The 510856-nt window shown below is 45.8% G+C and overlaps 5 protein-coding genes across 7 annotated transcripts; all 5 read left to right on the top strand.

Moving 5' to 3' along the window:
- The first annotated feature begins 50750 nt into the window (after positions 1-50750).
- Positions 50751-126729, top strand: LOC140071025 (4-galactosyl-N-acetylglucosaminide 3-alpha-L-fucosyltransferase FUT6-like). Of its 2 annotated transcripts, none has more exons than XM_072118240.1 (2): positions 50751-50885; positions 123938-126729. In XM_072118240.1, exon 2 carries the CDS (start codon positions 124008-124010, stop codon positions 125064-125066), a length of 1059 nt encoding a protein of 352 aa, XP_071974341.1. In that variant the 5' UTR covers positions 50751-50885; positions 123938-124007; the 3' UTR covers positions 125067-126729. The 2 variants fall into 2 exon arrangements, with proteins under 2 accessions (XP_071974341.1, XP_071974342.1); XM_072118241.1 differs by lacking the exon at positions 50751-50885 and adding an exon at positions 65549-65627.
- LOC140071022 (3-galactosyl-N-acetylglucosaminide 4-alpha-L-fucosyltransferase FUT3-like) lies at positions 50785-118799 on the top strand. Of its 2 annotated transcripts, none has more exons than XM_072118237.1 (2): positions 50785-50885; positions 115681-118799. In XM_072118237.1, the coding sequence occupies exon 2, from the start codon at positions 115738-115740 to the stop codon at positions 116848-116850; it is 1113 nt and encodes a 370-aa protein (XP_071974338.1). In that variant the 5' UTR covers positions 50785-50885; positions 115681-115737; the 3' UTR covers positions 116851-118799. The 2 variants fall into 2 exon arrangements, with proteins under 2 accessions (XP_071974338.1, XP_071974339.1); XM_072118238.1 differs by lacking the exon at positions 50785-50885 and adding an exon at positions 65526-65627.
- LOC140071023 (3-galactosyl-N-acetylglucosaminide 4-alpha-L-fucosyltransferase FUT3-like) lies at positions 50799-444404 on the top strand. Its single transcript, XM_072118239.1, has 3 exons — positions 50799-50885; positions 395406-395449; positions 440911-444404. Exon 3 carries the CDS (start codon positions 440968-440970, stop codon positions 442078-442080), a length of 1113 nt encoding a protein of 370 aa, XP_071974340.1. The 5' UTR covers positions 50799-50885; positions 395406-395449; positions 440911-440967; the 3' UTR covers positions 442081-444404.
- A 12635-nt stretch (positions 444405-457039) lies between these two features.
- LOC140071021 (4-galactosyl-N-acetylglucosaminide 3-alpha-L-fucosyltransferase FUT6-like) lies at positions 457040-459642 on the top strand. Its single transcript, XM_072118236.1, has one exon. It carries the CDS (start codon positions 457049-457051, stop codon positions 458018-458020), a length of 972 nt encoding a protein of 323 aa, XP_071974337.1. The 5' UTR covers positions 457040-457048; the 3' UTR covers positions 458021-459642.
- A 27500-nt stretch (positions 459643-487142) lies between these two features.
- On the top strand, positions 487143-492404 carry LOC140068992 (3-galactosyl-N-acetylglucosaminide 4-alpha-L-fucosyltransferase FUT3-like). The gene is made up of 2 exons (XM_072114337.1): positions 487143-487215; positions 491080-492404. Exon 2 carries the CDS (start codon positions 491150-491152, stop codon positions 492260-492262), a length of 1113 nt encoding a protein of 370 aa, XP_071970438.1. The 5' UTR covers positions 487143-487215; positions 491080-491149; the 3' UTR covers positions 492263-492404.
- Positions 492405-510856: the final 18452 nt, after the last annotated feature.

Below are 510856 nucleotides of genomic sequence, written 5' to 3'. Positions count from 1 at the left end.
TGATGAGGTGACAGACCCAAGCTGGGTTGATAGGCCGGGTGAACACAGTGCTTCTGAGACGGAGGCGAGTCCTATAGCAGAACAGGTTGGAAGAGGCAGTGGTGGGGCAAATGTTTCCCGTAGTCAAGCTCCCGTGGCGAGGGCTAGATTTTCAGAAGTTTGGAGGTTCTTTAAAGAAACACCGGATGACCGACGGACTGTGGTGTGCAACCTGTGCCAAACCAGGATCAGCAGGGGTTCCACATCTACTAGCTTAACTCCCACCAGTATGCGCAGGCATATGAATGTTAAACACCCCACTCAATGGCACCAAGCTCGTTCACCTCCGGCCGGGCACAATACTGCTCCTTCCCCTGTGTCATCTGCTAGTCAGCCCCCTGCCCAGGACCCCGGCCCAAACACATCCTATGCGAAAACCCCATCTTTGCCTCCACGATTCTCCACAGCATCCACCAGCGTTCAGCTCTCCATACCCCAGATGCTGGAGCGCAAAAGGAAGTATAGTGCAACCCACCCACACGCCCAAGCCCTCAACGTCCACATCTCCAAATTGCTTAGCCTGGAGATGCTGCCCTATAGGCTGGTAGAGACCGAGGCCCTTCGAAACCTCATGGCGGCGGCCGCCCCTCGGTATTCGGTCCCCAGCCGCCACTACTTTTCCCGATGTGCCGTCCCAGCCCTGCACAAGCACGTGTCAGAGAACATCATCTGTGCCCTGACCAACGCTGTTTCTGACAAGGTCCACCTGACCACGGACACGTGGACGAGTGCTGCCGGGCAGGGCCACTATATATCGCTGATGGCGCATTGGGTTAACTTGGTGGAGGCTGGGACCGAGTCTGACCCTAGAGCTGGTCATATACTGCCGACGCCAAGGATTGCGGGGCCTACCTCGGTCCAGGTCTCAAAGGCCTACTATGCCTCCTCCTCCTCCCACCCCTCCTCCACCTCCTCCTCCGAATTACCATCCGTGGGCATGGCGCCATCAGTCGGTAGCTCTAGGCACAGCAGCAGTGCCGTCGCTAAGCCACAGCAGGCGGTGCTCAAACTGCTGAGCCTAGGCGATAAAAGGCACACCGCCCAAGAGCTATTACAGGGCATAACGGCACCGACTGATCTGTGGCTGGCACCGCTGAACCTGAAGCCAGGCATGGTTGTGTGTGACAACGGCCGTAACCTGGTGGCGGCTCTGCAACTCGGCAGACTGACACATGTGCAATGCCTGGCCCATGTGTTAAATCTCATAGTTCAGCGTTTCCTCAAGACATACCCCAATCTGTCTAATTTGCTCACAAAGGAGCACCGCATCTGTGCGCATTTCAGGACGTCCAGCACAGATGCTGCCACTCTAAGGGCAGCGCAGCGCCGCCTCCAACTGCCCGCTCACCAACTGTTGTGCGACGTGCCCACGAGGTGGAATTCAACATTAACCATGTTTTCCAGAGTTTACCAGCAGCGCAGAGCGATTGTAGACTGCCAGATGTCAACTTCCACCAGAACTGGTAGTCAGGTCAGTCAGCTTCCTCATGTCTACAATGAGGAGTGGACGTCTGATATCTGTCAGGTGCTGAGTAACTTTGAGGAGTCAACACAGATGGTCAGTGGCGATGCCGCCATCATCAGCCTCCCCATCCCGCTACTTAGCCTGTTGAAAAACTCTCTGGTCAGCATGAAGTCGGAAGCTTTGCGCTCGTCACAAGAGACGGGGGAAGAAGATTCCCTTGTTGATAGCCAAAACACCCTTAGATCTGTTTCTCAGCGCATATCGGAGGAGGTGGAGGAGGATGAGGAGGAAGAGGAGGAGAATGTTGGCGAGACAGAAGAGGGGACCATTGTTCAGTCCTTCACTGTTCAGCGTGTATGGGCAGAAGAAGAGGAGTTGGAGGAGTTGGAGGAGGAGGAAATGGGCAGTCAGGCCAGTGAGGGGAGTGAATTCTTGCGCGTTGGGACTCTGGCGCATATGGCAGATTTCATGCTAGGCTGCCTATCCCGTGACCCTCGCGTTCAAAGAATTTATTCCAGCACCGATTACTGGGTATTCACTCTCCTGGACCCACGGTACAAGCAAAATCTTTCCACTCTCATCCATGTAAAGGAAAGCAGTGTGAGAATGCATGAATACCAGCAGGCCCTGGGGCACAAGCTGAAACAGTATTTCCCTTCTGACAGCGCTAGCGGCAGAGGGCGTACATCTGCGGTAGCGAGGGAGAGTAGGCGAGCAGGCAGCTTGTCCAGCACTGGCAGGGGTACGCTTTACAAGGCCTTTGCCAGTTTTATGTCACCCCAGCAAGACACTGTCACCTGTCCCCAGTCTCGGCAGAGTAGGGCTGATCTTTACAGAAAGATGGTGAGGGAGTATGTAGCTGACCATACCATTGTCCTAAATGATCACACAGCTCCCTACAACTACTGTGTTTCAAAGCTGGACATGTGGCACGAACTGGCGCTGTACGCCTTGGAGGCGTTTGCCTGCCCTGCCGCTAGCGTGTTGTCCGAGCGGGTTTTCAGTGCAGCTGGTGGCATCATCACCGATAAGCGTACACGCCTGTCGACTGACAGCACTGACAGGCTGGCGCTTATCAAGATGAATAAAGCCTGGATTTCTCCGGATTTTCATTCTCCACCAGGTGAAAGAAGCTCAACCTGAATAATGTATGCACTCCTCCTCCTCATTGTCCTCCTTCTCCTCCTCTTTGTACACTAAAGCAGAGGAAACTGGCTATTTTTGCCAGGGCCAACTGGCTCTAGCTATAGTACTCTATGTATTTAATTTTTCTGGAGGACCACCTACCCGGTCCTCTGTTTTAAGCAATTTTTGGGAGTGCCACATACAGGCACTCAATCTATTTAATTTTTCTGGAGGACCACCTACCTGCTCCTCTGGTTTGAAAACTTTTTTGGACTGCCACATACAGGCACTCAATTTATTTAATTTTTCTGGAGGACCACCTACCTGCTCCTCTGGTTTGAAAACTTTTTTGGACTGCCACATACAGGCACTATCCAAATTAAATTGTCTCCATAGCAGCCTCCACATGTCGTCTTTTTAGCTGGCTCCACACGTTGTCTCCATTGCTACCTCCACACGTCATCGCCATAGCTGCCTCCAAAAGTCGTCCATATAGCTGCCTCCATACATGGTCTCCTTATCAAACGAACTGTGTCAGGCAGAATTTTGGGTTGTTTTCATGGATTCCACATCAAACTTGTTAACTTTGTCGCCACCCTGCTGTGTAATCCACAAAATATACTGGCAAACTTTTAGCATTTACCGATATTATTTCAGCGCTTCTTGCGCATCTGTTTACATTCCCCTCACCCGCCATAACCCAAACTTATAAGAACGCTACTACACTTGATCTTATACAAAAGGTTCTTAGAAGTGCTGTTTGGGGAGTAGCCGAGAGACAGGGGCTTGGATAGGCGAAAGCTCTCCTGGCAGCGGAGCGCCAGCTCCATCCCAAGATCCAACTAACATAGTTTTAACTGCAGCACATTTAATCTGCTACTAGTTCACTGCCTCCATACATCGTCCCCTTATCAAACGAGCTGTGTCAGGCAGAATTTTCAGGTGTTTCACCAGATACATAGTGGAACTCGGCCCCTCTGTCGCCGCCATGCTGGAGACCTGAAGTTGCAATCATAGCAGTGCAATATGGATGCCCCATACTGTCGCTCTTAATCATGGAACCATTTTCGTAAAAACAATTAAAAATAGAACCACTATGCTATTCCATTTTTCCTAGGTGAAATATTCAAACAACCCGGCCTGCTTTGAAAATTATAAGTTTTTCAAAGTAAACGCTTCTGGCCCCCAGGCCCATTTTGGGTGGGGAGGAGGCGAGAGACAGGGGCTTGGACAGGCGAAATCTCGCCTGGCGGTGGACCGCCAGCTCCATCCCAAGATTAGGCAGCCTCAGAGGCATCCATGCATGCTTCCCATGCTGTTTCCTGTCCATTTTGCCTCCACGATCCTCCACAGCGTCGACCAATGTCTCATTTCAACTTTCTATACCCCAGATGCTGGAGCACGAGAGGATATGTAGCACATCATCCCCTAATCAAACGAGCTGTGTCAGGCAGAATTTTCAGGTGTTTCACCAGATACATAGTGGAACTCGGCCCATCTGTCGCCGCCATGCTGGAGACCTGAAGTTGCAATCATAGCAGCGCAATATGAATGCCCCATACTGTCGCTCTTAATCATGGAAGTCGTCTCCATGGCTGCCTCCACATGTCATTCCCTTATCAAAAGAGCTGTGTCAGGCTCATTTTTCGGATGTTTCACCAGATACGTTATGGAACTTGGTCACTATGTCGCCACCATGCTGTTTTATCGACTAAATATACCGTCAACCTTTTGTTCACATAGGAAATCATTTCAGCGCTTCTTGCTCACCTCCTTTGGTGAAGCTTGAGTCCATTTAGGGTATGTCGCCATGACACTCTCTAGCCTGCTGCTGCTGCCGGTGCCTCTGTATGTCGTCCCCTATAGTGTCAGGGTCAATTATTGCATGTTTTAGATGCTATCTAGCCTCATTCGGTCACTCTGTCATGGCCATGCTGTTACCCATAATTTTGGCATAATGGTGCGATTAAGCAGCCTCAGAGGCATCCATGCATGCTGCCCCTGCTGTTTCCTGTCCATTTCCGTGGTGTTTCCATCCTTTTCTGAGGTTCCCAGGTGTTTGGCCAAGCTTCTCTGTGCAGAGCGTTGGTCCCTTTGAAAAATGCTTGAGTCTCCCAATGGGGAGACTTCAATGGGGCTCGTTATTCGAGACGAGCACTCGAGCATCGGGAAAAGTTTGTCTCGAATAACGAGTACCCGAGCATTTTAGTGCTCGCTCATCTCTAGTTACTACATTTTGAGAAGGAATAATATCAACTAATATTCATGTTTTTAAGCTTTCTTTATGCAGAACTATCTAAGAACACACTTTCTCTCTTATTGCCTTTTATTTCGTGATAGTTTTTTTTGTGAAAATTGACTGATACCATCAACATTCGATCCTCTTTGCCTAAGGTCTTTATTATATATTAACACCGCAACCCACAACAAGTCCATAAAGTTATATGTAACACCAAAAACACCCACACATGTTCTGGAATAAAGATTTTGGGCCACATTTATCACTTTTGTGCGCCTAAGTGTAGTAGTTGCGCTTAAATTCTTGCGCGCTGTTTTGCCAGAATTATCACAAGCTACAACCATCTGTGATAAGGTAATTTCCTGCCTCTTTAACACAGTTTAGGCGCAATTTTGGCGCAGTTAAGGCGTAATGTTAGATTCAGGCAGTTACATGTGATCCTGCTACAAGCTCCTCTCTGCTTCTCCCACAGCCCAGAATGAAGATAACAATCACAGCAGCACCCAGGTGTGTGACACCCTGCACCCAGTTACCTCCTCAGCAGTGGCTTCTCCTGGAGGGGATCCCCCAGTGCTGATCTCCTGCTGCACCCCTGTAATTCTGCACAGTATCCCCCTCAGACACACATGTGATACTGTGCAGAATTACATGGGGGACACTTGTCAGTACTATGTGCAACATTCTGCGAACTTCTCAGCTCTTGCTTTGAACTCAGGATTCTGCAGAATGTTTTGTAAATAGAAGGTGATGACCTGTAAATAGAGTCTGCAGCTCCTGTCTGCAGAGCATCTAATGTCTGTATTATCTGTACTAGTGTCTGCAGTGTCTGGCTGAGCTTTGCTGCTAGAAATGAGCTGTTCTGCAAAGGGGCTCAGTGCTTTCTTCTCAGTTAACGCCACCTTCCGGCTGGAGTGTTTTTGCGCCTAAATGAAAAAGTTGTAAGTGATGAATATCATTAGGTGTAGCAAAACATCTGGATTGCTAGGATAAATGAGGGAAAGCTGGTTATTTTTGCTGCGCGGCTAGTTTGGCGTTTAGTCGCAAAAAATGGCGATTCGGGCCCTTAGTATATGACCCCCATTATCTTGGTTTATGGATATAATATTTGAGTTACCATGGTGTAAGGGAGTATACAATGATACATCTGTGTGACACTCTGCAAAAATAGTTTGGTGTCCCATGTGGGGTCTGTATGATCTCCTAACATCTTACTGTTTTAGGAAAGTATATTTTCTTTATATAAGTATTCTGGATTTGTACATATTTTAGAGGAAACTTTGAATATTAATTGCCAAATGCATCGCCTGGCTGTCTGCTTTCAAAATTATATAGGTTTCATTTAGGCGCTGTTAAAGATATTACACTGGACTCAGACACCATCTTACATACTGTCGGACATTTTAAAGACTCAGCATTCATTTCATATAACTTTGTGTACTGATAACTGAAGTTTGGGTGGGTTTCATTCCTCAGAAAGCACACAAAGACCTAGTGCTCACTAGCACTACCTAGAGGAAGGTATCCAGGTGGACATCTGGTTTATGTGAAGTTTCAGTATTTGCATGTAGCCAATAGTATTAGACTCCTTTGTGTGCTTACATCCAATAGTGTTACATTTCCTGGGTGAAAACACCCAATAATAGTTGCTGCTTTCCTGATTACACGCCTTATGTAAAGTGCCTTATGGTTTTCTATAAATGTCCGTTCCACAATAAAGTAGCAGTCTTGTTGCTAACTTCCTGCAAGGACAGGTCTTGTCTTTTCATTCAAGTTAGTCAATTCCAGCGCTGGACACAGACTCATTTAATTTGAAAGTCACCTTACAATGATTAGAGGTTTGAGCCCCAGATATAAATCTATAAGAATTGGCGTCCCTGGGTGGGCATACTTTTATGGGCATCTGACCATCGAGGTGACCTCCGCAAGAGTCCAGGCGGCCAGTGACCAGAACTGACAATGAGCGCTCGTCGGGGTAAGTCAAGTCTATTTTTGGCTACCTTGCCTGTAGTTCTGTTTCACTGGCTGAAAGGGACTGGGTAAGGTCATCTCCTTGTGTGATATTATGTACTTTGCCTTACATGTCCATATATAATAGTATGTTCACTATAATTTTGGCAAATGATATCTTGTAAGGTGATGGACAGAGACTGGACGTGACAATGTATGTTGTAGAAAAAGGTCTGCAGTGCCCTCTTGTGAATTGTTGATGTAGTTCAGAAAGTTTGTGATGGTGTTGAGATTTTCGTTCATGTAAGCGCGGATAGAATCTAGAAGTTTGCAGAGACAAATTCTGGCCAAATTTACGTATCGTTCCTTCGGGATTGATGCGGCCCCGTGATGCAGAAAGGACAGAGGCAGGAAGGACACTGACGGGAATTTTACAGTTGAGCGTAATCTCCTTGATTTCTGAAATATTGTGTGAAGGTCTCTAATTTGTACTTACTGATAGGTAGCGGGGTAGTCTGGAGCTGTATGTACGGAGGATATCTATAGCCCTTGAACAAAATCAGGTATTCCACAGATTCCACAAAATGGGTAGTGAGCAAAGTAAGACTGTAGCTGGACACTGCAGACCTAAAAAGGCGACTGACATAGTGTAACACGGGAAAGGTAAAGAGTGGGAAAAAAGGAAGTTATGAGGTATTGAAGTTTTTGGGTATGTTAGATGATCCCCTGAGTGTGCAGAGGTAGGAGACAGCACTTGATGAAAATGGTGGCTGGCTCAAAGACAAAAAGTGGCACACCCAGGCAGAAGGTTGTTTTGATGTAAGTAGAGAGTTAATGACAAAGGAAAGTGGATGGGGTTGATTACTGGAGACTTAGACCAGTGACTACGGACGGACCAGGACAGAGGGACAGGAATCCTAGAGAGTGCTCATTAAAAAAAAAAAAAAAAAGAAAAATCTTTTGGAATGCAGACCAGCACCCTCTTAGACTCCACCCCCGTATCTGGGGGTTAGAGAAGATGACACGCCCTACCATTTTTCAGTGGGGCTATCTTAAGACAGTATATTCTTTTCAAGTCCCTGAAAGTTAATTGCCTATAACTCTACACTGTAGGCTGGTTGTAGGATAGCAGCCGAGTCACCCTTGAGGCATCCTGGCGGACGTTTGAAATAAATGCCGGCAGGTGAATATTTTCACCAATTTCAAACATTTGCTAAGGGTCTTGAGTGTGCAACGCTGTTTGTTTATTTTGTTTATTTTATTTTTAAACTTATTTGATCTTGACAATTGCAGAAAAATTACTAGAAAAAGTGTTGCAATGTCTCTGGTACCTGCTTTCTGGAGTTGAAAGAGTTAATCAGGGGGAGATCTGTGGGCAGCTGGGCTTTGCTTTGCCTTATCTGTGTCTGTGAGAAGTGGCCTTGAAGCGCACAGAAAGCATCTGTATTGAGTGGGGGAAACAGAGCTGACAATCTAAAAGACTTAAAGGAATTTGCTTGTGATAAGAATACAAAGAGACACACTCTCGGAAACGTAGACGGCCCCAACAAGGCGGGACAAGGGGGGTGGTAATGGACAAGGATGTCAGCGAGAACAGTCCCCCTCTTCTGAAAGCCCCCCCCCCAAATAGAGTTAGTGCATTTCATTGTAGAACTCTTCCCTGTTGGCAAATGTTTTCCTCTCTGTGCCCCTACATGAGGATTACCAGGACCTATTTGCCTTTACCAGTGTAGTATTCCAGTATACCTGTTGCAGATTCCCACAAGGGGGGTAAAACTCCCCCAGCCAGTGCTCCATACTACACGACCCTATAGGGAGTAGACTGGCAGACTAGCCCCTTACTGGATGTTCTCCTTTTCAGTATGCGGAGGACCTACTGTTGTTGTTTGCCAGGATGCATCTATTGATCTTATGTGTTTTCTGTTCCAGAAGGGTTGTAAAGTTTCCTGAGACAAACTCCAGTATTGCCAGGAGAAGGTGGTCTTCCTAGGCCACTGCTTCTCAGCCACAGGCAGACACCTGACAGAGGAAAGAAAGCTGGCAGTCCAGAATGTGCCCCTGCCCTGAGGCCTTAAGCCTCTTCACATGTTTCTAGGACTGGCCAGCTCCTGCAGGCCTGGGATAAGGTCTGCTGCCTCCAGCCTGATGTTGCCCCTTGATAATTGAATTGCCTCTTCTCCATTTGCCCTTAGTCAAGAGGCAATTGATGCATTCTATAGCCTTAAGGTGGCAAATCCTGTGTGCCCCGGCCCTAGGCACATTCCACTGAATCAAACTTTTGTTTTATTTTGCATTGAGTATCTAGGCCACGCCACAGGTGTCTAGTCCAGGAACGTGGTGGCCTCCCCAGTGGCCCATTATTAGGCCCGGTTAGACTGAGGGGAGCCCCTCAGGTGTCAGTAGCTGCAGCCAGCAATCTGCTCAGCAAGGCCAGTGAGTTACAGTGCAAACCCCACATACCTTGCACAGTGTCCTCACCCAAATACAGCCAAAGCATCTGAGCAAAGGCCAGACAGCTCAGACTCCAGTGTGCACTCCTGATGCCCCAGGATACACTGATAAAGTGCACAGCTCTGAATCCTTCATTCTGTCGCCAGTCTTCCAGGATTCAGAGAGGGGGGAGAGAAGGGTGATTAATGCAGATGTTGAGTTTTTTTTCTCATAGATGGCTCCAGGTCTGCAGGAGAAGACAGACGGTTCTACACTGGATATACAGTGGTCAGTGGCGCACATGAGGTAGTACAAGCAGAACCACTCCCTCCACACAGGTCAGCACAGGAGGTGAAGTGACGGCACTCAGGGAAGTGCTACAGCTGGTGGAAGGTAAAAGGGCAAACATCTATACTGAAGGTATAGTTCTGGGGTCTAAACACGACTATGAACCCATATGGAAGGCCAGAGATTTCCTCACCTCTGCAGGGACCCCCTCTAAGCATGGCACGCTGGTTATAGAGCTCATGGATGCTCTCTTACTCCCACAAGAGGTGAGGATAGTAAAAGTAAAAGCACACACAATTTGGTAACTCCACAAGCCAAGGGCAAGTATGTGGCTGACAGGATGGCGAAGGCAGCTTCACAGATGGAGCCCAGAGACTGTCCTGAAGTCTCAGCGGTGAGTTCTGAGCTAAAAGTTTGATCCACAGGTGTTCCAGTCCCTGGTGGCCCGAGAGTCATCAGAAGTGAAGGGAGTGTGGAGGAAAGCTGGAGCCCAGATGCCGATGGGACCTGGATGCTGGGAGAAAGGGTGTGCCTGCCCGGAGCCCTGCACCCGACAGTAAGTCAAGTAGCCTACAGACACATCCAAAATGGCCATGCTAGCGCTCATAAACCACCAGTGGTTTGCCCCGGCATTACTACCCCTGTCACTAGATTAGTGAAAGCCTGTATAGTCTGTGCCCGCCACAACCCGGGTAAGGTGGTAAAGACCCCACAGAAGGTGACACCCAAGCCGCTGTATCCCTTCCAAAGACAGCAGATGGATTTTATCCAGCTACCAAAAGTGGCACGTAGGAGTACGTGCTTGTGTGCATTGATCTCTTTCCAGGGTGGCCAGAAGCTTCTCCCATGACCAAGGCTACTGCCAGAGCTGCAGCCAAGAAGGTGGTGAGTGAGATTTTTCTGCAGGTTTGGACTTCCGGAGACCATAGAGTCCGGTCGCAGAACCCACTTCACTGGACAGGTAAAGACTGAAACCTTGTCCCTCCTGGGTGTAGAACAGGCCCTGCACACCCCTTACCCTTCCCGAATTAGTTGTGGGTTTGAGAGAATAAATGGCACTCTTAAGTTAGAGATCCATGAGGCCATGGAAGCAGGGAAACCATGGAGCGAATGCTTTCCTGCTGCCCACCATACAGTTAGGAACACCCCCAACAGAAAGATGGGATTGTCCCCTTTGAGGTACTTTTTGGCTCTGCACCCCGACTAGGCCCCTACTTCCCATAGACCCTATAGCTGACGGCAGGAAACCAGGTGGAACATGCCACACAGTTGAGCCAGGCCTTGGAAAAGGGCCGCAAAAGTGTTTCTGATTCCTTTTTCAGATCCAGACAGAGACCTCAGGACGCATACCTGAAGCCTGGAGACTACGTGGTGATAAAGAGACACCAGAGAGACAGTCTGGAGCCTCACTACGATGGTTCTTTCCAAGTCCTGCTGACCAGTGCCACGTCTGTGCAGCTAGAGGGAAGTCAGCACGCTTCCATGCTTACTTATTCTTCCTGCTAGCTGGTCTCTTCTGACTGACTGTATGCTCAGGGACACCCCAACCATGACTATCACTGTATCTGTAGGGATGACCAAGATGACAACGTTTATATAGATACAGTGGGAGCACCAAGGGCGGTCCCAGATGAGTACAAGGCCCACAATCAGATATGGGCAGGTCTAGAGTCCATTATTCCCCAGAGAGCTATGAGCAAAAATGTTGGTTGGGTTAACTGGTTGTATTGTAATCAACAGAGATTTGTGATTATATCCGAGATGCTTCCCAGAACCGCATGGCTTTGGACATGACCCTTGCTGAGAAGGGAGGAGTCTGTAAGATGGTGGGAGTGGCTTGTCGCATGTACATCCAGGATGACATCGCCCAATATGGATCCATTACCCGTGCACTTGAAGAGATTGAAGGACTGTCCAGGGAACTCAAGAGAAACTCTGGGGTGGACACTTTGTCCTTCACTTTGTGGTTGGGGGATTGGAAGGGTTTCCTTTAAGTGGGGGTGATATTGGGGATTGTGATTTTGATCTTGTCACTTATTACGTGTTGTGTGGTCCCCCTCATCAAGTCCACCATGTCCCAGATGGCCGTCCAGGTGGTAAGAACCATGACAGGAGAAGTGCCGGTGTGGAGGATACCATCTTGTTGAAGAACCAGCCTGTTAATAAACCCATAAGCTATGGAAACACAATTATGTAATTTGAGTATGCAGGCCTGTAACCCCCGAGTGACTGGCCTCCAGGGGATCTGGTGAAGAGTTAACAAAGTCCAGCAGGTAAGGGCTTAGCCTACCTGTATGTACCTGGAGTTTGAGGAGGTCACTCAGGACAGAGTTACAGGCCAGCAAAGCTCAAAAGGGGGGAAATGTTAAAGATATTACACTGGACTCAGACGCCATCTTACATACTGTCGGACATTTTAAAGACTCAGCATTCATTTCATATAACTTTGTGTACTGATAACTGAAGTTTGGGTGGGTTTCATTCCTCAGAAAGCACACAAAGACCTAGTGCTCACTAGCACTACCTAGAGGAAGGTATCCAGGTGGACATCTGGACATTTGGTTTATGTGAAGTTTCAGTATTTGCATGTAGCCAATAGTATTAGACTCCTTTGTGTGCTTACATCCAATAGTGTTACATTTCCTGGGTGAAAACACCCAATAATAGTTGCTGCTTTCCTGATTACACGCCTTATGTAAAGTGCCTTATGGTTTTCTATAAATGTCCGTCCCACAATAAAGTAGCAGTCTTGTTGCTAACTTCCTGCAAGGACAGGTCTTGTCTTTTCATTCAAGTTAGTCAATTCCAGCGCTGGACACAGACTCATGTAATTTGAAAGTCACCTTACAATGATTAAGGGTTTGAGCCCCAGATATAAATCTATAAGAGCGCCTTTACTTTTTATGCTGTTTTATTGCTATATTTTGCAGGTTGTGACTGTCTTAAAATTTGTAGCTGAAAAGCAGATATCTAGTTATTACAGTTTTAGTGATATTATGCGGTTTTATTTATGTGAACATATCAATATGGGACATTTGTGAACTCTATACATGTCCATCTATTACATTTAGGAGATGTGAAGGTAAATATTTTCTGTTTGGAGCACATTTTTTACCATCAAAGTCAAATTTTAAGTATTTTTTTGTAAAATGTGTCAGTTCGGACCAAAATGGCATGCCTAGGTCTATAAACTCTTTAATGCATTTTTGAAAATGGGGCAAGTGTCTGCTTTCAGAAAATATGTGGTTTGTTGGGTTTAATTTAATTCTTTTTGCTGTAATTTCAATTTAAATTTTAAATATCAAAATTGTACAAATTGCTCTGGTCAATAACGCGACAAAATATCCAGAAATGCCTGGCAGTAAGAGGGTTAATGCCCCTTTGTTGAATTCCAGCGTGAAGATGCCTATCATCTATCTCCTGTCTACATATCTATCTGTCTAGTTATCCGTCTCACATAATCTGATCATTTATATATCTTGCTTTTTCTCTATCTATTTACTTATCAGTCTTCTATTTCTCTTCTACTGTATTTATCTCCCATAACTATCCATGGTATATATCATCTACTTTATAATTCTGCCTATCATCTTTCATATTTATCTTCTATCATAATAATTATAATTAATAATTATTTATTTATATAGCGCACACAGATTACGCAGTGCTGCACAGAGCTTGCCAGATCAGTCACAGTCCCCAATGGGGCTCACAATCTATTCAACCTACCAGTAATGGAGTGTGGGAGGAAACCGGAGGACCCGGAGGAAACCCACGCAAACACAGAGAGAACATGCAAGCTCTTTGCAGATGTTGACCTGCGCTGTAAGGCTGTAGTGCTAACCACTGAGCCACCATGCTGCCCATCAATCTCCCTATCATCTATCTCCTATAAAATTCTCCAATATTACAGTTTGTTTTACCATAGTAAATGGAGCCTCTTACTGACTGACTGGTCATAAAATAGTTTTATTTTGGGGCCCCACTTTTAGTTTTGCCCAGGGCCCCACTTTGCCTAGAACCGGCCCTGATCACATTACATTAGAGATGAGCGAGCACTAAAATGCTCGGGTACTCGTTATTCGAGACGAACTTTTCCCGATGCTCGAGTGCTCGTCTCGAATAACGAGCCCCATTGAAGTCAATGGGAGACTCAAGCATTTTTCAAGGGGACCAAGGCTCTGCACAGGGAAGCTTGGCCAAACACCTGGGAACCTCAGAAAAGGATGGAAACACCACGGAAATGGACAGGAAACAGCAGGGGCAGCATGCATGGATGCCTCTGAGGCTGCTAAATCGCACCATTATGCAAAAATTATGGGCAACAGCATGGCCATGACAGAGTGACCGAATGAAGCTAGATAGCATCTAAAACATCCAATAATTGACCCTGACACTATAGGGGACGGCATGCAGAGGAAGCGGCAGCAGTGGCAGGCTAGAGAGTGTCATGGCGACATACCCTAAATGGACTCAAGCTTCACCAAAGGAGGTGAAATGATTTCCTATGTGAACAAAAGGTTGACGGTATATTTAGTCGATAACACAGCATGGTGGCGACATAGTGACCAAGTTCCATAATGTATCTGGTGAAACACCCGAAAAATGAGCCTGACACAGCTCTTTTGATAAGGGGACGACATGTGGAGGCAGCCATGGAGACGACTTCCATGATTAAGAGCGACAGTATGGGGCATTCATATTGCGCTGCTATGATTGCAACTTCAGGTCTCCAGCATGGCGGCGAAAGATAGACTGAATTCCATTATGTATCTGGTGAAACACCTGAAAATTCTGCCTGACACAGCTCGTTTGATAAGGGGATGATGTGCTGCATATCCTCTCGTGCTCCAGCGTCTGGGGTGTAGAGAGTTGAAATGAGACATTGGTGGACGCTGTGGAGGATCGTGGAGGCAAAATGGACAGGAAACAGCAGGGGCAGCATGCATGGATGCCTCTGAGGCTGCCTATTCTTGGTATGGAGCTGGCAGTCCACTGCCAGGCGAGCTTTCACCTGTCCAAGCCCCTTTCTCTCAGGGGATCAGGGGACGATGTATGGAGGCAGTGAACTAGCAGTAGATTAAAGGTGCTGCAGTTAAAACTATGTTAGTTGGATCTTGGGATGGAGCTGGCGCTCCGCTGCCAGGCGAGCTTTCGCCTATCCAAGCCCCTGTCTCTCGGCTACTCCTGAAACAGCACTTCTAAGAACCTTTTGTATAAGATCAAGTGTAGTAGCGTTCTTATAATTTTGGGTTATGGCGGGTGAGGGGAATGTAAACAGATGCGCAAGAAGCGCTGAAATAATATCGGTAAATGATAAAAGTTTGCCAGTATATTTTGTGGATTACACAGCAGGGTGGCGACAAAGTTAACAAGTTTGATGTGGAAGCCATGAAAACAACCCAAAATTCTGCCTGACACAGCTCGTTTGATAAGGGGACCATGTATGGAGGCAGTGAACTAGTAGTAGATTAAAGGTACTGCAGTTAAAACTATGTTAGTTGGATCTTGAGATGGAGCTGGCGCTCCGCTGCCAGGCGAGCTTTCGCCTATCCAAGCCCCTGTCTCTCGGCTACTCCCCAAACAGCACTTCTAAGAACCTTTTGTATAAGATCAAGTGTAGTAGCGTTCTTATAAGTTTGGGTTATGGCGGGTGAGGGGAATGTAAACAGATGCGCAAGAAGCGCTGAAATAATATCGATAAATGATAAAAGTTTGCCAGTATATTTTGTGGATTACACAGCAGGGTGGCGACAAAGTTAACAAGTTTGATGTGGAATCCATGAAAACAACCCAAAATTCTGCCTGACACAGTTCGTTTGATAAGGAGACCATGTATGGAGGCAGCTATATGGACGACTTTTGGAGGCAGCTATGGCGATGACGTGTGGAGGTAGCAATGGAGACAACGTGTGGAGCCAGCTAAAAAGACGACATGCGGAGGCTGCTATGGAGACAATTTAATTTGGATAGTGCCTGTATGTGGCAGTCCAAAAAAGTTTTCAAACCAGAGGAGCAGGTAGGTGGTCCTCCAGAAAAATTAAATAAATTGAGTGCCTGTATGTGGCAGTCCAAAAAAGTTTTCAAACCAGAGGAGCAGGTAGGTGGTCCTCCAGAAAAATTAAATAGATTGAGTGCCTGTATGTGGCAGTCCCAAACATTGCTTAAAACAGAGGACCGGGTAGGTGGTCCTCCAGAAAAATTAAATACATAGAGTACTATAGCTAGAGCCAGTTGGCCCTGGCAAAAAATAGCCAGTTTCCTCTGCTTTAGTGTACAAAGAGGAGGAGAAGGAGGACAATGAGGATGAGGAGTGCATACATTATTCAGGTTGAGCTTCTTTCACCTGGTGGAGAATGGAAATTCTGAGAAATCCAGGCTTTATTCATCTTGATAAGCGTCAGCCTGTCAGCGCTGTCAGTCGACAGGCGTGTACGCTTATCGGTGATGATGCCACCAGCTGCACTGAAAACCCGCTCGGACAACACGCTAGCGGCAGGGCAGGCAAGAACCTCCAAGGCGTACAGCGCCAGTTCGTGCCACATGTCCAGCTTTGAAACCCAGTAGTTGTAGGGAGCTGTGTGATCATTTAGGACGATGGTATGGTCAGCTACGTACTCCCTTACCAACTTTCTGTAAAGATCAGCCCTACTCTGCCGAGACTGGGGACAGGTGACAGTGTCTTGCTGGGGTGACATAAAACTGGCAAAGGCCTTGTAAAGCGTACCCCTGCCAGTGCTGGAAAAGCTGCCTGCTCGCCTACTCTCCCTCGCTACTTGTCCCGCAGAACTACGCCCTCTGCCGCTAGCGCTGTCAGAAGGGAAATACTGTTTCAGCTTGTGCACCAGGGCCTGCTGGTATTCATGCATTCTCACACTCCTTTCCTCTCCAGGGATGAGAGTGGAAAGATTTTGCTTGTACCGTGGGTCCAGGAGAGTGAATACCCAGTAATCGGTGCTGGAATAAATTCTTTGAACGCGAGGGTCACGGGATAGGCAGCCTAGCATGAAATCTGCCATATGCGCCAGAGTCCCAACGTGCAAGAATTCACTCCCCTCACTGGCCTGACTGCCCATTTCCTCCTCCTCCAACTCCTCCAACTCCTCTTCTTCTGCCCATACACGCTGAACAGTGAAGGACTGAACAATGGTCCCCTCTTCTGTCTCGCCAACATTCTCCTCCTCTTCCTCCTCATCCTCCTCCACCTCCTCCGATATGCGCTGAGAAACAGACCTAAGGGTGCTTTGGCTATCAACAAGGGAATCTTCTTCCCCCGTCTCTTGTGACGAGTGCAAAGCTTCCGACTTCATGCTGACCAGAGAGTTTTTCAACAGGCCAAGCAGCGGGATGGTGAGGCTGATTATTGCGGCATCGCCACTGACCATCTGTGTTGACTCCTTAAAGTTACTCAGCACCTGACAGATATCAGACATCCACGTCCACTCCTCATTGTAGACTTGAGGAAGCTGACTGACCTGACTACCAGTTCTGGTGGAAGTTGACATCTGGCAGTCTACAATCGCTCTGCGCTGCTGGTAAACTCTGGATAACATGGTTAATGTTTAATTCCACCTCGTGGGCACGTCGCACAACAGTCGGTGAGCGGGCAGTTGGAGGCGGCGCTGCGCTGCCCTGAGAGTGGCAGCATCTGTGCTGGACTTCCTGAAATGCGCACAGATGCGGCGCACCTTCGTGAGCAAATCAGACAGATTGGGGTATGGCTTGAGGAAACGCTGAACTATGAGATTTAACACATGTGTCAGTCTGCCGAGTTGCAGAGCCGCCACCAGGTTACGGCCATTGTCACACACAACCATGCCTGGCTTCAGGTTCAGTGGTGCCAGCCACAGATCAGTATGCGCCGTGATGCCCTGTAATAGCTCTTGGGCGGTGTGCCTTTTATCGCCTAGACTTAGCTTAGCAACGGCAATGCTGCTGTGCCTAGAGCTACCGACTGATGGCGCCATGCCCACGCATGGTAATTCGGAGGAGGAGGTGGAGGAGGGGTGGGAGGAGGAGGAGGCATAGTAGGCCTTTGAGACCTGGACCAAGGTAGGCCCCGCAATCCTCGGCGTTGGCAGTATATGAGCAGCCCCAGGGTCAGACTCGGTCCCAGCCTCCACCAAGTTAACCCAATGTGCCGTCAGCGATATATAGTGGCCCTGCCCGGCAGCACTCGTCGACGTATCCGTGGTCAGGTGGATCTTGTCAGAAACGGCGTTGGTCAGGGCACGGATGATTTTCTCTGACACGTGCTTGTGCAGGGCTGGGACGGCACATCGGGAAAAGTAGTGGCAGCTGGGGACCGAATACCGAGGGGCGGCGGCCGCCATGAGGTTTCGAAAGGCCTCTGTCTCTACCAGCCTATAGGGCAGCATCTCCAGGCTTAGCAATTTGGAGATGTGGACGTTGAGGGCTTGGGCGTGTGGGTGGGTTGCGCTATACTTCCTTTTGCGCTCCAGCATCTGGGGTATGGAGAGCTGAACGCTGGTGGATGCTGTGGAGGATCGTGGAGGCGAAGATGGGGTTTTCGCACGGGAGGTGTTTGGGCCGTGGTCCTGGGCAGGGGGCTGACTAGCAGATGACACAAGGGAAGGAGCAGTGGTGTGCCCGGCCGGAGATGAATGGGCTTGGTGCCATTGAGTGGGGTGTTTAGCATTTATATGCCTGCGCATACTAGTGGTAGTCAAGCTAGTAGTGGTGGAACCCCTGCTGATCCTGGTTTGGCAAAGGTTGCACACCACATTCCGTCGGTCATCTGGTGTTTCCTTAAAGAACCTCCAGACTTCTGAAAATCTAGCCCTCGCCACGGGAGCTTGACTACAGGCAACATTTGGCGCTGATGCACCAGCTCTGGCCCTGCCTCTCCGTCTGGCCCCACCACTGCCTCTTCCAACCTGTTCTGCTATAGGACTCGCCTCCGTCTCAGAAGCACTGTGTTCACCCGGCCTATCAATCCAGCTTGGGTCTGTCACCTCATCATCCTCCGATCCCTCAGTCTGCTGCCACCTCGGACTTCCTGCCCTGACAACAACTTCACCACTGTCTGACAACCGTGTCTCCTCATCGTCCGACACCTCTTTACACACTTCTTCCACTACGTCATCATCACCCACAGACTGCGACCGGTGGAAAACCTGGGCATCGGAAAATTGCTCAGCAGCAACCGGACAAGTGGTTTGTGACTGTGGGAAGGGTCCAGAAAACAGTTCCTCAGAGTATGCCGGTTCAAATGCCAAATTTTGCTGGGAGGGGGCAGACTGGGGGGAAGGAGGCTGAGGTGGAGGAGCTGGAGGAGTGCTGATTTCGGTGACATGGATGGACTGCGTGGAAAACTGACTGGTGGACAAATGGCTAGAAGCATTGTCCGCAATCCACGACATCACCTCTTCGCACTGTTCTGGCCTCAACAGTGCTCTACCACGAGTCCCAGTAACTTGAGACATGATGAACCTAGGGATTGTAGCTCTGCGGCATTCCCCTGCTCCCTCATCAGCCGGTGGTGTCTCACCCCGCCCAGGACCACGGCCTCTGACCCCTGCAGTAGTTGGATGCCCACGTCCACGCCCTCGTCCTCTACCCCTAGCCCTCGGGTTAAACATTTTCAAAATTAAAGTGTAAACTTCAAATTTTTTGTTTTTTGTGTTTTTTTTTTTAAACAAAACAATAATATCCTATTGCTATGGCTAGTTTCTAACCTACACTGACAACACACAACTGGATTTTGTGCTGTGCCAGATGACTTTGAGTTATAAGAGAAATAAACGTAAAAATAAATAAATCAGCAGACTGTGCCTAATTCAAATCAAACCCCTAATAAATTGTCCCACTTTGGTGTTTGAGGTGGATATGTGTGTCACTAAGAGCTAAACACAAGTCTCCCTGCAAATTCCTCACAATATGGTACTAGCTGCACTACTAATGCCAGCAAGCCCAGCCACAAGCAAACAAAAAAAGGAAAATATAACGCTATTGTAGGCCTAAATAAGCCGTTGGGGTTCTCCTATGGCTATTTTCTAGCCCACACTCATAGCACACTGCTTTACCAGATTACTGTGAGTTCTAAAAGGAAATAAGCGTAAAAAAAAAATAAATCAGCAGACTGTGCCTAATTCAAATCAAACCCCTAATAAATTGTCCCACTTCGGTGTTTGAGGTGGATATGTGTGTCACTAAGAGCTAAACACAACGGTCGCAAGTCTCCCTGCAAATTACTCACAATATGGTACTAGCTGCACTACTAATGCCAGCAAGCCCAGCCACAAGCAAACCAAAAAAAAAGGAAAATATAACGCTATTGTAGGCCTAAATAAGCCGTTGGGGTTCTCCTATGGCTATTTTCTAGCCCACACTCAAAGCACACTGCTTTGGCAGATTTGGTAGCCCTAAGAAGGACTGTTGGGTTCTTGTAGAATCACTCCTGCCTAACACTATTCTAATAGAACACCCTAATGCTTTCCCTGACCAGCAGCAGCTCTCTCCCTAGCGGCATCCAGACAGAGAATGACGCGAGCAGCGCGGGCAGGGGCTAGTCTATTCCAGGGTCACCTGATCTGGCCAGCCAACCACTGCTATCGACGTGTAAGGGTACCACGTCATGCTGGGTGGAGTGCAGAGTCTCCTGGCTTGTGATTGGCTCTGTTTCTGTCCGCCAAAAAACAAAACGGCGGGAGATGCCATTTTCTCGAGCTGGCAAAATACTCGTCCGAGCAACGAGCAGTTTCGAGTACGCTAATGCTCGAACGAGCATCAAGCTCGGACGAGTATGTTCGCTCATCTCTACATTATATGCATTTGCACGATATTCACAAGAATATATACATTCAGCAAATACCATATCACATCACGAACCAGCAGAGAGGGGAGCGGTCCCGCCATAGAGCTCCTCCCCTTCTTTGTCTCACTGTCTATTGCACAGGTCTGTAGGTTGCTGAAGACCAGTCTGTAGCAGTCCAATGTTGTCAAGGTCGTCTTGTGCAAAGTGAGGAGTCTCCTGGCATACCAGATAGCATCCTTAAAGGGGTTATGCCACGAAACAATTGACTGCAAAAAGCTGTCAAAGAGGTTAAAATATTTCAAAAATCTATTTGTAAAGGTTACCTGGAAGTAAAAGTACCTTTCTATTTGTTATTATGATGCTTGTTCAGCCTCTATTCTGCTCCACACAGAAGCAGATGTGGGAGGGGCCTAGCCAGGCACATGCACAGCACTGACAGAGGCAACTCACTGGCCTCACCTCATTGCTACAGAGCGCTCAGCCTTCAGAGTCTCCTTCCACCTGCTGTGCTCAAATAGTCCCTGCATTACTGATCCAATAGAAGTCCAATAGAAATGTGTCATACGCCCCATGTTAAAAGTGCACCAAAAAAAAGTTGGTGCACTCTGTCGGGGCAGTGCAGGGGGCACCAGATTCATGAAGAACGTGCGCCAGAAATCCTGAATCTGGCGCCCCCTGCACACTACACAGGACACTGCACATAGTACACATGTACTATGTATTCTCACAGCATCATGGTCGGTCAGGCTGACATGCATGGATGCATAGATAAATAGGTGACAGCTTCTCACATGTTACTGATCTTTAGCTACTTCCCTGCTAGTCAGGGACAGGACAGCAGTGTAACATGGAGGGACAGTGAATGGTGGAGAGTACAGGAGATGCATCAGGAGAGGTCAGAGCTCAGCCTGTAACTTGTGTTATCTCTGCAGCCTCCTGTGTGACCTGACTAATGGTGGAGGGAGGAGAGGGCTGCTGCATTGCTATGATCCATGTTAGGGGGGACTCCTCTGTGCAGCAGATAGTCATGTATGTCTGCAGTTACCTTGTATCTGCTGCTGGAAGCTCCTGTGTGACCTGACTAATGGTGGAGGGAGGAAGGGCTGCTATATTGCTATGATCCATGTTAGGGGGGGCTCCTCTGGGCAGCAGATAGTCATGTATGTCTGCAGTTACCTTGTATCTGCTGCTGGAAGCTCCTGTGTGACCTGACTAATGGTGGAGGGAGGAAGGGCTGCTATATTGCTATGATCCATGTTAGGGGGGGCTCCTCTGGGCAGCAGATAGTCATGTATGTCTGCAGTTACCTTGTATCTGCTGCTGGAAGCTCCTGTGTGACCTGACTAATGGTGGAGGGAGGAGAGGGCTGCTGCATTGCTATGATCCATGTTATGGGGGACTCCTCTGTGCAGCAGATGTCATGTATGTCTGCAGTTACCTTGTATCTGCTGCTGGAAGCAACTGTGGAGCAGTGGAAATCACCTCATTCACTGGTGTAGACGGCTGAGCTCTCTGCCCCCTGTCTCACTTCCTATTGGCTGCAGTGTGTCAGGTGATCTCTCAGTGTGGAGTGATCTGTAGTGCAGAGCAGCTGGTGGAATGTTTGTGCGCAGACTCGGCCAGATCAGCTGTTGCTCAGGACGGGACACGGCTACCACTAGAGGGCGCCAGCAACCAGGACAAAAGGAGTTATCTCAGTAAGCCTGCATATTTTGTAATAAGTGTAAATGGTGAAAGTACTTGTCACAATGCATTGGACCCAATTACAGCCATTTGCTATGGTGACACAACCCCTTTAAAGCAATTTATAAGGAGCCAGGTGTCCTGGGTGTCCTCAATGGCATGAGTGCCCTGAAACAGATCATAAAGTACTGCATGGTGCAGAGGGGTCTCCTTCTTCCAGGGGCACCTGGGGCAGTAGGGAGTGTTGCTCAGTCTTCGGGCATACATGAACGACTGAAGGGGAAGCCCCCCCGAATGGCCATCCACGATAAGTCCTTGTGCCTGTTGAACAGTCTGCTCCAAGACACATTGGCCCAAACAGTCCTGGCCGTGTCCTGGGTGACTCCCAGAACAGATTCCAACAAATCTTTTGCTTGGATGAGCATGTGCACTGACTTTGGCTTCCACAGATCAGGTTTGAGTCCCTCCAGTCGGTGATCCCTCACGAAGCAGACGGCCAGGGCATAGTACGAAGGAGCATCCCAGTTTTAAGGGAAGGAGCTGTCCCACGTGTCCCAGCTGAGGCCCCTCCAGAGGGGCAGGAGGAAAAAGAGTGGCATGGAATTTCCAACAGATCTTTCAGAGTTCCTCAGGATCCTGCTCACACAGTCGCAAATGAAAAAAATCCAGAGAAAAGTGGAGATGTCTGGGATGCCTTTGCCACCCTTGCTTGTCTCCTTGAACATGACTGTTTGCTTGACCATGTCCATCTTTGAGTCCCAAACAAAATGTAAAACAGTCCTGGTAACCGCCTTGTAGACGGGGGTGGCCGCACCTTCGCTGCATACTGGAATACGGGCAGCACCTCGTTATACAGGACAAGAGGTTTCCCCTCCAAGGAGAGCTATCTGTGGCCCCACAGGGCGACTCTGGTGTTGTCTTTGGACAAGTATTCTTGCCAGGTCTTTAGGGCTGTGCCTTCCTTCCCGAACCAAATCCCCAGAACCTTCATGAATTCCTGTTGAATGGTGAAGCGGAAGGGGTTAGAAGAAGCAAGCTACCAGTCTCCGAAAAGCATGGCCTCTGACTTCTTGCAGTTGACTTTTGCCCTCAAGCCTGTCCAAACTCCTCACAGGTTTTCACGAGCACCATCACTGAACACTGATTGGAGCAGAAGACCGTCACGTCGTCCATGTACAGTGAGCACTTGACCTTGTCGTGTCCTGGGCCCGATTACTCCCTTCAGCCTGTTGGCCAGCTCGTTGGCCAGGATTTTGTAGTCCACGTTGAGCAGAGAGATGGGACACCAGCTCTTCAGGTCGCACCTCTCTCCCTTCCACTTGTACAAGCCTGTGATCAGTCCTTGCCTCAGAGCTGGCGGTATCCTGCCTTTCGCCACCATCTCCTCGTAGAGCTCCAGCAGGTTCCCCAGCTCTACATAGAGCTTGGCCGGGAGTCCTGCCGGGTCTGAAGGATTTAGCGGCAGAGAGCAGCTCGTCTGCCATAAGAGGGGCGTGTGTAATCTCAGTACCTGCAGGATGAAGGGTGTTAGCGATACCTGACAGGAACTTCTCAGCAGCTTCGTTATCCGTAGGCTTCGGGGAATAGAGGTCGCTGTAGAAGTCTCTGACGACTCCCATGACAGCCCACTTCCCTGTCTGCTTTTGTCTCGCAGTTCGTTCAAGGGGCGTGTGGCCAGTGTGGACTTTCCTGAAAAAGAAGGACTTCTCCTGGTCGTCCACTTTGGCATGAAAGATGATTTGCTTGGATTCCTCCTCAAAGTGCCTCTTCAGACCCTTCTTGGTGTCCTCCAGCATCTCTCTACAGTCCCAGCCGCAGCTCTGGAGGGCCTGCAGGGATCTCAGCTTTAGCTGGAGGTCTCTGAGGCCTCTGTTTGCTGCTGCATATTCCCACCACTCCGCTTACACTTTCAAACAAGCATGGGAATCAGGGGAAGCGTATACACCGATTAGCATAGGCTCGCCTGCCTAGGAACCGTCTACAACCAGAAGTCGGCCGCAGACGAGCTTCTGGACGGAATCAAGCATGAAGGCGCTCCCCTTGACTGCCAGCATACCTGCAATCACACCCATCGGACCAGTAGGAAGAACCGTGATTCCATCTCCTAGCCAGATGGTTGTTGGACCTACAGGAGGGGGATATCACATTCCTGTAACATGTACACCTCACGTGACTGGGAGGCAAGGTAGGTTAGTGCCGTCTGAAAACGAAACTTATCTCTAATGCTTCTAACATTGATGGAGAAAATGGTTAGGTTGGCCATCATGAGGGAAGAAAAAGAGGGTGGCAACCCTAGTTTTTTTTTCAGAGCACCCAGGCCTTCTGCGACCTGTTTGTGAAGGGTTAGTAGAGAGGAGAGGAGGGAGTCCAGTAGTTTGCGCAGCCACCCTACAGGCGGTCCCCTACTTAAGGACACCCGACTTACAGACAACCCATAGTTACAGACAGACCTCTCTGGTGAAGCTCTCTGGATGCTTTACTATAGTCCCAGGCTGTAATGATCAGCTGTAAGGTGTCTGTAATGAAGCTTTATTGATAATCCCTGGTCACATTACAGCAAAAAATATTTAAACTCTAATTGTCACTGGGGCCAAATTTCTTTTTGTCTGGATCTACAATTATAAAATATACAGTTTCGACTTACATACAAATTCAACTTAAGAACAAATCTCCGGACCCTATCTTGTACGTAATCCGGGGACTGCCTGTACTTTTGATAAATGTGGGCAAACTGATTCATTTTCTCATTTTCTCTCTCATAAAAGGGTATTCCCATTTCAGTAAATAATTTATATAGATTGTGTAATAAAAAGTTATACAATTTTCTTATATACTTTCTGTATCAATTCCTCATGGTTTTCAAGACCTCTGCTTGCTGTCATTTTATAGAAAGCTTTTATGTTTACTTCCAGGGGACAGAAATCTGACCATGGTCACACAGGTGCATGGCACGTTATACGAGCCGTGCACTTGTGTGACCATGGACAGATCTCGGTCCACTGGAAGTAAACATACAAGCTTTCTACAGAACAACAGCAAGCAGAGATCTAGAAAACCGCAAGGAATTGATACAAAATGTATATTGGAAAATTGTGTCATTTTTCATTATACAGATAATAACATTAATTTGCCAAAATGGCAATACCCCTTTAAGGTCTACATATGATGCCATAGGTGTCATGATGTATATAATATCAAGATGGCAGCAGTCTGTAGCCAACATGCTGCTATCATGTTGATATTATATACCCTCTTATACCACTAATAGTCTCTACTATTGCCCCCATTCACCGTATCTCTCTGTAACGGGTGCTGTTGTTCTCTTCTCTTAATCTATACATCTCTCTAAGCTTTCATAGTGTTTCTCTACAGTTTCTTGGGGATCATTACTGTCAGCACATTGATTGATTAGTTTCTCGCATTTTCACACTTCTCAGCACCATGTATATGTTACCAGGAAGCTTGTTTTCATGAGAATTTTTCATGAGATGGATGAAACAAATTCCCCTGCTGATCAAGAAATTCTGGCGCTACAAGAACTTTAGGAACAGAATGGGGACAACAGAAAAGGTAAGTTCCCAGCGTCTTTACTTACAAGATCATGCAAATTTCCAGTATTATCTAACCGTCTGGATATTGAACTGTTTGTGAAATTGGTTACCCAAGAATTGAAAAAAATCCCTAGGGTTAGCCGAGACAGTAACTGTACTACGATACAGAGAAGGGCAATTACGGAACTTAGCAAGATGAGAGATTTTGTGATCAAACCCTCTGACAAATGGGGGAATGTAGTTGTGTGGCCCACTAGGGACTACAAAAAAGTGGCCTTTCGCCAACTTCGTGGCTTCGAGGCTGTTGAAAGCAACATCTTATCAGAACAACAAATGACTAGCTTAACCTCTTAACGCTCAGCGTCCGATATATCGGACGCTGAGCGCAGTGACTTAGCGCTCAGCGTCCGATATATCGGACGCTGAGCTGATGCCGGCTCGGCTCTGGATCAGAGCCGAACCGGCATCGGGAGACACGGGGTGCCGGCTGTAACTAATAGCCGGCACCCCAGTGTAACACCCGCGATCGGAGTTGTCTCCGATCGCGGGTGCTTAACCCGTTAAATGCCGCGGTCAGCGCGACCGCGGCATCTAACAGGCATCTGGGGGATCTTTCCCCCACGATCGGCCCCCCCGAACCGTTTTCGGGGGGCGCCGATCGTTGCTATAGTAACTCTGGGGTTCGAGCTGGACCCCAGAGTTACCTGCAAGAACTGCCAGTAAGATGGCGTCTGTGACGTCATCTTACTGGCACAGTGCCAGCCTATGCAAGTGTATAGGCTGACACTGATAATACTCTGCAATACATGAGTATTGCAGAATATTATCATGAAGAAGCAATCAGATGATTGCTTCTTCATGTGCCATGGTATAAAAGTGAAAAAGTTAAAAAAAAAAAGTTATTCAATTATAAAAAAAATAAAGTCATAAATCACTAAAAATGCCCCAAACCCCCAAAACATATAAAGAGACATATAACTCAAAAAAAAGTCTAAATCATAACACAAACCCCACATATATAGTATCACCGCGTCCGTAACAACCCGTAGAATAAAAGTAAATCATTATTGAACCCGCACGATAAACGCCGTAAAAAAAAACTGCTATAAACCTTCCAAAAATTATGATTTTTACCTTTTCAATCCCACAAAAAATGCTATAAAATGCGATCAAAAACCAATATGTACTCAGACATGATACTGGTGCAAAGTACAACATGTCCCGCAAAAAACAAGCCATCAACCAGCTCCGTAGCCAAAAAAGTAACAATGTTATGCAACTTGGAAGACGGCAATACATAAATGATAGATTTTTCCCCACATTAGGGTTTTGTTTCACAAATTTAGTAAAACGTAAGAAAATATATTCATGTCTGGTATCCCCGTAATCGTATCAACCCATAGAATAAAGATAACATGATTATTAGTCTATACGGTGAACACCAAAAAAAAAAAAAGTAAAATATCCAGTACAGAATTGATGCTTTTCCACTCCTGCCCTCAAAAAAAGTTCCTAAATTTTCAACAATAGGTGATACCAACCCCAAAATGGTAACACTGGAAAAAGCATCTCGTCCCGCAAAAAAAATGGCATCACATGGCCCCAATAACGAAAAAGCGAAAATTTTATAGCCTTCAAAAGGGGCCAATGAGGAAACTAAAATCCTGGCAGCTGCAGCGCCCTCCTTCCCTTCTGCACCTCGCTGTGCCCCCATAACACAAGTCACAGCCACATGTGGGGGGTCTTTGTACTCAGGAGAAATTGCAGAACAAATTGTATGGTGGGTTTTCTCTTTTTATATTTTGGAAATGTGTAAATTTTAGTGCTAAATGAACGTATAAGGGAACAATATGACCATTCTAAATTTCACCGCCATTTTGATTCAATTACTATGAAGATCTCAAGGGGTTAACAATCTTTGTAAATGCTGTTTCTGATAGTTTGAGGGGTGCAGATTTGAAAATGGGTAGATTATATAGGGGGTTTTGATGCTAAATATGTAAAATTTCATTCAAAACTGTATTTATCCCCAAAATAGTCAATTCTGAAAATCCGGAAAAGCGATATTCTATTTCTAAGCCGCGTGACATCAAAATAAATTATCCAAACATTTCAAAATTTATGAAAATGTAAAGTAGACAAATGGGAAATGTTATTCAGCAACTTATTTAGGTGGTAAATCTATCTGCCTGAAAACGCAATGATTTAGAATTTCGAAAATGGCAAATTTTTCAAAAAATTTATCATATTCTCTTTTTTTTTGTAAATAAACGCAAAACTTATCAGCCAAAATTTACCACTAAAATGAAGTACAACATGTGGGGAAAAAACAATCTCAGAATCGCTTTGATAAGTAACAGCGTTCAAAAGTTATAACCGTATAAAGAGACGCAAGTCAGAATCCAAAAAATCGGGCTGAGCCTTAAGCTACAAAATGGTTGCGTCCTTAAGGGGTTAATAAGAAATAACCTAAGGTCTCCTGATTTTACCTGCTTCCCAAGGCACATAAGCGCCCCTTGAATCCACCTGGTCACCCGATTGTTTCGGGCATGGAGAGCTTGTGTGAACCAATTTGCGAACTGATTGATTATCATCTCCATCCTTTGGTAGAAACATTACCTTCATATTTGTAGGATACCAAGGATGTGTTGAGAAAATTCAATGGTTTACACTTAAATCATGATATGTATATCGGCACGTGTGATATCGAGTCATTGTACACCTCGATTCGCCACAGTGATGACATTAAAAATTCTTTCTTGAGTCTTCTAACCTTGACCCAGATTTGGTTAAGTTTTTGGTGAGGCTCCTGGAATTTGCCCTCTCCCGTAATTTTTTACTTTCAAGGGGAATTTTTACCTACTGCTACAGGGCACAGCTATGGGGGCGCCTTGTGTGCCCTCATATGCTAATTTGTGCCTGGGGCTGTGGGAGAGGGAGATTTTCCTCACTAACCCTTTGTGTCATATAGACAAAGTACATCTTTATGCCAGGTATATTGTTATGATCTGGCAGGGACAAGAGACCGAGCTCCACAAATTTATACTGGACCTGAATAACAATACAATCAATGTGAAACTAACCTATAAAATGGGACGAACGAATATGGAATTTCTGGATTTTCTCTTTAATGTGGATGATAATGCTACGGTGTCATCTAATGTTTACAGGAAAGAGACGTCAAGCAACACACTTCTTCATGCCAGCTCTTCACACCCTCGAAAATTAATTGACAGCATCCCCATTGGTCAGTTCCTCCGAATTCGTCGATTCTGCTGTAATGATTCAGATTTTGAGAACCAGGCCATTGATTTACAACAACACTTCAGTGAAAGAGGATATTCCGATCGATCTATCAGGAATGGATACCTCAGAGCGAAGAAAAGTAGGAGGGAAGAACTACTTGCTCCGAATTTCAAAGTTGAAAAGAAAGGGAACATGGTAAGATTTATAGCTACTTACAACCCCCAAAATGAGAGAAATTCTGGCCAGGTATTGGCCGATATTGAAGAGCGACCATATTTTGCAGCCCTATCTACCTAGGAACCCAACTATTACATACCGTAGTTCTAGAAACTTGAGGGACTATTTTTCTTTATAATGGAAAAACACCAAAGAAATTTTTGGATCCCGGGGTTCGAGATGTGGTAACGGTGTAGCCTGCACTAATGTTGAGAACATCACTTTCTTTGGCTCCAACAGGCAATGACAGTACAACATTACCCACACTACCACATGTACGACGATAGGGGCAATTTACTTTTCGACTTGCCCGTGCAATTTGATCTACATTGGACTTACCTCCAGGGAACTTTGCCGAAGAGTAAGAGAACATGTATTAGGCATTTAAGCAGCCAAAGATGAAGAGGTCTGAAGACAATTCCACGACATTTCAAGCTACATCACAATTGTGATAGATCTAAATTGAAGGTAAGAGGGATAGACAGGGTACTGGTGGATACCAGTAGAGGGGGAAATTGGAAAAAGAACTTGGCACAGAGGGAAGCAAAATGGATATATTTGCTTGATACGGTATCCCCTAAAGGGCTCAATGAGCATTTGAGTTTCGCCCCATTCTTATAAATTGTTTGGTCTTAAATACTTGGTTCCGTTAATATCCGATTCCTCATTTTCATTATAATTTGCTTTTAGTGTTTGGTTTTATTATGTTGACTAATTGTTTTTCTGTATTTATTTTCCCCTTTGTTCCCCTTCTTCCTTTTTTCCAACCATATTTTAGATTCGTATTGATGTATTCCAGAAGATCTTGCAGTGGTTTTATTACCCGCTATTTTTCATCTTATTTTTAAAAAAAAAATATTTTAGTGGAGTTTCAACATTTTAACAGATCCACAATTGTACAAGCATTTGGCCCATTGGACCACAATAATTCTTACAACAAATGCACATTGCTACATTCATAGCTGAGATACATTACACGTTTCTCTTGCTTATGTTTTGAACATTTGTTTCTTCCTTGCACTTTACCTTAATGGGTCTACATGACAAAGACCAGGGAGGGCTAGAATGCTTATGTGTCTGCTTGTTCCAATAACTTTGGGTGTCGAATTCTTTTGTCTATAGCAGTGGTGGCTAACCTATGGCACGGGTGCCAGAGGTGGCACTCAGAGCCATTTCTGTGGGCACTCAGGTTGTCACCCCTTGACAGTTCACCGGACAGGAACAAATCCACCAAATCTTCCTGTAGTCCCAGACAACTTAAGAGATGCTGCTCTCAGTGCTATAAAGCGACACTTCATTGGCTGTTTGGAAGTGTGGGAAAAGTGAGAAGGTGTGGACAGGGCTGCACTATCTTTGGAGGTCATCCTGCTGGACCCTTCATTCTTCCTCTACAGGGAGACTCTGGAGATAAGCTACAATGATTTTTGCCCTCTGAATTTGCCCTCCTTCTTTCAACTGTATTGGGGGCCTTATGGGCTAATATGATTGAAAGATGTGGAAGAACAGGTAGCAATAAGTTACTGCTTAAAATCCCATATTGGCACTTCACGGTAAATAAGTGGATTTTAGTTGTAGCTTTGGCACTCGGCCTCCTAAAGGTTCGCCATCACTGGTCTATAGTATAAAACAAGTTACGTTTAACATAAACTTGAACATTAATCAATAACATTAAAGCAAGCCTAGATTCTAACATAAGTTTTATCACTCTTCATAGAATGGACTCCCATTGGGATTGGAATGTTTTCATCATATTTGTCTGGTTAGCTATTGCTTTTTCGTATCCACAGGTCCTGTTGATCTTTTAGTGATTCTGTTATTCTTGGGGGTTCTATTTCTTTCCAGTTTCGGGTGAGTGACAATTTAGTGGAAAGTAACATGTGAGCTGAGATGGTTCTCTTTCTAGTAAGTAAGGTATGTAGGTCTAAGAGTAGCAAAGCTGTGGCAGGGGAGAATGGTAAATTGTTTATTCCAAGGCTTGCTAGAATGTTATATGTTTGGTGCCATAAGCCTTGGATTTTAGGGCAGGACCAAAGGGTATGTAACAGGGTTCCCCTTCGTCTGCAACCTCTCCAACACCCCGGGGAGGTAGAGGGATAAATTTTGCTTAATCTAGCGGGGGTGAAATACCACCTCATATGTGTTTTGATAAAAGCTTCCACATGCGATATGCTTCGGAATGTGTTGTGTGCTAGCTTTTGAGATTGCTGCCATTGGAGGGGTGTGTATGAGGTATTTAAATCCTTCTCCCAAACCAACATATATGGGAGTTTCTCTGCTCCTGTTTTGTTACCTATGTGATTATAAAAGAAAGAGATCCCTTTTCTCCTAAGAGAATTATCTTTTAACCATTCAGCAAAGGTATATGTTTTAGTTTGTTAGTTAAAAAATTTCGAATTGCAAGGTAGTTGTATATTTCGCTCTGTTCAAGAAAGAATTTTGAGACTAAAGTGCCAAATGGGCTTAGGGCCCCATTCTTTACAATATCTGCAAGATTATTTATTCCTTTGTTTTTCCAAGTGTTCAGCTTCAAGTTGGGAATATTACATTCTAGAAGGTTAATGGGTATTAGGTCGAGAGGTAGTTTTTCTGTTCCTGAACTTGTTGTGGATAATGTTTTCCAAGCCTGTTCTGTAGTATGCATTGTCAGTAAGGGAGATGGGAGACTTTGTAATTGCCATAAAGAGTTAATTATCCTAAGATTTAGTGAGTGTCCTTTATTATAGTGTTGTTCAATAGATTGCCATTTATTATCTCCCAGATCCCGTTGCCAATGCCCTGATTGAGCAACCCTAGGTTTACTATCCTTCCAGATAAATTTCCTAGTTTGTGATCGAGCTTTCCTAAAATAATCTTCCAGTATTGGGATAGGGAGAGTTCTAAAGAGGTATAAGTATTTGGGGAGTATCATCATCTTATAAGATGCTATCCTGCCGCACCATGATAAGAGACCTTTGGAGTATTCAGCTAGCTCCTTGTCAATCTTATTCATTAGGGGAACATAATTATATTTAAATAGATTAGAGGTTGGGTATGCAAGTTCAATCCCAAGGTAGGTGACGTGTTCTTTCTGCCAGTCCACCAAGTATTGTTCTTTTAATTTGTTGGGTGGCTATTAACAGGGAGAATTTGGGATTTGCTTTTATTTATTTTATAGTAGGAGATATCTCCAAACTCATTTAAGGTGTCAAATATATGTTTTAGAGAGGTTTCAGGGTTCGTAGATGTTAATATAATATCGTCGGCGAAGAGGGCAACTTTGTGCTCCGCTTTGCCAACTTTAATGCCAGATATATTCCGGTTGGATCGTATGGCTTCAGCTAAGGGCTCTATTGATATTACAAAAATGATCGGGAAGAGGGCGCAACCTTTTCTGGTGCCGTACGACAGGGTGAACGATTGGGACAGCGTGCCATTACTAAATACTTTTGCCATTGGGCATGAATAAAGAGCTTTAATGGCCGATATGATGTGACCTTATAGGCCATATTTCTGTAGAGTTTGAAACACATATTCCCAGTTCACCCTGTCGAACGCCTTTTTCGGCGTCTACCGTAAGAAAGGTTCCTGGGGTATGGTTGATTTCACATGTTTGTAAGAGATTTATTAGTTTCCTTGTGCTATCTGATGTTTGCCTCCCAGGTATGAAACCTGATTGGTCAGGTGTTATTATGTTTGGTAGTATTGTTTTAAGTCTGTTTGCTAATATTTTTGCATCTAATTTTACATCTTCATTCAGAAGTGAGATAGGACGAAAACTATTTGGTCTGTCTGCTGTCTTTCCTTGTTTGGGTAGGGTTACTATTAGAGCAGATAGCATTGCTTGTGTAAATGTTCCTGATTGTGATGCTTTTTCAAATACTTTCCTCAAGTGGGGGGAGAGAATGTGGGGGTATTTTTTATAGTAAGAGCCTGGAAGTCCATCAGGTCCGGGAGTCTTATTAGATTTTAAGATTTTAATAGTGCTGAGAATTTCCTTCTCAGTTATAGGGGTATTACCGTATATACTCGAGTATAAGCCGACCCGAGTATAAGCCAAGGCCCCTAATTTTACCACAAAATACTGGGAAAACCTATTGACTCGAGTATAAGCCGAGGGTGGGAAATGCATTGGTCACAGCCTCCCCAGTATATAGCCAGCCAGCCCCTGCCCCAGTGTATATAGCCAGCCAGCCCCTGCCCCAGTGTATATAGCCTGCCAGCCCCTGCCCCAGTGTATATAGCCTGCCAGCCCCTGCCCCAGTGTATATAGCCTGCCAGATCCTGCCCCAGTGTATATAGCCTGCCAGACCCTGCCCCAGTGTATATAGCCTGCCAGACCCTGCCCCAGTGTATATAGCCAGCCAGCCCCTGCCCCAGTGTATATAGCCTGCCAGCCCCTGCCCCAGTGTATATAGCCTGCCAGCCCCTGCCCCAGTGTATATAGCCTGCCAGATCCTGCCCCAGTGTATATAGCCTGCCAGACCCTGCCCCAGTGTATATAGCCTGCCAGACCCTGCCCCAGTGTATATAGCCTGCCAGACCCTGCCCCAGTGTATATAGCCTGCCGCCGCTGCCGGACAGATCGCTCAGAAGATATACAGAGGTCGCCGGAAAGGTGAGCTTAGATATATTTATTTTTTTGACTCGAGTATAAGCCGAGTTTGGGTTTTTCAGCACATTTTTTGTGCTGAAAAACTAGGCTTATACTCGAGTATATAAGGTAAGTTTTGTTAATGTTTCTGGGGATATTTTGGGGAGGGATAATCTATCCAAAAATTTTTGATTTGTTCTGAGGTTGGTATATGCAAAGAAGCATCTTTCTTAAGATTATATAGGTTTGAATAATATGTCATAAATGCGTTTGCAATTTCTCTCGGGGACATAATTTTCTCCCCTGTGTGTGGGTGGTAAAGGTAGGGTATTCTAGTTTTCAACATTCACTTTTTGAGTTTGTTTGCCAGAAGAGCTCCAACTTTTTGGTCCTGGGAGTAAAACTTAGTTTTAAGTTTTGTTAAAGATCGCGTGTAGTTGTGTAACATTAGATTTCTAAGATGATCCCTTTTAGAGATGAGCGAGCACTAAAATGCTCGGGTACTCGTTATTCGAGACGAACTTTTCCCGATGCCTTTTCCCCAAGGGGACCAAGGCTCTGCACAGGGAAGCTTGGCCAAACACCTGGGAACCTCAGAAAAGGATGGAAACACCACGGAAATGGACAGGAAACAGCAGGGGCAGCATGCATGGATGCCTCTGAGGCTGCTTAACCCCTTAACGCTCTGCGCCGTAGCTCTACGGCGCAGAGGTATAAGGGATGTATGAAGAGGGCTCTTCATACAAAGGTGGGGGTTTTTGCATTTTGCACAAAACCCCCACCGCTAATAACCGCGGTCGGTGCTTGCACCGATCGCGGCTATTAACACCTTCTTTGCCGCCGGCGGCGTTTAAAAGACGGCGGCGCGCGGGCGCCGCCATCTTTTTTTCGATCGCCACGCCCCCGAACGTCATCGGGGGGCGGCGATCGGTTGCCATGGTAGCCTTGTGTCTTCTCTTGACAAGAGGCTATATGGCAGCTGCAGATTCGTTACAATGAACCAGTGGCTCATTGTAATGAATGTGCTGCAAAAATGCCATTTATTGCAATACAGAAGTATTGCAGTATATGGTAGCAGCGATATGACCATCTAGGGTTAATGTACCCTAGATGGTCTAAAAGATAGTGAAAAAAAAAAGAAAAAAAAAAGTTTAAAAAATAAAAAAAATTAATAAAATATTAAAAATTCAAAACACCCCCCTTTCCCTAGAACTGATATAAAACATAATAAACAGTAAAAATCACAAACATATTAGGTATCGCCGCGTCCCAAAATGTCCGATCTATCAAAATATAAAAACGGTTATGGGCGGCGGTGACCTCCGAGGCGGGAAATGGCGCCCAAATGTCCGAAATGCGACTTTTACACCTTTTTACATAACATAAAAAATGAAATAAAAAATGATCAAAATGTCGCACAGACCTCAAAATGGTAGCAATGAAAACGTCGCTTCATTTCGCAAAAAATGACCCCTCAAACATCTCCGTGCGCCAAAGTATGAAAAAGTTATTAGCATCAGAAAATGGCAAAAAATGTTTTTTCTTTTTTGTACACATTAGTTTTATTTTTGAAAATGTATTAAAACACAATAAAACCTGTATAAATTTGGTATCACCGCGATCGCACCGAACCAAAGAATAAAGTAGAGGTGTTATTTGAAGCGAAGAGTGAAAGTCGTAAAAACTGAGCCCACAAGAACATGACGCACGTGCGGTTTTTTTTCAATTTTTCCACGTTTGGAATTTTTTTTCAGCTTCGCAGTACACGGCATGTTAAAATAAATAACATTACGGGAAAGTAAAATTTGTTACGCACAAAATAAGCCCTCACACAGGTCTGTACCTGTAAGTTATGGATTTTTAAAGTTGGAGAGCGAGAAATGAGGCGAAAAACCCTCCGTCCTTAAGGGGTTAATCGCACCATTATGCCAAAATTATGGGCAACAGCATGGCCATGACAGAGTGACAGAATGAAGCTAGATAGCATCTAAAACATCCAATAATTGACCCTGACACTATAGGGGACGGCATGCAGAGGCAGCGGCAGCAGGCTAGAGAGTGGCATGGCGACATACCCTAAATGGACTCAGGCTTCAAACCAATGGGTGGCAGAGAGGAACCAAAGGAGGTGAGCAAGAAGCGCTCAAATAATATCGGTACATGATAAAAGTTTGCCAGTATATTTTGTGGATTACACAGCAGGGTGGCGACAAAGTTAACATGGAAGCCATGAAAACAACCCAAAATTCTGCCTGACACAGCTCGTTTGATAAGGGGACCATGTATGGAGGCAGTGAACTAGTAGTAGATTAAAGGTGCTGCAGTTAAAACTATGTTAGTTGGATCTTGGCATGGAGCTGGCGCTCCGCTGCCAGGCGAGCTTTCGCCAATCCAAGCCCCTGTCTCTAGGCTACTCCCCAAACAGCACTTCTAAGAACCTTTTGTATAAGATCAAGTGTAGTAGCGTTCTTATAAGTTTGGGATATGGCGGGTGAGGGGAATGTAAACAGATGCGCAAGAAGCGCTGAAATAATATCGGTAAATGATAAAAGTTTGCCAGTATATTTTGGGGATTACACAGCAGGGTGGCGACAAAGTTAACAAGTTTGATGTGGAATGCCCTGTAATAGCTCTTGGGCGGTGTGCCTTTTATCGCCTAGGCTCAGCAGTTTGAGCACCGCCTGCTGTCGCTTAGCGACGGCACTGCTGCTGTGCCTAGAGCTACCGACTGATGGCGCCATGGCCACGGATGGTAATTCGGAGGAGGAGGAGGTGGAGGAGGGGTGGGAGGAGGAGGAGGTATAGTAGGCCTTTGAGACCTGGACCGAGGTAGGCCCCGCAATCCTCGGCGTCGGCAGTATATGACCAGCCCCAGGGTCAGACTCGGTCCCAGCCTGCACCAAGTTAAGTGTAGTAGCGTTCTTATAAGTTTGGGATATGGCGGATGAGGGGAATGTAAACAGATGCGCAAGAAGCGCTGAAATAATATCCCTAAATGGTAAAAGTTTGCCAGTATATTTTGTGGATAACACAGCAGGGTGGCAACAAAGTTAACAACTTTGATGTGGAATCCATGAAAACAACCCAAATTTGTGCCTGACTTACCTCGTTTGATAAGGGGACGATGTATGGAGGCAGCTATATGGACGACTTTTGGAGGTAGCAATGGAGACAACGTGTGGAGGCTGCTATGGAGACAATTTAATTTGGATAGTGCCTGTATGTGGCAGTCCAAAAAAGTTTTCAAACCAGAGGAGCAGGTAGGTGGCCCTCCAGAAAAATGGAATAGATTGAGTGCCTGTATGTGGCAGTCCAAAAAAGTTTTCAAACCAGAGGAGCAGGTAGGTGGCCCTCCAGAAAAATGAAATAGATTGAGTGCCTGTATGTGGCAGTCCAAAAAAGTTTTCAAACCAGAGGAGCAGGTAGGTGGCCCTCCAGAAAAATGAAATAGATTGAGTGCCTGTATGTGGCAGTCCAAAAAAGTTTTCAAACCAGAGGAGCAGGTAGGTGGCCCTCCAGAAAAATGAAATAGATTGAGTGCCTGTATGTGGCAGTCCAAAAAAGTTTTCAAACCAGAGGAGCAGGTAGGTGGCCCTCCAGAAAAATGAAATAGATTGAGTGCCTGTATGTGGCAGTCCAAAAAAGTTTTCAAACCAGAGGAGCAGGTAGGTGGCCCTCCAGAAAAATGAAATAGATTGAGTGCCTGTATGTGGTAGTCCAAAAAAGTTTTCAAACCAGAGGAGCAGGTAGGTGGCCCTCCAGAAAAATGAAATAGATTGAGTGCCTGTATGTGGCAGTCCAAAAAAGTTTTCAAACCAGAGGAGCAGGTAGGTGGCCCTCCAGAAAAATTGAATAGATTGAGTGCCTGTATGTGGCACTCCCAAAAATTGTTTAAAACAGAGGACCGGGTAGGTGGCCCTCCAGAAAAATTAAATGCATAAAGTACTATAGCTAGAGCCAGTGGGCCCTGTCAAAAAATAGCCAGTTTCCTCTGCTTTAGTGTACAAAGAGGAGGAGAAGGAGGAAAATGAGGAGGAGGAGGAGTGCATAAATTATTTAGGTTGAGCTTCCTTCACCTGGTGGAGATTGGAAATTATGAGAAATCCAGGCTTTATTCATCTTAATAAGTGTCAGCCTGTCAGCGCTGTCAGTCGACAGGCGTGTACGCTTATCGGTGATGATGCCACCAGCTGCACTGAAAACCCGCTCGGACAACACGCTAGCGGCAGGGCAGGCAAGAACCTCCAAGGCGTACAGCGCCAGTTCGTGCCACATGTCCAGCTTTGAAACCCAGTAGTTGTAGGGAGCTGTGTGATCATTTAGGACGATGGTATGGTCAGCTACGTACTCCCTCACCATCTTTCTGTAAAGATCAGCCCTACTCTGCCGAGACTGGGGACAGGTGACAGTGTCTTGCTGGGGTGACATAAAGCTGGCAAAAGCCTTGTAAAGCGTACCCTTGCCAGTGCTGGACAAGCTGCCTGCTCGCCTACTCTCCCTCGCTACTTGTCCCGCAGAACTACGCACTCTGCCGCTAGCGCTGTCAGAAGGGAAATACTGTTTCAGCTTGTGCACCAGGGCCTGCTGGTATTCATGCATTCTCACACTCCTTTCCTCTCCAGGGATGAGAGTGGAAAGATTTTGCTTGTACCGTGGGTCCAGGAGAGTGAATACCCAGTAATCGGTGCTGGAATAAATTCTTTGAACGCGAGGATCACGGGATAGGCAGCCTAGCATGAAATCTGCCATATGCGCCAGAGTCCCAACGCGCAAGAATTCACTCCCCTCACTGGCCTGACTGTCCATTTCCTCCTCCTCCAACTCCTCCAACTCCTCTTCTTCTGCCCATACACTCTGAACAGTGAAGGTCTGAGCAATGCTCCCCTCTTGTGTCTCGCCAACATTCTCCTCCTCCTCATCCTCCTCCACCTCCTCCGATATGCGTTGAGAAACAGACCTGAGGGTGCTTTGGCTATCAACAAGGGAATCTTCTTCCCCCGTCTCTTGTGACGAGCGCAAAGCTTCCGACTTCATGCTGATCAGAGAGTTTTTCAACAGGCCAAGCAGTGGGATGGTGAGGCTGATGATGGCGGCATCGCCACTGACCATCTGTGTTGACTCCTCAAAGTTACTCAGCACCTGACAGATATCAGACATCCACGTCCACTCCTCATTGTAGACTTGAGGAAGCTGACTGACCTGACTACCAGTTCTGGTGGAAGTTGACATCTGGCAGTCTACAATCGCTCTGCGCTGCTGGTAAACTCTGGATAACATGGTTAATGTTGAATTCCACCTCGTGGGCACGTCGCACAACAGTCGGTGAGCGGGCAGTTGGAGGCGGCGCTGCGCTGCCCTGAGAGTGGCAGCATCTGTGCTGGACTTCCTGAAATGCGCACAGATGCGGCGCACCTTCGTGAGCAAATCTGACAGATTGGGGTATGTCTTGAGGAAACGCTGAACTATCAGATTTAACACATGGGCCAGGCATGGCACATGTGTCAGTCTGCCGAGTTGCAGAGCCGCCACCAGGTTACGGCCGTTGTCACACACAACCATGCCTGGCTTCAGGTTCAGCGGTGCCAGCCACAGATCAGTCTGCGCCGTGATGCCCTGTAATAGTTCTTGGGCGGTGTGCCTTTTATCGCCTAGGCTCAGCAGTTTGAGCACCGCCTGCTGTCGCTTAGCGGCGTCACTGCTGCTGTGCCTAGAGCTAGCGATTGATGGCGCCATGCCCACGGATGGTAGTTCGGAGGAGGAGGTGGAGGAGGGGTGGGAGGAGGAGGAGGCATAGTAGGCCTTTGAGACCTGGACCGAGGTAGGCCCCGCAATCCTCGGCGTCGGCAGTATATGACCAGCCCCAGGGTCAGACTCGGTCCCAGCCTCCACCAAGTTAACCCAATGTGCCGTCAGCGATATATAGTGGCCCTGCCCGGCAGCACTCGTCCACGTGTCCGTGGTCAGGTGGACCTTGTCAGAAACGGCGTTGGTCAGGGCACGGATGATGTTGTCTGACACGTGCTGGTGCAGGGCTGGGACGGCACATCGGGAAAAGTAGTGGCGGCTGGGGACCGAATACCGAGGGGCGGCCGCCGCCATGAGGTTGCGAAAGGCCTCGGTCTCTACTAGCCTATAGGGCAGCATCTCCAGGCTAAGCAATCTGGAGATGTGGACATTAAGGGCTTGGGCGTGCGGGTGGGTTGCACTATATTTTCTTTTCCGCTCCAGCGTCTGGGGTATGGAGAGCTGAACGCTGGTGGATGCTGTGGAGGATCGTGGAGGCGACGATGGGGCTTTTGTGCCAGGGTCCTGGGCAGGGGGCTGACTATCAGCTGACACAGGGGAAGGAGCAGTGGTGTGCACGGCCGGAGGTGAACGGGCTTGGTGCCACTGATTCGGGTGTTTAGCATTCATATGCCTGCGCATACTGGTGGTAGTTAAGCTAGTAGTGGTGGAACCCCTGCTGATCCTGGTTTGGCAAAGGTTGCACACCACAGTCCGTCGGTCATCCGGTGTTTCCTTAAAGAACCTCCAGACTTCTGAAAATCTAGCCCTCGCCGCGGGAGCCCTCGCCACGGGAGCTTCACTACGTGACACATTTGGCGCTGATGCACCTGCTCTGGCCCTGCCTCTCCGTCTGGCCCCACCACTGCCTCTTCCAACCTGTTCTGCTATAGGACTCTCCTCCGTCTCAGAAGCACTGTGTTCACCCGGCCTCTCAACCCAGCTTGGGTCTGTCACCTCATCATCCTCCGATCCCTCAGTCTGCTCCCCCCTCGGACTTCCTGCCCTGACAACAACTTCACCACTGTCTGACATCCGTGTCTCCTCATCATCGGACACCTCTTTACACACTTCTTCCACTACGTCAAGAAGGTCATCATCACCCACAGACTGCGACTGGTGGAAAACCTGGGCATCGGAAAATTGCTCAGCAGCAACCGGACAAGTGGTTTGTGACTGTGGGAAGGGTCCAGAAAACAGTTCTTCAGAGTATGCCGGTTCAAATGCAAAATTTTCCTGGGAGGGGGCAGACTGGGGGGGAGGAGGCTGAGGTGCAGGAGCTGGAGGAGTGCCGATTTCGGTGACATGGGTGGACTGCGTGGAAGACTGACTGGTGGACAAATTGCTCGAAGCATTGTCGGCAATCCACGACATCACCTGTTCGCACTGTTCTGGCCTCAACAGTGCTCTACCACGAGTCCCAGTAACTTGAGACATGATGAACCTAGGGAGTGTAGCTCTGCGGCGTTCCCCTGTTCCCTCATCAGCAGGTGGTGTCTCACCCCACCCAGGACCACGGCCTCTGACCCCTGCAGTAGATGGACGCCCACGTCCCCGCCCTCGTCCTCTACCCCTAGCCCTCGGGTTAAACATTTTGAAAATGAAAGTTATATAACTTTTAACTTTTTAACTTTCTTTTGTGTTTTTTTGTGTTTTTTAGTTTTTTTTTGTGTTTTTTAGTTTTTAAAACCAAACAATGCTATCCTATTGCTATGACTATTTTCTATCCAAGTATGAAAGCACACTGCTATGCCAGATGAGATGACGCTGAGTTATGAAAAAATAAACGTAAAATAAAAAGGAAATGGCAGACTGTGCCTATTTGAAATCCAACCCCTAATAAATTATCCCACTTCGGTCTTTGCGATGGATATGTGCGTCACTAAGCGCTAAACACAGCGGTCGCAAGTCTCACTCCAAATTCCTCACAATTGGCTAGTATATGCACTGCAGCAAGGACAACCACCAGCAGATCAACCAGAAATAAAATATATATAACGCTATTGTAGGCGTAAGTAAGCCGTTTGGATTCTCCTTTGGCTATTTTCTAACCAAGTATGAAAGCACACTGATGAGATGACGCTGAGTTATGAAAAAATAAACGTAAAATAAAAAGGAAATGGCAGACTGTGCCTAATTGAAATCCAACCCCTAATAAATTATCCCACTTCGGTCTTTGCGATGGATATGTGCGTCACTAAGCGCTAAACACAGCGGTCGCAAGTCTCACTCCAAATTCCTCACAATTGGCTAGTATATGCACTGCAGCAAGGACAGCCACCAGCAGATCAACCAGAAATAAAATATATATAACGCTATTGTAGGCGTAAGTAAGGCGTTTGGATTCTCCTTTGGCTATTTTCTAGCCAAGTATGAAAGCACACTGATGAGATGACGCTGAGTTATGAAAAAATAAACGTAAAATAAAAAGGAAATGGCAGACTGTGCCTAATTGAAATCCAACCCCTAATAAATTATCCCACTTCGGTCTTTGCGATGGATATGTGCGTCACTAAGCGCTAAACACAGCGGTCGCAAGTCTCACTCCAAATTCCTCACAATTGGCTAGTATATGCACTGCAGCAAGGACAGCCACCAGCAGATCAACCAGAAATAAAATATATATAACGCTATTGTAGGCGTAAGTAAGCCGTTTGGATTCTCCTTTGGCTATTTTCTAGCCAAGTATGAAAGCACACTGATGAGATGACGCTGAGTTATGAAAAAATAAACGTAAAATAAAAAGGAAATGGCAGACTGTGCCTAATTGAAATCCAACCCCTAATAAATTTTCCCACTTCGGTCTTTGCGATGGATATGTGCGTCACTAAGCGCTAAACACAGCGGTCGCAAGTCTCACTCCAAATTCCTCACAATTGGCTAGTATATGCACTGCAGCAAGGACAGCCACCAGCAGATCAACCAGAAATAAAATATATTTAACGCTATTGTAGGCGTAAGTAAGCCGTTTGGCTTCTCCTTTGGCTATTTTCTAGCCAAGTATGAAAGCACACTGATGAGATGACGCTGAGTTATGAAAAAATAAACGTAAAATAAAAAGGAAATGGCAGACTGTGCCTAATTGAAATCCAACCCCTAATAAATTTTCCCACTTCGGTCTTTGCGATGGATATGTGCGTCACTAAGCGCTAAACACAGCGGTCGCAAGTCTCACTCCAAATTCCTCACAATTGGCTAGTATATGCACTGCAGCAAGGACAGCCACCAGCAGATCAACCAGAAATAAAATATATATAACGCTATTGTAGGCGTAAGTAAGCCGTTTGGATTCTCCTTTGGCTATTTTCTAGCCAAGTATGAAAGCACACTGATGAGATGACGCTGAGTTATGAAAAAATAAACGTAAAATAAAAAGAAACTGGCAGACTGTGCCTAATTGAAATCAAACCCTAATAAATTTTCCCACTTTGGTGTTTGAGGTGGATATGTGTGTCACTAAGAGCTAAACACAACGGTAGCAAGTCCCCCTGCAAATTCCTCACAATATGGTACTAGCTGCACTACTAGTGCCAGCAAGCCCAGCCACAAGCAAACAAAAAAAAAAAAGTATAACGTTATTGTAGCTCTAAGAAGGGCTGTTGGGTTCTTGTTGAATCACTCCTGCCTAACACTATTCTAATAGAACACCCTAACGCTTTCCCTGACCAGCAGCAGCTCTCTCCCTAGCGGCATCCAGACACAGAATGATCCGAGCAGCGCGGGCAGCGGCTAGTCTATCCCAGGGTCACCTGATCTGGCCAGCCAACCACTGCTATCGACGTGTAAGGGTACCACGTCATGCTGGGTGGAGTGCAGAGTCTCCTGGCATGTGATTGGCTCTGTTTCTGGCCGCCAAAAAGCAAAACGGCGGGAGCTGCCATTTTCTCGAGCGGGCGAAGTATTCGTCCGAGCAACGAGCAGTTTCGAGTACGCTAATGCTCGAACGAGCATCAAGCTCGGACGAGTATGTTCGCTCATCTCTAATCCCTTTCTCTGGTTAATTGATCTGTGATAACCTGAGTTATCCCCTGCTTGTTTGTCTGTTCTATTTCTGGTTAATTTTTGCTAGGCAAAGGCTTATTTCTTTTTCTCTCATCTTTTTTATTTTGCTGGTTAGTTTGGATAGGTCGTCCCTAATATATCCTTTGTGGGTGATCCAAATTGAGAAGATGTCTGCTTCCCCGTTATTGTTGAAGGTAAAAAATTCCCTCAGTGCTAACTCTATTTTTGCTGAGTAGAGTGGGTGTGACACTGATGACATGTCCGCCCTCCACACAAAGTCGTTATATTCTGAAAATGACTGGTGCGTGGTCGGACCATTTAATCAAACCTATAGTAGAGGATTTGTCTACTTTGTCTAATAAGAATCTATCCCCCAAAATCATGTCAATTCGGGAGTATACTTTGTGTCTGGATGAAAAGAAAGTATAATCTCTTTCGGACAAGTGTTGTATCCGCCAGATATCATATATTGCATGTTCCCATAGAATATCATTAATATAGGCCATTCTGTTTGTTCTACATGAAGTGGAGTCTAATGTGGGAAGATTAACCACGTTGAAATCACCGCAGATGAGTAAGAGGCCTTGTTTTACTCCCCTGATTTCGTCTAGGAGGTTCTTAAAGAAGGTCCTCTGTCCGCTGTTAGGTGCATATAAGTTTACTATAGTGTATGTGATGTTGTTAATATTACATACCACTATTATATACCTACTATCGGTGTCAATTTCTACATGCAAAATGGATAATGCCAAAGTTGATTTAAAAGCTATCATAACACCTCTTTTCTTTTTCTGGAAAGAAGATAAAAAAATATGCAGAAATAAGGGGTGGGATATATTAGGAGGGTTGGATGTTCCCACGTGAGTTTCCTGTATACACAGGATATCACATTTTTCTTTAACTGCTTCTCTCCAGATTGTGTTACATTTATATGGACTATTAAGTCCTTTCACATTAAGTGATAGGAGGGTCACTACCATGATTTAAATTTTTTAACAGAGATCATATTTTTGAAGGATATGTTGGTGGTACTAGGGTAAAGCATATTTGTCTGTAGAGAGTGAGTTTTGTACAGTCTTGGATATTGAGCTAGGCTTGAAAACAAAAACTTAATAACAATTACAACAAAATCAACAGGGTTATACAAGATTTTTGCTACCCACGATACACGTAGTAGTTCATCAGGGGTCATCTGTCCTTGTGGAAACATGAGGTTCAGGACCGGCCCTTATTCTTGTTTTTCCGGCTACGGAGAAAAGTCTCTGGATGACTTATTTGACTCACCATTCTGGGTCAATGCGGTCTTGACGTTGTGGTCTTGTTGGAGAGATAGATACTTCTTTCCCTAATCCCCAGGATTCCAGGATTTTTGCTCCTTCTTCCACTGATTTGATGGGGACTATGGAATTTTGCTATTTCACGAGAATCTTCGTGGGGAAGCCCCATCTGCATGGGATTTCTTTTTCCCTTAGGATAGATGTAATGGGTTGGAATTTTCGTCTTGTTTGGAGTGTCGCCGCGGACAAATCAGTGAAAATTTTTACTGCCTCATAGGGTGCAGGGAGAGATTGCATTTTCCTAGATTGGGATAAGAGTTGTTCTTTCACATGGTAGAAAGTGAACCTAGCTAGAACATCTCTAGGTATAGTCTCTGGAAGGTTGGGAGGCTTGGGCACTCGCTGAATTCGTATTCTGCTAATTCAGGTAGCAATACTTTTTTTTTTTTTAAGTTTTCAAAAAAAGCTTTATTAGGTTTACACATAGAAAATACATATCCTTCATCAGTAAAATATTCTATACTTAACAGCTTACATATTTATGCGCTGTAGCGGATCAATAACCATTATCCTTCTCACACAAGGCACTAGCCATAACTTCTATACCAGTTAACTTAACAGCTTATCCGATACATTTCTTGAAACCCCTATTTATTCCCCTTTTCCCACAAACTCCCCCTCCCTCGCTGGAAGTATTCGGGCCCCCCCCAAAAAAAAAAAAAAAAAAAAAAAAAACACGAAAGGACCAAACTCTATCTCTTCCAATATTCCCAGATATCTTTCAGCCTGCTGCCTTTTCTAAAACGTTTTTCAAAAGCACATTCATATTCACTAATACGGTCGACTGTGTTTACCCATTCCTTTACCACTGGAGCTTTTCCTTCTTTCCAGTGCCTAACCAGTATCACCCTTGCCAACAGTAGGGACTTCAAAACTAAATCTCGTTTCGACTTTGTACCTATCCCCTCTGGGATTAAACCCATTAGGCCCAGGGTTACTATACGAGGAAGGGTACAACCAGTTCGAATCTCGAGTGTCTTAAAGATCCTGTCCCAGAATTCCCCAATCTCAGGGCATTCCCATAAGACATGGAGGATGTCTGCATCAACCTTATTACATCTGAAGCACTTGGAATTTTCCCTTATCCCTATCTTACGCATTAACAGCGGTGAAAAATACGTTCTGTATAAAATATTCAATTGTACACATCTGTGATTTACATTAATCGTGCTCCTAACTACGTTTTTATAAATTTCTTCCCACTGTTCAATGGTGATCTCCCCAACTTGTCTTATCCATTTACATTGACTAATGTGTACCATATCCTTATCAATATATTTTCGAAAAAAGTGATATAAATTTGCTAAACTTTTTGGTCGACCCCCCCGTTCTAGCATAGCTATAAAAGTGTTACACCCCTCAACTTTTAACCCTACCTTATTTTTTTCCTTACTATGTGCATGTGAAAATTTATAGTATCTAAATCGATCTTTATCCCTCAAAATACCAGCTTCTACCCAAGATCTAAAAGTGGGGAATTCCCCCTGCATACCCAAGTGCTCCAGAGAGGAGATACCTCTTTTTTCCCAGAACCGGTAATCCTCAATCTTACCTAGCTCCGGGAGATTTACATTCCCCCATAAGGGAGTGAAGGTCAGACCCCCTTCAATTCCCAGCAACCTCCTTACCTCTCTCCATGTATTTGCCAAGAGTCTAGCCAATGGGGTTTTCCCAATCTCCCAGCATTTTAGTTGTCCCGCCTCCAATAATGCATATATTGAATTATAGCGTCGGTTAATTCTAGTGGAGAGGGTTTGAAACAGCGTACTCCCTTTGTTTTCAATTATAAATTGCATCTGGGCTGCAAGAAAATAGTTGAAAAAAGATGGAAGAGACAACCCTCCCTTACTTTTATCCCTCATTAGTACTTCTTGTTTAATACGAACCCTTTTCCTCCCCCATAATAATTTATTTATGATTGCCCGCATCAAGGAAAACCATTTTTTGTCAATCCAGCAGGGACAATTACTTAATACAAACAGAATTTGCGGTAGTAAAATACATTTAATTAACATCACCCTCTCCGCTCGGTTAAACGGAAGAGAGCTCCATGTATTAACTTTTGTCTTCACTTTAGTCAAAAGAGGGACCACATTCAATGTTAAATAATCACTCACCCTGGAGCTGATTTTTAACCCCAAATATTCCAGAGAATCCGCTATCTTCAGCTCTAGGTTTCCCAGTTGGCTCAAGGAATCCTCATCTAGAGGCATCAGGATGGATTTCTGTACATTTATCTCGAACCCTGAATATCTTCCGAACTCATTGATCACTTTTAGAGCTTTCGGAACAGACGTTGCTGAATCTTCTAAACAGAGAAGGATATCATCCGCATACAGCATGATCTTATCCCTTTGTCCTCCATATCCTGCCCCCATGATCTCCTCACTTGCCCTGATCCTTATAGCCAGCGGCTCAATAAAAAGGGCGAATAATAAAGGGGACAGGGGGCATCCCTGTCTCGTACCTCTTGTTAAAGAAAAAAAAGAGGAGTAGTCTCCATTTACTCTAATGCATGCCCGCGGAGCCACATAGAATAATCTAACCCAATGCAGAAACTTTCTGCCCAGACCAAATCTATTCATCACCTCCCAGAGGAAGTCCCACTCCACCCTGTCGAACGCCTTAGAGGCGTCTAACGACAGGATGGAGCGCCCCCCCCCCCCAGGCCCAGCTGCAGACTCGCAAACAGTCTTCTTATATTTGTACTAATGTGACGCCCTGCCATGAAACCACATTGATCTTTATGTACAATTTCAGGTACCACCATTTTTAATCTATTCGCTAGTACTTTAGCCAATAGTTTGGCATCCGCGTTCAAAAGTGATATCGGGCGATATGATTCCCTCTCTAGATGATCTTTATTCTTTTTATGTATCAAAACTATTCCTGCCTCGTACCACAACTCCGGAAGTTTACCTCGCTCCTGAGCATCCTCCCAAACTTCGGCCAGCAGCGGAATTAAGATTGACCCAAATCTCACATAAACTTCCAGGGGTAACCCGTCTAGACCCGGGGCAGCATTGCGTCTAGCGGAGCTTATTGTATCCTCGAGTTCTTTAACCGAAATAGGTTGGGATATCAAATTGCTCTTTTCTTCTTCTAATTTCGGAATACTAATCCCCCCTAAGTATTTTTTGATGTTATCTGATGTGGCCTCTAAGTCCGATGAGTAGACCGACAGGAAAAACCTCATAAATTCATTTTTAATCTCGCTTTGACTAAGCACAATCTCCCCCGAACTATTTCTTATTGCTTTTATTCTATTGGACTCCTGATTTTGTTTTATTTTCTGGACCAGTCTTCTCGAGGTAAGTCCACTCTCACAGTGAGCCGCCTGATTAAAAAAAAATTGTTTTTGAATGGCTTTATTAGTAGCAAATTTATTATATCTTTCTTGCGCCTGTAACATATTATCCAAACTATTTTGTGTTTTATTCTCCTGAAACATCTTCTCCCACTTTTTCACTTCTCCCTTTAACTGTTTTTCTTGTTTTGCAAACTGCCTACGTAAATATATCACTTCAGAGTCTAATAGGCCTCTCAGAAATGCTTTCGTCGAATCCCATAACAAACCATAATTATTTATCCCTCTGTTTGCTGTAATACAGTGGCACAATTGACTCTTTAGCTTGTCCTCATCTGAAATTAGCGTCAACCAATGGGGATTGATCTTCCAAAATCTGCAGGATATTGCGTCCACTCCCGACAGCTCTAGCACTATCGGGGAATGATCAGATATCGAACGATTGTCATATCTCATCTTTTTAATCCGACCCAGAACCGAATCATTCCCTAATGCTAAATCAATCCTGGATAGAGAATTGTACGATCGATTAAAACATGAGTATGCCAATTGATCCCCCGCAAAATGTCTCCATACATCTGTCCAGCCTACTTCCTGGCAGAACCTCGCAAACGGAGTAACCCCCGTTACCCGGGAAACTGGTTGATCCCTCCTCACCCGATCCAACCCTTCCGAAAACACAGAGTTGAAGTCTCCCATTGCTAGCAACGGGCACTTCCCTACTCTCTCTGAAAACTTGATCAACTGTAAAAGTACTTCGTATTTGAAAGGCGGCGGTATATAGATCCCTGCAACTATACATCTCATACCTTCCAGTATGCCATACAAAAAAATAAATTTACCTTCTACGTCACATTGATAATCAAGCACCTGGAAATCAATGGATCTATGAATTAGTATCGTAACCCCCCGTGAGAAGGACGAGAAAACTGAGCTATACGACTGGCTTACCCATCTTCTCTCTATTAAACAGAGCGTCTCTTTCACAAGATGCGTTTCCAAAAGAATTACTATTGCAGGCAATTGTTTACAGATATAATTGAAAATAATACAACGTTTCAATCGATCCTTCATCCCTCTAATGTTCCAGGCAATAAGAGAAGAAAAAAAAGAAAAAAAAAAAAAGGGGGAACCCTTACTACCTCCAGCGCCCTCCCATAGCCCCAATCCCTCCCCACGCCATCCCCACTGTCCTACCATGGTAGCACTCTTCCTACTCGAGCCACTTCCCCCCCGCCCCCCCTCCCCCCCCCCCAAACGCCGAACCTCTACAATAGAACAAACATATATACTATTTCAGAGCCCCTTCAGATCCAGCCAATCAGAGGCTTCTTCCGGGGTAGCAAAAAAATGGGAATGATTTTGAAAGATAACTTTAAGTTTAACTGGGAACAGGAGAGAGTACAAAATGCCCTTTTCTCTCAGTCTTCTTTTAACTTCTATAAAACTTTTTCTTTTCTGTAAAGTCTCCTTTGAAAAGTCAGGGTAGATGGCCACCTTAGCTCCTTGAATCGTCAGCTCTTTATGATCCCGAGCAACCCTCAATATCGTGTCCCTATCCCTAGATAGGAGGGTTTTGCATATAATAGTACGTGGGGTGTTGCCGGGAGCTTTTAAAACAAGAGGGATCCTATGTGCACGTTCAATTTCAAAATTAGATGAAAGCTGTTCTCTACCTATTTTTTCAAGAAGCCAATTTTTGATGAACTGGACAATATTTTCCCCTTCTTCCTTCTCGGGGACCCCTATTATCCGCAGATTGGCCCTTCTAGACCGATCCTCCATATCTGTCAGTCTATTTTTAAGGGAGTCATTTTCCCTTTCCAAAACACCTGTTCTTTTCTTTATTGTCCCCAACTCCTTTTCCACTGCTAATATCTTCTCATCTGTCCTTTTCTGTTTTTCTCTAACTTTATTAAGGTCTTCCCTTAAAAGGGACATATCTTCTCTCAAAGCCCCCACCTGCTCCGTCAATTCGTTGATTGCCGTACTGCAATTTTTTATAGACGCTAAAATTTCTTTAAGCATCTCATTCTCTCCTCCTATCTCTTGATCCTCTCCGTCTCCCTCCTGTTCTTCTCCCTCTAGTACGGCAAACCTAGACCCCTGCGATCTCTGCTCCTCACTTCCCTGGTTTTTCTGGGTTGTGCGTGTTTTTACCGCCGGGGATTTCCATAATTTATCTATTTTCACTATATTTTCCCCTTTACCAGGGTTCCCTTTTTCTTTCGGAGACCCTGCTCCTGTCGATTTGCGTGATGTATTCTTAGGGGGCATAATGGTGCTCTTATTTCTCAATGGACTATGGAATTTTGCTATTTCACGAGAATCTTCGTGGGGAAGCCCCATCTGCATGGGATTTCTTTTTCCCTTAGGATAGATGTAATGGGTTGGAATTTTCGTCTTGTTTGGAGTGTCGCCGCGGACAAATCAGTGAAAATTTTTACTGCCTCATAGGGTGCAGGGAGAGATTGCATTTTCCTAGATTGGGATAAGAGTTGTTCTTTCACATGGTAGAAAGTGAACCTAGCTAGAACATCTCTAGGTACAGTCTCTGGAAGGTTGGGAGGCTTGGGCACTCGCTGAATTCGTATTCTGCTAATTCAGGTAGCAATACTTTGGTTAATTGTTGAACATAAGTTTTGAGGTGGTTGTTTGGCACTATTTCAAGAATTCCTCTGAACTTGATGTTATTGCGCCTGTCACTATCCTCTGAGTCGATTATCTTTGCCTGGATGGCTGCAACCGTGCTTTCTACGCTGTTATGTGAGTCCACAAGATCGTTGTGCGCATTTACAAAAGAGACAAGTTTTTCTTCCGAGTGAGACACCCTGTCGCCCAGTTCTTGTACAGAAGCTTGTAGCGGCTGGACTAATGAGGTAATGTCTCTTTGCAAAGAGGTTCTCAAGGCTTCTAGCATAATTTTAAGGGTGTTTTCAGATACTAATTTATCAGATGTTTGCAAAGTAGCAAAGCTATCTTGTGAGGAGGATAGCTCATTTCCCCCAATCTTGGAGGTGCTGTTTGAATCTGTAGGATGATCTACATGATGTTTTGCCCTTTGTTTTGCTGGGCTACTGAATGGAGAGCGAGAGTCCTCTAGTAAATCTCCCAACATATTCTGTGGTGAGGAAGATGAATTATAAGAGCTGCTGTTTGATTGTAGGAGCAGCGGTGGCATGCTGCATTCGTTGTCTGCCTGTGCAGGGGATGAGAGTGCCGGTGGTGTGGGCGCCCCTGAGCCTGTGCTCCACCTGTTAGGGACTTCAAAGGTAATCGGCGCTAGCCTGCTGTTCCTTTTGGGGTCGGCTCAGGAGTTGGTAGCTAGCGGGCTTACCGTTTGTTTGTGCTGCGCAGAGCTCTTTCTCGCGGCACCATCTTTGCAGCGTGGCGTGTCTGCTGGGAAGTAGTGGCAGATGTCTTTTCTCGCAGGGTCTCTGGTTCCCCGCTTCCTCCCCGTTGTCCCCGCTCCTCTGGGGGTTCCGCAGCGGCCAAACCACGCCCCAGCTTTTTTTTCATCTTATGATGATACTACTACAATACATTTTTTGTCATCATTTATTATTTCTACAACATGTTACCATATTAATATGCTACTATCACTTTTTATTTTTTTACGTGTGTTCACCTTCATTTTTACTTGGGTATCACGTTTTTTCACCAGATATTTAATTTCATGCATATTTACATTATTGATAGGATATTAATTTTTAGGATATTTATTAATGTTCCACTATATATTTATATTTGCGACTGGGTTTAGTGCAATATAGATAGATTTCATATCACTATGATTGAGTACTTGTGTATATGTACAGTATACAGTATAGTATTATTCATCGGTCCCTTGTGCAATATGTCTTGTAATTAATATTGACTTTCTATAACATATAATCCCCCATGTGTTCATATGTTCATGAGTTCATACCATACCTATCACGATAATATTGAATATCATACTAGAAGGGTAGGGTAACGGATAACATGTACTGTGACACACATCTTTTTAATTTGTTTGGCTTTTTTTTTTTACTGATGTCTATGTTGTAATCATGTCCTTTATAATTTAATAAAGATTTGTAACTAATCTATATAGTGCATTTACTATATTTGTGATGTTGAAACTTTGGTTATTAATAGAGATGAGTGAACATACTCGTCCGAGCTTGATGCTCGGTCGAGCATTAGCGTACTCGAAACTGCTCGTTGCTCGGACGAATACTTTGCCCGCTCGAGAAAATGGCGTCTCCCGCCGTTGTGATTTTTGGCGGCCAGAAACAGAGCCAATCACAAGCCAGGAGACTCTGCACTCCACCCAGCATGACGTGGTACCCTTACACATCGATAGCAGTGGTTGGCTGGCCAGATCAGGTGACCCTGGAATAGACTAGCCCCTGCCCGCGCTGCTCGGATCATTCTGTGTCTGGATGCCGCTAGGGAGAGAGCTGCTGCTGGTCAGGGAAAGCGTTAGGGTGTTCTATTAGAATAGTGTTAGGCAGGAGTGAGTCTACAAGAACCCAACAGTCCTTCTTAGGGCTACAATAACGTTTTATTTTACTTTTTTTTGGTTTGCCTGTGGCTGGGCTTGCTGCCATTAGTAGTGCAGCTAGTACCATATTGTGAGTAATTTGCAGGGAGACTTGCTACCGTTGTGTTTAGCTCTTAGTGACATCTCAGAAAAGAAGAAGGGAGGGGAATGTGTAGGAGAAAGAAAAAGTTGTGAGTGTAATAAAAATTAACTTTTATTATTATGTTAAAATCTAGAGTCTGTACTCTTATTTAATGTAAATAGCCTAACAAGCGTGGCAGGAGTATCGTTGCCAAGCTGTTGCCCCAGCCACAAATTGTGCAGAATAACTCCTAGGGATGTAGATACAGGTGGGAGTCCCCTTATAATTTCTTTAATCCCTCCTGTGAAATAACTGGATCCCACTTAAATTCAGTAGTGGGAGTCTAGGACAGTGCTGTATGATTCTCTCTTAATGAGAGATCTTGAGGAACCTTTGTTGCTGCCCAGCGCGACACCGCTGTGTGCATGTGTCAGCTGGTAAGTATGAGGAGATCGCAGTGGAGCGCTACACCGCGTCTCCTCTCTTCTAGCACTGCACAGCTTGTCTTGTCTCAGGTAACGTGCATGCACGATACCGAGACTGACAGTAGGTCCTAGTGTGATCTTAGACAGCGATCTCACTGTATGTAAGTATCGCTACTGCATCTGTCCCTCTATTATTCTTTCCCTAGGTTGTAGCTGCGGGCATAGATTGTGTCCCAACACGTGTTTCGCCGAGTCTCCCTGGCTTCTTCTAGGGGCGGGGGCGGCCGGGTTCGGGCGCCTTTTATTTCCAAATCTAGGAGTGACAGCTTGATTAGCCAATGCAAGACCACTATCAATCTAGTGGGATGCAACATTGTATCGAGAGTGCATTTGCACTTATTGATTCATGTGTTTTTAAATGTGCTTACAACAAAGTTTGATCGATATTGCTAGAATAATAAACAATGAGGAGAATTTACACCCTACGTTATTAGAAACGACAAAAATGGCCAGTTATTTATCACAAACATATATATTTGTTTATAAAGTAAGATGTTTCTTTATTTAGAATATGATGGTTAATCATTAATATTGTTATTTGTGAGAACGTCAGCAGTTAGAGAATGGATAAGTAGATGTGGTAGTAATATAAAGTAATCATGATAAATATTTGAATAGAATAGGTTTTGTTCCGTAAAGATAATTAAGGAGATAAAGAGTGGATTCCTCTGTTCATAATTAATGTCATTCTTGCAGAATGGTGGGAGATCCCGGTTAAACTTGATTATAGCATGTGCTAGGATCTGGGACCCCCGAAGTATCAATTTTGGACATGGGGTGTGTAACAACTCTGTAAGAATTGCAGTAAAAATTCTATAGAAAACACCCAAATCCAAAATTGTCATTCAGACCCGGGCTTAAGGCTTCCCATTCTGTATATCCATAGGCTTTCTTTTTGGAGAAGCATGTTGTCTAAGTCTCCGCCCCTGATTCCCAATGTAATCCGGGTAATCGCCCAGCCTTTCAAACCTTTAGGATTGCAATTATGACATTTTTTAAAATGTTCTGCAATGGGGGTTGGCTGGAATGGTTTGTTTTGTTTTAGAGCTTCTCTCTGCATCCTGTCAAAATTTCTGATTGAAAATAGATGTTCTCTCACCCTAGTTCTCATTTCTCGGATAGTTTTCCCCACATACAGTAGGTTATAGGGACATTGGAGAACGAAACTCCTGGAGAGGAACAGGTGATATGTTCCTGGATATTGTATCTGTGACCATCTTTATCCTCAAACATTGTCTTTCTCACCAGCACTTGGCATGCCATACACTTATCATTATAGCGTTCCAGGAAGTACTTTACAGCATTGCAGCCCACCTGGTGTCCTATACTTGTGTATAGACTTTCGACGTCTACTGTCACAAGTATCTCCTCTTGTTCTAGGCGTACCCCATCCAGGTCTTTAAGAATCTGCATAGTGTCCCTTGTGAACGAAGACAGATTTAGAACATAATGTCTTAGTTCATTATCCAACCATCGACTCAGTTTCTCGGTCAGACACCCAATACCAGACACAATGGGCCTCTCTGGTGGCACATGAAGGTCCTTGTGTACTTTTGGCAACATATAAAATGTTGCCACTCTTGGGTGCCTGACCGAGAGAAAGTCCCTCTCCTGAGAAGAAATGGCTCTGCTTTCCCACCCTTTAGTCAGGAGGTTTTGGTATTTTATTAAGAAATCCTTCATGGGATCACTCCATAGATGTTTGTAACATTGTTTATTAAGCAGTTGCCTTTTTGCTTCTTTAATGTAGGCTTCCTGTGGCCAGATCGCTATGTTCCCCCCTTTGTCCGATTGTTTAAATATGACGTCATCCCATTTTTTTAGTTCCTCTAGGGCTTGACGTTCTTTGTTGGTGATATTAGAATCATAACTGCGGTTATCCAGTCTCTCTATATCTCTAGAGACCATTTCAACAAAGATTTTTATTGGGGGGCATGACTCAAAGGAGGGCATTGTCTTTGATTTGGATTTCAATTTAGGGTTTGGGGTATTCCTGATTTCCTGTGGTTCAACAGAGGGTTCCACCCCAGTGGTGGAGATGTCATCCCCTGCTATTTCTTCAAGGATGCGAACAATTTCCTCATCCTATATGGAATTAGGGGGGTGGATATGGGTCTCCAAATTATGTTCTGTTTCCTTGTTCAGGAACATTTTTTTGTAAAACAGTTTTTTCCCGAATAGGTGCAGGTCTTTTATAAATTCAAATTTCTTTAGGGGTGTCGTAATGCAAAAATTAAACCCTTTCTTTAGGACAGAGGTTTGAGCCCCTGTCAAAACATGTCGTGAAAGATTAATTATTTGCATGCTGCCATCTGACTGTTCAGACTCAATTTTTATTTCTTTCTCCCTCGTGCATTCCAAGTCTGTGCTTGTGTCCCCCTGTTTCCATATCCCCATTTTTGTCTGTCCCGTAAAAAAAGGGGCTGACTATTAGGTCTTGTCCCGGTACTGTTAGTTGCGTGAGGTTGATTGTCACTTGTATTGGGGGTATCAGTCTCTACTTCTGTGTCACAGGTGGAGGAGTCACTAAATTCTGAACCTGTCTCCCTATTTCCCTGTAGTGGTCATCTAATTCTCCTTTTAGTTGGAAGGGGATTGGTCACTTTAGTGTCCCACTTATATAGTGTCTCGTCTTCTATTAGGATATGCATGAGTGACCGAGAACAATCAGTCAGTGTTGCCTCCCATCTCTGTTTCAATTCAGAATTTCTAAGTTCATAGTTTGGGAAGAGAGACACTCTCAAACCCCTAGATATTAAATTTTGAGAAAGATATTGTTGAAGCGTGTTCTTAGTCCACCAGGCTTGCCTAGATTTGGAAATAAAAGGCGCCCGAACCCGGCCGCCCCTGCCCCTAGAAGAAGCCGGGGAGACTCGGCAAAACACGTGTCAGGACACAATCTATGCCCGCAGCTACAACCTAGGGAAAGAATAATAGAGGGACAGATGCAGTAGCGATACTTACATACAGTGAGATCGCTGTCTAAGATCACACTAGGACCTACTGTCAGTCTCGGTATCGTGCATGCACGTTACCTGAGACAAGACAAGCTGTGCAGTGCTAGAAGAGAGGAGACGCGGTGTAGCGCTCCACCGCGATCTCCTCATACTTACCAGCTGACACATGCACACAGCGGTGTCGCACTGGGCAGCAACAAAGGTTCCTCAAGATCTCTCATTAAGAGAGAATCATACAGCACTGTCCTAGACTCCCACTACTGAATTTAAGTGGGATCCAGTTATTTCACAGGAGGGATTAAAGAAATTATAAGGGGACTCCCACCTGTATCTACATCCCTAGGAGTTATTCTGCACAATTTGTGGCTGGGGCAACAGCTTGGTAACGATACTCCTGCCACGCTTGTTAGGCTATTTACATTAAATAAGAGTACAGACTCTAGATTTTAACATAATAATAAAAGTTAATTTTTATTACACTCACAACTTTTTCTTTCTCCTACACATTCCCCTCCCTTCTTCTTTTCTGAGTTTACGCTAATAGGTGGTGCACACCGTGAGTGCTTTATCATTTGAACACACCACGTGTATTCATAGCTCTTAGTGACACAAATATCCACCTTAAACACCGAAGTGGGACAATTTATTAGGGGTTTGATTTGAATTAGGCAGAGTCTGCTGATTTTTTTTTTTTTTACCTTTATTTCTTTTTATAGCTCAAAGTAATCTTGCAAAGCAGTGTGCTTTCAGTGTAGGCTAGAAAATAGCCATAGGAGAACCCCAACGGCTTACTTAGGCCAACAATAGCGTTATATTTTCCTTTTTTTTGTTTGCTTGTGGCTGGGCTTGCTGGCATTAGTAGTGCAGCTAGTACCATATTGTGAAGAATTTGCTGGGAGACTTGCGACCGTTGTGTTTAGCTCTTAGTGACACGCATATCCACCTCAAACACCAAAGTGGGACAATTTATTAGGGGTTTGATTTGAATTAGGCAGAGTCTGCTGATTTATTTTTTTTTACCTTTATTTCTTTTTATAACTCAAAGTCATCAGGCACAGCACAAAATCCAGTTGTGTGCTGTCAGTGTAGGTTACAAACTAGCCATAGCAATAGGATAGCATCGTTTTGTTTAAAAAAAATAAAAATAAAAAAAAATAAACACAAAAAAAAAATAAAAATTAAAGTTTACACTTTAATTTGGAAAATGTTTAACCCGAGGGCTAGGGGTAGAGGACGAGGGCGTGGACGTGGGCGTCCATCTACTGCAGGGGTCAGAGGCCGCGGTCCTGGGCGGGGTGAGACACCACCTGCTGATGAGGGAACAGGGGAACGCCGCAGAGCTACACTCCCTAGGTTTATCATGTCTCAAGTTACTGGGACTCGTGGTAGAGCACTGTTGAGGCCAGAACAGTGCGAAGAGGTGATGTCGTGGATTGCGGACAATGCTTCTAGCCATTTGTCCACCAGTCAGTCTTCCACGCAGTCCACCCATGTCACCGAAATCAGCACTCCTCCAGCTCCTCCACCTCAGCCTCCTTCCCCCCAGTCTGCCCCCTCCCAGCAAAATTTTGCATTTGAACCGGCATACTCTGAGGAACTGTTTTCTGGACCCTTCCCACAGTCACAAACCACTTGTCCGGTTGCTGCTGAGCTATTTTTCGATGCCCAGGTTTTCCACCGGTCGCAGTCTGTGAGTGATGATGACATTATTGACGTAGTAGAAGAAGTGTGTCGGACGATGAGGAGACACGGTTGTCAGACAGTGGTGAAGTTGTTGTCAGGGCAGGAAGTCCGAGGGGGGAGCAGACTGAGGGATCGGAGGATGATAAGGTGACAGACCCAAGCTGGGTTGATAGGCCGGGTGAACACAGTGCTTCTGAGACGGAGGCGAGTCCTATAGCAGAACAGGTTGGAAGAGGCAGTGGTGGGGCCAGATGGAGAGGCAGGGCCAGAGCTGGTGCAAAAGCACCAAATGTTTCCCGTAGTCAAGCTCCCGTGGCGAGGGCTAGATTTTCAGAAGTCTGGAGGTTCTTTAAAGAAACACCGGATGACCGACGGACTGTGGTGTGCTACCTGTGCCAAACCAGGATCAGCAGGGGTTCCACAACTACTAGCTTAACTACCACCAGTATGCGCAGGCATATGAATGCTAAACATCCCACTCAATGGCACCAAGCCCGTTCTCCTCCGGCCGGGCACACCACTGCTCCTAACCCTGTGTCATCTGCTAGTCAGCCCCCTGCCCAGGACCCCGGCCCAAACACCTCAACCCCATCTTCGCCTCCACGATCCTCCACAGCATCCACCAGCGTTCAGCTCTCCATACCCCAGACGCTGGAGCACAAAAGGAAGTATAGCGCAACCCACCCACACGCCCAAGCCCTCAATGTCCACATCTCCAAGTTGCTTAGCCTGGAGATGCTGCCCAATAGGCTGGTAGAGACCGAGGCCTTTCGAAACCTCATGGCGGCGGCCGCCCCTCGGTATTCGGTCCCCAGCCGCCACTACTTTTCCCGATGTGCCGTCCCAGCCCTGCACAAGCACGTGTCAGAGAACATCATCCGTGCCCTGACCAACGCCGTTTCTGACAAGGTCCACCACGAGTGCTGCCGGGCAGGGCCACTATAAATCGCTGAAGGCACATTGAGTTAACTTGGTGGAGGCTGGGACCGAGTCTGACCCTGGGGCTGGTCATATACTGCCGACGCCGAGGATTGCAGGGCCTACCTCGGTCCAGGTCTCAAAGGCCTACTATGCCTCCTCCTCCTCCCACCCCTCCTCCACCTCCTCCTCTGAATTACTATCCGTGGGCATGGCGCCATCAGTCGGTAGCTCTAGGCACAGCAGCAGTGCCGTCGCTAAGCGACAGCAGGCGGTGCTCAAACTGCTGAGCCTAAGCAATAAAAGGCACACCGCCCAAGAGCTATTACAGGGCATTACGGCGCAGACCGATCTGTGGCTGGCACCGCTGAACCTGAAGCCAGGCATGGTTGTGTGTGACAACGGCCGTAACCTGGTGGCGGCTCTGCAACTCGGCAGACTGACAGATGTGCCATGCTTGGCCCATGTGTTAAATCTCATAGTTCAGCATTTTCTCAAGACATACCCCAATCTGTCTGATTTGCTCACGAAGGTGCGCCGCATCTGTGTGCATTTCAGGAAGTCCAGCACAGATGCTGCCACTCTCAGGGCAGCGCAGCGCCGCCTCCAACTGCCCGCTCACCGACTGTTGTGCAACGTGCCCACGAGGTGGAATTCAACATTTACCATGTTATCCAGAGTTTACAAGCAGCGCAGAGCGATTGTAGACTGCCAGATGTCAACTTCCACCAGAACTGGTAGTCAGGTCAGTCAGCTTCCTCAAGTCTACAATGAAGAGTGGACGTGGATGTCTGATATCTGTCAGGTGCTGAGTAACTTTGAGGAGTCAACACAGATGGTCAGTGGCGATGCCGCCATCATCAGCCTCACCATCCCGCGGCTTGGCCTGTTGAAAAACTCTCTGGTCAGCATGAAGTCGGAAGCTTTGCGCTCGTCACAAGAGACGGGGGAAGAAGATTCCCTTGTTGATAGCCAAAGCACCCTTAGGTCTGTTTCTCAGCGCATATCGGAGGAGGTGGAGGAGGATGAGGAGGAAGAGGAGGAGAATGTTGGTGAGACACAAGAGGGGACCATTGTTCAGTCCTTCACTGTTCAGCGTGTATGGGCAGAAGAAGAGGAGTTGGAGGAGGAGGAAATAGGCAGTCAGGCCAGTGAGGGGAGTGAATTCTTGTGCGTTGGGACTCTGGCGCATATTGCAGATTTCATGCTAGGCTGCCTATCCCGTGACCCTCGCGTTCAATGAATTTATTCCAGCACCGATTACTGGGTATTCACTCTCCTGGACCCACGGTACAAGCAAAATCTTTCCACTCTCATCCCTGGAGAGGAAAGGAGTGTGAGAATGCGTGAATACCAGCAGGCCCTGGTGCACAAGCTGAAACAGTATTTCCCTTCTGACAGCGCTAGCTGCGGGACAAGTAGCAAGGGAGAGTAGGCAAGCAGGCAGCTTTTCCAGCACTGGCAGGGGTACGCTTTACAAGGCCTTTGCCAGTTTTATGTCACCCCAGCAAGACACTGTCACCTGTCCCCAGTCTCGGCAGAGTAGGGCTGATCTTTACAGAAAGATGGTGAGGGAGTACGTAGCTGACCATACCATCGTCCTAAATGATCACACAGCTCCCTACAACTACTGGGTTTCAAAGCTGGACATGTGGCACGAACTGGCGCTGTATGCCTTGGAGGTTCTTGCCTGCCCTGCCGCTCGCGTGTTGTCCGAGCGAGTTTTCAGTGCAGCTGGTGGCATCATCACCGATAAGCGTACACGCCTGTCGACTGACAGCACTGACAGGCTGGCGCTTATCAAGATGAATAAAGCCTGGATTTCTCCGGATTTTCATTCTCCACCAGGTGAAAGAAGCTCAACCTGAATAATGTATGCACTCCTCCTCCTCATTGTCCTCCTTCTCCTCCTCTTTGTACACTAAAGCAGAGGAAACTGGCTATTTTTTTGCCAGGGCCAACTGGCTCTAGCTATAGTACTCTATGTATTTAATTTTTCTGGAGGGCCACCTACCCGGTCCTCTGTTTTAAGCAATTTTTGGGAGTGCCACATACAGGCACTCAATCTATTTAATTTTTCCGGAGGACCAACTACCTGCTCCTCTGGTTTGAAAACTTTTTTGGACTGCCACATACAGGCACTCAATTTATTTAATTTTTCTGGAGGACCACCTACCTGCTCCTCTGGTTTGAAAACTTATTTCAAGATCCAACTAACATAGTTTTAACTGCAGTACCTTTAATCTACTACTAGTTCCCTGACTCCATACATGGTCCCCTTATCAAACAAGCTGTGTCAGGCAGAATTTTGGGTTGTTTTCATGGATTCCACATCAAACGTGTTAACTTTGTCGCCACCCTGCTGTGTAATCCACAAAATATACTGGCAAACTTTTATCATTTACCGATATTATTTCAGCGCTTCTTGCGCATCTGTTTACATTCCCCTCACCCGCCATATCCCAAACTTATAAGAACGCTACTACACTTGATCTTATACAAAAGGTTCTTAGAAGTGCTGTTTGGGGAGTAGCCTAGAGACAGGGGCTTGGATTGGCGAAAGCTCGCCTGGCAGCGGAGCGCCAGCTCCATCTCAAGATCCAACTAAAATAGTTTTAACTGCAGCACCATACATCGTCCCCTTATCAAACGAGCTGTGTCAGGCAGAATTTTCAGGTGTTTCACCAGATACATAGTGGAACTCGGCCCATCTGTCGCCGCCATGCTGGAGACCTGAAGTTGCAATCAGAGCAGCGCAATATGGATGCCCCATACTGTCGCTCTTAATCATGGAACCATTTCCGAAAAAACAATTAAAAAAAGAGCTACTATACTATTCCATTATTCCTAGGTGAAATATTCAAACGACCCGGCCTGCTTTGAAAATTATAATTTTTTCAAAGTAAACGCTTCTGGCCCCCAGGCCCATTTTGGGTGGGGAGGAGCCGAGAGACAGGGGCTTGAACAGGCGAAATCTCGCCTGGCAGTGGACCGCCAGCTCCATCCCAAGATTAGGCAGCCTCAGAGGCATCCATGCATGCTGCCCCTGCTGTTTCCTGTCCATTTTGCCTCCACTATCCTCCACAGCGTCCACCAATGTCTCATTTCAACTCTCTATACCCCAGACGCTGGAGCACGAGAGGATATGCAGCACATCATCCCCTCATCAAACGAGCTGTGTCAGGCAGAATTTTCAGGTGTTTCACCAGATACATAGTGGAACTCGGCCCATCTGTCGCCGCCATGCTGGAGACCTGAAGTTGCAATCATAGCAGCGCAATATGAATGCCCCATACTGTCGCTCTTAATCATGGAAGTCATCTCCATGGCTGCCTCCACATGTCGTCCCCTTATCAAAAGAGCTGTGTCAGGCTAATTTTTCGGCTCGTTATTCGAGACGAGCACTCGAGCATCAGGAAAAGTTCGTCTCGAATAACGAGTACCCGAGCATTTTAGTGCTCGCTCATCTCTAGTTATTAAGTATAGCATTTTTTTTTTTTTACCAAGGAACATAGTTGAAATGTATTTTCTATAATTCTAAAGAAAAAAAAAAGATGACATCAGCTTTATTAGTGCATGCTGTTCAATGAGAAGAGCAACTTTATTATCTATGTTTTAGTGTGCTATTCACTGACAACAGCAGCTTTATGATCTATGTATTAGTGCTTGCTATTTATTGACAACAGCATATTTATCATCTATGTATTAATGAACGCTATTCACTAACAACAGCAAGTTTGTGATAAATGCATTAGTGTGTGCAATTCACTGAGAAGAGCACCTGTATGATCTACCTATTAGGGTACACTATTCACTGACAACAGCACCTCTATGATCTACATGTTAGTGTGTTCTATTCACTGACAACAGCACCTTTATGATCTACATATTAGCGTGTTCTATTCACTGACAACAGCACCTTTATGGTCTATGTATTAGACTACGCTATCCACTGAGAAGAGCACCTGTATGATCTACGTATTAGTGCATGCTATTTACTGAGGAGAGCACCTGTATGATGTACATATTAGTGCGTGCTATTTACTTAGGAGAGCAACTGTGTGATGTACGTATTAGTGCGTGCTATTCACAGATAGGAGCAATGTTACTTACAATCAAAGTATTACTGGATGCTATTCACTGACAGGAGCAACTTTACAATCAAGGTATGATTGATGATTTAGGATTTTATTCAAGCTGAAAACTATACACAGACAATAATATTCCTGTCTGGTCTTTACAAGTATTGTAGTATAATTCTCTATAATCAGTAAGAATATCCCTGGACTACAGAAGCCTTTGAGTAGCCTAATGCAGTTTTTAAGAGTGCCCTAAACAAAGCAACTATTTCAGATTTCCACCTGTCTCTTATAAGAACAGCCTCCTCTCTGTATCTAAGTGCCCTGAAAAGGGAAATTGCTGATTTTTTTTAGAAGTCCTTGCCTATCTGACTGACCCTATGACAAGCAACAAACTCTTCCTAGCTCAATCTCCTATGTTTAACAGTGTCTGGACATGTGACTCTGGTCTTATATTGCAGAGTCACATGTCCAGCCAGGCATGCTTACAGAGGAAATCAGAGTTGGATTAAGGTTGGTGGGGGCCCCTGGTGGAACAACTAGTGGGGGCCCCCATTGAATATAGTCTAGACAGGGTAGAGCAACCACTATATACTGGCCCCAGCAATAACTTTATATAGCCTCCCCAGTAATAACTATACACAGCTCCTAATATTCACTATATACAGCCCCAAGTAATATATTTATACAGCCTCCAACAATAACTATATGCAGCCCCAGTAATCACTATATACAACCCCCAGCAATCACTGTATACCGCCCCAAATAATCACTATATACAGCCCCCTAGCATCTTCTATACACAATCCCCCAGTAATCACTGTAGACAGCCACAGTGATCACTATATACAGCTCCCCCGGTAATCACTATATATATCCCCCAGTAATCACTATTTACAGCCCCCAGTAATCACTATACACAACCCCAGAGCAATCATTATATACAGCCCCCAGTAATCGCTATATACAACCCCCCAGCAAGCACTATATACAGCTCCCCAGTAATCACTATATAAAACCCCCCAGCAATCACTATATACAGCCCCCCAGCAATCACTATATACAGCTCCAAGTAGTCATTATATAGAACCCCCCAGCATTCACTATACACAACCACCCAGCAATAACTATATACAGCCCTCCAAGCAATCACTATATAGAGCCCCCCAGCAATCACTATATGCAGCTCCCAGTAATCAGTATATACAGCCCCCAGTATTCACTATATACAACCACCCAGCAATAAGTATATACAGTTCCCAAGCAATCACTATATACATCCCCCCAGTAATCACTATATACAGCCCCCCAGTAATCACTATATACAGCCTCCCCAGCAGTAACTATATATAGCCCCCAGTAATCACTATTTAACCCCCAACAATAAATATATACAGCCCCCAGTAACTAATATATACAGCCCCCTAACAATAACTATATACAGTCCCCCAGCAATCACTATTTACAGCTTCCTCAGCAATCATTATATACAGGCCCTAGTAATCACTATATACAGCCCCTAACAACAACTATATACAGCCCCCCAGTATTCTATGTATACAGCCCCCCCAGCAATAACTACATACAGCCCCCCCAGTAATCACTATATGCCCCCCAACAGTACCTATATACAGTCCCCCAGCATTAACTATATACATTCACCCTATAAGAACTATATACTCCCATAATAACTATGTACCCCCCTATAATAACTAACTATATACAGTCCCCCTATTGTAACTTTAAACACCTGTAATAACTAACTATATACAATCCCCCTATAAAACCTATATACAGTCCAAGGTAAAATAATAAAATTACCTTCCCCTGTTCCCCCAGTGGGGGCGCCGACCTCATATTCTTCCCTCGCGTTGTCCCATGGAAGTGTACAAAGACGGCGGCATCCTGCCGACAGGAAGCGCATTGACGTCACTCTCTGCATAGGCACAGTGATGTCCCAAACTGCGTCGGCACCAGCGGCATGGCGCCACCATCTTGGTTTACCTCAGACGGTCTAATGGCAGAGCAGGGAATTTATTGTTCCCTGGCTCTGCCATAGGCTGAAGTCGGGGCATGCCCCATGTCTGCCTGGTACGGCCCGGGAAGCCCAGACCCAAATACACAGTGGACACAGACGCATGACTGCCCGAATCGCCCCCATTTGGTGGGGGCCCCTTTAAGGGTAAAGTGGTGGGGGCCCCCCTATAATCTGGTGCTGAAGCTGCTTGATTGGCTGCTTCATCTTTGCCCTTTTTCCCAAACACAGACCCGGATTCCGAACAGAAGCACTTGTTTAGTCTCTGGCTCGTTGGGTGCCGAACCTGCCAAATTCAGTATGGACCCAAACTTTGCAGTTCAGTTTTACTCATCACTACTGCTGACGTAGATCACTAGACATGCAGACACTTCCTCCAATACATACCTTGACTATCTTGGATGTACTGTGCTAAATCTACATGCTGTATTTTTATGGTATTTGCCCTTGTTTGTATGTATGCTTTGTATGATTTATGATTCAACTGATCATTAATGTTGAGACAATATCGCAGGACCTGAAAGTGCACAATTGAAGCAGGAAGTGTTGGGAAATGAGCAATCAGAGACGCATGAGATCTTTATACAGGCTATTCAACATTCTTTTAGAATATTATATTTAATTGAAAATTCCATAAAGCATTGAAAAGGTTCTTTTTATCTGAAGATCTGATTAGAAGTACCGTTTTTGAAAAACAGTTTTTTTCTTTTTTCTGTGTATCTTCATAGGAGGAGGGGTTTGGGTGTGGATGTGTCTTATTTAGAAATATTCATATTCGTTGACATTCGGCGTTTGTTCCTTGGGCTTATTTGTAATTTACGAACTAAAACTGAGGAGCAGACATTATCATCCAAGTAAGTTCTTTAATTTTCTTTTGCTCTTTAATCATCGTAATATTGGACATTTGCTTCGGGGGACCATTTACTATATTACATTTTAAACCACCTGTTGACATAGAAGAGTATTTTTACTAGAACCATTTGACATTAATTTACCCTTTCTAGAGGATAATGAAAAAAAATTCTACTATAGTTTTGCGCATATTTTGCACTTTTTTCAATAAATTACACGTTGTTCATTATTGTTAAAACCAGTAATGTCATTATAATATAGATTTTTAGTTTCTAATAGTTTTGCACAATAAAGGCTCTTTTCTTATAAAACATAGCTTTTGAATTTCTCCTTTTAAGTCTCATAACTTTTAAATTTCTCTTACATTTTACTTTGTGGGAAGACACACAATTTGTATAGCTGTGTGAGTTGTACAGTGCCAAAAATGGCAAATTATAAAGGGAAGATTTATTTGTTTCATTTTTCTCATTGTCTTTTTAGATTTATAAAATTGTCTTCATAAACGATTAAGAATTCAATAATGTTATATCTGGTAACGCATTTGAGAAAATTCTTATTCTTTTATAAAGACGAGTTTTCAGAAATGAACTTTGGACTATGCTTTTCGGATTTATTCTTTTCCCTTTCTTTTACTGATCTCAAGGGTCTGTATTTTCTTTTGTTCTAATTCTGGAAGAATTTGTGATATATTGATTCAAGGCTACGTTTATGGGTGAGGTGTGTATAAACACAACAGTGTAGTGTTTATACAGGTCACTAATAAAAACTTTATACAAACTTTCTAGAATTTGACTGTTTCAGTGTTTACAGTTGCTCCGGTTATATGTTGCTATTTAACTGGGATGACGAATCATACTTTATTGTGTATTTTCAATTTTAGCAAGGTTATGGAAAATGTTATGATTTTTCATTGATTCTTGTATATATCCTTTCTTTCCTTCCTATATTTTGTATAGGTCATCTGACAATCAACACTAGGGTTTTTTTATGTTATATACTTTGTTTCACATTGCACGTTTTTTAACACTCTTTTCCCTAAATTTTTGACATTTTACTATAGTAGCGTCTGTGAATTGAAGAAATAAAAAACTTTGTATCTTGTATCTATCGCATTTGCATACATAACAGATTGTCATATTCATTATGGCCTTGTATTCTTCATCGCATTTGCATGCGCATACTATTTTAAACCATGTACATGAAATCTGCATAAAAGACTCAATGGCCATACTTATTAGTGGCAAAGTACCTTTAGTTTAGTGTACTGTGCGCACACACATAAAACAATGCATTTACAACTCTTTATTGCTCATGCCAGTGTGATGGGAAATTCGCCATGGCGGAATGCATAGGCCTCTCTTCTCTTCACATTGTGCCCTTTGACTTTTTTTGGATTAAGTTTCCTCTTATATTCAAACCAATTTTTTATTTGTTCTACAGTTTACTGTGTACTGTTGTCTGCTCATTGTTATCATTGATCCCCTTTTATCTGAGGACTCATGCATGCATGTTTACATGCTCATTCACTCCTGAGAAGGAAATTACTGTGTATCTTCACAGTGACAAGAATTTTGTAGGTGGCAGCCCTACAGTTGCCCTTCAACTTGCTTGTCAGTAGCTTTTTAGCTCTTTTTAAATGTTTTTATCTATTTGAGCAGAGTCCCCCTTTACCGAAATGTCCACAACAGATGCCTCCTTTAAAAAAATGTCCACAGCAGACGCTGCCCTTTAAATAAACCTAGAACCCCAGACAGTGTATATATTTATTTATTGGATTTGTCTAGACTGCCAGCTAATCACAGTCTGCTATACCTCAGGAAAGTTACAATTGTTTCAGACACAAGATAAAAAAAATAATTTAACTTGTGGCAGCACAGCATGAAATACTTGTACACACACCCTTTTAGACAGTATATGGAAGCAATGTATTAATATAATTTAGAATAGGTAAATCGGAAAAAAGGCTCTTAAAGGGGTGACCCAGCACCAAGGTGCTATGAGCTTGAAGGTGGCATGGGAGAAGTCTGCAGTCCTCTACAGCCAGCAGCAGTAAGGTAACTCGGTGCAGAATATATTAAAGGCCCATCCTGCTGGACATTACATACCCTCCAGGTAGAAGAACCTTGGCTTGGCTATGGACCTGATGAACAAGAAACTGGACCTAGGGAAATAAGACAGGACTGTTACATTTGGTCACCTGTTTGTGGCATGGGCCCCCCAGTGATGTAGCCTCTTGAAAGGACATATGTCTATGCCATGGCTAGGATTGGTGCATCGGTACCCTTACTACAGCCAAAAGGGGAGCTCCATGTCCCTCAGAAGCTGTGTTTTCCAAAACACAATAAAATGCACAATTACATACACATAGGCTCCATGAGGTCTAACTCCTCTGCAAAGCCCAAGAGAGATTAATAAAAACTCAGATATATCTATTGCAAATACACTGCACAAATTTAATACCCAGGATATTAACTAGGAGGCGCTGTTGTTACAACATGTATGCTCTCTATAGACCACTTAGGACAGTGATGGCGAACCCTTTAGAAACCGGATGCCCAAACTACAACCAAAACACACTTATTTATTGCAAAGTGCCAGCATGGTAGTTTAAGTAGTAATTTATTGCTACCTGTTGGCCTCTTGAGGACAACAAAACAGTTGAAAGAAGAAGGGTACATTTTGACTAATAATGTAACATCTCGCTATGGTCCCCCTGGACAGGAAGAAATGTGGGGCCTGCGGGAGCTCTAAAGATAATTCTCCCCTTTCCACATGTTCTACCTCTTCCTGCAGCCCCAAGCAATAAAGAACGTGTTGCTTTAAAATAGCCCTGACAGCAGCATTTCTTGATTCGTCTGGGACTGCAGATCTATGAGTTCTATGTCGAGTGCTATGTTGATGGCTTGGGTGCCCAAAAAGAGGGCTCCGAGTGCCACCTCTGGCACCCGTGCCATAGGTTCGCCACCTCTGACTTAGGAAGTTGGGTTCCACACTTGACATAAAGAGAAGGCAAAAGACCAATAGGACACAAGAGCTGAACTCAGATAGGTGAAACATACAGAAGGCAAAGGTTAGTATAATAAAAAAGGGGTGTCTTGATCTTGTAATCCCCTTGCATTCATAAAGGCCTGCAATTTGCTGTCAGACTCATCACCATAATGACTGTAACCTGTAAACTGTGTAAGGAGCACAGATAGTTGGTAACGGGTTTGGCGCCAGGCTCTGTCTTTTAGCACAAAGATTTCTGGGCACAAGTGCATGAACCCCCAGCTTTATTTAAGGAGAACTCTGGATGCGACCATATGGCAAGCAAACAAAATGGACCTCACAAAATCCTCAGGCAGAAATAAACCAGGTAAAGACACAGAATAGACCACAATGGGGGAACATTGGCATATAACTGGTACAATGGGTACATACACTCACCGGCCACTTTATTAGGTACACCATGCTAGTAATGGGTTGGACCCCCTTTTGCCTTCAGAACTGCCTCAATTCTTCGTGGCATAGATTCAACAAGGTGCTGGAAGCATTACTCAGAGATTTTGGTCTGCTGTAGCCCATCTGCCTCAAAGTTCGACGTACTGTGCGTTCAGAGATGCTCTTCTGCCTACCTTGGTTGTAACGGGTGGCGATTTGAGTCACTGTTGCCTTTCTATCAGCTCGAACCAGTTTGCCCATTCTCCTCTGACCTCTGGCATCAATAAGGCATTTCCGCCCACAGAACTGCCGCTCACTGGATGTTTTTTCTTTTTCGGACCATTCTCTGTAAACCCTAGAGATGGTTGTGCGTGAAAATCCCCGTAGATCAGCAGTTTCTGAAATACTCAGACCAGCCCTTCTGGCACCAACAAGCATTCCACATTCAAAGGCACTCAAATCACCTTTCTTCCCCATACTGATGCTCGGTTTGAACTGCAGGAGATTGTCTTGACCATGTCTACATGCCTAAATGCACTGATTTGCCGCCATGTGATTGGCTGATTAGAAATTAAGTGTTAACGAGCAGTTGGACAGGTGTACCTAATAAAATGGCAGGTGAGTGTAGCTTGAACCAATGTTGCATATACATTCAGTTAAAACATTTTTAGCAGCAAAGTTTACAAGGATCTCTTGTTAGTAGTAGTATAAGTATCGCCGCATCCCAAAATGTCTAATCTATGAAAATATTAAAATGTTTTTTCCTGTCGTAACAAAAAAATTGCACCCAAAGGCCTTACAGTTCTTAAAATGGTAGAATTGAAAACGTCATCAAAAGTCACAAAAATGACAAGACCCACAGCTCCGTACACCAAAGTATGAAAGACAGAAAATGACAAAATGAAGAACTCTTTTCTTATACAGGGGGTTTTAATTTTTCTAAATGTATAAATATGTTTTTTTGCACTTCCCCTGCATATGGGATTTTTTTCCTGCTTCCCAGTACATGGCATGGAATATTAAATGCCATCACTATGAAGCGCAATTTGTTACTCAGAAAACAAGCCATCACACAGCTCTTTACATGGAGAAACAAAAAAATGTTATGGATTTTTGTAGGGGGGAGTGAAAAATGAAAACACGAAAACAAAAAAGGGCCGTTAAGGGTTTAAGTATTCAAGCTAGGTGTCATGAATCAAGATGTCATAAAGATTATAACATTGGCAGTGGTGTATTTTAAAAAGCAAAGTATGAGTATATAAATTCCACTCTGAAAGGCCTAGAGGTGTATTTAACATCTTAAGGACACGGCCTTAAATGGTCTTCAGGACAGAGCACTTATTTAGTTTTTTCCTGCTTAAATTCAAAAAGACATAACTTTTTCATTTTTTATCTGATATGGGCATATGAGGGCTTGTTTTGTGCTGTAAGTTTTGTATTTTTAAAATTGATTAATTATTATTTTATTTTTTTAACACTACACACATAGGGTAATGGGTGATATTTGGGCTTTTTTATAGTTTCATTTTTATTTATTTTGTAAAAAAACTTTAACTTTTTTTTTCCTGTTCCAGTAGGGGACTTACACTGGGGTTAACGTGATCCCTTGTACAATACACTTCTGTACTGCAATGTATTGTAACGGTTAGTGATTTACTGATAATTTTCCTATTAGACCCAGTCTTGGACTGGGCCTAATAGGCCACCATAGATTGCAGTTATGGAGGTCCTCCGGTAGCCAAGGAGAGACCTCGTAGGGCCCAGAGGGAGCGTAATTGCTGGTGTCCTGCTACGGATTGCACTGGCAAACTGAAAGTTCCAGCACAATCCTGGGGACAAAATAGATCATCCAAATGCGGCAACGGGCTGCTAATTTGGACAATCTATTTTGACTATAGTTGTTAAGTAGTGAAATTAAAAAAAAGGGAAGTTGATTGTAATGCCGGATCTGGAAAAGCACAGGTGACTTCGACACAGATAGTGAAGGCTCTGGGGCTGTATATTAGTGGGTACATAGATAGTAAATGTTGACCCCAGAAATAATAGTACTTCCTAAGTGATCTCATATAATAGCATTGCTTTAAACTGATACATAGCAATATACCAACAAGTGACATGTAAATACTTTTTATTAGTAGCAGCATGTGTGTGACATAGTTAATCATCACTATTAAAGGGGTTGTCCCATCTACAGAACGGCATCTGCCATGAGGCAAGAGGAAAATCTCGCCTCAGGCGTCAGAATGCGCAGCCCATTAAGGGGGGGGGTGTATTTATTTATTACTGGGGGTGGGGGTGTATGTATTTATATGGGACCAGATTCTTATTTTCCTGGGGGCTATATATACTTATATGGGGCTGGATACTGTTTATACTGGGGGGCCTATATACATTTATATGGGGCCAGATATGGTTTATATTGACAGGGGGGGATATGTATATAGGGTACAACAGATTATTTTGCACCAAATGTTGGGGGGTCTGTATTAATAAATAAGGGGTGTTGTATATTGATTGGTGTAGTGTGCATGCTATAATTCCAGTAGAATTTATATATATATATATATATATATATATATATATATATGAAGGGATTTTTTATTTGTGGGGGAGAGTAAGGTCAGTTGTGTTTTGAGGGGTATATATTATTTAGGAGCGCAGTGTTGTTAACCAGGAGACTTTATACTGTAAGTTACTGTGGTATTTTTAGGGACGCCGGGTGGAGATGTGCTGCACAGAGCTGAAGATATCTGGCTGTGAATTCAGCATTGATACATCAATGCTGATACTAATGGAAGAGATTGTCATCTATAAGTTACTAGATGCTAGTAATGACTCTCAAAACTTGTAGCCAGTCACACAGTGTCAGGGCGCTGCCTGGGGGGATGTTAATTGTTAGTGAAGTTTTCAGCATTTACTGAATAGGGAGTGGGCAATGGAATAGGAATATGGGGGGGGGGGGATGCAGCATTTTAATATTCAATATTCGCCTCAGGCAGAACTATGCAAGAATTGGCCCTGCCCATCTAGCAAATACGGCGATCAGCAATCTCTGTCAACTCCATAGAGATACAATACAATACAGTACAACTTAATTGATCCCCTGGGGGGAAATGATTTTGTACATAGTGTTACGGCGATTGTTACACAGTTAGAGACAGGTTTAACAAAACAAATACATTAATACTTATAGAGGCGCATTCTTACATGTTGCTACTTCCGTGGTTGCATAAAAACTGTTCCAGGACATTACAATACAGGCGGTCCCCTACTTAAGGACACCCGACTTACAGACAACCCATAGTTACAGACAGACCCCTCTGACCTCTGGTGAAGCTCTCTGGATGTTACTATAGTCCCAGATTGCAATAATCAGCTGTAAGGTGTCTGTAATGAAGCTTTATTGATAATCCTTGGTCCCATTACAGCAAAAAATGTTTAAACTCCAATTGTCACTGGGGCCAAAATTTTTTTTCTCTGGATCTACAATTATAAAATATACAGTTTCGATTTACATAAAAATTTCAACTTAAGAACAAACCTCCGGACCCTATCTTGTACGTAACCCGGGGACTGCCTGTACAGCACAATACAGGTTACATGATCACATTACATTACATATGGATGAGCAATTATGGTACAAAAATATACCAGTCACAATAATACATAGACACAGACTAGACAGACATGTGTAGGGGATACTACACAAGGGGTGGCGGTGCCGTGGCGGTTATGGTGAACTAGTGGTGTACTGCTGCCATTAGTTTGGCAGAAGACATACTGCCCGTAGCTCCACTGTTGCCAAGTAGCGGTGCTCAAGCTGCCTGGTTGTGGCTGCCACTGGAGCCATGGTGTAGCATCCTCCTGACTTGCTGTACGGCTCTGGTTGTGATCACTTACAATTCAGGTGCTGCAATGAAGCTGCTACTGTTGCTCTTTGCTGCCAGGATCCGGTTCCGGCTCTCTGTTGCAATCAGTTGTGCAAAATAGAGCCCTTGCTGCTGCTGATCCCCTTGGTGGGGAGTGATAGGCCAAGTTAAAGCCGCAGGGTGGGTAGGGGGGAATCAAAAGGCGGAGCCAATGCACAGGCAGCCAGCTACAGCGGCAGGTTATTTTATTTTCCGGATAACATTTGAAAGAAAGAGTTAAGCATGTTCTTACAGATAATGTCCCTTAGTTCCTCTTTAGTTCAATTCTGGTATAATTCTGTACGCTTGTATAGTTGCACTTAGAAAAGTTGCACTGGGTAAGACCATGGTCAGGTACGACATGTAGTCTCCAATTTATACACCATGACAAATTAGTTACAACTATCAGGTGTTAATCAAGAGGGTAGAGAGACAGAGAAAGGAGTCAGGAAAACTCCAGGGAGAACAGGGAAACAGATATGAATTTACACATACCAATAACCAATAAGCAGAGAAAGGCAAGAGGTGGGACTTCTGGTGCCAAATTAAGCAGGCAAACCTGTGGATGAGAGTGATGGTGAGATCAGGTGAAAGTGATGTTGAAGATGATGATGATGGAATGTAAAACCCTATTCGGTACTCTTAAATAGTTCCCCTTAGTAAAGTTGCACTGGGTAAGCCAGAAGAACTTGGCAGCCTGCGCCTTTGCGATCGGCTGCTCCAGTTATCTCAGTGAGCAACAGGGGATACAATGGACCCCTGTTCTCATGATCCATGGGGGTCCCATCACTGTGACCCTCACCAATTAACAAATTAGGCCCTATCCTACAACCCCTTTAATGTTAAAAGACAAAACAAATGTTGCTACTTACATAACACATATGCATTTGATGCTTTTTGCCAAATGCATTTGAATTGCAAACACATCATCAGAATGCGGTCTCTGGCTGTGTTCACACTCGGCACTTGAATTACATTTACAAAGACAATTCTAGCACAGTGTTAGAATATTCCCCTCTTTTAACCTCCTAAAATAGACTGATAACCTGCCAATCACCTGCCTCACTAAGAACACCCATAAATCCCTTTAGCCCCACCTACATCACATATACATCGAAATATTGCACATTGTTGCTTCTCTCACCTCTCAGCTCCACAGTGCCCTTTTCCTTTTGCCACAGTCCCAACAGCCGTAGGAGGTCACTCACGTTCACCAGTGTTAACGCAAACCAAAAACAGGCTTATATAACAGATGATAGAAGTAACAGTGATCCAAAAACACAGAGAAGTTCAAGATTTTAAGTGTAGATTTATTCAGGCAGATGCAGCAGTCTATTTTAGATAAAGAAGGGCTCAATTTTGGCTTTGTCAAGGGTTCTCCCGCGACCCACGACCCATGCTCCTCTGTGTGCCCCCGGTCCCCAGTCTCGTCTCTCACCTCGCCGACTTCCGGAGGTTTTAAGGGCCAACGTGCCAATAATTGACGCTGGCAGGCTGCCAATTCGAATAAATTCTCAGCCCCTTCCAGTTTTCCCTGCCGGATCTTCGTGCCTTGTGCCTCAGAGAAAGCTTTGTCTCATGCCCTGGGCTGTTATTGTGATTTCCCATGTGACCTGGTTCTGACTACACTGCCTGCCCTGACCTATTGCTACGTCCCCCACTCTGATCCCGTGCTGCCCGCCCTGACCTCCTGCCTGTCCCTGACTACGATTGTGTCTGACGTCTTTGTACCTCGCCTTGGCTGCCACCGCGGACAATATCGCACTTGTGGAAAGACCTGTTGGTACCACACCGCAGCAAGTTTGACCTGCTTTGCTGTGGGCTCTGGTGTCATCATCGTCTTCTGTGGTGGTCCAGTGGGTCCACTAACCCTGGAGCCTGACAGGTTTTTTACTAGCACAGGATACAGTCATGTTGCTTCCATCCTTAAAATTTCAAAGACTTCAGTCCATTAGAACACGGTCATGCAGCAGACTTTGGGGACAGCAATGTTACAGACCGGCATAAGGTGAAAGCAACTTTGCCATGACTGGGCTGACCACCATCTTATTCGAATGTCACTCAGGATGACACCAAGTGAACTACAAAAGGTATGGCAAATGGCAGCTGGGGGAAGTGCACGGCAAGAAGAGTTTGTAACAGGCTCCTAGAGAAAGGGTTAAAGACATGTAAAGCTAGAAAAAAGTCTTTCTTCAATGTGAAGCAAAGGAGAGCCAGGCTGAAGTTTGCCAAAGACCCTAAGGCTTGGATCATAGAGGACAGAAAGTATCAGTCCAACTGGTACATGTCCAAGGTAACTGGTTGGGTTGTGTCTGCCAGAGGGAGCTCACAGTCTAGTTCCGTAGCTTTAGGCTGGAGAGGCTGGGAGCTGATTTAGCAGTAATTCTATGCAGGCTCTGGTAGGTCAGTCGCATGTACTAAAATAGGTTTGTCCCTTCCGCTGCCAATGTTTATCCAAAGGATGAAAACCAAATATCAAATACACAGTATTTTAAAAATAAAAACAAAGACGGAGTAAGGATCCACGCCCTATGTTAAAGATGCACCACAAACAAGCTGGTGAACTCTGTCGGGCTAGTGGGGGAAGTGACAGATTCATGATTCTGGCGCACCCAGCATTATACACGGGAAGAGCACTTTTAGTGCAGCTGCTGACTTTCCAAGTTAATGTGGCTATATACTGATTATATCATTTCCTTTTTGATAAGTTTTTTATGTGTGGAATGATGTAGAGCATAAAAGAGACTATGTGCGGAGGAGTGTACATAACTCGGAAGAAGCCGATTAAGGCTAAAGCTAAGTCGGGCAGGGTGCATGTGACTCCCTGCAAAGCCGATTTTATGCAGATTTTATGGATTTTTCAAGGCCTTTTTAATTGCTTGTTTTGTGAGCATAATAAAATGTAGTCTGGAAGATCTTACTATATTGCGCTATTGTGACTTTGTTCCCTGACAATGTGGACCATCCAACTAGCAGGTCTCTTTGATAGGATTTGGGTTCCTGGAGACACCTTTTTTTGGAGCGTAATAGGTCGAACCTAGGAAGTTACTGGCGTCTGGCATTCACGTTTACTGCAGTCACGTTACTTTCAAGGTACTGTGTTTGGGATATTTGGTTTCCATCTTTTGGATAAACGTTGGCAGTGGAATTGACAAACCTATTTTAGTTTTAAAACTATATGCGTGGACTGGCATATTTTCCTATCTAGCTCAGTTTTTCCTGTGTGTAATCTGTCTTTTCTGTTGGCTATTATTGTGAATGATTTGAGATCTGCATATCACAAGAATCATATATTTATCCCTCTCATGTACTCCCCTTTATTCAGTGAGTCCCCCTTATGTTCTCCTTCCCTCCTCTTTCATTTACCCCCCTCCCCTCCCAAAAAAACCTGTGTCTTTCTCTTTTCCCTCACCTGGCCTAGTAGCCAAGATACTGCCCCCTATCATCCAGCAGGGGGTGTCGCCCAAGGCAATATTCTCAAGTCGCCTTATGGGTGGTGCGCCCCTGTGCTTTGCTCACAGTAGTGGTACATGGCACATGCATAGGCGAACTAATAAGAGAACCACGCATGTGCTCATATTTCCAGAGGATTCTGTGATGTCGAACTGAGGGGCAGAGTGAAGGGGTGGCATTCTGATGCTGAGGGAGCTTAGATAACTAAATGACCCCCTTTCTCCCTTATCTTTATTTCTGCTAAGCCAGAGGAAGATTAAAAGTTGCCCCATATAGAGCAGTCAATCTAGAAGAAGTTGGACACCGGTACAGTAATGAATTAGGTTTATGGGGCTGTTCTGAGGTGACAGGTTCCCTTTAAACAGTTTCTGTAAATCGTCTTTCCTTCTCGTACTTCACTAACAACACGGAAGTAGAGGAACCTGATGACATTTTAAATTGTATTAAAATGTTGCTCTTGAAATTAACCCCTTTAGGTCCAGGGGCAGGAAGTAAAACACAATTGGACCCTGAACTTCATCATAGTATCATAGTATCATAGTTTATATTTGAAAAAAGAAACTTGTCCATCAAGTTCAACCAAGGAAGGGAAGGGGTTGCGTGAAGAAGGGATTTAGGGGAAACAATTCTATGTAACATAACCATCAATGTTATTTAGGTGTAAAAAGGCATCTAGACTAGAGATGAGCGAGCACTAAAATGCTCGGATGCTCGTTATTCGAGACGAACTTTTCCTGATGCTCGAGTGCTCGTCTCGAATAACGAGCCCCATTGAAGTCAATGGGAGACCCAAGCATTTTTCAAAGGGACCATGGTTAGGGAATAAAATGTGTTATTTAATTGAAAAAGAATGTCTACTGATAAGTTAGCAGATGTATGCAAACATCTGCAATCTATTCTTCACTGTTCCGGTGTATATTATCTCCCGACAAGTTAGCAGATGTGAAGAACAGTGAAGAATAGAATAAAAACAGTGAACACAGGATAATTTAAGTGAAAAACGCAGTGAAAAACACAGTGAAGAATAGATTGCAGATGTTTGACACATCTGCTTACTTGTCGGGAGATACGCTGTCCCGGGATCTGCTCCTCTTCTTCCACTGAAGTCTCCCCGATCTCTCTGCCCTTCGTGCCTGCCACTGCCGCCGCTGCCCCGCTGTCTCCGTGCCCGCCGCTGCCCCGCTGTCTCCGTGCCCGCCGCTGCCCACGATGTCTCCGTGCCCGCCGCTGCCCACGATGTCTCCGTGCCTGCCGCTGCCCACGATGTCTCCGTGCCTGCCGCTGCCCACGATGTCTCCGTGCCTGCCGCTGCCCCGGTGTCTCCGTGCCTGCCACTGCCCCGCTGTCTCCGTGCCTGCCGCTGCCTGTGCTGCTCCCTGGTGTCTCTGTGCTGCTCCCCGTGTTCTTCAATGTGTTCTTCACATACTATTTTGTTCGCACCGTTCCGCACATATCTTCCGACAAGTAAGCAGATGTGCCGAACATCTGTAATCTATTCTTCACTGTGTTCTTCACTGTGTTTTTCACTTAAATGATCCTGTGTTCACTGTGTTCACTGTTTTTATTCTATTCTTCATTGTTCTTCACTGTGTTTTTTTAATTAAATGCTCGATCTCGAGCAGGGGAAATACTCGTCCGAGCAACGAGCCGTTGAAAAAGAATGTCTACTGATAAGTTAGCAGATGTATGCAAACATCTGCAATCTATTCTTTGCTGTTCCGCGTGTATATTATCTCCCGACAAGTTAGCAGATGTGAAGAACAGTGAAGAATAAAATAAAAACAGTGAACACAGTGAACACAGGATAATTTAAGTGAAAAACGCAGTGAAAAACACAGTGAAGAATAGATTGCAGATGTTTGACACATCTGCTTACTTGTCGGGAGATACGCTGTCCCGGGATCTGCTCCTCTTCTTCCACTGAAGTCTCCCCGATCTCTCTGCCCTTCGTGCCTGCCACTGCCCCGCTGTCTCCGTGCCTGCCGCTGCCCCGGTGTCTCCGTGCCTGCCGCTGCCCCGGTGTCTCCGTGCTTCCCGCTGCCCCGCTGTCTCCGTGCCTGCCGCTGCCCCGGTGTCTCCGTGCCTCCCGCTGCCCCGCTGTCTCCGTGCCCGCCACTGCCCTGCTGTCTCCGTGCCCACCGCTGCCCCGCTGTCTCCGTGCCCGCCGCTGCCCCGCTGTCTCAGTGCCTGCCGCTGCCCCGGTGTCTCCGTGCTGCCGCTGCCCCGGTGTCTCCGTGCTGCCGCTGTCCCGCTGTCTCCGTTCCCGCCGCTGCCCCGCTGTCTCCGTGCCCGCCGCTGCCCCGCTGTCTCCGTGCCCGCCGCTGCCCACGATGTCTCCGTGCCCGCCGCTGCCCACGATGTCTCCGTGCCCGCCGCTGCCCACGATGTCTCCGTGCCTGCCGCTGCCCACGATGTCTCCGTGCCTGCCGCTGCCCCGGTGTCTCCGTGCCTGCCACTGCCCCGCTGTCTCCGTGCCTGCCGCTGCCCCGGTGTCTCCGTGCCTGCCGCTGCCCCGGTGTCTCCGTGCTTCCCGCTGCCCCGCTGTCTCCGTGCCTGCCGCTGCCCCGGTGTCTCCGTGCCTCCCGCTGCCCCGCTGTCTCCGTGCCCACCGCTGCCCCGCTGTCTCCGTGCCCGCCGCTGCCCCGCTGTCTCCGTGCCCGCCGCTGCCCCGCTGTCTCCGTGCCTGCCGCTGCCCCGGTGTCTCCGTGCTGCCGCTGCCCCGGTGTCTCCGTGCTGCCGCTGTCCCGCTGTCTCCGTTCCCGCCGCTGCCCCGCTGTCTCCGTGCCCGCCGCTGCCCCGCTGTCTCTGTGCCCGCCGCTGCCCACGATGTCTCCGTGCCCGCCGCTGCCCACGATGTCTCCGTGCCTGCCGCTGCCCACGATGTCTCTGTGCCTGCCGCTGCCCCGGTGTCTCCGTGCCTGCCACTGCCCCGCTGTCTCCGTGCCTGCCACTGCCCCGCTGTCTCCGTGCCTGCCGCTGCCTGTGCTGCTCCCTGGTGTCTCTGTGCTGCTCCCCGGTGTCTCTGTGCCGCTCCCTGGTGTCTCTGTCCTGCTCACCGTGTTCTTCAATGTGTTCTTCACATACTATTTTGTTCGCACCGTTCCGCACATATCTTCCGACAAGTAAGCAGATGTGCCGAACATCTGTAATCTATTCTTCACTGTGTTCTTCACTGTGTTTTTCACTTAAATGATCCTGTGTTCACTGTGTTCACTGTTTTTATTCTATTCTTCATTGTTCTTCACTGTGTTTTTTTAATTAAATGCTCGATCTCGAGCAGGGGAAATACTCGTCCGAGCAACGAGCCGTTTCGAGTACCTTAATACTCGAACGAGCATCAAGCTCGGACGAGTATACTCGCTCATCTCTAAACTAGACCCTTCTTGAAGCACTCTGCTGTCCCTGCTGTGACCAGTGCGTGAGGCAGGCTATTCAACAGATTGACAGTTCTCATAGTAAAAAAGCCCTGGCCCGATGAAAAAATATAAAATAAATTAACTCCAACTGACGGCAGCTATTTTGGGTTCTCCTACCATAACAACTGCAGAATGACACAGGTAGTGCAACGGCAAACCCTGAAACGCCTTTAGTCACAGTACTGTGCTATTAGTCACACATATATGAATCAGCTGGGTACTGCCCTCAGGTGCTTCTCACAGCTGTGACAGATATATGTTTAATCAATATTGTAGGTAAATATGTGATCTATTTTCTTTCCTTTTTCTTTTGACCATGTTCTCATGTCATCTCTGGATTTTTTGTAACTGTAACTAATAAGCAAATGTCATCTCTAAATCTTGTTGAACTGGAATGGGGCTCTACAATATAATACAGAGTTTTATCTGGAAATGTTGCCAAATATAATATTATGTATAATAAATTAAAATATATGTATTTTATAAGTTGCCTATCTTTTGAGCTTAATTGTGGTTGGACTGTTTCACAACTGTATCAGAGGATACTTATATTGGACCAATATAAGTACCTAAAACTAGATAAACTAGACCATCTTACAGTGGACTAAACTACTTTGTCCAATGCTTAATGATTAGAGATGAGCGAGCACTAAAATGCTCGAGTGCTCGTTATTCGAGACAAACTTTTCCTTATTTTTCGAATAACGAGCCCCATTGAAGTCAATGGGAGACTCGAGCATTTTTCAAAGGGACCATGGTTCGGGAATAAAATGTGTTATTTAATTGAAAAAGAATGTCTTCTCATAAATTAGCAGATGTATGCAAACATCTGCAATCTATTCTTCACTGTTCCGCGCGTATATTATCTCCCGACAAGTTAGCAGATGTGAAGAACAGTGAAGAATAGAATAAAAACAGTGAACACAGTGTACACAGGATCATTTAAGTGAAAAACAGTGAAAAACACAGTGAAGAATAGATTGCAGATGTTCGGCACATCTGCTTACTTGTCGGGAGATACGCTGTCCCGGGATCCGCTCCTCTTCTTCCACTGAAGTCTCCCCGATCTCTCTGCCCTTCCCGATTTCTCTGCCCTTCCCTATGTCTCTGTCCTGTTCCCCGATCTCTCTGTGCTACTCCCCAATGTCTCTGTCCTCCCCGATGTCTCTGTCCTGTTCCCTGATTTCTCTGTCTTCCTCCCCGATGTCTATGTTCTGTTTCCCGATGTCTCTGTCCTCCCTTATGTCTCTGTGCTGCTCCCCGATGTTTCTGTGCTGCTCCCCGATGTCTCTCTGCTGCTCCCCGATCTCTCTGTGCTACTCCCCAATGTCTCTGCCCTCCCTGATGTCTCTGTCTTGTTCCCTGATTTCTCTGTCTTCCTCCCCGATGTCTATGTTCTGTTTCCCGATGTCTCTGTCCTCCCTTATGTCTCTGTGCTGCTCCCCGATGTCTCTGTGCTGCTCCCCGATGTCTCTGTCCTGCTCCCCCATGTCTCTGTCCTGCTCCCCGGTGTCTCTGTCCTGTTCCCCGATGTCTCTGTCCTGTTCCCCAATGTCTCTGTGCTGCTCCCCGTGTTCTTCAATGTATTCCTCACACATATATATTGTTCTTCACATACTATTTTGTTTGCACCGTTTCGCGCGTATCTTCCCGACAAGTAAGCAGATGTGCCGAACATCTGTAATCTATTCTTCACATTCTTCGGACAAACCGCGGAATCGCAAGATCAGCACTCACATGCACCGGGAAGAAGAAGGTGAACTCTGGCGGACCTCAGCGGGGAAGCGACACATGAAGGAAATTGGACGCACGATTTTAGTGAATCACGGCAGCTCCGAATCCTCGTCGGACATTCCGGATCGGCGTCGTCAACGAGACGGGTGAGTAAATGTGCCCCAATGTCTCCTTCCCAACCTTTAATAAAGAAAGCAAAGCTTCTTTACCTTGCCTATAACCTTTAACTATTGTGTAGTGTTTATATGAAGTTGTCATTACACAATTTCAGAACCTTCTGAGGAACCAATGTTTTTTCTATCAAGTCTTGAGTCAACTCATGGGTGACTCAAGACATAATGGATAAACATTGTTTCCTCAGAAGGTTCTAAACATACATAACAACATATATGAACCCTATAGATTCTACTGTGTTTCTATTTACTCACCAAAAATAGAGCTAATATGGAAAAGTCACGTTTGAAAAAGAGCACCCATCAATATCACATAGAACCACCATTACTGTTATAAAGTGCAGCAACCACTTTGTGTATGACCTTTTCAGTTTCTTGCATAGTTGAGGTAAAATTTAGTCTCACTCTTTTTACAACATTGTTTTGGATTATTACTAGAGATGAGCGAACATACTCGTCCGAGCTTGATGCTCGTTCGAGCATTAGCGTACTCGAAACTGCTCGTTGCTCGGACGAATACTTCGCCCGCTCGAGAAAATGGCATCTCCCGCCGTTTTGCTTTTTGGCGGCCAGAAACAGAGCCAATCACAAGCCAGGAGACTCTGCACTCCACCCAGCATGACGTGGTACCCTTACACGTCGATAGCAGTGGTTGGCTGGCCAGATCAGGTGACCCTGGAATAGACTAGCCCCTGCCCACGCTGCTCGGATCATTCTCTGTCTGGATGCCGCTAGGGAGAGAGCTGCTGCTGGTCAGGGAAAGCGTTAGGGTGTTCTATTAGAATAGTGTTAGGCAGGAGTGATTCTACAAGAACCCAACAGCCCTTCTTAGGGCTACAATAACGTTATACATTTTTTTTTTTATTTGCTTGTGGCTGGGCTTGCTGGCACTAGTAGTGCAGCTAGTACCATATTGTGAGGAATTTGCAGGGGGACCTGCTACCGTTGTGTTTAGCTCTTAGTGACACACATATCCACCTCAAACACCAAAGCCGCTGCCCCGCTGTCTCCGTGCCCGCCGCTGCCCACGATGTCTCCGTGCCCGCCGCTGCCCACGATGTCTCCGTGCCTGCCGCTGCCCACGATGTCTCTGTGCCTGCCGCTGCCCCGGTGTCTCCGTGCCTGCCACTGCCCCGCTGTCTCCGTGCCTGCCGCTGCCTGTGCTGCTCCCTGGTGTCTCTGTGCTGCTCCCCGGTGTCTCTGTGCCGCTCCCTGGTGTCTCTGTCCTGCTCACCGTGTTCTTCAATGTGTTCTTCACATACTATTTTGTTCGCACCGTTCCGCACATATCTTCCGACAAGTAAGCAGATGTGCCGAACATCTGTAATCTATTCTTCACTGTGTTCTTCACTGTGTTTTTCACTTAAATGATCCTGTGTTCACTGTGTTCACTGTTTTTATTCTATTCTTCATTGTTCTTCACTGTGTTTTTTTAATTAAATGCTCGATCTCGAGCAGGGGAAATACTCGTCCGAGCAACGAGCCGTTTCGAGTACCTTAATACTCGAACGAGCATCAATCTCGGACGAGTATACTCGCTCATCTCTAAACTAGACCCTTCTTGAAGCACTCTGCTGTCCCTGCTGTGACCAGTGCGTGAGGCAGGCTATTCAACAGATTGACAGTTCTCATAGTAAAAAAGCCCTGGCCCGATGAAAAAATATAAAATAAATTAACTCCAACTGACGGCAGCTATTTTGGGTTCTCCTACCATAACAACTGCAGAATGATACAGGTAGTGCAACGGCAAACCCTGAAACGCCTTTAGTCACAGTACTGTGCTATTAGTCACACATATATGAATCAGCTGGGTACTGCCCTCAGGTGCTTCTCACAGCTGTGACAGATATATGTTTAATCAATATTGTAGGTAAATATGTGATCTATTTTCTTTCCTTTTTCTTTTGACCATGTTCTCATGTCATCTCTGGATTTTTTGTAACTGTAACTAATAAGCAAATGTCATCTCTAAATCTTGTTGAACTGGAATGGGGCTCTACAATATAATACAGAGTTTTATCTGGAAATGTTGCCAAATATAATATTATGTATAATAAATTAAAATATATGTATTTTATAAGTTGCCTATCTTTTGAGCTTAATTGTGGTTGGACTGTTTCACAACTGTATCAGAGGATACTTATATTGGACCAATATAAGTACCTAAAACTAGATAAACTAGACCATCTTACAGTGGACTAAACTACTTTGTCCAATGCTTAATGATTAGAGATGAGCGAGCACTAAAATGCTCGAGTGCTCGTTATTCGAGACAAACTTTTCCTTATTTTTCGAATAACGAGCCCCATTGAAGTCAATGGGAGACTCGAGCATTTTTCAAAGGGACCATGGTTCGGGAATAAAATGTGTTATTTAATTGAAAAAGAATGTCTTCTCATAAATTAGCAGATGTATGCAAACATCTGCAATCTATTCTTCACTGTTCCGCGCGTATATTATCTCCCGACAAGTTAGCAGATGTGAAGAACAGTGAAGAATAGAATAAAAACAGTGAACACAGTGTACACAGGATCATTTAAGTGAATAACAGTGAAAAACACAGTGAAGAATAGATTGCAGATGTTCGGCACATCTGCTTACTTGTCGGGAGATACGCTGTCCCGGGATCCGCTCCTCTTCTTCCACTGAAGTCTCCCCGATCTCTCTGCCCTTCCCGATTTCTCTGCCCTTCCCTATGTCTCTGTCCTGTTCCCCGATCTCTCTGTGCTACTCCCCAATGTCTCTGTCCTCCCCGATGTCTCTGTCCTGTTCCCTGATTTCTCTGTCTTCCTCCCCGATGTCTATGTTCTGTTTCCCGATGTCTCTGTCCTCCCTTATGTCTCTGTGCTGCTCCCCGATGTTTCTGTGCTGCTCCCCGATGTCTCTCTGCTGCTCCCCGATCTCTCTGTGCTACTCCCCAATGTCTCTGCCCTCCCTGATGTCTCTGTCTTGTTCCCTGATTTCTCTGTCTTCCTCCCCGATGTCTATGTTCTGTTTCCCGATGTCTCTGTCCTCCCTTATGTCTCTGTGCTCCTCCCTGATGTCTCTGTGCTGCTCCCCGATGTCTCTGTCCTGCTCCCCCATGTCTCTGTCCTGCTCCCCGGTGTCTCTGTCCTGTTCCCCGATGTCTCTGTCCTGTTCCCCAATGTCTCTGTGCTGCTCCCCGTGTTCTTCAATGTATTCCTCACACATATATATTGTTCTTCACATACTATTTTGTTTGCACCGTTTCGCGCGTATCTTCCCGACAAGTAAGCAGATGTGCCGAACATCTGTAATCTATTCTTCACATTCTTCGGACAAACCGCGGAATCGCAAGATCAGCACTCACATGCACCGGGAAGAAGAAGGTGAACTCTGGCGGACCTCAGCGGGGAAGCGACACATGAAGGAAATTGGACGCACGATTTTAGTGAATCACGGCAGCTCCGAATCCTCGTCGGACATTCCGGATCGGCGTCGTCAACGAGACGGGTGAGTAAATGTGCCCCAATGTCTCCTTCCCAACCTTTAATAAAGAAAACAAAGCTTCTTTACCTTGCCTATAACCTTTAACTATTGTGTAGTGTTTATATGAAGTTGTCATTACACAATTTCAGAACCTTCTGAGGAACCAATGTTTTTTCTATCAAGTCTTGAGTCAACTCATGGGTGACTCAAGACATAATGGATAAACATTGTTTCCTCAGAAGGTTCTAAACATACATAACAACATATATGAACCCTATAGATTCTACTGTGTTTCTATTTACTCACCAAAAATAGAGCTAATATGGAAAAGTCACGTTTGAAAAAGAGCACCCATCAATATCACATAGAACCACCATTACTGTTATAAAGTGCAGCAACCACTTTGTGTATGACCTTTTCAGTTTCTTGCATAGTTGAGGTAAAATTTAGTCTCACTCTTTTTACAACATTGTTTTGGATTATTACTAGAGATGAGCGAACATACTCGTCCGAGCTTGATGCTCGTTCGAGCATTAGCGTACTCGAAACTGCTCGTTGCTCGGACGAATACTTCGCCCGCTCGAGAAAATGGCATCTCCCGCCGTTTTGCTTTTTGGCGGCCAGAAACAGAGCCAATCACAAGCCAGGAGACTCTGCACTCCACCCAGCATGACGTGGTACCCTTACACGTCGATAGCAGTGGTTGGCTGGCCAGATCAGGTGACCCTGGAATAGACTAGCCCCTGCCCACGCTGCTCGGATCATTCTCTGTCTGGATGCCGCTAGGGAGAGAGCTGCTGCTGGTCAGGGAAAGCGTTAGGGTGTTCTATTAGAATAGTGTTAGGCAGGAGTGATTCTACAAGAACCCAACAGCCCTTCTTAGGGCTACAATAACGTTATACATTTTTTTTTTTTATTTGCTTGTGGCTGGGCTTGCTGGCACTAGTAGTGCAGCTAGTACCATATTGTGAGGAATTTGCAGGGGGACCTGCTACCGTTGTGTTTAGCTCTTAGTGACACACATATCCACCTCAAACACCAAAGTGGGACAATTTATTAGGGTTTTGATTAGAATTAGGCAGAGTCTGCTGATTTATTTTTATTTTTTTACCTTTATTTCATTTTATAGCTCAAACTCTTCTTGCAAAGCAGTGTGCTTTCAGTGTCGGCTACAAAATAGCCATAGGAGAACCCCAACGGCTTACTTAGGCCTACAATAGCGTTATATTTTCCTTTTTTTGGTTTGCTTGTGGCTCGGCTTGCTGGCATTAGTTGTGCAGCTAGTACCATATTGTGAGGAATTTGCTGGGAGACCTGCGACCGTTGTGTTTAGCTCTTAGTGTCACGCATATCCACCTCAAACACCGAAGTGGGACAATTTATTAGGGGTTTGATTAGAATTAGGCAGAGTCTGCTAATTTATTTATTTTTTTTTACCTTTATTTCATTTTATAGCTCAAACTCTTCTTGCAAAGCACAAAATCCAGTTGTGTGCTGTCAGTGTAGGTTAGAAACTAGCCATAGCAATAGGATAGCATCGTTTTGGTTAAAAAAAAAAATTAAAAGTTTACACTTTAATTTGGAAAATGTTTAACCCGAGGGCTAGGGGTAGAGGACGAGGGCGTGGATGTGGGCGTCCAACTACTGCAGGGGTCAGAGGCCGTGGTCCTGGGCGGGGTGAGACACCACCTGCTGATGAGGGAGCAGGGGAACGCCGCAGAGCTACACTCCCTAGGTTCATCATGTCTCAAGTTACTGGGACTCGTGGTAGAGCACTGTTGAGGCCAGAACAGTGCGAAGAGGTGATGTCGTGGATTGCGGACAATGCTTCTAGCCATTTGTCCACCAGTCAGTCTTCCACGCAGTCCACCCATGTCACCGAAATCAGCACTCCTCCGGCTCCTCCACCTCAGCCTCCTTCCCCCCAGTCTGCCCCCTCCCAGCAAAATTTGGCATTTGAAGCAGCATACTCTGAGGAACTGTTTTCTGGACCCTTCCCACAGTCACAAACCACTTGTCCGGTTGCTGCTGAGCAATTTTTCGATGCCCAGGTTTTCCACCAGTCGCAGTCTGTGGGTGATGATGACATTATTGACGTAGTGGAAGAAGTGTGTAAAGAGGTGTCGGACGATGAGGAGACACGGTTGTCAGACAGTGGTGAAGTTGTTGTCAGGGCAGGAAGTCCGAGGGGGGAGCAGACTGAGGGATCGGAGGATGATGAGGTGACAGACCCAAGCTGGGTTGATAGGCCGGGTGAACACAGTGCTTCTGAGACGGAGGCGAGTCCTATAGCAGAATAGGTTGGAAGAGGCAGTGGTGGGGCAAGACGGAGAGGCAGGGCCAGAGCTGGTGCATCAGCGCCAAATGTTGCCCATAGTGAAGCTCCCGTGGCGAGGGCTAGATTTTCAGAAGTCTGGAGGTTCTTTAAAGAAACACTGGATGACCGACGGACTGTGGTGTGCAACCTTTGCCAAACCAGGATCAGCAGGGGTTCCACCACTACTAGCTTAACTACCACCAGTATGCGCAGGCATATGAATGCTAAACACCCCACTCAATGGCACCAAGCCCGTTCACCTCCGGCCGGGCACACCACTGCTCCTTCCCCTGTGTCATCTGCTAGTCAGCCCCCTGCCCAGGACCACGGCCCAAACACCTCCCGTTCGAAAACCCCATCTTCGCCTCCACGATCCTCCACAGCATCCAACAGCGTTCAGCTCTCCATACCCCAGACGCTGGAGCGCAAAAGGAAGTATAGCGCAATCCACCCACACGCCCAAGCCCTCAACGTCCACATCTCCAAGTTGCTTCGCCTGGAGATGCTGCCCTATAGGCTGGTAGAGACCGAGGCCTTTCAAAACCTCATGGCGGCGGCCGACCCTCGGTATTCGGTCCCCAGCCGCCACTACTTTTCCCGATGTGCCGTCCCAGCCCTGCACAAGCACGTGTCAGAGAACATCATCTGTGCCCTGACCAACGCCGTTTCTGACAAGGTCCACCTGACCACGGACACGTGGACGAGTGCTGCCGGGCAGGGCCACTATATATCGCTGACGGCACATTGGGTTAACTTGGTGGAGGCTGGGACCGAGTCTGACCCTGGGGCTGCTCATATACTGCCAACGCCGAGGATTGCGGGGCCTACCTCGGTCCAGGTCTCAAAGGCCTACTATGCCTCCTCCTCCTCCCACCCCTCCTCCACCTCCTTCTCCTCCGAATTACCATCCGTGGGCATGGCGCCATCAGTCAGTAGCTCTAGGCACAGCAGCAGTGCCATTGCTAAGCGACAGCAGGCGGTGCTCAAACTGCTGAGCCTAGGCGATAAAAGGCACACCGCCCAAGAGCTATTACAGGGCATCACGGCGCAGACTGATCTGTGGCTGGCACCGCTGAACCTGAAGCCAGGCATGGTTGTGTGTGACAACGGCTGTAACCTGGTGGCGGCTCTGCAACTCGGCAGACTGACACATGTGCCATGCCTGGCCCATGTGTTAAATCTCATAGTTCAGAAAGGTGCGCCGCATCTGTGCGCATTTCAGGAAGTCCAGCACAGATGCTGCCACTCTCAGGGCAGCGCAGCGCCGCCTCCAACTGCCCGCTCACCGACTGTTGTGTGACGTGCCCACGAGGTGGAATTCAACATTAACCATGTTATCCAGAGTTTACCAGCAGCGCAGAGCGATTGTAGACTGCCAGATGTCAACTTCCACCAGAACTGGTAGTCAGGTTCCTCAAGTCTACAATGAGGAGTGGACGTGGATGTCTGATATCTGTCAGGTGCTGAGTAACTTTGAGGAGTCAACACAGATGGTCAGTGGCGATGCCGCCATCATCAGCCTCACCATCCCGCTGCTTGGCCTGTTGAAAAACTCTCTGGTCAGCATGAAGTCGGAAGCTTTGCGCTCGTCACAAGAGACGGGGGAAGAAGATTCCCTTGTACAGGCACTCAATTTATTTAATTTTTCTGGAGGACCACCTACCTGCTCCTCTGGTTTGAAAACTTTTTTGGACTGCCACATACAGGCACTATCCAAATTAAATTGTCTCCATAGCAGCCTCCACATGTCGTCTTTTTAGCTGGCTCCACACGTTGTCTCCATTGCTACCTCCACACGTCATCGCCATAGCTGCCTCCAAAAGTCGTCCATATAGCTGCCTCCATACATGGTCTCCTTATCAAACGAACTGTGTCAGGCAGAATTTTGGGTTGTTTTCATGGATTCCACATCAAACTTGTTAACTTTGTTGCCACCCTGCTGTGTAATCCACAAAATATACTGGCAAACTTTTATCATTTACCAATATTATTTCAGCACTTCTTGCGCATCTGTTTACATTCCCCTCACCCGCCATATCCTAAACTTATAAGAACGCTACTACACTTGATCTTATACAAAAGGTTCTTAGAAGTGCTGTTTGGGGAGTAGCCTAGAGACAGGGGCTTGGATTGGCGAAAGCTCGCCTGGCAGCGGAGCGCCAGCTCCATCTCAAGATCCAACTAACATAGTTTTAACTGCAGCACCTTTAATCTACTACTAGTTCACTGCCTCCATACATCGTCCCCTTATCAAACGAGCTGTGTCGGGCAGAATTTTGGGTTGTTTTCATGGCTTCCACATCAAACTTGTTAACTTTGTCGCCACCCTGCTGTGTAATCCACAAAATATACTGGCAAACTTTTATCATTTACCAATATTATATCAGCGCTTCTTGCGCATCTGTTTACATTCCCCTCACCCGCCATATCCTAAACTTATAAGAACGCTACTACACTTGATCTTATACAAAAGGTTCTTAGAAGTGCTGTTTGGGGAGTAGCCTAGAGACAGGGGCTTGGATTGGCGAAAGCTCGCCTGGCAGCGGAGCGCCAGCTCCATCTCAAGATCCAACTAACATAGTTTTAACTGCAGCACCTTTAATCTACTACTAGTTCACTGCCTCCATACATCGTCCCCTTATCAAACGAGCTGTGTCAGGCAGAATTTTCAGGTGTTTCACCAGATACATAGTGGAACGCGGCCCATCTGTCGCCGCCATGCTGGAGACCTGAAGTTGCAATCATAGCAGCGCAATATGGATGCCCCATTCTGTCGTTTTTAATCATGGAACCATTTCCGTAAAAACAATTAAAAATAGAACCACTATGCTATTCCATTATTCCTAGGTGAAATATTCAAACGACCCGGCCTGATTTGAAAATTATAATTTTTTCAAAGTAAACGCTTCTGGCCCCAGGCCCATTTTGGGTGGGGAGGAACCGAGAGACAGGGGCTTGGACAGGCTAAAGCTCGCCTGGCAGTGGACCGCCAGCTCCATCCCAAGATTAGGCAGCCTCAGAGGCATCCATGCATGCTGCCCCTGCTGTTTCCTGTCCATTTTGCCTCCACGATCCTCCACAGCGTCCACCAATGTCTCATTTCAACTCTCTATACCCCAGACGCTGGAGCACGAGAGGATATGCAGCACATCATCCCCTTATCAAACGAGCTGTGTCAGGCAGAATTTTTAGGTGTTTCACCAGATACATAGTGGAACTCGGCCCATCTGTCGCCGCCATGCTGGAGACCTGAAGTTGCAATCATAGCAGCGCAATATGGATGCCCCATACTGTCGCTCTTAATCATGGAAGTCGTCTCCATGGCTGCCTCCACATGTCGTCCCCTTATCAAAAGAGCTGTGTCAGGCTCATTTTTCGGGTGTTTCACCAGATACGTTATGGAACTTGGTCACTATGTCGACACCATGCTGTGTTATCGACTAAATATACCGTCAACCTTTTGTTCACATAGGAAATCTTTTAACCTCCTTTGGTGAAACCTGAGTCCATTTAGGGTATGTCGCCATGAGACTCTCTAGCCTGCCACTGCTGCCGCTGCCTCTGCATGCCGTCCCCTATAGTGTCAGGGTCAATTATTGGATGTTTTAGATGCTATCTAGCCTCATTCGGTCACTCTGTCATGGCCATGCTGTTGCCCATAATTTTGGCATAATGGTGCGATTAAGCAGCCTCAGAGGCATCCATGCATGCTGCCCCTGCTGTTTCCTGTCCATTTCCGTGGTGTTTCCATCCTTTTCTGAGGTTCCCAGGTGTTTGGCCAAGCTTCCCTGTGCAGAGCCTTGGTCCCCTTGAAAAATGCTCGAGTCTCCCATTGACTTCAATGGGGCTCGTTATTCGAGACGAGCACTCGAGCATCGGGAAAAGTTTGTCTCGAATAACGAGTACCCGAGCATTTTAGTGCTCGCTCATCTCTAATTATTACATTTTGAACCATTTAGTTATGCACAGCTCTCTAATTGTTCCAGACAGGTCTAAGTATGGAATTTAAATGGGACACCTCGATTCTGATCTCAGTTATGTGGTAGCTTTACTGGTTCACCTGTTTGTCTTGTTGCATGAACTAGTTTTGTCCAAACATTCAGCTGTTAGATTGATGGCCTCACACATAACTCTTGGATAGTTTAAAGCTACTTAAAAACTGCAATGTACTCAGGTCCTGTGGCTACTTAGCAAAAGCCTAAATCATTAATCCCTTCAGCATTTGAAGGTTCATAAAAGTCCTGTTGTGGGAGGAGGAAAATGAAAAGAGCTCACAGGCTGAGCCCTCTTCATATTCTCAGGGTGTTTGCTGCATAATGCAGCAAACACCCTTTGCTATCTCTTTAAATGCCAGCGGCAAAGGTGCCAGGGGGCATGTAAATGTCAGCGACGCATGAAGGCTGCCATCTCGGATTCGATCGGCACGTCCTGTGAAGTCATCAGGACATGGAGATAAGTTGCCAAGAAATCCAGGAGTTTAAGTCAAACTCCCTTGCTTCACTTGTGCCAGTCAGTCTGTCTTGATAAAGAAGGTGTCACACTTGAGGAGAGAAAGTGTGTAATAGTCGCTTGGAAGAGTCTGTGGACCCTCTGGACCACCGCGGAGATGGTATGAGGCCCGCGGTGGCAGCCAAGGTAGTGCAGTCCAAACCTGAGATGACATCAGGAAACATGGAGGAATACTGGTAACGCTGTCACACAGAGGAACACTGGTGATGCTGGCATGGACTGTAGATTCCGCTGGACAGGAACCCTGGAAGGCACAGCAGGACAGGAACCTTGGAAGGCACAGCAGGTCACAGGAATGGTAGCAATGCAGAGGATCGCTGGGATCGCTGCGGAGGAACACAGGAAACACAGTTGAACACTGGAGGGCTTTCTCTTAGCAGAAAATGATGCTGAAGATCCAGCAGGGAGTCAAGGGAGGTGCAGGATTATAAGGGCGAGGCCGGATTAGTGAACTCCAATCAGGAGCGCGCGGTTTGGAAGGCAGGAGACGTGCGGCCTACACGCCGGGACCCAAAACACAACCAGGAGCCAGGAGAGGTAAGTCCGGGTAGGGGACGGGAACAGGCACACAGCGGAGCACGTGTGTACACGCGATCCGAGACATGGATCGCGGGAGCACCCGCGACAGAAGGAGATGCAGACTCTAAGCTAAGCCATAACCCTTGTCCCTGCAAATTTGCCCACACTGAGATAACCTGCAGAACAGATGTTGAATAGAGATGAGCGAACACTAAAATGCTCGGGTACTCGTTATTCGAGACGAACTTTTCCCGATGCTCGAGTGCTCGTCTCGAATAACGAACCCCATTGAAGTCAATGGGAGACTCGAGCATTTTTCAAGGGGACCAAGGCTCTGCACAGGGAAGCTTGGCCAAACACCTGGGAACCTCAGAAAAGGATGGAAACACCACGGAAATGGACAGGAAACAGCAGGGGCAGCATGCATGGATGCCTCTGAGGCTGCCTAATCGCACCATTATGCCAAAATTATGGGCAACAGCATGGCCATGACAGAGTGACAGAATGAAGCTAGATAGCATCTAAAACATCCAATAATTGACCCTGACACTATAGGGGACGGCATGCAGAGGCAGCGGCAGCAGCGGCAGGCTAGAGAGTGGCATGGCGACATACCCTAAATGGACTCAGGCTTCAAACCAATGGGTGGCAGAGAGGAACCAAAGGAGGTGAGCAAGAAGCGCTCAAATAATATCGCTACATGATAAAAGTTTGCCAGTATATTTTGTGGATTACACAGCAGGGTGGCGACAAAGTTAACATGGAAGCCATGAAAACAACCCCAAATTCTGCCTGACACAGCTCGTTTGATAAGGGGACCATGTATGCTTACAGTTCATGCCAGTCGCTGCACTTGCTGCCAGTCTCCTTTCGAATAGTTTAAAATAATAATAACCCTCATCCATAAAGCTCTGTATAATGCTGCACCCCCCTACCTCTCCTCTCTTATCTCAGTCTATCGCCCAACCCGTGCTCTTAGATCCGCCAGTGATCTTAGATTAACCTCTACCCTAGTGCGGACCTCCCACTCGCGTCTCCAAGACTTCTCTAGAGCTGCACCAATTCTATGGAATGCTCTGCCCCGGACTATCAGACTAATACCTAACCTCCAAAGTTTCAAACATGCTCTTAAAACCCATTTCTTTAGGCAAGCCTATAACACTCATTAACTGCATGAAGTTTTAACTCTTCTACTAACCCGTCCTGTGTCGTCCTCCCATCTGTTATCCAGCAACCAACAGGCACCAGACTTCTCTGCAGTCCCATTCACCCTGGACCTGGTATATAAGATGACGGCTGAGTGTTTCAAGCGACAGCAATTCCATTTATTATATTTTTTTCTATTCCCTAAGAAGAATGGCTTGACCATTAAATATTCTTTTACCTCGTGTTACCCCATCATCTTCATAAACCGTAAGCTCTGGCGAGCAGGGACCTCACTCCTGTTGTTCCATACAAATGTTGTGCTCTGTTACATTACATTTGTATTTGTTTCCTATGATTTGTAAAGCGCTGCAGAATATGATGACGCTATATAAATAAAGATTATTATTATTATGGAGGCAGTGAACTAGTAGTAGATTAAAGGTGCTGCAACTATGTTAGTTGGATCTTGTGATGGAGCTGGCGCTCTGCAGCCAGGCGAGCTTTCGCCAATCCAAGCCCCTGTTTCTAGGCTACTCCCCAAACAGCACTTCTAAGAACCTTTTGTATAAGATCAAGTGTAGTAGCGTTCTTATAAGTTTAGGATATGCCGGGTGAGGGGAATGTAAACAGATGCGCAAGAAGCGCTGAAATAATATCCCTAAATGGTAAAAGTTTGCCAGTATATTTTGTGGATTACACAGCAGGGTGGCGACAAAGTTAACAACTTTGATGTGGAATGCCCTGTAATAGCTCTTGGGCGGTGTGCCTTTTATCGCCTAGGCTCAGCAGTTTCAGCACCGCCTGCTGTCGCTTAGCGACGGCACTGCTGCTGTGCCTAGAGCTACCGACTGATGGCGCCATGCCCACGGATGGTAATTCGGAGGAGGAGGAGGTGGAGGAGGGGTGGGAGGAGGTATAGTAGGCCTTTGAGACCTGGACCGAGGTAGGCCCCGCAATTCTCTGCGTCGCCAGTATATGAGCAGCCCCAGGGTCAGACTCGGTCCCAGCCTGCACCAAGTTAAGTGTAGTAGCGTTCTTATAAGTTTGGGATATGGCGGGTGAGGGGAATGTAAACAGATGCGCAAGAAGCGCATGATGCGCATGGAGCTGGCGCTCCGCTGCCAGGCGAGCTTTCGCCAATCCAAGCCCCTGTCTCTAGGCTACTCCCCAAACAGCACTTCTAAGAACCTTTTGTATAAGATCAAGTGTAGTAGCGTTCTTATAAGTTTAGGATATGCCGGGTGAGGGGAATGTAAACAGATGCGCAAGAAGCGCTGAAATAATATCCCTAAATGGTAAAAGTTTGCCAGTATATTTTGTGGATAACACAGCAGGGTGGCGACAAAGTTAACAACTTTGATGTGGAATCCATGAAAACAACCCAAATTTCTGCCTGACACACCTCGTTTGATAAAGGGACGATGTATGGAGGCAGCTATATGGACGACTTTTGGAGGTAGCAATGGAGACAACGTGTGGAGGCTGCTATGGAGACAATTTAATTTGGATAGTGCCTGTATGTGGCAGTCCCAAACATTTTTCAAACCAGAGGAGCAGGTAGGTGGCCCTCCAGTAAAATGGAATAGATTGAGTGCCTGTATGTGGCAGTCCCAAAAATGTTTCAAACCAGAGGAGCAGGTAGGTGGCCCTCCAGTAAAATGGAATAGATTGAGTGCCTGTATGTGGCAGTCCCAAAAATTCTTCAAACCAGAGGAGCAGGTAGGTGGCCCTCCAGTAAAATGGAATAGATTGAGTGCCTGTATGTGGCAGTCCCAAAAATTCTTCAAACCAGAGGAGCAGGTAGGTGGCCCTGCAGTAAAATGGAATAGATTGAGTGCCTGTATGTGGCAGTCCCAAAAATGTTTCAAACCAGAGGAGCAGGTAGGTGGCCCTCCAGTAAAATGGAATAGATTGAGTGCCTGTATGTGGCAGTCCCAAAAATTGTTCAAACCAGAGGAGCAGGTAGGTGGCCCTGCAGTAAAATGGAATAGATTGAGTGCCTGTATGTGGCAGTCCCAAAAATGTTTCAAACCAGAGGAGCAGGTAGGTGGCCCTCCAGTAAAATGGAATAGATTGAGTGCCTGTATGTGGCAGTCCCAAAAATTGTTCAAACCAGAGGAGCAGGTAGGTGGCCCTGCAGTAAAATGGAATAGATTGAGTGCCTGTATGTGGCAGTCCCAAAAATGTTTCAAACCAGAGGAGCAGGTAGGTGGCCCTCCAGTAAAATGGAATAGATTGAGTGCCTGTATGTGGCAGTCCCAAAAATTTTTTAAAACAGAGGACCGGGTAGGTGGCCCTCCAGAAAAATGGAATAGATTGAGTGCCTGTATGTGGCACTCACAAAAATTGTTTCAAACAGAGGACCGGGTAGGTGGCCCTCCAGAAAAATTAAATGCATGAAGTACTATAGCAAGAGCCAGTGGGCCCTGTCAAAAAATAGCCATTTTCCTCTGCTTTACTGTACAAAGAGGAGGAGAAGGAGGAAAATGAGGAGGAGGAGGAGGAGTGGATCAATTATTCAGGTTGAGCTTCCTTCACCTGGTGGAGATTGGAAATTCTGAGAAATCCAGCCTTTATTCATTTTAATAAGCGTCAGCCTGTCAGCGCTGTCAGTCGACAGGCGTGTACGCTTATCGGTGATGATGCCACCAGCTGCACTGAAAACCCGCTCGGACAAGACGCTAGCGGCAGGGCAGGCAAGAACCTCCAAGGCGTACAGCGCCAGTTCGTGCCACATGTCCAGCTTTGAAACCCAGTAGTTGTAGGGAGCTGTGTGATCATTTAGGACGATGGTATGGTCAGCTACGTACTCCCTCACCATCTTTCTGTAAAGATCAGCCCTACTCTGCCGAGACTGGGGACAGGTGACAGTGTCTTGCTGGGGTGACATAAAGCTGGCAAAAGCCTTGTAAAGCGTACCCTTGCCAGTGCTGGACAAGCTGCCTGCTCGCCTACTCTCCCTCGCTACTTGTCCCGCAGAACTACGCACTCTGCCGCTAGCGCTGTCAGAAGGGAAATACTGTTTCAGCTTGTGCACCAGGGCCTGCTGGTATTCATGCATTCTCACACTCCTTTCCTCTGCAGGGATGAGAGTGGAAAGATTTTGCTTGTACCGTGGGTCCAGGAGAGTGAACACCCAGTAATCGGTGCTGGAATAAATTCTTTGAACGCGAGGGTCACGGGATAGGCAGCCTAGCATGAAATCTGCCATATGCGCCAGAGTACCAACGCGTAAGAATTCACTCCCCTCACTGGCCTGACTGTCCATTTCCTCCTCCATTTCCTCCTCCTCCAACTCCTCTTCTTCTGCCCATACACGCTGAACAGTGAAGGACTCAACAATGGTCCCCTCTTGTGTCTCGCCAACATTCTCCTCCTCTTCCTCCTCATCCTCCTCCACCTCCACCTCCTCCGATATGCGCTGAGAAACAGACCTCAGGCCAAGCAGCGGGATGGTGAGGCTGATGATGGCGGCATCGCCACTGACCATCTGTGTTGACTCCTCAAAGTTACTCAGCACCTGACAGATATCAGACATCCACGTCCACTCCTCATTGTAGACTTGAGGAAGCTGACTGACCTGACTACCAGTTCTGGTGGAAGTTGACATCTGGCAGTCTACAATCGCTCTGCGCTGCTGGTAAACTCTGGATAACATGGTCAGTGTTGAATTCCACCTCGTGGGCACGTCGCACAACAGTCGGTGAGCGGGCAGTTGGAGGCGGCGCTGCGCTGCCCTGAGAGTGGCAGCATCTGGGCTGGACTTCCTGAAATGCGCACAGATGCGGCGCACCTTCGTGAGCAAATCAGACAGATTGGGGTATGTCTTGAGGAAACGCTGCACTATCAGATTTAACACATCGGCCAGGCATGGCACATGTGTCAGTCTGCCGAGTTGCAGAGCCGCCACCAGGTTACGGCCGTTGTCACACACAACCATTCCCGGCTTGAGGTTCAGCGGTGCCAGCCACAGATCAGTCTGCGCCGTGATGCCCTGTAATAGCTCTTGGGCGGTGTGCCTTTTGTCGCCTAGGCTCAGCAGTTTGAGCACCGCCTGCTGTCGCTTAGCGACGGCACTGCTGCTGTGCCTAGAGCTACCGACTGATGGCGCCGTGCCCACGGATGGTAGTTCGGAGGAGGAGGTGGAGGAGGGGTGGGAGGAGGAGGAGGCATAGTAGGCCTGAAACACCTGGACCGAGGTAGGCCCCGCAATCCTCGGCGTCGGCAGTATATGAGCAGCCCCAGGGTCAGACTCGGTCCCAGCCTCCACCAAGTTAACCCAATGTGCCGTCAGCGATATATAGTGGCCCTGCCCGGCAGCACTCGTCCACGTGTCCGTGGTCAGGTGGACCTTGTCAGAAACGGCGTTGGTCAGGGCACGGATGATGTTGTCTGACACGTGCTGGTGCAGGGCTGGGACGGCACATCGGGAAAAGTAGTGGCGGCTGGGGACCGAATACCGAGGGGCGGCCGCCGCCATGAGGTTGCGAAAGGCCTCGGTCTCTACTAGCCTATAGGGCAGCATCTCCAGGCTAAGCAATCTGGAGATGTGCACATTAAGGGCTTGGGCGTGCGGGTGGGTTGCACTATATTTGCGTTTCCGCTCCAGCGTCTGGGGTATGGAGAGCTGAACGCTGGTGGATGCTGTGGAGGATCGTGGAGGCGACGATGGGGTTTTTGTGCCAGGGTCCTGGGCAGGGGGCTGACTAGCAGCTGACACAGGGGAAGGAGCAGTGGTGTGCACGGCCGGAGGTGAACGGGCTTGTTGCCACTGAGTGGGGTGCTTAGCATTCATATGCCTGCGCATACTGGTGGTAGTTAAGCTAGTAGTGGTGGAACCCCTGCTGAGCCTGGTTTGGCAAATGTTGCACACCACAGTCCGTCGGTCATCCGGTGTTTCCTTAAAGAACCTCCACACTTCTGAAGATCTAGCCCTCGCCGCAAGAGCCCTCACCACGGGAGCTTCACTAGTTGACAGTGGCGCTGATGCACCAGCTCTGGCCCTGCCTCTCCGTCTGGCCCCACCACTGCCTCTTCCAACCTGTTCAGGTCGAGGACTCTCCTCCGTCTCAGAAGCACTGTGTTCACCCGGCCTCTCAACCCAGCTTGGGTCTGTCACCTCATCATCCTCCGATCCCTCAGTCTGCTCCCCCCTCGGACTTCCTGCCCTGACAACAACTTCCCCACTGTCTGACAACCGTGTCTCCTCATCGTCGGACACCTCTTTACACACTTCCACTACGTCAAGAAGGTCATCATCACCCACAGACTGTGACTGGTGGAAAACCTGGGCATCGGAAAATTGCTCAGCAGCAACCGGACAAGTGGTTTGTGACTGTGGGAAGGGTCCAGAAAACAGTTCCTCAGAGTATGCCGGTTCAAATGGCAAATTTTCCTGGGAGGGGGCAGACTGGGGGGGAGGAGGCTGAGGTGCAGGAGCTGGAGGAGTGGGGATTTCGGTGACATGGGTGGACTGCGTGGAAGACTGACTGGTGGTGGACAAATTGCTCGAAGCATTGTCAGCAATCCACGACATCACCTGTTCGCACTGTTCTGGCCTCAACAGTGCTCTACCACGAGTCCCAGTAACTTCAGACATGAACCTAGGGAGTGTAGCTCTGCGGCGTTCCCCTGCTCCCTCATCAGCAGGTGGTGTCTCACCCCGCCCAGGACCACGGCCTCTGACCCCTGCAGTAGTTGGACGCCCACGTCCCCGCCCTCGTCCTCTACCCCTAGCCCTCGGGTTAAACATTTTTAAAATGAGAGTTATAACTTTTTTTTTTTTTTTTACTTCTTTTTGTTTTTTTTGTGTTTTTTTGTGTTTTTTTTTTTTTTTTGTGTTTTTTGTTTTTTTTTGAGTTTTTAAAACCAAACAATCCTATCCTATTGCTATGGCTATTTTCTAGCCAAGTATCAAAGGAAGCACACTACTATGCCAGATGAGATGACACTGAGTTAGTGCCTAATAGAAATCCAACCCCTAATGAATTTTGCCACTTCGGCCTTTGCTATGGATATGTGCGCCACTAAGCGCAGAACACAGCGGTCGCAAGTCTCACTACAAATTGCTCAGAATTGGCAAGTACATGCACTGCAGAAACTACAGCCACCAGCAGATCAACCAGAAATCAAATATATAGAACGCTACTGTAGGCTTCAAGAAGCTGTTTGTATTCTCCTATGGCTATTTTCTAGCCAAGTATCAAAGGAAGCACACTACTTTGCCAGATGAGATGACACTGAGTTATTGCCTAATAGAAATCCAACCCCTACTGAATTTTCCCACTTCGGCCTTTGCTATGGATATGTGCGCCACTAAGCGCAGAACACAGCGGTCGCAAGTCTCACTACAAATTGCTCAGAATTGGCAAGTACATGCACTGCAGAAACTACAGCCACCAGCAGATCAACCAGAAATCAAATATATAGAACGCTACTGTAGGCTTCAAGAAGCTGTTTGTATTCTCCTATGGCTATTTTCTAGCCAAGTATCAAAGGAAGCACACTACTATGCCAGATGAGATGACACTGAGTTATTGCCTAATAGAAATCCAACCCCTACTGAATTATCCCACTTCGGCCTTTGCTATGGATATGTGCGCCACTAAGCGCAGAACACAGCGGTCGCAAGTCTCACTACAAATTGCTCAGAATTGGCAAGTACATGCACTGCAGAAACTACAGCCACCAGCAGATCAACCAGAAATCAAATATATAGAACGCTACTGTAGGCTTCAAGAAGCTGTTTGTATTCTCCTATGGCTATTTTCTAGCCAAGTATCAAAGGAAGCACACTTCTATGCCAGATGAGATGACACTGAGTTATTGCCTAATAGAAATCCAACCCCTACTGAATTTTGCCACTTCGGCCTTTGCTATGGATATGTGCGCCACTAAGCGCAGAACACAGCGGTCGCAAGTCTCACTACAAATTGCTCAGAATTGGCAAGTACATGCACTGCAGAAACTACAGCCACCAGCAGATCAACCAGAAATCAAATATATAGAACGCTACTGTAGGCTTCAAGAAGCTGTTTGTATTCTCCTATGGCTATTTTCTAGCCAAGTATCAAAGGAAGCACACTACTATGCCAGATGAGATGACACTGAGTTATTGCCTAATAGAAATCCAACCCCTACTGAATTTTCCCACTTCGGCCTTTGCTATGGATATGTGCGCCACTAAGCGCAGAACACAGCGGTCGCAAGTCTCACTACAAATTGCTCAGAATTGGCAAGTACATGCACTGCAGAAACTACAGCCACCAGCAGATCAACCAGAAATCAAATATATAGAACGCTACTGTAGGCTTCAAGAAGCTGTTTGTATTCTCCTATGGCTATTTTCTAGCCAAGTATCAAAGGAAGCACACTACTATGCCAGATGAGATGACACTGAGTTATTGCCTAATAGAAATCCAACCCCTACTGAATTTTCCCACTTCGGCCTTTGCTATGGATATGTGCGCCACTAAGCGCAGAACACAGCGGTCGCAAGTCTCACTACAAATTGCTCAGAATTGGCAAGTACATGCACTGCAGAAACTACAGCCACCAGCAGATCAACCAGAAATCAAATATATAGAACGCTACTGTAGGCTTCAAGAAGCTGTTTGTATTCTCCTATGGCTATTTTCTAGCCAAGTATCAAAGGAAGCACACTACTATGCCAGATGAGATGACACTGAGTTATTGCCTAATAGAAATCCAACCCCTACTGAATTTTCCCACTTCGGCCTTTGCTATGGATATGTGCGCCACTAAGCGCAGAACACAGCGGTCGCAAGTCTCACTACAAATTGCTCAGAATTGGCAAGTACATGCACTGCAGAAACTACAGCCACCAGCAGATCAACCAGAAATCAAATATATAGAACGCTACTGTAGGCTTCAAGAAGCTGTTTGTATTCTCCTATGGCTATTTTCTAGCCAAGTATCAAAGGAAGCACACTACTATGCCAGATGAGATGACACTGAGTTATTGCCTAATAGAAATCCAACCCCTACTGAATTTTCCCACTTCGGTCTTTGCTATGGATATGTGTGCCACTAAGAGCTAAACACAACGGTAGCAAGTCCCCCTGCTAATTCCTCACAAAATGGTAATAGATGCAAATTAAAATAAAAAAAGTAGAACGTTATTGTAGCCCTAAGAAGGGCTGTTGGGTTCTTTGAGAATCACTCCTGCCTAACAGTAAGCTAATAGAACACCCTAACGCTTTCCCTGACCAGCAGCAGCTCTCTCCCTAGCGGCATCCAGAGACAGAATGATCCGAGCAGCGCGGCCAGCGGCTAGTCTATCCCAGGGTCACCTGATCTGGCCAGCCAACCACTGCTATCGACGTGTAAGGGTACCACGTCATGCTGGGTGGAGTGCAGAGTCTCCTGGCTTGTGATTGGCTCTGTTTCTGGCCGCCAAAAAGCAAAACGGCGGGAGCTGACATTTTCTCGAGCGGGCGAAGTATTCGTCCGAGTAACGAGCAGTTTCGAGTACCCTAATGCTCGACCGAGCATCAAGCTCGGACGAGCATGTTCGCTCATCTCTAATGTTGAACAAACAGATAGACACAATGGAAGTCAGGATAAGCAGTTCATAAACAAGATGCTATAGTATTGTAAGGCAAAGAAACATAAAGTAACAAGGGTCAGAATACACAGCAACAGCACAATAGAGGATGTAGAACAACAAGTGTATGAATAACATTATAACTAGCACCTGAATTGAGGTGTAGGTATATGTATATGAGTTCCTGGACGTCCCCCTGACTGCTGATTGGCTGTTTTTGCTGTCCATCACTCAAAACACAACTCATAAACCCCAGCTCAGAAAAAAATATGTAACCACCTAGCTTCTCACTGAAAATATACCTAACTCAGCCAAAGGAACTAACACTGAAGACAGTATCAATCGCAGCCTGAAGCAGAACAGACCATTCTTTAGCCTCAAATTGCACATACCCATGTGCATATAATATGAACCACGGCACCTAGAAAAACCATTGGGGTTTGGTAATTAAGAGGCACACTTTTGCACTCCTAAACATAAAAAGTCTCAGTTGGACTTAGTTAAATATCTTGAGTTCCAGCAATTGCAAGCAATGGCCCATAACATGTGTGGTCTTGGAAGCATGGCCCAAAGTTTCTAACTTGTCTGATATTTGCCTCACCCCACTGACTAGAGTACAACATTTTTGGGCCTCAAAAATACATCACTTACTGGCTTAATGTTAGGATTAGAGATGAGCGAACATGCTCGTCCGAGCTTGATGCTCGGTCGAGCATTAGGGTACTCGAAACTGCTCGTTACTCGGACGAATACTTCGCCCGCTCGAGAAAATGGCAGCTCCCGCCGTTTTGCTTTTTGGCGGCCAGAAACAGAGCCAATCACAAGCCAGGAGACTCTGCACTCCACCCAGCATGACGTGGTACCCTTACACGTCGATAGCAGTGGTTGGCTGGCCAGATCAGGTGACCCTGGGATAGACTAGCCGCTGGCCGCGCTGCTCGGATCATTCTGTCTCTGGATGCCGCTAGGGAGAGAGCTGCTGCTGGTCAGGGAAAGCGTTAGGGTGTTCTATTAGCTTACTGTTAGGCAGGAGTGATTCTCAAAGAACCCAACAGCCCTTCTTAGGGCTACAATAACGTTCTACTTTTTTTATTTTATTTGCAGCTAGTACCATATTGTGAGGAATTAGCAGGGGGACTTGCTACCGTTGTGTTTAGCTCTTAGTGGCACACATATCCATAGCAAAGACCGAAGTGGGAAAATTCAGTAGGGGTTGGATTTCTATTAGGCAATAACTCAGTGTCATCTCATCTGGCATAGTAGTGTGCTTCCTTTGATACTTGGCTAGAAAATAGCCATAGGAGAATACAAACAGCTTCTTGAAGCCTACAGTAGCGTTCTATATATTTGATTTCTGGTTGATCTGCTGGTGGCTGTAGTTTCTGCAGTGCATGTACTTGCCAATTCTGAGCAATTTGTAGTGAGACTTGCGACCGCTGTGTTCTGCGCTTAGTGGCGCACATATCCATAGCAAAGGCCGAAGTGGGAAAATTCAGTAGGGGTTGGATTTCTATTAGGCAATAACTCAGTGTCATCTCATCTGGCATAGTAGTGTGCTTCCTTTGATACTTGGCTAGAAAATAGCCATAGGAGAATACAAACAGCTTCTTGAAGCCTACAGTAGCGTTCTATATATTTGATTTCTGGTTGATCTGCTGGTGGCTGTAGTTTCTGCAGTGCATGTACTTGCCAATTCTGAGCAATTTGTAGTGAGACTTGCGACCGCTGTGTTCTGCGCTTAGTGGCGCACATATCCATAGCAAAGGCCGAAGTGGGAAAATTCAGTAGGGGTTGGATTTCTATTAGGCAATAACTCAGTGTCATCTCATCTGGCATAGTAGTGTGCTTCCTTTGATACTTGGCTAGAAAATAGCCATAGGAGAATACAAACAGCTTCTTGAAGCCTACAGTAGCGTTCTATATATTTGATTTCTGGTTGATCTGCTGGTGGCTGTAGTTTCTGCAGTGCATGTACTTGCCAATTCTGAGCAATTTGTAGTGAGACTTGCGACCGCTGTGTTCTGCGCTTAGTGGCGCACATATCCATAGCAAAGGCCGAAGTGGGAAAATTCAGTAGGGGTTGGATTTCTATTAGGCAATAACTCAGTGTCATCTCATCTGGCATAGTAGTGTGCTTCCTTTGATACTTGGCTAGAAAATAGCCATAGGAGAATACAAACAGCTTCTTGAAGCCTACAGTAGCGTTCTATATATTTGATTTCTGGTTGATCTGCTGGTGGCTGTAGTTTCTGCAGTGCATGTACTTGCCAATTCTGAGCAATTTGTAGTGAGACTTGCGACCGCTGTGTTCTGCGCTTAGTGGCGCACATATCCATAGCAAAGGCCGAAGTGGCAAAATTCAGTAGGGGTTGGATTTCTATTAGGCAATAACTCAGTGTCATCTCATCTGGCATAGTAGTGTGCTTCCTTTGATACTTGGCTAGAAAATAGCCATAGGAGAATACAAACAGCTTCTTGAAGCCTACAGTAGCGTTCTATATATTTGATTTCTGGTTGATCTGCTGGTGGCTGTAGTTTCTGCAGTGCATGTACTTGCCAATTCTGAGCAATTTGTAGTGAGACTTGCGACCGCTGTGTTCTGCGCTTAGTGGCGCACATATCCATAGCAAAGGCCGAAGTGGGAAAATTCAGTAGGGGTTGGATTTCTATTAGGCAATAACTCAGTGTCATCTCATCTGGCATAGTAGTGTGCTTCCTTTGATACTTGGCTAGAAAATAGCCATAGGAGAATACAAACAGCTTCTTGAAGCCTACAGTAGCGTTCTATATATTTGATTTCTGGTTGATCTGCTGGTGGCTGTAGTTTCTGCAGTGCATGTACTTGCCAATTCTGAGCAATTTGTAGTGAGACTTGCGACCGCTGTGTTCTGCGCTTAGTGGCGCACATATCCATAGCAAAGGCCGAAGTGGCAAAATTCAGTAGGGGTTGGATTTCTATTAGGCACTAACTCAGTGTCATCTCATCTGGCATAGTAGTGTGCTTCCTTTGATACTTGGCTAGAAAATAGCCATAGCAATAGGATAGGATTGTTTGGTTTTAAAAACTCAAAAAAAAACAAAAAACACAAAAAAAAAAAAAAAACACAAAAAAACACAAAAAAAAACAAAAAGAAGTAAAAAAAAAAAAAAAGTTATAACTCTCATTTTAAAAATGTTTAACCCGAGGGCTAGGGGTAGAGGACGAGGGCGGGGACGTGGGCGTCCAACTACTGCAGGGGTCAGAGGCCGTGGTCCTGGGCGGGGTGAGACACCACCTGCTGATGAGGGAGCAGGGGAACGCCGCAGAGCTACACTCCCTAGGTTCATGTCTGAAGTTACTGGGACTCGTGGTAGAGCACTGTTGAGGCCAGAACAGTGCGAACAGGTGATGTCGTGGATTGCTGACAATGCTTCGAGCAATTTGTCCACCACCAGTCAGTCTTCCACGCAGTCCACCCATGTCACCGAAATCCCCACTCCTCCAGCTCCTGCACCTCAGCCTCCTCCCCCCCAGTCTGCCCCCTCCCAGGAAAATTTGCCATTTGAACCGGCATACTCTGAGGAACTGTTTTCTGGACCCTTCCCACAGTCACAAACCACTTGTCCGGTTGCTGCTGAGCAATTTTCCGATGCCCAGGTTTTCCACCAGTCACAGTCTGTGGGTGATGATGACCTTCTTGACGTAGTGGAAGTGTGTAAAGAGGTGTCCGACGATGAGGAGACACGGTTGTCAGACAGTGGGGAAGTTGTTGTCAGGGCAGGAAGTCCGAGGGGGGAGCAGACTGAGGGATCGGAGGATGATGAGGTGACAGACCCAAGCTGGGTTGAGAGGCCGGGTGAACACAGTGCTTCTGAGACGGAGGAGAGTCCTCGACCTGAACAGGTTGGAAGAGGCAGTGGTGGGGCCAGACGGAGAGGCAGGGCCAGAGCTGGTGCATCAGCGCCACTGTCAACTAGTGAAGCTCCCGTGGTGAGGGCTCTTGCGGCGAGGGCTAGATCTTAAGAAGTGTGGAGGTTCTTTAAGGAAACACCGGATGACCGACGGACTGTGGTGTGCAACATTTGCCAAACCAGGCTCAGCAGGGGTTCCACCACTACTAGCTTAACTACCACCAGTATGCGCAGGCATATGAATGCTAAGCACCCCACTCAGTGGCAACAAGCCCGTTCACCTCCGGCCGTGCACACCACTGCTCCTTCCCCTGTGTCAGCTGCTAGTCAGCCCCCTGCCCAGGACCCTGGCACAAAAACCCCATCGTCGCCTCCACGATCCTCCACAGCATCCACCAGCGTTCAGCTCTCCATACCCCAGACGCTGGAGCGGAAACGCAAATATAGTGCAACCCACCCGCACGCCCAAGCCCTTAATGTGCACATCTCCAGATTGCTTAGCCTGGAGATGCTGCCCTATAGGCTAGTAGAGACCGAGGCCTTTCGCAACCTCATGGCGGCGGCCGCCCCTCGGTATTCGGTCCCCAGCCGCCACTACTTTTCCCGATGTGCCGTCCCAGCCCTGCACCAGCACGTGTCAGACAACATCATCCGTGCCCTGACCAACGCCGTTTCTGACAAGGTCCACCTGACCACGGACACGTGGACGAGTGCTGCCGGGCAGGGCCACTATATATCGCTGACGGCACATTGGGTTAACTTGGTGGAGGCTGGGACCGAGTCTGACCCTGGGGCTGCTCATATACTGCCGACGCCGAGGATTGCGGGGCCTACCTCGGTCCAGGTGTTTCAGGCCTACTATGCCTCCTCCTCCTCCCACCCCTCCTCCACCTCCTCCTCCGAACTACCATCCGTGGGCACGGCGCCATCAGTCGGTAGCTCTAGGCACAGCAGCAGTGCCGTCGCTAAGCGACAGCAGGCGGTGCTCAAACTGCTGAGCCTAGGCGACAAAAGGCACACCGCCCAAGAGCTATTACAGGGCATCACGGCGCAGACTGATCTGTGGCTGGCACCGCTGAACCTCAAGCCGGGAATGGTTGTGTGTGACAACGGCCGTAACCTGGTGGCGGCTCTGCAACTCGGCAGACTGACACATGTGCCATGCCTGGCCCATGTGTTAAATCTGATAGTGCAGCGTTTCCTCAAGACATACCCCAATCTGTCTGATTTGCTCACGAAGGTGCGCCGCATCTGTGCGCATTTCAGGAAGTCCAGCCCAGATGCTGCCACTCTAAGGGCAGCGCAGCGCCGCCTCCAACTGCCCGCTCACCGACTGTTGTGCGACATGCCCACGAGGTGGAATTCAACACTGACCATGTTATCCAGAGTTTACCAGCAGCGCAGAGCGATTGTAGACTGCCAGATGTCAACTTCCACCAGAACTGGTAGTCAGGTCAGTCAGCTTCCTCAAGTCTACAATGAGGAGTGGACGTGGATGTCTGATATCTGTCAGGTGCTGAGTAACTTTGAGGAGTCAACACAGATGGTCAGTGGCGATGCCGCCATCATCAGCCTCACCATCCCGCTGCTTGGCCTGTTGAAAAACTCTCTGGTCAGCATGAAGTCGGAAGCTTTGCGCTCGTCACAAGAGACGGGGGAAGAATATTCCCTTGTTGATAGCCAAAGCACCCTGAGGTCTGTTTCTCAGCGCATATCGGAGGAGGTGGAGGTGGAGGAGGATGAGGAGGAAGAGGAGGAGAATGTTGGCGAGACACAAGAGGGGACCATTGTTGAGTCCTTCACTGTTCAGCGTGTATGGGCAGAAGAAGAGGAGTTGGAGGAGTTGGAGGAGGAGGAAATGGACAGTCAGGCCAGTGAGGGGAGTGAATTCTTACGCGTTGGTACTCTGGCGCATATGGCAGATTTCATGCTAGGCTGCCTATCCCGTGACCCTCGCGTTCAAAGAATTTATTCCAGCACCGATTACTGGGTGTTCACTCTCCTGGACCCACGGTACAAGCAAAATCTTTCCACTCTCATCCCTGCAGAGGAAAGGAGTGTGAGAATGCATGAATACCAGCAGGCCCTGGTGCACAAGCTGAAACAGTATTTCCCTTCTGACAGCGCTAGCGGCAGAGTGCGTAGTTCTGCGGGACAAGTAGCGAGGGAGAGTAGGCGAGCAGGCAGCTTGTCCAGCACTGGCAAGGGTACGCTTTACAAGGCTTTTGCCAGCTTTATGTCACCCCAGCAAGACACTGTCACCTGTCCCCAGTCTCGGCAGAGTAGGGCTGATCTTTACAGAAAGATGGTGAGGGAGTACGTAGCTGACCATACCATCGTCCTAAATGATCACACAGCTCCCTACAACTACTGGGTTTCAAAGCTGGACATGTGGCACGAACTGGCGCTGTACGCCTTGGAGGTTCTTGCCTGCCCTGCCGCTAGCGTCTTGTCCGAGCGGGTTTTCAGTGCAGCTGGTGGCATCATCACCGATAAGCGTACACGCCTGTCGACTGACAGCGCTGACAGGCTGACGCTTATTAAAATGAATAAAGGCTGGATTTCTCAGAATTTCCAATCTCCACCAGGTGAAGGAAGCTCAACCTGAATAATTGATCCACTCCTCCTCCTCCTCCTCATTTTCCTCCTTCTCCTCCTCTTTGTACAGTAAAGCAGAGGAAAATGGCTATTTTTTGACAGGGCCCACTGGCTCTTGCTATAGTACTTCATGCATTTAATTTTTCTGGAGGGCCACCTACCCGGTCCTCTGTTTGAAACAATTTTTGTGAGTGCCACATACAGGCACTCAATCTATTCCATTTTTCTGGAGGGCCACCTACCCGGTCCTCTGTTTGAAACAATTTTTGTGAGTGCCACATACAGGCACTCAATCTATTCCATTTTTCTGGAGGGCCACCTACCCGGTCCTCTGTTTTAAAAAATTTTTGGGACTGCCACATACAGGCACTCAATCTATTCCATTTTACTGGAGGGCCACCTACCTGCTCCTCTGGTTTGAAACATTTTTGGGACTGCCACATACAGGCACTCAATCTATTCCATTTTACTGCAGGGCCACCTACCTGCTCCTCTGGTTTGAACAATTTTTGGGACTGCCACATACAGGCACTCAATCTATTCCATTTTACTGGAGGGCCACCTACCTGCTCCTCTGGTTTGAAACATTTTTGGGACTGCCACATACAGGCACTCAATCTATTCCATTTTACTGCAGGGCCACCTACCTGCTCCTCTGGTTTGAACAATTTTTGGGACTGCCACATACAGGCACTCAATCTATTCCATTTTACTGGAGGGCCACCTACCTGCTCCTCTGGTTTGAAACATTTTTGGGACTGCCACATACAGGCACTCAATCTATTCCATTTTACTGCAGGGCCACCTACCTGCTCCTCTGGTTTGAAGAATTTTTGGGACTGCCACATACAGGCACTCAATCTATTCCATTTTACTGGAGGGCCACCTACCTGCTCCTCTGGTTTGAAGAATTTTTGGGACTGCCACATACAGGCACTCAATCTATTCCATTTTACTGGAGGGCCACCTACCTGCTCCTCTGGTTTGAAACATTTTTGGGACTGCCACATACAGGCACTCAATCTATTCCATTTTACTGGAGGGCCACCTACCTGCTCCTCTGGTTTGAAAAATGTTTGGGACTGCCACATACAGGCACTATCCAAATTAAATTGTCTCCATAGCAGCCTCCACACGTTGTCTCCATTGCTACCTCCAAAAGTCGTCCATATAGCTGCCTCCATACATCGTCCCTTTATCAAACGAGGTGTGTCAGGCAGAAATTTGGGTTGTTTTCATGGATTCCACATCAAAGTTGTTAACTTTGTCGCCACCCTGCTGTGTTATCCACAAAATATACTGGCAAACTTTTACCATTTAGGGATATTATTTCAGCGCTTCTTGCGCATCTGTTTACATTCCCCTCACCCGGCATATCCTAAACTTATAAGAACGCTACTACACTTGATCTTATACAAAAGGTTCTTAGAAGTGCTGTTTGGGGAGTAGCCTAGAAACAGGGGCTTGGATTGGCGAAAGCTCGCCTGGCTGCAGAGCGCCAGCTCCATCACAAGATCCAACTAACATAGTTGCAGCACCTTTAATCTACTACTAGTTCACTGCCTCCATAATAATAATAATCTTTATTTATATAGCGTCATCATATTCTGCAGCGCTTTACAAATCATAGGAAACAAATACAAATGTAATGTAACAGAGCACAACATTTGTATGGAACAACAGGAGTGAGGTCCCTGCTCGCCAGAGCTTACGGTTTATGAAGATGATGGGGTAACACGAGGTAAAAGAATATTTAATGGTCAAGCCATTCTTCTTAGGGAATAGAAAAAAATATAATAAATGGAATTGCTGTCGCTTGAAACACTCAGCCGTCATCTTATATACCAGGTCCAGGGTGAATGGGACTGCAGAGAAGTCTGGTGCCTGTTGGTTGCTGGATAACAGATGGGAGGACGACACAGGACGGGTTAGTAGAAGAGTTAAAACTTCATGCAGTTAATGAGTGTTATAGGCTTGCCTAAAGAAATGGGTTTTAAGAGCACGTTTGAAACTTTGGAGGTTAGGTATTAGTCTGATAGTCCGGGGCAGAGCATTCCATAGAATTGGTGCAGCTCTAGAGAAGTCTTGGAGACGCGAGTGGGAGGTCCGCACTAGGGTAGAGGTTAATCTAAGATCACTGGCGGATCTAAGAGCACGGGTTGGGCGATAGACTGAGATAAGAGAGGAGAGGTAGGGGGGTGCAGCATTATACAGAGCTTTATGGATGAGGGTTATTATTATTTTAAACTATTCGAAAGGAGACTGGCAGCAAGTGCAGCGACTGGCATGAACTGTAAGCATACATGGTCCCCTTATCAAACGAGCTGTGTCAGGCAGAATTTGGGGTTGTTTTCATGGCTTCCATGTTAACTTTGTCGCCACCCTGCTGTGTAATCCACAAAATATACTGGCAAACTTTTATCATATAGCGATATTATTTGAGCACTTCTTGCTCACCTCCTTTGGTTCCTCTCTGCCACCCATTGGTTTGAAGCCTGAGTCCATTTAGGGTATGTCGCCATGCCACTCTCTAGCCTGCCGCTGCTGCCGCTGCCTCTGCATGCCGTCCCCTATAGTGTCAGGGTCAATTATTGGATGTTTTAGATGCTATCTAGCTTCATTCTGTCACTCTGTCATGGCCATGCTGTTGCCCATAATTTTGGCATAATGGTGCGATTAGGCAGCCTCAGAGGCATCCATGCATGCTGCCCCTGCTGTTTCCTGTCCATTTCCGTGGTGTTTCCATCCTTTTCTGAGGTTCCCAGGTGTTTGGCCAAGCTTCCCTGTGCAGAGCCTTGGTCCCCTTGAAAAATGCTCGAGTCTCCCATTGACTTCAATGGGGTTCGTTATTCGAGACGAGCACTCGAGCATCGGGAAAAGTTCGTCTCGAATAACGAGTACCCGAGCATTTTAGTGTTCGCTCATCTCTAGTTAGGATGTTATACTAGGTCAGGGGCGTAACAACAGGGGTAGCAGCCATAACAGCTGCTATGGGGCCCACATTGTCTGGGTGCCTTGCCATCCAACTGCCACAAAAATTGGTGCAAATTCGTTTTTTCAAAAATTTTCCACAATTTGAATTTTTTCCAGCATTTTAGTACCAAAACCAGACCCAAATCCCCACCACTAACACCCATGAGTGCTGGCACCTATCCCCGTTGTTAACTGTTTAAATGCCGCTGGCAAAGTCACCAGGGGCATTTAAACAATTGCATGTCACCATTTTGGGGTGGGTCATTGCTCCTGAAGACGTCATCAGAAAGTGACCGTCCATGTGCAGCACCTTCAATGCCACTGGCAACTTTGGCAGATGCATTAAAAAAATTAACACCTGCAATCAGTGCCAGCACCAATCTCTGGCACTAACCCTGGGGATGTTGAGGCAGACACAGTCCTGGACCCAAACTTCTAATGAGGGGTTGGGTTTGAGAGACCTGAGCTTTGCGGTTCAGTTCCGCTCAACAATTTTCATAACATACAAACTGTAAGTGTTCTGGCATCCAGAAACACCTGGAAAAGTGATAACTCTCAAAGGTGGTCAAAACTGCTCAGTATTTTTATTTTGTCATCTAATAAAGTGGAATGCAAACCATTCCAAGTTAGATTCTATTCTGACATTCAGCAGTCACCTCATAGGTCATCATTGATGGAGGTGAGTTTTATTTCTGGTAATACTTTAGAACAGTTCAAATATAGAATCCAGAAGAATAAGGACAGCTGATGAGGTGCTACGTCGTATAGTAAAGAATAGATAGTGATAAGTAGAAAGCAAAAGTAGAGGAGCAAAAGTTCTTTTATCACAAGTCTGCTCTTAGGACAAAACTTATGAGCTCTTAGGCCCAAGCTCTCCCACAAAAGCACACCTACTACACCTTCTAGAACACACTGAGTGACCAGAGACGGTGTCTGTGCACCACTAGAACAGACACACAGCTAGTCCCAGAAGAAGCTGCAGCATCCACATCTGGACACAGCTTCATCCCAGCCTGCATTTACTTCCAGCTGGTGAATCTATCCCTGAGGACACTCTCCATGACTACTCCAGTAATCTGGAATCTCTCCAGTAATCCGGAATCTTTTTCAAGATTGTTTAGGCCCGTTGCCTGCAGTTGTTCTAAACTGCGAAGAATAAAGAACCATGAGTTATTTTGCACACCGTTGCCTCCATCTGATCCATGGATACAGCTTTATCACCATGCCGGGCGCCCATCCATTACCAAGGGACATATTGTACAAACAGTCAGGGGTTCCCCGAGGGAGAACCAGTACACCAAATACATGAAACCTATGTCTACTGTGTTGAAGTGGTTTCCTATATGTATTCCCATGATATGGATGAGTTACAAATCAATGAGGGTCTGACCGATGGGATCCCTAGCAAATGGCAAAAGACAGGGCCAAAAGTTCCTCCATAAATGGTGAGCTTGTGAAGTACATGTGTGACTGACGTCTATAAGGCTGCATGAGATCACCAATGGATAAGTGTCAGTCTACCAGGCACACAATAACTATATTAGCAGAGACACTTTGGTTTCCTATCCCTGGAACACAACTACAAGTCTTATGTGATCTAAAAGATGAGATTCTTATCTTTACTATAACACAATAGTCACTAGTCCCAAGGTGCCCCTCACAACATCTCCTTAACTGTCCACTGGGTAATGTAGTAGCAGCTTGGCATGAGGCAGGAAGCGCTTTGGCTCACATACTGCCCTCACCCAGCATTTCTGGACATCACAACTTGTCTGCAGTTAACTCCACCTCGTACTCTGATTCCTCCTGTCCACACAGCACCTTCACCCTCAGTTTCAGTGAAGTCATGGGGAAACAGCAGGCTGAAACTCATCTGTCTGAACAAAAGAGCACATACTGCTCAGGGCCTATGGACTGCGATCAAGGACCTGACAGATGAATGGTTACTGCCTCTGAACTTCATGACCAAGGTGATGTGTGACACCAACCGGTACCTTATAGCAGCTTTGGGCCTAACTCAGTGGAAGAATATCCCTTGTGTTGCCCATGTGCTCAAATTGGTGGTGCAGAGGTTTCTAATAAATTACACAGACATATGGATGCTGCTGGATAAAGTGCCCATCGTGTGCACTACAGAGGAACTTTGACTTTCCCAACGTCTCATATGTGATGTACCAACATTTGTGCCGTGCTGCAATACTTCTAATATGCCACCAATATGGTCAGCACTGATGATGTCATTGTGAGCGCAGCCATCTTTTGCCTGCTCCAAAATGCTATTTAGGTCATAGGGGAAAATGAAATGGTGACACAGGAGGGAGAAGAGGAGGAACATGTTTAAGGCCACTCAACATATGGCTCACAGGGTGGGTTGCTGGACCAGTTGTCAGGTACTGCACTGTGCAGCCAGGGGACAGTCTTGGTGGAGGATGAAGAGGAAGAAGAGTTGTTCCTCACGGCAAGGTGACAGACGGAGTAGCTCACATGTGTCACAGCAGCATTGCTGGGGGGATATGACAGAGGAGGCAGAGAGACTTCACACTGAAGATAGCTTTTCAGTATCTCTGGGCTGCCTGGAGCATATGAGCCACTACATTCTCCAGTGCCGACGCAATGTCACCCAAGTAGATCGGTTAGTCACCAGTTCCGACCAGATGAACTAGCTACAAAGGTAGCATAACGTGCTTCATTCCACCACTAGAGCAGAAGAGAAAAATGAGGGAGAACAAGCGCACTTTGCTGGAGGCACTACTGCTGAAGTTTCAATCCAACATAGAGGGCTTAGTGGCAGCAAGAGGAGAAAGAAGTTGTCAATGCAGCAGGATCACCAGCACAACCTTGGGAGGGAGTGATATTATCATTCACAATGTGAAATGCCACGTTCAACCTACACCACCATCGCATACGGCATGTAGTATCAGGAGGCATACTGTCCCTCACTCGGTAGAAGATTATCTGTCGACTAGGCTCCTGGTACTGGAAAATTGGGCACATGGTCAGGGCTTGGACTTCTATGCCTTGGAGGTTCTGCCATGCGTCAATTGTGCTGTCAGAGTGTTTGTTTGCAAACAACCGGGGGTATCACTACTGACGAGAGGATTTGGCTATCCACAGCCAATGTGGATATCCTCATTAATAAAATGATGAACCAGACATAGAACCCACACATCTTGGCTGTGCCAGCACACAAATGAGTAGAAGAAAAAGATTGCGATCCAGCACTCCAACAAATAGTGAAATAAAGTAATTTTATTAAGATTAAAATTCCATGGTACACATACGTAGAAACATGTACATCGACACGTTTCGACTTTACAAAATCTTAATTATGGTATGACCATAGTATGACCTGCGTAGGTCTGTGCACACTCTGGATGTGGAAGGATCAGGTGAGCTGAGTATATGGACTAGCAAAGAAATTAGTGGTTAGAGAGTAAAATTAGGTAAAATACCGCAGTAGCTGGATTTTAACCGCAGTGAAAGGAAGAGTGTATGGTTTTCCTATTTCTACTTTTACCGGTATGAGAATAAATGGGGCTGAACACCCCGAGTGCCTTAAACCTCAGTATTGACAGTATTATAAATATGGTTTTATTGTTATTTCTTTGTTTATTTTAATTTTTTTAACTTATTTTATTATTTTATTTTAGAATTTTCCTAGCCCATTTTTGGCTGGGAACTGCCTTGTAATTACCACCATTTTTAAGCCATTTTTGGGTGCTAAAATTCAGGTCCACATTGATTTTAATTGGTTTTTTGTTCTAGTCCAAGTTCAGGTCAAGTCTGGTTACACAAACCAAACTTTTCACTGGAGTTTGTCCAAACTCAAAAACCCACTCATCACTATTCTTAATCAGAACATATTTTACTGCTGTGGAAGCCAGCCGGTATGGAATTAAGCTGGCTCCTCAACAGTATGGAACATGTTTTTTTAGATGCAATTCTCTAAGTAAAATATATACATTTTGTGTTTTCATCATAGGTAAAACAATACCAAAGTGAACTGTAAACTGAAGTGTTCCCTGAAAATTCAAACCACATGTCTAAGACAGAGAAATTACGCAATGCAGCCAAGATATTCTTCTTCATTAATTTGCAAATACTTTTTTCATTTATTTTTTTCACAATGATCTACAGAAGAGAAGCTCCAGCTTCAGCCAATGCTGATTCACAAGAGAATTTGTTGGTTTCAAGAGTTTTATCAAAAAAACCAATAATTATCCTACTTTGGACATTTCCTTTTGGAATAAGATTTCCTATTTATAACTGTCCTCAGCAACTTGATAATTCTGATTGTTTGTATACAGCAGACCGTACCCAGTATTCATCAGCACATGCGGTTGTATTCCACCACAGAGATGTGTGCACTACTAAGACACAACTGCCCCAAACACCAAGACCATCTAACCAGCGCTGGGTCTGGTTTAATCAGGAATCTCCTAGTTATAGTCCAAACCTTGCATTAATGAACAATCTTATGAACCTCACAATAACCTACAGGCTTGACTCGGACATCTTTGCTCCATATGGTTGGTTAGAAAAGCACAATACAACAATGAATTTTACTATCCCCAAGAAAACGAAACTAGCGGCCTGGGCGATAAGTAACTGGAATCCAATTTCTAGAAGAGTCAAGTATTATGGAGAACTAAAGAACCATTTACAGGTTGATATTTATGGGAAGCAGCACCAAAAACTTCCAAAAGATAAAAAAATAGAAACACTTTCCACTTACAAATTCTACTTTGCTTTTGAGAATTCTATACATGAAGATTATATAACAGAAAAACTCTGGTACAATGCACTTTACTCAGGATGTGTTCCAGTTGTGATGGGTCCACCTCGTGAAAACTATGAGCGTTTCATCCCAAGAGATGCCTTCATTCACGTTGATGACTTTGCAAGTCCTCAGGAATTGGCTTCTTATCTTCTGAGTCTGGACAAAGATGAAGAGAAGTACAAGCAATACTTCAACTGGAGATCACAATATTATGTGCCACCTCAGGACAACCCCTGGACAGTGCCCTACTGTAGAGTCTGTAAGGCCCTGAAAGACCCCCCACCTTATAGGACCATAGCGAGCATTGAAAAATGGTACAAAAATGAGTACTGGGTGATAGACGAGCGCAATGTTGGGCTCCCATTGATCTGATTGTTTTACTAGTTCTGTAATTCAGGAAAATGGGGAAGCCCTGCTGGGGACATTGTGTTGGGTGGCTCAGCTGAGGATATTTAATTGGGTGGGGGAGCTCTGCTGGGGACATTTTATTAGGTGGGGGGCTCTGCTAGGGATGTTTCCTTAAGTGGTGTGGAGCACTGCTGGGGTCATTACATTGGATATTTCAGTGAAAAGCCCAAAGGAGACATTATATGTGCATGGTGGTTGCTATAAAAAAGGGGTTTTATAATGTCCCCTTTTCTGTAGCCGTCTACTTATCAAGACATTAAGAGACACTACAGCAAAAGGGGCACTGTAGAGGGGGATGCAGGAAATGGGAGTCTGTAAGGGTTGGGGTTAGATAAGGAGTATTTGTGGGGCACACAATGTTTGTTTTCCAATGACCATGGTAAGAGGGTTAAATTTAGGTTCCCAGATACAAAAAGGTTTGAGAACACTGCTTTAAGGGATTTAAAAACATATTTTTATTGTCACACTAGTGAGAATAGCTGATCTGTAGATCTGCAGGGTTTTGGACTTCAATAATATTTTACTCATGACCTATCAGGACTATCCTCAGATAGTTTCCCCTTACATATAATATATAATATAAGGTATAGAATAATCCAGATTGCAAACTTTCTACCCCCAAGTTTCAGGAAGCTCTGCTTAGCGCACACTCTTTTAAGCAACTCCGACTTTAGCGCCCCCCGATTGCCAACTACTGCTGCTGATCTATATTATGGTGTCACTGTATGCCCATTTTGCAATCTAGTATTGTCCTTTTTACTGATTAAGGACTCTTATAGATATCTCAGAACAGGTACCAATTACGTGGACTCAGCATAGGGGGGGACTATTATTCAAGGGTACAGTATAACAAAGTGATGGAAGCATTGACAGCCAACAGAACTGGTACACTACCCGACTACAATTGTAATTGGAATATATGGTGTTCCTTTGTGGGCTCAAACTCTCATCCTTGCTAACATGATCAGTTTTACCTTTCCATATTTCTGAAATGTATGGTGCAGCACATTTTCTCCATTTTGACACCCAGTGTTACATGAATCTATTTGAAAGTGCTTGGACTTTAGATTAGATTCTTGAAAAATGTCTCAAAGTAAGGATACATTCAAACAACCTATATTCACCTTGACTGTAACCTGGGCGAACATAGAACCGCGCACTGGAGAGGAGGAGTGAGTGCTGCTCAGCCCCCCTCTCCGTAGAGAAGCGAGTGGCCGGCGCCGTAACATGCCGAAATATAGGCCATTGTGCTATATTTTACTCTGCACGGTCACGGTGCAGTGAGACAATGGGGCACATTTACTTTACCGTCCCGTCGTGATCCCTGCCGTGCGTTGTCCGACGAGGATTCGGGTCTGCCACGATTCACTAAGATCGTGTGTCCAATTTCCCCCGCTGAGTACTCCCAGAGTTCACCTTCTTCTTCCGGGTGCATGTAAGTGCTGATCTTGCGATACAATTTGCTTTTTAAATTTCGCAGTTTGTCCGAATTAGTTGGGTTGTCCAACGTCCACGCCCCCCAATTTGTGTCGCATGCAAACCGGTGCCAATGGGGCACAATCCGATTGCTGTGTGACAAAAACCCGGGCAATTCAGGGCAAATCGGAAAAAAATTGCAAAACCTGACGAATATGTGGCATTCAGACCCTTAGTAAATGTGCCCCAATGTTTGCTCACCACACAGTGACCGGGTGCCATAGACATCAATGGGGACAACTGCATAATGGTCCCCATTATGTTTGCGTGAATGAACCCTAAGATTTAGGCAGCTGTTTACTATTGCTTCCTTTTTGTCACCTTTGTTTATTACTATGTGTGGCATCTCAACTGTGATTACTTCAAACCTCATGTTTTATATTGAGATTGAGATTTTGTGTATGCCGGAATTCTCTCCTTCCATGTAAATTGTTAAAAATCCAATAAAAACTTTATTAAAATTTATTTTGGACAAATTAATCAGGAATTACAAAGCCAAACACCGATCATAAATCAAGAACTCAAATATGATAAAAAAGTTGCAATTAGGGCTCATTCAGACGGCATTTCAGTTGCGTCTCAGCAAAAAATGCAGATGCATGAAATGCGTTTCCATATGTCATCCATTTTTTTCCTGTCCGCAAATAAATTATTTAATTAAAAATAATAATTCTTTTATTTATACAGTGCACACTGCACAGAGCTTGCCAAATTGCTCTCTGTCCCCAATGGGGCGCACAATCTAATCAACCTACCAGTATGTTTTGGAGTGTGGGAGGAAACCGGAGGACCTGGAGGAAACCCACGCAAACACAGAGAGAACATACAAACTCTTTGCAGATGTTGACCCTGGGACTTGAACCCAGGTCCCCAGCACTGCAAGGCTGTAATACTAACCACTAAGCCACCGTGCTGCCCTACAGATGGGTTTCTACTTTCTGCCCTACCCAGTTGGTTGCCTAACAACATTTGAGAAAAAAACTATTGCATATGGATGTCATTGGTGTGCCGTCCGTGTTTTCGTGGATATTGACTTCTATGGAGGTATGTCGCCGCATTTGAGGAAAAAAATTACCAGAGCCCCCTGTGCTCTTGTTTCAGACTGTTACACTGTGAAAGAGCACTTCTCCCTCCCACTGTGTTCTACGACTCCCCACTGCCATGGGATCACAGCAAGCAAAGGGAGGGAGGCAGTTAGAGACATTAACTATACACCCTTGTAGCCAAAACACCTGTGACCTCCATTAGAATGGGGCAAGTGTCACCAGTGGGTTGGGCTACTTGTGTTGCCTACTTGTCACCCGGCCATAGCCCAGGTGAGCACCCAGCGGCAAATTGGAGAGGAGGAGTGTCTGTTCTCCATAGCAATACACGACGCCCAGCGATATGTATGGGGAAAGATAGAGCACTCTTTTTGCATGGTACGGTACGTGTGGTCTTCGTACAGCCGCTGGGCACCATAGCCATCTATGGGGACTAATTTATACATCCCCAGAAGCTTTACTTCTTTAGACACTGTGCCCATGATGGAAGGCACACGTCCACCTCAGTATACAGGGCACAACACCAGCACACATGAAACTACCTCAACGGAGCTCAGTACATAAATCTAGGACCATGGAGGAGTCAGTAAGCAGAGGTGTCTTGGCAGCAGGAGTGGATGGTAGACAGTCAGGGTCTACAACCTACCGGCCGCTATAATTATATCTTCTCTGAAGGAGAGGAGGTATAATTACAGAAACTTTACGGTAAGTTTGATGTGATGTGGTTGTGGCTCGCTAGGTGCTTTGGCGTCTGATTTTACACGCAAGCTTTTAATCTTGTAGTTAGAGTAGAATAAAAAGTGTTTTTTATACTTACACCTGAAGGTTTTTCACTATCTCTTTGCCAGATTGCTTACCAGGTGCCACTTGGAAAGATTATGCACGAGAGCAGGTTGGCTTCGGGAGTGGTGGCCGATTATTAGAATCGGACTATTGGATCCACAACCAAAGAATCAGTGAAATTTCATTTAAGGTGGAATTCCTTCTTTTTCTATTTTTTCATTGTATCATAGTTTATACAGTTGACAAAAGACACTTGTCCATCAAGTTCAACCACAGAAGGGAAGGGATTAGATGGAAAGGGATTTAGGGGAAACAATTCTATATAAAATAGCCATCAATGTTATTTAGGTGTAAAAATGCATCTAGACCCTTCTTGAAGCTCTCTGCTGTCCCTGCTGTGACCAGTGCCTGAGGCAGGCTATTCCACCGGTTGACAGTTCTCATAGTAAAAAAGCCCTTTCGCCTCTGGTGATTAAACCTCGATTTCTCCAGACAGAGACAGTGCCCCCTCGTCTTTTGATTTGATTTAATCTGAAACAATATACCACCATATTTTTTGTATGGACCATTCATATATTTAAGTAAATTAATCATGTCCCCTCCTAGTTGTCTCTTTTCCAGACTAAATAAATCTAGTTGTTTTAATCTTTCCTCATAACTGAGACTCTCCATACCCCTTATCATTTTTGTGGCTCTACGTGGAACCCTCTCCAGCTCCAGGGCATCCTTTTTATGAACCGGTGCCCAGAACTGGACAGCATATTCCAGGTGAGGTTGAACCAATGCCTTGTACAGTGGTAATATTACATCTCTTTCACAAGAGTCCAGACCACTTTTGATACATGACAAGATCCTACTGGCTTTAGAGGCAGCTGATTGACATTGCATGCTGTTATTCAATTTATGATCTACTAGTACCCCCAGGTCCTTCTCAACAAGGAACTCTCCCAGGTTTACTCCCCAAGGACATATTTTGTCTTTGGATTATTAACCCCATTACTTTACATTTATCCACATTGAACCTCATTTGCCAAGTGGATGACCAAACACTTAGTTTGTCCAAGTCACCTGCAGCTTATGAACATCCTCCATAGACTGTATTACACTACACAGCTTGGTGTCATCTGCAAAAATAGACACAGTGCTATTAATTCCTACCTCTATATCATTAATAAATATATGAAATGGGTCAAGCACAGAACCCTGAGGTACACTCATAACTGGTGACCATTCCGAGTAGGAATCATTGACCACAACTCTCTGGATACGATCCTTCAGCCAGTTCTCTATCCAATTGCAAATGATTTCTGCAAAACCAATAGACCTTATTTTACCCATCAGGCGTTTATGAGGGACATTGTCCAATGCCTCTGCAAAGTCCAGGAACACAATATCCACAGCTGCTCCTCCATCCAGGCATCTGCTTACCTCTTCATAGAAGCAGATCAGGTTAGTCTGACAACTTCTATTCTTAGTAAAAACTAGAGATGAGCGAACATGCTCGTCCGAGCTTGATGCTCGGTCGAGCATTAGGGTACTCGAGACGGCTCGTTGCTCGGACGAGTATTTCCCCTGCTCGAGATCGAGCATTTAATTAAAAAAAACACAGTGAAGAACAATGAAGAATAGAATAAAAACAGTGAACACAGGATCATTTAAGATAAAAACACAGTGCAGAACACAGTGCAGAATAGATTACAGATGTTCGGCACATCTGCTTACTTGTCGGGAGATACGCGCGGAACGGCGCGAACAAAATAGCATGTGAAGAACAATATATATGTGTGAAGAACACATTGCAGATGTATTTAAACATCTGCAATGTGTTCTTCACACACATATATATTGTTCTTCACATGCTATTTTGTTCGCGCCGTTCCGCGCGTATCTCCCGACAAGTAAGCAGATGTGCCGAACATCTGTAATCTATTCTGCACTGTGTTCTGCACTGTGTTTTTATCTTAAATGATCCTGTGTTCACTGTGTTCACTGTGTTCACTGTTTTTATTCTATTCTTCACTGTTCTTTACATCTGCTAACTTGTCGGGAGATAATATACGCGCGGAACAGTGAAGAATAGATCGCAGATGTTTGCAAATTATCAGAAGACATTATTTTTCAATTAAATAACACATTTTATTCCTGAACCATGGTCCCTTTGAAAAATGCTCGGGTCTCCCATTGACTTCAATGGGGCTCGTTACTCGAAACGAGCACTCGAGCATCTGGAAATGTTCGGCTCGAGTAACGAGCACCCGAGCATTTTAGTGCTCGCTCATCTCTAGTAAAAACCTATGCTGGCTGTCACCTATTATACCAAGTGATGTCACATACTCCAGTATATAATCTTCTACTAGCCCTTCCAATATTTTCCCCACAATGGAAGTTAAGCTTACAGGCCAGTAATTGCCTGGTGAAGTTCCCAGAGCCCTTTTTATATATTGGCACCACATTTGCCTTGCGCCAGTCACTTGGCACCACACAAGACATTACCGAATCCCTGAGGATTTTGAACAGCGGTACAGCAATAACAGAACTGAGTTCTTTAATAAAACTCTGGGGTGTAACCCATCTGGTCCAGAGTACACACAAGAGTACAGGAATTGGTTGTCCTAGAAAAGAAGCCCAGACTGGTAGGAGAGAGCACTGACATTTATTGTTACAAGAATGCATGAGAAGACTGAGACACAGGCTGCTGCAGCTGTTCCCCCTCTCCCCTTCCCCAAGGACTCATCACTTGCTGCTGGCAGGGAGCCAGGTTCTGAGAAATAAACTATTTTAGTAAAGGAAGAAGTGGCAGTATTCAGAATTCTGACAAATGCATTTTAAGGACTGACATAACATAGGTTATTTGAGCCTGTCTCCAGCTAAAAATAACATTTCTGGTGTACAGTAATGTATAGGTTGTCTTCCACTCCATAACTTTTTAATTTTCCTTTTTGCAGAGATGCATGAGGAGTTACTTTTTTCGGGTCTGGTTGCTTTTTTGAATGGCAACACATATTAATTGTGCCATTTATCAGTCGATATAAATATGCTTTAACACTTTTATACATTACAATCTGTGTGATTTGTAAATCATTTTCATCCTCGTGCTTTTTAGTAGCCACCTTTTTTTAATTATTTTTTTAAATTTACTTTATGGTGGATTTTTTTCCTGGACAAGATACGTTTTTTGATTGAAGCGAATTTTTGAATTCCTTTTATGGATTTTTGGGTGGAGCAGTAAATGCATTTTTTAGTTGTAGGAACACTGAACACATCTATTTTTAAAATGATAAAATAATAATAATAATAATAATAATAATAATAATAATAATAAAATCCAATCCTTAACAATTGTTACATTTTTTATCAGTATGTACACTGTGTAAAACTTTGTTTTATAGGGGTGTTTCTGTTTCAGCAAATAAATGTAATTGTTTGTATGATGAAATGTTAAAAAATTTCCAATACACTCTCCGCATCAATTCTTTAGGCATGGCCTGGCATGGAATTCCCTGTTGGCACAACCGCTCACTGGAAACATCAGGAGTTCTAAGCCTCCTCATGTATCCGATATAGCGGCGGGCAGGTCATTTTTAAGTTGCCTTCTAATATTCTTGTTTTTCCTAACCAGAACATCTTTTACTGCTGTGGAGGCCAGCCACAATGAAACAGAACTGGTTTCTCACTTGCAAGGAACATGTTTTTTCATCCAATTCTCCATTTTAAAAGTAAAATAAATACATTTTGTGTTTTCATTATAGGTAAAACAATACGTAAGTGAACTGTGAACTGAAGGACTACCTGAAAATTCAAACCACATTTTATCTTCAAATGTCTAAGACAGATAAATCAGTCAATCCAGTCAAGATTTTCCTACTCATTAGTTTGCAAATACTCCTTTCATTTATTTTGTTTACAATGTACTACAGAAGAGAAGCTCCGGCTTCAACCAAAGCTGATTCACAAGATGATGTAACGGTTATAGCAAAAGAACCAATAATTATCCTAGTTTGGACTTTTCCCTTTGGACAACGATTTCCTCTTAATCAATGTCCTCAGCAATTTGATGGTTCCGGTTGTTTGTATACAGCAGACCGTACCCTGTATTCATCAGCACATGCAGTTGTACTCTTCCACAGAGATGTGTACACTAGTAAGAAACAACTACCTCAAACACCAAGACCATCTAACCAGCGCTGGGTCTGGTTTAATAATGAATCTCCAAGTCATTGTCCAAACCTTGCAATTATGAACAATCTTATCAACCTCACAATGTCCTACAGGGTTGACTCTGACATCTTTGCTCCATATGGTTGGATAGAAAAGCACAATACGACAATGCATTTTACCATCCCAACGAAAACTAAATTAGCAGCCTGGGCAATAAGTAATTGGAATCCAAATTCTAGAAGAGTCAAGTATTATGGAGAACTAAAGAACTATTTACAGATTGATATGTACGGATATGGACGTCGTAATCTGCCTAGAAATAGGCAATCAGAAATACTTTCCACTTACAAATTCTACTTTGCGTTTGAGAATTCTATACATGTAGATTATATAACAGAAAAACTCTGGGACAATGCACTTTACTCTGGATGTGTTCCAGTTGTGATGGGACCACCACGTGAAAACTATGAGCGCTTCATCCCCAGAGACTCCTTCATTCATGTTGATGACTTTGCAAGTCCCCAGGAATTGGCTTCTTATCTTCTGAGTCTGGACAAAGATGAAGAGAAGTACAAGCAATACTTCAACTGGAGATCAGAATATTATGTGCCACCTCAGGACAACCCTTGGACAGTGTCCTACTGTAGAGTCTGTAAGGCCCTGAAAGAAGCTCCACCTTATAGGACCATCGCGAGCATTGAAAAATGGTTTAAAGATTAGTATTGTCTGAGGTAGAAAGATAATTATCATACATGTGTAGACATTTTTGTGATCGTTTATAAACAGATTAGATAGAAACGGCTATGAAACTACTTGTGCTGAATCACTATCCTACTTTCCCTAGAACATATATAAAAATAGACAAAAATAAACAAATTATGTATTTGCTAGAGTTTCTGCTACCACCAGGCTTCTAGGAGTGCATGGTGTTGCACTCCAGCTGATCTGATTGGTTTACTAGTTCTTTAAATTTATACATTTATATAGAGTATATTATGAAACTATGATTGTGACAAAAAGCAGTGTATCAATACTTCAGGTTGTGGTCTCTAAATTAAATTGTTTACATTGAGATATAATCTGTCAGTAGCTTTTACACCACTGAACGTCTAGGCCCTGCAGGTAGGTATGAAATATCCTTTCTAGAATTTCTTCTTATATGTTACATCTTGCACATTTACATACAGTATAAAAAAGAAAATCCCCTCCAAATCATGACAAGCAAAGAAGAACAATCTTTTTCCATAGAGGATTTAAGTTTAGTAGCTGAAGGCGGAGAGTTAATTGTGGCTTGTGGTTCTGTGAACTATAGAACTAGAGATACAGGCAGATTGAAGGGTTATGCCCATGAAGACAAGATTCTTAAATATACTCAGGTTAACAAAATAACACATTCTTTAATTCACTGTAATTAACAAAAATTTATCATTTCACTGAAATAATTCCAACCTGTCTCTATCAGTCCTAGTATATTTAATTTTGGTTGGCCCGGGATATGACCCTAAATCAGAAGTCTAGGGTCGCACAGGACAAATTGTTCTCCTGTCTGACACTGCACTGAGCTCCTCGCTGCCCCAAGCATTCGCCTTTGCATTCCAAGACGAGCTCACACACACACAGACTTCCTGTTGGCAAGCAACAGTGCGATAAGAGTAAAACAAACAAGCTACAGGCAGATAAGGTCTTAATCCAGGGGACTGAGAGACAGCAGAGCTGACACCTTATGTTATGGCTGAGATCTAGCAGCGCTGAGAATGTAATTGTGTGTTATATTCATCTCATGTATCTCATCATCTCTCATCTCTGAGCTGTCTCATCTATCTTTCTATGTGTCAGATACTAGTGAATGTTGAGAAGCTAAGTGAAAGTGTAGATAAACCTGTACCCTCATAATGTAACCAGATTGTCAGCACACAGGGTTCATGAAGTATCTGCTATAAAACTGAGTAAAACTGTAAAGTAAAAGGTTTAAAATGATCTAGGGGATTGAATTTTAGGAGTAGATAGTAATTGATTTATGATCTGCATCTCATATTGCCTTCTATAACTGCTTGTATACCTGGTTCTGTAGCTCATAGAAACACAAGCCACAAAGTATTTGGTCATGGTATTCCTAGGTACAGTAGAGGACAAGATCTGGCATCTAAAGCGGTCCTATCATCTCAGCCAATCAGTGTGACCTATGTCAAGAACTCGTCACCCATTTTCAGCTCATTTGCATATGACTTAGGAGAATTTTTTTATAGTTAACAGGTGAGATTTAACTCATAAGAGGGAAAACCAACTCTTTCCATTTCCTCTTCCAACTCTCTGCATCAGTTACTAGTTGACAGACTCTCACATTTTTTTTTGCACATTTTTATTTTCTTTTTGTGTCCTTTGTTTTCTGGTCAATGTTTATCTCAATAAACTTATACATAATTGTAAGATTGTCTGTATTTCTCCCAATGCTCTGTTATGAGATATTTTGTTACTTAAAGGAAATCTAACATTTGATTTGATGCATTATGAATAGAGATGAGCGAACATGCTCGTCCGAGCTTGATGCTCGGTCGAGCATTAGGGTACTCGAGACGGCTCGTTGCTCGGACGAGTATTTCCCCTGCTCGAGATCGAGCATTTAATTAAAAAAAACACAGTGAAGAACAATGAAGAATAGAATAAAAACAGTGAACACAGGATCATTTAAGATAAAAACACAGTGCAGAACACAGTGCAGAATAGATTACAGATGTTCGGCACATCTGCTTACTTGTCGGGAGATACGCGCGGAACGGCGCGAACAAAATAGCATGTGAAGAACAATATATATGTGTGAAGAACACATTGCAGATGTATTTAAACATCTGCAATGTGTTCTTCACACACATATATATTGTTCTTCACATGCTATTTTGTTCGCGCCGTTCCGCGTATCTCCCGACAAGTAAGCAGATGTGCCGAACATCTGTAATCTATTCTGCACTGTGTTCTGCACTGTGTTTTTATCTTAAATGATCCTGTGTTCACTGTGTTCACTGTGTTCACTGTTTTTATTCTATTCTTCACTGTTCTTTACATCTGCTAACTTGTCGGGAGATAATATACGCGCGGAACAGTGAAGAATAGATCGCAGATGTTTGCAAATTATCAGAAGACATTATTTTTCAATTAAATAACACATTTTATTCCTGAACCATGGTCCCTTTGAAAAATGCTCGGGTCTCCCATTGACTTCAATGGGGCTCGTTACTCGAAACGAGCACTCGAGCATCTGGAAATGTTCGGCTCGAGTAACGAGCACCCGAGCATTTTAGTGCTCGCTCATCTCTAATTATGAACCAAACATACCTTGAGAATGCTATGGCTACACTGATGCAGGATCATATCTTCTTTAATCTGTTGAGTGGTTTTGCTTAAAAAAAGTATTATAACATTCTGGACCCTGGAAAAGCTGGGTGCTGCTGGCTGTTTACATAAACACATTACACACGGAGCTTCCTGAACTGTCCAGACTAGACTAATCAACCTGAGCTGGATCACTCATACACAGCAGCTGGGGAATGGTGCAGCAATTGATTACTTCTGCCTGTCAGGCACAAACAGTGATTATATCATTCTCTGGAGCAGTGCATACTTAATGTGAGAGAAGAAGTGCCAAGCTCCAGCACAGAAGCAACAGAGTCTCATTGTCATAATTTTATAATAGTTTTTTGAGCAAATCCACTCGGATCAGGGATTAAACAAGAGATGTTTCTGTATGATTGTAGCTACAGCATTCTAAAGGTATTTTTGGTTCATAATGCATCAAATCAAACAGTAGATTTTCTTTAAGTTGACGGGTTAGTATTAAAAATGATGCATTGGATGCATTTTGGGTTTCTTAATCATGTAGAATCTTTCCAAGAAGTATTTCAAGGCGATCTGTCACTCTCTATTTATTTTATAATTGAACCTGGAACAGACATAATATGGAGACATACTGGAAGACAGAGCAATTGTCTGGAGGGGAGTTTAGAATAATTTCCTGCTAACTAATGAAATTGCTTCTGTTCCAACTTGGATGAAGTGACCGCTCCGTCACCAGCACAATCCAATCAACAACAAACTGTACTTCAATGTGTTTTCACTTTTGGACTCATAATCCTAACACGGACTCAGCGGTTACAATAACCAAATGAAATACAATGGGGCTCATTTACTAAGGGTTCCGAATTGCGCGATTCCGTTGGGTATCCCAATGATTTCCGATTTGCGCCAGGATTTTGGTGCATGCGATCAGTTTACGGGGGCCTTGGCCATTGGAAAATCCTATGGATTCGGAAAAACCGCGGTATTTAGAAAAAAAAGGTGTCGCTTGACACGCACTTACCTGCACCAAGAAATAGAAGGTGAACTCCAGCGGACCTCGACGCAGCAGCGACTCCTGGTGGACATTGGCGCATGGACCTTAGTGAATCCCGGCTTGACCCGAATCAGCGTCGGAGAACGTCGGGCCACTGGATCACGACTGGACCGGGTAAGTAAATGTGCCCCAATGGATCAGATTAAATTAATTTGTGATAAAAACCCTTTGTTTTAAATTACCTTGAGCCACATTAATCAAGGGTTTTTTAGACAGTTTTTACACAGTTTTATGACTAGTTCTAGCGGAAGTTCACGGTGTTGCCTGGGATAGTAAATAACTGCTTTTAGCAGTAGATAGTGTTAACAAAAATATCTTGGGCATAAAAAGTTCAAACCATAGACTGAAATTTGCTCTGCTTCTGAATCCACCCATGCTTAAACTACCTTCCTCTGGTCCTGGAACTGGGCTATTTCCCCTGTAGGGGGCACTATAGCAGTTGAGGTCATTAGAAGAAGGCCCTGCAGTTTTGTTATGTTTATTCTGCCATGTGCCCATACGTCACATCGGACTCACATCTCTACATCTGTGTTGTGTCAAGTGAAGCCAGATAATGTCCCGGCTCCACTACTCATACCTATAGCGCTTGTGCAGGGAATCCCGGGTGTACTACGCTGGACAATGCAGACACTAAATGGAATGAGGGACAAGGTGAGTGTAACTTTCTCCAGTATATGATGTTATATATATAATGGGCAATTGACAATCCTCAAAAAAACTGATGTTCCCCAAAGCCACCCAGAAATTCATGTTCTCGGCAGCTCCCATGACAATGGATGTCCCTCCTGCCTCTCACACGTATTGATGCCCTCACATCACATCCCAGTAATTGGTGTCCCCTTAAGCCCCCCAACAATTGATGTACCCCTTTAAAAAGGGATATCCCCCAAACCCCAACAATGCATACCCCGCAGCCACTCACAAACGGCTGTCCCCACCCCCAGCAATGCATGTGCCCCATAGACACCCAGCATTGGTGTCCCCCCTCCAAGCAATTGATGTCTCCCACAAATCCCCCCAGAAATGAATGTTCCCATTAGATCCCCATCAATGTATGTCATATACAGTTCCACCAGAAATTAATATTCCACCTCAGCCCCCCCAGAGCAATGGATGTCGTCCACACTCCCCCCCAGAAATGAATATTCCACCCCAACCCTCACCCCCGAGGAACAGATGTTCCCCCACAGGATCTTTTAGCCTAGCCTTGGATCTTTTAGCCTAGTGACACCCCTGGATTCCACATACTAAACACTTTTATACTTTTACTTAAACAGTTTTATAATTTTAAAATGAATTCATTAAAATGTAAAAATCCATACTGTAAATTATTTATATACATTTCTTTCTCTTGCTCGAATCTAATAAAATAGTTCTAACAGCCAATAACATCATCCTATATGTTTGTGGTTAGCATAAAAAACCATTATATATTCATATAATTTACTTCATAGGAGGTCAAACTCCTTCTAAAAAACATACATGCAATCCAATAGTGGTATCACACATGATAAACCAGGGAAAATGACTCACAGATCCTGGCACTGTAATTGTGGTAATCTTCTTATATTTATTACCCACTGACTTCTTCCTTTTAAAATCAACGTTTAAAATTCTGCTTATGAGCCAGGAGGTTTCTGCGGCACATTACCAGAGCCTTTCCATGCTGTAGCTTCACAGGCTGTTACACTGTCTACCCCTGCCCCATGCTCCCTCTGACTAGTATAATCTCACAGAAGCAGAGGAAGATTCAGCACAAAATGGGAGACAGAAGGGATTCCTGGATGTGGCATTCAAGTCTGATGGAATTAAATTGAATTAACATATACCTATCAATATATACTTATTAAGAATATCCTTATCTTGGCTGATTACAACAAGTATATATAGTATAGCACTTATTTTTCTCAAGAACAAATCATTTTGCTGTAATCTTTTGCATTGTTCTTCCTTTTACATAAGGCACAAAAGTTAATATGTGATCATCCCCTTACATACAAGCAGTGCCATGAACACATAGCTTTTCCAGATCTTTCTACACTTAAGGGTACATTCACACGGAACATCTACCCACGTGCTAGAGAGTAGGAGGGATGAGCACTGCGCGTGTGCTCACCGCACAGTAACTGGTCACCATAGACGTCAATGGGGACCGATATGCGGCTGCAAATGGTGCTACCGCATACCGGTCCCCATTACGTTTGTGTGAATGAGCCCTAATAGTGTGACTCTGAAAGGGTTGGGAAGTTGATGAGTTTACATCACAATTGTCAAATATGTCATGTAAGTCATGCAACAATGGCCCACATACACTCACCGGCCACTTTACTAGTACACCATGCTAGTAACGGGTTGGACCCCCTTTTGCCATAGATTCAACAAGGTGCTGGAAGCATTCCTCAGAGATTTTGGTCCATATTGACATGATGGCATCACACAGTTGCCGCAGATTTGTCGGCTGCACATCCATGATGCGAATCTCCCGTTCCACCACATCCCAAAGATGCTCTATTGGATTGAGATCTGGTGACTGTGGAGGCTATTTGAGTACAGTGACCTCATTGTCATGTTCAAGAAACCAGTCTGAGATGATTCCAGCTTTATGACATGGCGCATTATCCTGCTGAAAGTAGCCATCAGATGTTGGGTACATTGTGGTCATAAAGGGATGGACATGGTCAGCAACAATACTCAGGTAGGCTGTGGCGTTGCAATGATGCTCAATTGGTACCAAGGGGCCCAAAGAGTGCCAAGAAAATATTCCCCACACCATGACACCACCACCACCAGCCTGAACCGTTGATACAAGGCAGGATGGATCCATGCTTTCATGTTGTTGACGCCAAATTCTGACCCTACCATCCGAATGTCGCATCAGACCAGGCAACGTTTTTCCAATCTTCTACTGTCCAGTTTCGATGAGCTTGTGCAAATTGTAGCCTCAGTTTCCTGTTCTTAGCTGAAAGGCTTGGCACCTGGTGTGGTCTTCTGCTGCTGTAGCCCATCTGCCTCAAAGTTCGATGTACTATGCGTTCAGAGATGCTCTTCTGCCTACCTTGGTTGTAACGGGTGGCGATTTGAGTCACTGTTGCCTTTCTATCAGCTCGAACCAGTCTGCCCATTCTCCTCTGACCTCTGGCATCAACAAGGCATTTCCGCCCACAGAACTGCCGCTCACTGGATGATTTTTCTTTTTCGGACCATTCTCTGTAAACCCTAGAGATGGTTGTGCATGAAAATCCCAGTAGATCAGCAGTTTCTGAAATACTCAGACCAGCCCTTCTGGCACCAACAACCATGCCACGTTCAATGGCACTCAAATCACCTTTCTTCCCCATACTGATGCTCGGTTTGAATTGCAGGAGATTGTCTTGACCATGTCTACATGCCTAAATGCACTGAGTTGCCGCCATGTGATTGGTTGATTAGAAATTAAGTGTTAACGAGCAGTTGGACAGGTGTACCTAATAAAGTGGCCGGTGAGTATATATTGTTGTGTCCACATGGTTTTTTTGTCTAAGTTTGCAAACAATATTTATAGATGATACTAAACTGTGCAATATAATTAATACTGAGGATGATAGTATAGTATTACAGAGGGCTTTCTGGATGCTTGAGTAGTTGACGGAGGAATGGTTGATAAGGTTTAATGTAGATAAATGTAAGGTTATGCACTTGGGGCATGGAAACAAAAGTACAATTATGTTCTAAACAGTCAATTACTTAGTAAAACTTCAGCTAAAAAAGATTTGGTGGTATTACTGGATAGTAATCTTAATTGTAGTGACCAGACCAAGGCAGCAAATACAATTATGGGATGTAACAAGAGATGAATAGATTCTTATGATAAGGACAAAGTTTATCAAATTACTGGTCAGGCTACAAATGGAATATTGTTTTCAGTTTTGGGCATCAGTGTATAAAAAGGACATAGTAGAACCGGAATGGGTGGAGAGGAGAGCAACCAAGATTATTAGTGAAATGGATAATTAGAATACAAGGACAGATTACTAAATTTGGGGTTATGTAGTTTAGAAAAAAGACGACTTAGGAGAGACCTCATTTCAATGTACAAATACCTGAACGGACAGTACAAGGATCTCTCCAAAGATCTTGTGACCAGGACAAGGGGGCATCCTCTACAAAAAGAGGAGAGGTGGTTATACCATAGACAGGGGGCATCCTCTACACTTAGAGGAGAGGAGGTTCTACCATCACCATAGAAAGGGGCATCCTCTGCACCTAGAGGAGAGGCGGTTCGACCATCACCATAGACAGGGGGCATCCTCTACCCCTAGAGGACAGGCGGTTCTACCATCACCATAGACAGGGGGCATCCTATACACCTAGAGGAGAGGTGGTTCTACCATCATCATAGACAGCGGGCATCTTCTACACCTAGAGGAGAGGTCGTTCTACCATCACCATAGACAGGGGGCATCCTTTACACCTAGAGGAGGGGAGGTTCTACCGCCACCATAGACAGGGGGCATCCTCTACACCTAGCGGAGAGGTGGCTCTACCATCACCATAGACAGGGGGTATCCACTACACCTAGAGGAGAGGCGGTTCTACCATCTCCATAGACAGGGGGCATCCTCTACACCTAGAGGAGAAGTGGTTCTACCATCACATTAGACAGGGAGCATCCTCTACACCGAGAGGAGAGGCAGTTCTACCATCTCCATAGACAGGGGGCATCCTCTACACCTAGAGGAGAGGTGGTTCTACCATCACCATAGACAGGGGGCATCCTCTACACCTAGAGGCAAGGAAGTTCTACCATCACCATAGACAGGGGACAACCTTTACACCTAGAGGAGGGGAGGTTCTACCACCATTATAGACAGGGGGCATCCTCTACACCTAGCGGAGAGGCGGCTCTACCATCACCATAGACAGGGGGTATCCACTACACCTAGAGGAGAGGTGGTTCTAGCATCTCCATAGACAGGGGGCATCCTCTACACCTAGAGGAGAGGTGGTTCTACCATCACCATAGACAGGGGGCATCCTCTACACCTAGAGGCAAGGAAGTTCTACCATCACCATAGACACGGGACAACTTATACACCTAGAGGATAGGTGGCTCTACCATCACCGTGGACAGGGAAATCCTATACACCTAGAGGAGGGGAGGTTCTCCCATCTCCATAGACAGGGGGCATCCTCTACACCTACAGGAGAGGTGGTTCTACCATCACCATAGACATGGGGCATCCTCTACACCTAGAGGAGAGGTGGTTCTACCATCACCATAGACAGGGGGCACCCTCTATACCTAGAGGAGAGGAGGTTCTACCATCACCGTAGTCAGGGGGCATCCTCTACACCTAGAGGAGAGGCAGTTCTACCATCACCATAGGAGGGGATTCTTTACGGTAAGAGCAGTGAGTCTATGGACCTCTCTGCCACAGTAGGTTGTTATGGTTGATTAGAAATTAAGTGTTAACGAGCAGTTGGACAGGTGTACCTAATAAAGTGGCCGGTGAGTATATATTGTTGTGTCCACATGGTTTTTTTGTCTAAGTTTTCAAACAATATTTATAGATGATACTAAACTGTGCAATATAATTAATACTGAGGATGATAGTATAGTATTACAAAGGGCTTTCTGGATGCTTGAGTAGTTGACGGAGGAATGGTTGATAAGGTTTAATGTAGATAAATGTAAGGTTATGCACTTGGGGCATGGAAACAAAAGTACAATTATGTTCTAAACAGTCAATTACTTAGTAAAACTTCAGCTAAAAAAGATTTGGTGGTATTACTGGATAGTAATCTTAATTGTAGTGACCAGACCAAGGCAGCAAATACAATTATGGGATGTAACAAGAGATGAATAGATTCTTATGATAAGGACAAAGTTTATCAAATTACTGGTCAGACTACAAATGGAATATTGTGTTCAGTTTTGGGCATCAGTGTATAAAAAGGACATAGTAGAACCGGAATGGGTGCAGAGGAGAGCAACCAAGATTATTAGTGAAATGGATAATTAGAATACAAGGACAGATTACTAAATTTGGGGTTATATAGTTTAGAAAAAAGACGACTTAGGAGAGACCTCATTTCAATGTACAAATACCTGAACGGACAGTACAAGGATCTCTCCAAAGATCTTGTGACCAGGACAAGGGGGCATCCTCTACAAAAAGAGGAGAGGTGGTTATACCACAGACAGGGGGCATCCTCTACACTTAGAGGAGAGGAGGTTCTACCATCACCATAGAAAGGGGCATCCTCTGCACCTAGAGGAGAGGCGGTTCGACCATCACCATAGACAGGGGGCATCCTCTACCCCTAGAGGACAGGCGGTTCTACCATCACCATAGACAGGGGGCATCCTATACACCTAGAGGAGAGGTGGTTCTACCATCATCATAGAAAGCGGGCATCTTCTACACCTAGAGGAGAGGTCGTTCTACCATCACCATAGACAGGGGGCATCCTTTACACCTAGAGGAGGGGAGGTTCTACCGCCACCATAGACAGGGGGCATCCTCTACACCTAGCGGAGAGGCGGCTCTACCATCACCATAGACAGGGGGTATCCACTACACCTAGAGGAGAGGCGGTTCTACCATCTCCATAGACAGGGGGCATCCTCTACACCTAGAGGAGAAGTGGTTCTACCATCACCATAGACAGGGAGCATCCTCTACACCGAGAGGAGAGGCAGTTCTACCATCTCCATAGACAGGGGGCATCCTCTACACCTAGAGGAGAGGTGGTTCTACCATCACCATAGACAGGGGGCATCCTCTACACCTAGAGGCAAGGAAGTTCTACCATCACCATAGACAGGGGACAACCTTTACACCTAGAGGAGGGAAGGTTCTACCACCATTATAGACAGGGGGCATCCTCTACACCTAGCGGAGAGGCGGCTCTACCATCACCATAGACAGGGGGTATCCACTACACCTAGAGGAGAGGCGGTTCTAGCATCTCCATAGACAGGGGGCATCCTCTACACCTAGAGGAGAGGTGGTTCTACCATCACCATAGACAGGGGGCATCCTTTACACCTAGAGGCAAGGAAGTTCTACCATCACCATAGACAGGGGACAACTTATACACCTAGAGGAGAGGTGGCTCTACCATCACCGTGGACAGGGAAATCCTATACACCTAGAGGAGAGGAGGTTCTACCATCTCCATAGACAGGGGGCATCCTCTACACCTACAGGAGAGGTGGTTCTACCATCACCATAGACATGGGGCATCCTCCACACCTAGAGGAGAGGTGGTTCTACCATCACCATAGACAGGGGGCACCCTCTATACCTAGAGGAGAGGAGGTTCTACCATCACCGTAGTCAGGGGGCATCCTCTACACCTAGAGGAGAGGCAGTTCTACCATCACCATAGGAGGGGATTCTTTACGGTAAGAGCAGTGAGACTATGGACCTCTCTGCCACAGTAGGTTGTTATGGCAGATACTTTGTACATGTTCAAGAGAGGCCTGGATGACTTTCTAGAGAGCAAAAATATCAGAGGTTATAGGGAAAAGCATTTGATTAATTCTTAAAGGTTGGACTTGATGGACTTTTTCCATCCTAATATATAAGGATTTTAGTGTACACAGTAGTGAGGCAAACTTCACAAAGGCCCCCTTTTTCATATATCTGGCCCAATGTGTTAAGTGTTCATAAATAAAACTTGAATAATCTCAAACAATTAAAAATTAAAATAAAAGATTAAACAGTATATTTTTGCTACAGCAAACAAAAAATATACAAAAAAAACACATATATACATAACAGCAAAGAAAAACACATATGATACAATACACATAAAAGATGTAATATATATAACATATAGCATAAAATGTGACCATATAAAATAGGTTGGGAAAATATCTTTATTTCTATAAAAGGAAACTTTACATTCTGTTGTTCTTCCGTAACATAATAGAAACAAGTATTATAACTCACTTATTCATATAGTAGATGTCCCCTTTCCTCTTGTTTCCAGTAAATTTTATGACATCTCTAAACTCCACTTCTGTGATCAGAGTTGAAGTCTTAACATGAGTTTTTCTAGTTCATATCACAAATCTTCACTTCGGAGAAGAAGATCTTCCTCATAGTAGGTGCCTTTTATACAGTTTATATTTATAGTGTATTCATGTATATGTATGTGTGTATATCTACAAGTTTAGGTGTGAGGACTATTTCAGTTTTCACTTCAGAATGTTATTAGTATGTAGAAAGGACGGTATATAGGACATTAGGGAGTTGTCATGTTGGAATTATACTTCTTCAATGCTCGCGTATATTTATTTTATATATATATATATATATATATATATATATATATATATATATAGCTATAACAAAATCTAATGGGTTAACAACAAATATTTTGCACATAAAAATCACAAATCAAATACAGAAAATGTATTATCAAAAAGTAAAATCAATGAAGCATTTGACATCATATATTCAACACGACAGATATGCAACACATTACCCAAGTAATGTCAAGCACTTCATCTCCAACTCCTTATTCCAGAGCCTTTCCATAAACAACAAACTCAGATTTACATATTAAATGATAGGGGCTTATATGAATAATGAAATATTATTATATATTAATATTAAGAATATATATATATATATATATATATATATATATATATATATACTGTATGTGTACATACCAACACTGTACCCCCAACCAATATAACACAAATGGCAAATGTATACAATCACAAAGTATTTACACTTCTGTACATTGCATAAATCCAATCCAAATTATGAAGCTATCATCATAGACTCATAGAAAATATTCAAATCTTTATTTATGATATCTAAAAGCTCAATTGGCCCCTTTAAACGGCCCTTTTTTGTTTTTTCATTTCCAATTTTCACTCGCCACCTTCAAAAATCTATAACTATTTTAATTTTTACACGTAAAGAGCTCTATGAGGGCTTGTTTTCTGAGTAACAAATTGCACTTCATAGTAATTGTATTGTAATTGTATGAATATTCCATGCCATGTACTGGGAAGCAGGAAAAAAATTCCAAACGCAGTCAAAATGGTGAAAAACCGCATTTGCTTTCTTGTGGGCTTGGATTTTACAGCTTTCATTATGTGCCCCAAATGACTTGTCTACTTTATTCTTTGGATCGGTGCAATCACGAGAATAACAAATTTCTATAGGTTTTATAATGGTTTCATACATTTACAAAAATTAAAACCTTCTGTTTTTTTTTTATTTTGCCATCTTTTGGCCTTAATAATTTTTTTATACTTCATGTACAGAGCTGTGGGTGATTTTTGATGAAGTTTTCAATGCTACCATTTTTAGTGCTGTATGTCCTTTTGATCACTTTTTATAGATTTTTTTATATTTTTCTAATCGGCAAAAAAAATGCCATTTTCGACTTTGGGCGCTATTTTCAGTTACAGGGTTAAACGCAGTGAAAAACCGTTATTATATTTTGATAGATCGGGCATTTTTGGATGTGGCAATACCTAATGTGTTTATGATTTTTACTGTTTATTTATCAGTTCTAAGGAAAGGGAATGATTTGAATTTTTCGTTTTTTAAATTATGTTTTTTTTAACTGTTTTTTATTTTTACTTTCACTATTTCCAGACCCCCTAGGGTACTTTAACCCTTGGTTGTATGATTGATCCTATCCTATTCTGCCATACTACAGTATGGCAGTATATGGGGATTTTCCAACTCATTCATTAAAATGTGCAAATCACACAGTGGGGGTCATTTACTATGGGCCTGATTCGCGTTTTCCAAACGTGTTACCCGAATATTTCCGATTTGCGCCGATTTTCCCTGTTTTACCCCGGGATTTTGGCGCACGCGATCGGATTTTGGCGCATCGGCGCTGGCATGCACGCGACGGAAATCGGGGGGGCGTGCCCGAACGAAAACCCAACGGATTCGGAGAAACTGCTGCATTTGAAAAGTGTGTTGCGAAAATTGCACTTACCTTCACAAGGTATAGGCCGGTGAATTTCAGGGCATTCCAGCGGGCCTCGGCGGACTTGAGCGCAGCAGCGACATCTGGTGGACGGCGGAAGCACTGTCTTAGTGAATCTCGGCCTGACCTGAATCCACCGCAGAGAACGCTCCGCTGGATCGCGAATGGGTCAGGTAAGTAAATCTGCCCCATTGTAATGAATGGGTTAAAACGAGACAGTAGCGCCATCAGTGCTAGAACCGACTGCAGGCGTTACCCTAAGTCTTTGCTGCAATATGCAGCAAAGACTTACTGGAAATGGAGAAGGCTCTGTCCGTGAGCCCTCTCCATGCACTGGGACCCAACGCCCGCCTTATTAAAGGGTACAATATAACACGTGATGCACACTGTGTCATACAATGGTAAACCTATACAACCTATACCTAACAGCAGGTTACAGGGATGCAGATAATATACAGGCGGTCCCCTACTTAAGAACACCCGACTTACAGACGACCCCTAGTTACAAATGGACTTCTGGATGTTGGTAATTGACTGTACTTTAGCCCCAGGCTACAGCCGTAACAGATATCAAAGGTGTCTGCAATTTAGGTTTACTGTTAATCCTGGTTCTGATGACAATCCAACATTTTTAAAATCCAATTGTCACAGAGAACAAAAAAAATTTTGTCTGGAGTTAAAATAATAATATATACAGTTACGACTTCAACCTAAGAACAAACCCTTTACTAAGGTCTGCTTCTTTGGTAATTTATAAATCTCACATTTTCCTTGTGTTAAATGGGTGTTTTTTTCTGATCTCTTTTTAAGACATTTGTTACAAATGTTGCAAAAATGTTGCACAAATGTCTCATGTCATTTCTTCCCATTTTCTAAGTTTTCCCTAAGTGTGGTTTTGTCTGGAGCTTTTTTCGCCTTAAAATGTTGCAAATTTTAGACTATTTGAAATGATAAATATCATTTGCGACATTTGCACATCTGGAATAGAAGATGAATGTTTCTTACTGACGAAAAACAAATGTCCCCAAAAAGGCGCAAAAATTGCAATGCGCCAAAAAATGTTTTAAAAAGACAAAAAAACAGGAAGAAAAATAAAGATGAATGACCTACATGGTGTTGCGGCTCAACTATTCTTCATGCAACACAAATTTTTGCACTGAAATGGGTGTTCTGGTGCTCAGTCATACCCTGCACCACATTTATAATGCAAAGTTCAACAGAATTGTGTTGATCGTGTGTTGATGTGAAAGGTGCAACAAGAAAAATTTGGCGCACCCTACACACTCCACAAGCAAACTACACATAGTAAAGTTTACACTGTTTTTATTAAATCTGGGCCAATAAGTCTGCAAGATTCATGTTAAGTAGGGAAACTAGGTAGCTGTGTGTAACAGAGCTGAACAAGGATAATACCCTGAAAACATATTATCCGTATATATAATACATAATAACAGCAGCCTGCCGCCCTAATGTATGTTTCAGCTTTTTTCCCTTTTAACCTACCATAAAGAATCAAAAGGCTAAACTCACCTTTTCTATGGAGCATGTTGTGTGAAAAGGGAAGTTATCTACAGTTCATTTTAGTAATGGAAGCTAGTTTAATATGTGTGTATCTGATGGGAAACATAATCATCGACAAGCTGGGGAAAGACTGAACCTAAAGTGTGTAAAGAAGTCAGTGAAAGGTGTTGGATGAAGTGTCATAGTTTGGGGAATATTTTCTGCAGCAGGAGTCGGACCTCTCATACAGCTCCAGTGCAGAATGAATGTAAATGTTTATCAGAGCTCTCTTTAAGAAATGTGGTTCTTTCCTTAAAATTGCAGTTAAAGATTGTTTAGGTTTCAATACGGTACTAAGCTGGCTCCTCATTTGCATTAAACACGTTTGGAGGATTTCCATTGAGCTAACAGAGTAAAATTTTATTTGCGGACACTTCTTTAGATGCAATTCTCTATTTTAAAATAATATTTAATATTTACATTTTTTCTTTATAGGTAAATCAGTACCAAAGGGAATTGTGAACTGTTAATACAAAATTGATTGATCCTCCGCCTCTACGTTCATCCACTCCACATTTAGGAAAAAAATGATGCAGTACCTTTTCAACCAGAGATTTTTGGTACTCACGGGGACAGTCCTTAGTCCATACCCAATGTCCTCAGCGTTGCATGCCTACCTGCCTGCGCCGGCGCTTACCGTGCACGCGGCTCTCATTCACTTCCTATGTAGCCGCGCGCACGGTAAGCGCCGAGCGCGTACCTGCCTGCACCGGCTACAACGTTTAAAAAGTGTTTTAAACCGCGATACCGCGGTTTAAAACACTAACTAAAATAAGCTCCGGCACCAGCTCGCCCTGAGCTGGTGCCCGGTATTTCCATCGGAAACCTGCCACTACAAGTGGTAGGTTTCCTTTAAGAAAAAGATTAGAATTTGGATTTTGATCTGCAAACCACATTTTCGAACATTACTTTAATTGCCTGAATTTCTGGTTCTTCAGATCAAAAACCCACAAGCCTCATGTTATCTGAATACCAAAAAGAATATTTCATACATTATGACAGTGTCTGTTTGAGCAATTTAAGGGCAAAAATTATTGAATTTGAATGGGAGCTGGACTATCTCAGTTCAGAAACTACACTGGTATGGGGGTGCTGTGTTTTAGACTTTAGCATTCTGATACTCAGGACCTATCAGGACTATCCTCAGATAATTTTCCTTTGCTAACTCCCCGGATGACGGCATCTATAAATCTAAGGAAGGACATAATCCAAAAGCTAAAGATTTCCAGGAAGCTCCTCTTAGAAGTAGAGCACACTATTAAAAGCAACTCCAACTTTAGCTCTCGGATTGCCAACTACTGCTGCTGATCTACATGATGGCCTCAACTTATGCAAATGTTTGCAATCTAGTAAAGTCATTGGGGCAGATTTACTTACCCGGCCCATTCGCGATCCAGCGGCGCGTTCTCTGCTCTGGATTCGGGTCCGGCCGGGATTTATGAAGGTAGTTCCTCCGCCGTCCACCAGGTGGCGCTGCTGCGCTGAAAATCATCTCAACGCGCCGGAATGCACCGAGCTGGACCAGGTGAAGGAAAGCGCTCCCCAAGCGACACTTTTTCGGTTTTTAAATGCGGCGTTTTTTCCGAATACGTCGGGTTTTCGTTCGGCCACGCCCCCCAATTTCCGTCGCGCGCATGCCGGCGCCGATGCGCCACAATCCGATCGCGTGCGCCACAATCCCGGGGCAATTCAGGTACAATCGGCGCAAATCGGAAATATTCAGGTAACAAGTCGGGAAAACGCGAATCGGGCCCTTAGTAAATGACCCCCATTGTTGCCGAATAAGGACTTTTACAAATATCTCTAATCAGGTACCAAATATCTGAAATTAGCATGGAGTTTGAACCTCCTATCACCCCATATGTATTTTACTTTTATAACCTACCTTATATACTCAAGTATAAGCCTAGTTTTTAAGCACAGTATTTGTGCTGAAAATTCCCTGCTTGGCTTATAAGAAAAAAAAACTCACCATTTAAACGCCCCGGGCAACACCTCTTCTTTCTTTATGTGTACCGGCACCGGCACTGCTGACATCACAGTTTGTGTGTCGCAAAGACCATGCACAAGGGCCAGTGAAGAAGGAACATGAAAAAAGACGAGGAGCTTCCTGTGGTGTCGGAATGGTGAGTACTCAATTTATTTTTTTTTTATTCTACAGTACAGGGGGCTGCAGGCTGGCTATATACAACAGGGGGCTCCACACAGGCTATACACTATAGAGGGCTGCAGGCTGGCTATATACTAGAGGGGGCTGGCAGGCTATATACTACAGGGGGCTGGCTAAATACTACAGGGGGAAGGCAGGCTATATACTACAGGGGCCAGGCAGGCTAAATGCTACAGGGGCATGTTTTCTATCGACTACTAGTGGCCTTGGATTTAAATTACTTGAAAAAGAAGGACAACTTGTTAGCCCTTCACATCTTCGCTGTAGCAAGAGTGGACATAGTTAAAAGATGGAAATCTTCTGACCTTCCCCCCATGGCAGATATTATGCAGGGAGTACAGTATAATGGAATGATGGAAGGATTGAGAGCCAACAGAACAGGCACACTGGTATATGTGACTGTACTTGGAAGTTCAGGGACTGTGGGGTAGATTAATCAAAATTTGTAAGACAGATATAGGCAGTCTTATGCTACTTTCTATACTACCTTTTTTACATTGTTTATTTCTATTTTTGGTATTTCTAATGTGATTACTTTAAATCCCCATGTTTTATATTGTTTGTGAGATTTTGCAAGTGAGAATCTTGGTATACTGGAATTCTCAGTATCCATTTACTGTATTTTATATGTTAAAACCCAATAAAAACCTATTGAATAAATGGAACACCTATTAGAGTCTGCAAAAGACTTCAAAATTCATTTCGGGCAAATACATCATAAATTACTAAGACAACAGCCCATCAAAAATGAAGAACTAAAATACAATAAAAAGACATTTGGGGAAGATATGTCAAATATTTCTCTTAGTAACACAGATTTAGGAATAAGAGTTCTCCTTATAGAGACTTTGTCTCTTGTCCCTTACTGAAAAACTTGATTGCTATTTCCCAGAATTCCCTAGGGGATCATCAATGGCTATAAGTTTCTACACGCCAACAAGGTTGCCTTAATTGGCAAAGTCTCTGTAAGAAAAACTTTTACTCCCCAACCCTAATCACAATCCTCTCACTCAGCTAAACCAGATCCCTACACTGTACTGAAGAGACGAAACCACGTCAAAACAGCGCTGTTCCTTCTGGAATAGATAAACTGGTTTGGCTTTAATCCCACATTATGTTATTAGTAGAGATGAGCGAGCACTAAAATGCTCGGGTACTCGTTATTCGAGACGAACTTTTCCCGATGCTCGAGTGCTCGTCTCGAATAACGAGCCCCATTGAAGTCAATGGGAGACTCGAGCATTTTTCAAGGGGACCAAGGCTCTGCACAGGGAAGCTTGGCCAAACACCTGGGAACCTCAGAAAAGGATGGAAACACCACGGAAATGGACAGGAAACAGCAGGGGCAGCATGCATGGATGCCTCTGAGGCTGCTTAATCGCACCATTATGCCAAAATTATGGGGAACAGCATGGCCATGACAGAGTGACCGAATGAGGCTAGATAGCATCTAAAACATGCAATAATTGACCCTGACACTATAGGGGACAGCATGCAGAGGCAGCGCCAGCAGTGGCAGGCTAGAGAGTCTCATGGCGACATACCCTAAATGGACTCAGGTTTCACCAAAGGAGGTGAAATGATTTCCTATGTGAACAAAAGGTTGACGGTATATTTAGTCGATAACACAGCATGGTGGCGACATAGTGACCGAGTTCCATAACGTATCTGGTGAAACACCCGAAAAATGAGCCTGACACAGCTCTTTTGATAAGGGGACGACATGTGGAGGCAGCCATGGAGACGACTTCCATGATTAAGAGCGACAGTATGGGGCATTCATATTGCGCTGCTATGATTGCAACTTCAGGTCTCCAGCATGGCGGCGATAGATGGGCCGAGTTCCACTATGTATCTGGTGAAACACCTGAAAATTCTGCCTGACACAGCTCATTTGATAAGGGGATGATGTGCTGCATATCCTCTCGTGCTCCAGCGTCTGGGGTATAGAGAGTTGAAATGAGACATTGGTGGACGCTGTGGAGGATCGTGGAGGCAAAATGGACAGGAAACAGCAGTAGCAGCATGCATGGATGCCTCTGAGGCTGCCTAATCTTGGGATGGAGGTGGCGGTCCACTGCCAGGCGAGCTTTCGCCTGTCCAAGCCCCTGTCTCTCGGCTCCTCCCCACCCAAAATGGGCCTAGGGGCCAGAAGCGTTTACTTTGAAAAAATTATAATTTTCAAAGCAGGCCGGGTCGTTTGAATATTTCACCTAGGAATAATGGAATAGCATAGTGGTTCTATTTTTAATTGTTTTTACGGAAATGGTTCCATGATTAAGAGCGACAGTATGGGGCATTCATATTGCGCTGCTATGATTGCAACTTCAGGTCTCCAGCATGGCGGCGACAGATGGGCCGCGTTCCACTATGTATCTGGTGAAACACCTGAAAATTCTGCCCGACACAGCTCGTTTGATAAGGGGACGATGTATGGAGGCAGTGAACTAGTAGTAGATTAAAGGTGCTGCAGTTAAAACTATGTTAGTTGGATCTTGAGATGGAGCTGGCGCTCCGCAGCCAGGCGAGCTTTCGCCAATCCAAGCCCCTGTCTCTAGGCTACTCCCCAAACAGCACTTCTAAGAACCTTTTGTATAAGATCAAGTGTAGTAGCGTTCTTATAAGTTTAGGATATGGCGGGTGAGGGGAATGTAAACAGATGCGCAAGAAGCACTGAAATAATATTGGTAAATGATAAAAGTTTGCCAGTATATTTTGTGGATTACACAGCAGGGTGGCGACAAAGTTAACAAGTTTGATGTGGAAGCCATGAAAACAACCCAAAATTCTGCCCGACACAGCTCGTTTGATAAGGGGACGATGTATGGAGGCAGTGAACTAGTAGTAGATTAAAGGTGCTGCAGTTAAAACTATGTTAGTTGGATCTTGAGATGGAGCTGGCGCTCCGCAGCCAGGCGAGCTTTCGCCAATCCAAGCCCCTGTCTCTAGGCTACTCCCCAAACAGCACTTCTAAGAACCTTTTGTATAAGATCAAGTGTAGTAGCGTTCTTATAAGTTTAGGATATGGCAGGTGAGGGGAATGTAAACAGATGCGCAAGAAGCGCTGAAATAATATTGGTAAATGATAAAAGTTTGCCAGTATATTTTGTGGATTACACAGCAGGGTGGCGACAAAGTTAACAAGTTTGATGTGGAAGCCATGAAAACAACCCAAAATTCTGCCCGACACAGCTCGTTTGATAAGGGGACGATGTATGGAGGCAGTGAACTAGTAGTAGATTAAAGGTGCTGCAGTTAAAACTATGTTAGTTGGATCTTGAGATGGAGCTGGCGCTCCGCAGCCAGGCGAGCTTTCGCCAATCCAAGCCCCTGTCTCTAGGCTACTCCCCAAACAGCACTTCTAAGAACCTTTTGTATAAGATCAAGTGTAGTAGCGTTCTTATAAGTTTAGGATATGGCGGGTGAGGGGAATGTAAACATATGCGCAAGAAGCGCTGAAATAATATTGGTAAATGATAAAAGTTTGCCAGTATATTTTGTGGATTACACAGCAGGGTGGCGACAAAGTTAACAAGTTTGATGTGGAAGCCATGAAAACAACCCAAAATTCTGCCTGACACAGTTCGTTTGATAAGGAGACCATGTATGGAGGCAGCTATATGGACGACTTTTGGAGGCAGCTATGGCGATGACGTGTGGAGGTAGCAATGGAGACAACGTGTGGATCCAGCAAAAAAGACGACATGTGGAGGCTGCTATGGAGACAATTTAATTTGGATAGTGCCTGTATGTGGCAGTCCAAAAAAGTTTTCAAACCAGAGGAGCAGGTAGGTGGTCCTCCAGAAAAATTAAATAAATTGAGTGCCTGTATGTGGCAGTCCAAAAAAGTTTTCAAACCAGAGGAGCAGGTAGGTGGTCCTCCAGAAAAATTAAATAGATTGAGTGCCTGTATGTGGCACTCCCAAAAATTGCTTAAAACAGAGGACCGGGTAGGTGGCCCTCCAGAAAAATTAAATACATAGAGTACTATAGCTAGAGCCAGTTGGCCCTGGCAAAAAATAGCCAGTTTCCTATGCTTTAGTGTACAAAGAGGAGGAGAAGGAGGACAATGAGGAGGAGGAGTGCATACATTATTCAGGTTGAGCTTCTTTCACCTGGTGGAGAATGAAAATCCGGAGAAATCCAGGCTTTATTCATCTTGATAAGCGTCAGCCTGTCAGCGCTGTCAGTCGACAGGCGTGTACGCTTATCGGTGATGATGCCACCAGCTGCACTGAAAACCCGCTCGGACAACACGCTAGCGGCAGGGCAGGCAAGAACCTCCAAGGCGTACAGCGCCAGTTCGTGCCACATGTCCAGCTTTGAAACCCAGTAGTTGTAGGGAGCTGTGTGATCATTTAGGACGATGGTATGGTCAGCTACGTACTCCCTCACCATCTTTCTGTAAAGATCAGCCCTACTCTGCCGAGACTGGGGACAGGTGACAGTGTCTTGCTGGGGTGACATAAAACTGGCAAAGGCCTTGTAAAGCGTACCCCTGCCAGTGCTGGACAAGCTGCCTGCTCGCCTACTCTCCCTCGCTACTTGTCCCGCAGAAGTACGCCCTCTGCCGCTAGCGCTGTCAGAAGGGAAATACTATTTCAGCTTGTGCACCAGGGCCTGCTGGTATTCATGCATTCTCACACTCCTTTCCTCTCCAGGGATGAGAGTGGAAAGATTTTGCTTGTACCGTGGGTCCAGGAGAGTGAATACCCAGTAATCGGTGCTGGAATAAATTCTTTGAATGCGAGGGTCACGGGATAGGCAGCCTAGCATGAAATCTGCCATATGTGCCAGAGTCCCAACGCGCAAGAATTCACTCCCCTCACTGGCCTGACTGCCCATTTCCTCCTCCTCCAACTCCTCCAACTCTTCTTCTGCCCATACATGCTGAACAGTGAAGGACTGAACAATGGTCCCCTCTTCTGTCTCGCCAACATTCTCCTCCTCTTCCTCCTCATCCTCCTCCACCTCCTCTGATATGCGCTGAGAAACAGACCTCAGGGTGCTTTGGCTATCAACAAGGGAATCTTCTTCCCCCGGCTCTTGTGACGAGCGCAAAGCTTCCGACTTCATGCTGACCAGAGAGTTTTTCAACAGGCCAAGCAGCGGGATGGTGAGGCTGATGATGGCGGCATCACCACTGACCATCTGTGTTGACTCCTCAAAGTTACTCAGCACCTGACAGATATCACACATCCACGTCCACTCCTCATTGTAGACTTGAGGAAGCTGACTGACCTGACTACCAGTTCTGGTGGAAGTTGACATCTGGCAGTCCACAATCGCTCTGCGCTGCTGGCAAACTCTGGATAACATGGTTAATGTTGAACTCCACCTCGTGGGCACGTCGCACAACAGTCGGTAAGCGGGCAGTTGGAGGCGGCGCTGCGCTGCCCTGAGAGTGGCAGCATCTGTGCTGGACTTCCTGAAATGCGCACAGATGCGGCGCACCTTCGTGAGCAAATCAGACAGATTGGGGTATGTCTTGAGGAAACGCTGAACTATGAGATTTAACACATGGGCCAGGCAGGGCACATGTGTCAGTCTGCCGAGTTGCAGAGCCGCCACCAGGTTACGGCCGTTGTCACACACAACCATGCCTGGCTTCAGGTTCAGCGGTGCCAGCCACAGATCAGTCTGCGCCGTGATGCCCTGTAATAGCTCTTGGGCGGTGTGCCTTTTGTCGCCTAGGCTCAGCAGTTTGAGCACCGCCTGCTGTCGCTTAGCGATGGCACTGCTGCTGTGCCTAGAGCTACCGACTGATGGCGCCATGCCCACGGATGGTAATTTGGAGGAGGAGGAGGTGGAGGAGGGGTGGGAGGAGGAGAAGGGATAGTAGGCCTTTGAGACCTGGACCGAGGTAGGCCCCGCAATCCTCGGCGTCGGCAGTATATGACCAGCCCCAGGGTCAGACTCGGTCCCAGCCTCCACCAAGTTAACCCAATGTGCCGTCAGCGATATATGGTGGCCCTGCCCGGCAGCACTCGTCCACGTGTCCGTGGTCAGGTGGACCTTGTCAGAAATGGCGTTGGTCAGGGCACGGATGATGTTCTCTGACACGTGCTTGTGCAGGGCTGGGACGGCACATCGGGAAAAGTAGTGGCGGCTGGGGACCGAATACCGAGGGGCGGCCGCCGCCATGAGGTTTCGAAAGGCCTCGGTCTCTACCAGCCTATAGGGCAGCATCTCCAGGCTAAGCAACATGGAGATGTGGACGTTGAGGGCTTGGGCGTGTGGGTGGGTTGCGCTATACTTCCTTTTGCGCTCCAGCGTCTGGGGTATGGAGAGCTGAACGCTGGTGGATGCTGTGGAGGATCGTGGAGGCGAAGATGGGGTTTTCGCACGGGAGGTGTTTGGGCCGTGGTCCTGGGCAGGGGGCTGACTAGCAGATGACACAGGGGAAGGAGCAGTGGTGTGCCCGGCCGGAGGTGAACGGGCTTGGTGCCATTGAGTGGGGTGTTTAGCATTCATATGCCTGCGCATACTGGTGGTAGTTAAGCTAGTAGTGGTGGAACCCCTGCTGATCCTGGTTTGGCAAAGGTTGCACACCACAGTCCGTCGGTCATCCGGTGTTTCTTTAAAGAACCTCCAGACTTCTGAAAATCTAGCCCTCGCCACGGGAGCTTGACTACGGGCAACATTTGGCGCTGATGCACCAGCTCTGGCCCTGCCTCTCCGTCTGGCCCCACCACTGCCTCTTCCAACCTGTTCTGCTATAGGACTCGCCTCCGTCTCAGAAGCACTGTGTTCACCCGGCCTATCAACCCAGCTTGGGTCTGTCACCTCATCATCCTCCGATCCCTCAGTCTGCTCCCCCCTCGGACTTCCTGCCCTGACAACAACTTCACCACTGTCTGACAACCGTGTCTCCTCATCGTCCGACACCTCTTTACACACTTCTTCCACTACGTCAATAATGTCATCATCACCCACAGACTGCGACTGGTGGAAAACCTGGGCATCGGAAAATTGCTTAGCAGCAACCGGACAAGTGGTTTGTGACTGTGGGAAGGGTCCAGAAAACAGTTCCTCAGAGTATGCCGGTTCAAATGCCAAATTTTGCTAGGAGGGGGCAGACTGGAGGGAAGGAGGCTGAGGTGGAGGAGCCGGAGGAGTACTGATTTCGGTGACATGGGTGGACTGCGGGGAAGACTGACTGGTGGACAAATGGCTAGAAGCATTGTCCGCAATCCACAACATCACCTCTTCGCACTGTTCTGGCCTCAACAGTGCTCTACCACGAGTCCCAGTAACTTGAGACATGAACCTAGGGAGTGTAGCTCTGCGGCGTTCCCCTGCTCCCTCATCAGCAGGTGGTGTCTCACCCCGCCCAGGACCACGGCCTCTGACCCCTGCAGTAGTTGGACGCCCACGTCCACGCCCTCGTCCTCTACCCCTAGCCCCCGGGTTAAACATTTTCCAAATTAAAGTGTAAACTTTTATTTTTTTTTTTTTAACAAAACGATGCTATCCTATTGCTATGGCTAGTTTCTAACCTACACTGACAGCACACAACTGGATTTTGTGCTGTGCCTGATGACTTTGAGCTATAAAATGAAATAAACGTAAAAAAAAAATAAATCAGCAGACTCTGCCTAATTCTAATCAAACCCCTAATAAATTGTCCCACTTCGGTGTTTGAGGTGGATATGCGTGTCACTAAGAGCTAAACACAACGGTCGCAGGTCTCCCAGCAAATTCCTCACAATATGGTACTAGCTGCACTACTAATGCCAGCAAGCCCAGCCACAAGCAAACCAAAAAAAGGAAAATATAACGCTATTGTAGGCCTAAGTAAGCCGTTGGGGTTCTCCTATGGCTGTTTTGTAGCCTACAATGAAAGCACACTGCTTTGCAAGATGAGTTTGAGCTATAAAATGAAATAAAGGTAAAAAAAAAAATAAATCAGCAGACTCTGCCTAATTCTAATCAAACCCCTAATAAATAGTCCCACTTCGGTGTTTGAGGTGGATATGCGTGTCACTAAGAGCTAAACACAACGGTCGCAGGTCTCCCAGCAAATTCCTCACAATATGGTACCAGCTGCACTACTAATGCCAGCAAGCCCAGCCACAAGAAAACCGAAAAAAGGAAAATATAACGCTATTGTAGGCCTAAGTAAGCCGTTGGGGTTCTCCTATGGCTATTTTGTAGCCTACAATGAAAGCACACTACTTTGAAAGATGAGTTTGAGCTATAAAATGAAATAAAGGTAAAAAAAATAAATAAATCAGCAGACTCTGCCTAATTCTAATCAAACCCCTAATAAATTGTCCCACTTTGGTTTTTGAGGTGGATATGTGTGTCACTAAGAGCTAAACACAACGGTAGCAAGTCCCCCTGCAAATTCCTCACAATATGGTACTAGCTGCACTACTAGTGCCAGCAAGCCCAGCCACAAGCAAATAAAAAAAAAAATGTATAACGTTATTGTAGCCCTAAGAAGGGCTGTTGGGTTCTTGTAGAATCACTCCTGCCTAACACTATTCTAATAGAACAGCCTAATGCTTTCCCTGACCAGCAGCAGCTCTCTCCCTAGCGGCATCCAGACACAGAATGATCCGAGCAGCGCGGGCAGGGGCTAGTCTATTCCAGGGTCACCTGATCTGGCCAGCCAACCACTGCTATCGACATGTAAGGGTACCACGTCATGCTGGGTGGAGTGCAGAGTCTCCTGGCTTGTGATTGGCTCTGTTTCTGGCCGCCAAAAAGCAAAACGGCGGGAGATGCCATTTTCTAGAGCGGGCGAAGTATTCGTCCGAGCAACGAGCAGTTTCGAGTACGCTAATGCTCGAACGAGCATCAAGCTCGGGCGAGTATGTTCGCTCATCTCTAGTTATTAGGCTTCCCGATAGTCCTGGAATGCTTGATGTTAAGGAGGCTGCCTTACAAAGTCGTTTAAAGAGGCATTGGTTTCCTTGTCCCACCCTGGAAAATGTAATTTACATATTTAACAAGAGGGGGCTAGCTAGTCCTAAGGCACCATAACCAAGGAATAAAACTTAACCTTTATTGGTATCAATATTAAATGTATCTCGAACATAAATTAAAATTAAAAATACAGAGTAGTCTAACTGCCAGGAGTCCAGATATCCCAGTCTTTGTTCACACCACAGAAACTGCTCTAATTAGATAGTTGTTATTCATATAATACTATGTCCCTACGTGGGATCAAAGTAGATCGATCTTGTGCCACTGTATTGATCATGGAGTTGGTGGAAACTAGTACCCCAATTACCCTAGCTCATTTCCAAAATCCAATTGTCTCATACACCTGACAAGGTAGCGTTCACACAGAAACTGCTCTAATGCTAAACTGCCTCCTAGGTAAGTAGATATTCAATTCTAGACTGGCATAAGATACTCCGCTATTAAAAATTGCTGCTCAAGCCCCCCAACACGGCTTCATCAGGGGTAACGGGCTTAACTGATGAAGCCGTGTATTCGGCGAAACATGTTGGGGGGCTTGAGCAGCAATTTTTAATAGCGGAGTATCTTATGCCAGTCTAGAATTGAATATCTACTTACCTAGGAGGCAGTTTAGCATTAGAGCAGTTTCTGTGGTGTGAACGCTTCCTTGTCAGGAGTATGAGACAATTGGATTTTGGAACTGAGCTAGGGTAATTGGGATACTAGTTTCCACCAACTCCATGATCAATACAGTGGCACAAGATCGATCTACTTTGATCCCATGTAGGGACATAGTATTATATGAATAACAACTATCTAATAATCCATATGGTTAATATGGTGGACAAACCCCACTGATCTGACCAGGGGGTGAGAACTACCCTCCTGGACTCATTCCCTAAACAGTCCAAAGATACATCTATACCACTACTAATAATCTCACCTGAGACATAAAATTCACACCCATCATTGCTATCTGCCCCACAGACATATATGCGACACAATTAACGCCTAGTCTGGTCAATCCGGAGACCAAGACTGGGATATCTGGACTCCTGGCAGTTAGACTACTCTGTATTTTTAATTTTAATTCATGTTCGAGATACATTTAATATTGATAGCATTAAAGGTTAAGTTTTATTCCTTGGTTATGGTGCCTTAGGGCTAGCTAGCCCCCTCTTGTTAAATTTAGAAATAGCCTACCAAGTGGAAATTTCCTATTTCTCTTTTGTTTGTAATTTACATATAACACACTGCATCAGATTTGTCAAAATGTCTGATGCTGGATAAAATTTGGCGCTGCATCAGATCTATAAATACTTTGCACCTATTAGTTTCTTTAGTTTATACCAGTTTGAAGGGGAATATCTATACATGAGCTTTATAATTTTATAGTTTTATACATGAAGGGGAATATTTGTATATGAGCTTATAGTTATGAGCCCATTACATAACACACTGATGGGTCAACGTAGCACATTTAGTGATCGGTTTTTGCACATGAAATGTAGAACGAATCGTTTTAAAAAATCTTTTATACCGAGGGCAATTGCATTAGTTAACATGGGCAAGTAATTAATATGTAACCACGGTGTTATTCTTCTTTTTATATTTTTTATTGATTCTTTTTAAATAACTGTTATTATCTATATGTAAAGTATTTTGTATTTTACTCTGTTTGTATATGTATATCTGTGATTATGAATGGAGGTGTTGCTGCTGTCGTTGTGACAAAGTCAATTTCCCCTATGGGGACAATAAAGCATTCTATTCTATTCTATTCTATTCTAGTTTTATATTTTTATACTTTTATACTTTTATATAGCTGGCAAATACTAAAGTTTTTCCTCCTCAGCAATATGCTCAGATATATTACTTAAGATGGTGCCGGCATCCACACAGCCAACACCCTATTTCCAGGAATAGAACAACATTCCCGATTCCAAGAAGGCTTCATCACTCCTATCGAAACTCAACGCCCAGGACATTATCTGCCCAGATATTGGAACTGACCAACCAGGGCACATCGGATGCTAGACACATTTGCTTAATCCTTGCCCACTATGATGCTGCATGATGTATAACCACACCTTTCTCTCTTCTGTATAAATCTGTTAACACGGAATAAAGTCAGTCTTGTTGTGCTGAAAGCAGTGTTACGAGCTTGTTTGAGATTGAGACTGAATAACCTTATATCAGATTCTATCTTGAAAACGTGCACACTTGCTCTGTCTAATTTGAGGTGACTGACCGGACCGGTTAATTGTCGATTACGACCCCGACAATTTGGCGCTCAACTGTGGGGCGTGGCCTGAGCCTCTGAGCCCCCGGGGACCCGCACTAACACCCGGTGGATGACCCCTGATGCTCCCGGAGGAGATCTCAACAATCTCACAGGAACTCGGTAAGTCTATGTATATAATATATATATAGTACTTATCTGTGTATCCGAGGGCGTGAGGTAGTAGTCTCCGGACCCTACGGGTCCTTGGGGTGACTGTCTGAGTGGTGTGGATTTCTCATTGTCTCAGCGCCACGCTCAGAACCGTGACACAACAAGGGAAACGATTCAGTTTCGTTTTCAAACACCCCCCCCCCTCCATCAGTCACTCTGATAATTTCTGCCCAGAAAGTGAAAGTAAATTTGTGCGTTGCCGTCTTGTTATTTAAAGTTGTATTTTGATCAGGAAAAGAATATTTAGAGACGTAACTAAGTAATGTCTAGTGACATCGGCCGTCAGAGTAGAGAAATACGCCATGACGGGTGTCTAGGCCTGAAATAAGGTGAGCTGGGGGGTATAACCCAGTAGGAACTTCTCACTAGGAGAGTTACCTGCATAGAGTACCGTAGTGGATACCGTTGTTCTGGTTGGGGACCAGACCACCGTGTGAGCCTGTGAGTAAAAATATATTGGTTAGGATGGAGTAACACTGTGGCGCACGTGTGGAAAGGATTTTGATTCAACGGGGATCACTGTGTTGAGCGAGTGGCCACGCCAACATAGTACTCTATTTAGTTAGACAGAATGTTACGTCTCATGAAAAAGGAACACAGCCTCCCCCCGGGAGCACGGACGGCAACCCAGTTAGTGGAGCAGAGAGAAGGTAAAAAGTATGTGAAGTGTGCAAAAGATTTGTACAAGTTTGTACAACAGCCAAAAGTCAGGTAGATTACACCCCACTTTAGGGTAGCGAAGAAGTTGAAGGAAGAAGGTTGGTCGGAGGTGAAAGGAGAAGGTGGCAGTGAAGGGGCAGAAATGATTTACGGATATGTAAAATGTGAATCACAAAGTGTTAAAAATTGTAATGAAAAAGATGTATCTAAAATGGCGGCCGTTCCTCTTGGCGCGCCACCGCCCTATAATGGCGCCGGTTCAAATCCGGAAGGGTGGACATGTGACGTATGTGGAATTCAGAACCCGGATGGGGTGGAGACTTGTCGTCAGTGTGGTGCTCCACGCCCACATAGACACAGTCCCAAATCCAGCGGAAGTGGGGCATGCCCGGTAGCGGCCATCTTAAGACAGTTTGTTTTTCAGTGGCGGCCATTTTAAGTTATATTCCCTTCAAGTCCCTGAAAGTTAATTGCCTATGACTCTACTGTGTTTTCAGCCATAAAGGCTGGTTGTGGGGCTTTTTAGGATAGCAGCTGAACCCCCCCCCCCCCCCCCTCGGGATTCTAAGAAGACGTTTGAAAAAAAAAAAATGCTGGCTGGTGATATTTCACCATTTCGGGTGCCACGAACAGGCACTCAATCTATTTAATTTTTCTGGAGGACCACCTACCTGCTCCTCTGGTTTGAAAACTTTTTTGGACTGCCACATACAGGAACTCAATCTATTTAATTTTCTGGAGGACAACCTACCTGCTCCTCTGGTTTGAAAACTTTTTTGGACTGCCACATACAGGCACTCAATCTATTTAATTATTCTGGAGGACAACCTACCTGCTCCTCTGGTTTGAAAACTTTTTTGGACTGCCACATACAGGCACTATCCAAATTAAATTGTCTCCATAGCAGACTCCACACGTCGTCTTTTTAGCTGCCTCCACACGTTGTCCATATAGCTGCCTCCTTACATCGTCCCCTTATCAAACGAGCTATGTCAAGCAGAATTTTGGGTTGTTTTCATGGCTTTCACATCAAACTTGTTAACTTTGTCGTCACCCTGCTGTGTTATCCACAAAATATACTGGCAAACTTTTATGATTTACCGATATTATTTCAGCGCTTCTTGCGCATCTGTTTACATTCTACTCACCCGCCATAACCCAAACTTATAAGAACACTACTACACTTGATCTTATACAAAAGGTTCTTAGAAGTGCTGTTTGGGGAGTAGCCGAGAGACAGGGGCTTGGAGAGGCGAACGCTCGCCTGGCAGCGGAGCGCCAGCTCCATCCCAAGATCCAACTAACATAGTTTTAACTGCAGCACCTTTAATCTACTACTAGTTCACTGCCTCCATACATCATCCCCTTATCAAACGAGCTGTGTCAGGCAGAATTTTGGGTTGTTTTCATGGCTTCCACATCAAACTTGTTAACTTTGTCGCCACCCTGCTGTGTTATCCACAAAATATACTGGCAAACTTTTATCATTTACCGATATTATGACAGCGCTTCTTGCGCATCTGTTTACATTCTACTCACCCGCCATAACCCAAACTTATAAGAACACTACTTCACTTGATCTTATACAAAAGGTTTTTAGAAGTGCTGTTTGGGGAGTAGCCGAGAAACAGGGGCTTGGATAGGCGAAAGCTTGCGTGGCAGCGGAGCGCCAGCTCCATCTCAAGATCCAACTGACATAGTTTTAACTGCAGCACCTTTAATCTACTACTAGTTCACTGCCTCCATACATCGTCCCCTTATCAAACGAGCTGTGTCAGGCAGAATTTTCAGGTGTTTCACCAGATACATAGTGGAACTCGGCCCATCTGTCGCCGCCATGCTGGAGACCTGAAGTTGCAATCATAGCAGCGCAATATGGATGCCCCATACTGTCGCTCTTAATCATGGAAGTCGTCTCCATGGCTGCCTCCACATGTCGTCCTTTTATCAAACGAGCTGAGCTCATTTTTCGGGTGTTTCACCAGATACGTTATGGAACTTGGTCACTATGTCGCCACCATGCTGTGTTATCGACTAAATATACCGTCAACCTTTTGTTGACATAGGAAATCATTGCAGCGATTCTTGCTCACCTCCTTTGGTTCCTCTCTGCCACCCATTGGTTTGAAGCCTGAGTCCATTTATGGTATGTCGCCATGACACTCTGCCTCTGCATGCCGTCCCCTATAGTGTCAGGGTCAATTTTTGGATGTTTTAGATGCCATCTAGCCTCATTCGGTCACTCTGTCATGGCCATGCTGTTGCCCATAATTTTGGCATAATGGTACGATTAAGCAGCCTCAAAGGCATCCATGCATGCTGCCCCTGCTGTTTCCTGTCCATTTCCGTGGTGTTTCCATCCTTTTCTGAGGTTCCCAGGTGTTTGGCCAAGCTTCCCTGTGCAGAGCCTTGGTTCCCTTGAAAAATGCTCGAGTCTCCCATTGACTTCAATGGGGCTCCTTATTCGAGACGAGCACTCGAGCATCGGGAAAAGTTCGTCTCGAATAACGAGCACCCGAGCATTTTAGTGCTCGCTCATCTCTACATCTAAATCTTTCAAGAGTAATGTGACTGGAGAAACCTTCACAATAAGGGATTTTATTAATTGCCTCTCTGTAGGGGTCATTTACAAAGCCACTTGCCTATGCGGTCTGGAGTATGTGGGGATGACCACGAGAGAGCTACGGAGACGTATAGGCGAATATCTAGGGGACATCCGTAACAACAGGGACAAACCTGTTGCAAGGCATATACATACATATCATGCGGGGAATGCAAAGGCCATTAGCTTCATGGGGATCGCAACAGTACCGGTACCACAGAGAGGGGGCGACTGGGGCCGCTTAGTCCAGCAAACAGAGGCTCGCTGGATTTATAGGTTGGGGACTATGGCATCAAGGGGCTTGAACGAACAATTACAGTTCACATGCTTCTTATAATGTACCCCGCTACCTTACACCAGCGTAGGCCACACCCCATTAAGGATTAGCTCCGTGGGACGACTCTTCAAATCCATTTCCCCTAAAATAGGGATTTGACCCACAACGGACCCAATAGTCTATTCGCCCCTAAGCATATTGGAGCCCAAAATAGGCAGATAGCAAAAATCGAAATAAAAAACTATTACCCCAGAAAGACAGCACTAATACCTCTGTCATGATACTGTTGATTAGAGATTAAAACCACATCCCCTTATATAGATGTCATGCAGCTGGCTATCTAAGGATGCGTCGAAATTAGAGATGAGCGAGCACTAAAATGCTCGGGTACTCGTTATTCGAGACAAACTTTTCCCGAGCATTTTTTCAAGGGGACCAAGTCTCTGCACAGGGAAGCTTGGCCAAACACCTGGGAACCTCAGAAAAGGAAATGGACAGGAAACAGCAGGGGCAGCATGCATGGATGCCTCTGAGGCTGCTTAATCGCACCATTATGCCAAAATTATGGGCAACAGCATGGCCATGAAAGAGTGACCGAATGAGGCTAGATAGCATCTAAAACATGCAATAATTGACCCTGACACTATAGGGGACGGCATGCAGAGGCAGCGGCAGCAGCGGCAGGCCAGAGAGTGTCATGGCGACATACCCTAAATGGACTCAGGTTTCACCAAAGGAGGTGAGCAAGAAGCGCTGAAATGATTTCCTATGTGAACAAAAGGTTGACGGTATATTTAGTCGATAACACAGCATGGTGGTGTTAAAGATATTACACTGGACTCAGACGCCATTTTCTATATTGTCGGACATTTTAAAGACTCAGCATTCATTTCATATAACTTTGTGTAGTGATAACTAAAATTTGGGTGTGCCCCTTAACACACAAAGACTTAGCACTCGCTAGCACCACCTAGAGGAAAGTATCCAGGTGAACACCTGGGAAGTTTCAGTATTTGCATGTAGCCAATAGTATTAGACTCCTTTGTGTGAAGTTACCAAATAGTATTACATTTCCTGGGTGAGAACACCCAATTATAGTTGCTGCTTTCCTAATTACACACCTTATGTAAATGGTTTTCTATAAATGTCGGTCCCTCAAACTTATCAGTCTTGTTGTTTGCTAACTTCAGTTAAGGACAGGTATTGTCTTTACTTTCAAGTTAGTCAAATTCCAGCTCTGGATACAGACCCATTTAATTCGGAACTCACTCTTGCAACGTGGACGAGGATGGTTAAAGCCTCGTGAATCAAAAGACCCTTATGGTCATTTCTCCTTGATATTTGGCGCCCAACGTGGGGCTCAGGTGTGGACAGCTGACCACTGAGGCAAGCTTCATATTAGTCTGTGCCACTCTTGTGAACTGAACTGACAATGGTGCACCCGAGGTAAGCAATTTGATAATACCTTGATATGTCACTTCACTTCATGGAATGGTTAGACAGAGTAAGGTTGCCTGTGTGTGTGCAATTTATTTAAACTGTTCACTATAACCTGAGTTCACTGTAATGATGATAAAGGACCCTTGCAAAATGTGTTATAAAACTTTTGAGAACCTGTGTATGTTGTAGAGAAAGGTCTGCAGTGCCCTCTTGTGGATTGTTGAGATAGTTCAGAAAGTTTGTGATGGTGTTGAGATTTTTGTTCATGTAAGCGCTGATAGAATCTGGAAGTTTGCAGAGACAAATTCTGGCCAAATTTACGTATCGTTCCTTTGGGATTGATGCGGCCCCGTGATGCGGAAAGGACAGTAGAGACAAGAGGGACACTGACAGGAATTTTACAGTTGAGCGTTATCTCCTTGATTTCTGAAATATTGTGTGAAGGTCTCTAATTTGTACTTACTGATAGTTAGCGGGGTAGTCTGGAGCTGTATGTACGGAGGATATCTATAGCCCTTGAACAAAATCAGGTATTCCACAGATTCCACAAAATGGGTAGTGAGCAAAGTAAGACTGTAGCTGGACACTGCAGACCTAAAAAGGCAACTGACATAGTGTCACACAGGAAAGGTAAAGAGTGGGTAAAAGGAAGTTTTGAGGTATTTAAGTTTTTGGGTATGTTAGATGATCCCCTGAGTGTGCAAAGGTAGGAGACAGCACTTGATGAAAATGGTGGCTGGCTCAAAGACAAAAAGTGGCACACCCACTGGATGGGGTTCATTACTGGAGACTTAGACCAGTGACTACGGACGGACCAGAACAGAGGGACAGGAATCCTAGAGAGTGCCCATTAAAAAAAAAATAAAAAAAAATTTTGGAATGCAGACCAGCACCCTCTTAGACTCCACCCCCGTATCTGGGGGTTAGAGAAGATGACACGCCCTACCATTTTTCAGTGGTGGCCATCTTAAGACAGTATATTCCCTTCAAGTCCCTGAAAGTTAATTGCCTATGATTCTACACTGTAGGCTGGTTGTAGGATAGCAGCTGAGTCACCCTTGAGGCGTCCTGGCGGATGTTTGAGATAAAATGCCGGCAGGTGAATATTTTCACCAATTTCAAACATTTGCTAAGGGTCTTGAGTGTGCAGTGCTGTTTGTTTATTTATTTTATTTTAAAAATTATTTGATTCTGACAATTGCAGAAAAATTACTAGAAAAAGTGTTGCAATGTCTCTGGTACCTGCTTTCTGGAGTTGAAAGAGTTAATCTGGGTCATCTGTGGGCAGCTGTGCAGCTGGACTTTGTCTTATGTGTGTCTGTGAGAAGTGGCCTTGAAGCACACAGAAAGCATCTGTGTTGAGTGGGGGAGACAGAGCTGACAATCTAAAAAGACGTAGAGGAATTTGCTTGTGATAAGAATACAAAAAGACAGTATGATGTGACGTCCTCCTGTGTACCCCACGAACAGACTAAGCAAGAACAAGCCCCTAACTGTATTACAGAGCCTATGACTGACTTTTGTTCCTTTTTGATTAAAAACCAACACAAGTGTACCTGACTTCTGTTTGAGACTTGGAGTCTGGTCAGAACTTTATAGAGAGCACAGAACACTAAACTAGAGATGGTTGAGAGAATCCTATATGTCTAGATGAGATAAAGCGGAGACCGGTGTTAGCAGACTAGAGACGTCTCTGCCAGACTTGTGACAGAAAGCCAGGAAGAACAAAGTGCGCGCCAAATTGAGACTGAGAGAAAGCTGGGTTTCGTCGACAGCCCGACTCAAGTGGGCGTTACGGGGAGGAGACATTACTGAAGTGACTTCCCACACTCTAGGAAACGTACACGGCCCCAACAGGGCGGGACAAGGGGGGTGGTAATGGACAAGGATGTCAGCAAGAACAGTCCCCCTCTTCTGAAAGCCCCCCCCAAATAGAGTTAGTGCCTTTCATTGTAGAACTCTTCCCTGTTGGCAAATGTTTTCCTCTCTGTGCCCCTACATGAAGATTACCAGTACCTATTTGCCTTTACCAGTGTAGTATTCCAGTATACCTGGTGCAGATTCCCACAAGGGGGTAAAACTCCCCCAGCCAGTACTCCATACTACACAGCCCTATAGGGAGTAGACTGGCAGACTAGCCCCTTACTGGATGTTCTCCTTATCAGTATGTGGAGAACCTACTGTTTTTGTTTCCCAGGATGCATTTATTGACCTTATGTGTTTTCTGTTCCAGAAGGGTTGCAAAGTTTCCTGAGACAAACTCCAGTACTGCCAGGAGAAGGTGGTCTTCCTAGGCCACTGCTTCTTAGCCACAGGAAGACACCAGAGCGAAAGCTGGCAGTCCAGAATGTGCCCCTGCCCTGAGGCCCTAAGCCTCTGCACATGTTTCTAGGACTGGCCGGTTCCTACAGGCCTGGGATAAGGTCTGCCTCGAGCCTGATGTTGCCCCTTTCTGACTGCATTGCCTTTTCCCCATTTGCCCTTAGTCAGGAGGCAATTGATGCATTCCATAGCCTTAAGCTGGCAAATCCTGTCTGCCCCGGCCCTAGGCACATCCTATTGGATAAGACCTTTTATTTTATTTTGCACTGAGTATCTAGGCCACGCCACAGGTGTCTTAGTCCAGGTACGTGGTGGCCTTACCAGTGGCCCACTATTAGGCCCGGTTAGACTCAGTTGTGAGGGGAGCCCCTCATGTGTCAGTAGCTGCAGCAGCAAGGCCAGTGAGTTGATCCTAGATCACTCAGTTACAGTGCAAACGCCATATACCTTGCACATTGTCCGCACCCAAGTACAGCCCAAGCATCTGAGCAAAGCCCAGACAGCTCAGACTCCAGTGTGCACTCCTGATCCCCCGTCACACTGATAAGGTGCACAGCTCTGAATCCTTCATTCTATCGCTAGTCTTTCAGGATTCAGAGAGGGGGGAGAGGTGGGTGATTAACCCAGATGTTGAGTTTTTTTCTCATAGATGGCTCCAGGTCTGCAGGAGAAGACAGACGGTTCTACACTGGATATACAGTGGTTAGTGGCGCACATGAGGTAGTACAAGCAGAACCACTCCCTCCACACAGGTCAGCGCAGGAGGTGGAGTGACGGCACTCAGGGAAGTGCTACAGCTGGTGGAAGGTAAAAGGGCAAACATCTATATTCAAGGTATAGTTCTGGGGTCTAAACACGACTATGAACCCATATGGAAGGCTAGAGATTTCCTCACCTCTGCAGGGACCCCCGTTAAGCATGGCACGCTGGTTAAAGAGCTCATGGATGCTCTCCTACTTCCACAAGAGGTGAGGATAGTAAAAGCACACACAATTTGGTAACTGCACAAGCCAAGGGCAAGTATGTGGCCAATAAGGTGATGGCGAAGGCAGCTGCACAGATGGAGCCCGGAGACTGTCCTGAAGCCTCAGCGGTGAGTTCTGAGCTAAAAGTTTGATCCACAGGTGTTCCAGTCCCTGGTGGCCCGAGAGTCATCAGAAGTGAAGGAAGTGTGGAGGAAAGCTGGAGCCCAGATGACGATGGGACCTGGATGCTGGGAGATGGGGTGTGCCTGCCCAGAGCCCTGCACCCGACAGTAAGTCAAGTAGTCCACGAACACACACACACATCCAAAATGGCCATGCTAGTGCTCATAAACCACCAGTGGTTTGCCCCGGCATTACTACCCCTGTCACTAGACTAGTGAAAGCCTTTATAGTCTGTGCCCGCCACAACCCGGGTAAGGTGGTAAGGACCCCACAGAAGGTGACCCCCAAGCTGCTGTATCCCTTCCAGAGACTGCAGATGGATTTTATCCAGCTACCAAAAAGTGGTACGTAGGAATACGTGCCTGTGTGCATTGATCTCTTTCCAGGGTGGCCAGAAGCTTCTCCCATGACCAAGGCTACTGCCAGAGCTGCAGCCAAGAAGTTGGTGAGTGAGATTTTTCTGCAGGTTTGGACTTCCAGAGACCATAGAGTACGGTCGCAGAACCCACTTCACTGGGCAGGTAAAAACCTAAAGCCTTGTCCCTCCTGGGTGTAGAACAGGCCCTGCACACCTCTTACCCTTTCCCGAATTAGTTGTGGGTTTGAGAGAATAAACGGCACTCTTAGGTTAGAGATCCAGGAGGCCATAGGGCAACCATGGAGCGAGTGCTTTCCTGCTGCCCACCATTCAGTTAGGACCACACCCACCAGAAAGATGGGATTGTCCCCCTTTGAAGTACCTTTTTGGCTGTGCACCCAGACTAGGCCACTACTTCCCACAGACCCTATAGCTGATGGCAGGAAACCAGGTGGAACATGCCACGCAGTTGAGCCAGGCCTTGGAAAAGGTCTGCAAAAGTGTTTCTGATTCCTCTTTCAGATGCAGACAGAGACCTCAGGACGCATAACCTGAAGCCTGGAGACTACGTAGTGGTAAAGAGACACCAGAGGGAGAGTCTGGAGCCTCGCTAACATGGTCCTTTCCAAGTCCTGCTGACCAGTGCCACGTCTGTGAACATAGAGGGAAGTCAGCATGCTTCCCACACTTACTATTGCTTACTTGCTAGCTGGTCTCTTCTGACTGACTGTATGCTCAGGGACACCCCAACCATGACTATCACTGTATCTATAGGGCTGACCAGGATGACAACGTTTATATAGATACAGTGGGAAAACCAAGGGGGGGTCTCAGATGAGTACAAGGCACACAATCAGATATGGGCAGGTCTAGAGTCCATTATTCCCCAGATAGCTATGAGTAAAGATGTTGGTTGGGTTAACAGGTTTTATTGTAATCAACAGAGATTTATGAATTATATCCGAGATGCTTCCCAGAACTGTATGGCTTTGGACATGATCCTTGCTGAGAAGGGAGGAGTCTGTAAGATGGTGGGAGTGGCTTGTTGCATGTACATCCCGGATGACATCGTCCTCTATGGATCCATTACCCATGCTCGTGAAGAGATTGAAGGACTGTCCAGGGAACTCAAGAGAAACTCTGGGGTGGACACTTTGTCCTTCACTTTGTGGGTGGGGGGATTGGAAGGGTTTCCTTTAAGTGGGGGTCATATTGGGGATTGTGATTTTGCTCTCGTCACTTATTGCATGTTGTGTGGTCCCCCTCATCAAGTCCACCATGTCCCAGATGGCCGTCCAGGCAGTAAGAACCATGACAGGAGAAGTGCCAGTGTGGAGGATACCATCTTGTTGAAGAACCAGCCTGTTAATAGACCCATAAACTACAGAAACACAATTATGTAATTTGAGTATGCAGGCCTGTAAACCCAGAGTGACTGGCCTCCAGGGGATCTGGTGAAGAGTTAACAAAGTCCAGCAGGTAAGGGCTTACCCTACCTGTATGTACCTGGAGTTTGAGGAGGTCACTCAGGACAGAGTTACAGGCCAGCAAAGCTCAAAAGGGGGAAAATGTTAAAGATATTACACTGGACTCAGACGCCATTTTCTATATTGTCGGACATTTTAAAGACTCAGCATTCATTTCATATAACTTTGTGTAGTGATAACTAAAATTTGGGTGTGCCCCTTAACACACAAAGACTTAGCACTTGCTAGCACCACCTAGAGGAAGGTATCCAGGCGAACACCTGGGAAGTTTCAGTATTTGCATGTAGCCAATAGTATTAGACTCCTTTGTGTGAAGTTACCAAATAGTATTACATTTCCTGGGTGAGAACACCCAATTATAGTTGCTGCTTTCCTAATTACACGCCTTATGTAAAGTGCCTTATGGTTTTCTATAAATGTCGGTCCCTCAATAAACTTATCAGTCTTGTTGTTTGCTAACTTCAGTTAAGGACAGGTATTGTCTTTACTTTCAAGTTAGTCAAATTCCAGCGCTGGATACAGACTCATTTAATTCGGAACTCACTCTTGCAACGTGGACGAGGATGGTTAAAGCCTCGTGAATCAAAAGACCCTTAAGGTCATTTCTCCTTGATAGTGGCGACATAGTGTCCAAGTTCCATAACGTATCTGGTGAAACACCCGAAAAATGAGCCTGACACAGCTCGTTTGATAAAGGGACGACATGGGGAGGCAGCCATGGAGACGACTTCCATGATTAAGAGTGACTACTGGGGCATCCATATTGCTTCTATGATTGAAACTTCAGGTCTCCAGCATGGTGACAGATGGGCCGAGTTCCACTATGTATCTGGTGAAACACCTGAAAATTCTGCCTGACACAGCTCGTTTGATAAGGGGATGATGTGCTGCATATCCTCTCGTGCTCCAGCGTCTGGGGTATAGACAGTTGAAAGTTGCACATGGAGACATTGGTGGACGCTGTGGAGGATCGTGGAGGCGAAATGGACAGGAAACAGCAGGGGCAGCATGCATGGATGCCTCTGAGGCTGACTAATCTTGGGATGGTGCTGACGGTCCGCTGCCAGGCGAGCTTTCGCCTGTCCAAGCCCCTGTCTCTCGGCTCCTCCCCACCCAAAATGGGCCTGGGGGCCAGAAGCGTTTACTTTGAAAAAATTATAATTTTCAAAGCAGGCGGGGTCGTTTGAATATTTCACCTTGGAATAATGGAATAGCATAGTGGTTCTATTTTTAATTGTTTTTCGGAAATGGTTCCATGATTAAGAGCGACAGTATGGGGCATCCATATTGCGCTGCTATGATTGCAACTTCAGGTCGCCAGCATGGCGGCGACAGATGGGCCGAGTTCCACTATGTATCTGGTGAAACACCTGAAAATTCTGCCTTAAACAGCTCGTTTGATAAGGGGACGATGTATGGAGGCAGTGAACTAGTAGTAGATTAAAGGTGCTGCAGTTAAAACTATGTTAGTTGGATCTTGGGATGGAGCTGGCGCTCCGCTGCCAGGCGAGCTTTCGCCAATCCAAGCCCCTGTCTCTAGGCTACTCTCCAAACAGCACTTCTAAGAACCTTTTGTATAAGATCAAGTGTAGTAGTGTTCTTATAAGTTTGGGTTATGGCGGGTGAGTAGAATGTAAACAGATGCGCAAGAAGCGCTGAAATAATATCGGTAAATGATAAAAGTTTGCCAGTATATTTTGTGGATTACACAGCAGGGTGGCGACAAAGTTAACAAGTTTGATGTGGAAGCCATGAAAACAACCCAAAATTCTGCCTGACACAGTTCGTTTGATAAGGAGACCATGTATGGAGGCAGCTATATGGACGACTTTTGGAGGCAGCTATGGCGATGACGTGTGAAGGTAGCAATGGAGACAACGTGTGGAGCCAGCTAAAAAGACGACATGTGGAGGCTGCTATGGAGACAATTAAATTTGGATAGTGCCTGTATGTGGCAGTCCAAAAAAGTTTTCAAACCAGAGAAGCAGGTAGGTTGTCCTCCAGAAAAATTAAATAGATTGAGTGCCTGTATGTGGCACTCCCAAAAATTGCTTAAAACAAAGGACCGGGTAAGTGGCCATCCAGAAAAATTAAATACAAAGAGAGCTATAGCTAGAGCCAGTTGGCCCTGGCAAAAAATAGCCAGTTTCCTCTACTTTAGTGTACAAAGAGGAGGAGAAGGAGGACAATGAGGAGGAGGAGTGCATACACTATTCAGGTTGAGCTTCTTTCACCTGGTGGAGAATGAATATCCGGAGAAATCCAGGCTTTATTCATCTTGATAAGCGTCAGCCTGTCAGCGCTGTCAGTCGACAGGTGTGTACGCTTATCGGTGATGATGCCACCAGCTGCACTGAAAACCCGCTCGGACAAGACGCTAGTGGCAGGGCAGGCAAGAACCTGCAAGGCGTACAGCGCCAGTTCGTGCCACATGTCCAGCTTTGAAACCCAGTAGTTGTAGGGAGCTGTGTGATCATTTAGGATGGTATGGTCAGCTACGTACTCCCTCACCATCTTTCTGTAAAGATCAGCCCTACTCTGCCGAGACTGGGGACAGGTGACAGTGTCTTGCTGGGGTGACATAAAACTGGCAAAGGCCTTGTAAAGCGTACCCCTGCCAGTGCTGGACAAGCTGCCTGCTCGCCTACTCTCCCTCGCTACTTGTCCCGCAGAAGTACACCCTCTGCCGCTAGCGCTGTCAGAAGGGAAATACTATTTCAGCTTGTGCACCAGGGCCTGCTGGTATTCATGCATTCTCACACTCCTTTCCTCTCCAGGGATGAGAGTGGAGAGATTTTGCTTGTACCGTGGGTCCAGGAGAGTGAATACCCAGTAATCGGTGCTGGAATAAATTCTTTGAACGCGAGGGTCACGGGATAGGCAGCCTAGCATGAAATCTGCCATATGCGCCAGAGTACCAACGCGCAAGAATTCACTCCCCTCACTGGCCTGACTGCCCATTTCCTCCTCCTCCAACTCCTCCAACTCCTCTTCTTCTGCCCATACAAGCTGAACAGTGAAGGACTGAACAATGGTCCCCTCTTCTGTCTCGCCAACATTCTCCTCCTCTTCCTCCTCATCCTCCTCCACCTCCTCCGATATGCGCTGAGAAACAGACCTGAAGGTGCTTTGGCTATCAACAAGGGAATCTTCTTCCCCCGTCTCTTGTGACGAGCGCAAAGCTTCCGACTTCATGCTGACCAGAGAGTTTTTCAACAGACCAAGCAGCGGGATGGTGAGGCTGATGATGGCGGCATTGCCACTGACCATCTGTGTTGACTCAAAGTTACTCAGCACCAGACAGATATCAGACATCCATGTCCACTCCTCATTGTAGACTTGAGGAAGCTGACTGACCTGACTACCAGTTCTGGTGGAAGTTGACATCTGGCAGTCTACAATCGCTCTGCGCTGCTGGTAAACTCTGGATAACATGGTTAATGTTGAATTGGGGCCGTTGTCACACACAACCATGCCTGGCTTCAGGTTCAGTGGTGCCAGCCACAGATCAGTCTGCGCCGTGATGCCCTGTAATAGCTCTTGGGCGGTGTGCCTTTTATCGCCTAGGCTCAGCAGTTTGAGCACCGCCTGCTGTCGCTTAGCGACGGCACTGCTGCTGTGCCTAGAGCTACCGACTGATGGCGCCATGCCCACGGATGGTAATTCGGCGGAGGAAGGAGAAGGGGTGGGAGGAGGAGGAGGCATAGTAGGCCTTTGAGACCTGGACCGAGGTAGGCCCCGCAATCCTCGGCGTCGGCAGTATATGACCAGCCCCAGGGTCAGACTCGGTCCCAGCCTCCACCAAGTTAACCCAATGTGCCGTCAGCGATATATAGTGGCCCTGCCCGGCAGCACTCGTCCACGTGTCCGTGGTCAGGTGGACCTTGTCAGAAACGGCGTTGGTCAGGGCACGGATGATGTTCTCTGACACGTGCTTGTGCAGGGCTGGGACGGCACATCGGCAAAAGTAGTGGCGGCTGAGGACCGAATACCGAGGGGCGGCCGCCGCCATGAGGTTTCGAAAGGCCTCGGTCTCTACGAGCCTATAGGGCAGCATCTCCAGGCTAAGCAACTTGGAGATGTGGACGTTGAGGGCTTGGGCGTGTGGGTGGGTTGCGCTATACTTCCTTTTGTGCTCCAGTGTCTGGGGTATGGAGAGCTGAACGCTGGTAGATGCTGTGGAGGATCGTGGAGGCGAAGATGCGGTTTTCGCACGGGAGGTGTTTGGGCCGTGGTCCTGGGCAGGGGGCTGACTAGCAGATGACACAGGGGAAGGAGCAGTGGTGTGCCCGGCCGGAGGTGAACGGGCTTGGTGCCATTGAGTGGGGTGTTTAGCATTCATATGCCTGCGCATACTGGTGGTAGTTAAGCTAGTAGTGGTGGAACCCCTGCTGATCCTGGTTTGGCAAAGGTTGCACACCACAGTCCGTCGGTCATCCGGTGTTTCTTTAAAGAACCTCCAGATTTCTTAAAATCTAGCCCTCGCCACGGGAGCTTGACTACGGGCAACATTTGGCGCTGATGCACCAGCTCTGGCCCTGCCTCTCCGTCTGGCCCCACCACTGCCTCTTCCAACCTGTTCTGCTATAGGACTCGCCTCCGTCTCAGAAGCACTGTGTTCACCCAGCCTATCAACCCAGCTTGGGTCTGTCACCTCATCATCCTCCGATCCCTCAGTCTGCTCCCCCCTCGGACTTCCTGCCATGACAACTTCACCACTGTCTGACAACCGTGTCTCCTCATCGTCCGACACCTCTTTACACACTTCTTCCACTACGTCAATAATGTCATCATCACCCACAGACTGCGACCGGTGGAAAACCTGGGCATCGGAAAATTGCTCAGCAGCAACCGGACAAGTGGTTTGTGACTGTGGGAAGGGTCCAGAAAACAGTTCCTCAGAGTATGCCGGTTCAAATGTCAAATTTTGTTGGGAGGGGGCAGACTGGGGGGAAAGAGGCTGAGGTGGAGGAGCTGGAGGAGTGCTGATTTCGGTGACATGGGTGGACTGCGTGGAAGACTGACTGGTGGACAAATGGCTAGAAGCATTGTCCGCAATCCACGACATCACCTCTTCGCACTGTTCTGGCCTCAACAGTGCTCTACCACGAGTCCCAGTAACTTGAGACATGATGAACCTAGGGAGTGTAGCTCTGCGGCGTTCCCCTGCTCCCTCATCAGCAGGTGGTGTCTCACCCCGCCCAGGACCACGGCCTCTGACCCCTGCAGTAGTTGGACGCCCACGTCCACGCCCTCGTCCTCAACCCCTAGCCCTCGGGTTAAACATTTTCCAAATTAAAGTGTAAATTTATTTTTTTTTGTGTTTTTTTTTTTTTTTTTTAAACAAAACGATGCTATCCTATTGCTATGGCTAGATTCTAACCTACACTGACAGCACACACTGGATTTTGGGCTGTGCCTGATGACTTTGAGCTATAAAAAGAAATAAAGGTAAAATAAAATAAATCAGCAGACTCTGCCTAATTCTAATCAAACCCCTAATAAATTGTCCCACTTCGGTGTTTGAGGTGGATATGCGTGGAGAGCTAAACACAACGGTCGCAAGTCTCCCAGCAAATTCCTCACAATATGGTACTAGCTGCACTACTAATGCCAGCAAGCCCAGCCACAAGCAAACAAAAAAAAGGAAAATATAACGCTATTGTAGGCCTAAGTTAGCCGTTGGGGTTCTCCTATGGCTATTTTCTAGCCTATAGTGAAAGCACACTGCTTTGCAAGATGACTTTGAGCTATAAAAAGAAATAAAGGTAAAAAAAAATAAATCAGCAGACTCTGCCTAATTCTAATCAAACCCCTAATAAATTGTCCCACTTCGGTGTTTGAGGTGGATATGCGTGTCACTAAGAGCTAAACACAACGGTCGCAAGTCTCCCAGCAAATTCCTCACAATATGGTACTAGCTGCACTACTAATGCCAGCAAGCCCAGCCACAAGCAAACAAAAAAAAGGAAAATATAACCCTATTGTAGGCCTAAGTAAGCCGTTGGGGTTCTCCTATGGCTATTTTCTAGCCTACAGTGAAAGCACACTGCTTTGCAAGATGAGTTTGAGCTTTAAAAAGAAATAAATGTAAAAAAAAATAAATCAGCAGACTCTGCCTAATTCTAATCAAACCCCTAATAAATTGTCCCACTTCGGTGTTTGAGGTGGATATGCGTGTCACTAAGAGCTAAACACAACGGTCGCAAGTCTCCCAGCAAATTCCTCACAATATGGTACTAGCTGCACTACTAATGCCAGCAAGCCCAGCCACAAGCAAACAAAAGAAAGGAAAATATAACGCTATTGTAGGCCTAAGTAAGCCGTTGGGGTTCTCCTATGGCTATTTTCTAGCCTACAGTGAAAGCACACTGCTTTGCAAGAGGACTTTGAGCTATAAAAAGAAATAAAGGTAAAAATAAATAAATCAGCAGACTCTGCCTAATTCTAATCAAACCCCTAATAAATTGTCCCACTTCGGTGTTTGAGGTGGATATGCGTTTCACTAAGAGCTAAACACAACGGTCGCAAGTCTCCCAGCAAATTCCTCACAATATGGTACTAGCTGCACTACTAATGCCAGCAAGCCCAGCGACAAGCAAACAAAAAAAAGGAAAATATAACCCTATTGTAGGCCTAAGTAAGCCGTTGGGGTTCTCCTATGGCTATTTTCTAGCCTACAGTGAAAGCACACTGCTTTGCAAGATGACTTTAAGCTTTAAAAAGAAATAAAGGTAAAAAAAAATAAATCAGCAGACTCTGCCTAATTCTAATCAAACCCCTAATAAATTGTCCCACTTCGGTGTTTAAGCTGGATATGCGTGTCAATAAGAGCTAAACACAACGGTCGCAAGTCTCCCTGCAAATTCCTCACAATATGGTACTAGCTGCACTACTAATGCCAGCAAGCCCAGCCACAAGCAAACAAAAAAAAGGAAAATATAACGCTATTGTAGGTCTAAGTAAGCCGTTGGGGTTCTCCTATGGCTATTTTCTAGCCTACAGTGAAAGCACACTGCTTTGCAAGATGACTTTGAGCTTTAAAAAGAAATAAAGGTAAAAAAAAATAAATCAGCAGACTCTGCCTAATTCTAATCAAACCCCTAATAAATTGTCCCACTTCGGTGTTTGAGGTGGATATGCGTGTCGCTAAGAGCTAAACACAACGGTCGCAAGTCTCCCAGCAAATTCCTCACAATATGGTACTAGCTGCACTACTAATGCCAGCAAGCCCAGCGACAAGCAAACAAAGAAAGGAAAATATAACGCTATTGTAGGCCTAAGTAAGCCGTTGGGGTTCACCTATGGCTATTTTGTAGCCTACAATGAAAGCACACTGCTTTGCAAGATGAGTTTGAGCTATAAAATGAAATAAAGGTAAAAAAAAAAAAAAAATCAGCAGACTCTGCCTAATTCTAATCAAACCCCTAATAAATTGTCCCACTTCGGTGTTTGAGGTGGATATGCGTGTCACTAAGAGCTAAACACAACGGTCGCAGGTCTCCCAGCAAATTCCTCACAATATGGTACCAGCTGCACTACTAATGCCAGCAAGCCCAGCCACAAGCAAACCAAAAAAAGGAAAATATAACGCTATTGTAGGCCTAAGTAAGCCGTTGGGGTTCTCCTATGGCTATTTTGTAGCCTACAATGAAAGCACACTTCTTTGAAAGATGAGTTTGAGCTATAAAATGAAATAAAGGTAAAAAAAATAAATAAATCAGCAGACTCTGCCTAATTCTAATCAAACCCCTAATAAATTGTCCCACTTTGGTGTTTGAGGTGGATATGTGTGTCACTAAGAGCTAAACACAACGGTAGCAAGTCCCCCTGCAAATTCCTCACAATATGGTACTAGCTGCACTACTAGTGCCAGCAAGCCCAGCCACAAGCAAATAAAAAAAAAAATGTATAACGTTATTGTAGCCCTAAGAAGGGCTGTTGGGTTCTTGTAGAATCACTCCTGCCTAACACTATTCTAATAGAACAGCCTAATGCTTTCCCTGACCAGCAGCAGCTCTCTCCCTAGCGGCATCCAGACACAGAATGATCCGAGCAGCGCGGGCAGGGGCTAGTCTATTCCAGGGTCACCTGATCTGGCCAGCCAACCACTGCTATCGACATGTAAGGGTACCACGTCATGCTGGGTGGAGTGCAGAGTCTCCGGGCTTGTGATTGGCTCTGTTTCTGGCCGCCAAAAAGCAAAACGGCGGGAGATGCCATTTTCTCGAGCGGGCGAAGTATTCGTCCGAGCAACGAGCAGTTTCGAGTACGCTAATGCTCGAACGAGCATCAAGCTCGGGCGAGTATGTTCGCTCATCTCTAGTTATTAGGCTTCCTGATAGTCCTGGAATGCTTGATGTTAAGGAGGCTGCCTTACAAAGTCGTTTAAAGAGGCATTGGTTTCCTTGTCCCATCCTGGAAAATGTAATTTACATATTTAACAAGAGGGGGCTAGCTAGTCCTAAGGCACCATAACCAAGGAATAAAACTTAACCTTTATTGGTATCAATATTAAATGTATCTCTAACATAAATTAAAATTAAAAATACAGAGTAGTCTAACTGCCAGGAGTCCAGATATCCCAGTCTTTGTTCACACCACAGAAACTGCTCTAATTAGATAGTTGTTATTCATATAATACTATGTCCCTACGTGGGATCAAAGTAGATCGATCTTGTGCCACTGTATTGATCATGGAGTTGGTGGAAACTAGTACCCCAATTACCCTAGCTCAGTTCCAAAATCCAATTGTCACATACACCTGACAAGGTAGCGTTCACACCACAGAAACTGCTCTAATGCTAAACTGCCTCCTAGGTAAGTAGATATTCAATTCTAGACTGGCATAAGATACTCCGCTATTAAAAATTGCTGCTCAAGCCCCCCAACACGGCTTCATCAGGGGTAACGGGCTTAACTGATGAAGCCGTGTATTCGGCGAAACATGTTGGGGGGCTTGAGCAGCAATTTTTAATAGCGGAGTATCTTATGCCAGTCTAGAATTGAATATCTACTTACCTAGGAGGCAGTTTAGCATTAGAGCAGTTTCTGTGGTGTGAACGCTTCCTTGTCAGGAGTATGAGACAATTGGGTTTTGGAACTGAGCTAGGGTAATTGGGGTACTAGTTTCCACCAACTCCATGATCAATACAGTGGCACAAGATCGATCTACTTTGATCCCATGTAGGGACATAGTATTATATGAATAACAACTATCTAATAATCCATATGGTTAATATGGTGGACAAACCCCACTGATCTGACCAGGGGGTGAGAACTACCCTCCTGGGCTCATTCCCTAAACAGTCCAAAGATACATCTATACCACTACTAATAATCTCACCTGAGACATAAAATTCACACCCATCATTGCTATCTGCCCCACAGACATATATGCGACACAATTAACGCCTAGTCTGGTCAATCCGGAGACCAAGACTGGGATATCTGGACTCCTGGCAGTTAGACTACTCTGTATTTTTAATTTTAATTCATGTTCGAGATACATTTAATATTGATAGCATTAAAGGTTAAGTTTTATTCCTTGGTTATGGTGCCTTAGGGCTAGCTAGCCCCCTCTTGTTAAATTTAGAAATAGCCTACCAAGTGGAAATTTCCTATTTCTCTTTTGTTTGTAATTTACATATAACACACTGCATCAGATTTGTCAAAATGTCTGATGCTGGATAAAATTTGGCGCTGCATCAGATCTATAAATACTTTGCACCTATTAGTTTCTTTAGTTTATACCAGTTTGAAGGGGAATATCTATACATGAGCTTTATAATTTTATAGTTTTATACATGAAGGGGAATATTTGTATATGAGCTTATAGTTTTATATTTTTATACTTTTATACTTTTATATAGCTGGCAAATACTAAAGTTTTTCCTCCTCAGCAATATGCTCAGATATATTACTTAAGATGGTGCCGGCATCCACACAGCCAACACCCTATTTCCAGGAATAGAACAACATTCCCGATTCCAAGAAGGCTTCATCACTCCTATCGAAACTCAACGCCCAGGACATTATCTGCCCAGATATTGGAACTGACCAACCAGGGCACATCGGATGCTAGACACATTTGCTTAATCCTTGCCCACTATGATGCTGCATGATGTATAACCACACCTTTCTCTCTTCTGTATAAATCTGTTAACACGGAATAAAGTCAGTCTTGTTGTGCTGAAAGCAGTGTTACGAGCTTGTTTGAGATTGAGACTGAATAACCTTATATCAGATTCTATCTTGAAAACGTGCACACTTGCTCTGTCTAATTTGAGGTGACTGACCGGACCGGTTAATTGTCGATTACGACCCCGACAATTTGGCGCTCAACTGTGGGGCGTGGCCTGAGCCTCTGAGCCCCCGGGGACCCGCACTAACACCCGGTGGATGACCCCTGATGCTCCCGGAGGAGATCTCATCAATCTCACAGGAACTCGGTAAGTCTATGTATATAATATATATATAGTACTTATCTGTGTATCCGAGGGCGTGAGGTAGTAGTCTCCGGACCCTACGGGTCCTTGGGGTGACTGTCTGAGTGGTGTGGATTTCTCATTGTCTCAGCGCCACGCTCAGAACCGTGACACAACAAGGGAAACGATTCAGTTTCGTTTTCAAACACCCCCCCCCCCCCTCCATCAGTCACTCTGATAATTTCTGCCCAGAAAGTGAAAGTAAATTTGTGCGTTGCCGTCTTGTTATTTAAAGTTGTATTTTGATCAGGAAAAGAATATTTAGAGACGTAACTAAGTAATGTCTAGTGACATCGGCCGTCAGAGTAGAGAAATACGCCATGACGGGTGTCTAGGCCTGAAATAAGGTGAGCTGGGGGGTATAACCCAGTAGGAACTTCTCACTAGGAGAGTTACCTGCATAGAGTACCGTAGTGGATACCGTTGTTCTGGTTGGGGACCAGACCACCGTGTGAGCCTGTGAGTAAAAATATATTGGTTAGGATGGAGTAACACCGTGGCGCACGTGTGGAAAGGATTTTGATTCAACGGGGATCACTGTGTTGAGCGAGTGGCCACGCCAACATAGTACTCTATTTAGTTAGACAGAATGTTACGTCTCATGAAAAAGGAACACAGCCTCCCCCCGGGAGCACGGACGGCAACCCAGTTAGTGGAGCAGAGAGAAGGTAAAAAGTATGTGAAGTGTGCAAAAGTTTTGTACAAGTTTGTACAACAGCCAAAAGTCAGGTAGATTACACCCCACTTTAGGGTAGCGAAGAAGTTGAAGGAAGAAGGTTGGTCGGAGGTGAAAGGAGAAGGTGGCAGTGAAGGGGCAGAAATGATTTACGGATATGTAAAATGTGAATCACAAAGTGTTAAAAATTGTAATGAAAAAGATGTATCTAAAATGGCCGCCGTTCCTCTTGGCGCGCCACCGCCCTATAATGGCGCCGGTTCAAATCCGGAAGGGTGGACATGTGACGTATGTGGAATTCAGAACCCGGATGGGGTGGAGACTTGTCGTCAGTGTGGTGCTCCACGCCCACATAGACACAGTCCCAAATCCAGCGGAAGTGGGGCATGCCCGGTAGCGGCCATCTTAAGACAGTTTGTTTTTCAGTGGCGGCCATTTTAAGTTATATTCCCTTCAAGTCCCTGAAAGTTAATTGCCTATGACTCTACTGTGTTTTCAGCCATAAAGGCTGGTTGTGGGGCTTTTTAGGATAGCAGCTGACCCCCCCCCCCCTCGGGATTCTGAGAAGACGTTTGAAAAAAAAAAAAAATGCTGGCTGGTGATATTTCACCATTTCGGGCGCCACGAACAGGCACTCAATCTATTTAATTTTTCTGGAGGACCACCTACCTGCTCCTCTGGTTTGAAAACTTTTTTGGACTGCCACATACAGGAACTCAATCTATTTAATTTTCTGGAGGACAACCTACCTGCTCCTTTGGTTTGAAAACTTTTTTGGACTGCCACATACAGGCACTCAATCTATTTAATTATTCTGGAGGACAACCTACCTGCTCCTCTGGTTTGAAAACTTTTTTGGACTGCCACATACAGGCACTATCCAAATTAAATTGTCTCCATAGCAGCCTCCACACGTCGTCTTTTTAGCTGCCTCCACACGTTGTCCATATAGCTGCCTCCTTACATCGTCCCCTTATCAAACGAGCTATGTCAAGCAGAATTTTGGGTTGTTTTCATGGCTTCCACATCAAACTTGTTAACTTTGTCGTCACCCTGCTGTGTTATCCACAAAATATACTGGCAAACTTTTATGATTTACCGATATTATTTCAGCGCTTCTTGCGCATCTGTTTACATTCTACTCACCCGCCATAACCCAAACTTATAAGAACACTACTACACTTGATCTTATACAAAAGGTTCTTAGAAGTGCTGTTTGGGGAGTAGCCGAGAGACAGGGGCTTGGAGAGGCGGACGCTCGCCTGGCAGCGGAGCGCCAGCTCCATCCCAAGATCCAACTAACATAGTTTTAACTGCAGCACCTTTAATCTACTACTAGTTCACTGCCTCCATACATCGTCCCCTTATCAAACGAGCTGTGTCAGGCAGAATTTTGGGTTGTTTTCATGGCTTCCACATCAAACTTGTTAACTTTGTCGCCACCCTGCTGTGTTATCCACAAAATATACTGGCAAACTTTTATCATTTACCGATATTATGACAGCGCTTCTTGCGCATCTGTTTACATTCTACTCACCCGCCATAACCCAAACTTATAAGAACACTACTACACTTGATCTTATACAAAAGGTTTTTAGAAGTGCTGTTTGGGGAGTAGCCGAGAGACAGGGGCTTGGATAGGCGAAAGCTTGCGTGGCAGCGGAGCGCCAGCTCCATCTCAAGATCCAACTGACATAGTTTTAACTGCAGCACCTTTAATCTACTACTAGTTCACTGCCTCCATACATCGTCCCCTTATCAAACGAGCTGTGTCAGGCAGAATTTTCAGGTGTTTCACCAGATACATAGTGGAACTCGGCCCATCTGTCGCCGCCATGCTGGAGACCTGAAGTTGCAATCATAGCAGCGCAATATGGATGCCCCATACTGTCGCTCTTAATCATGGAAGTCGTCTCCATGGCTGCCTCCACATGTCGTCCTTTTATCAAACGAGCTGAGCTCATTTTTCGGGTGTTTCACCAGATACGTTATGGAACTTGGTCACTATGTCGCCACCATGCTGTGTTATCGACTAAATATACCGTCAACCTTTTGTTGACATAGGAAATCATTGCAGCGATTCTTGCTCACCTCCTTTGGTTCCTCTCTGCCACCCATTGGTTTGAAGCCTGAGTCCATTTATGGTATGTCGCCATAACACTCTGCCTCTGCATGCCGTCCCCTATAGTGTCAGGGTCAATTTTTGGATGTTTTAGATGCCATCTAGCCTCATTCGGTCACTCTGTCATGGCCATGCTGTTGCCCATAATTTTGGCATAATGGTACGATTAAGCAGCCTCAGAGGCATCCATGCATGCTGCCCCTGCTGTTTCCTGTCCATTTCCGTGGTGTTTCCATCCTTTTCTGAGGTTCCCAGGTGTTTGGCCAAGCTTCCCTGTGCAGAGCCTTGGTTCCCTTGAAAAATGCTCGAGTCTCCCATTGACTTCAATGGGGCTCCTTATTCGAGACGAGCACTCGAGCATCGGGAAAAGTTCGTCTCGAATAACGAGCACCCGAGCATTTTAGTGCTCGCTCATCTCTACATCTAAATCTTTCAAGAGTAATGTGACTGGAGAAACCTTCACAATAAGGGATTTTATTAATTGCCTCTCTGTAGGGGTCATTTACAAAGCCACTTGCCTATGCGGTCTGGAGTATGTGGGGATGACCACGAGAGAGCTACGGAGACGTATAGGCGAATATCTAGGGGACATCCGTAACAACAGGGACAAACCTGTTGCAAGGCATATACATACATATCATGCGGGGAATGCAAAGGCCATTAGCTTCATGGGGATCGCAACAGTACCGGTACCACAGAGAGGGGGCGACTGGGGCCGCTTAGTCCAGCAAACAGAGGCTCGCTGGATTTATAGGTTGGGGACTATGGCACCAAGGGGCTTGAACGAACAATTACAGTTCACATGCTTCTTATAATGTACCCCGCTACCTTACACCAGCGTAGGCCACACCCCATTAAGGATTAGCTCCGTGGGACGACTCTTCAAATCCATTTCCCCTAAAATAGGGATTTGACCCACAACGGACCCAATAGTCTATTCGCCCCTAAGCATATTGGAGCCCAAAATAGGCAGATAGCAAAAATCGAAATAAAAAACTATTACCCCAGAAAGACAGCACTAATACCTCTGTCATGATACTGTTGATTAGAGATTAAAACCACATCCCCTTATATAGATGTCATGCAGCTGGCTATCTAAGGATGCGTCGAAATTAGAGATGAGCGAGCACTAAAATGCTCGGGTACTCGTTATTCGAGACAAACTTTTCCCGAGCATTTTTTCAAGGGGACCAAGTCTCTGCACAGGGAAGCTTGGCCAAACACCTGGGAACCTCAGAAAAGGAAATGGACAGGAAACAGCAGGGGCAGCATGCATGGATGCCTCTGAGGCTGCTTAATCGCACCATTATGCCAAAATTATGGGCAACAGCATGGCCATGAAAGAGTGACCGAATGAGGCTAGATAGCATCTAAAACATGCAATAATTGACCCTGACACTATAGGGGACGGCATGCAGAGGCAGCGGCAGCAGCGGCAGGCCAGAGAGTGTCATGGCGACATACCCTAAATGGACTCAGGTTTCACCAAAGGAGGTGAGCAAGAAGCGCTGAAATGATTTCCTATGTGAACAAAAGGTTGACGGTATATTTAGTCGATAACACAGCATGGTGGTGTTAAGGATATTACACTGGACTCAGACGCCATTTTCTATATTGTCGGACATTTTAAAAACTCAGCATTCATTTCATATAACTTTGTGTAGTGATAACTAAAATTTGGGTGTGCCCCTTAACACACAAAGACTTAGCACTCGCTAGCACCACCTAGAGGAAGGTATCCAGGTGAACACCTGGGAAGTTTCAGTATTTGCATGTAGCCAATAGTATTAGACTCCTTTGTGTGAAGTTACCAAATAGTATTACATTTCCTGGGTGAGAACACCCAATTATAGTTGCTGCTTTCCTAATTACACACCTTATGTAAAGTGCCTTATGGTTTTCTATAAATGTCGGTCCCTCAATAAACTTATCAGTCTTGTTGTTTGCTAACTTCAGTTAAGGACAGGTATTGTCTTTACTTTCAAGTTAGTCAAATTCCAGCGCTGGATACAGACTCATTTAATTCGGAACTCACTCTTGCAACGTGGACGAGGATGGTTAAAGCCTCGTGAATCAAAAGACCCTTATGGTCATTTCTCCTTGATATTTGGCGCCCAACGTGGGGCTCAGGTGTGGACAGCTGACCACTGAGGCAAGCTTCATATTAGTCTGTGCCACTCTTGTGAACTGAACTGACAATGGTGCACCCGAGGTAAGCAATTTGATAATACCTTGATATGTCACTTCACTTCATGGAATGGTTAGACAGAGTAAGGTTGCCTGTGTGTGTGCAATTTATTTAAACTGTTCACTATAACCTGAGTTCACTGTAATGATGATAAAGGACCCTTGCAAAGTGTGTTATAAAACTTTTGAGAACCTGTGTATGTTGTAGAGAAAGGTCTGCAGTGCCCTCTTGTGGATTGTTGAGATAGATCAGAAAGTTTGTGATGGTGTTGAGATTTTTGTTTATGTAAGCGCTGATAGAATCTGGAAGTTTGCAGAGACAAACTCTGGCCAAATTTACGTATCGTTCCTTTGGGATTGATGCGGCCCCGTGATGCGGAAAGGACAGTAGAGACAAGAGGGACACTGACAGGAATTTTACAGTTGAGCGTTATCTCCTTGATTTCTGAAATATTGTGTGAAGGTCTCTAATTTGTACTTACTGATAGTTAGCGGGGTAGTCTGGAGCTGTATGTACGGAGGATATCTATAGCCCTTGAACAAAATCAGGTATTCCACAGATTCCACAAAATGGGTAGTGAGCAAAGTAAGACTGTAGCTGGACACTGCAGACCTAAAAAGGCAACTGACATAGTGTCACACAGGAAAGGTAAAGAGTGGGTAAAAGGAAGTTTTGAGGTATTTAAGTTTTTGGGTATGTTAGATGATCCCCTGAGTGTGCAAAGGTAGGAGACAGCACTTGATGAAAATGGTGGCTGGCTCAAAGACAAAAAGTGGCACACCCACTGGATGGGGTTCATTACTGGAGACTTAGACCAGTGACTACGGACGGACCAGAACAGAGGGACAGGAATCCTAGAGAGTGCCCATTAAAAAAAAAATAAAAAAAAATTTTGGAATGCAGACCAGCACCCTCTTAGACTCCACCCCCGTATCTGGGGGTTAGAGAAGATGACACGCCCTACCATTTTTCAGTGGTGGCCATCTTAAGACAGTATATTCCCTTCAAGTCCCTGAAAGTTAATTGCCTATGATTCTACACTGTAGGCTGGTTGTAGGATAGCAGCTGAGTCACCCTTGAGGCGTCCTGGCGGATGTTTGAGATAAAATGCCGGCAGGTGAATATTTTCACCAATTTCAAACATTTGCTAAGGGTCTTGAGTGTGCAGTGCTGTTTGTTTATTTATTTTATTTTAAAAATTATTTGATTCTGACAATTGCAGAAAAATTACTAGAAAAAGTGTTGCAATGTCTCTGGTACCTGCTTTCTGGAGTTGAAAGAGTTAATCTGGGTCATCTGTGGGCAGCTGTGCAGCTGGGCTTTGTCTTATGTGTGTCTGTGAGAAGTGGCCTTGAAGCACACAGAAAGCATCTGTGTTGAGTGGGGGAGACAGAGCTGACAATCTAAAAAGACGTAGAGGAATTTGCTTGTGATAAGAATACAAAAAGACAGTATGATGTGACGTCCTCCTGTGTACCCCACGAACAGACTAAGCAAGAACAAGCCCCTAACTGTATTACAGAGCCTATGACTGACTTTTGTTCCTTTTTGATTAAAAACCAACACAAGTGTACCTGATTTCTGTTTGAGACTTGGAGTCTGGCCAGAACTTTATAGAGAGCACAGGACACTGAACTAGAGATGGTTGAGAGAATCCTATATGTCTAGATGAGATAAAGCGGAGACCGGTGTTAGCAGACTAGAGACGTCTCTGCCAGACTTGTGACAGAAAGCCAGGAAGAACAAAGTGCGCGCCAAATTGAGACTGAGAGAAAGCTGGGTTTCGTCGACAGCCCGACTCAAGTGGGCGTTACGGGGAGGAGACATTACTGAAGTGACTTCCCACACTCTAGGAAACGTACACGGCCCCAACAGGGCGGGACAAGGGGGGTGGTAATGGACAAGGATGTCAGCAAGAACAGTCCCCCTCTTCTGAAAGCCCCCCCCAAATAGAGTTAGTGCCTTTCATTGTAGAACTCTTCCCTGTTGGCAAATGTTTTCCTCTCTGTGCCCCTACATGAAGATTACCAGTACCTATTTGCCTTTACCAGTGTAGTATTCCAGTATACCTGGTGCAGATTCCCACAAGGGGGTAAAACTCCCCCAGCCAGTACTCCATACTACACAGCCCTATAGGGAGTAGACTGGCAGACTAGCCCCTTACTGGATGTTCTCCTTATCAGTATGTGGAGAACCTACTGTTTTTGTTTCCCAGGATGCATTTATTGACCTTATGTGTTTTCTGTTCCAGAAGGGTTGCAAAGTTTCCTGAGACAAACTCCAGTACTGCCAGGAGAAGGTGGTCTTCCTAGGCCACTGCTTCTTAGCCACAGGAAGACACCAGAGCGAAAGCTGGCAGTCCAGAATGTGCCCCTGCCCTGAGGCCCTAAGCCTCTGCACATGTTTCTAGGACTGGCCGGTTCCTACAGGCCTGGGATAAGGTCTGCCTCGAGCCTGATGTTGCCCCTTTCTGACTGCATTGCCTTTTCCCCATTTGCCCTTAGTCAGGAGGCAATTGATGCATTCCATAGCCTTAAGCTGGCAAATCCTGTCTGCCCCGGCCCTAGGCACATCCTATTGGATAAGACCTTTTATTTTATTTTGCACTGAGTATCTAGGCCACGCCACAGGTGTCTTAGTCCAGGAACGTGGTGGCCTTACCAGTGGCCCACTATTAGGCCCGGTTAGACTCAGTTGTGAGGGGAGCCCCTCATGTGTCAGTAGCTGCAGCAGCAAGGCCAGTGAGTTGATCCTAGATCACTCAGTTACAGTGCAAACGCCATATACCTTGCACATTGTCCGCACCCAAGTACAGCCCAAGCATCTGAGCAAAGCCCAGACAGCTCAGACTCCAGTGTGCACTCCTGATCCCCCGTCACACTGATAAGGTGCACAGCTCTGAATCCTTCATTCTATCGCTAGTCTTTCAGGATTCAGAGAGGGGGGAGAGGTGGGTGATTAACCCAGATGTTGAGTTTTTTTCTCATAGATGGCTCCAGGTCTGCAGGAGAAGACAGACGGTTCTACACTGGATATACAGTGGTTAGTGGCGCACATGAGGTAGTACAAGCAGAACCACTCCCTCCACACAGGTCAGCGCAGGAGGTGGAGTGACGGCACTCAGGGAAGTGCTACAGCTGGTGGAAGGTAAAAGGGCAAACATCTATACTCAAGGTATAGTTCTGGGGTCTAAACACGACGATGAACCCATATGGAAGGCTAGAGATTTCCTCACCTCTGCAGGGACCCCCGTTAAGCATGGCACGCTGGTTAAAGAGCTCATGGATGCTCTCCTACTTCCACAAGAGGTGAGGATAGTAAAAGCACACACAATTTGGTAACTGCACAAGCCAAGGGCAAGTATGTGGCCAATAAGGTGATGGCGAAGGCAGCTGCACAGATGGAGCCCGGAGACTGTCCTGAAGCCTCAGCGGTGAGTTCTGAGCTAAAAGTTTGATCCACAGGTGTTCCAGTCCCTGGTGGCCCGAGAGTCATCAGAAGTGAAGGAAGTGTGGAGGAAAGCTGGAGCCCAGATGACGATGGGACCTGGATGCTGGGAGATGGGGTGTGCCTGCCCAGAGCCCTGCACCCGACAGTAAGTCAAGTAGTCCACGAACACACACACACATCCAAAATGGCCATGCTAGTGCTCATAAACCACCAGTGGTTTGCCCCGGCATTACTACCCCTGTCACTAGACTAGTGAAAGCCTTTATAGTCTGTGCCCGCCACAACTCGGGTAAGGTGGTAAGGACCCCACAGAAGGTGACCCCCAAGCTGCTGTATCCCTTCCAGAGACTGCAGATGGATTTTATCCAGCTACCAAAAAGTGGTACGTAGGAATACGTGCCTGTGTGCATTGATCTCTTTCCAGGGTGGCCAGAAGCTTCTCCCATGACCAAGGCTACTGCCAGAGCTGCAGTCAAGAAGTTGGTGAGTGAGATTTTTCTGCAGGTTTGGACTTCCAGAGACCATAGAGTACGGTCGCAGAACCCACTTCACTGGGCAGGTAAAAACCTAAAGCCTTGTCCCTCCTGGGTGTAGAACAGGCCCTGCACACCTCTTACCCTTTCCCGAATTAGTTGTGGGTTTGAGAGAATAAACGGCACTCTTAGGTTAGAGATCCAGGAGGCCATAGGGCAACCATGGAGCGAGTGCTTTCCTGCTGCCCACCATTCAGTTAGGACCACACCCACCAGAAAGATGGGATTGTCCCCCTTTGAAGTACCTTTTTGGCTGTGCACCCAGACTAGGCCACTACTTCCCACAGACCCTATAGCTGATGGCAGGAAACCAGGTGGAACATGCCACGCAGTTGAGCCAGGCCTTGGAAAAGGTCTGCAAAAGTGTTTCTGATTCCTCTTTCAGATGCAGACAGAGACCTCAGGACGCATAACCTGAAGCCTGGAGACTACGTGGTGGTAAAGAGACACCAGAGAGAGAGTCTGGAGCCTCGCTAAGATGGTCCTTTCCAAGTCCTGCTGACCAGTGCCACGTCTGTGAACATAGAGGGAAGTCAGCATGCTTCCCACACTTACTATTGCTTACTTGCTAGCTGGTCTCTTCTGACTGACTGTATGCTCAGGGACACCCCAACCATGACTATCACTGTATCTATAGGGCTGACCAGGTTGACAACGTTTATATAGATACAGTGGGAACACCAAGGGGGGGTCTCAGATGAGTACAAGGCACACAATCAGATATGGGCAGGTCTAGAGTCCATTATTCCCCAGATAGCTATGAGTAAAGATGTTGGTTGGGTTAACAGGTTTTATTGTAATCAACAGAGATTTATGAATTATATCCGAGATGCTTCCCAGAACTGTATGGCTTTGGACATGATCCTTGCTGAGAAGGGAGGAGTCTGTAAGATGGTGGGAGTGGCTTGTTGCATGTACATCCCGGATGACATCGCCCTCTATGGATCCATTACCCATGCTCGTGAAGAGATTGAAGGACTGTCCAGGGAACTCAAGAGAAACTCTGGGGTGGACACTTTGTCCTTCACTTTGTGGGTGGGGGGATTGGAAGGGTTTCCTTTAAGTGGGGGTGATATTGGGGATTGTGATTTTGCTCTCGTCACTTATTGCATGTTGTGTGGTCCCCCTCATCAAGTCCACCATGTCCCAGATGGCCGTCCAGGCAGTAAGAACCATGACAGGAGAAGTGCCAGTGTGGAGGATACCATCTTGTTGAAGAACCAGCCTGTTAATAGACCCATAAACTACAGAAACACAATTATGTAATTTGAGTATGCAGGCCTGTAAACCCAGAGTGACTGGCCTCCAGGGGATCTGGTGAAGAGTTAACAAAGTCCAGCAGGTAAGGGCTTACCCTACCTGTATGTACCTGGAGTTTGAGGAGGTCACTCAGGACAGAGTTACAGGCCAACAAAGCTCAAAAGGGGGAAAATGTTAAAGATATTACACTGGACTCAGACGCCATTTTCTATATTGTCGGACATTTTAAAGACTCAGCATTCATTTCATATAACTTTGTGTAGTGATAACTAAAATTTGGGTGTGCCCCTTAACACACAAAGACTTAGCACTTGCTAGCACCACCTAGAGGAAGGTATCCAGGCGAACACCTGGGAAGTTTCAGTATTTGCATGTAGTCAATAGTATTAGACTCCCTTGTGTGAAGTTACCAAATAGTATTACATTTCCTGGGTGAGAACACCCAATTATAGTTGCTGCTTTCCTAATTACACGCCTTATGTAAAGTGCCTTATGGTTTTCTATAAATGTCGGTCCCTCAATAAACTTATCAGTCTTGTTGTTTGCTAACTTCAGTTAAGGACAGGTATTGTATTTACTTTCAAGTTAGTCAAATTCCAGCGCTGGATACAGACTCATTTAATTCGGAACTCACTCTTGCAACGTGGACGAGGATGGTTAAAGCCTCGTGAATCAAAAGACCCTTAAGGTCATTTCTCCTTGATAGTGGCGACATAGTGTCCAAGTTCCATAACGTATCTGGTGAAACACCCGAAAAATGAGCCTGACACAGCTCGTTTGATAAAGGGACGACATGGGGAGGCAGCCATGGAGACGACTTCCATGATTAAGAGTGACTACTGGGGCATCCATATTGCTTCTATGATTGAAACTTCAGGTCTCCAGCATGGTGACAGATGGGCCGAGTTCCACTATGTATCTGGTGAAACACCTGAAAATTCTGCCTGACACAGCTCGTTTGATAAGGGGATGATGTGCTGCATATCCTCTCGTGCTCCAGCGTCTGGGGTATAGACAGTTGAAAGTTGCACATGGAGACATTGGTGGACGCTGTGGAGGATCGTGGAGGCGAAATGGACAGGAAACAGCAGGGGCAGCATGCATGGATGCCTCTGAGGCTGACTAATCTTGGGATGGTGCTGACGGTCCGCTGCCAGGCGAGCTTTCGCCTGTCCAAGCCCCTGTCTCTCGGCTCCTCCCCACCCAAAATGGGCCTGGGGGCCAGAAGCGTTTACTTTGAAAAAATTATAATTTTCAAAGCAGGCGGGGTCGTTTGAATATTTCACCTTGGAATAATGGAATAGCATAGTGGTTCTATTTTTAATTGTTTTTCGGAAATGGTTCCATGATTAAGAGCGACAGTATGGGGCATCCATATTGCTCTGCTATGATTGCAACTTCAGGTCGCCAGCATGGCGGCGACAGATGGGCCGAGTTCCACTATGTATCTGGTGAAACACCTGAAAATTCTGCCTTAAACAGCTCGTTTGATAAGGGGACGATGTATGGAGGCAGTGAACTAGTAGTAGATTAAAGGTGCTGCAGTTAAAACTATGTTAGTTGGATCTTGGGATGGAGCTGGCGCTCCGCTGCCAGGCGAGCTTTCGCCAATCCAAGCCCCTGTCTCTAGGCTACTCTCCAAACAGCACTTCTAAGAACCTTTTGTATAAGATCAAGTGTAGTAGTGTTCTTATAAGTTTGGGTTATGGCGGGTGAGTAGAATGTAAACAGATGCGCAAGAAGCGCTGAAATAATATCGGTAAATGATAAAAGTTTGCCAGTATATTTTGTGGATTACACAGCAGGGTGGCGACAAAGTTAACAAGTTTGATGTGGAAGCCATGAAAACAACCCAAAATTCTGCCTGACACAGTTCGTTTGATAAGGAGACCATGTATGGAGGCAGCTATATGGACGACTTTTGGAGGCAGCTATGGCGATGACGTGTGAAGGTAGCAATGGAGACAACGTGTGGAGCCAGCTAAAAAGACGACATGTGGAGGCTGCTATGGAGACAATTAAATTTGGATAGTGCCTGTATGTGGCAGTCCAAAAAAGTTTTCAAACCAGAGAAGCAGGTAGGTTGTCCTCCAGAAAAATTAAATAGATTGAGTTCCTGTATGTGGCACTCCCAAAAATTGCTTAAAACAAAGGACCGGGTAAGTGGGCATCCAGAAAAATTAAATACATAGAGAGCTATAGCTAGAGCCAGTTGGCCCTGGCAAAAAATAGCCAGTTTCCTCTACTTTAGTGTACAAAGAGGAGGAGAAGGAGGACAATGAGGAGGAGGAGTGCATACATTATTCAGGTTGAGATTCTTTCACCTGGTGGAGAATGAATATTCGGAGAAATCCAGGCTTTATTCATCTTGATAAGCGTCAGCCTGTCAGCGCTGTCAGTCGACAGGTGTGTACGCTTATCGGTGATGATGCCACCAGCTGCACTGAAAACCCGCTCGGACAAGACGCTAGTGGCAGGGCAGGCAAGAACCTCCAAGGCGTACAGCGCCAGTTCGTGCCACATGTCCAGCTTTGAAACCCAGTAGTTGTAGGGAGCTGTGTGATCATTTAGGATGATGGTATGGTCAGCTACGTACTCCCTCACCATCTTTCTGTAAAGATCAGCCCTACTCTGCCGAGACTGGGGACAGGTGACAGTGTCTTGCTGGGGTGACATAAAACTGGCAAAGGCCTTGTAAAGCGTACCCCTGCCAGTGCTGGACAAGCTGCCTGCTCGCCTACTCTCCCTCGCTACTTGTCCCGCAGAAGTACACCCTCTGCCGCTAGCGCTGTCAGAAGGGAAATACTATTTCAGCTTGTGCACTAGGGCCTGCTGGTATTCATGCATTCTCACACTCCTTTCCTCTCCAGGGATGAGAGTGGAGAGATTTTGCTTGTACCGTGGGTCCAGGAGAGTGAATACCCAGTAATCGGTGCTGGAATAAATTCTTTGAACGCGAGGGTCACGGGATAGGCAGCCTAGCATGAAATCTGCCATATGCGCCAGAGTACCAACGCGCAAGAATTCACTCCCCTCACTGGCCTGACTGCCCATTTCCTCCTCCTCCAACTCCTCCAACTCCTCTTCTTCTGCCCATACACGCTGAACAGTGAAGGACTGAACAATGGTCCCCTCTTCTGTCTCGCCAACATTCTCCTCCTCTTCCTCCTCATCCTCCTCCACCTCCTCCGATATGCGCTGAGAAACAGACCTGAAGGTGCTTTGGCTATCAACAAGGGAATCTTCTTCCCCCGTCTCTTGTGACGAGCGCAAAGCTTCCGACTTCATGCTGACCAGAGAGTTTTTCAACAGACCAAGCAGCGGGATGGTGAGGCTGATGATGGCGGCATTGCCACTGACCATCTGTGTTGACTCAAAGTTACTCAGCACCAGACAGATATCATACATCAATGTCCACTCCTCATTGTAGACTTGAGGAAGCTGACTGACCTGACTACCAGTTCTGGTGGAAGTTGACATCTGGCAGTCTACAATCGCTCTGCGCTGCTGGTAAACTATGGATAACATGGTTAATGTTGAATTGGGGCCGTTGTCACACACAACCATGCCTGGCTTCAGGTTCAGTGGTGCCAGCCACAGATCAGTCTGCGCCGTGATGCCCTGTAATAGCTCTTGGGCGGTGTGCATTTTATCGCCTAGGCTCAGCAGTTTGAGCACCGCCTGCTGTCGCTTAGCGACGGCACTGCTGCTGTGCCTAGAGCTACCGACTGATGGCGCCATGCCCACGGATGGTAATTCGGAGGAGGAGGAGGTGGAGTAGGGGTGGGAGGAGGAGGAGGCATAGTAGGCCTTTGAGACCTGGAGCGAGGTAGGTCCCGCAATCCTCGGCGTCGGCAGTATATGACCAGCCCCAGGGTCAGACTCGGTCCCAGCCTCCACCAAGTTAACCCAATGTGCCGTCAGCGATATATAGTGGCCCTGCCCGGCAGCACTCGTCCACGTGTCCGTGGTCAGGTGGACCTTGTCAGAAACGGCGTTGGTCAGGGCACGGATGATGTTCTCTGACACATGCTTGTGCAGGGCTGGGACGGCACATCGGCAAAAGTAGTGGCGGCTGAGGACCGAATACCGAGGGGCGGCCGCCGCCATGAGGTTTCGAAAGGCCTCGGTCTCTACGAGCCTATAGGGCAGCATCTCCAGGCTAAGCAACTTGGAGATGTGGACGTTGAGGGCTTGGGCGTGTGGGTGGGTTGCGCTATACTTCCTTTTGTGCTCCAGCGTCTGGGGTATGGAGAGCTGAACGCTGGTGGATGCTGTGGAGGATCGTGGAGGCGAAGATGCGGTTTTCGCACGGGAGGTGTTTGGGCCGTGGTCCTGGGCAGGGGGCTGACTAGCAGATGACACAGGGGAAGGAGCAGTGGTGTGCCCGGCCGGAGGTGAACGGGCTTGGTGCCATTGAGTGGGGTGTTTAGCATTCATATGCCTGCGCATACTGGTGGTAGTTAAGCTAGTAGTGGTGGAACCCCTGCTGATCCTGGTTTGGCAAATGTTGCACACCACAGTCCGTCGGTCATCCGGTGTTTCTTTAAAGAACCTCCAGATTTCTGAAAATCTAGCCCTCGCCACGGGAGCTTGACTACGGGCAACATTTGGCGCTGATGCACCAGCTCTGGCCCTGCCTCTCCGTCTGGCCCCACCACTGCCTCTTCCAACCTGTTCTGCTATAGGACTCGCCTCCGTCTCAGAAGCACTGTGTTCACCCAGCCTATCAACCCAGCTTGGGTCTGTCACCTCATCATCCTCCGATCCCTCAGTCTGCTCCCCCCTCGGACTTCCTGCCCTGACAACTTCACCACTGTCTGACAACCGTGTCTCCTCATCGTCCGACACCTCTTTACACACTTCTTCCACTACGTCAATAATGTCATCATCACCCACAGACTGCGACCGGTGGAAAACCTGGGCATCGGAAAATTGCTCAGCAGCAACCGGACAAGTGGTTTGTGACTGTGGGAAGGGTCCAGAAAACAGTTCCTCAGAGTATGCCGGTTCAAATGTCAAATTTTGCTGGGAGGGGGCAGACTGGGGGGAAAGAGGCTGAGGTGGAGGAGCTGGAGGAGTGCTGATTTCGGTGACATGGGTGGACTGCGAGGAAGACTGACTGGTGGACAAATGGCTAGTAGCATTGTCCGCAATCCACGACATCACCTCTTCGCACTGTTCTGGCCTAAACAGTGCTCTACCACGAGTCCCAGTAACTTGAGACATGATGAACCTAGGGAGTGTAGCTCTGCGGCGTTCCCCTGCTCCCTCATCAGCAGGTGGTGTCTCACCCCACCCAGGACCACGGCCTCTGACCCCTGCAGTAGTTGGACGCCCACGTCCATGCCCTCGTCCTCAACCCCTAGCCCTCGGGTTAAACATTTTCCAAATTAAAGTGTAAATTTTTTTTTTTGTGTGTTTTTTTTTTTTTTTTAAACAAAACGATGCTATCCTATTGCTATGGCTAGATTCTAACCTACACTGACAGCACACAACTGGATTTTGTGCTGTGCCTGATGACTTTGAGCTATAAAAAGAAATAAAAGTAAAATAAAATAAATCAGCAGACTCTGCCTAATTCTAATCAAACCCCTAATAAATTGTCCCACTTCGGTGTTTGAGGTGGATATGCGTGGAGAGCTAAACACAACGGTCGCAAGTCTCCCAGCAAATTCCTCACAATATGGTACTAGCTGCACTACTAATGCCAGCAAGCCCAGCCACAAGCAAACAAAAAAAAGGAAAATATAACGCTATTGTAGGCCTAAGTAAGCCGTTGGGGTTCTCCTATGGCTATTTTCTAGCCTACAGTGAAAGCACACTGCTTTGCAAGATGACTTTGAGCTTTAAAAAGAAATAAATGTAAAAAAAAATAAATCAGCAGATTCTGCCTAATTCTAATCAAACCCCTAATAAATTGTCCCACTTCGGTGTTTGAGGTGGATATGCGTGTCACTAAGAGCTAAACACAACGGTCGCAAGTCTCCCAGCAAATTCCTCACAATATGGTACTAGCTGCACTGCTAATGCCAGCAAGCCCAGCCACAAGCAAACAAAAAAAAGGAAAATATAACGCTATTGTAGGCCTAAGTAAGCCGTTGGGGTTCTCCTATGGTTATTTTCTAGCCTACAGTGAAAGCACACTGCTTTGCAAGATGACTTTGAGCTATAAAAATAAATAAAGGTAAAAAAAAGTAAATCAGCAGACTCTGCCTAATTCTAATCAAACCCCTAATAAATTGTCCCACTTCGGTGTTTAAGGTGGATATGCGTGTCAATAAGAGCTAAACACAACGGTCGCAAGTCTCCCTGCAAATTCCTCACAATATGGTACTAGCTGCACTACTAATGCCAGCAAGCCCAGCGACAAGCAAACAAAAAAAAGGAAAATATAACGCTATTGTAGGCCTAAGTAAGCCGTTGGGGTTCTCCTATGGCTATTTTCTAGCCTACAGTGAAAGCACACTGCTTTGTAAGATGACTTTGAGCTATAAAAAGAAATAAAGGTAAAAAAAAATAAATCAGCAGACTCTGCCTAATTCTAACCAAACCCCTAATAAATTGTCCCACTTCGGTGTTTGAGGTGGATATGCGTGTCACTAAGAGCTAAACACAACGGTCGCAAGTATCCCTGCAAATTCCTCACAATATGGTACTAGCTGCACTACTAGTGCCAGCAAGCCCAGCCACAAGCAAACAGAAAATAGGAAAATATAACGCTATTGTAGGCCTAGGTAAGCCGTTGGAGTTCTCCTATGGCTATTTTCTAGCCTACAGTGAAAGCACACTGCTTTGCAAGATGACTTTGAGCTTTAAAAAGAAATATAGGTAAAAAAAAATAAATCAGCAGACTCTGCCTAATTCTAATCAAACCCCTAATAAATTGTCCCACTTCGGTGTTTGAGGTGGATATGCGTGTCGCTAAGAGCTAAACACAACGGTCGCAAGTCTCCCAGCAAATTCCTCACAATATGGTACTAGCTGCACTACTAATGCCAGCAAGCCCAGCCACAAGCAAACAAAAAAAAGGAAAATATAACGCTATTGTAGGCCTAAGTAAGCCGTTGGGGTTCTCCTATGGCTATTTTCTAGCCTACAGTGAAAGCACACTGCTTTGCAAGAGGACTTTGAGCTATAAAAAGAAATAAAGGTAAAAAAAAAATAAATCAGCAGACTCTGCCTAATTCTACTCAAACCCCTAATAAATTGTCCCACTTCGGTGTTTGAGGTGGATATGTGTGTCACTAAGAGCTAAACACAACGGTAGCAAGTCTCCCTTCAAATTACTCACAATATGGTACTAGCTGCACTACTAATGGCAGCAAGCCCAGCCACAGGCAAACCAAAAAAAAGTCAAATAAAACGTTATTGTAGCCCTAAGAAGGGCTGTTGGGTTCTTGTAGAATCACTCCTGCCTAACACTATTCTAATAGAACAGCCTAATGCTTTCCCTGACCAGCAGCAGCTCTCTCCCTAGCGGCATCCAGACAGAGAATGATACGAGCTGCGCGGGCAGGGACTAGTCTATTCCAGGGTCACCTGATCAGGCCAGCCAACCACTGCTATCGACGTGTAAGGGTACCACGCCATGCTGGGTGGAGTGCAGAGTCTCCTGGCTTGTGATTGGCTCTGTTTCTGGCCGCCAAAAAGCAAAACGGCGGGAGATGCCATTTTCTCGAGCGGGCGAAGTATTCGTCCGAGCAACGAGCAGTTTCGAGTATGCTAATGCTCGAACGAGCATCAAGTTCGGACGAGTATGTTCGCTCATCTCTAGTCGAAATCCTTCATCCACCCATGTCAAATTGCCCACAGACCCTTTGTATGGATTTTCATTAGATTAATTCAGATATAGACCCTATGAAGTGATCTCCATTAGATTAAACCACCTTCTAGATGGCCCTATAATATAACATGTAACAGCTCTCAGTGATATGAGCACTGAAAAAGTATTAACTGTGACCCTATAATATAACATGTAACTGCTCTCAGTGATACGAGCACTGAAAAAGCATTAACTGTGACAGGGTATGAGTACATATCTTTTCACCGATAAGAGACATTGGGGCAGATTTACTTACCCGGCCCATTCGCGATCCAGCGGCGCCTTCTCTGCGGTGGATTCGGGTCCGGCCGGGATTCACTAAGGCAGTTCCTCCGCCGTCCACCAGGTGGCGCTGCTGCGCTGAAGACCATCGGAACGCACTGGATTAAACATTTTTCGTTTTTAAAGGCGGCGGTTTTTCCGAATCCGTCGGGTTTTCGTTTGGCCACGCTCCCCGATTTCCGTCGCGTGCATGCCGTCGCCGATGCGCCACAATCCGATCGTGTGCGCCAAAATCCCGGGGAAATACAGGGAAAATCGGCGCAAATCGGAAATATTCGGGTAACACGTCGGGAAAACGCGAATCTGGCCCTTAGTAAATGACCCCCATTGTCTACTGTTTAAAGTTCAAGCACTGCTATGGCGTTGAACTGTAGGCATACAAAACACCCAGCGCTTGCCACTATTGCACCATAACATGGAGCTAGCGGCCGGGTTGCCGTAGCAACCATATACACTAATCACTCCCACAGAGCCTCCTCCCGATGACGCTCCGAAAAGCACCTCCGCTGACGTCATCGCGATGCGACAGTACACGTGATGCGTCTCCGGAGGACGCCGGCGGCGCACTGAATGGGTGAGTGTGAGGCTGAAGGGGGCAGGACTACGAGTATTTAAGCATACCTGGGTGCTGCAGTGGTATAGTAACCACACTATCACTACAGCGAATGCAGTTAGCCGACACCAGGCAGACCTGCGGAGCGAGGTGTCACCATCACCCGCTCCTCATATATATACCCCAGCATGACTCACTTAACTGTGGGCATCTAAATTCTATTAAATACATCCGCTCTAAAAATATTGCTACCCTATGAAGAATCCGATGCCAGGAAGAAACGTGTCAGGGTGGAGGGGTGCGGGGTGTGAATAGGTGTCAGTACTGGGTACTGCCCTTGTAAGGGCGGGAGTCATAAAACGAAGGGGAATAGGGACAGGCAACTTAACCCATGGAAGGAGGGTTTGGACCTTCATCTGCTGTATAGCTGCATCCCTGTGAGTATAAAACTGACTGCCCACCCAACTGCACACACTGTCGCCAGGAGTGGTAAGACACAACTTTTCTATTTTATAACTTTGTGGACAGCGTTACTCCTGTTGGACATTGTGTCTACTCTTGTTTGTTTGTTTATCGGGGCAAGTACATGCCCAAGACCCGGGTTTTCTATATTTATTTTTAAGACATATCTAATAAATATTGTATTTTAAGCATTTAATAATAATTTTTTGTCGTAAATAGAGATGAGCGAGCACTAAAATGCTCGAGTGCTCGTTATACGAGACGAACTTTTCCAGATGCTCGAGTGCTCGTCTCGAATAACGAGCCCCATTGAAGTCAATGGGAGACTCGAGCATTTTTCAAAGGGACCATGGTTCGGGAATAAAATGTGTTAATTAATTGAAAAAGAATGTCTTCAGATAAGTTAGCAGATGTATGCAAACATCTGCAATCTATTCTTCACTGTTCCGCGCGTATATTATCTCCCGACAAGTTAACAGATGTGAAGAACAGTGAAGAATAGAATAAAAACAGTGAACACAGGATCATTTAAGTGAAAAACACAGTGAAGAATAGATTACAGATGTTCTGCACATCTGCTTACTTGTCGGGAGATACGCTGTCCCGTGCCCCGCTGCTCTCCGTGCCCCGCTGCTCTCCGTGCCCCGCTGCTCTCCGTGCCCATGTCTCCGTGCCCCATGTCTCCGTGCCCCATGTCTCCGTGCCCCGCTGCTCTCCGTGCCCCGCTGCTCTCCGTGCCCCGCTGCTCTCCGTGCCCATGTCTCCGTGCCCCATGTCTCCGTGCCCCGCTGCTCTCCGTGCCCATGTCTCCGTGCCCCATGTCTCCGTGCCCCATGTCTCCGTGCCCCGCTGCTCTCCGTGCCCCGCTGCTCTCCGTGCCCATGTCTCCGTGCCCCATGACTCCGTGCCCCGCTGCTCTCCGTGCCCATGTCTCCGTGCCCCGCTGCTCTCCGTGCCCATGTCTCCGTGCCCCATGTCTCCGTGCCCCATGTCTCCGTGCCCCGCTGCTCTCCGTGCCCATGTCTCCGTGCCCCATGTCTCCGTGCCCCGCTGCTCTCCGTGCCCATGTCTCCGTGCCCCATGTCTCCGTGCCCCATGTCTCCGTGCTGCCGCTGCCCCATGTCTCCGTGCCCCATGTCTTCGTGCTGCCGCTGCCCCATGTCTCCGTGCTGCCGCTGCCCGATGTCTACGTGCTGCTCCCCGGTGTCTCTGTGCTGCTCCCCGGTGTCTCTGTGCTGCTCCCCGTTGTCTCTGTCCTGCTCACCGTGTTCTTCAATGTGTTCTTCACACATATATATTGTTCTTCACATACTATTTTGTTCGCACCGTTCCGCGCGTATCTTCCGACAAGTAAGCAGATGTGCCGAACATCTGTAATCTATTCTTCACTGTGTTCTTTACTGTGTTTTTCACTTAAATGATCCTGTGTTCACTGTGTTCACTGTTTTTATTCTATTCTTCATTGTTCTTCACTGTGTTTTTTTAATTAAATGCTCGATGTCGAGCAGGGGAAATACTCGTCCGAGCAACGAGCCGTCTCGAGTACCTTAATACTCGAACGAGCATCAAGCTCGGACGAGCATGTTCGCTCATCTCTAGTCGTAAACTCTCTTGTATTCTGCTGTTATGTATTCTGATTCTATGAGAGTATAAAGGGTTAGTGTATAACCCATTGAGGTAGCCAAGAGGTAGCATTTGCCAATTTTGCTGTTTAGATCTACTTTATTTATATTAAACAATAACAAATATCTTTCCAATTCAAACAAAGGTACAGTTTTATTGTGGTTGTATACAGATGGTGTAATTTGCATTTTTATTTTGTTAACTATTGAAACTTGATAGCATCCTATATACCCAGGATAGCAACGTTGCACATGTGTTATCACTAGAGATGAGCGAACACTAAAATGCTCGGGTACTCGTTATTCGAGACGAACTTTTCCCGATGCTCGAGTGCTCGTCTCGAATAACGAACCCCATTGAAGTCAATGGGAGACTCGAGCATTTTTCAAGGGGACCAAGGCTCTGCACAGGGAAGCTTGGCCAAACACCTGGGAACCTCAGAAAAGGATGGAAACACCACGGAAATGGACAGGAAACAGCAGGGGCAGCATGCATGGATGCCTCTGAGGCTGCCTAATCGCACCATTATGCCAAAATTATGGGCAACAGCATGGCCATGACAGAGTGACAGAATGAAGCTAGATAGCATCTAAAACATCCAATAATTGACCCTGACACTATAGGGGACGGCATGCAGAGGCAGCGGCAGCAGGCTAGAGAGTGGCATGGCGACATACCCTAATTGGACTCAGGCTTCAAACCAATGGGTGTCAGAGAGGAACCAAAGGAGGTGAGCAAGAAGCGCTCAAATAATATCGGCACATGATAAAAGTTTGCCAGTATATTTTGTGGATTACACAGCAGGGTGGCGACAAAGTTAACATGGAAGCCATGAAAACAACCCAAAATTCTGCCTGACACAGCTCGTTTGATAAGGGGACCATGTATGCTTACAGTTCATGCCAGTCGCTGCACTGGCTGCCAGTCTCCTTTCGAATACAGTTTAAAATAATAATAACCCTCATCCATAAAGCTCTGTATAATGCTGCACCCCCCTACCTCTCCTCTCTTATCTCAGTCTATCGCCCAACCCGTGCTCTTAGATCCGCCAGTGATCTTAGATTAACCTCTACCCTAGTGCGGACCTCCCACTCGCGTCTCCAAGACTTCTCTAGAGCTGCACCAATTCTATGGAATGCTCTGCCCTGGACTATCAGACTAATACCTAACCTCCAAAGTTTCAAACGTGCTCTTAAAACCCATTTCTTTAGGCAAGCCTATAACACTCATTAACTGCATGAAGTTTTAACTCTTCTACTAACCCGTCCTGTGTCGTCCTCCCATCTGTTATCCAGCAACCAACAGGCACCAGACTTCTCTGCAGTCCCATTCACCCTGGACCTGGTATATAAGATGACGGCTGAGTGGTTCAAGCGACAGCAATTCCATTTATTATATTTTTTTCTATTCCCTAAGAAGAATGGCTTGACCATTAAATATTCTTTTACCTCGTGTTACCCCATCATCTTCATAAACCGTAAGCTCTGGCGAGCAGGGACCTCACTCCTGTTGTTCCATACAAATGTTGTGCTCTGTTACATTACATTTGTATTTGTTTCCTATGATTTGTAAAGCGCTACAGAATATGATGACGCTATATAAATAAAGATTATTATTATTATTATTATGGAGGCAGTGAACTAGTAGTAGATTAAAGGTGCTGCAACTATGTTAGTTGGATCTTGGGATGGAGCTGGCGCTCTGCAGCCAGGCGAGCTTTCGCCAATCCAAGCCCCTGTCTCTAGGCTACTCCCCAAACAGCACTTCTAAGAACCTTTTGTATAAGATAAAGTGTAGTAGCGTTCTTATAAGTTTAGGATATGGCGGGTGAGGGGAATGTAAACAGATGCGCAAGAAGCGCTGAAATAATATCCCTAAATGGTAAAAGTTTGCAAGTATATTTTGTGGATTACACAGCAGGGTGGCGACAAAGTTAACAACTTTGATGTGGAATGCCCTGTAATAGCTCTTGGGCGGTGTGCCTTTTATCGCCTAGGCTCAGCAGTTTCAGCACCGCCTGCTGTCGCTTAGCGACGGCACTGCTGCTGTGCCTAGAGCTACCGACTGATGGCGCCATGCCCACGGATGGTAATTCGGAGGAGGAGGAGGTGGAGGAGGGGTGGGAGGAGGTATAGTAGGCCTTTGAGACCTGGACCGAGGTAGGCCCCGCAATTCTCTGCGTCGGCAGTATATGACCAGCCCCAGGGTCAGACTCGGTCCCAGCCTGCACCAAGTTAAGTGTAGTAGCGTTCTTATAAGTTTGGGATATGGCGGGTGAGGGGAATGTAAACAGATGCGCAAGAAGCGCATGATGCGCATGGAGCTGGCGCTCCGCTGCCAGGCGAGCTTTCGCCAATCCAAGCCCCTGTCTCTAGGCTACTCCCCAAACAGCACTTCTAAGAACCTTTTATATAAGATCAAGTGTAGTAGCGTTCTTATAAGTTTAGGATATGCCGGGTGAGGGGAATGTAAACAGATGCGCAAGAAGCGCTGAAATAATATCCCTAAATGGTAAAAGTTTGCCAGTATATTTTGTGGATAACACAGCAGGGTGGCGACAAAGTTAACAACTTTGATGTGGAATCCATGAAAACAACCCAAATTTCTGCCTGACACACCTCGTTTGATAAAGGGACGATGTATGGGGGCAGCTATATGGACGACTTTTGGAGGTAGCAATGGAGACAACGTGTGGAGGCTGCTATGGAGACAATTTAATTTGAATAGTGCCTGTATGTGGCAGTCCCAAACATTTTTCAAACCAGAGGAGCAGGTAGGTGGCCCTCCAGTAAAATGGAATAGATTGAGTGCCTGTATGTGGCAGTCCCAAAAATTTTTCAAACCAGAGGAGCAGGTAGGTGGCCCTCTAGTAAAATGGAATAGATTGAGTGCCTGTATGTGGCAGTCCCAAAAATTTTTTAAAACAGAGGACCGGGTAGGTGGCCCTCCAGAAAAATGGAATAGATTGAGTGCTTGTATGTGGCAGTCCCAAAAATGTTTCAAACCAGAGGAGCAGGTAGGTGGCCCTCCAGGAAAATGGAATAGATTGAGTGCCTGTATGTGGCAGTCCCAAAAATGTTTCAAACCAGAGGAGCAGGTAGGTGGCCCTGCAGTAAAATGGAATAGATTGAGTGCCTGTATGTGGCAGTCCCAAAAATTTTTCAAACCAGAGGAGCAGGTAGGTGGCCCTCCAGTAAAATGGAATAGATTGAGTGCCTGTATGTGGCAGTCCCAAAAATGTTTCAAACCAGAGGAGCAGGTAGGTGGCCCTGCAGTAAAATGGAATAGATTGAGTGCCTGTATGTGGCAGTCCCAAAAATTTTTCAAACCAGAGGAGCAGGTAGGTGACCCTCCAGTAAAATGGAATAGATTGAGTGCCTGTATGTGGCAGTCCCAAAAATGTTTCAAACCAGAGGAGCAGGTAGGTGGCCCTGCAGTAAAATGGAATAGATTGAGTGCCTGTATGTGGCAGTCCCAAAAATTTTTCAAACCAGAGGAGCAGGTAGGTGGCCCTCCAGTAAAATGGAATAGATTGAGTGCCTGTATGTGGCACTCACAAAAATTGTTTCAAACAGAGGACCGGGTAGGTGGCCCTCCAGAAAAATTAAATGCATGAAGTACTATTGCAAGAGCCAGTGGGCCCTGTCAAAAAATAGCCATTTTCCTCTGCTTTACTGTACAAAGAGGAGGAGAAGGAGGAAAATGAGGAGGAGGAGGAGTGGATCAATTATTCAGGTTGAGCTTCCTTCACCTGGTGGAGATTAAAAATTCTGAGAAATCCAGCCTTTATTCATTTTAATAAGCGTCAGCCTGTCAGCGCTGTCAGTCGACAGGCGTGTACGCTTATCGGTGATGATGCCACCAGCTGCACTGAAAACCCGCTCGGACAAGACGCTAGCGGCAGGGCAGGCAAGAACCTCCAAGGCGTACAGCGCCAGTTCGTGCCACATGTCCAGCTTTGAAACCCAGTAGTTGTAGGGAGCTGTGTGATCATTTAGGACGATGGTATGGTCAGCTACGTACTCCCTCACCATCTTTCTGTAAAGATCAGCCCTACTCTGCCGAGACTGGGGACAGGTGACAGTGTCTTGCTGGGGTGACATAAAGCTGGCAAAAGCCTTGTAAAGCGTACCCTTGCCAGTGCTGGACAAGCTGCCTGCTCGCCTACTCTCCCTCGCTACTTGTCCCGCAGAACTACGCACTCTGCCGCTAGCGCTGTCAGAAGGGAAATACTGTTTCAGCTTGTGCACCAGGGCCTGCTGGTATTCATGCATTCTCACACTCCTTTCCTTGTGGGTCCAGGAGAGTGAACACCCAGTAATCGGTGCTGGAATAAAATCTTTGAACGCGAGGGTCACGGGATAGGCAGCCTAGCATGAAATCTGCCATATGCGCCAGAGTACCAACGCGTAAGAATTCACTCCCCTCACTGGCCTGACTGTCCATTTCCTCCTCCTCCAACTCCTCCAACTCCTCTTCTTCTGCCCATACACGCTGAACAGTGAAGGACTCAACAATGGTCCCCTCTTGTGTCTCGCCAACATTCTCCTCCTCTTCCTCCTCATCCTCCTCCACCTCCACCTCCTCCGATATGCGCTGAGAAACAGACCTGAGGGTGCTTTGGCTATCAACAAGGGAATATTCTTCCCCTGTCTCTTGTGACGAGCGCAAAGCTTCCGACTTCATGCTGACCAGAGAGTTTTTCAACAGGCCAAGCAGCGGGATGGTGAGGCTGATGATGGCGGCATCGCCACTGACCATCTGTGTTGACTCCTCAAAGTTACTCAGCACCTGACAGATATCAGACATCCACGTCCACTCCTCATTGTAGACTTGAGGAAGCTGACTGACCTGACTACCAGTTCTGGTGGAAGTTGACATCTGGCAGTCTACAATCGCTCTGCGCTGCTGGTAAACTCTGGATAACATGGTCAGTGTTGAATTCCACCTCGTGGGCACGTCGCACAACAGTCGGTGAGCGGGCAGTTGGAGGCGGCGCTGCGCTGCCCTGAGAGTGGCAGCATCTGTGCTGGACTTCCTGAAATGCGCACAGATGCGGCGCACCTTCGTGAGCAAATCAGACAGATTGGGGTATGTCTTGAGGAAACGCTGAACTATCAGATTTAACACATGGGCCAGGCATGGCACATGTGTCAGTCTGCCGAGTTGCAGAGCCGCCACCAGGTTACGGCCGTTGTCACACACAACCATTCCCGGCTTGAGGTTCAGCGGTGCCAGCCACAGATCAGTCTGCGCCGTGATGCCCTGTAATAGCTCTTGGGCGGTGTGCCTTTTGTCGCCTAGGCTCAGCAGTTTGAGCACCGCCTGCTGTCGCTTAGCGACGGCACTGCTGCTGTGCCTAGAGCTACCGACTGATGGCGCCATGCCCACGGATGGTAGTTCGGAGGAGGAGGTGGAGGAGGGGTGGGAGGAGGAGGAGGCATAGTAGGCCTGAAACACCTGGACCGAGGTAGGCCCCGCAATCCTCGGCGTCGGCAGTATATGAGCAGCCCCAGGGTCAGACTCGGTCCCAGCCTCCACCAAGTTAACCCAATGTGCCGTCAGCGATATATAGTGGCCCTGCCCGGCAGCACTCGTCCACGTGTCCATGGTCAGGTGGACCTTGTCAGAAACGGTGTTGGTCAGGGCACGGATGATGTTGTCTGACACGTGCTGGTGCAGGGCTGGGACGGCACATCGGGAAAAGTAGTGGCGGCTGGGGACCGAATACCGAGGGGCGGCCGCCGCCATGAGGTTGCGAAAGGCCTCGGTCTCTACTAGCCTATAGGGCAGCATCTCCAGGCTAAGCAATCTGGAGATGTGCACATTAAGGGCTTGGGCGTGCGGGTGGGTTGCACTATATTTGCGTTTCCGCTCCAGCGTCTGGGGTATGGAGAGCTGAACGCTGGTGGATGCTGTGGAGGATCGTGGAGGCGACGATGGGGTTTTTGTGGCAGGGTCCTGGGCAGGGGGCTGACTAGCAGCTGACACAGGGGAAGGAGCAGTGGTGTGCACGGCCGGAGGTGAACGGGCTTGTTGCCACTGAGTGGGGTGTTTAGCATTCATATGCCTGCGCATACTGGTGGTAGTTAAGCTAGTAGTGGTGGAACCCCTGCTGAGCCTGGTTTGGCAAATGTTGCACACCACAGTCCGTCGGTCATCCCGTGTTTCCTTAAAGAACCTCCAGACTTCTGAAGATCTAGCCCTCGCCGCAAGAGCCCTCGCCACGGGAGCTTCACTAGTTGACACATTTGGCGCTGATGCACCAGCTCTGGCCCTGCCTCTCCGTCTGGCCCCACCACTGCCTCTTCCAACCTGTTCTGGTCGAGGACTCTCCTCCGTCTCAGAAGCACTGTGTTCACCCGGCCTCTCAACCCAGCTTGGGTCTGTCACCTCATCATCCTCCGATCCCTCAGTCTGCTCCCCCCTCGGACTTCCTGCCCTGACAACAACTTCCCCACTGTCTGACAACCGTGTCTCCTCATCGTCGGACACCTCTTTACACACTTCCACTACGTCAAGAAGGTCATCATCACCCACAGACTGTGACTGGTGGAAAACCTGGGCATCGGAAAATTGCTCAGCAGCAACCGGACAAGTGGTTTGTGACTGTGGGAAGGGTCCAGAAAACAGTTCCTCAGAGTATGCCGGTTCAAATGCCAAATTTTCCTGGGAGGGGGCAGACTGGGGGGGAGGAGGCTGAGGTGCAGGAGCTGGAGGAGTGGCGATTTCGGTGACATGGGTGGACTGCGTGGAAGACTGACTGGTGGTGGACAAATTGCTCGAAGCATTGTCAGCAATCCACGACATCACCTGTTCGCACTGTTCTGGCCTCAACAGTGCTCTACCACGAGTCCCAGTAACTTCAGACATGAACCTAGGGAGTGTAGCTCTGCGGCGTTCCCCTGCTCCCTCATCAGCAGGTGGTGTCTCACCCCGCCCAGGACCACGGCCTCTGACCCCTGCAGTAGTTGGACGCCCACGTCCCCGCCCTCGTCCTCTACCCCTAGCCCTCGGGTTAAACATTTTTAAAATGAGAGTTATAACTTTATTTTTTTTTTAACTTTTTTTTGTTTTTTTTTGTGTTTTTTGTTTTTTTTTGTGTTTTTTGTTTTTTTTTGTGTTTTTTTTTTTTTTTTGAGTTTTTAAAACCAAACAATGCTATCCTATTGCTATGGCTATTTTCTAGCCAAGTATCAAAGCACACTACTATGCCAGATGAGATGACACTGAGTTAGTGCCTAATTGAAATCCAACCCCTACTAAATTTTCCCACTTCGGTCTTTGCTATGGATATGTGCGTCACTAAGCGCAGAACACAGCGGTCGCAAGTCTCACTACAAATTGCTCAGAATTGGCTAGTACATGCACTGCAGAAAGTACTGCCACCAGCAGATCAACCAGAAATCAAATATATAGAACGCTACTGTAGGCGTAAGTAAGCTCTTTGTATTCTCCTATGGCTATTTTCTAGCCAAGTATCAAAGCACACTACTATGCCAGATGAGATGACACTGAGTTAGTGCCTAATTGAAATCCAACCCCTACTAAATTTTCCCACTTCGGTCTTTGCTATGGATATGTGCGTCACTAAGCGCAGAACACAGCGGTCGCAAGTCTCACTACAAATTGCTCAGAATTGGCTAGTACATGCACTGCAGAAAGTACAGCCACCAGCAGATCAACCAGAAATCAAATATATAGAACGCTACTGTAGGCGTAAGTAAGCTCTTTGTATTCTCCTATGGCTATTTTCTAGCCAAGTATCAAAGCACACTACTATGCCAGATGAGATGACACTGAGTTAGTGCCTAATTGAAATCCAACCCCTACTAAATTTTCCCACTTCGGTCTTTGCTATGGATATGTGTGCCACTAAGAGCTAAACACAACGGTAGCAAGTCCCCCTGCTAATTCCTCACAAAATGGTACTAGATGCAAATTAAAATAAAAAAAGTAGAACGTTATTGTAGCCCTAAGAAGGGCTGTTGGGTTCTTTGAGAATCACTCCTGCCTAACAGTAAGCTAATAGAACACCCTAACGCTTTCCCTGACCAGCAGCAGCTCTCTCCCTAGCGGCATCCAGACACAGAATGATCCGAGCAGCGCGGGCAGCGGCTAGTCTATCCCAGGGTCACCTGATCTGGCCAGCCAACCACTGCTATCGACGTGTAAGGGTACCACGTCATGCTGGGTGGAGTGCAGAGTCTCCTGGCTTGTGATTGGCTCTGTTTCTGGCCGCCAAAAAGCAAAACGGCGGGAGCTGACATTTTCTCGAGCGGGCGAAGTATTCGTCCGAGCAACGAGCAGTTTCGAGTACCCTAATGCTCGACCGAGCATCAAGCTCGGACGAGCATGTTCGCTCATCTCTAGTTATCACCCTTGATCCTTTGATGTTTAACCACTAGCTGTAATTTTACACATTTGTAAGTGTAAGATTTGTAAGTCTTTTAACGTCATAATAAACTCAAAGGATTGGTTAAAAATGATGCCAACATAAAGCAGAGTTATGAGAAATGTTAGTAGCAAATTTTGGGTGATAAAACTATTTAATATAATAGATAATACCGCTTACCTGTCTGAAAAAACGCGTCACAAGATGCTCTTAAGAGCCTTCCCCCGGGCCAGGGGCAACATTGTAGAAAAACTACCGTAATTCAAATCCAGCAAAAAATGTGTTGAGGTTTCAATAAAAACTTGTCATCCTATTTATTTCAATATCCAACTTTAAAAGTATTCCAACAGATATAGGACAAATGTTGCATCAGCTCGCCAACAAGTTTCGAACACAGACTGCGCTCTTACTCTTGGCCTACCCATATCACAGTCTGCGCTCTAGAAACATGCTGGCGAGCTAATGCAACAGTTTGATATTATTGAGACCAAAGGAATATACCAAACTTTTTTAATGCTACTAGATGATTGGTGACTGGTGTTTGTATAACTATATTTGGTATATTATTGGATATATCCATTGTATATCTTGGATTGTTGTGTTCAAATGAAATACATTAATAAAGCATAGATAAAAAAAGGTAAGTAGCAGGTGATAATACTACATATTGCCTGATGATGTCACAATACATGGTGGTTGACGATGGTATCCAGAACTGCCGTATGATGTCATATTGTCTGATGGGTTTAGCCTTCCAATTCCGTTTAGAATGTCACTTGCCTAGGAGAAGAGGAGATAGCGGTATCTCTGTGGCAGGATTCTATCAAAAAACTTAGTTTTTTGGTGCTTTTATAAGAGTTTGGAGTGCTTTTAGGCCATTTTTGGCCTACAAACAAACATGCCAAGGCGTTCTAGAAGAAGAACCCGGGAGCCTCCATCATCAGAGCCCATGGCAGCCGAGGCTTTCCTGGACGACTCTCCTATAGCCAGCCGTACCCGGAGCAGATTGCGCCACCGGGAGAGAGGAATGTTGCAGATGGACCAAGGCCCGCCAGAACGGAGGAGACGTACCACCTACAGGAGCCGTTCCCCTGTGAGATCTGGAGGTAGGAGTGCTGCACCCTCTAGTGAACATCCTGATAATCCTTCGCCTTCTAGTAATGATGATGGACTTTGTGCTGACCCTGAGGAGCCATCGTCATGTCCTATCTGTTTAGAGGACTATGTAGCAGGAGCACACACCTACCAGCTTACCTGCTCACACGTGTTTCACAGACATTGCATCATTCGCTGGATGAGGGAAGGAGATACCTGCCCGTTGTGTAGAGCAGACATGGAAATGATGCCGGCCTGGATGGATGGTGTTGGATTCATTGAAATCCTCAGAAGTTCCACAATGCCTCAGCAAGGGCGAATAAGGATGTACTATGATAACGAATGGCGAAATATCACCTTGTTATGATTTATAACACACCATTATATTTCAAGAAAGAACTCAAATCATAAAATCTCCTTCTGAGCCAGTGCAGCAGTTACTCTACCACCTGGACTGTATATATGGAGGCCTATCACACTCTGTATCTATTCATCTTACTCTCTCTCCTATCTACCCTCTATCTACACTACCCTTCCCCTATCTATTTACTATCTATCTATCTATCTATCTATCTATCTATCTATCTATCTATCTATCTATCTATCTATCTATCTCTCTCTTTCTATCTAGCTATCATCTTTTATCTATCTATCTCTCTATCTTTCTATCTATCGTGTATAATATAATATATTTATTTGTCTGATCTGTTGAATGTCGAATTCAGTAGAATAAACTTCTATTATGTAACTATGATTCTGTTTTTAGTATTATTTCTTTTAGCATTGAATAGTTATACATCTTGTAAAAGTGGTGACCCCTCTATGATTTCTGTGTCTATCAAATCCCAAACAATCCCCCTCACAATGAACCCATCAAACAATTAGTTTTTATTACCAATTCCAGTGAGTCTTGTATTGCACTCCAGGAAACTGGTGAGTATCTAGGAAGGGATCCGACCCCCCTGGATATCTGTGTAATCAATCCTAGAACTTCAAACTTTGTAATTTGAATATTAAACATCCTTTTTATTGCGGCATAGTACAGGAATGGGTGATGTTTCTACAAAATGTCTTTTTCAAACATGGTAACAAATTATAAAATTAGTATAATATAAACATCGTCTCAAAAATGTGTCAAAAGTATTACATTAAAGGAGAAGCTTGTTGAAATGAACCAGCAAGTCCACAGCGATGAATTCTCATTAAAACTTGTTTTATTTCTTCCTCATAAAACCAGTAACAGACAGGTTGGCAACATCAGAGAGTAGTAGATCCACACATCTTACGCGTTTCGAGTCCTTGCGACTCTTCATCATAGACACTGATACAAAAGCATGTAAGGCTATATAAACGCCCAAAAGTGGGAGGAGGAAAAAAAAAAACACATAATTTCCTCTTTAACTATTATAACCCTTTTCAGATACAAAACATATAAAAAAACATTAGTATACTAAAATCAAATAGTTTCTGACATTCATGCCATGTGTTACAACACTGTTCAATACCAAAATCCAGAAACCTTCCCTATTCAAAAGACATCTTCTTTTGTCTCCACTTTTTGGTGGGAAGGACATCCTTTCAATGCCGGAAAATTTTAATCCCACGGAAATGATGTGTGTCACTGGACACTTTTTTTAAATTTGCATTTGTAATATCATTTATGTGTTCAGCAATGCGTTTTTTTAATTTGCGTGCTGTACATCCAATATAAGATAAATTGCAAATTGTATAGTCAATTTTATAAACTACATTGCATGTGTCACAATTGATGAAAGTCTTCACAGGGAATACATTACCATGAATTGTAGATGTAACACTTTTAATTTCAGTGGCATAATAGCATACCGATCATCGTGGCTGGCCACATCTGAAAAAAACCACAAGGTCTAGCCACGTATTCCTTATTGGATATTGTTTTGTACTACTAGGTGTTAGTAATGAGCCTTATGTGGGTGCTTTTTTTGTGGAAAAGCTGCAGCCTGACGCAAGAATATTTCTCAATTTTTCATCTTTGTTTAGAATTGGGAGATAATTTTGGATGATACTTCTAATTTTATTATATTCTACACTAAAAGTAGTGACCATAGTAGGACACTTACTCCATTTTTAATTTTTTCTATTTTTTTTTAGTGTGTAATAAATCAGAACAGTCTCTGGCGTCACTTATTTTTTCTGCTCGATTTAAAGTCCACTTAGGAAATTTGCAGGCAGTCAATCGAGCAGAAATATTGTTTTTTTTCCTGTTGTCTACACTAGAGGAATTCCTCTTGGCTCGGAGCATCTCGCCCACAGATACTCCATTTATGGTATGATTGGGATGGCAGGAGGTGCCATGAAGAATGACATTTCCTGCAGTGGGTTTTCTATATGTTCTTTTGGACACAAAATCATTGGTAAATGCTAATTAGAGATGAGCGAACATGCTCGTCCGAGCTTGATGCTCGGTCGAGCATTAGCGTACTCGAAACTGCTCGTTGCTCGGACGAATACTTCGCCCGCTCGAGAAAATGGCAGCTCCCGCCGTTTTGCTTTTTGGCGGCCAGAAACAGAGCCAATCACAAGCCAGGAGACTCTGCACTCCACCCAGCATGACGTGGTACCCTTACACGTCGATAGCAGTGGTTGGCTGGCCAGATCAGGTGACCCTGGGATAGACTAGCCGCTGCCCGCGCTGCTCGGATCATTCTGTGTCTGGATGCCGCTAGGGAGAGAGCTGCTGCTGGTCAGGGAAAGCGTTAGGGTGTTCTATTAGCTTACTGTTAGGCAGGAGTGATTCTCCAAGAACCCAACAGCCCTTCTTAGGGCTACAATAACGTTCTACTTTTTTTTTTTTTATTTGCATCTAGTACCATTTTGTGAGGAATTAGCAGGGGGACTTGCTACCGTTGTGTTTAGCTCTTAGTGGCACACATATCCACCTCAAACACCAAAGTGGGAAAATTTAGTAGGGGTTTGATTTCAATTAGGCACAGTCTGCCATTAACTTTTTTTTTTACGTTTATTTTGTTTATTAACTCAGTGTCATCTCATCTGGCATAGTAGTGTGCTTTGATACTTGGCTAGAAAATAGCCATAGGAGAATCCAAACAGCTTACTTACGCCTACAGTAGCGTTCTATATATTTGATTTCTGGTTGATCTGCTGGTGGCTGTACTTGCTGCAGTGCATGTACTAGCCAATTCTGAGCAATTTGTAGTGAGACTTGCGACCGCTGTGTTCTGCGCTTAGTGACGCACATATCCATAGCAAAGACCGAAGTGGGAAAATTTAGTAGGGGTTGGATTTCAATTAGGCACTAACTCAGTGTCATCTCATCTGGCATAGTAGTGTGCTTTGATACTTGGCTAGAAAATAGCCATAGGAGAATCCAAACAGCAAACTTACGCCTACAGTAGCGTTCTATATATTTGATTTCTGGTTGATCTGCTGGTGGCTGTACTTGCTGCAGTGCATGTACTAGCCAATTCTGAGCAATTTGTAGTGAGACTTGCGACCGCTTTGTTTTGCGCTTAGTGACGCACATATCCATAGCAAAGACCGAAGTTGGAAAATTTAGTAGGGGTTGGATTTCAATTAGGCACAGTCTGCCATTTGTCCTTTTTTATTTTACGTTTATTTTGTTTAATAACTCAGTGTCATCTCATCTGGCATAGTAGTGTGCTTTCATACTTGGCTAGAAAATAGCCATAGCAATAGGATAGCATCGTTTGGTTTTAAAAACTCAAAAACACAAAAAAAAACAAAAAAAACAAAAAAAAAACAAAAAACACAAAAAAAAACAAAAAACACAAAAAAAAGTAAAAAAAAAATTAAAGTTATAACTCTCATTTTAAAAATGTTTAACCCGAGGGCTAGGGGTAGAGGACGAGGGCGGGGACGTGGGCGTCCAACTACTGCAGGGGTCAGAGGCCGTGGTCCTGGGCGGGGTGAGACACCACCTGCTTATGAGGGAGCAGGGGAACGCCGCAGAGCTACACTCCCTAGGTTCATGTCTGAAGTTACTGGGACTCGTGGTAGAGCACTGTTGAGGCCAGAACAGTGCGAACAGGTGATGTCGTGGATTGCTGACAATGCTTCGAGCAATTTGTCCACCAGTCAGTCTTCCACGCAGTCCACCCATGTCACCGAAATCCCCACTCCTCCAGCTCCTGCACCTCAGCCTCCTCCCCCCCAGTCTGCCCCCTCCCAGGAAAATTTGGCATTTGAACCGGCATACTCTGAGGAACTGTTTTCTGGACCCTTCCCACAGTCACAAACCACTTGTCCGGTTGCTGCTGAGCAATTTTCCGATGCCCAGGTTTTCCACCAGTCACAGTCTGTGGGTGATGATGACCTTCTTGACGTAGTGGAAGTGTGTAAAGAGGTGTCCGACGATGAGGAGACACGGTTGTCAGACAGTGGGGAAGTTGTTGTCAGGGCAGGAAGTCTGAGGGGGGAGCAGACTGAGGAATCGGAGGATGATGAGGTGACAGACCCAAGCTGGGTTGAGAGGCCGGGTGAACACAGTGCTTCTGAGACGGAGGAGAGTCCTCGACCAGAACAGGTTGGAAGAGGCAGTGGTGGGGCCAGACGGAGAGGCAGGGCCAGAGCTGGTGCATCAGCGCCAAATGTGTCAACTAGTGAAGCTCCCGTGGTGAGGGCCCTTGCGGCGAGGGCTAGATCTTCAGAAGTCTGGAGGTTCTTTAAGGAAACACCGGATGACCGACGGACTGTGGTGTGCAACATTTGCCAAACCAGGCTCAGCAGGGGTTCCACCACTACTAGCTTAACTACCACCAGTATGCGCAGGCATATGAATGCTAAACACCCCACTCAGTGGCAACAAGCCCGTTCACCTCCGGCCGTGCACACCACTGCTCCTTCCCCTGTGTCAGCTGATAGTCAGCCCCCTGCCCAGGACCCTGCCACAAAAACCCCATCGTCGCCTCCACGATCCTCCACAGCATCCACCAGCGTTCAGCTCTCCATACCCCAGACGCTGGAGCGGAAACGCAAATATAGTGCAACCCACCCGCACGCCCAAGCCCTTAATGTGCACATCTCCAGATTGCTTAGCCTGGAGATGCTGCCCTATAGGCTAGTAGAGACCGAGGCCTTTCGCAACCTCATGGCGGCGGCCGCCCCTCGGTATTCGGTCCCCAGCCGCCACTACTTTTCCCGATGTGCCGTCCCAGCCCTGCACCAGCATGTGTCAGACAACATCACCCGTGCCCTGACCAACGCCGTTTCTGACAAGGTCCACCTGACCACGGACACGTGGACGAGTGCTGCCGGGCAGGGCCACTATATATCGCTGACGGCACATTGGGTTAACTTGGTGGAGGCTGGGACCAAGTCTGACCCTGGGGCTGGTCATATACTGCCGACGCCGAGGATTGCGGGGCCTACCTCGGTCCAGGTGTTTCAGGCCTACTATGCCTCCTCCTCCTCCCACCCCTCCTCCACCTCCTCCTCCGAACTACCATCCGTGGGCACGGCGCCATCAGTCGGTAGCTCTAGGCACAGCAGCAGTGCCGTCGCTAAGCGACAGCAGGCGGTGCTCAAACTGCTGAGCCTAGGCGACAAAAGGCACACCGCCCAAGAGCTATTACAGGGCATCACGGCGCAGACTGATCTGTGGCTGGCACCGCTGAACCTGAAGCCAGGCATGGTTGTGTGTGACAACGGCCGTAACCTGGTGGCGGCTCTGCAACTCGGCAGACTGACACATGTGCCATGCCTGGCCCATGTGTTAAATCTGATAGTTCAGCGTTTCCTCAAGACATACCCCAATCTGTCTGATTTGCTCACGAAGGTGCGCCGCATCTGTGCGCATTTCAGGAAGTCCAGCCCAGATGCTGCCACTCTCAGGGCAGCGCAGCGCCGCCTCCAACTGCCCGCTCACCGACTGTTGTGCGACGTGCCCACGAGGTGGAATTCAACACTGACCATGTTATCCAGAGTTTACCAGCAGCGCAGAGCGATTGTAGACTGCCAGATGTCAACTTCCACCAGAAGTGGTAGTCAGGTCAGTCAGCTTCCTCAAGTCTACAATGAGGAGTGGACGTGGATGTCTGATATCTGTCAGGTGCTGAGTAACTTTGAGGAGTCAACACAGATGGTCAGTGGCGATGCCGCCATCATCAGCCTCACCATCCCGCTGCTTGGCCTGTTGAAAAACTCTCTGATCAGCATGAAGTCGGAAGCTTTGCGCTCGTCACAAGAGACGGGGGAAGAAGATTCCCTTGTTGATAGCCAAAGCACCCTCAGGTCTGTTTCTCAGCGCATATCGGAGGAGGTGGAGGTGGAGGAGGATGAGGAGGAAGAGGAGGAGAATGTTGGCGAGACACAAGAGGGGACCATTGTTGAGTCCTTCACTGTTCAGCGTGTATGGGCAGAAGAAGAGGAGTTGGAGGAGTTGGAGGAGGAGGAAATGGACAGTCAGGCCAGTGAGGGGAGTGAATTCTTACGCGTTGGTACTCTGGCGCATATGGCAGATTTCATGCTAGGCTGCCTATCCCGTGACCCTCGCGTTCAAAGAATTTATTCCAGCACCGATTACTGGGTGTTCACTCTCCTGGACCCACGGTACAAGCAAAATCTTTCCACTCTCATCCCTGCAGAGGAAAGGAGTTTGAGAATGCATGAATACCAGCAGGCCCTGGTGCACAAGCTGAAACAGTATTTCCCTTCTGACAGCGCTAGCGGCAGAGTGCGTAGTTCTGCGGGACAAGTAGCGAGGGAGAGTAGGCGAGCAGGCAGCTTGTCCAGCACTGGCAAGGGTACGCTTTACAAGGCTTTTGCCAGCTTTATGTCACCCCAGCAAGACACTGTCACCTGTCCCCAGTCTCGGCAGAGTAGGGCTGATCTTTACAGAAAGATGGTGAGGGAGTACGTAGCTGACCATACCATCGTCCTAAATGATCACACAGCTCCCTACAACTACTGGGTTTCAAAGCTGGACATGTGGCACGAACTGGCGCTGTACGCCTTGGAGGTTCTTGCCTGCCCTGCCGCTAGCGTCTTGTCTGAGCGGGTTTTCAGTGCAGCTGGTGGCATCATCACAGATAAGCGTACACGCCTGTCGACTGACAGCGCTGACAGGCTGACGCTTATTAAAATGAATAAAGGCTGGATTTCTCAGAATTTCCAATCTCCACCAGGTGAAGGAAGCTCAACCTGAATAATTGATCCACTCCTCCTCCTCCTCATTTTCCTCCTTCTCCTCCTCTTTGTACAGTAAAGCAGAGGAAACTGGCTATTTTTTGACAGGGCCCACTGGCTCTTGCTATAGTACTTTATGCATTTAATTTTTCTGGAGGGCCACCTACCCGGTCCTCTGTTTGAAACAATTTTTGTGAGTGCCACATACAGGCACTCAATCTATTCCATTTTTCTGGAGGGCCACCTACCCGGTCCTCTGTTTTAAAAAATTTTTGGGACTGCCACATACAGGCACTCAATCTATTCCATTTTACTGGATGGCCACCTACCTGCTCCTCTGGTTTGAAAAATTTTTGGGACTGCCACATACAGGCACTCAATCTATTCCATTTTTCTGGAGGGACACCTACCTGCTCCTCTGGTTTGAAAACTTTTTGGGACTGCCACATACAGGCACTCAATCTATTCCATTTTACTGGAGGGCCACCTACCTGCTCCTCTGGTTTGAAACATTTTTGGGACTGCCACATACAGGCACTCAATCTATTCCATTTTTCTGGAGGGACACCTACCTGCTCCTCTGGTTTGAAAACTTTTTGGGACTGCCACATACAGGCACTCAATCTATTCCATTTTTCTGGAGGGCCACCTACCTGCTCCTCTGGTTTGAAAACTTTTTGGGACTGCCACATACATGCACTCAATCTATTCCATTTTTCTGGAGGGACACCTACCTGCTCCTCTGGTTTGAAAACTTTTTGGGACTGCCACATACAGGCACTATCCAAATTAAATTGTCTCCATAGCAGCCTCCACACGTTGTCTCCATTGCTACCTCCAAAAGTCGTCCATATAGCTGCCTCCATACATCCACCCCTTATCAAACGAGGTGTGTCAGGCAGAAATTTGGGTTGTTTTCATGGATTCCACATCAAAGTTGTTAACTTTGTCGCCACCCTGCTGTGTTATCCACAAAATATACTGGCAAACTTTTATGATTAACCGATATTATTTCAGCGCTTCTTGCGCAGCTGTTTACATTCCCCTCACCCGCCATATCCCAAACTTATAAGAACGCTACTACACTTGATCTTATACAAAAGGTTCTTAGAAGTGCTGTTTGGGGAGTAGCCTAGAGACAGGGGCTTGGATTGGCGAAAGCTCGCCTGGCTGCAGAGCGCCAGCTCCATCCCAAGATCCAACTAACATAGTTTTAACTGCAGCACCTTTAATCTACTACTAGTTCACTGCCTCCATAATAATAATAATAATAATCTTTATTTATATAGCGTCATCATATTCTGTAGCGCTTTACAAATCATAGGAAACAAATACAAATGTAATGTAACAGAGCACAACATTTGTATGGAACAACAGGAGTGAGGTCCCTGCTCGCCAGAGCTTACGGTTTATGAAGATGATGGGGTAACACGAGGTAAAAGAATATTTAATGGTCAAGCCATTCTTCTTAGGGAATAGAACAAAATATAATAAATGGAATTGCTGTCGCTTGAACCACTCAGCCGTCATCTTATATACCAGGTCCAGGGTGAATGGGACTGCAGAGAAGTCTGGTGCCTGTTGGTTGCTGGATAACAGATGGGAGGACGACACAGGACGGGTTAGTAGAAGAGTTAAAACTTCATGCAGTTAATGAGTGTTATAGGCTTGCCTAAAGAAATGGGTTTTAAGACCACGTTTGAAACTTTGGAGGTTAGGTATTAGTCTGATAGTCCGGGGCAGAGCATTCCATAGAATTGGTGCAGCTCTAGAGAAGTCTTGGAGACGCGAGTGGGAGGTCCGCACTAGGGTAGAGGTTAATCTAAGATCACTGGCGGATCTAAGAGCACGGGTTGGGCGATAGACTGAGATAAGAGAGGAGAGGTAGGGGGGTGCAGCATTATACAGAGCTTTATGGATGAGGGTTATTATTATTTTAAACTGTATTCGAAAGGAGACTGGCAGCCAGTGCAGCGACTGGCATGAACTGTAAGCATACATGGTCCCCTTATCAAACGAGCTGTGTCAGGCAGAATTTTGGGTTGTTTTCATGGCTTCCACAACAAACTTGTTAACTTTGTCGCCACCCTGCTGTGTAATCCACAAAAAATACTGGCAAACTTTTATCATTTACCGATATTATTTCAGCGCTTCTTGCGCAGCTGTTTACATTCCCCTCACCCGCCATATCCTAAACTTATAAGAACGCTACTACACTTGATCTTATACAAAAGGTTCTTAGAAGTGCTGTTTGGGGAGTAGCCGAGAGACAGGGGCTTGGATTGGCGAAAGCTCGCCTGGCAGCGGAGCGCCAGCTCCATGCCAAGATCCAACTAACATAGTTTTAACTGCAGCACCTTTAATCTACTACTAGTTCACTGCCTCCATACATGGTCCCCTTATCAAACGAGCTGTGTCAGGCAGAATTTTGGGTTGTTTTCATGGCTTCCATGTTAACTTTGTCGCCACCCTGCTGTGTAATCCACAAAATATACTGGCAAACTTTTATCATGTACCGATATTATTTGAGCGCTTCTTGCTCACCTCCTTTGGTTCCTCTCTGCCACCCATTGGTTTGAAGCCTGAGTCCATTTAGGGTATGTCGCCATGACACTCTCTAGCCTGCTGCCGCTGCCTCTGCATGCCGTCCCCTATAGTGTCAGGGTCAATTATTGGATGTTTTAGATGCTATCTAGCTTCATTCTGTCACTCTGTCATGGCCATGCTGTTGCCCATAATTTTGGCATAATGTTGCGATTATGCAGCCTCAGAGGCATCCATGCATGCTGCCCCTGCTGTTTCCTGTCCATTTCCGTGGTGTTTCCATCCTTTTCTGAGGTTCCCAGGTGTTTGGCCAAGCTTCCCTGTGCAGAGCCTTGGTCCCCTTGAAAAATGCTCGAGTCTCCCATTGACTTCAATGGGGTTCGTTATTCGAGACGAGCACTCGAGCATCGGGAAAAGTTCGTCTCGAATAACGAGTACCCGAGCATTTTAGTGTTCGCTCATCTCTAATGCTAATGTTAGGTCTAAAAAAAATCAACCATAACAGGATCCCATTTGAACGTAAAAAATAAACCCAAAGGATTATTATTGAAGTATGCTATGACATCAGTAATCCGTTCACTATCAGATGACCATACAATCAGTATGTCATCCATATAGCGACCATACCATGCTATGTCTTTAGAAAACGGATTGCCTGAACAGAATACATAACTTTCCTCCCACCATGCAACGTAGAGGCTAGCTAGCGACGGGGAAAATTTAGCCCCCATCGCTGCTCCTCTACGTTGCATGTAGAAACTGTGATTAAATGTAAAAAAATTGGAGAGCAGAAGATATTGGAGTTCCATCAGTAAGTAATTTTTTAGTTCTTCAGAAAAGGAAGTGTATCTATCTAGATAGTATGATACTGCTATCAAAGCCAATCTGTGGGGGAGGCATGTATATAATGATTCAATATCGCTAGTAACCCAAGACTAACCTTGTTTGATTTTTAATTTATCCATGCAGCACAACACATGCTTTGTATCTTTTAGGTATCCAGAGCACCTCTGAACCAATGGTTGTAGCCAGGCATCCAGCCATTCCCCAAGTCTCTCATTAAGAGAGCCGATGCCAGCCACTATTGGGTGCATTGGTGAAGGAAATTTATTTTTGTGTGTTTTGGGCAACGAATGAAAAATAGGGATGACTGGATATATGACATTAAGGTACTCATATAGCCCAGTGTCTAGAATGTTTAAAGACACTCCATCCTGTTACAAGTGTTCCTATTCACGTTTGAACATATCAGTACATTTCATGGATTCATATGTGCAATCAGAAGTGAGTAAATTTTCATTTAATTTGATATAGAGAGAAGTATCGAGAACCACTACACTACCTCCCTTATCAGCCATACGTATGGTTAAAAAAATCTTTCTTAGTAAGTGATGAAATGGCTCGATACTCCCCCCTCGTCAAATTAGAACAAAAATCCTGATTTACATTCCTATGCAACTCCATCAGTTCTTTCTGTACTAATTTCTGGAAGGAAAGGATTCCCTACCTGAAACTCAGGAACCCAATCCTCTATACCTGGAGCAATTCCATCCTGCAAATCCTGCAAATCATTTATCGCAATATAATCTGGAAAGGAAAAAACATTATTATTCACATTTTCTTCTGCAAATTTCTTAGAATAATCTGGGTCACCTTCTTCCCCAGCAAAAAAGTGTCTTTTTAAGGTAAGCAGTCTAATAAACCGGTTCACATCCAGGATTGTGCGATATAAATCAAAGTGGTTTGTAGGGACAAAACTCAAACCTCTGGTGAGGACACTGATTTCAGATGGTGTTAAAATGCATGCAGAAAGATTAACCACATTTACTTGTTTGCTTTCTTCCGATTCTGTGAGTGGATAATCCCTTGTGGTGTTTTTGTCCTGCCCGCCGGTAGCGTTTTTTGATTTTTGGGCTTTGTTGCCTTGCTTCTGTGTCTGAACAGGTGTCAACACGGCAATGGAGGTAGATGTATTGTCAGAGTATGCATCTGAACTATCATGATCCGATGAACTGAAACTGACTTTTCTTTGTACATTTTGTGAGTCCTTCTTTTAGTAACGTTTTTTATTATTATTTTTCTTCAAGATGGATCTTTTCCAATCATACACTGTTTTAGTTTTGTAATCAGTCAGATCACCAAGAAACTTACTTTTTTGGTATCCATAATAGTTGATTCTAATTGTGCAATTATTTCTTTGAGTTTAATGTCCATAGCTTTAAATTCTTCAGTCAGAATGTATTTCTGTAGATCAGCTTGTATAGCCTTAATCTCAGTTTTTGTGTCCTCCAAGACTTGTCTTTCCTGGACCAAGATCAGCTGCATTAAATGTATTGAACAGTCTGATAAAGTGTTGTTCCACTCTTGTACAAACTCACTTACATTAAAGGGGTTCCCCCACAAGGAAAAGTCGAACTTGCTAATCAGTGGGGGTCTCAGACCCCAACCGATCACAAAAACGAGGTGTCCGATGGGGTCCCATAGACCTCCGTCTGACCCCTTGTTGCTCCATCAGACTAGTGGAGCATACGGCCACGCATAACCATTCTGCTCAATTAATCTTTATGGAGCTGACGAAAATTGCCAAGCGCTGCGCTCACTGATCTCCTTCAGCTCCATAGAGATGCAGGGCTGTCTGCTCCATTAGTCTGAAAGAGCGACAAGGGGTCAGACTGACCCCTGTTTTTTTTTTTTTTTTTTTAAACGTTTTATTAATATTAACAGGAATACATATACACTGAGACATGTTAATATATTGTTATGCAGACCTGAAACACCCTATTGTATTACCAAAGTCTATCCTTGATAGTTAGGGCTATGAATCCATTTATCCCAAGCTGAATTATATTTATGATATTTATTTTCTTGTAATGAAATATGTTTTTCATATAAACAGTTGGTGTTCGCTTATGACTTGATTCTCCTTTGGACATTGGGGGTCATTTACTAAGGGCCCGATTCGCGTTTTCCCGACGTGTTACCCGAATATTTCTGATTTGTGCCGATTGTACCTGAATTGCCCCGGGATTTTGGCGCACGCGACGGAAATCGGGGGGCGTGGCCGAACGAAAACCCGACGTATTCGGAAAAACTGCCGCATTTAAAAACCGAAAAAGTGTCGCTTAGGAAGCGCTTACCTTCACTTGCTCCAGCTCTTTGCATTCCGGCGCCTTCATATGATTTTCAGCGCAGCAGCGCCACCTGGTGGACGGCGGAGGAACTGCCTTCATAAATCCCGTCCAGACCCGAATCCTGTGCAGAGAACGCGCCGCTGGATCGCGAATAGGCCGGGTAAGTAAATCTGCCCCATTGTGTTTCCTTCCAATGTCTAGTAATGACTAATTTGGTAGCTATTAGGTTATGGGTAATAATAGTTCTGTTACTGGGAGGGAATTTTTCTATCCCTATCAACAGTAATGCTGTAGAAGGTGAGGGTGCTATGTGTTGTTTAACCGTGTTGGAAAGAGTCTGGAATATTTCCCCCCATAACGGTTTAATAACAGGGCGTGACCATAAAATGTGGAGTAGTGTACCCTTGCACCCACAGTTCCTCCAGCACATAGGTGATGTGGAAGGATAGATCTTATTTAGCCAGGAGGGGGTGAAATACCATCTCATACGGGTTTTGGCCAAGGCCTCTTGTTGTGACGTGCATCTAGTGAGAGTATTTGCTGCTTGGATAGCCTTTAGCCATTGTTCTTCCGGAAAAGGTTGTGTTAAGATCTTGTTCCCATTTAAGCATATATGGTAATTTGGAAAATGTTTTTTTTGCTGTCTAGTATATTATAAAAGAGATATTCCTTTTTTAATGCCTAGTCTGCAGTTTTGTATAATCTTAGAGTTTATCTTTGGGTACAGTATTGGAGTTGTATGTAGAAAGTTACGAATTCTCATGTACTTAAAAAAGTCAGCTGGTGGAAGAAAAATTTTTTCCATGAGGATGTTATTGGGTAGAGAGTTTTCCATTGGCGAGTATGGCGCCGATGAATTGAACCCCATTAATGTACCAGGTGTTAAGCTTTATATTTGTAATTGTAAGTTCTAAGAGGTTTATAGGGATTTGTTGTGGTGGAATTTCTTTCTAATAGTCTTTTAACCCCTTAATGACCTTTCTACGGCAGCGCGTCAGAAGAAGATTTCAGCACACCAGGTCTCGCTGGTGCCAGTGTCGGGTTGTGATCTCACAGCCCAGACCCGGCACTAACACCCAAGATCGGGAAAACTCTGATCCCGGGTGTTTAACCCCTTACACGCCGCTGTCATGCTTGTATAAGCGTGTCCCATGTGGATCGGAACCCCCCCCCGGTGTGCTTACTGGGGGATCCGATCCCTCCTGCCGCTGCCCCTGGGTCCGGCGAGTGACCCAAGGCTTCCAGCTTCTCTCCCCGCCGAGTTCTGCCTTTCTGGCCGGCCCGGCTGTAAGTAACTGAGCATGCTCAGCATGCTCAGTTACTTACACTATGCACTGCAATACAAGTGTATTGCAGTGTAAAGGCTTGAACAGGTGATCGGATGAACGCTTGTTCAAGCCAAAGAATGGAAAATGTAAAAAAGTAAAAAAAAAGATTAAAACATTTTAGAATAATAATTAAATAAATAAATACAATAAAAGTCCCACAATCTGCCCAGTTGCACATATAATGCAAATAAAGTGTATAAAACACAAAAACACAAAAAAAATATACATATTTGGTATCACCGCGTCCATATTAATCTGTATAATAAATCTAAATCAATATTGAATCTGCTCGGTGAACAACGTAAAAAAAAACAAGAAAAACTTCCCGTAATATACAATTTTTCATCAAACACCATCACAAAAAATGTTCTAAAACGTTACGTTCCCTAATATGATACGACTGAAAAGAACAACTCTTTTCGCAAAAAATAAGCCCTCAACCAGATCTGACAACAGAAAAATAAAGAAGTTATAGCCCTGAAAAGTTGTCGATAGTAAAAGTAATGTGATTTCCACCAATATTGGTTTTGCTCAGTAAAATTTAGCAAAGATAAGAAAAACGATATAAATGAGGTATCACCGCAATCATAGTGAACCAGAGAATAAAGGTAAAATATTATTTTTACGTTACGGTGAGCGGGGGGAAAAAAAGTGCTAAAAATCCAAAATAAAAATTGATGATTTTGTTTGTGTCCCCCTTGAAATAGTTAATAAAATCTCATGAATAAGCTATAGACCCCCAAAATTAATTACTGTATATACTTGAGTATAAGCCGACCCGAGTATAAGCCGAGGCCCCTAATTTTACCACCAAAAACTGGGAAAACCTATTGACTCGAGTATAATCTTAGGGTGGAAAATGTATTGGTCTCAGCCTCCCCAGTATATAGCCAGCCAGCCCCCAGTAGTACATAGCCATCCAGCCCCCAGTAGTAAACAGCCATCCAGCCCCCTTAAGTATACAGCCTGCCAGCCCCCTTAAAGTATACAGCCTGCCAGCCCCCTTAAAGTATACAGCCTGCCAGCTCCGTTCGCCAAGCACATTTAAAAAAAAAAAAAACCTTCCATACTCACCTACAGGCGGATCCCTGATGCTCCGTTCCCCGTGGCCGGTCTCCGGTCTTCTCTGTGTTGTATCAGCCGGCAGATACGCGTGGACGCGTATCTGCCGGCTGATACAACACAGAGAAGACCGGAGACCAAAGACCAGCCGTGGGGAAGACAGAAGAGGAGCCGCCGAACACTGGGAGCCACGCGGACCATCGGGCCTCCAGAGGGTGAGTATGGAAGGTTTTTTGTTTTTTATTGACTCGTGTATAGGCCGATGGGAGGTTTTTCAGCACATTTTTTGTGCTAAAAAACTCGGCTTATACACAAGTATATACGGTATCTATACATTGTATCTCATCCCGTACATAATAAGCCCTCATATGTTCACATTAACAAAAAAAATTTAAGTTTATAGCTTGTACAATGTGACAGCAAATCTGCTGTGAATGGCGCTGCTTTCATTCTATGCCCGGCCGTGCACCCATACAGCAGTTACCACCACATATGAAGTATCGGTACACTCGGGAGAAATTGGGCATCAAACGTTGCAGAGCGTTTCATCATTTCATTTATTATGAAACTGTCAGTTTTGGCCTAAATTAATGTATTTTCCAAAAAAATTCAAAAGTTGCCATAAAAATGTGACCTTTAAGCCCATATATTTGAAGCACTGCAAATAAGTATTCCCAATTCACCCTGTCAAATGCTTTTTCAGCGTCGACAGTTATAAATGCAGCAGGGATTTTGTTCAACTCACAGTGCTGTATTAGGTTTATAGCCCTTCTGGTGTTATCAGGTGCCTGTCATGTGGGAATAAAGCCCGCTTGATCAGGCCCTATTAGAGATGAGTGAACACACTCGTCCGAGCTTGATGCTCGTTCGAGCATTAGCGTACTCAAAACTGCTCGTTGCTCGGACGAATATTTCGCCAGCTCGAGAAAATGGCATCTCCCGCTGTTTTGATTTTTGGCGGCCAGAAACAGAGCCAATCACAAGCCAGGAGACTCTGCACTCCACCCAGCATGACGTGGTACACTTACACGTCGATAGCAGTGGTTGGCTGGCCTGATCAGGTAACCCTGGAATAGACTAGTCCCTGCCCGCGCTGCTCGGATCATTCTCTGTCTGGATGCCGTTAGGGAGAGAGCTGCTGCTGCTGCAGGGATAGCGTTAGGGTGTTCTATTAGCTTACTGTTAGGCAGGAGTGAGTCTACAAGAACCCAACAGCCCTTGTTAGGGCTAGAATATTTTTTTTTTCTTTGCTTGTGGCTGGGCTTGCTGGCACTAGTAGTGCAGCTAGTACCATATTATGACGAATTTGCAGGGAGACTTGCGAACGTTGTATTTAGCTCTTAGTGACACACATATCCACCTCAAACACCTAAGTGGGACAATTTATTAGGGGTTTGATTGAATTAGGCACAGTCTGCCGATTTTTTTATTTTTTTATTTTTTTTTCAAAACTAAATGTCATCATCACAGGCACAGCACAAAATCCAGTTGTGTGCTGTCAGTGTTGGTTAGAAACTAGCCATACAAGAACCCAACCGGCTTTCTTAGGGCTAAAATAGCGTTATATGTATATATATATTTTATTTGCTTGTGGCTGGCCTTGCTGGCACTAGTAGTGCAGCTAGTACCATATTGTGACGAATTTGCAGGGAGACTTGCGAACGTTGTATATAGCTCTTAGTGACACACATATCCATCTCAAACACCTAAGTGGGACAATTTATTAGGGGATTGATTGAATTAGGCACAGTCTGCTGATTTATTTTTTTTTTACCTTTATTTCTTTTTATAGCTCAAAGTCCTCTTGCAAAGCAGTGTGCTTTCACTGTAGGCTAGAAAATAGCCATAGGAGAACCCCAACGGCTTACTTAGGCCTACAATAGCGTTATATTTTCCTTTTTTTTGTTTGCTTGTGGCTGGGCTTGCTGGCATTAGTAGTGCAGCTAGTACCATATTGTGAGGAATTTGCTGGGAGACTTGCGACCGTTGTGTTTAGCTCTTAGTGACACGCATATCCACCTCAAACACCGAAGTGGGACAATTTATTAGGGGTTTGATTAGAATTAGGCAGAGTCTGCTGATTTATTTTTTTTTACCTTTATTTCTTTTTATAGCTCAAAGTCATCTTGCAAAGCAGTGTGCTTTCACTGTAGGCTAGAAAATAGCCATAGGAGAACCCCAACGGCTTTTTTTTTTCTAAACTAAAAGTCATCAGGCACAGCACAAAATCCTGTTGTGTGCTGTCAGTGTAGGCTAGAAACTAGCCATACGAGAACCCAACAGGCCTTCTTTGGGCTACAATAGCGTTTTATATTTTATTTTTTGTTGATTTGCTTGTGGCTGGCCGTGCTGGCACTAGTAGTGCAGCTAGTACCATATTGTGACGAATTTGCAGGGAGTCTTGCGAATGTTCTGTTTACCTCTTAGTGACACACATACCCATCTCAAACACCTAAGTGGGACAATTTATTAGGGGTTTGATTGAATTAGGCACAGTCTGCTTTTTCTTCTTCTTCTTTTTTTTTTTTTAAAACTAAAAGTCGTCAGGCACAGCACAAAGTCCTGTTGTGTGCTGTCAGTGTAGGTTAGAAACTAGCCATAGCAATAGGATAGCATCGTTTTGTTAAAAAAAAACAAGCAAAAAAAAAACACAAAAAAACCACAAAAAAACTGTTGAACCCGAGGGCTAGGGGTAGAGGACGAGGGCGTGGGCATCCAACTACTACAGCAGGGGTCAGAGGCCATGGTCCTGGGCGGGGTGAGACACCACCTGCTGATGAGGGAGCAGGGGAACGCCGCAGAGCTACACTCCCTAGGTTCATGTCTCAAGTTACTGGGACTCGTGGTAGAGCACTGTTGAGGCCAGAACAGTGCGAACAGGTGATGTCATGGATTGCGGACAATGCTTCTAGCCATTTGTCCACCAGTGAGTCTTCCACGCAGTCCACCCATGTCACCGAAATCAGCACTCCTCCAGCTCCTCCACCTCAGCCTCCTTCCCCCCAGAGCTGAGCTCTTTTCCGATGCCCAGGTTTTCCACCGGTGAAGTCTGTGGGTGATGATGACATTGTTGACGTAGTGGAAGAAGTGTGTAAAGAGGTGTCGGACGATGAGGAGACACGGTTATCAGACAGTGGTGAAGTTGTTGTCAGGGCAGGAAGTCCAAGGGGGGAGCAGACTGAGGGATTGGAGGATGATGAGGTGACAGACCCAAGCTGGGTTGATAGGCCGGGTGAACACAGTGCTTCTGAGACGGAGGAGAGTCCTCGACCAGAACAGGTTGGAAGAGGCAGTGGTGGGGCCAGACGGAGAGGCAGGGCCAGAGCTGGTGCATCAGCGCCAAATGTTTCACGTAGTGAAGCTCACGTGGCGAGGGCTAGATTTTCGGAAGTCTGGAGGTTCTTTAAAGAAACACCGGATGACCGACGGACTGTGGTGTGCAACCTGTGCCACACCAGGATCAGCAGGGGTTCCACCACTACTAGCTTAACCACCACCAGTATGCGCAGGCGTATGAATGCTAAACAACCCACTCAATGGAACCAAGGCCGTTCACCTCCGGCCGGGCACACCACTGCTCCTTCCCCTGTGTCATCTGCTGCCTCTGCTAGTCAGCCCCCTGTCCAGGACCCCGGCCCAAACACCTCCCGTGCGAAAACCACACCTTCGCCTCCACGATCCTCCACAGCATCCACCAATGTCTCCATGCACAGCATTCAGCACTCCATACCCCAGACGCTGGAGCGCAAGAGGAAATACAGTGCAACCCACCCACACGCCCAAGCCCTCAACGTCCACATCTCCAAATTACTCAGCCTGGAGATGCTGCCCTATAGGCTGGTAGAGACCGGGGCCTTTCGCAACCTCATGGCGGCGGCCACTTCTCGGTATTCGGTCCCCAGCCGCCACTACTTTTCCCGATGTGCCGTCCCAGCCCTGCAACAGCACGTGTCAGACAACATCATCCGTGCCCTGACCAACGCCGTTTCTGACAAGGTCCACCTGACCACGGACACGTGGACGAGTGCTCCTGGGCAGGGCCACTATAAATCGCTGACGGCACATTGGGTTAACTTGGTGGAGGCTGGGACCAAATCTGACCCTGGGGCTGCTCATATACTGCCGACGCCGAGGATTGCGGGACCTACCTCGCTCCAGGTCTCTCAGGCCTACTATGCCTCCTCCTCCTCCCACCCCTCCTCCACCTCCTCCTCCGAATTGCTATCCCGTGGGCATGGCGCCATCAGTCGGTAGCTCTAGACACAGCAGCAGTCCCGTCGCTAAACGACAGCAGACGGAGCTCAAACTGCTGAGCCTAGGCGATAAAAGGCACACCGCCCAAGAACGATTACAGGGCATCACGGCGCAGACTGATCTGTGGCTGGCACCGCTGAACCTGAAGCCAGGCATGGTTGTGTGTGACAACGGCCGTAACCTGGTGGCGGCTCTGCAACTTGGCAGACTGACATATATTCCATGCCTGGCCCATGTGTTGAATCTCATTGTTCAGCGGTTCCTCAAGACATACCCCAATCTGTCTTTTTTGCTCATGAGGGTGCGCCGCATCTGTGCGCATTTCAGGAAGTCCAGCACAGATGCTGCCTCCAACTGCCCGCTCACCGACTGTTGTGCGACGTGCCCACGAGGTGGAATTCAACATTAACCATGGTATCCAGAGTTTACCAGCAGAGCGATTGTAGACTGCCAGATGTCAACTTCCACCAGAACTGGTAGTCAGGTCAGTCAGCTTCCTCAAGTCTACAATGAGGAGTGGACGTGGATGTCTGATATCTGTCAGGTGCTGAGTAACTTTGAGGAGTCAACACAGATGGTCAGTGGCGCCATCATCAGCCTCACCATCCCGCTGCTTGGCCTGTTGAAAAACTCTCTGGTCAGCATGAAGTCGAAAGCTTTGCGCTCGTCACAAGAGACGGGGGAAGAAGATTCCCTTGTTGATAGCCAAAACACCCTCAGGTCTGTTTCTCAGCGCATATCGGAGGAGGATGAGGAGGAAGAGGAGGAGAATGTTGGCGAGACAGAAGAGGGGAGCATTGCTCAGTCCTTCACTGTTCAGCGTGTATGGGCAGAAGAAGAGGAGTTGGAGGAGTTGGAGGAGAAGGAAATGGAGAGTCAGGCCAGTGAGGGGAGTGAATTCTTGCGCGTTGGGACTCTGGCGCATATGGCAGATTTCATGCTAGGCTGCCTATCCCGTGACCCTCGCGTTCAAAGAATTTATTCCAGCACCGATTACTGGGTATTCACTCTCCTGGACCCACGGTACAAGCAAAATCTTTACACTCTCATCCCTGGAGAGGAAAGGAGTAATGCATGAATACCAGCAGGCCCTGGTGCACAAGCTGAAACAGTATTTCCCTTCTGACAGCGTTAGCGGCAGAGGGCGTACTTCTGCGGGACAAGTAGCAAGGGAGAGTAGGCGAGCAGCCAGCTTGTCCAGCACTGGCAGGGGTACGCTTTACAAGGCCTTTGCCAGTTTTATGTCACCCCAGCAAGACACTGTCACCTATCCCCAGTCTCTGCAGAGTAGGGCTGATCTTTACAGAAAGATGGTGAGGGAGTACGTAGCTGACCATACCATCGTGCTAAATGATCACACAGCTCCCTACAACTACTGGGTTTCAAAGCTGGACATGTGGCACGAACTGGCGCTGTACGCCTTGGAGGTTCTTGCCTGCCCTGCCGCTAGCGTGTTGTCTGAGCGGGTTTTCAGTGCTGCTGGTGGCATCATCACCGATAAGCGTACACGCCTGTCGACTGACAGCGCTGACAGGCTGACGCTTATCAAGATGAATAAAGCCTGGATTTCTAAGGATTTCCATTCTCCACCAGGTGAAAGAAGCTCAACCTGAATAATGTATGCACTCCTCCTCCTCATTTTCTCTCCTCCTCTTTGTACACTAAAGCAGAGGAAACTGGCTATTTTTTGCCAGGGCCAACTGGCTCTAGCTATAGTACTCTATGTATTTAATTTTCCTGGAGGACCACCTACCTGCTCCTCTGGTTTGAAAACTTTTTTGGACTGCCACATACAGGCACTATCCAAATTTAATTGTCTCCATATCAGCCTCCACACGTTGTCTCCATTGCTACCTCCACACATCATCTCAATAGCTGCCTCCAAAAGTCGTCCATATAGCTGCCTCCATATATCGTCCCCTGAGCAAACGAGCTGTGTCAGGCAGAATTTTGGGTTGTTTTCATGGCTTCCACATCAAACTTGTTAACTTTGTCCCCACCCTGCTTTGTTATCCACAAAATATACCGCCAAACTTTTATCATTTACCGATATTATTTCAGTGCTTCTTGCGCATCTGTTTACATTCCCCTCACCCGCCATAACCAAGCCAATTACTTATAAGAACAGTACTACACTTGATCTTATACAAAAGGTTCTTAGAAGTGCTGTTTGTAGCCCCCGCCTGATTTGAAAATTATAATTTTTTCAAAGTAACCGCTTCTGGCCCCCAGGCCCATTTTGGCTGGGGAGGAGCCGAGAGGCAGGGGCTTGGACAGGAGAAAGCTCGCCTGGCAGCGGACAGCCAGCTCCATCCCAAGATCCAACTAACATAGTTTTAACTGCAGCACCTTTCACCGGTTAAGGACCGGGCCCTTTCCTGTTTTGCCCTTCACAGTGATGGTATTAAATATTCCATGCCATGTACTGGGAAGCGGGAAAAAAATTCCAAATGCAGTGAAAATGGTGAAAAAATGCATTTGCGCCATTTTCTTGTGGGCTTAGATATTACGTCTTTCACTGAGCGCCCCAAATGACATTTCTACTTTATTCTTTGGGTCGGTACAATTACGGGGATACCAAATTTGTATAGGTTTTATAATGTTTTCATACATTTACAAAAATTAAAACCTCCTGTACATAAATTATTTTTTTGATTTTGACAACTTCGGGCGCTAATAACTTTTTTATACTTTGGTTTATGGAGCTGTGGTGTAATTTTTTGCGAAATTTGATAATATTTTCAATGATATCATTTTTATGATTGTACGACCTTTTGATCACTTTTTATAGATTTTTTTATATTTTTCAAAATGGCAAAAAAGTGCCATTTTCGACTTTGGGCGCTATTTTCCGTTACGGGGTTAAACGCATTGAAAAACCGTTATCATATTTTGATAGATCGGCATTTTCGGACGCGTCGATACCTAATGTGTTTAGGATTTTTACTGTCTATTTATATTTATGTCAGTTCTAGGGAAAGGGGGGTGATTTGAAATTTTAGGTTTTTTTATTATAATTTTTTTTTGTTAAACTTTTTTTTATTTTTACTATTTTTCAGACACCCTAGGGTACTTTAACCCTAGGTTGTCTGATCGATCCAATCATATACTGCCATACTACAGTACGGCAGTATATGGGGATTTTCCTCCTCATTCATTACAATGTGCTATCAGCACATTGTAATGAAGGGGTTAAAATGAAATAGCCTCCGGTCTTCGGAAGACCCGAGGCTACCATGGAGACGGATCGCCACTCCCCGATGACGTCACGAGGAACGGCGATCCCAGGTAAGATGGCGACGCCCATGCGCAGCTATCTTTTTGAGGCTGCCGGCAGCCACCGCTGTGGTAACACCCGCGATCGGTGTTAGCACCGATCGCGGGTGTTACCGGTAAGCCTTTGCTGCAATATGCAGCAAAGACTTACCGGCTATGGAGAGGGCTCAGCCCGTGAGCCCTCTCCATGCAGCGCGACCCGACCGCCGCCGTGAATACACGGCGGGCGGTAGCGAACCGGTTACTCTACTACTACCTTACTGCCTCCATACATCGTCCCCTTAGCAAACGAGCTGTGTCAGAATTTTTGGGTGTTTCACCAGATACATAATGGAACGCGGCCCATCTGTCGCCGCCATGCTGGAGACATGAAGTTTCAATCATAGCAGCGCAATATGCATGCCCCATTCTGTCGCTCTTAATCATGGAACCATTTCCGAAAAATTAATTAAAAATAGAACCGCTTTGCTATTCCATTATTCCTAGATGAAATATTCAAACGACCCCGCCTGCTTTGAAAATTATAATTTTTTCAAAGTAAACGCTTCTGTCCCACAGGCCCATTTTGGGTGGGGAGGAGCCGAGAGACAGGGGCTTGGACAGGCGAAAGCTCGCCCGGCAGCAGACCGCCAGATCCATCCCAAGATTAGGCAGCCTCAGAGGCATCCATGCATGCTGCCCCTGCTGTTTCCTGTCCATTTCGCCTCTACAATCCTCCACAGCGTCCACCAATGTCTCCATGCGCAACTTTCAACTGTCTATACCCCAGACGCTGGAGCGCGAGAGGATATACAGCACATCATCCAATTATCAAACGAGCTGTGTCAGGCAGAATTTTCAGGTGTTTCACCAGATACATAATGGAACTCGGCGCATCTGTGGCCGACATGCTGGAGACCTGAAGTTTCAATCATAGCAGCGCAATATGGATGCCCCATACTGTCGCTCTTAATCATGGAAGTCGTCTCCATGGCTGCCTCCACATGTCGTCCCCTTATCAAACGAGCTGTGTCAGGCTAATTTTTCGGGTGTTTCACCAGATACGTTATGGAACTTGGTCACTATGTCGCCACCATGCTGTGTTATCGACTAAATATACCGTCAACCTTTTGTTCACATAGGAAATCATTTCAGCGCTTCTTGCTCACCTCCTTTGGTTCCTCTCTGCCGCCTTAACCAGGCAAAATACTGATACATACAGTGCTACATGTTATCCTCGCCAAAAGGAATTTTTTAAATTGGTTTGAAGCCTGAGTCCATTTGGGGTATGTCGCCATGCCACTCTCTAGCCTGCCGCTGCTGTCGCTGCCTCTGCATGCCGTCCCCTATAGCGTCAGGGTCAATTATTGGATGTTTTAGATGCTTTTAACCTCATTCGGTCACTCTGTCATCGCCATGCTGTTGCCCATAATTTTGGCATAATGGTGCGATTAAGCAGCCTTAGAGGCATCCATGCATGCTGCCCCTGCTGTTTCCTGTCAATTTCCGTGGTGTTTCCATCATTTTCTGAGGTTTCCAGGTGTTTGGCCAAGCTTCCCTGTGCAGACCCTTGGTCCCCTTGAAAAATGCTCGAGTCTTCCATTGACTTCAATGGGGTTCGTTATTCGAGATGAACACTCGAGCATCGGGAAAAGTTTGTCTCGAATAACACTCGCTCATCTCTAGGCCCTATCAGTATTTTTAATATTGGTTTAAGCCTCATGGCTAGTAGTTTAGCAAAAATTTTAATGTCCCTGTTCAATAAGGAAATTGGGTGGAAACTGGTAGGAGAGTCAGGGGATTTCCCGGGTTTGGGAAAGGTTATAATTATACCTTCCAGGAATTCTTTAGGGAATTGAGCAGTTTGTGTCGCTAGTGAGAATATTTTAAGCATATGTGAGATTAGAATTTTTGCAATTTTTTCATAATATGCACCTGTGAGGCCGTCTGGGCCTGGGGCTTTGTTCCTGGGGAGAGTTTTAATAGTTTTACCAATTTCTTCTGCTGATATAGGTTTGTTTAATTACTCTAGCTGTGATTCTGATATATTGGGAAGGTGTAATTTTGCCAAAAAGTTTGCTATTAAATCTGTTGTGGGTGGTTGTACTAAGTTGTTATTAGCTAGGTTATAGAGCTCTGAATAGTAATCCATAAAGCCATTTGCTATGTCTCTGGGAGACATTAGTTTTTCCTTTGATTTATGGTGAAAAATGTGAGAAATTCTAGTTTTTTGGATGCATTGTTTTAATCGGCGGGCCAATAGAGCACCAGCTTTCTGGTCGTGTGCATAATGTTTAATTTTTAGTTTCTCAAGGGATCTGGCGTATTTGTCTAACAAGAGGTTGCATAATTTAGTTCTGGCTTCAGTTAAGGCATCATTAATGGACGTAGCGGGCTGTACTTTATTTTGTCTTTCTAGAAATTCTATTTGTAGGGTCAGAGAAGTCAATTCTCTATTTCTCTCTCTTCTTAGTCTACTACCCAATTTTATTAGATCATCTATACATTTTGTGCGTAATCCACACAGAGAAGAGATTTGCTAAATCGTTGTCGTTGGATGAGATAAAATTTCTCAAGCTGTCCTCTATAACGGCAGAGTTTTCTGGTTTGGCCAAGTCTGAAATGTTTAGTTTCCATATGTAATCTGAGTTGCAGGAGAATGCATCTTTAAATGTGACTTCTACCGGAGTGTGGTCAGACCACTGTATATTGCCTATGTGGGATGATAACATTCTGTCTAAATCTTTATGTGATTATCATGTCAATACGTGAGTAGGTTTTATGTCTCGGGGAGTAGTAGGTAAAGTCCTTCTCTGTGGTGTGGTGGATTCTCCATATGTCAAATAAATTGTTGTCCCATAATAGCGGGTTTAAAGTGAAGTTTCTATGGAGGGATTTGGAAGTAGTATCATAGTCTGTATTCCCTATTGAGTTAAAGTCTCCACATAAAAGCAACGCTCCCCTTTTAACTTTCTCGACTTTGGAGAGGAGTTTTTTCAAGAAGGGGCCTTGTCTCTTATTTGGAGCGTACACATTTACAATAGTATATTCCAGGTTATTAATTTTACATATTATAATAACATAGCGGCTTTGGGGATCTATGTAGGTGTTTAGTATTGACAGCGCTAACGTGTCCTTAAATGCAACTAAGACCCCTCGTTTTTTTTTCCCCAAACAATGACAAAAATTCAGGAAACCTAGCATGCGTTAATTTTGGAGGGTTTTTTTTCCGCACACATGGGTCTCCTGAATGCACATAATATCCCCCTTACTTTCCAAGGCTTGCTTCCACAACATCGATCTTTTAAAGGGACTATTAAAGCCTTTAGCGTTTAAAGAAAGTAATTTAATACTCATGGTGGAGGAGGGTTTTTCCCTCTATGCAGTAAAGGTAAGAAAGTACAACCTCTAATAATAGCTACTAGCCCTATATTAGGATACATATAGTTTTTTGTTAGTAGCTTCAGGTCAAACATAACAGTAACATGACATAACAAAACTGTGTCTAACATTGTAAGGTAACACAGTTAACAACAACGTAGGACTAATTTCACCTGTTTAGTACTGGTATAAGTATGAAGGTAGAAAGTTTCTCTGTGGAAACGTGAGTGTCCGATGAACACCGCCCGGGACCATTGACAAACTTGCAATTATGGTGGGCCAGTTCATCTTGAGTTGGTATGCCATTCGGGGTTTATTCTTGTTGAAGGGTTGGGTCTTGTTTTGGACAATTCAATTTTTTCTTTAGTCATGCCCCTAATCTCTAGTAGATGAAATCCTTCTTCCAGCGTTTTAATTGGTATTATGTTGTTTTGCCGTTTTACCAATATTTTCGTAGGAAATCCCCATCTATATTGGATTTCATGATCTCTCAGTAGAGAAGTTATAGGGCTGAAATTTCTTCTTGCTTGAAGAGTAGCGGCGGAAAGGTCCACGTATAGTTTGATTTTGTCGTAAGGAACTGGTAGGTTTGGTAGTTTTCTTGATTGCGCCTGGAGCTTTTCTTTGACGTGGTAAAAGGTAAATGTAGCAAGCACGTCTCTTGGTATAGTGTCTGGCAGAGTGCTGGGTTTCGGAGCACGGTGAGCTCTGTCTATGCTGAGTTAATATTCTGCCAGATGAGGGAGCAATGTTTTCGTCAGCTGTTGCACATAAGTGCGCAGTTGGGAATTAGGAACTGATTCTTGTATTCCTCTTATTTTAATATTGTTTCGTCTATCTCGATCTTCTGAATCTATTAGTTTAGCTTGAATTGATGAGACAGTGGGGGTCATTTACTAAGGGCCCGAACCGCGTTTTTACGTCGGGTTACCCGAATTTTACCGTTTTGCACCGATTTTCCCAGAATTTCCCCAGGATTTTGGCGCACGCGTGCCGGCATGCACGCAGCGGAAATCTGGGGGCGTGGCCATCGGAAAACTCGTCAGATTCGGAGAAACCACCGTATTTTTTTTAAAAAAAGGGGCACTTGACACGCACTTACCTGCACCCGGCCTGGCTTGGTGAACTTCAGTGAACTCCGACGGAATTCAGCGCAGCAGCGACACCTAGTGGACATGGGGGGAACTACCTTAGTGAATCGCCGGAAGACCCGAATCCTCCACAGAGAACGCGCCGCTGGATCGCGAATGGACCGGGTAAGTAAATCTGCCCCAGTGTCTTCTAAGGAGTTGTGGGAGTCTGCCAGTTCATTGAAGGCAGAGGCATGTTCCGCCATTTTGTTCTCCATATGCACCACTCTATCGCCCATTTCATCTATTGAGCCCTGTAATGGTTTTATCAGAGTAGAAATATCTTTTTGCAAAGAGGTTCCGAGAACAGTAAGCATGGTTTTAAGCATATACTGTTTCAGATATATACTGGTCTGATGCTTGCAAGGTGGCAAACATGTCATTTTCTACAGCAGAAGTAGCATTAGGTTGTGCTGTGTTATTTCCTTCATGGTCAGAGGGTTCATTATTATATCTAGATTTCTGTTTTGCAGGGCTTCCTGATGGGGATTCCCCATTCTCTATACTGCCTAGAGTAGAGCTGCTGGATATGGAAGGGGATAAGCTGCCAGGGCTGCTGCTGTGGGGTAAGCACAGGGGTGGCATATTGCTGTCCTCTTCATTATAGTCTGGGGATTGGGAAGCAGATGAGGGGGGCTGGTGAGTGTACCTGCTATTTTCCCCCTGTGTAGGCTGAATCGGAGGTGATCCTCTTGTTCCTCCGGTTATTGCTGGCTGTCTGCCGAAGGTGAGGCACTCGGACGCTCCGCTTGAGCATGTGCAGGACTACTGTAGAGTGCGCTCGGCACCATCTTGATTTTTCGGCGCAGCTGCCGAGTCCGAGCCGCGCTGTGCCTGCTGAGGCTTGCTTGGCTGCTCTTTTCCTTCCGGCTTCCTCCCCGCTTGTGCCTCGATGTTGCTGGGCATCTTCTGGGGTTTTCCCTTGCCTCTATGCTGGTTAGGGTCGCTTTTTGGTGGTCCTCGCGGTGGAGCTCCCCTCTCACGTGGCCATGTTCTTTTGCGGCCAAGCCACGCCCCCGGACCCCTTGTTTTTGTGATCTGTGGGGGTTTCAGTACTGAGACCCTCACTAATCAGCAAGTTAGGCTTGAATCAGCAAGCCTGTGGATAGGCTTGAACAGGGGTGAACCAAGCCTGTCTGCTGTAGAAAGACGCCCCCCCCCATATATCAGGGAGTGTCAGGACCAGATCCATCATATTGGTTTGGTGTGAAAATAAAGCATACAGTGGGCCGCCATGTAGTATAAAATGCATACAGCATGCCACCATGTAGTATAAAATGCATACAGCGTGCCGCCATGTAGTATAAAATGCATACAGCGCACCGACATGTAGTATAAAATAAGTATACAAAAAAATGGGTGAAGAGATAACTCAAAACCGCATCTCAAGCAAATATGTACATAAAGAACAAAGAAAAAGACGATGCGTACAAGTAATAAAGTAATTTTATTGAGCAACAAAAAATAGAAACAAAAAATTAAAAACACAAATCGTGGTAAAAATACCCACTGTGCATTGACGTGTGTACATGATAGAAAAAGCCAATATAAAATGTGTGCTCCATGTACAAAAGCAAGGTAACAGGTATAAAAATTGAAATTGTGTGAGGGGAAAGACCTTGTAAGTGTATAAATGGTAAGTATTATATAGGGATAAATGCCAAACAGTACATTAGAGGTAACCCCACACAATTTCAGTAACACACTTATGGATGGAAATAACACATAGGCAATAAAACTTTGCTATAAAGCTTAGTACATAAAAGATGTTACCAGTGATCGTCCAGCACAGAGAAAACCGCCCCACGCGTATCGCCGAACTCGTAAGCTTCATCAGGGGTATCCAACAGAGTAAATGTGCTCACCTTAAATGCGTGCGGTGGCCATGATGTGGAGCCGCGGACCAATCAAGAAACAGCTGTGTATGTCATGTGATGACCCGGCGACCCAGAAGTGAAATCTGAAATGGGGAGGTGTATCCGGCCCACAGCATACCAGGTGATGGTTATGCAGGAAGTTATACATGTCACCTAGTAGTGAGCGCCGTGTCTTATGATGACGTGTTGATAAAGCTTGCGTTCCAAATGACACTAAGTGGCGCCGACTAATGGCGCAAGTAAGTGGAAGGTGCTAATAGTGTAATTGAAATAGAATAAAATAGAGAATAACAATCAATCATATGTGCTTTTAAGAAAAAACAAAAAATTATTTAAAAAAAAAAATTATTATTTTTATTTTTTTTTCCTTCTTCCTTTTCTTTCCCCTCTCTTTTTTTATTTTTGGCAATTTTCTTGTGCAAATTAGCAAAACAATACAAGTATGGTCGGCGACATTGATGTTGGCACAGCGAATGCAGCCACATAAATTACAACGACTAAACCATATTTATAGTGAAAAAGTACTAAGGTGCTGAAAAGACAGGTAAGTATCCTGTATATATGAGTAATATCATGGAACCTAATTATCCACTGGTGAGTCACGGGGTTAAACAGGAAATATATACTAATAAGTAACAGTAGAATAATCGGCGGCATGATCTAATCGAGTAAAATAATAAAATTATCAATAAAGTGCATAAAATATGCATCCAGAAGAGAATGCAATCATGAAGTGTTAGGGTCACCCCCAATCGACATGGAATGTCAAGCGAATATTGAATAAATACCAAAAACTAGACGAAAAGAGGGAAATCCATGACAATAAAGAACTTGTAAAATAGAGAAACTTTATTGATAACAAATTAATTCTTTAAAATGTACTAAAAAATTCCAGGAGAGACAATGCATAAACAACCCAGGTAAGGGTACACAGCTGTATATAGAGTAGTGCAAAGGGAGCGCTGCTCTTAATGGCAGTAATGTGTACTGCACCACATAACAAAAACTCATGCCCAGACACAGAAGTTAAGCAGATAAATACTACAAATAAACATGCAGTTATTTGAAAAATAAAAAAAAGTACCTGGTGTTCAGCCCCCGCCGCGCGTTTCAACCCGCTGGTCTTTCTCATGCATTGTCTCTCCTGGAATTTTTTAGTACATTTTAAAGAATTAATTTGTTATCAATAAAGTTTCTCTATTTTACAAGTTCATTATTGTCACGGATTTCCCTCTTTTCGTCTAGTTTTTGGTATTTGTGAAGGAGTGAAGGTGGGTGGCTGAAGATATGAAATGGCGTATACAGCTCTGAAAGAAGGGGTGTGCCATAGATAATTTATGATTTTTTATAAAAACCTGTAAACAATAAGGCCTCATTGAGGCCCTTAGGAGATACACAGTCAAGAGTATAAATCCATTTGGATTCCCTCTGCAATAACAATGAGGTGATGTACCACCCCTTGAGTTAGAATCTTTTCCAGACCGATGACTCTCAGGTCTCTGGGATTCCCTCCATGACAGTGGAGGAAATGCGCAGCTACCGATGTTAGGGGTTTACCTTTTTGTAGATCTGATGCAGCGTTGTTGACGTTAGACAAATGCTGTTGGAACCTTTTTCTCATTTCTTGGGTGGTTTGACCACAAGGGTATGCCGCACGCATTTAAGGAGAGATTGTACTTGGTTATTCACACCATGGATTTGCTGGCCAGGGAGGCACTTTGGAGTAGCCGGACTGGAGACATTTTTCAAGAAACTTCTTCCCTTAGCTCCAATACGAACTTCAATAGACTCTCCAACGAGTTGATCAATCTACATAATGCTTTTACAAAACTTGGTGGAACATCAGATGCTTGAAGGAATACTTGAAGGTAAAAATATTCCCCAGGGGTTTAAGAGTTCAGATCTTTCCCTCTTGGGAAGTTGACGCAACAAAAAAAGAGACCAGGGAGAAAGGCTTATCGCAATGTTCCCATATTTTGACGAACATGTTACTAGACCATGATCGTAATTTGCTACACCATCCGAGGGAACAAATCAAAAATCTAGAAACCAGACTATTTACCTCTGATGCTTCTAGCTTAGTTGGACCTTTTCGTACAAAACTTAAGGACATTATCGATTCCTTTGAAAAGGACATCATCAAAGGGAAACATTATAAATTTGCCAGGAATAAGGATGACTATGACAAAGGTAAAATCTATAAGTGGCCCAGACAATTTACATCTGGCAACCTTACTGCCTCTCAGGACTCACAATCGTCTGATTATAGTGACTCCGACAATTCCCGGACTGACATCCCCACACAACCACAAGGGTCTAATGGCAGAAAGAGAGGCCCAAGGCATTGTGACTGGTCCCCTAGTTACAAGCGTGACAAACCTGCTCGGGGCAAGAAAAACGACTCGGGTGAGTCTGACAATTTACAAATTATTAATCTTTCTTCTGTCCATCTGTCAACCACTGAGATAGAAGTTCTAAAGAAGGGCCTGTCCTTTTCACCCATGAATCGCATAAACAAATTTGAATTGACTAAAGATTTATACCTTTTTTGCAGGCAAATAGCCTTCAAATTATTGTATCAACAACCGAATCTGGTGGACACACACCCGCAAGAGGACAGACAAACGTTTTTGGATCTATTAGAGCTTCTTGAAGAAAATAACGACGCAATTTCCATACAGAACACCTTCCCAAAGCACACCTAATTTAAAATTATTCCCCTCGTTACAAATTTTTTTTCGATTGTACCATGCAGGATATCAAAAGTCTACCAACTGATAACAACAGATCACAGAATTTATATGTCACGGGTGCTCCCGCGATCCATGTAGCGGATCGTGGGTACACCCATGCTCCGCTGCCTGCCGGTCCCCGTCCCCCTGCCCTCACTTACCTCTCCTGTCTGTGCTCCCAGCGTGTAGGCTGCACGCCTCCTTGCCTGCATTAGCGCGCTCTCACCACTAGGGGGCGCGCGCGGACTTCTCAAGCCTTAAAGGGCCAGCGTCCTCCTGATTGGCTCCTGCTAATCCGGCTCACCCTTATAATCCGGCACCTCCCTTCTCTCCCTGCCGGATCTTCAGCATTCTAATGGAACTTCCAAGGTTTCCACACCTTGCTTCCCACAGCGGTTCCTGTTGAAGTGATTGCCCATCAGCGTTTCCAGACGCTCCTGTCTCCCAGCGTTTCCAGACGCCTCAGTGTTCTTCCAGCGTTTCCAGACGCCTCCGTGTCTCCTGTCTCCAGTGTTCCCATACGCTTCCTGCTGTGCCTTCCAGGGTTCCAGTCCAGCGGTGTCTGCAGTCCGTGCCAGCGTCACCAGTGTTCCTCTGTGTTGCTGCTGTCATCCCAGGCTTGGACTGTTTCCTGCACATCCTTGTACCTTGGCTGCCACCGTGGGCCTCATACCATCTCCCGCGGTGGTCCAGAGGGTCCACTGGTCCACAAACTCTTCCCTCCGGACTCTTCCCATAGAGACTTTTAGTTCTGTTGTCTGTGTGACCCGTTACAGTAAGATCCGGCCATGGACTCCGCCAAGGCCGTGGATCCCATCATGGACTGTTCCAAAGACCCATACCAGTTGCTGACAGATGTTCTCGCCCAGCAATCTCATCTGATTTCTTCTTGGGGAGAGGATCTGAGCAGGGTTGCCCCCCTGTTCCAACAGCTGCTAGATTCCCAGCTACCAGAGGCTCCACTCCTGCAGCTTCCCAGTGCTGCTCCGGCTTTCCAAGAGCCACACCAGCCTGTCTCCATGCCTCAACAGCTGTTTGATTGCCATCGACCACAAGTTCGGCTTCCATTTCGCCCTCACTTGGCTCCGGTGTTCCAAAAGCCGGCCGCCGTGCTTCCTCAGCTTCCAAACTGTAATCCGGTTTTCCAAGAACCACTCCAGCCGGCTGCCATGCTTCCACCGCTTCCAAGTTCTCCTCCAGCTTTCCCAGAAGCTGCTCCAGAGCCTCCGGCCTTCCCAGAGGTCGCTCCAGTGTCTCCATCGGCCTTCCAAGAGGCCGATCCAGTGTCTCCACCGGCCTTCCCAGAGGCCGCTCCAGTGTCTCCACCGGCCTTCCCAGAGGCCGCTCCAGTGTCTCCACCGGCCTTCCCAGAGGCCACTCCAGTGTCTCCGGCTTTCCTAGAAGCCACTCCGGCCTCCGGCTTCCAAGAGCCGCTCCAGCCTCCGCAGCTTCCTAAAGCTGTTCCAGCTTTCCAAGAGCCGCTCCTGCCTCTGCAGCTTCCCAGTGCTGCTCCGGCTTCCCAAGAGCCACTTCAGCCTCCAGTGGTACCGCTTGCAGAGGAGTCTATGCAAGTTTGTCCTGTTTCTGCTTTTCTTCTTAGGTTTTTTCCGTCACCAAGAAGAATTGGAGGAGGCGAAAGAAGAGGCTGAAGAAGAAAAGAAGAGGGGCTCTAAAGGGGGAGGGTACTGTCACGGGTGCTCCCGCGATCCATGTCGCAGATCGTGGGTACACCCATGCTCCACTGCCTGCCGGTTCCCGTCCCCCTGCCCTCACTTACCTCTCCTGGCTCCTGTATGTGCTCCCGACGTGTAGGCCGCACTCCTCCTTGCCTGCAGTCGCGCCATCTCACCACTAGGGGGCGCGCGCACGGACTTCTCAAGTCTTAAAGGTCCAGCGTCCTCCTGATTGGCTCCTGCTAATCCGGCTCACCCTTATAATCCGGCATCTCCCTTCTCTCCCTGCCGGATCTTCAGCATTCTAATGGAACTTCCAAGGTTTCCACACCTTGCTTCCCACAGCGGTTCCTGTTGAAGTGATTGCCCATCAGCGTTTCCAGATGCCTCCTGCTGTGCCTTCCAGGGTTCCAGTCCAGCGGTGTCTGCAGTCCGTGCCAGCATCACCAGTGTTCCTCTGTGTTGCTGCTGTCATCCCAGGATTGGACTGTTTCCTGCACATCCTTGTACCTTGGCTGCCACCGCGGGCCGCATACCATCCCCTGCGTTGGTCCAGAGGGTCCACTGGTCCACAGACTCTTCCCTCCGGACTCTTCCCATAGAGACTTTTAGTTCCATTGTCTGTGTGACCCGTTACATTATCCTTAGATGAACATAGAGTACTATATAATCTGAATAACAACCAAAATTTACTCATAAAGGAAGCGGACAAAGGGGGTAACATCGTTATTTGGCCTATTGAAATGTATAAAAAGGAAGCCCTGAGACTACTGGGCAATCGCGATTTTTATACTGTTCTCCCCTCTGATCCTACGGCCATATTAAAAAAAAAGATCGATCGTCTACTTGCATCTGCGGCACAAGTGGGCATCATAAACAAGAGTGAACTTAAATTTCTAACAGTGGAGCAACTAAAGATGCTCTTATCAGTTCCCATGCAAATAAGATCTTGGGCCTTTAGCAGATTTTTGCGGGCTTGTGCCCAAACAGAGCATAGGCTGGACACAACGGTATCTGCATGCGGGTTCCTGGATGAAGCCATAGACACACAAGAGAAACGGGGAACAAAACCATAACTGCAGATAAATGGGGACTTGGCGGTAGATGGGGAGTCTTGGTGATTGTACACAAACTCAGCGATAGCTAGCCGTCTACCCCAATCTTCCTGGCAGTCAGATACAAAGCTTCTAAGGTACTGCTCAACCCATAAACTGTCTTGATCAGATTGTCCAGCAGTCTCAGGATGACAGGACAGTGTTCCAGACAGTTGTATCCCCAACTTTTTAGAGAACTCACGCCAGAAACACACAGATACAAATGGTTCCCCCTGATCAAAAAAAAAACAGTCTCAGGTACCCCATGCAGTTTAAGAACATTGTCAATGAACAAAGTGGCAAATTTCTTGGCATTAGGCAATTGTCCATGGTTTAGACTGAACCGAATGCATAGGGTCCCCTGAAATTATTTTGAAGGGGATACATGGTAACACAATCCCTGGAGATACTGTTTTTTACTTGATATGTTCATGAAAGGGTTAATGTGTTTCTGTCAGAGTTGAATTTTGCCGCTCTTTTTTGTGTGATGTTTATTGCAATTCTCCTCATGAAATTAATGCCACCTGATTGGTGGTTAGGCAAGATCAGCTGTGATTGGTAATCAGCTGGGTCAATGGCATTCCTGTCTCCAGGTGAAATATAGTAGGTGGTCAGCTGATTGGCAGCTGGCCGCCCTTACTGATGAATATAAGGAGCTGTCACCTGGGTTTCTGGGCCAGTTCTGCGGTGACAGGATGGACGACTTTCTGCGGGAGCTGATGAAGAAGAAAGCCCTGGAAGAAGGAGGAGAAGAATGGCTTCGGACCTGCTTGCGGAGCTTGGCATCAGAAACGGAAGATCCTGCTGGCGCATTTAAAAAGAGCTTCCGTAGCGCCAGCGGGTGAAGCCGTTGAAGATGTAATGCTCCTGGAGGCGGCGCCAGAAGAGGATGAAGTGGGGCCATCACAGAGGCGTCCGAGCGCGGCAGCAGGCGGAAGCAGCGCTGAGCCGGAACTTCCGGCGAAGAGTTTGTGGAGGAGCAGCCGGCGGAGGCCCGCCTCAGCAAAAGAGCGGGAGCGGACCCAGAGGGGGACCTCTAGCCGGCTGCCTACTGAGCGTCTTGAGGGGGGCGGAGCCAGCTGGTGGAAGGCGGGCCTCAACATCGGAGGAGGTGACCCAGCATAGAGCCACATCAGCAGGCTGCAGGGAGGCTGGAGGCAGGGCCGCATCTGCCATGAGGCGAGATGAAAATCTCGCCTCAGGCGGCAGATTGCGGGTCCCTGTACAGGGTGGCGAAATTCGCCGCTCTAAAGTGGGCGATTCGGGCGTCCATTAACGCCCGAATCGTCCACCAGCTAAATAAATCGCGCCTGTCTCTTTAAGACACAGGCGCGATTTATATGCGGAGCGACGCAGCGCCTTTCCGGCTGCTGCGTCGCTCCGTTCTAATCAGTGACACAGGCGTCATGACATCACGACGTCACGACGCCTGTGTCACTGCGCGGAGCCGCGGCTCACAGGAGAGCCGCGTGAAGACCGGAGTCGCGCGCCGAGGGAGCAGCTGCCTGCAGGTGAGTAGGTATTTTATTATTTTTCATGCACTTTCATTAATTCTAATCTGGCTGATAAGGGGGAATGGGGGCCAAAATTGTCATATACTGTGTGTGTGTGTGTGTGTGTGTGTGTGTGGGGGTGGGGGTGGGGGGGGTGGGGACATACGTGGCCATACTTGTTTTATACTGTGTGGGGGGGGGGCTGTATACATTATATGGGGCCATAATTGTCATATACTAGGGGGTGCTGTATGCATTATATGTGTCCATATTTGTTTTATACTGTGTGGGGGGTATATATTATATGGGGCCATAATTGTCATATACTGGGGGGGGTGCTGTTTACATTATATGTGGCCATAATTGTTTTATACTGTGTGGGGGGTATATATTATATGGGGCCATAATTGTCATATACTGGGGGGGGGGGTGCTGTTTACATTATATGTGGCCATAATTGTTTTATACTGTGTGGGGGGTATATATAATATGGGGCCATAATTGTCATATACTGGGGGGGTGCTGTTTACATTATATGTGGCCATAATTGTTTTATACTGTGTGGGGGGTATATATAATATGGGGCCATAATTGTCATATACTGGGGGGGTGCTGTTTACATTATATGTGGCCATAATTGTTTTATACTGGGGGGGGGGGTTGATATATTATATGTGGCCACAATTGTTTTAAACTGTGTGTGTGTGTGTGTGGGGGGGGGGTTAATATATTATATGGGGCCATAATTGTTTTATATTGTGGGGGGGGAGGTTTGATATATTATATGGGGCCATAACTGTTTTATACTGTCGGGGGGGTTTGATATATTTATTTATATGGGGCCAGTTTTCAGCTGGGGGGTAAACAGTATATTACTAAGCTGGGAGGGGGGGCTGTATATGGGATACAGTATATTACTGAGCGGGGGAACTGTATATGCGATACTGTATATTACTAAGCTGGGGGGTCTGTATATTAGGGGGTGCTATATATTTACATTAATCAGGGTAGCACTGAATATAAAATCACACGTAACATAATAACAGGGTGGGATATATTAGTTATAGGATACAGTAGATTACTTTGCATAATTTGAACTAAATGTTAGGGGGGGGGGTCTGTATTAATAAATTGGGGGTGTTGTATATTGATTGCTGCTGTGCATGCTATAATTCCAGTAGAATATATATATATATATAATGACGGGATGTTTTATATGTGTGGAGAGTGCGGTCAGTTGTGTTGTGAGTGGTATATAATATTTAGGAGCACAGTGTTGTTATCCAGGAGACTTTATACTGTAGGTGACTGTGGTATTTTTAGGGACACCGGGTGGAGATGCTGCATGGAGCTGAAGATATCTGCCCGTGAATTCAGCAGCGATACGTCATGGATTGGAGAACCCGGAATAAAGTCCTCCTGATGGAAGAGCTTGTCATCTATAAGGTACTAGATGTCACTAATAACTCCCAGAACCTGTAGTCAGTCACGCAGTGTCAGGGAGCTGTCTGTAGGGTTGTTAATTGTTAGTAAAGTTTTCAGCATTTACTTAACAGGGAGCGGGGGGCGGGGGGCAGCATTTTAATATTCGCCTCAGGCAGCAAATATGCTAGAATCGGCCCTGGCTGGAGGTGTGTACTGAGGTAGGAGATCTGGATGGCAGCAGCAACAGCGCGAGGTCTGGCCAGCAGAGGGCGCCCAGTCACCTGTCAGATTCCTCTGGTCCCAGCCAGGAGGCTGCAGCTGTGGGTGAGAGCTCAGATGTTAATAATGTTGAATTATTTAATTCCTTTTTGAAATTTATGAGGAATCAACCAGCTACAGCATCCATAGCTGGTGTGTGGTCGCAAAATGCTTCTCCTATGAATAGAGCGGTAGTTATGCCTAACGTTGAAAATAGTTTTGGTGTAGTTGAGACATTTTGAAAGAAGTCATAACATGTGAAGTGTCTCCATTAGGTTTTCACCTAGCAGCTTCTATTAAGGAGCGTATTTGGAGAAATGAATTTATTGATTTAATGTCTCTCTTACCATCCTCAAAGGAGCATTTAAAGCAAGATAATAAAAAGGAAAGTGATGATGAAAGGAGACGCACTTTGCCTAGAAACATTTTTAATTGGATGCAAGCTTTTTTCATATATGGGTCTTTTTCAACATGCAGATATTATACTTGAGGCATATCGCAATTTTGGCGGTATGGTTTGGTATAATTATGATGAATCTTTTAGACAAAAGTTAGCAGTCTATCCCTCAGTTCAATGGGGGGTAAAGGATATAGGTGTTTGGGTTAACTTAATGTTGCCTCAGCGGACTGCTCCTTCAAGGCAGACAAGCTCCACACAGTTTTCTATCAAAAAAGGGGTTTGCTTTGCCTTTAATGAGTCTTCGTGCAAATGGCTCAGGAATTGCAGATATAAACATGAATGTGCTTTTTGTGGGGGCACCCACCCTATGTCCCGGTGTTATAAAAGGAATAAACAGTCCTCTCAGCAACAGCCTTCTATTAAAGAACAAATTTCAAAAAGCATTGACTCCAGTGAAGCTGGAAAAAATGTTCCCCTGGTTAAAAATTTATCCAGATCAGGAGAGAGCTAAGTTTATTATTGACGGGTTTACATATGGTTTTCCTGTTCCGGAATTTAATGGACATGGCTGTTGTTGGGTGAATAATTTGAAGTCTATTAATGTGAATTTTGAGGTAGCAAAATGTAAAATTGAGAAAGAATTAGTTTTAGATAGAGTTGCAGGACCTTTTGTTTCCCCTCCTTTTGCTAATTTTAGATTATCCCCTTTGGGAATGGTACCTAAAAAAGAAGTTGGTGAGTTTAGATTGATACACCATTTGTCTTTTCCTGAGAAAGGATCTTTAAATGACCAAGTAGAAAAAGAACAAGACTCTGTGGAAAATGCTTCATTTGATGATGCAGTTTCCTTACTAAGAAAGCATGGTAGGATGGCATTACTTGCCAAGGCAGGTATAAAATCTGCTTTTAGGTTACTTCCAGTACACCCTAATGGTTTTAATTCTTTGGGATTTCAGTTTAATAATGAATATTATTTTGATAAGTGTTTGCCAATGGGTTTCTCCATGTCCTGCAGCAATTTTGAAACGTTTTCTTCTTTCCTTCAGTGGTCTGTTGAGCGGGAAGTCTCTCTGGGTAGCACTTTACACTACTTGGACGATTTTCTCTTCATTGGACCTTCTGAATCATCTATTTGTTATAAGTTACTGTTAAAATTTCATGAGTTAATGAAGTTGTTTGGTGTCCCCATTGCAGATGAAAAAAACGTTTTTCCTTGTCATTAGAGATGAGCGAGCACTAAAATGCTCGGGTACTCGTTATTCGAGACGAACTTTTCCCGATGCTCGAGTGCTCGTCTCGAATAACGAACCCCATTGAAGTCAATGGGAGACTCGAGCATTTTTCAAGTGGACCAAGGCTCTGCACAGGGAAGCTTGGCCAAACACCTGGGAACCTCAGAAAAGGATGGAAACACCACGGAAATGGACAGGAAACAGCAGGGGCAGCATGCATGGATGCCTCTGAGGCTGCATAATCGCACCATTATGCCAAAATTATGGGCAACAGCATGGCCATGACAGAGTGACAGAATGAAGCTAGATAGCATCTAAAACATGCAATAATTGACCCTGACACTATAGGGGACGGCATGCAGAGGCAGCGGCAGCAGGCTAGAGAGTGTCATGGCGACATACCCTAAATGGACTCAGGCTTCAAACCAATGGGTGGCAGAGAGGAACCAAAGGAGGTGAGCAAGAAGCGCTCAAATAATATCGGTACATGATAAAAGTTTGCCAGTATATTTTGTGGATTACACAGCAGGGTGGCGACAAAGTTAACATGGAAGCCATGAAAACAACCCAAAATTCTGCCTGACACAGCTCGTTTGATAAGAGGACCATGTATGGAGGCAGTGAACTAGTAGTAGATTAAAGGTGCTGCAGTTAAAACTATGTTAGTTGGATCTTGGCATGGAGCTGGCGCTCCGCTGCCAGGCGAGCTTTCGCCAATCCAAGCCCCTGTCTCTAGGCTACTCCCCAAACAGCACTTCTAAGAACCTTTTGTATAAGATCAAGTGTAGTAGCGTTCTTATAAGTTTAGGATATGCCGGGTGAAGGGAATGTAAACAGATGCGCAAGAAGCGCTGAAATAATATCGGTAAATGATAAAAGTTTGCAAGTATATTTTGTGGATTACACAGCAGGGTGGCGACAAAGTTAACAAGTTTGATGTGGAATGCCCTGTAATAGCTCTTGGGCGGTGTGCCTTTTATCGCCTAGGCTCAGCAGTTTGAGCACCGCCTGCTGTCGCTTAGCGACGGCACTGCTGCTGTGCCTAGAGCTACCGACTGATGGCGCCATGCCCACGGATGGTAATTCGGAGGAGGAGGAGGTAGAGGAGGGTTGGGAGGAGGTATAGTAGGCCTTTGAGACCTGGACCGAGGTAGGCCCCGCAATTCTCTGCGTCGGCAGTATATGACCAGCCCCAGGGTCAGACTCGATCCCAGCCTGCACCAAGTTAAGTGTAGTAGCGTTCTTATAAGTTTGGGATATGGCGGGTGAGGGGAATGTAAACAGATGCGCAAGAAGCGGCTGATGCGCATGGAGCTGGCGCTCCGCTGCTAGGCGAGCTTTCGCCAATCCAAGCCCCTGTCTCTAGGCTACTCCCCAAACAGCACTTCTAAGAACCTTTTGTATAAGATCAAGTGTAGTAGCGTTCTTATAAGTTTAGGATATGCCGGGTGAGGGGAATGTAAACAGATGCGCAAGAAGCGCTGAAATAATATTGGTAAATGATAAAAGTTTGCCAGTATATTTTGTGGATAACACAGCAGGGTGGCGACAAAGTTAACAACTTTGATGTGGAATCCATGAAAACAACCCAAATTTCTGCCTGACACACCTCGTTTGATAAAGGGACGATGTATGGAGGCAGCTATATGGACGACTTTTGGAGGTAGCAATGGAGACAACGTGTGGAGGCTGCTATGGAGACAATTTAATTTGGATAGTGCCTGTATGTGGCAGTCCCAAAAATTTTTCAAACCAGAGGAGCAGGTAGGTGGCCCTCCAGTAAAATGGAATAGATTGAGTGCCTGTATGTGGCAGTCCAAAAAAATTTTCAAACCAGAGGAGCAGGTAGGTGGCCCTCCAGAAAAATTGAATAGATTGAGTGCCTGTATGTGGCACTCCCAAAAATTGTTTAAAACAGAGGACCGGGTAGGTGGCCCTCCAGAAAAATTGAATAGATTGAGTGCCTGTATGTGGCACTCCCAAAAATTGTTTAAAACAGAGGACCGGGTAGGTGGCCCTCCAGAAAAATTAAATGCATAAAGTACTATAGCTAGAGCCAGTGGGCCCTGTCAAAAAATAGCCAGTTTCCTCTGCTTTACTGTACAAAGAGGAGGAGAAGGAGGAAAATGAGGAGGAGGAGGAGTGGATCAATTATTCAGGTTGAGCTTCCTTCACCTGGTGGAGATTGGAAATTATGAGAAATCCAGCCTTTATTCATCTTAATAAGAGTCAGCCTGTCAGCGCTGTCAGTCGACAGGCGTGTACGCTTATCGGTGATGATGCCACCAGCTGCACTGAAAACCCGCTCGGACAAGACGCTAGCGGCAGGGCAGGCAAGAACCTCCAAGGCGTACAGCGCCAGTTCGTGCCACATGTCCAGCTTTGAAACCCAGTAGTTGTAGGGAGCTGTGTGATCATTTAGGACGATGGTATGGTCAGCTACGTACTCCCTCACCATCTTTCTGTAAAGATCAGCCCTACTCTGCCGAGACTGGGGACAGGTGACAGTGTCTTGCTGGGGTGACATAAAGCTGGCAAAAGCCTTGTAAAGCGTACCCTTGCCAGTGCTGGATAAGCTGCCTGCTCGCCTACTCTCCCTCGCTACTTGTCCCGCAGAACTACGCACTCTGCCGCTAGCGCTGTCAGAAGGGAAATACTGTTTCAGCTTGTGCACCAGGGCCTGCTGGTATTCATGCATTCTCAAACTCCTTTCCTCTGCAGGGATGAGAGTGGAAAGATTTTGCTTGTACCGTGGGTCCAGGAGAGTGAACACCCAGTAATCGGTGCTGGAATAAATTCTTTGAACGCGAGGGTCACGGGATAGGCAGCCTAGCATGAAATCTGCCATATGCGCCAGAGTACCAACGCGTAAGAATTCACTCCCCTCACTGGCCTGACTGTCCATTTCCTCCTCCTCCAACTCCTCCAACTCCTCTTCTTCTGCCCATACACGCTGAACAGTGAAGGACTCAACAATGGTCCCCTCTTGTGTCTCGCCAACATTCTCCTCCTCTTCCTCCTCATCCTCCTCCACCTCCACCTCCTCCGATATGCGCTGAGAAACAGACCTGAGGGTGCTTTGGCTATCAACAAGGGAATCTTCTTCCCCCGTCTCTTGTGACGAGCGCAAAGCTTCCGACTTCATGCTGATCAGAGAGTTTTTCAACAGGCCAAGCAGCGGGATGGTGAGGCTGATGATGGCGGCATCGCCACTGACCATCTGTGTTGACTCCTCAAAGTTACTCAGCACCTGACAGATATCAGACATCCACGTCCACTCCTCATTGTAGACTTGAGGAAGCTGACTGACCTGACTACCAGTTCTGGTGGAAGTTGACATCTGGCAGTCTACAATCGCTCGGCGCTGCTGGTAAACTCTGGATAACATGGTCAGTGTTGAATTCCACCTCGTGGGCACGTCGCACAACAGTCGGTGAGCGGGCAGTTGGAGGCGGCGCTGCGCTGCCCTGAGAGTGGCAGCATCTGTGCTGGACTTCCTGAAATGCGCACAGATGCGGCGCACCTTCGTGAGCAAATCTGACAGATTGGGGTATGTCTTGAGGAAACGCTGAACTATCAGATTTAACACATGGGCCAGGCATGGCACATGTGTCAGTCTGCCGAGTTGCAGAGCCGCCACCAGGTTACGGCCGTTGTCACACACAACCATGCCTGGCTTCAGGTTCAGCGGTGCCAGCCACAGATCAGTCTGCGCCGTGATGCCCTGTAATAGCTCTTGGGCGGTGTGCCTTTTATCGCCTAGGCTCAGCAGTTTGAGCACCGCCTGCTGTCGCTTAGCGACGGCACTGCTGCTGTGCCTAGAGCTACCGACTGATGGCGCCGTGCCCACGGATGGTAGTTCGGAGGAGGAGGTGGAGGAGGGGTGGGAGGAGGAGGAGGTATAGTAGGCCTGAAACACCTGGACCGAGGTAGGCCCCGCAATCCTCGGCGTCGGCAGTATATGACCAGCCGCAGGGTCAGACTCGCTCCCAGCCTCCACCAAGTTAACCCAATGTGCCGTCAGCGATATATAGTGGCCCTGCCCGGCAGCACTCGTCCACGTGTCCGTGGTCAGGTGGACCTTGTCAGAAACGGCGTTGGTCAGGGCACGGATGATGTTGTCTGACACGTGCTGGTGCAGGGCTGGGACGGCACATCGGGAAAAGTAGTGGCGGCTGGGGACCAAATACCGAGGGGCGGCCGCCGCCATGAGGTTGCGAAAGGCCTCGGTCTCTACTAGCCTATAGGGCAGCATCTCCAGGCTAAGCAATCTGGAGATGTGCACATTAAGGGCTTGGGCGTGCGGGTGGGTTGCACTATATTTGCGTTTCCGCTCCAGCGTCTGGGGTATGGAGAGCTGAACGCTGGTGGATGCTGTGGAGGATCGTGGAGGCGACGATGGGGTTTTTGTGGCAGGGTCCTGGGCAGGGGGCTGACTATCAGCTGACACAGGGGAAGGAGCAGTGGTGTGCACGGCCGGAGGTGAACGGGCTTGTTGCCACTGAGTGGGGTGTTTAGCATTCATATGCCTGCGCATACTGGTGGTAGTTAAGCTAGTAGTGGTGGAACCCCTGCTGAGCCTGGTTTGGCAAATGTTGCACACCACAGTCCGTCGGTCATCCGGTGTTTCCTTAAAGAACCTCCAGACTTCTGAAGATCTAGCCCTCGCCGCAAGAGCCCTCGCCACGGGAGCTTCACTAGTTGACACATTTGGCGCTGATGCACCAGCTCTGGCCCTGCCTCTCCGTCTGGCTCCACCACTGCCTCTTCCAACCTGTTCTGGTCGAGGACTCTCCTCCGTCTCAGAAGCACTGTGTTCACCCGGCCTCTCAACCCAGCTTGGGTCTGTCACCTCATCATCCTCCGATCCCTCAGTCTGCTCCCCCCTCGGACTTCCTGCCCTGACAACAACTTCCCCACTGTCTGACAACCGTGTCTCCTCATCGTCGGACACCTCTTTACACACTTCCACTACGTCAAGAAGGTCATCATCACCCACAGACTGTGACTGGTGGAAAACCTGGGCATCGGAAAATTGCTCAGCAGCAACCGGACAAGTGGTTTGTGACTGTGGTAAGGGTCCAGAAAACAGTTCCTCAGAGTATGCCGGTTCAAATGCCAAATTTTCCTGGGAGGGGGCAGACTGGGGGGGAGGAGGCTGAGGTGCAGGAGCTGGAGGAGTGGCGATTTCGGTGACATGGGTGGACTGCGTGGAAGACTGACTGGTGGACAAATTGCTCGAAGCATTGTCAGCAATCCACGACATCACCTGTTCGCACTGTTCTGGCCTCAACAGTGCTCTACCACGAGTCCCAGTAACTTCAGACATGAACCTAGGGAGTGTAGCTCTGCGGCGTTCCCCTGCTCCCTCATAAGCAGGTGGTGTCTCACCCCGGCCAGGACCACGGCCTCTGACCCCTGCAGTAGTTGGACGCCCACGTCCCCGCCCTCGTCCTCTACCCCTAGCCCTCGGGTTAAACATTTTTAAAATGAGAGTTATAGCTTTAATTTTTTTTTAACTTTTTTTTGTGTTTTTTTTTTTTTTTTTGTGTTTTTGAGTTTTTAAAACCAAACGATGCTATCCTATTGCTATGGCTATTTTCTAGCCAAGTATGAAAGCACACTACTATGCCAGATGAGATGACACTGAGTTATTAAACAAAATAAACGTAAAATAAAAAAGGACAAATGGCAGACTGTGCCTAATTGAAATCCAACCCCTACTAAATTTTCCCACTTCGGTCTTTGCAATGGATATGTGCGTCACTAAGCGCAAAACACAGCGGTCGCAAGTCTCACTACAAATTGCTCACAATTGGCTAGTAGATGCACTGCAGCAAGTACAGCCACCAGCAGATCAACCAGAAATCAAATATATAACGCTACTGTAGGCGTAAGCCGTTTGGATTCTCCTATGGCTATTTTCTAGCCAAGTATGAAAGCACACTACTATGCCAGATGAGATGACACTGAGTTATTAAACAAAATAAACGTAAAATAAAAAAGGACAAATGGCAGACTGTGCCTAATTGAAATCCAACCCCTACTAAATTTTCCCACTTCGGTCTTTGCAATGGATATGTGCGTCACTAAGCGCAAAACACAGCGGTCGCAAGTCTCACTACAAATTGCTCACAATTGGCTAGTAGATGCACTGCAGCAAGTACAGCCACCAGCAGATCAACCAGAAATCAAATATATAACGCTACTGTAGGCGTAAGCCGTTTGGATTCTCCTATGGCTATTTTCTAGCCAAGTATGAAAGCACACTACTATGCCAGATGAGATGACACTGAGTTATTAAACAAAATAAACGTAAAATAAAAAAGGACAAATGGCAGACTGTGCCTAATTGAAATCCAACCCCTACTAAATTTTCCCACTTCGGTCTTTGCAATGGATATGTGCGTCACTAAGCGCAAAACACAGCGGTCGCAAGTCTCACTACAAATTGCTCACAATTGGCTAGTAGATGCACTGCAGCAAGTACAGCCACCAGCAGATCAACCAGAAATCAAATATATAACGCTACTGTAGGCGTAAGCCGTTTGGATTCTCCTATGGCTATTTTCTAGCCAAGTATGAAAGCACACTACTATGCCAGATGAGATGACACTGAGTTATTAAACAAAATAAACGTAAAATAAAAAAGGACAAATGGCAGACTGTGCCTAATTGAAATCCAACCCCTACTAAATTTTCCCACTTCGGTCTTTGCAATGGATATGTGCGTCACTAAGCGCAAAACACAGCGGTCGCAAGTCTCACTACAAATTGCTCACAATTGGCTAGTAGATGCACTGCAGCAAGTACAGCCACCAGCAGATCAACCAGAAATCAAATATATAACGCTACTGTAGGCGTAAGCCGTTTGGATTCTCCTATGGCTATTTTCTAGCCAAGTATGAAAGCACACTACTATGCCAGATGAGATGACACTGAGTTATTAAACAAAATAAACGTAAAATAAAAAAGGAAAAATGGCAGACTGTGCCTAATTGAAATCCAACCCCTACTAAATTTTCCCACTTCGGTCTTTGCAATGGATATGTGCGTCACTAAGCGCAAAACACAGCGGTCGCAAGTCTCACTACAAATTGCTCACAATTGGCTAGTAGATGCACTGCAGCAAGTACAGCCACCAGCAGATCAACCAGAAATCAAATATATAACGCTACTGTAGGCGTAAGCCGTTTGGATTCTCCTATGGCTATTTTCTAGCCAAGTATGAAAGCACACTACTATGCCAGATGAGATGACACTGAGTTATTAAACAAAATAAACGTAAAATAAAAAAGGAAAAATGGCAGACTGTGCCTAATTGAAATCCAACCCCTACTAAATTTTCCCACTTTGGTGTTTGAGGTGGATATGTGTGCCACTAAGAGCTAAACACAACAGTAGCAAGTCCCCCTGCTAATTCCTCACAAAATGGTACTAGATGCAAATAAAAAAAAAAAAAAGTAGAACGTTATTGTAGCCCTAAGAAGGGCTGTTGGGTTCTTGGAGAATCACTCCTGCCTAACAGTAAGCTAATAGAACACCCTAACGCTTTCCCTGACCAGCAGCAGCTCTCTCCCTAGCGGCATCCAGACACAGAATGATCCGAGCAGCGCGGGCAGCGGCTAGTCTATCCCAGGGTCACCTGATCTGGCCAGCCAACCACTGCTATCGTCGTGTAAGGGTACCACGTCATGCTGGGTGGAGTGCAGAGTCTCCTGGCTTGTGATTGGCTCTGTTTCTGGCCGCCAAAAAGCAAAACGGCGGGAGCTGCCATTTTCTCGAGCGGGCGAAGTATTCGTCCGAGCAACGAGCAGTTTCGAGTACGCTAATGCTCGAACGAGCATCAAGCTCGGACGAGCATGTTCGCTCATCTCTACTTGTCATGCTTTAGAATTCTTAGGTATTGTCATTGATACAGTTGAAATGGAATTTAGATTGCCAATTTGTAAATTGGAAAAAATAAAACCATTGTTGATTCTGTTTTTAGCAAAGAGGAAAGTGACTTTACAGGAGATGTAGTCGCTGCTGGGTTTATTGAATTTTGCCACTAGAATTATTCCCATGGGCAGGGTGTTTAATAGTAGACTTTATTTTTCTACACGGGGCTTAAAGTCTCCACATGCCCATATCAGATTGTCTCGTACTTTGAAAGAAGATTTGAGTATGTGGCTTGAATTTTTGTCTAAATTCAATGGACATAGCTGCTGGCAATATGAGTTTGAGGATGCTTCTGCATTGTCTTTATTTACAGATACGTCAGGAAGCATTGGCTATGGGGCTTTTTGGAATGGTCAGTGGTCAGCAGAAAAATGGCCTGATTCGTGGGTTCAAAATAAGGTTGTAAGGAATATTGGGGGTCATTTACTAAGGGCCCGATTCGCGTTTTCCCGATGTGTTACCCGAATATTTCCGATTTGCGCCGATTGTACCTGAATTGCCCCGGGATTGTGGCGCACGCGATCGGATTGTGGTGCATCGGCGCCGGCATGCGCGCGATGGAAATCGGGGGGCGTGGCCGAACGAAAACCCGACGTATTCGGAAAAACCGCCGCATTTAAAAACCAAAAAAGTGTCGCTTGGGAAGCGCTTACCTTCACTTTGTCCGAGCTGATGTATTCCGGCGCGTTCCGATGCTTTTCAGCACAGCAGCGCCACCTGGTGGACGGTGGAGGAACTACCTTCATAAATCCCGTCCGGACCCGAATCCTGTGCAGAGAACGCGCCGCTGGATCGCGAATGGGCCGGGTAAGTAAATCTGCCCCATTGTATTACTTGAATTATTTCCAGTTATTGTATCAACGGTAATATGGGGCAGGAATTTCAAGAACAAAAGGATATTGTTACACTCAGATAACCAAGGTGTGGTTTATGCTGTTAACACTTTATCTTCTAAATGTGACATGACTGTTAAGCTGCTTAGGCACCTCGTTTTGTGTTGTCTTAAGTTTAATATTTGGTTGAAAGCAAAATATGTGCCGGGTGTATCAAATGTGATAGCTGATTCATTATCTCGATTTCAGTTTCATCAATTGGTGCCAGAGGCGGAGTTGGAAGGTATTCCTTGTCCTACGCATCTGTGGAACTTGATCTGGGATTGATTAGCGACAAAATTAAATGTTCTTTAGCTCCTAATACATGGGCTGGCTATTCAGCCGCATGGAAGGAATGGGTGGCGTTTTGTAATTCCTTAACGGTTGATTTATTTTCAAGAGGATATGTGCTTGAGTTTATTATTTGTTTGTGAGCTGTTGCAGAGACAGTTAGCATACTCTTCTATTGTGAAAATGTTAGCTGGTATATCGTTTTTCTTTAAGTTAGTAGATAAAAGCCCTCCTAATGAGCATTTTACAGTGAAACAGATGTTAAAAGGTCATCGCCGCATATCAATAGTAAAAGATAAGAGGAGGCCCATCTCTGTGGACCTTTTGTTGCAGTTAATTGAATTTTTGCCTAGGGTTTGCTGGGATGATTTTGAAGTAACTTTGTTTAGATTGGCATTTGTGTTGGCTTTCTTTGCAGCTTTACGTGTTAGTGAGCTAGTTTGTAGAAGCAAATCAGTTTGTTCTGGATTTAGGATTGAAGATGTGAGTTTGGAGCTTTCTGCTGTGTCTCTTCTTTTAAGAAGACAGATCAGCAATGTAAGGGTAGATGGATTACTTTGTTTAGGTTAGAAGATCATAAGTTATGTCCAGTTTATAATATGGAGAATTGGCTTGCTGTTAGACCAGCTGTAGAGGGTCCTTTATTATTACATAGGGATTTGTCTCATGTCACGGTGTATCAATTTAATGTGATATTAAGAAAATATATGGTGGGTATGGGTTTAGGTGATTTAAAATTTTCATCTCATTCTTTTCGAATTGGTGCAGCAACTGAGGCAGCACGTTTAGGCCTTAATGACGCTATGATAAAGCGAATTGGTAGATGGGAGTCCAGTCGTTTTAAATCTTATGTAAGACCTAATCTACTGTTTCCCAAATAATATTTTGTTTTTTAGGTCCCAGGATAGTTATTTGGATAGTGGGACACTCCTATATTTTTTGGGCACAGAAAAGAGCTGGAAGAAGGCGCTACTCAGAGAACTTGTCTTTTGATCCAGAATTATTTAATGTGTTATGGTTTGGTATTAGAGGTTTAAGGTGGAAAAGATTAATATCAGAAGTTAAAAAATTATTGAAAATATGGCCTAGTCCACATGTTTTGATCCTATATCTAGGTGGAAATGACTTGGGTAGGGTCAAGACATTGGACTTAATATGGGAGATGAAAAAAGATATTGCCATTTTAAGATGCCTTCTTCCTGATACAATTTTAGTGTTTTCAGAAATAGTCCCACGCCTCATGTGGCGGGGGGAATATGATTTTATGGAAAAAATTAGAAAAAGGATTAATAGAGTGTTGCATAAATATATCCCTTGTGTAGGGGGGTTTTCATACAGGCACGAGGATTTGGAAGGTTTTGTTCTTGGTCTTTATAGACCAGATTGGGTTCATCTTTCAGATGTAGGTTTAGACATTTTCAATCTCGGCCTGCAGAACGCAATTGAGTATTGGCTGCGGTGCTTTGGGGGGGGCCTTGCCTGCTTAGGCTAGGCCTTATGGGGGTTTGGTCTCCCAGCTCATGCTGGGGAGACTCAGTTTAATATATATTTATTATATGATTGAATGTTTTAATGTTTTAAAGTAACAGTTTTTAATTATTTAATATTCATTAATATTATTATTATTATTATTTTAATGTTGGAAATTATTTATTAATATTTATTCTTGGTTACCCAATAATAAAACATCGCAGCCATTTTTCTCCATTAAAAACATTGTCTTGTGTCTTTTATTTATGCTATTTATATATAAAGTTAATGAAATATGTGATTTGTGTTACCATGCATAGGGTCCCCTGAAATTATTTTGAAGGGGATACATGGTAACACAATCCCTGGAGATACTGTTTTTTACTTGATATGTTCATGAAAGGGTTAATGTGTTTCTGTCAGAGTTGAATTTTGCCGCTCTTTTTTGTGTGATGTTTATTGCAATTCTCCTCATGAAATTAATGCCACCTGATTGGTGGTTAGGCAATATCAGCTGTGATTGGTAATCAGCTGGGTCAATGGCATTCCAGTCTCCAGGTGAAATATAGTAGGCGGTCAGCTGATTGGCAGCTGGCCGCCCTTACTTACGAATATAAGGAGCTGTCACCTGGGTTTCTGGGCCAGTTCTTCAAGACCTTCAGAGAGCAGCGGCCCGCCCTTAATTGATTCACTTAATCTTGTTGCGATTGTTTGTTAGTGGGGGGCTCATGCAGGGGAGACTCAGTTTAATATATATTTATTATATGATTGAATGTTTTAATGTTTTAAAGTAACAGTTTTTAATTATTTAATATTCATTAATATTATTATTATTATTTTAATGTTGGAAATTTTTTATTAATATTTATTCTTGGTTACCCAATAATAAAACATTGCGGCCATTTTTCTCCATTAAAAACATTGTCTTGTGTCTTTTATTTATGCTATTTATATATAAAGTTAATGAAATATGGGATTTGTGTTACCATGATGCAGTGGTAATGGTAGTGGTGTGGAGGTATTATTCAGTCATGATGCAGTGGTAATGGTAGTGGTGTGGTGGTATTATTCAGTCATGATGCAGTGGTAATGGTAGTGGTGTGGAGGTATTATTCAGTCAGGAAGCAGTGGTAATGGTAGTGGTGTGGTATTATTCAGTCATGATGCAGTGGTAATGGTAGCGGTGTGGTGTCGGACTAAGACACGGATATGTAAATGCTAAGTATGACAGTTGGTCGCTAACGCCATTAAACCGAACTGTACAGTAGGAAAGGTGTGGTGTCATGTACTGTAATCCACTCCTTGCACCAAGGCCTGTATATTTGTTATGTAAACACTTCTTCCCTGGCGACAAATATATAGTGTGTGTATATGCATTACATTGGCATATGTGACACAATTAAACATTATACAAATGTATAAGTACCTGCCGACTGACATTCTTACCCTTGTATGAGTGGCATCCAGGTGCTATCTCTGTAACACCCCCGGTCCCCGAAGGACCCGCAGTTTATGGACTACCCCCACGTGCAAACCTCGGTTTGAGGGATAAGGTAGCGGTCAGGGTTTTACATAGAGACGGTCCGACACAGCCACACTACAATCTGAAAAGCCTATCAAAGGTTAGTGCAAACTACTGGCATATATTGACAGTGTGCCAACATATTGTAAACTCACATTGGCTTAGGAGCTCAATGGGTACACATCTTGAACGTTACAAACGTTACAGAGGTAGGCTACTCAGGGTAGCAGGATAAAAATGTCTCTTTACCTGGAAAGGAAAAGGCATAAAAGTGCATGCAGAATGTCCATACCTAGAAGGAAGGTATTAAGTGCAATATAAAATTAAATACAGTAGCAACTTTTCCTTGGAGTTGGCAAAGTCTCTCAGAAGGTCTTTAATATCAAAGTCCATCTTCTGGGTACAGCCCTTGAGGTGGTGAAAAGTGCAATAAAGAAGCAAAGGGTCTCCTCTATGTGTAGAGGGACAGAGTCCTTTGTAGGAATCTCTGCTGTGGCAGAGGAAGGGGTGCTATTATAGCACATTACAATGGGCAGTGCAAGATATGTCTCTTGACTGAGATAAGTAAGTAGGGGAAGAGTCTCAGGACAGTTTCTGGCTCTATAGGGTAGAAATAAATATATACAATGGACACAGTACCTGAAAAAGGCTTTCAGCCCATCAGGGGTTAATCAGATGCCTCGCTGGTTGCAACAGGGACAGGATCCAAAGGCAGCAGGGAATCCTGTGCATCCTCAGCGGTGGTAGGAGCCGGCTGGGGACACCCGGTGGCCGTAGCTGGTACTGCAGGCTCAACAGCAGCCTCCGGACCTTCAGGGGGAGGAGCGCTGTCGCCCGGGGTGTTGGCTGTTCCAGCCGGGGGCTCAACAGAGCCAGGGGCCCCGGAGGGGTCCAGAAATAGGCAAATGGGAACCTGCGGCAGCGCCGTGGCTCCTTCCAGCTCCGATTCTTCTGGGGCCGGGTCGTCAGCCCACTGATAACCGGCAGATGGAGATGAGGGTCTAGTTGGAGCCTCCGGATAAGGCTCACCAACCGGGATATCCTCTCCCACGGAGGAACTGCGGGATCTGGCAACGCTCCCTGCAGGGGAGACGGTGGGGGTGGCGCCCTGGATCATGCCCGGCCCGTGGATGGCAATGGGACCTGTACTCACGATCACCGTGGATGGAGCATTCACATGGGTCACCGGCCGGGGACTCGCAGCCGAGGAAGAAGATGTGTTGGGAGACTCCGGCCACTCGTCGTCCTCATACAGCTCATCGTACGATGGGTAGCGATCCTCATCGGAGTCTGGGATCCGGATCACGCCAGCTGCCCACGGCCCTCGAGGTCCCTCCTGCAGGGAAAATTCGATGCACTCCCCCGGTCTCAGATTGTGGAGCCTCTCCGGCAAGTCAGGCGTTTTGACGGACCGGCGGGGAATAAATACCTCCCGTCCGATATAGTCCTGAGTGGCAAAGCCATAGCCACGCTGCCGGTCGAAGTACCGGACCATGCCGGTGGTGCGGTTTTGCTTCACCCAGGCTCCCTCTTTAGACCGGCCGGCCATGTAGCGCTGGGCCTCCTTCTCTCGGCGTCGCTGTTCCGAGACAGCGTCTCGGAGTTGCCGGCGGAGGGCCTCACCTCGGCCTCGAGGCTGCGGAGGTGCCGGTGCTGTGGTAGGTCGCTCCGGTGTAGGTTCGGGTCTCGCAGATTGTCGGGCAGGTGCCGGAACTGGAGCAGGAGCAGCCGGTGGGTCAGGAACCACCACAGCAGGGCTGGCAGGCTGGTCGGCAGGAGCAGTGGGCCACGGTGCAGGTCGCACGGCAGCAGTAGGCCCAGGCACTGGCTCTACAGGAGTCGGGGCCTCCCCACGTGGCGCCTCCACGTGGGCCCGCGGCACCAGCATGGTAGCCGGGAGAGGCACTAGGAACCGCCTGGGTGGTACTTGGCGCTCCGTCACCATCTGGAAGTACGTCCTGGTGACGAAGGCTCGGGTCAGTCCATGATGCAGCCGGCGCCCAGCGAAGGGCCTCCGGACCGGCTGAGCAGAGACCACAACCATGGTCTACAGAACCTCCAAGAACTCGGGTTGCTCCACCGCAGGGAATGGCCGAGGACCCCACATGGTGCTGACCTCACTGTCCAAGATCCACACGAGTTCTGGCGTTTCGTCAAGGCGGGGCAGGAAGTCCGCTTCGTGCCAGAAGGAGGAGTCCAAGTCCTTCCCGCCAAGAGCTGTGGCGGGCTCTATTTTTTGCTGCGCCACAGGAGGCAGGGTTCGCGCCATTCGCGCGTGGGTGGAGCTTGGTGTGTCATCTGGATTTCCCGCCAGTGAAGGTTTTGGCGGGCTGGAATTACTTGCTGCGCCACAGCCTCTGAGGTAAAAATCTTCAGGCGCGGCAGCGCCGGATGTAGCAGAGCTGACAAAGTTCTTTGCAGGGTTTAACCTCTTGAGTGCTGAAGCGGAGCTCGACAGCACGTGGCAGCAGTAATACAGTTCAATGTGAAACACACAAAATCACTTGGGCCTAAACCAGAATGGTAGCAGGGTTAGGCAGTACAATAGTTTCTTAATAAAGTACAGTCTTTAATGCCAGCATAAGGCACAGAAGTATATATCCTGTGATCGTGACGCCACTTGCAACATCCCCCACCGGGGCCTAGCCTTTTCTTGGGGCCTGGAGTCCGCCGGGGCCCGCAGTACCTGAGTTCTCTGGAGGTTTCCTCCTCATGGCGGAGACAGTCACTTCCAACTGGGTCAACCGATCGAGTATTTTATGCAGGGTGTCCGCCAGATTAGGGACCTGTCCTGCTAAGCCAGCAACTTCCGTAGCCGCAGGAGTAGGTGATGTTGACTGCGTTGGATGGCAAGCTAGAGCAGAGTCCTCCATTTCCACGGATCCAGGCTCTTTCTGCGGTCCAGTAGGCGGTCGGTCCCCTAATATGTCAATGGCAATTTCCTTAAACTCAAGAAAGGAGGCCTGGGCATGTTGAGAAGAGATGTCTCCTGTAGGGAGAGGGCAAAGTCTCGGAGGGACTCTTGGGGCTTCTGTCTTTTCCCGAAGAATTGCTGTCAAAGGTGTCGCGCAGCCTATCAAGAATTTGGACCACATTCTGACACTGTTCTCGGGGCCAAGACTTGACTTCCCGGAGAGCGGGTCCTTTCAACTGCCCGGTTAGGATGCCCACTTTCTGTTTCTCTGTGAACGGGTACAGGGCAAAGGTGGCTAACAACTTGTCTCTGAATTCAGGGAGAGTGTGTGATTCTCCCTCGTAGTGGGGTAACCAGGGGGCCCCCGGATAGTATGGCATAGTCAGGGGCATAACGGTGGGAGTCCCAGGGACACTGGCTGTAGCAGGGCTGAAGGGACTCTCTGGAGGACTTAACATGCTCCGGTACCCTGAGGAGGGACCAGGGAACGTGACCTGCTCCAGCCCCGTATCTTCGTCCTGGGCGGACATGACTGGTCTAGCTGAGGGAAGTCTGCAGGGCACACAATATCCGTTGCTATGGGCGATGGCTAGAATGGGACGTGGGCACTTTAAGACACAGTCACTATTCCCTGGGAGGTGAGCCAATAACCTAGCATCGGAAACAATCTCTACCCCCCTTTAACTTCCCCAGCGGTACTCACTCAGGATCAGCCGTGGTGACAGGACAGCTCCGGTGCACGAAAGTCTCCTTTCCCGATGTCCGGCAGGCAGCAGGGGCACGGTGATGCTCAGCGGTGTTCTCCTCCAGTCGCAGGACACGTGCGCCGGAACTCCGGATGAGGCGCACGCTGCTGGCCGGCTTCAGGCGCGACCTGCGCCGAAATCCAAGATGGCCGATTAACCCTCTTCGTTGCCGGCCGCACACGCTCCAGCTCCTCCTCCACGGTGCTTCGCGCCACTCGCGCAGGGGGCGGAGCCTAGTGACGACTCTGGGGTTCCCGCCAGTGAGGATTTGGCGGGCTGGAAATACTTGCTGCGCCACAGCCTCTGAGGTAAAAATCTTCAGGCGCGGCAGCGCCGGATGTAGCGGAGCTGACAAAGTTCTTTGCAGGGTTTAACCTCTTGAGTGCTGGAGCGGAGCTCGACACAAAATCACTTGGGCCTAAACCCGAATGGTAGCAGGGTTAGGCAGTACAATAGTTTCTTAATAAAGTACAGTCTTTAATGTCAGAATAAGGCACAGAAGTATATATCCTGTTCGTGACGCCACTTGTAACATCCCCCACCGGGGCCTAGCCTTTTCTTGGGGCCTGGAGTCCGCCGGGGCCCGCAGTACCTGAGTGGCTGGCGGTTGCGGCCTAAGCACGCTTGTGTCACGGTGCTTGGTATGGGGACCGGAGGGCTGTCCTACAGCCTGGCAGGTCTCCAGCGGGGTGGTGTTGGCAAGAAATGATGAGGGAGAGGCTGCTATAGCGGATCTCCCTGGGGCAACCCTTTGGTGTCTAGAGTATTAGTCTCTGTGTGGTGGAAAGGGTGCCCGTGATGGTGACAGCCATAGTAGCAGGGACCAAACGGAGGCAGAGGTTGAACAAAAACAACTTACAGTTCTTTATTGGAACCGACAGGAACCGCAGCAACGTGCCTTTAACAGAATGGTGGAGTGCTGAGATGTAAGTTGGAGGGAGCCACAGGAGGTAGAGCGCCAGCCTGGATGCAGATGGCAGGCTGAGAGGTAGCTGTGTCCTAGTAGGATGCTTCAGCTTTCTCCTGGGTTGCTTCAGGTATCACCCTTAAAGGTAGGATGATACCCCTTTCCTCACTAACTCTTAGCTATTAGCTACACTCTTCAGGCAGGGGCTAGGCTCTTCCTGCTCTGGTCTGGTATGCTAGCTGTCTAGAGTTTAGACTGGAGTTACTCCAGTCTGCTTCTGCAGACTCCTAGTCTGACTGCTCTCTTCTCTCTCCTGAGAGAGACTGCTCTCTGAGCCAGTGCTCAGCTAACTGACCTCTTCTGGAAGTTTCCTGACAGGGTCTTGTCATTCCCCTGGTCAGGTGGTGGCTGCTCCCCCAATTACATCTCAGCTTACATCTTTGCTCACAGAGACAAAATATAACAAAGGTGATTGGCTGACACATCTTACATCAGACAAAACACTTAACGCCTGCCTTGCCAGGCAGGATCTACCATTGCAATGTCCCCATGTAGTGTGATGTAGTGACATGCTGTGGGGCTGACTAGACCCTACACAGACAGTAAGCTACATGGTGGGACGTATTCGCAACCACTCCTCCGCCTTGCATCGGCGAGGGTGTTGCACAATCATGATGCAGTGGTAATGGTAGTGGTGTGGTGGTATTATTCAGTCATGATGCAGTGGTAATGGTAGTGGTGTGATGGTATTATTCAGTCATGATGCAGTGGTAATGGTAGTGGTGTGGTGGTATTAGTCAGTCATGATGCAGTGGTAATGGTAGCGGTGTGGTGGTATTATTCAGTCATGATGCAGTGGTAATGGTAGTGGTGTGATGGTATTATTCAGTCATGATGCAGTGGTAAAGGTAGTGGTGTGGTGGTATTATTCAGTCATGATGCAGTGGTGATGGTAGTGGTGTGGTGGTATTATTCAGTCATGATGCAGTGGTAATGGTAGTGGAGTGGTGGTATTATTCAGTCATGATGCAGTGGTAATGGTAGTGGTGTGGAGGTATTATTCAGTCATGATGCAGTGGTAATGGTAGCGGTGCGGAGGTATTATTCAGTCATGATGCAGTGGTAATGGTAGTGGTGTGGAGGTATTATTCAGTCATGATGCAGTGGTAATGGTAGTGGTGTGAGTGGTGTGATCAGTTGTGGTGTGAGGGGTATATATGATATATGTGGGGGCACAGTGTGGTCAGTTTTGGTGTGAGGGGTATATATGATATATGTGGGGGATACAGTATGGTCAGTTGTGGTGTGAGGGGTAAATATGATATGTGTATATCGGATGATGCCAACCATGTCTGTTTTATGAACCTGCACAAATGTATGGAATTTGTAATGGATGGAAGAAGTCTCCTGGAAGATCAGACCAAAGGGAGGAGACAACATCAGGGACATCACTGGATGACACTGCAGCCTCTGTGCAGGACTGGTATCTACTACTATATGGTCACTATATGCTGGTACATACTGGTCTGTGTGTAGGTTATCATATAGTATTGCAGTATTATTCAGTCATTATGGAGTGGTAATAATCATGATGTAATGTTATTATTTGGGCCTGGTACAGAGGTGCTATTAATGATATTGTCCTGTGCTCGGTGGTGTTTATATAATAATATGGCAGTAAAGATCATCAGTAAGTGGAGTTTATATGTGGTAAATTATTGGTAATACTGGTCTGTGTGTAGAGTCTTCTGCTCATTATCAGTATGTTGGTATTTCTTCATGTTGTGGTGATGCTGTGGGTTGCAGTTTGGAGGAATCATTTGGATATTGTAGCGCTATTGTTTGTAATATTGATAGTTTTAATTGGTTACAGTATGGTGGTATCATTATATGGTAATAGTATCGCAGGAGCATATTTTGATTTCTCATGGACCAAAATTTAAATTGTTTCATAAATTCTCACCTTTACTAAACCAATCTAAACTAAAGATACCAATGTTTCTAATTTTTTTAGAGCTTGAGCTGTTATTTGAAACACTGTGGTATCTTTTTTTCTCATATATTGTTGTGGGAGGGGTCCCCGCATCGGCTGCCGAGCTGGGGGGCCCCCATCCTAGATGAGGTGCTCCATACCAATGGGACCCTTAATCTGGCCCTGGCGACAGCATCTCCATCTTCCAAGAGATGAACAAATAGAAACACTTTCCGCTTACAAATTCTACTTTGCTTTTGAGAATTCTATTCATGAAGATTATATAACAGAAAAACTCTGGGACAATGCACTTTACTTCGGATGTGTTCCAGTTGTGATGGGTCCACCTCATGAAAACTATGAGCGCTTCATCCCCAGAGACGCCTTCATTCACGTGGATGACCTTGCAAGTCCTCAGGAATTGGCTTCTTATCTCCTGAGTCTGGACAAAGATGAAGAGAAGTACAAGAAATACTTCAACTGGAGATCACAATATTATGTGCCACCTCAGGACCTTTGGCCTGTGTCCTACTGTAGAGTCTAAATCCCTGAAAGAAGCTCCACCTTATAGGACCATAGCGAGCACTGAAAAATGGTTTAAATAATGGACAATGATTAAATGTATATGTTATATTTGTCATCTTCATAAGATAAGTATCTTGATTGAGAAGATATGAGAAGGTCTGTGACATTAGGTCCAATTCTCAAGCACAATAATAGGACCCAGAGGTCCACCAGTATCAAGGATTGCAAACTGAGCACACTGACATACTGGAGTGTGCCCCCTTTGGTACGATCTGCTCTTCTTTTAGCTTCTTATTCCGTGTTTTACAATTATGCAAATGAGCCTGAGGGGCTCTGGGCTCCATAGGTTTAAAAGGCTTTTATTCTTAAAAACAAGGTCATAATGAACAATATATTGTTCCAACATACTTTCTGTATGAATTTCTAGATCTCTGCTTGAGGCATTCTATAGAATTTAGAATTTCCAGTGGACAGAGAAATCTGACCGTGGTCACACAGGTTCACAGCTTGTTAATATCAGAGAGTTAGCAGTGGCTTATACCGAACCATGCACCTGTGACCATGGTCAGATTTCTGTCCACTGGAAGTAAACATAGAAGCTTTCTATAGAAGGACAGCAAGCAGAGATCTAGAAAACTGTGACAGATACAGAAAGTATATTGGAAAATTGTATAACTTTTCATAATACAAACAATACCATTTTTTTTTACTGAAATGGGAACACCCCTTTAAGATAAATGTACATAGTGGGGCTCATTTACTTACCCAGTCCACTCGCGATCCCGTGGCGCGTTCTCCGACTCTAATTGGGGTCTGCCGGGATTCACTAAGGTCGTGTGCCCGATATCCAGCAGGTGTCTCTGCTGCGCCAAGGTCCGCCAGAGTTCACCTGCTTCTTCCCGGTGCATGTAAGTGTTTGATCTTGCGACACTTTTCGTTTTTTAAATTCCACGGTTGTTCGACAGTCACGCCCCCCAATTTCTGTCGCGTGCACCAAAATCCCGGCGGATTTTCCGGGGTAAGACAGAAAAATTCGGGAAACCTGACTAAAGTGCGGCTGCGGAACTCTTAGTAAATGAGCCCCAGTGAATCAAACCACATTGCTACACTTTAAACAGTGCATCTGTAAAGAGTTTGTATGTTCACACCGTGTTTATGTGGATTTCCTCCAAGTCCTCTGGTTTCCTCCAACACTCCAAAACCTACTGGTAGGTTTAGTGGCGTAATGAGGAGTGGCAGGGCCCCATAGCAGGCTTCGGCATGGGGCCCCCCTTCAACCATTTATACACCTATGCATATATGCTCATATAGAGCATATACACACACACACATACAGTGATATTTACAAACACACAGTGTGAAGGGGAATATCTGTACATGAGCTTTATAGTTTTATAGTTTTATACATGAAGGGGAATATTTGTATATGAGCTTATAGTTTTATATTTTTATACTTTTATACTTTTATATAGATGGCAAATACTAAAGTTTTTCCTGCTCAGCAATATGCTCAGATATGTTACTTAAGATGGCGCCGGCATCCACTGATATTGCACAGCCAACACCCTATTCCTGGAAGAAGATCAACATGCTCAATTCCAAGAAGGCTTCGTCAACGTCCAGGACATTATCTGCCCAGATACTGGAACTGACCAATCGGGGCACATCGGATGCTAGACACATTTGCTTAACCCTTGCCCACTATGATGCTATATGATGTATACACCTTTCTCTCTTTTGTATAAAATCTACGAACACGGAAATAAAGTCTAATCTTGCTGTCATGAAAAGCAGTAGTGCGGAGCTTGTTTGAGATGGAAACTGAATAATCTTATATCAGATTTTATCTTGAAAACAAGCACACTTGCTCTATCTGATTTGAGGTGACTGACTGAACAGGTTAATTGTCGATTACGACCCTGACAATTTGGCGCCCAACGTGGGGCGTGGCCTGAGCCTCTGAGCCCCCGGGGACCCACACTAACACCCGGTGGACGATCCCTGACGCTCCCGGAGGAGATCTGATCAATCTCACAGGAACACGGTAAGTCTTTGTATATACTATATATATATTACTTATCTGTGTATCCGAGGGCGTGAGGTAGTAGTCTCCGGACCCTACGGGTCTTCGGGGTGACTGTCTGAGTGGTGTGGATTCCTCTTTGTCTCAGCGCTACGCTCAGAACCGTGACACAGCAAGGGAGACGATTTAGTTTCGTTTTCAAACACCACCCCCGCTCCATCAGTCACTCTGATAATTTCTGCCTGGAAAGTGAAAGTAAATTTGTGCGTTGCCGTCTGGTTATTTAAAGTTGTATTGTGATCAGGAAAAGAATATTTAGAGACGTAACTAAGTAATGTCTAGTGACATCGGCCGTCAGAGTAGAGAAATACGCCATAACGGGTGTCAGGACCTGAAACAAGGTGAGCTGGGTGGGTGTAGTCCAGTAGGAACTTCTCACTAGGAGAGTTACCTGCATAGAGTACCGTAGTGGATACCGTTGTTCTGGTTGGGGACCAGACCAACGTGTTAGCCTGTATATTGGTTAGGACAGAGTAACAACGTGGCGCACGTGTGGAAAGGATTTTGAACGGGGATCACTGTGTTGAGCGAGTGGCCACGCCAACATAGTACTCTATTACGTAGACAGAATGTTACGTCTCATAAAAAAGAAACACAGCCTCCCCCCGGGAGCACAGACGGCAACCAGATAGTGGAGCAGAGAGAAGGAAAGAAATATGTGAAGTATGCAAAAGACTTGTACAAGTTTGTAGAACAGCCAAGGTCAGGGAGATTACAGCCCACACTGTGGAAGACCATCTTAGATGGTAGTAAAGGGTCCTTAGAGGACAAGGGGCTGTTAGAGTCAGCACAAGCCCACTTTAGGGTAGCGAAGAAGTTGAAGGAAGAAGGTTGGTCGGAGGTGAAAGGAGAAGGTGGCAGTGAAGGGGCAGAAATGATTTACGGATATGTAAAATGTGAATCACAAAGTGTTAAAAATTGTAATGAAAGTGTTAAAAATTGTAATGAAAAAAATGTATCTAAAATGGCCGCCGCTCCTTCTGGTGCGCCATTGCCACCGCCCTATAATGGCGCCGGTTCAAATCCGGAAGGGTGGACATGTGATGTATGTGGAATTCAGAACCCGGATGGGGTGGAGACTTGTCGTCAGTGTGGTGCTCCACGCCCACATAGACACACCCCCAAATCCGGAGGAAGTGGGGCATGCCCCACTTCCTGCAGCGGCCATCTTGGTACTCCTGCAGAGGCCCGGGTGCAGCCACTGTATCCACTTCTCACTTCTTCCGGGGCCTACTACCAAGGCCCAAGCACTTCGGAAGAAAGTTCATCCTACCCCTCACAGGCGCTAGGCCTGTTTCCAGCCCAGAAAGACACCCGTACTCACAAAAAGCGTGACCAGGATCAAGTCCAAATAACCCCTGAACTTTTGCAAGGGTCCCCACTCTACAGTCGCTTACAAGAAAGACGTGCTGTTATAGCAGACAGCGGAGATGAGTGGGAAACTGACCCAACTGATCCTTCCAAGTCCGGGGCCCAGCTCTCTACCGAACCTTCACACACCAAGTCCCCTCAGCCTCCACTGCTTACCCCACAGGCACCCCAGGGGGGGAAAGAGGAACAGTGTGGACAGCAAACTACCGAACAGTGGAATCCTAAATACACAATCTGTCGTGACACATTGCAGAACACGCAAGTTATTGTCACGGGAGGTATAGGTGACATTACCACACTCAGGGTGGGAGCCATAGTCAACCCTGCTAATCCACACCTGAAGCATGATGAAGGACTAGCCAGACAGATAGTCCGGGAAGGAGGCCAAGGCATACAGCAAGATTCTGATTTGATCACTAGTGACTCCGGCGCTCTCCCAGTGGGGGTTGTTGCCCTCACAGCCGCTGAGGCCCTCCCATGTGATATTATAATACACGCTGTAAACCCTAGGTGGGATAGGCCAGCCCTTAAGATTGTGCTGCCGCTCTCAGAACTGTGATTTTCCGGTCCCTGGCCGCTGCTGACCAAGCATCTGTCCATTACATGCCGCGCCGCACCATCATAGCCCTGCCACTCATCTCTTCAGGATCATACGGATACCCTCTGATAGAGTGCATTCAAGTGCATCTCAGGACTATCAAAGAGTATTTCATCACGCAACCATCAATAACCCTCACAAAAGTGCTTATAGTGACCAAGTCTCCATCCATAGTGAAGACCCTGCAGTCCTAGATGAAGAAAACCACAATCACACCCAGTGTTCCTACGCTCCCTGACCTAAACATGACTACTGTCACGGTTGAAGCTCCCCTGAACAGCAAGACCCTCACCAGTGAACCTACTAGGTACGTGGCTTTCACACCCACGCAACTGGACACTATCATCAGTAAACTCCCAGACCCGGATAAACACCCTATGCAGTTTCTGCGGAAGTTGGAGCAGAACCGCCAGATCTATGGTGCCACCTGGAGGGATCTTTACAATATGGTTACTGTTAAAACTCCTGACACTTATCTGCAGGTCATCCTGAAGTACCTGGATGCCTCGGCAGTACCGGACCAGGACAGTTACCAGTCAGGGTTGGACTTCTGTTCCCAGATTAAGACTTGGGCACAGGAATGCCTCACCGACCAGGCAGGTTCTATCCAGGACGTCCAGCAGAAAAAGGATGAACCTGTAGACAGGTACTCCTCCAGACTGTCTCAACAATTTGAGGATCTCGGATTCACCCTCCATAATAAGATCCAAGCCCATATGCTTGTAAAGGCCCTAGTGGAGGGCCTCCAAGATGAACTTAAAGACAAAGTTCTTGCCACTCGTCCAGAAATCCTATCCGCAGGATTCAAGGATGCTGTAACCATAATCAAAGGATTCCAGAAAGCTCAACATAAGGAGAAAGACAAGAAGAAAAAGAAAGGCCATGTCAAAAGAAAGTGATGCTGATGACCACCACTTCAATGGACAGTGACTCAGATGAAGAACCGGTCCCTGCCCCTATTATGGTACAGCAAGCCCCTACAGGACCACCTATGCCTGTAAACTACTAATCTCAGCCACCAGTACCCCATGCATCTCATCCGTGGCAGACACAACAACAGCAAGGACCCTTTGGATTCAACAACCAGAGACCTCGCCCTACCTGCTGGATTTGTGGAAGACAAGGCCATGTCAAAAGAGACTGCAGGTCCAGACCCGGTCAACGCCCCCGAGATGACTACAGACCGTGCCAATGTGGACCCAGATCTGATGACTATAGAGGGTCTCAGAATAGACCCAGATCTGATGACGATAGAGGGTCCCGGAATAGACCCAGACCTGATGACTATAGAGGATCACATGATGAACCCAGGTACCAGGACCAAAGGTACCAAGAACCAAGACCACAGGATTCAGGATCTCCCCACCAATTATGAAGTTCAGGCCAACCTGTGCCCTGCTTTACAAACGCTTCAAAGCTTTACCCTAAAACAGCTTGTGGATCCATTGTCCTCCCACTGGACGGACACCCCACGAGATTTCTAGTGGACACAGGGGTGGCCACCTCGGTTATCTCCTCACCTAACCTCCCAAGTACTGTGTAACTGTCTGATGACTTCTTGTCCTGTATTGGCATTACTGGCACCACTGCTGAGTCTCCCCTCACTATTCCTGTTGGACCTTTCCCTGATGTCATGGCTCGCTTCCTGGTGTCAGATACCTGCCCTGTCAACCTCTTGGGGGCAGACCTTCTCCAACGTCTCAGAGCTTCTATCAATTATACCCCCCAAGGTCTTCAACTTGAATTACATGACCCCAGGTCAGAAGAGGGAACTATGGACAGATGTGTATTTAAAGCTCTCCCTCTGATGCTTCAGCAAATTCATCAACCTGATTCCCTCTATGGAGTCCCGGACCGGATCTCAGCCCAACTCCCCTCCTCACTCTGGCCAACTGGACCTGACGACGTAGGGCTTTTACCAGACCCTCCAGTGATGGTATATCTAAAAGTATCCTCTGAAAATGGCTCAAGAACAAGGCCTCTCCACCCAAATTCAGGCCCTTGTCAAGTAAGGTGTTTTGGTCTACTGTACCTCTTCCTGCAACACCCCATTATTTCCTGTCCAGAAAAAGACCCCCAAGGGGTCACCACCCAAGTACAGGTTAGTCCAGGACCTCAGAGCAATCAATGCAGCTACTGTATTGGAAACTCCAGTGGTACCCAACCCCAACACTTTGCTGGCCAGCATTCCACCCTCTGCGAAGGTTTTCACGGACATCGATCTTGCTAATGCCTTCTTCAGTGTACCCCTACACCCGGAGTGCCGTTATCTGTTTGCCTTTACCTCCTGTGGAAGCCAACTCACTTGGACAAGGTGCCCACAGGATGCCCAGAACAGCCCTAACCAATTTACTCAGGCTATGAAGACTGTCTTGTTTCTCTGGATTGCTGAGCATTCTCAAGTTACTCTCCTACAGTATGTGGATGATCTTCTCCTCTGTGCTGACTCCAAACAACTGCAGGAGCAAGAGTCATTGTCTCTCCTACTGTTCCTCTCTACAGCCAACTGCAAAGTTTCCAAGGATAAAGTTCAATGGTGTCATGCAAAGGTCATTTTCTTTGGACATTGTGTCTCTCAAGGGGCCAGACACCTCACAGAAGACTGGAAATCGGCCATTGCCAAGTTACCATTTCCTTCCACCATTAACCAACTCCAGTCTTTCTTGGGACTCATCACCTACTGCAGACAATGGATTCCGGATGCATCCAGGCTTATGCAACCCTTGTATGACTGTTTAAAGTCAGGAGGACCACAAGGTGCTTCACCTCTGGTCCTCCCACATCTACAAGACTGTCAGCACCAACTGAAGATGGCCATTTACAGAGCGCCTGCTCTGGGACTTCCAGACTATGCCCAGCCTTTCAACCTGTTTGTTTCTGAAAGTGAAGGACATGCAACTGGTGTCCTGGTGCAACAGCATGCTGGGAGACAACGTCCTATTGGATACTACTCTTGCCGTCTGGACCCTGTGGCCAGAACATCTCCTACTTGTTTGAAAGCAGTTCATGCCGCCCATGCACTCCTAGACAAGACTGCTGACATCATTCAAGCCTCCCATGATCTGGCGGCAGTCCTTTCTCAGACCCAACCCAGACATCTGGCCCACCAGAGACACCTCAGACTTCAATGTTCTTTACTTCTACCTTCCCATATCACCTTCAAACGTTGTTCAGTCATCAATCCAGCCACTCTCCTTCCACATTCCAGGGGGGAAGAAGGTGACTCAGAAGTTGCACCAGAAGTTGAAGATCCTCATGACTGTTTACAAGTTCTTCTTGATGATACCTCAACGCCTCCAGGGGTAACTACCCAGAAACTACCCCATCCTGACCTTGAACTTTGGACAGACGGCTCCAGGTTTGCAGACCAGTCTGGAAGGTACAATACAGGTTATGCGGTAACCACTGAAACACAGGTGGTGAAAGCGGAAGCCATACCAGCCTCCATGTCAGCTCCAGAAGCCGAACTGATAGCCCTCAAGGAAGTCTGTACTTTGGCCAAAGGGAAGACTGTGAACATCAGGACTGACTCAAGGTATGCCCATGGCATTGCCCATGATTTTGGAATAATCTGGAAGAACAGAGGCTTCATCACAGCCGCAGGTACCCCAGTGAAGCATGCAGACCTCATCAAGAGCCTGATGTAAGCTCTACAACTGCCTGCCAAGGTGGCGGTGATGAAGGTAAAAGCTCACGGAAAAGTGAACTCCAAAGCAGCCAGAGGAAACTATCTAGCTGATTGTGCGGCCAAAGAAGCTGCCATGGGGAATGTGTCATCCGAGTGGCTGGAAAGGATCCCGAAGGAAAAACAAGAGATGACCTACCCCTGTATGGTGGCCACTAGAGCCCAGAAGAAGAAAGAAGAAGAAGAGAAGATTATTTCTCCTACCCTTGCTCAGCTACAAGAAGAACAAAAGATGGCCCCAGAAGAAGAGCATAAAGCATGGAAAACATGGGCTGCTGCTTATAAGAATGGACTCTGGACAATGCAAGGACTTGTCTGTCTCCCTAGAAAGTTGTACCCCGCCATTGCTGCCTGGGCTCATGGGGTAACACACAGAGGAAAGAACCAAGCACTAGGCTATGCCAAGAAGATGTATTTTGCTCCAGGATTATCTACAGCTGTGAATGCCTACATCAAGGCCTGTTCCATTTGTGCTACCTGCAACCCAGCTCCCACGACCAAAGTGCCCTACCAGCACCTGGCCAAGTCAGACTACCCTTTCCAAAGGATCCAAGTTGACCATATTCAGCTTCCCAAGTCAGGAAGATATGAATATGCCTTAGTAGCTGTGGACATGTTCTCAGGATGGCCAGAAGCCTACCCAGTTGTCAACATGACTGCCAAGCTCACAGTCAAGAAACTGATTACTGAAACTGCCTGTAGATTTGGAGTACCTCAGGTAATAGAAAGTGACCAAGGGCCAGCCTTCACCGGACAAATCTACACTGAACTACGGCAGATGCTAGGAGCCAACATAGGACTCCACACGCCGTATCATCCTCAAAGCTCAGGAAAAGTTGAAAGGATGAATGGGACCTTGAAGAACAAATTGCTCAAGATGACACAAGAAAGGAATGGACAGAACTCTTGCCCATTGCCCTGTACCATGTCAGACATACCCCACAAGCCAAACACGGTCTCACTCCCTATGAGATTCTGTTTGGGTCACCTCCTAAGTTGTCAGAAGTTAGGGAGCAGCAGTTAGCTGAGGGGATGGATAAAGTTGTTAAGTTTGTTGTCCGTCTGTCTAGAGAACTGTCTAACACACACTCTGCAGTCTCTGCTTCTATTCCTGAATCCACAGGTGACACGGTCCACGACTTCCAGCCAGGTGACAAAGTGTATGTAAAGAAACATATCCGGAAGAACTGTCTAGACCCGAGGTTTGAAGGGCCATACACTGTGGTTCTGGTCACCCCCACTGCGGTTAAACTTGAGGGGAAAACTACTTGGACACACGCCTCCCACTGCAGAAGAGACCCAGCCTCACCATGAAGAAGCATATCCTTTCTGGTTGCATAACTGTCCTTGTTCTATGTCTCAGTGTCAGGGGATCAGTTATTTTCTGAGTTGACACAACCTCTGCATTTCAAACTTACAGCTTTGATTATTGTGATGTTGTAGATTGTAAGAGTGGGGGAATTACCTCTGATTATTGGTTTGATGCCTATGTAAAGGGTCAATTCTATTTATGTGTCACTCGCCCCGGAAATGAGAATTGTCGCTATTGGTCCGATGTGGGATGGAACACGGGAAAGAACTGGGGGTACGCCCACCAGGAGGGAAGAAACAGGAGGGATAAACAGGGGAGGTCTTTACTCACCCGACTGACCCTAAGCACTGGTCAATTAAAATTCTCTGGCTGTAACCGCAAAGCCAACTGCTTGCCCCTGTATTTGAATCTGGAATACCCACAAGTGGGAGACCTGGGAAAATATGTCCTAGGTTGTCATGTAGGCAGTTTGAACTCAGAAGTAGGCCACATATATCTACGTGATGTGAAGGAACGTCCCGTAGCTAAGCCAGAGGCACATCCCACAACGGTAGCCGAAGGATCCCTCCAGCGAGTAGTAGGGGAAGATATCCCTATACCGGGCCTTAGCTGGGAGCAAGTCTTTTCCATTGAAACAGGAACTGCCCCCAGGAAAAACTTATGGCTGGGATGGGTCAGGTACTCTGTAAGAGCCAGTAACATGACAGTAGGATGTGTAGCCTGTGCTGCTGCCAATCCTCCCTTGAGTACTACCCCTTTCCCTATACCACAGAATGATTCATTAGTGGAGTGCCTTATGGCTCTACTAAAAGGGGGGGGGGGGGGCAGATGCTAAATGTCCCCAATATCAGCCCCTTGTCACCAGAAAACCCAAAATAAGGCCCCCAGGAGAAATATATGTACTTCCGGCCAATTATACTTGATTCAACAATGATGACCGATCAGGGATCTCTTTGGGGATATTTGCAGATGGATTTTGTGTAGAAAACTCTACTGTAGACCGTGACCTTTTGACCAATCACACCGGTATTCTAATGGACTGCTACTGGTTATGTGGTAATGGTAGATTGAGAAGTAGGTTGCCCTCCTCCTGGAGAGGACAATGTACTCTAGTTAAACTCGTTCTCCCCTTCAAAATATTACCTTGGGACCCCAAAGTAAAAGATGAAAGGCCAAAAAGAGCCATTGAGTCCCTTAAAGGATATAAGAAAGACTCTGAAGTGTATATTGATTCTATAGGAGTCACAAGGGGGGTCCCTAATAGATACAAAGCCCAAGACCAAATTGCTGCAGGATTTGCCTCTATCATTCCCCAAATTCAGATCAACAAAAATGTGGATTGGATCAATTACATCTATTATAACGAACAGAGATTTGTAAATTACAGCATTGAGGCCTTTACAGGTATAGTCGAAGAACTAGGCCCTAATACTTGAATGACCCTCCAAAATAGAATGACCCTTGACATGATTCTAGCTGAAAGAGGAGGAGTCTGTGGGATGATAGGAGAAGAGTATTGCACTTATATCCCCCAGAATAGTGGTGCTGATGGAAAAATCACGGTAGCACTGAACAGCCTCAAAGATTTGGCTTTAGAGATGAAGAGGAATTCAGGAGTAGATACCTCCTGGGCCGATTGGCTACTGAACTGGACTGGAGGATGGAAAAGGTTTTTCCAACAAATAGGTGTAGTTCTGCTGGGAATGTTTATCCTTTGCCTTTTCCTTCTTTGTTGTTGCATCCCGGTTTACAAGTCTTTGATCAGGCATATTGCCGAAAGTAAGTCCAATATTTTGAAGAAACCCCACCCCGACCTATCCCCACTCATGGACAACCTCGAAGGTAGGTTAGAGGAAAAATTTAGTATTTAGGGGGGATTGTGAAGGGGAATATCTGTACATGAGCTTTATAGTTTTATAGTTTTATACATGAAGGGGAATATTTGTATATGAGCTTTTATATTTTTATACTTTTATACTTTTATATAGATGGCAAATACTAAAGTTTTTCCTCCTCAGCAATATGCTCAGATATGCTACTTAAGATGGCGCCGGCATCCACTGATATTGCACAGCCAACACCCTATTCCTGGAAGTAGATCAACATGCTCAATTCCAAGAAGGCTTCGTCAACGTCCAGGACATAATCTGCCCAGATACTGGAACTGACCAATCGGGGTACATCGGATGCTAGACACATTTGCTTAACCCTTGCCCACTATGATGATATATGATGTATAACCACACCTTTCTCTCTTTTGTATAAAATCTACGAACACGGAAATAAAGTCTAATCTTGCTGTCATGAAAAGCAGTAGTGCGGAGATTGTTTGAGGTGGAAACTGAATAATCTTATATCAGATTTTATCTTGAAAACGTGCACACTTGCTCTATCTGATTTGAGGTGACTGACTGGACCGGTTAATTGTCGATTACGACCCTGACAACAGCATATATACACACATACATTATATGCAGCCGCCATACACTGTATACACATACAACATATACACATCACAGATGCAGCATATATACATCACATATATGTTATATACATATTATGGTGTACAAAGTGCAGCGTAATATGGATATAATGATGCACATCCTCCACTCTTTAGTGTGTCAGGTTGGATGCTGGGGCCCCTTGACACTGTGGGCCCCATAGCGTTTGCTATGGCGGCTACCACTGTAGTTACGCCCCATGGGTAGGTTGATTAGATTGTGAGCCCCATTGGGGACAGGGGCCGATTTGGCAAACTCTGTGCAGCGCTGCATAATCTGTGTGCGCTATATATATAAATAAAGAAATTAGTATTATTATTAAACAGTGATGTACAGAATCTAAGACAATATAAAATGGAAGGAAGAGAGAGTACAATTAAATAATAGCAACATTAGCAAATTATATATATTTAAAGGTTTCAAGGATTTTGTAATTAATGACCTTCAGATAGATGATCAATATCAGATTGCTGGGGGCAGACACCTGGTGACCTCAAAATCAGCAAAAAACTGGAAAAAAACAACAACGTATGGCCAAAAAAATCAAAAAGCAAAAAATAGATACATAAAAATAATAACATATTCAAATAAGAAATTTACAACATCATTCATACATTCATATGTACAGACAGTAAAGTGGTTATTAACCGCTAACTCACAAATGTTTAAAAAAGTATTTACCGTACTCCAGTACATAACACAATACATGTTACACAGTACATGGGGCACTAAATGGCAGCACTGCACTGCATCTGTAAAATCCAATAATACAAGGTTTGTACATATACACAGGTAAGTAAATGCAGGTGAAACTACACTCCAAAGATAAGATTAACAACAAGAAATATATTCACAATTGTTAGGACCCCAAGTAAAGTCACCAGGGCAAGAATATTAGTAGTTATATAGTCATACAAAAATCTTACAATATATTGTAATATATTGTACAAAATAAAGTACTATTGGGCCCCTGTATGATAATACATTATGTATGCGCACTTGTACAATAATACACTATTACCCTGTATAAGAAAACATAAGAGGACGTATTTACTAAGGGTCTGCGGCCGCACTTTAGTCAGATTTTCTGACATTTCCAGGGATCGCAGTGCTGTCACAGGTGTTTAGCAGGGGATTGTGTCATGCGCGATCGTATTCTGGCGCAGTTGTGCTGGCTTTCATGCGACAGAAATGGGGGGCGGGCCGTCGGACGATCCGACTGATTCGGACTGAGCGCGGGATTTAACATTCAAATTGTGTCGGAAGAAGGTGAACTCTGTCGGAGCTGAGCGGGGAAGCGCACGATCTTAGTGAATTGTGGAACAGTGCATTCTCGTCGGACAATGCACTTTCTGTGAACTCCTCTGGACGGGTAAGTAAATGTGCCCCAATGTGCAAGAAAACAGTATATATAAACTTCTGTTCACGAAAAGTATGTACTGGACCTTGTATAAGAATACAGTACATACGGGCTGCCAGTGCAAAAATACATTGGGGAACATTTACTAAGGGTCCAAACGCCGCATTTTTGTCGGGTTTCGCGATCAGATTGTGTCGCATGGCTTGCATGCAACACAAATCAGGGGGGCGTTAACGTCGGACAACCCGACTGATTCGGACAAACAGCGGAATTTAAGAAGCAAATTGTGTCACAAGATCAGAACTCACATGCATCGGGAAGAAGAAGGTGAACTCCGGCGGACCTCAGCGGGGAAGCGACATGCAGGAAATTGGACGCACGATCTTAGTGAATCGTGGCAGACCCGAATCCTTGTCGGACAATGTGCCCCATTATGTTTTTAGCCGCAGGCCTATGTATATAAAGATCTTTGGAGAGATCCTTGTACTGCCCGTTCAGGTATTTGTATATTGTAATGAGGTCTATCCTTAGGCATCTTTTTCCTAAACTGAATAACCCCAAGTTTAGTAATCTGTCCTTGTATACTACTCCTCCCCTATCCGGTAATAATCTTGGTTTCATTTCACTGTACCCGTTCCAGTACTACTATGTCTTTTTTATACACTGGAGCCCAAAACTGTACACAATGGGGGTCATTTACTAAGGGCCCGATTCGCGGTTTCCCGACGTGTTACCCGAATATTTCCGATTTGCGCCGAATTCCCCTGTATTGCCCGGGATTTGGGCGCACGCGATCGGATTGTGGCGCATCGGCGCCGGCATGCGCGCGACGGAAATCGGGGGGCGTGGCCGAACGAAAACCCTACGTATTCGGAAAAACCGCCGCATTTAAAAACCGAAAATGTGTCGCTTGGGACGCGCTTACCTTCACTTGGTCCAGCTCGGTGTATTCCGGCGCGTTCAGATGCTTTTCAGCGCAGCAGCGCCACCTGGTGGACGGCGGAGGAACTACCTTCATAAATCCCGGCCGGACCCGAATCCAGCGCAGAGAACGCGGCGCTGGATCGCGAATGGACCGGGTAAGTAAATCTGCCCCAATATTCCATGTGTGGTCTGACCAGGGATTTGTATAAAGGCAAAACTTTGTCCTTATCTTGAGAATCTATTCCTCTCTTGATACATCCCATCATTTTATTTGCTTTATAGGCAGCTGTCTCGCTCTGGTCACAAAAATTAAAGGGAACCTATGGAGACATAAGACAATGGGACACTAAATGGGACATGGGACACTAAACCTGCCATAGGTCCTTACGGACTGGTGGTTTAGTGTCCTAAATCACCCTGTAGGATTTTTAAAGGACATCTACCACCAGGATGAAGGATTGCAAACCAAGCACACTGACATACTGGTGCATGTCCCCTGTGGCAGGTTCTGCTCTTCTTTAATCTCCCTATGCCCTTGTTTTCAAGAATAAAGGTTTTAAGAATTATGCAAATGAGTATGGGGGTTAATTTGCATAATTTTTACAAGCTTTTTTTTCACAAAAACAAGGTCATAAGAAGCTAAAAGAAGAGCATATCCTGCCAGAGGGGACACACACCAGCATGCTTGTGTGCTTGGTTTTCAGTGCTTCATCTTGGTGGTAGATGTCCTTTAACCCCTTCCTGCCGCAGCCCTTTTTCATTTTTGCATTTTCATTTTTTATTTTTCCATGTACAGAGCTGTGTGAAGGCTTATTTTCTGCGTAACAAATTACACTTCAAAATGGTGGTATTTAATATTCCAAATACAGTGAAATTGGTAAAAAAATGCATTTGTGCCGTATTCTTGTGGGCTTGGATTTTATGGATTTCACTGTGCGCCCCAAATGACATGTCTGCTTTATAATTTGGGTTGGTACGATTACGGGGATAACAAATTTATATATGTTTTATAATGTTTTCATACATTTAAAAAAATTAAAACCTCCTGTACAAAATTTTTTAGGGGGATTTTGCCATCTTCTGGCGCTAATAACTTTTTTATACTTTGGTGTATTGAGTTTTGGGTGAAGCCGTTTTTAGCGGATTTTGATGATGTTTACAATGTTTTAATTTTTAGGACTATACTACCTGTTGATCACTTTTTATAGAATTTATTTATTTTTTTAAATGGCAAAAAAGTGCCATTTTCGACTTTGGGCGTGATTTTCTGTTATGGGGTTAAACACAGTGAAAAACCTAATGTGTTTATGATTTTTACTGTTTATTTATATTTATATCAGTTCTAGGGAAAGGGGGTGATTTGAATTTTTAAGTTTTTTTATTATAATTTTTTTTAACTTTTTTTTTATTTTTACTATTTTTCAGACTCCCTAGGGTACTTTAACCCTAGGGTGTCTGTACGATCCTATCATATACTGCCATACTACAGTATGGCAGTATATGTGTATTTTACTCCCCATACATTACAATGTGCTGATTGTAATGAATGGGTTAACCCAAAGTAGCTTCGGGTCTTCGTGAGACCCGAAGCTACCATGGTGACGGATCGCCGCTCCCCGATGACGTCACTGGGAGCGACGATCCTTGCCGCCATCTTTTTGAAGCCGTCGACAGCTTTGCCGGCGGCGATCAGCAGGAAGACACAGGAAGCCTTGCCGGCTATGGAGAGGGCTCGGCCCGCGAGCCCTCTCCATGCACCAAGACCCGGCATGTGACGTACTAATACGTCACATGTTTGTAAGGGGTTAAGCATTTGGGGGAAAAAAACTTTATACTCACCCTTGTTCCTTGGTGTAGGACCTGTAGTTGGTGTAGGGTCCCAAATTGACGTCCTTTTTAAGTTTACTGTCCACAAATTACCCCAACTATTTTTATGCTGCAATTTTATTAAGTAAATTATTGTTTAGAACATAATTGTACTTTTTGTTTCTATAGCCCAAGTGCATAACCTTCTATTATCCTTCCTTACTACAATCCTCTGTATTAAATACTTTACAGATCCTAGTATCATTTTCAAATATTGAAACTCTACTGTGTAAACCCTCCATAAGGTCAGTCATAAAAATATTAAATAGAAAGGGGCCCAATACTGACCATTGGCCCTCATTTTATGTACCAACCTTTTATGCAGTATTGTATTGAATACCTTGGAAAAATTTACATACACAACATTCACAGCCTCACCCAGGTGCAGTCTACAACTGACATCCTTATAGAAGCAAATCAGATTAGTCTGACAGGACCCTCATAAACCCAAGCTGATGCTGTGTTATAAGGTTATATATAGTGAGATACTCCAGGATAGCATCTCTATCAAACCGCTTAAATATATTCCCCACAATAAAAGTTAAACTCTACAAAATGATATTGGTTCCAAAAATCACATATTTGTGGAAGGTTCTCCCCATCAGACTATCCAACCATTTATTCGATTCATTGAGGAAAGCTGCCCTCTCATACATCTGGGACAAAAAAGGGCACAGTTGGCCTACTCAATCATGACACACCCACGACTGAAAAGAGGACCAGGTTTGACAAGACTACGGGACTGGTATAAAAACTACAATTCCAAAATATATGTCAACATTGAAGAGGGCATTTTAGGCATATCTCTAACCCAAATTCTAATTCACAAAGATCACCCAGCAAAATATGAAAATCACCTTAGACAAGCGGGGACTAACACATGGACGACAACCCTCCGCCCCTTACAAAAATCAGGGATCTTTTATGCTTAGAAGATACTCTTTCCACAAAATGGTTCCTAGCCCAGGCATCAATGGGTGATAAAACAGTCTGTGACATCTTACTAAACGGTTCCTTCCCACTCTTGCTGATTTTCAACAATTCCCCAGGTCCAACTTTATCTGGTATTCTCAAATCAAAGCTAATTAAAAAAAAATTGTTTCCCAAACTCACATCCACAATTTACAAAAAAAGAATAGGAAAGCACTTCTGGAAACTCTTCTAATCCACAATACATTGTGGCATGGGAAAAGGAGCTACAGATATATATGGAACCCGAGGAAATCAAACATAAGGTCACGGGTGTCCCTGCGATCCACGCCCCTCTCAGTGGCAGCACGACCCCTGGCCCTCACTTACCTCTCCATGCTCCTGCTTCCTCCTCGTCCGGTCGGTGCGCGCTGATTTAATGGGCCTGCACACCGCTGATTGGCGCTGGTCACTTCTGAGTTTTCCATAAAGGCCAACTGCTCCCATCAATCCCCGCCGGATCTTTGAGCTACATGCCTGAGAGAGAGACTCTGCACCTCTGCGCCTGCCTTGAACATCTGCCTGCTTCTGACCACAAGATTGTCTGCCGTTCCTGTACCTCGACCTTGGCTACCACCGCAGGCTAGTCGCACCTATGGTACGACTTGGTGGCACCACGCAGCATCGAGACCATCCTGCTTCGCGGCAGGTTCTGGTGAAGACCAGGTGCCACTTAGATTCTGGTCCCAGGTGTCGGCTAGGGTCATTGTCCATGGTGGTCCAGGGGGTTCACTGACCCCGAGCCCTGACACATTCTCAAAACCAGCTGTGAGCCCTCAAAATGCATCATCATACATCATCATAAGGATCAAACTTTAAACTCACATTAAGATGGTACAAAACACCTTGCACCCTACACAAGTTCAAGAGTTACAGACCCTCCCTGACTCTCATTACCCTACTCATACCTCATATACAACCCCCCCCCCCCTTTTCTCTGGAGACAAGGTTAGTCCCTACTCCACCCTCCCCCCTACCAAGTACAGAGCACCTAGGATAGGCCGACTACGCCTTCCCTCAGGTCCTCATTCTCTTCTTACTTTCAATATGTATCACCATTATATTGACCATTTTTACCGTCGTTTGTATTTCATTCCAAAAGTTTTCTATTCTAAAGCATACTTGCCTAAAAAATGGTAACTTGCTTTGATTGTTTTCATATTATGCAAAAAAAATCATACCTTGCCCTGCCTCCTGTCGCTGTTGCCACTGGTGCCTCTTCAGCAGGCACCTCTTAAGTCTCTTCTGCTGTCTCTTCATCAGGCATCTCTGCAGTTTCTTTTGTTCTTTTGCTGTCTCTTCAACAGGCACCTCTGAAATCTCTTCAGCAGGCACCTCTGCAGTATCTTCTGCATTCTCTGCATATCTCTATTCTTCTGTCCAGGATGTGGCCATTGATGATTTCTGTGAATGAAATGAAGTCACATGAAAGATCTGCAGATCCCCCCATGTGTTATCCCCCAAGATCTACTACATCCATTATTCCCTATGCGCTCAGTCACACACATTGCTAACATCACAATATACATTACCTCACGTTCCCTTAGGCCCCAAAATTTGATGAGGTCTTTGTTCACTTTCCATTATTTTGAAATAAAGCAAGTTGATTGGTGTCAAGGAAATATTATTCTTGAATGTGTAAGATTTGTTGAACTATTGGGCAATTACAAACTTTGTTGAAATATGTGGCATCTATTGAAGCGTCCAGGCCTCTTTTACAACATCCTGGAGATCCTTACAACCTGATAAACTCTGACCTGCAGAATGTTCTGTGGTAACCTCAAAAGCCATTTGGTCACCTCTCCTCTGCACCTACCCCCACCCCTGCATCTAGGAATTTGGAAACAAAGGACTGTTTAAATATTCCTGGACTCTCCCCCCTCATTAAAACTTTGCCCAATCCTGAATGACCTTCTGGACTAATTAATGAATGGACGGTTCTGAAATCTGAACCCAACTGAAAAGATATAAAACAATATGAAATCCAGGAATTGCTGTTCACATTTTGGGGGCTGCTTAACAAGCTGAGTGTGTCCCTTATTTCTCCCACCTCCAGGGAATCAGGATTTACTTTAAGTTGTAAGTTTTTGTTATTTTTCTCCCTTTTTATTTTATAACTGTTGTGCCGTGTTGTGTGTCCTTTGTAATTCTTTTGTTTTTAATATCTTTTTATGCACTGATCAACTTTTTGTAATTAAAGCTTTTCACTTTAATTTTGGTCCCTGTATGCTCTGCGAACTCATAGCCTTGTGAAGTGTGGTTAGCTGTGTGACTGCTAGAGTGCTGAGTGTGCATGTCTAGTGGTGTGACAAGGTGACTGCTTGAGTAGCAAGAGTTGATGTAGAGTGGGATACTTATTGGTCCCAGTATAAATGCAATAAGTGGTGGCAGCGGGTCTGGTTCTGGTGCTGAAGCTGTATGAGGTGTGATTTATGCTCAATTTGTGTCCTGAGTGAAAGGTGAGCGCAAGTTTGAGTAGGCTAAATTAACCCATACAGCTGCACCCCAAGTCACGTGATGAGGCGGCGGCGGTCTCGCCGTGACAAATTGGTGGCAGCGGTGGGATAAATTAATTTTTGTCAGAGCATTAAGTGTTGGGATTAAGTAACTAACCCCTGCACTTAAGGACTAGTGGAATCCTTGCGAGGAGTACCCTAGTTTTACACGGACCAAATCAGTGCTGTTCTAAGACACACGTGCAAACAGTTTCCCTTCCCCGTTTTTCTTTCCTATCTTTTATTTGGCAAAGGTTGCACTCAGTGATGGCAACCATCTACAAGAGACAGAGCAAGGAGGCTCTAGTCCACCTCTGTGAGCAGAGAGGTATCGACCCGGCTGACAAGTCCAAAGAGCTGCTGGTTTGTGCTCTGATGGAGCAAGATGCAGAGCAAGGATCTGGCACAGCTCAAGGGAGCCAAGATATGGACATTAATCCTGGAAGAGTTTCCCCTGAGGCTACCCACAGCAGGAGCCCTCAGGAAGGCATGGATGTGTCTCTACTAGAGATGAGCGAACATGCTCGTCCGAGCTTGATGCTCGGTCGAGCATTAGGGTACTCGAAACTGCTCGTTGCTCGGACGAATACTTCGCCCGCTCGAGAAAATGGCAGCTCCCGCCGTTTTGCTTTTTGGCGGCCAGAAACAGAGCCAATCACAAGCCAGGAGACTCTGCACTCCACCCAGCATGACGTGGTACCCTTACACGTCGATAGCAGTGGTTGGCTGGCCAGATCAGGTGACCCTGGGATAGACTAGCCGCTGGCCGCGCTGCTCGGATCATTCTGTCTCTGGATGCCGCTAGGGAGAGAGCTGCTGCTGGTCAGGGAAAGCGTTAGGGTGTTCTATTAGCTTACTGTTAGGCAGGAGTGATTCTCAAAGAACCCAACAGCCCTTCTTAGGGCTACAATAACGTTCTACTTTTTTTATTTTAATTTGCATCTTTTACCATTTTGTGAGGAATTAGCAGGGGGACTTGCTACCGTTGTGTTTAGCTCTTAGTGGCACACATATCCATAGCAAAGACCGAAGTGGGAAAATTCAGTAGGGGTTGGATTTCTATTAGGCAATAACTCAGTGTCATCTCATCTGGCATAGTAGTGTGCTTCCTTTGATACTTGGCTAGAAAATAGCCATAGGAGAATACAAACAGCTTCTTGAAGCCTACAGTAGCGTTCTATATATTTGATTTCTGGTTGATCTGCTGGTGGCTTTAGTTTCTGCAGTGCATGTACTTGCCAATTCTGAGCAATTTGTAGTGAGACTTGCGACCGCTGTGTTCTGCGCTTAGTGGCGCACATATCCATAGCAAAGGCTGAAGTGGGAAAATTCAGTAGGGGTTGGATTTCTATTAGGCACTAACTCAGTGTCATCTCATCTGGCATAGTAGTGTGCTTCCTTTGATACTTGGCTAGAAAATAGCCATAGGAGAATACAAATAGCTTCTTGAAGCCTACAGTAGCGTTCTATATATTTGATTTCTGGTTGATCTGCTGGTGGCTGTAGTTTCTGCAGTGCATGTACTTGCCAATTCTGAGCAATTTGTAGTGAGACTTGCGACCGCTGTGTTCTGCGCTTAGTGGCGCACATATCCATAGCAAAGGCTGAAGTGGCAAAATTCAGTAGGGGTTGGATTTCTATTAGGCAATAACTCAGTGTCATCTCATCTGGCATAGTAGTGTGCTTCCTTTGATACTTGGCTAGAAAATAGCCATAGGAGAATACAAACAGCTTCTTGAAGCCTACAGTAGCGTTCTATATATTTGATTTCTGGTTGATCTGCTGGTGGCTTTAGTTTCTGCAGTGCATGTACTTGCCAATTCTGAGCAATTTGTAGTGAGACTTGCGACCGCTGTGTTCTGCGCTTAGTGGCGCACATATCCATAGCAAAGGCTGAAGTGGGAAAATTCAGTAGGGGTTGGATTTCTATTAGGCACTAACTCAGTGTCATCTCATCTGGCATAGTAGTGTGCTTCCTTTGATACTTGGCTAGAAAATAGCCATAGGAGAATACAAACAGCTTCTTGAAGCCTACAGTAGCGTTCTATATATTTGATTTCTGGTTGATCTGCTGGTGGCTTTAGTTTCTGCAGTGCATGTACTTGCCAATTCTGAGCAATTTGTAGTGAGACTTGCGACCGCTGTGTTCTGCGCTTAGTGGCGCACATATCCATAGCAAAGGCTGAAGTGGGAAAATTCAGTAGGGGTTGGATTTCTATTAGGCACTAACTCAGTGTCATCTCATCTGGCATAGTAGTGTGCTTCCTTTGATACTTGGCTAGAAAATAGCCATAGGAGAATACAAACAGCTTCTTGAAGCCTACAGTAGCGTTCTATATATTTGATTTCTGGTTGATCTGCTGGTGGCTTTAGTTTCTGCAGTGCATGTACTTGCCAATTCTGAGCAATTTGTAGTGAGACTTGCGACCGCTGTGTTCTGCGCTTAGTGGCGCACATATCCATAGCAAAGGCTGAAGTGGGAAAATTCAGTAGGGGTTGGATTTCTATTAGGCACTAACTCAGTGTCATCTCATCTGGCATAGTAGTGTGCTTCCTTTGATACTTGGCTAGAAAATAGCCATAGCAATAGGATAGGATTGTTTGGTTCTAAAAACTCAAAAAAAAACAAAAAACACAAAAAAAAACAAAAAACACAAAAAAACACAAAAAAAAACAAAAAAAAGTAAAAAAAAAAAAAAAGTTATAACTCTCATTTTAAAAATGTTTAACCCCAGGGCTAGGGGTAGAGGACGAGGGCGGGGACGTGGGCGTCCAACTACTGCAGGGGTCAGAGGCCGTGGTCCTGGGCGGGGTGAGACACCACCTGCTGATGAGGGAGCAGGGGAACGCCGCAGAGCTACACTCCCTAGGTTCATGTCTGAAGTTACTGGGACTCGTGGTAGAGCACTGTTGAGGCCAGAACAGTGCGAACAGGTGATGTCGTGGATTGCTGACAATGCTTCGAGCAATTTGTCCACCACCAGTCAGTCTTCCACGCAGTCCACCCATGTCACCGAAATCCCCACTCCTCCAGCTCCTGCACCTCAGCCTCCTCCCCCCCAGTCTGCCCCCTCCCAGGAAAATTTGCCATTTGAACCGGCATACTCTGAGGAACTGTTTTCTGGACCCTTCCCACAGTCACAAACCACTTGTCCGGTTGCTGCTGAGCAATTTTCCGATGCCCAGGTTTTCCACCAGTCACAGTCTGTGGGTGATGATGACCTTCTTGACGTAGTGGAAGTGTGTAAAGAGGTGTCCGACGATGAGGAGACACGGTTGTCAGACAGTGGGGAAGTTGTTGTCAGGGCAGGAAGTCCGAGGGGGGAGCAGACTGAGGGATCGGAGGATGATGAGGTGACAGACCCAAGCTGGGTTGAGAGGCCGGGTGAACACAGTGCTTCTGAGACGGAGGAGAGTCCTCGACCTGAACAGGTTGGAAGAGGCAGTGGTGGGGCCAGACGGAGAGGCAGGGCCAGAGCTGGTGCATCAGCGCCACTGTCAACTAGTGAAGCTCCCGTGGTGAGGGCTCTTGCGGCGAGGGCTAGATCTTCAGAAGTGTGGAGGTTCTTTAAGGAAACACCGGATGACCGACGGACTGTGGTGTGCAACATTTGCCAAACCAGGCTCAGCAGGGGTTCCACCACTACTAGCTTAACTACCACCAGTATGCGCAGGCATATGAATGCTAAGCACCCCACTCAGTGGCAACAAGCCCGTTCACCTCCGGCCGTGCACACCACTGCTCCTTCCCCTGTGTCAGCTGCTAGTCAGCCCCCTGCCCAGGACCCTGCCACAAAAACCCCATCGTCGCCTCCACGATCCTCCACAGCATCCACCAGCGTTCAGCTCTCCATACCCCAGACGCTGGAGCGGAAACGCAAATATAGTGCAACCCACCCGCACGCCCAAGCCCTTAATGTGCACATCTCCAGATTGCTTAGCCTGGAGATGCTGCCCTATAGGCTAGTAGAGACCGAGGCCTTTCGCAACCTCATGGCGGCGGCCGCCCCTCGGTATTCGGTCCCCAGCCGCCACTACTTTTCCCGATGTGCCGTCCCAGCCCTGCACCAGCACGTGTCAGACAACATCATCCGTGCCCTGACCAACGCCGTTTCTGACAAGGTCCACCTGACCACGGACACGTGGACGAGTGCTGCCGGGCAGGGCCACTATATATCGCTGACGGCACATTGGGTTAACTTGGTGGAGGCTGGGACCGAGTCTGACCCTGGGGCTGCTCATATACTGCCGACGCCGAGGATTGCGGGGCCTACCTCGGTCCAGGTGTTTCAGGCCTACTATGCCTCCTCCTCCTCCCACCCCTCCTCCACCTCCTCCTCCGAACTACCATCCGTGGGCACGGCGCCATCAGTCGGTAGCTCTAGGCACAGCAGCAGTGCCGTCGCTAAGCGACAGCAGGCGGTGCTCAAACTGCTGAGCCTAGGCGACAAAAGGCACACCGCCCAAGAGCTATTACAGGGCATCACGGCGCAGACTGATCTGTGGCTGGCACCGCTGAACCTCAAGCCGGGAATGGTTGTGTGTGACAACGGCCGTAACCTGGTGGCGGCTCTGCAACTCGGCAGACTGACACATGTGCCATGCCTGGCCCATGTGTTAAATCTGATAGTGCAGCGTTTCCTCAAGACATACCCCAATCTGTCTGATTTGCTCACGAAGGTGCGCCGCATCTGTGCGCATTTCAGGAAGTCCAGCCCAGATGCTGCCACTCTCAGGGCAGCGCAGCGCCGCCTCCAACTGCCCGCTCACCGACTGTTGTGCGACGTGCCCACGAGGTGGAATTCAACACTGACCATGTTATCCAGAGTTTACCAGCAGCGCAGAGCGATTGTAGACTGCCAGATGTCAACTTCCACCAGAACTGGTAGTCAGGTCAGTCAGCTTCCTCAAGTCTACAATGAGGAGTGGACGTGGATGTCTGATATCTGTCAGGTGCTGAGTAACTTTGAGGAGTCAACACAGATGGTCAGTGGCGATGCCGCCATCATCAGCCTCACCATCCCGCTGCTTGGCCTGTTGAAAAACTCTCTGGTCAGCATGAAGTCAGAAGCTTTGCGCTCGTCACAAGAGACGGGGGAAGAATATTCCCTTGTTGATAGCCAAAGCACCCTGAGGTCTGTTTCTCAGCGCATATCGGAGGAGGTGGAGGTGGAGGAGGATGAGGAGGAAGAGGAGGAGAATGTTGGCGAGACACAAGAGGGGACCATTGTTGAGTCCTTCACTGTTCAGCGTGTATGGGCAGAAGAAGAGGAGTTGGAGGAGTTGGAGGAGGAGGAAATGGACAGTCAGGCCAGTGAGGGGAGTGAATTCTTACGCGTTGGTACTCTGGCGCATATGGCAGATTTCATGCTAGGCTGCCTATCCCGTGACCCTCGCGTTCAAAGAATTTATTCCAGCACCGATTACTGGGTGTTCACTCTCCTGGACCCACGGTACAAGCAAAATCTTGCCACTCTCATCCCTGCAGAGGAAAGGAGTGTGAGAATGCATGAATACCAGCAGGCCCTGGTGCACAAGCTGAAACAGTATTTCCCTTCTGACAGCGCTAGCGGCAGAGTGCGTAGTTCTGCGGGACAAGTAGCGAGGGAGAGTAGGCGAGCAGGCAGCTTGTCCAGCACTGGCAAGGGTACGCTTTACAAGGCTTTTGCCAGCTTTATGTCACCCCAGCAAGACACTGTCACCTGTCCCCAGTCTCGGCAGAGTAGGGCTGATCTTTACAGAAAGATGGTGAGGGAGTACGTAGCTGACCATACCATCGTCCTAAATGATCACACAGCTCCCTACAACTACTGGGTTTCAAAGCTGGACATGTGGCACGAACTGGCGCTGTACGCCTTGGAGGTTCTTGCCTGCCCTGCCGCTAGCGTCTTGTCCGAGCGGGTTTTCAGTGCAGCTGGTGGCATCATCACCGATAAGCGTACACGCCTGTCGACTGACAGCGCTGACAGGCTGACGCTTATTAAAATGAATAAAGGCTGGATTTCTCAGAATTTCCAATCTCCACCAGGTGAAGGAAGCTCAACCTGAATAATTGATCCACTCCTCCTCCTCCTCCTCATTTTCCTCCTTCTCCTCCTCTTTGTACAGTAAAGCAGAGGAAAATGGCTATTTTTTGACAGGGCCCACTGGCTCTTGCTATACTTCATGCATTTAATTTTTCTGGAGGGCCACCTACCCGGTCCTCTGTTTGAAACAATTTTTGTGAGTGCCACATACAGGCACTCAATCTATTCCATTTTTCTGGAGGGCCACCTACCCGGTCCTCTGGTTTGAACAATTTTTGGGACTGCCACATACAGGCACTCAATCTATTCCATTTTACTGGAGGGCCACCTACCTGCTCCTCTGGTTTGAAGAATTTTTGGGACTGCCACATACAGGCACTCAATCTATTCCATTTTACTGGAGGGCCACCTACCTGCTCCTCTGGTTTGAAGAATTTTTGGGACTGCCACATACAGGCACTCAATCTATTCCATTTTACTGGAGGGCCACCTACCTGCTCCTCTGGTTTGAACAATTTTTGGGACTGCCACATACAGGCACTCAATCTATTCCATTTTACTGGAGGGCCACCTACCTGCTCCTCTGGTTTGAACAATTTTTGGGACTGCCACATACAGGCACTCAATCTATTCCATTTTACTGGAGGGCCACCTACCTGCTCCTCTGGTTTGAAGAATTTTTGGGACTGCCACATACAGGCACTCAATCTATTCCATTTTACTGGAGGGCCACCTACCTGCTCCTCTGGTTTGAACAATTTTTGGGACTGCCACATACAGGCACTCAATCTATTCCATTTTACTGGAGGGCCACCTACCTGCTCCTCTGGTTTGAAGAATTTTTGGGACTGCCACATACAGGCACTCAATCTATTCCATTTTACTGGAGGGCCACCTACCTGCTCCTCTGGTTTGAAAAATGTTTGGGACTGCCACATACAGGCACTATCCAAATTAAATTGTCTCCATAGCAGCCTCCACACGTTGTCTCCATTGCTACCTCCAAAAGTCGTCCATATAGCTGCCTCCATACATCGTCCCTTTATCAAACGAGGTGTGTCAGGCAGAAATTTGGGTTGTTTTCATGGATTCCACATCAAAGTTGTTAACTTTGTCGCCACCCTGCTGTGTTATCCACAAAATATACTGGCAAACTTTTACCATTTAGGGATATTATTTCAGCGCTTCTTGCGCATCTGTTTACATTCCCCTCACCCGGCATATCCTAAACTTATAAGAACGCTACTACACTTGATCTTATACAAAAGGTTCTTAGAAGTGCTGTTTGGGGAGTAGCCTAGAGACAGGGGCTTGGATTGGCGAAAGCTCGCCTGGCAGCGGAACGCCAGCTCCATGCGCATCATGCGCTTCTTGCGCATCTGTTTACATTCCCCTAACCCGCCATATCCCAAACTTATAAGAACGCTACTACACTTAACTTGGTGCAGGCTGGGACCGAGTCTGACCCTGGGGCTGGTCATATACTGCCGACGCAGAGAATTGCGGGGCCTACCTCGGTCCAGGTCTCAAAGGCCTACTATACCTCCTCCCACCCCTCCTCCACCTCCTCCTCCTCCGAATTACCATCCTTGGGCATGGCGCCATCAGTCGGTAGCTCTAGGCACAGCAGCAGTGCCGTCGCTAAGCGACAGCAGGCGGTGCTGAAACTGCTGAGCCTAGGCGATAAAAGGCACACCGCCCAAGAGCTATTACAGGGCATTCCACATCAAAGTTGTTAACTTTGTCGCCACCCTGCTGTGTAATCCACAAAATATACTTGCAAACTTTTACCATTTAGGGATATTATTTCAGCGCTTCTTGCGCATCTGTTTACATTCCCCTCACCCGCCATATCCTAAACTTATAAGAACGCTACTACACTTGATCTTATACAAAAGTGCTGTTTGGGGAGTAGCCTAGAGACAGGGGCTTGGATTTGCGAAAGCTCGCCTGGCAGCGGAGCGCCAGCTCCATGCGCATCATGCGCTTCTTGCGCATCTGTTTACATTCCCCTCACCCGGCATATCCTAAACTTATAAGAACGCTACTACACTTGATCTTATACAAAAGTGCTGTTTGGGGAGTAGCCTAGAGACAGGGGCTTGGATTGGCGAAAGCTCGCCTGGCAGCGGAGCGCCAGCTCCATGCGCATCATGCGCTTCTTGCGTATCTGTTTACATTCCCCTCACCCGGCATATCCTAAACTTATAAGAACGCTACTACACTTGATCTTATACAAAAGTGCTGTTTGGGGAGTAGCCTAGAGACAGGGGCTTGGATTGGCGAAAGCTCGTCTGGCAGCGGAGCGCCAGCTCCATGCCAAGATCCAACTAACATAGTTTTAACTGCAGCACCTTTAATCTACTACTAGTTCACTGCCTCCATACATGGTCCCCTTATCAAACGAGCTGTGTCAGGCAGAATTTTGGGTTGTTTTCATGGCTTCCATGTTAACTTTGTCGCCACCCTGCTGTGTAATCCACAAAATATACTGGCAAACTTTTATCATGTACCGATATTATTTGAGCACTTCTTGCTCACCTCCTTTGGTTCCTCTCTGCCACCCATTGGTTTGAAGCCTGAGTCCATTTAGGGTATGTCGCCATGACACTCTCTAGCCTGCTGCCGCTGCCTCTGCATGCCGTCCCCTATAGTGTCAGGGTCAATTATTGCATGTTTTAGATACTATCTAGCTTCATTCTGTCACTCTGTCATGGCCATGCTGTTGCCCATAATTTTGGCATAATGGTGCGTTTAAGCAGCCTCAGAGGCATCCATGCATGCTGCCCCTGCTGTTTCCTGTCCATTTCCGTGGTGTTTCCATCCTTTTCTGAGGTTCCCAGGTGTTTGGCCAAGCTTCCCTGTGCAGAGCCTTGGTCCCCTTGAAAAATGCTCGAGTCTCCCATTGACTTCAATGGGGTTCGTTATTCGAGACGAGCACTCGAGCATCGGGAAAAGTTCGTCTCGAATAACGAGTACCCGAGCATTTTAGTGTTCGCTCATCTCTAGTCTCTACAAATGGCCCTACAGCAGCTAGGTGAATGTGATCCTAGCCTGCGCCTGCAGCTTATCCTTCAATTTAATCAGGCGGCCGCAGCGCGAGAGGAGAGAGCAGCGCGAGAGAAGGAGAGAGCGGCCGCAGAGCGAGAGAAGGAGAGAGCGGCCGCAGAGCGAGAGGAGAGCGCAGCGCGAGAGGAGAGAGCGGCCGCAGAGCGAGAGAAGGAGAGAGCGGCCGCAGAGCGAGAGAAGGAGAGAGCGGCCGAAGAGCGAGAGCAGGAGAGAGCAGCCGCAGAGTGTCAGGCTGATAGAGAATTCAGAAAATTTGAAGGAGTCCAGCTCACCTCACAGAAAATTTGAAGGAGAATTCAGGCTGGAAATGGCGCTTATTGAAAGGTGTATCAATTCTGTGCAACCCCAATCCCAGGATGTAGACCCCAAAAGACCTCGTCAAGAACGTTTTCCAGTACTGGACAAGGATGGGGACTTGGACATTTTTCTGCGGTCGTTTGAGAAGACCTGCAGACAATACCATCTGCCCCGTCAGCAGTGGGCACAGTATTTAAGCCCAGGGCTAAGAGGCAAAGCCCTGGAAGTATTTGCTGACCTTCCTCTTGAACTTGATGAGGACTATGATGCTATAAAAGCTGCTTTGATTAAAAAGTACAACTTAACTCCAGAGGTGTGCCGCAAGAAATTCCGGAGCGTAAAGCGAGGACCAACTGACAGCTACGCTGATACAGTAGGCAACCTACGGACAACCTTTCTACAGTGGACCCGAGGGCTTTCTGTTAACAGCCGTGAGGACCTGGAGGATCTCATGATAAAAGATCAATTTCTGCACATTTGTCCTGTGGATGTACGACAGTTTGTTTGTGACAGGGAGCCTAAAACTGCGGATGAAGCTGCGCAGATTGCGGACACCTATGCCGCCAACAGGATGTCAGAACCCAGAAAGGCTATTACAAACAGCTGGAATGGAGGTAAGCCAGTGGGGAATTCCCCTTCTTCTGCCTACCAACCACCAGGGTGACCTTTTTCTGGTGCTCCAGGGACTAAAACTGTTATTGACAATCGCAAATGTTTTACCTGTAACCAAGTGGGGCATCTTAGTGTTACATGTCCCAACAAGAAGAGTACTCCCAGAACACTGTCTGGATCATCACCCTCTGTTTTATTTGTGGCCGGGACAGTGGGGAAAAACAATGATAATCTTCAGTCTGTTACCGTGGGCAATAGGGTCACCGTTGGATTAAGAGACACTGGAGCAGAAGTGACCCTTGTACGTCCAGAAATGGTGGACTCAAATGACATAATTCCAGGGAAAACATTATCTGTAATAGGGGTTGGGGGAGCTAGCCCTGCTGTACCAATGGCCCATGTGTATCTAGACTGGGGGGCAGGAAGGGGTTTGAGGACTGTGGGCGTATCCAACACTATTCCAACTAATGTGTTATTAGGCACTGACCTTGGCAGAATGGTATCTCAATATGTTCCTACTAACCCCTTGATAACAATTGAGGAACAACATAGATTGTAATGAATTTGAGAAAAGTAATGATGTGAAGGGAGGGCTAAACTCAGATCCCTCTCCAAATGATATACTAGATTTGCCTGAAGGAGATGCTGGGGAAACTTCATATGTTGCAGCTGTGACTCGCAGTCAAAGTGAATTTAATCCTCAAACTGTGGTGTCCACAGGAGAAGAGGATGAATCGTGTAACCTTCTGTCTGGGGTTCAGCTAGTACACCCTGAGAATCAAGCCTCTAGCTCTGGTCCAGCGCTTGCATCAGGCCTTGACTTCCATATTGATAGTCAGAGCTTCATGCAGGCACTGCAGACAGATACTACATTGGAGAAGTTAAAACTTCTTGCAGGTAAACCTCCTACTGAGTCTGACAAAGAACGGGTATTCTGGGAAGAAGGAAAGCTCTATATGGAGGGCATTCCCACTGATAAGCAAAAATTCTGGGATTGTGAGAAACGCCTAGTTGTTCCCTATCAGTTCAGAGAAAGATTGCATTATTGACTGTTTTCTCTCGTGTTGGGTTCCCCAGGGAAATGTTGACTGATCAAGGTACACAGTTCATGTCTAATTTAATGCAAAGCTTCTGTAAGAAAATGCAGGTAGAACATCTGGTAGCCACCCTCTATCACCCTCAGACTAATGGTTTGTGTGAACGTTTTAATGGGACCCTGAAACAAATGCTTAAAATGCTCATTGAGACTGTAGGGAGAGACTGGGAGCGGTACCTTCCCCATCTCTTGTTTGCTTACCGGGAAGTACCACAAGCCTCCACTGGTTTCTCCCCATTTGAGCTTATTTATGGGAGAAGAGTAAGGGGGCCTCTTGATCTGATTAAGGACACTTGGGAGGGTAACGTAGGGACACAAGGAGTCTCTGTGGTAGAGTATGTACTGAGACTCAGGGAGAAGATGCAGACCCTGAGTAACTTAGTGCATGAGAATATGTCCATAACCCAGACCAATCAGAAACTTTGGTATGACCGAAATGCCAGACAGAGGATATATGAAGAAGGTCAGAAGGTCTGGGTGCTGGTTCCCATGTTGCAAAACAAACTACAGGCTGCATGGGAGGGCCCCTATACTGTATGCAAACGTTTAAATGATGTTAACTATGTTGTGGCCCTCGATGAGGCAAACAAATGCCAAAAGGTTTTTCATGTTAACAAGTTAAGGCAGGGGAGCTTGTGTGATGCCTGTTTGTAGTTTGCCAGAGGAGGGGGATCCTCTATTAGACCTTGTGTCTGAGCCACAAAGCAAATGGTCCCTTGAGACTGCACAATTCAACCCCCAACTCTCCCATACTCAGAAGTGTGAGCTCAGGGAGGTACTCAATACCTTCACAGATACCTTTACCCAGAAGCCTGGGAGAACTCATTTAGCTAGTCACAGGGTGGACACTGGCAATCACCTGCCCATAAGGCAATCTGCTTATCGGGTTTCAACTGAGGTCAAATCTAATATGAAGGATCAAATAGAAGAGATGTTGGCCCTAGGCGTAATACAAAAATCTCAGAGTGCATGGACCTCCCCTGTAGTCCTTGTGCCAAAGAAGGACAGAACCACACGGTTCTGTGTGGATTACAGAAAGCTAAACTTAATTACAACATTTGATGCTTACCCCATGCCAAGAATAGATGAGTTATTAGATCAGCTGGCTAGTTCTTCCTACCTTACCATTATGGATCTAAGTAGGGGGTACTGGCAAATCCCTATGACAAAGGACGCTCAGGAAAGGTCTGCCTTCATAACTCCCTTTGGGCTGTACGAATTTTTGGTCATGCCATTTGGTATGAAAAATGCCCCTGCCACCTTCCAAAGATTGGTCAACCAACTCCTGGAGGGACTGGATAGCTTTGCAGTTGCATACCTTGATGACATAGCCATTTTCAGCAACTCATAGGGGGGAACACCTGCAACATCTGTCACAGGTGCTGGAAAGACTCAAAATGGCAGGTTTGACTGTCAAACCGGAGAAATGTCAGATAGCAATGCCAGAAGTGCAATATCTGGGACACTTTGTGTCGGAGGTGGGGTACTACGGCCTGAACAGGGGAAAGTAGATGCCATAACCACATGGCCCACCCCTAGAACTAAGAAACAAGTCATGTCTTTCCTAGGGACAGCCGGCTATTATAGGAAATTTGTGCCAAACTACAGAGCGCTGGCTAAACCCTTGACAGACTTAACCAAAAAAAAACTTCCCCAAATTGTTGCATGGACCAATCAGTGTGACGAATCCTTTTCAGCCTTAAAAGCTGTATTGGCCAGTTCACCTGTTCTCCAGGCCCCAGATTTCACCCGCAGATTTTTGGTACAAACTGATGCCAGCACATACGGACTAGGTGCAGTCCTTAGTCAGGTAAACCCAAAAGGAGAAGAGCACCCAATACTTTACCTAAGTAGGAAACTGTTGCCCCGGGAGGTTGCATATGCCACAATTGAAAAAGAGTGTCTGGCAATTGTGTGGGCTCTGCAAAAACTGCAGCCATATCTGTATGGGCGTAACTTCACTGTGATCACAGATCATAATCCACTTAGCTGGCTTAATAGGGTGGCTGGGGACAATGGGAAGTTGCTCAGATGGAGCCTGGTCTTGCAGCAATATGATTTCACAATTCAACACAAGAAAGGTAGTGAGCATGGGAATGCAGACGGCCTCTCTCGCCAGGGGGAGCCAGAGGTAGAAGTGCGCCAAGAAGATGGCAAGTGAGCCAATCTCCTAGGCACAATCAAAAAAGGGGAGGTGTCAAGGAAATATTATTCTTGAATGTGTAAGATTTGTTGAACTATTGGGCAATTACAAACTTTGTTGAAATATGTGGCATCTATTGAAGTGTCCAGGCCTCTTTTACAACATCCTGGAGATCCTTACAACCTGATAAACTCTGACCTGCAGAATGTTCTGTGGTGACCTCAAAAGCCATTTGGTCACCTCTCCTCTGCACCTACCCCCACCCCTGCATCTAGGAATTTGGAAACAAAGGACTGTTTAAATATTCCTGGACTCTCCCCCCTCATTAAAACTTTGCCCCAATCCTGAATGACCTTCTGGACTAATTAATGAATGGGTGGTTCTGAAATCTGAACCCAACTGAAAAGATATAAAACAATATGAAATCCAGGAATTGCTGTTCACATTTTGGGGGCTGCTTGACAAGCTGAGTGTGTCCCTTATTTCTCCCACCTCCAGGGAATCAGGATTTACTTTAAGTTGTAAGTTTTTGTTATTTTTCTCCCTTTTTATTTTATAACTGTTGTGCCGTGTTGTGTGTCCTTTGTAATTCTTTTGTTTTTAATATCTTTTTATGCACTGATCAACTTTTTGTAATTAAAGCTTTTCACTTTAATTTTGGTCCCTGTATGCTCTGCGAACTCATAGCCTTGTGAAGTGTGGTTAGCTGTGTGACTGCTAGAGTGCTGAGTGTGCATGTCTAGTGGTGTAACAAGGTGACTGCTTGAGAGCAAGAGTTGATGTAGAGTGGGATACTTATTGGTCCCAGTATAAATGCAATAAGTGGTGGCAGCGAGTCTGGTGCTGGAGTGCTGAAGCTGTATGAGGTGTGATTTATGCTCAATTTGTGTCCTGAGTGAAAGGTGAGCGCAAGTTTGAGTAGGCTAAATTAACCCATACAGTTGCACCCCAAGTCACGTGACGAGACGGCGGCGTTCTCGCCGTGACAATTGGAAAAGTGTTAAGCTCGCAACCCACGTCAAGGAGCCTCATCTCTTGCGAGACCCTACACTAACTACCAAAATAACAAACGGAAAAATAAAAAAAACTAAACTAAGAGTCCAAAGACTTAACGTCCGCTAATAGCATCTGCCTGCCTATTCCGACTTGGTCTTTAGATGTTATATAGCAGGTTGATGGTAATGTGCTTCTTTAGGCTTGATGTTCGGAGCCTACATGGCAGGTGGATGGTATCAATCTGCCTCTTGTGATTTGCTGTACAAATCCAGAATTTTGTCTAGCGGGATCTTGTCGGCATGTGTATCAACCATGTCTTTGGAATAACGGAGGCAGAGAATCACACAGATGACTATGGCCACGAAGACAAATATCACTATCTGCTTCATAGTTGATAGAACCTCCTCCAGTCCGCTCTTTTTAGGAGGGGGGGGGAGGCGGCCTGTTCAGGATGTTAAATAGGCGGAGGTCTCTTACACGCTGTTGGGTTGTTGTTATTATCCCATGGTGAGCGGCTTGTCTTTGCTTGATCCTGTTTCTGAGGGCGTTCCGGTTATAGATGTATTCTGCCGCGCGCTGGTTACCCAGATCAGGATCCAAGATGACTTTATAGCGATGAAAGGGGCCGCCATCAGGTTCATCTGTGGTAGCAAGATGAGGACTATCTGCCTGCTCATCCATCTGGGGTCTTGGATATGGTCTTGCTTCCAGATGACCCAAGAGGATCAGGCAGAGCAGTAACAAAAGGCATGTGCCGCTCATTGTATGCAGAAGTGCGTACAATGTCGGGGCACTGGGCGAAGAACAAGGTTCTGTAGACTGTGAAGTCGCAGAGAGAGCGCTGGACACTGTTACTCCGAGAGAAGTCAGTGAACAACTGAGAAAATATCACAGCGTGTCCTTATTTATAGGCTGGTGCTTCTGTGACATCATCGATGACATCACAATGGATTATGCAAATTAGGCAGTGTGAAACTAACACAGGCTTCTTAGAATTATCTGCTGCTTGTTCTGTGACATCACAATGGATTATGCAAATTATGGAACTAGGCACATTTTTATTTTAGCTCAGCATTAAAAAAAAGGATTCTCCATTCATACATCATTGGTCAAATCCCAGATGTACGTTGGCAGGTGGGAAGGGGAATATGCAGCTCATGGGCTGAGCCCTGCCCTCATAGCCTGGGTGTTTGCTGCTTATTCAAACACACAAAATGTTATCAACAGGTCATTTAGTCCCTAAAATGGTAGCAATAAAAACGACAGCTTGTCCAGCTAAAAGTAACATCTCACACAGCTCCCTACATCGAAGTTTAAATTAATAATAAGTGTGAGAACATGGCAAAACCAAGATATTTGTTTGGGGGAAAAGGTTTTCATTTTTTCAAATCTATGAAAACATAATAAAACCTTTATAAATTTAGCATCTCTGTGATTGTACCAACCCAAATAATGAAGGGTTGGTGTCATTTAAAGAGCAGATTGAAAGCTGTGACAATAGAAACCAGAAGAAAATAGAGCAAAGTCACCGCATTCATGGAATATTAAATACTGACAGTAGGAAGTACAACTTGTTATGCAGAAAACAAGCCCTCATACAGCTCTGTAAGGAGGAACACAAAAAATGGAAACAGAAAAAGCACATCGGGGGGGAAGTGGGGGGAGGGATTAATACCTGGGACCCCTCCCTTTTATAGTTGTGGTTTTGTTACTTTGGGTTTAGTCACCCCTTGAATAGTATGACTAGTGTGCAGTGAAGTGACAACAGGTTATTCTGTGAGTGTAACATCAGACTAAGTACAATAATGGGAGATGAGATGGGATTGCAGTCACATATATCATTAAAATTTAGGGGGAATATGAGATGACAGAATACAGTAGGAGATGATGGAGTAATGGGGAAAGAAATGGGGAATGAAGGAGGGAGGGAGAAACAGAGCCACAGAGGGCATCTCAACCCAAGCAGTGGGGGGGGGGGGGGGTAGAGAAGCGTCAGGCCGGAGTAAGTGTTCTTCCTTACCTGAGGTGTAATAACTCCTTAAACCAGTCCGAGCAGTAAGCAGAAAACCAGCTAGAGAATGTTTTACTTTCTATAGGTAGGACTGATAGTAAGAGAGAAGTTGGCCACTTTGAAGGTAGGTAAGATCTTTGATAAGCGAGATCAAAAAGGTTGCACCAAAGGGCATCCCCCCAAATTTGGGTCATGGTGCCTCCCCCCTGCCGCTCCACAGTGCTACCAAACATTCGGCAAGTGGGGGAAGAGGAGGTACAGATGTGATGTGAAGTGCCAGCAAGTCAAAATTTTCAAGGTCATCTTCCAAGCTTTAGTTGAGGTGAAGGTTTATGACAGAGAGTATACGCCTTAGACCAATCCTCATCTTCGAGAGTCATACCCATTTCCCTCTCCCAACTTTGTACGTGTGGAGGGCTGCCCCGTGCCCAGTTGTCAAGTAAGAGAGTGTAATAGCGTGGGGAAGTTTCGTGCAGGCAGGCTAGTGCTCAGACAGCGGTTCTCAATCGTAAGTAAGTCACCATGTAAATTGAGCGTTTTTGCCATGGGTTTGACTGATACAAATGTTGTAGTGTATGTTTTAATGCTTTCGTTCTCTAGCAGGGAGTGAAAAATCAGCTGACCATTAGTCCGTAGGGGCAAGACTTTTTTTTTGCCATGTAAACGGAAAGTGCCTTTTAACCCCTTAACGCTCTGCGCCGTAGCTCTACGGCGCAGAGGTATAAGGAGTGTATGAAGAGGGCTCATGGGCAGAGTCCTCTTCATACAAAGGTGGGTTTTTTTGCATATTGCAGAAAACCCCCACCGCTAATAACCGCGGTCGGTGCTTGCACCGATCGCGGCTATTAACCCTGTCATTGCCGCCGGGGGGGGGGGGGCGGCGATCGGTTGCCATGGTAGCAGCAGGTCTTCTTTTGACACAAGGCTATCTGGCAGCTGCAGATTCGTTACAATGAGCCAGTGACTCATTGTAATGATTGAGCTGCAAAAATACCATATATTGCAATACAGAAGTATTGCAGTATATGGTAGGAGCGATCTGACCATCTAGGGTTAATGTACCCTAGATGGTCTAAGAAATAGTGGAAAAAAAAAGAAAAAAAAAAAGTTTAAAAAATAAAAAAAATTAATAAAATATTAAAAATTCAAATCACCCCCCTCACCTAGAACGGATATAAAACATAATAAACAGTAAAAATCACAAACATATTAGGTATCGCCGCGTCCCAAAATGCCCGATCTATCAAAATATAAAAACGGTTATGGCCGGTGGTGACCTCCGAGGCGGGAAATGGCGCCCAAATGTCCGAAATGCGACTTTTACACCTTTTACAAAAATGTAATAAAAAATGATCAAAATGGTAGCAATGAAACCTCAAAACCTCAAAATGGTAGCAATGAAAACATTGCCTCATTTCGCAAAAAATGACAGCTCGCACATCTCCTTGCACCAAAGTATGAAAAAGTTATTAGCGTCAGAAGATGGCAAAAATTTTTTTTTCTTTTTTGTACACATTCGTTTAATTTTTGAAAATGTATTAAAACACAATAAAACCTATATAAATGTGGTATCACCGCGATCGCACCGAACCAAAGAATAAAGCTGAGGTGTTATTTTGAGTGCACAGTCAAAGTCGAAAAAACTGAGCCCACAAGAAGGTGATGCACGTGCGTTTTTTTTTAAATTTTTCCACATTTGGAATTTTTTGCAGCTTCGCAGTACACGGCATGTTAAAATAAATAACATTACAGGAAAGTAAAATTTGTTACGCACAAAATAAGCCCTCACACAGGTCTGTACACGGAAAAATGAAAAAGTTATGGATTTTTGAAGTTGGAGAGCGAGAAATGAGAGGAAAAACCCTCCGTCCTTAAAGGACACCTGTCATCAGGTCTCTGCCACTAGTCCTGTCACCTCTACCTGTTGGAGCAGCTCACAAGGATCCCATCCCAGGCTTTATCTAGTTATTTCATACATTAATCATTATAAAATCATCTATTCTTTATCATGTAAATCAGACTGCTCACATGGTCAGAGGCAGTGATGTCACCCCTGTTCCCCCTCCCCTCTCCTCCCCCTGCTCATGTCTGTGTGTAATGTATAGTAAAGCATGGCTAGTGTGTGTGCTGCATCTGCTGACATGCTGCATCCTCCTAATACACAGGTGAGAGACAAAGACATCAGCTACACATGTATCTGACATGTTCTGCTGTAACATGGCTGCCTGGAGCTGCTGTATCTCTCACATACACACACACAGGCTGCAGGGGGCGTGGCCACCAGCACCAGGAAGCACATCATTATACAGCCTCACATCATTATACAGGCTGTCAGTCAAGCACTGGGGGTGTGGCTGTGCCTCCCACTCATGAATAGAGTGGACAGCACGAATATGCTAATGCTTCATTGGACATTTCACAGGTCATTTGCATACAGCTTTAGGACCTCGTTGCTTAGGTTTACAGGCATGTAGAGGGACAATGAAGGGATAGAGGCAATGCTCTCTAATGGCAGTTTATGACAATATATTTAGTTTAGGGGGGTTATTTTGCATGACGGGTTCTCTTTAACCCCTTATGCTCTGCGCCGTAGCTCTACGGCGCAGAGGTATAAGGGAAGTATGAAGAGGGCTCACGGGCTGAGTCCTCTTCATACAGAGGTGGGGGTTTTTGCATTTTGCACAAAACCCCCACCGCTAATAACCGCGGTCGGTGCTTGCACCGATCGCGGCTATTAACCCTCTAAACGCCGCCCGCAAAGTCGCGGGCGGCGTTTAAAAGACGGCGGCGCGCGGGCGCCGCCATCTTTTTTTCGATCGCCACGCCCCCGAACGTCATCGGGGGGCGGCGATCGGTTACCATGGTAGCCTCGGGTCTTCTCTTGACACGAGGCTACATGGTTTATGCAGGTTCGTTACAATGAGCCAGTGGCTCATTGTAATGTAAGACCTGCAAAAACGCCATATATTGCAATACTGTAGTATTGCAGTATATGGTAGGAGCGATCTGATCATCTAGGGTTATTGTACCCTAGATGGTCTAAAAAATAGTGAAAAAAAAAAGAAAAAAAAAAGTTTAAAAAATAAAAAAAATTAATAAAATATTAAAAGTTCAAATCACCCCCCTTTCCCTAGAACGGATATAAAACATAACAAACAGTAAAAATCACAGACATATTAGGTATCGCCGCGTCCCAAAATGCCCGATCTATCAAAATATAAAAACGGTTACGGCCGGCGGTGACCTCCGAGGCGGGAAATGGCGCCCAAATGTCCGAAATGCGACTTTTACACCTTTTTACATAACATAAAAAATGAAATAAAAAATGATCAAAATGTCGCACAGACCTCAAAATGGTAGCAATGAAAACGTCGCCTCATTTCGCAAAAAATGACCCCTCACACATTTCCGTGCGCCAAAGTATGAAAAAGTTATTAGCGTCAGAAGATGGCAAAAAATTTTTTTTCTTTTTTGTACACATTCGTTTAATTTTTGAAAATGTATTAAAACACAATAAAACCTATATAAATTTGGTATCACCGCGATCGCACCGAACCAAAGAATAAAGTAGGCGTGTTATTTGGAGCGAAGAGTGAAAGTCGTAAAAACTGAGCCCACAAGAACGTGACGCACGTGCGGTTTTTTTTCAATTTTTCCACATTTGGAATTTTTTTTCAGCTTCGCAGTACACGGCATGTTAAAATAAATAACATTACGGGAAAGTAAAATTTGTTACGCACAAAATAAGCCCTCACACAGGTCTGTACACGGAAAAATGAAAAAGTTATGGATTTTTGAAGTTGGAGAGCGAGAAATGAGCCGGAAAACCCTCCGTCCTTAAGGGGTTAAGGGGTTAAGGGATTAAGTATATGGTACAATAAAAACAGAATAGAAGGGCACTGGGGGGATTAGGGATGGGGGCAGGGGGTCTATGGAGGAAAGGGAAGTGTTTAACCCTTTAGCTGCTGCCTGCAGTCACTGTAGAGTACCTGTTATCACACTGCAGCAGCTGCACACACTCGGCTCTGCTTCATCAGACGAACTTCAGTGAGGAGCAGGAGGAGGTGGGGGCAGGGAGCTGCTGCTACACAGAGGGGATGATGTAGCAGTGCTGGAGAGCTCCTGCCTGCACGAAGGCTGATCCCCTGGGGCTGTTGTGCAGGGGCAGTGCAGAGAATATGACACTCTGCACTGCTCCATCCATCCATGTGCCTGCATCCTGTGCCGAGTGGCAGCCTGAGGACAGGGAGGGCTCTGCCTCCCAGGGGAGGGGATGGGGGAGGTGCCAGCCCTGCAGCAGACAGCCCTGGAGCTGGAGAGGAGGAGGACGCTGCACCCCGCCCCCTGGCTTCTCTGTATCCTGAGCAGGACGGAGGCGGGACTCGGGGGCGGGACAAGACGGAAAAATCAGTGACAGCGCAGAAATAACCGGGACTTTCACTTAACGGCCCGTGCAGGCGGGACAAGGGTTAAAAAACGGGACTGTCCCGCCCAAAACGGGACGGTTGGGAGGTATGGTATCATATCTCCCGGGACCATTACTGTCAGGTTATCCCCAGAGTGAAGGGCAGCCTGGGACAGGCGATGACCTTACTCTACAGTGGTTAATGACAATACATCAGGACTGACCTCCGCCACTGATGACTGGCTGTCAGTCCCCTCTATTTCATATGTAGCCACAACAGCAGAAGGCTCCAGCCCCACAGACCAGGGAGGTTCTGTGACAGTCTGGCTGCTGGTTACAGAGGAGATGGACACCCCACACTCTTCATCTGGGGGGCAGAGCTGTGGATATGCACATACCACAATCCATATGTACAGTTATCACATTTCCTGATGATATTCACTGGCTTTCACACTACTGCTAGACTGATCAACATCATCCATGACAGGTGTATGTACATTCACATTAACAGCAGTATCTAACGCTATGTCATCTATAGCTTCCACATCACAGTTATACATGACTTCACTATCTACTGCACATGAAGTGACGATCATGCTATCGCTAGGCAGGTACATACTATCTACAGCATTAGATAACACATTGCAGTCAGCAGAGCCTGATGATACATCACTACTAGTCATATCTATGTTCAAACTATGCATGCAGACATCATCTAACACAGTTGGTATTACACTTAAGTGAGTATTATGCAGATAATCAGTAGACAGTTCAATTACTTATCAGACATATGACTATCACAGTCCTTGGTGGGCACAATTACCATGTCAGGTACCACAGTACCACTTAACTCACATGTGGTACCGAGTGTGCCAGGGTACTCCTTGGCATTCATGCGCACATATTTGGACACTAATCGTCCCAAATCAGTCCCCAACAAAACTTTGGTGGGAAGGTTATCCGTTACCCCCATGTCCATCATCCCTCTTCCCGCCCCCCAATCCCACACATGCAATGGGCAAGGCTGGGTTGAGGCCTGTATTCAGCCAGCCCCCCCTTTAAACAGCCGGCCACCCCTTTATACAGCCTTCCCCCCCAGTATACAGCGAGCATGCCCCCTGCCCTGTATACAGCTAGCCCCCCCTGCACCAAGTAGAGGAGCTGCGGGGGAAAGGTGAGTACATAGTTTTTTATTTTTCCACTGGTGGCCAGTCCACCCCACGATAGGAGCCCTGGCTGCGAGCCAGATGTGGCCATCAGAAGAGCAACATCTGGCTCACGAGCCATAGGTTCCTGACCCCTGCTTCAAGCTACAAACTACAAGCAGAGGCTTGTTAAAGTTAAGACTTTAAAATACATGAAAAATACAGTACACTCAAAAACAAAATTGTCTGATAAAAAAAGTTAGGTAGACGTTCCTTGGCCCGAGGACAGGGCATGGAGAGCATTATTGAAAGAGCATGAATCACATTACAGGCATTTGCATGATATTCACAAGAATATATACATTCAGCAAATACCATATCACATCACGGACCACAACACCATAAATTAAGATTCTCTCTTAGCACCAACAGCTTTATTGAAAGAGCATAAATCACACATACATACATTTTCAAAGTATTTACAAGAGCATATACATACAGCATATACTGGGGCTTATTTCCGTTTGGTTTTCCGACGTTATCGGGGATCGTGCTGCTGGGAGAGGTATTTAGTAGGCGATTGTGTCGCACGCGATCGGATTTAGTCGCAATCGCGCAGGCTTTCATGCGACACAAATCGGGCAATCCAACGGATTCGGACTGAGCATGTGATTTAACAAAAAAATTGCTTTTGCAAGTCATGCACTTACAAACACCGGGAGGAAGATGGTGAATTCTGGCGGACCTGATCGGGGAAGCGACATGTTCAGCAAATTGGGTGCACGATCTTCTTGAATTGTGGCACTGTGCATTGTCATCGGACAATGCACTTTCGGGATCTCCTCCGGACCAGTAAGGTCACTGGCCCGAAGCTTTATTGAAATACAGACCGACAAGGTGGAGAAATAGTACCTACCAAAAGTCCACTTCCTGGTTTGCTCAATTTACACAAAATATGCAAAACCCACAATCCCCTGCGAAAGTCCAAAACAAGTGCAAACTAGATGTTTTCCGGTGGGAGCCGGACAGCGCTGCTGCTGCTGTAGTTCTCCCCGAGGAAGGTGTTGAGCTTCACGGGTGGTGAACCAGCTCACAGCAGGGGGTCCATTAAGTTGGACATAGCCTGATCTGCTCTCACTGCTTCCTTGCAGTAAAAACATAGACTCCTGCTTGGGCAGCGTCGTCGTCCCCTCCGCCCCTTAAAAAAGCAGAGAGGGGAGGGCTTCCGCCATAGAGCTCCTCCTCTTCTTTGTCTCACTGTCTATTGCACAGGTTGCTGAAGACCAGTCTGTAGCAGTCCAATGTTGTCAAGGTCGTCTTGTGCAAAGTGAGGAGTCTCCTGGCATACCAGATAGCATCCTTAAAGCAATTTATAAGGAGCCAGGTGTCCTGGGTGTCCTCAATGGCATGAGTGCCCTGAAACAGATCATAAAGTATTGCATGGTGCAGAGGGGTCTCCTCCTTCCATGGGCACCTGGGGCAGTAGGGAGTGTTGCTCAGTCTTCGGGCATACATCAACGACTGAAGGGGCAGCCCCCCCTGAATGTCCATCTACGATAAGTCCTTGTGCCTGTTGAACAGTCTGCTCCAAGGCACATTGGCCCAAACACTCCTGGCCGTGTCCTGGGTGACTCCCAGAACAGATTCCAACAAATCTTTTGCTCGGATGAGCATGTGCACTGACTTCGGCTTCCACAGATCAGGTTTGAGTCTCTCCAGTTGGTGATCCCTCACGTAACAGACGGCCAGGGCATAGTACGAAGGAGCATCCCAGTTTTGGGAAGGAGCTGTCCCACTTGTCCCAGCCGAGGCCCCTCCAGAGGGGCAGGAGGAAAAAGCGAGACATGGACTTTCCGGCAGATGTTGCAGAGTTCCTCAGGTTTCTGCTTCGCAAACGAAAAAAATCCAGAGAAAGGTGGAGATGTCTGGGATGCCTTTGCCACCCTTGCTTGGCTCCTTGAACATGACTGTTTTCTTGACCATGTCCACCTTTGAGTCCCAAACAAAATGTAAAATGGTCCTGGTAACCTATGGCCTTGTAGACGGGGGGGTGGGGGGGGTGGCCACACCTGTGCCGCATAGTGGAATACGGGCAGCACCTCGTGACACAGGACAAGAGTTTTCCCCTCCAAGGAGAGCTATCTGTGGCCCCACAGGGCGACTCTGGTGTTGTCTTTGGACAAGTATTCTTGCCAGGTCTTTAGGGCTGTGCCTTCCTTTCCGAACCAAATCCCCAGAACCTTCATGAATTCCTGTTGAATGGTGAAGCGGAAGGGGTTAGAAGAAGCAAGCTGCCAGTCTCCGAAAAGCATGGCCTCTGACTTCTTGCAGTTGACTTTTGCCCCCAAGCCTGTCCAAACTCCTCACAGGTCTTCACGAGCACCATCACTGAACGCTGGTTGGAGCAGAAGACAGTCACGTCATCCATGTACAGCGAGCACTTGACCTTGTCGTGTCCTGGGCCCGATGACTCTCTTCAGCCTGTTGGCCAGCACCTTGGCCAGGATCTTGTAGTCCACGTTGAGCAGAGAGATGGGACACCAGCTCTTCAGGTCGTACCTCTCTCCCTTCCACTTGTACAAGACCGTGATCAGTCCTTGCCTCAGAGCTGGCGGTATCCTGTCCTTCGCCACCATCTCCTCATAGAGCTCCAGCAGGTTCCCCAGCTCTACGTAGAGCTCGGCCGGGAGTACTGCCGGGTCTGAAGGATTCAGCGGCAGAGAGCAGCTCGTCTGCCATAAGAGGGGCGGCTATAATCTCAGCACCTGCAGGATGAAGGGTGTTAGCGATACCTGACAGGAAGTTCTCAGCAGCTTCGTCATCCGTAGGCTTCGGGGAGTAGAGGTCGCTGTAGAAGTCTCTGACGACTCCCATGACAGTCCACTTCCCTCTCTGCATGCAACCGCTTTTGTGTAGGCCGGTGTAGACTTTCCTGAAAAAGAAGGAGTTATACTTCTAACCCTTCTCCTGGTCGTCCACTTTGGCATGAAAGATGATTTTCTTGGATTCCTCCTCAAAGTGCCTCTTTAGGCCCTTCTTGGTGTCCTCCAGCATCTCTCTGAAGTCCCAGCCGCAGCTCTTGAGGTCCTGCAGGGACCTCAGTTTTAGCTGGAGGTCTCTGAGGCCTCTGTTTGCTGCGGTATATTCCCACCACTCCGCTTACACTTTCAAACAAGCATAGGAATCAGGGGAAGCGTATACGCCGATTAGCCGCATGGGTTTGCCTGCCTAGGAACCGTCCACAACCAGAAGTCGGCCGCAGACGAGCTCCTGGATGGAATCAAGCATGAAGGCGCTCCCCTTGACTGCCAGCATACCTGCAATCGCCCCCATCGGACCAGTAGGAAGAACCGTGATTCCATCTCCTAGCCAGATGGTTGTTGGACCTACAGGAGGGGATATCACATTCCTGTAACATGTACACCTCACGTGACTGGGAGGCAAGGTAGGTTAGTGCCGTCTGAGAACGAAACTTATCTCTAATGCTTCTAACATTGATGGAGAAAATGGTTAGGTTGGCCATCATGAGGGAAGAAAAAGAGAGTGGCAACCCTGGTTTCTTTTTCAGAGCACCCAGGCCTTCTGCGACCTGTTTGTGAAGGGTTAGTAGAGAGGAGAGGAGGGAGCCCAGCACAATGCGATACAGCTCCCGAGATCTTGGTGACATCACCGGCTCTTGGGAGCGAGGGAGATTGGAGAGCGCTGGGGACACCAAGCTAAGTTCTCGGGAGCTTGGTGATGTCACCGGCTCTTGGGAACGAGGAGGGGAGGGGAGGCAGGGACTTCAAGCTATGCTCTTGAGAGCTTAGTGACATCACAACCTCTTGGGAGCAAGGAGGGGAGGGTGGAGGAAGGGGGGGGGGCGGCAAGCTACGCTCTTGAGACCTTGGTGACATCACCGCCTCTCAGGAGTGAGGAGGAAAGGGTGGGGGTAGCGGAGACTGCATGCTACATGCCTGAATAATTATGCTAATGCAAAAGCGCGGATCGGCATGTGTGACTCACATAGAAGCGCCGAATGGGAACTTAGCATATTATAAGATTTGATTTTACAACAAAACGGCCGGTTTCTGTGGTTAAAGAAAATATGTTCTTGCATCATCTCATCTAGAGCTATGTGCAGGTATTAGAGATGAGCGAACACTAAAATGCTCGGGTACTCGTTATTCGAGACGAACTTTTCCCGATGCTCGAGTGCTCGTCTCGAATAACGAACCCCATTGAAGTCAATGGGAGACTCGAGCATTTTTCAAGGGGACCAAGGCTCTGCACAGGGAAGCTTGGCCAAACACCTGGGAACCTCAGAAAAGGATGGAAACACCACGGAAATGGACAGGAAACAGCAGGGGCAGCATGCATGGATGCCTCTGAGGCTGCATAATCGCACCATTATGCCAAAATTATGGGCAACAGCATGGCCATGACAGAGTGACAGAATGAAGCTAGATAGCATCTAAAACATCCAATAATTGACCCTGACACTATAGGGGACGGCATGCAGAGGCAGCGGCAGCAGGCTAGAGAGTGGCATGGCGACATACCCTAATTGGACTCAGGCTTCAAACCAATGGGTGTCAGAGAGGAACCAAAGGAGGTGAGCAAGAAGCGCTCAAATAATATCGGTACATGATAAAAGTTTGCCAGTATATTTTGTGGATTACACAGCAGGGTGGCGACAAAGTTAACATGGAAGCCATGAAAACAACCCAAAATTCTGCCTGACACAGCTCGTTTGATAAGGGGACCATGTATGCTTACAGTTCATGCCAGTCGCTGCACTGGCTGCCAGTCTCCTTTCGAATACAGTTTAAAATAATAATAACCCTCATCCATAAAGCTCTGTATAATGCTGCACCCCCTACCTCTCCTCTCTTATCTCAGTCTATCGCCCAACCCGTGCTCTTAGATCCGCCAGTGATCTTAGATTAACCTCTACCCTAGTGCGGACCTCCCACTCGCGTCTCCAAGACTTCTCTAGAGCTGCACCAATTCTATGGAATGCTCTGCCCCGGACTATCAGACTAATACCTAACCTCCAAAGTTTCAAACGTGCTCTTAAAACCCATTTCTTTAGGCAAGCCTATAACACTCATTAACTGCATGAAGTTTTAACTCTTCTACTAACCCGTCCTGTGTCGTCCTCCCATCTGTTATCCAGCAACCAACAGGCACCAGACTTCTCTGCAGTCCCATTCACCCTGGACCTGGTATATAAGATGACGGCTGAGTGGTTCAAGCGACAGCAATTCCATTTATTATATTTTTTTCTATTCCCTAAGAAGAATGGCTTGACCATTAAATATTCTTTTACCTCGTGTTACCCCATCATCTTCATAAACCGTAAGCTCTGGCGAGCAGGGACCTCACTCCTGTTGTTCCATACAAATGTTGTGCTCTGTTACATTACATTTGTATTTGTTTCCTATGATTTGTAAAGCGCTACAGAATATGATGACGCTATATAAATAAAGATAATTATTATTATTATGGAGGCAGTGAACTAGTAGTAGATTAAAGGTGCTGCAACTATGTTAGTTGGATCTTGGGATGGAGCTGGCGCTCTGCAGCCAGGCGAGCTTTCGCCAATCCAAGCCCCTGTCTCTAGGCTACTCCCCAAACAGCACTTCTAAGAACCTTTTGTATAAGATCAAGTGTAGTAGCGTTCTTATAAGTTTAGGATATGCCGGGTGAGGGGAATGTAAACAGATGCGCAAGAAGCGCTGAAATAATATCCCTAAATGGTAAAAGTTTGCCAGTATATTTTGTGGATAACACAGCAGGGTGGCGACAAAGTTAACAACTTTGATGGGGAATCCATGAAAACAACCCAAATTTCTGCCTGACACACCTCGTTTGATAAAGGGACGATGTATGGAGGCAGCTATATGGACGACTTTTGGAGGTAGCAATGGAGACAACGTGTGGAGGCTGCTATGGAGACAATTTAATTTGGATAGTGCCTGTATGTGGCAGTCCCAAACATTTTTCAAACCAGAGGAGCAGGTAGGTGGCCCTCCAGTAAAATGGAATAGATTGAGTGCCTGTATGTGGCAGTCCCAAAAATGTTTCAAACCAGAGGAGCAGGTAGGTGGCCCTGCAGTAAAATGGAATAGATTGAGTGCCTGTATGTGGCAGTCCCAAAAATTTTTCAAACCAGAGGAGCAGGTAGGTGGCCCTCCAGTAAAATGGAATAGATTGAGTGCCTGTATGTGGCACTCACAAAAATTGTTTCAAACAGAGGACCGGGTAGGTGGCCCTCCAGAAAAATTAAATGCATGAAGTACTATAGCAAGAGCCAGTGGGCCCTGTCAAAAAATAGCCATTTTCCTCTGCTTTACTGTACAAAGAGGAGGAGAAGGAGGAAAATGAGGAGGAGGAGGAGTGGATCAATTATTCAGGTTGAGCTTCCTTCACCTGGTGGAGATTGGAAATTCTGAGAAATCCAGCCTTTATTCATTTTAATAAGCGTCAGCCTGTCAGCGCTGTCAGTCGACAGGCGTGTACGCTTATCGGTGATGATGCCACCAGCTGCACTGAAAACCCGCTCGGACAAGACGCTAGCGGCAGGGCAGGCAAGAACCTCCAGGGCGTACAGCGCCAGTTCGTGCCACATGTCCAGCTTTGAAACCCAGTAGTTGTAGGGAGCTGTGTGATCATTTAGGACGATGGTATGGTCAGCTACGTACTCCCTCACCATCTTTCTGTAAAGATCAGCCCTACTCTGCCGAGACTGGGGACAGGTGACAGTGTCTTGCTGGGGTGACATAAAGCTGGCAAAAGCCTTGTAAAGCGTACCCTTGCCAGTGCTGGACAAGCTGCCTGCTCGCCTACTCTCCCTCGCTACTTGTCCCGCAGAACTACGCACTCTGCCGCTAGCGCTGTCAGAAGGGAAATACTGTTTCAGCTTGTGCACCAGGGCCTGCTGGTATTCATGCATTCTCACACTCCTTTCCTCTGCAGGGATGAGAGTGGGAAGATTTTGCTTGTACCGTGGGTCCAGGAGAGTGAACACCCAGTAATCGGTGCTGGAATAAATTCTTTGAACGCGAGGGTCACGGGATAGGCAGCCTAGCATGAAATCTGCCATATGCGCCAGAGTACCAACGCGTAAGAATTCACTCCCCTCACTGGCCTGACTGTCCATTTCCTCCTCCTCCAACTCCTCCAACTCCTCTTCTTCTGCCCATACACGCTGAACAGTGAAGGACTCAACAATGGTCCCCTCTTGTGTCTCGCCAACATTCTCCTCCTCTTCCTCCTCATCCTCCTCCACCTCCACCTCCTCCGATATGCGCTGAGAAACAGACCTGAGGGTGCTTTGGCTATCAACAAGGGAATATTCTTCCCCTGTCTCTTGTGACGAGCGCAAAGCTTCCGACTTCATGCTGACCAGAGAGTTTTTCAACAGGCCAAGCAGCGGGATGGTGAGGCTGATGATGGCGGCATCGCCACTGACCATCTGTGTTGACTCCTCAAAGTTACTCAGCACCTGACAGATATCAGACATCCACGTCCACTCCTCATTGTAGACTTGAGGAAGCTGACTGACCTGACTACCAGTTCTGGTGGAAGTTGACATCTGGCAGTCTACAATCGCTCTGCGCTGCTGGTAAACTCTGGATAACATGGTCAGTGTTGAATTCCACCTCGTGGGCACGTCGCACAACAGTCGGTGAGCGGGCAGTTGGAGGCGGCGCTGCGCTGCCCTGAGAGTGGCAGCATCTGGGCTGGACTTCCTGAAATGCGCACAGATGCGGCGCACCTTCGTGAGCAAATCAGACAGATTGGGGTATGTCTTGAGGAAACGCTGAACTATCAGATTTAACACATGGGCCAGGCATGGCACATGTGTCAGTCTGCCGAGTTGCAGAGCCGCCACCAGGTTACGGCCGTTGTCACACACAACCATTCCCGGCTTGAGGTTCAGCGGTGCCAGCCACAGATCAGTCTGCGCCGTGATGCCCTGTAATAGCTCTTGGGCGGTGTGCCTTTTGTCGCCTAGGCTCAGCAGTTTGAGCACCGCCTGCTGTCGCTTAGCGACGGCACTGCTGCTGTGCCTAGAGCTACCGACTGATGGCGCCGTGCCCACGGATGGTAGTTCGGAGGAGGAGGTGGAGGAGGGGTGGGAGGAGGAGGAGGCATAGTAGGCCTGAAACACCTGGACCGAGGTAGGCCCCGCAATCCTCGGCGTCGGCAGTATATGAGCAGCCCCAGGGTCAGACTCGGTCCCAGCCTCCACCAAGTTAACCCAATGTGCCGTCAGCGATATATAGTGGCCCTGCCCGGCAGCACTCGTCCACGTGTCCGTGGTCAGGTGGACCTTGTCAGAAACGGCGTTGGTCAGGGCACGGATGATGTTGTCTGACACGTGCTGGTGCAGGGCTGGGACGGCACATCGGGAAAAGTAGTGGCGGCTGGGGACCGAATACCGAGGGGCGGCCGCCGCCATGAGGTTGCGAAAGGCCTCGGTCTCTACTAGCCTATAGGGCAGCATCTCCAGGCTAAGCAATCTGGAGATGTGCACATTAAGGGCTTGGGCGTGCGGGTGGGTTGCACTATATTTGCGTTTCCGCTCCAGCGTCTGGGGTATGGAGAGCTGAACGCTGGTGGATGCTGTGGAGGATCGTGGAGGCGACGATGGGGTTTTTGTGGCAGGGTCCTGGGCAGGGGGCTGACTAGCAGCTGACACAGGGGAAGGAGCAGTGGTGTGCACGGCCGGAGGTGAACGGGCTTGTTGCCACTGAGTGGGGTGTTTAGCATTCATATGCCTGCGCATACTGGTGGTAGTTAAGCTAGTAGTGGTGGAACCCCTGCTGAGCCTGGTTTGGCAAATGTTGCACACCACAGTCCGTCGGTCATCCGGTGTTTCCTTAAAGAACCTCCAGACTTCTGAAGATCTAGCCCTCGCCGCAAGAGCCCTCGCCACGGGAGCTTCACTAGTTGACACATTTGGCGCTGATGCACCAGCTCTGGCCCTGCCTCTCCGTCTGGCTCCACCACTGCCTCTTCCAACCTGTTCTGGTCGAGGACTCTCCTCCGTCTCAGAAGCACTGTGTTCACCCGGCCTCTCAACCCAGCTTGGGTCTGTCACCTCATCATCCTCCGATCCCTCAGTCTGCTCCCCCCTCAGACTTCCTGCCCTGACAACAACTTCCCCACTGTCTGACAACCGTGTCTCCTCATCGTCGGACACCTCTTTACACACTTCCACTACGTCAAGAAGGTCATCATCACCCACAGACTGTGACTGGTGGAAAACCTGGGCATCGGAAAATTGCTCAGCAGCAACCGGACAAGTGGTTTGTGACTATGGGAAGGGTCCAGAAAACAGTTCCTCAGAGTATGCCGGTTCAAATGCCAAATTTTCCTGGGAGGGGGCAGACTGGGGGGGAGGAGGCTGAGGTGCAGGAGCTGGAGGAGTGGCGATTTCGGTGACATGGGTGGACTGCGTGGAAGACTGACTGGTGGTGGACAAATTGCTCGAAGCATTGTCAGCAATCCACGACATCACCTGTTCGCACTGTTCTGGCCTCAACAGTGCTCTACCACGAGTCCCAGTAACTTCAGACATGAACCTAGGGAGTGTAGCTCTGCGGCGTTCCCCTGCTCCCTCATCAGCAGGTGGTGTCTCACCCCGCCCAGGACCACGGCCTCTGACCCCTGCAGTAGTTGGACGCCCACGTCCCCGCCCTCGTCCTCTACCCCTAGCCCTCGGGTTAAACATTTTTAAAATGAGAGTTATAACTTTATTTTTTTTTTAACTTTTTTTTGTTTTTTTTTGTGTTTTTTGTTTTTTTTTGTGTTTTTTGTTTTTTTTTGAGTTTTTAAAACCAAACAATGCTATCCTATTGCTATGGCTATTTTCTAGCCAAGTATCAAAGCACACTACTATGCCAGATGAGATGACACTGAGTTAGTGCCTAATTGAAATCCAACCCCTACTAAATTTTCCCACTTCGGTCTTTGCTATGGATATGTGCGTCACTAAGCGCAGAACACAGCCGTCGCAAGTCTCACTACAAATTGCTCAGAATTGGCTAGTACATGCACTGCAGAAAGTACAGCCCCCAGCAGATCAACCAGAAATCAAATATATAGAACGCTACTGTAGGCGTAAGTAAGCTCTTTGTATTCTCCTATGGCTATTTTCTAGCCAAGTATCAAAGCACACTACTATGCCAGATGAGATGACACTGAGTTAGTGCCTAATTGAAATCCAACCCCTACTAAATTTTCCCACTTCGGTCTTTGCTATGGATATGTGCGTCACTAAGCGCAGAACACAGCCGTCGCAAGTCTCACTACAAATTGCTCAGAATTGGCTAGTACATGCACTGCAGAAAGTACAGCCACCAGCAGATCAACCAGAAATCAAATATATAGAACGCTACTGTAGGCGTAAGTAAGCTCTTTGTATTCTCCTATGGCTATTTTCTAGCCAAGTATCAAAGCACACTACTATGCCAGATGAGATGACACTGAGTTAGTGCCTAATTGAAATCCAACCCCTACTAAATTTTCCCACTTCGGTCTTTGCTATGGATATGTGCGTCACTAAGCGCAGAACACAGCGGTCGCAAGTCTCACTACAAATTGCTCAGAATTGGCTAGTACATGCACTGCAGAAAGTACAGCCACCAGCAGATCAACCAGAAATCAAATATATAGAACGCTACTGTAGGCGTAAGTAAGCTCTTTGTATTCTCCTATGGCTATTTTCTAGCCAAGTATCAAAGCACACTACTATGCCAGATGAGATGACACTGAGTTAGTGCCTAATTGAAATCCAACCCCTACTAAATTTTCCCACTTCGGTCTTTGCTATGGATATGTGTGCCACTAAGAGCTAAACACAACGGTAGCAAGTCCCCCTGCTAATTCCTCACAAAATGGTACTAGATGCAAATTAAAATAAAAAAAGTAGAACGTTATTGTAGCCCTAAGAAGGGCTGTTGGGTTCTTTGAGAATCACTCCTGCCTAACAGTAAGCTAATAGAACACCCTAACGCTTTCCCTGACCAGCAGCAGCTCTCTCCCTAGCGGCATCCAGACACAGAATGATCCGAGCAGCGCGGGCAGCGGCTAGTCTATCCCAGGGTCACCTGATCTGGCCAGCCAACCACTGCTATCGACGTGTAAGGGTACCACGTCATGCTGGGTGGAGTGCAGAGTCTCCTGGCTTGTGATTGGCTCTGTTTCTGGCCGCCAAAAAGCAAAACGGCGGGAGCTGCCATTTTCTCGAGCGGGCGAAGTATTCGTCCGAGCAACGAGCAGTTTCGAGTACCCTAATGTTCGACCGAGCATCAAGCTCGGACGAGCATGTTCGCTCATCTCTAGCAGGTATGTGTGGATCAGAAGACCATTTTCAAATGGTAGGTTTCCTTTAAGCTATTTCCTACGCCAAGTGGGGACCTGGTGTGTTATTTTGCACATATTTACAAAAAAGGCCTTGGGCCTCACTGAGACTCATTTGTCATTAAAACTTCACTTTTATTGGTATGTTGTTTAAAAATGTTGTGTCAATTTCACTCACTTGGGTGAATTTTAATTTGAACAAATCCTAACTTACATTAAAATTATGCAGACCATCGTCGAGACTTTATTGTGTGGTTCTCAATGAAAGGAGGGAGATTGTCTTCGAGAGCTTGTAGGATCTTACTATATACAATTTAGCGCCACTAGGTGTCAGTGTGTGCTGTTAGTCTGACAATATTTTCAATTTTGTTTACTGATGGTGAGAGCTACAATGTTGCAATTTAGCTGTGCGACTTGTTCTGAGACTAGATACAGTATCAATTTGTTAGACCATTTTGTATGTCATCTCATGCACACCATCTCGATTTCATAAAACCATCTCATATGTCAGCGATGGCGAACCTATGGCACGCGTGCCACAGACGGCACGCAAAGCCGTTTCTGTTGGCACGCGTACCGTCGCCAGTAAGCCTCTGCCCGCTGCCCGTAAAAATTTGGTCTATGCGAGCGGCGGAACTACACGCCGCTCCATAGACAGAACCGCAGTGTTTTTGCGCATGCGCGGTAACTTGGGAAGCGCTGAAAGTTTCAGTCGCTCCCATAGAAACCGCGCATGCGCATTAATTATCCCGGGCCGCTCCGCTCTGCCGTGCTCCCTCCCTGTCCGCTCTACTCTGTCCCGGTCCGCTCCGCACTGCTTTGCTCCCTCTGTCCCGTTCCGTAGCCCCCCTCTCCTCCGCTCCATAGCCCCCTCTCTACCTCTCCGTAGCCCCCCTCTCTACCGCTCCGTAGCCCCCCTCTCCTCTGCTCCGTAGCCCCCTTCTCCTCCGCTCCGTGGCCCCTCTCTCCTCCGCTCCGTGGCCCCCCTCTCCTCCGCTCCGTGGCCCCCCTCTCCTCCGCTCCGTAGCCCCCTCTCCTCCGCTCCGTAGCCCCCCTCTCCTCCGCTCCAGGTGGGAGTGGAGAATGCATACAGTGTAACCTGCATGCATTCCTGGAGAACCTTCCTGTAGAATAAAAGAAAATAAAGTAAGTTTATCTGTGTACATGTATGTAATATGTATATGTATGTAATGAGTATATGTATGTGTATATGTATGTAATATGTATATGTATGTAATGAGTATATTAATATGTATATGTATGTAATGAGTATATGTATGTGTATATGTATGTAATGTGTATATGTATGTAATGTGTATATGTATGTGTATATGTAGGTGTTTATATGTGTATACATATATATATATATATATATATATATATATATATATATATATATATTCTGTATGTATTTTATACTACATGGCGATAAGCTGTATGCATTTTATCATACATGGCGGCATTCTGTATGCATTTTATACTACATGGCGACATTCTGTATGCATTTTATACTACTTGGCGGCATTCTGTATGCATTTTATACTACATGGCGACATTCTGTATGCATTTTATACTACTTGGCGGCATTCTGTATGCATTTTATACTACATGGCGACATTCTGTATGCATTTTATACTACTTGGCGGCATTCTGTATGCATTTTATACTACATGGCAACAAGCTTTATGCATTTTATACTACATGGCGACAAGCTTTATGCATTTTATACTACATGGTGACAAGCTGTATGCATTTTATACTATATTACGTATATGGTGGGGGGGCGTCTCTCTATGGCTCGTTTTCTCAATTAAAACCTTGTTATTCTAGTTAAATTTTTGTGTTGGCACTTCACTTCAAGTCAGAAGGGTTTGGGTTGCATTTTGGGCACTCGGCCTCTAAAAGGTTTGCCATCACTGTCATATGTCGTCTCATGCACACAAAGACCCTGATGTTCTTTCTTTAGGTGCATGTGTACTCTCATGCCCAATATGTCACTTTAGAGTGGGCTAATGAGCGTGTCGCTAGCAGTTAGCATTCACTGCCAGTCAGCTCGCTCCACTACAAAAGGTGCTATAGATCCTATAAGTATTAGATTTAACTAGCTCTCTTTTTAAGTATCGATCATTCTAGAATAGTCTCTCCCTCATTATCATTCATACAATTTTAGGTCCACACACACACTTTGTCTGCTAGTTAAAACTTTATCACTCTAACGCCCCCCCGACATGTTTCGCCACGTTAGTGGCGTCCTCAGGGGTCCCGGGGCTAGAGTGTGCTCTCCCGAGTCAAGCTCAGATTCTTATCACCTCCGTTTGTGTCGTCATTGTATCCTCCCCCTTATTATCAACCTATAGTAGTTACTGTTGTGGATAGGTTGTCCAATCTGAAGTAGAAACCTATGGGTGTGATAAAATAGCCACACGCCCACCTCTAGATAGCCCACGTCTGCGTATGGACTGAATATACCGCGTCTGCGCACAAATCCTATTCATCCTACCGACGTAAGTTTGTTGAAGTGCGCATGCGCGGGGACTTTAAATTTTTCCAGATCCTATTCATCCTACCGACGTAAGTTTGTTTAAGTGCGCATGCGCGGGGACTTTAAATTTTTCCAACTCATCTATTGAACTGCACATGCGCAAGGACTTATATTCATCACTGGCTCACTTGCCGAAGTGCGCGTGCGCGGGGACTTAAAGTTTCGCATCGGCTCAGCTAGTAACGCTGACTGCCATAGTGCGCACATGCAGGAACTTCAAATTTTTCTCCTGCATTGATGGGGCTTCACATTGTGTGTGCATCCAGAGGTGGATAGGTAAGAATTGTGTTTCAATATCGTGGGAGATTTTAACAGACGATATAGTGGAGTTCTTGTGTATCTTATTTCTTGTGTATATCGATAATAGCTGTTGCTACAGAAAGGAGCTCAAGGAGTAGCATGGGGATTTGTCCAATATTCTATAGACGTTAACGTTAAAATTAAGGTATATTATATTCATTGTCCTCCTCCAGTGACATTATTATTAACCCATCATGGTATCAGATCTCTCATCTACCAATTAAAGTCTCCAAGGCTATAACGATGTAAATATGATCAAATTATCATTAATCAGGAAAATGGAGATCATAACAGTGTAGATAAGATTGAAGGGAGTGTTGTATATCCCAGCCAACACCATATAGGGAGCAAAAATCCTCCTCTCGTGGTATCACTATTAGCCACTTATTATAATGACTCTCTCATCTACATATTCGGGTCTCCAGGGATATGAAGATAGGTATATTTAAATTTTTTATATTAGTCAAAGGTATGAAAAAATGTGACAATATAAGTGTGATTATGTACATTATTGGTCAACTGAAATTGTTGGATATCATAACCAAATCTGGATAGGGAAATTAAAGATGTTATCTGAAATTAAAGATGTTATCTGTAGAGATGAGCGAGCACTAAAATGCTCGGGTACTCGTTATTCGAGACGAACTTTTCCCGATGCTCGAGTGCTCGTCTCGAATAACGAACCCCATTGAAGTCAATGGGAGACTCGAGCATTTTTCAAGGGGACCAAGGGTCTGCACAGGGAAGCTTGGCCAAACACCTGGGAACCTCAGAAAAGGATGGAAACACCACGGAAATGGACAGGAAACAGCAGGGGCAGCATGCATGGATGCCTCTGAGGCTGCTTAATCGCACCATTATGCCAAAATCATGGGCAACAGCATGGCCATGACAGAGTGACCGAATGAGGCTAGATAGCATCTAAAACATCCAATAATTGACCCTGACACTATAGGGGACGGCATGCAGAGGCAGCGGCAGCAGTGGCAGGCTAGAGAGTGTCATGGCGACATACCCTAAATGGACTCAGGTTTCACCAAAGGAGGTGAGCAAGTAGCGCTGAAATGATTTCCTATGTGAACAAAAGGTTGACGGTATATTTAGTCGATAACACAGCATGGTGGCGACATAGTGACCAAGTTCCATAACGTATCTGGTGAAACACCCGAAAAATTAGCCTGACACAGCTCTTTTGATAAAGGGACGACATGGGGAGGCAGCCATGGAGACGACTTCCATGATTAAGAGTGACTACTGGGGCATCCATATTGCTTCTATGATTGAAACTTCAGGTCTCCAGCATGGTGACAGATGGGCCGAGTTCCACTATGTATCTGGTGAAACACCTGAAAATTCTGCCTGACACAGCTCGTTTGATAAGGGGATGATGTGCTGCATATCCTCTCGTGCTCCAGCGTCTGGGGTATAGAGAGTTGAAATGAGACATTGGTGGACGCTGTGGAGGATCGTGGAGGCGAAATGGACAGGAAACAGCAGGGGCAGCATGCATGGATGCCTCTGAGGCTGCCTAATCTTGGGATGGAGCTGGCGGTCCGCTGCCAGGCGAGCTTTCGCCTGTCCAAGCCCCTGTCTCTCGGCTCCTCCCCACCCAAAATGGGCCTGGGGGCCAGAAGCGTTTACTTTGAAAAAATTATAATTTTCAAAGCAGGCCGGGTCGTTTGAATATATCACCTAGGAATAATGGAATAGCATAGTGGTTCTATTTTTAATTGTTTTTACGGAAATGGTTCCATGATTAAGAGCGACAGTATGGGGCATCCATATTGCGCTGCTATGATTGCAACTTCAGGTCTCCAGCATGGCGGCGACAGATGGGCCGCGTTCCACTATGTATCTGGTGAAACACCTGAAAATTCTGCCTGACACAGCTCGTTTGATAAGGGGACGATGTATGGAGGCAGTGAACTAGTAGTAGATTTAAGGTGCTGCAGTTAAAACTATGTTAAAAAAAAAGTACAAGAAGAGTGGAGGACCAATATAAAACTTAGCTTTTAATACGTATAATGATATAAAAATAATTAAATATAGATAAAAAATGTATCGATTATCAGTGTTCGTAGAGATAATGCCATACAGTGGGTATAGGCACTGGTGGTGTAGAGTAGCACTCAAATTTTCTAGGTATGTATGATACTACAATGGTTATCCCAGACTCGGGATGCCAAATGTTGTGCAAAAATGATACCGTCTGTGGAGATTGTTGTTCACAGCGCATGTAGAGTGCAAGAGACAAGGTAAGAGGGGGGGGGGGGAAGGGGAAGGACACTCAAAGCTGTAGAGTGCAGGGTGCCCTAATAGACCCTAGAATTAACCCCTTAAGGACGCAGCCATTTTGTAACATAAGGCTCAGCCCGATTTTTTGGATTCTGACCTGCGTCGCTTTATATGGTTATAACTTTTGAACACTGTTACTTATCAAAACGATTCTGAGATTGTTTTTTCCCCACATGTTGTACTTCATTTTAGTGGTAAATTTTGGCTGATAAGTTTTGCGTTTACTTACAAAAAAAAAGCAAATATGATAAATTTTTTGAAAAATTTGCCATTTTCGAAATTCAAAATCATTGCGTTTTCAGGCAGATAGATTTACCACCTAAATAAGTTGCTGAATAACATTTCCCATTTGTCTACTTTACATTTTCATAATTTCTGAAATGTCTGGATAATTTATTTTGATGTCATGCGGCTTACAAAAAGAATATCGCTTTTCCGGATTTTCAGAATTGACTATTTTGGGGATAAATACAGTTTTGAATGAAATTTTACATATTTAGCATCAAAACCCCCTATATAACCAACCCATTTTCAAATCTGCACCCCTCAAGCTATCAGAAACCGCTTTTACGAAGATTGTTAACCCCTTGAGATCTTCATAGTAATTGAATCAAAATGGAGGTGAAATTTAGAATGGTCAAATTGTTCCCTTATACGTTCATTTAGCACTAAAATTTACACATTTCCAAAATATAAAAAGAGAAAACCCACCATACAATTTGTTCTACAATTTCTCCTGATTACAAAGACCCCCCACATGTGGCCATTACTTGTGTTATGGGGGCATAGCGAGGCGCAGAAGGGAAGGAGGGCGCTGCAGCTGCCAGGATTTTAGTTTCCTCATTGGCCCCTTTTGAAGGCTATAAAATTTTCGCTTTTTCGTTATTTGGGCCATGTGATGCCATTTTTTTTGCGCGATGAGATGCTTTTCCCATTGTTACCATTTTGGGGTTAGTATCACCTATTGTTGAAAATTTTGGAACTTTTTTTGAGGGCAGGAGTAGAAAAGCATCAATTCTGTACTGGATTTTTTACTCTTTTTTTTTTTGGTGTTCACCGTATAGACTAATAATCATGTTATCTTTATTTTATGGGTCGATACGATTACTGGGATACCAGACATGAATATATTTTCTTACGTTTTACTAAATTTGTCAAACAAAACCCTAATGTGGGGAAAAATCTATCATTTATGTATTGCCGTCTTCCAAGTGGCATAACATTGTTACTTTTTTGGCTACGGAGCTGGTTGATGGCTTATTTTTTGCGGGACATGTTGTACTTTGCACCAGTATCATGTCGGAGTACACATGGTTTTTTTATCACATTTTATAGCATTTTTTGTGGGATTGAATAGCTAAAAATCATAATTTTTGGAAGGTTTATAGCAGTTTTTTTTTACGGCGTTTATCGTGGGGGTTCAATAATGATTTACTTGTATTCTACGGGTTGTTACGGACGCGGTGATACTATATATGTGGGGTTTTTGTTATGATTTAGACTTTTTTGGGGTTATATGTCTCTTTATATGTTATGGGGCTTATGGGCATTTTTATTGATTTATTACTTTATTTTTTATTGAATAACATTTTTTTTTTTACTTTTTCACTTTTTCCACCATGGGAAATGACCAAGCAATCATCTGATTGCTTGTTCATGATAATACTCTGCAATAATCATGTATTGCAGAGTATTATCAGTGTCAGCCTATGCACTTGCATAGGCTGGCACTATGCCAGTAAGATGACGTCACAGACGCCATCTTACTGGCAGTGCCTGCAGGCTGTGCTGGGGACCAGATCGGACCCCAGCACATCCATAGCAGCGATCGGTGCCCCCCGAAAACGGTTCGGGGGGGCCGATCGTGGGGGAAAGACACCCCAGAGACATGTTAGATGCCGCGGTCGTGCTGACCGCGGCATTTAACGGGTTACACACCCGCGATCGGAGCCGATTCCGATCGCGGGTGTTACACTGGGGTGCCGGCTATTAGTTACAGCCGGCACCCCGTGTTTCCCGATGCCGGTTCGGCTCTGATCCAGAGCCGAGCCGGCATAAGCGCCGTGGCGGATATATCCGCCACTGAGCACTAAGTCACTGCGCTCCGTGGCGGATATATCCGCCACGGAGCGTGAAGGGGTTAAATAAGAAACAAAAAGAAAGGGGAGGAAGAAAAAAATTATTATTTTTTTTTCCTCCGAGGTGATGATGCGTCTGATTTGGCGCATCCCGGGGCGGCGGTGCGCATTATCGGGCGCATGCTGCGGCATATAGCGTCCGTTCTGCGCATGACTGCTCTGTGCGCCATTTTCCTGTAGCCCAACTTAGGCACATGGATCCCGCCCCTTAGGGGCGTGGTGATGACGCTTCTCCCCCAATAAAAGGGCGGGCCTTCCACCCTATCAGTGTTCGATTGTGCCTCATGTGTTCCACTGACATCTCTGGCACCACGCCGGACGCTAAGCGCAGCATTTGGCGCCTCTCTGTCCAGGCCATCTCGGTCCACTCCAACCATTCTCTGGACGGGACCATTCCAATTTGGCCACTGCCCTGATTTAACTTAAGGTAAGATTGATCTCACGGCGGACCACACCTGTTCGCACTCATCACTAGTACAACAAATGTTTGCACTGACTGATCATCTTACCTTAGTCATTTTGATGCACTTTGTTACAGATCATATCTTTTTGCTGTCCTTAGCCGACATATCGACATAGGCTTTTGAAGCAGGTTATTCTGGTAAGAATATATATATATATATTTATGTTTTAGCATGCAGGCCTCTAGTTTCATTGTGGAAGGTTATTACAAACTTTTCCCATGTGACTTTCTTCACCAGGTCTCCTTTGCCCCTGATGAGCCCAATTGAAGAGGCGAAACATGACATGTAGGGTTCTCACGACCAGACGTGACCCTGCAGCTACACAGTATCCACCTGCCTATTGCCATTAATACCCACTATCTTATCAATAGAGGATACAGCTACTCTTTCCCTCTTTAGATAGATTGGGTACTTGTTGCATCATAAGAGACTGTGGTCTGGACATCTACCCTCCCCCCCCCCCCTCCCCTCTTCCCTAGTACTATGGTTAGAGGGCCGCTGGCAGGGACAGGTTCCAGACGGGGTGGCAGCCAATTAGGGCTGCGGCTCCGTGTTGAGGTTTGAAGGGTCGGACAGGGACCCCTCATCTAATTCTAGGGTCTATTAGGGCACCCTGCACTCTACAGCTTTGAGTGTCCTTCCCCTCCCCCCCCCTCTTACCTTGTCTCTTGCACTCTACATGCGCTGTGAACAACAATCTCCACAGACGGTATCATTTTTGCACAACATTTGGCATCCCGAGTCTGGGATAACCATTGTAGTATCATACATACCTAGAAAATTTGAGTGCTACTCTACACCACCAGTGCCTATACCCACTGTATGGCATTATCTCTACGAACACTGATAATCGATACATTCTTTATCTATATTTAATTATTTTTATATCATTATATGTATTAAAAGCTAAGTTTTATATTGGTACTCCACTCTTCTTGTACTTTTTGTCATACCTACCAAGTGGGGTTGGGAGGGGGTATACACCACCCTCCTTTTCGTATGTATTTTTTCTGCTCTTTACCCAGAGGATGTCAGGCTTCTTGAAAACAGGACTGGATACTTCCGCATGGATGTCAGAAGCATCTAACGTTTTTTCTGACAAAGCATATCTACAACCAAAGAAATATACTCCCACCCTGAAAGGGGCCTTTAGAGAACTTAATAAACTATATAAGGACCACGCAAGCGCATGGTGGGAGGTGCAGGGTTTGGATAATTATATTAAGAACAATATCGTCCCCAAAGGGCTACGGATCCCTTTAGTTCCTGCTGCCCGGTACATTAACCCCACGTTCATGAACCGTTGGGAGAAAGAGGCCACCGAGTGTTCTCTGAGATTTATGCGCATCCTATTAGAGGAAGAGAAGAATAGACTGGATATTTTGACAACAAAATTACAAGAGCAAATTGAAGTAACTGAAAAATTCACTTCTGATCCAGAATTTGGGACACTAGAGAAGCAGTTACAGTCCTCCCTTGAACGCTTTCAATACCACCTGAAAGAGCGAAAGCATAAGCAATTTAATCTTGATCTTAGTGACTTTCGCGACAATAAAGCCTATCTCTATCTAGCCTCACGCAGTAGCATTCCCGAGACGGAGATCTCGACGGATACTGACTCAGGTACTAATCCCAAGGGACACAAAGGTAGGGGAAGGGGCCGAGGGAGTCGTGGTCGAGGCCATTCGCAAAGACAAGATAGAGGACCAACCGGAACTCAACCATGCGCCGGGTCAGCTTCAAACACTCCCTCCACAGGAATCTTGCCCTCCTCCTCTTCTTCTTCCAATTTTTTATCCCAGGGTCCGGTCTATCCCCTCCGAAACCGCAACCAGAGGGGCAGACCGAAGAATCCCTAATTGTCAACCTCTCCACCAGACCACTAACCGCACATGAACTCTCGATTCTTAGAAAGGGTTTATCATTTGTACCAGTCAATAAATTTGACCAGTTCTGTTGGCACAAGGACATTCATTTATTTTTACGCAAACTGCGATGGCAAAAATACTTTGCTGTAAAGGATAGGAAAGAGAGCCGTGAGTTGCAAATTCCAGTAGACATACTACCTGATGTCAGACTTCTGTATGACTTAGCAGAACCCAACCCTAATGTAGAGGGCTTGGGTCCCTTTACATCTCTACAGAACAAAAGTACCAAATTTCCACCACTGAGTGATGTTAACAGCATTGATGTTTTTGCCAAACTGGTCCTAGATGATCTAGAAAGGATCGATGTCAGCACCACTCATTTCAACTGTAATAAGGATGAAATGGCAGCCTTATCATCATTAGAACGGGACTCCTCGATCTCTATAAAACCATTGGATAAAGGCGGCAACATTGTAATAATGCAGACGGAGGATTATCAAGAGATGTGCGATGCCCTTCTCAGAGACAAAAATAATTATGCCATCCTTCCAGCGGACCCAACTGAACGCTACCTTAAGGAACTAAGGGACATTTTAAACCCAGCACTTGACAAGAAACTCATCTCTAAAGAAGAGTTTTCATTTCTCCTACCAAAAAAACCCAGGATCGCTACGTTCTATGGGTTACCAAAGATTCATAAGGGCACATCCCCCCTTAAGGGCCGACCCATAGTTTCTGGGGTCCAATCCCTATGTGACCATTTAGGGGTGTACATTGATAGGATCTTGGCTCCATTCGTCACTGCCCTTCCTTCCTACACCCGCGATACCACAGATCTCCTAAGGAGAATCGATGGCCTAAACATTTCTCCTCATTGTCTTCTCACCAGCATTGATGTGGAAGCATTGTACACCTCCATTCCGCACGAACTTGGCCTCAAGGCCGTCAAATTCTTTTTGGACGGCAGGGGGACTCAGTTCTGGATGCACAATGAGCTTGTTTTACAAATGCTTGAGTTCTCGTTGACGCATAATTTTTTCATCTTTAATAATCGTCTGTTCCACCAGCTCAGGGGCACGGCCATGGGGAGCGCTTGCGCCCCCAGCTATGCCAATTTGTTCCTGGGCTGGTGGGAACACACATGCGTCTTTAACGATGATGCTCAGGCACGGGGTATTGGGTTTGCTAGCCTATGGGCTAGGTACATTGATGACGTCTTTATTATCTGGGAGGGAAGTAGGGAGGCATTTGTTGAATTGGTGCAGGATCTTAATCATAATAATGTAGGCCTTCGCTTTACATATGAAATTCACCTATCCTGTCTCCCCTTCCTTGACGTCCAAATCACCAAATCATTGTCAGGCGACCTACAGACCACAATCTTCCATAAGCCCACTGCCACGAACTCTCTTTTGCGCTGGGAATCTCATCATCCCCCAGCTCTCAAAAGGGGGATCCCATTTGGGCAATACCTGCGGATTCGCAGAAACTGCTCAACCCCACGGGAATTTCAACATCAAGCCAATGACCTAAGGACCCGCTTCCGCAATCGCGGATACCCTGACTATATTCTGCGCCAAGCCTACCAACGGGCACTCACCACAAATCGTGCCAATCTCCTGGTCCCCAAAACTAAACCCCAGGAGGACTCCATTATCCGTCTGATAGGCACCTACGATAGCGCCTCTAATCAGGTCAGGGAGGTCTTGTTAAAACACTGGCACATCCTGAGGATGGACCCTGATCTCACCCCCCACTTACCTGAGACCCCGAGTATCACATTCAGACGCGGTCGGAACATCAGGGACCGAATAGTCCACAGCCACTATACTCGGCCTGCGGCCCCCACTTCTTGGCTTAGCAGGGAGATCAAAGGATGCTTCCGGTGCAGTGGTTGCATAGCGTGTAATGTAATTCACAGTGCCCGTAGTTTCACCAGTAATGTGACGGGCGTCTCCTACAACATCCGTAGGTTCATTAACTGCCGCTCTAGAGGTGTCATTTACCGTGCATCATGCACATGCAGGAAGGAATACATCGGCAAGACATTTAGGGAATTTCGTCGCCGGATAGGTGACCACATGGGGGACATTAAACACGGGAGAGACAAACCCCTTTCGAGACATATGATGGAAGTACATAACGGTGACACCGAGGGACTCACTTTTATTGGAATTGATCTGGTGGACCCTCCACCTAGAGGCGGGGATTGGGACCGTATCCTCCTGCAGAAGGAGGCCCAATGGATCTACCGCCTTAAAACTATGTCCCCCTTGGGTCTAAACGAGCAACTCAGTTTTGCCTGCTTTATCTGATCCATTCTGGTCGGTAATAATGAGCATACTCACTTCAGCTCCAAATTAGGCTCATCCATATAAACATTGTCTCCTATGGGTTACACTTGTCACTTTACGGTTGTGTTAGTCTCAGTATTTGTGACTTCTATCTTCGTATATGATCATGACCTCAAACATGTTTTTATTGGTACCTATTAAAATTCAGTTCTCACAAAGATACCTGTACACTTAGTCCTCTCCGCAGCCAATTCTTGGCCTCACAAGGGTCACCTACTAGTGCCCCTCACCGCCTGCCCATATTTAAATAAGAAACAAAAAGAAAGGGGAGGAAGAAAAAATATATATTTTTTTTTTTTTTTCCCTCCGAGGTGATGATGCGCCTGATTTGGCGCATCCCGGGGCGGCGTTGCGCATAATCTGGCGCATGCTGCGGCATATAGCGTCTGTTCTGCGCATGACTGCTCTGGGCGCCATTTTCCTGTAGCCCAACATAGGCACATGGATCCCGCCCCTTAGGGGCGTGGTGAGGACGCTTCTCCCCCAATAAAAGGGCGGGCCTTCCACCCTATCAGTGTTCGATTGTGCCTCATGTGTTCCACTGACATCTCTGGCACCACGCCGGACGCTAAGCGCAGCATTTGGCGCCTCTCTGTCCAGGCCATCTCGGTCCACTCCAACCATTCTCTGGACGGGACCATTCCAATTTGGCCACTGCCCTGATTTAACTTAAGGTAAGATTGATCTCACGGCGGACCACACCTGTTCGCACTCATCACTAGTACAACAAATGTTTGCACTGACTGATCATCTTACCTTAGTCATTTTGATGCACTTTGTTACAGATCATATCTTTTTGCTGTCCTTAGCCGACATATCGACATAGGCTTTTGAAGCAGGTTATTCTGGTAAGAATATATATATATATATATATATATATATATATTTATGTTTTAGCATGCAGGCCTCTAGTTTCATTGTGGAAGGTTATTACAAACTTTTCCCATGTGACTTTCTTCACCAGGTCTCCTTTGCCCCTGATGAGCCCAATTGAAGAGGCGAAACATGACATGTAGGGTTCTCACGACCAGACGTGACCCTGCAGCTACACAGTATTTCCCTCTTTAGATAGATTGGGTACTTGTTGTATCATAAGACATCTACCCTCCCCCCCCTCCCCTCTTCCCTAGTATTAGGGTTAGAGGGCCGCTGGCAGGGACAGGTTCCAGACGGGGTGGCAGCTAATTAGGGCTGCGGCTCCGTGTTGAGGTTTGAAGGGTCGGACAGGGACCCCTCATCTAATTCTAGGGTCTATTAGGGCACCCTGCACTCTACAGCTTTGAGTGTCCTTCCCCTCCCCCCCCCCTCTTACCTTGTCTCTTGCACTCTACATGCGCTGTGAACAACAATCTCCACAGACGGTATCATTTTTGCACAACATTTGGCATCCCGAGTCTGGGATAACCATTGTAGTATCATACATACCTAGAAAATTTGAGTGCTACTCTACACCACCAGTGCCTATACCCACTGTATGGCATTATCTCTACGAACACTGATAATCGATACATTTTTTATCTATATTTAATTATTTTTATATCATTATATGTATTAAAAGCTAAGTTTTATATTGGTCCTCCACTCTTCTTGTACTTTTTGTCATACCTACCAAGTGGGGTTGGGAGGGGGTATACACCACCCTCCTTTTCGTATGTATTTTTTCAGTTAAAACTATGTTAGTTGGATCTTGGGATGGAGCTGGCGCTCCGCTGCCAGACGAGCTTTCGCCAATCCAAGCCCCTGTCTCTAGGCTACTCCCCAAACAGCACTTCTAAGAACCTTTTGTATAAGATCAAGCGTAGCAGCGTTCTTATAAGTGTGGGATATGGCGGGTGAGGGGAATGTAAACAGATGCGCAAGAAGCGCTGAAATAATATTGGTAAATGATAAAAGTTTGCCAGTATATTTTGTGGATTACACAGCAGGGTGGCGACAAAGTTAACAAGTTTGATGTGGAATCCATGAAAACAACCCAAAATTCTGCCTGACACAGCTCGTTTGATAAGGGGACCATGTATGGAGGCAGCTATATGGATGACTTTTGGAGGCAGCTATGGCGATGACGTGTGGAGGTAGCAATGGAGACAACGTGTGGAGCCAGCTAAAGAGACGACATGTGGAGGCTGCTATGGAGACAATTTAATTTGGATAGTGCCTGTATGTGGCAGTCCAAAAAAGTTTTCAAACCAGAGGAGCAGGTAGGTGGTCCTCCAGAAAAATTAAATAGATTGAGTGCCTGTATGTGGCACTCCCAAAGATTGCTTAAAACAGAGGACCGGGTAGGTGGCCCTCCAGAAAAATTAAATACATAGAGTACTATAGCTAGAGCCAGTTGGCCCTGGCAAAAAATAGCCAGTTTCCTCTGCTTTAGTGTACAAAGAGGAGGAGAAGGAGGACAATGAGGAGGAGGAGTGCATACATTATTCAGGTTGAGCTTCTTTCACCTGGTGGAGAATGAAAATCCGGAGAAATACAGGCTTTATTCATCTTGATAAGCGTCAGCCTGTCAGCGCTGTCAGTCGACAGGCGTGTACGCTTATCGGTGATGATGCCACCAGCTGCACTGAAAACCCGCTCGGACAACACGCTAGCGGCAGGGCAAGCAAGAACCTCCAAGGCGTACAGCGCCAGTTCGTGCCACATGTCCAGCTTTGAAACCCAGTAGTTGTAGGGAGCTGTGTGATCATTTAGGACGATGGTATGGTCAGCTACGTACTCCCTCACCATCTTTCTGTAAAGATCAGCCCTACTCTGCCGAGACTGGGGACAGGTGACAGTGTCTTGCTGGGGTGACATAAAACTGGCAAAGGCCTTGTAAAGCGTACCCCTGCCAGTGCTGGAAAAGCTGCCTGCTCGCCTACTCTCCCTCGCTACTTGTCCCGCAGAAGTACGCCCTCTGCCGCTAGCGCTGTCAGAAGGGAAATACTGTTTCAGCTTGTGCACCAGGGCCTGCTGGTATTCATGCATTCTCACACTCCTTTCCTCTCCAGGGATGAGAGTGGAAAGATTTTGCTTGTACCGTGGGTCCAGGAGAGTGAATACCCAGTAATCGGTGCTGGAATAAATTCTTTGAACGCGAGGGTCACGGGATAGGCAGCCTAGCATGAAATCTGCCATATGCGCCAGAGTCCCAACGCGCAAGAATTCACTCCCCTCACTGGCCTGACTGCCCATTTCCTCCTCCTCCAACTCCTCAAACTCCTCTTCTTCTGCCCATACACGCTGAACAGTGAAGGACTGAACAATGGTCCCCTCTTCTGTCTCGCCAACATTCTCCTCCTCTTCCTCCTCATCCTCCTCCACCTCCTCCGATATGCGCTGAGAAACAGACCTAAGGGTGCTTTGGCTATCAACAAGGGAATCTTCTTCCCCCGTCTCTTGTGACGAGCGCAAAGCTTCTGACTTCATGCTGACCAGAGAGTTTTTCAACAGGCCAAGCAGCGGGATGGTGAGGCTGATGATGGCGGCATCGCCACTGACCATCTGTGTTGACTCCTCAAAGTTACTCAGCACCTGACAGATATCAGACATCCACGTCCACTCCTCATTGTAGACTTGAGGAAGCTGACTGACCTGACTACCAGTTCTGGTGGAAGTTGACATCTGGCAGTCTACAATCGCTCTGCGCTGCTGGTAAACTCTGGATAACATGGTTAATGTTGAATTCTACCTCGTGGGCACGTCGCACAACAGTCGGTGAGCGGGCAGTTGGAGGCGGCGCTGGGCTGCCCTGAGAGTGGCAGCATCTGTGCTGGACTTCCTGAAATGCGCACAGATTCAGCGCACCTTTGTGAGCAAATCAGACAGATTGGGGTATGTCTTGAGGAAACACTGAACTATGAGATTTAACACATGGGCCAGGCATGGCACATGTGTCAGTCTGCCGAGTTGCAGAGCCGCCACCAGGTTACGGCCATTGTCACACACAACCATGCCTGGCTTCAGGTTCAGCGGTGCCAGCCACAGATCGGTCTGCGCCGTGATGCCCTGTAATAGCTCTTGGGCGGTGTGCCTTTTATCCCCTAGGCTCAGCAGTTTGAGCACCGCCTGCTGTCGCTTAGCGACGGCACTGCTGCTGTGCCTAGAGCTACCGACTGATGGCGCCATGCCCGCGGATGGTAATTCGGAGGAGGAGGAGGTGGAGGAGGGGTGGGAGGAGGAGGAGGCATAGTAGGCCCTTGAGACCTGGACCGAAGTAGGCCCCGCAATCCTCGGCGTCGGCAGTATATGACCAGCCCCAGGGTCAGACTCAGCCTCCACCAAGTTAACCCAATGTGCCGTCAGCGATATATAGTGGCCCTGCCCGGCAGCACTCGTCCACGTGTCCGTGGTCAGGTGGACCTTGTCAGAAACGGCGTTGGTCAAGGCATGGATGATGTTCTCTGACACGTGCTTGTGCAGGGCTGGGACGGCACATCGGGAAAAGTAGTGGCGGCTGGGGACCGAATACCGAGGGGCGGCCGCCGCCATGAGGTTTCGAAAGGCCTCGGTCTCTACCAGCCTATAGGGCAGCATCTCCAGGCTAAGCAACTTGGAGATGTGGACGTTGAGGGCTTGGGCGTGTGGGTGGGTTGCGCTATACTTCCTTTTGCGCTCCAGCGTCTGGGGTATGGAGAGCTGAATGCTGGTGGATGCTGTGGAGGATTGTGGAGGCGAAGATGGGGTTTACGCACGGGAGGTGTTTGGGCCGTGGTCCTGGGCAGGGGGCTGACTAGCAGATGACACAGGGGAAGGAGCAGTGGTGTGCCCGGCCGGAGGTGAACGGGCTTGGTGCCATTGAGTGGGGTGTTTAGCATTCATATGCCTGCGCATACTGGTGGTAGTTAAGCTAGTAGTGGTGGAACCCCTGCTGATCCTGGTTTGGCAAAGGTTGCACACCACAGTCCTTCGGTCATCCGGTGTTTCTTTAAAGAACCTCCAGACTTCTGAAAATCTAGCCCTCGCCACGGGAGCTTGACTACGGGCAACATTTGGCGCTGATGCACCAGCTCTGGCCCTGCCTCTCCGTCTGGCCCCACCACTGTCTCTTCCAACCTGTTCTGCTATAGGACTCGCCTCCGTCTCAGAAGCACTGTGTTCACCTGGCCTATCAACCCAGCTTGGGTCTGTCACCTCATCATCCTCCGATCCCTCAGTCTGCTCCCCCCTCGGACTTCCTGCCCTGACAACAACTTCACCACTGTCTGACAACCGTGTCTCCTCATCGTCCGACACCTCTTTACACACTTCTTCCACTACGTCAATAATGTCATCATCACCCACAGACTGCGACCGGTGGAAAACCTGAGCACCGGAAAATTGCTCAGCAGCAACCGGACAAGTGGTTTGTGACTGTGGGAAGGGTCCAGAAAACAGTTCCTCAGAGTATGCCGGTTCAAATGCCAAATTTTGCTGGGAGGGGGCAGACTGGGGGGAAGGAGGCTGAGGTGGAGGAGCTGGAGGAGTGCTGATTTCGGTGACATGGGTGGACTGCGTGGAAGACTGACTGGTGGACAAATGGCTAGAAGCATTGTCCGCAATCCACGACATCACCTCTTCGCACTCTTCTGGCCTCAACAGTGCTCTACCACGAGTCCCAGTAACTTGAGACATGATGAACCTAGGGAGTGTAGCTCTGCGGCGTTCCCCTGCTCCCTCATCAGCAGGTGGTGTCTCACCCCGCCCAGGACCACGGCCTCTGACCCCTGCAGTAGTCCACCCTCGTCCTCTACCCCTAGCCCTCGGGTTAAACATTTTCCAAATTAAAGTGTAAACTTTAAAAAAAATTTTTTGTGTGTTTTTTTTTTTTTTTTTTTTTAAACAAAACGATGCTATCCTATTGCTATGGCTAGTTTCTAACCTACACTGACAGCACACAACTGGATTTTGTGCTGTGCCTGACGACTTTGAGCTATAAAAAGAAATAAAGGTAAAAAAAAATAAATCAGCAGACTCTGCCTAATTCTAATCAAACCCCTAATAAATTGTCCCACTTCGGTGTTTGAGGTGGATATGCGTGTCACTAAGAGCTAAACACAACGGTCGCAAGTCTCCCAGCAAATTCCTCACAATATGGTACTAGCTGCACTACTAATGCCAGCAAGCCCAGCCACAAGCAAACAAAAGAAAGGAAAATATAACACTATTGTAGGCCTAAGTAAGCCGTTGGGGTTCTCCTATGGCTATTTTCTAGCCTACAGTGAAAGCACACTGCTTTGCAATATGACTTTGAGCTATAAAAAGAAATAAAGGTAAAAAAAAAATAAATCAGCAGACTCTGCCTAATTCTAATCAAACCCCTAATAAATTGTCCCACTTCGGTGTTTGAGGTGGATATGCGTGTCACTAAGAGCTAAACACAACGGTCGCAAGTCTCCCAGCAAATTCCTCACAATATGGTACTAGCTGCACTACTAATGCCAGCAAGCCCAGCCACAAGCAAACAAAAGAAAGGAAAATATAACGCTATTGTAGGCCTAAGTAAGCCGTTGGGGTTCTCCTATGGCTATTTTCTAGCCTACAGTGAAAGCACACTGCTTTGCAATATGACTTTGAGGTATAAAAAGAAATAAAGGTAAAAAAAAATAAATCAGCAGACTCTGCCTAATTCTAATCAAACCCCTAATAAATTGTCCCACTTCGGTGTTTAAGGTGGATATGTGTGTCACTAAGAGCTAAACACAACGGTAGCAAGTCTCCCTGCAAATTCCTCACAATATGGTACTAGCTGCACTACTAATGCCAGCAAGCCCAGCCACAAGCAAACAAAAAAAAGTAAAATAAAAAGTTATTGTAGTCCTAAGCTAGTCTATTCCAGGGTCACCTGATCTGGCCAGCCAACCACTGCTATCGACGTGTAAGGGTACCACGTCATGCTGGGTGGAGTGCAGAGTCTCCTGGCTTGTGATTGGCTCTGTTTCTGGCCGGCAAAAAGCAAAACGGCGGGAGATGCCATTTTCTCGAGCTGGCGAAATACTCGTCCGAGCAACGAGCAGTTTCGAGTACGCTAATGCTCGAACGAGCATCAAGCTCGGACGAGTATGTTCGCTCATCTCTAGTTATCTGACATTGGAGATAAAGAGGCATCATAAAAATGCAGAGAAAGTGAAGCCTTCATTCAGGCCTCTTGGACTTTGGCAGTCCAAACGCTCTATCCATCGGGCTTCCAATTGGAGCAATAGTTTATCTATATTTCCCTTCCGAGGACCTATCTTTACCTGATCTATGGCCCAAAATTTTAGATGGTTCATGTTGCCACCGTGCTTCAATTTCACATGTTTTGCCAAAGATGTTTCCTTATCCGTCCTAATTGTGCTGAGATGCGTCGATATTCTCCTTCTCAGCTCCTGGATCGTTTTGCCCACATATATTTTGGGAGAGGCACACTGTGCTATATAGATCACACAGGTGCTCTTACAGTTCAAGAATTTGCAGATAGTGTAAGTCTTACCGTCAACGGAGAATTCCTTTAGCTTTAACATGTATTTGCAGAAACTGCAGTCTCCGCAAGGGTAAGAGCCCATTAATGATTTTGTTAGCCACGTTTCTTTCTTGTTGTGTTTTGGTTCGTAATGACTATGGACTAAAGTGTCCTTCATATTCTTACCCTGGCGATAGGTAATACTCGGCCTATTGCTAATCACAGTTTTAAGATCATCATCTGACTGTAAGATGGGCCAATATTTACTTAGAATGTTTAAGACAAGTCCCTATACATCGCACTTCTTTTTCTTGTCTCCTTGTTGATTGGGCGATCAGGATGTCTCTATTTGCTTGTTTGGCCCTCCTATAGGCTCGTTTTAGGGACTTTCTAGGATAACCCTTGTCCAGAAATCTCCTATATAGTATTTTGGATTCGGTCTCAAAAGCTTCATCTGAAGAGCAATTCCGTTTAGCTCTCAGATACTGACCAATCGGGATTCCTTGTTTCAGGGGCTTAGGATGCCAGCTTTCCCAATTTAATAAATTGTTGGTTGAGGTAATCTTTCGGTAAACTGCAGTTTCTAAATCACCCAAGTGATTTATGCTTATTGTCAGGTCCAGAAAGTTGATTTTTAATGCATTAATTTCCGGTGTGAATCTCATGCTTATATCATTTCTGTTCAGTGTATCAACCATTTTGTAAAAAGAGTCCTCATCCCCATTCCAGAGGATGAGGATATCATCTATATAACGGCCCCAAAATAAAATGTGATCCGTGTATGATGTGTTTTCGTCGTTGAAAACATAAACAGATTCCCACCACCAGAGAAATAAGTTCGCGTAAGTGGGTGCGCAAATAGTGCCCATGGCGGTACCCTTCACCTGATGGTAAAAGGTACCGCCAAACAAAAAATAATTATGTGAAAGTAAGAAATCAAGAAGTGTCAAAGTAAAGTAATTATGGTCAGCAAATTGTGTCCCTTTCATGTCTAAAAAACTTTTAACTGCAGTTATACCCAAATGGTGTATAATATTCGAATATAGGCCTTCTACGTCAAGGCTGGCTAGAAGTGTCCCTGAGGGTACCCTAATGTCTTGTATTTTATTTATCACATCCTTCGTATCCTTCAAATATGAAGGTAGTGTGGAAACGAATGGATGTAAGATGTTATCGACATATTCACTAATACCCTGTGTCAGGTTATTGGTACCAGATACAATAGGATGACCTGGTATAGGAGAGACCTGTTTATGTATCTTTGGGAGGGCGTACATAGTTGATATGGTAGGTTTGTTGTTAAAGACATATTTATATTCCTCCGAAGTGATCAAATTTCTAAGGCCGTCATCCAGGATCTCTTTAAGATCACTAAAATATTGTTTGGTCGGATTCTGTGTCAGTATCTCATATGTATCTCTATCCTCTAAGATTTTCTTCACCATATCTACATATTGTTGACAATCCATTACAACGGTGTTACCACCTTTATCCGATGGTTTCAGAATTATTTGGTTATTTTCTTTCAGTCTCTGGAGAGCTTGTTGTTCTTGTTGATTTAGATTTGAATTGATTTCATTTTTATGAGCTTTGATTCGCTTTATGTCTTTTGTAACTAATTGTACAAATGTTTCTATTATAGGGTAAAGTGAAAAAGGTGGTGTATTTCTAGACCTGGGTTTTAGGGATGTAAGAGGTGGATTGATACCTGTTGGGCGGTTTATATTTTCTTCCTCCAGGTCTAAAAGGGTTTGTAATACTTTTTCATCTCTACATCTTTCTTGGTTCTCATCGTCCCAATTCAGATGTTGCTTGTGCAATGCCAGTTTCCGTGCGAACAGGTTTATGTCCTTAATCCAGTTGAAAGCATCAAAGGATGGGGTTGGGGTAAAGGATAATCCTTTACGTAATAATCTCAATTCATCCTCATCTAGAGTATAGGAGGAGATGTTAATCACTAGTTTATCTATCTCATTCAGAGTCTTGATATCGACATCTTCTTGATGGGCCCTCATTTCCCATTGAACCCCCATTTTTCGCGGTCTCGTAATTGAATATTGGGGATCGGAGTCCCTAAAAAAGAATATCGGCGCATCTCAGCACAATTAGGACGGATAAGGAAACATCTTTGGCAAAACATGTGAAATTGAAGCACGGTGGCAACATGAACCATCTAAAATTTTGGGCCATAGATCAGGTAAAGATAGGTCCTCGGAAGGGAAATATAGATAAACTATTGCTCCAATTGGAAGCCCGATGGATAGAGCGTTTGGACTGCCTAAGTCCAAGAGGCCTGAATGAAGGCTTCACTTTCTCTGCATTTTTATGATGCCTCTTTATCTCCAATGTCAGATAACATCTTTAATTTCAGATAACATCTTTAATTTCCCTATCCAGATTTGGTTATGATATCCAACAATTTCAGTTGACCAATAATGTACATAACCACACTTATATTGTCACATTTTTTCATACCTTTGACTAATATAAAAAATTTAAATATAGACCCGAATATGTAGATGAGAGAGTCATTATAATAAGTGGCTAATAGTGATACCACAAGAGGAGGATTTTTGCTCCCTATATGGTGTTGGCTGGGATATACAACACTCCCTTCAATCTTATCTACACTGTTATGATCTCCATTTTCCTGATTAATGATAATTTGATCATATTTACATCGTTATAGCCTTGGAGACTTTAATTGGTAGATGAGAGATCTGATACCATGATGGGTTAATAATAATGTCACTGGAGGAGCGCAGCGCCGCCTCCAACTGCCCGCTCACCGACTGTTGTGCGACATACCCACGAGGTGGAATTCAACATTAACCATGTTATCCAGAGTTTACCAGCAGCACAGAGCGATTGTAGACTGCCAGATGTCAACTTCCACCGGAACTGGTAGTCAGGTCAGTCAGCTTCCTCAAGTCTACAATGAGGAGTGGACGTGGATGTCTGATATCTGTTAGGTGCTGAGTTACTTTGAGGAGTCAACACAGATGGTCAGTGGCGATGCCGCCATCATCAGCCTCACCATCCCGCTGCTTGGCCTGTTGAAAAACTCTCTGGTCAGCATGAAGTCAGAAGCTTTGCGCTCATCACAAGAGACTGGGGAAGAAGATTCCCTTGTTGATAGCCAAAGCACCCTTAGGTCTGTTTCTCAGCGCATATCGGAGGAGGTGGAGGAGGATGAGGAGGAAGAGGAGGAGAATGTTGGCGAGACAGAAGAGGGGACCATTGTTCAGTCCTTCACTGTTCAATGTGTATGGGCAGAAGAAGAGGAGTTGGAGGAGGAGGAAATGGGCAGTCAGGCCAGTGAGGGGAGTGAATTCTTGCGCGCTGGGACTCTGGCGCATATGGCAGATTTCATGCTAGGCAGCCTATCCCGTGACCCTCGCGTTCAAAGAATTTATTCCAGCACCGATTACTGGGTATTCACTCTCCTGGACCCACGGTACAAGCAAAATCTTTACACTCTCATCCCTGGAGAGGAAAGGAGTGTGAGAATGCATGAATACCAGCAGGCCCTGGTGCACAAGCTGAAACAGTATTTCCCTTCTGACAGCGCTAGCGGCAGAGGGCGTACCTCTGCGGGACAAGTAGCGAGGGAGAGTAGGCGAGCAGGCAGCTTTTCCAGCACTGGCAGGGGTACGCTTTACAAGGCCTTTGCCAGTTTTATGTCACCCCAGCAAGACACTGTCACCTGTCCCCAGTCTCGGTAGAGTAGGGCTGATCTTTACAGAAAGATGGTGAGGGAGTACGTAGCTGACCATACCATCATCCTAAATGATCACACAGCTCCCTACAACTACTGGGTTTCAAAGCTGGACATGTGGCACGAACTGGCGCTGTACGCCTTGGAGGTTCTTGCCTGCCCTGCCGCTAGCGTGTTGTCCGAGTGGGTTTTCAGTGCAGCTGGTGGCATCATCACCGATAAGCGTACACACCTGTCGACTGACAGCGCTGACAGGCTGACGCTTATCAAGATGAATAAAGCCTGGATTTCTCTGGATTTTCATTCTCCACCAAGTGAAAGAAGCTCAACCTGAATAATGTATGCACTCCTCCTCCTCATTGTCCTCCTTCTCCTCCTCTTTGTACACTAAAGCAGAGGAAACTGGCTATTTTTTGCCAGGGCCAACTGGCTCTAGCTGTAGTACTCTATGTATTTAATTTTTCTGGAGGGCCACCTACCCGGTCCTCTGTTTTAAGCAATTTTTGGGAGTGCCACATACAGGCACTCAATCTATTTAATTTTTCTGGAGGACCACCTACCTGCTCCTCTGGTTTGAAAACTTATTTGGACTGCCACATACAGGCACTATCCAAATTAAATTGTCTCCATAGCAGCCTCCACATGTCGTCTTTTTAGCTGGCTCCAAAAGTCGTCCATATAGCTGCCTCCATACATGGTCCCCTTATCAAACGAGCTGTGTCAGGCAGAATTTTGGGTTGTTTTCATGGATTCCACATCAAACTTGTTAACTTTGTCGCCACCCTGCTGTGTAATCCACAAAATATACTGGCAAACTTTTATCATTTACCGATATTATTTCAGCGCTTCTTGCGCATCTGTTTACATTCCCCTCACCCGCCATATCCCAAACTTATAAGAACGCTACTACACTTGATCTTATACAAAAGGTTCCTAGAAGTGCTGTTTGGAGAGTAGCCTAGAGACAGGGGCTTGGATTGGCGAAAGCTCGCCTGGCAGCGGAGCGCCAGCTCCATCCCAAGATCCAACTAACATAGTTTTAACTGCAGCACCTTTAATCTACTACTAGTTCACTGCCTCCATACATTGTCCCCTTATCAAACGAGCTGTGTCAGGCAGAATTTTCAGGTGTTTCACCAGATACATAGTGGAACGCGGCCCATCTGTTGCTGCCATGCTGGAGACCTGAAGTTGCAATCATAGCAGCGCAATATGGATGCCCCATACTGTCGCTCTTAATCATGGAACCATTTCCGTAAAAGCAATTAAAAATAGAACCACTATGCTATTCCATTATTCCTAGGTGAAATATTCAAACGACCCGGCCTGCTTTGAAAATTATAATTTTTTCAAAGTAAACGCTTCTGGCCCCCAGGACCATTTTGGGTGGGGAGGAGCCGAGAGACAGGGGCTTGGACAGGCGAAAGCTCGCCTGTCAGCGGACCGCCAGCTCCATCCCAAGATTAGGCAGCCTCAGAGGCATCCATGCATGCTGCCCCTGCTGTTTCCTGTCCATTTCGCCTCCACGATCCTCCACAGCGTCCACCAATGTCTCCATGTGCAACTTTCAACTGTCTATACCCCAGACGCTGGAGCATGAGAGTATATGCAGCACATCATCCCCTTATCAAACGAGCTGTGTCAGGCAGAATTTTCAGGTGTTTCACCAGATACATAGTGGAACTCGGCCCATCTGTCGCCGCCATGGTGGAGACCTGAAGTTTCAATCATAGAAGCAATATGGATGCCCCAGTAGTCACTCTTAATCATGGAAGTCGTCTCCATGGCTGCCTCCCCATGTCGTCCCTTTATCAAAAGAGCTGTGTCAGGCTAATTTTTCGGGTGTTTCACCAGATACGTTATGGAACTTGGTCACTATGTCGCCACCATGCTGTGTTATCGACTAAATATACCGTCAACCTTTTGTTCACATAGGAAATCATTTCAGCACTTCTTGCTCACCTCCTTTGGTGAAACCTGAGTCCATTTAGGGTATGTCGCCATGACACCCTCTAGCCTGCCACTGCTGCCGCTGCCTCTGCATGCCATCCCCTATAGTGTCAGGGTCAATTATTGGATATTTTAGATGCTATCTAGCTTCATTCTGTCACTCTGTCATGGCCATGCTGTTGCCCATAATTTTGGCATAATGGTGCGATTAAGCAGCCTCAGAGGCATCCATGCATGCTGCCCCTGCTGTTTCCTGTCCATTTCCGTGGTGTTTCCATCCTTTTCTGAGGTTCCCATGTGTTTGGCCAAGCTTCCCTGTGCAGACCCTTGGTCCCCTTGAAAAATGCTCGAGTCTCCCATTGACTTCAATGGGGTTCGTTATTCGAGACGAGCACTCGAGCATCGGGAAAAGTTCGTCTCGAATAACGAGTACCGAGCATTTTAGTGCTCGCTCATCTCTAATGGTTTTATGAAATCGAGATGGTGTGCATGAGATGACATACAAAATGGTCTAACAAATTGATACTGTATCTAGTCTCAGAACAAGTCGCACAGCTAAATTGTAACATTGTAGCTCTCACCATCAGTAAACAAAATTGAAAATATTGTCAGACTAACAGCACACACTGACACCTAGTGGCGCTAAATTGTATATAGTAAGATCCTACAAGCTCTCAAAGACAATCTCCCTCCTTTCATTGAGAACCACACAATAAAGTCTCCACGATGGTCTGCATAATTTTAATGTAAGTTAGGATTTGTTCAAATTAAAATTCACCCAAGTGAGTGAAATTGACACAACATTTTTAAACAACATACCAATAAAAGTGAAGTTTTAATGACAAATGAGTCTCAGTGAGGCCCAAGGCCTTTTTTGTAAATAGGATTGATATATGGACTCAGTCAAGCATCCACAATTTTCTCTTGTATATATTATTTTGCACATGGTACAGAATGTTTTTCGTTTGAAAAGGAAGGTTAGGTTAGGAATGACCTTAATTATAAGAATGCATGCCTCTTACTGTAACTACCACACCTTTGCCATTCACAATCTCTAGACAGCAAATGTAATTGTAAATATGTAGGACTAATGTAGAAGTGAGGACTTGACTTTGGGACTTAAAATTACTGCTGTGAAACCCAACCCCCCAAAATCCCTCTATTCATTAACAGGCGTACACAGATGTTGGGTGTAAAGGCCACAGCGTCCGCATTTATTATAACAAACAGCATCATTAATCAATAACATTGCATAACATTACAATTTACATTAAACTCAGCTAGCAAGGGGTCCTGGGGGGCATCTAAATTACCATCAAATCCGTTGCCAGGAAGTCTCACTTGCCCCCAGCCATATATATGCGCCTGACCAGGGACCCAAAATGGAGACTTCCCCACCTCCTGAGATCCTTGCTCCCAGGAATTCACCATTTCTCTGTTAATCCAACTAATCGGGGGACTGGACACCCCCTGTGTTGCCAGCTCCCCCGTCTCAACACCTCCTTTTTGCCCCGAGAACCCCTCCTAAATCCGCCGCTGCGACATCCGTTATGATCCCTTCCTCCACGTCCCTCATTTAAAGGGGCGGGCGGGCATGCAGGAAAATTGCTCTTCTCTCCCCAGATTCCAGTGACAGAGTCTCGTGTCAGTATATTTACAAATATTCCCAAACCCTCCCCTGTACATGACTGCTCACTACTTACTGTAAACATCTCCCCCTCCCATCTCTGACCTTCACCTAACCCCATAGATAGCTCCAATTTAACCCCTTGTCATGCCGCCATTGCATTACATTTCATTCACTTCATTGCTCCTATAACTTAAAATTACAATCATCACAACAAAATATCATGCATCATAATGTTAGGTATACCTATATAGCTAAGGAACTGTTTAGTGAAATCATCCTTTTTAGTTTGGCAATACAGTCTCACAGTCGACTATTAAGCTGAAAAACACCTTTGATTACAATATTCAGATTTTTGTGTTAAATTAGCCTAACCTGATCTATATACTTACTAATATGCACATTTCAGGCAGAGGCTACTGGAGCATGGAGTAGCCTCTCGACCATGATCCCAAGCACATCGCTAGGACAATGAAGGAGCAGCTTCTGAAGAAGAAGAATTTCAAGATCCTGGAGTCAGGGCCAACTACAAGTTTCAGTAGACTCAAGTAGCAGCATTAAAAATTCAGAAACTAAAAAAGTCTCCTGTTGTGCAGTTCCAGGGTAGATGAGTAACTTGAAGCTGTTGGGCACCAATGTACAATCTGTATCAGATCCCCACTCGTATAATGTATTATTTATAGTACTTTATAGTATATTCCAGATATAGTGCAATTTTAGTGCTCTTGGTGAAAGTTTTATATGGGGGTTATTCCTGGGTGTCCTGGATTCTCTATACTTTTTAGTACCTGGATGATAACAGATAAATTGGATGTTTTATAATTGCCCCTAGAACAACACTGTCCCATGCACATCAAAATGTTGTGTAAAACTACTTCCTATTAAACCCTAAAATATTGCCTAGTTTATCATCCCAAACAACCCTTCATGGTTATAGTATACACAGCCCCACATGGTTATATTATACAAAGCTCCACATGGTTATATTATACACAGCCCCACATGGTTATATTATACAAAGCTCCACATGGTTGTATTATACACAACCCCACATGGTTATATTATACACAGCCCCACATGGTTATATTATACACAGCCCCACATGGTTATATTATAAACAGCCCCACATGGTTATATTATACACAGCCCCACATGGTTATATTATAAACAGCCCCACATGGTTATAATATACACAGCCCCACATGGTTATATTATAAACAGCCCCACATGGTTATATTATACACAGCCCCACATGATTATATTATACACAGCCCCACATGGTTATATTATAAACAGCCGCACATGGTTATATTATACACAGCCCCACATGGTTATATTATAAACAGCCCCACATGGTTATATTATACAAAGCCCCACATGGTTATATAAGAAACAGCCCCACATGGTTAAATTATACACAGTCCCACATGGTTATATAAGAAACAGCCCCACATGATTATATTGTAAACAGCCCTACATGGTTATATTATACACAGTCCCACATGATTATATTATGAACAGCCGCACATGATTATATATTATGCACAGCCCCACATGGTTATATAAGAAACAGTCCCACATGGTTGTATTAGACACAGCCCCACATGGTTATATTATAAACAACCCCACATGATTATATTAAACTCGTGAGTCTAGCTATTATTTAGGCCTCTCACAGTCAATTAAAAGTTAAGCAGGTCCATCTAAATAGGGGTTTTGGTTATTTTTCCAATAAATGCAAAAACATGGCACCCAAATTCTAAGCCTCATAACTTTCTAGTAAAATACATGGAATGTTAAAAAACCATGGCAGCATAAAGCAGACATTTGGGAAATGTAAGTTATGAATTTATTTGGGTGCAATGACTATCTGCATCAAAAGAAGAAAATTTACAAATTTCAATTTTTTTTAAAACTAAGCACAAAAGATCTTATCTAGAGATGAGCGAACATGCTCGTCCGAGCTTGATGCTCGGTCGAGCATTAGGGTACTCGAAACTGCTCGTTACTCGGACGAATACTTCGCCCGCTCGAGAAAATGGCAGCTCCCGCCGTTTTGCTTTTTGGCGGCCAGAAACAGAGCCAATCACAAGCCAGGAGACTCTGCACTCCACCCAGCATGACGTGGTACCCTTACACGTCGATAGCAGTGGTTGGCTGGCCAGATCAGGTGACCCTGGGATAGACTAGCCGCTGGCCGCGCTGCTCGGATCATTCTGTCTCTGGATGCCGCTAGGGAGAGAGCTGCTGCTGGTCAGGGAAAGCGTTAGGGTGTTCTATTAGCTTACTGTTAGGCAGGAGTGATTCTCCAAGAACCCAACAGCCCTTCTTAGGGCTACAATAACGTTCTACTTTTTTTATTTTAATTTGCATCTATTACCATTTTGTGAGGAATTAGCAGGGGGACTTGCTACCGTTGTGTTTAGCTCTTAGTGGCACACATATCCATAGCAAAGACCGAAGTGGGAAAATTCAGTAGGGGTTGGATTTCTATTAGGCAATAACTCAGTGTCATCTCATCTGGCATAGTAGTGTGCTTCCTTTGATACTTGGCTAGAAAATAGCCATAGGAGAATACAAACAGCTTCTTGAAGCCTACAGTAGCGTTCTATATATTTGATTTCTGGTTGATCTGCTGGTGGCTGTAGTTTCTGCAGTGCATGTACTTGCCAATTCTGAGCAATTTGTAGTGAGACTTGCGACCGCTGTGTTCTGCGCTTAGTGGCGCACATATCCATAGCAAAGGCCGAAGTGGCAAAATTCAGTAGGGGTTGGATTTCTATTAGGCAATAACTCAGTGTCATCTCATCTGGCATAGTAGTGTGCTTCCTTTGATACTTGGCTAGAAAATAGCCATAGGAGAATACAAACAGCTTCTTGAAGCCTACAGTAGCGTTCTATATATTTGATTTCTGGTTGATCTGCTGGTGGCTGTAGTTTCTGCAGTGCATGTACTTGCCAATTCTGAGCAATTTGTAGTGAGACTTGCGACCGCTGTGTTCTGCGCTTAGTGGCGCACATATCCATAGCAAAGGCCGAAGTGGGATAATTCAGTAGGGGTTGGATTTCTATTAGGCAATAACTCAGTGTCATCTCATCTGGCATAGTAGTGTGCTTCCTTTGATACTTGGCTAGAAAATAGCCATAGGAGAATACAAACAGCTTCTTGAAGCCTACAGTAGCGTTCTATATATTTGATTTCTGGTTGATCTGCTGGTGGCTGTAGTTTCTGCAGTGCATGTACTTGCCAATTCTGAGCAATTTGTAGTGAGACTTGCGACCGCTGTGTTCTGCGCTTAGTGGCGCACATATCCATAGCAAAGGCCGAAGTGGGATAATTCAGTAGGGGTTGGATTTCTATTAGGCAATAACTCAGTGTCATCTCATCTGGCATAGTAGTGTGCTTCCTTTGATACTTGGCTAGAAAATAGCCATAGGAGAATACAAACAGCTTCTTGAAGCCTACAGTAGCGTTCTATATATTTGATTTCTGGTTGATCTGCTGGCGGCTGTAGTTTCTGCAGTGCATGTACTTGCCAATTCTGAGCAATTTGTAGTGAGACTTGCGACCGCTGTGTTCTGCGCTTAGTGGCGCACATATCCATAGCAAAGGCCGAAGTGGGAAAATTCAGTAGGGGTTGGATTTCTATTAGGCAATAACTCAGTGTCATCTCATCTGGCATAGTAGTGTGCTTCCTTTGATACTTGGCTAGAAAATAGCCATAGGAGAATACAAACAGCTTCTTGAAGCCTACAGTAGCGTTCTATATATTTGATTTCTGGTTGATCTGCTGGTGGCTGTAGTTTCTGCAGTGCATGTACTTGCCAATTCTGAGCAATTTGTAGTGAGACTTGCGACCGCTGTGTTCTGCGCTTAGTGGCGCACATATCCATAGCAAAGGCCGAAGTGGGAAAATTCAGTAGGGGTTGGATTTCTATTAGGCAATAACTCAGTGTCATCTCATCTGGCATAGTAGTGTGCTTCCTTTGATACTTGGCTAGAAAATAGCCATAGGAGAATACAAACAGCTTCTTGAAGCCTACAGTAGCGTTCTATATATTTGATTTCTGGTTGATCTGCTGGTGGCTGTAGTTTCTGCAGTGCATGTACTTGCCAATTCTGAGCAATTTGTAGTGAGACTTGCGACCGCTGTGTTCTGCGCTTAGTGGCGCACATATCCATAGCAAAGGCCGAAGTGGGAAAATTCAGTAGGGGTTGGATTTCTATTAGGCAATAACTCAGTGTCATCTCATCTGGCATAGTAGTGTGCTTCCTTTGATACTTGGCTAGAAAATAGCCATAGGAGAATACAAACAGCTTCTTGAAGCCTACAGTAGCGTTCTATATATTTGATTTCTGGTTGATCTGCTGGTGGCTGTAGTTTCTGCAGTGCATGTACTTGCCAATTCTGAGCAATTTGTAGTGAGACTTGCGACCGCTGTGTTCTGCGCTTAGTGGCGCACATATCCATAGCAAAGGCCGAAGTGGGAAAATTCAGTAGGGGTTGGATTTCTATTAGGCAATAACTCAGTGTCATCTCATCTGGCATAGTAGTGTGCTTCCTTTGATACTTGGCTAGAAAATAGCCATAGGAGAATACAAACAGCTTCTTGAAGCCTACAGTAGCGTTCTATATATTTGATTTCTGGTTGATCTGCTGGTGGCTGTAGTTTCTGCAGTGCATGTACTTGCCAATTCTGAGCAATTTGTAGTGAGACTTGCGACCGCTGTGTTCTGCGCTTAGTGGCGCACATATCCATAGCAAAGGCAGAAGTGGGAAAATTCAGTAGGGGTTGGATTTCTATTAGGCAATAACTCAGTGTCATCTCATCTGGCATAGTAGTGTGCTTCCTTTGATACTTGGCTAGAAAATAGCCATAGGAGAATACAAACAGCTTCTTGAAGCCTACAGTAGCGTTCTATATATTTGATTTCTGGTTGATCTGCTGGTGGCTGTAGTTTCTGCAGTGCATGTACTTGCCAATTCTGAGCAATTTGTAGTGAGACTTGCGACCGCTGTGTTCTGCGCTTAGTGGCGCACATATCCATAGCAAAGGCCGAAGTGGGAAAATTCAGTAGGGGTTGGATTTCTATTAGGCAATAACTCAGTGTCATCTCATCTGGCATAGTAGTGTGCTTCCTTTGATACTTGGCTAGAAAATAGCCATAGGAGAATACAAACAGCTTCTTGAAGCCTACAGTAGCGTTCTATATATTTGATTTCTGGTTGATCTGCTGGTGGCTGTAGTTTCTGCAGTGCATGTACTTGCCAATTCTGAGCAATTTGTAGTGAGACTTGCGACCGCTGTGTTCTGCGCTTAGTGGCGCACATATCCATAGCAAAGGCCGAAGTGGGATAATTCAGTAGGGGTTGGATTTCTATTAGGCAATAACTCAGTGTCATCTCATCTGGCATAGTAGTGTGCTTCCTTTGATACTTGGCTAGAAAATAGCCATAGGAGAATACAAACAGCTTCTTGAAGCCTACAGTAGCGTTCTATATATTTGATTTCTGGTTGATCTGCTGGTGGCTGTAGTTTCTGCAGTGCATGTACTTGCCAATTCTGAGCAATTTGTAGTGAGACTTGCGACCGCTGTGTTCTGCGCTTAGTGGCGCACATATCCATAGCAAAGGCCGAAGTGGGATAATTCAGTAGGGGTTGGATTTCTATTAGGCAATAACTCAGTGTCATCTCATCTGGCATAGTAGTGTGCTTCCTTTGATACTTGGCTAGAAAATAGCCATAGGAGAATACAAACAGCTTCTTGAAGCCTACAGTAGCGTTCTATATATTTGATTTCTGGTTGATCTGCTGGCGGCTGTAGTTTCTGCAGTGCATGTACTTGCCAATTCTGAGCAATTTGTAGTGAGACTTGCGACCGCTGTGTTCTGCGCTTAGTGGCGCACATATCCATAGCAAAGGCCGAAGTGGGAAAATTCAGTAGGGGTTGGATTTCTATTAGGCAATAACTCAGTGTCATCTCATCTGGCATAGTAGTGTGCTTCCTTTGATACTTGGCTAGAAAATAGCCATAGGAGAATACAAACAGCTTCTTGAAGCCTACAGTAGCGTTCTATATATTTGATTTCTGGTTGATCTGCTGGTGGCTGTAGTTTCTGCAGTGCATGTACTTGCCAATTCTGAGCAATTTGTAGTGAGACTTGCGACCGCTGTGTTCTGCGCTTAGTGGCGCACATATCCATAGCAAAGGCCGAAGTGGGAAAATTCAGTAGGGGTTGGATTTCTATTAGGCAATAACTCAGTGTCATCTCATCTGGCATAGTAGTGTGCTTCCTTTGATACTTGGCTAGAAAATAGCCATAGGAGAATACAAACAGCTTCTTGAAGCCTACAGTAGCGTTCTATATATTTGATTTCTGGTTGATCTGCTGGTGGCTGTAGTTTCTGCAGTGCATGTACTTGCCAATTCTGAGCAATTTGTAGTGAGACTTGCGACCGCTGTGTTCTGCGCTTAGTGGCGCACATATCCATAGCAAAGGCCGAAGTGGGAAAATTCAGTAGGGGTTGGATTTCTATTAGGCAATAACTCAGTGTCATCTCATCTGGCATAGTAGTGTGCTTCCTTTGATACTTGGCTAGAAAATAGCCATAGGAGAATACAAACAGCTTCTTGAAGCCTACAGTAGCGTTCTATATATTTGATTTCTGGTTGATCTGCTGGTGGCTGTAGTTTCTGCAGTGCATGTACTTGCCAATTCTGAGCAATTTGTAGTGAGACTTGCGACCGCTGTGTTCTGCGCTTAGTGGCGCACATATCCATAGCAAAGGCCGAAGTGGGAAAATTCAGTAGGGGTTGGATTTCTATTAGGCAATAACTCAGTGTCATCTCATCTGGCATAGTAGTGTGCTTCCTTTGATACTTGGCTAGAAAATAGCCATAGGAGAATACAAACAGCTTCTTGAAGCCTACAGTAGCGTTCTATATATTTGATTTCTGGTTGATCTGCTGGTGGCTGTAGTTTCTGCAGTGCATGTACTTGCCAATTCTGAGCAATTTGTAGTGAGACTTGCGACCGCTGTGTTCTGCGCTTAGTGGCGCACATATCCATAGCAAAGGCCGAAGTGGGAAAATTCAGTAGGGGTTGGATTTCTATTAGGCAATAACTCAGTGTCATCTCATCTGGCATAGTAGTGTGCTTCCTTTGATACTTGGCTAGAAAATAGCCATAGGAGAATACAAACAGCTTCTTGAAGCCTACAGTAGCGTTCTATATATTTGATTTCTGGTTGATCTGCTGGTGGCTGTAGTTTCTGCAGTGCATGTACTTGCCAATTCTGAGCAATTTGTAGTGAGACTTGCGACCGCTGTGTTCTGCGCTTAGTGGCGCACATATCCATAGCAAAGGCCGAAGTGGGATAATTCAGTAGGGGTTGGATTTCTATTAGGCAATAACTCAGTGTCATCTCATCTGGCATAGTAGTGTGCTTCCTTTGATACTTGGCTAGAAAATAGCCATAGGAGAATACAAACAGCTTCTTGAAGCCTACAGTAGTGTTCTATATATTTGATTTCTGGTTGATCTGCTGGTGGCTGTAGTTTCTGCAGTGCATGTACTTGCCAATTCTGAGCAATTTGTAGTGAGACTTGCGACCGCTGTGTTCTGCGCTTAGTGGCGCACATATCCATAGCAAAGGCCGAAGTGGGATAATTCAGTAGGGGTTGGATTTCTATTAGGCAATAACTCAGTGTCATCTCATCTGGCATAGTAGTGTGCTTCCTTTGATACTTGGCTAGAAAATAGCCATAGGAGAATACAAACAGCTTCTTGAAGCCTACAGTAGCGTTCTATATATTTGATTTCTGGTTGATCTGCTGGCGGCTGTAGTTTCTGCAGTGCATGTACTTGCCAATTCTGAGCAATTTGTAGTGAGACTTGCGACCGCTGTGTTCTGCGCTTAGTGGCGCACATATCCATAGCAAAGGCCGAAGTGGGAAAATTCAGTAGGGGTTGGATTTCTATTAGGCAATAACTCAGTGTCATCTCATCTGGCATAGTAGTGTGCTTCCTTTGATACTTGGCTAGAAAATAGCCATAGGAGAATACAAACAGCTTCTTGAAGCCTACAGTAGCGTTCTATATATTTGATTTCTGGTTGATCTGCTGGTGGCTGTAGTTTCTGCAGTGCATGTACTTGCCAATTCTGAGCAATTTGTAGTGAGACTTGCGACCGCTGTGTTCTGCGCTTAGTGGCGCACATATCCATAGCAAAGGCCGAAGTGGGAAAATTCAGTAGGGGTTGGATTTCTATTAGGCAATAACTCAGTGTCATCTCATCTGGCATAGTAGTGTGCTTCCTTTGATACTTGGCTAGAAAATAGCCATAGGAGAATACAAACAGCTTCTTGAAGCCTACAGTAGCGTTCTATATATTTGATTTCTGGTTGATCTGCTGGTGGCTGTAGTTTCTGCAGTGCATGTACTTGCCAATTCTGAGCAATTTGTAGTGAGACTTGCGACCGCTGTGTTCTGCGCTTAGTGGCGCACATATCCATAGCAAAGGCCGAAGTGGGAAAATTCAGTAGGGGTTGGATTTCTATTAGGCAATAACTCAGTGTCATCTCATCTGGCATAGTAGTGTGCTTCCTTTGATACTTGGCTAGAAAATAGCCATAGGAGAATACAAACAGCTTCTTGAAGCCTACAGTAGCGTTCTATATATTTGATTTCTGGTTGATCTGCTGGTGGCTGTAGTTTCTGCAGTGCATGTACTTGCCAATTCTGAGCAATTTGTAGTGAGACTTGCGACCGCTGTGTTCTGCGCTTAGTGGCGCACATATCCATAGCAAAGGCCGAAGTGGGAAAATTCAGTAGGGGTTGGATTTCTATTAGGCAATAACTCAGTGTCATCTCATCTGGCATAGTAGTGTGCTTCCTTTGATACTTGGCTAGAAAATAGCCATAGGAGAATACAAACAGCTTCTTGAAGCCTACAGTAGCGTTCTATATATTTGATTTCTGGTTGATCTGCTGGTGGCTGTAGTTTCTGCAGTGCATGTACTTGCCAATTCTGAGCAATTTGTAGTGAGACTTGCGACCGCTGTGTTCTGCGCTTAGTGGCGCACATATCCATAGCAAAGGCCGAAGTGGGAAAATTCAGTAGGGGTTGGATTTCTATTAGGCAATAACTCAGTGTCATCTCATCTGGCATAGTAGTGTGCTTCCTTTGATACTTGGCTAGAAAATAGCCATAGGAGAATACAAACAGCTTCTTGAAGCCTACAGTAGCGTTCTATATATTTGATTTCTGGTTGATCTGCTGGTGGCTGTAGTTTCTGCAGTGCATGTACTTGCCAATTCTGAGCAATTTGTAGTGAGACTTGCGACCGCTGTGTTCTGCGCTTAGTGGCGCACATATCCATAGCAAAGGCCGAAGTGGGAAAATTCAGTAGGGGTTGGATTTCTATTAGGCAATAACTCAGTGTCATCTCATCTGGCATAGTAGTGTGCTTCCTTTGATACTTGGCTAGAAAATAGCCATAGGAGAATACAAACAGCTTCTTGAAGCCTACAGTAGCGTTCTATATATTTGATTTCTGGTTGATCTGCTGGTGGCTGTAGTTTCTGCAGTGCATGTACTTGCCAATTCTGAGCAATTTGTAGTGAGACTTGCGACCGCTGTGTTCTGCGCTTAGTGGCGCACATATCCATAGCAAAGGCCGAAGTGGGAAAATTCAGTAGGGGTTGGATTTCTATTAGGCAATAACTCAGTGTCATCTCATCTGGCATAGTAGTGTGCTTCCTTTGATACTTGGCTAGAAAATAGCCATAGGAGAATACAAACAGCTTCTTGAAGCCTACAGTAGCGTTCTATATATTTGATTTCTGGTTGATCTGCTGGTGGCTGTAGTTTCTGCAGTGCATGTACTTGCCAATTCTGAGCAATTTGTAGTGAGACTTGCGACCGCTGTGTTCTGCGCTTAGTGGCGCACATATCCATAGCAAAGGCCGAAGTGGGAAAATTCAGTAGGGGTTGGATTTCTATTAGGCAATAACTCAGTGTCATCTCATCTGGCATAGTAGTGTGCTTCCTTTGATACTTGGCTAGAAAATAGCCATAGGAGAATACAAACAGCTTCTTGAAGCCTACAGTAGCGTTCTATATATTTGATTTCTGGTTGATCTGCTGGTGGCTGTAGTTTCTGCAGTGCATGTACTTGCCAATTCTGAGCAATTTGTAGTGAGACTTGCGACCGCTGTGTTCTGCGCTTAGTGGCGCACATATCCATAGCAAAGGCCGAAGTGGCAAAATTCAGTAGGGGTTGGATTTCTATTAGGCAATAACTCAGTGTCATCTCATCTGGCATAGTAGTGTGCTTCCTTTGATACTTGGCTAGAAAATAGCCATAGGAGAATACAAACAGCTTCTTGAAGCCTACAGTAGCGTTCTATATATTTGATTTCTGGTTGATCTGCTGGTGGCTGTAGTTTCTGCAGTGCATGTACTTGCCAATTCTGAGCAATTTGTAGTGAGACTTGCGACCGCTGTGTTCTGCGCTTAGTGGCGCACATATCCATAGCAAAGGCCGAAGTGGCAAAATTCAGTAGGGGTTGGATTTCTATTAGGCACTAACTCAGTGTCATCTCATCTGGCATAGTAGTGTGCTTCCTTTGATACTTGGCTAGAAAATAGCCATAGCAATAGGATAGGATTGTTTGGTTTTAAAAACTCAAAAAAAAAAAAAAAAACACACAAAAAAAAAAAACACAAAAAAACACAAAAAAAAACAAAAAGAAGTAAAAAAAAAAAAAAAGTTATAACTCTCATTTTAAAAATGTTTAACCCGAGGGCTAGGGGTAGAGGACGAGGGCGGGGACGTGGGCGTCCAACTACTGCAGGGGTCAGAGGCCGTGGTCCTGGGCGGGGTGAGACACCACCTGCTGATGAGGGAGCAGGGGAACGCCGCAGAGCTACACTCCCTAGGTTCATGTCTGAAGTTACTGGGACTCGTGGTAGAGCACTGTTGAGGCCAGAACAGTGCGAACAGGTGATGTCGTGGATTGCTGACAATGCTTCGAGCAATTTGTCCACCACCAGTCAGTCTTCCACGCAGTCCACCCATGTCACCGAAATCCCCACTCCTCCAGCTCCTGCACCTCAGCCTCCTCCCCCCCAGTCTGCCCCCTCCCAGGAAAATTTGCCATTTGAACCGGCATACTCTGAGGAACTGTTTTCTGGACCCTTCCCACAGTCACAAACCACTTGTCCGGTTGCTGCTGAGCAATTTTCCGATGCCCAGGTTTTCCACCAGTCACAGTCTGTGGGTGATGATGACCTTCTTGACGTAGTGGAAGTGTGTAAAGAGGTGTCCGACGATGAGGAGACACGGTTGTCAGACAGTGGGGAAGTTGTTGTCAGGGCAGGAAGTCCGAGGGGGGAGCAGACTGAGGGATCGGAGGATGATGAGGTGACAGACCCAAGCTGGGTTGAGAGGCCGGGTGAACACAGTGCTTCTGAGACGGAGGAGAGTCCTCGACCTGAACAGGTTGGAAGAGGCAGTGGTGGGGCCAGACGGAGAGGCAGGGCCAGAGCTGGTGCATCAGCGCCACTGTCAACTAGTGAAGCTAGTTGACCGACGGACTGTGGTGTGCAACATTTGCCAAACCAGGCTCAGCAGGGGTTCCACCACTACTAGCTTAACTACCACCAGTATGTGCAGGCATATGAATGCTAAGCACCCCACTCAGTGGCAACAAGCCCGTTCACCTCCGGCCGTGCACACCACTGCTCCTTCCCCTGTGTCAGCTGCTAGTCAGCCCCCTGCCCAGGACCCTGGCACAAAAACCCCATCGTCTCCTCCACGATCCTCCACAGCATCCACCAGCGTTCAGCTCTCCATACCCCAGACGCTGGAGCGGAAACGCAAATATAGTGCAACCCACCCGCACGCCCAAGCCCTTAATGTGCACATCTCCAGATTGCTTAGCCTGGAGATGCTGCCCTATAGGCTAGTAGAGACCGAGGCCTTTCGCAACCTCATGGCGGCGGCCGCCCCTCGGTATTCGGTCCCCAGCCGCCACTACTTTTCCCGATGTGCCGTCCCAGCCCTGCACCAGCACGTGTCAGACAACATCATCCGTGCCCTGACCAACGCCGTTTCTGACAAGGTCCACCTGACCACGGACACGTGGACGAGTGCTGCCGGGCAGGGCCACTATATATCGCTGACGGCACATTGGGTTAACTTGGTGGAGGCTGGGACCGAGTCTGACCCTGGGGCTGCTCATATACTGCCGACGCCGAGGATTGCGGGGCCTACCTCGGTCCAGGTGTTTCAGGCCTACTATGCCTCCTCCTCCTCCCACCCCTCCTCCACCTCCTCCTCCGAACTACCATCCGTGGGCACGGCGCCATCAGTCGGTAGCTCTAGGCACAGCAGCAGTGCCGTCGCTAAGCGACAGCAGGCGGTGCTCAAACTGCTGAGCCTAGGCGACAAAAGGCACACCGCCCAAGAGCTATTACAGGGCATCACGGCGCAGACTGATCTGTGGCTGGCACCGCTGAACCTCAAGCCGGTAATGGTTGTGTGTGACAACGGCCGTAACCTGGTGGCGGCTCTGCAACTCGGCAGACTGACACATGTGCCATGCCTGGCCCATGTGTTAAATCTGATAGTGCAGCGTTTCCTCAAGACATACCCCAATCTGTCTGATTTGCTCACGAAGGTGCGCCGCATCTGTGCGCATTTCAGGAAGTCCAGCACAGATGCTGCCACTCTCAGGGCAGCGCAGCGCCGCCTCCAACTGCCCGCTCACCGACTGTTGTGCGACGTGCCCACGAGGTGGAATTCAACACTGACCATGTTATCCAGAGTTTACCAGCAGCGCAGAGCGATTGTAGACTGCCAGATGTCAACTTCCACCAGAACTGGTAGTCAGGTCAGTCAGCTTCCTCAAGTCTACAATGAGGAGTGGACGTGGATGTCTGATATCTGTCAGGTGCTGAGTAACTTTGAGGAGTCAACACAGATGGTCAGTGGCGATGCCGCCATCATCAGCCTCACCATCCCGCTGCTTGGCCTGTTGAAAAACTCTCTGGTCAGCATGAAGTCGGAAGCTTTGCGCTCGTCACAAGAGACGGGGGAAGAATATTCCCTTGTTGATAGCCAAAGCACCCTGAGGTCTGTTTCTCAGCGCATATCGGAGGAGGTGGAGGTGGAGGAGGATGAGGAGGAAGAGGAGGAGAATGTTGGCGAGACACAAGAGGGGACCATTGTTGAGTCCTTCACTGTTCAGCGTGTATGGGCAGAAGAAGAGGAGTTGGAGGAGTTGGAGGAGGAGGAAATGGACAGTCAGGCCAGTGAGGGGAGTGAATTCTTACGCGTTGGTACTCTGGCGCATATGGCAGATTTCATGCTAGGCTGCCTATCCCGTGACCCTCGCGTTCAAAGAATTTATTCCAGCACCGATTACTGGGTGTTCACTCTCCTGGACCCACGGTACAAGCAAAATCTTTCCACTCTCATCCCTGCAGAGGAAAGGAGTGTGAGAATGCATGAATACCAGCAGGCCCTGGTGCACAAGCTGAAACAGTATTTCCCTTCTGACAGCGCTAGCGGCAGAGTGCGTAGTTCTGCGGGACAAGTAGCGAGGGAGAGTAGGCGAGCAGGCAGCTTGTCCAGCACTGGCAAGGGTACGCTTTACAAGGCTTTTGCCAGCTTTATGTCACCCCAGCAAGACACTGTCACCTGTCCCCAGTCTCGGCAGAGTAGGGCTGATCTTTACAGAAAGATGGTGAGGGAGTACGTAGCTGACCATACCATCGTCCTAAATGATCACACAGCTCCCTACAACTACTGGGTTTCAAAGCTGGACATGTGGCACGAACTGGCGCTGTACGCCTTGGAGGTTCTTGCCTGCCCTGCCGCTAGCGTCTTGTCCGAGCGGGTTTTCAGTGCAGCTGGTGGCATCATCACCGATAAGCGTACACGCCTGTCGACTGACAGCGCTGACAGGCTGACGCTTATTAAAATGAATAAAGGCTGGATTTCTCAGAATTTCCAATCTCCACCAGGTGAAGGAAGCTCAACCTGAATAATTGATCCACTCCTCCTCCTCCTCCTCATTTTCCTCCTTCTCCTCCTCTTTGTACAGTAAAGCAGAGGAAAATGGCTATTTTTTGACAGGGCCCACTGGCTCTTGCTATAGTACTTCATGCATTTAATTTTTCTGGAGGGCCACCTACCCGGTCCTCTGTTTGAAACAATTTTTGTGAGTGCCACATACAGGCACTCAATCTATTCCATTTTTCTGGAGGGCCACCTACCCGGTCCTCTGTTTTAAAAAATTTTTGGGACTGCCACATACAGGCACTCAATCTATTCCATTTTACTGGAGGGCCACCTACCTGCTCCTCTGGTTTGAAACATTTTTGGGACTGCCACATACAGGCACTCAATCTATTCCATTTTACTGCAGGGCCACCTACCTGCTCCTCTGGTTTGAACAATTTTTGGGACTGCCACATACAGGCACTCAATCTATTCCATTTTACTGGAGGGCCACCTACCTGCTCCTCTGGTTTGAAACATTTTTGGGACTGCCACATACAGGCACTCAATCTATTCCATTTTACTGCAGGGCCACCTACCTGCTCCTCTGGTTTGAACAATTTTTGGGACTGCCACATACAGGCACTCAATCTATTCCATTTTACTGGAGGGCCACCTACCTGCTCCTCTGGTTTGAAACATTTTTGGGACTGCCACATACAGGCACTCAATCTATTCCATTTTACTGCAGGGCCACCTACCTGCTCCTCTGGTTTGAAGAATTTTTGGGACTGCCACATACCGGCACTCAATCTATTCCATTTTACTGGAGGGCCACCTACCTGCTCCTCTGGTTTGAAGAATTTTTGGGACTGCCACATACAGGCACTCAATCTATTCCATTTTACTGGAGGGCCACCTACCTGCTCCTCTGGTTTGAAACATTTTTGGGACTGCCACATACAGGCACTCAATCTATTCCATTTTACTGGAGGGCCACCTACCTGCTCCTCTGGTTTGAAACATTTTTGGGACTGCCACATACAGGCACTCAATCTATTCCATTTTACTGCAGGGCCACCTACCTGCTCCTCTGGTTTGAAACATTTTTGGGACTGCCACATACAGGCACTCAATCTATTCCATTTTACTGCAGGGCCACCTACCTGCTCCTCTGGTTTGAAGAATTTTTGGGACTGCCACATACAGGCACTCAATCTATTCCATTTTACTGGAGGGCCACCTACCTGCTCCTCTGGTTTGAAGAATTTTTGGGACTGCCACATACAGGCACTCAATCTATTCCATTTTACTGGAGGGCCACCTACCTGCTCCTCTGGTTTGAAACATTTTTGGGACTGCCACATACAGGCACTCAATCTATTCCATTTTACTGGAGGGCCACCTACCTGCTCCTCTGGTTTGAAAAATGTTTGGGACTGCCACATACAGGCACTATCCAAATTAAATTGTCTCCATAGCAGCCTCCACACGTTGTCTCCATTGCTACCTCCAAAAGTCGTCCATATAGCTGCCTCCATACATCGTCCCTTTATCAAACGAGGTGTGTCAGGCAGAAATTTGGGTTGTTTTCATGGATTCCACATCAAAGTTGTTAACTTTGTCGCCACCCTGCTGTGTTATCCACAAAATATACTGGCAAACTTTTACCATTTAGGGATATTATTTCAGCGCTTCTTGCGCATCTGTTTACATTCCCCTCACCCGGCATATCCTAAACTTATAAGAACGCTACTACACTTGATCTTATACAAAAGGTTCTTAGAAGTGCTGTTTGGGGAGTAGCCTAGAGACAGGGGCTTGGATTGGCGAAAGCTCGCCTGGCAGCGGAGCGCCAGCTCCATGCGCATCATGCGCTTCTTGCGCATCTGTTTACATTCCCCTCACCCGCCATATCCCAAACTTATAAGAACGCTACTACACTTAACTTGGTGCAGGCTGGGACCGAGTCTGACCCTGGGGCTGCTCATATACTGGCGACGCAGAGAATTGCGGGGCCTACCTCGGTCCAGGTCTCAAAGGCCTACTATACCTCCTCCCACCCCTCCTCCACCTCCTCCTCCTCCGAATTACCATCCGTGGGCATGGCGCCATCAGTCGGTAGCTCTAGGCACAGCAGCAGTGCCGTCGCTAAGCGACAGCAGGCGGTGCTGAAACTGCTGAGCCTAGGCGATAAAAGGCACACCGCCCAAGAGCTATTACAGGGCATTCCACATCAAAGTTGTTAACTTTGTCGCCACCCTGCTGTGTAATCCACAAAATATACTGGCAAACTTTTACCATTTAGGGATATTATTTCAGCGCTTCTTGCGCATCTGTTTACATTCCCCTCACCCGGCATATCCTAAACTTATAAGAACGCTACTACACTTGATCTTATACAAAAGGTTCTTAGAAGTGCTGTTTGGGGAGTAGCCTAGAAACAGGGGCTTGGATTGGCGAAAGCTCGCCTGGCAGCGGAGCGCCAGCTCCATGCGCATCATGCGCTTCTTGCGCATCTGTTTACATTCCCCTCACCCGCCATATCCCAAACTTATAAGAACGCTACTACACTTAACTTGGTGCAGGCTGGGACCGAGTCTGACCCTGGGGCTGCTCATATACTGGCGACGCAGAGAATTGCGGGGCCTACCTCGGTCCAGGTCTCAAAGGCCTACTATACCTCCTCCCACCCCTCCTCCACCTCCTCCTCCTCCGAATTACCATCCGTGGGCATGGCGCCATCAGTCGGTAGCTCTAGGCACAGCAGCAGTGACGTCGCTAAGCGACAGCAGGCGGTGCTGAAACTGCTGAGCCTAGGCGATAAAAGGCACACCGCCCAAGAGCTATTACAGGGCATTCCACATCAAAGTTGTTAACTTTGTCGCCACCCTGCTGTGTAATCCACAAAATATACTGGCAAACTTTTACCATTTAGGGATATTATTTCAGCGCTTCTTGCGCATCTGTTTACATTCCCCTCACCCGGCATATCCTAAACTTATAAGAACGCTACTACACTTGATCTTATACAAAAGGTTCTTAGAAGTGCTGTTTGGGGAGTAGCCTAGAAACAGGGGCTTGGATTGGCGAAAGCTCGCCTGGCTGCAGAGCGCCAGCTCCATCACAAGATCCAACTAACATAGTTGCAGCACCTTTAATCTACTACTAGTTCACTGCCTCCATAATAATAATAATCTTTATTTATATAGCGTCATCATATTCTGCAGCGCTTTACAAATCATAGGAAACAAATACAAATGTAATGTAACAGAGCACAACATTTGTATGGAACAACAGGAGTGAGGTCCCTGCTCGCCAGAGCTTACGGTTTATGAAGATGATGGGGTAACACGAGGTAAAAGAATATTTAATGGTCAAGCCATTCTTCTTAGGGAATAGAAAAAAATATAATAAATGGAATTGCTGTCGCTTGAAACACTCAGCCGTCATCTTATATACCAGGTCCAGGGTGAATGGGACTGCAGAGAAGTCTGGTGCCTGTTGGTTGCTGGATAACAGATGGGAGGACGACACAGGACGGGTTAGTAGAAGAGTTAAAACTTCATGCAGTTAATGAGTGTTATAGGCTTGCCTAAAGAAATGGGTTTTAAGAGCACGTTTGAAACTTTGGAGGTTAGGTATTAGTCTGATAGTCCGGGGCAGAGCATTCCATAGAATTGGTGCAGCTCTAGAGAAGTCTTGGAGACGCGAGTGGGAGGTCCGCACTAGGGTAGAGGTTAATCTAAGATCACTGGCGGATCTAAGAGCACGGGTTGGGCGATAGACTGAGATAAGAGAGGAGAGGTAGGGGGGTGCAGCATTATACAGAGCTTTATGGATGAGGGTTATTATTATTTTAAACTATTCGAAAGGAGACTGGCAGCAAGTGCAGCGACTGGCATGAACTGTAAGCATACATGGTCCCCTTATCAAACGAGCTGTGTCAGGCAGAATTTGGGGTTGTTTTCATGGCTTCCATGTTAACTTTGTCGCCACCCTGCTGTGTAATCCACAAAATATACTGGCAAACTTTTATCATGTAGCGATATTATTTGAGCGCTTCTTGCTCACCTCCTTTGGTTCCTCTCTGCCACCCATTGGTTTGAAGCCTGAGTCCATTTAGGGTATGTCGCCATGCCACTCTCTAGCCTGCCGCTGCTGCCGCTGCCTCTGCATGCCGTCCCCTATAGTGTCAGGGTCAATTATTGGATGTTTTAGATGCTATCTAGCTTCATTCTGTCACTCTGTCATGGCCATGCTGTTGCCCATAATTTTGGCATAATGGTGCGATTAGGCAGCCTCAGAGGCATCCATGCATGCTGCCCCTGCTGTTTCCTGTCCATTTCCGTGGTGTTTCCATCCTTTTCTGAGGTTCCCAGGTGTTTGGCCAAGCTTCCCTGTGCAGAGCCTTGGTCCCCTTGAAAAATGCTCGAGTCTCCCATTGACTTCAATGGGGTTCGTTATTCGAGACGAGCACTCGAGCATCGGGAAAAGTTCGTCTCGAATAACGAGTACCCGAGCATTTTAGTGTTCGCTCATCTCTAATCTTATCCAATTTTTTAAACTAAATTGAAGTCAAATGGGGGTTATTTACTAAGGGTCCACGGACCGCACTATCATCGAATATCCAGACGATTTTCATTTTACGCCGCATTTAGCAGGGGTTTTTGGCGCACATAATCGGATTTTGCCGCATTGGCGCCAGCTTTCATCTGACACAAATTGGGGTTGGGTGGGGCGGGGATGGGAACCGTCGGACGATCCGACTGATTAGGACTAGAGATGAGCGAGCACTAAAATGCTCGGGTACTCGTTATTCGAGACGAACTTTTCCACTATGTATGTGGTGAAACACCTGAAAATTCTGCCTGACACAGCTCGTTTGATAAGGGGACCATGTATGGAGGCAGTGAACTAGTAGTAGATTAAAGGTGCTGCAGTTAAAACTATGTTAGTTGGATCTTGGGATGGAGCTGGCGCTCCGCTGCCAGGCGAGCTTTCGCCAATCCAAGCCCCTGTCTCTAGGCTACTCCCCAAACAGCACTTCTAAGAACCTTTTGTATAAGATCAAGTGTAGTAGCGTTCTTATAAGTTTGGGATATGGCTGGTGAGGGGAATGTAAACAGATGCGCAAGAAGCGCTGAAATAATATCGGTTAATCATAAAAGTTTGCCAGTATATTTTGTGGATAACACAGCAGGGTGGCAACAAAGTTAACAACTTTGATGTGGAATGCCCTGTAATAGCTCTTGGGCGGTGTGCCTTTTATCGCCTAGGCTCAGCAGTTTGAGCACCGCCTGCTGTCGCTTAGCGACGGCACTGCTGCTGTGCCTAGAGCTACCGACTGATGGCGCCATGCCCACGGATGGTAATTCGGAGGAGGAGGAGGTGGAGGAGGGGTAGGAGGAGGAGGAGGTATAGTAGGCCTTTGAGACCTGGACCGAGGTAGGCCCCGCAATCCTCGGCGTCGGCAGTATATGACCAGCCCCAGGGTCAGACTCGGTCCCAGCCTCCACCAAGTTAAGTGTAGTAGCGTTCTTATAAGTTTGGGATATGGCGGGTGAGGGGAATGTAAACAGATGCGCAAGAAGCGCTGAAATAATATCGGTTAATCATAAAAGTTTGCCAGTATATTTTGTGGATAACACAGCAGGGTGGCGACAAAGTTAACAACTTTGATGTGGAATCCATGAAAACAACCCAAATTTCTGCCTGACACACCTCGTTTGATAAGGGGACGATGTATGGAGGCAGCTATATGGACGACTTTTGGAGGTAGCAATGGAGACAACGTGTGGAGGCTGCTATGGAGACAATTTAATTTGGATAGTGCCTGTATGTGGCAGTCCAAAAAAGTTTTCAAACCAGAGGAGCAGGTAGGTGGCCCTCCAAAAAAATGGAATAGATTGAGTGCCTGTATGTGGCAGTCCAAAAAAGTTTTCAAACCAGAGGAGCAGGTAGGTGGCCCTCCAGAAAAATGAAATAGATTGAGTGCCTGTATGTGGCAGTCCAAAAAAGTTTTCAAACCAGAGGAGCAGGTAGGTGGCCCTCCAGAAAAATGAAATAGATTGAGTGCCTGTATGTGCATAAAGCTGGCAAAAGCCTTGTAAAGCGTACCCTTGCCTGTGCTGGACAAGCTGCCTGCTCGCCTACTCTCCCTCGCTACTTGTCCCGCAGAACTACGCACTCTGCCGCTAGCGCTGTCAGAAGGGAAATACTGTTTCAGCTTGTGCACCAGGGCCTGCTGGTATTCATGCATTCTCACACTCCTTTCCTCTCCAGGGATGAGAGTGGAAAGATTTTGCTTGTACCGTGGGTCCAGGAGAGTGAATACCCAGTAATTGGTGCTGGAATAAATTCTTTGAACGCGAGGGTCACGGGATAGGCAGCCTAGCATGAAATCTGCCATATGCGCCAGAGTCCCAACACGCAAGAATTCACTCCCCTCACTGGCCTGACTGCCCATTTCCTCCTCCTCCAACTCCTCCAACTCCTCTTCTTCTGCCCATACACGCTGAACAGTGAAGGTCTGAGCAATGCTCCCCTCTTGTGTCTCGCCAACATTCTCCTCCTCTTCCTCCTCATCCTCCTCCACCTCCTCCGATATGCGCTGAGAAACAGACCTGAGGGTGCTTTGGCTATCAACAAGGGAATCTTCTTCCCCCGTCTCTTGTGACGAGCGCAAAGCTTCCGACTTCATGCTGATCAGAGAGTTTTTCAACAGGCCAAGCAGCGGGATGGTGAGGCTGATGATGGCGGCATCGCCACTGACCATCTGTGTTGACTTCTCAAAGTTACTCAGCACCTGACAGATATCAGACATCCACGTCCACTCCTCATTGGAGACTTGAGGAAGCTGACTGACCTGACTACCAGTTCTGGTGGAAGTTGACATCTGGCAGTCTACAATCGCTCTGCGCTGCTGGTAAACTCTGGATAACATGGTTAATGTTGAATTCCACCTCGTGGGCACGTCGCACAACAGTCGGTGAGCGGGCAGTTGGAGGCGGCGCTGCACTGCCCTGAGAGTGGCCGCATCTGTGCTGGACTTCCTGAAATGCGCACAGATGCGGCGCACCTTCGTGAGCAAATCTGACAGATTGGGGTATGTCTTGAGGAAACGCTGAACTATCAGATTTAACATATGGGCCAGGCATGGCACATGTGTCAGTCTGCCGAGTTGCAGAGCCGCCACCAGGTTACGGCCGTTGTCACACACAACCATGCCTGGCTTCAGGTTTAGCGGTGCCAGCCACAGATCAGTCTGCGCCGTGATGCCCTGTAATAGTTCTTGGGCGGTGTGCCTTTTATCGCCTAGGCTCAGCAGTTTGAGCACCGCCTGCTGTCGCTTAGCGACGGCACTGCTGCTGTGCCTAGAGCTAGCGACTGATGGCGCCATGCCCACGGATGGTAGTTCGGAGGAGGAGGTGGAGGAGGGGTGGGAGGAGGAGGAGGCATAGTAGGCCTTTGAGACCTGGACCGAGGTAGGCCACGCAATCCTCGGCGTCGGCAGTATATGACCAGCCCCAGGGTCAGACTCGGTCCCAGCCTCCACCAAGTTAACCCAATGTGCCGTTAGCGATATATAGTGGCCCTGCCCGGCAGCACTCGTCCACGTGCCCGTGGTCAGGTGGACCTTGTCAGAAACGGCGTTGGTCAGGGCACGGATGATGTTGTCTGACACGTGCAGGTGCAGGGCTGGGACGGCACATCGGGAAAAGTAGTGGCGGCTGGGGACCGAATACCGAGGGGCGGCCGCCGCCATGAGGTTGCGAAAGGCCTCGGTCTCTACTAGCCTATAGGGCAGCATCTCCAGGCTAAGCAATCTGGAGATGTGGACATTAAGGGCTTGGGCGTGCGGGTGGGTTGCACTATATTTTCTTTTCTGCTCCAGCGTCTGGGGTATGGAGAGCTGAACGCTGGTGGATGCTGTGGAGGATCGTGGAGGCGACGATGGGGTTTTTGTGCCAGGGTCCTGGGCAGGGGGCTGACTATCAGCTGACACAGGGGAAGGAGCAGTGGTGTGCACAGCCGGAGGTGAACGGGCTTGGGGCCACTGATTCGGGTGTTTAGCATTCATATGCCTGCGCATACTGGTGGTAGTTAAGCTAGTAGTGGTGGAACCCCTGCTGATCCTGGTTTGGCAAAGGTTGCACACCACAGTCCGTCGGTCATCCGGTGTTTCCTTAAAGAACCTCCAGACTTCTGAAAATCTAGCCCTCGCCGCGGGAGCCCTCGCCACGGGAGCTTCACTACGTGACACATTTGGCGCTGATGCACCTGCTCTGGCCCTGCCTCTCCGTCTGGCCCCACCACTGCCTCTTCCAACCTGTTCTGCTATAGGACTCTCCTCCGTCTCAGAAGCACTGTGTTCACCCGGCCTCTCAACCCAGCTTGGGTCTGTCACCTCATCATCCTCCGATCCCTCAGTCTGCTCCCCCCTCGGACTTCCTGCCCTGACAACAACTTCACCACTGTCTGACAACCGTGTCTCCTCATCGTCGGACACCTCTTTACACACTTCTTCCACTACGTCAAGAAGGTCATCATCACCCACAGACTGCGACTGGTGGAAAACCTGGGCATCGGAAAATTGCTCAGCAGCAACTGGACAAGTGGTTTGTGACTGTGGGAAGGGTCCAGAAAACAGTTCCTCAGAGTATGCTGGTTCAATTGCCAAATTTTCCTGGGAGGGGGCAGACTGGGGGGGAGGAGGCTGAGGTGCAGGAGCTGGAGGAGTGCCGATTTCGGTGACATGGGTGGACTGCGTGGAAGACTGACTGGTGGACAAATTGCTCGAAGCATTGTCGGCAATCCACGACATCACCTGTTCGCACTGTTCTGGCCTCAACAGTGCTCTACCACGAGTCCCAGTAACTTGAGACATGAACCTAGGGAGTGTAGCTCTGCGGCGTTCCCCTGCTCCCTCATCAGCAGGTGGTGTCTCACCCCGCCCAGGACCACGGCCTCTGACCCCTGCAGTAGTTGGACGCCCACGTCCCCGCCCTCGTCCTCTACCCCTAGCCCTCGGGTTAAACATTTTGAAAATGAAAGTTATAACTTTAATTTTTTTTTTTACTTATTTTTTGTGGGTTTTTTTTTTGGTTTTTTTTTGTGTTTTTTAGTTTTTAAAACCAAACGATGCTATTGCTATGGCTATTTTCTAGCCAACTATGAAAGCACACTGCTATGCCAGATGAGATGACGCTGAGTTATCAAAAAATAAACGTAAAATAAAAAGTAAATGGCAGACTGTGCCTAATTGAAATCCAACCCCTAATAAATTGTCCCACTTCGGTCTTTGCGATGGATATGTGCGTCACTAAGCGCTAAACACAATGGTCGCAAGTCTCACTGCAAATTCCTCACAATATGGTAGTAGATGCACTACAGCAAGGCCAGCCACCAGCAGATCAACCAGAAATAAAATATATAACGCTATTGTAGGCCTAAGTAAGCCGTTTGGATTCTCCTATGGCTATTTTCTAGCCAAGTATGAAAGCACACTGCTATGCCAGATGAGATGACGCTGAGTTATGAAAAAATAAACGTAAAATAAAAAGTAAATGGCAGACTGTGCCTAATTGAAATCCAACCCCTAATAAATTGTCCCACTTCGGTCTTTGCGATGGATATGTGCGTCACTAAGCGCTAATCACAACGGTCGCAAGTCTCACTGCAAATTCCTCACAATATGGTAGTAGATGCACTACAGCAAGGCCAGCCACCAGCAGATCAACCAGAAATAAAATATATAACACTATTGTAGGCCTAAGTAAGCCGTTTGGATTCTCCTATGGCTATTTTCTAGCCAACTATGAAAGCACACTGCTATGCCAGATGAGATGACGCTGAGTTATGAAAAAATAAACGTAAAATAAAAAGGAAATGGCAGACTGTGCCTAATTGAAATCCAACCCCTAATAAATTTTCCCACTTCGGTCTTTGCGATGGATATGTGCGTCACTAAGCGCTAAACACAGCGGTCGCAAGTCTCACTCCAAATTCCTCACAATTGGATAGTATATGCACTGCAGCAAGGACAGCCACCAGCAGATCAACCAGAAATAAAATATATATAACGCTATTGTAGGCGTAAGTAAGCCGTTTGGATTCTCCCTTGGCTATTTTCTAGCCAAGTATGAAAGCACACTGATGAGATGACGCTGAGTTATGAAAAAATAAACGTAAAATAAAAAGGAAATGGCAGACTGTGCCTAATTGAAATCCAACCCCTAATAAATTTTCCCACTTCGGTCTTTACGATGGATATGTGCGTCACTAAGCGCTAAACACAGCGGTCGCAAGTCTCACTCCAAATTCCTCATAATTGGCTAGTATATGCACTGCAGCAAGGACAGCCACCAGCAGATCAACCAGAAATAAAATATATATAACGCTATTGTAGGCGTAAGTAAGCCGTTTGGATTCTCCTTTGGCTATTTTCTAGCCAAGTATGAAAGCACACTGATGAGATGACGCTGAGTTATGAAAAAATAAACGTAAAATAAAAAGAAACTGGCAGACTGTGCCTAATTGAAATCAAACCCCTAATAAATTTTCCCACTTCGGTGTTTGAGGTGGATATGTGTGTCACTAAGAGCTAAACACAACGGTAGCAAGTCCCCCTGCAAATTCCTCACAATATGGTACTAGCTGCACTACTAGTGCCAGCAAGCCCAGCCAGAAGCAAACAAAAAAAAAAAAGTATAACGTTATTGTAGCCCTAAGAAGGGCTGTTGGGTTCTTGTTGAATCACTCCTGCCTAACACTATTCTAATAGAACACCCTAACGCTTTCCCTGACCAGCAGCAGCTCTCTCCCTAGCGGCATCCAGACACAGAATGATCCGAGCAGCGCGGGCAGCGGCTAGTCTATCCCAGGGTCACCTGATCTGGCCAGCCAACCACTGCTATCGACGTGTAAGGGTACCACGTCATGCTGGGTGGAGTGCAGAGTCTCCTGGCTTGTGATTGGCTCTGTTTCTGGCCGCCAAAAAGCAAAACGGCGGGAGCTGCCATTTTCTCGAGCGGGCGAAGTATTCGTCCGAGCAACGAGCAGTTTCGAGTACGCTAATGCTCGAACGAGCATCAAGCTCGGACGAGTATGTTCGCTCATCTCTAATTAGGACTAATCATTATATCGTTATATCACACAGCTCTGAGTACTGCATCGATCTGTGCACCTGTGTGACCATGGTCAGATCTCTGGCCACTGGAAGTAAACATACAAGATTTCTACAGAACAACAGCAAGCAACCAGAAGTAGAAAACCATGAGGAATTGATACAAAAAGTATATTGGAAAATTGTGTCATTTTTCTTTATACAGATAATAACATTAATTTGCCAAAATGGCAATACCCCTTTAAGGACTACCTATGATGCCATAGGTGTCATGATGTATATAATATCAAGATGGCAGCAGTCTGTAGCCAACGTACTGCTATCATGTTGATATTATATACCCTCTTATACCTCTAATAGTCTCTACTATTGCCCCCATTCACTGTATCTCTCTGACTCCTGTTAAGGGTGCTGTTGTTCTCTTCTCTTAATCTATACATCTCTCTAAGCTTTCATAGTGTTTCTCTACAGTTTCTTGGGGCTCATTACTGTCAGCACATTGATTGATTAGTTTCTCGCATTTTCACACTTCTCAGCACCATGTATATGTTACCAGTAGAGATGTGCGAGCACTGCTCGGGTGCTCGTTACTCGAGCCGAACAATTACCGATGCTCGAGTGCTCGTTTCGAGTAACGAGCCCCATTGAAATCAATGGGAGACCCAAGCATTTTTCAGTAAAATTACAAACTGAACGAGCACTGTTCAGTGCAGATGTTTTCACTGAAAGACCACAGTGAAAAAACACTGCAAAACAGATTGCATCTGCTCCGGGGAAACGCGTGCAGAACGGTGTTCTCCACAATAGTATTTGAAGAACAATATGTTGTGGGAGATTTGGCCCAGTAGAGACCGTGGTAGCGTGGTGCTGTGATGCAGTTCACGACAGTGACACCAAAGTACAGTCCAAAACAGGTCTAGCCTGTGTTTATTTCAGCAGGAACTAAATAAAACAGCCTTCACATTCAGGCATCAAAAACAAAATAATATCCTACCCGTCAGGGTGCTAACTAAACAATGGTTCTCTGACTCACCACTAACAAAAACACTTTTGCTGCTCCAGGCACAGAGGTCAAGGCTGCATGCTCTCCAGCCTCCTTCCAAAGAGACCACACTCTCAGCTCTGCTGAGCGGCTTTATTAGGCTGATTGGGGCTGTTCCCACCACCTGTGTCCAAGGTGCTGGACAACACAACCTCAGCACTAAGGCCTTGCATAATAGCAAAACCTAGGGGAAACATACCGCCCATCCACAGTTAACCCCTTCAGTGTCTCACATACCCTCCCCCTCTGTTTGACCCTGTGGGGGCGAACACTTTTGGCCATCAGACAGTGGGTACGAGACAGGGCATCAGCATTCCCATGCAGCTTTCCTGCTCGATGTTCCACGGTGAATTTGAAATTCTGCAACATTAGGAACCACCTTGTGACCCTGGCGTTCCTCTCTTTGGCCTGACTCATCCAGGTGAGGGGAGAGTGATCGGTCACCAGTGTAAACTGTCGCCCTACCAAGTAATACTTCAGGGATTCCAGAGCCCATTTTATCGCCAAGCACTCCCTCTCAACTATGCTATAGTTCTTTTCAGGAGGTGTGAGCTTGCGGCTCAGGAATGTCACGGGATGTTCCTCACCCTCCACTACTTGGGACAGGACAGCCCCTAAGCCCACGTCAGAAGCGTCAGTCTGCACAATAAAGGTCTTGGTGAAGTTAGGGGTGATCAGTACCGGTCCCTCGCACAAAACCGTCTTAAGTCGCTGAAACGCCCCCTCAGCCTCTTCACTCCACTTTACCATCACCGCCCTGCTACCCTTGGTCAGGTCAGTCAGGGGTGCCGCTATGGTAGCAAAATCGGGGATAAATCGGCGATAATAGCCCACTATGCCTAGGAAAGCCCTCACTTGCTTCTTGCTCATAGGTCGTGGCCACTGCTGGATCCACTTTATTTACTTGGGGTTTGATGACACCTCGCCCAATACGGTACCCCAGGTAATGGGCCTCTTCCAGACCCAGTGCACATTTTTGGGGGTTCGCTGTCAACCCTGCTGCCCTCAGGGAGTCTACCACTGCTTGCACCTTGGCCAGGTGACTCTCCCAATCGTTACTATAAACTATGATGTCATCCAGGTAGGCCGAGGCATATCTCCGGTGAGGTTTTAGCACGAGATCCATTAACCTCTGGAATGTGGCGGGAGCCCCATGTAGCCCAAAGGGGAGTACCACATACTGAAATAGCCCATCAGGAGTAACAAAAGCGGTCTTCTCTTTAGCCCTGTCAGTAAGGGGTACCTGCCAATACCCTTTCGTCAGGTCAAGGGTGGAGAAGAACCTAGCCTGTCCAAGTCGTTCTATCAACTCGTCAACCCTGGGCATGGGATAAGAATCAAATTTGGACACCTCGTTCAACTTCCTAAAGTCATTGCAGAACCGTAGGGAACCATCAGGTTTGGGAATCAACACCATAGGACTCGACCAGTCACTTTTAGACTCCTCGATAACCCCCAGGTCTAACATCTGCCTGACTTCTTCGGATATGGCAAGCCGGCGCGCTTCAGGGACCCGGTAGGGTTTTTGGTGTACCCGGATGTGGGGTTCGGTTATGATGTCATGCTTGATGACTGAAGTACGTCCCGGTAACTTAGAGAACACATCCACGTTTCGGAGCACAAACTCCTTCACTTCCTGAATCTGGGCCCTGGAGAGGGACTCCGAGATCCGTACTTCAGGCACCTTGGCATCGGGTACACCTACCTCCAGTGTCACCTTCTTGGGGACAGACGCTTTTTCTACTCCCACGGCCATCAGGGACTCTCTTTCCCTCCATGGCTTTAGGAGGTTCACGTGGTATAGCTGTTCGGGTTTCCTCCTCCCCGGCTGAGATATCTTGTAGTTTACCTCCCCCACTTTCTCCATGACCTCATATGGTCCTTGCCATTTTGCCAAGAACTTGCTCTCAACGGTGGGCACCAGAACTAGCACTCTGTCGCCTGGGTTAAAGGTCCTGAGTCTGGCTGACCTATTGTAGACCCTAGACTGGGCCTCTTGTGCCCTTGTCATGTGCTCCTTTACAAGGGGCATTACCGCCGCTATGCGGTCCTGCATAAGGGAGACGTGTTCTATCACACTACGGTGGGGGGTCCTCTCCTGTTCCCAGGTCTCCTTGGCTACATCCAAAAGCCCACGTGGGGAACGGCCATATAACAGCTCAAAGGGTGAGAAACCCGTGGAGGACTGGGGAACTTCACGTATGGCAAACATCAAATAGGGCAACAAACAATCCTAGTCCTTCCCATCTTTGCTGACCACCCTCTTTAGCATCCCCTTCAAGGTCTTGTTAAACCTCTCGACCAGGCCATCTGTCTGAGGATGATACACAGAGGTGCGGAGCTGTTTAACCTGGAGTAATTTACACATCTCCTTCATTACTCTAGATATGAATGGGGTTCCCTGGTCAGTCAAGATTTCCTTGGGGAGGCCTGTACGGGAGAATACCTGGAACAGCTCCCTAGCAATGTTTTTGGAGGAGGTGTTCCTTAACGGGATTGCCTCCGGGTATCGCGTAGCATAGTCCAGGATAACCAGGATGTACTGGTGCCCCCTTGTGGACTTGACTATGGGGCCAACCAAATCCATTGCAACCCGTTCAAACGGTACCTCTATGATTGGTAACGGTACCAGAGGACTCCTAAAGTGGGACACAGGGGCAGTAAGTTGGCACTCAGGGCAGGAGCTACAATACCGGCTTACCTCCTCCCATACCCCGGGCCAGAAAAATCTCTGCAGGATCCTCTTTCGGGTCTTCTCAGCACCTAAGTGCCCTCCCAGCACATGTTTATGTGCCAAATCTAGCACCAGCCTACGGTGAGATTGGGGTACTACAAGTTGCTCAACCTCCTCACCCCGTACCTGGTCAACCCTGTACAACAGTTCCCCAACAATCACCATTCGGGGGTATATTTTGTCAGCCCCTGGTACTTGGAGTACCCCATTTATCACCTTAACATTCTCCCGTGCTTTAAATAAGGTAGGGTCCTGTAGCTGTGCAGCCCCAAAATTTTCACGGGAAACCTCAAGGTCCGGCATGTCGGCCACCTCCTCGTGGCCCTCGACCTCACCAACTAGGACCTCTAGGGGAGAGAATTCATCACATGGGGTCACCCCTACTGCTGGTGTGGGTACATCGGCCTCTAAGGGTTCAGGGGCCAAGGCCGGACATACCTGCTGTCCATTATCTGCAACAGCACCTGCGGTGGGTCTTCGTCTCCAGAGGTCCCAAAACACAGGTAAGTCTCTGCCGATAATAGCCTCATGAAACAGGGTCCCCACCACCCCCACTTCATGGGCAATAGTACCACAAGGGGTATGTAGGTTGATGACAGCAGTGGGATATTCGCGAGTGTCCCCATGTATACACAACACTCCCACTCTCTGCCCACTGTATAGTCCAGGATCAACCATAGTTCCCCGCACCAGGGTGACCAGACTCCCTGAGTCTAGCAAGGCTTCCACTGTGTGACCACCCATTGTGACCATGCACACTTGGAGTTCTGCATCCGTGACTGACTCGGCCGCCAGAACCGGCCGGGCAAACAGTGACACTCGCCGGGTCTGGTTGCAGTCCATTGGCTCCACTGACAGTGGACAGTTGGCAGCAATATGGCCCATTTCATGGCACCGCCAGCACTGGATACGGCCATGACCTCTGTCACGAGCCTCAATGGGTTTCTGGGTATCCACGCCCCCCAATGAACCCCCTCCCAACCTGACATGTCTCCCCTTTTCCGCAGTAGCAGTCTTACCAGATGGTTTGGTGACCCTGTCACTGGCACTGCTTCATGTGGGAGAAGTAAGTAGAAGGTCCTCCGTAGCCCGATACCTCTCTAATAGGGACACGAGTTCCTCAGCTTTTGTGGGACTGGCCTGTCCAACCCACCGCTGGAGCCGAGAGGGCAGAGAATGGGAGAACTTGTCGAGAACCACTCTCTCTACCATCTGTGCTGGGGTGCAGTCCTCTGGTTGTAGCCACTTCCGGACAAGATGGATCAGGTCATGCATTTGGGAGCGTGGGGGGTAGTTTTTCTGAGTAAGCCCACTGGTGGACCCGGCTGGAGCGAACTTGAACGGTGACCCCAAGACGAGCCAGAATCTCCGCCTTTAGCTGGGGGTACTCACGGGCCTCCGTTTCACTCAGGTCGTAGTAAGCCTTCTGCGACACGCCGGTCAGGAACGGTGCCAGGACATCTGCCCACTGCTCAGCCGGTAACTCCTCTCACTCAGCTACTTGCTCGAACACCGTGAGATACGCCTCCACGTCGTCGGTCGTCATCATTTTTTGTAAAGCCTTTTGTACTGCAGCCCGTGCGGAACGCTGGACAACCGGGTACCCTTGCAGACCAGTATGGGACCCCTCAGTAGTCGTCGCTTGCGGTGCTACCATAATGCCAGAAAACTTTTCCATCGTCAGCTGGAACATGGCTTGCTGCTGACAGGACCTCTCCTCCTGTTGTTGGAGCATGGCTTGCTGCTGGCGGGACCTCTCCTCCTGTTGCTGGAGCATGGCTTGCTGCAGCTGCCGATTAGCCTGGGACTCTTCCTGCTGTTGCCGGAGCATGGCTTGCTGCTGCTGCCGATTAGCTCTGGCCTCCTCTTGCAGGTATTTAATAAAGTCCTCCATCTTGGCTGTATCCTGCAATTTTCCTGCTGTTTTCACCCAGGCCATGCAATGTTGCAGGATGTAGCGAGCCTTTCAGGTGTATGTCTTTTTGAACTGCCCGCAATCCGAAGCACCATATGTGGGAGATTTGGCCCAGTAGAGACCGTGGTAGCGGGGTGCTGTGATGCAGTTCACGACAGTGACACCAAAGTACAGTCCAAAACAGGTCTAGCCTGTGTTTATTTCAGCAGGAACAAAATAAAACAGCCTTCACATTCAGGCATCAAAAACAAAATAATATCCTACCCGTCAGGGTGCTAACTAAACAATGGTTCTCTGACTCACCACTAACAAAAACACTTTTGCTGCTCCAGGCACAAGGCTGCGTGCTCTCCAGCCTCCTTCCAGAGAGACCACACTCTCAGCTCTGCTGAGCGGCTTTATTAGGCTGATTGGGGCTGTTCCCACCACCTGTGTCCAAGGTGCTGGACAACACAACCTCAGCACTAAGGCCTTGCATAATAGCAAAACCTAGGGGAAACATACCGCCCATCCACAGTTAACCCCTTCAGTGTCTCACAATGTGTAGAGAACAACTTGCAGATGTTTCCAAACATCTGCAAGTTGTTCTTCACACATATTGTTCATCATGACTTCTTGTTCTTATTACTGGGTCTGTTCCTCCATGCCCGCTCCGATCCTCCATGCCCGCTCCACTCCGTGATGCCGGCTCCAGCCCCGCTCCACTCCGTGATGCTCGCTCCAGCCCCGCTCCTTTACGTGATCCTGCTCCGTGATGCCCGCTCCAGCCCCGCTCCATTCCGTGATGCCCGCCCCGTGATGTCTGCTCCAGCCCCGCTCCGTTCCGTGATGCCCGCTCCGCTCCGTGATGCCCGCTCCTCCATGCCCGCTCCGATCCTCCATGGCCGCTCGCTCTGCTCCTCCATACCTGCTCGGTGATGCCCGCTCCGCCCCAGCCCAGCTCCGCTCCACTGCAGCCTCCGCTCCTGCATGCCTGATCCAGCGTCTGCGCTCATGTCTTCAGCTAAGTGAGCAGATATTCGGAACATCTGCAATCTGTTCTTCACTGTGTTCTTCACTTAAATGATCCTGTGTTCACTGTGTTCACTGTTTTTATTCTATTCTTCACTGTTCTTCACTGTCTTTCTTAATTAAATGCTCGATTTCGAGCAGGGGAAATACTCGTCCGAGCAACGAGCTGTTCCGAGTACTCTAATACTCGAACGAGCATCAAGCTCGGACGAGTATACTCGCTCATCTGTAGTTACCAGGAAGCTTGTTTTCATGAGAATTTTTCATGAGAAGGATGAAGAAATTTCCCCTGCTGATCAAGAAATTCTGGCTCTACAAGCACTTGAGGAACAGAATGGGTACAACAGAAAAGGTAAGTTCCCAGCATCTTTACTTACAAGATCATGCAAATTTCCAGTATTATCTAACCATCCGGATATTCAACTGTTTGTGAAATTGGTTACCCAAGAATTTAAAAAAATCCCTAGGGTTAGCCGAGACAGTAACTGTACTAAGATACAGCGATGGGCAATTACAGAACTTAGCAAGATGAGAGATTTTGTGATCAAACCCTCTGACAAAGGGGGGAATGTAGTCATGTGGCCCACTAGGGACTACGAAAAAGAGGCCTTTCCCCAACTTCGTAGCGCCACATGCTAGAGAAAACTTATATCTAACCCCCTTGTTAAGTTCAAGGATTAACTTAGTACTATACTTAGAGAGGCTGTTGAATTCAACAACTTATCAGAAAAACAAATGACTAGTTTAATATGAAATACCCTAAGGTCTCCTGTTTTTATCTGCTTCCCAAGGTACATAAGCGCCCCTTGAATCCACCAATTGTTTTGGACATGGAGAGCTTGTGTGAACCAATTTGCAAACTGATTGACTATCATCTCCGTCCGTTGGTAGAAACATTACCTTCATATTTGAAGGATACCAAGGATGTGTTGAGGAAGTTCAATGGTCTACACTTAGATCATGATATGTATATCGTCACGTGTGATATCGAGTCATTGTACACCTCGATTCGCCACAGTCACGACATACAAAATTCTTTCTTGAGTCCTCTAACCTTGACCCAGATTTGGTTAAGCTTTTAGTAAGGCTCTTGGAATTTGCCCTCTCCCATAATATTTTACTTTCAAAGGGAATTTTTACCTACTGCTACAGTGCACAGGTATGGTATTAGCTCATATGCTAATGTCTTCCTGGGGCTGTGGGAGAGGGAGATTTTCCTCACTAACCCTCATATAGACAAAGTACATCTTTATGCCAGATATATTGATGATATTGTTATGATCTGGCAGGGACAAGAGACCGAGCTCCACAAATTCATACTGGACCTGAATAACAATAAAATCAATGTGAAACTAACCTATAAAATGGCACGAACGAATATGGAATTTCTGGATTTTCTCTTCAATGTGGACGATAATGCTACGGTGTCATCTGATGTTTACAGGAAAGAGACATCAAGCAACACACTTCTTCATGCCAGCTCTTCACACCCTCGAAAATTAATTGACAGCATCCCCATTGGTCAGTTCCTCCGAATTCGTCGATTCTGCTGTAATGATTCAGATTTTGAGAACCAGGCCATTCATTTACAACAACACTTCCGTGAAAGAGGATATTCCGAGCAATCGATCAGGAATGGGTACCTCAGAGCAAAGAAAAGTAGGAGGGAAGACCTACTTGCCCCAAATTGCAAAGTTGAAAAGAAACGGAACATGGTAAGTTTTACAACTACTTACAACCCCCAGTGGGACTAAATGAAAGAAATTCTGGACAGGTATTGGTCGATATTGAGGAGCGACCATATGTTGCAGCCCTATCTACCTAGGATCCCTTCTATTACATACCGTCGTTCTAGAAACTTGAGGAACTATTTTTCTTTATAATCGAAAAACACCACAAGAAAATTTTGGATCCCGGGGCTCGAGATGGGGCAATCGCCCATGTGGTAACTGTGTAGCCTGCACTAATGTTGAGATGATCACTACTTTCTTTGGCTCCAACAGGCACCGACAGTACAACATTACCCACACTACCCCATGCACGACAATATGGGTAATTTACTTTGCGACTTGCCCGTGTAATTTGATCTACATTGGAGTTACCTCCAGGGAACTTTGCCGAAGAGTAAGAGAACATGTATTAGGCATTTAAGCAGCAAAAGATGAAGAGGTCTGAAGACAATTCCACAACATTTCAAAGTACATCACAATTGTGATGGATCTAAATTGAAGGTAAGAGGGATAGACAGGGTACTGGTGGATACCAGTAGAGGGGGAAATTGGAAATAGAACTTGGCACAGAGGGATATATTTGGATATATTTGCTTGATACGGTATCCCCTAAAGAGCTCAATGAGCATTTGAGTTTCGCCCCATTCTTATAAATAGTTTAGTCCTATATACTTGGTTCACCCAATATCCGATTCCTCATCTTTATTATTATTTGCTTTAAGTGTTTGGTTTTATTATGTTGACTAATAGTTTTTTTGTATTTATTTTCCCCTTTGTTCCCCTTCTTGCTTTTTTTTCCAACCATATTGTAGATTTGTATTGATGTATTCCAGAAGATCTTGCACTGGTTTTATTACCCGCTGTTTTTCATCTTATGATGATACTACTACAATACATTTTTTGTCACCATTTATTGTTACCATATTAATATGCTACTATCACTTTTTATTTTTTTACGTGTGTTCACCTTCACCTTCATTTTTACTTGGGTATCTTGTTTTTTCACCCTATATTTAATTACATGTATATTTACACTATTGATAGGATATGAATTTTTAGGATATTTATTAATGTTCCACTATATATATTTGCGACTGGGTTTAGTGCTATATATTAGATTTCATATCACTATGATTGAGTACTTGTGTATATGTACAGTATATAGTATTATTCATCGGGCCCTTGTGCAATATGTCTTGTAATTAATATTGACTTTCTATAACATATAATCCCCCATGTGTTCATATGTTCATGAGTTCATACCATACCTATCACGATAATATTGAATATCATACTAGAAGGGTAGGGTAACGGATAACATGTACTGTGACACACATCTTTTTATTTTGTTTGGCTTTTTTACTGATGTCTAAGTTGTAATCATGTCCTTTATAATTTAATAAAGATTTGTAACTAATCTATATAGTGCATTTACTGTATTTGTGATGTTCAAACTTTGGTTATTAAGTATAGCAATCCTAAGAATTTTAATAATACAGGTGTAGAGGAGAAATGCAACATAACAGGTTAACGCGGCATGTTTGACTACCTCGGTGTATTGGGTGCAGATTTTTTTTTTTTACCATGGAACATAGTTGAAATGTATTTTCTATAATTCTAAAGAAAAAAACAGATGACATCAGCTTTATTAGTGCATGCTGTTCAATGAGAAGAGCACCTTTATTATCTATGTTTTAGTGTGCTATTCACTGACAACAGCATATTTATCATCTATGTATTAATGGACGCTATTCACTAACAACAGCAAGTCTGTGATAAATGTATTAGTGTGTGCAATTCACTGAGAAGAGCACCTGTATGATCTACCTATTAGGGTACACTATTCACTGATAACAGCACCTCTATGATCTACATGTTAGTGTGTTCTATTCACTGACAACAGCACCTTTATGATCTACATATTAGTGTGTTCTATTCACTGACAACAGCACCTTTATGGTCTATGTATTAGAGTATGCTATGCACTGAGAAGAGCACCTGTATGATGTACGTATTAGTGCATGCTATTTACTGAGGAGAGCACCTGTATGATGTACGTATTAGTGCGTGCTATTTACTTAGGAGAGCAACTGTATGATGTACGTATTAGTGCGTGCTATTCACTGATAGGAGCAATGTTACAATCAAAGTATTACTGGATGCTATTCACTGACAGGAGCAACTTTACAATCAAGGTATGATTGATGATTTAGGATTTTATTCAAGCTGAAAACTTTACAGAGACAATAATATTCCTGTCTGGTCTTTACAAGTATTGTAGTATAATTCTCTATAATCAGTAAGAATATCCCTGCACTACAGAAGCCTTTGAGTAGCCTAATGCAGTTTTTAAGAGTGCCCTAAACAAAGCAACTATTTCAGATTCCCACCTGTCTCTTATAAGAACAGCCTCCTCTCTGTATCTAAGTGCCCTGAAAAGGGAAATTGCTGATTTTTTTTAGAAGTCCCTGCCTATCTGACTGACCCTATGACAAGCAACAAACTCTTCCTAGCTCAATCTCCTATGTTTAACAGTGGCTGGAGTCACATGCCCAGTCAGGCATGCTTACAGAGGAAATCAGAGTTGGATTAAGGTTGGTGGGGGCCCCTGGGTGGAAAAACTAGTGGGGGCCCCCATTGAATGTAGTCTAGACAGGGTAGAGCAACCGCTATATACTGGCCCCAGCAATAACTTTATATAGCCTCCCCAGTAATAACTATACACAGCTCCTAATATTCACTATATACAGCCCCAAGTAATATTTATATACAGCCTCCAACAATAACTGTATGCAGCCCCAGTAATCACTATATGCAACCCCCAGCAATCACTGTATACAGCCCCAAATAATCACTATATACAGCCCCCTAGCATCTTCTATACACAACCCCCCAGTAATCACTGTAGACAGCCACAGTAATCACTATATACAGCTCCCCCAGTAATCACTATATATATCCCCCAGTAATCACTATTTACAGCCCCCAGTAATCACTATACACAACCCCCGAGCAATCACTATATACAGCCCCCAGTAATCGCTATATACAACCCCCCAGGAAGCACTATATACAGATCCCCAGTAATCACTATATAAAACCCCCCAGCAATCACTATATAGAGCCCCCCAGCAATCATTATATACAGCTCCAAGTAATCATTAGATAGAACCCCCCAGCATTCACTATATACAACCACCCAGCAATAACTATATACACGAGCCTCAATGGGTTTCTGGGTATCCACGCCCCCCAATGAACCCCCACCCAACCTGACATGTCTCCCCTTTTCCGCAGTAGCAGTCTTACCAGATGGTTTGGTGACCCTGTCACTGGCACTGCTTCGTGTGGGAGAGGTAAGTAGAAGGTCCTTCGTAGCCCGATACCTCTCTACTAGGGACACGAGTTCCTCAGCTTTTGTGGGACCGGCCTGTCCAACCCACCGCTGGAGCCGAGAGGGCAGAGAATGGGTGAACTTGTCGAGAACCACTCTCTCTACCATCTGTGCTGGGGTGCAGTCCGGACAAGATGGATCAGGTCATGCATTTGGGAGCGTGGGGGTAGTTTTTCTGAGTAAGCCCACTGGTGGACCCGGCTGGAGCAAACTTGAACGGTGACCCCAAGACGAGGCAGAATCTCTGCCTTTAGCTGTGGGTACTCACTGGCCTCCATTTCACTCAGGTCGTAGTAAGCCTTCTGCGACTCGCCGGTCAGGAACGGTGCCAGGACATCTGCCCACTGCTCAGCTGGTAACACCTCTCGCTCAACTATTCGCTCGAACACCGTGAGATACGCCTCCACGTCGTCGGTCGTCGTCATTTTTTGTAAAGCCTTTTGTACTGCAGCCCGTGCGGAACGCTGGACAACCGGGTACCCTTGCAGACCAGTATGAGACCCCTCAGTAGTCGTCGCTTGCGGTGCTGCCATAATGCCAGAAAACTTTTCCATCATCAGCTTCAACATGGCTTGCTGCTGACAGGACCTCTCCTCCTGTTGCTGGAGCATGGCTTGCTGCTGGCGGGACCTCTCCTCCTGTTGCTGGAGCATGGCTTGCTGCAGCTGCCGATTAGCCTGGGACTCTTCCTGCTGTTGCCGGAGCATGGCTTGCTGCTGCTGCCGATTAGCTCTGGCCTCCTCTTGCAGGTATTTAATAAAGTCCTCCATCTTGGCTGTATCCTGCAATTTTCCTGCTGTTTTCACCCAGGCCATGCAATGTTGCAGGATGTAGCGAGCCTTTCAGGTGTATGTCTTTTTGAACTGCCCGCAATCCGAAGCACCATATGTGGGAGATTTGGCCCAGTAGAGACCGTGGTAGCGGGGTGCTGTGATGCAGTTCACGACAGTGACACCAAAGTACAGTCCAAAACAGGTCTAGCCTGTGTTTATTTCAGCAGGAACTAAATAAAACAGCCTTCACATTCAGGCATCAAAAACAAAATAATATCCTACCCGTCAGGGTGCTAACTAAACAATGGTCCTCTGACTCACCACTAACAAAAACACTTTTGCTGCTCCAGGCACAGAGGTCAAGGTTGCGTGCTCTCCAGCCTCCTTCCAGAGAGACCACACTCTCAGCTCTGCTGAGCGGCTTTATTAGGCTGATTGGGGCTGTTCCCACCACCTGTGTCCAAGGTGCTGGACAACACAACCTCAGAACTAAGGCCTTGCATAATAGCAAAACCTAGGGGAAACATACCGCCCATCCACAGTTAACCCCTTCAGTGTCTCACAATGTGTAGAGAACAACTTGCAGATGTTTCCAAACATCTGCAAGTTGTTCTTCACACATATTGTTCATCATGACTTCTTGTTCTTGTTACTGGGTCTGTTCCGTGATGCCCGCTCCGCTCTGTGATTCCTGCTCCTCCATGCCCGCTCCGATCCTCCATGCCTGCTCCACTCCGTGATGCCGGCTCCAGCCCCGCTCCACTCCGTGATGCCCGCTCCAGCCCCGCTCCTTTACGTGATCCCGCTCCGGGATGCCCGCTCCAGCCCCGCTCCGTTCCGTGATGCCCGCTCCGCTCCGTGATGCCCGCTCCTCCATGCCCGCTCCGATCCTCCATGGCTGCTCGCTCTGCTCCTCCATACCTGCTCGGTGATGCCCGCTCTGCTCCAGCCCAGCTCCGCTCCACTGCAGCCTCCGCTCCTGCATGCCTGATCCAGCGTCTGCGCTCATGTCTTCAGCTAAGTGAGCAGATATTCGGAACATCTGCAATCTGTTCTTCACTGTGTTCTTCACTTAAATGATCCTGTGTTCACTGTTTTTATTCTATTCTTCACTGTTCTTCACTGTCTTTCTTAATTAAATGCTCGATCTCGAGCAGGGGAAATACTCGTCCGAGCAACGAGCTGTTCCGAGTACTCTAATACTCGAACGAGCATCAAGCTCGGACGAGTATACTCGCTCATCTGTAGTTACCAGGAAGCTTGTTTTCATGAGAATTTTTCATGAGAAGGATGAAGAAATTTCCCCTGCTGATCAAGAAATTCTGGCTCTACAAACACTTGAGGAACAGAATGGGTACAACAGAAAAGGTAAGTTCCCAGCATCTTTACTTACAAGATCATGCAAATTTACAGTATTATCTAACCATCCGGATATTCAACTGTTTGTGAAATTGGTTACCTAAGAATTTTAAAAAATCCCTAGGGTTAGCCGAGACATTAACTGTACTAAGATACAGCGATGGGCAATTACAGAACTTAGCAAGATGAGAGATTTTGTGATCAAACCCTCTGACAAAGGGGGGAATGTAGTCATGTGGCCCACTAGGGACTACGAAAAAGAGGCCTTTCCCCAACTTCGTAGCGCCACATGCTAGAGAAAACTTATATCTAACCCCCTTGTTAAGTTCAAGGATTAACTTAGTACTATACTTAGAGAGGCTGTTGAATTCAACATCTTATCAGAAAAACAAATGACTAGCTTAATATGAAATACCCTAAGGTCTCCTGTTTTTATCTGCTTCCCAAGGTATATAAGCGCCCCTTGAATCCACCAATTGTTTTGGGCATGGAGAGCTTGTGTGAACCAATTTGCAAACTGATTGACTATCATCTCCGTCCGTTGGTAGAAACATTACCTTCATATTTGAAGGATACCAAGGATGTGTTGAGGAAGTTCAATGGTCTACACTTAGATATCGCCACGTGTGATATCGAGTCATTGTACACCTCGATTCGCCACAGTCACGACATACAAAATTCTTTCTTGAGTCCTCTAACCTTGACCCAGATTTGGTTAAGCTTTTAGTAAGGCTCTTGGAATTTGCCCTCTCCCATAATATTTTACTTTCAAAGGGAATTTTTACCTACTGCTACAGTGCACAGGTATGGTATTAGCTCATATGCTAATGTCTTCCTGGGGCTGTGGGAGAGGGAGATTTTCCTCACTAACCCTCATATAGACAAAGTACATCTTTATGCCAGATATACCGTATATACTCGAGTATAAGCCGACCCAAGTATAAGCCGAGACCCCTAATTTTACCACAAAAACCTGGTAAAACATATATATTTTTTACTCGAGTATAAGCCGAGTTTTGCTTTTCAGCACATTTTTTTGTGCTGAAAAACTAGGCTTATACTCGAGTATATAAGGTATTGATGATATTGTTATGATCTGGCAGGGACAAGAGACCGAGCTCCACAAATTCATACTGGACCTGAATAACAATAAAATCAATGTGAAACTAACCTATAAAATGGCACGAACGAATATGGAATTTCTGGATTTTCTCTTCAATGTGGACGATAATGCTACGGTGTCATCTGATGTTTACAGGAAAGAGACATCAAGCAACACACTTCTTCATGCCAGCTCTTCACACCCTCGAAAATTAATTGACAGCATCCCCATTGGTCAGTTCCTCCAAATTCGTCGATTCTGCTGTAATGATTCAGATTTTGAGAACCAGGCCATTCATTTACAACAACACTTCCGTGAAAGAGGATATTCCGATCAATCGATCAGGAATGGGTACCTCAGAGCAAAGAAAAGTAGGAGGGAAGACCTACTTGCCCCGAATTGCAAAGTTGAAAAGAAACGGAACATGGTAAGTTTTACAACTACTTACAACCCCCAGTGGGACTAAATGAAAAAAATTCTGGACAGGTATTGGTCGATATTGAGGAGCGACCATATGCTGCAGCCCTATCTACCTAGGATCCCTTCTATTACATACCGTCGTTCTAAAAACTTGAGGGACTATTTTTCTTTATAATCGAAAAACACCACAAGAAAATTTTGGATCCCGGGGCTCGAGATGGGGCAATCGCCCATGTGGTAACTGTGTAGCCTGCACTAATGTTGAGATGATCACTACTTTCTTTGGCTCCAACAGGCACCGACAGTACAACATTACTCACACTACCACATGCACGACAATATGGGTAATTTACTTTGCGACTTGCCCGTGTAATTTGATCTACATTGGAGTTACCTCCAGGGAACTTTGCCGAAGAGTAAGAGAACATGTATTAGGCATTTAAGCGGCAAAAGATGAAGAGGTCTGAAGACAATTCCACAACATTTCTAAGTACATCACAATTGTGATGGATCTAAATTGAAGGTAAGAGGGATAGACAGGGTACTGGTGGATACCAGTAGAGGGGGAAATTGGAAATAGAACTTGGCACAGAGGGATATATTTGGATATATTTGCTTGATACGGTATCCCCTAAAGAGCTCAATGAGCATTTGAGTTTCGCCCCATTCTTATAAATAGTTTAGTCCTATATACTTGGTTCACCCAATATCCGATTCCTCATCTTTATTATTATTTGCTTTAAGTGTTTGGTTTTATTATGTTGACTAATTGTTTTTTTGTATTTATTTTCCCCTTTGTTCCCCTTCTTCCTTTTTTTTCCAACCATATTTTAGATTTGTATTGATGTATTCCAGAAGATCTTGCACTGGTTTTATTACCCGCTGTTTTTCTTCTTATGATGATACTACTACAATACATTTTTTGTCACCATTTATTGTTACCATATTAATGTGCTACTATCACTTTTTATTTTTTTACGTGTGTTCACCTTCACCTTCATTTTTACTTGGGTATCTTGTTTTTTCACCCTATATTTAATTACATGTATATTTACACTATTGATAGGATATGAATTTTTAGGATATTTATTAATGTTCCACTATATATATTTGCGACTGGGTTTAGTGCTATATATTAGATTTCATATCACTATGATTGAGTACTTGTGTATATGTACAGTATATAGTATTATTCATCGGGCCCTTGTGCAATATGTCTTGTAATTAATATTGACTTTCTATAACATAGAATCCCCCATGGGTTCATATGTTCATGAGTTCATACCATACCTATCACGATAATATTGAATATCATACTAGAAGGGTAGGGTAACGGATAACATGTACTGTGACACACATCTTTTTATTTTGTTTGGCTTTTTACTGATGTCTAAGTTGTAATCATGTCCTTTATAATTTAATAAAGATTTGTAACTAATCTATATAGTGCATTTACTGTATTTGTGATGTTCAAACTTTGGTTATTAAGTATAGCAATCCTAAGAATTTTAATAATACAGGTGTAGAGGAGAAATGCAACATAACAGGTTAACGCGGCAAGTTTGACTACCTCGGTGTATTGGGTGCAGTTTTTTTTTTTTTTACCATGGAACATAGTTGAAATGTATTTTCTATAATTCTAAAGAAAAAAACAGATGACATCAGCTTTATTAGTGCATGCTGTTCAATGAGAAGAGCACCTTTATTATCTATGTTTTAGTGTGCTATTCACTGACAACAGCATATTTATCATCTATGTTTTAATGGACGCTATTCACTAACAACAGCAAGTCTGTGATAAATGTATTAGTGTGTGCAATTCACTGAGAAGAGCACCTGTATGATCTACCTATTAGGGTACACTATTCACTGATAACAGCACCTCTATGATCTACATGTTAGTGTGTTCTATTCACTGACAACAGCACCTTTATGATCTACATATTAGTGTGTTCTATTCACTGACAACAGCACCTTTATGGTCTATGTATTAGAGTATGCTATCCACTGAGAAGAGCACCTGTATGATGTACGTATTAGTGCATGCTATTTACTGAGGAGAGCACCTGTATGATGTACGTATTAGTGCATGCTATTTACTTAGGAGAGCAACTGTATGATGTACGTATTAGTGCGTGCTATTTACTGATAGGAGCAATGTTACAATCAAAGTATTACTGGATGCTATTCACTGACAGGAGCAACTTTACAATCAAGGTATGATTGATGATTTAGGATTTTATTCAAGCTGAAAACTTTACAGAGACAATAATATTCCTGTCTGGTCTTTACAAGTATTGTAGTATAATTCTCTATAATCAGTAAGAATATCCCTGCACTACAGAAGCCTTTGAGTAGCCTAATGCAGTTTTTAAGAGTGCCCTAAACAAAGCAACTATTTCAGATTCCCACCTGTCTCTTATAAGAACAGCCTCCTCTCTGTATCTAAGTGCCCTGAAAAGGGAAATTGCTGATTTTTTTAGAAGTCCCTGCCTATCTGACTGACCCTATGACAAGCAACAAACTCTTCCTAGCTCAATCTCCTATGTTTAACAGTGGCTGGAGTCACATGCCCAGTCAGGCATGCTTACAGAGGAAATCAGAGTTGGATTAAGGTTGGTGGGGGCCCCTGGGTGGAAAAACTAGTGGGGGCCCCCATTGAATGTAGTCTAGACAGGGTAGAGCAACCGCTATATACTGGCCCCAGCAATAACTTTATATAGCCTCCCCAGTAACAACTATACACAGCTCCTAATATTCACTATATACAGCCCCAAGTGATATTTATATACAGCCTCCAACAATAACTATATGCAGCCCCAGTAATCACTATATGCAACCCCCAGCAATCACTGTATACAGCCCCAAATAATCACTATATACAGCCCCCTAGCATCTTCTATACACAACCCCCCAGTAATCACTGTAGACAGCCACAGTAATCACTATATACAGCTCCCCCAGTAATCACTATATATATCCCCCAGTAATCACTATTTACAGCCCCCAGTAATCACTATACACAACCCCCGAGCAATCACTATATACAGCCCCCAGTAATCGCTATATACAACCCCCCAGGAAGCACTATATACAGCTCCCCAGTAAACACTATATAAAAACCCCCAGCAATCACTATATAGAGCCCCCCAGCAATCACTATATACAGCTCCAAGTAATCATTACATAGAACCCCCCAGCATTCACTATATACAACCACCCAGCAAAAAGTATATACAGTACCCAAGCAATCATTATTTAAAGCCCCCCAGCAATCACTATATACAGCCCCCTAGTAATCACTATATACAGCCGCCCCAGCAGTAACTGTATCTAGCCCCCAGTAATCACTATATATAACCCCCAACAATAACTATATACAGCCCCCCAGTAATTACTATTTACAGCTTCCCCAGCAATCAGTATATACAGCCCCTAGTAATCACTATATACAGCCCCTAACAACAACTATATACAGCCCCCCCAGCAATATCTATATACAGCCCCTTAGTAATCACTATATGACCCCCAACAGTACCAATATACAGTCCCCCAGCATTAACTTTATACATTCACCCTATAAGAACTATATACTCCCATAATAACTATGTACCCCCCTATAATAACTAACTATATGCAGTCCCCCTATTGTAACTTTATACACCTCCTATAATAACTAACCATATACAATCCCCCTATAAAACCTATATACAGTCCAAGTTAAAATAATAAAATTATACTTCACCTTCCCCTGTTCCCCCATTGGGCGCCGACCTCATATTCTTCCCTCGCGCTGTCCCATGGAAGTGTACAAAGACGGCGGCATCCTGCCGACAGGAAGCGCATTGACGTCACTCTCTGCGTAGGCGTAGTGATGTCCCACACTGCGCCGGCACTAGCGGCATGGCGCCGCCATCTTGGTTTAGCTCAGACGGTCTAATGGCAGAGCAGGGAATTTATTGTTCCCTGGCTCTGCCATAGGCTGAAGTCGGGGCATGCCCCATGTCTGCCTGGTACGGCCCGGGAAGCCCAGACCCAAATACACAGTGGACACAGACGCATGACTGCCCGAATCGCCCCCATTTGGTGGGGGCCCCTTTAAGGGTAAAGTGGTGGGGGCCCCCCTAAAATCTGGCTCTGAAGCTGCTTGATTGGCTGCTTCATCTTGGCCCTTTTCCCCAAACACAGACCCGGATTCCGAACAGAAGCACTTGGCTCGTTGGGTGCCAAACCTGCCAAATTCAGTATGGACCCAAACTTTGCAGTTCAGTTTTACTCATCACTACTGCTGACGTAGATCACTAGACATGCAGACACTTCCTCCAATACATACCTTGACTATCTTGGATGCACTGTGCTAAATCTACATGCTGTATTTTTATGGTATTTGCCCCTGTTTATATGTATGCTTCGTATGATTTATGATTCAACTGAGACTCATGAGATCTTTATACAGGCTACTCAACATTCTTTTAGGGAATTTTTCAATTAAATATAATATTCTAAGCATTGAAAAGGTTCTTTTTATCTGAAGATATATTTAGAAGTACCGTTGTCCAATCGAAAAAAGGTAGCAGCACTCCGTGTCAAAATTCAAGGGTGTTTATTCACCAAGTGAAAAGAAGGCGACGTTTCAGCTAACTCAATGTAGCTATTTTCAAGCAGTGATCACAGTGTTACAAGGCGGGTTTAAATCCCCCGCAGGATGTGACGTCAGTGATGACGACTATCTCATTAACAGTGTAGTATACATACAAATTTGTGGAGAATAAAAAACATGTTACATAAATACATATTATGTCTGTGGTGCTATGGCAATAACGTGCATAGTTTGTGCCATCAGAAAGGAGACACGCAGCACCGCAGCGTTCCAACTCCCATGGACTTCATAAGTCATCTGCGCATGTCCAGGCGTTGCTAGGGAGCCACCCAAGCTTAGCCTGTAGAGACGACTTAAAGAAAAATACAGGAGGACACCTTGAGATCTGCTTTGTCCACTCAAATGTATTCAACCAAGAAGAGGCCGTACTTATGCCTTCGGATGAGGAATCGCTCCGGACGCGCCTGTCAGGGTCCAACGATCACGTACAGTTGCGCGTCCCCCGATGGAGTCTCACCTCTCGCGTGAGTATCGTGCCGATGTGCCGGCGGCCATCTTGGAAGAGGGAAGGAGTGGCAGAGACCTTGGCCGGTGTGCGCCCAATGAGGGGAACAGGTAAGGATGTCCACTAGTGGTAGAGCCCTCAGGACCAGAGTGACTAGCGTCTCCAGGACGTAACCGTTCAGGCGTCAGTAAGCTGTTAGGTGAAACAAGTTCCCAATGTCCATCGGGAACGGTCACCTCCAGTGTGACACCTAGCGAACGGAATCCTCGGTACCAATAGGGTTACCACGGACCTTCTGGGTACCCTCAAAAGGGATGTGCAACAACCGGTCTGGTGTCCTCAAGTATATAAAAAAAGTAAAAAGAAAAGGAAGAAAAAATGCTGGTGCTGGGAGTGGAGAAATTGCTGTCCGGTGGTGGGTGGCTCGTGTCGTGAAAAATATAATCTGTAGAAGACAAAAGCATTGTGTAAATAAAGTGTGAAGTAAACAGCAATAAATAATTCTATGTAGTAACGATTAGGTTCGTCCTAACTCAAAAGTAAGAAGTATCGTATGACTGGCAGCTGTCTGGAGTAAATTCACAATAAAGTGTTTAGATTAAATTCTATATTCAGACCATAAGGATGGAGGGAGTTAAGTCTGTGTATCCACATGGTTTCACGTCGCTTCAAGACTTTTTGTCTATCGCCCCCCCTCCTCATCGGCGGGACGTGATCGATAATCGAAAATTTTAGCTGGCGGACATTGTGACCACATTCACTAAAATGTCTTGGGACAGGTAAATCGATTTTGGCTGTATTGATGGTAGAACGGTGGTTATTAAGTCTAAACCTGCATTCCGTTGTAGTTTCCCCCACGTAAATTTTTGGGCAGGGACAAGTCAGGATATAGATCACGTAATCTGACCTACAGGTAACATGGTGTGAGATCATGTATTCTTTTTTGGTGATTGGGTGCACAAATCTGTCACCTTTAACCATGTACTGGCAGTTCTCACAATTCATACATGGGAAACAGCCAGGTTTGAGTGTAGTCGGGAGGTTTGGCTTCATTGTAGTGGGACCAATGTCACTTCTCACCAGATGGTCCCTAAGATTCCTGGATCTATTATATGAGAATAGAGGTGGGGATTGTAATTCCCTAATGTCACGGTGGTACTGGGACAATACAGACCAATGCTTGCGTATCACCTGGGAGACAAACCGACTGTGGACGCCAGCTAAAATTTTCGATTATCGATCACGTCCCGCCGATGAGGAGGGGGGGCGATAGACAAAAAGTCTTGAAGCGACGTGAAACCATGTGGATACACAGACTTAACTCCCTCCATCCTTATGGTCTGAATATAGAATTTAATCTAAACACTTTATTGTGAATTTACTCCAGACAGCTGCCAGTCATACGATACTTCTTACTTTTGAGTTAGGACGAACCTAATCGTTACTACATAGAATTATTTATTGCTGTTTACTTCACATTTTATTTACACAATGCTTTTGTCTTCTACAGATTATATTTTTCACGACACGAGCCACCCACCACCGGACAGCAATTTCTCCACTCCCAGCACCAGCATTTTTTCTTCCTTTTCTTTTTACTTTTTTTATATACTTGAGGACACCAGACCGGTTGTTGCACATCCCTTTTGAGGGTACCCAGAAGGTCCGTGGTAACCCTATTGGTACCGAGGATTCCGTTCGCTAGGTGTCACACTGGAGGTGACCGTTCCCGATGGACATTGGGAACTTGTTTCACCTAACAGCTTACTGACGCCTGAACGGTTACGTCCTGGAGACGCTAGTCACTCTGGTCCTGAGGGCTCTACCACTAGTGGACATCCTTACCTGTTCCCCTCATTGGGCGCACACCGGCCAAGGTCTCTGCCACTCCTTCCCTCTTCCAAGATGGCCGCCGGCACATCGGCACGATACTCACGCGAGAGGTGAGACTCCATCGGGGGACGCGCAACTGTACGTGATCGTTGGACCCTGACAGGCGCGTCCGGAGCGATTCCTCATCCGAAGGCATAAGTACGGCCTCTTCTTGGTTGAATACATTTGAGTGGACAAAGCAGATCTCAAGGTGTCCTCCTGTATTTTTCTTTAAGTCGTCTCTACAGGCTAAGCTTGGGTGGCTCCCTAGCAACGCCTGGACATGCGCAGATGACTTATGAAGTCCATGGGAGTTGGAACGCTGCGGTGCTGCGTGTCTCCTTTCTGATGGCACAAACTATGCACGTTATTGCCATAGCACCACAGACATAATATGTATTTATGTAACATGTTTTTTATTCTCCACAAATTTGTATGTATACTACATTGTTAATGAGATAGTCGTCATCACTGACGTCACATCCTGCGGGGGATTTAAACCCGCCTTGTAACACTGTGATCACTGCTTGAAAATAGCTACATTGAGTTAGCTGAAACGTCGCCTTCTTTTCACTTGGTGAATAAACACCCTTGAATTTCGACACGGAGTGCTGCTACCTTTTTTCGATTGGAGTTTGGAATACAGCGGTCCTGGATCAGACCTGCCGTAGCCTGCACCCACTGGGTTGAACCCTTTTTATCCACAGTGCCGCCCACCTGTACATAACGCTTTTGATGGATCCTGGAGCTGTGCACGTAAGCGAGAACCTGTATATACTACATAATGAGAAATCTTCACCTGTGATGTTTTCCTACAATGAAGATGAAGTAAACCGTATCCTTGGTGGATCTATGGGAGACACCACATTTTTAAGTGTACCATCAAAAATTGATATTAAAAGACAATATGAATCAGAATCTCGGAAGTTAATCTCTCTTAACCTCCACTTATCCATTTTGGGGGAGTATTATCGACATAAAATAATTCCGCGTGGACTACGTCCTCATCTAAGACCCAACTTATTTCCAAATAACAAGGACTTTTGCCAACTTTTTGAGGGTCTCACGAACAAATATGCTCTGGACATAATTTTGTTAAATGTTGATTTTTTACAAAAAGAAATCCTAATTTCCAGCTCGAAGGTGGCAGGCTATGAGACCCAACTACAGCAACTATTGGGCCCAACAGATTTTGCAGCCTATAAAGACAAAGCGACGCAGGTGTTCTTGAAATTTAAACAGGAACAAGAAGAGACAAAACGCCATAAATGGCATAGAGACTCGGAAGATTATAAAACAGGAAAAGTCTATAATTGGCAACAAGATGAGCCACGAGATATACGCACAAAAGGGAATAAATCTGCAAAATCGACGAATAGACAACCATCTCATCCACGACAGAAAAATGATCTCCAACAGGCTCCTTTTTTAGGACCAGGCGAGACACAACCGAAAGGAGGAGGCGAAAAATCCGTCGCGGTGGCCGGCGACACAGGAAACAGCCCAATGACCAGAAGTGGCAAATCCCTGAAATCCCTGACACAGAGAAAATGATACCGATGAATAAACAACCAGAAGACAACAATCTTGTGGTAAATATATCATCTCGTTTACTTTCTACAGCTCAGATGGACCTACTTAGTAGAGGACTTACCTTCTGTCCCACAGAAGGAATTAATTGGTTACGGCTTGAGGCCGAGTTAGCTCGCTTTTTTAGAACCATTAAATTAAAGGTATGGTTTTCCCAACAGGACAGCAACCCCAATCTGATGATTGGTGTCCCATGTTCAGAATTATGTTTAAAAAACCTTGGTTTATACAATAAGAGCAACTTCATGCCGTTTGTAAACTCTAATGCTGTAGAAACCTTCATCATGTTAGTTAAAAATGATATCTCTAGGTTACAGTCGCAATGGGAAGATTCCACCTCACCTGCCATACGCAATAACCTTTCACGCAAAGCCAGGCTAGCTCTCACTGAATTGATCCATGACGAGCAAATGGTGATTAAACCGGCTGATAAAGGCGGAGCCATTGTCGTCATGGATCGCAGTGGGTATGTCAATGAAATTCAGAGACAGTTGGATGACATAAAGGTATATCACAAGCTCTCTGAGAATCCCCTTCCCTGGATTCGCAAAAGATTACGCGTTTTGGTTGATAATGCCTTCGCTAATGATATTATAGATCAAGCAACTCAGACATTCCTGCTTCCAGAGAAGCCGGTTACTCCGGTAATATATTGCCTCCCTAAAATACATAAGAGACTCGAGTCTCCCCCGGGTAGACCGATCGTCTCTGGACGAAACTCGATCTTGTCTCCATCAGCGATCTACTTAGATAAAATTCTAAATAGATTTCCAGTTTTGGCCAAATCATACATTCAAGACACGTCTGATTTTTTAAAGAAATTGGTGGAGATCACGGTCCCACCTAATGTTATTCTAGCATCCTTTGACGTGACAAGTCTTTATACCAGTATCAATCATGAAAGAGGTCTTCACTGCATCCAAAAGACACTTGACACCACGGACATGTCGGCTGACTGCCAATCCTTTATTCTAGGTTTACTGGAGATTGTGTTGACATGCAACTATTTTCTTTTTGGTGATCATTATTATTTACAACTACGGGGTACGGCGATGGGGGCCAACATGGCCCCCACATATGCCAATATTTTTATGTCATTTCTAGAGGAATCGTTGATATATACGTCACCACTCTTCGTACACGTACTTAGGTGGTGGCGTTATATCGACGACGTCTTCGTCATTTGGACCGGCGACATTGACCAATTTTTGACATTTTTTGACTTCCTTAATCAAATGGATCCTGACATTAAATTCACGGAAACCCATTCGCCTTCCTCAATTCAATTCTTGGACACTACAGTATATGTTGAGGGGGACAGACTTAAAACAGACTTATTTATCAAACCTACGGATCGCAATAACCTGTTGAGATATGATAGTGCTCACCCGACACAAATCACACAATCCCTTCCGTACAGCCAAATGTTAAGGGTACGTAGAATAGTGGATGACCCTATAAGGGCTGAAAAGAGATTAAACGAAATGTCTGATAAATTTATGTCTAGAGGCTATCCCCGTGAGTTGGTGTCACAACATAAGGAAAGGGCCAAAAAACTCATTAAGAATGATCTTCTTCAGTCCAGTACGCAGCGGAGCAAACCGGACCGCATCCCCTGTGTGACAACATATGGTGTCCACAGTCGGTTTGTCTCCCAGGTGATACGCAAGCATTGGTCTGTATTGTCCCAGTACCACCGTGACATTAGGGAATTACAATCCCCACCTCTATTCTCATATAATAGATCCAGGAATCTTAGGGACCATCTGGTGAGAAGTGACATTGGTCCCACTACAATGAAGCCAAACCTCCCGACTACACTCAAACCTGGCTGTTTCCCATGTATGAATTGTGAGAACTGCCAGTACATGGTTAAAGGTGACAGATATGTGCACCCAATCACCAAAAAAGAATACATGATCTCACACCATGTTACCTGTAGGTCAGATTACGTGATCTATATCCTGACTTGTCCCTGCCCAAAAATTTACGTGGGGGAAACTACAACGGAATGCAGGTTTAGACTTAATAACCACCGTTCTACCATCAATACAGCCAAAATCGATTTACCTGTCCCAAGACATTTTAGTGAATGTGGTCACAATGTCCGCCAGCTAAAATTTTCGATTATCGATCACGTCCCGCCGATGAGGAGGAGGGGCGATAGACAAAAAGTCTTGAAGCGACGTGAAACCATGTGGATACACAGACTTAACTCCCTCCATCCTTATGGTCTGAATATAGAATTTAATCTAAACACTTTATTGTGAATTTACTCCAGACAGCTGCCAGTCATACGATACTTCTTACTTTTGAGTTAGGACGAACCTAATCGTTACTACATAGAATTATTTATTGCTGTTTACTTCACATTTTATTTACACAATGCTTTTGTCTTCTACAGATTATATTTTTCACGACACGAGCCACCCACCACCGGACAGCAATTTCTCCACTCCCAGCACCAGCATTTTTTCTTCCTTTTCTTTTTACTTTTTTTATATACTTGAGGACACCAGACCGGTTGTTGCACATCCCTTTTGAGGGTACCCAGAAGGTCCGTGGTAACCCTATTGGTACCGAGGATTCCGTTCGCTAGGTGTCACACTGGAGGTGACCGTTCCCGATGGACATTGGGAACTTGTTTCACCTAACAGCTTACTGACGCCTGAACGGTTACGTCCTGGAGACGCTAGTCACTCTGGTCCTGAGGGCTCTACCACTAGTGGACATCCTTACCTGTTCCCCTCATTGGGCGCACACCGGCCAAGGTCTCTGCCACTCCTTCCCTCTTCCAAGATGGCCGCCGGCACATCGGCACGATACTCACGCGAGAGGTGAGACTCCATCGGGGGACGCGCAACTGTACGTGATCGTTGGACCCTGACAGGCGCGTCCGGAGCGATTCCTCATCCGAAGGCATAAGTACGGCCTCTTCTTGGTTGAATACATTTGAGTGGACAAAGCAGATCTCAAGGTGTCCTCCTGTATTTTTCTTTAAGTCGTCTCTACAGGCTAAGCTTGGGTGGCTCCCTAGCAACGCCTGGACATGCGCAGATGACTTATGAAGTCCATGGGAGTTGGAACGCTGCGGTGCTGCGTGTCTCCTTTCTGATGGCACAAACTATGCACGTTATTGCCATAGCACCACAGACATAATATGTATTTATGTAACATGTTTTTTATTCTCCACAAATTTGTATGTATACTACACTGTTAATGAGATAGTCGTCATCACTGACGTCACATCCTGCGGGGGATTTAAACCCGCCTTGTAACACTGTGATCACTGCTTGAAAATAGCTACATTGAGTTAGCTGAAACGTCGCCTTCTTTTCACTTGGTGAATAAACACCCTTGAATTTTGACACGGAGTGCTGCTACCTTTTTTCGATTGGAGTTTGGAATACAGCGGTCCTGGATCAGACCTGCCGTAGCCTGCACCCACTGGGTTGAACCCTTTTTATCCACAGTGCCGCCCACCTGTACATAACGCTTTAGAAGTACCGTTGTGGTTTTGAAAAACAGTTTTTTTCTTTTTTCTGTGTATCTTCTTTGGAGGAGGGGTTTGGGTGTGGATGTGTCTTATTCACATTCATTGACATTCAGAGTTTGTTCATTGGGCTTATTTGTAATTTAGTGGAGTTTACGAACTAAAACTGAGGAGCAGACATTATCATCCAAGTAAGTTCTTTAATTTTCTTTTGCTCTTTAATCATCGTAATATTGGAGATTTGCTTCGGGGGACCATTTACTATATTAGATTTTAAACTACCTGTTGACATAGAAAAGCATTTTTACTAGAACCATTTGACATTAATTTACCCTTTCTAGAGGATAATGAAAAAAAAAAATTTTGCTATAGTTTTGTGCATATTTTGCACTTTTTTCAATAAATTACACGTTGTCTTAGTTAATTATTGTTAAAACCAGTAATGTCATGTTAATATAGATTTTAATTTCTAATAGTTTTGCACAATAAAGGCTCTTTTCTTATAAAATATAGCTTTTGAATTTCTCCTTTTAAGTCCCATAACTTTTAAATTTCTCTTACATTTTATTTTGCAATGGAAAGACACACAATTTGTATAGCTGTGTGAGTAGTACAGCGCCAAAAATGGCAAATTATAAGGGGCCGATTTATTTGTTACAATTTTCTCATTGTCTTTTTAGCTTCATAAACGAATAAGAATTCAATAATGTTATGTCTGGTAACGCATTTGAGAAAATTCTTATTCTTTTATGAAGACGAGTTTTCATAAATGAACTTTGGACAATGCTTTTCGGATTTATTCTTTTCCCTTTCTTTTACTGATCTCAAGGGCCAGTCTGTATCTTCTTTTGTTCTAATTCTGGAAGAATTTGTGATATATTGATTAAATACAGGCGGTCCCCTACTTAAGGACACCCGACTTACAGACAACCCATAGTTACAGACAGACCCCTCTGCCCACTGTGACCTCTGGTGAAGCTCTCTGGATGCTTTAAAATAGTCCCAGACTGCAATAATCAGCTTAAAATTGTCTGCAATGAAGCTTTATTGATAATTCTTGGTCCTATTACAGCAAAAAAATTTGAAACTCCAATTGTCACTGGGGCAAAAAAAAAAATTGCCGGGAACTACAATGATAAAATATACAGTTTCGACTTACATACAAATTCAACTTAAGAACAAACCTACAGTCCCTATCTTGTATGTAACCCGGGGACTGCCTGTACTACGTTTATGGGTGAGGTGTGTACAAACACAACAGTGTAGTGTTTATACAGGTCACTAATAAAAACTTTATATAAACTTTCGAGAATTTGACTGGTTTCAGTGTTTTCAGTTGCTCCGGTTATATATTGCTATTTAACTTTGTGATGATGATTTATAGTGCATTGTGTGTCTTCGATTTTAGCAAGGTTGTGCCCTTAAGCAGAAAATGTTATTATTTTTCATTGATTCTTGTATATATCCTTTCTTTCCTTCCTATATTTTGTATAGGTCACCTTGCACTCAACACTAGGGGTTTTTTATGTTATAAGCTTATATGCTTAAATGTTTCACGTTGCACAGTTTTTTAACACACTTTTCACTAAAATTTTGACATTTTACTATAGTAGCGTCTGGGAATTTAAGAAATAATTGCAACTTTGCAACAGTAGCACAAGTGCTGTATTTGTATCTTCTATCACATTGTATTCTTCAGCACATTTGCATGCGCATACTATTTTATACCATGTACATAAAATCTGCATAAAAGACTCCATGGCCATACTTACTTGTGGCAACGTACCTTTAGTTTAGTATACTGTGCGCACACACTTAAAACAACGCATTTGCAACTCTTTATTGCTCATGCCAGAGTGATGGGAAATTCACCATGGCGGAATGCGTAGGCCTCTCTTCTCTTCACATGGTGACGCTATTGGTCGCTTCTTTTTAAGATATAGGCAATATTGCCCTTTGACTTTTTTTGGATTACTTAAAGGGGTATTCTCGTCTCGGCATTCACATTCAGTTTCATTAATCTTCCATATGTAAACATTTCTTCAATTGGATGTTATTAAAAAAAATGTTTCTGTGTGAAGATAATTTCCCATAAACATAGCCATGTTGTCCCTTAGAAACGAGATGGATTCCTCGGTTACAACCAGGTCACATTTAGGCAGCAGTGGCCAGACATGTACTATTGAGCCCTGCCTGACCTCCGGGCTTCAGCGATCATCATTACAGGACGGCTGTGGGACATGTAGTAATTCTCAGATATTTCATATACAAAAACTTTTTGTTTATTTGTGCAATCCCTTCAGCAGAGGTGGCCGTATCCGAGGAAGCTATCTCGTTTCTAAGGGACCATATGACTACATTTATGGAAAATTATCTTCACACAGTAACATTTTTTTTAATAACATCTAATTGAAGAAATGGCAGATTAATCAAACTAAATGTGAATGCCCAGACGAGAATACCCCTTTAAGTTTCCTCTTATATTCAAACCAATTTTTTATTTGTTCTACACTTTACTGTGTACTGTTGTCCGCTCATTGTTATCATTGATCCCCTTTTATCTAAGGAGAACTCATGCATGCATGTTTATATGCCTATTCATTCCTGAGGAGGAAATTACTGTGTATCGTCACAGTGACAGGAATTTTGTAGGTGGCAGCCCTACAGGTGCCCTTCAACTTGCTTATCAGTAGCTTTTTAGCTATTTTTAAATGTTTTTATCTATTTGAGCAGAGTCCTAAACACACAACCAAACCACACTTATTTATTGCAAAGTGCCAGCACGGCAACAGGAAGAAATGTGGGGCCTAGAGGAGCTCTAAAGATAATCCACCCCTTTCCAGATGTTCTAAATCTTCCTGCAGTCCCAAATAAAGTCCAAGTAAAGTAAGCAGCTCCTAGTGCTTGATCAAACGCCGCAGTGTTAGAGTGATAGCGTTACCGGAAACCTCCGGTAACGGCATCTAACACTGCGGCAGGGTACAGTGTAATTTTCGGACAGCTAGCAAAGCTGTCCGACGTATTCATGAGGGGCGGGGTTAGGGCGTGGCTAGGGGCGGTGACTGCCGCCTAGCGCGCGGCAGTCACTGCCGGCCTACGGAGCGAGCGGGGCGGTCCGGGGAAGAGGCAGCGCCTCAGACCGCCCCCTCATGAATACATCGGACAGCTTTGCTAGCTGTCCGATGATTACACTGTACCCCGCCGCAGTGTTTGACAGCGTTACCGGAGGTTTCCTGTAACGCTATCACTCTAACACTGCCTCGTTTGATCAATTTAGGTTACAGGTCCTCTTTAAATTCCACACTACACATGAATAAAAGGCAAAGACCAATAGGACTTTAACCAATCTGCCAAAGACACAGGAGCTGAACTCAGATAGGTGAAACATATAGAAGGCAAAGGTAAGTATAATAAAAAAGGGGTGTCTTGATCCTGTAATACCCTTGCATTTATAAAGGCCTGCAATTTGCTGTCAGACTCATCACCATAATGACTGTAACCTTTAGGTAAGGAGCACAGATAGTTGGTAACGGGCTTGGCGCAAGGCTCTGTCTTGTAACACAAAGATTTCTGGGCACAAGTGCATGAACCCCCCAGCTCCATTTAAGGAGAACTCTGGATGAGACCATATGGCAAGCAAACAAAATAGACAAAATCCTCAGGCAGAAATAAACCAGGTAAAGACACAGAATAGACCACTATGGAGGAACATCGGCATATAACTGGTACAATGGGTACATAGCTTGAACCAACGTTGCATATACATTCAGTTAAAACATTTTTGCAGCGAAGTTCACAGGGATCTCTTGTTAGTAGTAGTGTAAGTATCGCCGCGTCCCAAAATGTCCGATCTATCAAAAAATAAAAATGTTTTTTCCTGCCGTAACGAAAAATTGCACCCAAAGGCCTTACAGCTGTTAAAATGGTAGAATTGAAAACGTCATCAAAAGTCACAAAAATGACATGACCCACAGCTCTGTATACCGAAGTATGAAAAAGTTACTATCGACAGAAAATGTCAAAATGAACAATTCTTTTTTCTTTTTTTTTTATACAGGGCGTTTTAATTATTGTAAATGTATAAATATGTTTTTCTGTACTTTCCCTGCATATGGGATTTTTTCCTGCATCCCAGTACATGGCATGGAATATTAAATACCATCACTATGAAGTGTAAGCCCTCACAAAGCTCTTTACATGGAGAAACAAAAAAAGTTATGGTTTTTTGGAGGGGGGAGTGAAAAATCAAAACACAAAAACAAAAAAGGGCCGTTAAGGTGTTAAGTATTCAGGCCAGATGTCATGAATTTAGATGTCATAAAGATTATAACATTGGCAGTAGTGTATTTTACATAGCAAAGTATGAGTATATAAATTCCACTCTAAAAGGCCTAGAGGTGTATTTAACATCTTAAGAACACGGCCTTAAATGGTCTTCAGGACAGAGCACTTATTTTGTTTTTTCCTGCTCAAATTCAAAAAGACATAACTTTTTAATTTTTTATCTGATATGGACATATGAGGGCTTGTTTTTTGCCATAAGTTTTGTATTTTTAAAATCCATTAATTATTATTTAATTTTTTTAACACCACACATAGGGTAATGGGTGATTTTTGTGCTTTTTATAGTTTTAATTTTGATTTATTTTGTAAAAAAACTTTAACTTTTTTTCCCTGTTCCACTAGGGGACTTACACTGGGGTTAACTTGATCACTTGTACAATACACTTCTGAAGCATTTTAACATTCACCTCAGGCAGTAAATATGCAAGAATTTGCCCTACCCAAAAATGAAAACACAAAAACAAAAAGGGCCATTAAGGGGTTAAGTATTCAGGCCAGATGTCATGAATTTAGATGTCATAAAGATTATAACATTGGCAGTAGTGTATTTTATATAGCAAAGTATGAGTACCGTATTTACCAGACTATAAGGCGCACATAAAAGCCTAGGATTTCCTTCGGAATCCAAAGTGCGCCTTATAGTCCGGTGCACCCTATAGGAGGGCAGCGGACCCTACTTACATAGGTCCCCGCTACCGGAGACAGCAGATCACCAGTGGGAACTGCAGACCACGCGGCACAAACAACTTCTGCCGCGTCGGTCTGCAGTTCCCGCTGGAGATCTGCTGTCTCCCGTAGCGGGGACCTATGTAAGTAGGGTCCGCTGCCATTCTCCAACTCCCCCTCCCCTTCCCCGCTCCCCTTCCCCGCTCACCTCTCCGCGTCTCCGCTCCGCCACCCCCCTGGACCTTCGCCACGCCCCCGGACCCTGCGCCTTATAGTCCGATGCGCCTTATATATGGAATTATATTCCGGTGCGCCTAATGGCCCGGAAAATACGGTATATAAATTCCACTCTAAAAGGTCTAGAGGTGTATTTAACATCTTAAGGACACGGCCTTAAATGGTCTTCAGGACAGAGCACTTATTTTGTTTTTTCCTGCTCAAATTCAAAAAGACATAACTTTTTAATTTTTTATCTGATATGGGCATATGAGGGCTTGTTTTTTGCCGTAAGTTTTGTATTTTTAAAATCCATTAATTATTATTTTATTTTTTTAACACTACACACATAGGGTAATGGGTGATTTTTGTGCTTTTTATAGTTTTAATTTTGATTTATTTTGTAAAAAAAACTTTAACTTTTTTTCCCTGTTCCACTAGGGGACTTACACTGGGGTTAACTTGATAACTTGTACAATACACTTCTGTACTGCAATGTATTATAACGGTCAGTGATTTACTGATAATTTGCCTATTAGACCCAGTCTTGGACTGGCCCTAAAAGGCCACCGTAGATTGCAGTTATGGAGGTCCTCCGGTAGCCAAGGAGAGACCTCGCAGGGCCCAGAGGGAATGTAATTGCTGGTGTCCTGCTACGGATCGCACTGGCAAACTGAAAGTTCCAGCCCGATCCCAGGGACAAAATAGATCATCCAAATGCGGCAACGGGCTGATAATTTGGACAATCTATTTTAACCATAGTTGTTAAGCAGTGAAAGAAAAAAAAGGGAAGGTGATTATAATGCAGGATCTGGAGAAGCACAGGTGACTTACACACAGATAGTGAAGGCCCTGGGGCTGTATATTAGTGGGTATATAGATAGTAAGTGTTGATCCCAGAAATAATAGTGCTTCTTAAGAGATCTCATATAATAGCATTGCTTTAAACTTATACATAGTAATATCACAACAATTGAATGCAGAACCTCATCCTATACACCTCAGCTGCTTCAGAAGATCACCTCATACAAAAGATTACCTCAGCTGCTCTAAAACATCGCAAAGCAACAGAGCATCAAAATACAAACCCAACTAGGGCCGTATTTAGTGTTGGTGCTGCCCTAGGCACAGGGCCGGTTCTAGACAAAGTGGGGCCCTGGGCAAAACTAAAAGTGGGGCCCCAAAATAAAACTATTTTATGACCAGTCACAGTCAGCAAGAGGCTCCCTTTAGTATGGTAAAACAAACTGTAATATGGGAGAATTTTATAGGAGATAGATAGATGATAGGGAGATTTATGGGCAGCATGGTGGCTCCGTGATTAGCACTACAGCCTTGCAGCGCTGGTCAACATCTGCAAAGACTTTGTATGTTTTCTCTGTGTCTGCATGGGTTTCCTCTGGGTCCTCCGGTTTCTTCCCACACTCCAAAAAATTACTGGTAGGTTGATTAGACTGTGAGGCCCATTGGGTAGAGGGACCAATATTTTCTGAAAGCAGACACTTGCCCCATTTTCAAAATTGCATCAAAGAGTTTATAGACATAGGCGCCTTCATGCAATTTTGATTCAAATGTAAACATTTTATAAAAAAATACTTAAAATTTGACTTTGATGGCAAAAAATTTGATCCAAACAGAAAATGTTTCATCTCCTAAATGTAATGCATGGACATGTGTAGAGTTTACAAATGTGCCCTATTGATATGTTCACATAAATAAATCCACATAATATCACTAAAACTGTAATAACTAGATATCTGCTTTTCAGATAGACATTTTTAGACAGTCTAAAATGTAAAACCTGCAAAATATAGCAATAAAACTGAAAAAAGGTAAAGGCACCATAAAACCTATATAATTTTGAAAGCAGACAACCAGTCGATGCATTTGGCAATTAACATTCAAAATTTCCTCTAAAATATGTACAAATCCAGAATACTTATATAAAGAAAATATACTTTCCTAAAACAGTAAGATGTGAGGAGAGCATACATACCCCACACCAATATATTCACCAAAATATGCAGCAAATGGAACTGCAGAAAATTCACACAGATGTATCATTGTCTGTTCCTTACACAATGGTAACCCAAACTCTCTAATGAGATAATAAAAGTCACTATTAGATGTGCGCCATTGTATTAGCTGCACAATAACAGAACCCTCCGCGCTTCATAAGAATGAGAGTGAGACCGTCCTAACATAGGTGTAAATAATGGAGGATGGTGTGAAATAAAAACTTTATTCCAGAACATGTGTGTGTTTTTGGTGTTACATATAACTTTATGGACATGTTCTGGGTTGAAGTGTTAATATGTAGCGACATTAGGCGAAGAGGATCGAATGTTCATTGTATCAGTCAATTTTCCCAACAAAAAAAAAACTCTCACAAAATAAAAGGGAATAAGAGAGAAAGGGCCACATTTATCACTTTTGTGCGCCTAAATTCTGGCGCACTGTTTTCCAGAATTATCACAAGCTACAACCATCTGTGATAAGTTAATTTCCTGCCTCTTATTAATCACTTTACTTTAACACAGTTTAGGCGCAATTTTGGCGCAGTTAAGGCGCAATGTTAGATTCAGGCACTTACATGTGATCCGGCTAAAAGCTCCTCTCTGCTTCTCCCACAGCCCAGCATGAAGATAACACTCACAGCAGAGCTCAGGTGTGTGGCACCCAGTGACCTCCTCAGCAGGGGATTCTCCTGGAGGGGATCCCCCAGTGCTGATCTTCTGCTGCACCCCTGTAATTCTGCACAGTATGCCCCTCAGACACACTGGTGATACCGTGCAGAATTACATGGGGGACACTTGTCTGTAGTATCTGCAACATTCTGCAACGTTCTCAGCTCTCTTGCTTTTAGCTCAGGATTCTGCAGAATGTTTTGTAAATAGAAGATGATGAACTGTAAATAGAGTCTGCAGCTCCTGTCTGTAATGTATCTAATGTCTGTATTATATGTACTAGTGTCTGCAGTGTCTGGCTGAGCTTTGCTGCTAGAAATGAGCTGTTCTGCAAAGGGGCTCAGTGCTTTCTTCTCAGTTAACGCCACCTTCCGGCTGGAGTGTGTTTGTGCCCGTTTTTGCGCCTAAATGAAAAGTCGCAAGTGATGAATATCATAAGGCGCAGCAAAACATCTGGATTGCTAGGATAAATGAGGGAAAGCTGGTTATTTTTGCTGCGCAGCTAGTTTGGCGTTTAATCGCAAAAATGGCGCAAAAACGGTGCGCCTGAATGAAAAGGCCCAAAAACAACAGAAAAAAACGATTGATATATGTGGCCCAAAGTGTGTTCTTAAATAGTTTTGCATAGAGAAGGGTTAATAACATGAATATTAGTTGATATTATCCATTCTCAAAATGTAGTAACATATAAAGGGCCACATTTATCACTTTTGTGCGCCTAAGTGTAGTAGCTGCGCCTAAATTCTGGCGCACTGTTTTGCCAGAATTATCACAAGCTACGACGATCTGTGATAAGTTAATTTCCTGCCTCTTATTAATCACTTTACTTTAAAACAGTTTAGGCGCAATTTTGGCGCAGTTTTGGCGCAATGTTAGATTCGGGCACTTACATGTGATCCTGCTACAAGCTCCTCTCTGCTTCTCCCACAGCCTAGAATGAAGATAACACTCACAGCAGCACCCAGGTGTGTGACACCCTGCACCCAGTGACCTCCTCAGTAGGGGCTTCTCCTGGAGGGGATCCCCCAGTGCTGGTCTCCTGCTGCACCCCTGTAATTCTGCACAGTATCCCCCTCAGAAACACTGGTGTCTGAGGGGGATTCTGTGCAGAATTACATGGGGGACACTTGTATGTCGTATCTGCAACATTCTGCAAACTTGCTGTGTGCTCAGGAGTTTGCAGAATGTTTTGTAAATAGAAGGTGATGAACTGTAAATAGAGTCTGCAGCTCCTGTCTGTAATGTATCTAATGTCTGTATTATATGTACTAGTGTCTGCAGTGTCTGGCTGAGCTTTGCTGCTAGAAATGAGCTGTTCTGCAAAGGGGCTCAGTGCTTTCTTCTCAGTTAACGCCACCTTCGGACTGGAGTGTTTTTGCGCCCGTATTCGCGCCTAAATGAAAACGTTGCAAGTGATGAATATCATTAGGCGCAGCAAAACATCTGGATTTGTAAGATAGATGAGGGAGAGCTGGTTATTTTAGCTGTGCGGCTAATTTGACGTTTAATCGCAAAAATGACGCAAAAACGGTGCGCCTGAATGAAAAGGCGCAAAAACAACAGAAAAAACGAGTGATACATGTGGCCCAAAGTGAATATTTCCATTATCTGTGAGGAGCAGCAGCTCCTGTATGCAGCAAATTCTCCCTGCAGCCTGATGGCTAAGAATCTGGATTAGGGGGGAGGTTAATTTCAGGGCGCTGTATCTCTGGCTCTGTGACACATAGAACCTTACTTCTTTTTTTCCTATGAAAGAAGAGAGTTTCCTCTTTTATATGAATTCTTTGTGTTTCTAAGTTTTAGGAAAACGGAGATAATAACTGTTAAACTGCCGTTGGGAGTGATTTTTATATATAAAAATGGCACATGATATTCTCACTTTAAACCTGAATATCTCTGGATCCATGGCACCTAGAAACAAAATTCAAGATTCATTTGAAAGAAGAGATTCTCCCCTTTCGGGGGGGGGGGGGGGGCTGGGTAATTGCCACCTTTGCCTACCCATAGCGCCGGCCCTGCCTAGGCACTCTCAGCGCTTATGCCCCCTATTGGAGCCGTGAAGTTAACGCCTCTGCCCATAACCCCCAGCACGTTGCTAGAAGAAATCAGCACCGGACCCAGGAGGAGTTTCTCTAATGATTCACTGTTAGCATTAGAATCAAAACTGCTTACGGCTGCATTCATAAATACAGATTATGACATCACGCCGCCTATGTCTCTCAGTGGAGCCGCGGCTGACAGAAGAGCCGTGAGAAGACGGGAGCCACGTGCCGTGGGAGCACCCTGCCTCTAGGTGAGCATAAGTTTTATTATTTTTCATGTACACTTATAACTTAAAGGTGGCTCTCTATATATTTCTAAGGGGTTCAATACTAATATAGGGAATTATAGGGATAGGGGGCTGTATATACTTATATGGGGCCAGATTCTGTTATACTGGGGGGGGGGCTGTATGTATTTATTTGGGACCAGATTCTTATTTTCCTGAAAGGGGGGGGCTGTATATATTTATATGGGGCCAATTATTTTTATCCTGGAGGGGCTATATATACTTATATGGGGCTGGATACGGTTTATAATGGGGGGCCTATATACATTTATATGGGGCCAGATATGGTTTATACTCACAGGGGGGAGGGTATGTATATAGGGTACAACTGATTATTTTGCACCAAATGTTGGGGGGGGGGTCTGTATTCATAAATAAGGGGTGTTGTATATTGATTGGTGCTGTGCATGCTATAATTCCAGTAGAATATATATATATATATATATATAGAGAGAGAGAGAGAGAGAGAGAGAGAGTAAGGTCAGTTGTGTTGTGAGGGGGATATATTATTTAGGAGCACAGTGTTGTTAAACAGGAGACTTTATACTGTAAGTTACTGTGGTATTTTTAGGGACGCTGGGTGGAGATGTGCGGCGCAGAGCTAAAGACATCTATCTGCCCATGAATTCAGCATTTATACGTCAATACTGATACTAATGGAAGAGATTATCATCTATAAGGTACTAGATGCTATTAATGACTCTTAGAACCTGTGGTCAGTCACACAGTGTTAGCGAGCCGGTCTGTGTGGATGTTAATTGTTAGTGAAGTTTTCAGCATTTACTGAACACGGAGCGGGCAATGGAAAAGGCCCGGGGGGGGGGGGAGGGGGGGTTGGGGTTTGTAGGTGGGGGGTGAAGCATTTTAACATTCGCCTCAGGCAGCAAATATGCAAGAATTTGCCCTACCCATCTAGCAAATACGGCGCTCAGCAATCTCCGTCAACTCCATAGAGATACAATACAATACAATACAGCTTTATTGATCCCCTGGGGGGAAATGATTTTGTATACAGTGTTCCGGCGATTGTTACACAGTTAGAGACAGGTTTAACAAAACAAATACATAAATACTTATAGAGGCGCATTCTTACATGTTGATTCTTCCGTGGTTGCATAAAAACAATTCTAGGTCATTACAATACAGGCGGTCCCCTACTTAAGGACACCTGACTTACAGACAACCCATAGTTACAGACAGACCCCTCTGACCCCTGGTGAAGCTCTCTGGATGTTTTACTATAGTCCCAGACTGCAATGATCAGCTGTAAGGTGTCTGTAATGAAGCTTTATTGATAATCCTTGATCCCATTACAGCAAAAAAATTTTAAACTCCAATTGTCACTGGGGCCAATTTTTTTTTCTCTGGATCTACAATTATAAAATATACAGTTTCGACTTACATACAAATTCAACTTAAGAACAAACCTCCGGACCCTATCTTGTACGTAACCCGGGGACTGCCTGTACAGCACAATACAGGTTACATGATCACATTACATTACATATGGGGGAGCAATTATGGTACAAAAATAATACATAGACACAGACTAGACAGACATGTGTAGGGGATACTACAAAATACTACGAAATAGAGCCCCTGCTGCTGATGATCCGCTTGGTGGGGAGTGATAAAGCGAGAGGCCAAGTTAATGCCGCGGGACGGGTAGGGGGGTTCATCTTGACAGTGCATCTTTTCTAAGTGCCACCAGAAGTACACAAAATTTGGAGTGAGAATGTAATGGAGGAAAGAGGTTATTTTATTTTCCATTTGAAAATTAAGCACGTTCTCACAGATAATGGGTCTCATTTACTAAGAGATTCGCGGCCGCACTTTCGTCGGGTTTCCTCAATTTTTCCGTTTCCGCCGGGATTTTGGCGCACGCGATCGGATTTAGCCGCGCATCGGGGGCGTGGCCAGAATTTAGCCAGAAATTGGGGGCGTGGCCGTCGGACAACCCAACAGATTTGGAAAAAAACGCGGAATTTAAAAAAAACTGAAAGTGTCGCAAGATCAAGCACTCACATGCACCGGGAAGAAGCAGGTGAACTCAGCACAGCAGCGACACCTACTGGATATTGGGCGCACGACCTTAGTGAATGCCGGCAGAACCCGAATCGTTGTCGGAGAACGTGCCGCATGATCGCGACTGGACCGGGTAAGTAAATGAGCCCCAATGTTCCTTTGTTCCCTACTGGTTGAATTCTGGAATAATTCTGTACACTTAAATAGTTGCACTTAGAAAAGTTGCACTGGGTAAGACCATGGTCAGGTATGACCTGTTGTCTCCAATCTATACACCAGGACAAATGAGTTACAACTAACAGGTGTGGAGGGTGGAGAGACAGAGAAAGGAGTCAGGAAGACTCCAGGGAGAACAGGGAAACAGATATGCATTTACACATACCAATAACCAACGGTGCAGAGAAAGACAAGAGTTGCTGGGACAAACCTGTGGATGAGAGAAATGAGTGATGGTGAGATCATTTGAAAGTGATATTGAGGATGATGGAATGCAAGGCCATATTCTATAATGCTACATTATGGAATAATTCTGTACAATTAAATAGTTACACTTAGTAAAGGTGCACTGGGTAAGCCAGAAGAACAGGGCAGCCTGCGCATGTGCGATTGGCTGCTCTGGTCATCTCGGTGAGTGATAGGGTGTACACTGGACCCCTGTTCTCATGATCCATGGGGGTCCCATCACTGTGACCCTCCCCAATCAGCAAATTAGGCCCTATCTAACAAACCATACAATGTTAAAAGACAAAACAAATGTTGCTCAAGCGCAGCATGTGAATGTTATCACCAGGAACCTAGGTATACCCTAAGCCTAAGCCAACTACACGTAGTCGTACTAACCCTAAGCTACTGACCCACTAATATATACAGTGCCCTCCATTATTAAAGGGGTTGTCTAAGCTGGGGGGGGGGGGGGGGGCTGAAAACAAGAAAGCAGTTGTGCCCCCCATCACCCCTGGTCTGTATGTATACAGAGGTGCAGCAGTGACATCTCAACCAGGGCGAAGGCGCTGTACGTCCCTGCTGTGGTCAGTGTAACGCAGACAGAGGCTGCAAAGGGAGCGCTGTAGTGGTGACGTCACCGCTGTATCTCTGTATATATACAGACCGGAGTGATATGGGTGCTGCAGGTCCCGGTCGTGGACAGTGTAACACACAGGCTGCAGGCAGAAGCTGTACAGGGAGTGCTGTGGTGGGGATGTTACTGCTGTATCTCTACATACATACAGACCGAAGTGATAGGGGCGCTGCAGGTCCTGGCTGTGGTCACTGTAACACCTACACAGGCTGCAGGCAGAGGCTGCACAGGAGCGATGTGGTGGTGACGTCACTGCTGTATCTCTATATACATACAGACCGGGGTGATAGGGGCGCTGCAGGTCCTAGCTGTGGTCAGTGTAACACTTACACAGGCCGCAGGCAGAGGCTGCACAGGGAGTGCTGTGGTGGTGACATCACTGCTGTATCTCTGTATACATACAGACTGGGGGTGATGGGGGCAGCGCTGCAGGTCCTGGCTGTGGTCAGTGTAACACTTACACAGGCTGCAGGCAGAGGTTGCACAGGGAGATCGATGGTGGGGATGTCACTGCTGTATCTCTATATACATACAGACCAGGGATGAGAAGGGTAGCACTGCAGGTCCTGGCTGTGCTCTGTGTAACACTTACACAGGCTGCAGGCAGCGCCCCCTGCGCTGTGGTAATGACATCACTGCTGTATCTCTGTATACATACAGACTGGGGGTGATGGGGGCAGTGCTGCAGGTCCTGGCTGTGGTTAGTGTAACACTTACACAGGCTGCAGGCAGAGGCTGCACAGGGGGCGCTGTGGTGGTGACATCACTGCTGTATCTCTGTATACATACAGACAGGGGGTGATGGGGGCAGTGCTGCAGGTCCTGGCTGTGGTTAGTGTAACACCTACACAGGTTGCAGGCAGAGGCTGCACAGGGGGCGCTGTGGTGGTGACATCACTGCTGTATCTCTATATACATACAGAACGGGGGTGATGGAGGCAGCGCTTCAGGTCCTGGCTGTGGTTAGTGTAACACTTACACAGGCTGCATGCAGAGGCTGTACAGGGGGCGCTGTGATGGTGACATCACTGTGTATCTCTATATACATAAAGGACGTGGGTGATGGAGGCAGCGCTGCAGGTCCTGGCTGTGGTCAGTGTAACACTTACACAGGATGCAGGCAGAGGCTGCACAGGGGGCGCTGTGGTGGTGACATCACTGCTGTATCTCTATATACATACAGGACGGGGGTGATGGAGGCAGCGCTTCAGGTCCTGGCTGTGGTCAGTGTAACACTTACACAGGCTGCATGCAGAGGCTTTACAGGGGGCGCTGTGATGGTGACATCACTGTGTATCTCTATATACATAAAGGACGTGGGTGATGGAGGCAGCGCTGCAGGTCCTGGCTGTGGTCAGTGTAACACTTAGGGCTCATTCACACTGCCGTCTGCGGGGCCGTACATGCGGCCGCAAATTTGCGGCCGCATGTACGTCCCCATAGACGGCAATAGCGGCACGGCGGGGATCCGGTGCCACACATGTGTGGCACCGATCCGGGCCGCACACCGCAAAAAGATAGAGCAATCTCTATCTTTCGGCGGATGTGCGGCCGTGTGCCGCTATTTCCTATGGAGGGAGGAGGGGTCACCTCCTCCTCACCTCCAGCACACGGCGGTATGCCCGCACGGCGGGCATACCGCGTGTGAATGTACCCTTACACAGGATGCAGGTAAAGGCTGCACAGGGGGCACTGTGGTGGTGACATCACTGCTGTATCTCTATATACATACAGACCGGGGGTGATAGGAGGTGCTGCAGGTTCTGGCTGTGGTCAGTGTAACACTTACACAGGGTGTAGGCAGAGGCTGCACAGGGAGTGCTGTGGTGGGGATGTCACTGCTGTATCTCTGTATACATATGCAACACCCTCGCCGATGCAAGGCAGAGCTGTGTTTGCGAATACGTCCCACCATGTAGCTTGCAGTCTGTGTAGGGTCTAGTCAGCCCCACAGCATGTCACTACATCACACTACATGGGGACATTGCAGTGGTAGATCCTGCCTGGCAAGGCAGGAGTTAAGTGTTTTGTATGATGCAAGATCTGTCGTCCAATCACTTGTATTGCATTCTGTCCAATGTAAGCTGAGATGTAATTGGAGGAACAGCCACCACCTGACCTAGGGGAGTTACAAGACCCTGTCAGGAACCTTCCAGAAAAGTCAGTCTCTCTCAGGAGAGAAAAGAGCTCAGTTCCAGGCAGACCCGAGGGTCTGCAGGACACTAGAAGAGACTAGTTTTAGCCTAGCTCAGATGAGAAGAAGCAGACTGGGTTACCCCAGTCCAGACTCTATTCAGCTAGCATACCATACCAGAGCAGGAAGAGCCTAGCCCCTGCCTCTGAAGAGTGGAGCTAATAGATAAGAGTTAGTGAGGAAAGGGGTATCATCCTACCTTCAAGGGTGATACCTGAAGCACTCCAGGACAAGCTGAAGCTTCCTATTAGGACACAGCCACCTCCCAGCCTGCCCTCTGCATCCAGGCTGGTGATCTACCTCCTGTGGCTTCCTCCAACTGCATCTCAGTACTCCACCATTCTGTTAAAGGCACGTTGCTGCGGTTCCTGTCGGTTCCAATAAAGAGCTGTAAGTTGTTTTCGTTCAACCTCTGCCTCCGTCTGGTCCCTGCTACTACGGCTGTCACCATCACGGGCACCCTGTCCACCACACAGAGACTCATACTCTAGACACCAAAGGGTTGCCCCAGGGAGATCCGCTATAGCAATCTCTCCCTCATCATTTCTTGCCAACACCACCCTGCTGGAGACCTGCCAGGCTGTAGGACAGCCCTCCGGTTCCCCATACCAAGCACCGTGACACAAGCGTGCTTAGGCCGCAACCGCCAGCCACTCAGGTACTGCGGGCCCCGGCTGTCTCCAGGCCCCAAGAAAAGGCTAGACCCCGGTGGGGGATGTTACACATACAGACAGGGGGTGATGGGGGCAGTGCTGCAGGTCCTGGCTGTGGTCAGTGTAACACTTACACAGGGTGCAGGCAGAGGCTGCACAGGGGACGCTGTGGTGGTGACATCACTGCTGTATCTCTGTATACATACAGACTGGAGGTGATGGAGGAAGCACTGCAGGTCCTGTCTGTGGTCAGTGTAACACTTACACAGGCTGGAGGCAGAGGCTGCACAGGGGGCGCTGTGGTGGTGACATCACTGCTGTATCTCTATATACATACAGGACGGGGGTGATGTAGGCAGCACTTCAGGTCCTGGCTGTGGTCAGTGTAACACTTACACAGGCTGCATGCAGAGGCTGTACAGGGGGCGCTGTGATGGTGACATCACTGCTGTATCTCTATATACATACAGACCGGGGGTGATAGGAGGTGCTGCAGGTTCTGGCTGTGGTCAGTGTAACACTTACACAGGGTGTAGGCAGAGGCTGCACAGGGAGTGCTGTGGTGGGGATGTCACTGCTGTATCTCTGTATACATACAGACAGGGGGTGATGGGGGCAGTGCTGCAGGTCCTGGCTATGGTCAGTGTAACACTTACACAGGGTGCAGGCAGAGGCTGCACAGGGAGTGCTGTGGTGGTGACATCACTGCTGTATCTCTGTGTACATACAGCCTGGGGGTGATGGGGGCAGTTCTGCAGGTCCTGGCTGTGGTCAGTGTAACACTTACACAGGCTGGAGGCAGAGGCTGCACAGGGAGTGCTGTGGTGGTGACATCACTGCTGTATCTCTGTATACATACAGACTGGGGGTGATGGGGGCAGCGCTGCAGGTCCTGGCTGTGGTCAGTGTAACACTTACACAGGCTGGAGGCAGAGGCTGCACAGGGGACGCTGTGGTGGTGACATCACTGCTGTATCTCTGTATACATACAGACTGGAGGTGATGGAGGAAGCACTGCAGGTCCTGTCTGTGATCAGTGTAACACTTACACAGGCTGGAGGCAGAGGCTGCACAGGGGACGCTGTGGTGGGGATGTCACTGCTGTATCTCTGTATACATACAGCCTGGGGGTGATGGGGGCAGTTCTGCAGGTCCTGGCTGTGGTCAGTGTAACACTTACACAGGCTGGAGGCAGAAGCTGCACAGGGAGTGCTGTGGTGGGGATGTCACTGCTGTATCTCTGTATACATACAGCCTGGGGGTGATGGGGGTAGTGCTGCAGGTCCAGGCTGTGGTCAGTGTAACACTTACACAGGCTGCAGGCAGAGGCTGCACAGGGAGTGCTGTGGTGGTGACATCACTGCTGTATCTCTGTATACATACAGACTGGGGGTGATGGGGGCAGCGCTGCAGGTCCTGGCTGTGGTCAGTGTAACACTTACACAGGGTGCAGGCAGAGGCTGTGCAGGGAGTGCTGTGGTGGGGATGTCACTGCTGTATCTCTATATACATACAGACCGGGGTGATAGGGGCACTGCAGGTCCTGGCTGTGGTCAGTGTAACACTTACACAGGCCGCAGGCAGAGACTGCACAGGGAGTGCTGTGGTGGTGACATCACTGCTGTATCTCTGTATATATACAGACTGGGGGTGATAGGAGGTGCTGCAGGTCCTGTCTGTGGTCAGTGTAACACTTATACAGGCCTCAGGCAGAGGCTGCACAGGGGACGCTGTGGTGGTGACATCAGGGGGGGGAGTACAACTGCTTTCATGTTTTTACAGCCTCCTTACTCCACTAGTAAAGAAAAAATACAAGCCTGGACAACCCCTTTAATCATGAAGTCCTTGTATGTGTATATATTATATATAGGGGGACATGTATTTTTATTTTGATCTGTTTGTTTCTCTTTTTTGCAGGTTTTTTGATATTTTGAGACTTTTTAGGTGCATTTTTGCAACTATGTCAAGGTTTTAAGAAGTTAGCAAGTGGGTGTGTCTGTAGCACTGTTCCTAAATGTATCTTTCCAAGACAGATCGTTATTGTAACTATTATTATTCATTTAGAGAGCACCATTAATTCCATGGTGCTGTACAATCAGTAAGGGTTCACATAAATTACATTAAGACAAAACCAAATGCAAGTACAAAATACAAAACTACAGTGATCAGGAGACAAGTGGGAGGAGGACCCTGCCCATGAAAGCTTAGTGCAGTTACTGGGGGTCATTTACTAAGGGCCCGATTCGCGTTTTCCCGACGTGTTACCCGAATATTTCCGATTTGCGCCGATTTTCCCTGAATTGCCCCGGGATTTTGGCGCACGCGATCGGACCTTCGGACCTTCATGAATCAGCGGAAGACCCGAACGCTCGTCGGAGAAGCCGCCGCTGGAACGCGAATGAACCGGGTAAGTAAATGTGCCCCATTGTGCGTTGTAGGCGATCCTGAACAGGTGGGTTTTCAGGTTAACGAAGTCACAATACTGCAATGCCGACACAGTAAGATTCTTCTAAAACAGATTTTATTATACTCACAAAACAGAAATTAAAAAGGCCTTGAAAAACCTATAAAATCTGCAAACAGGCTTTTCCGGTAGTCTCACGCACAGTTCTCCCGCCCGATTTGAGTTTTTCCTTATTCGGCTTCTTCTGGGGCATGTACGCTCGATTGCTCATAGTGGCACATTTACTAAGGGCTTTGCACCACACTTTTGTCAGACTTTGCATGTTCATGGCTAAAACTGCTTGCATAGGTATTTAAGAAGTGCCTGCGCCGCTATTGTGTCACACACAGCCCTGCGCTAGCCTCCATGCGACTCAAATTAGGGGGTGTTTCGGCGCTCAATCAAGCCAAGCACCATATTTAACATGCAAATTGTGTTGCATGCCCTATGTTAAAGGTGCACCATAAAAAACATGGTGAACTCTGTCAGGCTAGTGCAGGGAAGCGACAGATTCATGATTTCTGGCGCACCCAGCATTATACACGGGAAGAGCACTTTTAGTGCAGCTGCTGACTTTCCAAGTTAATGTGGCTATATACTGATTATATCATTTCCTTTTTGAGAATTATTTTTATGTGTAGCATGATGTAGAGTATAAAAAAGACTATGGGGCATATTTACTTACCCGGCCCATTAGCGAACCAGCGGCGCGTTCTCTGCGCTGGATTCGGGCCCGGCCGGGATTTATGAAGGTAGTTCCTCCGCCGTCCACCAGGTGGCGCTGCTGCGCTGAAGTTCCCGGAGGCGCGCCGAAATGCCCTGAAATTCACCGGCCTATCCTGGATGAAGGCAAGCGCATGTTTCGCAACACATATTTTTTTTAAATGCGACGGTTTTTCCGAATCCGTTTTCGTTCGGCCACGCCCCCCGATTTCCGTTGCGTGCATGCCGGCGCTGATGCGCCACAATCCGATCGTGTGCGCCAAAATCCCGGGGCAATTCAGGTACAATTGGTGCAAATCGGAAATATTCGGGTAACACGTCGGGAAAACGCGAATCGGGCCCTTAGTAAATGACCCCCTATGTGCGGAGGAATGCTTGTTTTGTGAGCACAATAAAATATATTCTAGAAGATCTTACTGTATTGCACTGTTGTGACTTTTTCCCTGATAATGTGGACTAGCAGGTCTCTTTGATAGGATTTGGGTTCCTGGAGACACCTTTTTTTGGAGCATAATAATTCGAACCTGGAAGTTACTGGCGTCTGGCATTCACGTTTACTGCAGTCACGTTACTTTCAAGGTACTGTGTTTGGGATATTTGGTTTCCATCTTTCGGATAAACGTTGGCAGCAGAAAGGACAAACCTATTTTAGTGTTTAAACTATATGCGTGGACTGGCATATTTTCCTATCTAGCTCAGTTTTTCCTGTGTGTAATCTGTCTTTTCTGTTGGCTATTATTGTGAATGATTTGAGATCTGCATATCACAAGAATCATATATTTATCCCTCTCATGTACTCCCCTTTATTCAATGAGTCCCCCTTATGTTCTCCTTCCCCCCTCTTTCATTTACCCCCCTCCCCTCCCAAAAAAACCTGTGTCTTTCTCTTTTCCCTCACCTGGCCTAGTAGCCAAGATACTGCCCCCTATCATCCAGCAGGGGGTGTCGCCCAAGGCAATATTCTCAAGTCGCCTTATGGGTGGTGCGCCCCTGTGCTTTGCTCACAGTAGTGGTACATGGCACATGCATAGGCGAACTAATAAGAGAACCACGCATGTGCTCATATTTCCAGAAGATTCAGTGATGTCGAACTGAGAGGCAGAGTGGAGGGGTGGTATTCTGATGCTGAGGGAGCTTAGCTAAATAAATGACCCCCTTTCTCCATTATCTTTATTTCTGCTAAGCCAAAGGAGGATTAAAAGTTGCCCCGTATAGAACAGTCAATCTAGAAGAAGTTGGGCACCGGTACAGTAATGAATTAGGTTTATGGGGCTGTTCTGAGGTGACAGGTTCCCTTTAAACTGTTTCTGTAAATCGTCTTTCCTTCTTGTACTTCACTAACAACACGGAAGTAGAGGAACCTGATGACATTTTAAATTGTATTAAAATGTTGCTCTTGAAATCAACCCCTTTAGGTCCAGGGGCAGGAAGTAAAACACAATTGGACCCTGAACTTCATCATAGTATCATAGTATCATAGTTTATATTTGAAAAAAGAAACTTGTCCATCAAGTTCAACCAAGGAAGGGAAGGGATTGCGTGAAGAAGGGATTTAGGGGAAACAATTCTATATAACATAACCATCAATGTTATTTAGGTGTAAAAAGGCATCTAGACTAGAGATGAGCGAACATGCTCGTCCGAGCTTGATGCTCGGTCGAGCATTAGCGTACTCGAAACTGCTCGTTGCTCGGACGAATACTTCGCCCGCTCGAGAAAATGGCAGCTCCCGCCGTTTTGCTTTTTGGCAGCCAGAAACAGAGCCAATCACAAGCCAGGAGACTCTGCACTCCACCCAGCATGACGTGGTACCCTTACACGTCGATAGCAGTGGTTGGCTGGCCAGATCAGGTGACCCTGGGATAGACTAGCCGCTGCCCGCGCTGCTCGGATCATTCTGTGTCTGGATGCCGCTAGGGAGAGAGCTGCTGCTGGTCAGGGAAAGCGTTAGGGTGTTCTATTAGCTTACTGTTAGGCAGGAGTGATTCTCCAAGAACCCAACAGCCCTTTTTAGGGCTACAATAACGTTATACTTTTTTTTTTTTATTTGCAGCTAGTACCATATTGTGAGGAATTTGCAGGGGGACTTGCTACCGTTGTGTTTAGCTCTTAGTGACACACATATCCACCTCAAACACCAAAGTGGGAAAATTTATTAGGGGTTTAATTTCAATTAGGCACAGTCTGCCATTTACTTTTTATTTTACGTTTATTTTTTTAATAACTCAGTGTCATCTCATCTTGCATAGTAGTGCGCTTTCATACTTGGCTAGAAAATAGCCATAGGAGAATCCAAACGGCTTACTTACGCCTACAGTAGCGTTATATATATTTGATTTCTGGTTGATCTGCTGGTGGCTGTACTTGCTGCAGTGCATCTACTAGCAAATTGTGAGCAATTTGTAGTGAGACTTGCGACCGCTGTGTTTTGCGCTTAGTGACGCACATATCCATTGCAAAGACCGAAGTGGGAAAATTTATTAGGGGTTGGATTTCAATTAGGCACAGTCTGCCATTTCCTTTTTTATTTTACGTTTATTTTTTTAATAACTCAGTGTCATCTCATCTTGCATAGTAGTGTGCTTTCATACTTGGCTAGAAAATAGCCATAGGAGAATCCAAACGGCTTACTTACGCCTACAGTAGCGTTATATATATTTGATTTCTGGTTGATCTGCTGGTGGCTGTACTTGCTGCAGTGCATCTACTAGCAAATTGTGAGCAATTTGTAGTGAGACTTGCGACCTCTGTGTTTTGCGCTTAGTGACGCACATATCCATTGCAAAGACCGAAGTGGGAAAATTTATTAGGGGTTGGATTTCAATTAGGCACAGTCTGCCATTTCCTTTTTTATTTTACGTTTATTTTGTTTAATAACTCAGCGTCATCTCATCTGGCATAGTAGTGTGCTTTCATACTTGGCTAGAAAATAGCCATAGGAGAATCCAAACGGCTTACTTACGCCTACAGTAGCGTTATATATATTTGATTTCTGGTTGATCTGCTGGTGGCTGTACTTGCTGCAGTGCATCTACTAGCAAATTGTGAGCAATTTGTAGTGAGACTTGCGACCGCTGTGTTTTGCGCTTAGTGACGCACATATCCATTGCAAAGACCGAAGTGGGAAAATTTATTAGGGGTTGGATTTCAATTAGGCACTAACTCAGTGTCATCTCATCTGGCATAGTAGTGTGCTTTGATACTTGGCTAGAAAATAGCCATAGCAATAGGATAGCATTGTTTGGTTTTAAAAACTAAAAAACACAAAAAAAAAAAAAAAACACAAAAAAAAGTTAAAAAAAAATTAAAGTTATAACTCTCATTTTAAAAATGTTTAACCCGAGGGCTAGGGGTAGAGGACGAGGGCGGGGACGTGGGCGTCCAACTACTGCAGGGGTCAGAGGCCGTGGTCCTGGGCGGGGTGAGACACCACCTGCTTATAAGGGAGCAGGGGAACGCCGCAGAGCTACACTCCCTAGGTTCATGTCTGAAGTTACTGGGACTCGTGGTAGAGCACTGTTGAGGCCAGAACAGTGCGAACAGGTGATGTCGTGGATTGCCGACAATGCTTCGAGCAATTTGTCCACCAGTCAGTCTTCCACGCAGTCCACCCATGTCACCGAAATCGGCACTCCTCCAGCTCCTGCACCTCAGCCTCCTCCCCCCCAGTCTGTCCCCTCCAAGGAAAATTTGGCATTTGAACCGGCATACTCTGAGGAACTGTTTTCTGGACCCTTCCCACAATCACAAACCACTTGTCCGGTTGCTGCTGAGCAATTTTCCGATGCCCAGGTTTTCCACCAGTCGCAGTCTGTGGGTGATGATGACCTTCTTGACGTAGTGGAAGAAGTGTCTAAAGAGGTGTCCGACGATGAGGAGACACGGTTGTCAGACAGTGGGGAAGTTGTTGTCAGGGCAGGAAGTCCGAGGGGGGAGCAGACTGAGGGATCGGAGGATGATGAGGTGACAGACACAAGCTGGGTTGATAGGCCGGGTGAACACAGTGCTTCTGAGACAGAGGAGAGTCCTCGACCAAAACAGGTTGGAAGAGGCAGTGGTGGGGCCAGACGGAGAGGCAGGGCCAGAGCTGGTGCATCAGCGCCAAATGTGTCAACTAGTGAAGCTCCCGTGGCGAGGGCTCCTGCGGCGAGGGCTAGATTTTCAGAAGTCTGGAGGTTCTTTAAGGAAACACCGGATGACCGACGGACTGTGGTGTGCAACATTTGCCAAACCAGGATCAGCAGGGGTTCCACCACTACTAGCTTAACTACCACCAGTATGCGCAGGCATATGAATGCTAAACACCCCACTCAGCGGCAACAAGCCCGTTCACCTCCGGCCATGCACACCACTGCTCCTTCCCCTGTGTCAGCTGATAGTCAGCCCCCTGCCCAGGACCCTGCCACAAAAACCCCATCGTCGCCTCCACGAACCTCCACAGCATACACCAGCGTTCAGCTCTCCATACCCCAGACGCTGGAGCGGAAACGCAAATATAGTGCAACCCACCCGCACGCCCAAGCCCTTAATGTCCACATCTCCAGATTGCTTAGCCTGGAGATGCTGCCCTATAGGCTAGTAGAGACCGAGGCCTTTCGCAACCTCATGGCGGCGGCCGCCCCTCGGTATTCGGTCCCCAGCCGCCACTACTTTTCCCGATGTGCCGTCCCAGCCCTGCACCAGCACGTGTCAGACAACATCATCCGTGCCCTGACCAACGCCGTTTCTGACAAGGTCCACCTGACCACGGACACGTGAACGAGTGCTGCCGGGCAGGGCCACTATATATCGCTGACGGCACATTGGGTTAACTTGGTGGAGGCTGGGACCGAGTCTGACCCTGCGGCTGGTCATATACTGCCGACGCCGAGGATTGCGGGGCCTACCTCGGTCCAGGTGTTTCAGGCCTACTATGCCTCCTCCTCCTCCCACCCCTCCTCCACCTCCTCCTCCTCCGAATTACCATCCGTGGGCATGGCGCCATCAGTCGGTAGCTCTAGGCACAGCAGCAGTGCCGTCGCTAAGCGACAGCAGGCGGTGCTCAAACTGCTGAGCCTAGGCGATAAAAGGCACACCGCCCAAGAGCTATTACAGGGCATCACGGCGCAGACTGATCTGTGGCTGGCACCGCTGAACCTGAAGCCAGGCATGGTTGTGTGTGACAACGGCCGTAACCTGGTGGCGGCTCTGCAACTCGGCAGACTGACACATGTGCCATGCCTGGCCCATGTGTTAAATCTGATAGTTCAGCGTTTCCTCAAGACATACCCCAATCTGTCTGATTTGCTCACGAAGGTGCGCCGCATCTGTGCGCATTTCAGGAAGTCCAGCACAGATGCTGCCACTCTCAGGGCAGCGCAGCGCCGCCTCCAACTGCCCGCTCACCGACTGTTGTGTGACGTGCCCACGAGGTGGAATTCAACACTGACCATGTTATCCAGAGTTTACCAGCAGCGCCGAGCGATTGTAGACTGCCAGATGTCAACTTCCACCAGAACTGGTAGTCAGGTCAGTCAGCTTCCTCACGTCTACAATGAGGAGTGGACGTGGATGTCTGATATCTGTCAGGTGCTGAGTAACTTTGAGGAGTCAACACAGATGGTCAGTGGCGATGCCGCCATCATCAGCCTCACCATCCCGCTGCTTGGCCTGTTGAAAAACTCTCTGATCAGCATGAAGTCGGAAGCTTTGCGCTCGTCACAAGAGACGGGGGAAGAAGATTCCCTTGTTGATAGCCAAAGCACCCTTAGGTCTGTTTCTCAGCGCATATCGGAGGAGGTGGAGGTGGAGGAGGATGAGGAGGAAGAGGAGGAGAATGTTGGCGAGACACAAGAGGGGACCATTGTTGAGTCCTTCACTGTTCAGCGTGTATGGGCAGAAGAAGAGGAGTTGGAGGAGTTGGAGGAGGAGGAAATGGACAGTCAGGCAAGTGAGGGGAGTGAATTCTTACGCGTTGGTACTCTGGCGCATATGGCAGATTTCATGCTAGGCTGCCTATCCCGTGACCCTCGCGTTCAAAGAATTTATTCCAGCACCGATTACTGGGTGTTCACTCTCCTGGACCCACGGTACAAGCAAAATCTTTCCACTCTCATCCCTGGAGAGGAAAGGAGTGTGAGAATGCATGAATACCAGCAGGCCCTGGTTCACAAGCTGAAACAGTATTTCCCTTCTGACAGCGCTAGCGGCAGAGTGCGTAGTTCTGCGGGACAAGTAGCGAGGGAGAGTAGGCGAGCAGGCAGCTTGTCCAGCACTGGCAAGGGTACGCTTTACAAGGCTTTTGCCAGCTTTATGTCACCCCAGCAAGACACTGTGGACATGTGGCACGAACTGGCGCTGTACGCCTTGGAGGTTCTTGCCTGCCCTGCCGCTAGCGTCTTGTCCGAGCGGGTTTTCAGTGCAGCTGGTGGCATCATCACCGATAAGCGTACACGCCTGTCGACTGACAGCGCTGACAGGCTGACGCTTATTAAGATGAATAAAGCCTGGATTTCTCATAATTTCCAATCTCCACCAGGTGAAGGAAGCTCAACCTGAATAATTTATCCACTCCTCCTCCTCCTCATTTTCCTCCTTCTCCTCCTGTTTGTACAGTAAAGCAGAGGAAACTGGCTATTTTTTGACAGGGCCCACTGGCTCTAGCTATAGTACTTTATGCATTTAATTTTTCTGGAGGGCCACCTACCCGGTCCTCTGTTTTAAACAATTTTTGGGAGTGCCACATACAGGCACTCAATCTATTCAATTTTTCTGGAGGGCCACCTACCCGGTCCTCTGTTTTAAACAATTTTTGGGAGTGCCACATACAGGCACTCAATCTATTCAATTTTTCTGGAGGGCCACCTACCTGCTCCTCTGGTTTGAAAACTTTTTTGGACTGCCACATACAGGCACTCAATCTATTCCATTTTACTGGAGGGCCACCTACCTGCTCCTCTGGTTTGAAAAGTTTTTTGGACTGCCACATACAGGCACTCAATCAATTTCATTTTTCTGGAGGGCCACCTACCCGCTCCTCTGGTTTGAAAACTTTTTTGGACTGCCACATACAGGCACTCAATCTATTTCATTATTCTGGAGGGCCACCTACCTGCTCCTCTGGTTTGAAAACTTTTTTGGACTGCCACATACAGGCACTATCCAAATTAAATTGTCTCCATAGCAGCCTCCACACGTTGTCTCCATTGCTACCTCCAAAAGTCGTCCATATAGCTGCCTCCATACATCGTCCCCTTATCAAACGAGGTGTGTCAGGCAGAAATTTGGGTTGTTTTCATGGATTCCACATCAAAGTTGTTAACTTTGTCGCCACCCTGCTGTGTTATCCACAAAATATACTGGCAAACTTTTATCATTTACCAATATTATTTCAGCGCTTCTTGCGCATCTGTTTACATTCCCCTCACCCGCCATATCCCAAACTTATAAGAACGCTACTACACTTAACTTGGTGCAGGCTGGGACCGAGTCTGACCCTGGGGCTGGTCATATACTGCCGACGCAGAGAATTGCGGGGCCTACCTCGGTCCAGGTCTCAAAGGTCTAGTATACCTCCTCCTCCTCCCACCCATCCTCCACCTCCTCCTCCTCCGAATTACCATCCGTGGCCATGGCGCCATCAGTCGGTAGCTCTAGGCACAGCAGCAGTGCCGTCGCTAAGCGACAGCAGGCGGTGCTCAAACTGCTGAGCCTAGGCGATAAAAGGCACACCGCCCAAGAGCTATTACAGGGCATTCCACATCAAACTTGTTAACTTTGTCGCCACCCTGCTGTGTAATCCACAAAATATACTTGCAAACTTTTATCATTTACCGATATTATTTCAGCGCTTCTTGTGCATCTGTTTACATTCCCCTCACCTGCCATATCCTAAACTTATAAGAACGCTACTACACTTGATCTTATACAAAAGGTTCTTAGAAGTGCTGTTTGGGGAGTAGCCTAGAGACAGGGGCTTGGATTGGCGAAAGCTCACCTGGCAGCGGAGCGCCAGCTCCATGCGCATCATGCGCTTCTTGCGCATCTGTTTACATTCCCCTCACCCGCCATATCCCAAACTTATAAGAACGCTACTACACTTGATCTTATACAAAAGGTTCTTAGAAGTGCTGTTTGGGGAGTAGCCTAGAGACAGGGGCTTGGATTGGCGAAAGCTCGCCTGGCAGCGGAGCGCCAGCTCCATGCCAAGATCCAACTAACATAGTTTTAACTGCAGCACCTTTAATCTACTACTAGTTCACTGCCTCCATACATGGTCCCCTTATCAAACGAGCTGTGTCAGGCAGAATTTTGGGTTGTTTTCATGGCTTCCATGTTAACTTTGTCGCCACCCTGCTGTGTAATCCACAAAATATACTGGCAAACTTTTATCATGTACCGATATTATTTGAGCGCTTCTTGCTCACCTCCTTTGGTTCCTCTCTGCCACCCATTGGTTTGAAGCCTGAGTCCATTTAGAGTATGTCGCCATGCCACTCTCTAGCCTGCCGCTGCTGCCGCTGCCTCTGCATGCCGTCCCCTATAGTGTCAGGGTCAATTATTGGATGTTTTACATGCTATCTAGCTTCATTCTGTCACTCTGTCATGGCCATGCTGTTGCCCATAGTTTTGGCATAATGGTGCGATTAAGCAGCCTCAGAGGCATCCATGCATGCTGCCCCTGCTGTTTCCTGTCCATTTCCGTGGTGTTTCCATCCTTTTCTGAGGTTCCCAGGTGTTTGGCCAAGCTTCCCTGTGCAGAGCCTTGGTCCCCTTGAAAAATGCTCGAGTCTCCCATTGACTTCAATGGGGCTCATTATTCGAGACGAGCACTCGAGCATCGGGAAAAGTTCGTCTCGAATAACGAGTACCCGAGCATTTTAGTGCTCGCTCATCTCTAATCTAGACCCTTCTTGAAGCACTCTGCTGTCCCTGCTGTGACCAGTGCGTGAGGCAGGCTATTCAACAGATTGACAGTTCTCATAGTAAAAAAGCCCTGGCCCAATGAAAAAATATAAAATAAATTAACTCCAACTGACCGCAGATATTTTGGGTTCTCCTACCATAACAACTGCAGAATGACACAGGTAGTGCAACGGCAAACCCTGAAACGCCTTTAGTCACAGTACTGTGCTATTAGTCACACATATATGAATCAACTGGGTACTGCCCTCAGGTGCTTCTCACAGCAGTGACAGATATATGTTTAATCAATATTGTAGGTAAATATGTGATCTATTTTCTTTCCTTTTTCTTTTTACCATGTTCTCATGTCATCTCTGGATTTTTTGTAACTGTAACTAATAAGCAAATGTCATCTCTAAATCTCGTTGAACTGGAATGGGGCTCTACAATATAATACAGAGTTTTATTTGGAAATGTTGCCAAATATAATATTATGTATAATAAATTACAATATATGTATTTTATAAGTTGCCTATCTTTTGAGCTTAATTGTGGTTGGACTGTTTCACAACTGTATCAGAGGATACTTATATTGGACCAATATAAGTATCTAAAACTAGATAAACTAGACCATCTTACAGTGGACTAAACTACTTTGTCCAATGCTTAATGATTAGAGATGAGTGAGCACTAAAATGCTCGAGTGCTCGTTATTCGAGATGAACTTTTCCTGATGCTCGAGTGCTCGTCTCGAATAACGAGCCCCATTGAAGTCAATGGGAGACCCGAGCATTTTTCAAAGGGACCATGGTTCGGGAATAAAATGTGTTATTTAATTGAAAAAGAATGTCTTCTCATAAATTAGCAGATGTATGCAAACATCTGCAATCTATTCTTCACTATTCCGCGCGTATATTATCTCCCGACAAGTTAGCAGATGTGAAGAACAGTGAAGAATAGAATAAAAACAGTGAACACAGTGAACACAGGATCATTTAAGTGAAAAACAGTGAAAAACACAGTGAAGAATAGATTGCAGATGTTCGGCACATCTGCTTACTTGTCGGGAGATCCGCTGTCCCGGGATCCGCTCCTCTTCTTCCACTGAAGTCTCCCCGATCTCTCTGCCCTTCCCGATTTCTCTGCCCTTCCCTATGTCTCTGTCCTGTTCCCCGATCTCTCTGTGCTACTCCCCAATGTCTCTGTCCTCCCCGATGTCTCTGTCCTGTTCCCTGATTTCTCTGTCTTCCTCCCCGATGTCTATGTTCTGTTTCCCGATGTCTCTGTCCTCCCTTATGTCTCTGTGCTGCTCCCCGATGTTTCTGTGCTGCTCCCCGATGTCTCTCTGCTGCTCCCCGATCTCTCTGTGCTACTCCCCAATGTCTCTGCCCTCCCTGATGTCTCTGTCTTGTTCCCTGATTTCTCTGTCTTCCTCCCCGATGTCTATGTTCTGTTTCCCGATGTCTCTGTCCTCCCTTATGTCTCTGTGCTGCTCCCCGATGTCTCTGTGCTGCTCCCCGATGTCTCTGTCCTGCTCCCCGATGTCTCTGTCCTGCTCCCCGGTGTCTCTGTCCTGTTCCCCGATGTCTCTGTCCTGTTCCCCGATGTCTCTGTGCTGCTCCCCGTGTTCTTCAATGTATTCCTCACACATATATATTGTTCTTCACTTACTATTTTGTTCGCACCGTTTCGCGCGTATCTTCCCGACAAGTAAGCAGATGTGCCGAACATCTGTAATCTATTCTTCACATTCTTCGGACAAACCGCGGAATCGCAAGATCAGCACTCACATGCACCGGGAAGAAGAAGGTGAACTCTGGCGGACCTCAGCGGGGAAGCGACACATGAAGGAAATTGGACGCACGATTTTAGTGAATCACGGCAGCTCCGAATCCTCGTCGGACATTCCGGATCGGCGTCGTCAACGAGACGGGTGAGTAAATGTGCCCCAATGTCTCCTTCCCAACCTTTAATAAAGAAAGCAAAGCTTCTTTTTTTTTTTTTTTTCCAACTTACATTTTATTATAACAGTTAAAAAAAAAACCATTAGATACATACATCATGGCCAGTACAGTTACAGAGCATGTTTATATAAAGAGTAGTACATATTAGTACAGAAATAGTCAAATTTCCGGTCCCAACAAAAAGGATCTCTTTATACAGATAAAAAATAAAAGACTTCACAAACGGTGAAAACCACCGTCATTACTATCTTTCCAAATGCAAAGTTAGAGATTTACTTCTGTCATGATGCTCCCACTTTAGGTTAGATCCGAAGCAATAGGTGTAAAAGCACATGTCACGTTTTAAAGTATGTATCAATCAACCAAAAACAACTAAAAATTGTCAAACCATGGGTCTGAAATAGGGGTTTATAATGACATTGGAAGACTATCTCCGATATCGTCCCAACTGGCCCACACTTCTTTGAAGTGTTCTGATCTAGAGTGGATTGACGCTGACATAGACTCCATCAGTCTCATGTGTCTAATACGGGAATACAAGTCCTGTTGAGATGGAGGGGCTTGGCGTTTCCAAAACTGAGAAATCAGGGTTTTAGCTGCCGTCACTAGATGTAAGAATAGCCTGGACTTAGCTTTTCCAAGATTCTGCGGGGTAAGTCCTAAGAGGAATGTCATGGGGTCTACTTCTATAGTAACTTTCAGTACTGCTTCCAAAATTTGACTAACCATTAACCAATAGGGTTGTATGATTGTACATTCCCAGAATATATGAATCAGGGAAGCTCCTGATGTATTGCATCTCCAGCAGGCATCGGGAATGTCCGGGTTTAATTTATGCAACAGTGCTGGAGTATGGTACCAGTTTAACAATATCTTATATTGATTTTCCTTATATAATACTGATGTGGAGCCCTTTGGAGCTTTATCCCATATTACCTTCCATATAGGCATTGGAATTGGTCTCCCAATCCATTCCTCCCACTGACGCATATACGTGTGATTAATTGGTTCCGTGTACGACTGTGTTAGTAGTAGGTTATAGAGATCTGAAATAAGTCCTTTTGATGTTGAGCCTCTTGTGCAGATGCGTTCGAAGTCTGTAAGGGTCGGGACCTGTGTAGTCTCCAACACTCGCACACAATGCTGGTATATTAAGGGATAGGTGGCTGTCACTGGAGTGAATTGGTCAGAGGCTGCAAGTAGTTCCGTCAAGGTGAGAAGGCATTTCGTCGTGGGGTGGGCTAAATCTTTCACTTGAAACACTTTGGTTTGTTTCCAGAACTCCACAAAGTTAGTATTTAAACTTTCCGGTAAATGTGGTGTATATAGAAAGGGAGTTAGTGCGGACCTATGTGTAGCTAAATTAAACTTAATACGGCAACTACGCCATATGTCCCTTGTAAATGCCATCGGCGCTAGTAATGATGTGTTGGGTATTCCCGTCGGTGGCCCCCATATAAGTGCACTTGGGTGTATTGGGGCTAGCCAGAGTTTTTCGATCTCCGTCCACCTATTATAAGCCAATAGGCAGGTCCAGGAGGCTATGTGGCGCAGATGGGCGGCATAATAGTAGAGAGCAGAAAGCAAAGCTTCTTTACCTTGCCTATAACCTTTAACTATTGTGTAGTGTTTATATGAAGTTGTCATTACACAATTTCAGAACCTTATGAGGAACCAATGTTTTTTCTATCAAGTCTTGAGTCAACTCATGGGGGACTCAAGACATAATGGATAAACATTGTTTCCTCAGAAGGTTCTAAACATACATAACAACATATATGAACGCTATAGATTCTACTGTGTTTCTATTTACTCACCAAAAATAGAGCTAATATGGAAAAGTCACGTTTGAAAAAGAGCACCCATCAATATCATATAGAACCACCATTACTGTTATAAAGTGCAGCAACCACTTTGTGTATGACCTTTTCAGTTTCTTGCATAGTTGAGGTAAAATTTAGTCTCACTCTTTTTTACAACATTGTTTTGGATTATTACTAGAGATGAGCGAACATACTCGTCCGAGCTTGATGCTCGTTCGAGCATTAGCGTACTCGAAACTGCTCGTTGCTCGGACGAATACTTCGCCCGCTCGAGAAAATGGCATCTCCCGCCGTTTTGCTTTTTGGCGGCCAGAAACAGAGCCAATCACAAGCCAGGAGACTCTGCACTCCACCCAGCATGACGTGGTACCCTTACACGTCGATAGCAGTGATTGGCTGGCCAGATCAGGTGACCCTGGCATAGACTAGCCCCTGCCCGCGCTGCTCGGATCATTCTCTGTCTGGATGCCGCTAGGGAGAGAGCTGCTGCTGGTCAGGGAAAGCGTTAGGGTGTTCTATTAGAATAGTGTTAGGCAGGAGTGATTCTACAAGAACCCAACAGCCCTTCTTAGGGCTACAATAACGTTATACATTTTTTTTTTTATTTGCTTGTGGCTGGGCTTGCTGGCACTAGTAGTGCAGCTAGTACCATATTGTGAGGAATTTACAGGGGGACCTGCTACCATTGTGTTTAGCTCTTAGTGACACACATATCCACCTCAAACACCAAAGTGGGACAATTTATTAGGGTTTTGATTAGAATTAGGCAGAGTCTGCTGATTTATTTATTTTTTTTTACCTTTATTTCATTTTATAGCTCAAACTCTTCTTGCAAAGCAGTGTGCTTTCAGTGTCGGCTACAAAATAGCCATAGGAGAACCCCAACGGCTTACTTAGGCCTACAATAGCGTTATATTTTCCTTTTTTTTGTTTGCTTGTGGCTGGGCTTGCTGGCACTAGTAGTGCAGCTAGTACCATATTGTGAGGAATTTGCTGGGAGACCTACGACCGTTGTGTTTAGCTCTTAGTGACATGCATATCCACCTCAAACACCGAAGTGGGACAATTTATTAGGGGTTTGATTAGAATTAGGCAGAGTCTGCTGATTTATTTATTTTTTTTTACCTTTATTTCATTTTATAGCTCAAACTCTTCTTGCAAAGCACAAAATCCAGTTGTGTGCTGTCAGTGTAGGTTAGAAACTAGCCATAGCAATAGGATAGCATTGTTTTGGTTAAAAAAATAAATAAATAAATAAACACAAAAAAAAAAAAAAATTAAAAGTTTACACTTTAATTTGGAAAATGTTTAACCCGAGGGCTAGGGGTAGAGGACGAGGGCGTGGACGTGGGCGTCCAACTACTGCAGGGGTCAGAGGCCGTGGTCCTGGGCGGGGTGAGACACCACCTGCTGATGAGGGAGCAGGGGAACGCCGCAGAGCTACACTCCCTAGGTTCATCATGTCTCAAGTTACTGAGACTCGTGGTAGAGCACTGTTGAGGCCAGAACAGTGCGAAGAGGTGATGTCGTGGATTGCGGACAATGCTTCTAGCCATTTGTCCACCAGTCAGTCTTCCACGCAGTCCACCCATGTCACCGAAATCAGCACTCCTCCGGCTCCTCCACCTCAGCCTCCTTCCCCCCAGTCTGCCCCCTCCCAGGAAAATTTGGCATTTGAAGCGGCATACTCTGAGGAACTGTTTTCTGGACCCTTCCCACAGTCACAAACCACTTGTCCGGTTGCTGCTGAGCAATTTTCCGATGCCCAGGTTTTCCACCAGTCGCAGTCTGTGGGTGATGATGACATTATTGACGTAGTGGAAGAAGTGTGTAAAGAGGTGTCGGACGATGAGGAGACACGGTTGTCAGACAGTGGTGAAGTTGTTGTCAGGGCAGGATGTCCGAGGGGGGAGCAGACTGAGGGATCGGAGGATGATGAGGTGACAGACCCAAGCTGGGTTGATAGGCCAGGTGAACACAGTGCTTCTGAGACGGAGGCGAGTCCTATAGCAGAACAGGTTGGAAGAGGCAGTGGTGGGGCCAGACGGAGAGGCAGGGCCAGAGCTGGTGCATCAGCGCCAAATGTTGCACGTAGTCAAGCTCCGTGGCGAGGGCTAGATTTTCAGAAGTCTGAAGGTTCTTTAAAGAAACACCGGATGACCGACGGACTGTGGTGTGCAACCTTTGCCAAACCAGGATCAGCAGGGGTTCCACCACTACTAGCTTAACTACCACCAGTATGCGCAGGCATATGAATGCTAAACACCCGAATCAATGGCACCAAGCCCGTTCACCTCCGGCCGGGCACACGACTGCTCCTTCCCCTGTGTCATCTGCTAGTCAGCCCCCTGCCCAGGACCACGGCCCAAACACCTCCCGTGCGAAAACCCCATCTTCGCCTCCACGATCCTCCACAGCATCCACCAGCGTTCAGCTCTCCATACCCCAGACGCTGGAGCGCAAAAGGAAGTATAGCGCAACCCACCCACACGCCCAAGCCTGGAGATGCTGCCCTATAGGCTGGTAGAGACCGAGGCCTTTCGAAACCTCATGGCGGCGGCCGCCCCTCGGTATTCGGTCCCCAGCCGCCACTACTTTTCCCGATGTGCCGTCCCAGCCCTGCACAAGCACGTGTCAGAGAACATCATCTGTGCCCTGACCAACGCCGTTTCTGACAAGGTCCACCTGACCACGGACACGTGGACGAGTGCTGCCGGGCAGGACCACTATATATCGCTGACGGCACATTGGGTTAACTTGGTGGAGGCTGGGACCGAGTCTGACCCTGGGGCTGCTCATATACTGCCAACGCCGAGGATTGTGGGGCCTACCTCGGTCCAGGTCTCAAAGGCCTACTATGCCTCCTACTCCTCCCACCCCTCCTCCACCTCCTCCTCCTCCTCCGAATTACCATCCGTGGGAATGGCGCCATCAGTCGGTAGCTCTAGGCACAGCAGCAGTGCCATTGCTAAGCGACAGCAGGCGGTGCTCAAACTGCTGAGCCTAGGCGATAAAAGGCACACCGCCCAAGAGCTATTACAGGGCATCACGGCGCAGACTGATCTGTGGCTGGCACCGCTGAACCTGAAGCCAGGCATGGTTGTGTGTGACGACGGCTGTAACCTGGTGGCGGCTCTGCAACTCGGCAGACTGACACATGTGCCATACCTGGCCCATGTGTTAAATCTCATAGTTCAGAAAGGTGCGCCGCATCTGTGCGCATTTCAGGAAGTCCAGCACAGATGCTGCCACTCTCAGGGCAGCGCAGCGCCGCCTCCAACTGCCCGCTCACCGACCGTTGTGCGACGTGCCCACGAGGTGGAATTCAACATTAACCATGTTATCCAGAGTTTACCAGCAGCGCAGAGCGATTGTAGACTGCCAGATGTCAACTTCCACCAGAACTGGTAGTCAGGTCAGTCAGCTTCCTCAAGTCTACAATGAGGAGTGGACATGGATGTCTGATATCTTTCAGGTGCTGAGTAACTTTGAGGAGTCAACACAGATGGTCAGTGGCGATGCCGCCATCATCAGCCTCACCATCCCGCTGCTTGGCCTGTTGAAAAACTCTCTGGTCAGCATGAAGTCGGAAGCTTTGCGCTCGTCACAAGAGACGGGGGAAGAAGATTCCCTTGTTGATAGCCAAAGCACCCTTAGGTCTGTTTCTCAGCGCATATCGGAGGAGGTGGAGGAGGATGAGGAGGAAGAGGAGGAGAATGTTGGCGAGACCATTGTTCAGTCCTTCACTGTTCAGCGTGTATGGGCAGAAAAAGAGGAGTTGGAGGAGGAGGAAATGGGCAGTCAGGCCAGTGAGGGGAGTGAATTTTTGCGTTTTGGTACTCTGGCGCATATGGCAGATTTCATGCTAGGCTGTCTATCCCCTGACCCTCGCGTTCAAAGAATTTATTCCAGCACCGATTACTGGATATTCACTCTCCTGGACCCACGGTACAAGCAAAATCTTTCCACTCTCATCCCTGGAGAGGAAAGGAGTGTGAGAATGCATGAATACCAGCAGGCCCTGGTGCACAAGCTGAAACAGTATTTCCCTTCTGACAGCGCTAGCGGCAGAGTGCGTACTTCTGCGGGACAAGTAGCGAGGGAGAGTAGGCGAGCAGGCAGCTTGTCCAGCACTGGCAGGGGTACGCTTTACAAGGCCTTTGCCAGTTTTATGTCACCCCAGCAAGACACTGTCACCTGTCCCCAGTCTCGGCAGAGTAGGGCTGATCTTTACAGAAAGATGGTGAGGGAGTACGTAGCTGACCATACCATCGTCCTAAATGATCACACAGCTCCCTACAACTACTGGGTTTCAAAGCTGGACATGTGGCACGAACTGGCGCTGTACGCCTTGGAGGTTCTTGCCTGCCCTGCCGCTAGCGTGTTGTCCGAGCGGGTTTTCAGTGCAGCTGGTGGCATCATCACCGATAAGCGTACACGCCTGTCGACTGACAGGCTGACGCTTATCAAGATGAATAAAGCCTGGATTTCTCTGGATTTTCATTCTCCAACAGGTGAAAGAAGCTCAACCTGAATAATGTATGCACTCCTCCTCCTCATTGTCCTCCTTCTCCTCCACTTTGTACACTAAAGCATAGGAAACTGGCTATTTTTTGCCAGGGCCAACTGGCTCTAGCTATAGTACTCTATGTATTTAATTTTTCTGGAGGGCCACCTACCCGGTCCTCTGTTTTAAGCAATTTTTGGGAGTGCCACATACAGGCACTCAATCTATTTAATTTTTCTGGAGGACCACCTACCTGCTCCTCTGGTTTGAAAACTTTTTTGGACTGCCACATACAGGCACTCAATTTATTTAATTTTTCTGGAGGACCACCTACCTGCTCCTCTGGTTTGAAAACTTTTTTGGACTGCCACATACAGGCACTATCCAAATTAAATTGTCTCCATAGCAGCCTCCACATGTCGTCTTTTTAGCTGGCTCCACACGTTGTCTCCATTGCTACCTCCACACGTCATCGCCATAGCTGCCTCCAAAAGTCGTCCATATAGCTGCCTCCATACATGGTCCCCTTATCAAACGAGCTGTGTCGGGCAGAATTTTGGGTTCTTTTCATGGCTTCCACATCAAACTTGTTAACTTTGTCGCCACCCAGCTGTGTAATCCACAAAATATACTGGCAAACTTTTATCATTTACCAATATTATTTCAGCGCTTCTTGCGCATCTGTTTACATTCCCCTCACCCGCCATATCCTAAACTTATAAGAACGCTACTACACTTGATCTTATACAAAAGGTTCTTAGAAGTGCTGTTTGGGGAGTAGCCTAGAGACAGGGGCTTGGATTGGCGAAAGCTCGCCTGGCAGCGGAGCGCCAGCTCCATCTCAAGATCCAACTAACATAGTTTTAACTGCAGCACCTTTAATCTACTACTAGTTCACTGCCTCCATACATCGTCCCCTTATCAAACGAGCTGTGTCAGGCAGAATTTTCAGGTGTTTCACCAGATACATAGTGGAACGCGGCCCATCTGTCGCCGCCATGCTGGAGACCTGAAGTTGCAATCATAGCAGCGCAATATGGATGCTCTTAATCATGGAACCATTTCCGTAAAAACAATTAAAAATAGAACCACTATGCTATTCCATTATTCCTAGGTGAAATATTCAAACGACCCGGCCTGCTTTGAAAATTATAATTTTTTCAAAGTAAACGCTTCTGGCCCCCAGGCCCATTTTGGGTGGGGAGGAGCCGAGAGACAGGGGCTTGGACAGGCTAAAGCTCGCCTGGCAGTGGACCGCCAGCTCCATCCCAAGATTAGGCAGCCTCAGAGGCATCCATGCATGCTGCCCCTGCTGTTTCCTGTCCATTTTGCCTCCACGATCCTCCACAGCGTCCACCAATGTCTCATTTCAACTCTCTGGAGCACGAGAGGATATGCAGCACATCAACCCCTTATCAAACGAGCTGTGTCAGGCAGAATTTTCAGGTGTTTCACCAGATACATAGTGGAACTCGGCCCATCTGTCGCCGCCATGCTGGAGACCTGAAGTTGCAATCATAGCAGCGCAATATGAATGCCCCATACTGTCGCTCTTAATCATGGAAGTCGTCTCCATGGCTGCCTCCACATGTCGTCCCCTTATCAAAAGAGCTGTGTCAGGCTCATTTTTCGGGTGTTTCACCAGATACATTATGGAACTTGGTCACTATGTCGACACCATGCTGTGTTATCGACTAAATATACCGTCAACCTTTTGTTCACATAGGAAATCTTTTCACCTCCTTTGGTGAAACCTGAGTCTATTTAGGGTATGTCGCCATGAGACTCTCTAGCCTGCCACTGCTGCCGCTGCCTCTGCATGCCGTCCCCTATAGTGTCAGGGTCAATAATTGGATGTTTTAGATGCTATCTAGCCTCATTCGGTCACTCTGTCATGGCCATGCTGTTGCCCATAATTTTGGCATAATGGTGCGATTCAGCAGCCTCAGAGGCATCCATGCATGCTGCCCCTGCTGTTTCCTGTCCATTTCCGTGGTGTTTCCATCCTTTTCTGAGGTTCCCAGGTGTTTGGCCAAGCTTCCCTGTGCAGAGCCTTGGTCCCCTTGAAAAATGCTCGAGTCTCCCAATGGGGAGACTTCAATGGGGCTCATTATTCGAGACGAGCACTCGAGCATCGGGAAAAGTTTGTCTCGAATAACGAGTACCCGAGCATTTTAGTGCTCGCTCATCTCTAATTATTACATTTTGAACCATTTAGTTATGCACAGCTCTCTAATTGTTCCAGACAGGTCTAAGTATGGATTTTAAATGGGACACCTCGATTCTGATCTCAGTTATGTGGTAGCTTTACTGGTTCACCTGTTTGTCTTGTTGCATGAACTAGTTTTGTCCAAACATTCAGCTGTTAGATTGATGGCCTCACACATAACTCTTGGATAGTTTAAAGCTACTTAAAAACTGCAATGTACTCAGGTCCTGTGGCTACTTAGCAAAAGCCTAAATCATTAATCCCTTCAGCATTTGAAGGTTCATAAAAGTCCTGTTGTGGGAGGAGGAAAATGAAAAGAGCTCACAGGCTGAGCCCTCTTCATATTTTCAGGGTGTTTGCTGCATAATGCAGCAAACACCCTTTGCTATCTCTTTAAATGCCAGCGGCAAAGGTGCCAGGGGGCATGTAAATGTCAGCGACGCTTGAAGGCTGCCATCTCGGATTCGATCGGCACGTCCTGTGAAGTCATCAGGACATGGAGATAAGTTGCCAAGAAATCCAGGAGTTTAAGTCAAACTCCCTTGCTTCACTTGTGCCAGTCAGTCTGTCTTGATAAAGAAGGTGTCACACTTGAGGAGAGAAAGTGTGTAATAGTCGCTTGGAAGAGTCTGTGGACCCTCTGGACCACCGTGGAGATGGTATGAGGCCCGCGGTGGCAGTCAAGGTAGTGCAGTCCAAACCTGAGATGACATCAGGAAACATGGAGGAATACTGGTAACGCTGTCACACAGAGGAACACTGGTGATGCTGGCATGGACTGTAGATTCCGCTGGACAGGAACCCTGGAAGGCACAGCAGGACAGGAACCCTGGAAGGCACAGCAGGTCACAGGAATGGTAGCAATGCAGAGGATCGCTGGGATCGCTGTGGAGGAACACAGGAAACACAGTTGAACACTGGAGGGCTTTCTCTTAAATGAAAATGGTGCTGAAGATCCAGCAGGGAGTCAAGGGAGGTGCAGGATTATAAGGGCGAGGCCGGATTAGTGAACTCCAATCAGGAGCGCGCGGTTTGGAAGGCAGGAGGCGTGCGGCCTACACGCCGGGACCCAAAACACAACCAGGAGCCAGGAGAGGTAAGTCCGGGTAGGGGACGGGAACAGGCACACAGCGGAGCACGTGTGTACACGCGATCCGAGACATGGATCGTGGGAGCACCCGCGACAGAAGGAGATGCAGACTCTAAGCTAAGCCATAACCCTTGTCCCTGCAAATTTGCCCACAGTGACATAACCTGCAGAACAGATGTTGAACAAACAGATAGACACAATGGAAGTCAGGATAAGCAGTTCATAAACAAGATGCTATAATATTGTAAGGCAAAGAAACATAAAGTAACAAGGGTCAGAATACACAGCAACAGCACAATAGAGGATGTACTACAACAAGTGTATGAATAACATTATAACTAGCACCTGAATTGAGGTGTAGGTATATGTATATGAGTTCCTGGACGTCCCCCTGACTGCTGATTGGCTGTTTTTGCTGTCCATCACTCAAAACACAACTCATAAACCCCAGCTCAGAAAAAAATATGTAACCACCTAGCTTCTCACTGAAAATATACCTAACTCAGCCAAAGGAACTAACACTGAAGACAGTATCAATCGCAGCCTGAAGCAGAACAGACCATTCTTTAGCCTCAAATTGCACATACCCATGTGCATATAATATGAACCACGGCACCTAGAAAAACCATTGGGGTCCACAGAATCGGTGATATCCACTGAAGTTGCAGTAAAAAATTAAAAAAATTTTATGCAGGTCCCCATTCCTGACTATAACCTTAACAGTGAATATTTCTGGTTCTGTGGCTACAATCCCGGTGCAATATTAAAGGATACATTATCATTAGGAAGGAACATACTCCAGCTTAAAGAGTGACTGTTGAGATTGTATTGATTAAATCTCTTATTTTGCCTAAAATATCATACATACCTGTAGTAGTAGCTATTTGGATAAAACAGACCTTTTTTTTTAGGAAAATTGCATCTTTATTCAACAGATTAATTTTTTTTTTGGGGGGGGGGGGGTTGAGAGTGAGGTTGAAGTTAGATTATTTAACGTTGATGGATGGAGGACTTGGTATTTCAAATAAATGAGTATATTATTTGATGACACAATTTCAATATTTATACAAATTACTCCAATATTTGAACAAAAGGTATAAAAACCAGGAGAAATGGATTTTAGAAACATTAGAAGCGGGACAACAAATTTTAGGTGGTGTGAAAGGTTTTCCATTAGTCGATATGCTCTTTTAATGTTGGAATTATGTCATCAAACTAGAAGCTAGAAATGGATTTCTAGGGTTTAAACCTCTATAGGGAGATTCAAACTAACCAGAAATACTGAATATAGGTACATTAAGGTAAATTAAATTAAAGAGCTGATACTGATCTGGGTCCCCAATACACAAACATCAGGTTGGTGGAACAAGGGCTCATTAGGAATCTCCATATGAAACCATTCTGTTCAATGTTAAACTGTAAGACTTGAATGTGGTCCCTATAAACTTACCAGGTATAAAAAGGATGATACTTCTGATTGCTACAGAGCACCTCCAGCAATCTATGCATCTGAAAACTTCAGCCAGGCTGAACAGACTTGATATATATTGCTCTACAACCATGGGGAAGTTTGGTAATTAAGAGGCACACTTTTGCACTCCTAAACATAAAAAGTCTTAGTTGGACTTAGTTAAATATCTTGAGTTCCAGCAATTGCAAGCAATGGCCCATAACATGTGTGGTCTTGGAAGCATGGCCCAAAGTTTCTAACTTGTCTGACATTTGCCTCACCCCACTGACTAGAGTACAACATTTTTGGGCCTCAAAAATACATCACTTACTGGCTTAATGTTAGGATGTTATACTAGGTCAGGGGCGTAACAACAGGGGTAGCAGCCATAACAGCTGCTATGGGGCCCACATTGTCTGGGTGCCTTGCCATCCAACTGCCACAAAAATTGGTGCAAATTCGTTTTTTCAAAAATTTTCCACAATTTGAATTTTTTCCAGCATTTTAGTACCAAAACCAGACCCAAATCCCCACCACTAACACCCATGATGAGTGCTGGCACCTATCCCCGTTGTTAACTGTTTAAATGCCGCTGGCAAAGTCACCAGGGGCATTTAAACAATTGCATGTCACCATTTTGGGGTGGGTCATTGCTCCTGAAGACGTCATCAGAAAGTGACCGTCCATGTTCAGCACCTTCAATGCCACTGGCAACTTTGGCAGATGCATTAAAAGAATTAACACCTGCAATCAGTGCCAGCACCAATCTCTGGCACTAACCCTGGGGATGTTGAGGCAGACACAGTCCTGGACCCAAACTTCTAATGAGGGGTTGGGTTTGAGAGACCTGAGCTTTGCGGTACAGTTCTGCTCAACAATTTTCATAACATACAAACTGAAAGTGTTCTGGCATCCAGAAACACCTGGAAAAGTGATAACTCTCAAAGGTGGTCAAAACTGCTCAGTATTTTTATTTTGTCATCTAATAAAGTGGAATGCAAACCATTCCAAGTTAGATTCTATTCTGACATTCAGCAGTCACCTCATAGGTCATCATTGATGGAGGTGAGTTTTATTTCTGGTAATACTTTAGAACAGTTCAAATATAGAATCCAGAAGAATAAGGACAGCTGATGAGGTGCTACGTCGTATAGTAAAGAATAGATAGTGATAAGTAGAAAGCAAAAGTAGAGGAGCAAAAGTTCTTTTATCACAAGTCTGCTCTTAGGACAAAACTTATGAGCTCTTAGGCCCAAGCTCTCCCACAAAAGCACACCTACTACACCTTCTAGAACACACTGAGTGACCAGAGACGGTGTCTGTGCACCACTAGAACAGACACACAGCTAGTCCCAGAAGAAGCTGCAGCATCCACATCTGGACACAGCTTCATCCCAGCCTGCATTTACTTCCAGCTGGTGAATCTATCCCTGAGGACACTCTCCATGACTACTCCAGTAATCTGGAATCTCTCCAGTAATCCGGAATCTTTTTCAAGATTGTTTAGGCCCGTTGCCTGCAGTTGTTCTAAACTGCGAAGAATAAAGAACCATGAGTTATTTTGCACACCGTTGCCTCCATCTGATCCATGGATACAGCTTTATCACCATGCCGGGCGCCCATCCATTACCAAGGGACATATTGTACAAACAGTCAGGGGTTCCCCGAGGGAGAACCAGTACACCAAATACATGAAACCTATGTCTACTGTGTTGAAGTGGTTTCCTATATGTATTCCCATGATATGGATGAGTTACAAAACAATGAGGGTCTGACCGATGGGATCCCTAGCAAATGGCAAAAGACAGGGCCAAAAGTTCCTCCATAAATGGTGAGCTTGTGAAGTACATGTGTGACTGACGTCTATAAGGCTGCATGAGATCACCAATGGATAAGTGTCAGTCTACCAGGCACACAATAACTATATTAGCAGAGACACTTTGGTTTCCTATCCCTGGAACACAACTACAAGTCTTATGTGATCTAAAAGATGAGATTCTTATCTTTACTATAACACAATAGTCACTAGTCCCAAGGTGCCCCTCACAACATCTCCTTAACTGTCCACTGGGTAATGTAGTAGCAGCTTGGCATGAGGCAGGAAGCGCTTTGGCTCACATACTGCCCTCACCCAGCATTTCTGGACATCACAACTTGTCTGCAGTTAACTCCACCTCGTACTCTGATTCCTCCTGTCCACACAGCACCTTCACCCTCAGTTTCAGTGAAGTCATGGGGAAACAGCAGGCTGAAACTCATCTGTCTGAACAAAAGAGCACATACTGCTCAGGGCCTATGGACTGCGATCAAGGACCTGACAGATGAATGGTTACTGCCTCTGAACTTCATGACCAAGGTGATGTGTGACACCAACCGGTACCTTATAGCAGCTTTGGGCCTAACTCAGTGGAAGAATATCCCTTGTGTTGCCCATGTGCTCAAATTGGTGGTGCAGAGGTTTCTAATCAATTACACAGACATATGGATGCTGCTGGATAAAGTGCCCATCGTGTGCACTACAGAGGAACTTTGACTTTCCCAACGTCTCATATGTGATGTACCAACATTTGTGCCGTGCTGCAATACTTCTAATATGCCACCAATATGGTCAGCACTGATGATGTCATTGTGAGCGCAGCCATCTTTTGCCTGCTCCAAAATGCTATTTAGGTCATAGGGGAAAATGAAATGGTGACACAGGAGGGAGAAGAGGAGGAACATGTTTAAGGCCACTCAACATATGGCTCACAGGGTGGGTTGCTGGACCAGTTGTCAGGTACTGCACTGTGCAGCCAGGGGACAGTCTTGGTGGAGGATGAAGAGGAAGAAGAGTTGTTCCTCACGGCAAGGTGACAGACGGAGTAGCTCACATGTGTCACAGCAGCATTGCTGGGGGGATATGACAGAGGAGGCAGAGAGACTTCACACTGAAGATAGCTTTTCAGTATCTCTGGGCTGCCTGGAGCATATGAGCCACTACATTCTCCAGTGCCGACGCAATGTCACCCAAGTAGATCGGTTAGTCACCAGTTCCGACCAGATGAACTAGCTACAAAGGTAGCATAACGTCCTTCATTCCACCACTAGAGCAGAAGAGAAAAATGAGGGAGAACAAGCGCACTTTGCTGGAGGCACTACTGCTGAAGTTTCAATCCAACATGGAGGGCTTAGTGGCAGCAAGAGGAGAAAGAAGTTGTCAATGCAGCCGGATCACCAGCACAACCTTGGGAGGGAGTGATATTATCATTCACAATGTGAAATGCCACGTTCAACCTACACCACCATCGCATACGGCATGTAGTATCAGGAGGCATACTGTCCCTCACTCGGTAGAAGATTATCTGTCGACTAGGCTCCTGGTACTGGAAAATTGGGCACATGGTCAGGGCTTGGACTTCTATGCCTTGGAGGTTCTGCCATGCGTCAATTGTGCTGTCAGAGTGTTTGTTTGCAAACAACCGGGGGTATCACTACTGACGAGAGGATTTGGCTATCCACAGCCAATGTGGATATCCTCATTAATAAAATGATGAACCAGACATAGAACCCACACATCTTGGCTGTGCCAGCACACAAATGAGTAGAAGAGAAAGATTGCGATCCAGCACTCCAACAAATAGTGAAATAAAGTAATTTTATTAAGATTAAAATTCCATGGTACACATACGTAGAAACATGTACATCGACACGTTTCGACTTTACAAAATCTTAATTATGGTATGACCATAGTATGACCTGCGTAGGTCTGTGCACACTCTGGATGTGGAAGGATCAGGTGAGCTGAGTATATGGACTAGCAAAGAAATTAGTGGTTAGAGAGTAAAATTAGGTAAAATACCGCAGTAGCTGGATTTTAACCGCAGTGAAAGGAAGAGTGTATGGTTTTCCTATTTCTACTTTTACCGGTATGAGAATAAATGGGGCTGAACACCCCGAGTGCCTTAAACCTCAGTATTGACAGTATTATAAATATGGTTTTATTGTTATTTCTTTGTTTATTTTAATTTTTTTAACTTATTTTATTATTTTATTTTAGAATTTTCCTAGCCCATTTTTGGCTGGGAACTGCCTTGTAATTACCACCATTTTTAAGCCATTTTTGGGTGCTAAAATTCAGGTCCACATTGATTTTAATTGGTTTTTTGTTCTAGTCCAAGTTCAGGTCAAGTCTGGTTACACAAACCAAACTTTTCACTGGAGTTTGTCCAAACTCAAAAACCCACTCATCACTATTCTTAATCAGAACATATTTTACTGCTGTGGAAGCCAGCCGGTATGGAATTGAGCTGGCTCCTCAACAGTATGGAACATGTTTTTTTAGATGCAATTCTCTAAGTAAAATATATACATTTTGTGTTTTCATCATAGGTAAAACAATACCAAAGTGAACTGTAAACTGAAGTGTTCCCTGAAAATTCAAACCACATGTCTAAGACAGAGAAATTACGCAATGCAGCCAAGATATTCTTCTTCATTAATTTGCAAATACTTTTTTCATTTATTTTTTTCACAATGATCTACAGAAGAGAAGCTCCAGCTTCAGCCAATGCTGATTCACAAGAGAATTTGTTGGTTTCAAGAGTTTTATCAAAAAAACCAATAATTATCCTACTTTGGACATTTCCTTTTGGAATAAGATTTCCTATTTATAACTGTCCTCAGCAACTTGATAATTCTGATTGTTTGTATACAGCAGACCGTACCCAGTATTCATCAGCACATGCGGTTGTATTCCACCACAGAGATGTGTGCACTACTAAGACACAACTGCCCCAAACACCAAGACCATCTAACCAGCGCTGGGTCTGGTTTAATCAGGAATCTCCTAGTTATAGTCCAAACCTTGCATTAATGAACAATCTTATGAACCTCACAATAACCTACAGGCTTGACTCGGACATCTTTGCTCCATATGGTTGGTTAGAAAAGCACAATACAACAATGAATTTTACTATCCCCAAGAAAACGAAACTAGCGGCCTGGGCGATAAGTAACTGGAATCCAATTTCTAGAAGAGTCAAGTATTATGGAGAACTAAAGAACCATTTACAGGTTGATATTTATGGGAAGCAGCACCAAAAACTTCCAAAAGATAAAAAAATAGAAACACTTTCCACTTACAAATTCTACTTTGCTTTTGAGAATTCTATACATGAAGATTATATAACAGAAAAACTCTGGTACAATGCACTTTACTCAGGATGTGTTCCAGTTGTGATGGGTCCACCTCGTGAAAACTATGAGCGTTTCATCCCAAGAGATGCCTTCATTCACGTTGATGACTTTGCAAGTCCTCAGGAATTGGCTTCTTATCTTCTGAGTCTGGACAAAGATGAAGAGAAGTACAAGCCATACTTCAACTGGAGATCACAATATTATGTGCCACCTCAGGACAACCCCTGGACAGTGCCCTACTGTAGAGTCTGTAAGGCCCTGAAAGACCCCCCACCTTATAGGACCATAGCGAGCATTGAAAAATGGTACAAAAATGAGTACTGGGTGATAGACGAGCGCAATGTTGGGCTCCCATTGATCTGATTGTTTTACTAGTTCTGTAATTCAGGAAAATGGGGAAGCCCTGCTGGGGACATTGTGTTGGGTGGCTCAGCTGAGGATATTTAATTGGGTGGGGGAGCTCTGCTGGGGACATTTTATTAGGTGGGGGGCTCTGCTAGGGATGTTTCCTTAAGTGGTGTGGAGCACTGCTGGGGTCATTACATTGGATATTTCAGTGAAAAACCCAAAGGAGACATTGGGGCAAATTTACTTACCCGGCCCATTCGCGATCCAGCGGCGCGTTCTCTGCTCTGGATTCGGGTCCGGCCGGGATTCATGAATGCAGTTCCTCCGCCGTCCACCAGGTGGCGCTGCTGCGCTGAAAATCATCTCCACGCGCCGGAATGCACCACCTCGGACCAGGTGAAGGTAAGCGGTCCCCAAGCGACACTTTTTCGGTTTTTAAATGCGGCGGTTTTTCCGAATACGTCGGGTTTTCGTTCGGCCACGCCCCCCGATTTCCGTCGCGCGCATGCCGGCGCCGATGCGCCACAATCCGATCGCGTGCGACACAATCCCGGGGCAATTCAGGTACAATCGGCGCAAATCGGAAATATTCGGGTAACACGTCGGGAAAACGCGATTCGGGCCCTTAGTAAATGACCCCCATTATATGTGCATGGTGGTTGCTATAAAAAGGGGTTTTGTAATGTCCCCTTTTCTGTAGCCGTCTACTTATCAAGACATTAAGAGACACTACAGCAAAAGGGGCACTGTAGAGGGGGATGCAGGAAATGGGAGTCTGTAAGGGTTGGGGTTAGATAAGGAGTATTTGTGGGGCACACAATGTTTGTTTTCCAATGACCATGGTAAGAGGGTTAAATTTAGGTTCCCAGATACAAAAAGGTTTGAGAACACTGCTTTAAGGGATTTAAAAACATATTTTTATTGTCACACTAGTGAGAATAGCTGATCTGTAGATCTGCAGGGTTTTGGACTTCAATAATATTTTACTCATGACCTATCAGGACTATCCTCAGATAGTTTCCCCTTACATATAATATATAATATAAGGTATAGAATAATCCAGATTGCAAACTTTCTACCCCCAAGTTTCAGGAAGCTCCGCTTAGCGCACACTCTTTTAAGCAACTCCGACTTTAGCGCCCCCCGATTGCCAACTACTGCTGCTGATCTATATTATGGTGTCACTGTATGCCCATTTTGCAATCTAGTATTGTCCTTTTTACTGATTAAGGACTCTTATAGATATCTCAGAACAGGTACCAATTACGTGGACTCAGCATAGGGGGGGACTATTATTCAAGGGTACAGTATAACAAAGTGATGGAAGCATTGACAGCCAACAGAACTGGTACACTACCCGACTACAATTGTAATTGGAATATATGGTGTTCCTTTGTGGGCTCAAACTCTCATCCTTGCTAACATGATCAGTTTTACCTTTCCATATTTCTGAAATGTATGGTGCAGCACATTTTCTTTTTCTTGGACTTTAGATTAGATTCTTGAAAAATGTCTCAAAGTAAGGATACATTCAAACAACCTATATTCACCTTGACTGTAACCTGGGCGAACATAGAACCGCGCACTGGAGAGGAGGAGTGAGTGCTGCTCAGCCCCCCTCTCCGTAGAGAAGCGAGTGGCCGGCGCCGTAACATGCCGAAATATAGGCCATTGTGCTATATTTTACTCTGCACGGTCACGGTGCAGTGAGACAATGGGGCACATTTACTTTACCGTCCCGTCGTGATCCCTGCCGTGCGTTGTCCGACGAGGATTCGGGTCTGCCACGATTCACTAAGATCGTGTGTCCAATTTCCCCCGCTGAGTACTCCCAGAGTTCACCTTCTTCTTCCGGGTGCATGTAAGTGCTGATCTTGCGATACAATTTGCTTTTTAAATTTCGCAGTTTGTCCGAATTAGTTGGGTTGTCCAACGTCCACGCCCCCCAATTTGTGTCGCATGCAAACCGGTGCCAATGGGGCACAATCCGATTGCTGTGTGACAAAAACCCGGGCAATTCAGGGCAAATCGGAAAAAAATTGCAAAACCTGACGAATATGTGGCGTTCAGACCCTTAGTAAATGTGCCCCAATGTTTGCTCACCACACAGTGACCGGGTGCCATAGACATCAATGGGGACAACTGCATAATGGTCCCCATTATGTTTGCGTGAATGAACCCTAAGATTTAGGCAGCTGTTTACTATTGCTTCCTTTTTGTCACCTTTGTTTATTACTATGTGTGGCATCTCAACTGTGATTACTTCAAACCTCATGTTTTATATTGAGATTGAGATTTTGTGTATGCCGGAATTCTCTCCTTCCATGTAAATTGTTAAAAATCCAATAAAAACTTTATTAAAATTTATTTTGGACAAATTAATCAGGAATTACAAAGCTAAACACCGATCATAAATCAAGAACTCAAATATGATAAAAAAGTTGCAATTAGGGCTCATTCAGACGGCATTTCAGTTGCGTCTCAGCAAAAAATGCAGATGCATGAAATGCGTTTCCATATGTCATCCATTTTTTTCCTGTCCGCAAATAAATTATTTAATTAAAAATAATAATTCTTTTATTTATACAGTGCACACTGCACAGAGCTTGCCAAATTGCTCTCTGTCCCCAATGGGGCGCACAATCTAATCAACCTACCAGTATGTTTTGGAGTGTGGGAGGAAACCGGAGGACCTGGAGGAAACCCAAGCAAACACAGAGAGAACATACAAACTCTTTGCAGATGTTGACCCTGGGACTTGAACCCAGGTCCCCAGCACTGCAAGGCTGTAATACTAACCACTAAGCCACCGTGCTGCCCTACAGATGGGTTTCTACTTTCTGCCCTACCTAGTTGGTTGCCTAACAACATTTGAGAAAAAAACTATTGCATATGGATGTCATTGGTGTGCCGTCCGTGTTTTCGTGGATATTGACTTCTATGGAGGTATGTCGCCGCATTTGAGGAAAAAAATTACCAGAGCCCCCTGTGCTCTTGTTTCAGACTGTTACACTGTGAAAGAGCACTTCTCCCTCCCACTGTGTTCTACGACTCCCCACTGCCATGGGATCACAGCAAGCAAAGGGAGGGAGGCAGTTAGAGACATTAACTATACACCCTTGTAGCCAAAACACCTGTGACCTCCATTAGAATGGGGCAAGTGTCACCAGTGGGTTGGGCTACTTGTGTTGCCTACTTGTCACCCGGCCATAGCCCAGGTGAGCACCCAGCGGCAAATTGGAGAGGAGGAGTGTCTGTTCTCCATAGCAATACACGACGCCCAGCGATATGTATGGGGAAAGATAGAGCACTCTTTTTGCATGGTACGGTACGTGTGGTCTTCGTACAGCCGCTGGGCACCATAGCCATCTATGGGGACTAATTTATACATCCCCAGAAGCTTCACTTCTTTAGACACTGTGCCCATGATGGAAGGCACACGTCCACCTCAGTATACAGGGCACAACACCAGCACACATGAAACTACCTCAACGGAGCTCAGTACATAAATCTAGGACCATGGAGGAGTCAGTAAGCAGAGGTGTCTTGGCAGCAGGAGTGGATGGTAGACAGTCAGGGTCTACAACCTACCAGCCGCTATAATTATATCTTCTCTGAAGGAGAGGAGGTATAATTACAGAAACTTTACGGTAAGTTTGATGTGATGTGGTTGTGGCTCGCTAGGTGCTTTGGCGTCTGATTTTACACGCAAGCTTTTAATCTTGTAGTTAGAGTAGAATAAAAAGTGTTTTTTATACTTACACCTGAAGGTTTTTCACTATCTCTTTGCCAGATTGCTTACCAGGTGCCACTTGGAAAGATTATGCACGAGAGCAGGTTGGCTTCGGGAGTGGTGGCCGATTATTAGAATCGGACTATTGGATCCACAACCAAAGAATCAGTGAAATTTCATTTAAGGTGGAATTCCTTCTTTTTCTATTTTTTCATTGTATCATAGTTTATACAGTTGACAAAAGACACTTGTCCATCAAGTTCAACCACAGAAGGGAAGGGATTAGATGGAAAGGGATTTAGGGGAAACAATTCTATATAAAATAGCCATCAATGTTATTTAGGTGTAAAAATGCATCTAGACCCTTCTTGAAGCTCTCTGCTGTCCCTGCTGTGACCAGTGCCTGAGGCAGGCTATTCCACCGGTTGACAGTTCTCATAGTAAAAAAGCCCTTTCGCCTCTGGTGATTAAACCTCGATTTCTCCAGACAGAGACAGTGCCCCCTCGTCTTTTGATTTGATTTAATCTGAAACAATATACCACCATATTTTTTGTATGGACCATTCATATATTTAAGTAAATTAATCATGTCCCCTCCTAGTTGTCTCTTTTCCAGACTAAATAAATCTAGTTGTTTTAATCTTTCCTCATAACTGAGACTCTCCATACCCCTTATCATTTTTGTGGCTCTACGTGGAACCCTCTCCAGCTCCAGGGCATCCTTTTTATGAACCGGTGCCCAGAACTGGACAGCATATTCCAGGTGAGGTTGAACCAATGCCTTGTACAGTGGTAATATTACATCTCTTTCACAAGAGTCCAGACCACTTTTGATACATGACAAGATCCTACTGGCTTTAGAGGCAGCTGATTGACATTGCATGCTGTTATTCAATTTATGATCTACTAGTACCCCCAGGTCCTTCTCAACAAGGAACTCTCCCAGGTTTACTCCCCAAGGACATATTTTGTCTTTGGATTATTAACCCCATTACTTTACATTTATCCACATCGAACCTCATTTGCCAAGTGGATGACCAAACACTTAGTTTGTCCAAGTCACCTGCAGCTTATGAACATCCTCCATAGACTGTATTACACTACACAGCTTGGTGTCATCTGCAAAAATAGACACAGTGCTATTAATTCCTACCTCTATATCATTAATAAATATATGAAATGGGTCAAGCACAGAACCCTGAGGTACACTCATAACTGGTGACCATTCCGAGTAGGAATCATTGACCACAACTCTCTGGATACGATCCTTCAGCCAGTTCTCTATCCAATTGCAAATGATTTCTGCAAAACCAATAGACCTTATTTTACCCATCAGGCGTTTATGAGGGACATTGTCCAATGCCTCTGCAAAGTCCAGGAACACAATATCCACAGCTGCTCCTCCATCCCGGCATCTGCTCACCTCTTCATAGAAGCAGATCAGGTTAGTCTGACAACTTCTATTCTTAGTAAAAACCTATGCTGGCTGTCACCTATTATACCAAGTGATGTCACATACTCCAGTATATAATCTTCTACTAGCCCTTCCAATATTTTCCCCACAATGGAAGTTAAGCTTACAGGCCAGTAATTGCCTGGTGAAGTTCCCAGAGCCCTTTTTATATATTGGCACCACATTTGCCTTGCGCCAGTCACTTGGCACCACACAAGACATTACCGAATCCCTGAGGATTTTGAACAGCGGTACAGCAATAACAGAACTGAGTTCTTTAATAAAACTCTGGGGTGTAACCCATCTGGTCCAGAGTACACACAAGAGTACAGGAATTGGTTGTCCTAGAAAAGAAGCCCAGACTGGTAGGAGAGAGCACTGACATTTATTGTTACAAGAATGCATGAGGAGACTGAGACACAGGCTGCTGCAGCTGTTCCCCCTCTCCCCTTCCCCAAGGACTCATCACTTGCTGCTGGCAGGGAGCCAGGTTCTGAGAAATAAACTATTTTAGTAAAGGAAGAAGTGGCAGTATTCAGAATTCTGACAAATGCATTTTAAGGACTGGCATAACATAGGTTATTTGAGCCTGTCTCCAGCTAAAAATAACATTTCTGGTGTACAGTAATGTATAGGTTGTCTTCCACTCCATAACTTTTTAATTTTCCTTTTTGCAGAGATGCATGAGGAGTTACTTTTTTCGGGTCTGGTTGCTTTTTTGAATGGCAACACATATTAATTGTGCCATTTATCAGTCGATATAAATATGCTTTAACACTTTTATACATTACAATTAGAGATGAGCGAACATGCTCGTCCGAGCTTGATGCTCGGTCGAGCATTAGGGTACTCGAAACTGCTCGTTGCTCGGACGAATACTTCGCCCGCTCGAGAAAATGGCAGCTCCCGCCGTTTTGCTTTTTGGCGGCCAGAAACAGAGCCAATCACAAGCCAGGAGACTCTGCACTCCACCCAGCATGACGTGGTACCCTTACACGTCGATAGCAGTGGTTGGCTGGCCAGATCAGGTGACCCTGGGATAGACTAGCCGCTGCCCGCGCTGCTCGGATCATTCTGTGTCTGGATGCCGCTAGGGAGAGAGCTGCTGCTGGTCAGGGAAAGCGTTAGGGTGTTCTATTAGCTTACTGTTAGGCAGGAGTGATTCTCAAAGAACCCAACAGCCCTTCTTAGGGCTACAATAACGTTCTACTTTTTTTATTTTAATTTGCATCTAGTACCATTTTGTGAGGAATTAGCAGGGGGACTTGCTACCGTTGTGTTTAGCTCTTAGTGGCACACATATCCATAGCAAAGACCGAAGTGGGAAAATTCAGTAGGGGTTGGATTTCAATTAGGCACTAACTCAGTGTCATCTCATCTGGCATAGTAGTGTGCTTTGATACTTGGCTAGAAAATAGCCATAGGAGAATACAAAGAGCTTACTTACGCGTACAGTAGCGTTCTATATATTTGATTTCTGGTTGATCTGCTGGTGGCTGTACTTTCTGCAGTGCATGTACTAGCCAATTCTGAGCAATTTGTAGTGAGACTTGCGACCGCTGTGTTCTGCGCTTAGTGACGCACATATCCATAGCAAAGACCGAAGTGGGAAAATTTAGTAGGGGTTGGATTTCAATTAGGCACTAACTCAGTGTCATCTCATCTGGCATATTAGTGTGCTTTGATACTTGGCTAGAAAATAGCCATAGGAGAATACAAAGAGCTTACTTACGCCTACAGTAGCGTTCTATATATTTGATTTCTGGTTGATCTGCTGGTGGCTGTACTTTCTGCAGTGCATGTACTAGCCAATTCTGAGCAATTTGTAGTGAGACTTGCGACCGCTGTGTTCTGCGCTTAGTGACGCACATATCCATAGCAAAGACCGAAGTGGGAAAATTTAGTAGGGGTTGGATTTCAATTAGGCACTAACTCAGTGTCATCTCATCTGGCATAGTAGTGTGCTTTGATACTTGGCTAGAAAATAGCCATAGGAGAATACAAAGAGCTTACTTACGCCTACAGTAGCGTTCTATATATTTGATTTCTGGTTGATCTGCTGGTGGCTGTACTTTCTGCAGTGCATGTACTAGCCAATTCTGAGCAATTTGTAGTGAGACTTGCGACCGCTGTGTTCTGCGCTTAGTGACGCACATATCCATAGCAAAGACCGAAGTGGGAAAATTTAGTAGGGGTTGGATTTCAATTAGGCACTAACTCAGTGTCATCTCATCTGGCATAGTAGTGTGCTTTGATACTTGGCTAGAAAATAGCCATAGGAGAATATAAAGAGCTTACTTACGCCTACAGTAGCGTTCTATATATTTGATTTCTGGTTGATCTGCTGGTGGCTGTACTTTCTGCAGTGCATGTACTAGCCAATTCTGAGCAATTTGTAGTGAGACTTGCGACCGCTGTGTTCTGCGCTTAGTGACGCACATATCCATAGCAAAGACCGAAGTGGGAAAATTAAGTAGGGGTTGGATTTCAATTAGGCACTAACTCAGTGTCATCTCATCTGGCATAGTAGTGTGCTTTGATACTTGGCTAGAAAATAGCCATAGGAGAATACAAAGAGCTTACTTACGCGTACAGTAGCGTTCTATATATTTGATTTCTGGTTGATCTGCTGGTGGCTGTACTTTCTGCAGTGCATGTACTAGCCAATTCTGAGCAATTTGTAGTGAGACTTGCGACCGCTGTGTTCTGCGCTTAGTGACGCACATATCCATAGCAAAGACCGAAGTGGGAAAATTTAGTAGGGGTTGGATTTCAATTAGGCACTAACTCAGTGTCATCTCATCTGGCATAGTAGTGTGCTTTGATACTTGGCTAGAAAATAGCCATAGGAGAATACAAAGAGCTTACTTACGCCTACAGTAGCGTTCTATATATTTGATTTCTGGTTGATCTGCTGGTGGCTGTACTTTCTGCAGTGCATGTACTAGCCAATTCTGAGCAATTTGTAGTGAGACTTGCGACCGCTGTGTTCTGCGCTTAGTGACGCACATATCCATAGCAAAGACCGAAGTGGGAAAATTTAGTAGGGGTTGGATTTCAATTAGGCACTAACTCAGTGTCATCTCATCTGGCATAGTAGTGTGCTTTGATACTTGGCTAGAAAATAGCCATAGCAATAGGATAGCATTGTTTGGTTTTAAAAACTAAAAAAAAAAAAAAAACACAAAAAAAAACAAAAAACACAAAAAAAACAAAAAACACAAAAAAAAAACAAAAAAAAGTTAAAAAAAAAAAAAAAGTTATAACTCTCATTTTAAAAATGTTTAACCCGAGGGCTAGGGGTAGAGGACGAGGGCGGGGACGTGGGCGTCCAACTACTGCAGGGGTCAGAGGCCGTGGTCCTGGGCGGGGTGAGACACCACCTGCTGATGAGGGAGCAGGGGAACGCCGCAGAGCTACACTCCCTAGGTTCATGTCTGAAGTTACTGGGACTCGTGGTAGAGCACTGTTGAGGCCAGAACAGTGCGAACAGGTGATGTCGTGGATTGCTGACAATGCTTCGAGCAATTTGTCCACCACCAGTCAGTCTTCCACGCAGTCCACCCATGTCACCGAAATCGCCACTCCTCCAGCTCCTGCACCTCAGCCTCCTCCCCCCCAGTCTGCCCCCTCCCAGGAAAATTTGGCATTTGAACCGGCATACTCTGAGGAACTGTTTTCTGGACCCTTCCCACAGTCACAAACCACTTGTCCGGTTGCTGCTGAGCAATTTTCCGATGCCCAGGTTTTCCACCAGTCACAGTCTGTGGGTGATGATGACCTTCTTGACGTAGTGGAAGTGTGTAAAGAGGTGTCCGACGATGAGGAGACACGGTTGTCAGACAGTGGGGAAGTTGTTGTCAGGGCAGGAAGTCCGAGGGGGGAGCAGACTGAGGGATCGGAGGATGATGAGGTGACAGACCCAAGCTGGGTTGAGAGGCCGGGTGAACACAGTGCTTCTGAGACGGAGGAGAGTCCTCGACCAGAACAGGTTGGAAGAGGCAGTGGTGGGGCCAGACGGAGAGGCAGGGCCAGAGCTGGTGCATCAGCGCCAAATGTGTCAACTAGTGAAGCTCCCGTGGCGAGGGCTCTTGCGGCGAGGGCTAGATCTTCAGAAGTCTGGAGGTTCTTTAAGGAAACACCGGATGACCGACGGACTGTGGTGTGCAACATTTGCCAAACCAGGCTCAGCAGGGGTTCCACCACTACTAGCTTAACTACCACCAGTATGCGCAGGCATATGAATGCTAAGCACCCCACTCAGTGGCAACAAGCCCGTTCACCTCCGGCCGTGCACACCACTGCTCCTTCCCCTGTGTCAGCTGCTAGTCAGCCCCCTGCCCAGGACCCAGCCACAAAAACCCCATCGTCGCCTCCACGATCCTCCACAGCATCCACCAGTGTTCAGCTCTCCATACCCCAGACGCTGGAGCGGAAACGCAAATATAGTGCAACCCACCCGCACGCCCAAGCCCTTAATGTGCACATCTCCAGATTGCTTAGCCTGGAGATGCTGCCCTATAGGCTAGTAGAGACCGAGGCCTTTCGCAACCTCATGGCGGCGGCCGCCCCTCGGTATTCGGTCCCCAGCCGCCACTACTTTTCCCGATGTGCCGTCCCAGCCCTGCACCAGCACGTGTCAGACAACATCATCCGTGCCCTGACCAACGCCGTTTCTGACAAGGTCCACCTGACCACGGACACGTGGACGAGTGCTGCCGGTCAGGGCCACTATATATCGCTGACGGCACATTGGGTTAACTTGGTGGAGGCTGGGACCGAGTCTGACCCTGGGGCTGCTCATATACTGCCGACGCCGAGGATTGCGGGGCCTACCTCGGTCCAGGTGTTTCAGGCCTACTATGCCTCCTCCTCCTCCCACCCCTCCTCCACCTCCTCCTCCGAACTACCATCCGTGGGCACGGCGCCATCAGTCGGTAGCTCTAGGCACAGCAGCAGTGCCGTCGCTAAGCGACAGCAGGCGGTGCTCAAACTGCTGAGCCTAGGCGACAAAAGGCACACCGCCCAAGAGCTATTACAGGGCATCACGGCGCAGACTGATCTGTGGCTGGCACCGCTGAACCTCAAGCCGGGAATGGTTGTGTGTGACAACGGCCGTAACCTGGTGGCGGCTCTGCAACTCGGCAGACTGACACATGTGCCATGCCTGGCCCATGTGTTAAATCTGATAGTTCAGCGTTTCCTCAAGACATACCCCAATCTGTCTGATTTGCTCACGAAGGTGCGCCGCATCTGTGCGCATTTCAGGAAGTCCAGCCCAGATGCTGCCACTCTCAGGGCAGCGCAGCGCCGCCTCCAACTGCCCACTCACCGACTGTTGTGCGACGTGCCCACGAGGTGGAATTCAACACTGACCATGTTATCCAGAGTTTACCAGCAGCGCAGAGCGATTGTAGACTGCCAGATGTCAACTTCCACCAGAACTGGTAGTCAGGTCAGTCAGCTTCCTCAAGTCTACAACGAGGAGTGGACGTGGATGTCTGATATCTGTCAGGTGCTGAGTAACTTTGAGGAGTCAACACAGATGGTCAGTGGCGATGCCGCCATCATCAGCCTCACCATCCCGCTGCTTGGCCTGTTGAAAAACTCTCTGGTCAGCATGAAGTCGGAAGCTTTGCGCTCGTCACAAGAGACAGGGGAAGAATATTCCCTTGTTGATAGCCAAAGCACCCTCAGGTCTGTTTCTCAGCGCATATCGGAGGAGGTGGAGGAGGATGAGGAGGAAGAGGAGGAGAATGTTGGCGAGACACAAGAGGGGACCATTGTTGAGTCCTTCACTGTTCAGCGTGTATGGGCAGAAGAAGAGGAGTTGGAGGAGTTGGAGGAGGAGGAAATGGACAGTCAGGCCAGTGAGGGGAGTGAATTCTTACGCGTTGGTACTCTGGCGCATATGGCAGATTTCATGCTAGGCTGCCTATCCCGTGACCCTCGCGTTCAAAGAATTTATTCCAGCACCGATTACTGGGTGTTCACTCTCCTGGACCCACGGTACAAGCAAAATCTTCCCACTCTCATCCCTGCAGAGGAAAGGAGTGTGAGAATGCATGAATACCAGCAGGCCCTGGTGCACAAGCTGAAACAGTATTTCCCTTCTGACAGCGCTAGCGGCAGAGTGCGTAGTTCTGCGGGACAAGTAGCGAGGGAGAGTAGGCGAGCAGGCAGCTTGTCCAGCACTGGCAAGGGTACGCTTTACAAGGCTTTTGCCAGCTTTATGTCACCCCAGCAAGACACTGTCACCTGTCCCCAGTCTCGGCAGAGTAGGGCTGATCTTTACAGAAAGATGGTGAGGGAGTACGTAGCTGACCATACCATCGTCCTAAATGATCACACAGCTCCCTACAACTACTGGGTTTCAAAGCTGGACATGTGGCACGAACTGGCGCTGTACGCCTTGGAGGTTCTTGCCTGCCCTGCCGCTAGCGTCTTGTCCGAGCGGGTTTTCAGTGCAGCTGGTGGCATCATCACCGATAAGCGTACACGCCTGTCGACTGACAGCGCTGACAGGCTGACGCTTATTAAAATGAATAAAGGCTGGATTTCTCAGAATTTCCAATCTCCACCAGGTGAAGGAAGCTCAACCTGAATAATTGATCCACTCCTCCTCCTCCTCCTCATTTTCCTCCTTCTCCTCCTCTTTGTACAGTAAAGCAGAGGAAAATGGCTATTTTTTGACAGGGCCCACTGGCTCTTGCTATAGTACTTCATGCATTTAATTTTTCTGGAGGGCCACCTACCCGGTCCTCTGTTTGAAACAATTTTTGTGAGTGCCACATACAGGCACTCAATCTATTCCATTTTTCTGGAGGGCCACCTACCCGGTCCTCTGTTTTAAAAAATTTTTGGGACTGCCACATACAGGCACTCAATCTATTCCATTTTACTGGAGGGCCACCTACCTGCTCCTCTGGTTTGAACAATTTTTGGGACTGCCACATACAGGCACTCAATCTATTCCATTTTACTGGAGGGCCACCTACCTGCTCCTCTGGTTTGAAAAATGTTTGGGACTGCCACATACAGGCACTCAATCTATTCCATTTTACTGCAGGGCCACCTACCTGCTCCTCTGGTTTGAAACATTTTTGGGACTGCCACATACAGGCACTCAATCTATTCCATTTTACTGGAGGGCCACCTACCTGCTCCTCTGGTTTGAACAATTTTTGGGACTGCCACATACAGGCACTCAATCTATTCCATTTTACTGCAGGGCCACCTACCTGCTCCTCTGGTTTGAACAATTTTTGGGACTGCCACATACAGGCACTCAATCTATTCCATTTTACTGGAGGGCCACCTACCTGCTCCTCTGGTTTGAAAAATGTTTGGGACTGCCACATACAGGCACTCAATCTATTCCATTTTACTGCAGGGCCACCTACCTGCTCCTCTGGTTTGAAACATTTTTGGGACTGCCACATACAGGCACTCAATCTATTCCATTTTACTGGAGGGCCACCTACCTGCTCCTCTGGTTTGAACAATTTTTGGGACTGCCACATACAGGCACTCAATCTATTCCATTTTACTGGAGGGCCACCTACCTGCTCCTCTGGTTTGAACAATTTGTGGGACTGCCACATACAGGCACTCAATCTATTCCATTTTACTGGAGGGCCACCTACCTGCTCCTCTGTTTGAAACATTTTTGGGACTGCCACATACAGGCACTCAATCTATTCCATTTTACTGCAGGGCCACCTACCTGCTCCTCTGGTTTGAAAAATGTTTGGGACTGCCACATACAGGCACTCAATCTATTCCATTTTACTGGAGGGCCACCTACCTGCTCCTCTGGTTTGAAAAATGTTTGGGACTGCCACATACAGGCACTATCCAAATTAAATTGTCTCCATAGCAGCCTCCACACGTTGTCTCCATTGCTACCTCCAAAAGTCGTCCATATAGCTGCCTCCATACATCGTCCCTTTATCAAACGAGGTGTGTCAGGCAGAAATTTGGGTTGTTTTCATGGATTCCACATCAAAGTTGTTAACTTTGTCGCCACCCTGCTGTGTTATCCACAAAATATACTGGCAAACTTTTACCATTTAGGGATATTATTTCAGCGCTTCTTGCGCAGCTGTTTACATTCCCCTCACCCGCCATATCCTAAACTTATAAGAACGCTACTACACTTGATCTTATACAAAAGGTTCTTAGAAGTGCTGTTTGGGGAGTAGCCTATAGACAGGGGCTTGGATTGGCGAAAGCTCGCCTGGCAGCGGAGCGCCAGCTCCATGCCAAGATCCAACTAACATAGTTTTAACTGCAGCACCTTTAATCTACTACTAGTTCACTGCCTCCATACATGGTCCCCTTATCAAACGAGCTGTGTCAGGCAGAATTTTGGGTTGTTTTCATGGCTTCCATGTTAACTTTGTCGCCACCCTGCTGTGTAATCCACAAAATATACTGGCAAACTTTTATCATGTACCGATATTATTTGAGCGCTTCTTGCTCACCTCCTTTGGTTCCTCTCTGCCACCCATTGGTTTGAAGCCTGAGTCCATTTAGGGTATGTCGCCATGCCACTCTCTAGCCTGCTGCCGCTGCCTCTGCATGCCGTCCCCTATAGTGTCAGGGTCAATTATTGGATGTTTTAGATGCTATCTAGCTTCATTCTGTCACTCTGTCATGGCCATGCTGTTACCCATAATTTTGGCATAATGGTGCGATTAAGCAGCCTCAGAGGCATCCATGCATGCTGCCCCTGCTGTTTCCTGTCCATTTCCGTGGTGTTTCCATCCTTTTCTGAGGTTCCCAAGTGTTTGGCCAAGCTTCCCTGTGCAGAGCCTTGGTCCCCTTGAAAAATGCTCGAGTCTCCCATTGACTTCAATGGGGTTCGTTATTCGAGACGAGCACTCGAGCATCGGGAAAAGTTCGTCTCGAATAACGAGTACCCGAGCATTTTAGTGTTCGCTCATCTCTAATTACAATCTGTGTGATTTGTAAATCATTTTCATCCTCGTGCTTTTTAGTAGCCACCTTTTTTTAATTATTTTTTTAAATTTACTTTATGGTGGATTTTTTTCCTGGACAAGATACGTTTTTTGATTGAAGCGAATTTTTGAATTCCTTTTATGGATTTTTGGGTGGAGCAGTAAATGCATTTTTTAGTTGTAGGAACACTGAACACATCTATTTTTAAAATGATAAAATAATAATAATAATAATAATAATAATAATAAAATCCAATCCTTAACAATTGTTACATTTTTTATCAGTATGTACACTGTGTAAAACTTTGTTTTATAGGGGTGTTTCTGTTTCAGCAAATAAATGTAATTGTTTGTATGATGAAATGTTAAAAAATTTCCAATACACTCTGCACATCAATTCTTTAGGCATGGCCTGGCATGGAATTCCCTGTTGGCACAACCGCTCACTGGAAACATCAGGAGTTCTAAGCCTCCTCATGTATCCGATATAGCGGCGGGCAGATCATTTTTAAGTTGCCTTCTAATATTCTTGTTTTTCCTAACCAGAACATCTTTTACTGCTGTGGAGGCCAGCCACAATGAAACAGAACTGGTTTCTCACTTGCAAGGAACATGTTTTTTCCATCCAATTCTCCATTTTAAAAGTAAAATAAATACATTTTGTGTTTTCATCATAGGTAAAACAATACGTAAGTGAACTGTGAACTGAAGGACTACCTGAAAATTCAAACCACATTTTATCTTCAAATGTCTAAGACAGATAAATCAGTCAATCCAGTAAAGATCTTCTTTCTCATTAATTTCCAAATACTTTTTTCATTCATTTTTTTCACAATGATCTACAGAAGAGAAGCTCCAGCTTCAACCAAAGCTGATTCACAAGATGATGTAATGGTTATAGCAAAAGAACCAATAATTATCCTAGTTTGGACTTTTCCCTTTGGACAACGATTTCCTCTTAATCAATGTCCTCAACAATTTGATGGTTCTGATTGTTTCTATACAGCAGACCGTACCCTGTATTCATCAGCACATGCAGTTGTATTCTTCCACAGAGATGTGTACACTAGTAAGAAACAACTACCTCAAACACCAAGACCATCTAACCAGCGCTGGGTCTGGTTTAATAATGAATCTCCAAGTCATTGTCCAAACCTTGCAATTATGAACAATCTTATCAACCTCACAATGTCCTACAGGGTTGACTCTGACATCTTTGCTCCATATGGTTGGATAGAAAAGCACAATAGGACAATGAATTTTGCCATCCCAACAAAAACTAGACTAGCGGCTTGGGCAATAAGTAATTGGAATCCAAATTCTAGAAGAGTCAAGTATTATGGAGAACTAAAGAACTATATACAGATTGATATGTACGGATATGGACGTCGTAATCTGCCTAGAAATAGGCAATCAGAAATACTTTCCACTTACAAATTCTACTTTGCGTTTGAGAATTCTATACATGTAGATTATATAACAGAAAAACTCTGGGACAATGCACTTTACTCTGGATGTGTTCCAGTTGTGATGGGACCACCACGTGAAAACTATGAGCGCTTCATCCCCAGAGACTCCTTCATTCATGTTGATGACTTTGCAAGTCCCCAGGAATTGGCTTCTTATCTTCTGAGTCTGGACAAAGATGAAGAGAAGTACAAGCAATACTTCAACTGGAGATCAGAATATTATGTGCCACCTCAGGACAACCCTTGGACAGTGTCCTACTGTAGAGTCTGTAAGGCCCTGAAAGAAGCTCCACCTTATAGGACCATCGCGAGCATTGAAAAATGGTTTAAAGATTAGTATTGTCTGAGGTAGAAAGATAATTATCATACATGTGTAGACATTTTTGTGATCGTTTATAAACAGATTAGATAGAAACGGCTATGGAACTACTTGTGCTGAATCACTATCCTACTTTCCCTAGAACATATATAAAAATAGACAAAAATAAACAAATTATGTATTTGCTAGAGTTTCTGCTATCACCAGGCTTCTAGGAGTGCATGGTGTTGCACTCCAGCTGATCTGATTGGTTTACTAGTTCTTTAAATTTATACATTTATATAGAGTATATTATGAAACTATGATTGTGACAAAAAGCAGTGTATCAATACTTCAGGTTGTGGTCTCTAAATTAAATTGTTTACATTGAGATATAATCTGTCAGTAGCTTTTACACCACTGAACGTCTAGGCCCTGCAGGTAGGTATGAAATATCCTTTCTAGAATTTCTTCTTATATGTTACATCTTGCACATTTACATACAGTATAAAAAAGAAAATCCCCTCCAAATCATGACAAGCAAAGAAGAACAATCTTTTTCCATAGAGGATTTAAGTTTAGTAGCTGAAGGCGGAGAGTTAATTGTGGCTTGTGGTTCTGTGAACTATAGAACTAGAGATACAGGCAGATTGAAGGGTTATGCCCATGAAGACAAGATTCTTAAATATACTCAGGTTAACAAAATAACACATTCTTTAATTCACTGTAATTAACAAAAATTTATCATTTCACTGAAATAATTCCAACCTGTCTCTATCAGTCCTAGTATATTTAATTTTGGTTGGCCCGGGATATGACCCTAAATCAGAAGTCTAGGGTCGCACAGGACAAATTGTTCTCCTGTCTGACACTGCACTGAGCTCCTCGCTGCCCCAAGCATTCGCCTTTGCATTCCAAGACGAGCTCACACACACACAGACTTCCTGTTGGCAAGCAACAGTGTGATAAGAGTAAAACAAACAAGCTACAGGCAGATAAGGTCTTAATCCAGGGGACTGAGAGACAGCAGAGCTGACACCTTATGTTATGGCTGAGATCTAGCAGCGCTGAGAATGTAATTGTGTGTTATATTCATCTCATGTATCTCATCATCTCTCATCTCTGAGCTGTCTCATCTATCTTTCTATGTGTCAGATACTAGTGAATGTTGAGAAGCTAAGTGAAAGTGTAGATAAACCTGTACCCTCATAATGTAACCAGATTGTCAGCACACAGGGTTCATGAAGTATCTGCTATAAAACTGAGTAAAACTGTAAAGTAAAAGGTTTAAAATGATCTAGGGGATTGAATTTTAGGAGTAGATAGTAATTGATTTATGATCTGCATCTCATATTGCCTTCTATAACTGCTTGTATACCTGGTTCTGTAGCTCATAGAAACACAAGCCACAAAGTATTTGGTCATGGTATTCCTAGGTACAGTAGAGGACAAGATCTGGCATCTAAAGCGGTCCTATCATCTCAGCCAATCAGTGTGACCTATGTCAAGAACTCGTCACCCATTTTCAGCTCATTTGCATATGACTTAGGAGAATTTTTTTATAGTTAACAGGTGAGATTTAACTCATAAGAGGGAAAACCAACTCTTTCCATTTCCTCTTCCAACTCTCTGCATCAGTTACTAGTTGACAGACTCTCACATTTTTTTTGCACATTTTTATTTTCTTTTTGTGTCCTTTGTTTTCTGGTCAATGTTTATCTCAATAAACTTATACATAATTGTAAGATTGTCTGTATTTCTCCCAATGCTCTGTTATGAGATATTTTGTTACTTAAAGGAAATCTAACATTTGATTTGATGCATTATGAACCAAACATACCTTGAGAATGCTATGGCTACACTGATGCAGGATCATATCTTCTTTAATCTGTTGAGTGGTTTTGCTTAAAAAAAGTATTATAACATTCTGGACCCTGGAAAAGCTGGGTGCTGCTGGCTGTTTACATAAACACATTACACACGGAGCTTCCTGAACTGTCCAGACTAGACTAATCAACCTGAGCTGGATCACTCATACACAGCAGCTGGGGAATGGTGCAGCAAATGATTACTTCTGCCTGTCAGGCACAAACAGTGATTATATCATTCTCTGGAGCAGTGCATACTTAATGTGAGAGAAGAAGTGCCAAGCTCCAGCACAGAAGCAACAGAGTCTCATTGTCATAATTTTATAATAGTTTTTTGAGCAAATCCACTCGGATCAGGGATTAAACAAGAGATGTTTCTGTATGATTGTAGCTACAGCATTCTAAAGGTATTTTTGGTTCATAATGCATCAAATCAAACAGTAGATTTTCTTTAAGTTGACGGGTTAGTATTAAAAATGATGCATTGGATGCATTTTGGGTTTCTTAATCATGTAGAATCTTTCCAAGAAGTATTTCAAGGCGATCTGTCACTCTCTATTTATTTTATAATTGAACCTGGAACAGACATAATATGGAGACATACTGGAAGACAGAGCAATTGTCTGGAGGGGAGTTTAGAATAATTTCCTGCTAACTAGTGAAATTGCTTCTGTTCCAACTTGGATGAAGTGACCGCTCCGTCACCAGCACAATCCAATCAACAACAAACTGTACTTCAATGTGTTTTCACTTTTGGACTCATAATCCTAACACGGACTCAGCGGTTACAATAACCAAATGAAATACAATGGGGCTCATTTACTAAGGGTTCCGAATTGCGCGATTCCGTTGGGTATCCCAATGATTTCCGATTTGCGCCAGGATTTTGGTGCATGCGATCAGTTTACGGGGGCCTTGGCCATTGGAAAATCCTATGGATTCGGAAAAACCGCGGTATTTAGAAAAAAAAGGTGTCGCTTGACACGCACTTACCTGCACCAAGAAATAGAAGGTGAACTCCAGCGGACCTCGACGCAGCAGCGACTCCTGGTGGACATTGGCGCATGGACCTTAGTGAATCCCGGCTTGACCCGAATCAGCGTCGGAGAACGTCGGGCCACTGGATCACGACTGGACCGGGTAAGTAAATGTGCCCCAATGGATCAGATTAAATTAATTTGTGATAAAAACCCTTTGTTTTAAATTACCTTGAGCCACATTAATCAAGGGTTTTTTAGACAGTTTTTACACAGTTTTATGACTAGTTCTAGCGGAAGTTCACGGTGTTGCCTGGGATAGTAAATAACTGCTTTTAGCAGTAGATAGTGTTAACAAAAATATCTTGGGCATAAAAAGTTCAAACCATAGACTGAAATTTGCTCTGCTTCTGAATCCACCCATGCTTAAACTACCTTCCTCTGGTCCTGGAACTGGGCTATTTCCCCTGTAGGGGGCACTATAGCAGTTGAGGTCATTAGAAGAAGGCCCTGCAGTTTTGTTATGTTTATTCTGCCATGTGCCCATACGTCACATCGGACTCACATCTCTACATCTGTGTTGTGTCAAGTGAAGCCAGATAATGTCCCGGCTCCACTACTCATACCTATAGCGCTTGTGCAGGGAATCCCGGGTGTACTACGCTGGACAATGCAGACACTAAATGGAATGAGGGACAAGGTGAGTGTAACTTTCTCCAGTATATGATGTTATATATATAATGGGCAATTGACAATCCTCAAAAAAACTGATGTTCCCCAAAGCCACCCAGAAATTCATGTTCTCGGCAGCTCCCATGACAATGGATGTCCCTCCTGCCTCTCACACGTATTGATGCCCTCACATCACATCCCAGTAATTGGTGTCCCCTTAAGCCCCCCAACAATTGATGTACCCCTTTAAAAAGGGATATCCCCCAAACCCCAACAATGCATACCCCGCAGCCACTCACAAACGGCTGTCCCCACCCCCAGCAATGCATGTGCCCCATAGACACCCAGCATTGGTGTCCCCCCTCCAAGCAATTGATGTCTCCCACAAATCCCCCCAGAAATGAATGTTCCCATTAGATCCCCATTAGAGATGAGCGAACATGCTCCTCCGAGCTTGATGCTCGGTCGAGCATTAGGGTACTCGAAACTGCTCGTTACTCGGACGAATACTTCGCCCGCTCGAGAAAATGGCAGCTCCCGCCGTTTTGCTTTTTGGCGGCCAGAAACAGAGCCAATCACAAGCCAGGAGACTCTGCACTCCACCCAGCATGACGTGGTACCCTTACACGTCGATAGCAGTGGTTGGCTGGCCAGATCAGGTGACCCTGGGATAGACTAGCCGCTGGCCGCGCTGCTCGGATCATTCTGTCTCTGGATGCCGCTAGGGAGAGAGCTGCTGCTGGTCAGGGAAAGCGTTAGGGTGTTCTATTAGCTTACTGTTAGGCAGGAGTGATTCTCAAAGAACCCAACAGCCCTTCTTAGGGCTACAATAACGTTCTACTTTTTTTATTTTAATTTGCATCTATTACCATTTTGTGAGGAATTAGCAGGGGGACTTGCTACCGTTGTGTTTAGCTCTTAGTGGCACACATATCCATAGCAAAGACCGAAGTGGGAAAATTCAGTAGGGGTTGGATTTCTATTAGGCAATAACTCAGTGTCATCTCATCTGGCATAGCAGTGTGCTTCCTTTGATACTTGGCTAGAAAATAGCCATAGGAGAATACAAACAGCTTCTTGAAGCCTACAGTAGCGTTCTATATATTTGATTTCTGGTTGATCTGCTGGTGGCTGTAGTTTCTGCAGTGCATGTACTTGCCAATTCTGAGCAATTTGTAGTGAGACTTGCGACCGCTGTGTTCTGCGCTTAGTGGCGCACATATCCATAGCAAAGGCCGAAGTGGGAAAATTCAGTAGGGGTTGGATTTCTATTAGGCACTAACTCAGTGTCATCTCATCTGGCATAGTAGTGTGCTTCCTTTGATACTTGGCTAGAAAATAGCCATAGGAGAATACAAATAGCTTCTTGAAGCCTACAGTAGCGTTCTATATATTTGATTTCTGGTTGATCTGCTGGTGGCTGTAGTTTCTGCAGTGCATGTACTTGCCAATTCTGAGCAATTTGTAGTGAGACTTGCGACCGCTGTGTTCTGCGCTTAGTGGCGCACATATCCATAGCAAAGGCTGAAGTGGGAAAATTCAGTAGGGGTTGGATTTCTATTAGGCACTAACTCAGTGTCATCTCATCTGGCATAGTAGTGTGCTTCCTTTGATACTTGGCTAGAAAATAGCCATAGGAGAATACAAATAGCTTCTTGAAGCCTACAGTAGCGTTCTATATATTTGATTTCTGGTTGATCTGCTGGTGGCTGTAGTTTCTGCAGTGCATGTACTTGCCAATTCTGAGCAATTTGTAGTGAGACTTGCGACCGCTGTGTTCTGCGCTTAGTGGCGCACATATCCATAGCAAAGGCTGAAGTGGGAAAATTCAGTAGGGGTTGGATTTCTATTAGGCACTAACTCAGTGTCATCTCATCTGGCATAGTAGTGTGCTTCCTTTGATACTTGGCTAGAAAATAGCCATAGGAGAATACAAATAGCTTCTTGAAGCCTACAGTAGCGTTCTATATATTTGATTTCTGGTTGATCTGCTGGTGGCTGTAGTTTCTGCAGTGCATGTACTTGCCAATTCTGAGCAATTTGTAGTGAGACTTGCGACCGCTGTGTTCTGCGCTTAGTGGCGCACATATCCATAGCAAAGGCCGAAGTGGGAAAATTCAGTAGGGGTTGGATTTCTATTAGGCACTAACTCAGTGTCATCTCATCTGGCATAGTAGTGTGCTTCCTTTGATACTTGGCTAGAAAATAGCCATAGGAGAATACAAATAGCTTCTTGAAGCCTACAGTAGCGTTCTATATATTTGATTTCTGGTTGATCTGCTGGTGGCTGTAGTTTCTGCAGTGCATGTACTTGCCAATTCTGAGCAATTTGTAGTGAGACTTGCGACCGCTGTGTTCTGCGCTTAGTGGCGCACATATCCATAGCAAAGGCTGAAGTGGGAAAATTCAGTAGGGGTTGGATTTCTATTAGGCACTAACTCAGTGTCATCTCATCTGGCATAGTAGTGTGCTTCCTTTGATACTTGGCTAGAAAATAGCCATAGGAGAATACAAATAGCTTCTTGAAGCCTACAGTAGCGTTCTATATATTTGATTTCTGGTTGATCTGCTGGTGGCTGTAGTTTCTGCAGTGCATGTACTTGCCAATTCTGAGCAATTTGTAGTGAGACTTGCGACCGCTGTGTTCTGCGCTTAGTGGCGCACATATCCATAGCAAAGGCTGAAGTGGGAAAATTCAGTAGGGGTTGGATTTCTATTAGGCACTAACTCAGTGTCATCTCATCTGGCATAGTAGTGTGCTTCCTTTGATACTTGGCTAGAAAATAGCCATAGGAGAATACAAATAGCTTCTTGAAGCCTACAGTAGCGTTCTATATATTTGATTTCTGGTTGATCTGCTGGTGGCTGTAGTTTCTGCAGTGCATGTACTTGCCAATTCTGAGCAATTTGTAGTGAGACTTGCGACCGCTGTGTTCTGCGCTTAGTGGCGCACATATCCATAGCAAAGGCCGAAGTGGGAAAATTCAGTAGGGGTTGGATTTCTATTAGGCACTAACTCAGTGTCATCTCATCTGGCATAGTAGTGTGCTTCCTTTGATACTTGGCTAGAAAATAGCCATAGGAGAATACAAATAGCTTCTTGAAGCCTACAGTAGCGTTCTATATATTTGATTTCTGGTTGATCTGCTGGTGGCTGTAGTTTCTGCAGTGCATGTACTTGCCAATTCTGAGCAATTTGTAGTGAGACTTGCGACCGCTGTGTTCTGCGCTTAGTGGCGCACATATCCATAGCAAAGGCCGAAGTGGGAAAATTCAGTAGGGGTTGGATTTCTATTAGGCACTAACTCAGTGTCATCTCATCTGGCATAGTAGTGTGCTTCCTTTGATACTTGGCTAGAAAATAGCCATAGGAGAATACAAATAGCTTCTTGAAGCCTACAGTAGCGTTCTATATATTTGATTTCTGGTTGATCTGCTGGTGGCTGTAGTTTCTGCAGTGCATGTACTTGCCAATTCTGAGCAATTTGTAGTGAGACTTGCGACTGCTGTGTTCTGCGCTTAGTGGCGCACATATCCATAGCAAAGGCTGAAGTGGGAAAATTCAGTAGGGGTTGGATTTCTATTAGGCACTAACTCAGTGTCATCTCATCTGGCATAGTAGTGTGCTTCCTTTGATACTTGGCTAGAAAATAGCCATAGCAATAGGATAGGATTGTTTGGTTCTAAAAACTCAAAAAAAAACAAAAAACACAAAAAAAAACAAAAAACACAAAAAAACACAAAAAAAAACAAAAAAAAGTAAAAAAAAAAAAAAAGTTATAACTCTCATTTTAAAAATGTTTAACCCCAGGGCTAGGGGTAGAGGACGAGGGCGGGGACGTGGGCGTCCAACTACTGCAGGGGTCAGAGGCCGTGGTCCTGGGCGGGGTGAGACACCACCTGCTGATGAGGGAGCAGGGGAACGCCGCAGAGCTACACTCCCTAGGTTCATGTCTGAAGTTACTGGGACTCGTGGTAGAGCACTGTTGAGGCCAGAACAGTGCGAACAGGTGATGTCGTGGATTGCTGACAATGCTTCGAGCAATTTGTCCACCACCAGTCAGTCTTCCACGCAGTCCACCCATGTCACCGAAATCCCCACTCCTCCAGCTCCTGCACCTCAGCCTCCTCCCCCCCAGTCTGCCCCCTCCCAGGAAAATTTGCCATTTGAACCGGCATACTCTGAGGAACTGTTTTCTGGACCCTTCCCACAGTCACAAACCACTTGTCCGGTTGCTGCTGAGCAATTTTCCGATGCCCAGGTTTTCCACCAGTCACAGTCTGTGGGTGATGATGACCTTCTTGACGTAGTGGAAGTGTGTAAAGAGGTGTCCGACGATGAGGAGACACGGTTGTCAGACAGTGGGGAAGTTGTTGTCAGGGCAGGAAGTCCGAGGGGGGAGCAGACTGAGGGATCGGAGGATGATGAGGTGACAGACCCAAGCTGGGTTGAGAGGCCGGGTGAACACAGTGCTTCTGAGACGGAGGAGAGTCCTCGACCTGAACAGGTTGGAAGAGGCAGTGGTGGGGCCAGACGGAGAGGCAGGGCCAGAGCTGGTGCATCAGCGCCACTGTCAACTAGTGAAGCTCCCGTGGTGAGGGCTCTTGCGGCGAGGGCTAGATCTTCAGAAGTGTGGAGGTTCTTTAAGGAAACACCGGATGACCGACGGACTGTGGTGTGCAACATTTGCCAAACCAGGCTCAGCAGGGGTTCCACCACTACTAGCTTAACTACCACCAGTATGCGCAGGCATATGAATGCTAAGCACCCCACTCAGTGGCAACAAGCCCGTTCACCTCCGGCCGTGCACACCACTGCTCCTTCCCCTGTGTCAGCTGCTAGTCAGCCCCCTGCCCAGGACCCTGCCACAAAAACCCCATCGTCGCCTCCACGATCCTCCACAGCATCCACCAGCGTTCAGCTCTCCATACCCCAGACGCTGGAGCGGAAACGCAAATATAGTGCAACCCACCCGCACGCCCAAGCCCTTAATGTGCACATCTCCAGATTGCTTAGCCTGGAGATGCTGCCCTATAGGCTAGTAGAGACCGAGGCCTTTCGCAACCTCATGGCGGCGGCCGCCCCTCGGTATTCGGTCCCCAGCCGCCACTACTTTTCCCGATGTGCCGTCCCAGCCCTGCACCAGCACGTGTCAGACAACATCATCCGTGCCCTGACCAACGCCGTTTCTGACAAGGTCCACCTGACCACGGACACGTGGACGAGTGCTGCCGGGCAGGGCCACTATATATCGCTGACGGCACATTGGGTTAACTTGGTGGAGGCTGGGACCGAGTCTGACCCTGGGGCTGCTCATATACTGCCGACGCCGAGGATTGCGGGGCCTACCTCGGTCCAGGTGTTTCAGGCCTACTATGCCTCCTCCTCCTCCCACCCCTCCTCCACCTCCTCCTCCGAACTACCATCCGTGGGCACGGCGCCATCAGTCGGTAGCTCTAGGCACAGCAGCAGTGCCGTCGCTAAGCGACAGCAGGCGGTGCTCAAACTGCTGAGCCTAGGCGACAAAAGGCACACCGCCCAAGAGCTATTACAGGGCATCACGGCGCAGACTGATCTGTGGCTGGCACCGCTGAACCTCAAGCCGGGAATGGTTGTGTGTGACAACGGCCGTAACCTGGTGGCGGCTCTGCAACTCGGCAGACTGACACATGTGCCATGCCTGGCCCATGTGTTAAATCTGATAGTGCAGCGTTTCCTCAAGACATACCCCAATCTGTCTGATTTGCTCACGAAGGTGCGCCGCATCTGTGCGCATTTCAGGAAGTCCAGCCCAGATGCTGCCACTCTCAGGGCAGCGCAGCGCCGCCTCCAACTGCCCGCTCACCGACTGTTGTGCGACGTGCCCACGAGGTGGAATTCAACACTGACCATGTTATCCAGAGTTTACCAGCAGCGCAGAGCGATTGTAGACTGCCAGATGTCAACTTCCACCAGAACTGGTAGTCAGGTCAGTCAGCTTCCTCAAGTCTACAATGAGGAGTGGACGTGGATGTCTGATATCTGTCAGGTGCTGAGTAACTTTGAGGAGTCAACACAGATGGTCAGTGGCGATGCCGCCATCATCAGCCTCACCATCCCGCTGCTTGGCCTGTTGAAAAACTCTCTGGTCAGCATGAAGTCGGAAGCTTTGCGCTCGTCACAAGAGACGGGGGAAGAATATTCCCTTGTTGATAGCCAAAGCACCCTGAGGTCTGTTTCTCAGCGCATATCGGAGGAGGTGGAGGTGGAGGAGGATGAGGAGGAAGAGGAGGAGAATGTTGGCAAGACACAAGAGGGGACCATTGTTGAGTCCTTCACTGTTCAGCGTGTATGGGCAGAAGAAGAGGAGTTGGAGGAGTTGGAGGAGGAGGAAATGGACAGTCAGGCCAGTGAGGGGAGTGAATTCTTACGCGTTGGTACTCTGGCGCATATGGCAGATTTCATGCTAGGCTGCCTATCCCGTGACCCTCGCGTTCAAAGAATTTATTCCAGCACCGATTACTGGGTGTTCACTCTCCTGGACCCACGGTACAAGCAAAATCTTCCCACTCTCATCCCTGCAGAGGAAAGGAGTGTGAGAATGCATGAATACCAGCAGGCCCTGGTGCACAAGCTGAAACAGTATTTCCCTTCTGACAGCGCTAGCGGCAGAGTGCGTAGTTCTGCGGGACAAGTAGCGAGGGAGAGTAGGCGAGCAGGCAGCTTGTCCAGCACTGGCAAGGGTACGCTTTACAAGGCTTTTGCCAGCTTTATGTCACCCCAGCAAGACACTGTCACCTGTCCCCAGTCTCGGCAGAGTAGGGCTGATCTTTACAGAAAGATGGTGAGGGAGTACGTAGCTGACCATACCATCGTCCTAAATGATCACACAGCTCCCTACAACTACTGGGTTTCAAAGCTGGACATGTGGCACGAACTGGCGCTGTACGCCTTGGAGGTTCTTGCCTGCCCTGCCGCTAGCGTCTTGTCCGAGCGGGTTTTCAGTGCAGCTGGTGGCATCATCACCGATAAGCGTACACGCCTGTCGACTGACAGCGCTGACAGGCTGACGCTTATTAAAATGAATAAAGGCTGGATTTCTCAGAATTTCCAATCTCCACCAGGTGAAGGAAGCTCAACCTGAATAATTGATCCACTCCTCCTCCTCCTCCTCATTTTCCTCCTTCTCCTCCTCTTTGTACAGTAAAGCAGAGGAAAATGGCTATTTTTTGACAGGGCCCACTGGCTCTTGCTATAGTACTTCATGCATTTAATTTTTCTGGAGGGCCACCTACCCGGTCCTCTGTTTGAAACAATTTTTGTGAGTGCCACATACAGGCACTCAATCTATTCCATTTTTCTGGAGGGCCACCTACCCGGTCCTCTGTTTTAAAAAATTTTTGGGACTGCCACATACAGGCACTCAATCTATTCCATTTTACTGGAGGGCCACCTACCTGCTCCTCTGGTTTGAAGAATTTTTGGGACTGCCACATACAGGCACTCAATCTATTCCATTTTACTGGAGGGCCACCTACCTGCTCCTCTGGTTTGAAACATTTTTGGGACTGCCACATACAGGCACTCAATCTATTCCATTTTACTGCAGGGCCACCTACCTGCTCCTCTGGTTTGAAGAATTTTTGGGACTGCCACATACAGGCACTCAATCTATTCCATTTTACTGGAGGGCCACCTACCTGCTCCTCTGGTTTGAAACATTTTTGGGACTGCCACATACAGGCACTCAATCTATTCCATTTTACTGGAGGGCCACCTACCTGCTCCTCTGGTTTGAAACATTTTTGGGACTGCCACATACAGGCACTCAATCTATTCCATTTTACTGGAGGGCCACCTACCTGCTCCTCTGGTTTGAAAAATGTTTGGGACTGCCACATACAGGCACTATCCAAATTAAATTGTCTCCATAGCAGCCTCCGCACGTTGTCTCCATTGCTACCTCCAAAAGTCGTCCATATAGCTGCCTCCATACATCGTCCCTTTATCAAACGAGGTGTGTCAGGCAGAAATTTGGGTTGTTTTGATGGATTCCACATCAAAGTTGTTAACTTTGTCGCCACCCTGCTGTGTTATCCACAAAATATACTGGCAAAATTTTACCATTTAGGGATATTATTTCAGCGCTTCTTGCGCATCTGTTTACATTCCCCTCACCCGGCATATCCTAAACTTATAAGAACGCTACTACACTTGATCTTATACAAAAGGTTCTTAGAAGTGCTGTTTGGGGAGTAGCCTAGAAACAGGGGCTTGGATTGGCGAAAGCTCGCCTGGCTGCAGAGCGCCAGCTCCATCACAAGATCCAACTAACATAGTTGCAGCACCTTTAATCTACTACTAGTTCACTGCCTCCATAATAATAATAATCTTTATTTATATAGCGTCATCATATTCTGCAGCGCTTTACAAATCATAGGAAACAAATACAAATGTAATGTAACAGAGCACAACATTTGTATGGAACAACAGGAGTGAGGTCCCTGCTCGCCAGAGCTTACGGTTTATGAAGATGATGGGGTAACACGAGGTAAAAGAATATTTAATGGTCAAGCCATTCTTCTTAGGGAATAGAACAAAATATAATAAATGGATTTGCTGTCGCTTGAACCACTCAGCCGTCATCTTATATACCAGGTCCAGGGTGAATGGGACTGCAGAGAAGTCTGGTGCCTGTTGGTTGCTGGATAACAGATGGGAGGACGACACAGGACGGGTTAGTAGAAGAGTTAAAACTTCATGCAGTTAATGAGTGTTATAGGCTTGCCTAAAGAAATGGGTTTTAAGAGCACGTTTGAAACTTTGGAGGTTAGGTATTAGTCTGATAGTCCGGGGCAGAGCATTCCATAGAATTGGTGCAGCTCTAGAGAAGTCTTGGAGACGCGAGTGGGAGGTCCGCACTAGGGTAGAGGTTAATCTAAGATCACTGGCGGATCTAAGAGCACGGGTTGGGCGATAGACTGAGATAAGAGAGGAGAGGTAGGGGGGTGCAGCATTATACAGAGCTTTATGGATGAGGGTTATTATTATTTTAAACTGTATTCGAAAGGAGACTGGCAGCCAGTGCAGCGACTGGCATGAACTGTAAGCATACATGGTCCCCTTATCAAACGAGCTGTGTCAGGCAGAATTTTGGGTTGTTTTCATGGCTTCCACAACAAACTTGTTAACTTTGTCGCCACCCTGCTGTGTAATCCACAAAATATACTGGCAAACTTTTATCATGTAGCGATATTATTTGAGCGCTTCTTGCTCACCTCCTTTGGTTCCTCTCTGCCACCCATTGGTTTGAAGCCTGAGTCCATTTAGGGTATGTCGCCATGACACTCTCTAGCCTGCTGCCGCTGCCTCTGCATGCCGTCCCCTATAGTGTCAGGGTCAATTATTAGATGTTTTAGATGCTATCTAGCTTCATTCTGTCACTCTGTCATGGCCATGCTGTTGCCCATAATTTTGGCATAATGGTGCGATTAAGCAGCCTCAGAGGCATCCATGCATGCTGCCCCTGCTGTTTCCTGTCCATTTCCGTGGTGTTTCCATCCTTTTCTGAGGTTCCCAGGTGTTTGGCCAAGCTTCCCTGTGCAGAGCCTTGGTCCCCTTGAAAAATGCTCGAGTCTCCCATTGAATTCAATGGGGTTCGTTATTCGAGACGAGCACTCGAGCATCGGGAAAAGTTCGTCTCGAATAACGAGTACCCGAGCATTTTAGTGTTCGCTCATCTCTAATCCCCATCAATGTATGTCATATACAGTTCCACCAGAAATTAATATTCCACCTCAGCCCCCCCAGAGCAATGGATGTCGTCCACACTGCCCCCCAGAAATGAATATTCCACCCCAACCCTCACCCCCGAGGAACAGATGTTCCCCCACAGGATCTTTTAGCCTAGCCTTGGATCTTTTAGCCTAGTGACACCCCTGGATTCCACATACTAAACACTTTTATACTTTTACTTAAACAGTTTTATAATTTTAAAATGAATTCATTAAAATGTAAAAATCCATACTGTAAATTATTTATATACATTTCTTTCTCTTGCTCGAATCTAATAAAATAGTTCTAACAGCCAATAACATCATCCTATATGTTTGTGGTTAGCATAAAAAACCATTATATATTCATATAATTTACTTCATAGGAGGTCAAACTCCTTCTAAAAAACATACATGCAATCCAATAGTGGTATCACACATGATAAACCAGGGAAAATGACTCACAGATCCTGGCACTGTAATTGTGGTAATCTTCTTATATTTATTACCCACTGACTTCTTCCTTTTAAAATCAACGTTTAAAATTCTGCTTATGAGCCAGGAGGTTTCTGCGGCACATTACCAGAGCCTTTCCATGCTGTAGCTTCACAGGCTGTTACACTGTCTACCCCTGCCCCATGCTCCCTCTGACTAGTATAATCTCACAGAAGCAGAGGAAGATTCAGCACAAAATGGGAGACAGAAGGGATTCCTGGATGTGGCATTCAAGTCTGATGGAATTAAATTGAATTAACATATACCTATCAATATATACTTATTAAGAATATCCTTATATTGGCTGATTACAACAAGTATATATAGTATAGCACTTATTTTTCTCAAGAACAAATCATTTTGCTGTAATCTTTTGCATTGTTCTTCCTTTTACATAAGGCACAAAAGTTAATATGTGATCATCCCCTTACATACAAGCAGTGCCATGAACACATAGCTTTTCCAGATCTTTCTACACTTAAGGGTACATTCACACGGAACATCTACCCACGTGCTAGAGAGCAGGAGGGATGAGCACTGCGCGTGTGCTCACCGCACAGTAACTGGTCACCATAGACGTCAATGGGGACCGATATGCGGCTGCAAATGGTGCTACCGCATACCGGTCCCCATTACGTTTGTGTGAATGAGCCCTAATAGTGTGACTCTGAAAGGGTTGGGAAGTTGATGAGTTTACATCACAATTGTCAAATATGTCATGTAAGTCATGCAACAATGGCCCACATACACTCACCGGCCACTTTACTAGTACACCATGCTAGTAACGGGTTGGACCCCCTTTTGCCATAGATTCAACAAGGTGCTGGAAGCATTCCTCAGAGATTTTGGTCCATATTGACATGATGGCATCACACAGTTGCCGCAGATTTGTCGGCTGCACATCCATGATGCGAATCTCCCGTTCCACCACATCCCAAAGATGCTCTATTGGATTGAGATCTGGTGACTGTGGAGGCTATTTGAGTACAGTGACCTCATTGTCATGTTCAAGAAACCAGTCTGAGATGATTCCAGCTTTATGACATGGCGCATTATCCTGCTGAAAGTAGCCATCAGATGTTGGGTACATTGTGGTCATAAAGGGATGGACATGGTCAGCAACAATACTCAGGTAGGCTGTGGCGTTGCAATGATGCTCAATTGGTACCAAGGGGCCCAAAGAGTGCCAAGAAAATATTCCCCACACCATGACACCACCACCACCAGCCTGAACCGTTGATACAAGGCAGGATGGATCCATGCTTTCATGTTGTTGACGCCAAATTCTGACCCTACCATCCGAATGTCGCATCAGACCAGGCAACGTTTTTCCAATCTTCTACTGTCCAGTTTCGATGAGCTTGTGCAAATTGTAGCCTCAGTTTCCTGTTCTTAGCTGAAAGGAGTGGCACCTGGTGTGGTCTTCTGCTGCTGTAGCCCATCTGCCTCAAAGTTCGATGTACTATGCGTTCAGAGATGCTCTTCTGCCTACCTTGGTTGTAACGGGTGGCGATTTGAGTCACTGTTGCCTTTCTATCAGCTCGAACCAGTCTGCCCATTCTCCTCTGACCTCTGGCATCAACAAGGCATTTCCGCCCACAGAACTGCCGCTCACTGGATGATTTTTCTTTTTCGGACCATTCTCTGTAAACCCTAGAGATGGTTGTGCATGAAAATCCCAGTAGATCAGCAGTTTCTGAAATACTCAGACCAGCCCTTCTGGCACCAACAACCATGCCACGTTCAAAGGCACTCAAATCACCTTTCTTCCCCATACTGATGCTCGGTTTGAATTGCAGGAGATTGTCTTGACCATGTCTACATGCCTAAATGCACTGAGTTGCCGCCATGTGATTGGTTGATTAGAAATTAAGTGTTAACGAGCAGTTGGACAGGTGTACCTAATAAAGTGGCCGGTGAGTATATATTGTTGTGTCCACATGGTTTTTTTGTCTAAGTTTGCAAACAATATTTATAGATGATACTAAACTGTGCAATATAATTAATACTGAGGATGATAGTATAGTATTACAGAGGGCTTTCTGGATGCTTGAGTAGTTGACGGAGGAATGGTTGATAAGGTTTAATGTAGATAAATGTAAGGTTATGCACTTGGGGCATGGAAACAAAAGTACAATTATGTTCTAAACAGTCAATTACTTAGTAAAACTTCAGCTAAAAAAGATTTGGTGGTATTACTGGATAGTAATCTTAATTGTAGTGACCAGACCAAGGCAGCAAATACAATTATGGGATGTAACAAGAGATGAATAGATTCTTATGATAAGGACAAAGTTTATCAAATTACTGGTCAGGCTACAAATGGAATATTGTTTTCAGTTTTGGGCATCAGTGTATAAAAAGGACATAGTAGAACCGGAATGGGTGGAGAGGAGAGCAACCAAGATTATTAGTGAAATGGATAATTAGAATACAAGGACAGATTACTAAATTTGGGGTTATGTAGTTTAGAAAAAAGACGACTTAGGAGAGACCTCATTTCAATGTACAAATACCTGAACGGACAGTACAAGGATCTCTCCAAAGATCTTGTGACCAGGACAAGGGGGCATCCTCTACAAAAAGAGGAGAGGTGGTTATACCATAGACAGGGGGCATCCTCTACACTTAGAGGAGAGGAGGTTCTACCATCACCATAGAAAGGGGCATCCTCTGCACCTAGAGGAGAGGCGGTTCGACCATCACCATAGACAGGGGGCATCCTCTACCCCTAGAGGACAGGCGGTTCTACCATCACCATAGACAGGGGGCATCCTATACACCTAGAGGAGAGGTGGTTCTACCATCATCATAGACAGCGGGCATCTTCTACACCTAGAGGAGAGGTCGTTCTACCATCACCATAGACAGGGGGCATCCTTTACACCTAGAGGAGGGGAGGTTCTACCGCCACCATAGACAGGGGGCATCCTCTACACCTAGCGGAGAGGTGGCTCTACCATCACCATAGACAGGGGGTATCCACTACACCTAGAGGAGAGGCGGTTCTACCATCTCCATAGACAGGGGGCATCCTCTACACCTAGAGGAGAAGTGGTTCTACCATCACATTAGACAGGGAGCATCCTCTACACCGAGAGGAGAGGCAGTTCTACCATCTCCATAGACAGGGGGCATCCTCTACACCTAGAGGAGAGGTGGTTCTACCATCACCATAGACAGGGGGCATCCTCTACACCTAGAGGCAAGGAAGTTCTACCATCACCATAGACAGGGGACAACCTTTACACCTAGAGGAGGGGAGGTTCTACCACCATTATAGACAGGGGGCATCCTCTACACCTAGCGGAGAGGCGGCTCTACCATCACCATAGACAGGGGGTATCCACTACACCTAGAGGAGAGGTGGTTCTAGCATCTCCATAGACAGGGGGCATCCTCTACACCTAGAGGAGAGGTGGTTCTACCATCACCATAGACAGGGGGCATCCTCTACACCTAGAGGCAAGGAAGTTCTACCATCACCATAGACAGGGGACAACTTATACACCTAGAGGATAGGTGGCTCTACCATCACCGTGGACAGGGAAATCCTATACACCTAGAGGAGGGGAGGTTCTACCATCTCCATAGACAGGGGGCATCCTCTACACCTACAGGAGAGGTGGTTCTACCATCACCATAGACATGGGGCATCCTCTACACCTAGAGGAGAGGTGGTTCTACCATCACCATAGACAGGGGGCACCCTCTATACCTAGAGGAGAGGAGGTTCTACCATCACCGTAGTCAGGGGGCATCCTCTACACCTAGAGGAGAGGCAGTTCTACCATCACCATAGGAGGGGATTCTTTACGGTAAGAGCAGTGAGTCTATGGACCTCTCTGCCACAGTAGGTTGTTATGGTTGATTAGAAATTAAGTGTTAACGAGCAGTTGGACAGGTGTACCTAATAAAGTGGCCGGTGAGTATATATTGGTGTGTCCACATGGTTTTTTTGTCTAAGTTTTCAAACAATATTTATAGATGATACTAAACTGTGCAATATAATTAATACTGAGGATGATAGTATAGTATTACAAAGGGCTTTCTGGATGCTTGAGTAGTTGACGGAGGAATGGTTGATAAGGTTTAATGTAGATAAATGTAAGGTTATGCACTTGGGGCATGGAAACAAAAGTACAATTATGTTCTAAACAGTCAATTACTTAGTAAAACTTCAGCTAAAAAAGATTTGGTGGTATTACTGGATAGTAATCTTAATTGTAGTGACCAGACCAAGGCAGCAAATACAATTATGGGATGTAACAAGAGATGAATAGATTCTTATGATAAGGACAAAGTTTATCAAATTACTGGTCAGACTACAAATGGAATATTGTGTTCAGTTTTGGGCATCAGTGTATAAAAAGGACATAGTAGAACCGGAATGGGTGCAGAGGAGAGCAACCAAGATTATTAGTGAAATGGATAATTAGAATACATGGACAGATTACTAAATTTGGGGTTATATAGTTTAGAAAAAAGACGACTTAGGAGAGACCTCATTTCAATGTACAAATACCTGAACGGACAGTACAAGGATCTCTCCAAAGATCTTGTGACCAGGACAAGGGGGCATCCTCTACAAAAAGAGGAGAGGTGGTTATACCATAGACAGGGGGCATCCTCTACACTTAGAGGAGAGGAGGTTCTACCATCACCATAGAAAGGGGCATCCTCTGCACCTAGAGGAGAGGCGGTTCGACCATCACCATAGACAGGGGGCATCCTCTACCCCTAGAGGACAGGCGGTTCTACCATCACCATAGACAGGGGGCATCCTATACACCTAGAGGAGAGGTGGTTCTACCATCATCATAGACAGCGGGCATCTTCTACACCTAGAGGAGAGGTCGTTCTACCATCACCATAGACAGGGGGCATCCTTTACACCTAGAGGAGGGGAGGTTCTACCGCCACCATAGACAGGGGGCATCCTCTACACCTAGCGGAGAGGCGGCTCTACCATCACCATAGACAGGGGGTATCCACTACACCTAGAGGAGAGGCGGTTCTACCATCTCCATAGACAGGGGGCATCCTCTACACCTAGAGGAGAAGTGGTTCTACCATCACATTAGACAGGGAGCATCCTCTACACCGAGAGGAGAGGCAGTTCTACCATCTCCATAGACAGGGGGCATCCTCTACACCTAGAGGAGAGGTGGTTCTACCATCACCATAGACAGGGGGCATCCTCTACACCTAGAGGCAAGGAAGTTCTACCATCACCATAGACAGGGGACAACCTTTACACCTAGAGGAGGGAAGGTTCTACCACCATTATAGACAGGGGGCATCCTCTACACCTAGCGGAGAGGCGGCTCTACCATCACCATAGACAGGGGGTATCCACTACACCTAGAGGAGAGGCGGTTCTAGCATCTCCATAGACAGGGGGCATCCTCTACACCTAGAGGAGAGGTGGTTCTACCATCACCATAGACAGGGGGCATCCTTTACACCTAGAGGCAAGGAAGTTCTACCATCACCATAGACAGGGGACAACTTATACACCTAGAGGAGAGGTGGCTCTACCATCACCGTGGACAGGGAAATCCTATACACCTAGAGGAGAGGAGGTTCTACCATCTCCATAGACAGGGGGCATCCTCTACACCTACAGGAGAGGTGGTTCTACCATCACCATAGACATGGGGCATCCTCCACACCTAGAGGAGAGGTGGTTCTACCATCACCATAGACAGGGGGCACCCTCTATACCTAGAGGAGAGGAGGTTCTACCATCACCGTAGTCAGGGGGCATCCTCTACACCTAGAGGAGAGGCAGTTCTACCATCACCATAGGAGGGGATTCTTTACGGTAAGAGCAGTGAGACTATGGACCTCTCTGCCACAGTAGGTTGTTATGGCAGATACTTTGTACATGTTCAAGAGAGGCCTGGATGACTTTCTAGAGAGCAAAAATATCAGAGGTTATAGGGAAAAGCATTTGATTAATTCTTAAAGGTTGGACTTGATGGACTTTTTCCATCCTAATTAGAGATGAGCGAACATGCTCGTCCGAGCTTGATGCTCGGTCGAGCATTAGGGTACTCGAAACTGCTCGTTACTCGGACGAATACTTCGCCCGCTCGAGAAAATGGCAGCTCCCGCCGTTTTGCTTTTTGGCGGCCAGAAACAGAGCCAATCACAAGCCAGGAGACTCTGCACTCCACCCAGCATGACGTGGTACCCTTACACGTCGATAGCAGTGGTTGGCTGGCCAGATCAGGTGACCCTGGGATAGACTAGCCGCTGGCCGCGCTGCTCGGATCATTCTGTCTCTGGATGCCGCTAGGGAGAGAGCTGCTGCTGGTCAGGGAAAGCGTTAGGGTGTTCTATTAGCTTACTGTTAGGCAGGAGTGATTCTCAAAGAACCCAACAGTCCTTCTTAGGGCTACAATAACGTTCTACTTTTTTTATTTTAATTTGCATCTATTACCATTTTGTGAGGAATTAGCAGGGGGACTTGCTACCGTTGTGTTTAGCTCTTAGCGGCACACATATCCATAGCAAAGACCGAAGTGGGAAAATTCAGTAGGGGTTGGATTTCTATTAGGCACTAACTCAGTGTCATCTCATCTGGCATAGTAGTGTGCTTCCTTTGATACTTGGCTAGAAAATAGCCATAGGAGAATACAAACAGCTTCTTGAAGCCTACAGTAGCGTTCTATATATTTGATTTCTGGTTGATCTGCTGGTGGCTGTAGTTTCTGCAGTGCATGTACTTGCCAATTCTGAGCAATTTGTAGTGAGACTTGCGACCGCTGTGTTCTGTGCTTAGTGGCGCACATATCCATAGCAAAGGCCGAAGTGGGAAAATTCAGTAGGGGTTGGATTTCTATTAGGCAATAACTCAGTGTCATCTCATCTGGCATAGCAGTGTGCTTCCTTTGATACTTGGCTAGAAAATAGCCATAGGAGAATACAAACAGCTTCTTGAAGCCTACAGTAGCGTTCTATATATTTGATTTCTGGTTGATCTGCTGGTGGCTGTAGTTTCTGCAGTGCATGTACTTGCCAATTCTGAGCAATTTGTAGTGAGACTTGCGACCGCTGTGTTCTGCGCTTAGTGGCGCACATATCCATAGCAAAGGCCGAAGTGGCAAAATTCAGTAGGGGTTGGATTTCTATTAGGCAATAACTCAGTGTCATCTCATCTGGCATAGTAGTGTGCTTCCTTTGATACTTGGCTAGAAAATAGCCATAGGAGAATACAAACAGCTTCTTGAAGCCTACAGTAGCGTTCTATATATTTGATTTCTGGTTGATCTGCTGGTGGCTGTAGTTTCTGCAGTGCATGTACTTGCCAATTCTGAGCAATTTGTAGTGAGACTTGCGACCGCTGTGTTCTGCGCTTAGTGGCGCACATATCCATAGCAAAGGCCGAAGTGGGATAATTCAGTAGGGGTTGGATTTCTATTAGGCAATAACTCAGTGTCATCTCATCTGGCATAGTAGTGTGCTTCCTTTGATACTTGGCTAGAAAATAGCCATAGGAGAATACAAACAGCTTCTTGAAGCCTACAGTAGCGTTCTATATATTTGATTTCTGGTTGATCTGCTGGTGGCTGTAGTTTCTGCAGTGCATGTACTTGCCAATTCTGAGCAATTTGTAGTGAGACTTGCGACCGCTGTGTTCTGCGCTTAGTGGCGCACATATCCATAGCAAAGGCCGAAGTGGGAAAATTCAGTAGGGGTTGGATTTCTATTAGGCAATAACTCAGTGTCATCTCATCTGGCATAGTAGTGTGCTTCCTTTGATACTTGGCTAGAAAATAGCCATAGGAGAATACAAACAGCTTCTTGAAGCCTACAGTAGCGTTCTATATATTTGATTTCTGGTTGATCTGCTGGTGGCTGTAGTTTCTGCAGTGCATGTACTTGCCAATTCTGAGCAATTTGTAGTGAGACTTGCGACCGCTGTGTTCTGCGCTTAGTGGCGCACATATCCATAGCAAAGGCCGAAGTGGCAAAATTCAGTAGGGGTTGGATTTCTATTAGGCACTAACTCAGTGTCATCTCATCTGGCATAGTAGTGTACTTCCTTTGATACTTGGCTAGAAAATAGCCATAGCAATAGGATAGGATTGTTTGGTTTTAAAAACTCAAAAAAAAACAAAAAACACACAAAAAAAAAAAACACAAAAAAACACAAAAAAAAAAAAAAGAAGTAAAAAAAAAAAAAAGTTATAACTCTCATTTTAAAAATGTTTAACCCGAGGGCTAGGGGTAGAGGACGAGGGCGGGGACGTGGGCGTCAAACTACTGCAGGGGTCAGAGGCCGTGGTCCTGGGCGGGGTGAGACACCACCTGCTGATGAGGGAGCAGGGGAACGCCGCAGAGCTACACTCCCTAGGTTCATGTCTGAAGTTACTGGGACTTGTGGTAGAGCACTGTTGAGGCCAGAACAGTGCGAACAGGTGATGTCGTGGATTGCTGACAATGCTTCGAGCAATTTGTCCACCACCAGTCAGTCTTCCACGCAGTCCACCCATGTCACCGAAATCCCCACTCCTCCAGCTCCTGCACCTCAGCCTCCTCCCCCCCAGTCTGCCCCCTCCCAGGAAAATTTGCCATTTGAACCGGCATACTCTGAGGAACTGTTTTCTGGACCCTTCCCACAGTCACAAACCACTTGTCCGGTTGCTGCTGAGCAATTTTCCGATGCCCAGGTTTTCCACCAGTCACAGTCTGTGGGTGATGATGACCTTCTTGACGTAGTGGAAGTGTGTAAAGAGGTGTCCGACGATGAGGAGACACGGTTGTCAGACAGTGGGGAAGTTGTTGTCAGGGCAGGAAGTCCGAGGGGGGAGCAGACTGAGGGATCGGAGGATGATGAGGTGACAGACCCAAGCTGGGTTGAGAGGCCGGGTGAACACAGTGCTTCTGAGACGGAGGAGAGTCCTCGACCTGAACAGGTTGGAAGAGGCAGTGGTGGGGCCAGACGGAGAGGCAGGGCCAGAGCTGGTGCATCAGCGCCACTGTCAACTAGTGAAGCTCCCGTGGTGAGGGCTCTTGCGGCGAGGGCTAGATCTTCAGAAGTGTGGAGGTTCTTTAAGGAAACACCGGATGACCGACGGACTGTGGTGTGCAACATTTGCCAAACCAGGCTCAGCAGGGGTTCCACCACTACTAGCTTAACTACCACCAGTATGCGCAGGCATATGAATGCTAAGCACCCCACTCAGTGGCAACAAGCCCGTTCACCTCCGGCCGTGCACACCACTGCTCCTTCCCCTGTGTCAGCTGCTAGTCAGCCCCCTGCCCAGGACCCTGGCACAAAAACCCCATCGTCGCCTCCACGATCCTCCACAGCATCCACCAGCGTTCAGCTCTCCATACCCCAGACGCTGGAGCGGAAACGCAAATATAGTGCAACCCACCCGCACGCCCAAGCCCTTAATGTGCACATCTCCAGATTGCTTAGCCTGGAGATGCTGCCCTATAGGCTAGTAGCGACCGAGGCCTTTCGCAACCTCATGGCGGCGGCCGCCCCTCGGTATTCGGTCCCCAGCCGCCACTACTTTTCCCGATGTGCCGTCCCAGCCCTGCACCAGCACGTGTCAGACAACATCATCCGTGCCCTGACCAACGCCGTTTCTGACAAGGTCCACCTGACCACGGACACGTGGACGAGTGCTGCCGGGCAGGGCCACTATATATCGCTGACGGCACATTGGGTTAACTTGGTGGAGGCTGGGACCGAGTCTGACCCTGGGGCTGCTCATATACTGCCGACGCCGAGGATTGCGGGGCCTACCTCGGTCCAGGTGTTTCAGGCCTACTATGCCTCCTCCTCCTCCCACCCCTCCTCCACCTCCTCCTCCGAACTACCATCCGTGGGCACGGCGCCATCAGTCGGTAGCTCTAGGCACAGCAGCAGTGCCGTCGCTAAGCGACAGCAGGTGGTGCTCAAACTGCTGAGCCTAGGCGACAAAAGGCACACCGCCCAAGAGCTATTACAGGGCATCACGGCGCAGACTGATCTGTGGCTGGCACCGCTGAACCTCAAGCCGGGAATGGTTGTGTGTGACAACGGCCGTAACCTGGTGGCGGCTCTGCAACTCGGCAGACTGACACATGTGCCATGCCTGGCCCATGTGTTAAATCTGATAGTGCAGCGTTTCCTCAAGACATACCCCAATCTGTCTGATTTGCTCACGAAGGTGCGCCGCATCTGTGCGCATTTCAGGAAGTCCAGCCCAGATGCTGCCACTCTCAGGGCAGCGCAGCGCCGCCTCCAACTGCCCGCTCACCGACTGTTGTGCGACGTGCCCACGAGGTGGAATTCAACACTGACCATGTTATCCAGAGTTTACCAGCAGCGCAGAGCGATTGTAGACTGCCAGATGTCAACTTCCACCAGAACTGGTAGTCAGGTCAGTCAGCTTCCTCAAGTCTACAATGAGGAGTGGACGTGGATGTCTGATATCTGTCAGGTGCTGAGTAACTTTGAGGAGTCAACACAGATGGTCAGTGGCGATGCCGCCATCATCAGCCTCACCATCCCGCTGCTTGGCCTGTTGAAAAACTCTCTGGTCAGCATGAAGTCGGAAGCTTTGCGCTCGTCACAAGAGACGGGGGAAGAATATTCCCTTGTTGATAGCCAAAGCACCCTGAGGTCTGTTTCTCAGCGCATATCGGAGGAGGTGGAGGTGGAGGAGGATGAGGAGGAAGAGGAGGAGAATGTTGGCGAGACACAAGAGGGGACCATTGTTGAGTCCTTCACTGTTCAGCGTGTATGGGCAGAAGAAGAGGAGTTGGAGGAGTTGGAGGAGGAGGAAATGGACAGTCAGGCCAGTGAGGGGAGTGAATTCTTACGCGTTGGTACTCTGGCGCATATGGCAGATTTCATGCTAGGCTGCCTATCCCGTGACCCTCGCGTTCAAAGAATTTATTCCAGCACCGATTACTGGGTGTTCACTCTCCTGGACCCACGGTACAAGCAAAATCTTTCCACTCTCATCCCTGCAGAGGAAAGGAGTGTGAGAATGCATGAATACCAGCAGGCCCTGGTGCACAAGCTGAAACAGTATTTCCCTTCTGACAGCGCTAGCGGCAGAGTGCGTAGTTCTGCGGGACAAGTAGCGAGGGAGAGTAGGCGAGCAGGCAGCTTGTCCAGCACTGGCAAGGGTACGCTTTACAAGGCTTTTGCCAGCTTTATGTCACCCCAGCAAGACACTGTCACCTGTCCCCAGTCTCGGCAGAGTAGGGCTGATCTTTACAGAAAGATGGTGAGGGAGTACGTAGCTGACCATACCATCGTCCTAAATGATCACACAGCTCCCTACAACTACTGGGTTTCAAAGCTGGACATGTGGCACGAACTGGCGCTGTACGCCTTGGAGGTTCTTGCCTGCCCTGCCGCTAGCGTCTTGTCCGAGCGGGTTTTCAGTGCAGCTGGTGGCATCATCACCGATAAGCGTACACGCCTGTCGACTGACAGCGCTGACAGGCTGACGCTTATTAAAATGAATAAAGGCTGGATTTCTCAGAATTTCCAATCTCCACCAGGTGAAGGAAGCTCAACCTGAATAATTGATCCACTCCTCCTCCTCCTCCTCCTCATTTTCCTCCTTCTCCTCCTCTTTGTACAGTAAAGCAGAGGAAAATGGCTATTTTTTGACAGGGCCCACTGGCTCTTGCTATAGTACTTCATGCATTTAATTTTTCTGGAGGGCCACCTACCCGGTCCTCTGTTTTAAAAAATTTTTGGGACTGCCACATACAGGCACTCAATCTATTCCATTTTACTGGAGGGCCACCTACCTGCTCCTCTGGTTTGAAACATTTTTGGGACTGCCACATACAGGCACTCAATCTATTCCATTTTACTGCAGGGCCACCTACCTGCTCCTCTGGTTTGAACAATTTTTGGGACTGCCACATACAGGCACTCAATCTATTCCATTTTACTGGAGGGCCACCTACCTGCTCCTCTGGTTTGAAACATTTTTGGGACTGCCACATACAGGCACTCAATCTATTCCATTTTACTGCAGGGCCACCTACCTGCTCCTCTGGTTTGAACAATTTTTGGGACTGCCACATACAGGCACTCAATCTATTCCATTTTACTGGAGGGCCACCTACCTGCTCCTCTGGTTTGAAACATTTTTGGGACTGCCACATACAGGCACTCAATCTATTCCATTTTACTGCAGGGCCACCTACCTGCTCCTCTGGTTTGAAGAATTTTTGGGACTGCCACATACAGGCACTCAATCTATTCCATTTTACTGGAGGGCCACCTACCTGCTCCTCTGGTTTGAAGAATTTTTGGGACTGCCACATACAGGCACTCAATCTATTCCATTTTACTGGAGGGCCACCTACCTGCTCCTCTGGTTTGAAACATTTTTGGGACTGCCACATACAGGCACTCAATCTATTCCATTTTACTGGAGGGCCACCTACCTGCTCCTCTGGTTTGAAAAATGTTTGGGACTGCCACATACAGGCACTATCCAAATTAAATTGTCTCCATAGCAGCCTCCACACGTTGTCTCCATTGCTACCTCCAAAAGTCGTCCATATAGCTGCCTCCATACATCGTCCCTTTATCAAACGAGGTGTGTCAGGCAGAAATTTGGGTTGTTTTCATGGATTCCACATCAAAGTTGTTAACTTTGTCGCCACCCTGCTGTGTTATCCACAAAATATACTGGCAAACTTTTACCATTTAGGGATATTATTTCAGCGCTTCTTGTGCATCTGTTTACATTCCCCTCACCCGGCATATCCTAAACTTATAAGAACGCTACTACACTTGATCTTATACAAAAGGTTCTTAGAAGTGCTGTTTGGGGAGTAGCCTAGAGACAGGGGCTTGGATTGGCGAAAGCTCGCCTGGCAGCGGAGCGCCAGCTCCATGCGCATCATGCGCTTCTTGCGCATCTGTTTACATTCCCCTCACCCGCCATATCCCAAACTTATAAGAACGCTACTACACTTAACTTGGTGCAGGCTTGGACCGAGTCTGACCCTGGGGCTGCTCATATACTGGCGACGCAGAGAATTGCGGGGCCTACCTCGGTCCAGGTCTCAAAGGCCTACTATACCTCCTCCCACCCCTCCTCCACCTCCTCCTCCTCCGAATTACCATCCGTGGGCATGGCGCCATCAGTCGGTAGCTCTAGGCACAGCAGCAGTGACGTCGCTAAGCGACAGCAGGCGGTGCTGAAACTGCTGAGCCTAGGCGATAAAAGGCACACCGCCCAAGAGCTATTACAGGGCATTCCACATCAAAGTTGTTAACTTTGTCGCCACCCTGCTGTGTAATCCACAAAATATACTGGCAAACTTTTACCATTTAGGGATATTATTTCAGCGCTTCTTGCGCATCTGTTTACATTCCCCTCACCCGGCATATCCTAAACTTATAAGAACGCTACTACACTTGATCTTATACAAAAGGTTCTTAGAAGTGCTGTTTGGGGAGTAGCCTAGAAACAGGGGCTTGGATTGGCGAAAGCTCGCCTGGCTGCAGAGCGCCAGCTCCATCACAAGATCCAACTAACATAGTTGCAGCACCTTTAATCTACTACTAGTTCACTGCCTCCATAATAATAATAATCTTTATTTATATAGCATCATCATATTCTGCAGCGCTTTACAAATCATAGGAAACAAATACAAATGTAATGTAACAGAGCACAACATTTGTATGGAACAACAGGAGTGAGGTCCCTGCTCGCCAGAGCTTACGGTTTATGAAGATGATGGGGTAACACGAGGTAAAAGAATATTTAATGGTCAAGCCATTCTTCTTAGGGAATAGAAAAAAATATAATAAATGGAATTGCTGTCGCTTGAAACACTCAGCCGTCATCTTATATACCAGGTCCAGGGTGAATGGGACTGCAGAGAAGTCTGGTGCCTGTTGGTTGCTGGATAACAGATGGGAGGACGACACAGGACGGGTTAGTAGAAGAGTTAAAACTTCATGCAGTTAATGAGTGTTATAGGCTTGCCTAAAGAAATGGGTTTTAAGAGCACGTTTGAAACTTTGGAGGTTAGGTATTAGTCTGATAGTCCGGGGCAGAGCATTCCATAGAATTGGTGCAGCTCTAGAGAAGTCTTGGAGACGCGAGTGGGAGGTCCGCACTAGGGTAGAGGTTAATCTAAGATCACTGGCGGATCTAAGAGCACGGGTTGGGCGATAGACTGAGATAAGAGAGGAGAGGTAGGGGGGTGCAGCATTATACAGAGCTTTATGGATGAGGGTTATTATTATTTTAAACTATTCGAAAGGAGACTGGCAGCAAGTGCAGCGACTGGCATGAACTGTAAGCATACATGGTCCCCTTATCAAACGAGCTGTGTCAGGCAGAATTTGGGGTTGTTTTCATGGCTTCCATGTTAACTTTGTCGCCACCCTGCTGTGTAATCCACAAAATATACTGGCAAACTTTTATCATGTAGCGATATTATTTGAGCGCTTCTTGCTCACCTCCTTTGGTTCCTCTCTGCCACCCATTGGTTTGAAGCCTGAGTCCATTTAGGGTATGTCGCCATGCCACTCTCTAGCCTGCCGCTGCTGCCGCTGCCTCTGCATGCCGTCCCCTATAGTGTCAGGGTCAATTATTGGATGTTTTAGATGCTATCTAGCTTCATTCTGTCACTCTGTCATGGCCATGCTGTTGCCCATAATTTTGGCATAATGGTGCGATTAGGCAGCCTCAGAGGCATCCATGCATGCTGCCCCTGCTGTTTCCTGTCCATTTCCGTGGTGTTTCCATCCTTTTCTGAGGTTCCCAGGTGCTTGGCCAAGCTTCCCTGTGCAGAGCCTTGGTCCCCTTGAAAAATGCTCGAGTCTCCCATTGACTTCAATGGGGTTCGTTATTCGAGACGAGCACTCGAGCATCGGGAAAAGTTCGTCTCGAATAACGAGTACCCGAGCATTTTAGTGTTCGCTCATCTCTAATCCTAATATATAAGGATTTTAGTGTACACAGTAGTGAGGCAAACTTCACAAAGGCCCCCTTTTTCATATATCTGGCCCAATGTGTTAAGTGTTCATAAATAAAACTTGAATAATCTCAAACAATTAAAAATTAAAATAAAAGATTAAACAGTTTATTTTTGCTACAGCAAACAAAAAATATACAAAAAAAACACATATATACATAACAGCAAAGAAAAACACATATGATACAATACACATAAAAGATGTAAGATATATAACATATAGCATAAAATGTGACCATATAAAATAGGTTGGGAAAATATCTTTATTTCTATAAAAGGAAACTTTACATTCTGTTGTTCTTCCGTAACATAATAGAAACAAGTATTATAACTCACTTATTCATATAGTAGATGTCCCCTTTCCTCTTGTTTCCAGTAAATTTTATGACATCCCTAAACTCCACTTCTGTGATCAGAGTTGAAGTCTTAACATGAGTTTTTCTAGTTCATATCACAAATCTTCACTTTGGAGAAGAAGATCTTCCTCATAGTAGGTGCCTTTTATACAGTTTATATTTATAGTGTATTCATGTATATGTATGTGTGTATATCTACAAGTTTAGGTGTGAGGACTATTTCAGTTTTCACTTCAGAATGTTATTAGTATGTAGAAAGGGCGGTATATAGGACATTAGGGAGTTGTCATGTTGGAATTATACTTCTTCAATGCTCGCGTATATTTATTTTATATACATATATATATATATATATATATAGCTATAACAAAATCTAATGGGTTAACAACAAATATTTTGCACATAAAAATCACAAATCAAATACAGAAAATGTATTATCAAAAAGTAAAATCAATGAAGCATTTCACATCATATATTCAACACGACAGATATGCAACACATTACCCAAGTAATGTCAAGCACTTCATCTCCAACTCCTTATTCCAGAGCCTTTCCATAAACAACATACTCAGATTTACATATTAAATGATAGGGGCTTATATGAATAATGAAACATATATATATATATATATATATATATATGTATATATATATATATATATATATATATACTGTATGTGTACATACCAACACTGTACCCCCAACCAATATAACACAAATGGCAAATGTATACAATCACAAAGTATTTACACTTCTGTACATTGCATAAATCCAATCCAAATTATGAAGCTATCATCATAGACTCATAGAAAATATTCAAATCTTTATTTATGATATCTAAAAGCTTAATTGGCCCCTTTAAACGGCCCTTTTTTGTTTTTTCATTTCCAATTTTCACTCGCCACCTTCAAAAATCTATAACTATTTTAATTTTTACACGTAAAGAGCTCTATGAGGGCTTGTTTTCTGAGTAACAAATTGCACTTCATAGTAATTGTATTGTAATTGTATGAATATTCCATGCCATGTACTGGGAAGCAGGAAAAAAACTCCAAACGCAGTCAAAATGGTGAAAAACCGCATTTGCAACGTTTTCTTGTGGGCTTGGATTTTACAGCTTTCATTGTGTGCCCCAAATGACTTGTCTACTTTATTCTTTGGATCGGTGCAATCACGAGAATAACAAATTTCTATAGGTTTTATAATGTTTTCATACATTTACAAAAATTAAAACCTCCTGTTTTTTTTTTTTATTTTGCCATCTTTTGGCCTTAATAATTTTTTTATACTTCATGTACAGAGCTGTGGGTGATTTTTGATGAAGTTTTCAATGCTACCATTTTTAGTGCTGTATGTCCTTTTGATCACTTTTTATAGATTTTTTTATATTTTTCAAAACGGCAAAAAAATGCCATTTTCGACTTTGGGCGCTATTTTCAGTTACAGGGCTAAACGCAGTGAAAAACCGTTATTATATTTTGATAGATCGGGCATTTTTGGATGTGGCAATACCTAATGTGTTTATGATTTTTACTGTTTATTTATCAGTTCTAAGGAAAGGGAATGATTTGAATTTTTCGTTTTTTAAATTATATTGTTTTTTTAACAGTTTTTTATTTTTACTTTCACTATTTCCAGACCCCCTAGGGTATTTTAACCCTTGGTTGTATGATTGATCCTATCCTATTCTGCCATACTACAGTATGGCAGTATATGGGGATTTTCCAACTCATTCTTTAAAATGTGCAAATCACACAGTGGGGGTCATTTACTATGGGCCTGATTCGCGTTTTCCAAACGTGTTACCCGAATATTTCCGATTTGCGCCGATTTTCCCTGTATTACCCCGGGATTTTGGCGCACGCGATCGGATTTTGGCGCATCGGCGCTGGCATGCACGCGACGGAAATCGGGGAGCGTGGCCGAATGAAAACCCAACGGATTCGGAGAAACTGCTGCATTTAAAAAAAAAGTGTGTTGCGAAAATTGCACTTACCTTCACCAGGTATAGGCCGGTGAATTTCAGGGCATTCCAGCGGGCCTCGGCGGACTTGAGCGCAGCAGCGACATCTGGTGGACGGCGGAGGAACTGCCTTAGTGAATCTCGGCCTGACCTGAATCCACCGCAGAGAACGCTCCGCTGGATCGCGAATGGGTCAGGTAAGTAAATCTGCCCCAATGAATGGGTTAAAACAAGACAGCAGCGCCATCAGTGCTAGAACCGACTGCAGGCGTTACCCTAAGTCTTTGCTGCAATATGCAGCAAAGACTTACTGGAAATGGAGAAGGCTCTGTCCGTGAGCCCTCTCCATGCACTGGGACCCAACGCCCACCTTATTAAAGGGAACAATATAACACGTGATGCACACTGTGTCATACAATGGTAAACCTATACAACCTATACCTAACAGCAGGTTACAGGGATGCAGATAATATACAGGCGGTCCCCTACTTAAGAACACCCGACTTACAGACGACCCCTAGTTACAAATGGACCTCTGGATGTTGGTAATTCACTGTACTTTAGCACCAGGCTACAGCCATAACAGATATCAAAGGTGTCTGCAATTTAGGTTTACTGTTAATCCTGGTTCTGATGACAATCCAACATTTTTAAAATCCAATTGTCACAGAGAACAAAAAAATTTTGGCTGGAGTTAAAATAATAATATATACAGTTACGACTTCAACCTAAGAACAAACCCTTTACTAAGGTCTGCTTCTTTGGTAATTTATAAATCTCACATTTTCCTTGTGTTAAATGGGTGTTTTTTTCTGATCTCTTTTTAAGACATTTGTTACAAATGTTGCAAAAATGTTGTACAAATGTCTCATGTCATTTCTTCCCATTTTCTAAGTTTTCCCTAAGTGTGGTTTTGTCTGGAGCTTTTTTCGCCTTAAAATGTTGCAAATTTTAGACTATTTGAAATGATAAATATCATTTGTGACATTTAGCACATCTGGAATAGAAGATGAATGTTTCTTACTGACGAAAAGCAAATGTCCAGTGGACGTTTCAAAATGTCCCATAAAAGGCGCAAAAATTGCAATGCGCCAAAAAATGTTTAAAAAAGACAAAAAAACTGGAAGAAAAATAAAGATGAATGACCTACATGGTGTTGCGGCTCAACTATTCTTCATGCGACACAAATTTTTGCACTGAAATGGGTGTTCTGGTGCTCAGTCATACCCTGCACCACATTTATAATGCAAAGTTCAACAGAATTGTGTTGATCGTGTGTTGATGTGAAAGGTGCAACAAGAAAAATTTGGCGCACCCTACACACTCCACAAGCAAACTACACATAGTAAAGTTTACACTCTTTTTATTAAATCTGGGCCAATAAGTCTGCAAGATTCATGTTAAGTAGGGAAACTAGGTAGCTGTGTGTAACAGAGCTGAACAAGGATAATACCCTGAAAACATATTATCCGTATATATAATACATAATAACAGCAGCCTGCCGCCCTAATGTATGTTTCAGCTTTTTTCCCTTTTAACCTACCATAAAGAATCAAAAGGCTAGACTCACCTTTTCTATGGAGCATGTTGTGTGAAAAGGGAAGTTATCTACAGTTCATTTTAGTAATGGAAGCTAGTTTAATATGTGTGTATCTGATGGGAAACATAATCATCGACAAGCTGGGGAAAGACTGAACCTAAAGTGTGTAAAGAAGTCAGTGAAAGGTGTTGGATGAAGTGTCATAGTTTGGGGAATATTTTCTGCAGCAGGAGTCGGACCTCTCATACAGCTCCAGTGCAGAATGAATGTAAATGTTTATCAGAGCTCTCTTTAAGAAATGTGGTTCTTTCCTTAAAATTGCAGTTAAAGATTGTTTAGGTTTCAATACGGTACTAAGCTGGCTCCTCATTTGCATTAAACACGTTTGGAGGATTTCCATTGAGCTAACAGAGTAAAATTTTATTTGCGGACACTTCTTTAGATGCAATTCTCTATTTTAAAATAATATTTAATATTTAAATTTTTTCTTTATAGGTAAATCAGTACCAAAGGGAATTGTGAACTGAGCTGCTTCCTGAAATTTCAAACGACATTTTATCTTCAAATGTCTAAGACAGAGAAATTACTCAGTCCAGGCAAGATCATTTTCTTCATTAATTTGCAAATACTCCTTTCGTTAATTTTTTTCACAATGATCTACAGAAGAGAAGCTCCAGCTTCAGCCAATGCTGATTCACAAGAGAATTTGTTGGTATCAAGAGTTTTATCAAAAGAACCAATAGTTATCCTACTTTGGACTTTTCCTTTTGGAGTACGATTTTCTCTTAATCACTGTCCTCAGCAATTTGATGTTTCTGATTGCTTCTATACAGCAGACCGTACCCAGTATTCATCAGCACATGCGGTTGTCTTCCACCACAGAGATGTGTGCACTACTAAGACACAAATACCCAAAACACCAAGACCATCTAAACAGCGCTGGGTCTGGTTTAATCAGGAATCTCCAAGTTATAGTCCAAATCTTTCATTTATGAACAATCTCTTCAACCTCACAATAACCTACAGGCTTGACTCGGACATCTTTGCTCCATATGGTTGGATAGAAAAGCACAATACGACAATGAATTTTACCATCCCTAAGAAAACGAAACTAGCAGCCTGGGCGATAAGTAACTGGAATCCAATTTCTAGAAGAGTCAAGTATTATGGAGAACTAAAGAACCATTTACAGGTTGATATCTATGGGAAGCAGCGCCAAAAACTTCCAAAAGATAAAAAAACAAAAATACTTTCCACTTACAAATTCTACTTTGCGTTTGAGAATTCTATTCATGAAGATTATATAACAGAAAAACTCTGGTACAATGCAATTTCCTCAGGATGCGTCCCAGTTGTGATGGGTCCACCTCGTGAAAACTATGAGCGCTTCATCCCCAGAGACTCCTTCATTCACGTTGATGACTTCTCAAGTCCCCAGGAATTGGCTTCTTATCTTCTGAGTCTGGACAAAGATGAAGAGAAGTACAAGCAATACTTCAACTGGAGATCACAATATTATGTGCCACCTCAGGACAACCCTTGGACAGTGCCCTACTGTAGAGTCTGTAAGGCCCTGAAAGAAGCTCCACCTTATAGGACCATAGCGAGCATTGAAAAATGGTACAAAAATGAGTACTGGATGATAGACGAGCGCAGTATTGGGCACCCGCTGATCTGATTGTTTTATTAGTTCTTTATAAAAAAAATCACCTCATGTACTGGTGAGGAAATGAGAGTCATTTCCCGTAGATAATTCACTTTTAGAGGCTGAAGGGGGAGCATCAATTGTGGCTTGTGGTTTTGTGAGTAATAGAATTGGAGAAACAGGCAGTTTAAGAAAAAGATGAGAATTTGGATTTTGATCTGCAAACCACATTTTCAACCATTACTTTAATTGCCAGAATTTCTGTTTCTGGTTCTTCAGATCAAAAACCCTCAAGCCTCATGTGATCTGAATAGAAAAATGAATATTTCATACATTAGTGTCTGTTTGAGCAATTTAAGGGCAAAATTATTGAATTTGAATGGGAGCCGGACTATCTCAGTTCAGAAACTACACTGATATGGGGGTGCTGAGTTTTAGACTTTAGCATACTGATACTCAGGACCTATCAGGACTATCCTCAGATAATTTTCCTTTGCTAACTCCTCGGATGACGGCATCTATAAATCTAAGGAAGGACATAATCCAAAAGCTAAAGATTTCCAGGAAGTTCTTCTTAGAAGTAGAGCACACTATTAAAAGCAACTCCGTCTTTAGCTCTCGGATTGCCAACTACTGCTGCTGATCCACATGATGGCGTCAACTTATGCAAATTTTTGCAATCTATTAAAGTTCTTGTAGCCGAACAAGGACTTTTACAAATATCTCTGATCGGGTACCAAATATCTGCACTTAGCATGGAGTTTGACCCTCCTATCACCCCATATGTATTTTACTTTTATAACCTACCTTATATACTCGAGTATAAGCCTAGTTTTTAAGCATGATTTTTGTGCTGAAAATTCCCTGCTTGGCTTATAAGAAAAAAAACCTCACCATTCCAACGCCCCGGGCAACACCTCTTCTTTCTTTATGTGTACCGGCACTGGCTGCAGCGACAGGTCCGTGCGCAAGGCCTATCCGGCTCACAAACTATGTTGTCAGCCGCTGCTGACATCACAGTTTGTGTGTCGGCCAGGCCGTGCACAAGGGCCAGTGAAGAAGGAACATGAAGAAAGAAGAGGAGCTTCCTGTGGTGTCGGAATGGTGAGTACTCAATTTATTTTTTATGGGCAGGCTATATTCTACAGTACAGGGGATGCAGGCTGGCTATATACAACAGGGGGCTCCACACAGGCTATACACTATAGAGGGCTGCAGGCTGGCTATATACTAGAGGGGACTGGCAGGCTACATACTACAGGGGGCTGGCTAAATACTACAGGGGGAAGGCAGGCTATATACTACAGGGGCCAGGCAGGCTAAATGCTACAGGGGGCTGGCAGGCTATATACTACAGGGGGCTAGCCAGCTATGTACTACAGGGGGCTGGCCATATATTACAGGAGGCTGGTTGACTTGTTATATACTACTGGGGGCTGGCTGACTATATACTACTGGGGGCTTGCTGGCTATTTACTGGGGATGCTGTGAGCAATGCTTTTCCCACTCTAGGCTTATACTCGAGTCAATAGGTTTTTCCAGTTTTTTGTGCTAAAATTACGTGCCTTGGTACGTGCCTATATGCGCGTATATACAGTATCCAAAAATGTAACAGTATTGTATTATTCTGACACACACCTTTCCATCATCACTAAGTTGGAGCTTGAAGCAATTTTACCCCGAACAGTGGCAAGCAGTGTTCCAAACTACCACTGCACTAACATCCAGCATGTGTTGGCAATGTCATTCAGAAGTAGAGTCAGTACAGCATGTATGATGCAAAAACATCACCTATTTGTGTTATCTATCAACTACTGGTAGCCTTAGATTTAAATGATTTGAAGGACAACTTGTTAGCCCTTCACATCCTCGCTGTAGCAAGAGTGGACATAGTTAAACGATGGAAATCTTCTGACCTTCCCCCCATGGCAAATATTATGCAGGGGGTACAGTATAATGGAGTGATGGGAGGATTGAGAGCCTACAGAACTGGCACACTGGTATATGTGACTGTACTTGGAAGTGCAAGGACTGTGGGGTAGATTAATCAAAATTTGTAAGACAGATGTAGGCAGTCTTACTCAGTCTGCAGTCGGCAGTCTGCTCCTTTCTATACCACCTTTTTTTTAACTTTGTTTATTTCTGTTTTTGGTATTTCTAATGTGATTACTTTAAATCCCCAAGCAAGAATCTTGGTATCCTGGAATTCTCAGTATCTATTTGCTGTATTTTATAATTTGTTAAAACCGTATAATAAAAAACTATTAAATAAAAGGAAAACCTATTAGAGGCTGCAAAAGACTTTTAAAACGCATTTTGGGCAAATCATGAATTACTAAGCCAACAGCCCGTCAAAAATCAAGAAGTCAAATACAATAAAAAGACATCTGGGGGAGATGTCGAATATTTCTCTTAGTAACACAGATTTAGGAATAAGAGTTCTCCTTACAGAGGCTTTGTCTTGTAGGCGTGTGAAGACCTGTAGCCATTAATGCTGCACTGGAGGATTCTGGGAAAAATGGAAATTGCATTTTTCAGGATGGGACAAGGCCCCATGACTTTTAAGGAGCCTTCTCCTTACATTGTTCACCTTGTCCCTTACTGGAAAACATGATTGCTATTTCCCATAATTCCCTAGGGGAGCATCAATGGCTATAAGTCTCCACACTCCAACAAGGCTGCCTTAATTGGCAAAGTCTCTGTAAGAAAAACTTTTACTTCCCAACCCTAGTCACAAGCCTCTCACTCAGTTAAACCAGATCCCTACACTGTACTGAAGAGACAAAACCACGTCAAAACAGTGCTGTCTACAGTTGGGAGTCTGTTCTTTCTGGAATAGATAAACTAGTTTGGCTTTAATCCCACATCATGTTATTATGTTACTTCCTGATAGTCCTGAAATACTTGATGTAAAGGTAACTGCCTTACAAAGTCGTTTAAAGAGTTTCCTTGTTCCACCATGAAAAATGTACACACTGCATCAGATTTCTCAAAGTGTCTGATGCTGGAAAAAATTTGGTGCAGTATCAGATGATCTATTAATACTTTGCACCTGCTATTAGTTTCTTTAGTTTATACCAGAAAACGGTGCCAAAATTCTGGTGCAAACATTTTGGCACACAGATTTTTTACCAGTGAAGTGATGCATAGTTTTCAGGGACCATGCCCCATTTGTAATGAAAGTGTTAACATAATGAAAGACTGTTCTAAAGGGTGTGAGAAAGTGAGAGGTGTCGTGTGGGAGAACCGCTATCTGTCCTACAGGCAGATAAAAAGTATGTGATAAAAGCCCTGGATTTGTCTGCTGTAACCAAAGGGTTAATTCAGACATATAGTAAGCAGGAGAAGTCTGTTTGGTCTATGTTGGCCTCGCTAGCATAGACACCTTTGTAATGTCCATACTGGGCCTGCTTATTATGGAGTAGGGGTAGGCTGGTAGTGGGACTCCTACTCCATCCGGGCTTCGGTCCTTGGTTTTTGTATAGCGGGTCACAGGTGCAGGTACAGTCCTCGTTAGAGCCTGATTTAGTCTGCAGGCCAGAAGCAGTAGGTGAGGCACTACCTGGAGAGCTGAAGGCTGGACCTTCACACAGCAAAAGTAACTGTGTGCCTCCTGATATTCTGCTTGCCAAGAGTGTGTGCCAGGCAGCCTGGTACATGTATAGTTAGGTGCTCTTGTTGTATTAGGCAGTGCCCAGCCGGGCAGGGTTTATTTTGTATTTTGTATGTGCCTAAGCCAAGGCTGAATTTGTGTTTTGACAAAGATGTGTGAATAAACACTTGTTTTTGGACTTTAACTCTGCGTGTCCCTGCTTCCTGCACTGCTACAAAGCATCTACCAGAGCAATTCCCCACAAGGGACACTGTAACTAGTTTGTACCACATAAAACTACATCTCCCTGATTTAGGGTATGAAATGTCCTGCAGGATGAACTGTTGCTGTCTATTTTTTCCTCATATACAGCACCAGACTAAGTGCTGTGCAGAGAATAGAGGCACTGGTCAGTCTGCTGTCTCTACGAATCACAGAGAGAGATGACCAACATTAAAAGATGACGGGGCCCCACAGTACAAATGTTAGTCACACCTAAATGGCAGGGGTCAGATTCGTAATACAGCTGTAACCCACCATAAATAAGTGACAAAAAGTCATGATGCATACAATAGTAATTTAGTGCAACTCTGTGCACTGCCTTTCCCTGTAAGTCATATGATCACATGACATGATCATATGACACTTGACATTATCGCAAGTCCAGTAGTCTACAGGCAGTAATATTCTCCTGGAGGCTGGAGGACCTGAATGACATCACTCTAGGTCCTGTAGGGGAAACCAGTTTGGTTGATGTACACTTTTCATAGTGTTTTTACAGCAATTAGCGGCAAAAAAATCTACAAACCAGCATGGGGAGGGTAACCACACTGCCCCTAAGATGCCAACCCCTCATCGAGCAGGGGGCGCCGCCTGAGGCAACTTACTTGAGTCGCCTCATGGGTGGTGCACCCCTGAGTATACATATATGATGGGAACATGCAAGGTTCAGACAGTTCAAACAGTTCAGGTTAGAAAAAGCAATACTGTTTAAAAAGGCGACACTCTACCCCCTTACATACAGCTTTCCCTAATTTCTCTACCATTAATAGTGGGACCCTAAAAGGGTTGGGCAGCAGCCGAGGAACCAGTGTACATCAGAATTCTCAAGCCTCTATTGCAGATGTATGTCACGCAACAATGTGTTACATGTTTATTTTGACCCTATAAAACAGGTAGGGGAAATATCTTTTATTCTAAAAAGAAGAACATTAACTTCTGTTCTCCCATAATAAAATAAAAACAGGTTTATGAACATTTGTCACAACTTGTTTTTCCAACTTAATAGTCAAAAAAGTATTATAACTCACGATTCATACAGTAGATATCTTGTTTACTGTGAATTATATGACATCTCTTGCTTCCACCTCTGTGACCAGAGTTGAAGTCTTCACATTGTAATTAGTATTCCAGTTAGTACCACAAATCTTTACTTTGGAGAAGATCTTCATCATAGTAGGTGACTTTTATATTTATAGCATTTATTTTTATAGTGTATATACAGGCAGTCCCCGGGTTACGTACAAGTCCCCGGTTCTGTAAGTTTGTTCTTAAGTTGAGTTTGTGTGTAAGTCGGATCCATATACTTTATTATTGTAACTCCAGTCAAACTTTTTTGGTCTCTGTGACAATTGAATTTTAAAAATGTTGGATTGTCACAAGAACCAGGATTAACAATAAAGCTTCATTGGAGACACCTGTAATAATTGTTATAGCTGGTTATTGTAACCTGGGGCTAAAGTACAGTAAATTACTAACATCCAGAGGTCCGTTTGTAACTAGGGGTCATATGTAAGTCAGGTGTTCTTAAGTAGGGGACCACCTGTAATTATATATATGTATTTATAGATTGTATTCTGAAAATAAGACCTAGAGCCAGTCATTGCTACAGCTCCCCCCACGCAAGAGGTTGTGACACGGGATATTCGTGGGATATTAACAATGACGGTTGTGTTTTAAGGAAAGTGCTAAATAGGAGCATAACTGCTGGGGCAGCAGCCATAGCAGCTGCTATGGGACCTGCAATGTAAGGGGGCCCCACCATCTTATGTTTTATTTATGCATTGGGTGTGTATATGCTATAAGTGTGTGTATATGTTATAGTACTGCATATATGTGTGTATTTGCTGTATATGTGATTTGTATATGCTCTATATCTGTGTATATGCTGTATGGGTGTATATGGTACTGTATGACCGTATTAAAACTTAACTAGTGTCTAGTCCAGGGTGTCTGATTTCAGGATCTGTATACCCCAAATTTCAATTCTTTTTTGTTGCTAAAGTTCATATCAAGAAGTCCGTGTCAAATCTACGTAGTTGTTCGAGTGATTTTTTCTCAAAGTCCAGGGTGTCAGTTTTTGGGGTTCTGTATACCCCAAATTTCAATTATTTTTTGTTGCTAAAGTAGATATCCACCTTAGTAGTAAACTATATCCCATATACAGCCCCCCAGCTTAGTAATATACTGTATCACATATACAGCCCCCCCAGCTTAGTAATATACTGTATCCCATATACAGCCCCCAGCTTAGTAATATACTATATCCCATATACAGCCCCCCAGCTTAGTAATATACTGTATCACATATACAGCCCCCCCAGCTTAGTGATATACTGTATCCCATATACATCCCCCCAGCTTAGTAATATACTGTATCCCATATACAGCCCCCCAGCTTAGTAATATACTGTATCACATATACAGCCCCCCAGATTAGTAATATACTTTATCACATATACAGCCCCCCCAGCTTAGTAATTTACAGTATCCCATATACAGCCCCCTGGCTTAGTAATATACTTTATCACATATACAGCCCCCCAGCTTAGTAATATACTGTATCCCATATACAGCCCCCTGGCTTAGTAATATACTGTATCACATATACAGCCCCCCAGCTTAGAAATATACTGTATCCCAGTTACAGCCCCAGCTTAGTAATATACTATATCCCAGTTACAGCCCCCCAGCTTAGTAATATACTGTATCCCATATACAGCCTCCCAGCTTAGTAACATACTTTATCACATATACAGCCCCCCCAGCTTAGTAATATACTGTATCCCATATACAGCTCCCTGGCTTAGTAATATACTGTATCACATATACAGCCCCCCCAGCTTAGTAATATACTGTATCCCATATACAGCCCCCTGGCTTAGTAATATACTGTATCACATATACAGCCCCCCAGCTTAGTAATATACTGTATCCCATATACAGCCCCAGCTTAGTAATATACTGTATCCCATATACAGCCCCCCAGCTTAGTAATATACTGTATCCCATATACAGCCCCAGCTTAGTAATATACTATATCCCAGTTACAGCCCCCCAGCTTAGTAATATACTGTATCCCATATACAGCCCCCCAGCTTAGTAATATACTTTATCACATATACAGCCCCCCCAGCTTAGTAATATACTGTATCACATATACAGCCCCCCCCCAGCTTAGTAATATACTGTATCCCATATACAGCACCCCAGCTTAATGATATACTGTATCTTATATACAGCACCCAAGCTTATTGATATACTGTATCCCATATACAGCCCCCCAGCTTAGTAATATACTGTATCACATATACAGCCCCCCCAGCTTAGTGATATACTGTATCCCATATACATCCCCCCAGCTTAGTAATATACTGTATCCCATATACAGCCCCCCAGCTTAGTAATATACTGTATCACATATACAGCCCCCCAGATTAGTAATATACTTTATCACATATACAGCCCCCCCAGCTTAGTAATTTACAGTATCCCATATACAGCCCCCTGGCTTAGTAATATACTTTATCACATATACAGCCCCCCAGCTTAGTAATATACTGTATCCCATATACAGCCCCCTGGCTTAGTAATATACTGTATCACATATACAGCCCCCCAGCTTAGTAATATACTGTATCCCATATACAGCCCCAGCTTAGTAATATACTATATCCCAGTTACAGCCCCCCAGCTTAGTAATATACTGTATCCCATATACAGCCTCCCAGCTTAGTAACATACTTTATCACATATACAGCCCCCCCAGCTTAGTAATATACTGTATCCCATATACAGCTCCCTGGCTTAGTAATATACTGTATCACATATACAGCCCCCCCAGCTTAGTAATATACTGTATCCCATATACAGCCCCCTGGCTTAGTAATATACTGTATCACATATACAGCCCCCCAGCTTAGTAATATACTGTATCCCATATACAGCCCCAGCTTAGTAATATACTGTATCCCATATACAGCCCCCCAGCTTAGTAATATACTGTATCCCATATACAGCCCCAGCTTAGTAATATACTATATCCCAGTTACAGCCCCCCAGCTTAGTAATATACTGTATCCCATATACAGCCCCCCAGCTTAGTAATATACTTTATCACATATACAGCCCCCCCAGCTTAGTAATATACTGTATCACATATACAGCCCCCCCCCCCAGCTTAGTAATATACTGTATCCCATATACAGCACCCCAGCTTAATGATATACTGTATCCCATATACAGCACCCAAGCTTATTGATATACTGTATCCCATATACAGCCCCCCAGCTTAGTAATATACTGTATCACATATACAGCCCCCCCAGCTTAGTGATATACTGTATCCCATATACATCCCCCCAGCTTAGTAATATACTGTATCCCATATACAGCCCCCCAGCTTAGTAATATACTGTATCACATATACAGCCCCCCAGATTAGTAATATACTTTATCACATATACAGCCCCCCCAGCTTAGTAATTTACAGTATCCCATATACAGCCCCCTGGCTTAGTAATATACTTTATCACATATACAGCCCCCCAGCTTAGTAATATACTGTATCCCATATACAGCCCCCTGGCTTAGTAATATACTGTATCACATATACAGCCCCCCAGCTTAGTAATATACTGTATCCCATATACAGCCCCAGCTTAGTAATATACTATATCCCAGTTACAGCCCCCCAGCTTAGTAATATACTGTATCCCATATACAGCCTCCCAGCTTAGTAACATACTTTATCACATATACAGCCCCCCCAGCTTAGTAATATACTGTATCCCATATACAGCTCCCTGGCTTAGTAATATACTGTATCACATATACAGCCCCCCCAGCTTAGTAATATACTGTATCCCATATACAGCCCCCTGGCTTAGTAATATACTGTATCACATATACAGCCCCCCAGCTTAGTAATATACTGTATCCCATATACAGCCCCAGCTTAGTAATATACTGTATCCCATATTCAGCCCCCCAGCTTAGTAATATACTGTATCCCATATACAGCCCCAGCTTAGTAATATACTATATCCCAGTTACAGCCCCCCAGCTTAGTAATATACTGTATCCCATATACAGCCCCCCAGCTTAGTAATATACTTTATCACATATACAGCCCCCCAGCTTAGTAATATACTGTATCACATATACAGCCCCCCCCCCCAGCTTAGTAATATACTGTATCCCATATACAGCACCCCAGCTTAATGATATACTGTATCCCATATACAGCACCCAAGCTTATTGATATACTGTATCCCATATACAGCCCCCCCCAGCTTAGTGATATACTGTATCCCTTATACAGCCTCCCCAGCTTAGTAATATACTCTATCCCATATACAGCCCCCAGCTTAGTAATATACTGTATCCCATATACAGCCCTCCAGCTTAGTGATATACTGTATCCCAAATACAGCCCCCCAGCTTAGTAATATACTGTATCCCATATACAGCCCCCCCAGCTTAGTAATATACTGTATCCCATATACAGCCCCCCAGCTTAGTAATATACTGTATCCCATATACAGCCCCCAGGTTAGTAATATACTGTATCCCATATACAGCCCCCCAGCTTAGTAATATAATGTATCCCATATACAACCCCCCAGCTTAGTAATATACTGTATCCGATATACAGCCTCCCCCAACTTAGTAATATACTGTATCTCATATACAGTCCCCCCAGCTTAGTAATATACTCTATCCCATATACAGCACCCCAGCTTAGTAATATACTGTATCCCATATACAGCCCCCCAGCTTAGTAATATACTGTATCCCATATACAGCCCCAGCTTAGTGATATACGGTAACCATATACAGCCTCCCAGCTTAGTAATATACGGTATCCCATATACAGCCCCCCAGCTTAGTAATATACTGTATCCCATATACAGCCCCCCAGCTTAGTAATATACTGTATCCCATATACAGCCCCCCAGCTTAGTAATATACTGTATCCCATATACATCCTCCCAGCTTAGTGATATACGGTAACCATATACAGCCTCCCAGCTTAGTAATATACGGTATCCCATATACAGCCCCCCAGCTTAGTAATATACTGTATCCCATATACAGCCCCCCAGCTTAGTAATATACTGTACCCCATATACAGCCCCCCCCAGCTTAGTGATATACTGTATCCCATATACAGCCCCCCCAGCTTAGTGATATACGATATCCCATATACAGTCCCCCCAGCTTAGTAATATACTCTATCCCATATACAGCACCCCAGCTTAGTAATATACTGTATCCCATATACAGCCCCCCAGCTTAGTAATATACTGTATCCCATATACAGCCCCAGCTTAGTAATATACTATACTATGTCGCGAAAATTTCACTCACCTTCATCCTGGATAGGCCGGTGTATTTCGAGGCATTCCAGCGGACTTCAGCGCAGCAGCGCCACCTGGTGGACGTCGGAGGAACTGCTTTGATGAATCCCGGCCGGACCCGAATCCAGCGCAGAGAACGCGCCGCTGGATCGCGAACTGACCGGGTAAGTAAATCTGCCCCACTGTATCCCATATACATCCTCCCAGCTTACTAATATACTGCAGCCCATACACAGCCCCTCAGCTTAGTAATATACTGTACACCATATACAGCCCCCCAGCTTAGTAATATACTGTATCCCATATACAGCCCCCAGCTTAGTAATATACTGTATCCCATATACAGCCCCCCAGCTTAGTAATATACTGTATCCCATATACAGCCCCCAGCTTAGTAATATACTGTATCCCATATACATCCCCCCAGCTTAGTAATATACTGTATCCCATATACAGCCCCCCCAGCTTAGTAATATACTGTACCCGATATACAGCCCCCCAGCTTAGTAATATACTGTATCCCATATACAGCCCCCCAGCTTAGTAATATACTGTATCCCATATACATCCCCCCCCAGCTTAGTAATATACTGTATCCCATATACAGCCCCCTAGCTTAGTAATATACTGTATCTAGAGATGAGCGAGTATACTTGTCCGAGTATACTGCTCGGTTGAGTATTAGCATACTCGGACCGGCTCGTTACTCGGACGAGTATCTCGCCGGCTCGAGATCGAGCAGTAAATTAATAAAATAAATTGAATAAAAGTATTTTTATTGTAAAAAAAAAAATATTACACATGTTTTCAGATGTTTTACTTGTAAGAACACATTGAAATAAGACTATTCTTCACTTTCCAGGTGTTCGCGCGTGTCTCCCGCTAAGTTAGGAGATGTTCAGAACATCTGGAATGTGAAGAATAGTGTTCTTTCAATGTGTTCTGCACTTAAGTGGTCCTGTATTCACTGTTTTTAATGTTTTAATTCTATTCTTCACTTTGCAGCTGTGCGCGCGTATCTCCGAACCTATCGGGAGACACGCGCGCACACCTGCAATGTGAAGAATAGAATTAAAACATTAAAAACAGTGAATACAGGACCATTTAAGGGCAGAACACATTTAAATAACACTATTCTTCACTTTGCAGATGTGCGCGCGTGTCTTCCGATAGGTTCGGAGATACGCGCGCACACCTGCAATGTGAAGAATAGAATTAAAACATTAAAAACAGTGAATACAGGACCATTTAAGTGCAGAACACATTGAAAGAACACTATTCTTCACATCCCAGATGTTCGTGCACATCTCCTAACTTAGCGGGAGACACGCGCGAACACCTGCAAAGTGAAGAATAGTGTTATTTCAATGTGTTCTTACAAGTAAAACATCTGCAAACATCTGAAAAATTTTTTTTTTGCACTGTTCTTTTACTGTTCAGTTTTATTAAAAAAATGCTCGGGTCTCCCATTGACTTCAATGGGGCTCGTTATTCGAGACGAGCACTCGAGCATCTGGAAAAGTTCGTCTCGAATAACGAGCACCCGAGCATTTTAGTGCTCGCTCATCTCTAACTGTATCCCATATACATCCTCCCAGCTTAGTAATATACTGTACCCCATATACAGCCCCCCAGATTAGTAATATACTGTATCCCATATACATCCTCCCAGCTTAGTAATATACTGTATCCCATATACATCCTCCCAGCTTAGTAATATACTGTATACCCTTCAGCTGAAATCTGGCCCCATATATAAAGCCACCCCTCTGGAAAATATGGCCTCATATAATATATACAGCCCCCCAGTATAAAATTATTCTGGCCTCATATAATATATACAGACCCCACCCCCCAGTATAAAACAATTATGGTCCCATATAATATATACAGCACCCCCCACCCCAGTATAGACGATTCTGTTCCCATATCATATATACAGCACCCCCCACAGTATAAAATGATTATGGCCCCATATAATATATACAGCACCCCCCAGTATAAAACATTTTCTAGCCCCATATAATATATACAGTAACCCCCCTCCCAGTATAAAACATTTTCTAGCCCCATATAATATATACAGTAACCCCCCTCCCAGTATAAAACATTTTCTAGCCCCATAGAATATATACAGTCCCCCACCTCACTCTTCCAGTATAAAATGACACCTCCCCACCCACTTATTAGCAAAATTAAATTAATGAAAGTACATGAAAAAGAATAAAACATATACTCACCTTGATGCAGTCGGGTCCGTTCTTCACACGGGTCCGGTTTTCGCGCGGGTCTTCTGAAACCTGCAGCTCCGCGTAGTGACACAGGCGGTGTCATCATCGGCCACCTGTGTCGCTGTATAGAATGGAGTGGCGCCAGCAGACAGACAGGCCCTGCGTCGCTCCGCATATAAATTGCACCTGTTTCTTAAAGGGATAGGCGCAATTTATTTAGCTGGTGGGCGATTCGGGCATTAACGGGCGCCCGAATTGCCAACTTTAGAGTGGTGAATTTCACCGCTCTCTAAAGGTATCCGCATTCTGCCGCCTGAAGCGAGATTTTCATCTCGCCTCATGGCAGATGCGGCCCTGTGGATAGTATACAGGCCTTATTTATTGTGTATTTATTGTGTATTTATAGTGTATTTATTTATTAAAGCAGAAATCCATTATAATCATTACCTTATGGATTGCCAACAAACCTTGGCGCTGTAAAATTATCCCTGTATGCATGTGTGCATGCACCGAAAATAACATTGTTACCGCTTTTGTGAATAGTGAAAGACGTCCATGTGAGTAGTGAAAGATGCTTATGTCTAACCTTTCCCCGGGTCGCAGGTGGTAAGTAAATCAGTTTTTATACACATATACACACCCTTCAGATGCATACCAAAGGCTCTTTATTACACTACTTAGATTAAGCAACTATACTATAATGGTGGATGGAGGCCACGGCTTGTCTTATGCATACAGCACTATAAACATTATATACCTATAGTTTATTGATATGGACTTTTTTTGGATTCTTTTTTTTTTTTTTTATGAAGCTATGTGTATATCTGCAGGTTTCATATGAGGAATATATTTTAAAGGGCATGGGCCCAGCACATTGATTATCGTGATACATTGTGATACATAGTTTTATGCTACTTTATTTATATTAAACAATAACAAATATCTTTCCAATTCAAACAAAGATACAGATTTATTGTGGTTGTATACAGATGGTGCACTTTGCATTTTTATTTTGTTAACTATTGAAACTTGATAGTATCCTATATACCCAGGATAGCAACGTTGCACATGTGTTATCACCCTGGATCCTTTGATGTTTAACCACCAGCTGTTATTTTACACATTTGTAAGTGTAAGATTTGTAAGTCTTTTAACGTCATAATAAACTCAAAGGATCGGTTAAAAATGATGCCAACATAAAGCAGAGTTATGAGAAATGTTCGTAGCAAATTTTGGCTGATAAAAAAAACTATTTAATACAATAGATAATGCAGCTTACCAGTCTGAAAAGACGCGTCACAAGATGCTCTTAAGATCCTTCCCCCGGACCAGGGGCAACATTGTAGAAAAACTAATTCAAACCCAGCAAAAAATGTGTTGAGGTTTCTATAAAAACTTGTCATCCTATTTATTTCAAGATCCAACTTTAAAAGTATTTCATCAGACATAGGACAAATGTTGCATCAGCTCGCCAACAAGTTCCGAACACAGACTGCGCTCTTACTCTTGGCCTACCCATAGCGCAGTCTGCGTTCTATGGGTAGCTAATGGCAAGCTAATGCAACAGTTTGATATTATTGAGACCAAAGGAAATATCAAACCTTTTTAATGCTACTAGATGACTGGTAATTGGTGTTTGTATAACTATATTTGGTATATTAGTGGATATTTCCATTGTATATCTTGGATTGTTGTGTTCAAATGAAATACATTAATAAAGCATAGATAAAAAAAGGTAAGTAGCAGGTGATAATACTACATATTGCCTGATGATGTCACAATATATGGTGGTTGGCGATGGTATCCAGAACTGCCTTATGATGTCATATTGTGTGATGGGTTTAGCCTTCCAATTCCGTATAGAATGTCACTTGCCTAGGAGAAGAGGAGATAGCGGTATCTCTGTGGCAGGATTCTATCAAAAAACTTAGTTTTTTTGGTGCTTTTATAAGAGTTTGGAGTGCTTTTAGGCCATTTTTGGCCTACAAACAAACATGCCAAGGCGTTCTAGAAGAAGAACCCGGGAGCGTCCATCAGCAGAGCCCATGGCAGCCGAGGCTTTCCTTGACGACTCTCCTATAGCCAGCCGTACCCGGAGCAGATTGCGCCACCGGGAGAGAGGAATGTTGCAGATGGACCAAGGCCCGCCAGAACGGAGGAGACGTAACAACTACAGGAGCCGTTCTCCAGTGAGATCTGGAGGTAGGAGTGCTGCACCCTCTAGTGAGCATCCTGATGATCCTCCGCCTTCTATTAATGATGATGGACTTTGTGCTGACCCTGAGGAGCCATCATCATGTCCTATCTGTTTAGAGGACTATGTAGCAGGAGCACACACCTACCAGCTTACCTGCTCACACGTGTTTCACAGACATTGCATCATTCGCTGGATGAGGGAAGGAGATACCTGCCCGTTGTGTAGAGCAGAAATGGAAATGATGCCGGCCTGGATGGATGGTATTGGATTCATTGAAATCCTCAGAAGTTTCACAATGCCGCAGCAAGGGCAAATAAGGATGTACTATGATAACGAATGGCGAAATATCACCTTGTTATGATTTATAACACACCATTATATATCAAGAAAGATCTCAAGTCATCACATCTCCTTCTGAGCCAGTGCAGCAGTTACTCTACCACCCGGACTGTATATATGGAGGCCTATCACCACTCTGTATCTATTCATCTTACTCTCTCCTATCTACCCTCTATCTACACTACCCTTCCCCTATCTATTTACTCTTTATCTATCTCTCTCTTTCTCTCTCTCTCTCTATCGTGTGTAATATAATATATTTACTTGTCTGATCTTTTGAATGTCGAATTCAGTAGAATAAACTTCTATTATGTAACTATGACTCTGTTTTTAGTCTTATTTCTTTTAGCATTGAATAGTTATACATCTTGTAAAAGTGGTGACCCGTCTATGATTTCTGTGTCTATCAAATCCCAAACAATCCCCCTCACAATGAACCATCGAACAATTAGTTTTTATTACCAATTCCAGTGAGTTTTGTATTGCACTCCAGGAAACAGGTGAGTATCTAGGGAGGGATCCGATCCCCCTGGATATTTGTGTAATCAATCCTAGAACTTCAAACTTCATAATTTGAATATTAAACATCCTTTTTATTGCGGCATAGTACAGGAATGGGTGATGTTTCTACAAAATGTCTTTTTCAAACATGGTAACAAAGTATAAAATTAGTATAATATAAACATCATCTCAAAATGTGTCAAAAGTATTACATTAAAGGGGTTTTCCCACAAAGAAAAGTCAAACTTGCTAATCAGTGGGGGTCTGAGACCCCCACAGATCACAAAAATGAGGTGTCCGATGTGGTCCCATGGACCTCCGTCGGACCCCTTGTTGCTCCGTCAGACTAGTGGAACATACTGACCATTCTGCTCAATAAATCTTTATGGAGCTGACGAAAATTGCCAAGCGCTGCGCTCACTGATCTCCTTCAGCTCCATAGAGATAAATAGAGCAGAACGGGCATGCAGGGCCATCTGCTCCATTAGTCTGATGGAGCGATAAGGTGTCAGACGAACCCCTCGTTTTTGTGATCTGTGGGGGTATCAGTGCTGAGACCCCCACTAATCAGCAAGTTAGGCCCTAACCTGTGGATAGGGTCGAACAGGTGTGAACCACACCTGTCTGCTGTATGAGGCGAGCTGTAGAAAGACCCCCCCCCCATATATGTAATATATCACGGAGTGTCAGGACCAGATCCATCATATTGGTTTGGTGTGAAAATAAAGCATACAGCATATCGCCATGTAATATAAAATGTATACAGAGTAATGCCATGTAATTTAAATTGTATACACCATTCCGCCGTGTAGTACAAAATGCATACAGATTGGATACTTTCTTTCTCTTCAACCAGTTGAGATTTCCCTTGTGTTTGGAATCATTGGGGGACATGTATCTTTATTTCTGTTAGCTAAATTGTCTAATTTTTGTGACTTTTGTAGTTTTTTCTGACTTTTCACTGCAACTTTTGCTGTCTTTTTTCAAGTACACCTTGGTCTGCACCTTATGCGGTGCCTTATGTATCTTTATTTGTGTTTATTTTTGTGACTTTTTGATGCAAATCTGCACCTGGTCCAGGGCAGGTGCAAAAGAAGGATTTTTTTCATGAACCCCGTTAACATGTAAATTGGAATTATTTCACATGCTGTAAATGTTTAAAATTTTGCACAGTAACCTGTTTTTTTCAAAATTCTGAAATATTTGCATTTACATTTTTAAAAATGTATTGGTTACTTCTAAGGGTGAGGTCACATGTGGTGTTTTGAAATGTATTAAAACAGCTGAGGAGAGGTGATTTTCATAATTACATTATTGTTAAGATTTGTGTTTACAAAACGCAATGTAAACATGACTTTAAACACAACGCTGGTGCCGGAAGCTGGATGTATTAGTACTGCGGTTTGTGGTAAGACACTTCCTACAGCACAGTACTATTAGGTCCATTTGCAACAAGGGATTATAACTTTTTAACCCCTTAACGACTTGGCCTTTTTTAGTTTTTTCACTTCCATTTTTCACTCACCAACTTCAAAAATCTAAACCTTTTTTATTTTTCCACATAAAGAGCTGTGTTATGGCTTATTTTCTGTGTAACAAATTGCACTTCATAGTGACGGTATTTAATATTCCATGGCGTGTACTGGGAAGCGGGAAAAAATTCCAAATGCAGTGGAAGTGGTGAAAAACCACATTTGCGACGTTTTCTTGTGGGCTTGGATTTTACAGCTTTCACTCTGCGTCCCAAATGACATGTCTACTTTATTCTTTGGGTCGGTACGATTACGTGGATACCAAATTTGTATAGGTTTTATAATGTTTTCATACATTTAAAAAAATTAAAACCTCCTGTACAAAATATTTTTTTTTATTTTGCCATCTTCTGGCGCCAATAACTTTTTCATACTTTGGTGTACGGAGCTGTGGGTGGTGTCTTTTTTTGCGAATTTTGATGGTGTTTTCATTACTATAATTTTTGGGACTGTGCAACCTTTTGATCACTTTTTATGAATGTTTTTTATATTTTTCAAAATGGCAAAAAAATGGCATTTTCGACTTTGGATGCTATTTTCCGTTACGGGGTTAAACACAGTGAAAAAACTATTATATTTTGATAGATCAGGCATTTTCGGACGCGGCGATACCTAATGTGTTTATGATTTTTACAGTTTATTTATTTTTATATCAGTTCTAGGGAAAGGGGGGTGATTTGAATTTTTAGGTTTTTTTATTATAATTTTTTTTATTTTTACTTTTTTTTATTTTTACTTTTACTATTTTTCAGACTCCCTAGGGTACTCTAACCCTAGGTAGTCTGATTCATCCTATCATATACTGCCATACTACTGTATGGCAGTATATGTGGATTTTACTCCCCATGCATTACAATGTGCAATTAGCACATTGTAATGCATGGGTTAAAACGAAGTAGCCTCGGGTATTCAGAACACCCGAGGCTACCATGGTGACGGATCGCCGCTCCCCGTGACGTCATCGGGGAGTGGCGATCCACGACAAGATGGCGGCGCCCATGCGGCGCCATCTCTTTGAAGCCGCCGGCCCGCGAGCCCTCTCCATGTACCGGGACCCGGCGCGCGCCGTACTAGTACAGCGCGCGTCGGGAAGGGGTTAAAATCAATTAAATGACCACAACTAATCTAATAATTAATTCTATTTAAATTGCTTGCGGCAATGAGTTAGTTAACTGAGAGTAATAAATGAAATGATCACAATATTTTTTTGCAAAGGCTTCATGTTTGGTGGTATTTTTTTTAAAAATCATCTTTTTCAGGAAGTATTTATTTTTTACAGTGTTCACCATGTAGGTCTAGTAATGATTCAGATATATTGGATACATTGTTACGCATGTGCTGATACCAAATATGTATTTTTTTGTGTTTTATACTTTTATTAAGAATGTGAATTCCTAAGGGAAATGTTTTAGGGACTGTAACACCCCCCAATTGGAGGTTGTTACAGGAGGTTATACAGCCAACATCTGCAGCTTCTGGAACCGGCTCCACTTGTTGGCTGCTGCCAGAAGCTGGATGTATTAGTACTGTGGTTTGTGGTAAGACACTTCCTACAGCACAGTACTATTAGGTCCATTTGCAACAAGGGATCTAA

The sequence above is a fragment of the Engystomops pustulosus genome, chromosome 7 (assembly GCF_040894005.1).
Source record: "Engystomops pustulosus chromosome 7, aEngPut4.maternal, whole genome shotgun sequence".
Classification (NCBI taxonomy): Eukaryota; Metazoa; Chordata; class Amphibia; order Anura; family Leptodactylidae; genus Engystomops; species Engystomops pustulosus.
This window is presented reverse-complemented; position numbering and strand designations above follow the sequence as displayed.

Coding starts and splice junctions, on each gene's coding strand:
- LOC140071022 (XM_072118237.1), top strand. CDS start 115,738: ATGTCTAAGACAGAGAAATTACGCAATGCAGCCAAGATATTCTTCTTC.
- LOC140071025 (XM_072118240.1), top strand. CDS start 124,008: ATGTCTAAGACAGATAAATCAGTCAATCCAGTCAAGATTTTCCTACTC.
- LOC140071023 (XM_072118239.1), top strand. CDS start 440,968: ATGTCTAAGACAGAGAAATTACGCAATGCAGCCAAGATATTCTTCTTC.
- LOC140071021 (XM_072118236.1), top strand. CDS start 457,049: ATGATCTACAGAAGAGAAGCTCCAGCTTCAACCAAAGCTGATTCACAA.
- LOC140068992 (XM_072114337.1), top strand. CDS start 491,150: ATGTCTAAGACAGAGAAATTACTCAGTCCAGGCAAGATCATTTTCTTC.